Raw genomic sequence first — 576,716 nt, 5'->3', positions numbered from 1 at the left:
CTGGCACAGGGATCTTCTATGAGCTTTGTCTGATTTCCCCCAAAGTTTTAAGCATCCTTGACACCCAGCAAGGACACTAGGAAAATCTGGATAAAATTCTGCCCCTTCCTCCCTGCCCACAGCAGCTCCCTCTCTCCTTTCCAGAGGCCCCCTCTGAAAGGTCTGCCTTCACTAAATTGCATTTATTCAAATGATCTGTCTCAGAAGGATGCCAGGCTGAGCAGAAACCCCCCTGGGATTTGAACCTGCAGTTCCCTGGAGCAAAAGTATTTCAAACCTGAGGCTGAGGTCACTGAGCCAGACCCTGAGGGGATCGAATGCAAATTTTGTACTTTAAATATGGACAGGAGAAAAAGTGCCTGCTGCCTGGGAATGCTGGAGCACCCCAGCTCTTCCTGGTCTTTGTTTCTGATTGCAGCAGGCCTCCTTGGCAACAGGGAGGGGAAAACAGGCTGCAGAGTGCAGGGCTTCTTGCGGTTGCCAGATTTTCCTTCAGTTGAGTCTCTTCTCATTGAGTGAATAGCTCCTATGTGCAGATCACAAAGTTATCAAATTTTCGCCATGGCAGTGAAGGAAGTGTTGTTTGGAAGCAGATCCAGGAAGCTGGAGCTCAGGTTTTACCGAGATCTCACACCTAAGCTCACCCCTCTGCATTTCATAATTCCGCTTCCCGTTCTCGTAAATCAGAATGCCATGGTTGGAAAAAATTAAGCATCCTCTTGTTCTTTGGTGCTCTTTCTGGGGGCAAATGCATACGCATTAAAACCTGGGTAAGGGTCTCAGAGGTCCACCCCACCAGTTTACTGTGGGTTGTAAAACACCAGAAACTGGACTTATGATGGAGCCAGACACCAGCATGCCTGTGCTTATGCTAATGGGCAGCTCCAGAATCAACCCCACTGATACTTTCAAAGATCTCCATCCTGTTTGGTGGCTGCTTGAGGTGAATCTTGTCATTTCTCTCTCTCAAAGCATTTATATCAACAGCTATGCAGGGGCCCTTGCTGGATGCTGGCTGTTCCTCCCCCAGACTCTTGGGGTATTCCTCCTGGCCCATCCCCATGTGCTGGTAGGGGTGCATGCTTTTTGAATCCACCTTCAGTTGTCTTTCCTGGTGACCCAGTTTGGGTCCAGAGAAGAGACTGAACACTCAGGGGGCCAACAGGATGCTGAGGACAGGTGGCCTCCCTCTGGGCTACAGGGAGGTCTACACTGCCTGGACAGTGGTCCTCTTCCAGGAAAGCCTGAGAAAGGTGGACACAGGCTCTTAGGCTTATCTTGGGCCAGCCCCACCTGGCATCATGTCCCTTCTCTCGAGAAGCAGTGAAAGGAGTATGAGGAGAGGATGTTGCCCTTTAGGTAACCTTTCTGTCTCCATACAAGACGGGGACAGTTATGGGCTGAACTCTGTTCCCACCCCCCTCAGAACTCACATATAGAGTCCTAACTCCCAGGACCCCAACATGTGGCTTTATTTGGAAATAGGCTTGCATTGGAGAGGAGAAGGGGGAGAGAGGATGAGATGGTTGGATGGTGTCACCGACTCAGTGAGTTTGAGCAAACTCCGGAAGACAGTGAAAGACGGGGAAGTCTGGCATGTTGCAGTCCAGAGGGTCACGAAGAGTCAGACATGACTTAGTGATTGAACAACAACAACAAGGGTTGTTGCAGACACTGAGAGTTAAAATGAGGTCATTAGGTTGCACTCTAATTCAGGATCCTTATAAGAAGGGGGCATTTGGATCCAGATGTCCTGATGTGCAGACAGGAAGAGTGCCATGTTACGGTGAAGGTGGAGACGGAGGCGATGCTTCTGCAAGTCAGGGAACACAGAAGATTGCCAGGAAGCTTCCAGACACCAGCAGGGAGGCCTGGGGCAGAGTCTTCCTCACAACCCTCATAAAGAACCAACCCAACCCACACCTGGTCTCGGACTGCTAGCCTCCAGACTGCAAGACGAGAAATCTCTGTGGCTGAAGCCACCCAGTTGGTGGTGCTGTGTTGAGGCAGCCCTAGCACACGAGCAAAGAGATCCAAGGTACCCCAGTGTATCCCAGTGCTTGGCCCAGGGGGCTCTTGCACAAATACTCCTTTCTGGAAGGGGCGGCTCCTGCAAGGAGCATGCTCTCTACTGAGGCCAAAAGTGACCTATATCCATCCTATCTGGTAACAAAAACAGAAGCGGTGTTTCTTTCATTTATTTGGTGTCTACATTTAGTGCATTTGAGCATCTGCTCTTTGCCTGGCACTGTTCTAGGTGCTGAGGATGCAGCAGAGAACGAAACAGCGCTCATGGACCTTACAGTTGAAAGGAGGCAGCAAGCAGATGTGCCAGTGAAATGGTCCTAAATACTGGGCCATGAAAAGTGATACAGAGAGAACTAGGACTAGAAGATGGGGTCAGGAAGGCTGGGGGGCTGTGGGGAGCCATTCGTAGGAAGGAGCTCTCTAGGTGAAGTTCAGCAAACCTGAATGAGAAGAGGGGATATCGTGAGAACACCCAGAAAAGAGCATTCCCAGCAGAGGGGACAAGTGCAAAGGCCCTGAGGCTGGGATGTGTCTGGCATGTTTGGGTCCCATAGCCGTCTGGAGCCAGTGGGGAATGGCCTGAGCAAGTCAGAGTAGGGAGGGAGATGGGGAAAGTCTGCATTCCCTGTCTGTACACTGCAAAGCCCAGCTGCCCCCTCTCCAAGTGACACCTTGCTGGCTGGATCACTGCAGGAAGCAGGTTGCTCACCTCCTGTTGCTAGCTCCAGAGCCAGAAACTACCTGAGGCAATTGACAGAGTCTCTGCCTGCGGGGGAAAATCAGTCACTGTTGCTCCGGGGTCCCAGGCAATGCCGCCTGGTGCTGGGCTCCAAGAGGAAGCCAGGTTTTCTCTCTGCAGGAAGCCCTGCCCCACAGAGTGCCCCTCCAGCCTGTCCAGGGAAGATGGGTCTTCTGGGAGAGACAGGGCCCCTGGCTGAGTCTACTCAGAGGAATCTACCTTTGTGTGCTGCATGTGGTCATGGTGGTGTTCCAGGCTTGAACCTCCACCAGCAATGTGCAGAAGTAATTTATATCATTTAAAGTGAAAGTGTCAGACGCTCAGTTGTGTCCGACTCTTTGCGACTCCATAAACTAACTGTTAGCCTGCCAGGCTCCTCTGTCCATGGGATTCTCCAGGTGGGGAAAAGCCATCTCGAATGGGAAAGCCATTCCCTTCTCCAGGAGATCTTCCAGACCCAGAGATCAAACCCACAGGCAGATTCTTTACCCTCTGAGCCACCAGGAAAGCCCTGTATCATTTAACTTCCCTTCTGATTGTTACAAGTCAGTACCACTCCCCGAGTTGTTCACTGGCTTCCTCCCAGGAGCTGGAGATTCAGAGGAGGAAGGGAAGGCAGGGTGCTTGTCTCTGCTCCTCCTCCTCATGATTGAAGACAAGGAGATAATACTTAGCAACCGCCTTCTGGATCTGATGGCAAAAGTGACTGGACACTATTATTACCTTGTCTTGTGAAGGGTGGATGCAGGGAGCCCTTTCACAGAAAACCAAATGATCAAATGTTTAAGTCACTGGCATTATGACATACAGTATTCCATGGAGGGAAAAGGGAAAGAGATGGCCAAGGCCCTGCCCCAGGAGGGTAAAATCCTGTTAGAGAAGCTGAGTCTGCATGCACATGGTTTTGGTGGCTGGGGGCAGGGGGTGGTGGTGTCAGGGGGAGAAGAGGGGAAGGAAGACAAAAGAGCAATGGGATCCATAAAGAAACCACTGAAGTTGAAGTCAATTGGACTCTTGGGGGAGTGACTCAGCTTTGAGGAGGAGGACAGAGGGGCTCAGACTCCTTGGGGACCCTGTCAACCCAATCTTAAATGTCACAGATGGGGCTCCAAAGGGGCAGGGCTAGAGACGTGGTTTGGGTCGCTGAGTCAGGGGCCCTTCCCAGACCTCTTTCCAGAATTGGTTTTGTCTCCTAAGTGTCTACAGAACCCTCAGACTGTTTGATCCATGGGCAATGTTTAAATGCACAAACAGATCCACACATATGCACACGCAGAAACAACTTTGAATTTTCAATGTTTCTTGCCTAGGGAGAAAGAAAAGAACTTGGCTCTCCAGAATGCAAGCCCTACTCTGCCTTTAGAATGGGCGGATGCAGCCTTCCTTTGTGTCGTTTGCCAAGGGCTTGGAATGCCATCTGTGGCTGCTCTTGTTCTGTCCCTTCTGGTTAACAATGAGCCCGCCCTCAAGCCCAGGAATCTGGCTCATTTCCTGTATCTCCTATTTCACTCGACATGTGGTACATGATTCCTGTAAGTAGCTTGTGATGCAAGCCTAGCAGTTCAGGAGGTGGCGGTTCAAGGAGGCCTAGGTGACTTCTGCTAAATGACAGGGCATGTCCTGTCCCTGGCCCAGGAGCAGCCCTGACTGGGAGCTTGCCTGTTGGTTTGTAAGCATCTTAGAGGACCAGCTCCAGGATGGGGGTGGGTTAACAGCGGTGGAATTCATCAATGAGGAAAAATCTCTATCAGGGAGATGCTCCAACTTCTTGGGATTCTGTGTCTTTATAAAATTAGATCAAAACCAGGAGGAGGAAATGGCAACCCACTCTTGCCTGAAAAATCCCATGGACAGAGGAGCCTGGTGGGCTGCAGTCCGTGGGCTTGCAAATAGTCAGACACGACTGAGCACGCGTGCATGCACTCTGTGTTTTAATTTTTGCAGGACTGGTTTCAGGGAGCCTGAAAGCAGCCACACCTGGCCACGCTGTCCTGGTGAAAGCCTGTGCTTTATATTCTGTATTTGACTTCCTTCCCTGTGGTAGGGCCTCTAGACAAAGAGAATCTCCACACACAGCCTGGCCTCCAGTGAAAGTGATTTCTCGCCCAAACAGGGTATGTTTGATCTTGGGATAAGTGCCTATAATCAACAGAATAAGTATAGGGTTAGCTCAGTTTCTCACGAGCTTTCTGTTTGACAGAGGCATCGTGCGATGGGCCTATGAGGTCCAGTTGCCTAAAACTTCAGTCTAAACATATGAAGCAAGAGTCTCCTCAACTTTTTAAAATTTCCTATACAAACCTAGAATCCATCATTCATGAGTTTAATCCAGTAAATGTGAATTAAGTAGAATGTGAATGGGCTGTTCTTAGTGGACACAAAATAACACAGTGGCTAAAGGCGATTGGAAAGTCTTTCTCTGTGTGACTGTCTATGCACAGCAGCTCAGTTGGCTCGGGAGGTGGCCCTGGACAATCCAGACGAACTCTTTCTTTCTTTCCTCTCTTCTGTTACTAGGATGCTTTGCTTACATCTACATGGGCTCACCTGGCTGGCCAGACATCTGCATCCAGCCACAGTAAAGGTGGGCAGAGGAGAGGGAAGGCGTACTCCTTCCTTAGACGGGAGACCCCAAGGCTGTGCGTGCCTGTTTGGTGCACTTCCTTTTGGCCAGAACTTAGGCACAGGGTCAAAGTTAGCACAGCAGAGGTTAGGACATGTAATCTTTATTCTGCGTGGCCACCACCAGAATAGCTTAAAAGCAATTCTTCTATTATTGGAAGAGAGAAAGAGAGACTGGATGTAAGGGACAGTCAGCAGCTTCTATTTTACACACACAGTGGGCAAGATGCTCGGTGCTGAGTCAGGAGAAACAAGATGCGGTCCACTCCTCACATTAGATGCATATAATTTAAGGAAACTACAACCCTGCTGCTGCTGCTAAGTCGCTTCAGTCGTGTCCGACTCGTGACCCCATAGACGGCAGCCCACCAGGCTCCCCCGTCCCCGGGATTCTCCAGGCAAGAACACTGGAGTGCGTTGCCATTTCCTTCTCCAATGCATGAAAGTGAAAAGTGAAAGTGAAGTCAGTCAGTCGTGTCCGACTCTTAGCGACCCCATGGACTGCAGCCTACCAGGCTCCTCCGTCCATGGGATTTTCCAGGCAAGAGTACTGGAGTGGGGTGCCATTGCCTTCTCCGAACTACAACCCTAGTATTCTTTTTTTTTTTTTTAATGGTTTTCTTTCCTTTTAAAAAAGTTTTATTGGAGTAGAGTTGATTTGCAATGTTGTGTTAGTTTCAGATGTACAGCAAAGTGAATCATATATATATACTGTTTTTTAGATTCTTTTCCCATATAGGCCATTATAGAGTATTAAGTAGAGTTCCCTGTGCTATACCTTAGGTCCTTATTATATAGTATATATATATGTCAACACCAATCTCCCAATTTATCCCTCCCCTCTCTTACCCTCTGGTAACCATAAGTTTGTTTTCTGCATCTATAACTCTGTTTTGTAGGTAAGTTCATTTGTACCCTTTTTTAGATTCCACATATAAGCTATATCTGTGATATTTATTTTTCTCTGTCTGACTTACTTCACTTGGTGTGACAATTCCTAGGTCCACCCAAGTTGCTGCAAATGGCATTATTTTGTTCTTTTGAAAATCAGCCTAGTATTCTTTATAAGAAAAGTACAAGGCTGAGTTTGAGAGGGAGAATCGGGCAAAGGAAATCTCTGTTGGCATGAAGAGCTGGAATTCAGGAGAAGGGGCAATTCTGGGCAGAGGAACTAGCTTGAGACCACAGACCACGACGAGCAAGAAGGGAGAGCCAGTGTGCAGATGCAGAGAGGCGGGAGGGAGGAGCAGCCAGGCAGCGAGGAGCAGCTGTGGGTGGAGCAGGCACATTCTGAAGGAGGAGGGAGGGAAAAAGTGGCTGCCTTGATCTGATGGTTCTCCAGGGCCAGTCCCAGCTCTTTGTGAGGCCTGACTGCAGCTTTCACCCTCAGGTTCTAGGAGACATTCCCGGCTTCCTCATAATAAATCTACTTTACCTTAAGCTAATTGGAAGAGTTTCTGCTCATGGAGCTAAACCATTCATCCCCAGGCCCCTGGCACTGCCTTACCCAAGTCACTAAGCTCAAGTCACAGCTGGGTTTCAGCTTCTTCAACTGCAAAATAATAACATTTATCTTTAATGGTTCTTTGAAGATTAAATGACATATTGTTTGAAAAGCACTTAGAAAAGTGGTTGTTACTTAATGCTCATTGCATAATATGAAGTAATATTAGTTTGTGAAGACACCTAGCCGAGTGCCTGGCATTGGATGGGAAGCCAGGGTCAGTTGCCCAATGTATGCTTTTGTGAATCATCATACCTTGCCCTGCTCTCTTAGGACGTCCTCTGCCATCACGTGCCATCACAGGGGCTGATCCCTACTTAGCCTTCTCACGGAGGTCTCCTAGATGATCCTTCTCTTTGATGACAGTGCTTCTGCATCATCATCATTTTACTTGTCTCCTCCTCGAGATATAAAGGAAGTCACGCTTTTCTTGGTATCACCAATTTGTGCAGCAGACTACATACATGATAAAGTGTCCATAAATGTTTGATTAGTGAATTAATGGATGGGTGGAGATATCCAGTCTAATCTGTGGGGCCGAAAACATCACATGGGGGTCATTTACTAACAGGACACTTGAAGCTATCGGTGTGAATGTGGTCCCCTGGGGAGTATAGCATGGGAAGAGAAGAGGATGAAGACAGAATGTGACAAAAACATACTGGGTGGGGAAGAGTGGGCTCAGAGAAGGCAGCAGAAAAAGAAGAAATTTAGAATAAGGTCCTTGAAGGAAGAAGAGAGTGAGGAGATGCAAAAACCAGGAAAGGAGAACGCTGGAGAATACGAGGAGTAGTTCGAAGGCTTAAAACTCCACGTTGTCATGGAAGAAGGACAGTTAGATATTGTACACTGTTAATGAGATATTTGAAAGCAGATTCAGAAGGCTAACTAGGAGGAAAGTCAAATTTTTGTGTGTAGATGGCAAGTAAGCACTGTTTCTTTGGGAATTCAGTGGAAATGAAGATGAAGAAAATATTAGGGAACACAGGAGCAGGTCAAAGCCACTTACGTGTACAACCTGCCCTACTTTCCAGTTCGTGGGCTCTGGAAGCTTTCTGCTTTGCAATGTAAAGTATGTCAAACTCATTCCCTTCTCCACTTGCCATCATCGCGAAGCATCTCCAGACTTGATAAACCAGTTTTTATTCATCACTGGGTATACTCTATGATTTTATATACTGGTTGTCTTATTTCTACCAGTTTTCCTGTGGAAGTTCATCCATCTATCCGTCCATACATCCATATGTCCATCCTTCCATACAGTATTTATTGGGCCATCCTTAAGATCCAGGTACTACTTTAGGTGTTGTAGGGAATCAGGACCGCCCTAGAGAAGATTCAAATACGCTGGCTGCTTTCTCTGGAGTTTTCTAGCTTTGTTCTTTTGGGAGTTGTAGCCCCCTCTTGGTAATTCAGGTTCCCCAGTGGTTTGCCTGACCCCAGCAATGATGTACTGTGATCTGAGGATTCCTAATGACTGGCGGCACAGAACTCACCTGACAACAGGCAGAAACCTCCACTGAGGAGCACTGCCTGACAGTGGACCCGAGTCCAAGGCAACAGGCCGTGGGTTTGGGAGCCTCTCTGTGAGACTTGTGTGCATTATTCATGGCTTGTCATTTGCAGTTGGAGAGACAGGCTGCCCTCTGACATCTCTGAAGAAGTTCATGATTTATTGGAGGCATCAGAAGAAATATAAAACTAAATAGTAATATAATCCCCTGGGGGAAGCCTTGCTTCAGTATTTTACATAATATTAGAACTTTAGCAAATAGTTTCCCTGAGATAAAAACTTTGGCAAACAGTCAACTGAAATGTTTGAGAAGTGAAACCATTCATATTTTGATGTCAGGAGACTTGCTTGACTCTCATCCAGTCTTCTAAATATCAAATTTTAAGAAATCCCCTGATACAAAGGAACAGGAAGTCTGTAACTCAAGCAACACAATGTCAGCAGTTCTAACCCCGGTTCAAGAGCTGGTGGGTGATTTTGAACTCTTCCTCTTTGCTCCTTTCTCCATCTCACCAAAACAAGTGCTAACCTTTTAATGTGTGATTACTTAGGGTCAGGAAAAAAAAAAAAAAAGAAATATGAATCTTTCTTATCTCTGTAGGATCATACTTGCATAATTCAGGAATCAGTTTTGTTAAAAACAACAGAAAACCCAGCTCTGAGAGATTTCAACTGCTGGGTTGGGCTGGTTTTCCTCATTTAATAAGTTGGAGATGGGCAGCCCAGGGCTGGTATAGCTGCTCCAGAATGCTGTCTCTTCCGGTCCCATCATTCTTAGCATGTGGCTTTGAGTTTCCTGTTTGCAACACTGTTTCCAGGCAGGAAGAGGGGGGATGCCAAAAGCGATTTTCTTGAGAGACTTTATAATTTTGTTTGGAAGGGGAAGTGCTTCCCTCAAGATGGCTAGGAAAATGGAGTAGTCAGCTCTTCAGTCTCTGTGCTAGAGAAAGGCAAGTATCTGCTGCAACTCCATGGAAACCATTTTGGAATTTTTGAAATGCAAGAACTCATACATACATAATATTTTTCATATCAGTGAATTAAACCCCTCAGTTAATAGCTGTCCAAAGAGTAGCTCCACTCAGCATACAATGGTGTCTCAACAGGAATTTTCATAATGTTTGATTAAGAGGCATTTCAGAATGTTTCAGTTCCACTCAGAGCTGGAGAATGAAGAAGAAGGTGGAAAAAGGGAAAGGGCTGGATGTCTTCTTTTTCCCGAGAAAACAGAGTTGCCTCTGACTTTAGCTCCTCTTGGTGACAACCCCTGGGCTGACGAGCAGATGAACCACTTCAGGGTGGTTTGGTTTAAACCCCTGGGGAAAAAAATCCAAAAGGAGCAATCCTAACAGTTTATTCCAGTGCCGGTCCCCTGCGGGAGTTCTGAGCGTGCTCTTGATGACATGTCCCCTGGGAACAGAATGACCAATCTGAGTGCCCACGCAGGTGCTGCTCTGCTCTGCAGGTTTCAGCGGCAGGTGCCAGACCATCTTCCCTGCTTACTGGTTCTGCTGTGTGCTGGGTGCGCCAGGATCATGTGGCTGGGCCACGCATCCTCCGCTTTGGATTGGGTGGTTAACTCATCACATCCAGGGAGCTGGTGGTTAAAATAGGAGTCTTCTCTGCCCAGGTGGCCAGATCTGCCCTCCTGCTGCCTCCTCCCCCCTCTGCCTGCCTGGTGGGCTCAGGATAGAGCCAAGAGAAATTCCTGAGCATGATCCCTGTGTCCCAAATGGCTATTGGGACAAAATGGTTGTTGTCTTCCCCTCGGTGGATTGGGCTTGCTTGATTTAAGTGAAACCCTTACTTAAAAGTGAAATTCTGGGAGATGGTGTTGGATAGACAAAGATGGTGCAACCAGAGAGAGGAGAGAGAAGGCTCAGAGGGTAGAAGCCCAATCTTAAGGCTGCAGAGAGGAGAACCCCAGGACTTGGGGCACTGGGGTCACGATGGAGATGAATTTAAGATAACTGGCATTTTTTGAGGTGTACACTTTATTTTTTTTCCAGTTTTATTGACATCTAATTGACATGTTTAATGTGGACAGTATGATTTGACTTACATACATCATGAAATGATCTGCTGCTGCTGCTAAGTCGCTTCAGTCGTGTCTGACTCTGTGCGACGCCATAGACAGCCTCCTACCAGGCTCCCCCGTCCCTGGGATTCTCCAGGCAAGAACACTGGAGTGGGTTGCCATTTCCTTCTCCAGTGCATGAGAGTGAAAAGTGAAAGTGAAGTCACTGAGTCGTGTCTGACTCTTAGTGACCTCATGGACTATAGCCCACCAGGCTCCATGGGATTTTCCAGGCAAGAGTACTGGAGTGGGGTGCCAGTGCCTTCTCCGCATGAAATGATCACCACAATCAAATTAGTGAACATCCATCATCTCATACAGATATAAAACTAAAGAAATACAATTTTTTCCTGTGATGAGAACTGCTAGGATTTAGTCTTTTAACAACTTTCATGTATAATACACAGCCATGTTAATTACATTTATCATGCTGTACATGATATTTATCTTATAACTACTATTTATTTATCTTATGATTGGAAGTTTGTACCTTTTGCCTACCTCCATCCAATTCCCCTGCCCCCCACCTTCCAACTCTGGTAACCACAAATCTGATCTATTTTTTTCTCTGAAGGATAACTGACATTCTTGTGTGTCCACCCATTTCATAAATTCCTAGAGCAATGGCTCATGAGCCAGAGGTTCTTTATAAAAACCTGCATCTTCAACCTCAATTGTGCTGTGCAGCTTTTCTCTAAGGAAACAGGTGGAGAATAAGGAAAAAGAAGGAAATAAAAGCTATGCACAAACCATACAACTTAATCTTCACACTAGTCTTGTGAGATAAGAGAGGTCTATTGAGGAAACTGAGGCTCAGAGAGGCTGTGGCCTGCCTTGTATCACGTAGCCAGTGAGGGGAGGGCAGCCTTTGGTCCTCCTCCTGCTGACGATAAATCTGAGTTTCCGTCCGGTTGCCTGTTAGGAAACCCCCCAACTTAGAAGTGTCCTAGCCCAGCCACGTGAGAACTCTCCAGGCAGTATCTGGCAGGGGAGAGTGGGCAGAAGTGCCCTTCGTCCCTCAGAGCAGAAGCACCGGGCTGGCAGCCCCCTTCAGGAGCAAATGTTTCTCGCTGACCAAGTCAGCTGCAGAGTTCAGCTGAAGTCACTTTCCGAGCTCCATCTGGAAGCTCTTCAGAGGCATAATTTCATTCCAGCCAAATGTAATTAAGAATTTGATTTGATTAAAAAACAAATTGAACGAGAGAAACGAGGATTCTCTTCATTCTCTCCCTTTCTTCACAAATAGGGTGCTCATTAGCAAGGTGTGTGCAGGTGCCAGGGGCCTGTGTAGGGGAGGGACCCTTCTGTCTTGCCCTTGGCACCCTCCCTAAAGACCAGTGGCTGGTGAGGCTGTGAAAGGGGAGTAAGGGTGCTGTTCCCACAAGAGATCAGGGAACTCAGAAAATAAAAGCTAAGGATCGAAAGAATTCTGATTTGGCTTCCAGATACTAGCAAAATACAGCAGCTGCACCATGTCCATAGGAACGAGATGTCCACTTAATTAAAGCATGGCCAGGCGGCGGGTGTCTCCTGCGGGGGGAGACTCAGCATACTGGGTACTGCCCAAACCAGACCTGCTGCCAAGAGAAAGCGTGGTCAGCAGGGAGCACCAGCTTGCCTCTCCAGGAAGATGGGCTCCAGAGCCTACTTGGGTGAAAAAAGAAAAGGAAACTGGTAGGGTGAGAGGAAAAGGTTTGTGATATTATATTATTGGCCATGACCCAAATAATCTGCCTCTGACCTACTCCAGCTTATCTCGGGGGTTCTAATGAGAATTGTGTGGTGAGCTTTTGTAAAGGGCAATTCAAAATGAGATGAGGGAGGTCAAATACTGTGTGGGCTGCTCCTGGCAGATTTCTGCCCAGGCACAACTTCTTGCCTGCTCTCCTGTTTGTGGGAATGCTAATTTTTTATTTTCTAAATCTTCCCTCTTTTCCTCTTCAGACGAAGAGGCCTCGTCTGAGTGCATAGGCAACTCTGAGCTAAGCAGGAGCTGCAAACTATTTTTCCGATGTTCCTATGTGGTCAGAATAAAGCAGAAGTTACTAAAAAGAACCAGCACTTACAAAGGAAGTTCCAGGACTCAAGATTGTCATAAGATGGGGCTAAAGCATGAACTCTAGGGCTAAGGTGGCTGCTTGGGTTGATGTCGCTGCTTACAATGCTGTGGACTCAGGGTTTTTTTTTCTCTCTTTCTACTACATTATCCTTGGAGAATTGCCTTTGGCCTCATGTTTGGTGACTCACTGGTGCAAGAGGGTAGCTGCAGGTCCAAACATCACATCTCTATCAAAACAGGAAGGAGGGTGGGAGAGGTAGCATTGGCCCCATCCATTTCATCTTATAAGGAAAGCAACAACTTTCCCTGAGTTCCCAGATGTTTTCTTATATTTCATTGGTTAAAATGAACCATAGTCACATGGTCACCCCTTGCTACAAGGAGACTGGGAAAGTGGGTATTTATCTGGGAACTTTGCTGATCTGATAAAAATTAGAATTCCATTTACAAGAAAGACAGGGGCATGGGCAATGTGTAGGCAATGAACAGTGTTTTTGGTAGGTGCTTAGATTACTGAGAAGCAGCAGAGTCTGTTAAGAAAGATGAAAACCACTCCAGGTATGGCAAACAGAGGAAATTCAATGCAGGGATTTGGTTGTTTGACAAGAAGCGTCAGAAGAGCCAAAGGAGGGGGAAGAAAGAGGAAAATCAGGTTATTGAGGCATTAGGAATTATAGGAAGTAATTCTGCCCTTAGGCTGTAGCTGTCAAAAAGAACATGATGTTACCCCAAACTTAGGACTGCTGGACTTCTGGACTGCTGGTATACCTGCTGCTGCCTTCTTTCAGGACATCAGAAGCCTGTGCTCTCATTGACACCACAGAAGCCTGGGAACCTGAATACCTCCACCCTGAGAGTGTTGCTACAGGGTTAGATCTTATGGGTGTTGAGCTGCTCAAGTTGCTGCCACTACTGCCCAGGAAGCCAGGAGTGACTCTGCCTGCAACTTTTACTTCACTGATGATACCAGAAGCAGAAAAAACCAAAAAGATACCTTCTCCCTTCCTCCCGCCTTCTAGTCTCCTCCAGTGCCTGCCATTGGCAGAACCTAACTGGAAGCCACCAGGGTGGGAATGGACCTGAGAAATATTGTAATACTGTTTGCAGGCTTCCAGCCCCTGTGAAACAGCAAGGAGCCCAGATGGCCAGAATGGCATGAGGCAAAGGATGCCGCAGGCTTCAGCCTCCTCCAGTGGTGAGAAGAGGTGGGGTTGATGCCACCAGGTTTGTGAGACAGCATGAGTGGGCACTGTCTTGTCTGCATTGACTGGTTGAAGGAATGCTGAGGCAGGTGACAAGAGTAGCCCAACTTCAAATACCAACCTAGTGGGAAATCCAGAAATAATTCTGTTAGTTGTATATCCAAAGGGCTAGCTTCTAGATCAAGGGATCCCTTCCTTTAGTTCTTTTCTGGATGACAAGAGTAGCTAAATTTCAACACTTGAATGGATTTTTTAAAAATGTCTCCTGTGAACACTGTCTCGTGTGACGTCATTTGAGAGTATAGAGGAAAACAACGACAGAGGATCTTTTTATTTATTTTCGGTTGCTCTGGGTCGTTGTTGCTGCCCGTAGGCTTTCTCTGGTTGCGATGCACAGGCTTTTTGCTGTAGTGGCTTCTCTCGTTGTGGAGCACAGGCTCGAGGTGCACAGGCTTCAGCAGTTGCAGCGTGTGGGCTCAGTACTTGTGGTGCACAGGCTTAGTTGCTCTGCAGCATGTGGAATCTTCCTGGACCAGGGATCGAGCCTGTGCCCCTGCACTGGCAGGCAGATTCTTATCCACTGAACTACTAGGGAAGTCCCAACGGATCTGTCGTAGTGAACAAATCCCTTGAAGAACAGTTCCAGCATTTTCTAGTAGTGGGTCCGATAAAGCCGTTAGCGAAGAAATTATAGTAAGCTGATTGTGGTCATGGTGTTGATCAGTTGCTTTGTCGTGTCTGACTCTGCGACCCCACAGACTACAGCACACAGGCTTCCCTGTCCTTGATCATCTCCTGGAGTTTGCTTAGATTCCATTCTAATGTCAACTTGTGTTAGAGAAACACTAACCTTAGGGCCAGTTTAGAGCATCTGGTTCTGAAGGCAGCAAGTGGACAGAGGCACGTTGAAAGACATTCTGTTATTAGGAACCCAGGGTGCAGGGGTGAGAGTGCAGGCATGTAGGTCAGGAGCCTCAGGCAAACAACCCCGGAGGCACCTCTCTGTGATAAAGCTCACCTGGAAAATCCAAGAGCACAGGCACAGAGCCAAATCACAAAATTGCCATGACATGGAACACAGGCCAAGAGTCACTCTTTGGGCTGGGACAGGAAGGGCAATCCAGGAACTCATTAACAATGACCCTTTACATTCCTGGAACACCTTATGATTTACAAGGTGCTTTTGTATAATCTTGACAGTTGATCTTACATGGTAGTCACTTGTTCTGCAAGTTAGGTGTGTCCAATTACCTATTGCTAAATAACAAACTTCCCCAAACTTAAAGCCAATCCATCTAGAATGATGCAATCACATGGCTGGTAGCGGATGTGAGCATGTGGACTGTGGGCTGGGACCACTTTTGGTGGTTCTGCGTCTACAGGAGGCCGCCTCAGGTGCCCTGGGCTTCTCAGTTCATGGCAGCTCAGCCTTGAGAAGGCGCGTCCTGAAAGTGAGCGCCCCGAGACTGGACTGGAAGCCCTGACTCCACAGGATCTGGTGGTGGCACCACAGGCTCACTTCCTTTGCATTCTCTTGGTCGAGCAAGTCACTGAAGCCAACTGGACTGCAGGGGAGGGAGATGAGACTGCAGCTCTCAGTGGGAGAGTAGCAGAGGACTGGGGGCTGTCCATACTCCATTGTAAGGACTGGGGGCTGTCAAAAGAGACTCCATCATGAGTCTTGTTTGACATTTTGTACACAAAAGTAATTTAGTTGAAGTGGTCGAGTGAGTCAGTGCCAGCACTGAGTTGGATTGGATCATGGGCTTATTGATCTGTGTGTTAGTCACTCAGTTGTATCTGACTCTCTGTGATCCCATGGACTGTAGCCCATCAGCATCCTCTGTCCATGGCATTCTCCAGGCATGAATGTGGTATTCTTATTGAAATCATGTTGTGTGTGTGTGTATGTTTAAGCCCATGTTCTCTGTACAACACCTCATGACTTCATGGTCATTTGGAGAGTACAGAACCCTCTGGTGAGCTGGTCCTTCTCCCAGCTATCTCTCTTTGTTGCAATGATTTCCTATGGCCCTACTCAAGACAAGGAGGTCCCTTCATACAAGCCAGAGGGCAGCAGTTCTGGGTCCCAGGTGTGAAATGGGTGTAACCTTTCCTTAAATCCTGGGGGAGTTGAGCTGAGCTACCTGACGTGGCTCCCACAGCCTCTCGCTTTAAATATCAGACCATAGAGGACCCTGCATCTTACTGAGCAGGAGACGGAGACCCAAAGATGGGGAGACAGTTGCCTCAGGGTCCACAGCTAAGTCCAGGCCTAGGGTTGGACCCTCAGCTGCAGCCCAGCCTGACTGCCCTTTCAAGGGACAGAGCAGTGGGGCCTCTGAACCCCAGGGCCTTTCCATCTCCATGGCTCCCCAGACACTCTCTCAGTCCCATATGCTCAACGCAGTAGAGAAGGCCAAGGGCATGAAGACTGGCAGTGGTTTCGATGAAGGTAGACGGCAGCTTAATATTTATGGAAACATTCACACCGAGCTGTTGCCCCACTCTGCAGATGACATTTGAGCTTCTGTCTGCTGCGGCGCTCCTGTTGTGTGCTTTTCAATAATTCGCTCTTCTGAAGCTTGGGCTTGACACCCCTGGACTTGGTATCGCGCACCTCCGTGTGTTGTATCAGATTCACTCAAAGTGAATATGTTAGGTTTCTTTGGAGAACTTTTTGTACTCAGTAGTTTTATGGGTATATTGTCTTTGCTTCTGCTTTAAACTGGTTTACTAAATTGTTTCTGGAAAATACAACCACAACTTTGGTTTGTCTCACAGTTCATTTAAACAACAGAAAAGAGGAAATATTTAGTCTCTTTTTAGGTTGGCAGCTCAGCAAATTACAGAAGAGTGGTTTGCTGTGGTTTGGGTTTGCTCTTCAAGTCCTTGGTTGAGGCGCAGATATTGGAACATGTTGGGGGGGGGGTGGTCCCTGACTATGGAGGGTGGGAGGAGATTTCTGAATGAGAAGAGGCAGGGGGGTGACAGAGAAGAGGGGGTGCTCAGAGAAACAGAAGCAGAATTCTGTGGTTGCCCCTTTTAACACAAGGGCTTTGAGGTTGAAGGGCAAGAGAATCATATATTAAAAAAACTCCCATGCTTGTAGCCATTGTAAGTTAGCTGTTAGAAACTTGATGTAGTCTAGGTCTATGTTATTATTTATCTATTGCCCCATATTTTTCCAGGAAGAATTGGGGAATACATTTAGCTGCTTATTACCTGCTGAGGGAACTTCTAAGAACCAATGTCTGATTTCACTCTGCAGTCCTGATGCCATTGGTCTGGAGCATGGCCTGGAGCATGGCCTGGACAGCAGGAATTTTAAAAGCCCCTCAGGAGATTCTGAAGTTTAGAGAAGGTATAAATCTGGGGAAAGTAGAGCTCCAGATATCCATGTGGATTTGAGCAACAATCTTCCTTACCAAATTGCCGGCTTGGATAATCATGTCTCAAGCTTCAAAGATGGAGTATAATGTGGTTGTTGAAGAACTAATCTTCCTTATTTTGGATTCTAGATCTGCTGTTTACAAACTGTGTGACCCTGGCCATGATACTTAATATCATTGAGTCTCAGTTCTCTTGTCTCTCAAGTGGGTATAAGTGTGGCAACTATGATTATGATGCTATTATGATGTTTAAGGGAGATAATCCATGTAAATAATTTAAGCTTAGGTTTTCTCGTATAGCACTTTCTCCCAGTAAAGACTGATTAAAATGAAATTTAAACTTCATATGGTTCTAAGTGACCTCTCTTGATTTATTCTGTTGGTCTAGATGGGAACTGGCTTGTTCAGAAACCTCCCTGGATGATTCTAACATTCAGCTGGGGTCGAGGAGCAATCTTAGTGTCTGATTTTGCTTTCCCTGTTCTCGTAGGAGCTTCTCAGGTACCTCTCTCAGTGGTCTAGTCCTCAGGCTTGTTTCAGGGCCACTTCTAAACAGCTTTGAATCCAGATAGTTTTCCTTTTGCTTTTGTAATTCTTGCGTTTTTTTAATCAGAGTAAATGTGGATTACTACTTCTATTTCATTGTTTTATTTTTCTAATGGCCATTTTCCCTGATTTTAAGAACCCATGTTTATTTTATTCCCCACACAGAGATAAAATAATGAAAATATTATATTTTTGTCCAAATTTCTATGTATCATGTGTCTACAAATGGAAGTTTTAAAATTGCAAAGGTAGTTTTGAAAGTTGCTTCTTTTGTTTCACCTTATGTCATAAGCACAGTCTCACATGCCACAGATTTTTGAAAGTATAATAATTTATTCTGTTTGTCATTCTGATGTATCCCACTGTATTTTACCATTCCCTTACTATCAGCTGTACTGGTTTCCTTGGACTGCCTGAACCAAATACCACAGACTGGGGTGGCTTAAGACAACAGACATCTATCCCCTCATAGCTCTGGAGGTTAGAAGTCTGCAGAAGGTGTAGGCATGCTTGATTCCTCTGGAAACTCAGAAGAAGAATCTGTCCCCTGCTGCTCTCCCTGCTTCTGGAAGTTGCCCCAGCCTCTGATGCCCCTGGGCTTGTAGACACGTCACTCTATTGTGTCTCCCTCTTCACGTGCTTTTGTGTCCCTCTGTGTCTCTGAGTCCAAGTTTTCCTCCTCTTATAAGCTCCTCTCTGACCCAGCATGACTTCTGCTTAACTTGGGTTATATCTGCAAAGACCTTATTATAAAATAAGATCACTGTCACAGGTACTGAGAGTTAAGAATTGTATTGTTTTGAGGGACGTGATTCAACCAGGTATATCAGCCATTTATGGCTTCCATCAGCCTTTTTAAGGGATCAGTAAAGTTTTACCCAACAATACTGGTCTTCTCAATACTTCTACGTTTCAGCTCTTTACAGTTTCCCGCCCTGCTGTGAGTTCACACAGGTGCTGAGGAAGCCAGGCCAAGGGTAGAAATGGGGCAGAGTGTTCACTTCTGTCCTCCCTAGATGCCCACCTTCCCTGGAGCAAGCTGGGTGCCTGCCTGGGAAGTCCAGGAGGGTGGGCTGAGGTAGGGAGGGAGCCACAGGTGGTGGGAGCAGGGCTTCCTGCAGCCGCCTGGCCACCTGGCTGGACAGCTGTTCTCCCGACCAGGGAGCTATGGATGGCAGGGCTGCCTGGCTTATCACAGCCTCGGAGAGTTACATGATGCCAAAATGCCTGGTCGAATCTGTCAGTTCTTCTGAGCAACCATTTTAGGGGGTGGAGGAGTGGCACCGGGGGCATGGAATCTCCAAACTGATTGTTTATAGTGCCTGCTCAGTTTAGACAAGTATTGACCCGAGGACACCCGCAGTCACTGGTTCAGCTGGGCTTGTCTGTTCCAGGGGTCAGCTTACTACACCCTGCAGGTCAGGCCTGGCACACTGCCTGCTGTGTACAGGGAGCTAAGAATTGCCTTTACAAGTGAACATCTGCAATTGATTTGATGATGGGAGCCCTGACTTTGAATGCCAAGTAAACAAAAATGTTCGTTATCCTCCACCCTCAATGAATTTCATTCTTCTCCCGATTAGATTTATATTATAAAAAATTCATACTCAATGATCATATTTTGAATTTCATCAATAAAAAATTCCTGGAAAACTTTTTTTCTATCTTATTATGAAAGTATGTGTTATAGTTCCAATACTACCTCTAGGCCTGCAAAGTCTAAAATCTCTACTATCTAGCTCTTAACAGAAAAAGTTTGGCAATCTTTGGTCTGGCCAAATTGTCTCAAACAATATCAAACATCCAAAAAAACCTGCAGGGCTTTTAAAAACACAGACTTCTGGGCCCCACCCCTGGGGTTTCCCACTCAGTAGGCCTGGGTTAGGGCTCAGCTTTTCCCATTTCTAACGAGTTCCTGGATGCTGCCGCTGGTGGTGGTCTGGGAGCCGACCCTTGAGAACCACCACTCTGTCTGTCCAGCAGCCAATCAACAAACATTTTTCTAGGAGGCAGCATCCTTAGGACTCGCAAGAAGAGAAACTAGAACCCGAGCTGGGTCATTGTCCGATTCTGCCACTGACTCTGTGATCTTGGGTATGTTATTTACATCTCGAGCCTTAATTTCCTCACCTGTAAAATGGGGATAATAGAAGTACCTACTTCATAAGCATTGTGAAGGTTTAAATAAAATCCAGCTTGCAAAGCTCTTAGCACACGTTAGCTTGTCTTTCGATACTTGACTTCAGACAATTTGCAATTTGGGGCCATGGAAGTGAGAATAACTTTATTGAGCGGCAAGGGCTATGAACTGAAAAAGCAGGGGAGCAATCCTGGAGGATTTCCTGTAAGAGGGGAGGTGTGTGCTGAGCACATGTGAAGGATGGGAAGGCAAATGGGACAACCTGGGGGCTTGGAGGTGGGGACTAGATTGGTGTGCATTTTGGACAGAGAGGAGTTCAGACTGCCCAGTGGGTAGAAAGAGTTGTCAAGTGACCCATGGGACAGGGGAATTATGCCAGCTCTGGGGGTCCAGCTAGATCTCACAGGGCAGATGCAGTGTATGTAGGCAAGAGCCTAGGAGTCCTAGAAACTGCTCTTGGGCTCTGATTAAAACCTGGGTGCTTGGGAAGCTGAGATGTCCTGTCTATTTCTCAACCCCCATCTGCACGTCTTGGGGCTGCTTAGTGGGCGGGCCTCATCTCTGTGTCTCCGTTCTGTTTACCCCACAAGCATTCCTGTCGTTTGGTAAAAACTGCTGCCTGGCAGAGAAACCTTGGGAAGCTTTGCTCTGTCTTCTAAGAAACAGGAAGTCATTATTTGCCCAAAGCAAACAAACTCGCAAACTGCAGGGTTCACGTTCTGTCCAAAGCTGCAGTCCCAGGAGGCGAGCGTGTGGGCTGAGGACGAGGGGCCCCAAGCAAAGAATCCTGTCCCGCCCTGTCTCCCCTGGTCAAATAAACAACTGTGATAATTTCACAGCCCGGACTGGCTGGAAGCCTGGAGGTAAGGAACGCCCGCACGATGTGTAGATGCCGAGCAGCGAGCTCTTCCCCAGACGGCATCCATTCCCATGTGGGAATCCTCTTCCCATGACATCAGCAAAACCATTTCCATTATTCCTGAAATTGGAGGAGGATGAACCTTCCACATGCTGTGCTTCTTTCCTTTACCAAGAGAGAAGAAAGGAATGAGCCCTTATTGGAAGGCTACTGTACGCTGTGCTTGGCCCCAGCCTCGCCTCGGTCCTTTCATTGAAATCTTGCAACATCTCTGTTAAATAAAGGATGGTCACTTCCCCAGTGTCACTAAGTAGAGCTGCCACCTGAATTTCTGTCTGGCTGATTGTACATGTGCTCAAAGCTGCTAATGTCCTTTCTCCTTCCCCAACTTCCTTTAAAAAGTTTTGCCTTAACTCTTCAAAAATGTGACATATAACTTTTCTGCAGCATATGCAGTTCAGGAGGCTAAGAGAGTAGCCGTGTCCTACTTATGTGGGGCTCGCAGGAAACAACTGCAAGAATGGTGGCCCCCTGAAGGACATCCCAGCTATTGAATGTGTAGGACACTATGAAGGACGCCCATGGTAAGCCAACAAGATTCACTGTGTACTTTACTCAGGCTGCATGTGACATGGAATACGAGGGGACAGAGGAAGGCTGCAGGGGCTGATAAGATGAGAAGACATCTCCAATCTCCTGTGGGGAAAAGCCTTGTACCTAACCTGGGATTTGATAAACTGTGTGTTCAAACATGATGTTCTAAAGCACAGAGCACTGTGGCCTCTGGAACCAGAACACTTGGGTCTGAGTCTTGGCTTTACCATTTACTACCTGCATGCTCTTCCCTCAGCCCCTTTGGCTATACTGCAAAGCATGTGAGATCTTAGTTCCCCGACCAGGGATCCTGCCTGCACTCCTTGCATTGGAAGCATGGAGTCTTAACCACTGGACCACCAGGGAATTCCCCCTGTGTGCTCTTTTGATACCTCAGTTGCTTCATATGTGAAATGGGGATAATAAAATTTCTTATCTCACAGGCAGTAAAGTGCTTACATATGTGCCTGGAACATGAGACCCCAGGGTTCAGAAGCCACTGGAATGCAGGAAGAGGGCAGACCGTCCAGCCAGTTAGGGAGTAAATGGACCCTGCCCAAACCCATCTCCAAGGTCCAAACAGATCAACTGGGCATGCCCTTGGTGAGGCCAAATCTTTCTTCCTGACAGATATTTGTTTGATTGTAGTGAAACCTCTTGGGCCAAACCTTTGAAATACTTCAGATCAGATCAGATCAGATCAGTCGCTCAGTCGTGTCCGACTCTTTGCGACCCCATGAATCGCAGCACGCCAGGCCTCCCTGTCCATCACCAACTCCCGGAGTTCACTCAGACTCACGTCCATCGAGTCAGTGATGCCATCCAGCCATCTCATCCTCTGTCGTCCCCTTCTCCTCCTGCCCCCAATTCCTCCCAGCATCAGAGTCTTTTCCAATGAGGCAACTCTTCACATGAGGTGGCCAAAGTACTGGAGTTTCAGCTTAATACTTAAGTACACTTATTCCAATCAATTAATTATTCATGAGTCATAGTCTTCCTGGAGAAGGAAAAGGCAACCCACTCCAGTATTCTTGCCTGGAGAATCCCATGGACAGAGGACCTTGGTGGACTATAGTCCATGGGGTCGCAAGAGTCAGATACCACTTAGCGAATGAATCATCTAAATCACATAGTCTTCAACATTATATCAGTTTCTTTATCCAGACTTGAAGAAGGAAAACGGAAACTGCAACAAAGATTGGGGGAAAAGAGGACACAGAGTCTCTTTGTATATACCATCTCAACCGATATAATCAGGCCCCTCCCAATGGCCTCCCCCCACCTCTGCACATGTTTAGGAAACCCGGCAACGAGTGACTGAGGGACTGTTTGAGTCTGGCTGATATCCTCTGTGGCAGAAGGGGCCTGGCAACAGGTAGCATCCTCGAACCCGAAGCTGTAGTTGGCACTGGTACCCAAGAACCTGCGGAGGGATGTCCTTTGTGACGTCACTTCTTTACCTAGTCTACCTAATGAGTTCTTAGGTTGCGAAGGTAATACTCATATCACAAGCTGGGTCTTCATAATGCTCATTACTAGTCAGTAGTGATAATAACAGTATTGATGATGATGGTAGCTTTGGAGTGCTTACTGTGTCCCAAGCATGGCCTTGAGCATCTTATAATACCAGTGAGATCTTACTCTGGAAAGTACTAGAGAGCCTGGCTCTAGCAGAAAGCGCTGGCACAAGCCTCTCTCCTGCCAGCCCCATCATTTCCATGAACACTCACCCAGCTGCCAGCTCCTGCATCTCTTCGTCTGAAGATCTTGGGCCTTTTCTGGAGGCAGAGGTCTTCTCTGCCTGTGCTTAGGTCAGGCCAGCAGTGCCAGGGAGGGAATGCCTTTCATTCATGCCCTGAGCAGACTTCAGCCTTGACAATGGGACCCCGTGGATAAATACCCTGCCTCCTGGAGTTTCTGCTGGGATGACCCTGAGAGGTGTGTTCTCATTGTTTCCCAGAGCTGCTTCTGGATTACACCCCTGCAGCCCTCAGTGACACCTGCTGGATGATGCCTCTGTCCCTGGCTTTCTTCCCTCCCCCGTCTCACTCCTCTACTCCCCTTCCCATGTTTTCCTCCAATAATCACCCACATAAATACCTATTGGGTGAGCCTTCGTCTTAGGGTCATCTTCTGGGGAAAATAAAGTCTCCCAAACCAAACTGTCTTAAGGTGAAACAAATCTTTGCCAATGTACCTGAAAGTCTGACTTTAGGACTGGCTTGAGTCAGCTGTGCTGTGATGTCCACAGTCTCCCCCAAATTCCACTCCTGGCTCTGTCTTTTCTGAGTTGACTCTGTCCTCCACTTTTTCTAACTGCTCTCAGACTCACATCATCACCATATCCAAGCTAGAGGAGGAGAATGTCCAGTTCCCTGATAACTTAAACTCCTGGAGAGGGGAGTCTAGCCCTGATTGCCCAGACTTGAGCCATGCACCATCCTTGAAGCAGTCTCAGTGGCTGGGTGCATGGCACATGTGGCTGGCTCCTCCCCAGCTGGGTGTTCTGCTGCTGGAAGGCCCGGGCTGAGACCGAGGGAGGGCAGTTTTCCGACACACACGCTGGAGCACGGCCACTGTGCAGAGGGCAGAGGGATGCTGGCCGCGACAGGATAGCGACCGATGTTTGCGCCTTCCTTTTTCCTCATGCAAGGATTTCTTCCCCACAGGGAGGATCCTGAGGCTCAGAACAGTTATTCATCCAAGGTCATGATGCTGGAAAGGGCAGATGCTGGGAATGGGCATGCTGGCTTAGCTGTTTCTAAAACTTTCTCTGCTACAGTGCCTGTGTATGAGTGCTTAGTCTCTTCAGTCATGTCTGACTCTTTCTGACCCTGTGGATTGTAGTCCACCAGGCTCTTCTGGTGGGATTTCCCAGGCAAGAATACTGGAGTGGGTTGCCATGCCCCGCTCCAGGGGATCGTCCTGACCCAGAGATTGAACCCACATCTCCTGTGCCTCCTGCGTTGTCCATGGATTCTTCACTACTGAGCCACTGGGGAAGCCCTTCTCTGCTACTGATGTTGACTTAATTGTATTTTTACTTAAAAGGAATGAATATACATTTGATTCAGGGCCAAACCCTGTTTTGGGGTGTAGGCTCTGCTGATTCCCGACCCCCCCATCTTTCTTGTGTAGGCCGCTCCCACAACGCTTCATCTACAGTTCTAACTTCACTGTCTTTCAACAGAGATGCTTGGTAAGCAGTCTGAGTATGGCATTCTCTTAGATTTTCACGTGCCCCTCCTCAATCTTTTACATTTGTCTCCTCTATTGCTATCTAATTTGACAGTAATCTTTTTTGGAAACTTGCCTTCATTGAGCTTTTCCAAAGCAATCAACTTAATTTTCATGGAAACAAAAGTTCTCTTTTTGTTTTGTATTTCACCAGTTTACAGGATAGTTAATTAAATTACTTCAGCACAGTGACACATGCAGCTGGCATCAGCGGGTTTGGGAACACACATAGCTGACTCTTGGTTGGCACACAGCTCAGCTGGCAGAAGATGGCACAAGCACCCTAGAGGGACGGTCTGCCAACTGAGAGGGTCAGCCTGCTGGGGGCAGCAGTAGAAGACCTTACAGAGGGGAGGGGAGCCCTGGCCACTGGGGCTGTGAGTGGGGGGAGCTGCTTGAGGACACGTCTCCGCGAGCACCTAGAACCCTGCTGGGACGTGGAAGGTGTTCATATGGGGCGGCCGCTGTCAGGCAAGACCGGGATTAGCTGTAGAACATTCTTTCTGGGGCCACAGTTGCCCTGCTTAGTCATCTGAGGTTGTGCAGAAAGTGACAGGACCACGTGTCCCCATTGTCCTTAAGGCTGTGGAGATGACTTGTCCCTCATGTAATCAGAGAACTTCAGCGTGAGGGAGAGGAGACAGCGGGGATGCCAAAGCACACCCCTTCCCCGCCACAGATGGGGATCCTGGCAGCTCCCGCGGGGTCCCCGAGTGGGAACACATTTGATATTCTGTTATGTGTTCTAGTGGCTAAAGGGCATTTCTTAAGGCCACCACTACCTATGCATGCTTTCACACAAATTAGCAAAAGGTACCCTCTTTAGGGGGGGCCAGGTGGTGCTAGTGGCAAAGAACCTGCCTACCAATGCGGGAGATGCAGGTTCGATCCTGGGTCAGGAAGATCCCCTGGAGGAGGGCATGGCACCCCACTCCATATTCTTGCCTGCAGAACCCCATGGACAGAGGAGCCTGGTGGGCTACAGTCCATGGGGTCGCAAAGAGTCGGACATGACTGAAGCAACTTAGTACACACACGTGCACTGGTTGCTCAGTGATCAAGAATCTGCCTCCCAATTCAGGAGACAAGGATTTGGTCCCTAGGTCACGCAGATCCCCTGGAGTAGAAATGGCAAGCCACTTCAGTATTCAGGCCCGGGCAATCCCATGGACCGAGGACCCTAGCAGGGTATAGTCATGGGGTTGCAAAGAATCAGGCAGAAATGAGTGGCTGAGCATACACACACACACGCATACACATACCTTTTAGGTAGATAAATTGTACAAAGGTGCTCTCTGGACACACGAGCGCCGTTTTCCAGGCCAACACAGCCCCTTGGCAGAGCCCATGGCTTGGCTAGTGGAACAGGCACTCAGGACCGGGCCCCCCATCCCCTCAGATTCCAGGTGTGGTTGGACAGTGCACAAGCTATACAACTGCACAAGGAGGCCCTTAGGAATGTTGTCATCCGCACCGCGTTTCTGTTGTTGCAAGCCGAGGGACAGAGCGCAGCAGTCAGGCTGTGCTCTTCAAAGTGTGCGGCACACATCAGCGTGGCAGCGACAGCCCCTGGGGAACTTGCTAGGAATGCAAATTCATGGGCCCTGCTGCGGACCTGCTCAATCACAGTCTCTGGGGGTGGAGTCCAGCAGCTGTGCTTTAACAGGTGCCCTTGGTACTTCTGATGATCTCTCAGGACTGAGAAACGCCGCAATCAGACCCACTGCCACCTGGCCGGCCCGCGTGCTTACAGCTGTGGGCCACAGCGGAGCCTGCCCTTCCTTCCTTCCAGGCTGTGGGGAGGTCCCACTTGCTGGGGACGGGACTTGTCAATATCACCACCGCACCCACCTCAGTAAGGGAAACCCTGCATTTCTCACCACATAAAATTTTCTTTTTCTTTTTTTTGCTTTGTGGGAATGAGGAAAACTGTTCACTTCCTGGAGCATAGGATTTCTGCCAAGTCCCAGGCAGAGCTGGGCCTCAGGGTCCCGTGGACTGAATACCCCTCAGAATTGGGTGGAGAGGATGTGAGAGCTAGAGTGGGAGTGCTTGGGGGTGTGGGGAAACAAGTTCCCATGGTTTAGTCACTAAATTGTGTCTGACTCTTTGCGACCCCATGGACTGTAGCCCGCCAGGCTCCTCTGTCCATGGGATTTTCCAGACAAGAATACTGGAGTGGGTTGCCATTTCCTTCTCCATTCCAGGCAAATTCATCCCGCAGCGGCAACCTTGAACAAGGCAGAGGTTGGGGACTGCTCAGACCTCTTCCCTCTCCTCACGGAAAATGCAGTTTGTTTCCTGTGATCAGTCTGCTGTCTTTGTGAGCCCAGGACCCTTCCTTGTCCCCTGTTCCTCCCCTCTGGGTGGCAGTCAGTGGTTCTCCTGACTGCATATTTTAAATTGTCTCTATCTGGTAAAGATTTGGTCTCTTTCAAGTCTGAGCTCCAACGGAAGCTTGCTCCATCCTTTTGCTTGCTTCTTTCTAAGACGAGGTCTGGATGTGGGAGAAATTGTGGTCATTCCGTCATCCCAATGTTTTGAGGATAATGCTTAGGGCATTTTGCAGGCAAAATAATGGCTCCCAGAGGCAAAGAAACCATGGCTTGAGTTTAGAACATCAGAAGTCGGTGTTGAAAACTCAGTGAGGTCTAGTACAGATTTTAGAATTTAAAGCAATAAGAATTAGAGGCACAAAAAGCAAAGCAAAACAAAACCCTTTATAAGTGAAAAGCGGAAGAATTAGACTGCCTTTCTCCTCCTTTCTCCCCATGAAAGGAAGTTTGAAAGAAGTTGATGCTATTGCAGAACTTGAGAGAATCTTTCACTGTTCTAAAGTTGTGGGCCCAGCCCACATTTCCTCAGAAGGTACCAAGACCTCAGTGATTACTGCCAGGGAACACTGGGTCCTGTGTTGAAAGGAGGGGGAGCACGCTGTGATCAGAGAACCCCTTTGAACCGAAAAGATACCACATTTACCAGCTGGTGTGATCTTGGGTGAATTTCTTCACTTCACTGAGCCATCAGTCAAATCAGTCAAATTATGCACAATAATATCAAACAGGTGTGTGGTACAAAGTGAAGTGTAGGAATTAAATAAAAGTATACATTTGAAGTATTGGCACACAGTAGGCATTCAAGTGTTAGTTTCTTTCCTTCATTATTCACTTGTCTATAAAACATGCTTTGTGTGTGCACTCAGTCATGTTCGACTGTGACTCCATTGAACCCACGTCTCCTGTGTCCCCTGTGTTGGCAGGCAGATTCTTTACCACTGAGCCACCTAGGAAGGCCAGACATGCTTTATGTTTTGGTGACATGTGGAAAGGTCCTAGCGAGTGATGGCTAAGCACTATTGTTCATAGAGAGTAAGGTCAGAATTCAGGTTCTATGTGTTTTTAGCAATGTGAAATGAGGCGGTTGCTTATTTTCTCGAAATTTCTGTTTCTTCCTCTGAAAGAGTAGAAATTATCTTAGTACTTATCTTGAATGATTGATTGTTGAGAAGATTAACTAGGATAATGTTTATAGAAGTATGTTTAAACAATGCCGAGTACATAGTGTATATGAAAGCTATTAATATAACTATAATATTTAAGTATATAAGGCTTCCCTGGTGGCTCAGATGGTAAAGAATCTGCCTGCAATGTGGGAGGGTTCGATGCCTGGGTTGGGAAGATCCCCTGGAAGAGAATATGGCAACCCACTGCAGTATTCTGGCCTGGAGAATCCCTATGGACAAAGGAACCTGGCGGGCTACAGTCCATGTGGTCACAAAGAGCCAGATATGACTGAGCGACTAAGCACATTAAGGCTTCGACTGACATGCATGGAAGAGTGACAATGGGCCAGGCTCTCTGTTGAATGCCATGCACACAGAGACCAGCGGGCCACAGTTGGGGCCATAGAGATCTTAGAGTCTGGTTCAGGAGACAGAAAATTAATCTGGTGTTTCTCATAGTGAGTGGGTAATGATAGCTGCAGGACAGGTCAGAGCATACAGGAGGGTTCCAGGTCTGGAGAGTCCGTGGAAGGCAGGAGGGCAGTGGAGGGCTGAGGTAGGGAAGACATTCAAGCAAGGAAAGTGCAGAGGCAAAGGCTGGGAGGCTGCAAGCCAGATGCGAATGTTTAGGTGGGGCCTGGAGCCCGTTCAGAGTTGAGGAGGAAGAGGCAAGGGGCAAGGTGGCTTAGCCTGCTGGCCCAGGCAGGCGTGCTCTGTTCACTGCTGCCTCCCAAGCCCCCACAGCAGGCTGGACCAAGGGAGACAAGATGTAACTGGTTAGACTAAAGGAAAGTGAAAGAAGAGGGCTGAGAATGGAGGCAGGAGGGGTTCACGCCCAGAGGGGATCACATCCCTGGAACACCCATGGCAGAAATAAGGCCCAGGGCGGTGGATGCAGGAGGGGCCCAGTCTCCCCTCTGTCAGGAGGGTGGGCAGCGGCGGGGTGGGAACACCTGGGACACGGGATATTAGGTGACAGTGAGGGCAGGGGAGGAAGAGAGGCTGAGGCTGCCTCAGGGCAGGGAGGAGAGTGCCCACAGGCTGCAGTTCTGACTTAGCATTTCTGTGAGTGTGAAGGGAGCTCCTAGTGTGAAGGGGGCTGCTGCTCAGGGTCCAGAGTGGGATGCCTTGAAGCGGGGGCACCATGGACGTGACTGGGGGACTTTTCTCTCACAAGTCTCAAGTGACCAGTGTGGGTGCAAATAATGGGATGGGGCCTCCATCAGAGCCTCAGGCGTTGCTGGCGTGTGCAGTGGAACGCCAGTGGTGGGCCACAGTGCCTGGGCTGGGAAGAAAAACACCAACGATAAAGGATCCAGCTGATTCCATGAGAAAGGAGGCCAGAAGGGTCAGGCCAGAACAGGGATAATGGAGGCCTCATATCATTGTGCGGGGGCAGCTTCCCTGTCATTGCCTGGAATTCCGCCACCATCTGTGTACACCCAATTTTCTCATCCTTCAAGGCTCTCCTTGAATACCCTTTGAACATCTTGGAGCTGAAATTTCTCCCTCCTTTGAACTCCTATCCTCCTTGAAAGTGAAAGTTGCTCAGTCATGTCTGACTCTTTGCAACCCCGTGTGCTATGTAGTCCGTGGAATTCTCCAGGCCAGAATACTGGAGTGGGCAGCCTTTCCCTTCTCTAGGGGATCTTCCCAACCCAGGGATCGAACCCAGGTCTCCCGCATTGCAGGCAGATTCTTTACCAGCTGAGCCACAAGGGAAGCCCCAAAATACTGGAGTGGGTAGCCTATCCCTTCTCCAGCAGATCTTCAGGACCCAGGAATCAACCGGGGTCTCCTGCATTGCAGGTGGATTCTTTACCAACTGACATATACTCTTTAGTTCAGTTCAGTTCAGTCGCTCAGTCGTGTCCGACTCTTTGTGACCCCATGAATCGCAGCACCCCAGGCCTCCCTGTCCATCACCAACTCCCGGAGTTCACTGAGACTCATGCCCATCAAGTCAGTGATGCCATCCAGCCATCTCATTCTCTGTCGTCTGCTTCTCCTCCTGCCCCCAATCCCTCCCAGCATCAGAGTCTTTTCCAATGAGTCAACTCTTCGCATGAGGTGGCCAAAGTACTGGAATTTCAGCTTTAGCATCATTCCTTCCAAAGAAATCCCAGGGCTGATCTCCTTCAGAATGGACTGGTTAGATCTCCTTGCAGTCCAAGGGACTCTCAAGAGTCTTCTCCAACACCACAGTTCAATAGCATCAATTCTTCGGTGTTCAGCTTTCTTCACAGTCCAACTCTCACATCCATACATGACCACTGGAAAAACCATAGCCTTGACTAGACGGACCTTTGTTGACAAAGTGATGTCTCTGCTTTTGAATATGCTATCTAGGTTGGTCATAACTTTCCTTCCAAGGAGTAAGCATCTTTTAATTTCATGGCTGCAGTCACCATCTGCAGTGATTTTGGAGCCTCCCAAAATAAAGTCTGACACTGTTTCCACTGTTTCCCCATCTATTTCCCATGAAGTGATGGGACCGGATGCCATGATCTTAGTTTTCTGAATATTGAGTTTTAAACCAAACCTATACTCTTTAGACTTGTTTATTCACCCAGACAGGGGCTTCCCAGGTGGCCCAGTGGTAAAGAATCCGCCTGCCAATGCAGGAAACTTTGGGGTTCGATCCCTGGGTAGGGAAGATCCTCTGGAGAAGGAAATGACAACCCGCTCCAGTATTCCTGCCTGGGAAATCCCATAGACAGAGGAGCCTGGCAGGCTACAGTCCATGAGGTTGCAAAAGAGTTGGACATGACTTAGAAACTATGCATTCATGCACGCACCCAGACAGCTTGTCTTTCTCACGAGGATGTGGACTCTTGTAGACCAGCCTTATAGTCTCTGCACACTCTGCTGCAGTCATCTATTGAGTAGATGAATATGCATTTGCTGCACAAATCAATTCAATGTCTGGTCAACGTTCCCTTAGAATTAAGAAAATCACAATAGTTCAGTCAGTAAATTCTCTTTCTGTAGAAAGGCAATATTGCTTGAGAGAAAGCATACTTTTTTTTTTTCTTTCTGGCTTTTATAAGTTATTTAGTTTTTTTAAATTAATTTATTTTTTAATTCAAGGATAATCGCTTTACAGAATTTTGTTGTTTTCAGTTTTTGAGACTTGTATTTCCTTATCATGAAATGCATCAATGTCCTAGGAATAAGAAACAGCGTATAAGCAGGGTCTCTCCTGGCTTGCATGATAGCACGTTATGAAAAGGCGCCCCTGGCTTGCACCAGGACAAAGGCTTCGATGAGTGGATTTCAGTCCCCACTTGCTACTCAGCCAGACACCTTTGTGGAAGGCACACCTGGAAATTGTGGCTTTGCTGAAATGCCTGGTACACAGTAGTCATTAAATCAAAGTAGCAATTATACCTGTAGTTATCATTAATACAGTATTATTGTTGTTATGCATGGTGCCCACCTGGCACTACACGCAGGCAGATCCTTTGATTAATATTCCGCTACAGTCAGAAATTTTCTGTTTTAAGGATTCAAGTCATAGGCACACAGGAGCACAGTCTGCCTTGAAGAAGAAAAATGAAAGGGTGTAGTAAATGATGCTATTAGAAGTATACTTTCTTCATTACTGAAGTAATATGATCCTGCTTTAAGGGCTCCAAGCTCCCTCAGATGCTGAAATTTAAAAGACAAGACCTAGAACAGAGCCCCAGAGTAAAAGGGAAGATTGTAGAAAGCTATATAAATGGATTGGATCTCTTGTTAGTGGTCTCTATTCTCTTGGTAGGGCCAGGGAAGCCAGCTTATTATCAATAAAAAAGAATAAACACTTTATAGGAAGCAATTTTTGCTGTCACCAAACATTTTATATACCTGTCAATAATTGTAACAGTTAAATATGATGTATTGATGAATACAGTGGGACCAAAGGATACTTTTTTCAGATTAGGGTGAAAAGACTTTATGTTCTTTCTTTTATGGATGGAAGTAATCCAAGTCACAAACTTCAGCTGTCTATAATCCTCTATGGGAAGGCAATAAAAGAGAAAGGAAATTCTGAAAGGAGCCTTTTTAACCAAGAGCTCAACCCCATGGAGCCTATCCTTACTGAACTGAATTGGTTTCCTAGGCTGTCTGGAGGGTCCCTTGAGGGTCTGACCCGTGGTGGCATCCGTGTGGGGACTTTGGCCGGGAGGCCCTGTACTCCTGGGCACCTATCTATCACCGTCTCAGGTCCGGGTTGACCAGATGCGGCAGTCAGGATGTCTCTGGGTGAGCAGGCAGAGAGAACTACTTGAAAGATAGAGTTGAGGCACTTCTGGAGTCGAGTTCACATGAATATGTGGTTCATGGTTCATGAAAATGAATGCATCCCTACGTCTCCATCTCCTTCCTCCACCTGCTATATGAAGTTCTGTCCATCTTTCCTGTACAGATCCCTGGATCTCTCCGTTTCTCTCCGTCTCTGCCACCACCCTAGTCCAACGACCTCCACCTGCCCCCTACTAGTGCTAAAGTAGCCAGACAGGGAGGACCTGGAAACCACTGGGACCCTGGCGGGTCTGCAGGGGCCCTCTGGGGTGGGCTAGGGGATCAGGGTGAGGCCCAGGTCAGGCCCCTTCCCCTTCACAAGGCCCTTGTGCTCTCAGCTGCTCTTCATCAGCTGGATTCTAGCTCACTTTTTGACTTCAGGCTGAACACTGTTTTCCTTGGGGGAGTTTTCCTGACCCCCTTGAACCTGCCATGGCAAATGGCTTTGTTGACATCATCTCTTGCCCTCCTTTCCTAGGATCCTGAGGGAAAACAGATGCTTGTCGATTCATAGGGCAAGTGGGAATGAGAGTTCTGGCTTAAAGAGTGACTGCTTGAGAAACACTGCAGAGTGTTATTCCCCCGATTGATGATCCACTTAACAGAAAAATGTAAGAACTTAAAGAAATCTGTGAGTTAATTTGGGTGGAGCTAACAACTTAACCAAAAAGTGGCGTGAGAGCAATTCAGACCATGTTGGGATGTTCCTGGGGTATGGGGTGTAAAAGGCACTGACTGGGGCCTTGGTCCATATCAGAGTCTGGAGGCAAAGGGTACAGGAGGCTTTTGAGGGTCTGATGCAGAAGGCAGGATTATGAATTGTGTGGAAACAAGTGTCATTGGGGTAGGTGGTGTAGTGAATAGTTTGATATCTGATATTGTGATGATTGATTTTATGTGTCAACTTGGCTATGCCACAGTACACAGATATTTGGTCAAACACTATTTTAGATGTTTCTATGAAGGTATTTTTTGGATGGGTTTAACATTTAAATCAGTACATAGTTGACTCTTGAATAACATTGGCTTAATCTTCTTAGGTCTGGGGAATTCCCTGCAAGTCCAGTGGTTAAGACTCTGTGCTTCCACTGAAGAAGGTACAAGTTTGATCCCTAACTGGGGAATTAAGATCCTGCTTGGCTAACCAAAAACCGAGCAGACAAAACAAAAAACTGCACAGGTCCCCTTAGAAGTAGACTTTTTTTAGTAAATACATACTAAAATACTGCACAACCCAAGGTTGATTGAATTTATAGACGTCAAACTTCAGATATGCAGAAACAGTGGGTACAAAAAGCTGACTATATATAATCATATGTGGATTTGTGGATTTTTTGACTCCTTGGGGTTTGACTCCTTGGGGTTTGGCCAAACTTTTATTGGCTTCTGTTGGTTCTGTTTCTCTGGAGAAACCTGATTAATACAGGTAGCATGACACAAGCTTCGTTATATGGATTCTACTTTATTATATCTAGTTCATAGTGAGATGAATAATGTCACAGGAATAACTAGCGACAAAAGCTCACTTTAAGGCGACACAAAACCAAGGATGGGAGGACTCTGTAAGAAATCTTATCATTGGTGTCTTTCCATACAAGTCAAACAAAATTAAAAGCAATTCCTTTCAACTGGTGCCGGAACTCTCCAACCTCTATTCCGCCAGGCTCCTCTGTCCATGGAATTCTCCTGGCAAGAATACTGGAGTGGGTAACCATTTCCTTCTCCAATTATGCACCAGGCATGGTTCTAAATGCTTTCCACGTATTCATATTATCTCAGTTAATCCTCATGACATCCCTAAGGGCTATGTATTATTGTTACCTTCTTTGTACAGGTGGGGAAACTGAGCAAACAAGAGGTTAAGCAGGTTTCCCAAAGTGCCTGTCTGGGCAGTGGCAGAGCTTGGGCTTGAATCTTAGCAGTCTGACCATGGAGTCCAGCTTGCCTTAAAGCCTGATGGCTTTTGCATTAGGTAAGAGGACCGCAGATGGGCAGATGAGTAGGAGGGATGGGGAAACTGGGACACCTCATGAAGAATTCAAGTATATCTTCTTAGCCATGTAAAAACTGAGAGCTTCATGTTTAAGATTGGTGATAATAAAAGTAGATGGCATTTAGTAATGTCTAGTGCATACCGGACTACATGGAAAGCCATTTACGCATGGCTGTTGCTGTTGTTTAGTTGCTAAGTTGTGTGACTCTTTTGTGACTCCATGGACTGTAGTCTGCCAGCTCTGTTCATGGGATTTCCCAGGCAAGAATACTGGAGTGGGATGCCATTTCCTCCTCCAGGATATCTTCCCCACCCAGGGATCAAACCAGCGTCTTCTACATTGGCAGAAAAATGCTTTACCGTTGAGCTGCCAGGGAAGCCCCTTTATATGTGGTTTGCTGATGTTCAGTTGCTCAATCATGCCTGACTCTTTAGGACCCCATGGATGGTAATCCACCAGGCTCCTCTGTCCATGGGGTTCTCCAGGTAATCCACCAGGCTCCTCTGTCCACGGGGTTCTCCAGGCAAGAATACTGGAGTGGGCTGCCATTTCCTTATACATGGTATGTTTATCTAGTTCTCAAGAGAATTTTGTGGGGTGGGTACTGTTATTTTCAGCCCTGGAAAGAAGAGGAAAATGAGTGGCAAAAAGGACAAGCGATTTACCCAAAGTCACACTCAGAGAAGAAACCGCAGTTTCAGGAGCAAATTCATGCTTCCTATCTCATCCCAGAGGAGAGTGTGTGAGATGTGAGAGGATTTATTTATTATTATTGGGAAGTGTTTGGGAATCTCACAACTTTGTCTAATTTTTCTAATATGAAGGCTACCTTTCGAAGCAGAGGAGCTGGTGCCTGCCTCTCAAATGTGTGAACCACGAAAAGTTGCAAAGGACCTCTGATAAGGAACAGCTCTGTCGTGGGCTGGCCCTGCTGCTCAGAATCCCTGTGTTTGCATCATTCTCTTGAGTGAAGGGCTTGTTTTCAGAAGCCTCCAGTCAGAATACTTTTTGAGAGGAATAAGCATCAAGCCCTTGGCCCCTACTGAACACATTAGAGCAGACTAGAATATCAGACCAAGTAGCCCGAGGAGAGGGCACCCACCACCAACATGTTTTAAGGATGCCAGGGGCTTGGTTTGAAAGCTTAGAGCTCTCCACTCACCCTTGTAGCTCTCATCCTTAGTCCCATTTCCTCAAGAAAAGTCAAACAAGCAAAGCAATAGCAATAATAAAAATTAGGTTAGAATATTATAGCATAGCCTGACTAAGCATATAGTGACCTGTCCCTGGCTCTCCGGGTATCTAGTGCCTGGCTGTGTGCACACATGGACCTTTCTCATGCCTGCCCACCACCTGCTAAGGCAGGGTGCCCGTGCCTACGGCAATGTGTCTATATCAATTCCCTTTTCCTCCCCATATAGAATTGGCAGGGGGAGGGGCAAACCTTCAAGATGGGTTAGCAAGTGAGAGAAGTAACACTGGGTAGAGTATGAGATCAGGGTGTGTGACAGGGAGATGTGCCTGGCCACTTCCCCAAGTAGAGCTTGGAGGATGAGGGGGTGAGATGTTAGAAGGTATTAAGGTGAGGTGTGCCGGCTGCTCCAGAGCCCTGCCTGTCCTGAAGCCATGTCTTTGTGCCATGCACACATTCTCATATAAATGAATATATAGCTGCCTTGGCACCATCTTGGGTGATATTCCCTTGTGCCATGCGTAACCTAAATACCCATAGATGACTGCCTTTCCCGCTCCGAAGTAGAACCTGGAAATTCATAAGAGCTGCGTAATATGTGAGGACAGAGGTTAATTAATATGCCTCCTTTTAAAATATACATACATATATATGCAACATTGATGTGTATTTTAAAGAGTGATAGAATGGAGTCCATAAACCCACCACCCATTTCAGGAACTAGAAAATTACTAATAGTTTGAACCTTCTTTTGAGGGTCTTCCCATCCCATCCTTGGCCTGCCCCTCCCCACAGCTAGTTCCAGTTGATGACCATTTTGATGGTTGTTGCCAACAGTTTCATTCTGAATGCCAGCTACAGTTAGAGGTAACCACACTCCTGAATTTTTTGTGTATCTTCCCCCTATCTTAAAAAGTGGTTTTAATACAAATCTATGAATGCTTAGACAATAATTGGGTTCCCAGGTGGCTCCGTGGTAAAGAATCTGCCTGCTATGCAGGAGAGGTGGGTTCAACTCTTGGGTTGGGAAGATCCACTGGAGAAGGAAATGGCAGCCCACTCCAGTATTCTTGTGTGGGAAATCCCATGGACAGAGGAGCCTGGCAGGCTACAGTCTATAGGGCCACGAAAGAGTCAGATATGACTTAGTAACTAAACGACAACAACAAAGACTAATAGAATTGTTTAGTTTTGCTTGTTTTTGAACTTCTTATTCAGTATGACAGCTTTTATATAGTCTTCTAGGGCTTATCTTTTCCCCTCAAGTTTATATTTTTATAGTTCATCTTGTGTGTAGCTGTGCTTTGACTTCTGTATAATATTTCACTGTGATTTTTTTAACCTTGATTTACTTATTCATTTTGTTTCAATCTATATCAGTTTATATCTATATCAACCTGTGCTGCTAAGAACATTCTTAGATATTCCTCTTTGTATACATGTGTAAGAATTTCTCTAGGGCATTTATTTAGAATTGAATTTCTGGACTGTAGCATATGCAAATGTTTAACTTAAAGCCTATATTTATAAAGTACCACTTAGCTGCTGTCACAGAAAACAAAATGTCAGAGACTTAGCACAATAGAAGGAATCTTATTCATGTAAAGTATATTTGCAGATGAGATGGGGGTGGGGTGAGGAGGTGTGCTTCATTCCACCAAGTCATTCAGGAATTCAGGATGACAGAATCCTCCCATTTTGAAAATGAGGCCTCCAAAGTCATCCTGGGAATGTACAAATAGCTAACATATGGGAAAGTGAGAGTCTGGCCAGTCCCAAAAGAAGTTTTATTGGCAAGTCAGAGAAGTGGCATTGATCATTTCTGCTTACATTCTGTTGGCCAGAACACAGTCACATGGCCACACCTAAGTGCAATGAGGCTGGGAAATATAGTCTTTCTGTGTATCCAGGATAAAAACGAAGTAGATTTGGTGAGCAGCTAGTGAAAACCAATGCCAAATTGCTTTCCAAAATTCTAATTTACACTTTCATTTACCAGGACATGGGCTTTCCTGGTGGCTCAGATGGTAAAGAATCTGCCTGCAATGCAGGAGACCTGGGTTTGATCCCTGGGTTGGGAAGATCCCCTGGAGGAGGGAATGGCCACCCACTTAAGTATTCTTGCCTGGAGAAGTCCATGGACAGAGGAGCCTGGCAGGCTACAGTCCATGGGGTTAAAAAGAGTCGAACATGACGGAGCGACTGACACTTTCACTTTACCAGGATATAATGAGTTGTTGATCTAAATGTTTTGTGTGCGTGTTCAGTAGCTCAGTCACATCTGACTCATTATGACCTCATGGACTGTAGACCGCCAGGCTCCTCTGTCCATGGAATTATCCTCTTAAGTTTTGCCATTCTAGGTGAAAATTGTTACCTTATTCTTGTCTTCATTTTAATTTCCCTGATCACTATTGAGGTTGAGCAGTTTTTCTTATATTTATGAACCATGTATTTCCTCTACTGTGAAATACTTGTTTATGTATTTTGCTCAATTTTCTCTTGACTTAGTGTAAAAATATTCTTTATATATTCTGGATACCATAATGTTGTAGGTTTGTATGTTGCAAATATCTTTTATCAATTTTGACTTGACTTTTTACCTTTTAAAGTTTCACTTGATGAAAATAATTCTTAATTACAATGTAATATAATTTACTAACATTTCTTTAATGCTTGGTGTGTTTAGTGTTCTGTTTAAGAAATGCTTTCCTACTTTTAATGTTAGAAAGATATTCTTCTGTATTTTCTTTGATATTCTATCTTGATTTGGTAAATAGACTCTCATCATGCCCCTACCCTAGCTTGTTATTTGGAAAACTTTAAAGTGGTAAGACTAGTGCAGCAAACACCCATTTATCCTTTAAATGGGCTCATCAACTGTTAATGTTTTTCCATATTCGTTTTCTCTCTATATATATTTGTCCTTATATACTCAGAAAGAAAGAATACCACTTAAGTGATACTCCTGCCAACACACTTATAACGTGAGTTAGATCATGTGGAAATATCAGACAAATCCAAATTGAGGGAAATCTATAAGACAACTAGGCTCTACTCTTCAGAAAAGTCTATGTCATGAAAAAAAAAAAAATAGCCAGACTAAGAAAATGTTCTAGATAGAAGGAGACTTAAGAGGTATACAGTCCTCTTAATAAAATATATACACATATATATTATGTGTATAAATAATAAAATATACATATTAATAAAAATATACACATTTTTCTTACTAGTTGCTAAACCATTTGAGAGCAAGTTGCAGACTTTACTCCCCAAATAATTTCATATGTATCTCTAAGAAGAAAGCAGTCTCTTATAAAACCGTCAAATTCTTAAAATTTAACATTGATCCAATAGTGCAGTCTTACATACAGTCCTCTTAAGTCTCCTTCTATCTAGAACAGTTTCTCAGTCTGGCAATTTTTATTTTTCCATGACATAGACTTTTCTGTAGAGTAGAGCCTAGTTGTCTTATCTCAATTTGGATTTGTCTGATATTTCCACATGATCTAACTCATGTTATGACTGTGGCAGGAGTATCACTTAAGCGCTGCTCTTTCTTTCTGAGTGATGGCAGTTAGTGCTTTTATTGGTGATGTTTTATGTTTGATCACATGGTTAAGGTGGTTACCTTTATAATTAAAAAGTAATTTGTAGAGTGAGAACAAGCCAGTTTTAAACAAAAAAAACACTTTAATAGTTGGATAGTATTGACCAAACCTTTAGAAACCCAAGCCCAAATTGCTGCTGTTGGTAAGAAGTTACAGAAAGAAAAGCCTTCTTCTCTCTTCACAACTTAAAAAATGAAAGTACTTTTCCTTTTCGAAATTGGAGAAATAAAAATCTTTTCCCTTTTTATAATTTGGAGGAGAAATACAGAAAAGACAGTGAGTAAATACAGAAAGGACAGTGAGTAAATACAGGTGAAAATGTGGTAACTAAATTTAAATATTTCTGATTTCTATGCTCACCCAGAGTAACCAACATATCATATACATACATATATATATATATATATATATATATATATACATATATACATACATATATGTGTGTGTGTGTGTGTGTGTGTATGTATGTGTATATATATATATATAATGTGATGGGTGCAGAAAGCGGTAGATGCTCTTAGCCAGGTCATTTCAATAACAACAGGAGAGCACTGAATTGTGTCTTTGAGGCTGAAGAGCTTCCGCAGTCTCTCCGGCTTCCATACTGATTAGAAGTGCTTGAGATACATCATAACAGTGTCAGTACGGTGTTTACGAGGAAATTGTCGCTGTCTCTTGCTTGTAGAAGGTGACATAATGGAATTTCCTTCCTTTGTCCCGGTGACAGGATGATGAGCACTGTCTGGGCTCCAGTTAGGCCTGTTTTGCCATTCACGTATCTGGGCTCAGCTGACAAGCCCGGGGAGATGAGGGAGGTGTGTCCGTCACTGGGACAGTGGAGCCCGGTGGGGTGGGCCCGCACTCCTGCATGCAAAAGCATTTAGAAATGACTGAATGAAAGCGAGGGTGGGGCGTGAGCACAAAAGATGTGGGCAGGGAGCAGCTGCAGGCTCACTGTTTCTGTGAGGTTCTGCAACTCAGGACGCAGAAGGTTACGGGATTGGTATCCGGGGTGCCTTTATCAGCGTAGGTGTCCAAGCACGGATTCAAAATAACTTTGCCTATTGTCGCTCCCTCCTCCACTCCTCCAACTCCAAGTCACTAACATAACTTGGTGGTTTAGTTGCTAAGTCGTGTCCGACTCTTGCGATCCTGTGGACTATAGCCTCTCAGGCTCCTCTGGTCCATGGGATTCTCCAGGCAAGAATACTGGAGTGGGTTGCCATTTCCTTCTCCAGGGGATCTTCCGGACTCAGGAATCGAACCCGGGTCTCGTGCTTTGCAGGCAGATAATTTACCAACTGAGCTACGAGAGAAGCCCTGTGTATTAATGACGTGTAGTATTCCAGAAAGGTTTTAGGAAGTCTTGGTGCTATGATTTATTATTAATAGAGTTGGGTGGCATATTTAAGTTGAGACAAATTAAACCATACATGTTTAAGTGGAGGATATATGTCGGGGGGGGGCGGGGATTTTTTTTTTTTCACTTACATTGTCACTTTTTTTCAAGTAAACTAGACCTTGTCTATCAGTACCCCCAGGGAAAGGGATGGCAAAACAAAGAAACAGAAATAAAATAAGTTAATTGCAATGAGTAGGTCCAGGTTAAGGAAGTTCAAGGGATGACTCTGCAGTTACCACCCTCTGCTTTATCATTGCAGCAGCCTTAACTGGTACTCCCTCCCAGGACTTAACCTCTCTAGTCCACTTTCTAACCTGCTGACAGTGAGATTTCAGGCACACACGTTCAGTTCAGTTCAGTCACTCAGTCGTGTCCAGCTCTTTGCAACCCCATGAACTGCAGCACGCCAGGCCTCCCTGTCCATCACCAACTCCCGGAGTTCACTCAAACTCATGTCCATCGAGTCGGTGATACCATCCAACCATCTCATCCTCTGTCGTCCCCTTCTCCTCCTGCCCCCAATCCCTCCCAGCATCAGAGTCTTTTCCAATGAGTCAACTCTTCACATGAGGTGGCCAAAGTACTGGAGTTTCAGCTTTAGCATCATTCCTTCCAAAGAACACCCAGGGCAGATTTCCTTTAGAGTGGACTGGTTGGATCTCCTTGCAGTCCAAGGGACTCTCAAGAGTCTTCTCCAACACCACAGTTCAAAAGCATCAATTCTTCAGCAGTCAGCTTTCTTCACAGTCCAACTCTCACATCCATACATGACCACAAGAAAAACCATAGCCTTGACTAGATGGACCTTTGTTGGCAAAGTAATGTCTCTGCTTTTTAATATGCTGTCTAGGTTGGTCATAACTTTCCTTCCAAGGAGTAAGCGTCTTTTAATTTCATGGCTGAAGTCACCATCTGCAGTGATTTTGGACCCCAAAAAAATAAAGTCTGGCACTGTTTCCACTGTTTCCCCATCTATTTCCCATGAAGTGATGGGACCAGATGCCATGATCTTCGTTTTCTGAATGTTGAGCTTTAAGCCAACTTTTTCACTCTCCACTTTCACTTTCATCAAGAGGCTTTTTAGTTCCTCTTCACTTTCTGCCATAAGGGTGGTGTCATCTGCATATCTGAGGTTATTGATATTTCTCCCAGCAATCTTGATTCCAGCTTGTGCTTCTTCCAGCCCAGTGTTTCTCATGATGTACTCTGCACACAGGTTGGGACAGATAATTCCTCAAATGAACATTTCATGGCATACCATTGCCTGTTTAAATGATGATGATAGCACAACCCTGGCATTATTATTACACAGCATTCGTTGAGTGTACTATGTGCCAGGCACTCTTTTCAGTGGATGTATTATGTAGTCTGTCCCTCACAACAACACTATGAAGTAGTTACTGGTAGACATTCCTGTTTGCATATGAGAAGCTGAGGCTCAGGGTGTCAAGTAGCTTGCCCAAGGTGACTCAGCTGGGAGGTAACTGAGTGGGGCCCTGATCAGTCTGACTCCAGAACCTACGCCAATCCCATTCAGTCATGCTGTTCCACCTGGAGATCCAGTGTCTCCTGGCATTTGCAGAGGAAAGCTGATGTGTGTGCGTGTGTGTGTGTGTGTGTGTGTGTGTATGTGTGCGTGTGCGTGTGCGTGCATGCTCAGTTGTGTCCAACTCTTTCCGACCACACGGACTGTAACCTGCCAGGCTCCCCTGTCCATGGATTTCCCAGGGAAGTATACTGGAGTGGGTTTCCATTTCCGTCTCCAGGGGCTGTTTCCCACCCAGGGATCGAATCTGTGTCCCTTGCATCTCCTGCATTGGCAGGTGGATTCTCCACCTGGGAAGCCCAAGGACAACTGATAATAATACTTGTGAAAAGTGCAAGTGTTAGTCTCAGTCGTGTCTGACAAATTTCAGCCCTATGGACTGTAGCCCACCAGGCTCCTGTGTCCATGGGATTCTCCAGGCAAGAATCCTGGAGTGGGTAGCTATTTCCTTCTTCAGGAGATCTTCCCAACCCCTGAACCCAGATCCGCTGCTTTGTAGGTAGATTCTTTACCATCTGAGCCATCAGGGAAGCCCAACTAATATTTATCAGGCGTTAAATATGTATGAGGCACTGTTTCAACTGCTTTAACTGATTTACACAATTACCTTACAGCAAATTTTCATAGGCGGTAAATACTATTATGGGCTTCCCTGGTGGCTCAGCTGGTAAAGAATTCGCCTGCAATGCAGGAGACCTGGGTTTGATTCCTGGGTTGGAAAGATCCCCTGGAGAAGGGGAATGGCCATTATTCTCATTTTTGCATTTTGTAGATGGAGGAGTTAAGGCACACAACTATACGACCGCTGCTAAGTGGTGGGCTAGGCTTCAAACCCAGGCAGTCTGGATCTAGAAACTACACTCTGAATCACCTACTGTGCTGCTTTTGGTACCTGGCTTCAGGTTTCCAGGACCAGGTGTCTAAACACGGGTGGGCTTCTTACAAGGGATGTCTATGTTAACAAAAATAAAGGGATATTTGAAAATCCTCAAACTGGTAGAGCCCTTCAGCTGTCCTCTGACTCTGTCCCCTGAGTTGAGCCAAGCTTTTTTCTGAATCCTTGAAGACAGATAGCAGGCTCATGGGTGTTAAGTGTCCCCTTGGGATGGGGATTCTGGACCTTCTCTGGCCTTTCCCCACTTCCTTCCCCGACATGTTTCATCACCTCAGGATGCCACCAGCCAGATGCTTTTAAGTCTCTCAGCTGGAAAAATGACCATGAATAAAGAAAATGAAGCTCTCAATGATGGAAGCTCCCAGTGGTGCCTGCAGTGGGGTATTTCCTAGCATCTGTCTCCTCCCACACTGAGATCATCTTTTTATTGCCCAAAGATGCTATCCCTGCTTTGTTGCTGGCTACTAACCGGCTGCTCAGGTACCTGGAGTCCAGGGCTGCCTCATTATTCAGCGCAGTCGTGTTATACCCCAGACTGCAATACATTATCATTCAAATGAGCCAGCCACAATGGAAGACAAAATATGCACGCTGATTTCTCTCCAATGCCCTTTCTCAGCACTCCCTAATTGTAGCCGGCAGTTGATTGGGATAGTTGAACATGGAGGCTGACGGGGCAGCCATGGTGTTCTCGTCTAAGCAAAACACAAACAACACATAAGCTCACTAGCTCTGTTTAGGTAAGCAGGATTTTATTTATAGCTCAGTGGTATAACAATGCTCTGAATGGATGGTCAGTGGTCTATTATAGCATCTCTCCTCTTGGTTCCATATTTTTGGTTGTCTCTCCATTAAGAAAAAACAAACAAAACTGATTCACTTGTGACCTTGGCTCATCCTTACTTCTTTTTTTTTTTTTTTTGTCTTTCATCAGGGTGGTTTCATGATGACTTTCTCCTATCTAATGCTCAGTATTTTTCCGAGGATGAGCGAGCTCCCATGCTGCATTCTGTGTGTTCACTCATGCATGTAGCCAGTCATGCATCCATTCATTCCGAGAACAAATATTTACTGAACACCTACCAAGGGCTCAGACATGTGTGGGGTTCTGGTGTTACAAGATAGTCATTGTTCTTACCTTTATCATAGCTTAAAGGCAAATGGCAGAGCTAAATATTCAATAAATAAATGCTCATCTAAGCATACTGTTGCAAATTGTGACAGGTGCCCTACAGAAAAAGATGAATTGTCACAAGAAAAAAAAAATGTAACCATGTAAGGTGATGAACATTGACTACATTTCTTGTAATCATTTTATAACATATACTTGTATCAAATCCTTATGTTTTACACTTAAGTGAATACAAGGCTATATATCAATTATATCTCAATAAAACTGGAATAAAGAAAGAAGTTTTAAAAAGAGGATGCTTATATCTTGTGTGTGTGCCAAATCACTTCAGTTGTATCCGACTCTGTGTGACCCTATGGACCATAGCCCACCAGGCTCCTCTGTCCTTGGGATCCTCCAGGTGAGGATACTGGAGTGGGTTGCCATGCCCTCCTCTGGGGGAATCTTCCGAACCCAAGGATCAAACTCTGCATCTCTTATGTCTCTTGCATTGGGAAGCAAGTTCTTTACCACTAGCACCACCTGGGAAGCTATATATTCTTGTATGAAATCTAAATACATTTAGAGAAACACTGATCTTCAACACTAGTATGTGATACATAGGTTAGTTAGTGTTCTCCAAATAATATTTTTCTCAGGTTATGCTCTTCATAGCTTGAAAAAATAAATCAACTTTCAAAGTCGTCTGTTTTTCTGAAGGAGAATTTGAATGTTAATTCTTTAACCTCTATGATGGTATTTGTTTCCTCTACCCTATTTCTTTGGCTTTGAGTTACTATTGTGTGATGTTGTGTGTCTCTCCAGTACTGGTTAGAACTTGGGGTGGTGTAATATACAACAGGAGGAAAAGATCCATCCTGTATGTATTTGACATTAAAAAAAAAAGTTTCCTATGTCCTAGACACTGTTTTATCTTTCTGTCCTCAGCACCTATCACACAGAGTTTACCACTGATTAGCTCAGATAATTTTTAATATAATGTAGTGCTTCCCAAGTGTCATTAGTGGTAAAGAACCCGCTGCTAGTGCAGGAGATATAAGAGACACAGGTTTGATCCCTGGGTTGGAAAGATGCCCCTGAGGAGGATGGCAGCCCACTCCAGTATTCTTGCCTGGAGAATCCCCATGGACAGAGGAGGCTGGCAGGCTACAGTCCACAGGGTTGCACAGTGTCAGACATGACTGAAGCAACTTAGCACACACGCATGCACAGAGAATACTATTATTCATTGGGCAAATACTTATTAAGCATCTGCATCATGGTAGTGCTGGACCCTGGAGACCTACGAATGAAGTAGACCCAGCATCTCCTTTCCTAGAGCTTAAGTTGCCCTGAAATGTATGGAGAAGGAATCATGCAATAACAGTGACAAGGAACATGTTATCATGGACGAGGCAAGGGGATATCATGGGGGCACCTGGACTCGGCATGGTGGGAGGGAGGGGATTAAGGAAAAGTTGTAAAGGAGATGACACCTTAGCTAAATAAGGAGTGTGTGTAGGGGAGCAGGGAGGAAGGGGGCATCACATATGGGGGTAAAAGGGAAGATGTGATGCATCTTAAGACTTAAAAATGTATGTTAAGAGAATGGGAAGTTGCAGCAGATGGGGCTGGAGAGGGATGCAGGAGTCAGGAATGACTTTCTGGGCCCTGTTGAAACATTGGTAATGGTGAACACTGAAGGGGTTTAATGGCAGAGGGACTGGAGTGGTCAGATCTGCATGTAAGGATGCATCATGGAGACTGGCTTGGGAAGATGCTGCAGGAATCCACACGGAGATGGTGCAGCATGGATGGAAGTGCATGAATCCAGGGACATTTGTGAGATGGAATCCACCAGGCTGAGGTCCTTTTTTGAACATAAGGGTGGAGGAAGAAGGAAGAGACCACTGAGGTGGGCAGGAGGGGATGGAGGTACAGATGTCGGCCTTGGACCACACCTTGCCTTTTTCACTGCTTATGGTAGCACGTGCAGAGCCTGCTGCTTTGCTGTTTTCCATGTAGAATCTTCATAGCGTGCCATAGCGTGGATGCGCCTTAGTTCATACAACTAGTCTCTTCTTGATGGAAAATTATGTTGGTTCCAGTCCTTTACTATCACAAACTGCTGCCAGAGCCCTGTGGCCTCTTGAGAATTTCTAATAGTGGAATTTCTGGGTCAGAGTGTTGAGAAGACTTTTGCCGAAGTCTCCCAGCCAGTGGGGTACAGAACTAATACTCAGCCCCACTAGAAGGAGTCATGTCTGTGGCCTGTGACCTCTCTGGTGCTGTGCCCTCCCAGGCCTAGTGACTGGGACCGCTGGACCCCAGGTTCGTCTCTTGTGGAGGGAGTACCGACCCACTACCGTGGTTGGGAAGTCACCCAAGCGCTTCTTAAACATGCAGATTTCTGAGCCTTCTGAATAAGAATCCCTGGAGGTTGGGCTTGAAAATCTGAAATCTTAGTTTTGTCCCTAACACTTAGTTCCTGCCCTAGAGTCCTTCCCTGGAACTCCGGGAGTCATCTCTGAGGTCCTCCCCAGTTCTATAATCTCAGGGTTCAGAACAGTCTACAAACCCTCTGTGTCAGCTCCTGCAGAGAGCTGGGGAGAAGGTGAGAATGGTGGGCTGCACCAAGGTGGGAGCTCTCCATCCTGTGGGACTTTCTTCCCCCTCTCCCTGGTATCCTGTGACACCATGCTGTTGTTCCGTCGCTGAGTCACGTCGGACTCTTTGTGACCCCCGTGAACTGCAGCACACCAGGCTTCCTGGTCCTTCACTATCTCCCTGAGTTTGCTCAAACTCATGTTTGTTGAGTCAGTGATGCCATCCATCTATCTCATCCTCTGTCACCCCCTTCTCCTCTTGCCCTCAATCTTTCCCAGCATCAGTCTTTTCCAATGAATCAGCTCTTTACATCAGGAGACCAAAGCACTGGAGCTTCAGCCTTAGCATCAGTCCTTCCAATGAATATTCAGGAGTGATTTCCATTAGGATTGACTGGTTTGATCTCCTTGCTGTCCAAGGGACTCTCAAGAGTCTTCTCCAGCACCACAATTCAAAAGCATCAATTCTTCAGCGCTCAGCCTCCTTTATGGTCCAACCTTCATATCCGTACATGACGACTGGAAAAACCACAGCTTTGACTATATGGACCTTTGTCATCAAAGTGATGTCTCCACTTTTTAATACGATGTCTAGGTTTGTCATAGTGACACCACGTTGGATAATAAAAATTCAAACGCCCAGTTTCACCCACTCTTACGGATTAAGAGGGAGGAGGTTACACAGGGGGCTGTGATCCTCTTGCGGGCGAGGTGGTCTTTAGTTTCCTTGGCTCTGAGAAGCTGGCCCAACCTCCCACTGGATGTGAGCATGGCTGTGATCTAAGGGCCCCCTCTGGGCAGCCAGACAACAGAATGCAGTTGACTCTGGGGCTCTGCCTGTGCCCAGAGCCTGTTCTTGGGGGCGGTGTGCCCACTGCACACCAGGATGCCCTTCACTAGCTCTGTACCCACACCATCTGCTGACACATTGCTCGTGCAGCTTGGGTTCCACGCCCATGGCAAGAAACCCCTTTACTCTTTCTCAGATTAGGAGAAAAGTGCTTACTGGCAACACAGTCCACCAACACTGTTGCTCATGATTTATGATTAAAAAAAAAATTGGTTAGATGTAAAAGCGGCTTTGTCCCCAGACGGCCCTGTGCAGTAGCACTATTAATTTGGAAGCATTAGCCACCTGTTCTTGACACCCCCACCTAGACCTTTGTCATATCTGAGGAAAGAAAAAACAGGGACCATGAGTGAAAAGACCTGGACTCTAGCCCTGCCTCAGTCACTGACTGTGTGGTACCATGAACTCTCAAATTTCTAGACCTCTGTTTCCTCACCATTAAACTGAGAGATGTGCTTCCTGATGTACTTTTCTGCTCTGGGCATTCTACACATCTCTGATGGGTAATTAAGTCAATACTAATGTTTGTTGAGGCTTCCCTGGTGGGTCAATAGTAAAGAACCTGTCTGCCAAGCAGGAGACACGGGTTTGATCCCTGGGTCAGGAAGATCCCCTGGAGAAGCTACCCCTCCAGTATTGTTGCCTGGGAAATCCCATGGACAGAGGAGCCTGGCACACTACAGTCCATGGGGTTGTGAAAGAGTCAGAAACGACTGAGTGACTAAAGAACAACAATGATCTTTGGCCTGCCTGTCCTGTTGAAAGAGAACTAGTCACAGACAGCTTGAGAACTCAGAAGGCCTTTATACCTAGAGTCAGAAATACTGATTTCCATTTGAAACACGTGCAACTCAACCTTCTTGCCACCCCAGCATGCCAAGCAGAGGGTTGGAGAGATGATGCTTTTCAGTGTGCATTTATTTCCATTGCTCTGGAATGAGGACTTTTACAGGGGACAAGTGCCCCAAAGCCTCAGATGTTTAGGGATATACCATTCTGAGAGGGGCTCCATGGAGCACTGTTCCCATTTGGAGTCAGCCTCTATGCTTGGCAGCTGCGGGGTCTGGCTGATGAGGAGGCGAGGGGAGGCCCCTAGAGGGAAGGGGAAGTGCCTAACTGGCCTGGACATTTGTGTTCTGGAAGCCCTGGAGTGGGCTTTTATAATGTGCTGCCAGGCTCTGTGCCCTCTTAGCTCTTTGACTGGCAGCTGAAGCTGGGAATTCCACACCTGTAGACTCAGCTGGCTCCACACTATGCTGGGACTGATCCTAGGTTTACAGGGAGCAGTTAGAAAGGCCCTCATCAGTTCAGTGTTGAATGTGGTGTGTGAGTCCACTCTGGCCTTAGTGTCCTGGTTTCCCTTGGCTTGTGTTCTTATATCCAGTAAGGTGCTAGCCTAAGAGGCAACTAACAGAAAATCTTACTGAGACTGTATTAGGGCATGTATAAAGGACACACAGAGGCCTCCCAAATGGCTCAGCAGTAAAGAATCCACCTGCCAATGCGAGAGACACAGGAGACGTGAGATCGATCACTGGGTTGCAAAGATCCATTGGGAGGAAACCCACTCCAATATTCTTGCCTGGAAAATCCCATGGACACAGGAGCCTGGCAGTCTACAGTGCAAGGAGTCACAAAAAATCAGACATGACTGAGCACAGTATAACATAGCAAAGGACATGCATTATCTTACATACTTGAAGATCCAGTTTGGATAGATGCCAGGCTTGGCTGTTTCTTAGATGAATGATGTCATCAAGAACCCATATTCTTTCTGCTCCCTTCTGCCATTTTTTTATATTTACTTCATCATCTAGTAAAGAATCCGCCTGCAATGAGGGAGACCTGAGTTTGATCCCTGGGTTGGGAAGATCCTTTGAAGAAGGGAAAGACTACCCATTCCAGTATTCTGGTCTAGAGAATTCCATGGACTATATAGTCCATGGGGTCACAAAGAGTCAGACATGACTGAGCAAATTTCACTTTCACCTTCATCATCTGGTTGGTAGCAGGATGGTTACAACTGTTTCAGTTATCACATTGTGAATGCAATAATATCTGAAAGAAGAAGGACTTTCCTTTCCTAGGGCTTTCTCTTGAGAGGGAGGAAAATTTCCCCCATGTTTCATCGACTCCAGTTCAGTTGCACGTCCAGTGGGATTACTCTATGGACTTAGATTAATCATCTAAGGTGGAAGGGATTTGGAAGAGGCAACCCAATGTCCACCATGGTTTCTAGAGTTATCTATTTTCTTTCTTGGTAGTGTAATCAATCTGCTTTCTTGCTTGCCCAATCTCTTTCTCTTTAGCTATTTATCAATTACCTCCCCGTTCACCCTCCAGTTCCACTGCAAGCCTCCTCTGAATTTATTGCAGGCAGGCACTCCAAATCTAGACTCGAGGCCAGGGACAATAGGAATTGCATCTTACTCATTGTCTCTCTTGGCTGGACCCATCTACCTGTTGGACTCTGGTTCCTGTGTTCCCCCTCCCCATTGGAGTGGACATTCGATTGTCCCATGTCCCTTGGGTGAGACACGCAACAGTGAGGCAGGTCAGAAGAGGGGCACAACCAGGCTCTGGCTGAACCTCAGGGCTGGGTGAAGACTCACAGGTCGTAGTCCCTTTCTGACCACATGGATCACTTATAACCAGAACTGGAAGGCGCCATACTAATCGCTCAACTGCCTGCTCCTGCTGCCTCCTTGCTCTGGGAGTGACCTGGTGCAAGTTCTAGAAGGAAAGGAGGAGACTCTGTGCTCATTAAGCTTTGCTTTGTTGGGAATGGCTTGCAATTGTGAGGGGGCATGGCAAGGTGTCCTTTCTGCCTAGGAAAGAAGGCGGAATTGGAAAGGTAAGACCCCACCGTGTGTGTTGGAAAGCCACTACTCTCCACCTGTAATATGACTGTGGGTTGAGACAACTGAGCCCTGTTGCCTTTCTCCCTCCCTCCCCTCCCTCTCCAATCCCTTCCCTCCCTCCTTTTTTTCCCACTTCCCTCCTTCCATTCTGGAGTTCTCCTGGCCATGGCTGTTAATACAGTATGGTCAATACACAGCTGGAGAGCCAGTCTGCAGGCACGTGCCAACACAGAATGCAGATGAGGTTTGCCAAACAGCTAATCAGGGGGTTCCTCATAAGAGCTAAGATAAGGGGGAGGGGCTGAGGCAGAATGTGCTATTAATTCCCCCAGCAGGCCAGTACCCAGCACTCCCTAGCTTCTCTATATCCTAGTTTATTTTCAAAAACACTTACACAGACAAGAGATCAGTTGGTTCACAGCATATCCTCTGTGAGATAGGGAAGGTACTATATCATCCCTATTTCATAGCTGAGGAAACTGAGCTTCAGAAAAGCCAGGCCATTGCCTTGTCGGGCAGAAAGTTAACGATGTATTCTTGGCTAAGTTGACTGCTCAAGGTCACCCCAGGCATTAGTGATGGATTTGAATTCATGAGTGCCAACCATTCCTGCCTACTGCGCTGTATGGTCCTGAGGAGTGGCATAAAATGAGTGTCCCAGCAGACTGTGAGCCACGTATGACCTGGGCCTGTAATCAGACTGACTTCTCTCCCAACAAGGCCCGCTGACACTGAGGCAGATGGAACGGAGCTGGGCCCACAAGCAGCATTGTGGCCAGCATGCAGCAGAGACCTTCAGCGCCTATTCTGGGAGTCTCTGTCAGTGAGCGACCTTGGGTGGAAAGAACAGTATTCTCCTGTGCGTGGGTGTATATGTGTGTGTGTGCACGTATGTGTGTGTGTGCATCCAGAAACAGGATGGGCTGTGGGTGTGGACATGTGCACACACTTGTCTATGTCAGTCTTCCAGATTCCCAGGAAACACTTGGTACATTCTGCAAAGCTTTTGGGACCAGCTTCTGTTGCTCTTTTAAGAAATGAAATTGCCTTCCAGATGCTTCTTTCACTTGTTTTTTCCTTCACTTGACAGAGCTGCCTAAACTTCTCATTCAGGGGCCCTAAGAGGAGTGTATCATTTCACGCTCCCTTGTTTAGCTTCTCCAAAGCTGAAGCCAAAGCTGGCACAGCTACTGATTAGCCAGAAATCAAAAGCGAAGGCTGGGCTTTTGATGGGAAAACTGCTACATTAGAGAGGGCTGGTTGTTTTACAATTGCAGGGTTAGGTCCATAATATTACCCACCACTGAATGGCCATTAGATTGCAAATTACCGGTCACTTTGCTGGACGGCTCAGCCATCCTGTAATCACGATCATAATATCCTCCATAATGGTCAGGCTCAGGCACCTACCAGGAGTCTGGCTGCTGAGGCGCCAAATTGCTGGTCTGTGTACAGTAATGATTATCACAGCAGGAAGGAAGGAAAGCTGCCCCAGCGTCCTGGGTGTGTGGCAGTCTGTCCCCATTCCCTATTAGGAAGCAGAAAGGACTATCGGAATGACCTGTGTTCCCTGCCTCCTGCGTTCCACCATTGAGGATCTGACTTTGTGTGGCTGTGCTACTCCATGGCATTACCAGTACATGGGCTCTTGGTTCAGATGTGCCAGCTGGGCTATCAACCCTGAACTGACAAGTGAAAAAAGAAAGTGATTTGTTTTCCCCAGCCTTTAGTGAACTACATGTGTGTGTGTGTACCTGCATGGGTGAATGTCTGGTGATGGAAATGTGGCTGTGAAACACACAAAGTTTCAAAAGCATTGATACACTTGTATTTTTAAGTTGGGTGTGACTTCATATTTTGCATACATGTCATAGGTATTCTTTTGTGGTTGTTGTTGCTCAGTTGCTAAGTCATGTCCAACTCTAGGTGACCTTACGGACTGCAGCATGCCAGGCTTCCCTGTCCATCACCAACTCCCAGAACTTGCTCAAACTCATTTCCATTGAGTTGATGATGCCAGCCAACCATCTCATCCTCTGTCATCCCCTTCTCCTCCTGCCTTCAGTCTTTCCCAGCATCAGGGTCTTTTCCAATGAGTTAGTTCTTCACATCAGGTTGACAAAGTATTGGAGCTTCAACTTCAGCAACAGTTCTTCTAATGAATATTCAGGGTTGATTTCTTTTAGTATTGACTGGCTTGATCTCCTTGGTGTTCAAGGGACTCTCAAAAGTCTTCTCCAGCACCACGATTCAAAAGCAGCAATTCTTTGGTGCTCAGCCTCCTTTATGGTCCAACTCTTACGTCCATACATGACTACTGGAAAAACCATAGCTTTGACTATACAGACCTTTGTCATCAAAGTGATGTCTCTGCTTTTTAATATTCTATCTAGGTTTGTCATAACTTTTCTTCCTAGGAGCAAGTGTCTTTTAATTTTGTGGCTGCAGTCACTGTCCACACAGATTTTGGAGCTCAAGAAAATAAAATCTGTCACTGTTTCCCCATCTGTTTGCCATGAATATGCAAAAAGAAAAAGAGAAGGCAAAACTGATGGGGTGACGAGCCCTTGGCCTAGCACTTGGCTTGTATCAGGGCCCAGAAGGACACAGAGAACATGATTTGGTGAGGTGGTTATGTCTTTAGGTAAAGGGGTCAGGATGGAGTGGGGTGAGTGAGGACCAGGGACTGAACGCCCTGAGCTCACTTGAGTTTCACCTTCAGCTCTCATGGTACTACTTCCTATTGCCAAACCCAGCCAGAAGTCAGAGGACAAGGGAAGCCAGAGGTACTTTCTACAAAGGGCAGAGCAGGCTAGGGAAGGGGGTGGGATCTCGAGAAGTGAAGTGGACATACCCAGGGCCTTGTCTAATTCCAATTTGTTAATGGGCTATGTAGGCACTAGCTGGCTAATGGGGCCTCCTGGGCCCTGTATGCCTGGAATTCCAAGGTCTTAGTCCATTGAAATTGGAGTCCTACCCTGTGTTGCCTGGGAGTTAACCATGGGGGCCTCTAGACTTGTCCTTCCCTCTGTGGTGGTTTTCCTGGTCCAAGGGGCCAATGGCTCCTCAGTTTCCATCCAACTACAGTTACTGACCAGCACTTTGGCCCCTAGAGTAGGCTTCTGGGCCTCTGGAAATGCTGCAAGATGACTCATTGGCATGGCCCAGCTGATCAGCTGTGTGTAGAATGTTCTGAGCACAGACCTGGGACTTGATGCAAGCCTTTCTAAGCAGGAGCTGGGAGGTGGGTGGTGGGCGAAGGAACCTTCCACAGACTCAGGATCAGGCAGAAGGCTTAGCACTTCTCCATGACTTGCAGGGAGGCTCTGGACTACGCCCCTCTCTGTGCTTCACTGTTTTCTCCAATCTGGATGAAATGGCATCCTGCCAAGTTTTGTAAGGCACGGCAGCTCCCTCGCCAAGCCTCCTTCCCAGCCCAAGAGAATGCTAGCTGAGAAGGGAATAAAGTTGGCATTATTTTCAATTCCCCCAGAAAAATACCATTCTCTGCCCTGTGAGAGCCCATTTGCCAAATTGCTTTTAGCAAGGCTGCACTAGAGACAGGAAAAGACTCAGATGGTATTCTGTGCAAGCAAAGAGAGCAATGAGAAGAGCAAATGCTCACAGGGAGCTGCCCTGTGCTAGGTGTGTTTCAAAATGCTTTGCAGGTGTTATTATATTTGAGCCTCGCGACAACCCCATGAAGCAGATACTAATGTTTTCCCCGCTTTTCAGATAGGGAAGCTGAAGGGGAGAGAGATGAAGTGACTCGCTCAGGGTTATACAGATGGTGAGTCGTGGAGCTGGGATTTGAACCCAGGCGGTCTGCCCCCACAGGTGCACCGCCTCCTTTTCCTTCTTGGCTACCTTTTCCTTAGTAGGTGCCAAGAGACAGGATGTTCCCAAGTATGAATGGAGTGTAGAGCTGGAAATAGCTTAGAGGTTCATGTAGTCCAGCCTCTGTCCTCTTACAGAGGGGAAAACTGAGGGTCCACGAGTTTCCCCGCTCAGCTCTCTGGAGCCCTGATCTAATGTGAGTGAATTACTTGGCAGTTCTGGAAACACTGGGCAGCTCAAAAGTGGCTGGCTGTGCCTAGTGATAGTCTGGCAATTTTCCTAGTGTTGTTTAGCAAGTGAATTTCTTTGAAGCAAAGTTCTTTTTATCCAAGAAGCAACGTGACCTCAACTCTCATTTAATAAAACATCTCTGACGTTAGCTGCATGAGGCAAAAGGCCCGAGGGTGTCCGTGCTGCCCTTGTGCTCACTGAGCCTGATGCTGTCTCTAGCATCAGATGAGGAACTGTCTCTAATGTAAACAACAGCCAAGCGTCAGGTTGTGGGGGCACTCAGAGACCAGATGAGCAGGGCAGGCTGGAGGCACAGCCCAGGGGAGAGAAGCCTTTCCATCAATTTCCAGGGGGGTTCAGGGGCCACCTGAAGCATCTTTGTCTGTAGAGGTCCTCAGCCCACCCAGCCAAGCTGCTGTCACAAAGAACAGAGTGTCTTGGGCCATGTGATCATGGGAGAGGCTGCCCAGGCCTCCGAGGGGACTGCCAGCTTCTGAGCTGTTGATTCCATGACTCTGGGACCCAGAGCTGCAGAGAAAGGGCAGCATTCTTCCTGTGCAGGCCTGATCCGAATGGCCCCATGGCTTTCTTTTCTCTGGGATCAGCAGGGCTACTGTTGGGAGGGACAATCGAGGCTGTTGTCCTGGCCTGGCCCAGAGGCACCACGGCCAGATGCAGAGCTGGCTCCCTGGGCTCATCCCTGCCGCACCTGCCCTCCTCATCACTGGGGCTCATGGGTCAGAGCCACACAGGAGCTCTGCTCCTTCCCATCTCCTGGCGGCTGAGGCCCAGGACAGCCTCTGTCTGTCCAACCCAGACAGCCCTGGGGACAATGAAGAGGACACCCCTTCGGCCATATTTTCCTTCTTCTCCTGGACACATCAGAATTAAGACGGAGACATTCTATATCTATGAAGAAAGTTTGATGTTCAATTGGAAGACACTCGTTTTCCAGATAATGCACTTACAAAGGGGTTAACATGCCCAGAGTAAGCTCCAGGAGTTGGTGATGGACAGAGAAGCCTGGTGTGCTGCAGTCCATGGGATCGCAAAGAGTCGGACACGACTGAGCGACTGAACTGAACTTGACTGAACATGCCAATATTTTCCTCTTCCTTTCGTGTGGCTTAGCTGATAAAGGGGACACGGCTTGCTCTCTTGGGGGAAGATCTTGCTATTTTTTTCTCTCTCATGCTGTTTTTTAGTCCTCAATCATGTCTGTTGTTAGAAGGCCAGGTGTGACCTGGACAACCTCTACTCTTGCTATCAGGGCAAATGTTTTCTCATGCTGTGAGTAGGAGCTCTTAGGCCTGTGTTTGGTGATTGGGAGAGAAATAGAGAAAGAGTACCATTATCACTTTGCTTCAAGGCACTGCAATCTATTGGATGTTTGGTCAAAGAATCCAGGAATTCCTAAATCTTGTCTCAGACCAACAACCCCTCCATCAAATGATTTCCCATATCATCTGTATCAGTTAGGGCCCAGCAGGAAGCAAGTGGCATACTCAAACTAATTTGGGGAGATTTTAATAAAGGGATGACTAATAAAAATGTGGGCAGGGTTTCGGGAAACCAGTGATGGGTGGTGTATTATCCTGGAGTTAGCAACCCCAGGAAACTGTTACCCTTTTAGGCCTGAAGGCCTAGGGGAATGAGCTGTTCCTGCATGCTAGAGAGAGCTGTGGCTCTTTGGGACAGCCTCCTGACAGAAGCTTTGGCCTGTGGAAGAGGGAAGCAGTCAATCAGCCACGATCTAGCTGGCCAACAAGGATTCAGAGCAATCAGTCTCATACTCTCCCTGCCCCTCCACTCCAGCCAGTTCTTCCCATTGACCAAACCTAACCAGAAGCGAGAGAGACTGTGTTGATGAAGCCTATCAATGCAGTTCGTAAGAGTCAACTTTCTGATGCACAGAGCAGGGTGAAAGGTGGAGAATGCATTTGGAGGGGTAAATGAAAGCATTTAGCACAGCATCTTGATGTTACCTGCCCTCTACCTTATCCGGCAGGCACCTCTGTCCATGAGGATTCTCCAGGCAAGAATACTAGAGTGGATTGCCATGTCCTCCTCCAGGAGATCTTTCCCAACCCAGGGATCAAACCCCGGTCTCCCGCATTGCAGGTAAATTCTTTACCATCTAAGCCACCAGGGAAGCGCGCCTATCTCTGACTCCTAACAAACATGTATATACATCACCCCAACTTGGAGAGGGGTGTCACAGGCCCTCAGTAGACAGAGGTGAGGATTGTTGCTAACCAGCCTACAATATAGGCTTCCCTGATAGCTCAGTTGGTAAAGAATCTGCCTGCAATGCAAGAGACCCTGGTTCGATACCTGGGTTGGGAAGATCTGCTGGAAAGGATAGGTTACCCACTCCAGTATTCTTGGGCTTCCCTTGTGCCTCAGCTGGTAAAGAATCTGCCTGCAATGTTGGAGACCTGGGTTCGATCCCTAGGTTGGGAAGATTGCCTGGAGGAGGGCATGGCAACCCACTCCAGTATTCTTGCCTGGAGAATCCCATGGACTGTATAGTCCATGGGGTCACAAAGAGTCGGACATGACTGAGCAACTTTCACTTCACTTCAGCCTACAATATACAGGGTAGCCCTGTGATAACCAAGAACTATCTGGTGCAAAATGTCAATAGTGCCAAGGTTAAGAAACCCTGCTCTTAGTGGAGAAAGGAAGGTCTGGGCTCTGTGAAAGGGACTCAGAGAGCAGGTGGGAAAAAAGAGAAGGGTTTTTGTGTGTATGTGTTTGCTTTGGTCTGCTTGTTTTGATTTTTAAAATTTTTTTGAATTTAATTTTTTTGATGTGGACCATTTTTAAAGTCTTTATTGAATTTGTTACAATATTACTTGTTTGATGTTTTGGTTTTTTGGCTGCGAGGCAGGTGGGAGTAGTAGGAAGAACCTATAACAGAGGAAGTTTCCAGTTTTGTCTTTGGGAGGACAGCCCCCTGTTGGGGCCCAGCTGGGCGCACTGTCTGTATCTTGGGAATCAGCTGAACTGCAAAGCCAAGCTTCTTAGATACAGGATTGAGAGGTTTTGGGGGGAGCATCTCAAACCATAGGGATGACCCTCTAAGTTTCCCTGCTCTTTGTGGCTTCTCAAAGTGGTACAGCAGACTCTAAAGAGCTGTTTCAGGATAGTTCAGCCAGACCCAAAGGTCTGGCCGAGTTCTTGCCTTTCCCAGGCTTTGGGGTTCTCTGCTTTTCAGCTCAAAGCTCTCAGAATGTTAATAAGCGGGGACTTAACATAGTCCTGAAATAGTTCTCAGGACACACAAGAAATGTCCCAGCTCAGAAAGTAAAGGAGTGTAGTCAGCTGTCCTTTGTTAACTTGCTGATTAAACCTGGTCTTTGCTTCTTTATTCCCTTCCTTCCTATAGCCCATTTTCATGTTATTTCCCTGCCTGGCTGTGCTTTGGTTAGAGAGAAGGGGCAGGCAGAAAAGAAAACTTCCTATCAGCTGCCTTTGGCAAGTTATTAACAGACTCAATGAAAAAATGAGGAAGTAATGAATACAATTACCTAAAAAAAAAAAATCAGGATTAACAATTAACCAGGCTATCCCTTCCTCCATCACCATGTCTTGACTGGGCTGTATTATAGCTTGAATGAGTTTAATTATTTATCAGGTTTTATTTATTTTTTTAAACAAGTAATTAATTTACATCATTTAAAAACAAACAGACAAAGGATTTAGATAAAGAGAGGACAGTCGCCTCTCTCTGTCCTCCCAGCCCATCCCCCAAAGCAATGTTCTTCCAGAGATAGTCTACTGCTATACAAATATGCATATATACTCTCTTTTGATTTTTTCATCTCATTCAAATAGTAGTATATCTGCTTGTTACTCAGTAATGTATCTTGGAGATCCTTCCATATCAGTTAAGAACTTGTTAAAAATTGGTTCTATGGTATTATATGGATACATCCTAATATATCTGGCCAAAAAGTTACTTGTTTTTAAAAAGGCTTTGAATCTATTTCAAACTAGAAAGAAGGCTCAACTAAAAACAAAACTGAAAGTTCAGGCATGAAAGACCATTTGCTTCTATTATTTTGTAAAACTTTTATTCTCTCATCTTCCTGAGATTTTTCTGAGTATATTTCCCAGCATTTGCCCCTTAAATTCAAACCTCTACAAAATAGCTGCTCAGCACCATGCAGTGTCCCAAAGGCTCGAATACTGCTTACAACTTAAACCATGTCCCTTTTATTAAATTACTGCGTGTTTACTATTTTTTTCCTCATAGAAAGCCAGCCTGAGCCAGTCAAACAATATCAACATCAGAAAAGCCTATTTTGGCTTGGGACAAGACATTGCACCTCTCTGGTCCCTGGTTTTTCCATTAAAAAAAAATCTAAGTAGTATACTGGGGACCTTAGCAGTTTGGAACCTTTGTACCAGCAGGGCTGGTTCAAATTTAGAAGAGCCTGCTTATCTGGGCTGTGTTTCTGTGGACAACCAGGACCCGTGTAAAAGATGAATATATTTTAAGTAAAGAAAGAACTTGCTGCATTTGGAAGCCAAAGAGAGGGCAGGCAGAAGAGCCATCAGGGTGCAGAGCTGGCTGGGGCTCCAGGGCTTTGAAATCCTTTCCAGCGTTGTCACTTGAATGTCGAACACGTTATTCTCAGAGGACACTAAAGAGAAGTACAGGTACCGTGGGCTCCAGGGGGATTCATTATTCAAGGCACAAAATTTCCTACTCTGGCCTGCAACACATTATAATTCAAATGAGTCCAGCACAATAGAAGAAAAATATGCAAGCAGATTTCTCTCTGTCGTGTTTTTCCCCCCTCCTCTCTGAAGCCCTGTAATTACAGCAGGCAGGTGGAGCATCTGGGGTGTGGGGGAGTCCACTGTATTTTTACCTTCCCAGGAACGCGACTTGCCTACCACATCAATATATTTTATTTTTAATTAAGCGCCTATTGCAAAATCTGAGTCCCTATGCAAAAGTCTGATTCACAACCCCCTCCTCCCACCTCCCTCCCCGCGGTTCCTCCAGATGCTGCTGCTATTACTGTCTCAAATTTCCCCTTAAAATTTGCTCTTTTAGTGAATTACTTATGACCTTTCCTGAACTCTACAGCTCTGAGGCGGTCTAATTGCGGGACCTTCACCTCTTTTTTTTTTTTTTTCCCCGTTTGCTCAGCGCACCTGAGTCGGTTTCTTCGCGTGACCAGCAGCGCCCTGTGCCCCTAGCGAGCGGTTCAGACCCGGGAGCCCGTTCCTCTTCCTGGCTTTCCCCGCGGCGGTCATGCGGGGGTGGGGGTGGCGCTGTGTCCATAAGAAACCTCGAGTCCTGCGTTCCGGGGCAGCGGACCCCGGCCCTGCAGCTACCACCCCCTTGCCGCAGCACCCCCCACCCCCATCTGCCTCGCGAAGCCTGGGCTTTGCGGGCTCTGGCGTCCGAACCTCACTGGAGGAGGCCGCAGGATCCGAGACCCCTATGTTAGTCAAAAGTGAGGGAGCGTGCATAAAACCCCCTTGATGTGGGCGCGCAGGCAGGGTAGGCAGAGGGGGAGGACGAGGCAGTCCCCAGGGATGGCGCAGAGGGTCCTCGCTGGCCACGGAGGAGGCAGAAGATGCCTTTTGTGATGGGAAAGTCCAGGACTCCAGGAGGGGCGGGAACTCGCGTCCCGGGATGACCTCACCCAGAGACCCTGGACCGATGACCTCCGGGCAGCGTGGGGGCTCTCAGGGTACCCCCCCAGGAGAAGGAAGCGGCCCGCGACCAGGAGCCTCCAGGCACAGCGAGGGGCTGGGGTGGGGTGGAGGCAGGCCGCTGAGGGGTCCCTGCCGCCGACTGTCTGGGCTGGGTGCGCCTCCCCGATTGATTCCGGCTGGATGAGCCCTGGTCCCCTCTCTGGACACCAGAAACGGGATGCAAACGAATTCCCAGCAACGCTCGGGGCCTCGTGGGGGTGGCTCCCGGCCACCGCACTGCCACTGTGGCGGTCAGCTGGCATTTTTGCCTCCTAGGGGCAATTTGAGACATGCTCCGGGGTTGGTCCGGGACAGTGGAGGGAGGCGGCAGCCCAAGTACTGGCGAGGCTGGGCCATCAGCACTTGCGGAGAGCAGCAGCAGCCACCTTAGTCTCTAGTGAATCTTAACCAAGGGCAGGAGAGTCAAAAGGGTGTTTTTAGGCTGGGAGAGAAATCTATCTGCGGAAAACAAACCCACGTGTGGACAACAGGGGCCAAGCCTGGAGTGAGTGCCCCTATGCTGCCTCTAGGACCTTCTTCTGGCAGGGTCAGCCCGTGTCCATGCGTCCAGTTTCCAGGGCAAGGACCTGTGCTGGGGGCTGATCTCACTAAAGAAGGGTGGGAAGAGTTGGGGGCTGATGACTTGTTTGTTCTCAGGGAAGGACCAGCCTCTGTTGGACCAGCAGGGTGCTGAGGGGAAGAGGTCATCAACTTCCTCTGAGGAGTGTGTGGGTCAGTTGTATGACTCAGTCCAACCCTCCTGTTCTTGGTGGCCCAGAGACTGGACTTGGGACTCTGTGATTCCTTTTAAAAAAAAATAATTTCTGTTCTATTTTTTGTCCTCATTATTAAATCAGTGCATGTTTACTGTGCACGTATGCTCAGTTGCTCAGTGGAGTCAGACTCTTTGCGACCCCCTGGACTGTAGCCCACAAGGCTCCTCTGTCCATGGGATTCTCCAGGCAAGAACACTGGAGTGGGTTGCTATTTCCTCCTCCAGGGGATCTTCCCAACCCAGGAATTGGAACCCACACCTCCTGCATCTTCCGCATTATAGATAGATTCTCTACCATCTGAGCCTCCAGGGAAGCCCATGGCTCACAATGCATGTCCTTAATTATTTCCTTAAGACGTATATCTCAAAACAGTTGGGTTAACTGCTCTGCATTAAAAAAAATAAAAGTTTTAGTACATTTTGTTGAATTGGCCTTTAGAAAGGTTATGTCAATTCATACTCTCACCTGCAGAGAATGTAAAAGTCTATTGCCAATCATGAATATTAGTCTTCTTTTTGTTCTTTTATCTTTGACTATTTTTTAATTGAAGTATTCGTCTTTTACTTACTGCTTTGTAAGAGTATTTTATGTATTCAGTCTATTAATTCTTCCTCCTCTGTTTTGCATCTCCCCCCAAGTTATCAATTGCTTTTCACATTTAAATTTACATTTGAAGTTTTTGTGTAGTTGAAATTCTTAATATTTTAATTTATACTTTCTGCCTTTGGTAACCATTCTATAAAGCTCTTTTTCCTACCTCAGGATTTTCTCTCTGCCTATATGTTTCTCTAGTACTTGTATTGTTTAATACAATAATAATTGTTAATTTTTTGATTCATATGGAATTTATTTTGATATATGGTACAAAATAGGAACCTTAAGTTTTCTCCCTGCCTATTCTCCCTGCCTTCCTTGTTGGTTCCAGTCTTTTTGACTCTGGCACCCACTGTAACTAGTTCCCAGACAAGCAGAGCCAGAAGGGAAGATCTGGTGGCAGAGATCCTGCCTCGAGGAAGCTCAGAAACTTGAAGTGAGGGATTGAGAAACTTGCTGAAACAGCAGTATGATCTGTTTTGTAGCAATATATGATTGGAATCACATAGATGTGGGTGAAGTCCAATTTCTGCCTCTTTTACCCCGTGGAACCTGGAGCAAGTCACTTGATTTATTTAAATCTCAATTTTGTATCTGTAAAACTGACATACCAATAGCACCTACCTTAAAAGATGGATGTGAGGATAATGTGATAATATGTTTGGCACATAGCAAGCACCCAGTATTATTAGTAGAAGTAGGTAGACGGGGCTTCCCAGATGGCTCAGTGGTAAAGAATCTACCTGCCAAAGGAGGAGACTCAGGTTCAATCCCTGGGTTGGGAAGTTCCCCTGGAGGAGGAAATGGCAATCCACTCCAGTATTCTAGCCTGGAAAATTCCATGGCCAGAGGAGTCTATCGGTCTACAGCCCAGGGGCTCGGACATGACTGAGCAACTGAGCGTACGCATAGTAGGTAGAGAGAAGATAAGGAACTGCATATGATATGGAGTTATTAAAAAGAAACACAAGCTATCAATAATTATAGAAATAAATTATAGAAATGTAATTTACAAATTACAGTTGTAATTTGAGTTCAAGAGAATTTATCCAGACCAATTAGGGTTTCCTGTGGGGGAAAAAAAGAGAGTCAGGGTGGGGCTGGGGAAGGAGTGTGGCTCATATTTCTACAGCCTGGATCTACTAGAGTCTGGGCTTCAACTAAACTCAGACATTTCAAAAGAATTGGGTGGCATTTCTGTACTCAAACACTGTCCCAAAGCTTTCTAATGGACCTATGTGGGTTGAAGAGAGTCAGCTGAACCAGCAGCGTTTGGAGAGCTTACAGGACAGAGAGCACTGGGGCTTGAGGCTCTAAATGGGCAGCCATCTCCCTTTGGCTCACCCCCAGCTGAGGATTGCTGTAAAGAGAAATAGTCACTGGACACGAGCCAGGGGCACCAGTCAGCTTAACCAGAGGAATCAATGGACACTGTGTTTTGCCTCCGCAAATGAGGAAAATGACATGGTGAGAAGGCATATGCCTTGTCCAGAATCACAAATCCCATGGGGCAGAGAAAGCAGAGAGAAACGTTGCCTCAGAAGGAGCCATTTCCCATCGTGAGGATGCCTGGAGCCTGGCCTCGATTAACAAAGGCATGGGATGCTGCTCCTCAGCTCCTGAGCAGCAGAGGCCCAGTGTATTTTTTTTATGAGGCATGGACAATGAGTAACCGTTCAAAAGGCCAAAGCCGCCTTTTAGAAAAAGGCAAATATTTTAGGAATCCCTTGTTACTAGGCAAATGCGTGATTGCTTTTTAGGGGAATGAGACTTAGCTTGATGCCTGTATGTCGAACTTCACGCTTGGATTCTGGATTTTTCTTCACTGGGACATGTGCGTGCATGCATACTAAGTCGCTTGAGTTATATCATACTCTGTGCGACCCCATGAACTGTAGCCCACCAGGCTTCTCTTTCCATGAGGATTCTCTAGGCAAGAATACTGGAGTGTGTTGCAGTGCCCTCCTCCAGAGGTTCTTCCCAACCCAGGGGTTAAACCTGCATCTCTTGTGCCTTATGCATTGGCAGGTGGGTTCTTTACACCTAGTGCTACCAGTGGGTCTCGATTTTGGCTGCATATTGGAATTAACTCCGGAGCTCTAAAACAGATAGATGCCCAGGTACCACTTCCAGAAGGATGGATTAAATTGGCCTTTAGTAGGGCTGAGGGAGAAGGCAATGTCACCCCACTCCAGTGTTCTTGCCTGGAGAATCCCAGGGACGGGGGAGCCTGGTGGGCTGCCATCTATGGGATCGCACAGAGTCGGACACGACTGAAGCAACTTAGCAGCAGCAGCAGCAGCAGCAGCAGGGCTGAGATGTCAGTGATTGTTAAAAAACTCCTTGATATTTCTAGTATGTAGTTTAGTATTGAGATAAGCCCCTTTTTGTGTTACTGTATTATCTCTTTTCCCAGCTGGTGGGAACTAGGTTGTAAGACCAAACTATCCTACTGAAATATTTCTCAAACTTTAAGGAATTATCTGGGAATCTTTTTTTCTCTTTGGGCCGCTGGCATGTGGGATCTTAGTTCCCCCAATCAGGGATCAAGCCTGCACCCCCTGCGGCTGGAGTGCCGAGTCTTTACCAGTGGACCACTAGGGAAGTCCTGGGGATCTTGTGAAAATGCAGATTCTGGTTCAGGAGTTCTAAGATGGGGCCTGGGATTCTGCATTTCTAACAATCTCCCAGATGATGCTGGTCTCAAGTTCACCTTTGAGTACCAAGAGGCCAGAAGTGGTCCTCATATTTCAGTGAGCATAAAAATGACCTGATCAGCTTGTTAAAAAAGCAGATTCCAAGGGTGACTAAAGAGTGTCGGGGGTAGAGTCCAGGAGTCTGCATCTTAACACGTTTTCAGGTAAGCTGGTAGTTCAAAGGCCACTCTTGGAGAATGTGATCAGCCTGCCCACGATTTTCTCTAGGCATGCATCTTTTGAGCACATCCTGGAGTAATGCTTGGCTGGAAGAGCATGCAGTCAATTGGCTTGGAGTTGAAATGGAACAGAGAGCCCATGATGCCTTGTTCCCAGGCCTGTACTCCAACTCACTGACTCTGAGATCCCTTAGTGTTCAAGCCAAATCCCATTACCGCAGGAGACCTATGAGTCCTTGCATTTTCTTGGTATGAAGGAGCCATCTGTTTAGGTTTGGGTTTTGATTGTAAAGTTATTTGACCTGTTCCCCCTTGGAAATGTGACTTAATACATCAAGAGTTCAGCGTGTGAATCCTGGGAGGATGAAAAGCAATAGACTTTAAAGATGCCTTCTACCCAAGGAAAAACCTCAAGCAGGAAAGTAAAAGTGAAAAAAAAAAAATCAGGCTATATGTGCCATTAATTGTCTCTAAATTAATGTACTTTTTTTTTTCTTCTTCATGGAGATAGTCTGTGAGGCAGAATAAACTCAAGACCTGAAATGAGATTCTGAAGGAAAACGGACAAATCCCACCTATTCTCTCTCTTGGTTACTGTTAGGGGAGCTAACCGGAGAAGGCAATGGCACCCTACTCCAGTACTCTTGCCTGGAAAATCCCATGGATGGAGGAGCCTGGTAGGCTGTAGTCCATGGGGTCGCTAAGAGTCGGACACGACTGAGTGACTTCACTTTCACTTTTCACTTTCCTGCATTGGAGAAGGAAATGGCAACCCACTCCAGTGTTCTTGCCTGGAGAATCCCAGGGAAGGGGGAGCCTGGTGGGCTGCCGTCTCTGGGGTCGCACAGAGTTGGACACGACTCAAGCGACTTAGCAGCAGCAGCAGCAGGGTAGCTAACAGTAGCTTTTCAAGTGCTAATTATTCAGCTGTAGCTGATTCTAGGTCTTTGTTTTTCTCCTGGCTCTTCTGTCTAGTTTGGGCCATTTTACTGCTTATTAGCAGTTCCACCAAAGATGGAAAATGGAAACGAACCTTATATAAGGCATGTACCATCTTTGAGTAAGTCTGTTTAGAGGATTGATGGAGAGAAAGAGAATGAGTTATTATTGCAGATCTTACGGAATTCTCCGCAGTGTGCTGTTCAGGCCCACTTTTATATGATAAATTCAAGCCTTATAACAAAAACAGAATAATTTTTCTGTAGTTCAGCAACCACCAGCAATAATTTGCTAGAAAAATTGGAATTTGAAAAATGCTTAATTCTTTTATTCGTTTTAATACACTTATGACTTTATATGCTTCCTCTCTTCAGATTTGTCTGGGTAAAGCTGTTGGGACGTGGGCGACATAAATTTATTACCACATATTTGTAACTTTCCGGAGAAGGCAATGGCAACCCACTCCAGTACTCTTACCTGGAAAATCCCATGGATGGAGGAGCCTGGTAGGCTGCAGTCCATGGGATCGTTGAGTCAGACATGACTGAGAGACTTCACTTTCCCTTTTCACTTTCCTGCATTGGAGAAGGAAATGGCAACCCACTCCAGTGTTCTTGCCTGGAGAATCCCAGGGACGGGGGAGCCTGGTGGGCTGCTGTCTATGGGGTCACACAGAGTCAGACACGACTGAAGTGACTTAGCAGCAGCATGTGTAACTTTCATGTTTAAGGAATTTTTCTTTGCCATCTATTTCTTCTAGCTAGTTATACTATATAACAAAACATACCTCCTATTCCCCTAACTTGGTATAATAAATATCATGGTGAAATTTCTTTCAGAGTTTGATTACTCAGTCAAAACCTAAGTATCCTGCTGGGAGAAGAACAATCATTTTAGTGACACTGTTCTATGCTTTGGTTGAATTCAACACTTGCTAATCCAGCCAGAGAAGAAAGACATAGGTAATTGGAATTGAGCAAACATACTGAGCCCCTCAAAAAAAAAAAAAAAAAAAAAAAAGACTAACAAGAAGTGTACAATTTCTCATCAAACATCTATCCATCTATTTTCTCCTTTCCTTGTAATAGTCATTGTAGGTGTGGGAAATAACTCTAGAGGCCTGGTCTACAGTAAGGAAAAATGCTGTTCCCCAATCAAGTGAACTGAAAATGAGTTTAAACAGTCTGCCCATAGTCAATGTTAGGTCAATAATAGCCATTTTGAATTTTCTATTAAGAAAATGTAACACCCCTAACCAAGCTTCCCACCTCTCACTGTGTAACACCACCAGATAATTTTGGATTGTCTATGGGTAGCAAACAGGGAGGTTGATTGGTCAACTTTTATGTAATTTACCTAAAATACTAGCAACTATTTTCTCTCACTCGTCTATACAACCCATGCTACTCATCCTCATCCAGAACCACTGCAAGAGAGCAGTGTTAGAATGGGTGAAGCAATAAGATTGACTGTCTTGGTTGTGCTGTGGTCAGGATCCCTGATACTGGAGGCTTCATGAAAGTTCCATGACTCTTGCTGTACGCCTCGTGCATAACCCAGCACTTGGCTCTGAGTAGGCATGTAGGTTGGCAGTCTCGGTTTAAATCATGTCAGGTAATGGATGGCTTTTTAATTTACAGATTTTTAGAGCTGGAAGAGACTTTTGAGAGAATGAAGATGACTATAAATTTCCCATCTAGCTGCAATCTCCCCATTTTCCTTCCATATAGAATCATGATTTTGTTCAGTTGGTCTCTCTCTCCTGTACCCTCATGAGAGGCTAGAATGATCCTTCTCAAGGGAACTCCTTTTCAGTGGTTGGTTCAGAAATGGGTACTCAGTGATGACCAGTGCTATGTGAGGAACCTCTTCTGGGGGACTCTTTCACTCCTTTTCCTCTGGTTGCTTTGTGTCTGGCTGCAATACCTAGAATTATGGTCTAGATCTATCCATCATAAGGATAAAGCTGATAATTCAGGATTACAAAATAGAAAATAGAACCCAGGTCCTTGATGATATCATTAAGCCACTGAATTAATCAAACCCTACGATGGCTAATTTTTTGTATCAACTTGACTGGGCTAAGGGATGCTCAGCTGGTAAAACATTTCTGGATGTGACTATGAGGGTGTTTGCAGAAGAGACTAGTATTTGAATTGGTAGATTGAGTAAAGGTCACCCTCACCAATGTGGGTGGCCATCATCCAATCCACTAAGGGCCTGAGTAGAACAAAAGTATGGAGGAAGGGTGAACTTTCTCTTTTGATTGAACTGGGACAGCCCATCTCCGGCCCTCAGACACTGGTGCTCCGGGTTCTTGGGCCTTCAGACTCATACTGGGATTTACATCATTGGTTCCCTTGGTTCTCAGGCCTGTGGTTTGAACTGGAATTATACCATTGGCTTTTCTAAGCTTCCAGTTTGCAGACAGCAGATCATGGAATTTCCTAGCCTCCATAATCATGTGAGCTAATACAATACAATATAACGTAAGTCTCCTATTGGTTCTGTTTCTCTGGAGAACCTTGACAAATACAAGTCCTCCCCTGCCTTGTCACTCCACTTTCGGTTTTGCAAAATAATACACTTCCTTAATGTTTAAACCAGTTCAGGTCAGATATTCTTTTGTTTATAGCCAAACCATCTTGAATGTTAAGAGAATTTTAAGACCACATTGTCACTTCACAGAAGATCTAACAGTTTGCTCAAAATCATGTTGTCGATGGCAGTGGAATTCAGAACTAGAGATGGGGTCTTCTGCCCCAGGGTCATTTGTATTATGTGTTGCCTTTTTTACAATTACTTGATTATAAATTAATGGTAGCTTTTTAAAAAAGTGTATTTATGAACATACTATCTTTGTATTTAACCAAATTGCCCCACCTAGGTCAAAGTCTGGAATTCTAATGCAAATTTTCCGCATTTGGACATGCTGGATCAAACTAGCCACTCTCACATACAAAGAGTGTGCTTGTTGACTCTGAAGAACTGAAAACACTTTGTTCCTTATTGCTGGGAAGCACTAGACTAGAAGATTTGCTCTGTGGGGTAACTATGAGCAAGAAAGGCAAATATACCTTTTTGGATCAGGACCTGCCATGTCGTCTAAGGCCTTTGTCAAGATTTTGGTTGGCAGATTGAATGGAGTCTAGAGGCAGAGATAGGGTGAGAATAGGAGGGGAAAATAGGAATGGGAAGGTTGTTTCCTTTTCTGTTTCTAATGGTGTTTCTTGTATCAGGCCATTCCCCCACTCACGAGACCTGTTTGCCTCTAGTAATACCTCAATCTGCCCATGCTGGAGGGTGAAACTGAACCTCTCCCACTAAGTCTTCTCTGATTACGGTAGCATGCTCCAGTAACTATTTTGTGGAACTCACTCATTTCCTGAACACCTTATTTATTAAACATATCAATGTTATCATGGAATATTTCTTCTGGTATTTTATGCCTTTTGCCCTTATGTTGTGTGCAGATCAGCAAAAAAGAAAAGACAGACTTCAAGGGCACATTGACTTGCTTAGTGTCCTGCTCTGGGGTCCCTGCTTTGCAAAATTCCAGGAGCCAGTCCCTCAACCTGACAGCCTGCCTGACTCTACCCCTCTGGGGTAACCTTCTCTTGCCAACTCAAGTTCCCTATGAAATGCAGTTGGGGCAGCTCTGAGTAAGCATATTATGTTTGTTTTCTATTGCTGCTGCAACAGGTGGCTTCAAATGTAGGGGCTTAAAACAATACACATTTATTACTTTGCTGTTCTGAAGGTCAGAAGTCTCAAAGGGGTCAGCAAGGGTGCTATCTTTAGGAGGCTACATTTCCTTGTCTTTTCTAGCTTCTAGAGGCTGCCTGCATTCTTTGGCTCAGGGCCTCATATCAGTCCAATTTCTTTTTCCTTCATCATATCTGTCTCTGTTACTCTAACTCTGACCTTTCTATTTATCTTCTACAAGTACCCTTATACGGACACTGCATTGGACCACCTGGCTAGTACAGGGTCATGTTCCCATCTCAAGATCCTTAGCTTAATCACTCCTGCAAAGTCCTTTTTGCTTTTTGAGGTAACATATTCGTAGGGATTTGGGCATGGGCATCTTTGGGACTTCTCTGGTGGCTCAGATGGTAGAGAACTTGCCTGCAATGAGGGAGACCTGGGTTCAATCCCTAGGTTGGGAAGGTCCCCTGGAGAAGGGAATGGCTACCCACTCCAGTATTCTTTCCTGGAGAATTCCATGGACAGAGGTGCCTAATGGGCTACATACAATCCATGGTGTCGCAAAGAGTTGGACACAACTGAGCAACTAATACTTTCCCGTTCACTTCATCTTAGGAGTAGGGAGGAGGCATTTTTCCGCTTACCATATGTATACTCTTTGGGTGTCAGTTTCCACATCTTTAAAATGGAAATATTACTGTCTTCCTCACAGAGTTATTAAGGTGATTGAATGGGGTAATTTACGTGTGTGAATTTCCAGCTTGTGCTGGAACAGTGGAGGTGGTCAATTCTGGCCAGTGCTCTCTTCTAAGCGGGTAAGCTGCAGGCAGAGCGCTATGTCCCTACCTCTTTCTAAACCCTTAGCTTCTAGCTCATGCTGGGTACCAAGTAGGAAATCAATACATGTAATAAGTAATTCCCTTGATCAATGACAATGCCTTGCATGCAATAAGAGCTCTAAAATGATTTGTTGATTGTTTATTATTTTGTTAGCAATTGGTGGGTGGGGAGCATCTGATTAATTAACTGCTATTATTTATCAGATCCAAAATGTAAATTTGGATTTTTCTGCTACACTTTTACCTTAATTACCTAAAACGCTAGTGGGGGAGAGGAATTAGTCCACAAGACAATTTAAGGGAAAAACATCTTGCTGTCATGGACTTTGTCCTTGGTCTGGAGACTTCTTGATTTCCTAGGGTGCAGCTGACTGCTCTCTCTGCAACTGAAAACTCTCTCAAAGGGCCTGTCCAGTTAGGTCACACAAAGCCAGTCTTATTATTTAGAGAGCACACAATGCCCCTCACATGGGGCACAGAGAGGAAGAAAATTTTTTTAAAGCCAATTCCAGTCCCCTGGAGCTGCAAACTGCCCTCAGGGCAAAGAAGCCTGCAGAATAATTGGGAGGAGTCTGGCAGGAGAGAGGCGGACAGAAGTTAAAGCTGCGTTTCTATTTCTCTCTGTCTTTGGGTATGCCATGCCACTTTTTAAGCATTCCCCTCCGGGACAAACCTGTATGTCAAGATGAACAATCAGATACTATGCAAGGGCCAAATCAGGAGCACTGCAGCCTCAGCCCAAGAAAATAACCTCAGGAACATTAGCCTGTGCGCCTCAGTGAGGCAGAGGGTACAGGCTCCAGTGATTCTGCAGGAAAATTGGGTCAGGGAGGAGACGCTGCCTGTTTACAATGAGTGTCTGTTTGGGCCCCCTAAACTTGGTAGGTTTGTGCTTTCGCGAGATAATAAAGTGGAAAACGACGTTTCAACATCCCTCTATCCAACCATAGTGCAGTTGCCCCAGGAATCCCTAATATGGTCGTGGATAATGTATCTGGAGGATAGGGTGAGAAAGAAACCAGAGTTGCTGCTGTTGTTCAGTCGCTCAGTTGTGTCTGACTCCTTGCGACCCCCTGGACTGCAGCACGCCAGGCTTCCCTGTCCTTCACCATCTCCCTGAGCTTGCTCAAATTCATGCCCATTGAGTCGGTGATGCCATCCATCTTGTCCTCCGTCATCCCCTTCTCCTCCTGCCTTCAGTCTTTCCCAGCATCAGACTAGATGCCAGAACTGTGAGAGAGAGGGTTGTGGGAGGAAGCCCCCTCTGCCCTTAGAGCCAAGTGGGGACTGGCTCTAGAGAACTCCCTCTGAGACCTGGTCTTGGGCTTCTAGGCCATCAAGCCTTGGCTGGTGGAGGCCGAGGGGCAGGGGTGCCCAAGTAAACATACCTGATCACAATAGTCTGAGCTGTTGGCACTTGGGGGTTGAACTTGTCTAAGGAACTTTGGGGGAATGTGGGGGAAGCATTATTTGTACAGTGTGTGACCAGAGTGTAGAATTCATGGACAGATGCTGAACGGTCTTAATGTCTCGACTCCTCTCTGGACAGAAGAGACTAGGGAGCTGGGCTGGCTGAGGTGGCATATTTCAGAGGCCAGAGCAAAGCCCAGCAGTAATACCCAGGAACAGAGCCCCTGGTGCCCAGGGCACGGAGCCCAGGGCCAGCATCGAGTTTCTAAGGTTGTGCTAGGCGAGAGAAGGCTGAGTCAGACAAATAATTTAGAGCATCTGGGACCACAGTGGCTAATGAGTACAATGTGAGGACGGAGGAGGGGAGGTGTGGCCCAGAGGAAAACCCCAGGTGTCTGTGTGTGGGGGATCCCTGAACCACTTGTACTGGGGCATTTATAGCTCACAGCTTAGGGATGTAGCTCAGGAGGAGAGACTCAGAAATGTTTTGAGCAGGTTGGTCAGTCTGAAAAACCGAGATGACCTTGTTCTTTAATATGGACATTAGGAAGTACGGTCAGGCTAAGCAAGGGGGCATCATCTGTGTCCCTTTTGCTACAAAACAGAGGATGGTCTTCAAGTCTGCCCTCGTCTAATAATTCCAATATCAGGTCAGCTTCCCTTATGCCCCAGCCGAGGGTTTTTAGGTATCTGCTCTCAGGCAGAGGACTTCTTACCCTTCTCTTGGGTAGGGTAAACGTGCATTCCACTCTCAGAAGTCCACGTAGAATTGGACAAGCCCAGGTGCCGGGGCCAAGCGAATTACACATGTGTCTTCCTTTGATTCTGCCTCGAGGAAAGGTCCTTTTTAATGACCAGATCCTGTTTGTAAGCAGAACAAGCATACATATTGCCAGCAAAAATTCCCCGAATTTACTTTGCAATCTACTTGGTTAAAGTGCCATCCACCAATGAGTCTCAGCCAACTGGATAAATACACGCAACTGGAGCTGCCGTGGAGACACAGGCAGAGCCCGATGCAGGCACAGCACACAAAGCTGCCTCGTCTCATGGCTTTCAGAAAGAAAGCTTGCTGAGCTCTCTTTTTCTCGTCTTCCGAACCCTCTATGGAGAAATCCATCGGGGGAGAAAGTAATGGCTGCTCTCACTAGGCCAGAAATTCCAGGCTGAAATAACCCAGGGGTAGCAGGCGGGCTTGACAGTCTGTCAGTTTTGGATGGTGCTGCTCGTCAATCATTCATTCCTGCTAAATTGCAGAAACTCCCTTCCTTCATATCAGACTTTATTTGCCCGTGGTGCAGTTTAAGCCCAGTTTCTGGGGCATCCACAGTGAACTAGGTGCCACCCTGTCCATTGGTCATGAGGAAACCATTAAGTCAGCCGCAGCTTTGGTTTCTTTTTCTTCCCATCTGAGACTAAACCTCTGAGTCGTCTCATAAGCCCCAGTATTACTTTTATGCACTGATCTCATTTTGGCTGTACCCGTGTTTACCTTCTTTCGGTTCCTTCCTTGCATGTGCTAAATTCATTCCCTCTGAAGAGCATCTGGAACTCTCTTCCCCTGGATCTGCCTACCGCTGCTGTCCATCACCTCTGCCCAGCCTTCTTCTCTCTGCCACCTCATTGGCTTTATTTATTTAGTTTTTTAATATTTATATTTTTATTTATTTATTTGACTGCACCCAGTCTTACTTTTGGCATGCAGGATCTAGTTTCTGCACATGACCAGTGGAACCCAGGACCCTGCACTGGAAGCATGGAGTCTTAGACACCGAACCACCAGGGAAGTCTTCTCTTCTGCCTCACTGGCTTAAAAAGAAAAGAAAAGAAAAGAAAAACCCTCTCCTAGCAGTTATCACAACTGTTATTTTCCAGTTGATGTGTTTGTTCATTTATTCATTATGTTTCCCCCCCTGGAATGGAAGCCCCCAGTCTATGGATGATGCCAGGTGCATAGCAGGTGGTCCACAAATGTCTAGGAGCACATGGCTCTCCGGGGAGGGCCCAGGGAGATGGAGAGATTCCCCGCCATCCCTTCTCCCGCTCTGGGCTGCAGCAAGTCTCACAGTGATTCTGCTTCCTTTCTACCACACCCACGAGACTGGAGAATAAGCCCAGTAGGGCAGTGTTCTGATTGTTTTACATACAGAGATAAGAAAACAACTGAAACTTGGTCTTGGCTCTATGGAGAGAAAAACAAAGTAGTTTTTTATTCAAGAAGAATGTGTGTAATAACAGTAATCTGAAAATAATGGTATCTGTGAGGTCTCTGGTGAAGCCACCCAGGAAAAGGAAAACAATAGATGCGAAAGCTTCAGTGACTCATAACAGCACCTTTCAGCATCAAACTGCCCTGGAATCAGATTCAGATAAACTGGTTTCATCAACTCTAGACTCAGCTGTACGTGTCCTTTTTTATTCCTAGTGCCAATTGCACATTCTTTAGATAATGGCAAGATATTGGCTCTGTTTCAACTCACTCAACTGTGCAGAGGTGGAATGGAAAGGATTCCACATCAGCTTCTTAAGGTCTACATACAAAAGCAGCTCATTTCTTGGGCTTGCCCAGTGGGCTTCCTTTTCCTTCTGGTAAACTGGAGAGAACTGCTGTCTGGATCTGTGTTCATCAAAGGTGGTCTGTGGACCATCTGCATCAGGATTATGTAAAAGCTTCTTTAATCCTGTAATAACCCGTAGTGGAAAAGAATATTTTATAAAAGAAGGTCTTTGTGTGTATATACTGAGTCACTTTGGTGTACAGCAGAGACTGGCACAACATTGTAAATCAACTATACTTCAATTTTTTTTTTTTAAATAAAGCTTATTTAGAACACTGATTTCTGGAGCTCACTAGAGACTTAGTGACTCTGATCTCCTAAGTAGATCCCAGGAGTCTGTGTTTTTCATGTCTCCATCCTCGGAGGATTCTTAGGCACCAGGATTTAAGAACCACTGCCTTTGTGCAGGCATACAGCCTCCACCATATCCTGTTACCTGCGTCATCACTTACTTCCTGTGTGTGACTATCGCTTCTTCCCAGCGCAATTCTAAGGGTGATGGATACATCTGACATTTCTTTTTTGTTCCCTTTACTGCTTAGTTCACTGCAGGTGCTCAAAATCACCTATTGAATGAAGAGCCTGAACTAATTTTCCTTTACTTCGAATTCACTGAAACTTTCCCCACCAAAAACTGGACCACAAAATTTGCCAAACTGATGGTTAAGACAAGTTGATGTGTGTGTGTGTGTGTGTGTGTGTGTGAACAAACATTTTGAACAAATGCTTTGAGTCAAAACACCCCCACTTCTCATCCAGAGAAGAGCAACAAGGAACGTATTGCTGGGAAAATTGTCTATTTGGAAAAGGTAGAGGCTTTCCCCTGGAGTTCTTGTCTGGCAAGATCCATGAAAATTTCAAGGTGAGGGAGGTCATGGAAAATGGGGGGACATGTGCCTGGTGTGGCTGAGAGGCACTCGAAGACCCACTCGGCACTTTGGCCAATTCTTGTAAGGCCCAAAGCCCAGCTGGACCAGTATCAGAATATCTAACCCTGGAGAGCAGAGCACCCAAGGGGGAGGGTCCTGGGTTTTGAAGGAGTTAGAGATCCTGGGGGTGTGGCAGTGCTGGAGGGTGACTGCACAGGGAGTGAAGTGGAAGCCAGTATGGGGCTCCTGGTGTGTGTGGGCACAGGTTCTGAGGGCAGGGCACCTGGGATGGGCATCACCTCTTCCCTAGTCTTGTTCAGAGTTGCTCCTGAGGCAGAACCCGTGATAAGGCGGCATCACCAATGTGAAGATAGGTGGAGAGGCAGGAATGAGGGCAAGGGACGTGGAGATTGGAGCACTTGGGGCTGGATCTCATCTTACCTTGTGTGGCCTCTTTCTAGAATTAGAAATCTGATCTCCGATCTCCTGGACATCCAGTTTAAGCCGTCCCAGGAAAGGACTCCCTCACAGTCAGTGCAGGGCTTAGAAAGTACCTCGTGGACTGAACTAGCATCTTCCTCCTTGAGGTTTTCTGCTCTTTGCTGGAACTCCTTCTCTCTCTCCTCCGTTTTCTAGGCTATTTCCTGACAGACATTTAGATGTGAGCAGAGGGCACTTGTGTTTTCCCTACTCTTCTACCGGGCAGATTGGACTTCCTCAGGCGCTTCTTTTACCCCCTCTGGCTGGTCCCCTCCTCCTCTTCTGCTGCTCACAGGCTTTCTCAGCTCAAGCTACCTCTGTCTCTCTGTGAGGCCCTCTCTGTTTCTTCTCAACGGTACCTTCATCTTCTCGGTCATTCAGGCTTGAATGTTGGGCTCAGCCTTGCTTCCTCCTGCTTTCTTACTCTCAAGCTGTTGGGAACTGGAGCATCTTTACACATTTTGTGACATTTGGTTCTGAAGAACTCCCGAGGCAGAAAATGGACATGGGCGTGGTCTAAGCCTGAGGCTTGAGACTGTCTCTCAAGGAGAGTCTGCACTCTCAGTGACTTGCCCACCGCTGCTGAGATGAGGTGATGTGGGCACCAATGTGGCTGCCGCACAAAGTCCTCGCCTGCTTCAGCCTTTGCAAAGGCATGTTCTCCATTGCTCTGGGGCTGAGTTTAGACTTTGTACTTGGGTGCTCAAGGCTCTTTGTGATCTGGTTCAATGCATTTCCCCAGATTATTTCTTGCCCCACCCTGAGGGACACTTATGTACTCCAGTCATTGTGAACAATATTCTAGCCATTCTGAGTGCTCCATGGCTTTCCTGAGATAATCTGATACATGAAAATATTTGGGTTGGTCTTGTTTGTAGTTGGGGATCCATCAGCACTTCTAACAGCTGTGGAGGTAAGAGTACCTTGAGAAAGGTCAGACTGGGGTCAAACTATCCAAGGTTGGAGAATGGATGAGAAATAGTGAAGTGTTAGAAGGAGTTCATGGTGGCTGGGATTTACCCTGAGGGCCACGAGGAAACCACGGGAGTGCTTTAAACAGGGGAGAGAAGGCATCCTGTTCACATGTCACATGACTCCAGCTGTAGGGCAAAGCATGGGTTTGAGGTGGCTGATTTGGTGGATGTGTGGGAAGAGTCATGGACGTTGCCTCAGTGCCTAACCTGAGGAAATGGTACACGGTAGTGCCATTAGATGACGCACAGTCAAGGAATGAAAAACAGGTGGGGCAGGAAATAGTAAATTAGTTTTGGATATTCTGAGTCTGAGACATCCAAACGGAGTGGTCTGGAAGGCTGTGCAAGAGGGAGACCTGGGCTGCAGCTATATATTTAAGGATCGTTAAAGGCTATAAATGGTCAAATGCAGAGAAAATGTTTCTTGAGAGCGAGGAGGGCTTTGGGCTGAACCCCAGCTCTAAGAGATGAGACTCCATAGAGAAGGCTATGAAGGAGAGGTCTGAGAGGCAGGGAAAGTTGGCCAGGGTGGGTGTCGTGGAAAGCGAGCCGAGGAGGCTGTTTCAAGGGGCCAGTTGGTGGTGTCAAATGCTGCTGAAGTTTGAAGGACAGAGGAGAGCATGTTGATGTTGGTAACAAGCAGGTGGTTGGTGATCATGTGGGTAAGAGCTGCTGTGGGTGGTGAGGTCAGAGCTGGTTGCAAGTGGGTTGAAGAATGAGTAGCAGCTAAGGAGGTGGAGATGGTGCAGAGACATTTGGTTTTTATTTTTATTTTATTTTTTCTTTTTAATTTAATTTAATTTTTTTTTTAACTTTACATAATTGTATTAGTTTTGCCAAATATCAAAATGAGTCCACCACAGGTATACATGTGTTTTTAAAGAAGTTTGTTTGTGAAGGAGAGGAGCCAGTAGCTTGATGGCTGAGATCCTGAAGGCTGTCTAAAGGTTGATAAGAAGGCTCCAGTAGAGGGGAAATTACAGGGGAGGGAGAGAGTGGTCTGTGTCATAGAGAGATGTCTGAGAAGGTGGTGGAAAGTAGGGATGGGGTGGAGGGTAGGCCTCTCCAGGAGCAGGGACAGTGCTGCCGTGGTAACTGGAGGAGCAGAGGGGACTGAACCAGGAAGGGTGCCAGGAGGAAATGAGGGGAATTAGGAGGGGTTCTATTTGATGATTTATTTTACTTTGAGAAGAAGGAAGCAAGATCGACTGATGCGGGGCAGGTGTAGCAGCCCAGATGTGAGGAGAATAGAGAAGGTTGAAATAACTGTGTCGGGGAACCAGAGAGTTCGTGAGTGAAGCCATGGGCTTCTCAGCAGTGCAGAGGGCTGAGGTGACTTTCGGTGACCTTTCAATATTATGTCTATGTGGAAGTCGTCTCTGTCTCATCATCTATACCTCTCTCAATGCACTTACCACGTTCTGACTCTTCGTGCAGTTATTTTCTGGCTTCTTAGACTATTGTCAGTTCCACAAAAGCAGGCTTTGTCTTTCTATTACAGCCCTGTGACATTGCGTGGTACATAGAAGGGGATGAAAAACATTTGTAGAATAAGTAAGTGAGAGCAGCTTGACCCTGTAGAAGACAGCAGGGCACTTACTCTGTCATCTGGCGAATGTATATTTAGAAAGCAGGGATTTGTCGAGTGTGCTCTGAGGGTGAGACACTGGCTGGAGATATAGATTTAGGAGCCATTAGAGTTTATAAATGGCCAAGTTCAGAGAAACTTGACCCTGATGACCTACTCTCATTTACATGCTCCCAAGTTCATCACACCCAGTTACCAAATCCCAGGGATCTTGGAGCAGCATTCTCAACCCTACTGGACACAACAGCCTCTTTCATTAAAATGTATTTTATAACTCCCACTTTACTTTCTTGAGGTGAAATTCATTGATAACCCACATTTTACTATAATTAAGAGATAAATGCAATGTCCTAATGTGATGAGAAATAAAAAGAAAGTCTTTTATAATAACAATACTTTTTCCATGCTCAGATCTACCTAACCTAGAAGAGAGCTTCTCACACTTTTCTGTGCCTCTGAATCACCTGGAGGTCTTATTAAAATACAGACCAAGAGTCAGCAGCTCCAGGGTGGGGCCTGAGAGCCTCGCTTCTAAAAGGATGCAACTGCTGATGGTCTATTTCTACCTTTTGGATAGAGACTAGGATTCATAAAGAAGGATTGGCCAAAAAGTTTATTTGAGTTTTTCCATAGCATAACAATTTGGATTTAAGAGAACTAAAACAACATTTAACTGGATATTAAAGACTTTTCACTTTAGAGTGGTGTTTTGAAATAAGACATACATGATGCTTTTGAACTGTGGTGCTGGAGAAGACTCTTGAAAGTCCCTTGGACAGCAAGGAAATCAAACCAGTCAATTCTAAAGGAAATCATCCCTGAATATTCATTAGAAGGACTGATGCTGAAGCTATACTACTTTGGCCACCTGATGCAAAGAGCCGACTCTTTGGAAAAGACCCTGGTGCTGGGAAAGATTGAAGACCAAAGGAGAAGAGGACAGCAGAGGATGAGATGGTTAGATTGCATCACCGACTCAGTGGACATGAATTTGAGCAAACTGCAGGAGATGTTAGATGACAGGGGATCCTGGTGTGCTGCAGTCCCTGGGGTCGCAGAGGCAGACATGACTTAGCGACTGAATAACAACAAAAAAGGATCCTCTGCTTTTGGAAATTCTGCTCTCTTTGGTAAATCCAAAGAGGATTTTCACTTTTATGACAGAAAAAATGTTAATGTTTGGTATAGAGGCAGTGCACACCTCAGTAGGCAGAGGTCACGACCAAGGTCCTTCCCCAGGAACTACACTAGGTGTCTCAGCATTAAGCCACCGTAGCTTTGAACTGTCTGTGAGCATCTGTGGTTTATCTCTGTTTATTGATGCATCTGTTAGCAAGATGTGTCCTTAGGTAATTGCTTCTTTGTTTTATGCTGTTTTGGCTTAGGAAAGGTTTCATAGGAACATTCTACTTTTGGATAGTATGGGGGGAAACTGTATATAATCATCAAGGATGTGACAGTTTCAAAGATCAATTTATATGGGTGTGTCCTTTTGGTGATGCAAATACATGGTGTGTTTTTTGAAAATGGTAACTAACCCTGGGAGGTTTTGGGAAAAACAAAATAAATCTTCCCCCTAATTTCCAGCTGCAGTTTTATTATTGGGTAATTCATTGTATATTAATACTGTACAAAAAATATTTTGTGTTTGTATGTAAAACGCTGTTGTTTAGTCACTAAGTCATGTCTGACTCTTTGTGACTCCATGGACTGTAGCCCACCAGGCTCCTCTGTCCATGGGATTTCCCAGGAAAGAATACTGGAGTGAGTTGCCATTTACTCCTCCAGGGAATCTTCCCGACCCAGGGATTGAACCCATGTCTCTTAACGTCTCCTGCATTGGCAGGGTTCTTTACCCCTAGCGCCACCTGGAACCTCTTAAATACTCTTCTCTAGAATGTTCTGCTTTCTTCTCCAGTTTAAATGAGCTTTCTTCATTTAAATGACCCCCCCAAGACCAGGTCCCAGGTGGTCTTTCCTTTTATGTTTTCCCATCACGCTGAACTTCTCCTTCATACATAGTTCCAACCATATCACTAGCTACAGAGTGATTTGTACTTAAGGTCTGCTTTTCCTTCTGGATGTGATAGGTCCCATTTCCTAGCATGATATTTGGCACTAAGCAGATCCTCAGTGCTTGTTTGATGAGTGCATGTGGGTCACGGTGAAGGGATTTGATTTTTATTGGTAGGATTAAGTACAGTGAGTTCTTCCGAAAGAAAGAAGGAATTCTGGATCGTGGAGAAGTTTACTGGCAGCCGCGTAACTGGCTGCTTGACTTGCTGCAGTTCCGCAGGGTGTAGTTCGGGTACACAACACACACAGTGTCTGTCTGTCCCCTGACTCCAAGAGCAGGAAAGGGAGATGAGACAGAGGGACCGTGGCTTCAGAGGGGTCGGGCAGGATTGTAGCAGGCTCAGAGTACACCTGCTGGAGACTGGAAGGAACTCTTAGACTTTCACCCTGTTTGCAAGTAAAGGCACAGTCCTACTTGGGAGAAGTCTGTTAAGTTCCTTCGCCTTCTGTTGTCTCACCTCTGAATGCGGACAGCCACCAGCGAGGCTTGTCACACAGTGGTCAAGCAAGGCCTGTATATGCTGCAATGCACTGTGCAGGTATTTTAGCGGCTGTGACTCTCTTTATGTCCTAGGCCGATTTCCTCACACTGTTTGTGATGCATTGGAAAACATGGGACACAGCCTGTGCAGCGACGCCCTTGGCCGGTGACGAGACTCGGCAGCCCTTCACAAGTCTAACTGAGGATCCCCTGCATGTCAAGAACTCCCCTGGGCCCCGAGAATGCTGAGTGAACAGAAGAAAACAGGCATCGGTAAGTGAGGCTGCGAGGCGAACTAAAGACTTCAGAAGGACAGAGAGGGCTTGGGGCTTTTGAGCTCTGACCTGCGAGGATGAAGTGAGGAAGCGAGCCATGCGCAAGATGTTTCAGGAAAGTACCAGGCTGTTGTTTAATCCTCTCAAATAATCCCGAAAGGCAGATATTTCTACATAAGAGGAAACAGGAGCATGGGAAGGTGAAGCTGCATGCCAGGCTAATACAGCTGGAGATGCAGGGCCTGGGCTGTCCTCTCTGTACCTCCTCTCACCCCATCTCACATAGCCCCTCTCTGTTTACCCTCCACTGGGTTATCCTGTTCTCCTCTTTGTTTCTGCATGATGGTTACAAGATTCTTTCTTCAACTTGTTTTGCATTTCCCTTAAGAAGGGACAAAGAGGAGCCGGGGTGAAGAAAACTGGTAACTCGCAGTATGCATACTCCTACCAAAGAGGTCAATTTTAAACTCTGAAACAGGTCTTACCTGCCCCTACTTCTCTCTATCCCTCTGCCATCTTCCTGACCTGGTGATCTGATTTGAATCAACAAGGTAAAGAGATGACAGTCCTGCAATTAAGCTACAAAAGCCTGCGACCTTTGCCTGGCCTTCTTGGCTGGCACACTTTGATGAAGCCGGTTTCTGTATTGGAGAGACCTACAATGAGAGGAGCTGGAGGGGAGGCCTCTGGTCAATATCCACTGGAGAACTGAGACCTTCCATCCACAGCCCTTGAGAAACTGAGAGCTTGGACGTGACTCAGAAGCAGATCCTTCCCCAGATGAGCCTTTAGGGGAGACTACAGACTCTGGGCTGACACTTTTGACTGCAGGCTTGTTGGAGATTGCAGAGCGGGGGGCCCAGCTAAGCCGAACTTGACTTTGGACCCACTGAAACTGTGAGCTAATAAATGTGTGTGGCTTTAGGCTGCTAAGTTTGGGGGTAATTTATTACACAACAGTAGATGACTAGTACATTGTCTGAGCATTCATTCATAAATATTTGTTGAATGAATAATTGCCTTTCTTGAGCCCTGAACATCCTGAGCAGGTTCTGGAAAGGGAGTGTCCAAAAGTACCAGGATGAAGGCTATCCTCCCTGTAGCTGTCAGCGCTCAGGCTTCCCCCACAGGCCCCAGAGCCAGCATAAACAGAAGGCCTGCCGGAGTCCTGACGGCCAGTTTAGATGGCCTTACCACCTTTGACTTTCTTTACCCCTCTTAAGGTGCTGCTCAACCTCCTAGGATCCAGGGGTCTCCTAACAAGGTGTCACCTGGGAAGCTCTGATGAACTTCAAAACCCAACACTCATTTCCAACAAAGCATGAGTTGCCCAACTGCACAAACAACCCCAGTCCTTTTCCTGGCTATCAAGGAGGACACCTTCATGTGATAATGCCCCCAAAATGAATAATTCATGGTTGATGAGTACACTTCATGAATATACAGGATGCCATATAAAATAACATAAATGTTTCCTAATAGAATTAATACACTTTCCAAGTGGTTCAGCTTGAGGCAATTATCGCACTTCCTGGGAGATACAAATTACTTTGCCCTCAGCCTCATGCCAAATAACCCCCCTAAGACACACACTAATTACCCAGAAATACACTGCCTGCCATAGCTCATTGACTAATTGACAATCGGTTTAAAACTTCAGCAAAATATCTTAAAACTTAGGCGTTGCATTTAGCAAGGAAACCAATTTTGTTTATCGCCTCATTTTGGTCTGCCTCATTGGCAGAGATGTAGCATGGTTTGTAAGTAATGACTGAGCAGGCTTATTATAATGATCAATGGTAAAAGAACAGCATTCCATCATACCATACAGCTTTTCCATCTCTCATTTCTGTGATTCTATTAAGAACAATTACCAATATTATATCCGTTAATATGATACAAAAATAGAATGCAACCGTGTATGTAATAGCTATCGCTAATGTGGTCTGTTAAGCTCAGGGTACAGCTGTCATAGCTTCTTCTCTCTTGCACGTCCAAGATGTGGCCTTTCCGTGCTCTATGCCCTTTATGTTCTAATCCAAGCACACACACCCGCTGAGTTCATGCTGTACCTACACGCGATCCTCCTGCCTCAAAAATAAGTTCTGGGCAAAAGTCAAATCTTTCAGAATCATTGCTCTCGATTTCCTTCCTGTTTACAAATCTCTGCAGGAGATCTAACTTCTTTATGAAGCTATATGAGCCTAACTCTGCCTGAATCTTGTTTCTAATCACTTGGATGATGCCAGGAGTTGACATACTACTACAAACCTTTGTTCTGTATGTTCTAAAATAGTCTTATAGGGAGAGTGCACTCAAATGTCAAACAACTGGTTTATAGTTAAACGTGAGGTGGGGGAGAAGGCAAGGGGAAAGTGGGATGAATTGAGAGAATAGCATTGACATTCCTTGTATAAAATAGTTACTGGGAAGCTGCTGTCCAGCGCAGGAAGCTCAGCTTGGTGCTCTGTGAGGACTTCAGGGTGGGAGGGAGGATGGGAGGGAGGTCCAAGAGGGAGGTATGCATTTGACTGATTCACTTACTATATTCACGTATATTCACATCACTTACTGATTCACATACTATATAGGTATGCATTTGACTGATTCACTTCATTGTACAGCAGAAACTAACAACATTGTAAAGCAACTGTATTCCAATAGGAAAATATCTGGGACTTAACCCATTTACACATTGGAGATGGCTGTTCTAGGTGGAGTAGAACAAATCTGCAGTTGTACAGAGTTACAGGCAGGGCAGTCATTGCAGGATGGCTGGACTGGCATTTCGTATGGTTGCAGCCACAGAATATCCAACCAGGAATGGCTTGAACAGTGAGGGAATTGTTTTCCTCACAGAACAAGACCTCCAAAGGCCAGCAGCTGGGGACTGGTGGTGTGGCTCGGCTGTTTTTGTCCTCCTCCATCCTTTGGAGATGGATGATGGCCTCATGCTCTGGACATGACTGCTGGAGAAGACCAGGGGCGGGGTCTGAATCTGGCAGTTCTATCCAGAAAGCCCAGGCTCTGCCCTCAATCCTCGGCAGGCTTCAGCTGAGGTCTCATTAGCTAAATTGTCACATTGGCCACTTTGGTTACAAGGGAGGCCTGGAAACAGTCTTGAACTGGGCATAGCTCTGTCCTAATAAATCGGGGTTTTGTTACCAAGGAGTCAGTGGAGACTAGAGGAAGATGGACCAGCCTGTCACCCCTGGGGAAGTTCTGAGGGGAGAGAGGGTATCTAAGCTGGCATGGGAGGGATGGTAAGGTTCAGGTGGGAGACGGGAGAGGAAAGGGGACCTTTGGTAGATTTATAGTGAGAATACCTTTGGGAGAGGAAGTGATAGTGGCGTGTCCAGGAGACTGTGACGACATTGCTCCAGGAAAACTCTCGTCTGAGAAATTGGAAAAAAGCCAGTCCAGTGATGTGTGTCTAGCTCCTGGAGGACCCTCCCAGCTCCCTGCCCCAGAACACCCGCCTCGTGCTCACTCCCAGCACCTCCTTGTCCAGATTCAAGTGGTCTTTTTGATTAAAGAGAACAAAACCTTAAGGGGATTCTGTTTCCTGGACTTTGATCTCTCCCCTAAGCCACTTATTCTCAGTATTGGCTATGCATTGGAATAACTCAGGGGTAGTTTTTAAATCCCAGTGCCAAGGCCATCATCCAGACCAGTTAGGCTCTGGGGGTGGGGTCAATAGTGTGCTGGTAAAAGTTTAATAACTGGCTTTCTAGAAAAAACAACCTCATGTATATATGTACATAAATTTATTATAAGTTATACTGATGTAAAGGGTGTATAAAAATGATAATAAAATATACAATACTCTTTATTACAAAATACTCTTTAGCCCATTGATTCTCAGATAATGCTTTCCTGTTTGTTTGTTATTATTGTTTCTTGCTGAACTCTTGTGTGTGTAGTTAACCTATGGCCATGATTCAGTTGTGATTTTACAAAATCAGACTGCAAATGAATGCTTGGTTGCCATTGGCTCACGAGGATAGTCCCAATATGAATGCTGGTTGACGTTTGACTTCCATTGACAGAGAGGATGAACATGAAACAATGAAGATGTATGTAGAAACTTCACTTGTTTATCAGTGATGAGAAAGACTTCTGGGCTGATGGGGTCATAGCTTTCAAATACTGGAAGAACATCTCCTTAATTGTGTGCCATTCACGGTGTAATGATTATAGGCAGGATACACCTTTAAGTTTAATTTGCATTCTTAATGTCTTATCCATCACTTTCTAAGGTCTAGACCAGGGGTTGGCAAAATTTTCCAGGCAAGAGCCAGAGAGTAAATATTTTACACTTTGTGGACCACAAACAGTCTCTTCCTCCTCCTCTTTTTTAGAATTAATTAAAATTTTTTAAAGCAATCCTTTAGGAATGTAGAAACATGTGGATCCTGCAAAAGCAGACTGTGGACCAGATTTGGCCTGTGTGATGTAGTTTGCCAAGCCCTGATCTAGACAATCAACACAGACTGCCTGGATTCTACCTGACTCAGAGTGCGTGCTAATTTCCATGATGTAAATATTCTATAAGCCATCATGGAGTTGGGAAGCTTTGCACAACAGTACCTCACTAAGTAGTGTTTCCACCATTCAGGCAGGATAGACAACCTCAAGGGCAGAGATAGTAGTGAGATCATTAGAAAGCAACACATTTTGAGTATTTATCTTTATTACCTCTATTTATTTATATTTGGGTCTTCTTTGCTGCCCAAAGGCTTTCTCTAGTTGGGGAGAGTGGGGGCTACTTCTCATTGTGGTGGCTTCTCCACGGAGCATGGGCTCTAGGTACGTGGGCTCAATTGCTGTGGTGCACAGGCTTACTTGCCCCATGGCACGTGGACTCTTCCTGGGTCAGGGACCAAACCCATGGTCCCTGCATTGGCAGGTAGAGTCTCACTCACTAGACTATCAGGGAAGTCCATAGTACCCTTATTTTTAATAAAGACATTTAGTTGTAAGCTTATATAATCTAATTTGGAATAATGCTGTGTTTAACAACTGGCTTTGAAAATTTAATAATCTCTTGTGAGCTGGTAAGAAATGGCTCAAGCATGCTGCTAACTTGTCAGATTGATCCTGGGACATTTTGTTGAGGACTCGGGCTTCTTGTTTTATGGTGCTTGGTAGGACACCACTAGAGATTTTTGATGAGAACATGATCAAATGGAAGAAATAGGTTTTCTGGGAAGATTTGCTTAGCAGAGGTGAGAGAATGGATTGGAGTTTCTACAGCCTGCCTAGAAGATTTGTAGAAAGTCTTTAAGGAGTCTGGGAACACTTTAAAACTGCACACAAAATCTTGAGCACATGTGTGTAAGTGAATTTGCTTTCTGGGGAGAGAGCTAATATCTTTCATCAGATTCTCTATGAGATTCCGAAGTATGTTAAAGACTACTGGATGAGAAGTAGGAAGAGCAAGTAGAAGCTGAGTAATTCAACGTATCAGTCAGGGTCCTGGCAGAAAACAGTTCACCTGAGATGGTTCCAAAGGTAACTTTAAACAAAGGACTGTGTTCGGAAGTACGGGCAGGGCTAGGTGAACAAACAGGAGACAGAGAGGTACCAAGAAATTAGCCACAGTGGGAAACTCTCAGCCCCCCAGGACTAAAGGGCTGGAGCTAGAGGAAGAAACCCACAAATCTGTATCCATGAGAGCTGGAGCTCTGGAGTTGGGGCTTGGTGGAAGCAGGGGGCTGGAGGGGCCGTTGTCTTCAGAGATAGCCAATCAAGAGGGAGTGAGGAAGGAAGGGACCCTCTGGCCTCTCTCCTCCCACCTTTGGCTGACTGTTGTCAGTGCCTCCCCACGACCTCTAACCACCAAGAGAGCCTGGATGATGTGGTCTGCCGGGCCAGAGTGGGCCAGCAAGCGTGGCTAAATGGATGGACATTATAAATGGAAGGACATTATAATTGGAATAAATGGAGAATAGCTAACAAACAAAAAATGTGTAGAGTAACATGGAAACATATACATTACCATATGTAAAATAGATAACCAGTGGGAATTTGCTGTGTGATTCAGGGAACTCAGACTGGGGCTCTGTAACAATCTACAGGGGTAGGATGGAGAGACGGTGGGAAGGAGGTTCAAGACAGGGGGCATAGATATACCTATGGCTGATTCATGTTGATGTTTGGCAGAAACCAACACAATATTGTAAATCAACTATCCTTCCATTGAAAAATAGATTTATTAAAAAAAATAATATATTACTTAAAAGTTCCAGAACAGTCCAAGAAAGGGATCGATATAAGGTCTTATTTGGTAACCGTGGATGCCATTACTCACTGTCTGGTTTTGGACTTCTGCTTCCCAGCAGTCCCTCCTACATTACCTTGGGTCTGCCCAGTAATACCAGATAATGAGAAGCAAACACGGAGGATTCTGTTGTTGTTGTTAACTTTGCCCTTCCACTGCCATTGCCAAGCTCCTTGACACTGGCAGTCACAAATGTCTCTGAGCCTCCCTCATCCATAAAGCCTGGAGGTTGCTTTCAATGTTCTCTTTGATGGTACCTTCTAGGGCAAAAGCTTTATGAAGCTTTCAGAGGGTCATTGGCTTCCTCCCTATCCAAGGCACCTATCAAGTAGGTGGGGCTTCCCTGGCGGCTCAGCTGGTAAAGAATCCACCTGCAATACAGGATACCTGGGTTTGATTCCTGGGTTGAGACGATCCCCTGGAGAAGGGAACGGCTACCCACTCCAGTATTCTGGCCTGGAGAATTCCATGGATTGTATAGTCCATGGGGTTGCAAAAAGTCGGATACGACTGAGCAACTTTCATTTTCACTGTCAGGTAGGTGAGCACTTCTTCCCTGCCTGCTGCCTTCTGCAGTGGTTCAAAGTCTGGAGAAGAGCAAATGTAATAGTCTCCTGACCCCTCCAAGGGGCCCTCTGCAGACTATTAGCCTTTGGTTGACTTTGGCTCTGCTGTTGGTTGGTAGGATTTGCAGTAAAATGGTTTCATACCTAAACTTCCCCAGGGGCTCAGTGGTAAAGAATCTACCTGCCAATGCAGGAGACGCAGGAGATATGAGTTCAATCCCTGGGTCAGGAAGATCCCCTGTAGAAGGAAATGGCAGCCCACTCCAATATTCTTGTCTGGGAAATCTCATGGACAGAGGAGCCTGGTGGACTACCGGGTCACAAAGAGTCAGACATAACTGACCATGCACGCGTGGCTTCATGCGTGTTTGAGTTGAAGTGTTGCTCAAACTGAGGGAGCACTGATTTTTAAGATTATGTTTGCATTCTAGTCTGTTCTAGAGAGACCTATCAAAAAACACCAAGAAACTCTCCTTCCAAAGCAGGTGGAGGGAATGGTGGAATGTTGCTGAAGGGAGCTCACTATTGTGTGGTTTTGTCAGAGATTTAATTTTTATTAGCCGATGCAAATGATCTGTTCCACATATGTAAAACAAAAGGACAAGAAACTGATCCCTGTGTCAATATCAGGATGTCTGACTTAAGATCCCATTCAAATAGCTCCCTAAAAATGATCAGACACTGAATATATTATTTTTCTGACTTTGACAAAACCAGTCTGCACAAAGCAGCAGCCCCATGAGGTTATGGATAAACCAACTGCGTTAAAACTTCAGCATTTGCGTGTCAGTCACAGATTTTCTTAAGGGCCAAGTCACTGTTTAAGGACTAATGTGTTTGGAGAGGGGGAAAAAATCGCACTGTGTTATTAGGCAGAATCCCCTTTATATACAGGGATTGGATCAGCTTGACCCTGATTGTGTTGCCTGCTTTATTGTCCTACTTCAAACACAGGGCCCTGGGCATCATCTTAAGGAAGGGCTGATTGAACTGTCGGCTTGACACTTGTCAGCTGTGGATAATACGGGTTTCAGTCCGTCATGCTCACACATAAATGAACCATGACAGAGATAGACTGTTGAATAGAAAAAGCAGTTTTTACTGTGGATAACCTTTCTTGAATAAATGCAACAAATAATAAAGTCTGAAAAAGAGGACATGTACCCTAGGAAAGCAGTGACGTTCAGAACCAAATGGTTATTATCTTTTGGGGCCATCAAAAATTGCCCATTATCAAAGCATGTGATTGAGAGAAAAGGGAAAAGTGCTATGATTATAATAAAAACGATGGCAGTTGAGCCCATGCAGTCTCCAATATAATATCACATAACAAAACCCAGTTACAGCTCACCAGGATTAGAAAGGAGGCATTGTTTGTGTACCAAATGGAAGCCACAATTGTTCTTAGGAAATGGTGGCACACATCTTAATTAAAACAGCAGAGGAAAAAAAAAAAATCTGAAATACTTTACTTCTCTAAAACATTTCTTCTTATGTTTTTTTTTTTTTTAAATAACTCCCAGTAGAAATTGTGAAACTCTACATTTCAATCAACACAGTCAAAAGAATGATTTGAATTTACAGGCCTGTAATTGGAACAAATTGGAAACAAAAGACGAGCTCGTTTAAGCCACGTGATGTGGCCGCAGTGCTGCTGTGTACAGTCTGCTAGGAGAAAAAAATCGTGTTTCTTTAAAGCAAAGCTAACTCTACTGCAGGCTGCTAGCAATTTGCATAAATGTCTCTACCATGATTTTTTTTTTATTTATGGGCCCTAAGTTTCTAATTAAATACTAATTAATACTATCACCAGAATTGTCTCCCATCCCCTGCTCTTCATAGCTTTGTCACTTTGATTAATGCACAGTCATTTATTAACTTATTTAACAAGCCAGGGTGCCTCATGACAAACTAGATTAAATTATCCTCATAACAGTCTCATTATTGCAAAAAAAGGGAGTCTTAAACTTAATAAAAATTATCCTCGATAATGCTAAAGCTTTTCCTCTGCACCCTTAAAAGCTAGAAATAGGTTTCTTGTTTGATTTATAATATATGGAGTTGTATAAAGCATCCATTAATAAAATGTATACGTTCATTTAGGCTTGTACATTATACTAGTGCTGGGGCCTTGGGTGCTTATTATTTAACTTTTGCTGTAGTTATGAAGATAATTAATGTCCTGACCAGACAGGGACTAAAATACCCACTAGAATGAGATAATTAGAGACATAAATAATGTTTGGGCTCTCCTGTGCTGCTTTTTAAATTAATTGTTTTGTTTTCTACCCAAACTTGAGAAAGAAGAAAATAGGAGTTTACCAAGGAACCGTACAATAAAGGTGACATGTTTGTTTCAGTGGATCCGCAAGGACTGTTAAGCTTCCCAGTTGCTGGGAAGGAGGAGGGACTGGGACTCGGCTCTTCGGAGCGGGGGGCGGGGTTGGAATGTTGGGCCCTCGCTGCTCTCTGGCTCCCTCTTGTGGTCAGGTCGTGGTGGCAAGCACACCTCCGCAAAGCTGCCTCATGACAGGAAGCCCAAGGGTTGAATCAGAACCGAGAACAGTCTCTCTATTACCTTGTGGGGTAAACTTCTCATCTTAGTCAAACTCTGAGGAGAAGGAGAGCCCCAGAGGAAACTGAAGGGGCCTAGGGCAACAAATTTTTTCACGCTGACGAGGCAGAATGCAGGAAGCTGTGGCTCAGGCCTTGCTGGTCTCAAAACAAAAATGTATAAATGCATTAAAACATATGTGGAACATGGGCTCTTGGTGGAGTGGTGTGTTACAGGAGGGTTTCAACATATTCTAAGGGAGTGTTTTCTACTCGTTTTCAGTTTCTTGCTAAAGTAGCATCCTTATTAAGGTCCCTAGGTAATCCGGTGCCGGAAGAGTAGATGGGGATCTGCTTAATGGAAAAGTGTTTGCTGGTTCGCCACGTGGTCTGTAGTGTCCAGGTCTTAGGCTGGGGCTGTTGGAAAGGATCACAAACAGGGATCTGGCCCCTGAACGAGTAGCACTTGACCTCTTTCGAAGCCCTTTGAGTATGTCATCATTAGCCGCTCCAGGATCCTGTGAGACCAGAGGGAGGCGCTGTCGTATGGTTGCCAAGGTGTCACCTGGCCGTTTGGAGTCTCACCCTTCCTTCTGGGCTGCTTCCTCCCCGGGAAGGGCACCTGGCTCCTTTTCTTCTGGTTTCCAGTATCCTTCCTACATTTCTGTATTTCTGCATCTCGCCTCCATTTTTTCTCTCTCACACTCTTCTCTCTCCCTCTCACCTTTCCTTTTTATCCTTGATTCAGAGCACAGATAACAATCACTGTACTTGTTCACATACAAAAATAGCTCACTTGTCAGAGCTGCAGAGGGACTGGCGCCACGGAAATTCCGTGAGTGGAGGAATGGTTCAGAGAATTGTCTTTGGGTTTCAAGAGCTTCATGGTCATAGTTATCTCAAGTTCACACCCATCCCCTGGAGGTGAGTAGATGGCACTGGTCTTTATCATTTGTAACTCTTGCTTAGCACTGATTAACATTTCCATCTTTGCAAACCCATTACCAGGGACCTGATAGTAGACGGTGGTTTTGGCCCAGAAGAGATCAACATTATGTCAGATCTCAGCTCCCTGATTTACTAGGTTTCCTCTTGGTGACTTTATTTGAGGTCAAGGTATTAAGACCCCAGCTTGCCCAGAATTCATTTGTGACAAGTAGGCCAACTTAATTTAAGCAGGGCCCTGAGGAGCCATGTGAGATGTCACAGGTGAAAATGAAGCTTAGTAAAGGAGACGCTCATGGTCAGCGCAGGAAGGTGAGAGCCCAGGGGATCTCATTCCTGCCCAGGACCTTCCCTTTCAGTCCCTGTTGGCATCATTATGATGCCCTGAGGAGTGGGGGGCGCATGGGAATGGTGGTAAGGTGGAGAGGGGGTGTGGATTAACAAGGAGTAGTTGGGCAGACTTCATGACTCTGGTTTCAGAGTTTCTGATTTAGTCTGACTGAGGCCCAGGAATCTGCATTTTAAATAGGCCTGAAAGTGACTCTGAGGCAGGGGTCAGTCATGGATCACTGGATGTGAAACACTGGGCTGGGGAGTGGAGGAAGAGAAGATGAAAGAATTGACGGGAAGTGAGGGATTTTTTTCTGAATCATCTTTACCCTCCTGAGAAAGTACGGTAGCTGTTGCGTGTCCTGCAGACATTGCTCACCTGGGCCTGCGTCTCCAGGTAAAGAGCAGGGGGCAGGGGAAGGGGGGTGGGGAAAATGCAAAAGATTCCTTCCGGCCAGAGAGGAAAGCCCAGCCACCAGCACACTCTGTGGCTCTCATCATCACCTCTCCTAAGCGCTGCTCTGGCATCAGTGCTCTGCTGCTTCAAGATTCGTCCCTCTCTCACCCACCTCCACCCTGTGATAGCCAAGGAATCCTTCTATGAGCTGGAGTCAGAAGGAGATGGAGGTGTCCTGAGCCCAGGCTTCTCCAAGCCTGAGAGTAAAGAGAAGTTTGTCTGGAGGGGCCCTATTTCCTGTCTCCATAGCAACCCTCTGGAACAGTCAGGGTGTGCAGTGGGCTTTAATTAAACTGATTCAGTCACATGTGGCCTAATGAGAGCCCGGTCAGCTGTGGTGTGTCTGGCTTCTGAAGGCCTGGTCTATTGTTGGGTCATGCTGGGCAGACAGGTGCTGTGGGGGCAAGTGGCCCTCATACAGCTTCAGAACCAAGCCTGTACCCAACTGGAACCCCTGACCTGTTGGGTTTTTCTCTGTATGTTCTTCATGTCTTTGCCATGTGTGGCCCAGGGTGATGGAGAAGCCATGTGTGCGCACCATGCAATGCATCAGATGCTGAGGATCAAGGGCAAGTGCCAGGACTGTCCTCAGTGCTGGTGGTACAGAGAGGCAGGAAGTTTTCTTGCCAACAGGCTTGGCTTTAGCCCCTGAGGCTTTCGGTGACAGGGCCTTGAGGAGAAAGGTAAGTCTACAGAAGCTGCCTGGGACCAAGCTGGCCCCCAGCATCATGCAGGCACTTGGAAGAGAACGGGATACCATGGCTGATGGGTTCCGGGTTGGTTTCTCAGGATGGATGTGACAGTGGGGAGAGAGATAGGGATTGGGGCTGTGGTTCTGAGACTGGCATGTGCTTCCCTCCAGGGCCTGTGTGAAATGATCCACCGGGAATGGGTCGAGAATACCGAAAAGTGAAAGTGAAAGTGAAGTCGCTCAGTCGTGTCCGACTCTTTGCGACCCCATGGACTGTAGCCTATCAGGATCCTCCGTCCATGGGATTTTCCAGGCAAGAGTGCTGGAGTGGGTTGCCATTTCCTCATGAAGCTCTCACAATATTGGCTGTTAATGCCCTTATATTTGTGTGTGTGTGTGCTAGTCTCTCAATTGTGTCTGACTCTTGGTGACTGCATAAACTAACCCACCAGGCTCCTCTGTCCATGGAATTCTCCAGACAAAAATACTGGAGGGGTAGCCTTTCCCTTCTCCAGGGATCTTCCCAACCCAGGGATTGAACCTGGGTCTCCTGCATTGCAGGAGGATTCTTTATGATTTATGGTACATTTTAAAAAGAAAATGTTGATCTGATAGTAAACTGTATGCAATTTATGAATGAATGAGTGAATGTCAGAGATATGTGCCTGATTATTTCTCCTGTATCACTTTTGGATGTACATTATGAAATAAATTCGTGACCATTGGTCTAGATTGTCAGTAGAGTGCTTGAAGCTCTCGTCCCTAGAATCTAGGTTGGATGGGGAGTGAAGCCAAACCACAAGAGAGCTGAGAGAACGAGGGGAAATGGACATAACGGGGGACGGAAGGTGGAGGACAACACTAGTGGGATGATGCTGAGTGAAGTCGCTCAGTTGTGTCCAAATCTTTGCAACCCCGAGGACTGTAGCCCACCAGGCTCCTCCATCCATGGGATTCTCCAGGCATTCCCCATTCTCTACTGGAGTGGGTTACCATTCCCTTCTCCAGGGGATCTTCCCGACCCAGGGATCGAACCCAGGTCTCCCGCATTGCAGGCAGATGCTTTAACCTCTGAGTCACCAGGGATGATGCTAGGTTATTCCAAAGTCAGATTTGTAACCAGGGAAGAGAGGGAATGAAGGGGGGAGGGTAGTGATGGTCCATGTGGATATGGAAGTGCCATGCTGATTGGAGGCTCTAGGATAGAAAAGAAAGTGGTAAGCCACCAAGATGCCAGTTGGAGGTTTGGGGGCAGTCATGGGCTTCCCTGATAGTTCAGTTGGTAAAGAATCCGCCTGCAATGCAGGAGACCCTGGTTTGATTTCTGGGCTGGGAAGATCTGCTGGAGAAGGGATAGGCTACCCACTCCAGTATTCTTGGGCTTCCCTTGTGGCTCAGCTGGTAAAGAATCCACCTGCAAATGCGGGAGAACTGGGTTTGATCCCTGGGTTGGGAAGATCCCCTGGAGAAGGGAAAGGCTACCCACTAAAGTATTCTTGGTCTGGAGGATTTCATGGACTATATAGTGCATGGGGTTGCAAAGAGTTGGACACAACTGAGTGACTTTTCACTCACTCACAGTGGGCGAACAGGTGGCGTCAGGAGGGAAGGAGGGATTTATATGAAGGTGGAAGAGCAATGTTGTCTCCAAGGGGTCAAGAGGACACAGATCTCCCTCCCCATCCCTGGGAGTCTGGGAACAGTGGAGTGGGATGGTGAGTTCATGGCTGAGAGAACCAGACTCCAAAGGAAACAGGAAGAGAAAGGAGTGCTCCCCCCACTAGTCAAGGGAGGATTTCTCACCATGGAACAGAGGTTTCAGAGGGTGCAATAGGAGTAGGTGTTGGTGGAGCAAATGAGACAGGCTGGAGGTGAGTCTGTGGGGAAAGAGGGCACACTGCCCCCACTCGGGGCTCACCCCTCTGCACCACGGGTGTGCTGATATCAAATGCTCTATTGGGTGGGTTGTGGAATAAATGTTGTAAGCATAGCTGACATTTTTTTTAAGAGAGTGTACAAATGTCTTTTCATTCAAAAGCACAAAATATGTTATCTGTGGGCGTGCACCATGACAGCCGTAAACCATCATGCACTTTGTCAGCCGATACCCCTAACTGAAACCTGTAACCTTTTCTTTGGTCTTTTTTTTTTTCAAGTGATTTCCCTGAAGTTACTGGTGAGAAATGCAGCTCTGAGAACACGCCACCTCCACACCGCCTCCACACCACCTCCACCCACTCTGGCCATGCAGGATCTGCCCCCTCTTCAGTATCTTTGCTACAATTTCTGCTCTGTTTCACACAGCAGAAACAGCCATGAGGCAGCTCTCAGTACCTTAGTAGGACTGCTAATGTCTTTTTTTTTTTATCTTAGTCATATCTCCAAGCAGAGCATCACCACCAGCTTCTGAATTGGCTTTGACGAACGTTCTCAGTTGTCAAGGATCCTTCTAACTGTCACTTTGGGCAAGGTTATGTTATTGCAGACATTTTGAATATTTAACAAAAATAATTTCTATAGCAGTTTTTAAAAAAAATTTATTGGATTGTCCAAAGCTGGAATATGCTGAACCCAAGCCAAACCACCTCCTAGAAAGATGGCTTCTTCAAAAGCAGCTGGGCAGCACTGAATGCGTCTGGAACTCTTCTTCTCATTCATTCCACTCCACATGTTCCACCAGCCTTCAGCATGGCTGTTGCATCTGATTGTTTTATAGTACTCAATTCTTCCTCTTTGTACTCACTGACAGTAACCTTCCTTGATTGTGATTTTCAATTTGTGACCGATCACCTTTTCCTTTCAAGAGCAGAGACTCATCTTTGACCTCAATGACTTCTCCTTTTCTGAAGCTGAACATCTTCAAGATTTAGGGTCAACTCCTCCTCTCTAAACACCTGCAAAAGCATTTAAAAATGAGTCAGTTCCAGGACTTAGTTTTCCTTTATTATACCAAATTTATTCATAATACATTATGCAGGTGTTTTGATGAGAATCCAGAAACATCTTGAGACACCATATTTCTCTGAAATGTGAGAATTTAAAACCATCGCTGTTCCAGGACAAGTCTTGTGGATAGAGCTTTTTATTGCATTCATTTGCATTATTGTGTTCCCTTCTCAGAACTCCTGTCAATTAACAACAGCTTGATCTTGCAGTTGAGATAGCAGAACCCAGAGAAAATTCACCCCAAGTCACACACTTGCAAGATGGTGGAGCCAGGACTAGACCCAGTGTTCTTTCTGCTAGATCATTCTGCCTTTTCAGAATTAAGGACAGACCAGACAACAAGCTTATTCCTGATCGGGCGTATGACAGGTTTGATCTGGCGGGGACCCCTCTCTACACCTATTTCAACTCCACCTTCCTAGATATTCAGTAGATGTATCTAATTAGGAAAAATGCAAATTATTTTACTGTGTACCTATAAATATTATCCCTGGAAAGAAAAGGAACATTTGGTAAATGTGAAAAAAAAATGGGGAAAATTTGCATGTTATCCTTGTGTAGGGGCCATGTTAATCTTCTCTGTATTGTTCCAGTTTTAGTACACATGCTGCCAAGCAATCTCCAGGCTCTTTTAAAATGAATATACTATAAGAGAAAATACTAGAGTATATCACATATAGTAAAGATAACTACTGTTTTGCGAGATTTTGTGTTAGTTGTGCATATCTGTAATACTGTGGATGATGATGTAAAATTTATTCCATACTGTGGATTGTGCTAACGAATGTTGAAAAGTCATGGGTATGGCAGAAAGATCGTTAGAAAGTGGCTTCAATGACTTGATTCCAGTCATTACTCTGCCAATAACCACCTGCATGAGCATGGCCAAAAAACTTATACCCTCAGGGCTTCCACTTCCTTATCTTTAAAGCAAGCAGGTCCAACTACATGTTTTTGAGATCCCTTCCTCTAAGATTGTATCATTCTGGCAATTCTTTCATGGTACCAGCGAGACACAAAAGCCTTCCGAATGAGAACGGTGGGTGGAGGGCAGTGGCTGGAGCAGGAAGTTGACACGAGCCAGGTGCAGTCACCTGCCTTTGCCCACAGCAGCTGCTGCCCTGGTGCTCACTATTGCTGCTTGTCGTCTTTGCTGGTAGTACCCCGACATGCTGCTGCCGCAAGGGTGTGAATGATCACCATGGCTGAATCCAAGTTGGAGCCTGTGGGCAGCTGTGGAGGCGAGGACTGCCAAACACACACACCTGGTACCACCCTTGGCACTGCTGTGTGCTCTGAAGCTGTTCTTGATGACAGGCATGGTAAACATTCCGAGGCGGGAGCAAAGAAAATGCAGCGTAAATAGAACAAGTTGAAACTGAGGAGCCATTTTCCCTTTACAGCTGACATGGAGTAACAGAGACCTTCCTTAGAAAAGAAGAAGGAAGGGGAGCAATTTCAGAAGATATATAGGGTAAAATGCTTAGTTCGACTCCTTTTCTGGTGTAAACGAGAACTTCATTTTGTGTAAAGAACAGGGACCTGTTATCACTTTTTACTCATTTGACGCATAAAATGCAAAGTTTATTTCATGGTGGAGAATGACCCAAGAGGTTGCTTGCTTTCCTTTAATAGAGAAGACATCTTTGACACTGGCACACAGGATCTGTATACACACACACACACACACACACACACACACACAGAGGAGAGCTGATAAATGTATTAAAGGCATAAATTATTTAATGGTCCTGTGACAACATGCACTGCAATGAGAAGTGAGAGGCATGCATATGTAGAAATTAGGGGAGTATTTTTTTTTCCTCAGGTAGCAACATGCCAGAAAACATTCTGCCTTTGAAGAACAAAGTACAAAGATGTTCCGACAACTAAGGGTTATAGTTCTGCACCACTGCTTATCATGCACTGCACTTGGAAATAGGGCCTGGAGTAGACAGTCACCTTCCCCAGCCTGGATTTCTCTAGCACCGTCCCATTGAGTGTCATCTGCTGGGTAAGACTTAACAAGATGTGTCTGTTGGCCTGCACAAGACCTGGCTGACTTGAGCCCTGCGTGTCAGGAAGCAGATTAAAAGTGGGCTTTGTGGTGGTCGAACCCTGTGTACTTTTAAAGAAATAAATGAATAATTTAACTCATTTTAGTATTCACAGAGGGCACTGAGCTGACAGCTCTGGGGCCCAAGGCCTGACTGCTGCCCAGGTGCATCATGGGTATGAACATGGAAATGACCCGGTCGACTGCTGCCCAGGTGCATCATGGGTATGAACATGGAAATGCCCCGGTCGACTGCTGCCCAGGTGCATCATGGGTATGAACATGGAAATGACCCGGTCGACTGCGCCCAGGTGCATCATGGGTATGAACATGGAAATGCCCCGGTCCAGCCCCACAGAGGCGCCTCTTACAGTCGCAGCTGTCACTCCAGCTGGACTGAGGGTGCCTTTTCTAGGCATCCTAGTGCTTGGTCCCAGCCTCATCCTGGCTCTGCAGGAGGCCCTGCTGGACAGGGTGGGGAGGAGATGCACTTGCTAGACTCTCCTTTTATTTTTTAAATTTATTTTAAAAATTATTTTTTTATTTGGCTGTGCTGGGTCTTTGTGGTCTTCCCAGGTGGCTCAGTGGTAAAGAAGCCACCTGCTAATGCAGGAGACATGGGTTCGATCTCTGGGTAGGGAAGATCCCCTGGAGAAGGAAGTGGCAACCCATTCCAGTATTCTTACCTGGAGAATCCCAGGAACAGGTGAGCCTGGTGGGCTACAGTCCATGGGATCACAGAGTTGGACACAGTTGAGCGACTAACACTTTCACTTTCATTGGTACCAGGTGGCTGACTCAAAACTCCTACTTCCTGTTCAGGGATACAGGATAATATCAAAACAGAATAATTGCTTTCAAGGGTTATTTATATCACTGTATGTATCACTTTTAGGCTTCCCTGGTAGCTTAGCTCATAAAGAATCTACCTGCAATGCAGGAAACCCTGGTTCTATTCCTGGGTCAGGAAGATCCCCTGGAGAAGGGATAGGCCACCCTCTCCAGTATTCTTGGGCTTCCTTGGTGGCTCAGATGCTAAAGAATCTGCCTGCAGTGTGGGAGGTCTGGGTTTGATCCCTGGGTTGGGAAGATCTCCTGGAGAAGGCTACCCACTCCAGTATTCTTGCCTGGAGAATCCCATGGACAGAGAAGCCTGGCTGGTCACAGTCCACGTCAGCCTTGATGTATTCCTTTCCCTAGTTGGAGCCAGTCTGTTCCATGTCCAGTGCTAACTGTTGCTACCTGACCTGCATACAGATTTCTCAGGAGGCGGGTCAGATGGTCTGGTATTCCCGTCTCTTTCAGAATTTTCCACAGTTTGTGGTGATCCACACAGTCAAAAGCTTTAGCATAGTCAATAAAACAGAAATAGATGTTTTTCTGGAACTCTCTTGCTTTTTTGATGATCCGGCGGATATTGGCAATTTGATCTCTGGTTCCTCTGCCTTTTCTAAAACCAGCTTGAACATCAGGAAGTTCACGGTTCACGTATTACTGAAGCCTGGCTTGGAGAATTTTGAGCATTACCTTACTAGCGTGTGAGATGAGTGCAATTGTGCAATAGTTTGAGCATCCTTTGGCATTGCCTTTCTTAGGGATTGGAATGAAAACTGACCTTTTCCAGTCCTGTGGCCACTGCTGAGTTTTCCAAATTTGCTGGCATATTGAGTGCAGCACTTTCACAGTGTCATCTTTCAGGATTTGAAATAGCTCCACTGGAATTCCATCACTTCACTAGCTTTGTTCATAGTATTGCTTCCTAAGGCCCAGTTGACTTCACGTTCCAGGATGTCTGGCTCTAGGTGAGTGTGAGTGATCACACCATCATGATTATCTGGGTCATGAGGAACTTTTTTGTATAGTTCTTTTGTGTGTTCTTGCCACCTCTTCTTAATATCTTCTGCTTCTGTTAGGTCCATCCCATTTCTGGCCTTTCTTGTGCCCTGGACGCTCCTTTTGTGTAGGTGACTGGGAAGTGTAAGAAATGAATGCCTTTCTGGTTATGAGCCACCACAGCTGATTTAAAGGCATGAGTCTAATATGGGATGTGGGGGTAGCAACCTCTTCAATGACTACGTCTACTTCCAAACAACAAAGACAAACAGAACAATCCAGAACCAACACAAAAATACTTCCAAAGTCCTAATGACAGGAAAAAAAAAAGTCCAGCCCATGCTCACCACGTGGCTGTTACTTTTGTCTGTGGGCTGGGCTGGGGAGATGCTCTTCGTTCGGCTGTCACTGGGCCCGGCCGTCTGACTGGAAGTTTTGTGATCCGGCAAGGGGATGGCTATATTTGGCCTCTGGAACGGAAGTTGCTGAGATAGAGAGGGCAGCTTTGGATCATAGGGTTTGAGCCCATGCCAGAGGGAGGGAAAGCCACTTACCCAGCTGAGCGAGCTGGTGGGACAGCCCAGCTGACCTGTTTGGCAGGGTCATGGGGAGGTCTACAGGGGAACGCTCCACAGTGTTGCTGGGGGAACTCACCTCAGCCCCACGAGTCTGCTGTCCCTGGCTGAGCTGGCCAGGAGGGCTGGCATGGGCTCGGCTAACAGCACCCGCAAAGCAGGATTTGATTCAGGCCGCCTGTTCCGCTTCACTTAGCTCGCGGCAGTCTAGGCTGCCTCTTGGTATTCATGTAACTTTCTTTCTTGTTTACTGGTTACTATTCACATGCCCTGTGTTTGCGACTAGGCTCCTCAGTGGTAAAGAATCCACCTGTAATGCACGTAACCTGGGTTTGATCCCTGGGTCGGGAAGATCCCCTGGAGGAGGGCATGGCAGTCCGCTCCAGTATTCTTGCCTAGATAATGCCATGGACAGAGGAGCCTGGTGGGCTACAGTCCATGGGGCCGCAAAGGGTCAGACACGACAGAAGCGACGACGTAGCACACAGCCCTCACCCGTGTTTGCTACAAGATCGTGAGTGCTTTGCTTTTACCTTTATGATCCACATAGCTTCCACACAAGGATGTTTTAAATATCAAACACGTGCTAGATTGTCCTCCCCTTTTATGCTTTGGGTTATGTATATATAAAATAAATTATTAAACCTTCAGTTGGGTTATAAAAAAAGAATGACACCCGAGTCATGATAGAAAAACAAGATTATTGTTTATGAATATACCACTAAAATATGCATTTTGTAAGGCTCATTGATTTATTTCCAATTGGAGAAACCACACAGACATACAAAATGGTTCATTTGATATTCATTATACCTCCTTAGCTGCTTTTATTAGAAGTGCCCATGGTGCCAATGGCAAGGTTGATGTTTTCAGGGCTTGAATCAATGCCTGAAACTCATCAATTCTTATAGGCAGTTTTGGTTTAAGGTATTTTGATGATTTTATGAAATGTTTTACCCTATTAAAGAGCTATAACTTAAAAGGTGATGCAGGGCAGGCACACAGTAGATGATAAATGGCTTTGTGTAAGAGGTTTCAAATTTGTCAAATCTGCATTAAATAACTATATTTGAAATCGGTTAGAAGGTTGGGTGAATTCTCCAGGTGAAAATGACATTTGTTTTATGGATCCCTCCAAAACAATTCCCCCAGAGTTTTCACTTGAATAAATCACATTCGAGTTCAGTGCTCCAGAAACAGCTTGCATTGTAAAGTTGCATTAGCTGCTTCTCTGTTTCCTCTTTGTAGGAAAAGCGCTCGATTTCTTTATTTGTAAAGGAAGTGAGATGAGATAACCTGGAGTGAGAATCTTTATATCCTCTCATTCATTCATTCCATGGGCTTCCCAGGTGGTGCCAGTGGTAAAGAGCCTACCTGCCAATGTGGGTTTGATCCCTGGGTTGGGAGGTTTCCCTGGAGGAGGGCATGGCAAGCCACTCCAGTATTCTTGCCTGGAGGATCTCATGGATAGAGGAGCCTGGTGGGCTATGGTGCACGGGGTTGCAAAGAGTCAGACACGACTGAAGTGACTGAGCCCGCACGCAAAGAAACAACACATACAAAACTGAGATCTTGTTCTCATGGAGATGACATCCTAGAAGGAGAAAGACAATAGACAAATAAGATAATTTCATGGATTTATAAGTGCCCTGAGGTGGTACAGGAGAGTATTGTGATGTTGAGTTGGGCAGGTGCCCCAGCCTCTCTGAGAAAGGGTCATTTCGGCTAAGAAGAAACCACCTGAGGGACCCTCCAGAGGTGAGCATTTCAAGAGGAGGGGCCCGCTGGGGCTGTGGTGTGGCAGCACAGTAGCATGCTCCAGGAAGAGAAGGACCTGGATCTTTTCCTTTTTGGCTGCTCTGGGTCTTTGTTGTGGTGAATGGGCTCTCCAGTTGTGGTGCTCGAGCTCAGCTGCCCCATAGCCTGTGGGATCTGAATTCCCTGACCGGGAGTTGAACCCATGCCTCCTGTATTGAAAGGTGGGTTCTTAACCACAGTATCACCAGGGAAGTCCTTGAGGGTTTTCCTTGTGGATCGTCTTCCCCATCTCTAGAACTGTTAATATTTTGCTGCACAGAAATGAATGAGGACCAAGGGGTCGTGGAAAGTGTCCAGAAGGGAGGCAAACAAGATTGTAGCAGACCCTGGGGTTGGGTGTGGGCTGCCATGTCAGGGTACACCAGGGTACACCCCGCTGCAGTAATGGACAGCCCCACGTCTCAGTGTCTTAACCAAGCATAACCTGCCTGTGTCATGGTCTGCTGAGGCTCTGATGGCTCCCATCTGAACAGGGAGGCAGATTCTTGCCATCTCGTGTCTCCACCATCTTAAAGTCCTTTCTGTTTCATCTCATGAGTTGGGAGAGAAGAGTGAGTGAAAGACTGAAATGAATCTTTTAGGGACCAGGGCTGCCCTGGCTGCCTGTCTAGAACCCAGGTCCAGGACTCTAGTTTGACCGGAAGGGAGGCTAGAAAACAGTCTTCCTGTGTGCTGAGTGAGGAGTAGATGATCTGGGGAACATCAAGCCAATCTCAGCCACAGAGAGACAGGAGAAAGAGAGAGGGGGAAGAGAGTGAACCCTCCTCCCCTCCCTGTTTCTTGAAGACCTGCACGGCACGTGTTCTCTCTTGGCCTGGAATGCTGATGGAGGACTGGGGATATGGAGGGAATATCCTCACAGTGTGACTTCTTACCATCCCACCAGGCAATACACAAAGAAGAAAGGGGGAAAAAGTCATATCTTAACCGTTGAAGGCAGGTTGCCTGTGTGAACCCCCTGGTTTAGACTAAGTCATTTTGCTGCTTGTTAAGAGTGTGGCAGAGAAGCCAGATCCGATGCTGCAATAGTACTCCTGTTACCCCGTGTTCCTCCAGCGCTGCAGCTCTCATCTCCCCATCTACTCCAGCCAGGCCCCCTTCTTGAGACTTCCCACCCTACAGAGAACAGAATCCATCTCCTGTGTTCTCACTACTCTGCTCCTGCACTGCCTGAACCCTCCTCTCTACAAAGCCTACTAGGCCTTCTTATCTTTATGGAACCTTCCCTGCCTTCTCAGCCCTCAATAGAGTGCAATCACGAAGAGACCAGATGTCTCTTCCATTCAACCTTCAAATCTTCTCCAATGAGTCCTTATTAACCCATCCTTTAGAGACACCCCATAGCTTCCTGAATCACCTCCAACAATGAGAATAGCCTCAATTTTGAAGGAGTTCAGAATCCACCTGCCATGCAGTCTGCCTCGTATCTGCCTGGTAGCTCAGCTGGTAAAGAATCTGCCTGCAATGCAGGAGACCCCGGGTTGATTCCTGGATGAGGAAGATCCCCTGGAGAAGGGATAGGCTATCCACTCCAGTATTCTTGGACGTCCTTGGTGGCTCAGATGGTAAAGAATCCCCCTGTAATGTAGGAGACCTGGGTTCGTTCCCTGGGTTGGGAAGATCCCCTGGAGGAGGGCACGGCAACCCACTCTAGTATTCTTGCTGGAGAATCCTCGTGGACAGAGGACCTCTCTGGGCTACAGTCCATGGGGTCACAAAGAGTTGGACACAAATGAGCAACTAAGCCCACAGCAATTTTGAAGATGAGGTTTATTTCCAAGTATTAAAAGTCCAGTCCAGTCTAATGTATCATAATACTTTAGAAAGAAAGAAAGAAAGTGAAGTCACTCAGTTGTGTCCAACTCTTTGCGACCCCAAGGACTGTAGCATATAAGGCTCCTCTGTCCATGGGATTTTCCAGGCAAGGGTACTGGAGTGGGTTGCCATTTCCTTCTCTAGAGGATCTTCCCAACCTAGGGATGGAACCTGGGTCTCATACATTGCAGGCGGACACTTTACCGTCTGAGCCACCAGGGAAGCCTGGTATGATACTTTAGGCTCATCTCCAAACCCAAGCCACTTATCCAAGTGTAAGCTCAGAGATGTGCGGTTGGGAGGGAGGGGTTGATGTGTAATGTTATTCTTCTTCTACCTCATTTTCCTCTGGCTGTTCCAAGGTCCAGGTTGGTGTTGATGAGATTAGAGGAAGAGGGACAAAATAAAACACACACGACAAGATTCCTGGCTAATGTTGAGAAGTCACACATTGCCTTCTTTTCTGGAAAGAACCATTGTCAGTTATTTCATGGGGCACAGTTTTGGGTACTTTAAATAGAACCTCCTCTCACTTACCACATAAACTTCACAGCCCTGCATTCTTACTATTTTCTAGCCACTTGGGCCTTCTTTCTACTTAATGTTGCTATGTTCCTTCCTGCCTCTGAGCCTTTGCGGTTTTACTCCCTTCACCTGGAGTCCAGTCTCCCTTGCCCCTTGTCTAGGCAACTGCTAGTCATCTTTCAAATCTCAGCTCAAGCATCAATTCTTTGGAGAAGCTTAATTTGAACTCTCAGCCCAGGGCAGGTCCCAACTGTACACTCTCACAGCCTCTGTAATGAAGACATTGATTGTGTAAACAATTATTTAACATCTGTTTTCCCCACTTGAATGTAGATTTCAAGAGGGCTCAATAAATCAGTACTTGTAGAAAGAATAAATGCGTTTTCCCAATAAGCTCATGAACACTTTGATGTGCTAAACAGATAGTAGTGGTGTTAGTCATTCAGTCGTGTCCAACTCTTTGCGACCCCATGGACTGTGGCCTACCAGGCTCCCCTCTCCATGGGATTCCTCAGGCAAGAATATTGGAGTGGATTGTCATTCCCTTCTCCAGAGGGTCTTTCTGACCCAGGGATCAAACCCGGGTCAGTAGGCACTCAATAAATATCTGTGGAACTGACTTGAAATTGATGGCAGGAGCTATGCCTATTAATCTGTGGGTTCACTATATGACTTAGCACATAGTAGTATTTCAGTTAATTCAGTCTGTTACCTAAGTGTTTTGAACAACCTCACCAGCATTGACCAAATAATGGAGAATTGACTGGAATGCAGTTTTGACCTATTCGTTATGGATATTCTTCATTGTCAGCAGCTTTTTGAGCCGAGCCAGGCTTCTCACTGGCTGACTTCATATTCGGTGGTCCAGGAGGAACATGCTATAGAAAAGGGACATTGTTAATGTGACCCTAGGTCTAAAGAATGACAAAGTCTAATAAGTTTTCCCTTTGCTCTCTTTAGTACACTTGTGTCTTATCAGCGCAACTGATCTAATTCTTGGTCCTGAAAACAAGGTCTACCATATGGGCCTCCAACCTGACTTTCGTGAAGACTTCTTTTATTAGTCACAATTAGTTGCAGGTGCAAAGACTGAGGGCACAACTAACTGTATCTGGAATCACCCACTCACATACGAAATTAAACACTTGCACACTCAGAATTAGGTTCAAGTGGCTAATTGCACCCGGAAGTAGGTAATTGCAGGTGCAATTAGCTGCAAGTGCAATTTTTCACCTGAGACTAATTGCTCCCAAAGTAAGGAGATAGGGATTGGAAATTCAGCCCTGAATGAATGTGTGGTTATTGCAACCACCTGTGATTTTAATAGTCCTCCCCCTTGGAACTTAGAGTGTGGTGGCCTCCCTTTTGGTTTTTATGAACAGTTAGGTTGCTTAACTCCTTCTGTATAGTCATTTCACAGCATTCTCTTCTCCAGTTGGGTCTTCTTTCCCTTGCCAAGACCATCTTACACTGAGGGTCTGCCAAGCCAGAGATCTGGAATCCCTGGCTATTTAAAAGACATATGTTCCTCCACTGATACATGTGTGCATGCTCAGTCGCTTCAGTCATGTCCAACTCTGCGACCCTATGGACTGTAGGCCACCAGCCTCCTCTGTCCATGGGATTCTCCAGGCAAGAATACTGGAATGGGTGGCTGTGCCCTCCTCCAGGGGATCTTCCTGACCTGAGGATTCAACCTATGTCTCCTGTATTGGCAGGCGGATTCTTTACTCACTGAGCTACCTGGGAAGCTCCCTCCACTATCTGTACCTAAACCCCTCAGAATACAGTATTAGAAATGGTAGATAACTTGCAAAGTTAGTGGGTGGTAACTTCCAGTTAGTTCTTGAACACAGTTCCATGAAGATTGCCATTTGAACATGAAATGGAAAGTTCTCCTCCCCAGCATCTCCCAGGTAAGGAGGAGACAGATCCTCTATCAAACTACCCATAAAACTCTTCACTAGCAGGTTCAACCTGGAGAAGGCAATGGCACCCCACTCCAATACCCTTGCCTGGAAAATCCCATGGACGGAGGAGCCTGGTAGGCGGCAGTCCATGGGGTCACTAGGAGTCGGACACGATTGAACGACTTCACTTTCACTTTTCACTTTCATGCATTGGAGAAGGAAATGGCAACCCACTCCAGTGTTCTTGCCTGGAGAATCCCAGGGACGGGGGAGCCTGGTGGGCTGCTGTCTATGGGGTCGCACAGAGTCGGACACCACTGAAGTGACTTAGCAGCAGCAGCAGGTTCAACCTGACACGTACTTCCCTCCATGCTTTCCTCCTGTGTTGGAGTCCAACCAGGAAAATAGAAACCACCATAGGTTTTTTTTTTTTTAATGATTATAAAATTAAAGCATTGGAAAATTCAATGAACTTTAAATTAAATACAGTAAAACTAACCAAGGAAACCAAATTGTTAATACTCTCCAGAAAGTCTTTTGATTATATAAACATTATTTAGGTAAGGAGTTGATCGCCATAGTTGTTTTAACAGAGAATTTAATAAAAGGAATTAATTAAACGTATTTGCTAGTGAAGTCACTCAGTTGTATTCAACTGTTTGTGACCCCATGGACTGTAGCCTGCAAGGTTCCTCTGTCCCTGGGATTTTCCAGGCAAGAACACTGGAGTGGGTTGCCACTTCCTTCTCCAGGGGATCTTCCTGGGTCTCCCACACTATAGGCAGACTTTTTACCATCTGAGCTACCAGGGAAGGTGCTAAACTGGTATTAGCAGACTGAAAGGGCAAAAAAAGAACCCTGAGGTATCTCAGAGTTAACTGCAGGAGGCAGCTATCACCCCGAGGGCTAGGGAAATAGCGGTGAGAGGCTGGGTTTGTGAGCACTAGGAGCTTGGAGATGGAGATGGGGTCCTCTAGAGCTGGCGCACACGCCTCTGGGAGGGGCACCACCTGGCTTGCCTGGTGCCTCAGTGGCTCGGAGGCAGGAACACAGAGAACTGGGACCCAGAAATCTGAGGAGAGGGCACCGTCCATCTGCTTCTGGTGCTTCAGAGAGAAACCCTGCAGAAGGGGACCCAGAGCTCGAGGAGGACTGCCACCCAGCTGGCACTGCCCTGTGGACAACCGGTGAGGCACAGCAGTGCATGAGGGAAAAATGCCTTCAGGATATGCCATGGACCCTGGGGCTTGTGCGGCTTGGATCAAACCAGGATGTAACGTCTTGATATAAGAGGGGAAAGTGAGGGCTGCCGAAAAGGATTTCTGAAGAAGGCATGGAGGAGAGGAGTGTGAGCCTGTGCAGGGCGCTGTGCTTTCATTCGGGTCTTCTTCATCTTTCATGCTTGAGGCTGTGGGATTTTAGCACAGTGGACCCCTACTGACCTCAGGAGCTCATCTTCCAGTTTTATATCTTTTTGCCTTTTCATACTGTTCATGAGGTTTTCAAGGCAAGAATACTGAAGTGGTTTGCCATTCCCTTGTCCAGTGGACCAGTTTTTGTCTGAGCGCTCCACCATGACCCATCCATCTTGGGTGGCCCTGCACGGCATGGCTCGTAGCTTCATTGAGCTACACAAGGCTGTGATCCATGTGATCATTTTGGTTAGCTTTCTGTGATGATCCAGCATTTTCCTTTGCCTGGTTTTATTTTATTATGAAGAAATTGTGGGTGACAGAGACACAGAGAAAGGGAAAGAGGGAATATTACTGTCACAATGCATGCACGCCAGTGGTGGTCCTAAAACTCTGGTCTCGGTAGGTGTCCACAGCCAGCCTTGCCAAGGGATCTTTCCTCGCTGCTCACCTGACTGATCAGCATCCTCTCTCCTTCTTGCTGTGAGAGCTCAGGGCTGCCTGAAGCCTGTCTCCTGACCTACCCAGAGTGCTGACTCCTCTGCCTCCCTGCTTAGTCAAGGTAGGATAGGATCCTGCTCGCTAAGCTGGAGGCGGCCTCAGCTGAATGCCAATCAGATGGGGCGGTGACCCCTTTGAACTCCCTCTGGCTGTGGAATCTGCCCTTATTCAGTTGCTGTGGTATGTAGTGACAAAGCCCGGCGAGGAAGCAGAGAGACTGCAGCCAGAGGGGAGTGGAGGAGGGCAGTGGCCTTGGACCGGCCCTGGACTCCTGCCGGCCAGTCTCACACTCCAAGGCTGGGCTTGGGCAGAGAGGTCCGGGGCGCTCAGTGCTGCCGCAGGAAGGCGGTGTGTACTCGCTGGCTCAGAGCCAGCTCCTGATGCACAGATAGGTTGCTTCAGCCCAACACTTTCATTTGGCAAGGGGAGCAAATATTCCTTTGCCCTTATCACCTGGTTGGTGGCAACTTAAGCCTCTCCAGAGGGGACATAAATATTAGGGGAAGTTGGGTCACCTGCTGATAGTTTGGACTCAGAAAAAAAGTCTTTTCTTCCTAATAAAAGAATAAAACCACATGGAAGAAATGCTGGAATTAGAGGGAAAAAAAACAACAGCTTAAAAAATCTGACTAAGCTACAATAGTCACTAATATCACATAAAGATGTTTTTCCCCACCCCTCCCTCTGGAAATAGTTTGTTCAGCCATTCCTTCCTTCCATGAGTATTAGTTTGGCATCTACTATCACCAACACCTGGAGATAGGACCCTGAACAGGACAGACACAAATCCCAGCCACTGCAAGAGCTTATATTCTTGGGGAAGAAGTTCTAATATCTTGCACATATAATTTCTTATCCAGTTTTCACTTGTCATTCTATCATCTCATGAGCTCTTCCCTGGTCACTGCCTCATCTTCATACCCACTATTCTGAAAACTAGTAACACTTACTTTTCCAGGTGAATGGATCAGAGTTTATTTAACCATTGCACTATAGTCAGGTACGAGCTCTGTTTCCCATTTCCCCAGCATGAAATAATGCTGTGATAAGTGTACTTGTACTTAGGGGCTTCCCAGGTGGCTCAGAGGGAAAGAATCCACCTGCCAATGCAAGAGAGGCAGGTTCAGTCCCTGGGTAGGGAAGATCCCCTGGAGAAGAAAATAGCAACCCACTCCAGATTCTTGCCTGGAGAATCCCACAGACACAGGAGCTTGGGTTACAGTCCATGGGGTCGCAGAAGAGTTGGACACAACTTAGCAGCTAAACAACAGCAAAAGTGAAGAATACTTATGTAGGTGGCTTGGAAAAATTTTTTTCCTTTATTTTGGTTACTTTCCTCCTTGGCTTTATCTTTCACAGTATCAGGCAGGACTCCTGGTGACAAACAACAGCACTAATAGCTGGTTAGGTTAAAGAGGAAAGGAACCTGCTGGAAGGTTATCCGTCTAGTCATTTACAGGATTGGCAGAAGGGTGCAGCACCAAGCTCTGAAAAGCAGCAGGAATGTGGGGCTGGGGCAGCAGAAGTACAGGCCAGGTCCACCCCTCCGGGAACAGTGTTCATAAGCCTTGCAGCCTCCTCTCCCCCTGGACAAGCCTCAGGGCCTCCTCCCAGCTCCACCAACATGGGGAGGAATCTTCATGCTCCTTGGACTTTTGTCTCACACCCTCCTTCATGATTCCAGGTTTAGGGCTGGCCAAGATTTGGCCTCACTAGGTGGATCTCTGCCTGCCTCTCTGTTTGTAGGGAGTCAGGGCAGGGAATAGCTCTCCTTCCCCGTCTGTCCTGGAGAAGATGGGTTTCTGCCCCACCCCTGCAGACAGGGAAAGTGGTGGTTCTGGATAGGAGAAAAGGAAAAGTATTCTCTACAAGCACATTCTTTTACTTATTATATGTAGAGGGGTGGAGAGGTTGGGGCAGAGGTAACAGCACCATTCGATTCTGTCTGCCAGTGGAGGGTACAAACACTGCTCAGCGGGGCTGGGTTAGGACCCAGGGTGTTAGGGACTACCACTGGCCCTGGCATACTCAGCATTCAGAAAATGTAGGTGAGATTCACACTGATGAGCTTTACTTTATAGATACGGAAACTGAGGCTTGATAAGGATCTGTGACTTATCTCAGATCACACAGTCAGGAAACCTAAGCCAGCCAGACCTGAGTATAGGTCTAAAAACCCTGTGGGTTAAAGGGTGACTTGACCTGTACTATTTCCCAGCGCTGGGCTGGTGGCTGGTATGACGGGTGCCTGGAGCAATCCACGTAAAGGCCCTTTCAACAAAAGGGCCTTTGTAACAAGTCTTTCTTTGTTTGGCCATCAGGCTGTTCCCTGGAGTAATTAAGGCCTGTAGTCCTTAGATATAAGGCTGGCTAACACTACTTAACAGTAATACAGCAATCTGACCTTGGGTGCAACGCTGTGTTTGAAATGCACGAGTCAGGTCAGCCCAACTCCCAAACACCTGGGTGCGAGACACATAGCTGGATGGCCCTGCCTCTCCTGCTTTGGCTGGATGACGCCCATTGGTCCTAAGGAAGGAGGTGTAGTGGCATTCTCCTGGGCAGTGCCAGACAAGAATGCTGGCACGTAGCCCCTACTGGTGGGGCTGCATCTTTAAGACCTGCAGACGGACATCTGGCTTGCTGCTGCCTGGACAAGAAAGGTCCCAGCCTTGAGGGTCGTTGAGTACCAGGTCATGCCCATCTGCATCTTTTCTGCCAGTGCCCCGTGCCCTCCTGGGGTGGTGAGTAGATGCTCTCCTCTTTGCCTGGGGACACAGTCTCCCCTCGATTCCCACAGGTTCTCCGGAGCCAGTGTTAAAACCAACTTGTGTTTTCTTTTTTTCCTCCAAGACTGTAACTTTATGTTAACGATCTCTCATCTAGAGGAGGAAAGACAAGCTTGACTCTCCTTACAACCAGAAAATTAGGCTTTCATCAGACCTGTACCGCTGGGGACTGTGAGGGTCAGCAGACAGAAATGGGGTCTCTGCCTTCAGAGCACTTTTGATGTCTCTCTGGGTGGGTACCGCCTGGAGGGGAAGAGCAGCGAGAAGGCTCTTTTGTTAATGATAGGGCCCCGGTCTGGCCTTTCATCTCTGAGCTCCCGAACACACAGCCGTGCAGCTCACCTGCCTAGCAGATGGAAGAATCTCAGGGTTTCGGTGGAAGTGGACTTCTGGCAGTGGTAAGAGTTAGCACCTGCGGATTCTACACCTGTGTAAGCTCTCCAAGACTCATGACACAAAAGGATTTCCAATCGTGCTGAGACACACATTTCCCCCACACGAGTGGTGGGTGACTCACTTCACTACTGAGAACCAGCATCAGGGTTTCAGCAGAGCTTGGGGCTCTCAGTTCCTCTTCACCAAGGGCAATCTGTGAGGGGATCTTTCTGCTTCGGTGACTTGGGAGAATTCAGGGAGTCATGAGGGTCTCTCCGGGGGACTGAGTCCCAGGGAACGTGTGCTGAAGGCCCTGTATCTCAGGCTTACTGTTCACCAGTTGCCCTCATGCCCTCCTGGAGCCCTCAGGCTCGGGGCAAGGCTCCTTCAGGCTCAGCCCCTGCCCGCCTTGAGCTCATGGCACCAGTGTGGGCAGCGGGGACAGTCCTCCTGGCTGGTGCCCGTGGTTCAGGGCTGCAGCGTCTGCTGAGAATTTAAAACCAATAATAAAATCGACTGTAAGTCAGTCTGCTTTTTATCATCCCCATACCAGCAATTCTAAACAATGTCAGTGATAAAATACTTTTATCTGCATCTCCCCAAATTTTTGTTGGTCCACATTCTAAACAATTACTGTGGTGATTGTTGAATTTTAATTATACATACACACACACATATATGCTTCAAATTAGCATATTTTATTGCTTATCCTTTAATAAATATTACATCCCACATGAAAGTTAATTAGGAGGACTCCCAGTAAGAACAGTTCTGATGGATCAAGCTGGCTTCAGGCGCAATTAGTGTCTTTAGCCCTCATGGTGCCAGGTACTCCTGCATTTAAACAGTAGGTAAATGAGGACAGCACAGTGATTATAAAGTCAAGAAACAAGACCTGAGTTAAATATTCTTCCATATGGCCACTTGGTGTTATCATGTTTAAACTTTAGCAAGTGCAAATTTTAGTCCATATATAAAGTGTTTGACTAAATTTAATAGTATCTTTACAATTAAAATCTATTCTAAGTGATTGTTTTAAAAGGAACAAATGAGCAGTAAGAATAATAATTACAGATTATTCCATGATTATCATTGAAAATAACTTTGTCACATAGAAGAGGGAGTTAAAAAAAAAACAACAACAAAAACCTACTTTGGTTGTGAGACATGCTAGGTCCGCAACAGCTATGTTGATTCGGATGACAGAAATCAGAACCTGGCTGAAACAGGAAGGGCTTGTTAATCAGGCTTTAAATGGCCTGCGAACCCTGTGAAGAACTGGATGAGCAGTATCTAGTCAGAGTTCCCAGAAGCACCTCCAGCTCAAAGAATCATTGTGAGATGTGGGTGGGGAAGGCTGTGGGCCCACCTGTCCACTGCAGAGCCCACTGCCTCTGCCATGATGGAGGCCAGCCAAGCAAAAGCCTCATGCCCTGTCCACATGGGCTCTAGACTGAGGGCTTGCAGCAGTGCATCCAGTTGGCAGAATCTTATCCCATCTGAACCCCTGCTTGCAGAGGAGGATGGAAGACAGAGTTGTTTCCCAGGATTTGCAGTATAGATGGTCCCCTGGAGAAGCTTGGGATGGAGGTAGTGCTAGCCAGTGCCCAGCATCCTCCCCAGTGACTCAGCTGGGTGTCTATGCCACCTTTCCTCTGGTCTCTGGAAGGGAAGGACTGATGCTGAAGCTCCAATACTTTGGCCACCTGATGTGAAAAACTGACTCATTAGAAAAGACCCTGATGCTGGGAAAGATTGAAGGCAGGAGGAGAAGGGGACGACAGAGGATGAGATGGTTGGATGGCATCACCGACTCGATGGACATGGGTTTGGTCTAGCCTCAGGAGTTGGTGATGGACAGGGAAGCCTGGTGTGCTGCGGTCTGTGGGGTCACAAAGCAGGACACGACTGAGGGACTGAACTCAGCTGAAGGACTGCCCCTGTTTGCCAGCCAGGTCTGGTGCATGCTGGCTTCTGGGTGAATGGCTGACTGTCATCAAGCATTTCCCGCACAGCCATTCTGTGTTGTGGCACCTCTCCTCTGCTCCACAGGGATCTTCTCTGCGTGGGGTCTTTGTGGAGGTGGTCCTAGTGGTACATTGAGAGTGTCCTCTCCAAGTCTTCTCCACCTCAGCTTAGTAACATCTGTCAGGTATGAGAGGCTCAGAACACCCACACCTCTCCATGATACCACCTCTAAATCCCACCCCTTAAGTATATGCTTTTTTTTTTTTCCCCCCTAACTTATTTCGGCTGTGCTAAGTTTTCATTGCTGTGTCTGGGCTTTCTCTAGTTGGGGCCAGTGGGGGCTACTCCTTGCAGTGTGAGGGCTTCTCTGTGAGGTGGCTTCTCTTGTGGCAGAGCACGCACAGGCTCAGTCATCGTGGCACACAGACTTAGTTGCCCTGCGGCATGTGGGATCTTCTCAAACCAGGGATGGAAGCTGTGTCTCCGTGTTGGCAGGGAAATTCCCAACCCTAGACTCCCAGGGAAGTCCGGTGCTTGTGTTTTTATCGTTCTTATTTTATAATAACTTTCAGGCATTTTTCTCAATTTGCAGATTAAATAAGACTCTTGTCCTCAAGTTCTCATTATCATTCTCATAACATTAAAAAAAAAAACACTCTAATTTGCATCTTTACTTGGGCCCCACAGCCTTCTGGGGACAGTGGGCAGTTGTGAGTGACTCTGGGACCGAGGAGCAGACCCCGGAGGATGACAGCGGCTGGATGCAACTTTGGTGGGAGAGCAGCAGCTGAGGCCGTCTTGGAGCCCAGTGTCCACTCTGCAGCCCGGGAGGCAGGGCCTGCCCAGCAGTCACAAGCACCCAGTGAAGCTCTGCTCACAAGGCTGGAGAGAAGAGTGTAGCGCCTGCAAGGGAGAGACTGGGATTCTGTCCTTTGCAGCCTCTTGGTCTCTTGATTGCTGTGCGACGTCGACAAGGACCTCCCCGGGGAGGGGTGTTCCTTCTGATGACGGCAGCTCTCACTCCTGCTCCAGTGGGACTGCAGAACGAGTGGCCCAGACGGAAGCAGGAAGCAGGATTGGCGGCATGAGGGTGTGGCCTTCTTGGATTGTCTCTGGAGGAAGTACCTGAGACACACAGATGGTCAGTGTGGCAGGCTGGCTCCCTGCCCTGCCTTCACCACCCAGCCACCACCAGGACCCTCAGAAGTGCGCCCACAGTCCTGACCTCAGTATGTATAGAGTGCAGCTGAGGAAACGGGGCTGCAGCGTCTGCTTCCTTCCCCAGCCAAGGGACCCACTCAGGTTCACACCACTCTCCACAAGCCATTCCTTTTTCTTCCCTGTATCTTCTCAGTGGCCTGAATCCCACTTTACTTCAAATAGTGGGGACAGAGTTTGACCCATTACCATCTCTACTGAATACAAGAGGTCTTGTTTCTCATTTCTTGCATTTTATATTTTACTTTATTTTTAAAAATAAAAATTGTGTATAGTTAAGGCATACAGTAGGCTTCCCAGGTGGCGCTAGTGGTAAAGAACCTGATTGCCAATGCTGCTGCTGCTGCTGCTGCTAAGTCGCTTCAGTCATGTCCGACTCTGTGCGACCCCATAGATGGCAGCCCACCAGGCTTCCCTGTCTCTGGGATTCTCCAGGCAAGAACACTTGAGTGGGCTGCCATTTCCTTCTCCAATGCATGGAGTGAAAAGTGAAAGTGAAGTTGCTCAGTCATGTCCAACTCTTAGCGACCCCATGGACTGCAGCCTACCAGGCTTCTCCATCCATGGGATTTTTCCAGGCAAGAGTACTGGAGTGGGTTGCCATTACCTTCTCCAGATTGCCAGTGCAGGAGACGCAAGAGACACACTTATGATCCCTGGGTCAGGAAGATCCCTTGGAGGAGGGCATGGCAACCCACTCCAATATTCTTGCCAGGAGAATCTCAGGGACAGAAGAACCTGGTGGGCTACGGTCCATAGGGTCACAAAGAGTTGAACATGACTGAAGCAACTTGGTGCATACTCACAAGGTATACAATATGTTGATTTGATATGTATAGACACAGAGAGATGATTACTGTAGGCATATGGGACATGGATTTTTTTTCCAGAATCCTTGTTTTCTTCAAAGCAGGGTCTCCCAGTGTCCTGTAAGAAAAGGACTTGGCACAAGTTCAGTTTTATATATATAAAATATACATGTTCTATTTATGTACATATGTATTTGTATACATGCATAATGCATACACAATTTATTGTTAATATTTCTTTCTTCCTGGTTCACATTTACCAGAATGACAAGGCATCTTGCTGATGCCCCAACCAACTAGGAAGTGCCTCCAAAGTAGGACGTGATCAAGATTAGGCTCTTCTCCAACAATATGGCTAATTCTAACCAGCACATTAAGATTCTGAAGTTAAGAGCACATTGCGAAACGTGAATCGATGTGACATTGTCAGACAAAATGACCTGTGGGCTTGGGAGGTTGGCGCTCGTAGGAGGCCGAAGTATGCGTCTTAATCTTGATTTCCTTTGGGAATATCTACTCCATTGTCTTCCTGACTCTGATTATGTTCTCATGCAATCGAAATAGCTCTAGTCTCTCGGGCTGGACAGTTCTTTCTCTTTCTTTTTGTAAACACAGGGCAAATTGTTGTTGTGTTTGATTTTTTTGAGCAGCAACAACTGTTTGGTTTTTGAGCTGTCATGTCTACATGCGTGCACAAAATCCCATCCTATTAAGAGGAGAAGGGTTGGCTTTAGAGTTCTGCTAGGCGTGTAAATTATTTAATGCACAGGGACCTCAAATGTTCAAGTGGAAAACCAAAGTTCAGTATTCAGAGTTCAACCTCAAAATGGCATGAACAATCCAATAGGTAAGCACAGATTTCCTCCTTTATATCCATAATCTCAGGATATTAGGAAGCCTTTAGCCTTAAGAAAATTTCAGTTGGGATTTGTATTTAACCTCAAGCTTATCTTTTGCTTGGTTTTACATATATAGTTGGGACCGGGTAAGCTGGTAATAATAGAAGTTCTGAATTCTAATATAGGGTTTGTTTCCCTATCTTTTCTTCCCTGTCAATATGTGACTTGGAAACTTCCCAACTGGATGTTGTCATATTGCTGTTTTGGGGTGGAGGGATCTTGAACCAAAGCATAGTGTTTAGAGTATCCATCCATCTCCATATCTGGACTTCACTCAGGTCCTCCCTAAGCTCTCTTTCAATTTCTTCAGCTATGTACTTCAGTGAACTGCAAACAAACATCATTTTGCTGATGGTGATAGGGCAGTAATAGACTTTACTTCATTGCCTAGTGCCCTTCAGATATGCTTCCTCCCAAACTCCTCAGCAGAACAAATGTAGTTACTGAATTTGGTTACTGGTACACAATGAAATAATAGCGAAATAACATAGTTACGTGGTTATAATACAGTTAAATCATGCAGCAAGTTGCACACAATAGAAAATGCAGTTAGGCAGAGAGAATGAAATTAAGGGTTAGAGGTAAAAGAGAGGATGTATCTTTAGATGTGATTTGAAATGAAAAGCAGACACCCTTGGAAGGACACAGAAACATGTCACCAGATGATGCCTGAGGAAGTGACTTCTCTTGTCAACTAAGGCAAGGCAGGGTAAGAGCAGTGGGAAGGACATGCTTAATGGGTTATATATCTTATATGTCCCTTTCTTTCCCTTTCCATGGCGGTCATCTTCATTTAAGTCCTTATTACCTCTTTCCTTGTCTTTGCAACTGTTAAATAGCTGATCTTCCAGTTCTCTTCTGATTTATCCCATGAAGCCTTGCCAAATCAGCTGTCCTTTAATGCCATGTTGATTATATCATTCTTGTGTTCCAAATCCTCCAGAGCCTTGTATTACTTGCTGAAGTAGAGTAGGTACCAATTTCTTAGCTTGGCGTTCAAGGCTTTGACAGTCTTTGCTCTAGCCTCGTATACAAAGTGTGTATAGCACATGAGTATCACTGGGAACTTGTTGGAGATGCAGCATGTCAGATCCCCCTTAGGTTTATTAAATAGAAATCTGCATTTTAGCAAGATCTGCAGAACTGTGGTGTTGGAGAAGACTGTTAACAGTCCCTTGGACTGCAAGGAGATCCAACCAGTCCATCCTAAAGGAAATCAGTCCTGAATATTCATTGGAAGGACTGATGTTGAAGCTGAAACTCAAATACTTTAGCCACCTGATAAAATTACTGACTCATTTGAAAGGAGCCTGGTGCTGGCAAAGGTTGAAGTTGGGAGGAGAAGGGGATGACAGAGGATGAGACAGTTGGATGGTATCACCGACTCAATGGATATGAGTTTGAGTAAACTCTGGGAGTTGGTGATGGACAGGGAGGCCTTGTGTGCTGCAATCCATGGGGTTGCAAAGAGTCAGACATGACTGAGTGAACTGAGCTGAGCTGAATTGCAGGTGATTCCCATGCACAGAAAGTTTGAGAAGCACTGCTCTAGCCAAACCAGAATACTCAGAAATATACTCCCTACTTTCCTTCTTTTAATTTTTGCCTGTGGACTTACCTCCATGTTTATGCCATCTTTGCCTGGCCATGCATGGCATCCTTTTGTATGGTCATCTCAAATATAACTTCTTCCATGGGACCTTTCCCAGTTATCTCATTGACCAGGCAGACTGACCTTCAGAATGCCTGTCAAGCTCTTATACAGTGAACTACACATGCTGAAGGGACAGCTTTATTTATACCCCCATGAGCTATCCTTTTGGCCACAGAGAATTGGTTCAGGATTAGGTAACCAGCATTAGAGCAGTCCATCTAGTGGTTGACCAGTAACCCGGAGTGCAGCCACATGAAATGGTAGTAGGGAACAACTGAATTTTCTCTCTCTCCCTTTTAAAAATTCAAATAAGGCGGTGAGCAGTGACTGCTAAAGCTAACCACCAGGTGACAGAGTGAAGCTCATGAGTGGTCATGTGCAGACCACAGAGGAACCAGAAACTTTGAATAAGCCAAGTCAGTAGAGGCAGGAGGACAGGGCAGACCTGCTGAGGTTGTAGAGATGCCTCAAAAGAAAGAGAGTGGAGAGAATAGTGGATGCCTAGACCTGACTTTCTCATGCCAGGCCTCGTAATAACACAACCCCCGTGACTTGAGAAAGCTTGCATAAGTCTCTGTTTCTTGCAACTGGAATAGCCACTTTGGACCCCTCACATGGAGCTGCTGGCTTCATCCCTTGACCTCTCTTTGAAACTATGTTCTCATTCTCATTGGCAGTTTCCCAGCCTTGTGTTATAACGCCTGTGACGCTATAAACACCAGCTATCAGCAACGGATGATAAGATTGTTTCCTTCTCATTTTTCAGCATCTAGCAAGATACATGCTAAAAGAAGTGGTCGGACTGATGTAAATTGGATTCCAGGGAAGCAAAAGCATTACAGGGAAGAAACCTGGGAAGGAAGGTGATAGGATTATGTCATTAAAAAGGGCAACCGAACTGTAGAGTGGTCAACATTTAGTTGGAGCCTTTGGTGCCTTGTTGTACCCACCAGGCCAAAGAGCCACGAGCCAGTGTATGTTTTTAATACAAGCTGTTCCATGTCATAGCAGCGGAATTAGTAATTCCCACCTCTCAGGAATCCAATCTCAGCTGACACTCTCAATAAAATAATTTCTTTCAGTGAGTTGAATGTACCAAACACATGTTTCCAGATGGTCAGCAATCTTCCTTCTTAACCTCTCATCTGCTCCGGACGCTTCCTAAAGACTATAGGACAGATGAGTTTAGAGAGTGGTGAGTCTCTGGCAGCGACAGTGCTGATATTTGGAGGGTTGCCTTCCACTGAGGGTCAGTGTGGGTCTATGATGTGTGCAGAGTAGCATACACAGAGAGCTCTGTACACGGAGGGAAACGGTCCTCGTGTGTGTGTATTGTGTCTTTTAGTGTGGGAGATCAAGAGGAATCTGAAAAGTGTCATTATGGTTGTTGGGAAGGCAGGCAGAGAGGGGGCCTTAATTTTACAAGTAGATGGGGATTTCTTTCCCCTTGTTCAGCTCTCTCTTGGAGAACATCACGCTCCAGATCCGGAAGTTTCATCTGCTTTTAAGCTGGAAGCTTCTTCTTTAATGGCTTTGTGACTCACAGGGCCCGGGTGATGGTAGCTTTTTCTGTGTATAGAACTATAATCCTTCTCAATTATCAAAGACATAAATTACTATTATTTCCTTACCAGATCGAACATCTCGCTTAAATATGTGAAAGAAAAATTGTTGGTTGTCTGGTGAATTTTCCTCTTGGAAAAACTGCCTTTTCTTAATCTACAAGTTCAATGAAAGTTCAAAAGTTTATCAGTGCAAAGTCTATAGTCTAATAATTCATCAACCAGCTTCCATACCCACATTAGGAGGCTCTGGGTTGCGATGTTTTGTCCTGTCTCCTGTGTAAAAGTAATCAAATGGCGCATTTCCTGGGCATATCACAGATACCTATTGATCACAATCAGAGCACAGATGGCATGAGGGAGCTTGGCTGACGTGCTGGCTCTTGTGTCAATCACAGGAACAAATTGATTTCGACTGCCTAGCCACGATTCTCCTAGCCCAGCAGAATTCCATTCAGCACTGCTCTTTGGAGAATTTTGAGCAGACAGCATTTCTGAAGGAGTGTCATGGTCCAAAGTCATTGTAGAAGTAAACTTGATTACTGAGAAAATGGTGATTTTTAATATACTTCATGCTTACCTTTACCATGAGAAGGTCAATACCTTTCTCCAGTATTTAAAGGGCGCTCATCAATTTAAAATTTATTCTGATTTATATCTGCTTATTAGGGAAAAGGAAAAATCTGATTTGCATTTTTCTATGATGGTATGAAGTGCCATTAATACTTTTCTCCAACTGGGATTTGTTTTCTTACTTTTTTAATTAATAATTTTCATTGACAAAATAAAAGAGCTTACACTTATGCTATGAATCTTTCCTTATGACTTGGGTGTAGATATGTATGCTGAAGAATAATATCAGAAGAGAGGGATAACACCCCCAATACTATTATAAGCATTAAAATCCTCGGTGAGAACCAGATAAGAAAGGACAATCTTCGATACTGTCCATTACTGTCCATTACTTTACTGCTTCATACATCAAGGCTGCCAAGTCAAGTTCAGTGGGAAATGGGAAATGGGACTCCATCAGGGAAGGTTTGGGACATGAATGAAGAATGACCTGGGGACCAAGCTATTCTGTCCTTATTCCAGTTCCGCAGCTCTAGGCTGGCATGTTTCCCCCGTGATCCTCTTTCTTGTCACTTAGCCGTCCTATGTAGCTTTTCTCTTGAACTGCTCCCCAACTGTGCCCTCTCACTGATGGTTAGGTGGGAGGGTAAACTAGATGACTCTGTATTTATGTTACTCTTTGTTAAACATATAAACCTATTCTCCTGCTTTGTTTGATTGGAATAAGAGTAGATATTTGACTCAAAGGGTAAATGGGAAGGAAATCCAAAAAAGAGAAGATACAGGTATAAGTATAGCTGATTCATTTTGCTGTACAGTAGAAACTAACATACAACTGTAAAGCAGCTATATTCCAATGAAAAAAAAAAAAAACAAAAACAAAAAAGGAGACCAGTCCATTGACTGGTCTAATGCAACCAGAGACCTCTCCAGAATTCAAGTTAAGAGATACACAATCGGTAATCAGATATTGTCGGGTGCCTGGAATCAAAGGCATATAGGCTAGTAGAAATCAAATGTCATGCAGGCCCGGGGCAGCCATTTTTAGGTTTGTGTATTCTGATGAGGCAGCAGAGAAAGCTCCTCTGCTAAGACAAATAAGAGCTCAAGGCTGGTGCAGAGATGAGGGATGTCAGGCCCCTCTAGGGAGACAGCAGGCAGCCCTGACTCCAGGGGCTGTAGTATCAGACCTGTCACTCTTGTGACCCAGCTCCCTTACCTCTTGTCCTGGGATACTCTTATCCTTGCCTGTCATGCTTCGGGAAAGGTCCTTGTTTTTCTTAAACCAGCTTGAATGAGTCTCTATTCTTCACAACCAAATATGCCCCAACCAGAAGGTATCCTGCTGGAGAGATTCAGATGAGAATTTCAGTCACCTTCACTTACCTAGGGCTTCTCTGGTGGCTCAGATGATAAAAGAATCTGCCTACAATGCAGGAGACCTGGGTTCGATCCCTGGGTTGGGAAGGTCCCCTGGAGAAAGGAATGGCTACCTACTCCAGTATTCTTGCCTGGAGAATTCCATGGATAGAGGAGCCTAGTGGGCTATAGTCCATGGGGTCACAAAGAGTCAGACACAACTGAGCGGCTAATGCTTTCATTTTCTTTCACTTACTTAGTCCAATGCCTGGGGACAACACTGAAAAATCAGAGTGCTCTGTTTTGTCTATCTGAATACAACTCCACGGGGAGGATGTGCCAGGAGCCCGAGTGTTGTTCTTGACACATTCAGATCACTCCACCGCACCTTCAAAGCCCTCTACACTCCTCTGCCTCTTGCTCTGGCGATCGTTCCTTCTCTCTGGGATTGATCATTTATGTACCCTATTCTGCTTTATCCATCGCTCTCTGAGGTAGCGTAAAGTTGGCCACACATTTGTTGTGAATTTTCCCATTGAGATGGAATCTAATTCCCATTTTCTGGAATATGGGCTGGCCTTTTTAACTTGCTTGACAGTAGAATGTGGTGAATATGATACCTGGGTTTTCCAGGGTTAGGTCACAAGAAGCCTTGCAACTCTGGCTGTGCCCCTGGGAGCCCTGGGAACCCTAAGCTGTCTTGTAAAGAAGTCATATTACCCTAGGGCTTCTATGGTGTTAGGAGCCCAAGTCCAGGTGAGGGAGACAGTTGAGAGGGAGGGCAAGACAGGCAGGTCAAGGACTCCAAACACCAAATTTACGAGTGAAAAGCTACCTTGGAAACGGACACTCCAGCCCCAGTTGGCTCCATGTAGCTCAGAGATAAACCACCCAGTTGAGCCCTTCCTGGACTATTGAGACACAAAACGTGTGAGCAAACGAAAATGCTTGTTTTACACTACTAAGTTTTGAGGTAGTGTGTTACACACCAGTGATTAACCAGAATATTATTCCAAGTCATCTGAAGGCTTCTCCAGCCTGCTTGCCTTTCCTTATGTCATTCTCTACCCAAGGACGCCCTCTTCCTCCTCCTGTACCTCCATTATCTTTCAGTTACCAGAACAAGCATCTCTCTTCCGAGAAACCTTCTCTGATTGCTCATCTCTTCTGTAACACATTTGCCAAAGCCTCTCTCAGAATTGTTTGCTGGTTCAGTCCTGTGTACTTCTTCAATGTACTTTTACTGTCATGTCCTAAGTCCCCAAGGACAGAGCCCATTCCTTGTTCCATTTTTTGATTCTTCTGCCCCTTGACAGAGTCCTAGACAGAATTTAACATATGCTTTGAGGATAAATAGCCCTAATCACATTAAATGAAATTTATATTGGTACTAATCAAGGGCTTGTCTTCGATTACACATTCCTGATTAAGTATTTACATTCAGAGATACTTCTTATTTTTCATCCTCAGATTGTATGTAGACTTCAATCTTTTAGGCTGGTTGGAAGAAAACTCCAAGGTGTGCAGATAGAAATCCCATGTAACATAGACAATAGGCAGAAGCAAGTGGCATCCTCCAAGTTTGTTTGCTTGTCAACACATGCCTGTATCATTTATGGGGGAGGGGTCAGAGTCAAACTTTGCGTCTATAATCCTCTTATAGCCAGGGGGAGTATCTTTTAACACATCACCTTTCTAAAACCCATTTTTGGGGACTTTTCCCAACCCACCAAATGAACTTTCCCGTGTTCACGGGACAATTTTTTTTTTTTTTCATTTCCATATACCCTTTAGTTTCCCTTTCACATGAAGCATTCTTTGCTATGTTCAGAAAACTCATTAGGGCCCAAACTCTTCAATTAGAAAGGGTAAACACACATTACTCTGAGTTTTCCTCCCTTGCAGTAGATATAGACAGAATTCAAGCAAAATGTTGGCCTAATATCCAAGGATTTGGCCACTGAAGTTTACTTCTCTTCAATCAAATTCAGGTCACGGCTTCCTGTAGTTTCCTATATAACTAATTAAGCCCTTATCTTCAATTTCCAAAGGATCACTGTTTCCTTTTAGCTTATATCCATTTCCTCATTAATTCATGGTGTGTACTTATCTATTATTATATGTGCACCAATCAGTTTTGGAATCATCTGCTGTTAGATTTCCCCACTTTTTGTTAATCTAACAATCACAGTATCAGAAACATGGTAACAGGCGAACCAAACTGAGAGGCAGAATTCTTTTTTTAATGCTGCAAAAGAAAAATAAAGGGCACATTTAAGATGTTCTGATTCTTAAACTTGTTTTTTTCCTTAAAAAAAAAAAAAAAAAAAGCTGAGAAGTTATTGGACTTCTCCCTAGAAATTGCAACCGTATACATTCTAACTTTTCCCAGCACTCAGGCTTACAGAATACAGGGAAACATTAGCCACATTCTATTCATGCTCATAGGTCGTGACTAAGATAAATAGATTCTGGAGAAACATTGATGTGGGTGTACTCCAAGTGGGAGGAATTTTATGTTCCAGTCTCCCTGATGAACACCTAGAATATTAGAGACTCTGGGAAGTTTGTGCCTGACTCCTTTTAAAGGAGAATGTGATTAAGGTCACAGTGTGATATGTCTCTGACACGCCACTGTCAAGGAACAGGGATCTGAACAGAAGGGAGCAAAACAAGCTGAAGTGAAAAGTTCAAATGCATGAGTGGTATTCTTACAAGTAAAAGGCAATTGAGGGTTATTAAAGAGTAGTTTTTATAAAGGAGGTGGCTAATCATCCACATTTCTAACAGGAATGAGCTGCAATTTCTGTTTCTTTCCTGCTTTCATTTATAACACCTAGCCTGCACACTGCTTATTTATACTTAATAACCAATCTGTTGAAAAGTATTTACCCTTCTTGATCAGAATGCCAAATTATAACATATATCTTCAGTTCATTAGCAACAAACTGAGGTGTCACCGTTGTGAGATTCTGGTCATTTGAGAGGAAAGGGGACCCTGAATTGTGATGGAGAAGATCCTTATTTTAATCACAAATGTGTATAAGAACCGAAAAGACAATATGAAAAGGCAGGTCAAGAAAGCTGCATGGGAACAAGTGTTTTTGATTAAAGTTTGTGTTGGCCCAGAAGTCCCCTTTAAGTTCCTTTTTATTGAATAATTTCCCTTTGATCCTTGAGTAACTAAAAGAAAACCCAGCACTTGACATTAACCTGGGACTCTGAGCCTTGCTGGATCCCAATGCCTGACCGCCATCAGGGGTCCACCAGACGAGAGCCTCGCCCAACACAGGTCAGCCCTCCATCTGTCTCTTATCTCAGCTCTTCCGTCCCCCTCTCCTGGGTTGGGGGTGGAGGACACTCAGCCGAAGCAGCCATTCTATGGATACTTATTTCATTGCTTGTCTTCAAAGAGGCTAGCCAGGAGACATTAATGACAACATAAGAAGGCATCGATCATCTCAAGAAATTGACCCTGGAAAAAGGGTAGAGATTACCAGACCCCGGGAATGTTGAGGATTTTGTCTCATTTTCTTTCCTTGTTTATTTGTTAAAAATGATGGGAAAATATTTTTTTTATTTTTATAACCAAATCATTGAGCAGCATTAAAATAGGAAAAAAAGGGAACAAAATTAAAAGGGAAAAAATGTGGAATTCTTAGAGTTCAAGGATGTGTCAAGAAAGCAAGGATTATTTAAACAACTTTGAGCATGTTTTTAAAAACTGTATCATTGCAATTCACATGAATTCCCAGTTTCCGTATTTAAATGTCTGATCAGTCATTCAGTTCCAATGCAGACATGATGTTTGAAGGCCACTTTGTAATGATTTTACCCTGGTTCAGATTATTTGCAATCCAGGGGGAAAATGTGAAAGCAAATAGAAAACATATCTAAGCACAAATCAAAAGAATGATTACCACACTCTGCGCTCTGTACCCATTACTGGGTCCCCAAGGCTCTCGTTCTGTTTGCCTTGGCACTTTTTCTTTAGCTGCCTTTGGTTGGACTGGATGGGAAAAACAACTGCCACCCACAAAACCCTCAGCAGAGAATGAGGGCAGTGGAAATGGGTAACCTGAAAAGATGTGACATCCTCCGAGGGCTTGGTGCTCCAGACTTCATGGTGGGGGGAGTCGCCTGGAGAGACCTCCCAGGGCTCTCAAGGAGGTCTTGGCTGAGTGCATGTCAAAAAGTGCCCCACCAGCTGGGGGACGGGTAACCCTGCTCTCACTTTAGTCTCTAGAAAGCTCCCACTCAGTGGGTAATGAAAAATGGCATTTGCACGGAGTGGTGAGAAAAACCATTGTTTCTATAACACATTAGGCTCAGCCCTGCTCAGGAGACAACACATCATGTCCCATAAAAAGAATTATCTATATAACTTACTGTGCATGGCAGAAAAGTTGCAATGTGTCTTTAAAAGAACTGTCTCCATACTGCAAGAAACACTGTTTCTCCTGATCCCCACTGACAGAATAGCCAGTGTTTATAAACAAATCCACTCAACCTCTTAACGATGACCTAGGATAAACATTTGACTTACACTGACTTTCAAGGTCTCCTATGTTTAAGCATCAATTGTTCATTTCTGACTTTTGTATCCAGTCTGAAGGAAAGACAAATGATGCAAAGAATGCTTTACATTAGCAATGGAGGCAGAGGTTGTGCCTGTGTTTATCTGATCCCCCCCCCCCTTTTTTTTTGTATAACTAATGGTGAGATAACCAGCCTGGTGCACAATGACCATTCAGTCTGAGTCACCCACCTGCCTCATTTCCATGTTGACTTTAATTTTAAAGTGTATTAAAAGCACAGGCCCTTGAATTGCTAGGCTTCTTTGGTTCAGGCAGGTCTATAGGCAAAGGATGGGTTCCTCATTACGTGTCAGGATTCTTCTACATCAAGTCTGCAAGGGTATTGCCACTGGGGCATTCCTCTCTTATTACACTAGGAAAATTGGTACTCTATAAGGGTGTCGTGGATGCCCAGCTCAGATTGACTCTCCACTCTCAGCAGAGTTCTGGAAACTTGGACCAAATTCACCTAGCATCAGAAAAGGCTGTGGGGAGTTGTGTATGAGCCTGGAGAATAGGAAAGCCTGCTTTCCCTTTCAGTAAATTTGTAAGAAAAATCAAGTCATCTCAGGTACTATCAGTCTGGCCTGGAAGAAAACTTCATAAGACTAAACATTGACCTTCAGGACAACCTGTACCACATTTAAACATGATGCCCAAGACTGAATTCACTAAGGATCCCCTCTGGAACAAACCATTAATCCTTAAATAATAGGAATTGATCTCTGAAGGAAGAAATGCTTCTTATTTGTCTGGGCTCTATATACTCCTCTGTGTGCCAAACATCAAAGCTGCCTCAACTCCAGTTGCAGACGATCCCTATGGAACTCTTGGAGATGCAGTGATGGTAAAAGCTTGGTTGTGGAAGATAAACTCATGGCGATGGAGCAGTGGTGGTGATAGAAGATAGTAAGATGGCTCAATGTATCAGGTCCCAAGCCCTTTTCTGACCTGGTTCAAAGAATGTGGGGGAAATTTTTCAGTTCTGGATCATATAGAAAAAACATACTCCACCTGGTTGTACTGACTGGCTGAAACTATAAAAACAAGACAAAGTGGATGAGGGCTCTGAAACATAAAAATTAGCAAGTAATTTGGGGAAGAAGACCAGAATTTGGAGTACCATTGAACTGGTGGTGAATTTATCATTTTTTTTTCCCCTCCAATATCCTCCCATCTTGAACTCAACACAGCCTGAAAACATAGAAGTGGGCTCTAGGGAAAAGACTTGAAGAGCTCCAGGATAAGCTGGTTCAAGGAGTGAGAAAAGACACTGCAAACTCTCAGAGTATAAAAATTCATCATTGAATTTTTCTTTTCTCTGTTCCCTTACACCCCAGTCCCCAAGCAATCCCTTAATGGCAGCAATGGGAGCAAAGAAAGCAATATGGAACAGAAATCAATGAAATTGAAAACAGAAAACAATAGAGACTATAAAAGAAGCCAAAATTTGGATCTTTGCAAATATTATTAAAATGTATAGACTTCTAGCAAGATGGAGAGAGAGAGAAAGAGAGAGATTAAACAGAAAGAAAGACTGTGAAGAGGGGGTCAAATTACCAAACATGAGAGAAGATACTGGTATAGACCAAAAGAAAAAAAAAAATCATCAGGGAATACTGCAAACAACTCTATGCACATACATTCAACAACTTAGAAAAACTGTGTTGTTTTCTTTGGAAAGCTCAAGCTACCAAAACTCACCACGTTGAAGCAGGTAACCTGAATAGCTTTATGACTATTAAAGAAACTGTATTTATAGTTTAAATCTCATGAAAAAGAAATCTCCAGGCTCAAATGATTTCACTACTCAATTCTCCCAAACATTTAAAGAAATTAGACCAATACTATGCAGTTTCATGGAGAAGGAAATGGAAACCGACTCTAGTACTCTTGCATGGAAAATCCCATGGACAGAGGAGCCTGGTAGGCTACAGTCCATGGGGTCGCAGTCTGGACACGACTGAGCAACTTCACTTCACTCACTTCATACTTTATCGCTGGAGAAGGAAATGGCAACCCACTCCAGTGTTCTTGCCTGGAGAATCCCATGGACAGAGGAGCCTGGCAGGCCATAGTCCGTGGGGTTACAGAGAGTCGGACACTGCAGTGACTGAGCGCATGAAATTTCTTCCTGAAGATGTTCATGTTCCATGAAGATGGAACACTTCCCAACTCATCTTATGAGGCCAGTATTGACCAATACCAGATCGATTCTATTATCTCATTGATTTCTGCTCTTATTTTTATTACTTCCATTTTCTTTGTTTGCCTTGGTTCATTTTGGTATGTTTTTCTAGATTTTTAAGGCAGAAACTTAGATTATTGATTTGAATACTTTCTATTTGCAGCATTAAATATTTTAAGTAACTACTTAATGCTATAAATTTCCTTCTAAACACTGCTTAATGTGCACCTCACAAAGATAACACACAAAAAAGCTATAGATCAATACCCTTCATGAACAGAGACACAAAAAACTCTTTAACAAGGTATTAGCAAGTCAAATCCAGCAATATATAAACATACTTTGCCAGGATCACATGTTATTCACTATATTAACAATCTAAAGAAACAAAATCACATATTCTTTTCATTTGCTTTTCATTCTTTTCACATGCAAAAAAGCACGTGACAAAATTCAACATTCATTCATGATAAAAATTCTCAACAAATTGGAAATGAAAGGGGCTTCCTCAAACTAATACATGGCACCTATAAAAAGCCTGTGGCTAACCTCATACTAAATGGTGAAAGACGATGTGATTTACTCCTATGGGAACAAGGCAATAGTATCCACTCTCACCACTGCTCTTCAGTGCTGTACTGGGAGTTCTACCAAGTGCAGTAAGGCAAAAGAAAAAAATGAGTCACATACTTGGAAAAGAAGAAACCCTATTCACAGGTGACATATTTTTCTATGGTCCCCCTAGAACCAATTCAGTTTAGTCGCTCAGTCATGTCCGACTCTTTGTGACCCCATGAACCTCTGCTGCAGCTGCTGCTGCTAAGGCGCTTGAGTCGTGTCCAACTCTGTGCAACCCTATAGACGGCAGCCCACCAGGCTCCTCTGTCCCTGGGATTCTCCAGGCAAGAATACTGAAGCGGGTTGCCATTTCCTTCTCCACCATGAACCGCTAGATGAGTTTAATTAAGTTGCAAGATACAAGGCAAACACACAAAAATTAATAGTACTTTCATATACTAGTAATGAACAATAAGAAACCAAAAATTTAAAACAAAACCACAGTTTATCGTAGCTCTGAAAGCAGAGTATAGCTATAAATACAATGAAACATGAGCAGTATCTGTTTGTCTCAAACTTCAAAAGGATGAAGAAAGAAATTAACAAAGACTTAAAGATGGAGAGACATCCTGTTTGTAAGTTGAAAAATTCAATGTAGTGAAGAAGAGGTCACTTGATCTTAAGTTGATCTGTAGATTTAACACAGTAACAATCAAAATCTAAGCAGGTTTTTTTGTAGGTATAGACAAGTTGATTCTAAAATGTGTATGGAAAGGCAAAGGAATTAGAATCGTTAAAATAATTTTGAAACAGAAGAATGAGTTGGAGGAATCATACCACCCAAAATAAGACTTATAAAGCTAGAGTAACCTAGACAGTAAGTATGGTGAAAGTGAAGTCGCTCAGTCGTGTCCGACTCTTTGTGACCCCATGGACTTTGGCCTGCCAGGCTTCTCTCTCCATGGGATTCTCCAGGCAAGAATACTGGAGTAGGTTACCATTTCCTTCTCCAGGGGATATTCCCTACCCAGGGATTGAACCTGGGTCTCCCACATTGGAGGCAGATGCTTTAACCTCTGAGCTACCAGGGAAGTACATATTGGCAAAGGACAGGCACATAGATAAAAGGAACAGAATTGAGTCCAGAAATTGACCCCCAAATATAGGGCCAACTGATTTTTGACAAAGGTGAAAAAATGACTCAATAGAAGAGGTATATTTTTCAACAAATAGTGTTAAAACAATTGAAAATCCATATGTATAAAACCAAATCATGACCTAAACCTCCTACCTCATATAAAGAAAGAAAAAAAGAAAAAAATGAAGTCACTCAGTCATGTGCGACTCTGCGACCTCGTGGACTGTAGCCTACCAGGCTGCTCTGTCCATGGGACTCTCTAGGCAAGAATACTGGAGTGGGTTGCCATTTCCTTCTCCAGGGGATCTTCCCAACCTAGGGATCGAACCCAGGTCTCCCACATTGCAGGCAGACGCTTTACCCTCTGAGCTACCAGGGAAATTAACTCAAATAGGAGAAAATCTTGGAGAAGGCAATGGCACCCTACTCCAGTACTCTTGCCTAGAAAATCCCATGGATGGAGGAGCCTGGTGAGCTGCAGTCCATGGGGTCGCTAAGAGTCAGACACAACTGAGCGACTTCACTTTCACTTTTCACTTTCCTGCATTGGAGAAGGAAATGGCAACCCACTCCAGTGTTCTTGCCTGGAGAATCCCAGGGACGGGGGAGCCTGGTGGGCTGCCGTCTATGGGGTCGCACAGAGTCGGACATGACTGAAGCGACTTAACAGCAGCAGCAGGAGGAGAAAATCTTAATGTACAAAGAGTTTTTTAAACATGAACAAAAGATTTACAAAAGAAAAAACTTGATAGATGTACTTTACCAAAGTTGAATTTTTTAAATTATTTTATTTTTGGCTGCACTGGGTCTTTGTGGCTGTGTGTGGGCTTTCTCTGGTTGCTGCAAGTGGGGGCTACTCTTAATTGTGGTGCATGGGCTTTCCATTGCAGTGGCTTCTCTTGCTGTGGAGCACTGTCAGTGCATGGACTCAGTAGTCATGGAACGCAGGCTCTAGGCACAGGCTCAGTAGTTGTGACGCATGGGTTTAGTTGCTTCTGTGGCGTGTGGAATCTTCCTGGACCAGGGATCAAACCCATGTCCCCTGTAATGGCAGGTAGGTTCTTATTCACTGTACCACTGTGGAAGTCCTCAAAGTTAAAAACTTTTGCTCTGTGAAAGACACTATTAGGGGAAAAAAAAGATACTATTAGAATGAAAAGTCAGTACATGTTAGGGAAATATATTTACAAGTTAGGTGTCTGAACAAGGACTTGTATCCAGAATATATGAAGCTCTCTCCAAAGTCAACAGGAAGAAAACAAGCAACCAGTTAAAAAGTGGACAAAAGAATACCAAAGAGAACTAAAGGATGGCAGATAAGCACATAAACAGATGCTCAACATCATTAGTCATAAGGGAGATGCAGATTAAAACCAAAATTGTATACCGCTAAGAATCTATTTGGAGAAGGCAATGGCACCCCACTCCAGTACTCTTGCCTGGAGAATCCCATGGATGGGGGAGCCTGGTGGGCTGCAGTCCATAGGGTCGTTAAGAGTCGGACACGACTGAGTGACTTCACTTTCACTTTTCACTTTCATGCATTGGAGAAGGAAATGGCAACCCACTCCAGTGTTCTTGCCTGGAGAATCCCAGGGATGGAGGAGCCTGGTGGGCTGCCGTCTAGGGGGTCGCACAGAGTCGGACACGACTGAAGCGACTTAGCAGCAGCAGCAGCAAGAATCTATTACAATGGCTAAAATATAAAAAAGCTCACAACACAAAGTGCTGGTGAAGAGGCAGGGTAAATGACAAACTCTAATAGGAATGCAGAATGGACCAACCACTCTGGAGCACAGTTTGGCAGATGCTTATAAAGTTGAACACATCCTTACTGTACCACCTAACAGTCCCATTCCTGGGTACTTACCCTAGAGAAGTGAAAACTTATCTTTTCACAAAAACAGATACCAGAATATCTGAAACAGCTTCTTTGATAATTTCCCATATTTGGAAATAATCCAAATGCCCTTCGATAGATAAATGAATAAACTGTGATGCTTCCATCCAATGGAATACCTATTCAGCGATAACAAGCACCAATTTGGATGAATCTCAAAGGCATCTGAAAGGCATGCTGAGTGAAAGAATCAAATCTCTAAAGATTATGTACTATATGATTTAATTTATATGACAGTGTCAAAAGAACAAAGCTATAGCACAGAGCTAAGGAATATCTCAAGGGAATTTTCTGGGTAATGGAATTGTTCTGTATCCTGATTTTGGTGGTGGTTATATGTGGCTATACAAGTGCTAAAATCTATAGACCTGCACATCCATATACACACACAGACACAAAGTCAATTTTACTGTATCATGATTGAAAAACAAGGTAGGCGCAAAAGTGTGGAGTCTTCCTCCAGAGGATCTCCCCAGGCTCATTCTCCTTGGGGGCCCAGGCCTTCCTTTCTCTCCTTGCTCCCTTTGTCCCAGTCTCATGGCCCTCTTCTTTTCCCGCCAGAGCTCCATCGTGGCCAGGCTATGGCCCTTCACAGCGCCTGACGCTTTGGTTTTGCACCACACTCTTCTTGGTTAAGACTAACCATCAAAATCCCCTGCACTTTGATCCGATTCCCTTAACAAGCCAACAAACAACAAGAACAAAATCCATCATTGCTTTCCCCCTTTCTCCACCTCTGCATCCAATTCATCTTCGAGTACTGCCGGTTCTTTCAGAACAGATCCAGAACCTAATCACCTCTGGCATCGCCAGGCAGAGCATGGCCATTCTAGGCCCCAACTATTGCAGCTGCCTCCTATCAGGTCTCAATACTTCCAGTTCTTCCCTGCTATTGTCTGTCCTCAACACAGCAACCAGTCATCCTAGTAAAACAAATATGTCATTTCTCTACTGAAAATTCTCCAATATCGTCAAGTGATTTAGAATAAAAGGCCTACTCTGGCCTCTAAGGGTCTTTTGAACTAGCTCTCGCCTGCTTTCCTGGCCCTTTCTCTTCCCATTCTTCCTCCCATACTGCAGACCAGTCATTCTGATCTCCTTGCTCTTTCTAGAAGATGTCAAGTTTATTCCCACCTTAGTGCTAATTCGTCTGCCTGGAAGTAGCTTCTCGGAGATATCTGCATGACTGCTGCTTCAGATAGTTTAAGATTCAGCCCTAAAGTCACTTCCTGAGAGAGAGAACTTCTCTGACTGCTTGTTTGAAAGCGCCTCCCTGGTCTTCCAGTCTCTCCATCCCCTTAACCTGATGTATTTTCTCTCAACGCTTAGCCACCTGCGTATAGCTTTCTTACAGATGCTGACTTCCTACTGCAACTCAGAGTCCAAACTCCTTACTGTCCCCTGCAAGATGCTCTGTGGTCTGGCTCCTGCCTCCTTCTCTGAAATCACCACCCTCTCCTCCTCTTGCTTCCCCGACTCCATTTCCCCCTCTCCAGGTACCCTGATTTCCCTATGTTTCTGGAACATGCAAAGCAGGTGTCTATGTCAGGATCTTTGCCCTGGCTTTCCCATCTCTGTGGAAAGCTATTCCTTTATGCAGCATCCGAGCATATTCTGCACAAAAGTTGCTTAAGCAGAAATCTTCTTTGACTAATGAATCTAAAACAGCAAGTCCTTCATCATCTGGTATCCCCCTTCCCTGATTTATTTTTTATTGCATTTGTAACTGCCTGATTTTTGTATATGCATATGTTTTTGTTACGTGTTACCTGTCTCTCGTCACGAGGCTGGTAAGAGCTGGGACCTTGTTTTCTTTGCTCCTGTCTCACTCTGTGCATGCTAATGCCAATTTGAGGATGACTGGCGCAGGGAGGCACTGGGACTATCGGGAGCTCTCGGGGTGGTGTGCAGGAGCCCTGGCAACTCACCTGTTGTTGCTTCCTGTGTCTCTCCCCAGGTGTGAGCTCTGTATGGGCAGAAGCCAAGAGGCAGTGCCCAGCACATAGTGGGTGCCTGGGAATAGTTGTAGAATGAATACCTGAATGAAGAAATGATACAGGCTTTTGGGTATTTAAAAAGGATTTTGCTGTTTCAAAGAGGAGATCTCCACGTTTTAAATGGAATTTAAATGAATGAATTAGGGGTAGGAGGGTACCAAATTTGGAAGCTCTTTCTGACATCTTTACATTTACCCTGGACTGGTAAACACATTTTGAGGCCCTTCTGTTGACCTTAGGCTAATGATGACACAGTTTAATACGGCCTCAGTCACGCACAGCTCTTTTCTCAGTTCCTCCTACATGTGTCCCCTCCCCACTCAGCTCCTCTGCCTGGACCATCCTCCCAGCCCCTAGCCTTCCCAGAGTCAACTCTTCCTCACCCTCGCATCTTAGCTCAAGCCTCTCTTCCCCAAAGTTCCCACCAGATCAGGCCCAGGGGGAGCACAGCTGTGATTAACATGTGTTCGTAGGATTCCTCAGGGAAGGTTCCCATGAAGGGGGAGCAGTGGCTGCATTTGCCCGGCCATTCTCTCTCCTGGAACCCCCACACTGCCTGGCAAGGAATAGACTTAATGAAAGACTTGTTGGATGAAAACATTCATTCATTCATTAATGAAACAAAAGCTACTAACTTTTCAGTAGAGCCCCAATTTCAGGATGAAGCAGTGAAGGCAGTTGTTCAAACAAAAGGCAAAGAAATGCATTCATCTTTTAACTCCTGGTACTGTTAGAATATGAAAGATGCTGTGGTGTACAGGGCATGGGACGTGGGACAGGTGGGTTTCTAGGGGTCCAGAAAGGACAGAGGAGCTTCACTGCTGCTGAGCTCTGCCACTCTGACCTGAGCAGGCTTCCTCATTGTTTGAAGTATAACAGGACCAAACCTTCAATCCAATAATACAGCTGGTGCTCAGATTTTTTATTTTTTTTACATTATGTGAAATTTTCTTTGTGCCTTTCTGTTGAAACTCAAACGATAAGAATAAGAATAGAAGAGATCATTGAAATCAGCTCCACATAAGGTGACATTCAGGCAGTCAGCTGTGTCCCACTGAGGGTTGCTTGGCCTCATGTGCGTTTGGCAGGGAGGAGGGGTTTCCAGAGGCTCCTTGTCAGGAAGGTGTGGAAGTGAGTCAGCTTTCAGGTAAGGGACGAGGGACACTGGTCTGGCCACCTTTAATAGGGCACTCCTCCTGGAAACTCCGGAAGTCTGTGCCCATGCTTTCTCTGTTAGTCTAAGCTTCAGTCTTCTCCCTTACCTAGCCTCTGCAGGAACGGCTGAAGTGGTGGGTGCCATGCCTGTTGCTCATTGGCATCACAAGGGGAGATTCAACAATCCCGAAGCCATGGCTCAGATGGTAAGGTATCTGCCTGCAATGTGAGAGACTTGGGTTCAATCCTGAATAAGGAAGGTTCCCTGGAGAAGGGAATGGCTACCCACTGCAGTATTCTTGCCCAGAGAATTCCATGGACAGAGGAGCCTGGCGGGCTACAGTCCCTGGGGTCGCAAAGAGTTGGACACGATCGAGCGACTAACACTTTTACAATTCCAAGTCCTGCCTGTGACCAGTTAACCTAGGTAATTGGTAGGGTCCAGGTATCAGTATTTTTAAGACGCTCCCTAGATAACTCTGGAGTGCATCCAGAGTTGACATCCACAGGAAGGCATCAGCACAATCAGCCGATTTCCCTTTTTCTTCTTTCCTGTTCTTCTGGCTCTCAGATGGGCTAGATGGTGACGGTGTGTGTGGTAGGCAGACCTGTGTGATGGCTGCCAGGCGTCCTGCCACCTGCTACCCCTGTCCTTGTGGAACTTCTGCCCCTGGAGGGCGGGCTGGACTTGAACTCCAATCAGCCTAACCATCCAGAGGAAAAGGATCAACACAGCGTGGGGGAGGTGAAATGAAAAGCCCTTCATAATCCATAAGCCTGGGGTTTGTCTGGGTCAATGTATGGTTATCAATGAGCTTCACCACCTCAGGTCTCCCTCCGCCCCCTCCCCCACACTCTAACCCCAATCCAGTGGGGATGGTTTGGGGGTGATCAGCCCCTTAGTGCTGTTAACATCCTCAATAGAACCTTTCTACAAGGCTTCTGGTTCTGCCATCTGCCTTCTTTTCCTCTTCCGCTTAACCTTGGCCACCTGGTCTGAACTGGGTGTTGGCATCCTGGCCCTGTTCTTTCTCAGCTAGAGGAAAGCCTCCTCTCAAAGCAGAGCCAGCCAGGGCAGTGTTTGGCACAGCACAGCCACGGAAGCTGCTTCTCTAGGTCGGTATTACATTCGTTCCTGTGGTGTGAACCCACCACTGGGGCCAAGGTCTACTTGGGTACCCTGGCTCTGGCCACCGCTTGCGTGGTCTCTGCAAGGGGAGAGCAAACCCAGGCTCCCTGACCAAACCTCACTCCTGATGTTTCTTCAAGGAAATGTGGACTCCCAGGCCAATCAGTTCCTCTCCCTTACATTTTCCCCAAGCGTCAGAAGAACTACTCTGGGGACACTCGCCATGTCACTAGCTCCCACCAACCCAGAGGTGCCAGCAGCTCTTTTGTTGGTTTGGTTCTCCACTTAGATCATTGAAGTGATTTCAGATCCAACTGGGCAACACTCAGCATTTCATTTATGTCTTGGCAAGGTTACCATGTTATTACTTAACTGTGCTGCTGCTACTCAATAAGTGGGAACTGATTGAAATAACCACAGGAGTTGCTGGATTCCCCTAATTTTAGCACAGAGTTAAAGCTCACTCCCACAGTTGGAAGTTAAAATAGGCTGCCAGCCCACAGAAATGCCCACCCACCACACCTAACTGTCACACCACTGATGCCTGTCAGGGAAGGAGATGCAGAAGGCTGCAGAATAGTCTTAGAAGCAAGGTTCTTCTCCTTGGCAGATGCCTGAGGTCATTTTGGCCTGGCTGAGTTTCCCTCAGACCCTGTGCCTGTGGAACTTTGCATGGCTGCTTTTAGATACTCCCATTTTCCTCCCTAATTTGTTTAACAGGCAGTCCAAGTACAGAGTACACGTTAGCGCAATGGAAGAGAACAGAAACTTCTGTTTGGGGGTGCCCCTTTAAATGACTCATTCCTGGAGGCCAGATGTGTGGAGGGCAAGGACCCTGAGAAATCAAGGTAATTTGGAAAGCATAAAACTGATATTTAATCCAGGCTAACTTGCTTTCTTAGTGTCACGGCAATCAACCACAAGCCACATACCACAACTTGAAGTAAAATCTCGAGTAAACAGCTTCTCGTATGATTCCCCCAAACCCTATCCAATTCTTTTGGTTTTGTTCTATTGAAAACTGTTTCTTACCAGAATTTGAAGGAATTCTATAAGTGAGTTCTTACAGTGTGCCTACTGCTTAATGTTTCTCGTCACTGGTCAGTTGCAAGTTCTCTCGCTCCTATTTTAAGTCATCATCTGCCCCTAACACCTTAGCACAGCATTATGGGTCAGACTGTCAGGGGAAACTAAAGGAATAGATTAGGCGGAGTTTTTACCAAAAGAGAAAAGGCTTTATCCATAAGGTATTTCCTGAGAGGATGCTGGGCAGCTCCCAGAGTTCTGTCAAGTCTTCTGTGCCAGTGTTGGCCATTCATTTCTTCTCTCTCCATTGCCATGGCCACTGTCTCCTCCCAGGCCTCAAGGCTGGCAGCTGGGCTTTGCTGGAGCCTTGGCATCCGTGTGGGTTATCGGGGCCACATTGCTCTTCTTTAAAGATAGCTTTTCCCTGCCACTCTTCTGCCTAAAAATGTCCAGTGACTTTCTGTGGCCTGTAGAATCCAGTCCAAATCACTTAGACTGCCAGTAATTTAACTGGTTCCTAATGGCATGCCCTCCTGGATGCCATGACCTTTTCATGAAAACTCTTTCAGCCAGACTCAGTTTTTCCTTAACATGCCCATTCCAGCTCACCTTCTCACCTGTCAGCTAGAACTCCGCTAAGGCTCATCTCTTCTCCCCCTGCCCCGCTTGTTCAGTCCCATCCAATCTTCCTGCCTGTCCACATCCAGCTCACCTCCGCTGCTACCTGCATGGGGCCTTTCCTGATTGTTCCCAACATAGAGTGAGCTCCCCATGTTTTTGGATTTTCACAAGTACTTGTGGTACTATTATCCTGCTGGTGTTGTTTTTCAAATTAGACTCAAAGTTCTAACCCTTGTACCTATTTGCTACTTCATTTTTTTCAGAGTCAGTATTTTGAGCATACAAGATGGGTAGGAGTCATGGATCCAAGAAAAGACAAGGCAGGCAGAAACAAAGGAGTGGACGCTTCTGTCTGCAATGTGATGCTTTCAGTGTTAGGTGGGTGCTTTCTAAGATCTATGAAAGTTCCCACTCTGGGAATTGTTCTATAACCAAGGTCTCCCGCTGTGCTATCGGGACCCCTTGTACGTGGAATCATAGTTCTTGCGCATCACGAGACTATCCTGGTGAGAAAGAGACTTGGGCTGGTTCATTTTTTTCTAAAGCTGCAAGGAAATCCAGTGCATGACCAGACTTATTCACACATTTACTGAATCAGGCCAAGCTTGGAACTAAATGATGAAAATGAAAATTAATCAGGGACTCCCCTGGGTCTCACACATGGCAGTTTTGAGTCTTCTTTTTTTTTTTTCACTATCACAATTATTTTTCTTATTCATTTTCTTTGGTTGAATAGACGACTGTAAAAAAAAGGGAGGGGGGCAGAAGTGATGGAAAGGAATAAACCCATGGAAACAGTGAAATAGCTGCAGAGATAAAATTAGGCAGGAAGGAAACAAAAGCAATTTCAGTATCTCTGTGCGAGGCACGCAGACCTTTCCTTGCCAAGACCCCTGGATCAGGTTGTCTGATGAGGTGGCAGGTGCTTCCTCGATTCACACAGAAAACAAGCCCGGGGCCTCTCTCACTGTGGCAGCTAGTTACATAAACACTGTGTCCTGTGCCTCCTTTATGTCCCTCCCAGAAGAGATGAAAATGACCCAGTAGTTGAGAAAAGAGAGAGAAGGCTTGGTACCTTTTCCTCTTTCATGAGGATTTAAGGTAAAAACTCTTTTTGACATTATAAAGTAGGGTTACATCCCCTTTACTGATTTTTTGTTGAAAAACCAAACCACAATAGAAAGCAAGCAATCATATAGCATTTTCACACCCCAGAACCTCACTCATCTTGGTAGAACAAAACCGCTTTAACATATAGAAACCTTTTCTTCTCACACTGATTAACAAGTAACATTAGGCATGACCCCAGTCAGATTTTTAAAACTTGCTGAGTACCTTTCATGAAGACTTGGAAACTGCGTAAGACTCTTTCTCCAGGAAGCTGTGTTTGACATTTTAACAGTATTGCCTTAGCAAGACAGAGAAGGCAATGGCACCCCACTCCAGTACTCTGGCCTGGAAAATCCCATGGATGGAGGAGCCTGGTGAGCTGCAGTCCATGGGGTCGCTAGGAGTCAGACACGACTGAGCAACTTCACTTTCACTTTTCACTTTCATGCATTGGAGAAGGAAATGGCAACCCACTCCAGTGTTCTTGCCTGGAGAATCCCAGGGACGGCGGAGCCTGGTGGGCTGCCGTCTATGGGGTCGCACAGAGTTGGACACGACTGAAGCAACTTAGCAGCAGCAGCAGCAGCCTTAGCAAGAGCAGAAAACATTCAGAAGGCAAATCAAGAATTCGTCCCAAACAGAGTGCTTTCTTCTGAGCAAGGGGATGGTTTCTATATGAGATGTCAGTGTACTTTCTATATTTGCCATAAAAATGTCCATAAAAGCTAAACTATTGCTCAGATTTTTAAACCAAGCAGAGTTAGCCAAAGTGCTTTGTAGAAGAGACTATCAGGAAAGGACCAGATAGTGGTCATTATGACTAATCAGCGGCAGGAGTTGGGCTAACCAGTATTGGCGGTGAGGGACCTCAGGGCCCTGGGGACCTTTCAGGCAACTCAGATTCCTTCAATTGTTGGAAACAGTCCTCTGGAAGGGACACAATGAGTTAATGTGCTGACTGAATGTACTGCCAGCTGCTAGTTTACTCTAGTACAGGAAGGCTGCTTTCCTTACACACAATTCTTTGTTGTGTTGTGCTAAAGAGAAATAAATATATAAAAGCCTAAAAGGAAGCCTTCCATGCTTTATGTCTGCTAAAATTGTCAGGACCATGTGCCTTGAGGATATGTGCACCATGCTTGCCTTGCAGGGTTGTTGTGAAAGAAGAAGATGGCACTATCAAAACCAGCCCATACACTTCACAGCTTGTAAAGAACTTGCATATACATTTTCCCAGTTGAACCTTGCAACATCAGTGGGAGGTCTGGAAGGCTGATGTTATTATCTCTTGAGAGGGAGTGACCATACTGCTGCAGCATAGGGGCAGCTTTGCTTCAGGAAGCCCCAGTTTATTGTGTTGCATTTTTAAGTAGTATTTTGTATCGTACAAGGATGTTTATGGCAGCAGTGTTTATAACAAGGAAAACTGGAACCAACCTAAATGTTTGTTAGCAGAGGACTAATTAAACTATGGAACTGGCCTAGGTAGAATACTATGTAGCCATTCAGTTCAGTTCAGTCACTCAGTCGTGTCCGACTCTTTGCGACCCCATGAATCACAGCACGCCAGGCCTCCCTGTCTATCACCAACCCCCGGAGTTCACTCAGACTCATGTCCATTGAGTCAGTGATGCCATCCAGCCATCTCATCCTCTGTTGTCCCCTTCTCCTCCTGCCCCCAATCGCTCCCAGCATCAGAGTCTTTTCCAATGAGTCAACTCTTCACATGAGGTGGCCAAAGTACTGGAGTTTCAGCTTTAGCATCAGTCCTTCCAAAGAAATCCCAGGGCTGATCTCTTTCAGAATGGACTGGTTGGATCTCCTTGCAGCCCAAGGGACTCTCAAGAGTCTTCTCCAACACCACAGTTCAAAAGAATCAATTCTTTGGTGCTCAGCCTTCTTCACAGACAGAATGTGGTCCACTGGAGAAGGAAATGGCAAACCACTTCAGTATTCTTGCCTTGAGAACCCCATGAACAGTATGAAAAGGCAAAATGATAGGATACTGAAAGAGGAACTCCCCAGGTCAGTAGGTGCCCAATATGCTCCTGGAGATCAGTGGAGAAATAACTCCAGAAAGAATGAAGGGATGGAGCCAAAGCAAAAACAATACCCAGCTGTGGATGTGACTGGTGATAGAAGCAAGGGCCGATGCTGTAAAGAGTAATATTGCATAGGAACCTGGAATGTCAGGTCCATGAATCAAGGCAAATTGGAAGTGGTCAAACAAGAGATGGCAAGAGTGAATGTCAACATTCTAGGAATCAGCGAACTAAAATGGACTGGAATGGGTGAATTTAACTCAGATGACCATTGTATCTACTACTGCAGGCAGGAATCCCTCAGAAGAAATGGAGTGGCCATCATGGTCAACAAAAGAGTCTGAAATGCAGTACTTGGATGCAATCTCAAAAATGACAGAATGATCTCTGTTCATTTCCAAGGCAAACCATTCAATATTACAGTAATCCAAGTCTATGCCCCACCAGTAACACTGAAGAAGCTGAAGTTGAACGGTTCTATGAAGACCTACAAGACCTTTTAGAACCAACACCCCAAAAAAGATGTAGCCATTAGGAATTAGGAATTAGAGGTGTGCTCAGTCGCTTCAGTCATGTTCAATTCTTTACGGCCCTGTGGACCGTGGCATGCCTGGCTCCTCTGTCCATGGGAGTCTCCAGGCAAGAATACCAGAGCGGGTTGCCATTTCCTTCTCCAGGGGGTCTTCCTGACCCACCGATTGAACCCATGTCTCCTGTGTCTCCTGCATTTCAGGTGGATTCTTTACCCACTGAACAACCTGGGAATTAGACAGAAGTAAATTCATTAGTGTTTAAGTATATTCTCTGATGAAGAAAATTATTCAGAATATATTTAAGCAAATAAGCAATGCATGATCCCTTTGTGATAAGAAAAATGTGCATGGTAAAATAATGCTTATCTTTGGTGCTGAGAGTATGTGTACTATTTGTTTTCTTTCTCGTCGTTGTCACTTCCAATTTTAATGTTCATCAACATTAGCAAAGTGTGAGTCAGCATTTACACCCAGATTAATTTATATCATAATCAATAATGGAACAGGTACAGCTCTACGTCTGGGCTTCCTGGGTAAAATGGTCCCCATGCACACAGGTATATCAGCCAAGGTCCTGGCAGGCACCTGAGTTCAACCAAATGGTGGAGATGTAGAGTGTTGATTAAGCCACAGTTTACAGTGGTGTGGCATGGATGAGGGAAGCAAGCAAGGGTGACTAGGCACCCAGACACTAGAAACAGTGGGAAGAGCCATGAGCAGCCTTAGGGCACTGGGTCTAGAGGAGGAAGGGCGGGGGTGCTGTGGAGGAGGGGACCCTTGATGGAAGCTGTAGCAGTGAAGGCCTTTGTCCTTGTCAGACACCAGTGAAACAGGGAAGCTCTGATCTAATCTTTCTCTTTTTTAAAAAATCTATTCATTTTTTATGTAGACCATTTTTAAAGTATTTGTTGAATTGATTACAATATTGCTTCTTTTGTTCTTTTTTTTTTTATGCTCTGATTTTGGCCATGAGGCATGTTGGGATCATAGCTCCCTGACCAGGGATTGAACCTGCATCCCCTGTGTTGGAAGGTGAAGTTTTAACCACTGGGCTGCCAGGGAAGTCCCCTCTGATCCTGTTCTCCTGCCTTTTTTCTTATCTACTGGTGCCTCCCACTGACCAAGCCCAACTGGAAGCCTGCTGACAAGGGGATCCGGTTAAACTGTACATAGAGGTTAGCCTCCCGGGGCACAAAAGAGGGCCGAGAGTGCAGGAAATGGGTCTGGTGATGGGGAATGTGCAGCAAACACAAGAAGAAGAGCCCCTCCCTCCCCCTTACCCCCTCCCCGCCCCGGCCCACGCTTGGTCTCAGTTCTCTGGAGAAAATGGGTATCTCTTAGCCAGGAAACTGAAACAGAAAGGAAGCACCTCTTAAAGCTGTGTGAAGTGAGTGACTTGATTTTGCTGCCTGTGCTCAGAGCCTCAAAAGCATGGAGATGGGATCACAGATGACCTGGCCCATGTGACCACAGAAAGTCTTTGTGGAATGTTGTACAGAGATAAAGTGGTGCATTCTTGGATCCCAGTAATATCATCTCTGCTGCCTGGGGGAAAAAGGGGACTTCCAGGGAAAGGAAGACCCAAGTCACGACGATCTTGCTGTTTCCTGCCGGCCCATCTCTGCTCACATGTCCTCTTGCGCTTCAGTGTCTCCTTCATCAGCCCCCGATGAGAGCAGAACTAGAGTAACAGTGGCAGCCCGTGACTCCTGAGCGCTAACAAGGTGGCCAGCACTGCAGGCTCTAAGCACTTCATATGACCAACTCATTAAGCCTCTCAACAACCCTATGAAGGAGGTAACACCGTTCCCACTCCACTGAGTGGCTCAGAGCACGGATAATGCAGCCAGCCCGCTGGGCTTTGAATCCTGCCTCTTCCACTTCCCAGCTGTGTGACTTGGTTTTCCCACTTGTAAAATGGGGACAATTACAGTGTCTGCTTCATGAGGTCATTATGAGGAGTAAATGAATAGACATAAGTAAAGGGCTCTGAACTGGGTCTGGTGCTTTAGCAAGCAGCCGGTAACTGTTAGTGGTTTGTTCAGTCGCTAAGTTGTGTCCGACTCTTTGTGACCCCATGAACTGTGACCCGCATGCCAGGCTCCTCTGTCCTCCACTATCTCCCAGAGTTTGCTCAAATTCATGTCCACTGAGTTGGTGGTGATGCTATCTAAGCATCTTACCCTCTGCTGCCCCTTCTCCTTTGGCCTTCAGTTTTTCTCAGCATCAGGATCTTTTCCAGTGAATCAGTTCTGCACATCGCGTGGCTGATGTATTGGAGCTTCGGCTTCAGCAACAGGCCTTTCCAGTGAATATTCAGGGTTGATTTCCTTTAGGAGTGACTGCTTTGATCTCCTTGCTGTCTAAGGGCCTCTCAAGAATCTTCTCCAGCATCACAATTTGAAAGTTTCAGTTCTTGTTAGTGGTTATTTTCGCCAGTTCCCACGAAAGGAAACTGAGGTAGAGAGATGTTAGCTGCGGTAACATCTGGTAGCATTGATGGTAGCTGCGTCAAGTCACAGAGCTGATAAGCAACAGAGTTAGGGCTCCAACCAGGAAGTAGGGTTCAGTATTACACAAAAGGACCCACTCTTTCTCGCCCTGCTACTTTTGAAGGGGGCAAGGTCACCTCGGGTTTGAGGTTGATCCATTCTCTGCCTGCCTAAGGTGCAAAACAATTCCCTCACGTTTTGGAAGACCGTGCAGGCGATGATCTGTGAACGCCTGTCCATCCTTCAAATCTCCCTTCCTGCAGGGTCACTTCCCCCAGGTGTGTAGTCCCCCGGCAGAAGGCAGTTGGCAGGTCGGGGCAGGTGAGTAGCCTGTTTCTCAGTCTCGTATCCCTTGAGATCAGTTAGAATAGAGAGCAGAATTGTGGGAACTGAGGGGCTCAGGTCAGCCTATGAGTCCTCAATTTTCCAATTCCTACACCCTGGCAAGCCATGGCAAGTGTGTGCTCCAGCTCAGCTGCCTGCTCTGGGCCAAAGAAGAGCCTGGGGTTGCCCAGCACATCGCCATCATTGGTTTTTTCTATTAGCCAGAGAAAGGTCAGGGGCAATCACCTGGCCGAGGTCATGAAGTCAAGTCAACACAAATGTTGAGGTAACTGACAGAGCTCACACCGGAATTCACAAATTCTTTAAGCCTGGGCCGCAGCAGTCTTTCCTACTCTCTATTTCATGTCTTTGAAACTAGCTTACCTGCATCTCTCTCTTGGCTTCCTCTTGAATAGTGGCTTTATAATTAGATTTTTTTGTCAGTCTCATCTTTCATTTTACAGTGGAATGTGATCAGTTACAAACTACAACAGAACATGCTCAAAGCTATGCCACCAGCAAGTCAAAAGGCCCCAATGTAATGTCCATAGCTTGTTGAAAACACAATCAAATGGCTATTCAGCAAATCTCTTTTTCTTTTATTCTTTTTTTTTCTCTTATGGCCTGGCATGCAAGGTACAATGAAATAATATGAATGCAATAATATGTCCTCAATTTTACAGATGCCTAGTAACCAAAGTCAAAGGAGATAGCCTAGTGTTTATTTAAAAAAAAAAAAAAGGCAATTCCTCCAAAAACATCATGCGCAAGAGAAAAATGTGTATTTAAGTTTGCACGGTGTTGATTGCTGCTTTGTTTTCTCACTTATCTTCACAAAGTTGCTTTCAGGAAAGGGGTTATTTAGCCAATGACAGCAGTTCTTTACTTGAGTCTGGGCTAAGTCACTAATGCTACCTAGGAGCACACTGGCTAGACCCTGGCATCCAGTCTGGTGGGAGGAGGAGGTGATGTAAAAGCAGATCTGGACTCAGTTTCCTCATCTGTGAAATGTAGGGGTTGACCTAGCCTTAGATGATCTCTAAAATTCCTTCCAACTACAAAAATATTTTTTTCTCAAGCTTCTGGACCTGAAAACCTTAAAATATGTGCTGAGCTGTGTTCTGAGTCATTAAGTTAATTAAGAAAATATGCTTAGCTTTGAACCAAACGTGGGGACATCAAGAACTGAGTAGCAGAAGTGGGAGTAGGGTGAATGCTATTTTTTGCTGGTTCATAGGATGATTTTCTGATGATTAGAAAATGTGCCCTCCTTATTGGGAAATTGGAATTAACATATATACATGACAATGTATAAAATGGATAACTGATGAGAACCTACTATATAGCCCAGGGAACTCAGTGTTCTATGGTGACCTGCATGGGAAGGAAATCCAAAAAAGAGGGGATATATGTATACATTTAGCTGATTCACTTTGCTGTATGGCAGAAACCAACACAACATTTAAAAATAGCTATATTCCAATAAAAATTAATTTAAAAAAATGGTCAAATACAAATAGGCAAATTATAGATGATATGCTATGACCAGTGAACACTCCAAAAGATATTCAAGAGTTTCTAATAATAAAGAAGTATGAACTAAAAGACAAAAGAAGAAAATGTGCCCTCTTTGTATGGAAGCACTTCTCAGGCCCATGGCTCAGTGAGCTGACTATCCCTTTCTGGAATTAGGAAACTCCTTCCTTGGGCTTCCCTGATGGCTCAGATGGTAAAGAATCCACCTGCAATGCAGGAGTGCTGTGCTATGCTTAGTCTCTCAGTCATGTCCGACTCTTTGCTACCCCATGGACTGTAGCCTGACAGGTTCTTCTGTCCATGAAATTCTCCAGGCCAAGAATACTGGAGTGGGTAGCCATTCCCTTCTCCAGGGGATCTTTTCAACCCAGGGATCAAACCTAGGTCTCCCACATTGCAGGCGGATTCTTTACCAGCTGAGCCACCAGGGAGGTCTGCAATGCAGGAGACCCAGGCTCAGTCCCTGGGTTGGGAAGGTCTCCTGGAGAAGGGAATGGCTACCTACTCCAGTATTCTTGCCTGGAGAATTCCATGGACAGAGAAGTCTGGAGGAGTACAGTCCATAGGGTTGCAAAGAGTCAGACGTGCCTGGGTGATTAAGCACACACGCACACGCTCCTTCCTCTGGGCAGATGCAGCCTGTGCTAGGACTCTGCTTGTGTGAATGAAGCCCCACCCACTCCTTAGCCAAGCCCCTGTGCCGAGCACCACCTGCACAGCCTACCTGAAGACCAGTGTGATGCCCATCACATTCATGAATAGAGTCTACAACAGCTAAGCAGGAACCTACATTTTTGTGTTTTCCAAACTCTTGTTTTAACCTAAAAATAAGCAAATAAGCAAACAAGCAAACCAAAAGACACCTTGGTGCTCATGTGAGTGGAGACTCCTTGAATTATAGTACATGGACCTCTCATTTTGCTGAAAAAGTGTGTTTTGTGAATAGGTCTGGGAGAGCGTCTTAGCCTGGGTTCCCTCAGAAAGCAGGACCTGAGAAAGAAGGGTGATGTATGTGGTTTATTTGGGAAACACAGGTACCAGGAACAAGAGATTAAGAGCCGCCAAAAATGATGGGAGGCAAGCCAGTACAAGGCGTTTCATCAACCTGGTCCCTAGTGTGGTCAAATGGGGCTCCATCCAGCTTGGACCTTGGAAGACCATCTTCTCAAGCAATGAAAGAGAGAATCATTTCCTGGCTCTTAGGACCAATCCGTCAAGGATTGCCCCTGGGGTGTTGACTCCTCCGACATCCAGGTGTGCACATATGTTGGGATGGTTAAGTCCATGGTGGTGCTGGCTGAGGCACTGTGTCAACGAAGGCTAACCCTATCTCTTTCTGGTACTAAGTCAGTGCTTCGAGGATAAAAGAATGTCTGGTGGAAAGCAACCTACTATCAAGTGACTGGCTGGCCTCCTTTAGGGATGCCTTTGCAGATGGAGTTTTCTCTACGTGACAGGAATTCATTCAGTACAGCAGTTGCTAGAGTGGTCTTGGTGAGACATCACTCAGGTGGTTGGGGCCATGCTGGCTGGCCCTCTATCCCTGCCCCATGTCTCCTGTGTCATGCAAGTCCTGGAGCAGCTAGGGAGAGAGGCTGGCTGACATCCACAGGCCGTCCTGTTCACCTAGTGGTTCAGTGCTGCCCCTGCAGGGGATGTGCTCTGATGGGCCTGGATATGAACCAGACATCTGGCTGCTATGTGTCCAGTACTCTACATGACTTTCTCCACATTTTCCTACCTCCTTGACTTCTGAGGCTGAGTCATAAAAGGCCATGGAGCTTCTTCCGTGTATTGACACTTCTTTCAATTACCCTGAAGCTATCATACTGTGAAGAAGTCCAAGCCAAATGACGAGGCCATGTGTTGGTGTTCCAACTGACAGTCCTCACTGAGCCTAGTAGCCTTCAAGTCATCTAGCCTAGAAACGCAAAATAGGTGAAGATGATTTCAGAAGATTTCAGTCCACTTCGAGTCACTTTCTGCCATTTCAGTTTCCCCACCTAAGGCTTTAGCCAGCTTTCCAACTGAGTTCCCTCATCTGAGCCACAGAAGAGAGAAAATGGTTTGAGTGGCTGTTCTCTGAGTTCTCCCAAATATGGCGCAAAGCTAGTACAATTCTAGATACACAGGAGAGAAATCAGTTCATTACATACATACAAATGGATGCCTCTGGGCATTGGGACTTAATCCAGTCATGGAACCCCAATTTAGAAAAGCTGGAAGAAGTAGGGACAAGACTTTCTTGGTGTGTCCTGCCCAAATTCCTGGCCCATGGAATCTGTGAGCACAGTGACAGGGGGATTCTTTTATATCTCTAAGTTTTGGGGTGTGTTATGCAGCAAAAGAAAACTAGGCAAGGTACAAGATCTAACATCTTGTCCTTTACCTCAAAAAGTTGTAGCATCCCCATATCATTGGACTCTAGACATGTCTCTGATCCGGTGGTCTGTGGAATGTTCACAGGGTTTCATTTCTCTGACACACACTTGCTATTTCTATTTACCAGGTTAAATTTGTGTGATGGCATCAACCCAGTGTTCCAACATGCTAATGGCGCAGCAGAGGCAATTAAAAGATCACTGAAGACTGTTTTGCAACACTGTGTAAGAGGCTTCATATAACCTTAAGCAAGACTATGAATAAGTGTACTGATGTCCTTCCCACTTAAAGAAGGCCTAGTCTTGATCCTGTTTATTGACAAGGAGATGAAAAGCACATACTCAACAGATCAATAGCAACATATGGAGGGCCAGAGGCTGTGTTGACCTGTTTTGGTAGAATATCACATCTAGCTGAGTAACTGAGATGATTGGGACTCAGTTCAGTTCAGTTGCTCAGTCATGTCTGACTCTTTGCAACCCCATGGACTGCAGCACACCAGGCTTCCTTGTCAATCATCAACTCCAGGAGATTGCTCAAACTCATGTCCATAAAGTCAGTGATGCCATCCAAATATCTTATCCTCTGTTGTCCCCTTCTCCCCCTGCTTTCAATCTTTCCCAGCATCAGGGTCTTTTCCAGTGAGTCGACTCTTCCAATCAGGTGCTCAAAGTATTAAAGCTTCAGCTTCAGCATCCGTCCTTCCAATGAATATTCAGGGCTGATTTCCTTTAGGATTGACTGGTTTGACTCCTTTCAGCCCAAGGAAATTTCAAGAGTCTTTTCCAACACCATAGTTCAAAAGCATCAATTCTTTGCCACTCAGCTTTCTTTATGGTCCAACTCACATCCACACATGACTACTGGAGAAACCATAGCTTTGTACAGACCTTTGTTGGCAAAGTAATGTCTCTGCTTTTTAATATGTTGTCTAGGTTTGTCATAGCTTTCCTTCCAAGGAGCAAACATCTTTTAATTTCATGGCTGCAGTCACCATCTACAGTGATTTTGGAGCCTCCAAAAATTAAGTCTGTCACTGTTTCCATTGTTTCCCCATCTATTTGCCATGAAGTGATGGGATCAGATGCCATGATCTTTGTTTTTTGAATGTTGAGTTTTAAGCCAACTTTTTCACCCTCATCATAAAGAGCCTTTAGTTCTTCTTTCTGCTGTAAGGGTGGTGTCATCTGCATATCTGAGGTTATTGATATTTCTCCCTGCAATCTTGATTCCAGCTTGTGCTTCATCCAGCATTTCACATGAGGTAGTCTGCATATAAGTTAAATAAGCAGGGTGAAAATATATAGCCTTAATGTACTCTTTTCCAATTTGGAACCAGTCCATTGTTCCATGTCCATTTCTAACTGTTGCTTCTTGGCCTGCATACAGATTTCTCAGGAGGCAGGTAAGGTGGTCTGGTATTCTCATCTCTTTAAGAATTTTCCACAGTTTGTTGTGATCCACACAGTCAAAGGCTTTTGCATAGTCAATGAAGCAGAAGTAGATGTTATTTTCTGGAATTCTCTTGCTTTTTCTATGATCCAGTGATGTTGGCAATTTGATCTCTGGTTCCTCTGCCTTTTCTAAATCCAGCTTGAACATCTGGAAGTTCTTGGTTCATGTACTATTTAAGCTTGCTGCTGCTGCTGCTAAGTCGCTTCAGTTGTGTTCGACTCTGTGCAACTCCATAGATGGCAGCCCACCAGCCTTCCCCGTCCCTGGGATTCTCCAAGAAAGAACACTGGAGTGGGTTGCCATTTCCTTCTCCAATGCATGAAAGTGAAAAGTGAAAGTGTGACCCCATGGACTGCAGCCTACCAGGCTCCTCCATCCATGGATTTTCCAGGCAGGAGTACTGGAGTGGGTTGCCATTGCCTTCTCCAATTGAAGCATAGCTTGGACAATTTTGAGCATTACTTTGCTAGCATGTGAAATGAGTGCAATTGTGCAGTAGTTTGAATATTCTTTGGCACTGCCTTTCTTTGGGATTGGAATGAAAACTGACATTTTCCAGTCCTGTGGCCATTGCTGAGTTTTCCAAGTTTGCTGGCATATTGAGTGCAGCACTTTCACAGCATCATCTTTTAGGATCTGAAATAGCTCAACTGATATTCCGTCACCCTGGCATATTGAGTGCAGCACTTTCACAGTGTCATCTTTTAGGATTTGAAATAGCTCAACTGGTATTCCATCACCTCCACTAGCTTTGTTCAAAGTGATGCTTCCTAAGGCCCACTTGACTTTGCACTCCAGGATATCTGGCTCTAGGTGAGTGATCACACCATCGTGGTTATCTGGATCATCGAGATCTTATTTGTACAGTTCTTCTGTGTATTCTTGCCACCTCTTCTTAATATCTTCTGCTTCCATTAGGTCCCTACTCTTTCTGTTCTTTATTGTGCCCATCTTTGCATGAAATATTCTCTTGGTATCTCTGATTTTCTTGAAGAGATCTCTAGTCTTTCCCATTCTATTGTTTTCCTCTATTTCTTTGCGTTGATCGCTGAGAAAGGCTTTCTTTTCTCTCCTGGCTATTCTTTGGAACTCTGCATTCAAATGAGTATATCTTTCCTTTTCTCCTTTGCCTTCACTTCTCTTCTTTTCTTGACTATTTGTGAGGCCTCCTCAGACAACCATTTTGCCTTTTTGCGTTTCTTCTTCCTGGGGATGCTTTTGATCACTGCCCCCTGTACAATGTTATGAACCTCCATCCATAGTTCTTCAGGCACTCTGTCTATCAGATTTAAGCCCTTAAATCTATTTGTCACTTTTACTGTATAATCATGAAGGATTTGATTTCGGTCATACCTGAATGATCTAGTGGTTTGCTGTACTTTCTTCAATTTAAGTCTGACTTTTGCAGTAAGGAGCTATTGGGGCTACCACTGCGTTAGTTTTGTGGTAGTCCACTATCGTCCACCGTGATCTGACAGTCTGCTTTTTCAAGACCCATACAGATGAATTACACAGGGTCATGATAGAGAACATCATCGCTTTATAGTAATACTTTGTCTTCGATGGTGACACCGATTCTCTTCAGGATGAAGTGTTGACTTGGGTTTACTCTCCAGGCTCGTGGGGTTGGGGTTGGATAGTTTTCATGTGGTTGGATTGTGTCCACTTAGCCCTTCCTATCCTAATGGCTCTTACTCTGTAGGTCAGGGACCAAGGAGAGGATTATGCCAGCTCCTTTGTTTATCAATCCAAATCATGCATTTGGGGAATGGGGAGATAACCAAAGATGGATCTATGGACGTATTTGGTCTACTTTGAAGTGTGTTTGGGTTAGCTCTCAGTTTTTAAAACCCAGTTGTATACGTCAAGCACCACTCTAGTTGGCTGTTCATCTGTTTCATCACTGGGAACACTCTGGCTTTTTAGCCACTACCTTAGATGCCTGAGGACCAAAGCACCTTCCAGCCTTGTTGCTTATGTAGTAATTACATATCCTATTTTCACTTAAGAAATGCCACCTGGCCTCTGACATTCCAGAATCCTGTTATCTTGGTTGATGATAAGGAGCCTAGACCCATGGCAGCATCTCCTCCTATTAACTCCAGTTGATAGGAAAAGTTACCATGGAATTCCTCAAAAGATGCCAGTGTTCTCTTATCAGTGTATTTCTTATTACTTTAGTCAATGGGATGTCTTCTAGGACCTCTTGGGGAATTAGAGAGGTGGAGAGTTCTCTGCTGTCACTAATAAATCCAATTTAACATTTCTATCCTCCCTTGGCGCTTCCTGGATAGTCCACCAACGTCATTCTAGCAACTATGCCTTATTCACTGTGATCTATTGATGTATCCAGTCTTCAGAGTCATGCCAGCAGTGTGTTATGACTAGATTCTGGTGTTTCTGCCAGGAAGTTAAATCCTAAGTCAAGAAAGCAGGCTCCCGTATCAATGAATTCTTACCACCCATATTTATAGGCAAGTCTCCCTTGCCAACCCTCGCAAGATGCACTTCCATGTGTATTTTGCTAGTTTCTGCCAGCACATATTTGCCAGGTCTTGCAAGTCTGTTGGTATACAAGGAGAACACATTGCGTTTCCTGAATAGGGCTGTGCTGAGACCTGACTCTGCTTACTGGTAATAACAGGAGGACAAGGTCAGATCCTAAGGAGGTAAAGCACCTTCTCCTGGAGTACTTGCCTCAGATAAGGCTTTGGCAGCATTTCCACATAAGGGGAGGCTGTTTACTCTGGAAGGAGTGATGTAGTTTTTTCTTTGTGTCCTGAGTGGATGAAAAGATCTATTTTTTCCCCCCATCTGTTACTTGTTCCCTATTTCCTCTATTTTTTAGGTTGAATATTTTTTATGATTCCCTTTGAACTCTTTTATTGTCTTATTAGCTAAAACTCATTGTTCTATTATACTATACTTCACATAGAGCTTAGGAATCTAATAGTGAAACACATCTATTTCTCCCCTTAAGGCTTGGTGCTATTTTTGACATACATTTCCTTTATATATATTATAACCTTACTTTCGGAGAAGGCAATGGCACCCCACTACAGTACTCTTGCCTGGAAAATCCCATGGACGGAGGAGCCCAGAGTCGGACACAACTGAAGCGACTTGGCAGCAGCAGCAGCCTTACTTTACTTTGTTTTTGTTGTTTAAATAGTCAACTATCTTTTAGAGAGATTTAACCAAGTTTTAAAAATCTTATATGCTTATCTATGTTATAACAATTTCCAGTTCTGCGTGGAGATCCAGATTTTCATCTGGTATCTTTTTCCTTCTGTCTGAAGAGCTTCCTTTAGAACTGATAACATGGATCTGCCAGTGACAGATTCTGTCTTCTTTTGTGTGTCTAACAAGTCTTTATATTTCATCTTAACTTCTGGAAGGTGTTTTCACTGGGTATAGAATTCTAGGTTGACAAGTTTTCATGTTTAAAGCTATGACTCTAGCTCCCTTCGGTTGCATTGTTTCTGATGAGATGCTGCTGTCCTTTTGTTGTTGGCCTTCCTCTGATTTTTGACTTTATTTATTAGTTTGAACAATTTGTTTATAATATTCCTTGTTTTAGTTTTCTTTATGTGTCCCATACTTGGGCTTCAGTTTTATTTTAATCCTATTTACTTTATCTGTAGACCTCAATTACATGAATATTGGGCTGCTTTAAATTGTTCCAAAGATCAGTGAGTCTCTGCTTTTTAAATTCTTTTTTCCTTGATGTGTTTAACTGGGCATAGTGTCTACTGCTATTTCTTAAAATTCCTTAAAGGGTTTACCCTGCAATATCTAATTTGTGGTTAAATCCATTCAGTGTAATTTTTATCTCAGAAATTGTAGTTTTCATCACTAGAGTTCAATGTGGATCTTTTAAATATCTTTCATATTTGTACTTCGCTAGTTGACCACCTGTAATACAGTCTTCATACTTGTTTGAATGTCCTTCTCTGTTAATTGTCACATCTGTGTCAGTTCTGGACTGGTTTTGATTGGCTGTCATTTCTCCCTAGCATTGGTCATATTTTCCTGCTCCCTTGCGTAACAGGTCATTTTTAACTGGCTGCCACACTTTGTGAATTTTCCTTTGTTACTGGCTATTTTTGTATTCCTATAAATATTCTTGAGCTTTGTTCTGGGATGCAGTTAAATTGCTTGTAAACAGTTTTCTCCTTCTGGGTCTTGTTTTTAAGATTTGTTAGGTGAAACTAGAACTGTGTTTAGTCTAGGGTGAATTATTTTTCATTACTGAGAAAAGAGCCTTTTGAGTGTCCCACCCAGTGCCCCATGAATTGTGAGGCTTTCCAGTCTGGTTGGTGGAAAGAGGCAATATTCATGGTCCTGCACCCTCTAATTTTGGGGGTGGTACCTTCCTCACTGGGCAGCTTCCTCACATGCATTCCTTGATCAGTATACTCTGTGGAATATCAAGGAGGATGCTCTGAAGATGTCTCTTGTTCTCATTCTGTGCAGCTCTCTCCTATTGAATAGTCTGTCTTGCAAACTCTGGTTGTTTTGTCTGCTTCTTTCAGAGAGTCCACTGGATTCCTCTGCCTGGATTCCCCTTCCCTGCACCACAGCCTGAAACCTCTCTTCAGGTAATAAGCTTTTGTAGGGTTTATTTTATAGGAACAATTATTTGCTTCCTATCTCTTGGAAATCACTGTTGTTTTGTTACCTGATATTCAGTGTCTTAAAAACTGTTGTTGCATGGATTTTTTTTTTGTTTGTTTTGGTTCCATGAAGGAGGGTTAAGTCTAGTCTCTATAATTTCAGCTTAGCCAGAAGTGGAGTGTGTCTGTCTTTAAAATATTCAAAACTGCATTTGACTCTTCATTTGTAGAGCATTTGCAAAGATCTTGAGTGCAGAAACCAAGCTGAATTTATCTCTGTAAACCTAAATGACAGATAAGACTTTGCATATAGTAGATGCTTGAAAAATGATTGGTATTTTGAATTGTAGTAGGGAAAGCTGGTGAAAATATCCTAATGGAATTTAACAAAAAGTTTTTTTTGGAGTATAGTTGAATGTTGTGTTAGTTTCAGGTGTACAGCAAAATGAGTCATATATATATATATATATATATATATATATATATATATTTCTCACTCTTTAGGTTCTTTTCCCATATAAGTCATTACAGAGTATTGAGTTCCTTATGCTATACGGTAGGTCCTTGTTAATTATCTTTTTTCTATACTGACTCTATTTCTGTTTTGTAAATAAGTTCATTTGCACCTTTTTTTAGATTCCACATATAAGTGGTATCATATGATATTTGTCTCTTCTCTGACTTACTTCACTCAGTATGACAACCTATGTTGCTGCAAATGGTATTTGTCCTTTTTTATGGCTGAATGATATTCCTCAATGGGATATTTTTTGCCTAATTCAAGATAGAAATGTCTAACTAAATGTTCAGTAATGAAAACTTCTAAAAGTAGTGCTCTTTCTTTCTATTATGGCAAGTGTTCACAGAGAGTGAGGGTGCTCATTTTATGGGAATCAACATTTCCATATTGTCCAGCAAAAGTCTCAATCCAATGCCACTTTTCCATTAATACTTTTCAATCTTAATCTTTGCCAAATATGAGATATTACAAAAATAATTATGAAGGACACACATGCTCTAGATTACTTATTAATTAATTGTGAGTTATGAAAAGGATATTACCCCTCTGAATTTTTCTACAGCTACACTCTATTATCTATAGAACATCAGGTAACAAGGAAGCCTGGGTACTATTATCCCCAACAGGCTGATTGAGAAATGGAAATATGTGAGGTCTTAGGGGCCTTATTTTGTGCTTATAATTTTATTTGTTTATTTATTTTTAGCTGTGCTGGATCTTTGTTGCTGTGCAGTCTTTTTTCTAGTTGCGGTGAGTGGGGGTCATTCTTTGTTGCAGTGCGTGGCCTTCTCATTACAGTGGCTTCTTAGGCTTTAGGACAAGTGGGCTTCAGCAGTTGTGGCTTCTGGGCTCTAGAGCACAGCGTCAATAGTGGTAGTGCATGGGCTTATTTGCTCCACAGCATGTGGGATCTTCCCGGACCAGGAATTGAAGCCATGTCTCCTGCATTGACGGTGGATTCTTTACCACTGAGCCACCAGGGAAGCCCAGGGGGCTTGTTTTAAGTTACACAGTCAACTGTAGAGCCAAGCCAAGAAACAGGTCTCTAAATGCAAAGCAGCATTATTTCCCTTTGGCAACACTGCCTCAGAATACCAAAGGAGCTTAAAAAGTCCAATTCTTTATTTTTTAATGTAGGTTTTTAAAAATAGGCAGGAACAAAGATAGTGGAACAACTGTAGGATTCAGATAACATGGCATGTGTTTCCACCATAGAAAGTAAGACTGAAATTGAAGTTATTCTGCTGCAGAAGTTAAACAATGAGAAAATGGTGTACGGATCCCCAAAGCCCCGATGATCTGAAGAACCTAGGCAAGCACTAAATTAAATCAGACAAGCAGGGGTTCAGATGAGCCAGACAGTGTTCAAAGTAAATAAAACACTCAGTAACACACCCTCACTGCAGATAACGGAGGTTCTGGGTAAAGGAATTTTAGGTAATCAGGGGTTTGCAGCATAAACAAACACAAGGGACATGGAACAGGAGGAACTAACTGAGAAGATTCAGGTAACAGGTAAGCTGGTTTCTATAGTCACATTCTGGTTGGCTTTGGATGATTAAGTTTCCAGAGTTCACCAAGGTAAGGTGGTGAATAGGATAAAATGTTGGACAGTTAAATAACCTCACTAACCTACATACTGAATGACAAAGTATTATTACAGTTCACGAATGCCTTAGGAAGGCAGGACCGAGCAAAAGCTATCAAGAGTGAAACTAGAGCAACCTGCTTATTATGGAGGAGCAGGAAGACAGGAAGGAGGGGAAGGGGAGGAAGGGGCAGAGGGCTTTGTTGGGGTCAGGATTAGCATTTAGGCTTAGTTGCATTCCCACAGCGCAGTGCAGAATGGGAAGAACTAAAGGACTAAACAAGCCTGGATTATTGAACAGGAATAGGACCTGGTTAAGAGCAGTGGCTGTACCTATCCCCATCACCTTTATCAACTCTCCTCCTCTAAGATTCAAAGTAATCCTCCCCCCCTCCACGCCCCCCCCCCCCCCCCCCACCCCTGCCCCATCCAGCAGGGAACACACAGCTCAAGAACCAGTAATGCAGAGGCAGGGCCTGGAATCAGGGAGCAAAGGGAATAAAGGATCAGTAAACTATGAAAAAGAAGAAGTAGAAATGGTTCATCCAAGAGGAGAATGAGGTGGCTCCTTGGTCAAACTGGGGAGGTGAGGATAGTGGATGGGATGGAAGATCCATGTCTAACTTCTTTCACAAACTCTGTGGGTAGTATTTCTCCTGTGAGTTAAAGGGGGCAGGAATATGAGATAATTTTTGTGAGAAAATTATTTCCTTTTCGTATTGCCTTTCTATATTCTGAGTAAGTCTAGAGAAAGGCACAGTTTGGAGTTGGTTTTCCTTCAACACCTCTCCAGCACCTCCTAATCACCCTCCTCCCTGCTTGCCTCTTAACAGAGTGAAAAGGCTGGGCTTCTGAGCCCTGGTAGGCAACCACCGTGAGCTGGAATTCCATCCCAGCTTGGTGTTTATAGTATTTCTATTGATGGCAACTGATCTGGTTTTAAATTTAGCTTAATGTAGGTTAAGTTTTCTTTACAATGAAATTTGAACAAAAAATTATTAGATGGAAGTTCAAGCTGTGTGATTTGAAACTATTTATCATAGGATGCGTTTGTTTGAAACAGGATTTGTCTTTGACTTAAATATCAAGAAAATGATGGGATGGCATGATGGAACTAAACCCTGCTCTGGGAATCAGAACTCTTGCATGGACTCTGAGTGTGACTGGGGGCCATTGTCATTTTATTTTCATTTTTATCAATTAAAGACACATAGCTGCTGGCCAGAACCTAGCAGGAGATGTCCGAAGTTTTCACATATTCAGTTTTTAAAGTTCTAATCAAAGGCAAAGAAATGATGTTTTCATGACTCTCTGCTACCTTGACACACACGTAAGTTTAGAAATACTGAGAGGTCATGTGAAGACTCCATCCTTCAAGGTGTCCTGGGATGCCAACCACTGGAGTAGATTATTTCTAAGAGATCTTCTCCTTCTAAATTGCTGTGCCAAGCATTCAATCTGAGGGTCAGCAGAGACAGCGATCTGATAGGGAAGGAGAGTGATAGATCATCACACAAAATCTCATTTTCTTTATCTCTATCCCACCTATCAAATAAGTAGCCTGCAATGAATCTGCTTGAAACAGAGGTCAGGTACCAAGCATAACCCTTTCCTTTGTCATCTGAATCGTCAAAAGTTTTACATTTTTTAAAAGCTATATTTACATGCCCCCTTTAGTAAAGTTACTTTATTTTTATTTATTCTGGCAGCACAGCATGGCTTGTGGGATCCTAGTTCCCAAGACCAGAGATCAAACCCAGGGCCCCTGCAGTGGAAGTGTGGAGTCCTAAACATTGGATCAGCAGGGAATTCCTTAGTTTTACATTGTTTTGAAGGTCAAAGGAACTGGGGCCTTAACTAGATCAGCAAGGGGAACAAGCTGGTTGGCTTTTGTTGGCCTAATTTGGCCCTGATGGAAGAGACCACACCTCCCACTCCTGTGAAGCTTCTCCCAGTTGGCTAGCCCAAAGAATTTTCTATCTGTAGAATCCCCCTGAGAACATCACTTCTCTGTATTCCAGGGAAAACAGCAGGGGTTAGGATAGGTGCTTTAGAGACTGAAAGACTGGGTTCAAATTCAACTCCCCTAGGGAGCCTCCTTTTTATTTAAATTTCTATATTTATCTAGCATAATAACTCAATGAGGTAGGTTCAATTTCAGGGCAGTTGCTATTACTACAAAACTTTTTGTGTGAATTAGAAAAGCACACATCCCTTTCCCTAAACCAAGCCCCCCACCCCCCTCACAAACACTCATTCACTCACTCACTTCAGGCCCATGAGCCACTAGAAAGCATCCTGTCCTCAGGGCCAGAACAGTCTCCTAGTCCAGCCGACTTGGCAGACAGAGCAGGGAAAAGATTTAGCCCACCTGCCCCTCCACTGGGTTTCCCTGGTAACCCAGTTGGTAAAGAATCTGCCTATAATGCAGGAGACCCCAGTTCCATTCCTGGGTCAGGAAGATCCCCTGGAGAAGGGATAGGCTACCCACTCCAGTGTTCTTGGGCTTGCCTGCTGGCTCAGCTGGTAAAGAATCCGCCTGCAATGTGGGAGACCTGGGTTTGATCCCTGGGTTAGGAAGAGCCCCTGGAGAAGGGAATGGCTACCCACTCCAGTATTCTGGCCTGGAGAATTCCATAGACTGTATAGTCCACAGGGTTGCAAAGAGTTGGACATAACTGACTTTCACTTCACTTTCTTTCTATCCCTCTATTGGGTGCTCTTATAAAGGGCTTAACCTACTTAATCTCACACAGTGGCCAGATAATTATCACTATTTTCAAAGAAGGCTAAGTATTTGTGTTGTAAAAAGATCACCCTGGCTGCTTTGTAGAAAATGGATAGGAGGAGGATGAGGTTGGACACAGGGAACTGTTAGAAGCCTGACACAGCTGCCCAGGTGAGCTGGTTAATCAGGTTCAGGGATGGAGGTAGGGTGGTGAGAAGGGAACAGATCCCTAGATGTTTAGCAGGTGGAGTCGACTGGTCTGGAGGCTGCTGTGGGGACTCAAGAGATGATAAAGATGATGATGATGATGTTAGCAGTACTGTTTATTGAGAGCTTATTTGTACCAGGCAGTAAGTTGTTTAAACCAGGGAAACTTGACTACATTTCATTTCTACATGGTTACCAGAAGAATCAAAGGTAACAGAAAGTTCCCAGCCCAAAGCAAATCTTTCATAAATGGTGAATACTTGTCTATTATTTTTGAACAGCTAGTATTTGAAATTTCTCTGTTAAGAAGCCCTAGTTTGTGGGCATGGACTAGACAGGACATGGGCATGTGGGTAGGTAGCACAGGCAGGGGAGCATGATTAAGACCTTGATTTAATTATTTACTGAGTATCAAATTAGATCCTTCCTGAAACTTCAAAAAAATTTATTTATTTATTTGGTTGTTTTTTCCAGTTTTCATTTTGGCATACGGGATCTATTGTTGTGCACAGACTCTCTCATCATGGCGCACGGGCTTAGTTGCCTTGCAGCATGTGGGATCTTAGTTCCCTCGCGGCATGTGGGATCTTAGTTCCCTCGCGGCATGTGGGATCTTAGTTGCCTTGTGGCATGTGGGATCTTAGTTGCCTCGCGGCATGTGGGATCTTAGTTCCCCGACCAGAGATGGAACCCATATCCCCTGCATAAGGCAGATTCTTAACCACTGGACCACCAAGGAAGTCCCTTCCTATAACTTTTAAAGGCAACAGATTTCCAACCTCACCTTCACCCCGTTTTATTTGTTTGGAGTAGGGGTCTTGGTATCAATGTTTTAGCAGCTCCCCAGATAGCCAGGGTTGAGAACCACTGAATTAAAGAATTTTGGGAATCAGACAAATGAAGGTGAAATCCTGAGTCTCTTCTTCCCAGTGTGGTTTCCTTGTTTAAACCTCAGATTTCCTATTTGTAGAAGGAAGACAGTCATACAGTCTGTTCCAGGATATGTGAGGATATAATGAGGTTTCGTTTGAACTCCGTGATAGCTCCAGGGACATCTCTACTCATACCTAACTTGGCGTGGTGCCTGGCCCCTAATGTGGGTTCAGTAGATGTCAAGGTGATAATAGTGGGGTCAGGAAGGAAAGGGACCTAATGGGGACATGAGCCAGTCTGGGGCTGAGTGCTCTGTGTCCATCACTTTGTGTAATCCTAGCCTGAAGTGTGGCCGTCTCTTAGGGATGCAGACACTCAGGCCCAGGGAATAAGTCATCTTCCTAAGGGCACGTGGAGGGAGAGCTGGGATTGGAGTTCTAGTCTGAGTCTTTCTGCTACAAGTCAGATTTATCGCTTATTATTATGGAAAAGTACTTGTCACCGAAACAGTGGTACCAGGGAAAAGAGCCCTTGTTTGTCCTGCTTTGGATTGCTGGCCTGAGCCACGCAGTGAAGAACAGGAAAGAGCTGACAGTTAGCCAGGGCAGCTCAGAGCATCTCAGAAAGCTTGGTGGTGGGCAAGGAGGGAAGTGCAGAGTGAGGAGATGGGCAAGAGGCCAGGAACAAAGAGGGAAATGGAGCAGAGTGCTGCCAATTTCTGGGTGAGCAATCACCTGTCTAGTGTATGGCCAGGGAAACGAGGTGGCATATGCCAACCAATACAGTAGCTCATGGATTACAAATATTCAATAAATGTTATTTTATTTTTTTCCCTTTTCCAAGTTGCCTCCTCCCCCTGCCCTCACCCCCAAGATAAGGGCAGGGGTCTATCCTCTTTTGGTGCAACACATCTGTTGGCTTGTCTGTCTGTCCTTCCCCTTTCTGGGAATTGCTCCCCCATCCACATGTTTATGGGGCAGTCATTTCCTAGAGTGTCCCCTTGAGTGGCGGGAGGGATTCAGAAAGAGTGTCTATTGGAGAAAAACAGCCTCTGTGGCCTGGGAGATTTTTGACTTTGTTTTCATGTGTGTTTGCCTTTATTGAAGCAGCTAATCTGCTACTGGCCAGATACAACTGCATTTGGATACTGCACTGGGACCCAAGGATGTCCCAAACCACTGCCTGGGAATGCCAATTTCTCATAACAAATTAGAAATCAATGATAGCAGCTTCCCTGCTAAGTAAAAAAAAAAAAAAAAAAAAAAATTACATAATTCCTTCTGCACTACTGCATTAAGCAGATTTTTTTTTTCTTTTCCTGAACATATAGTAAGTCCCAAGTGGTTTAAGCCATGGTGCCTCTTCTTCAAACAAATATGAAATCACTACCAAATTTAAATAAAAAATAAATTCTGTGTTGTGCTAGGAGATTCTCCTGCCAAAAACTCTCACACAATTAACACACTAGCAGAATGTGTTGCTAATTTCATGCCACTGGAGTCTTCTCTACTTCAGAATATAGAAACAAAATCGGGTCAGAGCTCCAATAATAACAGGATTTTGTTAAAATATACAGCCCTGTGTTGCAGATATGTTGTAGACATGGGCGAAAAGTAGAATCACAGTCGTGCGTGAAATAGCTTACTCCTGCAAATAGAACCAGAGGAATTTGTCTCCAGCTTCCCTGCACCAAGGGGGGTGGAGAGAGAGAGAGAGAGTTTAGAATGGCCCAGTTCTGTGGGGAAAACCCTCATTATCAATGTTTGTCCATCCACATACTTTCACAAGGGAGACAAACTCCAGGCAGAGAACTCAAGGATGCAAAGCCACTAAACCCTGGAGTTCTAATTCCCTCCTTTCTCTCGGACTCCCTCTCTCCAGCCTGGCCTCCCACCTCTTAGCATCCTTACACAGGGCCTGGTCTTTTCCATAACAAAAACAGAGATAATGAAAATATTTTGGCAGCATTCAGGGCTTTCACATGGTGACCCTGACCTCCAAATCAATTTTCTTTATTCTTAACCTGACCTTGGCATCCATTCTCCCTGGTGTTCAATATTAGTTACAAAATCCTGAACTCCAGGAGACCTTCCCTCCTCCCCCAGTTTACCAAGGCAGGCCACACTGGTGAAGCTCTAGAGAGGAGAGAGAGAGAAGGCTTCTTGACAAAGAAAAATAAGAAAGAGCCCCACAAGCCCATGCGTTCTATAGGCGTCTCATTTGCACCGAATGCCATTAGCTCTATTATTTACTCAGACAACAGGAGAGGCAGCCCCGCTCCCCTGCTCGCAGGGGGCACTCTGGATGACTCCATACATCACCAGCCGGCACAGCCCAGCCACTTCACTTAAATAGTGATACGTAAGGTAGAGCCTGGTACATTTAATCCATCACCCCTGGGTTCACCAAGTGCAAGGACTGGAAAAATTGCGCACGCCTCTCCACTGCTGCCTGCATTAATACCAAGAAGGAAGTGAGCTGAAAAGAGAAAGTGCCAATTTCAGCACACATGTGAAAAAGAATAAAAGGGAAAGAAAGCATATCCCAGACCGGGGGTGGGAGGGGGGTGTGGTGGCGAGGGGGAGATTTTTAAGACGGCTTTTCAGAATTCTTGTGCATTTACTATGAGAGTAAGTACTCACAGAGACAAGAGTTCGGGGTCATCATACATCTAGCAGGAGAAGTTAGCTGGCAGGGGCTATTTTTCTGCAAATTAGTTTTCTCTCAAGGGTAACGGTGTGGGAGGAGCAGAGGAAAATGAATTGGAGCCTTTGAATAATCGTGTATTGTTTGGCTGGTTGTGGGACCTCTGAACTGATGCTCCAAGAAGTCTTTCCAGGCCTTGCTTGTAAATGGACTGGGGTGGGAAGCCTCTCACAGCTGTTGATGAGTGTCCTGTAGGGCAGCAATGGGGTCAGCAGTGTGGCCCCACAAAACAATGGTCCACAGAATACCAGCTCCACTTGGCGAGAAAGGCACAGGGCTGGCCAGGTGGCCAGACAGGACAGTGAGAAGAGGCGGGGCCCAAAGATCGTGCTGGTCACGAAGGCTGTGGCAAGGGCCAGGAGACAGACACAACAGCGTGGCAGGAAAGGACAGACCAGCTTTCCTTGGGGCGATGTTTCTAGCATGAAAATGAATGAGCTCATGCAAAGCATGCGTGTCTCATTGTTTTCAGGTCCAGATCCTGAGTGCAAAGCTCAACATGTGTTCATCCTTCAGACATTTTGCTGTTCTCACTTCAGCATTTACAAACGCTGTATCATCAAAACCAGGGCTTCTCAGTTTCCCCTGGAGTGCCCTCATGACAGAGGAGCTTAAAGGCCAAGTCCAGGGACTCTGGAGGTAGAGCCTGAAACTCCCTCCACAAGGGAGAGACTTCTTTGAAGTCTTATATGTGTTTATTCTTAGTAAAAGTAACTTAAACTGATATGTTGTGCAAGTAATGGAAATATTTTGACGTTAAAAATAACATTTCAAGTTCCTCTATTTCCTTAATTCTAGGATGTAGCTCAGTCTATCTCAGGAAAAAAGGACACCACGCATCTAATGCACACTTTACCTGTGAGAGGCATCCACCCATATTCCTAAAGCTTAAAGCACAAATTAGAAAAATCTTGATTTCATAAAATCAAGGAAAATGGAAACGTTAGAAAGCAACAACCACTCTAATCTGTGGCTCCAGACACACTGGGGCAAACCCCAGTTTGCAAAGCATTATGGAGGAGAACGCTATTGTAAAGTGATGAAAAACAGACTTTGCTGGTTGTAACCACCTCATAATAAAAGTGAGTGTCTCCTTCACGCTGGTGCTGTCGGAGTGCACTGTGGCATCAGGCACACAGCAGGTGCTCAATAAATAGTTGGTGAATTGAAAGTTGTTGATAGCACTCCAGATTCATTCTCCCCTCTGGGCAGCCTGTGACAGGGTGTTGAGTGGGGCCGAGGACATCTACGGAAGCCGTGTGACAGGCTGCCCTTCCTGGGAGGGCAAAGCAGGTTAGAGTGGCCCGTGGTAAAGGGAAGGTGGAAAAGAGAAGTCACCTTTTCTCTTGTGTCTGCTATGCCTTGTGTGCTGGAAGGGCAGAGAGAGCCCAGCGGGGGCCCCGCCTACGGGGCGCCCACCTTGGTGCCTTTGGCTTTGTTGTAGAAAGACAAATCCTACAGTACTCCAAAGTGCAGTGATGAAAAACACGGCCATTACCTTACCGGGAATCCATCGTATCTTAGGTAATTCACAAGGCAGGACCCTGAAATTCACAGTTTACTCCCTCTCCTCCTCCCCGCCCCACCACCTGCTGTAGTCGCTTTCTCGTGTGTGGCTCACTTAGCACAGATCATCAGACTTGGGTCAAAGTGAGCAGAATCATCTTAAGTCAGTGTTATGTGATACTGGCCCAGCTTTTTATTAAAAGTGATCATTTATAAAAAATGAGTCAGAGGCTAGGGTCAAACCAGGAGAGGCAGAAAATGGAAAGAAGTAAATGATGATTTCAAGTTTAAAACATAAGGCAGAAATGCATACTTTTATCAGTAAAAAGCAAAGTTGGTGGTTCTTAAAATGAAAACACAGTGTTTGTCACTTACTGAAATCCCAAACTTGCAAAAATAATTAAATTAGAGGATAATGTTTTTAATCATAAAAGGATTTTGCTTTCTACATCCTGTGGTTCCAACTTCCTAGAAGATTTTAAAATGATATTTAATCTCTCTTCCCCACAAAAGTTTATATGCTGCCTTTTAAAATCAAATATATGATAACTGAATGTATTTCAATATAATTAAAACACAGAGCACCTATATTCTTGGCTTAAGACTGCTTTCATGAAGTATAGAAGCTTTGAAATTCTATCATATTTACTCACTCCTGTATTTGTTCAAAAAGATATTGATCAAGTCCTGATATAAAGCAGGCATAGTGCTAATTCTGGAGATATAGCCTGATCTTCTGACACTTATCTTTTCTCTGTGGCTTCCAACCTCTCGGCGTCCCCAGTGTTGAGTGAAATCAGGAGTCTGCTCCATTGAAATTGAAGCTATGGTAAACAGTCAAAATACACTTTAAGTCATTGGTTGAGGAAATTTTGTTCAGGGAAATTGTCGTAAAGCAGTGGTTCTTAGACCAGCAGCATCGGCATCGTCTATGAGCACATTAGGCACGTGAGCTCCTGGACACTGGCCCTAATCTACTGAGTCAGAGTCTCTGGGGATGGGGTTCAAGAAATTGTGCTTCAGCAGTACTCCTCCTGCCTTTTATGCATGTTAAAGTATGACAGCCATTGCCCTGAAGTTAATCAGGCTTCACCCAGCAAAACTCCTTTAGAGGCTTCACTCATATCCTGATAGTATTGCCAATCAAGTTCTATCACTTGCCTGCAATATCTGTAAGTTTAATCGTCGAAATGACACAAGCATCTCCCAATCAAGTCATTTATGCACTGTCCCAATTCTGGGAGAAAAATAGCAAATTCTCAGTGATAATCAAAAGGGAAAATATTTGGACAGGTAATTTTAGGAACCAGCTATGGATCGCTATGCACAATAACGAAGTTGAGCAATTAGGCTTGGAAAGCCACAGCACAGAAAATAATTAACCCACAAAGTAATCATCTTGTAAGTCCCAAAGCTAATGATTAAAATAAACCTGAAACAAATGATTGTTTAACTTTTAAGCCGTGCTTGTTTTAGCCACAGTGTACTTCAGGTGTGAGCTCCCGGGAATTTCTCCTGTCTGTTGAGATTGGCTTTAGGACAAGGACATGTGTCCATTCTTCTGCCTCTCCCTCCCTAGGGAAGGTTGCTTGAGTATCACAAAATACCACTCCAGTGTGGAGTGAGGAAGTTGGCTGGGCTGCTCTTCCCTGCTCAGCACTGGGGTGTTTCAAGCCCTGGAATTTCGTCTGCAGCTGTGGTGGGCTTCAGCCATATTGAATCCTATATAACCTTGGAGGCTGAGATGCACGCTTTGCTTTTATGCAGCTTGCTTTGCACTTTCATTGGTGGCTTATTATTGCAAAGCATGGCGTTCCCCTCCCCCACTCGCCTCTCCACCCGAAGAAGTGAATTAATAACTAGAAAATGAGACAGAAATGAGATCTAGAAGAGCCTGAGCTTCTGAATGTCACTGTGAGCACACAGCAGCGGAGAGAAAAGGTTCCTTTCCATCTTATGTGCAGTGCTGTCTGTGCATTGACTTGTTTCCTGACACATGAGCCATGGCTTGAAAGGAATTCAGGCCCCAGCAAATTTTGCATTGCGCTTCAATGTGGCCTCTGGGATTGAATAAGGGCAAATCTATTATACTGTTGCCATGGAGACCCTGGCACAACTGCTGATAAAGAGTGTCTGATGTTTGGTAGGCCTCATAGCATGGTACATACCATTTAAAGGACGGTGTGTGTGTGTGTGTGTGTGTGTGTGTGTGTGTGTAGCATGCATGTGTGAATCTGTAAGAGAGCAAGTGTGTGTGGGAGGAATGACTGGGGGAGGTGAAGTGGAGATTAGGGTACAGTGGGGAAGGAAGGAAGACAGGCTGGTTTGGCATATCATGAAGGAATGTCCTGTATTTTCACAAAGAATTTGTAAATACTTTCTTCTAAAAAAATGAATCCTTCCTTCGAAGAATCTACACATCAAACAGATGGGGGCAGCAGAAGATACACAGACTCTCCCCTTGCTCTAGCAAAATTAGTCTTTAATTCATCTGAAAGAGAATTAAGCTAATACAATAAAAGTGAAAATGCGCCCTTTTGCGTCCTTTGATGAATGCTGCCTCCGTTCAGCTGTCTGTCTGAGGATCAATAGCAGGCCTGTAAGGATTGCCAGCATTTGCTAAAGCAGACTAGCAAGATGATGGATTTTAATCATTAAAATGATTTTATAACCATGAAACAAAGAAGGCTGATTGTCCTTTCACATACATAATCTCAGTTTTGCTGTTATTGATTTAGCCAGTCCTAAATTCACTTCCTGTCTTGAAGGCAAACCTTATCCTCCCCAAATTCCATCCCACATATCCATTTCTGGCTCCCAATTATCAATATGGGCAAGTTGCTTTTTTTTTTTTTTTTATTGGTGCCCTTTTCCCCATTAGCCTCAGACCCGGAGAGGGATGGCACATAAAGCCGGAGCCAAGCCTCCTGGTTGGCCTGATGTGGGGCCAGGAGTCTCAGGCTGAATCACCTATAGTCCATGAGTTTTAGAGTGCGCAGCTCTAACAATGGGAGGCCGGGCAATCTGCGGTAGTTGATAGGATTATTATTATTACAGAGCGCAAAAAAGCTTCTGCTTTCTTTTCTGCTGCTTTGCAGACCTCATAAGGCTTCTCTGTGATTTCTGCATAGTTAATTTGTCAGTTTATAAATTACCACATTATGTTAACGCTGAATGCTTCAAAACACAAATATATGCACAGAGGGCTTGAATATTTGAAGTGTTTTAGTACTATGGGGAAATAATTTTGTTGTCAAGCTGTGGCAGATATAGAACTGCTAGGGGATACATGGCCATTTCATCAGGACTGTGTCGATGATGGCCTGTGAACATCCAAGGGGGAAAATCATCTTTTATCACTATTGTGTACCGTGCCGGTCCAGATGGAGGATAAAACATGCATGAGTTGCCCGCAGCTCTGAAAATAATTATACTCATTTGCCAGAAATGTAGAAAGTGCATCCAACCAAGTTACCACCCATCATAGTGACACTCCGTTTGCATACTGATGAAGTTTAAAGCCAGAGACAATGGTGTTGGTATCAGAGGCGAAGGGGGGCTGGGTATCACTAGTGCCGTAGGATTAATAGCGCCATCATTTTATATTATGCAGCAGTTCACTTACGCTGCATATCAAAAGACGACTGCCTCTGAGGCTCACCTCCCTGTTTATAAGATTACAATTTGCTTTAAGACTCCAAACATTAGCTTGGCTTCCTTTCAGTTTCCACAAACGAATGCAAAAATATCTGTGTTCGATAAAGTGCCTAGAATGTAATTATGGGTAAATATGTTTGGATGCCATTATAAGTGCTTGCATGTGTGTGTATGTGAGTGTGGGTGGGTATATACATGCCCACATGCACACATGTGATTTTGGGAGACTGTAAAGGAATATGAGAAGATAATATGCGCATGCTAAGTCCTGGTACTACTGCAGAGTAATTGATGAATGGGTTTTTAAAATGTAGAAAGAGAATGAATACAAGTAGGACCCAAGAGAATAATTCTTTATATTGCAATCAGCTTAGCTTATATGTTCTTGCTTTAATCATAGGAATCAGCAGTAAAAAACAGAAACTCGGTTATTTAATTCTCACTGAGTAAAAGAGAATGTCTTATAATGACCCTCTAAAATATTACAAAATATTAAGTTATTTTTATATGCTTCTCATTTTTAGACAACTATAAAATAATCACAGCCATTGCTAGAAAATTAACAGATTTCTTTAAATTTTTGAGTCCAGAAAATGTACACATAGAAACCAAGAAGGGGCACTTTTCTCACAGAACCCTGAATTCTCATAGGTGTTCCATAATTTGAACATAGCCCAGTCATGATGTTGTTACAATGCTTATTTTTAAGTAATGATTTTAATTAAACCCTCTAAAAAGGAAACAACACTGTACCTCTCTTATATGGTCTGTACTCTGATGATTACACAAGAGCAGTTTCCCATTTTACTCTGGTGTCATGGGGGCAAGGATAACAATTTCCATCTCATCACAGGAGAGAGACACTATACTTCACTCTGCACAAAGCTTCAGTGTAATCAGAAGAAAGATTTTATGCTATAAAATTACAATAAAACAACGGAGGAGAAAGTTCCAACAGAAGTGTGGTTCAGAGACAAGGATATAATGCAGGATAGCACAGAATATTCTTATATGGCAAGAAAGATAGATATTTCCCCCTAACTAACTAGGGCACACTGGACTAATAAGATGTTTTTATAGGTTTTCCAGTTCTGCTTCTCTTAGAATGGTCCTTGAAACATGGAGGGAACAGGGACTCCTCCCAGCTCAACAATGAGTAGCTGAGAGTGTGAGGCTAGCAAGCTAGGTCCCCCAGGAGGACTTTCCCATGAGTAGGTGGCAGGGTGTATTCTTGGTAAACTGAGCACAGAAAGAGGTAAATTCAGATTTTCAGAAATGCTGTCCACACCTTCCCTTTCCTATGGTATGGTATTGGCTATAGTGTTAATACCACTGCAATAAGGCTAAAGAGCTTAGGACTGTCAAAAGCCAAATTCTTTCAGGGAAGTTGTAGGAATGCTCAGTAGGTCAGAAATTTCTAAGAAAAATAGGTGATGTGTTTACTTAAAGTGCAATGAGAAACTTGACCAGTTTTCTGGTTTGCAGTACTGTTGTTATTGATCAGTTTTCACATGCCTAACAATCTTCTTATAGTCTCAGGTGTTAAAAGAGAAAGAATGATAGAAGAAATAGACACACACATGAGGCTTTGCTTAGGAAATAGAGTGGTAGGGATGGGCATTTAGAAAATGTTTTACTATGTGGCAGATGTGTGTGTGTGTGTATCATCTATCTGTATATCTATATATGTGTATGAAAGTGAAAATGTTAGTTGCTCAGTCCTGTCCAACTCTTTGTGATCCCATGGACTATAGCCTCTGTCCAAGGGATTCTCCAGGAAAGAATACTGGACTGGGTAGCCATTCCCTTCTCCAGGGGATCTTCCTGACTCAGGGATCAAACCCAGGTCTCCTTGCATGGCTGGCAGAGTCTTTACCCTCTGAGTCAGCAAGGAGATATACATGTATATATGTGTGTGTATGTGTATATATATATGCACACATTCGATAAAGTGGGCATCCCTGTGTGAGGTAGCCTGGTACAAGGGTATCAGAGCCTACTTACGGTTGCAAGTTTTCTATCCAGAGAGGTGACTGAGCATGAAGAGGCAGACTCCACACAAGCAGAGAATGTTGGTAGAAATAGTATATTGGTTGCCTAAAAGTCTATTGATCAAATCAGTAAAACAATCAGAATAATGAGAGCCATATTACTGGTGATTGGAGAAGGGAGTTACAAATATGGAAAGGAAGAAAACTAGAAAAAAATATTGTGTGTAGTCTTGAAATAGGAGATATCAGTGTGACTGATGATTTTCAATATATTGATAAATAGGGGCTTCCCAGGTGATGCTAGTGGTAAAGAACCCCCTGCCAATGCAGGAGACATGAGAGACGTGGGTTTGAACCCTGGGTCAGGAAGATACCCTGGAGTAGGAAATGGCAACTCATTCTAGTATTCTTGCCTGGAGAATACCATGAACAGATAAGCCTGCCAGACTATAGTCCATAGGGTCACAAAGAGTCACACATGACTGAAGCAACCTATCATGCACCACACACGTTGATAAATATATATGTATTTATATATAAATATATAATATAGGTGACATATATGACATACATTTATTATATCAGTTCAGTTCAGTCACTCAGTCGTGCCCGACTCTTTGTAGCCCCATGGACTGCAGCACGCTAGGCTTTCCTGTCCATCACCAACTCCCAGAGCTTGCTCAGACTCATGTCCATTGAGTCGGTGATACCATCCAACCATCTCATCCTCTGTCATCCTCTTCTGCCGCCTTCAACCTTTCCCAGAATCAGGGTCTTTTCCAATGGTTCAGTTCGTCATATCAGGTGACCAAAGTATTGGAGTTTCAGCTTCAGCATCAGTCCTTCCAAAGAACACCCAGAACCGATCTCCTTTAGAATGGACTGGTTGGATCTCCTTGCAGTCCAAGGGACTCTCAAGAGTCTTCTCTAACACCACAGTTCAAAAGCATCAATTCTTTGGTGCTCAGCTTTTTTTATGGTCCAACTCTCACATCCATACATGACTACTGGAAAAACCATAGCTTTGACTAGATGGACCTTTGTCAGCAAAGCAATGTCTCTGCTTTTTAACATGCTGTCTAGATTGGTCATAGCTTTTCTTCCAAGGAGCAAGTGTCTTTTAATTTCACGGCTACAGTCACCATCTGCAGTGATTTTAGAGCCCCTCAAAATAAAGTCTGTTGCTGTTTCCATTGTTTCCCCATCTATTTGCCATGAAGTGATGGGACTGGATGCCATGATCTTAGTTATCTGAATATTGAGTTTTAAGCCAACTTTTTCACTCTCCTCTTTTCACTTTCATTAAGAGGCTCTTTTGTTCTTCTTCACTTTCTGCCATAAGGGTGGTTGCCCGGAAATCTTGATTCCAGCTTGTGCTTCGTCCAGCCCAGCATTTTGCATGATATACTCTGCATATAAGTTAAATAAGCAGGGTGACAATATACTACTTTGACGTAGTCCTTTCAAAGGAATATATGTCATATGTATATACTTTTCTCCGTGCACTATGAATACCAGGAAAAGCAACAATTCAATAGTAATGAGTATGCTAGTGCCAAGATCTTGGTTTCTAATACTGTTCTGCAAAAAAAGAGCCTGGACTCCTTGCAAAAAATGGCTGATTCCAAGGCTGCAGCAGAGAAAAGACAAGATGAGCCTGGAAAGTCTTATTTTGCTAGCAGGGCAACTGATGCAAAAATAGATTATGTAATTTGCCCAAGTCTCAGCTCTATGAAATTGCTGTTGAACTATATGTGGATGAGACAACTCTAAAGGAGTGAGAGGAAAAAATATTAAAATCTAAAAATTAAAATGGTTCAAATGATTTAAAAAATATCTTTAAGTTCTAACTTCACCTCAAAGAAACACAAAGTAGAAATCAGAGATGATGCCTCAAAAAGTTTATACAAGAAAGACATCATGGAACTGTAATCAGGAGATTAGATTGCACAGGAAAACTCTATCAGACAAAATGTTTAAGGTACTTATATATCATTTTTTTGTGAATTAACTTAAGTAATTAATCAAACAACTCCTAACCCTAACCACCTGGGATAAAGGCTTAATTGCCACTTGCTAAAGCTGATGACTATCTGTAACAAACTCATTGATGCATGCCATGGATCGTGTGTATGGCCACTTGCATATAACTGAGTCCTGACACTCAATAGCTATGAAACCTTGCTGAATCCCTAACCGCTTTGTGTTTAGGTTTCTCTATCTGTAAAGGAAGAGCTTCCCAGGTGGCACTAGTGGTAAAGAACCCACCTGTCAGTGTAAGTAGATATACCAGATGCAGGTTCGATCCCTGGGTCAGGAAGATCACCTGGAGGAGGGCATGGCAACCCACTCCAGTATTCTTGCCTGAAGAACCCCATGGACAGAGGAGCCTGGCATGACAGAGGGTTGCACAAAGTCAGATACTGAAGTGACTTAGCATGCACACATTTGTAAAGGAAGGTACTTGAACTAGAGGTCTCAGTGAGTTGCCATATTTTATTCTATTTTTCTATCTTTGAGCAGGCTGAATAGCATTAAGAAATTCACCCAATGGTTAGTTTTAGGTGAATATTTTCTGCCACATTGACGGGCTGTGTCCCAGCCCAGATGGCTGATGAGCTCAGGAGGCTCCTCCAGCTCCAGAGTGGACCTCGGGCTTGGATGGCTGTCAGATGGCCGTACGGAAAGGACAAATGAAGCAACACACTGAGGACTGCAACCCTAAGCCACCTGACCAGGTAGTTAAAGATAAGGCGCCTCCCCAGATTACAGTTCCATCTCTCTCTTTCTCCTCCTTTCCCTCAGTTTGGAAAATGTATTAATGCCTTTATCTCACCCAGATTACCTGGAATATTATGCACACTATTGTATCTCATAATCTATTGATCCATAGAGATTTTGTGGGGGTTTTTGTGTGGTTTTTTTTTTAGTGTAAACTTAAAAAAAATGTTTTTGAAACAATCACAAACTTACAAAGAAGCTGAGAGTGCAAAGGACTTATTTTCCTGAGACATTTGAAATGCACATTATAGTGTCTGGGATGATGAAGCATCTGGTTAGAAATTTATTTTCCCAAATCATGAGGTTGTTGTAAGAATTAAATGAGTTAATGTATACAAAAGGCAAAATAATAACCCCGACCCCCTCCTGCAACTCAACATGGAAAGAAAGAAAATTACAGTGAATCTTGTGGTGTTGGAATTAGAGAGTTCAGTGCAGCTCATGGTTTTCAATATTAATAGACAGACATAAAATATATGTAACATGTATTCCTTAGCTCTTTCAGCTGTAAGAACCATTAGTGATGAATATCCCTAGTTCTCAGATCTAATACCATTCTCCGCTGAAAGGATCCAGGACTCCTTGAAGAAATGGCTGATTCCAGTGTTGTGGCAGGGAAAGTACAAGTTATACCCCAAACATCTTGTTGCCAAAAGCAAGGAAGTGCTCAATGAATGATGGGGCCATATCAAGCCAGCTTGACGGTGATACTCAAGCTGAAAAAAAGGGGAAAAATTGATGGCAGTTTAAAGTAATTACATTAAGAGATTATAACCGGAATAAAACAGGATATTATGAGTCTTTACTCTCTCCCAGAGACTCCAGAAATAAAGTAGCTCTGCTGATACCTTAATTTTAGTCTCATGAGACTCATCTTGGAATTTTTACCTCCAATTTATTTATTTAGGAAATAAATTTGTTCCCTCAAGCTACTAAATTTGTGGTAATTTGTTATAACAGCAATAGGGAGCTAACACATATGAAGCATTTAAATAGTACTTGATACATAATAAGCACAGCCATTTGTGTCTTGTTGATATTGTTATTTAGTATTTTCAAAGCATTCAATTTAGCTACAGTAATCAAAACAGTACGGCACAGGCACAAAAATAGACACATAGATCAGTGAAACAGAAGAGAGGGTCCATATATAAATGCACAAAAGTTCAGTTCAGTTCAGTCGCTCAGTCGTGTCCGACTTTTTGTGACCCCATGAACCGCAGCAAGCCAGGCCTCCCTGTCCATCACCAACTCCAGGAGTTCACTCAGACTCATGTCCATCGAGTCGGTGATGCCATCCAGCCATCTCATCCTCTGTCGTCCCCTTCTCCTCCTGCCCTCAATCTTTCCCGGCATAAGGGTCTTTTCCAATAAGTCAGCTCTTCGCATCAGGTGGCCAAAGTATTGGAGTTTCAGCTTCAACATCAGTCCTTCCAATGAACACCCAGGACTGATCTCCATTAGGATGGACTGGTTGGATCGCCTTGCAATCCAAGGGACTCTAAAGAGTCTTCTCCAACACCACAGTTCAAAAGCATCAATTCTTCAGCACTCAGCTTTCTTTATAGTCCAACTCTCACATCCATACATGACCACTGGAAAAACCATAGCTTTGACTAGATGGACCTTTGTTGGCAAAGTAATATCTCTGCTTTTGAATATGCTATCTAGGTTGGTCATAACTTTCCTTCCAAGAAGTAAGCATCTTTTAATTTCATGGCTGTAATCACCATCTGCAGTAATTTTGGGGCTCAGAAAAATAAAGTCAGCCACTGTTTCGCCATCTATCTGCCATGAAGTGATGGGACCGGATGCCATGATCTTAGTGTTCTGAATGTTGAGCTTTAAGCCAACTTTTTCACTCTCCTCTTTCACTTTCATCAAGAGGCTCTTTAGTTCTTCTTCACTTTCTGCCATAAGGGTGGTGTCATCTGCATATCTGAGGTTATTGATATTTCTCCCGGCAATCTTGATTCCAGCTTGTGCTTCTTCTAGCCCAGCGTTTCTCATGATGTACTCTGCATATAAGTTAAATAAGCAGGGTGACAATATACAGCCTTGACATACTCCTTTTCCTATTTGGAACCAGTCTGTTGTTCCATGTCCAGTTCTAACTGTTGCTTCCTGACCTGCATATAGGTTTCTCAAGAGGCAAGTTAGGTGGTCTGGTATGCCCATCTCTTTCAGAATTTTCCAGAGTTTATTGTTATCCACACAGTCAAAGACTTTGGCATAGTCAGTAAAGCAGAAATAGATATTTTTCTGGAACTCTATTGCTTTTTCCATGATCCAGCAGATGTTGGCAATTTGATCTCTGGTTCCTCTGCCCTTTCTAAAACCAGCTTGAACATCTGGAAGTTTCCAGTTCACATATTGCTGAAGCCTGGCTTGGAGAATTTTGAGCATTACTTTACTAGCATGTGAGATGAGTGCAATTGTGCGGTAGTTTGAACATTCTTTGGCATTGCCTTTCTTTGGGGTTGGAATGAAAACTGACCTTTTCCAGTCCTGTGGCTACTGCTGAGTTTTCCACATTTGCTGTCATATTGAGTGCAGCACTTTCACAGCATCATCTTTCAGGATTTGAAATAGCTCAACTGGAATTCCATCACCTCCACTAGCTTTGTTCTTAGTGATGTTTTCTAAGGGCCACTTGAGTTCACATTCCAGGATGTCTGGCTCTAGGTGAGTGTGAGAGATCACACCATCGTGATTATCTAGGTCGTGAAGATCTTTTTTGTACAGTTCTTCTGTGTATTCTTGCCATCTCTTCTTAATATCTTCTGCTTCTATTAGGTCCCTACCGTTTCTGTCCTTTATTAAGCCCATCTTTGCATGAAATGTTCCTTTGGTATTTCTAATTTTCTTGAAGAGATCTTTAGTCTTTCCCATTCTATTGTTTTCCTCTATTTCTTTGCCTTGATCACTGAGGAAGGCTGTCTTATCTCTGCTTGTTATTCTCTGGAACTCTGCATTCAAATGGGTATATCTTTTCTTTTCTCCTTTGCTTTTCCCTTCCCATCTTTTCACAGCTATTTGTAAGGCCTCCTCAGGTAGCCATTTTGCTTTTTGGCATTTCTTTTTCTTGGGGATGGTCTTGATCTCTGTCTCCTGTACAATATCACAAACCTCCATCCATAGTTCTTCAACATTCTGTCTATCAGATCTAGTCCCTTAAATCTATTTCTCACTTCCACTGTATAGTCATAAGGGATTTGATTTAGGTCATACCTGAATGGCCTAGTGGTTTTCTCCACTTTCCTCAATTTCAGTCTGAATTTGGCAATACGAAGTTCATGATCTGAGCCACAGTCAGCTCCCCATCTTGTTTTTGCTGACTGTATAGAGCTTCTCCATCTTTGGCTGCAAAGAATATAATCAGTCTGATTTCGGTGTCGACCATCTGGTGATGTCCATGTGTAGAGTCTTCTCTTGTGTTGTTGGAAGAGGGTATTTGCTATGACCAGTGCATTCTATTGGCAAAACTCTTTAGCCTTTGCCCTGCTTCATTCTGTACTCCAAGGCCAAATTTGCCTGTTACTCCAGGTGTTTCTTGACTTCCTACTTTTGCATTCTAGTTCCCTATAATGAAAAGGGCATTTTTGGGGGATGTTAGTTCTAGAAGGTCTTGTAGGTCTTAACTGTTCAACTTCAGCTTCTTCAGCTAAATTTCAGAAGAGAACATAGGCAGAACACTCTTTGACATAAATTGTAGCAATGGTGTTTTTTGGATCTGTCTCCTAAGGCAAACGAAACAGAAGCAAAAATAAATAAATCGGACGTAATTAAATTTAAAAGTTTTTGCAGAGCAAAAGAAACCATTGACAAAATGAAAAGACAGCTTCTGGGAGAAAATAGTTGCAAATAATATGAACAATAACAGACTAACATCCAAAATACATAAACAGCTCATACAATTCAATATCAAAAAAAAAAAAAAAAAAACAAAACAAAAAAAACAGCCTGATTAAAAAGTAGGCAGAAGATCTGAGCAGACATTTTCCAAAGAAGATATGCAGATGGCAATAGGCAAACGAGAAAATGCTTGACGTTGCTAATCATCAGAGAAACGCAAATCAAAACCACAAGCCAGCACCTCACACCTGTCAGACAGTTATCACTGAAGAGTCAGCAAATAACAAATGTTGGCAAGGATGTGGAAAAAAGGGACCCCAAGTATACTATTTGTGGGGTGAAAATTGGTACAGCCACTATCAAAAATCATATAGAAGTTTCTAAACAAATGAATATAGAGCTATCATATGATCCAGCTATTCCACTGCTACATTATATATCCAAAGGAAACAAAAACACTAACTCAAAAAGACATAACACCCCAATATTCATAGCAGTTTTATTTAGAGTGGCCAAAATATGGAATCAAGTGTCCATCTACAGATAAACAAATAAAGAAGATGTGGTATATACAAACAATGTAATATTACTCATCCAGAAAATGGATGAAATTCTGCCATTTGCAACAACATGGATGGACCCAGAGGATATTATGCTTAGTGAAATTAGTCACGGAGAAAGAACAGTACTATATGTTATCACTTACAGATGGAATCTAAAAAGTCAAACAAATGGATGTATAACAAAACAGACTCATAAACTAGTTGTTAGCAGTGGGGCCAGGGAAGGGGGCAAGATAAGAATCTGAGATTAAGAAATACAGACTACTGTGTAAAAAGTAGATATGCAACAAGAATATATTATGCAACAAAAGGAAATATAGCTATGATTTTGTAATGATTTTAAATGGAGTATAATTTATAAAAATATTGAATCACTATACTGTATGCCTGAAGCTAGTATAATATTGTGAATCAACTATACTTCAGTTAAAAATCATTCAACTTAGTTTCATAGGATCAAGAATAGAATCTTTGTTTCTGTAGTTAGATTGTTGTTGGCTTATATAATATTTGATAACATCACATATCTATAGCACAAGTGAGCAGGTTTGTAAATGAAGAGAATAGCCTTTGTGAGCACACTGCTGCTTCTGCCTCCACCCCTCCAGTTCTTCCCTCCGGAGACTGACCACATGCCCTGCCTCTGGGGCTTTCTTTCCTCTGGTCTTATCTCCTATGGAGACATGGGGCAGACCAGAGAGGGAGAGGCATGAAGTCAGGGTATCTGTCCTCCCCAGTTCCCGCCCTTCTGGCAGGTCAGCAGTGGCCGCCTTCCTTTTCTGAAGGCCGCCACTCCTGTTGGGCCTCCTCTGTGGCTCTCAGTCTCCGGTAACCTCTCCTCGCTCTCGCTCCTTCAAGCTTAAGGATGGTACCAGTTCCTAGCTGGTGCTAGTCATTGGTTCTTCATTATCCTTTATTGACAGTGTCTCTGCAAATTCACTGGACTCTCCTCAATGATACCCCTCATGTACACTGTTCTGTGTGCATCAGGACTGATACAGTACATACCAAACCCTTCCTCAGTGGGGAGCACTCATGCCCAGCAATATAAATGCCTGAGAGGCTTAGTAGCCATGAGTGGCCAGCACACTTTGTTCACAGAGAAAGAGTGGAAAGCATCAGTCTAGTTGGTGTGCCTTCTCAGTATCATCCAGCCGAAGCCCGCCAGAAACACACCTGCAGTTGAATGAGCTGGGATTGGTACCTGTTGTAGCAAAGGAAAAAGCACCCCATGGGAACTATGGGGAGGTGCATTTCAGCAAAAGAATATTAGAAAGGACTTAGAGGATGTGGGCTTGTGTTGGGGAGGGTTTAAGGAAGCAGGGCTTTGCTCTGGATTCAATGCTGTGAGGAAGCAGCATTATGATTATGTATCTTAATACGTATGTATCTCAATGATTATGTATCTCAATAAATAAACAGTAATAATACTAACAGGCTTCCCAGGTGGCACTAGTGGTAAAATCCCCTGCCAATGTAGGAGGCATAAGAGACGTGGGTTTGATCCCTGGGTTGGGAAGATTCCCCGGAGGAGGGCATGACTGTCCACTCCAGTGTTCTTGACTGGAGAATTCCATGGACCGAGGAGCCTGGTGGGCTACAGTCCACAGGGTCACACAGAGTCAGACATGACTGAAGGGACTTAGCATGCGCTCAAGAATACTAATAGAAACCTGGTAGGGGAGATCCCACGATCATCAAGAAATACCTATAAGAGGGCTGAAATAAATTGAAGATAAGCCGTAGCTGGGAAAGTAGCATCCGTCACTCACACTAGCTGGGAGATGGGGCAACCTTTGGTGTTTGTGGTTTGGACACTGTTCTTGCTTTCATCTGTGTTCAGATATGATCGCAGAGTGTTCTTGCTTTTGTCTTGACCCGTCGTGGTCGCACAGTGGCTTTGTCTGGTGTTGAAGTTGCCTGAAATTGTTTTTCTTCGCCAGAAGAACGCTAGGGCCTAGCATCAGTGCTGCCAGGACAGTCTCTAGCACAACCAAGGCCCAGCTGGGAGTCAAAGCGGGGGGGTACTTTTCTCTTTCTCAGCTCTCTTATGGAGGTTCAAGTATGATCTGTGTTAAAATCAGCCACAGAGCGTGTTAAAATAGAGACCCCAGGGCCCTGTCCCCAGATGTGCTGAATCAGTGTCTAGGGTAGGGCCTGGAAGTCTGTATTCCTTCTCAGCATGCTACACCATTCTGAGGCACACCAGAATGTGAAGGCCCCTGGCCTAAAAAGAGAGATGCCGCAAATCCAGGTTCACAAACCCAGATGTGTGGCAGCCATTCAGTGTGAGGCATCAAGCATTAAGCTGCATGTTTAAATTTTCACTGGTGTCAAGTTCCAGCACCCTGGAGTTGTAGACTTCTAACGCAGTGGAAGCAGCCTTTGAATTTACAAGGTTATCTGTGCTTTTACCTTGTGTGCCAGTTTCAGAAAAGCCTCAGCTAAGGAGGTCAACCTGTAAGTGACAGGAAAAAAGGGGGCTGGCCACCTATTACCATAAATCAATAAAACGTAAACACCAGTAGCAAGACTGCTGCCACACAGGGGGGAAAAACAAAAAAACCCAAAACAATGAAGAATTCCTTTCAAAGTCAGTGAGAACATTCACAAGGGTAAACCAAAACTCCAGAGACAGAGCTTTTCAAAGATGCGTGACAGAAATCCCATTGAACAAAACAAACTATAGATCAGAAATGAGATGTCTTAACTGCAAAAAGAACCCACCTGCCAAAGCAGGAGACATAAGAACCACGAGTTCCATCCCTGGGTTGGGAAGATCCCCTGGAGGAGGGCGCGTCAGCCTACTCCAATACTCTTGGCCTGGGAAATCCCATGGACAGAGGAGCCTGGTGGGCTACACTCCAAGGGTCGCAAGGAGTAGGACATGACTGAAGCAACTTATTAGCATGCACACACACAACTGCAAAACGTCTGATCAGATCGTTGCAGATAAAAACACACTTTCTTCAAAGGAAAATTCTTAAGAATACAAAGAAAGCCGAAATGAAGTGAATTTATTCTAGCACCACAACTGGGACAATATTTGGCATTTCTAAGTGTCAGAGAAAGAGTACCAAAAGTGTGACTAAGACAGATTCTAATAATGAACTTGACCTGATTTTGAGATACTAGTGAGATTTGACTTTAGGATGACAAGAACAAGGATCCTTGAGGCTCAGACACCACCACCAAATTTAGTTTTGGACATTTTTTTCCCCCACTAAATTTTTCTTTTCTTCAGATGTGGAGCTCATCACAATCAAATAACCCCACCTTTTCTAACAGAATGTATGTAGTGAGTCTTTTTAGCCCGCTAATGGTTTTTGCCTTAAAGTCTATTTTGTCTATAATCTCCACAGACAGAGAATCTGCATCTATATATAGCTCATTACCATTATTCTGATATTAATGTTACATCAGTTGCTTGGAAGCAAGATCAAATTTAGCAGGCAGATCTCCCCTTTAGTGAGGCCACCAAGGATGTATCTGTCACCTCCCTTCCCATGACCGAATCTGCTGCAGAAACCTTCGTGCTCCTTTGTCCCTCTCTCCTCCCCCTCCTCTCTCGCCCCCTCCTCATCCTACCATTGTGTTACCAGTTACAAAATCTTGCATGACTTAAACCCTGATTAATTTATTCCTTTTTACTTTTATCTGAGAGAGGACAGATGGATGGACCTAGAGATTATCATACTAAGTAAAGTAAGTCAGAAAGAGAAAGACAGATACCATCTGATATCACTTATATGTGGAACCTAAAAACTTAATACAAATGAACTTATTTACAAAACAGAAATAGACTCACAGACATAGAAAAAAAAACTTGTGGTTACCAGAGAGGGAATCAGGGGAGGGAGGGATAAATTAGGAGTTTGGGATGACTCCTAGATAGATAACACACTACAAACATCTATTTCTGCTTTCTTGACTATGCCAAAGCCTTTGACTGTGTGGATCACAATAAACTGTGGAAGATTCTGAAAGAGATGGGAATACCAGATCACCTGACCTGCCTCTTGAGAAACCTGTATGAAGGTCAGGAAGCAACAGTTAGAACTGGACATGGAACAACAGACTGGTTCCAAATAGGAAAAGGAGTACGTCAAGGCTGTATATTGTCACCCTGCTTATTTAACTTATACGCAGAGTACATCATGAGAAACACTGAGCTGGAAGAAGCACAAGCTGGAATCAAGATTGCCAGGAGAAATATCAATAACCTCAGATATGCAGATGACACCACCCTTATGGCAGAAAGTGAAGAGGAACAAAAGAGCCTCTTGATGAAAGTGAAAGAGGAGAGTGAAGAAGTTGGCTTACAGCTCAACATTTAGAACACTAAGATCATGGCATCTGGTCCCATCACTTCATGGGAAATAGATGGGGAAACAGTGGAAACAGTGTCAGACTTTATTTTTTTGGGCTCCAAAATCACTGCAGATGGTGATTGCAGCCATGAAATTAAAAGATGCTTACTTCTTGGAAGGAAAGTTATGACCAACCTAGATAGCATATTCAAAAGCAGAGATATTACTTTGCCAACAAAGGTCCGTCTAGTCAAGGCTATGGTTTTTCCAGTGGTCATGTATGGATGTGAGAGTTGGACTGTGAAGAAAGCTGAGCACCGAAGAATTGATGCTTTTGAACTGTGGTGTTGGAGAAGACTCTTGAGAGTCCCTTGGACTGCAAGGAGATCCAACCAGTCCATTCTAAAGGAGATCAGTTCTGGGTGTTCTTTGGAAGGACTGATGCTAAAGCTGAAACTCCAGTACTTTAGCCACCTCATGCGAAGAGTTGACTCATTGGAAAAGACTCTGAAGCTGGGAGGGATTGGGGGCAGGAGGAGAAGGGGACGACAGAGGATGAGATGGCTGGATGGCATCACCGAGTCGATGGACATGAGTTTGAGTGAACTCCAGGAGTTGGTGATGGACAGGGAGGCCTGGCGTGCTGCGATTCATGGGGTCACAAAGAGTCGGACATGACTGAGTGACTGAACTGAACTGAACTGAACATATAAAATAGATAAATAATAAGGACCTAATGTATAGCACCGGAGAAGGCAATGGCACCCCACTCCAGTACTCTTGCTTGGAAAATCCCATGGATGGAGGAGCCTGTTAGGCTGCAATCCATGGGGTCGCTAAGAGTCGGACACGACTGAGTGACTTCACTTTCACTTTTCACTTTCATGCATTGGAGAAGGAAATGGCAGCCCACTCCAGTGTTCTTGCCTGGAGAATCCCAGGGACAGGGGAGCCTGGTGGGCTGCTGTCTATGGGGTCGCACAGAGTCGGACACGACTGAAGTGACTTAGCAATGTATAGCACAGGGAACTATAGTCAATATCTTATAATAAACCATAATAGAAAAGAATCTGAAAAAGAATACATATATATCTATATATACATACTTATGTATTTTGCTTAGCTTGCCTGCTCAGTCATGTCTGACTCTGCAATCTCATGAGCTCACTAGACTCATCTATCCATGGAATTCTCCAGGCAAGAATACTGGAGTGGGTTGTCATTTCCTTCTCCAGGGGACCTCCTGACTCAGGGATCAAACCTGCATCTCCTGCATTGGCAGGTGAATTCTTTTTTTAAGTAATCAATTAATTTAAGTTGGATAATTAGTTTACAATATTGTAATGGTTTTTGCCATACATCAAGCGTGAATCAGCCAAGGATATATGTGTGTCCCTCCCATCCTGATGCCCCTTCCACCTCCCTCCCTACCCCATCCCTCTGCGTTGTCCCAGAGCACTGGCTTTGGGTACCCTGCTTCATGCATGGAACTTGCACTGGTCATCTATTTCACATATGGTAATATACATGTTTCAATGCTATTCTCTCAAATCATCCCACCCTTGCCTTCTCCCACTGGGTCCAAAAGTCTGTTCTTTACATCTGTGTCTCCTTTTCTGCCCTGCATATAGGATCATCAGTACCATCTTTCTAAATTCTATATATGCATTAATATATAGTATTTGTCTTTCTGTTTCTGACTTACTTCACACTGTATAATGGGTTCCAGGTTCATATACTTCATTGGAACTGACTCAAATGTATTCCTTTTTATAACTGAGTAATATTCCATTGTGTATATGTAGTACAACTTTCTTATCCATTCATCTGCTGATGGACATCTAGGTTGCTTCCATGTCCTGGCTATTGTAAATACTGCTGCAGTGAACACTGGGGTACATGTATGTCTTTTAATACTGGTTTCTTCAGGGTGTGTGCCCAGCAGTGGGATTGTTGGGTCATATGGCAGTTCTATTCCAAGTTTTTTAAGGAATCTCCACACTGTTCTCCATAGTGGCTGTACCAGTTTGCATTCCCACCAACAGTGTAAGAGGGTTCCCTTTTCTCCACATCTTCTCTTGCATGTGTTTGTAGACCTTTTGATGATGGCCATTCTGACCGGCGTGAGATGATACCTCACTATGGTTTTCATTTGCATTTCTCTATTAGTGATGTCTAGCATCTTTTCATGTGTTTGTTAGCCACTGGATGTCTTTGGAGAAATATCTCTTTAGGTCTTTTGCCCACTTCTTGATTGGGTTGTTCATTTTTCTGGTATTGAGCTACATGAGCTGCTTGCATATTTTGGAGATTAATTCTTTGTTAGTTGCTTTATTTGCTATTATTTTCTCCCATTCTCAGGGCTGTCTTTTCACCTTGCTTACAGTTTCCTTCACTGTGCAAAAGCTTTTAAGTTTAATTAGGCCCCATTTGTTTATTTTTGTTTTTGTTTCCATTACTCGGAGGTGGATCATGGAGGCTCTTGCTGTGATTTATGAGTGTTGTGGTTTAAGAGTGTTGACAGGTGGATTCTTTGCCACTGCACCATCTGGGAAGACCCCCACATATATATAATCATATTAATAATATATTATATATATATATCTGAATCACTTTGCTATATATACCTGAAACGGACACAACATTGTAAATCAATTATACTTCAATTTTAATGAATTCAATTAAATAGAAGACCCCACAACTCTTAAAAAATCATAACAATTCTACCATTTCTAGAATTTGGCTCTGCTGCAGAGCTGTCAACCAGTCCCAACTTTTCAATTGTTTCTATTTCCTGAGAAACTCATCCGGGAAGTCTACCTTCATGCGTGGATCTGACAATTGGCTCAGGTTTTACCTTTCTTAATGAAAGTTTAGCTCAGTTCATTTACTCAATTTACTTCCTAGAATCCATAGGTAAAAATTCAACTTTGTAAACATAGCTGTACTTGGCAAATACACTTAACAAGATAAAAAGGATCTCTTTAAGAACTTTCCAGAGTATACTAATAAATTAAGCTTGCTTCTTAACAGTTAAGATTAATCCAGTAACACTCTCTTAAATTTGATCTCTTTTTTCTTGAGGTACTAAGCCTTGTGAACATGCAAAACTCCCAGGAGATGTAGCATTTTGACAGGCTGCCACCAAGCCCTGAATTTCTTTACATAGTTTGAGTCTATACTTTTAAGTGCATATAGATTCAGAACCATATATCTTCCTCATAATTTTAAAAATAATGATACCCTTTATCCATAAAATGTGTTTTTCCTTAAAGATTAAACTTTTGGGGTATAATAGAGCCATGATGGCTTAACTCTTGATAAGAATTTGTCTAATAAATCTTTCCTCTCATCCCTTAACTTTCTGTCTTTTTGTTCCAGTGTGTATAGGTGTTTCTCTTATACTAGTGATTTTAAAATCCAGTTTGAGCATCTCTGCCTTTTAATTGTTTAATCCATTTGTATTTATTGTGATAATACACATTTGGTTTTATTTTTCACCATGTTATTTTCTGCTTTCAACCAGCCATACTTTGTTTCCCAACCTATATTCCTATTTGAAGTGTTCATGTTATATTTATTCATATTATATACATATTGAAACTTCACATTCTACCTACCATGTTTCTTAACTATTCTTTCCTATTTTCTGTATCTTTATGTTACTATAATTCACAGTTACCCACTTTTGGATTTGCTTTTCCCGTATTTAAAGCTTTAGGCTCTGTGGTAGAAGTCTTGATTCCCAGAGGGTGATTGCTTTCCCCAGGGGATACAGTAAGAGTCCTATTTTACACTCCGGCTATCATCAAGTCACTTAGGTTTCTCATATCAAGAGGATGGTAAGCAGTGGAAGTACATACTCTCCATACAAGGTTGACTTGCACTGATCATCAGGAGGAGGTTCAGCAGCTGTTGTATAGGAAAAAAGGGAAGACTATATTTCACACTCAGTGAACAATAGGGGCATCTTTTGATGATCTACTGCTCAATTGGGATGGTCAGTGGATAAGTACACAGTGGATAGACATGACCTCAGAAGGGCATGGTCATCAGAAGCTTAGACCCTCAGAGTTTCTACTTATTATTAAGATCATGAGAAGTTCTAGGCAAGGGTGAGGAGAATCTAGAATGAGTAGTAAAGTAGATGACTTTACTACTGACTGAGCTCCTAAAACTAGTTGCAGCAGCAGGGATTGCTAACTTTTCCCACTAACTTTCCCTGTGTAAGATTCTTCAGGAAATGAGACCACCCAGAAACCTGAAGATCCTTTCCCAGATGGGACAAACTTAACACAAAATGTAAATACATCTGAACAACCCAAGGGAGGGCTGTAGCAGATGCTGACTGGTGCTTCTCCGAGTCCCCACTGCCTATCCCTGACTTCAAGTCTGAGACCTTTATTTCTTTGTGGTTGGGTACAGGGCTGCTGATGGATCCCTTCTGAATTTCTCTGGGGTTTGCTTTTGGCTGAAGGGAGCTATTTTTCCCAAGTTCATAACCCCTTTCAGGGGCAACTTGCATCCAGGGATTGGTGCCATTGAGATATAAAGGCCCAATCTAATTGTTTCAGTTTGGGTTATTCTTCAGGGCCATCCCAACTCCAGAGACCCTTTGGGATAGCTGAGGCTTCGGTTGCAACTGTATCACCGTGTCTCCTGCATAATCCTTCCTTCACTCTCTCAGAGGTGTTCCTTAGAGTGTTCTCCAAAAAACCTCCTCCCTGCCAATCTCTACCTCAGAATCTGTTTCCAGGAGACTCTTCTTAAGAAGACATTATCTTTTTCAGATAACACTTCTATTATCATAGGTTACTGGGTATCTATCCTTCTGTCTTTGTTTCTACATCTTGAATTATAAACTCATCTTCATTGAAACCTTCCTATGAAAATCCTGTGTGGCCTAAGCAGGGATGTGTCACTCCATAGAGATTTTCTGTTCATATCTGCAAGGTACTCCAGGGATATTACTGTCCCAGGACTAATTTTTATGTAAATTTCTAATCCTGACAGTTTCCAAATCATGACACAAGTATACATCCTAACATCAATACATCATAAGGCAGAGGCTTAGGATTTTTATTTTTCTGGGAATAATTTTTCTTTCCTTTTCCTTTGCCCAGAACAGCAAACTTCATCATCTCCCTGTTAAGGTGAATGGAGTTTTTTTCCTGGGCTCCTCATTATAGAGGCAACATAGCTTTGAGCATCCCAGCTTCATGAGAGTATTAGTTTTCATTCAGTGTCTCATAGGACCCACAGCCTCATATCCTGGCCTGATTGTGTGCTAAAACCCAAACTACTAGCTATTACTGAATTTGATAATCATCCATGGGGAAGCTTCAGGATCAGATCCTAAACTCACAGCTCCTAATTTCAGGTACCTTGAGATTTCCATTTATTTCTTGCCAGTTGATATGTATGAATATGATTCTTAATATATTGCAGAATCTGAAATTACACCTAAGTAGCTTAATGTTTCCTGGAGCTAAGTTTTAGTAAGTAATGGAAACCAGGAGGGCACTGGCCTTGAAACCAAATTGGAGGAAATGATGTAACTGAGAAGGAAATGAAAAAATTCAGACTACCTCTTTCATATCCAGGCCTAGATTGGCAAGGCATTAATTTGGTAAAAACTGACCTTGGGTCCTCAGGGACTTCAAGTATCACCCTCGTGGGACTGTGAAGTCCTTGAAGACAGAGACTGTGTCTCCTTTGCTGTTGCACACCTAGTCTGTAGTTCATGCTCAGGACATGTTACATGTTCAGCAGATACTTGTTGACTAAATGAATAGGTCAGAAGTACAGCAGTGCTTGGAGAAGGAAAGGGCAACCCACTCCAGTGTTCTTGCCTAGAGAATCCCAGGGACGGGGGAGCTGGTGGGCTGCTGTCTATGGGGTCACGCAGAGTCGGACATGACTGAAGTGACTTAGCAGCAGCAGCACAGCAGTGCTATGCAAAATGATGAAATATTTAAAAATAAGAAGCAAGAATATAGCATAACATTATTTCAACGCTGGTCTAGGGAGGGTTATAAAAAAATAGTAGAAAAGGACAATGTGAACTGAATTATCATATTCATTCTTTCCAACATACCTCTAACAAATATTTATTAAATGTCTGTTGTTGAATCTGGCATTGTGCCAGATATGGAGACTGTGATAATGAGCCAAAAAATGAAGGACATGGCCCTCCCCATGTAGAGACCTAGGGGAGGCAAACTTTAAATGAAAATATACAAAGAACAAGGTGACTAGACATTCTCTTAGCCCAGAAAAATCTCTCTTCATACTTACTGTCCCAGTGTAATTGATACGGTGTCCCATTCACTCTTAGGAATGTTGCAGTTCAGATGGTCATCCTAGCTGTGGCATGGTGTTGGTATGTGGTGTTGGCCAAATGTATGATATTGAGAACCACCTATTCAGGAACTAGAGTGGAGGCTTCCCTGGGAAAAATGAGACAGACTGAAAAATAGTGGCTGGAAAGCAAAAGCATGTGACTGTGAGGGGTGCCAGTAGGGAGAACATGCCAGGCAGATAGAACAGTATGTGCAAAGCAAGGCACAACAAGAAATCAATAGTCAGCCTGTCTGGCTAGAGTGTCAAGGGCAAGAGGTAGCCTCAAAGAGTGGATGGCACAGGGCCCCACAGGTCTTGCAGGCATCTCCTGAATTTTAGAATTTTGTTCTTTATCCCTTAATTAAGGGTGGAGGTGGGAGGCGAGGGATTTAACATTTTGAAAAGATTCCTATTGGCTGCAGTGTGGAGAACAGATTTGAGAAATTTCAAGAAGCTAGTTACAAGAAGTCTACGGCACTAGGCCAGTTAAGACACGATAGTAGTTTGAGAAGAATCTAAAGGGCAAGATGAACAGGCCTTGGCAATGGATCGGCTGCTACAGAGACAGGGGGATAGGGAATCATCTAGAATGTCTTTGACTTATACACCTGGATGGATAGTTATGCAATTCAGTGAGCAAGGGAATGCAGCTAGTACTAAGATGTAGAACATCTATCTATCCATCCATGCATTTACCTCTTTAGGGAACCGGCATTCATTGATACCTGTATATAGCAGGCATTGTGGGTGATAATAACAAAGGTGTTTCCTCTGATATCTAATAGGAGTATAAATACACACATATTTATTTCACCAGTTACTATACTTTCAGCTGCAAGTAATAGAGAACTAGACTACTCAAGTCAAAATTGCTGAAACAATGAGAACATTTATAAGTCCTGGAATGGGGATCTCCAGTTTGGCTTATTTGGAAGCTTCAATGACATCAAGGATGTTTGTTCTTTTCATCTTTCTGTGCTGCTGTCTTTACTCGTTGACTTTTCCTTGACTAGTACCCTTTATGGTTGCTTGATTGCCATCCCATTTCCAAGCACACCCACCATGCCAACACTGAGCCGCAGAATGACTATTTTCCCCTATGAATCTGCTTTGCAAGGCTAGGAAACCTTTCCTAAAATCCGTGCCACCCTCCCCACCCTGCTCCCACCCCCTTCATAGATTTCCTGCTCACATCTTGGTGCATAGAATGATGTCACATGTTTATTCTCAAGAAAGACCTGAAAAGAGGAAAGGAGTGTGATGACTTGTCCAGTGAGCACAAGGTCGGGTGGAAGAGGACAACTTGCTCAACAAATTTGGGGGTTTGTTTATAAGGAAAAAGGATGAAATGACTGTTGAGTAGGCAACCAAGTGTATCTACGGTATCTACAGTATTGTCTTAGGAGTAGTTCCGAGTAGCTCAGGAGACTGAAGCAGAAGAAATCACCTTGGAGATTGGAGGAGAAGAAATGTTTCCAAGGCTGGGAAAGGTTACTAGGTTTATGTCACTCTGAAGGCAGAACCTGAGGTCTGAGATCACAGCAGCACTTAACATAAAACTAGCATAAATCCATCTTCACCCATTGATTCTCCAGATTTCAGGCATCCTCACGGATTTCCTGAATTCCTCCAAAGTCATATAAATACTGTTTTTATTGTTTCTAAGCTTCACTGAACTGAAAGGAAAATGGTTGAATAGTGTTTTGCATAAAATACTAGAAATATTTGTTCCTTAGCTCTGGCTCGATCCGAGCCTGACCTGTTTCTGTCATCACCGCTGGAATAGTTCTCCGGCTCTTGCCAGATTTTGAGTTGTCAGGATAATAATTTATCCATCTTGTTGTCAGATTCACAGCTCGTTTGCCTGACTCTAGGGGAATCTAAATGACTATCACTACACATGGTGTGCAACTCATATTTTAAATGCATTTAATTCCAAATATCTTCCCTCTGCCACACCCCGGATCCAAAGAGTTAGTAAAGTACTGTCACGGTACCATTTTCCCCTGTTGTAGAAACCTCCACCACCCACCAAAGATCAGTTTTCCTCCAGTTTTCTTTCATGCTCACTAAAATGATTGGCAATGTGCACTGACCACAGTTACTTAATCAGTCTCCTAGGTCTTGGCGTTCTCAAAGCAAGTATATTGGAGTGGTTTGCCATTCCCTCCTCTGCCACTGATTCAATGGACAGGGACTTGGGAAAACTCTAGGAGATGGTGAGGGGCAGGGAAACCTGGTGTGCTACAGTCCATGGGGTCACAAAAAGTTGGATGTGACTTGGTGCCTGAACAACAGCAACAATTCCTAGGTCTGCGGGTCCAGAGCTGTCCTTTGGGTCCATATTTCGTCCATCCTTGCTTCCTCAAGCCAACTACTATCAAGTTATGCCTGTTCTTCCAGAGTCTTGATTTCCCGATGTGGTGTATAACCTTTTTGTTTTACAAAAAGCTGGTCTTGAAGCTTCTCACTTTAAAGACAACTCTCGGGGTTTACTTTACGAAGCCAACCAGAAGTTATTTTCCATGTTTATTAATTCATCCCCTTCAACTTCCCTCACAATGAGTCCTTTTCAAGGTTTTAACTATAAGCATTAAATTACCCTCCTGACATCCCTTTCCTCCTCCTCCCAGGAATGCTTGGAAAGGAATCCAATTGTGGGCAGATGTTAGGTCTTTCTCAAAAGCATTCTGTGTCAAATAACAAGTACCCAGTTGTAGTTCAAACAGATTCAAACAGAACACTAATAGTGATTTATATGTTAAGCAAGAGTGGTAATTATCAGCTTTGAAAGCATATCATAATGACTCTTTACAGTTGTTCTTATATTTTATTATTCTTCCTTTCTTATTCTCTAGTCAGTGTTCTTAATTATACTGCTCCAGAAAAATACACTGGGAGAAAATACTGCAAAAAACATGAGATGGTGAAATATCCTGGCCACCGGAGCATCCGGATAAGATTTGGTAGGTAATGTGGGGTCATAGGGAAGCAGCACCAGGATATTTGGGCTTCTCCTACTTTCTCTTTTCCACCCTCAAAGCTACACACATAACTGCCAGAGTATCAGTTAACAAAAATGTATTTATCAAATATCTATTGATATTTGGCTGAGGAGGGACTGTTTAAAGCTCCACATTTGTGAATACCTCTGGATGCTCTCATGTTTACTGTTAGGTACAGCCAAACCAGCAGAGAACTAACTTGACCACTAAATTTTGTGCTTTTCCCCAAGCCCCATGGAATAGATTTTACTGGATTTTACCATGACATTTTACCACTTCTTTTGTCCTTCACTGAAGGACATTATAAGAAACAGAGTTATAAAAACGTATGGCTCTACTGGCTGCTGGGACATTATTGAGGACATTGTTTATTACATCACGCAGTGTCTTTTTATGAAGACGCACTAGGAAAAATTCTGTTTAATTTCATTATTGGAAGTAATCACACTTCTGAACAATTCTTTATTCTTTTTAAAATTTTGTGGTCTTTGTGAATCATGTCACTGATCCTCTTTCTCTTTTTGATTTGGCTATTAGACAGCCCAGCTCATAAGGTCATGATTCATATCTAGCAAGCATCCACCCTGGACTTTGAGACATGTATGTGTGTGTACTGGGCTCACTCTTTATCCTATTTTCCCTCCATTCACTTTGCACTATCCTGATGACTTGTTTATTGTTTCATGCAGTGGAAATTTATTTCTTGCTCACATAATTGTTAAATGTAGGCATTTGTCAGGTGGCCTTTTGTGAGGTGGCTTGAGGACACACAATCCTTTCACCTTATTGATATTCTGTCCTCTAGAGCAGGGGACCCCAACTCCCAGGCCATGAAATGAAAAGATGAAAACTGAGGAATGAAGGAAACAACCCATTCTGTTTTCCCGAAGATACTTCTGCAAATAGCCTGAACAGCATTGTTCACATAAGCAGGAATAACCATGAGTTGTTCATGCCGAGAACCCTAGGGAGTCCAGTGGATACTCTCTGTGGCCTTTCCCTTCTGTCCTTTCCTCTCAATTCTTTCTGCCACTGCCTTTGTTCAGTCTTTTCTACTTCATACTCAGTCTACTAGAACCCCCACCTTCTTGGCTTCTGGAGAGAACTATCTTTTGAATAGGTCTTGTGGGTTTTTTTCTGCAAGTTGGCTCACATATTTTATTGTTACCTAATGCTATATAGCCCTGGAGAAGGAAATGGCAACCCACTCCAGTATTCTTGCCTGGAAAACTCCATGGACAGAGGAGCCTGGTGGGATATAGTCGTCTGTGGGGTCGCAAAGAGTTGGACATGACCAAGCGACTAAAACTGCAATGCTGTATGAAAAATCATCCTAAAGTTCAATGGTTTAAAATAGCAATAATTACTTAAATCTCATGGTTTCTATGGGTCAGAAGTTGGGAAAGCACTTTAGATGGGTAGTTTTGCCTTGGGGGTTCTCATGAGTTTGAAGTGAGATATCTGCTGAAGTTTGCAATCATCTGAGCACTAGACTGGAACCTGACAATCCTCTCCCACGGTGGCTCACTCACATGGATGGCGAGTTGGTGTGGGCTACTGGCAAGAAGTCTCAATTACCCTCCACAGGGGCCTCTATTCAGGGCTGCTCGAGTGACCTCATGACCTGGGGCTGAATTCTCTCAGAATGAGCATTTAGGAAAAAGGGTACAAGCCACAATACCCTTTAGACCTAGCCTCAAAAGTCCCACACTGTCACCTCTGCCATACTCTGTTGTTCAGCTAGAACAACCCTGATTGAACATGAGAGAATTGATGCTTTTGAACTATGGTGTTGGAAAAGACTCTTGAGAGTCCCTTGGACTGCAAGGAGATCCAGCCAGTCCATCCTAAAGGAGATCAGTCCTGAACATTCATTGGAAAGACTGATGCTGAAGCTTCAATATTTTGGCCACTTGATGCGAAGAACTGACTCACTGGAAAAGACCCTGATGCTGGAAAATATTGAAGGTGGGAGGAGAAGGGGACGACAGAGGATGAGATGGTTGGAAGGCATCACTAACATGATGGACATGAGTTTGAGCAAGCTCTTAGAGTTGATGATGGATAGGGAAACCTGGTGTGCTGCAGGCCATGGGGTCGCAAAGAGTTGGACACAACTAGCAACTGAACTGCGGAGAAGGCAATGGCACCCCACTCCAGTACTCTTGCCTGGAGAATCCCATGGGTGGAGGAGCCTGGTAGGCTGCAATCCATGGGGTCGCGAAGAGTCGGACACGACTGAGCGACTTCACTTTCACTTTTCACTTTCATGCATTGGAGAAGGAAATGGCAACCCACTCCAGTGTTCTTGCCTGGAGAATCCCAGGGATGGGGGAGCCTGGTGGGCTGCCGTCTATGGGGTCGTACAGAGTCGGACACGACTGAAACGACTTAGCAGCAGCAGCAGCAACTGAACTGAAAGACCACACAAGGCCATGGATATTAGGAGGCATAAATCCATGGGCTGGCTATCATGCATTCTTGCATGTGGAATATGTCCCTCAATCTCAATTTTTCAAAATTCTCTCCCAATTCTTAAAATCAAATCAAGGTCCATCTTTTCTGTTAAGTCTGTCCTGATCACTCAACAACTAGCACACCTATTGTAACTCTTATTGTTCTTACAATAGAGAGGCCTTTACTATTTAGTGCCTTGTTTTGAGCATCTATACATGTGTCTTTTCTCTCAGATGAAATTTAAGCAAACAGGGACGTACCCCCTGTCATATAGTAGGTACTCAATAAATATTTTTCAGATGGATAGATGAAGGAGAGAATGAGAGTACAAGCTGGTAGTCCTGGGTCTCTGTTTGTGGGCTTTTCCCCAGCTGCTTGACCTTGGCCAAATCATTTAACTTCTTGGTTTCAGTTTCTTTCTTACATAAAATAAAGATAATGATACCCACCCCACCTTTCCTCACAGAGGTGCCTTGAGATTTGAAAGAGGTAGCATTGTTGAAAGTGTTTTGAGATGTGTAAAGAATAAGGGCAAAGTGAGGTTAGTTACCTGGCTCACCAGTGATGGCTAAGATGCAGCGTATGGTCACAGGTGGAGGTCAGCCAATAACTCAGGCTTCCTCCTCAAGGAATAGTTAACTACATCAAGCTGTCAGCATACAAATGCCCTTCACTCCTATAGCTGCTGTCAGCGTACAATGGTTCATAGCTGGGGGCAGGGGCAGGGGGAGGCCTTGGGCAAAGAAAACCGCCTAGATTAGGGGGCTGGACCCCATCACCGTCACACTCTGGAAATGTCAAAGCTCAAGGGCAAGGTTTGTTTCTCTAGCAGAGTTCTCAGATGTCCTCTTCCCTTATGTATACAGGTTTAAAAATTTTTTTTCTCTTATAGACAATTGTCTAAGTATAATTTTTACCATCCCACACTTTAGAAATATTATTTTTAAAATTAACGTAAATTTGTCTATTTTTAGTGTACAATTCCATGAATTTTAATACATGTGTAGATTTGTGCAACCACCTCCACCACCATCAGGACACACAGTAGTTCCATCACCCCAACAAACTCCCTGTGCTTTCTTTCTGTAGTCACAACCCTTCCCCACCTGAACTGATGGGAACAGCTGATCTGTTCTTTATCGCAATACTTTTTGTGACTATCATATAAATGGAATTATATAGCATGTAACCCTTAGGGACTGGTTCTTCTCACTTGATGTGTCTTTGGAGAGTCATTTAAGTTTCAGTTCAGTTCAGTCGCTCAGTCATGTCCAACTCTTTACAACCCCATGAACCGCAGCACACCAGGCCTCCCTGTCCATCACCAACTCCCGGAGTCCACCCAAACCCATGTCCATTGAGTCGGTGATGCCATCCAAGCATCTCATCCTCTGTCGTCCCCTTCTCCCCCTGCCCTCAATCTTTCCCAGCATCAGGATCTTTTCAAATGAGTCAGCTTCAAACATTTAAGTTTGTTCCTTTTATATTACTGAGTAATGGAGAAGGAAATGGCAACCCACTCCAGTGTTCTTGCCTGGAGAATCCCAGGGACGGGGGAGCCTGGTGGGCTGCTGTCTATGGGATCGAACAGAGTTGGACATGACTGAAGCGACTTAGCAGCAGCAGCAGCTCCTTTGTAAGGGTGTATCTTGTTTATTCATTCAACTGTTGAAGTACATTTGGAATGGGATTGCTGGCCCATCTAGTAAATATATGCTTAGTTTTAAAAGAATCTACCAAATTGTTTTCCTGAGTGGCTGTACCATTGTAGATTTCTACCAAGAATATGTTTCTTATTTGTATCAGCACTTAGTACTGTATTTTTATTTAGCCATTCTCATAGACATGTGGTGGTATTTCATGACTTTGATTTGAGTTTCCCTCAAAAGTGAAGTGTCTGTTCAAGTTCTGACTGCTTTTTAAATATTTTGTTTGTTTTCTTATTGTTAAATCTGGGGAATTGTTTAAGTATTCTGGATGCAGGTTCTGTGTCAGATATGTGATTTGCAAATATTTTCTGTAGCCTTTTTCATTTTCTTAACAGTGTCTTTTGCAGAGAAGTTTTTAATTTTGATAAATTTAAATGTATTAATGTTTAATTTTATGGATTATACTTTTGGTGAGATGTTAAAAAACATCTTGTTTAACTATAGGTCTTGGTAAATTTCTTCTAATATTTTATTCTAACATTCTTATTTTTAAAATATACTGCATTTAGATCCATGATCCATTTTGAGTTACTTCTTGAATTAAGTTAGGAGGATATAGGGTTTACTTGGGGCTTCCCAGGTGGCATTAGTGGCGAAGAACCTGCCTGCCAGTGCAGGAGATGTAAGAGGTGAGGGTTCAATCCCTGGGTCAGGAAGATGACCTGGAGGAGGGCGTGGTGACCTGACCCACTGCAGTATTCTTGCCTGAAGACTCCCTTGGACAGAGGAGCCTGGTAGGGTAAAGCACATAGGGTCACAAAGAGTTGGACGAGACTGAAGAGCCTGAGCACACACAGTCACAGGGTTTACTTAGAGGGTCATCTCAAGTTTTTTACACGGTTGCCCAATAATTCCAGTACCATTTCTTCAAATGATTATCCTCCATTGAATTGTCTTTGCATTTGTCAGATACCAATTGTTCATTATATGCAGATTTACTACAATTCTGTTGCATTGATTTATGTATCTTCTTCTTAGTGAATTTCATACTGTTTCAACTACTCTAATTTTATGTGCTGCGCTCAGTCACTCAGTCTTGTCTGACTCTTTGCAGTCCCATGGACTATAGCCCAACAGGCTCCTCTGGCCATGGAGTTTTCCAGACAAGAATATTGAAGCAGGTTGCTATTTCCTACTCCTAGGAATCTTCCCAACTTAGGGATCAAACCCATGTCTCTTGAGCCTCCTGCATTGCAGGTGAATTCTTTATCACTGTGCCACCTGGGAATATAATTTTATAGGAGGTTTTAAGATCAATAATTATGTTTCTCTCTCTTAATTCTTTTTTTCCAGCTCCATTGACTTTTTATAAGAATTTTAGAATTAGTTTGTCTTTATAAAACTCCTTTTGGGACTTCCATTGAAATTGCTTAAAATCTATGGATCTATTTAGGGACAAGTGACACCTTCACTATTGTGAGTCTTTAAACCCATAAACATGGTATATCATTCTAATTATTTCGGATTCTTTGCTTTCTTGCATCAGAATTTTATAGTTTTCAGCACACAGTTCTGCATTATACATGCATAAACTCATGAAATATAGGAGAGAAAAACTGCTTCAAATTCTAGAATTCTTTCCCAGCATGCTTGCTAATATTTAGTTCCCAGAGTCCTCAGTGCATTTTGCCCAGGTTTTATAACTAAAAGGGAGAAAGTGAAACGTGATTACTCCATCTTATCCAGAACTGGAACTGTTAGATGTAAATCTTACTCTTTCTAGTCCTTCAGATTTCTGGTTTCTGTACTCCATGAGGGTTAGAAGAAAGGTTTATTTTCTTTGCATCCCTCTCTGAACCTAGCATAGTGCTTCGAATGAGCTTTTGTAGGTCAAGTATTACGTCAGGGCACATTGGGAGACACGTGTCTACTCCACAATGTTTGGGGCCTCACCAGGAGTGGCTTGAATGGCTGGATATGTCTGGGACAGCTTGGCTGTGGTCATATATCTGGGTCCTAAATTCTGTCATTGGCTAGATTCCTCTGCTCCATGTGGCTTCTGTCTGGGCTGCAGTATCTGAAATGGCTTCTTCATTCTAGAAGTAAACCAGAATGGGTAGAACAGCTAAGGAAAGGCTGGCAGCTCACCCTCCACCTGTTTAGTCTGGGCTTCCTCACATTATGGCTGTCTCAGAGAAGTTAAATTTATATAGTAACTGGATTTGCCAAAGAAGTTCAGCAACTTATTTTAAATTTTATTCCACTTGTTGTACATGTGCATTGTTATAAGTTACCTTAAATTTATTTTAGAACAATGTGGGATGTAAATATGCAAATAAAGTGAGATAAGTTAATTTCCAGGAAAAATAAAGATGTATAAAGTTATTTCCCTAAAGGAGTTTAGAATCAAGCTTAAGAGAGAAACTGTAGTATACTTATGGGTGATTCATGTTGAAGTTTGACAGAAAACAGCAAAATTCTGTAAAGCAATTATCCTTCAATAAAAAATAAATTGATTTTTTAAAAAGTTAGCAAGCAGTAGGCTGTGGAGAACATTTGTTTTCTAATAAGTTGTGTAAATAATAAGTGCTATACTTTTTTGCAGGAAGTAGAGAATTCTTGGAGCAGGACATGGCACCCCACTCCAAGACTCTTGCCTGGAATATCCCATGGACGGGGGAGCCTGGCAGGCTGCAGTCCGTGGGGTCACGAAGAGTCGGACACGACTGAACGACTTCACTTTCCCTTTTCACTTTCATGCATTGGAGAAGGAAATGGCAACCCACTCCAGTGTTCTTGCCTGGAGAATCCCAGGGACAGGGGAGCCTGGTGGGCTGCCGTCTAGGGGGTTGCACAGAGTCGGACACGACTGAAGCGACTTAGCAGCAGCAGCAGAGAATACTTTGGGCTCCATAAAGGAAGTGAATATGAGCTTTTATTTCTTAATTTTTCAAAATAGAGAGTATTTGGACCAGCTGAGAGAACTGGAAGGATTAAAAAAAAAAAAGTGGTTTATGAAAAGGTAAGCATTTTAGAAACCCCCAAGGCATACTTTGGGTCCTAGCAGTCAGCCAGTTTGGCTGCAGAATCTGTCCACTGGAACTCTATGTAAGAATTTTTCTCCTTGCCTATGTGTCCATCCACCCACCATTTGGTAACTGAACCCAGGTTTCCTTCTGGGCAGCTATCCTCTCACTACTCAAGCATGTGTTCAAGACCTGAGCTAAACAGAGGATTATATTCCTTGGGCTAAAATGTTGATTCAAGACATCAGCAAGACCAGAGGGCAAGGAGGTCACAATGCTCATCTCCCCAGCAAAAACAACCAAATCAAAACCACAACAAAAACATTTAAAAACTACAAACCAAAGAAAATAGTTCAAGAATGAGCACACAAGCCCCCTATGCCAATGATACACCAAGAGAAGTTTGCCAGAACTTTCCATTGAATGTGAACCTGAAAGAATATAGAAGCCAGGTCTCCTGTTGCCTTCTTGCTACCATGCAGAGCCTGCCAAACAGGTTCAGTAAATATTTCTGCAAATACCGGAGGGGGCACAGCCTAAAAATGGAGAGAAACTGAGTCTTGATGACATAATTTGAGTCTTGAGTCAAGTCACACCTATAGCAGAATTCAGAATACTCAGAGACAAGACACTACACATACATAAAACAAAAATTTGAACCAGGTGTCTGAGAAGAGTGAGGGGAAAACAGCGTGTCATTCGAGAACAGGAGAATCATTGGCTTAGAGGTAAAAACTAAAAATATTTTTTGTGCTTGCAAGGTGTTTTCTAATGCAGTGCTAACCTTGTCCCACCTCTGCCTTTCCTGCATCTCTTATCTCCTCATCCGAAACTTTGCCTGTTCTCTATACCAGATCCCATTCTCTGTGTATTTCTTGCTCTTTCATGATTCTATGACTTTGCCAACACTGCTCCCTATTTGAAATTGCCCTTTCCTGTCTTTTTGTTCTGAAAAGTTCTCTAATCATCCCTGAAGATCCACCTGGGGAACATCCCCCCCTCAGTGCTTGTGTGATTCTTTATGTACTTCTATATTATAGCTCTTACCTCATCGTTTCTGTCTGTCTTTCCCATTGTTCTGTGAGCTCCTTGAGAGGAGAGTCTAAGTCCTGCACACCTAAAATACCTTCAAAGCCTTTAGAACAGTATCCTGTACACAGTAAGAGCTTAATAGATGCTTGTGGATGAATGAATTAGAAATGGCAGGTAATGAATGAACTTCCCAGAGTTCCCCGGTTTTGTTACCATTATTCTAGGAAGTGATCCCATCTTGATGCACAGATTACTAGGCACTTATTATTTTCCCATCATATTTTGTTTCTTTCATGTTTTCCAACCTCCCTTTAGTTGGATGTGGCCATGAAGCTGATTTAATTCCAGTGAGGTGTAGGAGGAGGGATGTGTACCACTTCTAGGCCTGGACTTCAAAACTTCCATCCTGCATCCTCCGTGTTTCCCTTTCTGCTGCTGGGCAATGTCCAGAGGGACCTTGGGAGCCAAAGCCTGAAGGCAGCCAGGGCTCTGTCAGCCTAAATCCTTAAATGACTGCATGAAATAGAGCCCTTCCCCAACCGCATCCACTGCCACCCCAGATCACTTGCACTGAACTGTTACACAAAAGAGAGAGAGAAACTTCCTCTGTGTCAAGCCACTGCATTTTGGGGGCCTGTTTTCACAGCGAAGGCTGCAGTAACTAATATAGGACTCAGTTCAAGGACAAGAATTTTCTCAGTTCAAACCAGATTCTGAATATGGTGAATACTACATACACGGCAGAAATATATTCTGGAAAACCCTCCTATGTCTCTGGCCTCTATTTTTTTTTTTTTTTCCGAAAAAGGTCACTGGTGGTAGGTAACACAGCAGTTGGAAAGTTTTGGAGGTTGGAGCAGTAGGCTGAGGGTGAGAAGGATAGAGTCTATTACTGGGTCTGCCCCTGCCTGGCTTTGGGTTCCCAGCCAAGGAAAGATGACAGCATGGATTCTCAAACACCGCACCCTAGGGGAGTGAGTGAGTGAGTGAAAGTCGCTCAGTCGTGTCTGACTGTTTGCGACCCCATGGACTGTATAGTCCATGGACTTCTCCAGGCCAGAATACTGGAGTGGGTAGCCTTTCCCTTCTCCAGGGGATCTTTCCAACCCAGGGATCGAACCCAGGTGTCCTGCATTGCAGGCAGATTGTTTACCAGCTAAGCCACAAAGGAAGCCCCACCCTAGCAGAGCGCGACACAAACATGCGAAAACAATCACCCCAGCAGAAGTGCAGGTGATGGTGATTTCTGCATCGGGAGAGGATAACGCCCAGGCCTCGTCTCGTTCAGGCTTCACTAGTCTTAATGCTTGATGCCTTCCAACCCTATACACGCTGCTTACTGATTCCAAGCCCAGCCAACAGAGAGGAGCGTTTTGACCTTTCTTTGGTGCAGGCAGACTGCAGATGCACCACTCAAAACATCTCCTTCCTTGTCAATGTCAACTTTCTAAGCCATAGGAAGAATATTGAGTTTACATAGTTCAAAGACAAACAGAAAGTGCCAGAAGGTGCAGCAGTACCTACTGGAACCCACCAGTCAATGCTTCCAAGCCGCACACCTGCTTGACCTAGAGTAGAATCTGTTTTTACAGAGCCTGTCCCCAACACATCTACATCCTGCATACAGGCTCCTTGAGTGTCTGTTGCCCACCCAGAGGAGGGATAGCTGTTCCTTATCTTCTTCTACCAGACTTTCTCATGTTCACTTCTGTGGGCGAGGAATCACAGCAGTTGTTTCTCAGGACCAAAGTTCTCTCAAAATGTCAGAGCTCCCTGATTCCCCATTCTGGGAATTAAAGCTTCCCCACCCTCCGCATCCAAATCAGTTACCACGTTAGACTCCTTTTGTGTCTCCACCACTGGATGCCCCTTTATCGGGCCCTCAGCCCTAAAGAACGCCACCACTGACATTTAAGTATCGAGCAGGCCTAAGAGTCACTTGGAGAATATCTTCTGAATGAGTTTAGGCTTGTGGTTTTACCCCGTGGGGTTCTGATTTTGTAACTGTAAGGTCCATGGGGTCGCAAAGAGTTGAACACAACTGAGCGGCTGAACGATAACAACAAGGTGGGGCACAGATTCTTCAGTTTTAACTGGCCCCCCAGGTGATGCTAGAGGGTTGAAAATCTGATGCTAGAGGGCCTGAGATCACACAGTTAGGAACGCCCTTCCTCTGAGTGGTGAGTCATCGTTTTAAAAAACACAAATGGGTTCATAATAACCCTTTTAAAATTCTTTGATGGTTTTCCATTGCTGTCAGGATCTGATCCAGATTCTTTAGGTGGCAAATCAATGTTCCATAGGAAGTGGCCCTTTTTTATTTCTCTAGCCTCAGTTCTCACCACCTGTCATCCAGGTCTTGTACATTTCAGTCATTCTGCATTAGGATTTGCTGCTCTTTCTTTCACGGCTTTGTGAATGTCACTCTCTGCCTGGACCACTTTTCCCCTTCCTCCGGTCTTTATCTGTTTCACCTGTAGTTAGAAGAAATACCCCCTTCCCCTTGGGAAATCATTCTTTCCTGACTAAGAAAATGCCCACTGCTATGTGCTGACAGGCTTCCCAGATGGCTCAGAAGTAAAGAATCCAGCTGCCAATGCAGGAGATGCAGGTTTGGTCCCTGGGTCGGGAAGATACCTGGGGAAAGGAATGGCAACCCATTCCACTGTTCTTGCCTGGAGAATCCCATGGACAGAGGATCCTGGTGGGCTACAGTCCATGGGGCCACAAAGAATCAGACACACCTGAGAGACTAACACTTTGGTGCTATTTCTAGGAGTATTGGACATTGCAAGATTGTGTTATGATGCAAGTGCTGTTAATTGGGAGGCTCTATCCAAACACAGCAACATATGAAAATGCCTCACATCCCACATGGAACCTAAGATATATCTTACTATTTGAGTTAAGTAGAATTGCACCTAGGGTTTCAGGATGACTGGAGAAGAACCACCTGCCATCTTGACCTGCTTGCATCAAGACTGTTACCTGCAAAAACACAGTGTCAGTGGATCACTCTGTGGTTGGGTCTCTTTGTTACAGAAATGTAACTTTCACCTTAACTAATAACAGATGGCGTCATGCCTCGTAGGCAACTTTGCTGGGATAAAGATCCTGACTCTGGAATGAGCCCCTCATTGAGCCCCAAAATGTTTTCCACAAGGAAAGCTCTGTGGAAAAAGCAAGCAGGTAGGGCTTAACCTGATCATTCCAGGCATGGACCTAGTAACCTACACAATTAACACAGAAGGGCATGTCCCCTCTTTCTTATTCCCCTGCAGAAATAAACAAAGCAAGTAAAAAGGAAAGTAAGCAATGTTAAGAGTAGGAAGCATCTCCTCCTTTTGAGAATTCAGAATGTGGGTGCCCACCATCAATTAATACCAGGGAAATAACAGGAAATTGTCTGGGGGGAAATGTGAAAAAGGGAGGCACCTGCTTTTGAGCTTTCTGAATGATGAGTCTGAGGAAAGTCAATATCTTTCTTTTGCAGGCTGTTGCTACCTCCTCATGAATACCACTGGTGCATTTGCACCCAGTAGTTCCTAGCCACCCAGGAAGCAACAGAGCCTTGCCATTCCCTAGCTTCCCAAGAGCCTGTAAAGCTGACATCACTGATCCCATTCTCTAAATGGGAAAATGGAGGCTCAGAGGTTGAGTGATTTATTTAAAGTGCAGCACAAGCAAGCATAGGAGCCAGCAGGAGATAAGAGCTTGTCTAACTCCCCAGTCAATTTTCAGTTCCCCAGATAACACAGAACCTAAATAAACCTACATCAACACCATATGGTATCAGCAAAGCGGGGGGATGTTAGATACTCATATTAAAATGGGTTATAAAGGAAAGATGGTTTGTATGTGTGAATAGTCAGGGAGCAAACCATCCTTTTGATAATTCTCATCATTTTTAGTTCAGTAACCCAGGATGACATGAGTTTTGATGGAGTGGACAACTTTACTAATACCTACTCAGTCCTAATTTTTCATATTAATTACAATAAACCATAATTGTTATGAATGCTCAATAGGTACCAACTTAAGCATGCTTAGAATTCTGGCTTATTAAATATTCTTCTTGGCTAGAAACCCTAAGGTTCCTTGAAAGGGCCTGCCTTGAATTTTGAAATGAAAATCCATTCAGTGTTCTTTTGGAATAATCCACTTCAGAATTTTCTTCAATGCCAGGAGGGAATGTAGACTTAGTAAAACTGCATTGCAAGCCTGTTAACCTATAACAACAACCAGCTAGTCCAATGCATGGCCCCCTGGACACAGTGATGAATCTCACTAGGCTGCCATGAGGGTAAATACGATTCGTCTATAGAATTAGGCTTCGCTGTTAAGAGTCCCTGCTTTGGATATGTGGTATCCTGTGGACTATAAGTGGATTTCATGTCCCCAAACAGATGGGCTTTCCCTTTATGGCCGCTCTTAAGTTTTCTAGACAAACTGCAGCTGCACTAATGTCCGTTTGTGTAAAGGAATGTTTAAGTTGAACCATTCCCCTTTACCTGATGAGTATTCAGAGTTTTGAGCCAAGGACAACTGAGATATGCCAACGTCTGCAGAAAAGTACAAGTCCCTTCTTTGTGCTCTTTCGGATTGACTGAGACAGGCAGAAAGAGCTCCTCTGGATATCAACGAGGGTCTTTATTTGCAAACAACTGTAGCTCATGGAAGCAGGAAAGAAAGCTTAGTAAAGAATTTGTGGTGTCTCTAGGGATTTCTAGGAAATCAGAGAGTCAAGCTAGGAGGGTTTGCAGGAACAGTGGCCAGGCTGCACCACCAGACTGCTCCACGGGAGCTGGCCCCATGGCTGTCCCTGCCACCCCAGCCTGGGATGCTATTACCAGGACCTCTCGCCCTTCTGCCTCTGCCTCCCGCAACAGAATGCTCTCTTCATGGCACTGTCTTCTTCATGACATTCTCTTTCAAACTGAAATCTCATGTGCCATGTCTGCTGCTGCTGCTAAGTCTCTTCAGTCATGCCATGTCTAATTAGTGGCAACTAGGTCCCAGTCTTGGAAACTCATCTCTATCTGTAAAGGATGATGAGAAAGAAGTGTCTGATGTCTATCTGCAGAACGTGGAAGATTTCACAAACACTGAAAGGATGATCAAAATGTAAATGGGGACCCACAACTTAAAAAGTGTCTAGTCTGTTTACCATTTGCCTGTCCAACTGCCTATAAACTCTCTTCCATACTAATTTTCTAAATATCTCTAATCACAAGTGCAAAATGCTTCTGCTTAACAGCATGTAAGTGTTCCTTGTATAACTGCTTACTCTCTCCTCAAAAGGGGGGCAAGGTAAAATCTTCTCAGTTTCCAGACTGAGTTCTAAGGTCTCCAGGGATATTCACCTTCTCCAATTCAGTCACAATCCCATCTTGATATTCTGTGGCCCAGAGACTAAAATATAAAGCTAATTACCACCCTGTGTTACCCACACTTCCTATAAAAATGGAAGGGAAACAGAGGAAGGGGAAAAATGGACTAGGCAGTGTACATATGTGACAAGGAAGAGAAATGAATGGCTGCTGTTGTCCTTGTTTTTGCGAGTGGTCATGAGGATGTGGGTGGTGGTAATGACATCCTTCCTCCACAACCAGACCGTGTTCTTTTTGCCTTCAGAACCAGCACAGGAGCGGGTTAGAGCTCTTTACCTGACAAGGTGAGCCTAATTTTCATTTCTAGACCATCAGACCTCTTCTTAGTGATCCTTCTGATGTGTGGTTGCCATTTAATTTTACCACTGGACAGGACAATGCACAGAAGTACCTAAAAAGATCTCCTGGGTTCCAGAAATACTCCTCGCACAAAATGGTATAAATGACCCTATTTTGTCTTTTTAATTGGAATCAATCACCCCAGTTGACCATCTAAAAACCCCTTTATTGCTGAAGTGGCATGAAAATTCCAAAATATCCTCTTCTTGACAAGGAGTTTTATTTCTAATTAGATGAAACTGTCCACCTTCCTGGTGGGACCACTCTTTCCTCAAGCTGTAAGACTTTTAAATTGGCAGAATTGGGGGATTAAAAGCAAAACTTTTTCAATGGGGTCATTAGATGTAATTAGAAGTGCCCTTTTGCTTCTACTTTTTGGATTCAAATCCCATGCACTTTGGTTATGGAAGGGAAAATAGTGTCATAAATTTATCATGACAATTTACCACATCCTTCACACATCAGTCCAAACTCATAAGGTGCTGTCACTCAGCTGGCATCAGCTGGCACTGTTACTAAGACTTCCACCATTCTGTAAGTTCACGGTGATATGGGAACTCAGGGTTCTCTGAATCATCAGAAATGTACATCTATCCTCAATTTAAAATCTCAGGATCATATTCTTCTCTATTAAGGTCCTAACTCTGATATTGTTGCTGTTGTTCAGTCGCTAAGTCATGTCCGACTCTTTGTGACCCCATGGACTGCAGCATGCCAGGCTTCCCTATCCTTCACCATCTCCCAGAGTTTGCTCAAACTCATGTCCATTGAGTAGGTGATGTTATCTAACCATCTCATCCTCTGCTGCCCTCTTCTTCTTTCACCCTCAACCATTCCCAGCATCAGGGTCTTTTCCCATGAGTTGGTTCTTCGCATTAGGTGGCCACAGTCTTGGAGCTTCAGCATAAGTCCTCCCAATGAACAGTCAAGGTTGATTTATTTTAGGATTGATTGATTTGATCCCCTTGCAGTCCAAGGGACCCTCAAGAATCTTCTCTAGCACCACAATTTGAAAGTATCAGTTCTTTGACCCTCAGCCTTCTTTATGATCCAACTTTCACATCCATACATGACCACTGGAAAAACCATAGCTTTGCCTAGATGGACCTTTGTCAGCAAAGTGATGTCTTTGCTGTTTAATATGCTGTCTAGGTTTGTAATAACTTTCCTTCCAAGGAGCAAGCGTCTTAATTTCATGGCTGCAGTCACTGTTAGCAGTGATTTTGGAATCCAAGAAAATAAAATCTGTCACTACTTCCAATTTTTCCCCTTCTATTTGCCATGAGGTGATGAGACCAGGTGCCATGATCTTAGTTTTTTGAAAGTTGAGTTAAGAGACTCAAAAAGCCTATGATTTCAATTGACCTTGTAATTTGCCAATCCCATCAGGTTCAAATACAGGCTTTAGTGGCTCCTGAAAGATGACCATTTCTACACCATTTGCCTCAGAGTCTAGTCAACATTTCTTTCTTCATGTCACTCTTTCCTAAACTTAAATCTCACAGTGGAATATTTGGTCCTATGTCCTCGGCATACAGCTGTATCCTAGCTTGCAGAAGATACCCGGACACAGAGGGGATGGCAGGATTCAGAAGGTGGGGAAATCTCCCTAATACATGAAAGCTACTCAAAGCATGAATTATGTCCTTTACCACAAGCAGCTGGTTACCATTTTTAATTTGAGTGAGAATTTTGACTTTGAGTAATTTATTACACCACCCTGCCAGTTCCTGTGAAATCATGAACCGAATCAGAGAAGGGCCTTCAAGAGATGATCAGATTGAGCCCCAAACCTCTACCTCCCACATACTGACAATAACAGAGTTATTTATACTCATTGGGCATGTGAGGTAAGTGAGTCACAAGCAAGACCCATGCCCTGAACACTACTATCCAAATTTCCATTGAGATGTTATCTCACTTTAACAGAATGTTTGACATCTTTAAGTGAGGATCATGGTTTCCAACCTTGGAAGAGTAAAATAATCTTGGTTATAATTTTTTAATGCTAGGGATATGTCCATACATAGGACAAGACTGAAAAAGTGAGTAGACACACAGGAATGTCAAAAAAGCCCTATATTTTTTGAAGGAAGCCATGGGAATTATATACAACATAATAAGAAAGCAGAAATTATAGTGGGCGGTTTTTGCTATGTGCTCAATATCTATTCCCCTTTCTTTGGATATTTACTGGGGGAATTACTCTCCCTTAAACATTAGTCCATGTAGTTGACTGACTAACTGTCGGTCTATCCCCCAGCCGTGGGTGATTACACAGGGCATCTCTGACCAATGAGCATATTCCACCCCCTGGCTTTGGTAATGAGCATATGACTGAACTCAGTGCATTAAAACTCAGTCTTTGGCAAGGATGTGTGTGTCAGTCGCTCAGTTGTGTCTGACTCTTTGTCACCCCGGTCTCCTGCATTGCAGGCAGATTCTTTACCATCTGAACTACCAGGGAACTGTGTGAAAAACTGTTTCCCTTTGGCTTGGTGGCAGGATTTATGTCTGGAGCTGTTGGGGCCACCAGACAGGGAGCTGCCTGAGAATCAAATCAAGACAGAGAAAGCCAGAGCTGAGAGGTGGAGAGAGTCTGGGTGCTGAGGACATGTTTAAATCTCGAGATCCAATCCAGCAACGCCCAAGAATTTCAACTGTTTGAGCTACTGAAAAGTGAAAGTGAAAGTAGTTCAGTTGTGTCTGACTCCTTGTGACCCCATGAACTGTAGCCTACCAGGCTCCTTTGTCCATGAAACTATCCAGGCAAGAATACTGGAGTGGGTTGCCATGCCCTCCTCCAGGGAATCTTTCCAACCCAGGGGTCGAACCCATGTCATCTGTGTTGTGGGCGGATTCTTTACTGACTGAGCCACCATGGAAGCGCAAGTATACTAGAATGAGTAGCCTATCCCTTCTCCAGGGGATCTTCCCGACCCAGGAGTCAAACTGGGGTCTGCTGCACTGCAGGTGGATTCTTTACCAGCTGAGCTATCAGGGAAGCCTTCCTTTTATTTTCTTTGATTTTTGACCCACTTCACTTTTTCTTGCTTCTGACAATCGGAGGAGTCTTACCTAAAAAACCTAAGCAGCTTCTGCATTTGCATGGCTTCTGAGCTGACCTTTGGGCGAGTCATTCAGCCTCTTGGAGTCGAGGAAGATGGAGGGCCTTTGAGGCCACTTAATATAATCCCCATCCACTTGGCATTTCCAGATCCAACGGGCTGTTAGAAATACAAGCACGAAGTAAATCACTCACTCACAGGTGCATCAACTTGGTTTACATTCCACACAGAAAGTCGATGTACCACTTTGTGGAAGTAATAAAATGAAGTAAGACTGTGTGACACCCAGGTGCATAGACTGTTTTGAAGCTCCTTTAAGTCCTTGGAATTTCAATTACAGAATAAGAGCAAACTATAAGAATGAGTGCATCTTCCAAAAAGAAAATCACACTTCTAACTTACCAGTCAGGTGGGTGGCTATATAATTCCTTGAGCATCTCAGAAAGTGGTTATATACAAAACTCAATACTTTGTCCGCATCATATGTATCTTGTCATACTATGACCACCTTGGTGTGTGGGACTGTTTCTGGCATGGGAGGGAAAATATCTCTAGTGGAGTGCCAAGGAAGACAGTACAGCTGAATGAAAGAAGCCTGACAGAGAAGAGTACATACTGAATGATTCCTTTTACACAAAATTCTAGAAAATGCCCACTGACCTACAGTGACAGAAAACAATCAGTGTTTGCTGGGGACAAGGGCAGAGGGAGGGAAAGACTGCAGAGGGACACAAGGAAGCTTTTGGAAGTAAGAGAAATGCTCGGCGTTATGATTTCACATATATATATTCCCTGGTGGTTCAGATGGTGAAGAGTCTGCCTGCAGTGAGAGAGATCCCTGGGTTCGATCCCTGAGTTGGGAAGATCCCCTGGAGGAGGGAATGACTACTCACTCCAGGATTCTTGCCTGGAGAATCCCATGGACAGAGGAGCCTGGAGGGCCACAGTCTATGGGGTCACAAAGTCAGACATGGCTGAGTGACTAACACTTTCATTTTATCTAAATATGGATAGATATACATATCTCCAAGGAGATCAATACTAAAGAAAGTCAATCAGTCAAATCCTAAAGGAAATCAACCCTGGATTTTCATTGGAAGAACTGATGCTGAAGTTCCAATACTTTGACCACCTGATGCAAAGAGCTGACTCACTGGAAAAGACCCTGATGCTGGGAAAGATAGAAGGCAGGAAGAAAAGGGGACAACAGAGGATGAGATGGTTGGATGGCATCACCGACTCAATGGGCATGAGTTTGAGCAAGCTTCGGGAGATGCTGAAGGACAGGGAAGCCTGGTGTGCTGCAATCCATGGTGTCGCAAAAAGTCAGACATGACTGACTGACTGAACAACAACAATGTCCAAACACATCAAAGGGTACAGTTTAGATTTGTAAAGTTTATTGCATGTAAAATTTACCTCAAGATAGTAATCAAAAGAAAAATGTATACAGTCAGCCCTCTGTTCCTGAGTTCGGTATCCTTGGATTTGGAGGACAGATGGTATAACTGCATTTTATGTGAAAGACTTGAGCATCTGCAGTCTTTGGGATCTGCGGGGGGTCCTGAACCAATCCCCCCTGGTTATCATAAGATGACATAGTACCAAACTAAGTAAATGAACCAGGAAAATAAGAGCAAATTGAGGAATTTAGTGGAAGCCTCCCTGATAGCTCAGTTGATAAGAATCTGCCTGCAATGCAGGAGACTCCAGGTTGAATCCTGGGTTGGGAAGACCCACTGGAGAAGGGATAGGCTACCCACTCCAGCATTCTTAGGCTTCCCTTGTGGCTCAGCTGGTAAAGAATCTGCCTGCACTGTGGGAGACCTGGGTTCAATCCCTGGGTTGGGAAGATCCCCTTGGAGAAGGGAATGACTACCCACTCCAGTATTCTGGCCTGGAGAATTCCATGGACTGTATAGTCCATGGGGTCACAAAGCATCGGACAAGACTGCACAACTCTCACTTTCACTTCACTTTTCACCATCCTGAGTGAGCCCCTTATACCTAGTAAAGCTGATCACAAAATTAGACAATGTTTCCAAGCTCAAGATATCTTAAAAGTCCTAGGCCCCAGGTTTCTCCTCAGCCTGTACAAAATGATACCTGAAATTCCCATCAGCGTCGTCACTTGCACAGAGCCCCTGGAGACAGGAGCATTTAGACCGAGTATATGCATCATGGTACCTCATTAGCTAATGTCTTACTTTTTTACACCAGTGGCTCCCAACCTTTCCCCCCAGGAACCCTAAATTACACACCAGGGAGATTCCATGACTCTAAGGTTCCAAAGCGGATCATATGTTTTTTTCCTCAAGTGACGAGTCTTGCGTGGCAGGATAATCAGCAGAACTCCCAAAGTCTTAAACCTTGGACTGCACCTCCTTCCGCCCAGTTCTCCTATTCCCAGTGCTTTCCTCCATCCTCTCACCCACTCAGACAGAAACAAAGATTGATATGAACCATGGTTGCTGCTTTGGACCTTGGCATCACATTGCCTGCAGTCATGAAACTCAACTTGCCCTCTGGTTGTTTCATGCCCATCCCATCCCCCATCCACATCCCTTATTCTACTTTGCTTTTTGGCTATGAGACTAATAACTCCCTCAAATGGTTCTTTATGGTCTCCTGTTTAAATGCTTAGAAATGCCGCTTTCCATGCTGACCTGGGTTGCAAACAGTAAGGTGGCTGACATTGCAGAGTGATTGTTGAACGTGATTTACCCATGTGGCTCCACAGCCCTTTTGCTGAGAGGTTGACCTGTGGGAATAATATATAGGACTTGTACATGAGAATGAAATCAGGAGCTGGAAGGGGTGCCAGGCCCTAGTGGGGATGCCATATAGCGACACTGCCTATATCCCAGGGCTGCAGGGCTTCCTCCCTGTGCTCTCTCTCAGCAGCTCTGAAATGTGGCACGCAGGTCTGGACAGAACATCCTCTCAGGAGCCTAGGATCCACAAGGTCTTGTTTCCACACAGAGGGAACAATTCAGTTTTAAGTTAAACTTTTAACTGAAGGATCCACTAATCTGTGCATCTTGAAGAGGACAGCTGGAGCCTTACCTTTGCTGTTGATATCTGTACCCTCCATAGTCACACACGCAAGCCTCACTTGTGAAGATGTCTATTCACTGAAGATAATTATAGAGGTCTAACACTTCTGCTCTTCAATTAATGCTATAAAATTAATGGTCCTTCATTTTTACATCCTATGCAAATGATGGTGTCATCTCCAACCGTAAGCCTCTCTACTCACACTCTGAATATGATTAGTGTCCCTTCAAGCTGAATTAGAGCATGTGACCTTCTGGGCATGGCAGGAGCAAATCCTTCCCATGCTGCTTCTGAGGTTTCATTAGGATATGTTCTTAAAACGCAGAATTTCAGAGTTGACACCAAAACACGCGTCAGTGACTGATCTTTTGGGGTTGTGGCCCTAGGAAAGAACCGCCAGGAACTGGAGGACAGCTCATAAATCTCTGCTTTCAGCCCGAGATTCACCAGGCTCCACAATAAGCACATTTCCAAACAAAGGACAGATAGATTTCTGTAAGATAATGAGGCAGGTGTAATGGAAATGCAGTGGTATACAAATATTGTACCCATTAGAATATCCTTCAGCAAATAGACCCAGGGGAATGCTTGGTGGTGGAGAAATAGAAATGTATTTTCTTTGACAAGAGGGTCTGAAAACTAACAAAAATGGCTGATGCGATAGCTCAGACAAGGAAAAACTAAGATGTTATGGTTGTTTATTGCAAGGCCTGGAGTATATCAGGAACTCATGACTCCATGGCTTCTGAGGACAGTGATGTCTTGCAGGAATCACTGCATGCATGCTTCCGTTCCATGAGGTGCATTTCTGCACTGCAGGCAGCTCGGGTGGGTTGAAAATATTGCATAGCTCAAGTGCCCTCACACTCAGAGTCCTTATCCTCACTCTTGCTCGGAGAGTTTTCATCAAATAATGGGATACTGTCTGGTATTTGAGTCCTAGGGAGAGTGTGCAAATTGGAGAGGACTGGGGAATAAGGAAAGGGATGAAAGGGACATGAAGGAAAGAATGTTAAGAACCTTGACCATCCCTTCTTAATGGGAAAAAGAGGAATTGTATGGGGATTCAAGAAGACACTGGGGAGGAACTGGGCTCAGGGTTGTTGGAGTCTGTGGTCTCTGGCAGCCAGAATCACTTGGATTGATGGACATACCCCTGAAGTCAAGTTCAAAGAGAGTGTGCCTATTTATCCTTTGTGGTCTGAGTTGGGTGAGACACAAATAGTCAGAGAATTTTTTCCCATGGCAAGTGAAAATTCCTTGGCTGCAAGAATACTGACTATGAGCTGAGAAAACTCAGAAGTCTGGAAGAGGCAGGCTTAAACAGGCTGCCTGCAGCCATAGGTTTGCCTAAGAGATGAAAACTGTCAAGTTATCACACTGAGGAATATTGCATTTCAGTGAAATAAATGAAGACTTTTAAGTGTGGGTGGCATCACTTTGCACAGCCATGGTCCTTGGAAGAAAAGTTATGACCAAGCTAGATGCCTTTGCCAAAAAGCAAAGGCATTACTTTGCCAACAGAGGTCTGTCTAGTCAAAGTTATGGTTTTTCCAGTAGTCATGTATGGATGTGAGAGTTGGACTATAAAGAAAGCTGAGCCCTGAAGAACTGATGTTTTTGAACTGTGGTGTTGGAGAAGACTCTTGAGAGTCCCTTGGACTGCGAGGAGATCCAACCAGTCCATCCTAAAGGAGATCAGTCCTGGGTGTTCATTGGAAGGACTGATGCTGAAGCTGAAACTCCAACTCTTTGGCCACCTGATGTGAAGAACTGACTCATTGGAAAAGACCCTGATGCTGGGAAAGATTGAAGGTGGGGAGGAGAAGGGGACAACAGAGGATGAGATGGTTGGATGGCATCAGCGACTCAATGCACATGAGTTTGAGCAAGCTCCAGGAGTTGGTGATGGACAGGGAGGCCTGGCATGCTGCAGTCCATGGGGTCACAAAGCATCAGACACAACTGACTGAATGAACTGAACTGAGCTGAACTGGTGCTGTTTTCTGAAGAGCTGTGGGTGCACCAGGAGAGCAGTATTCCCAGTTTCCTTCTCTCTTAGAGGCAGGAGTTGAGGGAGATGCCCCCAGCATACTGCTGTGGATATACAGGAGGAACATGGGGGTTGGACCAAAAATAGGAGCTGACTTATGTGCTTATAACAAGGTAGAGAAAATTATACTCACCAGAATTCTTCTTAAAGAGAGTCCTGAATATATTTGGATGAAGAAGTATATACTTTTAGCAAGCCACTTGGGTGGAGGGTGAGATCCAAGGGGATATTCAAGCTAGAAAAGTTATTATTAAATATCTGCATGAGATAAGGAGAGGAATTTGTCATAATCATAAGTGAGAGAGGAGAGAAAAGAAAAGAAGGAGATGGGAAGTGGGTGAGTGGGAATGAGAGAGACTGGAAAGAGGTAAGATTGTGCTCTGTGTGAGGAGAGCCCCTCTTCATGATCCTGGCTGCAGCCCCGAATTCTTTTTCTTAACACATATGTACGTATACACGTATGTACGTATTTTTGGCTGTGTCAGGTCTCAGTTGTGGCATGTGGGGTCTTTCACTGTAGGGTGTGGGCTTAGTTGCCCTACGGCACATGGGATCTTAGTTCCCTGACTGGGGATCGAACCTGATCCTGTGCAATCTCCTGCATTGCATGGTGGATTCTTCACCACTGGACCACCAGGGAAGTTCCAGCCCCTGATTCTTAAATAAAATAATGAAACTCACAAAATTATGGGTGTGAGTGGAGGTTTGGGAAAACCCCTGTGGGAGATGAGTGTGAGGTTTTGTTGTGATGGATAAAATAGAGGCATCACCCATGATTGTTAATTCAGTGGGAGGAGCCCATAAAACTTAGGGCCTGGATGGTCCCAGGAATCACAGCACACACTTTGAACTTTAATGGACGGTGAAAGTGGTTTTGAATTAAGTTTATCCTATTCTCTCCAAAGGTGGGGGATGTAGGTAGTGAAAATCCAGGTTATATATGGATAACCCATAAAACAATTGGAATATCTAAAGATACTTATTAGTGTATTTTGTATGAAACTTACTATCTAAAATAAAAGGAAATATTGTAGGATCTTGTGTACCTGGAGATAGGGCCTTTAAAGAGGTGATTAAGATAAAATGAAGTTGTACAGTGGTTGTGACTTAGTCACTACGTCGTGTCTCACACTTGCAGCCCCATGGGCTATAGCCCACCAGGTTCCTCTGTCCATGGAATTTTCCAGGCAAGAATACTGGAGTGGGAAGCCACTTCCTTCTCCAGGGGTTCGCCCAAGGCTGGGATCGAACCCAGGTCTCCTGTGTTGCAGGGAGATTCTCTACCAACTGAAGTACCAGGGAAGCCCCAGTAACCCCTAACACATATGAGTAACTTGGATGTAAGCCTTTCAAAGGGATGGTTAAGCTCATCTGAGTAGGACCTTCCTTATATGAAGACTAATACATCAGGGGTGGGCGCACATAGAAGAGAAACCTGTAAAGAGATAACGAGAGGGTGGCTGTCTGCTAGGCAAGGAGAGAGACCTCAGCGGAAACCAACTGTGCTGATGCCTTGATCATGGACACCCAGCCTCCAAAACTGTAAGAAAACAAAGTTCGGTTGCTTAAGCCACCCTGTGTGTGACATGTATTTTGTTATGGCAGCCCTATTGAACTAATGCAAATAACAAAGAAGGAAAGGAATGAATACTAGATTGGCCTGCTGGAAATGAATTCCAGACTGTTCCCCCTTCTCCTCAAAAGTATCTCACCCCACTTTAAGATCCCAGCTTTTTGCCCCTTCTTTTCACTGCTCCCACTACAATCTCCTTCACATTGCTAAAATTCTGGTCCTAGTTGTCAGACATTTGCCAAAATATGGAAAGAGATACCCCTAATTCATGGAGTTTGGGAATCCTCTGAGGTCACTCTGGTTTTTCCATTTGTCCATTTCCCAGCCTGTCTTTGTCCTTGTGGACACAGTTGATGAACCCCCAAGGAGGGCAGGAAATTGAAAAAATAACAATGGTAACTAAACTACATGAGGAAATACAATGCAGAAATAGCCTGTAATTCTACTTTTCATCTCTCCCTGAAGAGGAACATTGTCCTGACACTTAAAGCATTTATTATGTCTTAAAGGAAGGCTCTTATTTCTGGTTCAGAGACTCAATGTGGCACTTATAATTATATTCTGGAGACAACATTGTTAAAAATTTGGGTTTTCATGCTAAAAGTGAGTTTAAAAATATAATTACTGAATAATTCTCCTGAAATGGTGTGATTTTCCTTTCCCCCCCATAACTCATCTGCAACAACTCATTTTTTTTTTTAAAGAGAAACTCTGAAATAACACACAGGTGCTTTGACCATGGCATAGCTAAACTCTGCAGCACGTGGTGATTTCTGCAGGAACATTAAACTGAAGTCATAACAATGGGTAATATTTTAATATAACAGAAAATGATCATTAACTTCTCTCGACAGGAGGGAAATGAATTTTCCTCATTGTACACATTCTGAGAAAAGTAGGTATGAGACAATTTCAAAGGATGTTCTAGCCAACCAGAATAGGCTTCAAGTACCATCATGACAATAGCCTTAGAGAGCCCGGTGTCAGTAAACTGAACAAGCAGAGCTTCTGAGGAAATAAATGTGGTTCAGTGTCTCTTAGAAATATATGTAAATGAACTTGAGATTTTAGAGGGCGATTAATCCTACACAAAGTCAAGTGCCTTTCCCAGGGGTCTTTCTCAGAGCTCAGGTAATTCACAATCACGTCTGTCTATCCCACCCATTCAAAGCGAGTATCCTATTGAAACTCCATAAACCACTTCAACTTAAAATGGTATCTTGTGACAATAAAAGTGTACATTTATTAAATATTCTGTGTAAGTCACAAGAACTTCAAAATATTTTTTGTACAATATCTGGGACTGTGGCATAAATAGTTTTTCAGAAGTCATTCATCTCAAAAGTTCTCTTTGCTACAATCTCAGTTTGTCCCGGTCCCTTATGCCACCAGCCCTCAACAATCCTTACCTTGACCCACTTCTTATCACCTCTGTTTCCTTTTCATTTTTCTGTCTCCATAGTCCTAAGCTACCCCGATACAAACAATTGTCTAGAACAGATACACAACCTAGGATTCTCCTCCCAACATTTACATCCAAGTCAAACCAACAGGGAATGGAGACCAGACTCATTAATTCAGTGATCCAACATCAGTGAAGAAAATAAAGCAGACGGATTTTTTAACCCATCAAGACATAGTAACCCATTGATTTGATTTGATTTCACTTTAGTGTTTTGGGGGATCGTGACCATGCAGCCACGACACTCTGAGGGTCTCTCCTTGCATCTTACACTGCTCATCCTGTTGGCCTGGGGCCAGTTCATACTTTCGTGGCCTTGGCAGTATTATGGAGATGAAAGTGAGGCACTTGTACCCTTTCCCTACCAGCTTAAAACAGCCTGATGTTCCTGTGGGTTTAGATCAGTTCGCCACCCACCTCCAACCTAACAGCCGGAGCACAGAAGTCTTCTGTGACTGAGCCACGTGGGTGCTTTTCCGCACCAGGCCAGCCACAGAGCGGGATCCTAACACACGATGACCCCAGTTTGTAGCTGGCAGGAGTGTCTGCAACCTGTGTCATTAATAAAAACCTTTCCGCGCTTCTTCAGGTTGTCATCACAGATCAACGTGTTGTTCACCACCTTACCTACTCCCCACCCCATCACCCCATCACCCTGCTGCCCAGTGTACCCCTGGGGAGGGAATTTCTGTTGGATATGTTCCTACTCTAAGTGCTTGTGATACTTTGGCAAACACCCCAGAGGCCCTGCCCTCCTGCCCGCAGCCCCTCCCCTCCCTAGGGCAGAAGCACCGAGGGAGAATGCTGAATTCCTGCACGCTTGTTGCAGGCTGATAGAGCTATGCTGGGCCTCCCTCAGGCTGGGGTACCAGCCTGGCCACAGAGCTCTTCTCTGAGCAGGTTTGGTGGGCACATGGCTTTTGTGATCAACAGAAGAAATCAATAACATTCCAAAAAATTACAATCTTGCCAATGATTAAAAAAAAAAAAGCACCCAAGCAAATGACAAAGCAGAACAAAAGCCTGGATTTGTTTTTAAAAATGAAAGTCTGACTTTTGATGATCAGTATTTTGATGGATTCTGTGCCAAATGATAGCTCAGGAAATATCCATACTTCACTCTGTTCTTTCCTCACCCTCTCTATATCCCCACACTCTCCCCCGCCCCCAAACCCCCTTCTCCATCAGGGTCCTGAGCCTTTATGATAAAAGCTAAAATTAGGATGGAGTTGGGGGGACTGAGAAAGAACAGAGAAATTGATTAATGTCAAAATCAAACATCTTGCCATCCTTTCTTCCTCATATCACTTGACACTTTTGCACATCAGAAATACATGTTCACTGAACCCTCCCCTCATGAGCCAACATGAAACATCTTATATTTTTTCTTTATTTAAAGTCTAGTTTTTTAAAAAGTTGTTTAATTAATATGCCAAACATGGAGAGATATTGAAAAACAGAAAATGCCAAAAAGGAGACTAGGGCACAACAGAGTTGCTAATGGGACCATAAAGGAGAGAATTTTAAACAATTAACTCTACCAAGACAGCTACCACGTCCTTGAAATAACTGGTAAAAAGGACCATCTCCCATACTCACTGTAGATGCTCAGTAGTAAGGACAACAAGGACCAACTCAACATGTTGACTGCTGATGTTCATTCATTCCTCACTTCCATTCACAGTGCTCCTGGCATGCATCATGGCACCATATGCTTTGGGGAAGTGGGAAGGCGGAATGTGTGGTTATGGGAAATGGAGTTTTTTGCTTCATAAGATTCTGAGTGGCAGAATTGTCCTGAAAAGGAACAGATCTCAGTAGGTGTGTGATGGGAGTCTTAGAACAGGGTGGGGCTTCAGAGAGCCCCTCCTCTAAGCTCTTATACGGGTGAGGAAATGGAGGTCCAGAGAGGCAAATCAACTTGCCCAAGGCCACACAGGTGGTTAGTGCGACTTAGTGCACTTAGCTAGGACTTTGGAGTTAGAGTCTGGAATTCCTGATTCTCACATTCTTTACGCCAGTTCACCATTCATGAGACTCAGGCTACAGGCTTCATCCTGTGACTTTAAGGGTAACCTGAAGGGTGCTGATAATAACGTTTTCCATGTTTTTCTCCATTAAGATATCAAGAATCTTTTTGCTCTCTCAGATCAAGCAGTTAATATCAAAATACAAAGGAAAAGTGAATATAAAGAAACAGTGTGAACTTTAGAGACAAAATAAATTGCAGCTCTGCATAAACAATGGCCTTAACTCCTTAAGCTTCCCTGTGGCTCAGCTGGTAAAGAATCTGCCTGCAATGTGGGAGACCTGGGTTCCAGGGGAAGGAAAAGGCTACCCACTCCAGTATTTTGGCCTGGAGAATTCCACGAACTGTATAGTCCATGGGGTTGCAAAAAGTTGAACACAATTGAGCGACTTTCACTTTCACTTCCAAACTCCTTGAACCTCCGTTCCCTAAACTGTAAACTGGGGGTGATCATCATTATTACCGTCTGTATCTTATAGGGATCTTTGAAGATGAAAGATAATATGCGTAGAGCATCAAGCAGAGAGACTAGCACTTAGAAATACCTAGTGATAGCTATAAATGTCCTCTAAATTCCCAGAGGAAGCACTGAGCCTGAGAAGCTGGGTCAGTGGGACAGAAGCCCCGGGGCATTCACAGCACAGAACAGAGGCGTGTCGTGGCGAGGTCCCTTCAGCTGCTGTTACAGAGCCCCAGCAGCTCCAGTACTTAGACCAAGGACGCTTGTGTATGGACATGTGTACTGCAGCCAGTTTGTAATGAGGTAATTTCCCTAAAACCACCCAAGAAAATCAGTCTGTTAAGTGGTATCTAAAGGCGGAAAAGGTGGTTTTATAATGTTAGAGTAATATATTGATTCCTGATGAAATAAAGAGAAATAAGCTAGGGAGGACAAAGGAATTAAGAGGAAAAATGTGTTGGAAAGACCTGATCTTGAAGTCAGATGAGGGAGATTGAGGTTCTGGCTTTGCCCTAACTGCTGTGAGTCTTCAGAGTAGTCATTTCACTCCTCTGAGTCTCAGTTTCCTCAGCTATTAAGTGAAAATAAAACTATATGCCTTATAAGATGACAGACATAATGTATAAAAATCATTTTAAAGAAATTAAACTATGTATGTTTGTTTGTTTTAATTATGTAACAAAGATATAAAGAATTTGTTCAGAATTGGCTTTTAAAAAATTTTTCTCACCAAACGAAGTAGGAATTAAAAAGAAAGGGGTCTTCTGGTTCTGAGGACTGATGAAGCTTCATCTTCTCTTATCTGATCCTGCCTTTACCAGTGGGCAGCAAGGGGAGGGAAGGTCAGTTCAAGGAGCAACCCCTGGAGCTTCAATGGGGGTCACACCCTGGATTCCCCGCACTGGTTCTTACGCTAAGTCATAGTAAAGATGCAGCATCCTGGCAGCATGCAGGGAATAGACAAGGAAGGTTAGAGGACAGAGAAGAACATTTTCTGATACAGCAGCTTCTTTTTGAACACAGAGAGCAGATGATCATTGTTGTTGGTGTTTTAATTTTATTTTGTCTGTGCTGGTCTTTTTTGAGGCACTCAGGCTTTCTCCAGTTGCGGCTCAAGGGCCTCTGTTGTTGCAGAGAATGGGCACTAGAGCACATGGACTCAGTAATTGCAGCGCTCAGCTCTCTAGTTGTGGTGTGTGTGTTTACTTGCCCCATGGCATGTGGGATCTTAGTTCCCAGACCAGGGATAGAACCCGTGTCTTCTGCCTTGGAAGGTGGATTCTTAACCACTGGACCACCAGGGAAAGTTCCGTCTGATCTTTGTTTTGAATTATGTTTCCCATCCTGGAATGCGTTCTGTTGTCCAGATAATGTCAAGTAGCTCTGTGGTTTGTGTCTTTCGGAAAGGCGTGCCTTGATTGTGTACACAGGCAGGTGCACACGTGCACACACACAGCTCCACACACCACGGCCCATAGGTTTGCAGCCTGCCTTACTTTGCTTGATGTGTGTATCTCAGAGCAATTCCCACTCACAGTTCTGAAGCCCAGCAAAGTGAAGAACTCTGCTTCCACAAGCAGCATCTCTTCAGACGCATTTTCACTTTGGAGCTGCTCTATATAAAAAATAATTAAGAGGGTCAACATCATAGCAGACGTATTTCTTTATTAGAATAATTTGAAGTTACACCCTTGGTGATCCAATCACCCAGAGACTCAAAGACAGAGGGGGGAAAAAAAAAAGCAAGTAATTAAAATACATAAAGCAGAAGACACAATTACTGGCATATATCATGATTAATAAAATGACAATGTAAGAAGGCAAGCTTCCCAACGCACCCTGAGGCTAGCACGCCAAGTCTCTATCACACTGGGGAGAGGCAAAAAAACTCCTTAGGCAAGTGACGTGTAGACCTGTCAGGCTTCCACCTCCTCACAGAGGGGATGTTAACACTGAGTCAGGCACTGTGGTCGTTCTCTGTGGTGGGGAGGGGGGGTGGGTACCTTGAGAATAAGGTCATCTTCAAGCACAATTCCCAATTTTTTCCTTCCCAAATGCATATAAACCCAATGCTCACAGCTCAGGTTCCCAAGAAAATATGCAGACATGTTTTTAAAAAAATAAAGAATTTGGGGAAAGTTAATCTGTACGATGATTCATCACACTGATGGCCCCTCTCCTGTTGGCTCAGCCCTCATGGGACAGGCTGAAGGCTGCCCACCACACTCAGAACTGCTGGCACTACACAATTCAAGAACGAGTATTCCAGCGCAAGCAAGAAAGAGGGCTGTTACCCACGGACAATTTTGAATCTCTCCAACTTGTTAAAAATAAAACTTAACCTTTAAGAAAGCAGACTTAAGCTACTAGAAACAAATTCTGGCCATGGACTTAAAATTGGTGGAACCCTCCCCGTGTGACGTATCATGGGAGTTAAGGACACTCCTGGGCTTCCCAGATGGTGCTAGTGGTAAAGAGTCTCATGCCAATGCAGGAGACATGAGAGACAAGGTTTCCATCCCTGGGTCGGGGAGATCTCCTGGAGGAGGGCACGGCAACTCACTCCAGTATTATTGCCTGGAGAATCCCGTGGACAGAGGAGCCAGCACAGCGAGCGGCAGGATGCTCTTTGCAGATAGCTCCTTAGGGACTTCTTAACCCAAGCCAGCACTTGGGGTCCTCATAGAGGGAGAGGGAGCCTCTGGCCTCAGGGTGCAGCCTGGGACCGTCAGCCTTTGGGTCGTTAATACTGAGTGTCCACTGCGAGCAGGGCCTTGTGCTGGCTGGGGTGGAGAGAGAGACACAGGGAGAAAGAGGAAGTCTGGCTTTTGCTGGTTAATCTGCTGGGATGGGCAAAACGAACCCCACAAAAGGCTGTGCCCAATTTGGGTACAGACTGTCCCCAGCGCTGCCTCTTCTTGCATGATGGTGTTCACTCTGGATCCCAGACTCTTGAGCAGATTCCCAACCTAGGCTTGTTGCAAGAAAGGCAAAATCAGAAGACAACCAGCCATCAGCAATACAGAGGACCTGGGATCTAACTGTGAGCCATGATGAAGGTTAGGGGCTCCCTGTAGCTGGAGCAAGGTTAAGGTGCCTGTGAGCTGGGGAGTAGGGGTGATGAGGGTAGCCTTCTTTAGCAAAAAAAGGCAAAAGGGCAGAAATGGATGCATTTGGGAGGGTGGAAAGCATGAAGAAGGCCTGAACAAATGGTACCTTGGCTAAGAGCACAGGTATCTCCAATTTTAGGTATGCCACATTTCTAGAAAGCATGGGGGAAGGCTGATCAGCCTCCAGCCTCCAGCCTCCAGCCAGTTCCTGTGTGCTCACTGCTCCTCCCTTGGCCTGAGCGGACACTGGCCAAAGGGAGGGAAGTAAAGAAGGTAGAGATCTTCATGGGCTGGAACCGAATGCCTGGGATGTTGTGACCTTTAATAGGGAAGGAAAGATGTCTGCTGAAATGAGAACTCATAGTCATTAGAAGAAGGCTTGGGGGTAGGAGGTAGACCCACAGAGCTTCAGGGGAGTTTGCTCTGGGAGAGGGGCTGCTGTCTGCAGGAGCATTCCTAAAGGGCTGAACATCTGGCCTAACCCTAACATAAGCCATTTGAACCATTAAGGAGAAATAAGCAGGAAAATGTAGAGAAATGTATGTATTCAAATAACATAAAAGCAGGGACTTTATGCAGGGAAGTGTCTAAAATCTGTGCAATGCCAATATTTCTGCTGCTACCCCAGAAGTTTACATGATCTGAAACCCTTACCTTTATTTTGAGTTTATCCTCTTTCCTGGGGAAGATTCTGGATTTGGAGTGGCACGCCAGACATGCTGTTACACTGCAAGCTCCCAGAAGCTGACCAGAGGATCTGGTGGAAATCCCCCAGGGCTGGGAAGGGGTGCCTGCTAGCTGTGTAAAGATGCATTTTCTACAATTTAAATAGGACCCGTTTCTCAGCCATTCTTCACACTCAGGGGTCCTACATGTTTATTCTTTCTGATTAACCTGTGACTAAAAGAAAATGGGTCAAACCCCATCCTACCCAATGTCAGGGGATGTTCTCATTCTTTGAGAGTCCTTCACATTGCTTACTTTGGGTGTTTGCCTAAAGGAAGTAGGGCTTGGAAAACATCTGGCTCTACAGATTTGGGGAGGCAATTCAGTGTAATTTGTTGGTAATAGGATTTGATCTGTGCTAAATCTGAATGTCTGTGTTATTTCAATGGATTTAATGAAGTTTTGTTTGTTGTTGAGATATGTGCAATGTCGTCCCTCATCCTGTCTTCTGGGGACCCCAGGTGGGAGTGATCAGGCAGGCTGATAATAATAATATGCTTTATAAGGAGGCATTACTTTGTCAGGGAGTTCAGATATGATCTCATTAATATCTTACCTTGGGGAAAGCTGAAGGGAGAGGAGATGAGTTATTCTAAAAGGAAAAAACCCACATGTGAAAAGAGTTACAAAATAAGGACCAACCTCACCAAAGCTACCTGTGGTGGTAAGTTTCCAAAGATGGCTCCCTCAGTGAATCCTGCCTTGCATTATTCATGCTTTGTGTACTTCTGATTTCTTGCATCTGGCAGGTTCTGTGACTTGCATTTGACTGATGAAATACGGCAGAAGAGACACTGTGTGACTTCTAAAGCTGATGCATAAGACATTTTGCATCTTCTTCCTGGGGCTCTTGAAATGCTCACTCTTTGGACACTTAGAACCCAGCTGCCACATGATGAGAGGCCCCAGACACAGGGAGAGGACACACACAGGTGCTTCAGTGAACAGCCCCAGCTGAGCTCCTAGCCAGGATCAACTGCCAGCCTTGTGAATGGGTCATCCTGGACTTTCAGCCCAGTGGAACCTGTGGACAACTCTGAGTCCAGCTACCCTCTGACTGCAGAAGGATGAGATAGTGTAAGTGATTACTACCCACTGAGCCTTGTTAACCTACAGAACTGTTGGACAAATTAATAGATTATTTTAAACCACTAAGCTTTGGGGTATCTGATTACCCACTCCAGTGTTCTTGCTTGGAGAATCCCAGGGATGGGGGAGCCTGATGTGCTGCTGTCTATGGGGTTGCACAGAGTCGGACACGACTGAAGCGACTTAGCCGCAGCAGCAGCAAGCTTTGGGGTATCTGATTACATAGCCATAGCTGATCAGAGCACCATGCTCAATGTTTGAGTAGCTGCTGCTCAGTGGAAACTAAACCTAGTCCTCTTGGAGCGGCTGTTCAAGACTGAGGATCCCTGAACAAGCTTTTGCTGGCGCTTTATGGAGACATCCTCCACACCGTTCCTCTCAGCAATGGATTTCCCTCCTTGCTTCAGAAAAGGCAAGTCTCCTCTGGATGGGACGGAAGCATGGTGGTTGTAGGGGCAGGGAAAATAAAGTGGGAAATAAGAGGCAACTTTCTCAGATAAACCCATAGTAGGACAGAGGCTGTAAGTTCAGATGCCCGTAAGTGCTAGTTAGGCAAGGGGATGGAACAGCAAGGGTGTAAGACACTAGGGGTGGTGGAGACTGTGTTGAAATAGTGAGCACACGACTATGTGGAGGGGCAGATACTACAGCCCAAGATGGCCACTATGGCCATTGTTACCTGACTGTCTCATTTTTAAAGTGAAGTTAGAAATCCATTTCTATTTTTAAAATTTTATTTTTTTAATTGGTGGAAAGTGACTTTATAATTTTGTCTTTGTGTTAGTTTATGCCATACAAGGCAAATCAGTCATAATTATATACACACACACACACACACACACACACATATATATATGTATCTCCCTTCCTTCCTTAGCCTCCCCACTCTCCCTCATTCCACTGATCATCACAGAGAGCCAGGCTGGGCTCTCCACGTTACTTAGATTGTTACATTAACAATCTAGTTTACACATGATAGTGTATATATGTCAGTGCTACTTTCTCAGTTCGTTCCGCCCTCACAGTCCTCCTCTGGGTCCACAAGTCCATTCTTCCCTAGGTTCATCAGCACCGTTTATCTAGATTCCATATATATGCATTAATATATGATATTTGTTTTTCTGATTCACCTCACTCTACATAAGAAGTTTTAGGTTCATCCACCTCACTACAACTGACTCAAATTCATTCCTTTTTATGGCTGAATAATATTATATAAATGTACCACAACTTCTTTATCCACTCATCTGTTGATGGATATCTAGGTTGCTTCCATGTCCTGGCTATTGTAAGTATTACTGCAATGAACATTGGGGTACATGTGTCTTATAGAATTATGGTTTTCTCAGGGTGTATGCCTAGTAGTGGGATTGTTGGGCCATATAGTAGCTTTATTCCTAGCTTTTTAAGGAATCTCCATACTGTTTTCCATAATGGCTGTATCAGTTTACATTCCCACCAACAGTGCATTCTCCATTTCTTTAATGTAAAAATTTCCTGGTTTTTTTTTTTTAACACTGGCAATGAATTGTAAATATTTTTAAACACTGTATAAATATAACATACCTGGGACTCCAAGGTCTGCTAGTTTGATGTCTCTACCATAGATAGGAGGATGAAATCCAGGCTAGCCTCATTTCAGCACCCCTGCCCTCCCAAGGAGAACAATCATACTCTTCAGGGTACTATGGTTTAAAAAATGCTTTTGCATCCACATTCAACTTGAACTTCTCAACCAGGGACTTTTTTTTTAAAGGTAAATAGGCCCAGGGAGGTTTGGGGCTTTGCCTGAGTTAATGCTGCTCTGGGGAGTCTCCAGATGAAGAGGCAGAGGAAAAAAATAGCTTAGGATGATATAGTCAATTCTGGGCAGCTGAGAGGCAGAGAGGAGGCAAGATGAGCAAGGTGAGGAGCTGCTCTGGGGCCCCTCTGAAGTTCCCCGAGTCTTACACCATGGTCAGGACTGACATCTCCTACTTTCTCCAGAAAAACAAGATGAATGCTGGTGTTGCCAGCTGAAGGCTGGGCCCTCTCCTTGTTGCCTGTAATCATTGAGTCTGAATAGCTTCGACCTCAGGTTCAAGGTTCCCCCTGGAACTTGGAGAGAAAGGGGAAAGCACATCCTCCATATCCAGTCCCCCTTTAGACAAAGGAGGCAATGGTATGGACTGCTTATGCTCCCATCCCCTCCCCAGCACCCACAGGCTGGAGGAAGCCTTTGAATCCACGTATCTCCTGCGGCCGCCGTGTCTGCGTGCACAGACGGGAAAAATCTTCATTCAAACAAAATGCTCTATTTAACCCAGAAGGTTCTAGTTTCCTAATGAATGAAGGAGGCTGCCCAGGGGCCAGACTGTGAGCTCCCAGTTTCTAAAGGACTTGGTGAGGGCTGGTCACTTGGTCGCTAATGAACACACACAAACGGTCATTAACAAACACACACACACACAAATACACACACTTGGTCACTAACAAACACACACAGACACATGATCACTAACACATACACACACACACTCCCCTTCAAGGGCAGTCCTTCCCTCAGTGCTCTTGGTCACTAACGAACACACACACACCCCTCCTTCAAGGGCAGCCCTTCCCTCAGTGCTCTTGGTCACACACACACACACACACACACACACACACACACACACCCTCCTTCAAGGGCATACACACCCCCCCCACACACCGCCCCCCCCACACCCCTCCTTCAAGGGCAGCCCTTCCCTCAGTGCTCATAGGCCCTGTTGGACACAATGCCACACACAAAAAGAAAAGCAGCACAGAAAAAATGAAAAAAAGGTTTCAGATTCTCTTCCTCTCTTCTCCCTCCTTCCCAGACGGTATTTTTCTCCCTGGGGATGGAAGGCACACAGGTGCCCTCACCACCCACTCCCCACCCGCCCCACCTGCTGTAGGTCTCCTTCCCCCGGGTAGTGACCTGGCTTTTTTAATGCAAATAGGAAAAACCACAGGGAAGCTTTTTTGCGAGGCTTAGGTGGCGGGGATGCGCCTGAAGCTTAGCACATCCGGGTACTGCGCTCAGGCGGACCATATGAAAGCCTCGTAGCCACAGCGCCAGTGTCTGTTACTTTCTCACTATCCGCTCAGCCGCTGCGATCAAAGCAGATGAACGACAGACAAATGGTGACCTGTCCAGTCTGACCGTTGGATGCAACTGGCTCCCTGCAGCATTCACGGGAAGGGCACCTTACATTTATGATGGACAACACGCCAGGTACTTCTACCCCATTCTCCTGACTCAGCTTCTCTGTAGTCTGTGAGTCAAACATGGCTGTGTGTGCTTAATCGGGAGAGGCTGTGCAGGCGGTCCAACACTGTACAGATTATAAGTGGCAAAATCACGCATGTGAACCCAGGTCAGTCTGCATGCCAGGCTGTCGGCGTTTACCAAATTCAGCCACTGAGGTAGAAATCTGTCAGCCCCATTCTTCCCAGGGCCTGCACTACAGGGCGCGGCTGTGCACGTCGTGAACCTCTAGCCCTGTGGGGCAGGGTCCTCACCCGTCTCTGCGGATGGCACGTCTAGAGTTGTGTGGGAGTGCGTTCTGTACCCCTGAGGTGGCAGCCCTACCTCCCACCACAGCAAAAGTAAAATTTTGTTAAAATAGCAGATTATCCGTTGGAGGTCGGCTGGGATAAAGTGTTTAATCAGCTACCCCAAATTTGGACTTCTAAGAAATACCGCAATATTTTTATTTGGTTTAGCAAAAATTCCAGTTTTCAAGTTGTTGTTGAGTGCTCCATGCCCCAGTATTTATGGCAGTTAATTTAAACACCTGCCTCGGAACCAGCGGGCATCAAGCCTTACCTTCTGGGAGTTGGACTTGCAGTGTGAGAGACTTGCTTAGCTGAACTGGGGAATAAGGAGTCATTCCCTCCAATAGGAAAAACAAAAAAACCAGGTCTTAGGTAGGGCTCCTCAGCTCCTTTCAGTGGCTCCTCTCTGAAGCTGGTGGAGGAGCCAGTGTCTCCGGGAGGGAGGGATCCAGCTCTGCCAGGAGTCTGACACACCCTGCAGGCTGGCCTAGGGAAGGAGAGCTGTTAGCTGCCTGCATGAAATCCTGGAGGGAACTTCCTAATCAGAAGAGAAGGGCCTTGGTGTCAGGCCGGGGGAAGGGGGCAGTAGGAATGTGTGAGGAAGGTATCGTGTCTGAAAAGAGTGTGATGAACCAGGCAGGGTTTTTAATATTCACGTCAAAAAGGGTTTTAGATGCAACTTGGCATCATGGACAATAATCTGCTTTAATTCATTCAATTTGCCATAAAAGATGTCACTTTTTATGTGACATGTGAGAAAATGCCACACTTACCTTGCTAAGTCAGTGCTGTGGCTTTCTGTGGCCAGAACCCACTACACACAGAACCCCTGGGGGCAGGTCACTGTAGCTGGTGGGTCTGCCGTGACACTGTTTAACCATATGGCTCAGGTCACTAGGCTAGGTCTGTCTCTCTGCGAAGATGCTCCTGAACGTCCACTGCCTCATGGGGGAAAAAAATTGATACCCAAATCCATGACTATAAATTATCCCTTGTTTCATTTCACTTTCTCCTGATGCCTGTCAAGCCACCAGGATAAAGAGAGCTTCCTCAGCCCAGCAAGACTGTTACCCTGAACCCAGCCAGACAGTCCACAGTTCCCTTAACCATCCCATACCTCCTGTTTCCCACTACACAACATTAATCTGTACAAAGCACATGTCGCCCCCTAATAATTGGCAAATGTCCTTTCTCAGCATAGTCAGTGGGATCAGATAAACAACTGGAAATTTAGCCACTCCACTTTCTATCCCTTGGAGATTAAGAAAAAATTGCACGTCTAGGAACAATATGTGCAAAGGTGGTCTCCTGGCAATTTGCAGCCAATTACAAGTGTACATTGCTTTGCACAATGGATGTGCTACTGAAAAGGTTATATGCAAATCGAATTTTTGTAAATTGAATTATATTTAACATGCACCAAGGGAACTGGCTATTTTAGGGACACCAAAGTTGAATTCATTTTGTGGAGCAGGGAACCCTTTGTAAAGCAAATTATCATCCTTCAATTCATATATTCTTTGATAAGGTCAGGTTTTATTATCTTGGACCTTTTTGAACTAGAGCATACCTACAGTGTTAAAATGGTAATAATAGGATATTCAGATCCTTCCCCAAATTCTAGAAGTAAAAGGAGAGAATAAAAACTTACTTTGATTCTCCTCCTAAAGGAAAGGATGAACTGGAAAACAGGGAGACTTTCCAGCCTTGACTGGCCAGGCGCCCCTAGATTGTTAAGTTAAAGTAAGATCCAGCCTAACCAGGGCCTTTTTAACACTTAGGCCCTTTTATCACAGGGCCTGGGGCCTATCATCTTTTTAAGGACCAAGCAAATGTCTGAAAACTGAAAGAACACAGAGGAAAATTGCAAATCAAAATTAATGTTTAATTAAAGATCTACAAAATGTAACACCATGTCAACTTCATTAATTGTTAAGTTTGGTATTCATGAAAGTTTAATTACCTAAGAATTAGAAAGGAAGAAATCAAACTTATTATTCACAGCTACTATAATTGTTCACATAAAAAATCCAAGGGAATCTATATACAAACTGTATCAGTCAATGGAGGCTGGATTATGCTGTGTTAACAATCCTGAAACATCAGTGACTTAACACAACAGCAGTTCATTTCCTTCTTATGCAGTCTGTTGAAGTTCTGAGTGACTCTCTACTATGTAGTGATTCATCAGCCCAGGCTCTGCTACCTCAAAGCCAGGTGTCCACACTTATTTCAGCTGGAGAAGAGAGAGATGAGAAAAGTCATGCAGAAGCTTTCCACTGATTCAGTCTGATAATGACCCACATCACTTCCACTCCCATTTCATTGGCTACAACTGGTCACATATCCCCTTGCTGTAGGGTACTTGGGAAGTGTTGGCTTTTTTTTTTTTTTGGCATGCTCAGGGAGACCTGGTAATATCCATCATGTAAACTATTAAATTAATAAGAGCTCAACAAGGGAATTCCAGAAAAACATCTACTTCTGCTTCATTGACTGTTCTAAAGCCTTTGACTGTGTGGATCATGAGATGGGAATACCAAACCACCTTACCTGCTTCCTAAGAAATCTGTATGCAGGTCAAGAAGCAACAGTTAGAACTGGACATGGAACAACTAACTGGTTCCAAACCGGGAAAGGAGTACGTCAAGGCTGTATATTGTCACCCTGCTTATTTAACTTATACACAGAATACATCATGAGAAATGCCAGGCTGGATGAAGCAAAAGCTGGAATCAACATTGCCAGGAGAAATAGCAATAACCTCAGATACTCAGATGACACCACCCTTAGGGCAGAAAGTGAAAAGAAACTAAGGAGCCTCTTGATGAAAGTGAAAGAGGAAAGTGAAAAAGTTGGCTTAAAACTCAACATTCAGAAAACTAAGACCATGGCATCTGGTCCCATCACTTCATGGCAAATAGATGGAGAAAATGTGTAAATTATGTCAGATTTCATTTTCTTGGCCTCCAAAATCATTGTGGACAGTGACTGCAGCCATGAAATTAAAAGACACTTGCTCCTTGTAAGAATAGCTATGTCAAACCTAGACAGAGTTTTAAAAAACAGACATCACTTTGCTGACAAAGGTCTGTATAGTCAAAGCTATGGTTTTTCCAGTAGTCATGTATGGATGTGAGAGCTGGACCATAAAGAGGCTGAGCGCCAAAGAATTGACACTTTCTAAATGTGGTGCTGGAGAAGACTCTTCAGAGTCCCTTGGACATCAAGGAGATCAAACCAGTCAATCCTAAAGAAAATCAACCCTGAATATTCACTGGAAGTACTGATGCTGAAGCTGAAACTCAAGTACTTTGGCCACCTGATGCAAAGAACTGACTCATTGGAAAAGACCCTGATGCTGGAAAAGATTGAAGGCAGGAGGAGAAGGGGACAACAGAGGGTGAGATGGTTGGATGACATCATGGACTCAATGGACATGAGTTTGAGTAAGCTCTGGGAGTTGGTGATGGACAGAGCCTGGTGTGCTGCAGTCTATGGGATTGCAAAGAGTCAGACATGACCGAGCGACTGAACAATAATAACAGCAAGATCAATATACCCAAATCAATAGCTTTCTTATACATCTGTAACAATTAGAAAATGTACATTCAAATAGATGTCAACTTAAAATGCAACCAAAGCCATTAGAACAAATCTAACAAAAGTTATGCAAGTTCTTTATAGAGATAATTATTAAACTTTATTGAAGAATAGAAAAGATGTCAGTCCTCTCCAGATTAATCTATAGACCAAATGCAAATTTGATTCAAACACAGAGTTTTCAGTGGTGATCAGTAAGCTGATTAAGTTTGGGTATTTCTGCATGATATTGAAGTGAAGTGAAGTGAAGTTGCTCAGTCGTGTCCGACTCTTTGCAACTCTGTGGACTGTAGCCTGCCAGGCTCCTCTGTCCATGGGATTCTCCAGGCAAGAATACTGGAGTGGGTTAGCATTTCCTTCTCCAGGGGATCTTCCTGACCCAGGGATTGAACCCGGGTCTCCCACATTGGAGGCAGACGCTTTAACCTCTGAACTGCCAGGATAGCCAGAGCCTAATTCAAAGCTACTGCGAGAATCAAAAGCAGGTAGCACAACAGAACAAGGGCAGACAGAGATGTCTGTAAAGACAGTAACGAAATGGTCCAAAAGGTATTGTGACTCAGAGCACGGAGTCCACCAGGAGGTAAATGAAAACTGCCTCCCTAATGTGGTTGACTCTCTGTTCCTTTAAGTTCAAGTAGCCTAAGACCCAGGAGGTAGTATAAGATATGGAGGATGGGGAGATTAAGCAGATTATGGGGAAAAAAAAATCATAAAGAGAAATCTCAACTTTTGACCTTGAGCCTTAACCACCTCCACGTAATTTATGCACAAAGGATCTACTCTTATATATATTTTTTGAAATGGAAAAATCCATACACATCATGTTTCCTCAAGGGTCTGAACACTTGCAAATCATTAGCTACCTAATTCCTTTCACCTATATTAAATTAGTCAAAGAAGCAGGTCATGAAATGGAGATTTCTCCACCTTCAATAAATAAAACACAATTTTCTTAAAAATTATAGATTTATATCCAGTTTTCTTTTTGATGCCTGTTACATCAGTGACACAGAGAAGGCAATGGCACCCCACTCCAGTGCTCTTGCCTGGAAAATCCCATGGATGGAGGAGACTGTTAGGCTGCAATCCATGGGGTCGCTAAGAGTCAGACACGACTGAGCGACTTCCCTTTCACTTTTCACTTCCATGCATTGGAGAAGGAAATGGCAACCCACTCCAGTGTTCTTGCCTGGAGAATCCCAGGGACGGGGGAGCCTGGTGGGCTGCCGTCTATGGGGTCGCACAGAGTCGGACACGGCTGAAGTGACTTAGCATAGCATAGCATACATCAGTGACAACGAACAAAGTAGCTCCTTAGTATTTGCTCTGAAGTCAGTTGCTTTGAATGCATGTCAGGTAATCCTAAAAACAAATTCCACAAACCATTGTGGGGACTCTCCGACGAATTCTGAGCATGAATACAAAGAGTGTTTCCACGAGGAGCCGTGTGCCCTGCACCCCCGCTGTAGGCTGCCGTTAGAGCAGGACAGTGCTGACATACCTGTGTGCTATCTATGCACCTTTCACACAAGTCTGTGTCAACAGCAATAACCTGATCAGAGACGCCTTAGAGGCCTCTGAGAGTCACTCCTTTGTTCATTCATTCATGTGTATCAAATCGGTATCAGACACTTAATATGCACAAGACACTATGTTAGGCTCTGGACACCATCTATTCACAGGTCTGCCAAGTTTTACAATCCATTTTCTTTGTTAGAAGCACCAGCAAGGACATAACACCTCTCAGGGAGGGACTGTTCTACTTAGCATTGGAAATTGTGCTGTGGCTCAGCAGGCAAAATAGATCACTAAAGATTAATAAAGATCGCTATAGGCTAAGGAGGTTCTAAGTTCTCATTTATCCCAGAATGACCCTGGGACTTCAGTCTGAATAGTATAAGGATAATGGGGGTAATGCCTTCTCTCTGGGTATAATAATGGCACATTTCTAGCAAAACCGATGGCCGCAGATATCGGACAGGGGAGGTCCTCTTTGTAGCAGAGGGAGGCTAGAAAGTTCTGGGTTTACCTGTGAGCAGGATTCATGGAGAAACCATTCAGCCCTTCTGTGCCTCAGTTTGCTCATCTGTAAATCAGGGACAGCAATGCCCTCTTCGAAGTTTGTTGTGACAAATAAGATACCATGAGAGACATGCAATCAACACAATGTCTGCCATGAGGCAAATACCCAGATAAGCACAGAAGGAACACACAAACGAAGGAATGGAAAAGTAGCTCATGTATTAATAGAAGTTGGAGAATACTCCGCAAAGGAAAGAATCAGGGTCTTTTTCTTCCTACTCTGGCTCTCTTTCTTTCTGCCTTGGACCAAGATAAGACAGGAGGGTCACCAGAAAGACCCAATGCTGAAAAGCTAACTTTTCTGAGTTATTGGGGACACATGAGAGGAAGGGGTTACAGTGCTTTTTGAAATTGCTCAAATAGGATAGTCCTAGGTCTATAGAAATTCCAGAATTTCAAATATTCTTCATTAAAGATACTTATATTGAAACAGTATATTATCTTCCTGCCTGCAGTAATAGCTTAAGAGGTTGGGGGTGATTAGGGGGAGGACCACAAAGTCATGTGCTCTGGACTCAGCACTCAACAAAAAGCTTTGAGAAGTAACTGCAGCTGTCTTTGAGGAACTTGATCTCTGGTCTCTTCTCTCCCTCACTATGGTTTTACATGCTCTGCTCTCCAAATAGCTTGGAGAGTTGGCATGGAAGATGATTTGTATATCTGTAAAAACTTCAAACGTCACAGCCATCTTTCAGACGACTTCAGACTAATTTCTGAATGTCTTGGCTCCAGTTTACTGATCTGTAAAATGGAACCCAATTCCTTTGACATTGGATAAAGAAACAAGATAATGTAGAAAAAGCACCAGCCATAAATTAGGGGCTAAGGAAATGTTAATGTTGATTCTCAGTACCTCATATGACCTTCTGATCCTCAGTTCATTCTGTAGGATCAGTTAGTGGCCACTGTTTTTCATCAGCATAGGATAAGCTGGTAAGAGATGATGTCAAGGGTACGTGAGACGCCAGTGCATCTATGCCTTGGGTGTGGCACGTGGCGGAGCTGTAGACCCTGGCCTGGGCCTAGCTGTTCTTTGTGGGGTTGCCATTGCAGGTAACATCCTAAAGAGGGCACTGTTTTCCCTCTCCATAGAGACGCTCTGGCTTGAGTCGGTGGAGCGTGCCATTTGCTGCCACCCTCTCATTCCTCACTGTCTCTATCCCTTAGGGGAAGGTGCTTCTAGTAAACTTTTTGCAACAGGGGTGGGTGGGGACTTTTAACTGTGGTCATTTGCTTCCCAGGTCTCGGCATGTCCACAGCCTCAATGACAGGATGCATAGCGTCAAGATTTACAATGTACGTCTATTAAGAGTCTAGACTTCTCCCAACAGCACATGGGCAAGTTTGGCCCAGTGCGGGAAACACAAGCTGGCAGATCTGCAGTGCGAGAGACCAAGGTGCAAGAAGCCAGGGTCAGGGTCCTGAGCCAGCAGGGCGCCCGTTAGGATGAGCCCATAGCATGCCCCAGTCTGCTTAAAGTCCTGAGCTGCATTTTCCCCGTGATATGAACAGGCCCTTGTTCTCCCACGCAGATGAGGACTTGGTAGTTATTAAGAAAAGCTCAATTGTCCCCCTTGGCTTATCATTACTAACCAGGCAAAGGAAAGCTGCAGCCCACCATTGATTTAGATTAGCACCTTCGTTTCAATATTATTAATTACCCAAGTTAGCATATGGCATGTCAACATCAAAGCCCTACTTTTCAAAATTAACTGTTTCATTTGCAACTGCATGGCTGTACCTGCTTTCTTTCTTGCTTCCAAGGACCAAAACAGAAATATCTCAAAGATATGGTTTTAACTGTCATAAAACAAGGTTTTTGGACTGGGGACTGAAGAGTTTCTCCTTTCATGGGAGGCCACCAGCTTAACTTTTTGAGGCGACAGTTCCATAATAACTTAACATTTGCCAAAGTTCTCCATTGCATTCTGTGCAAAGTAAACAGAAGGGTTAATTTAGTTCTCTAATCTCTTGTTATAAGCCTAATTATTTTACATGTCTTCATTTCATTAATGAATTGCTGCTTTTTACATGCAGCTCCTTCCCCATTGCTTTTGTTTAAACCTCCTGGTGGGAAGGGATAGATTAATTTTGTTGTGCCTTAATGAAACTGTATGCTACATTAGATTTAACCATTTGGCATGCACTGCCAGCATCACCATTATGCATAATGAATTATTTTTTGTGAGTCCCAAACTACTATAGGCCTTCAGTGTTCTCCTTCAGATACTGTGCCTAGGTGATGGGCAGGACAGGAGAGCAAGCTCATTGTCCCTCGCATCTAAGGAGACCACCCGGTAGCTTTTTACTTTCTGTCACCTGCATAGAAGAGTCTAGACTTCCCCTTGCCATGGGGAGCCAAGATATCTGGTTGATTTCTAATGAGCATCTCAAATGAAACTAACAAGTTGATTTTGAGATTTGGGGGCTAAGCATTGTGCTAGGCACCTTAAGGCAGAGCAAAATTTACCTAAAACAAGGACTCATTGTTGCTCCTATGTCTGCAGGACGTCTGGGGTCTGCCTGGTTTTGACTGGGCTCGACTAGTGCTTCCGCTTCAGACTACAATGTTGGGGGCAGCTCCGTTTCTCCTGTCTCCAGTTTTTCCTTCTGGGATCAGCAGACTAGCCAACATCTGCTCTGCTCTTGTTAATGGCAGAAGCTCAAGAAAGCAGGTAGAAATAAGCAAGGCCTTTTAAGGCTTAGGCTTGGAACCAACACACAATTACCTTTTCCCTTTTATTGTTGGCCAAAGCAAGTCCAAAATCAAGAGGTAAGAAAGTATTCTCTTCTGTGTGTTGGCCAAGACAAAAATTATATTCACGGGGACTGGCAAATAATTGGAGCCAATAATTAAATTGTTTATAAGTTTCTATGGGTTGGCCGAATTCTAGAGTTCAGTTCATTTCAGTCGCTCAGTTGTGTCTGACTCTTTGCGACCCCATGAACTGCAGCACACCAGGCTTCCCTGTCCATCACCAACTCCCGGACCTTGCTCAAACTCATGTCCATTGAGTTGGTGATGCCATCCAACCATCTCGTCCTCTGTCATCCCCTTCTCCTCCCGCCTTCAATCTTGGCCATCATCAGGGTCTTTTCCAGTGAGTCCGTCTTCACATCAGGTGGCCAAAGTATTGGAGCTTCAGCTTCAACATCAGTCCTTCCAATGAACACCCAGGACTGATCTCCTTTAGGATGGAGTGGTTGGATCTCCTTGCAGTCCAAGGGACTCTCAAGAGTCTTTTCCAACACCACAGTTCAAAAGCATCAATTCTTCAAGGCCCAGCTTTCTTTAAAGTCCAACTCTCACATCCATACATGACTACTGGAAAAACCATAGCTTTGACTAGATAGCATTTGTTGGCAAAGTAATGTCTCTGCTTTTTAGTATGCTGTCTAGGTTGGTCATAGCTTTTCTTCCAAGGAGCAAGCGTCTTTTAATTTCATGGCTGCAGTCAACATCTGCAGTTATTTTGGAGCCCAAAATATGTATCTCACTGTTTCTATTATTTCCCCATCTATTTCCCATGAAGTGATGGGACTGGATGCCATGATCTTAGTATTCTGAATGTTGAGTTTTAAGCCAACTTTTTCACTCTCATCTTTCACTTTCATCAACAGGTGATGAAAGTCCATTTAGTCCTCTGCTTTCTGCCATAAAGGTGGTGTCATCTGGTTATCTGAGGTTTTTGATATTTCTCTCGGCAATTGTGATTCCAGCTTGTGCTTCATCCAGCCTGGCATTTCTCATGATGTACTCTACATATAAGTTAAATAAGTAGGGTGACAATATTCAACCTTGATATATGCCTTTCCCAATTTGGAACCAGTCTGTTGTTCCATGTCCGGTTCTAACTGTTGCTTCTTGAGTTGTATACAGATTTCTCAGGAGGCAGGTAAGGTGGTCTGGTATTCCCATCTCTTGAAGAATTTTCCAGTTTGTTGTGATCCACATAGTCAAAGGCTTTGGCATAGTCAATAAAGCAGAAGTAGATGTTTTTCTGGAACTCTTCTTGTTTTTTCGATGATCCAATGGATATTGGCAATTTGATCTCTGGGAGTTCATGGTTCACATACTGTTGAAGCCTGGCTTGGAGAATTTTGAGCATTACTTTGCCAGTGTGAAATGAGTGCAATTGTTCAGTAGTTTGAAGATTCTTTGGCATTGCCTTTCTTTGGGATTGGGAAGAAGATTGACCTTTTCAAGTTCTATGGCCACTACTGAGTTTTCCAAATTTGCTGGCATATTGAGTGCAGCACTTTAACAGCATCATCATTTAGGATTTGAAATAGCTCAACTGGAATTCCATTACCTCCACTAGCTTTGTTCGTTGTGATGCTTCCTAAGGCCCACTTGGGTAGCCACCCCCATATTTCAAAGCTGGAACCATTTAATTTCACAGTTAAGTCCAACCCCAGCCAAGACCTAAGATCCTACAATTTCCTACCTCAGGCCAAGACTAGTTCCAGAATCTGGGCATCTTCTTTCTCTTCCAAAGATTTCTTGACTTCACCTGCTTTTCTCAGACCTCATCATCTCAACTGGCAATAGTGTCTTAACCAGCTCCCTTCTCCAAGTCCCCTTCAACCCCATCCACCAGAGGTGTTTCCCATCACCTCTGGGACAAAGTCATGGCTCACATGATGTAGATTCCATGTTCTGACAGCTTTCTCTCCAGCCTTATCTCTCTTCTTTGCTGTTATAGTGATTATCCCCTGGGCCTTTGCATAGACAGCCCCCCTGGCAGAATCACACTATCACTATTGCTCATCCTTTAAGATTCAGCTCAAATGTCATTATGATTTTTTGCATATTGCATAGCAAATGTTCTGTAAGATATATATATATTTCTTTACCAGCTGAGCCACAAGGGAAGCCTGTATATGTGTGTAGTGTAGTGTTAGTCTCTCAGTCATGTCTGACTCTTTGCTACCCCATGGACTATAGCCCATGAGGCTCCTCTGTCCATGGGATTCTCCAGGGAAGAATCCTGGAGTGGGTTGCCATTCCCTTCTCCAGAGTATATGTGTGTATGTATGTGTATATATGAGAATGTTCAAGGAATAATGGACTTGATTCTTTCTGATACATCATAAATGCATAGTTATTAAAATTTAAACTGTCCATCCACATACCCCTAAAGATTATCTTGTGTTCCCCTATAAGTTTGCCTACGTCTTCAAAACAGTGAGGAAAGCCATCTGGCTGCTTAACTTAAAACCATAGAGTTGGAGAGGGCTCTGAGAAGCCAATCATTCTGTCTTTGGCAAGTTCATTGCTTAAATGGCATAATATTTAAGTTGTTAACATTTCTTGAGTGTTTCCTACATGCTGAACACTGTTCTACATGATTGACATGTATTCACTCATTTAATCCTCATAATAACTCTATGAGATGACAATGAAATCATCTCTCCCTTACAGAAAACAAGATAGAGCCTCGGAGTGGTTAAGTAACTTTCTCAAGATCACCAGCTGATGAGAGTGGACCGGTCTGTTCAAATTCAACCATATGGTTAGAATCCATGCTCTTAGCCTATCCATATGCTCTCCCCTCTAGCAGAGTTTACTGCCTCTGGTATTCTATAGGCAAGACTGTCCTTAGTGCCTAGACTTTGCTGCAGTGCAGCCTTTTTTCCCTGGGGAAGGGAGGACTATCTGATCAGAAAGCAGGCGGGAGACCTAGAAAAGGTAACCTTTGGGAAATGGGCCACTCGGTAGCCTGTGATTCTCTGGTCTTGCTTTAAGAAGTTCTTTGTGGAAGAAGCCAAACTGGCATCACTGTGACAGAATCCCCAGCTGCTGGCCACTTCTGCTATCCTGCGTATCTTTCGGTCTCCAGAGGTAGCCTGAATTTTCCAGCTCTAAGCAAGAAAGCTTTGACACCAAATCATCCAATTTCTGCCTGAAACTTATAAGTGCCGCCCCTGTTGAACACAGCAGAGCCTCAGCTTTTCTACAGAAGAACCTTTAGGCCAGGTGCTAGGGCTCCTGCTTCATGCTATCTATGTTTTACTTGCCCTAGCTAAACAAACAAAAAAAATCCTCGCTTGAGTCATTTCTGCATCTGACTGGGAGTTTTGTGGAACCTGTGCTTGTCAATTAAGCAGCTCGTTCTTGTCACATGCCTGTCACATTCACTGGGAACCAGCGTGTCTCCATTTTTGAAATGATGCAGCCCAGATGCTATTGATCAGCTCGGCGTCTCTCGGAGAAACCCATGCTCAGCTATGTCCCTGTGGGTGATAAACAGGATAGATGCCCCTATCCCCTGATAAAGTACTTGTTATCTACAAATGTATAACTCAGAAGGAATTACCACCAATATTCTTTTAATTGGAAATATCTTTCTTCTTCCTAAGCAGATACATGCAAGCTCCCTTTCCTGCAGAAGCCATCCATAGAAACGGAGCATGTGTGTGAGAGACAGGCTGTTTAATCTTTCCCTGTAATCAGCTCCCCCGAGCCCAAATGCTGAGTCTGTAAAAGTAGCAAGCCCAGGCCGTTCTCCTGCTAGAGACTGGCATGGCCTGCCCCGCCCTGTCTTCCTGACTTTGGCAGTGGGACTCCTTGGAAAGCAAGCATGTCCCACCTTAAATGAGATTCTCCATCAGAATCAGACACCCTAGAAAAATAGAGCTTAGGAAACGTGGCTTTTCTGATCCCATTATTGATAAGCTCTTAGAGCTCATCAATGAAATTAGAACTTGTTAATCCTGTACATTCCTCCCCCCGCCTTGATTTTTAATTACAGAAGAAAGAAGCAGTGGATAACTTCTGGGGCTGCAGAGACATCAAGGCTGTCAAGAGAAAATTAAATTTACAGTCAGAGAGTTTTGTTTTCTCAAGTGTCCTTGTAAAATGCAAAAAAGGCTCCTGGCATCACCAAGGCAATTCAGCCGGTTTCCTAAACTGGCAGGGTTTTCCTCGAAGAAGCCCTCCTTCGTTTGCCAAGAGAGTGTATTAATGACAAGGACTGGACCTAAAGGGAACTCATTCAGAAGAAAACTGCATTAAAAGAACATTAAGGGCGATGTTTTAAAGTCTGATTTAAACTCATGAAAGCAAGGAGATTTATTGTTGAAGCCAAATTGTCGAGCTGACGCGCCCTGCCTGGTAATGCATTCTGATTGGAGCACCGGGGATTGAATCCGCTCAGAAACATCACTCATCGGGGCCAGGCGATCCAGCTGGGTGAGAGGAGGACAGCCAGGGGGGAAACAGGCTGGGGTGGCACGTTTCTGAAGGCAGATGGACTAACATCCCACAGGGACCAGCCCACCAGGGCAGCAGGAAGAAGAGGAGGGTGCTGCCAGCTGAGATCAGCCTTGACAGAAGCAGACAGCTGAGTGGCCTTTAAGCTTCCCATGGCTGCTGGGGGCAGCCAGGGTGGAGGCACCCCCTGAAGAAGTTGGAAGCTTGGCAGGATGTCCCAACCCCTGTCCTCTGAATCCTCAACTCCTCCTGTGAATTCTTTTTGGCAGCCCCTCCTGCGAGCAAATAGATCCACAGCAGAATGGTCACCCCCTTACTCCAACCTATTGCTCTGTTTCCCTGACTGTACTAGGCTTTGGGGGAATGCTGTTCAGGTCTCTTACCTGTGCTGCAGACCTGGACTCCAGCCAAAAGGCCGGCTGCTTGCCATCTTGCCAGTCAGGGTCTGATTTCTAGATTAGAAGTGTTAGTACCTGTGCTGGAAAGGCACAGTGGAGTCTCCTGGAAAAAAAAATCAAAGAAATCAAAGAAAACAGCCTCAAGCTTGTGTTCTTCCCTCCCCTCCTAGTGCAGGGGTGTTGCCAGGGTACTTGTCACCTTTCCCGATGCCAGCGTTTAGAGTTCAGCCTGCCATAGCATCACAGTCTAGTCCATGTAGCAGCCACACTGCAGGACGGCTTGGTGCTTTTTCAACAAGGGCCTAGAACTGATTCTCTTTCAAGCTTTTCCAGTGTCCCTGGGCCTGGACAGACTATCCATCACCCGGTGTCTAAATCATGAGGAGTCCTTACTGTGTATGGATATAGCCTTGTCTTTTCCAGTGATGGGATCTGAACAGCCAAGGGACTATTGGGGTGGATACGACGTCATCAGCCACAATTAGAGGACAAAGAGTGTCACCCGGGAAGAGACATGAAAGCCTTTGGTGAAGACAAAACTGGGGTCTGAGATGAGGAAAGCCCATTGGTGTCAGGGTGCAGATGTGTCTCAGTGACAGCGTGGACGGTCAGTTATCCAGGTGATTAGCAAGGGCTGTGTGGTCCTTTCGAGTGTCCATTCGTCTGTGTGTTGAATGCTGCACAGTATCAGTGAGGATGGAGCTGTGTAAACAAACGCAGTGAACGTGACAAATAAATAGAGGAAGGTACAATTTCTAATCACAAGCAACTGGGAAGAGGGTCGGGGAGGGCTTCCCAGAGGTGATGGCTGCTGAGTTGGGTCTTGAAAGGGAAATAGATATTTGCTAAGACAGGAAAGGGTAGTGACTGGTGGTGGGGTGGGGTGAGGTGTGAAGCCCAGAACAGGGCCTGGGTGGCTAGTATCCTCTAGAGAGGAGGGAGCTGTAAAAGAAGAGACTGGAAATGTCCTCAGAAGCATGATTACAAATGTTCTCTGTGTCTTGCTAAGAAATATTAACTATTTCATGCTGTCAGTGGGCTTCCCTGGCGGCTCAGTGGTAAAAAAAAAAAAATCTGCCTGCACTGCAGGAGACCCAGTTCAATCCTTCTGGGAAGATCCCCTGGAGAAGGGCATGGCAAACCACTTCAGTATTCTTGCCTGGAGAATCCCATGGACAGAAGAGCCTGGTATGCTATCGTCCATGGGGTCGCAAAGAGTTGGACATGACTGAGGAGCTACACAGCAGAAGCAGCATGCAGCCAATAGGCAGCAATTGAATATATTTTAGATAGCTTGTGAATTTTTCTTGTTTGAGGTAGCTAAAAACCCACAACTGACCATGTTGTTACCCTATTTGCAATATTAAGAGAGAGTGGAGGGGGTCCCACATTATCTTGAAGCTGGGCAGAAAGCTGTGAACTTCCTCCCTAGAAAACTGCTTCTATGTTCACAATTTTGCATATAATTTCATGGTTTTCATGGCCCCCCTAAAGCCCACCGATAAACCGTAACTTATAAGCCCTCACTCTAAAGGTATCTGTGCGAAATAATTTGTTCCCTGGGGAGAATTTCATAGTTCTTAGGGGATGTGTACTGCAGTATTTAACAAAGATTTGTCATAGCGCCTATAACTTTCAGATGGTTTGACAACACATTTTCAAAAATATGTGTGTATGTTTTGTGGGGAGAGAGAATGAGGGAGAAGCAACTGAGGCAAAAAGTTAACAATTGATGAATCTAGGGGAAGAGTATATTGATGTTCATCTCAATTTCTTTCAACTTTCCTATACAATGGAAATTTTTAAAAATAAAAGCAAAGAGAAATCAAATCCTTGCTCGAGGCAGAAGTAGAAGGGATGAATATAAAGTGATGGACTTTATTCATTTATATTCCTTCACTATATACTATCTGAATACCTACTATAGCTGTTCAATATTTAGTTGGAACAATCAATAGGAATTAGTGCCTGATGGGAGGTGGGCGGGGGTGGGGAGATGATGGAGGAGACACAGTGATGGAGCGTGAGTGGCCAGCGTAAATGACTGGAGCTCAATTAACAAAGAGACCACAAGGCATAGGGCAGCGGGCCGAGGAAGGGAGATGAGTCCAAGTCTGTGGGCGGCATTTTGAAAGGGATGTTAATGAACTTGAATGAGTCTGAGGGAGAGCCACCAGAAGTAAGGGGAACTAAGACAGTGGTACATGAGAAATGGTATGGGCCAAGGACGGGAAGATATGTGGGAAGAAATTGAAGTGAGTGAGAGGTCTGCAAATTATCTGCAGATATGAAAAAAATCCAGGAAAAGTAGGCTTGATTTACGTGACCTAAGAGGGCTACCCTTGAAAGATGGCTGAGAGCTGCGGACATCGACTAGGTCTAAGGTGTGGAGGGAGCTTTGTCTTCACTGCGCTGTTGGACGGCTCCCCACCAGGCTCTGTGTCAGGCACGGGGGCTGGCTGGGGCCAAAGCTGCAAGGCAGGGCCTCTCCTTGGAGTGGCACAGGCAGTGTGGGATGAAAGAAGAGATTCACTGCTTGACACAGACCTTCACAGTCTTGTAAAACTTATAACTGTCTATTCAACATCTCCATCCAGGCACTCAGGATGACTAAAATCACAACACTCGCAAAATTCCTGAGAATTATGGTAGTGGAAAATAGAAATTCCAGCTGTCCTAGGTAAGTAGCTATTTCCACAACTTCATGGTCCCTCCCCAACCAGTTCCTTGCGCCACCACGACACACACACAGAGCTAAAATGAGTACGGGCCTTCTGGAGTGACATTTGCACATACGAGAATGGTGGGAGTCTTCTGAGAGGGAAGAGGAGGAAGAAGTTCCAGGTGAATGAAGTAGCAGAACGGAAGCTAAACCATCTGTCATCCTCCCCCGTCTTCTTTCAGGGAAATGGGTTAGAGAATTGAAGGAAAACCCGGAATATGGAACCCTAGTTTATCCTGGGGTCTGCTGTGTCCTGTCCTTCCTATTCCCGGGCTAATTTATTTATCTCCCTGGTCTTCAGGCTTCACTGCTGGTCAGGGGCTTAAGGTAAGCCCAGGGGTTCCCTTCTGGAGGTGTCTGAACTCAAGTGCCTGCAGGATTTGGCAGAAGCCCCCAAACTTATTTTGCTTTCAATATGTTTCCTCTCTGTCCCCCAACTAAGCACAGAAAGAATTGTGTAAAGTGTGTCCCTGTGTCCCTTCACCCAAACTGCCCTGGCTGGTTCTCTCCCTTCCCAAAGGAAGATATGGATGTGGCCTTTGAAAGTTCTCAGCAGACAGCTGCCAGGCCATCAACACCCGCCCCTCCTCCACAGCTCCAGGGCTAGCGTGCATGGAGCATCTTCTCTGTGCCAAGCGTCTTGTGGGTTCTTTACATACATTTCATCCTCATAGCAGCTCTATGAGAAGAATGCAATTAACCCCTTTCTACAGATGAAAAACAGAAGCTTAGAGCATGTAAATAACTTGTCCAAGGTCACTGGACCATGATGTGAGAGGGCAAATAGTGAGATCCACATAGGGTTGACTCCAGAACCCAAGCTCTTAAAAATCCACAGGCCAGCCACGCTGTCTCCTAGAGGCTTCGGTGGATTCTGAAAATGATAATCAACACTGATAGAATGATACTGTTTTCAGGCTTTGTTCTAAGGACTTTACATATATTAATTCCATTAACTTCAAAACAACCTTATGAAGTCAACACTATTGTCATCTGAAATAAATAGATTGAGGCACAAAGAGATTAAGTAAGTCGCCCAAGGTCAGAACTTTAACTCGTGGTCAGCTCTTACACCTGTGTCACTATGGCAGTATATCTAAAAAGCATGCCGAGTATGCATGTGTGACTTGCAAGAAAGCGTCTTTTCAGGAATGACACACCCAGCCTGTACTTGGGGTGCCTCACTGTCCCCACACCTCACTCACCAGCCAGAGACTATCGGAATGACAGTCATGCACACATCGCTTCTCAGTCATCCTTGTCCCTGGAATCCCACACACTGTGAGAGAAGAATCAGGAATGTTTCTTGAGCTAGAGGGAGGGCTTAATTTTCAAGTGTTAATAATGTGAAACTCAGGAGAAACATGCTCATACTGTGAAAATCCTATAAGATATTAAGTTTTTTTTTAATTAGCATATTTACTCTCAAAGTTAGAAAAAGATCCTTGCTGCTGGCATTTATTCATAGTTTGCTTATCTCAGCCTCCATGCAAAGCATTTGGGTACCTTTTTTTCCCCTGCCATCAATAAAAAAGAGAATCACTAATTTGTCTATGAAGAAAGGGAAAAAAGAGAAGAAGGATAGGTAGGAGGGAGGGGATGGATAAAGAAAACCTTTTTTCTTAGATTGATCTAGCAGAGCATGGGGATAGGAATATAATCTGAGCATCTAAATCTGCCTGGTCTTACTGACTCCCATTTGTGAAGTGGTTATTTTTTCCTTCATAGGAAATATTTTGATTTACCATTTTCATTATGTGTAACCTTCCTTACACCTAAGAGTAGTTTGTCCCAGGGTGACATTCGGAATTTGTTTATGATCAGCGTGGCCAGGGACCCAACCAGTCAGAGCAGGTGCTCCCTGCTCCGTGGTGCCTATGAAAGCAAACCCAACCTCGGCCCTCACACATCATTGATCCAGAGCTTTAAAATAAGACCTGTGGGAAAAGAATAGAGCAACGTATCACTCTTCCCAGATCATTTCCCCTAGGATTTAAATAATCTAAAATCTAGCCAAGAATCAGGACAGCTCAGCAAAAAAGACAACTGCGCAACTTGATGGACCTAGAAGAAGGTCTAGGTGTCACGGCTCACAAGCTCTGTTCGCAGGAGACTTCTTACAAGGGATTCTGTGCAGTGGTTTTGATTTTGAAACCATTTTTAATGTTCACTTTGTTTTCATCAATCAGTAGACTGGAAGCTGCAAAGGGAAACTATGGGGAAAGGATTATTGCTGGAGACAGTGTACATTGATGACAGCAAAAAGAGATAAGGAGACAAAAGAGCAGGGGGAGATCCCCAAGAAACAGATGTAGTAACTCTAAAGACACGAGTCTGGGGTTATTTAGTGCAGGGCAAATGGCCCTGTACAACCCAAGCAGTATCCCCAGAGAGCAGAGAATCATCACAATTACACATGGTGATGACTCTGGCCATCAGGAAAATATGAATTTATGTTCCAGATGAAAAAAGAAAGATGAATGCAATAACAGAAAAGATTTATAATATATACACATATTAAAATTCTTAAAAAATCTAATCCTTAAAAGAATAGCTTGCTATGTCAAAATGTGTCTTAGGGTATGAAACTTTGTTTAATGTTACTTTGTTTACTTTACGTATGCTCTTATATATACTTAAGAATAGATTATTCCATAGAATAAAGGAAATGGCATTATCTTTGAGAATGTTGATGACTAGGTTTTACAAAGGATTTAATAATCATAAGGTAATAGGAGAGGAGAAATTGTATTTTCCATAATTCCATGAAGACTAGAACAATCCTTTGGTTGGGTTGAGCTGTTTTCCATCCGAAAAGTGGTGGGAGAAGATGGCTGAAGGACTGGGCCACACCTCCCAGGGCCAGGCTTTCTGGGGGTGTGAGCTCCTTGTTGCAAGAAGCCTCCCTTGTTAGAAGGTAATGGGCAGCAGGAAGAACCTACAGAACGATACAAAGCTGAGAGGGTCAGAATCCAACCTCTTCTCAAATATGAGTCTAATCAACTTACCAGATGCTCAGTGTCTGTGAGAGAGGTTGGGTTGTTTTCTTCTTCTTTTTTTTTTAATGTGTGAAAAACAGCTAAAGAGCTATTTTTTCTGTGTACTAGCTGGCTGCACATTAAATTAACCTTAGGCTCTTGGATTTAGAAGTAGTAGAAGAAAGCAAGTGGAAGTAGGGTCATGAACTTGTAGGAATTGTAAGGAGGACTGATGGATTCAGAATCTGAGGATTTGGACCAGTTTATCCATATCTCTGAAGATCAGGGGAGCCCACCGGAAATCTAGATCTCTGTCTTTGTCTCTCCCTCTCACATATGTGTGTTTCATGTACCTATGTATATTTTTAAACAATAATAGTTGTCAAATACCTATTGAGGATAGGTGCTATGCTAAATGCTTTTTACATTTGTGATTTCATTTAACTTTCATGAGGTAAGAATTATTACTGTGAAGAGACTGATGCTCAGAGAGGTTAATTAGCTTGCCCAAAGTCAAAGTCACACAGCCAAAGAATAGTTATTATAAAACACATTCTTCCTGCTAAGCCCCAAGCAGATTTTAATGCACCAGGAAAAGCTGCTCCTCTTTATTTCCAAACCCACATTCCCTCAAAGACTCAGGGTGTCTGTCTTCTGGTTGTCAAGTTACTAAACCTTGACAACAATGAAGGAGAATTTTAATGTTCCAAGATTTCAATAGATCTGGAGTTTATGTGGGAAATTGAAGACACGGATTTAATGTGGGACAGGGAGGACAGCCATATCTTGTAGATTTAAGGCGTTTGCTGTGTATACATGTTAGGAGTGGTTTTCTTCTGCTACCACCACTGCCAGAGATAAAGCATGAATGATATCGAGTTCATGGGACTGATATCCATCAGCAGCAGAATATATTCCAGCCTCATAGGAATAAATACAAGGATGTACTGATAATTACGCCTTGATACACGGAAGAGGATATAAAAAACTCTTTCTCAATTTGTCTAGAGCACTGTGAATAATAATGCTGCCCATGTGTTCATAACGCAAAGTATTTAAAGCTCTATTGTTATTTTCACAAAAAACAACTTTGGGCAAAGCATGTTTTCAGTCTTAAGCTGGAATGTGGAGTTTATCTCACAGTGCTATGCTGCCTGTTCTAGCTGGCATCAATTCCTGGTATTTAAATGCATCAGAGACACTCGGCCTTCACTTTGAAATGAGAGAGTCTTACGGAATGTCAAACAGAGCCCTTGTTTCCTGACTTCTGACCTAGCTCAGGTTTGGGTTTTTTTTTTTTTTTCTTTTTTTTTACCCCTTTACATGACTCAGACAGGCTCTTGGAGGCCTAGAGATAAAAGGCCCTATTAGAAGTGCAAAATATGACTATTATTACCTCCTTTAATAAGGCTTCTTGCCAATTTTTCAAATGACTAGAATCTGTTTGCTAATTATTACTCCACAGTTTCTGCATTCATTTTCTTCCCCTGAAGGAGCCTGATCCCAATGAAGATGAAGCGAAGTGCTAAAAAGTGTGTTTACTGCCATCTATGGGATGTAGCAGGACTGCCATGGCGTGGATCCCTTCCCAGGGAACTCTCACTTATTACTTTGTTTCAAAGCCATGGGGAAATGTTCAGCAACTGTAAGCACAGGCTTTGCACTGAGCCCCCACATGCAAATACCACTGAAAAATCATGTGTGTACAGTTTCCCAGCAATATAAATTCATATTGCTGCTTTAGAGAGTGAGACAGTATGTTTTCCTCTATTTGAGGCAATGATGTTTATGTGTACAGTAATATATGGGCACGTGGGCTCTACTCATGACTAAGAGTTCTAACCTGTGATTATCCTCAGATGTTCTAGCAGAGCATGTTAGAACTAGGAGTTTATTTGCTGGATGATTCTGAATATTCTGAAGAAGACCAGGAACCAGGAAATAATAAAGACTCCTGAGTGACCAAAAGAGATGTAAACTGTGTGTGTTATGGCCTATGGACTCAACTCAAGAATCAGGCCTCCAAGGTTATTATAACAAATTCTATTGTTTGAGTATCAGAAAGTCTCATTATCAGAGGTAGTAAATTACGAGATAGCACAATGGTTTTGAAAGACAGACATTTGAGGAAAGCAGACGCGATAGCTCATATCCTAAAACCTAGGGAGGGAAGAGAAAACTAAAACCAAAACCAAATATAAGAGTTCAAAGGAACAAAGCAGTCTGCAAAATCACAGTGTAGTATAGCGATCAGTGTTCATGTTAATGATTCAGTTCTCAAATAGGGGTTAAATTTCCTAAGGTCTATTAAGTCATTAACATGACAGACTCAAAGGACATGTCTACACAATTCATAGAGAGAGAAATACAAATGGTTCTTAAAATAGGAAAAGATACAACTTCATTCAGAACAAGAAGGCCTTCAAATTAAGAGGAAATGACTTAAAGACAAGCCACTGACTCAGAGAAAATATTTGCAAAACTAGTATCAGATAAAGGACTTGTACCCACAGTATACCAAAAATTCTTAAAATCCACCAAATAAGAAAAGAAACAACCTAATTAAAAGGTAGGCATAACTACTGTAGAATTTTATATAAATAGATCCCTGCTGTGTATGTACCCCTCTGTGTCTGCATTATCTTGCTCATTGTTGGTGGTATTTATCTATGGAGTTGAATGTATCAATAGTTTGTTCCTTTGTGAATTTTTCCATTTACATACCACACCTCATCAATTTAGGGACACTTTGGTTTTCTTCAGTTGGGGAATAAGAATGCTATAGACATCAAAACAATTAAAAAATAAAAGGTAGGCATAAGATCTGAACAGACATTCAAGCCAAACCATATTAGAAGAGACAAAGAAGGATACTTTACAAGAGCCACATTCTACAGTATACATTTTTTTAAAAAGTAACTGAGTTTATATTCTTTATTCACCAACTGACAAAACTTCAGAAGAAAAGTTTGGTCACATATGGTGCTAAATGAAGGTGTGGAGAAACAAATCCACTCATACAGTGATGGCAAGAGAAAAAAACATGATGTGTACTCTGCGAAGGGCAGTGTGGCAGCAGTCATCAAAATTACAAATGCGCGTATCCTTTCTTAGACCCGGTGATTGTTTTCTGGGAATTTCACCTACAGATATCCTCAGACATCTACAATAATGGAGTAAATAAGGAGATTATAATTGCAGCAATTTTTTTATAATAGCAAAATATTGGAGCAACTAGATGCCTATCAGCTGCTGATGCCGTAAATGATGCCGTACCCCACCATGAAACAGGATGCTGCCATTGTATAGAATGAGGAACTCGTATGTACTGATGAAGAATGATGATCAAGATAGGAGATTTTAAAAAGCAAGTGCACTACTGTGTCCTAGCATGTCACCTTTTGTGGGGAAAAAAATGCATGTGTACATATAGAATATCTGCAGAAGGAGATACCCTATATAAGCTGGTAGCATCCGTCAGGGATGGGGAAGTGGGAGGCCGGGGCACTGGGGCAGGAGGAAGACTTAATTATCAGTCTGTACTCTTTTGTTTCTATTCTGGAAAAAAGGTGATATAAAATAATTTAAAAATAAAGAAGGCAAAAGGGTATATAATACGTTTGGGGATGCTTCCATTTACCCTTTTTTTTAACGTTGATCTTTAAAGTGTTGGTTAGCTCTAGTTATCTGGACAATTTAATTATGTAGAACACCTCATTTCCTGACGATGCTGGATGAATAAGGCAGTACTCTAGTTTGCTGACTTATGCACAATTACAAAGTTAACATTATCATCACAGCACAAAAGAGATTGGAATTTAGAACAAAGGCTGTGATACTTTTTAACAAGACATGAAGGCAGAAGGAGAATGGATGAAGTGGAGAGAGTCTGTAACCCTCACACTGATTGAGGGATGAAGGCCTAATGAACAAAATCTATGAGCCTCTGTGAAGTGCGGTACTTCTGCATGTAATAGGCCAGGCTTCTGTTCCCAAAACGGCAAAGGCAGTTGCTGCCTTTGTAAGAGACACTTTGTTAGTCGCCAGCCTTGACAGGCAGAGTAGCGTTTGGTGCTTACAGGTGCTTTGGAGGGACTGCAAAGAAGGCAAGGGCATAATTTCTGGCCCTGGGAGAAGCCTGGCCCTGTCTACGAGACACGGCTCAGGACTCAGGAATGCAAGCAAAGCATACTCATCATATATAAATGCAAGCAACGTCCTTGAAAGAACAGAGTAGAAACTGACCATCAGGCTGATACAGATTGCAGAAATATCCTTCACCATGTTAAAGATCTGGATGTTTCATATGGAAACTCAGGTTTCTTTTTTCAGCTTTCTTGAAAAGTTGGAAAATCTAATGATACAGGTCCTGATTTTCTTGCATGTTAACACCCACTGGAGCTGAGCAGGGACTGTCCCCTTTATATGGGACATAAGCTTTATGTGGGGCAGTTAACCATGGTCCCCAGTGCTCCCTGGTACCCTACACCTGGTCTGTCTCTCTCAGCTACTTGCCTGGTCTCTGCAGGCATTGCAATTTGCAAGTCCTGGTCCAGAATCAGGAAAAGCTAGTTTGGGAAAGTGTCTCAGTCATAGGAGATTCTTAAGCAGACTTTGAAAAACAAGGGAGAGTGGCCTGGTGGATTGGGTGTGCAAGACATTTTAGAAGGAAGCTTCCTAGAAGACCAGACTGTTTCCTCTTGATCAAAAATTGGGCCAATCACAAGTTGTCTGTGCTTTAGAAAAATCCAGATGGTGTTGGCTGAGCAAGGTCTTGCGTCCTACTCTGTGCTAGGAGCACTTTAGTGGACAAGTTCTCTGTCACAAGCAGCTTATAGTCTACTCATGGAGGTGACCAGCGCACCGGAAAACACACTGCTACGTGTAGGTTATAGTGAAAAGGAAGGACAGAGTATTGTCATAAGAATTACAATGAGAGTGTCAGTGGGGAACATGGAAGCTGAGGAAGGAATGTGATCAAGCAGATGTGAGGTGGAGGGAACAGCATGTGTGAAGGCCCTGTGCTGGGAGCACCCGGAGTATTCCCGAGACTGGAGGAGCACCCGGCATGTCCAGAGCACAGTGAGGAAAGAGGAAAGTGGCATGAGATGGTGCTGGAGGAGGAGGACACTCTGAGTGAAGGCTAGAGCGGTTTTAAGGGTAGGAATGACTTGAATCTACACACCAAAGTTACTTAAGAGATCAGCCTGGGAAAAGCGATGCAGGGCCACACGGAAGGAAGTCCGGAGGTGGTGTACCACGACGAGCCGAGGCACCTGGTGTCGGCTTGTTTGCCCTTTCAGCCGCCCACAGTTGGCACCAGGGCCTCGTCAGCAGCCCCTCCTGGTAGGACAGAGGTCCACCCCACTACTTTCTTTTGGGTACTTTTTTTTTGTCCATCTCTACCCTTGGTGCTCGTGTTTTAAAATTTCCCTAGAACAGAATGTGAAGGGAGTGGTGATTTCCTTTCTCTTTTCCTCCCTCCCCTGCAAGCTCCCTCCCGTGCCCCACCACACATATGCACACACCTGCAAATGTGCACACATGGTGGTCTCCGGGCACCCCAGGATGGCAGCACGGGTGGAAGGGCTTTGCTTGGCTGGAGCGAGGTGGGCCAACCTGAGCTGGGCAGGAATGGACGGCAGTCAGGTAAAGCAGGGCTAATTGGTAGTGGGCCTTGAAGTCCGAGACTGGAAGAGTTTTATTATGATTTGAGAGGCAGCTGGGAGCCTTTACGGGCATGCAAGGAGGAGAGCAATGTGATCTAAGTGACACTGGAGGAAGATGATTCTCAATGATGTGTGTCCGATAGATGAGAGGGAACCCTCACAGGCTGGAGGAGGGGAGCTAACTGGGTCCAGGTGTGCAGTGATTACAGTTTGGACCACAGGTGTAAAAAGGAGAAGGGAGACAGAAGCAGAAATGCCAGGATTTAATGCTGGACTGGGAGTGTCTCTGGGTGTGCGTCGGTGATGGGAGATGTGGGTGCAAAGATGAAGTGAAGAAGAAACTGGGAACTTATTTGACAGTGACATGGGAACTAGGCATGGATTTGAAGGGACAACCAAGAGAGATGCTTAACAGCTCACTCAAAAGTCCCTTCTGCAGGAAGTCATCCCTTCCTCCCTCCCCTGCCTTGGGTGCTTAATGACTTTCAGGTGTGTGCCCACGCCTATGCTTGTACCATGATGCTGTGTTGTAATATGTCTTTGTCTGTCTACACCTGCTGCTAATCCGACAGCCTGGAAGACAGAGGCCCCGGTTCACTCCCTTTCTATTCCCAGTGCATAGTTAGCAGGGGCCTGGCCCATAGTAAGTGTACTCAACATGTTTTACTGAGTGAGTAAGTGAATGAATAGAAACTTTTCAGAGGCATGCCATTGACCCCAGCCACTGTGCAACGCTGTGAAACATGCACATTCTGTGGCAGCTGCAGCACCCCTTGAACAGTTGTGGAAATCAGGTTACAGCTGGGAGCCACACAAAGCCCCAGCCATTACAGCAACTGACAGGTGGTCTTGGCTCAACAGACAGGAGGCTGGAGGAGTTAAGATACTGCTGGGGGAATTTAAGATCAAGTTGCAGGGTTGTTTAAACACCTTAGGGTTACAAATGGGCTTTCACCCTTAAAATCCCATCTGTAAATATGTAACCTTCAACTGTCTAAATAGCCCTCTTAGTGTTGTTAATTCCTAGGGTTGGTAGTGGCTGAAGGAACACTCTTATCCTGTTGCTTTCACTGGAATTACATTTGTGCTATAATGAAATCTGAAACCTGAAAAATACATAAAAATGAACTTTCCCCTACCACATTATGCCACCAACTAACATCAAATTTTTAGACTTTCTAGATAACTACCTTTTATTCGGCTTTTACTGTGTGCTGAGCATTAATTTTATACACACAAGTTAGTGGCCATAGGAAAGACTGTACACTCTCATCCTGCTGCTTTCACTGAAATTACATTTGTGTTACAATGGAATCTGAAACCTGAAAGATACATAAAAATGAGCTTTCCCCTTTCACATTATGCCACCAACCAACGTCAACCAAATTATTAGACTTTCTCGATAACTACATTGTAGTCAGCTTTTATTCTGTGCCAAGCATGAATTTTATACACATTACAGTGTTTAAAGTTTACAACAAGTGCATGAGATAGACACTTGTTCCCATCTTGTAAATAAGCAACCTTTGGCCCAGGGAGGTTACATTACTCGCCCACTGGGTGTGCGCTATTTTGAGCTCATCATTTGGCCATGTAGTCTTCCAGCGGACAATGAGAAAGACAAGCCTGGGGAAGACAAGGAGACGTGGGGCTTCAGGGAGAACAGAGAGTCGTCTTTCTGTCAATAGCACTAACAAGCCATTTGAGCAGCCCAGTCCCCCTAGAGAATGCACATAGAGGGAGTCAACAAGAGTGTTCGAGATGGCTCTTTATAGTTGGTCCTTGGGAGATTCTTAGGGAAGAGGAAGAGGAGACAGCCAAAGGACCTTCCGAAGAAACAACTGGGAGTCTCTCAAGTCCCTCTATATATAGCCTTCACACACTGTTAGCAGGACCTTCAGCTTCTGCCTCTATTTCTTTTTGCTATTCCTTCCCTAACCACCCACCCCCTATAGATAAACAGATTGCATGACAGCAATGTTTTCAATTCCGATGCTCATTTAGTTGGAACTTGGAGAAGTCTGAATATCAGTCTATCTAGAGTCTGCAATCTGATGAGAGCATCACAGCTACTTCAGAAAAGGATAAGATACAGAAGGAATATAAGAGTGACAGTGGCAGAGGCATTTAATCTGCCTTCTGAGGAGCCAGGGAAACCCAATGATGGCACAGCAAGACTGCACTTTCGGGGTGGTTTTTTTTTCCCCAAGGATCTTGGGAAATTGCCATTGCCCAAGGCCACTCACAGCAGCGACAGTAAAACAACGGAGGGCAAGAAGGTGAATCTGGACGTCAGCGTGTTACTCTCCAAATGGTGGCTGCGGAAATTCAATCGATAGTTTTAAACTGAACTTTTCCAAAACTCAAATGAGATGCAGGTTATATATTTGGTGAGAGCTATTTTGCTGATAATATTAGAAGTGAAAAGATTCTGGGAGACAATTTAGTTCAAACTCTTCATTTTAAAGCCCAGAAAACTGATGTTCAGAAAGGAGAAGCAACTTGCTCTTGGTTATACAACAAGACAATTGACATTCTGGGGCCCGAAACCAAGTTTCCTATATGTTCTGCTGGAATTTTCTCCCCAGGGGATATAGGAGAGTTAAGCATCCAAATAAAAACATTGTCTCAGCATGACCTTCAAGGCAGTGATTTTTTGGTTCCTTGTTTTTCCTTGAAGTCAAGACAGCTCAGAGCAAAGTGGAACATTCTGGAAGCCTCTTCCTAGTTGGAAACACTTGGTCAACTAGGACTAAGTGTTGCTCCAGACCCTGCCCGTGTGCTGAGGGAGTTGGCTCTTTTATTTGTGTTAGTTTGGATGGTTAATGATGTGAATATATAGCTAGTCAGTTCACTCAGCATTTATATCAGACCTGATGGACAGGGAGGCCTGGCGTGCTGCGATTCATGGGGTCGCAAAGAGTCGGACACAACTGAGCAACTGAACTGAACTGAATGGGTAATATTACTTACTTATTTCCTTATTGCCCATTGAAGGGTCAACAATTGCCAGTAACTTTTGCATTCGCAGAACTGCAAATTGTTCATGCAAGCATGGCATCTGCTTTATTTTTTTATTTCTCAAAAATATTTATTTGTTTTGGGCTGTCCTAGGTCTTCACTGGTGTGCTCAGGCTTTCTCTAGTTGCGGCAAGTGGGGGCTACTCTCTAGCTGCATTGCAAGGGTGGCTTCTCATTGTGATGGCTTCTCTTGAAGTGGAGCACAGGCTCTAGGGCGCACAGGCTTTTTAGTCGTTGTGGCACATGGGCTCCGTAGCTGTGGCACACTGGCTCAGTGGCCCCGTGGCGTGTGGGGTCTTCCCTGACCTGGGATTAAACTGGTGTCCCCTACACTGCAAGATGGATTCTTAACCACTGGACCACCAGGGAAGCCCTGCTTTTTTTTAATATCTATTTTTATTTGTTTGGCCACAGGAGGTCTTAGTGCAGCACACAAGATCTTTGATCGTCGGTCTTCATTGCAGCGTGAGGGATCTTTAGTTGTTACATGTGAACTCTTCGGTTGCAGTTTGTGGGGTCCTGACCAGGGATCACACCAGGGCCCCTGCATTGGGAGCATGGAGTCTTAACCACTGGACCACCAGGGAAGTCCAAGCCTCGTTATTTTGAATGCTTTATATTTTCTTTACTTAGATTTGAAACAGTATGCGTGCCCTTGGCACACACACATCTCTTGTATTTTTCATCCTGGCATGTGGATTGAGTGTACTGTATAGGGTAAAAAAATCACTTGATATGTTCCATGCTCCCAGGTTTCACTTTTCCCTGCCTGATTCTGGGAGGTCCCAAGCCAACCCTTCAATAGGGGACTGAACCCAGGCAGCCCTGAGACCTGTGACCAGGGGTTTCAAGATACACGGAGCCCTGTCAGTTACCCTGACCAGTGACCCACACTGTTCCCAGAGCTTTGTCCAAAGCGAAATTCCCCACCCTACCTTTGACAACTCTCCAGCCAACTAGACAATGGCTTCATTTTGCTAATAGTGACCTGGGTTGGGATTTCTCATTATTTTTATTTCCTGAGGGCCAACAGCCACACATTCTGTGGGAATCAAACAAGAAAAGAGGGCAAGTTGATATGCAATTTTCCCAGCTTCTATTTTTCTTCCAAGTACAAATTCCCTGGCTGGGGTCTACCTGGACAGCCCGCAGGAATTTGGACCTGAGTGAAAGAGAAAACAGCTAGAGGGACCACCTGAATACTCCAGGAGAAGGTGCTGCCCAGGAATCACAAAGCACTGAGTGGAGGGGGCTTATTAAAGCTTCGCCTTCTTTCAGGCGACTCTGGAACTGTTCTGCCCAGCCCTTCTCTTAAATCCTCTCCCTTTACCTCTGGCAAGGACTTCCTGGCATGGAATGTTCTCTGTTATCCTAGAAACAGGTCAGAGCTTCTTTTCATCCTGGATACAAATTTGCAAGGTTTAAAAAATAAATCAAAAAACGGCTCATTGGAACAGACTTTCCAAAAGGCACTCTGGCAATATGTATCAAAAGTCAAAGGCAATTATATTTTGGGGGATTTATCGTAAAGGAACAATCAGATCTCTACATAGTGCTCTAAGTACTAGATGTTCATCAGAGTTGTTTACATGAAAGCAATGGGATTCCAGAATTTCTAGAGTAGGGTCAGGCAGCATCTCTCCCACCAGAGGGGCATTTGTACCCACTGGTTTGAGAGGCTGAACACAAGGCTAAGTAAAGCGCTGAAGAGCTTCTTGAGGATAAACTATTTGAAACATTGTCCTTTTTTCGAGGTTCAGACATCAGGTATGTCTGGTGAGTGTGGCCCCAGTGGAAATGAGACTGGAGGGATCCTAGGATGAATTTTATCATAGAGAAGAAAGCAAGCCAGGCTGAGCCAAAGGGCCTAGTTTTGGAAGGAAGCAGTGTGGTAAACACAGCATGTTGGCTGATGCCAGTACTTGAACCAGTTCCTCTACTAGTGACTGACCATTCTGGCTTGTAGGGGACTGGGAGCTTCCTGGAACATGGGCATTGTGTTACTAAAATCAGGAACATCCCTGCAAACTGGAATGGTGGGTCGTCCTCCTCCTACTAGGGAAGTGGGGTGGGCACTCGGAGAGAGAAGCTGTGCAAGAACCAGAGAGTGTGTCACTCACACTAGACAGTCGGGCTTTGAGCAGTCTTGCTATGGGACCCTAGCTGATCATAGTATATATACACGTTCCCTCTTACTTTCAGGAGTGGTAGAGAAATAAAGTCAATTTTCAAGTGCATTGATGGTATTTTGGTTATGTCGACATTTGAAATAATAGATCTTCAGGACATGGTGATGACTTGGTAAGACAACAGAAGCAAAGTTCAGCTTGAAGGGTATCCCTGTGGAACTGTCAGGCATGGAGTGAATCTGTTGGCTATGGAGGCAAGCAGTAGCCAGGAATGACCCGCTGACATAGTGAGCACTCCTGTAGACTCTGAAAGCGAAAGTGTTAGTCACTAAGTCGTGTCCAGCTCTTTGTGACCCCAGGGACTATAGCCCACCGGGCTCCTCTGTCCTGGAATTCTCCAGGCAAGAATACTGGAGTGGGTTGCCATTCCTTTCTCCAGGGGATCTTCCTGACCCAGGGATCGAATCCAGGTCTCCTGCATTGCAGGCAGACTCTTTTACTGTCTGAGCCACCGGGGAAGCCCCCCATAGACTCTGGGAAGTATTTAAAGAGGAGGACTTTGAAAACCATGAGAGTTGAGACCCTAGGGTTACTAAATTTTGGAAATCAATGTTAATGAGACTGTATTTGTACTCACTGGCTAGTAGAGCCTGAGATATTCATATCACATTTATGAGTAAAAAATTAAAACAGTCTGTAATAGAAAATTGATTAAATAAATTATGGTATTTATTAGTCATTTGGAATGGAGATATGAATATATTTATAGACATGCAAAGAGGGTCACAGTATTATTGAGCAGAATAAAATCAGTATGTAAAATATAGCCTATTTTATTACAGGATGTCTACATTTTTAATTCACATGCACATATATGGACAACCAAAAGAGTCTAGAAGATTAACAGTGAAATAGACTCTGGATAGTAGGATTTTAGGTCAGTTACAGTATTTCTCAATTTTATAATTTTTCTAAAAGAGCATACACAACCTACGCTACACACACACACACACACACACACACACACTCTTAAACCACCTGCACATGCCAGACAGTGGCAGTTTCCTAAAACCTTTGTATAGAACAGGCATCATGTCTCCAACTTTAAGATGTGTTCAGATTGAGCACTGACACCTTGGCTATTATTTTCATACAGAGCATGTCAGGAGAAGGCAATGGCACCCCACTCCAGTACTCTTGCCTGGAAAATCCATGGACGGAGGAGCCTGGTAGGCTGCAGTCCATGGGGTCGCTAAGAGTCGGACATGACTGAGCGACTTCACTTTCACTTTTCACTTTCATGCATTGGAGAAGGAAATGGCAACCCACTCCAGTGTTCTTGCCTGGAGAGTCCCAGGGACGGGGGAGCCTGGTGGGCTGCCGTCTATGGGGTCGCACAGAGTCGGACACGACTGAAGCGACTTAGCAGCAGCAGCTGCAGCAGAGCATGTTACCTTTAGGTCTGAACTAAGAAGTATATGGATTTTGAGGCGCTAAGGGAAACAAAAGAATATGTTAAGTTCTCATGACCATCTAGGTTCAGAAATTGGGGAATAAAGAAGTTAAAACTCCTCTTGCATTTCATAGGCCAAGGTTTCTTCCCCACCCCAAAATTTCTTGAGCCACAGGCCTGCTGAGCTGGGTGAGAAGGCAGCACATGACAGAGGCCTAACCAGCCTGGGGGGTGGCGGGGGGCTCTGGGCATGTTTGCCTGAGAAGAGAATGGGCTGGGGAGGGGCCGCTGCAGGCTCTGCTTGGACAGGAGCCCTCCGTCTGTCATCTCAGAGCCTGGCAAGGAATGGGCAGGAAGCAGGCCCTCACTGTGGGCTTGTTGCATTCATTAGACAATACCAACAGCCACCAGATGCCAGGGGGGCTTTATTGTGCTTTCTAGCTCAGCATTTTGCCAGACACTTTATATAAACATATATATCCCCCATTTTAAAGATAGAAAAAGTGGGGCTCCATGTGGCTTAGTAACTTCACCGCCACTCTGCATCCCTGATGATATTATGCCAGTGGAATTTGTTATCCTAGATTTGCCATCCCTTTGTGTTCCCAGCCTGGAGAAGTAACCAAAGTGGGGTAGCAGAGTAGCTGCTCTGGGAAAGGACGCCATGCTGGCATTATGTGCTCGGATACTGTGCAACACTTGCTAATGGCCCAGACAGTGGAAATTAGAGGACTCAGAAGCTCCTCCTCTTGTCATCTGTAGCATGCCTTTACTCTTGATGAGCAGAATGCCGAGAGCTTAGAACTGTATACTTAACTGAAGCTCATCCAAACCTCTTTGGTCTGGATCGTGGGCTGGAAATCAAACTCTTGCTGAGAGTTTGTAGTTCAATCAAGTCAAAAAATTACATGAATCTCAGTTTTTAAAATACATCTTTTTTTTTCAGTACGATTGAAGAATTACTTCAATCTTCAGTTTCTGCTAGTTAGCCCATATTTCTCCATTCCTCACCTATCATCCAGAAGTGCACAGAAATCTGTCCTAAAAGACTTCAGTGTGTTGAAGCTGCTAAGGAAAGGACACTTGCTTAAAATACTCAATCCATTGGAGTTTTAAAAGCCTTAGACTGACTTCACTCCATGGAAATATAGAGAATTTTTAATTAAAGTTGTACCCACTGAATTCCTTAAAATATGATACCGTTTGTAAAAGCTACAAATTAGAACCCAGTAACTCCTTAAAGTAAAACAGTGCTCCATAAAAAAGGTGGGACGGGAGGAAAGGAGGGAAGGAGGAGAAGTGTGGTCAATCGTGTAAGTAGTTGCACCTGTTACAACTGTAGATCGCTAAATTTAGGTAGTAAATCATGTGAAAAGTCATCTACTGTGTATAAAGGAAGAGGGGGAAAGGGATATAAAACATAAGAGTGCCCAAATAATTTACATTCTTAAAGTGATGGGGGTTCTGGAAATATCAGTACACACAACCATGCTCTTCAGAAGGATGGACCTCAGTGCAAACAACTGTCTTTTTGATGACCTGATGCAGTATAGAAACTTAAGAGTTGGAAGCAGCAGTCCAGAAATGATACGCTTTTAAATCCAGGTATTTCTCATCTTTCTTGTCGAGGTATCTAAGGCAACTTTGAAGGGAATTCAGTTCCTCAGGCATCCTAAACCTGCAAACTTGCCTCTAGTTGTTGAGCTCTCTGAACATGCATGAACCTCACCCATATTTCCTTAGGCCGATTCCTCCCTCCTCTTATTGCCCTCTCTCTATATTTTTTCTGTCTTTTAAAATTAATATGTCCCTGTAGAAAAGCATCAGGTCTTTTCTTGCCCCGAATTCAAATTCTTCAAGGTTCTCAGAGTATTGGAACAAGCACATATCCTAGTACTGAGCTACGCCCACCTCTTCTTTCACACGTGAGGAAATGGATAAGAGTAGTTAAGAGACGTATCTACAGTCATGGCATGATTTTCTACAAATTATAGTATGGACTATGTAGAATGACTGGTCTTTGAAATAACACAGACTGCATACGAGTCCCAGACCTATCCTTTGCCCTGTAGCCTTAGGCAGATCCATATAATCACAGTCTCTACAATGCCATCTGTAAAATGGGGATAATAAAATATATATTAAGGATTGGTATGTGGACTAAATAAGAGCTAGAAAATGTCTGGCCTATGATAGGCTTTCCATAAATGTCAACTTCCTTTCTTTAAAAAGACAAGGCATCAAAAGAAGTAAAATATTAAAGAGATTAAAATGGCCAAAATTCCTAATTTATTTTTAGCCACACGTAAATGAGGCAAAATTTCTATTCTGAACTGATTTCTGTAATTCTTATCATTCTCTAAAACTGTGTATCCCCACAGGAATGTCCTAAAAATATGTCCACCAATGTCAGAACCTAGGATTCTTGTGCTTCCCTTTTGGAGCCTGGAAAGTGCTTTTCCCTGGCACTGGGAGGAGGCAGGGACCTCCTTGACACTGGCCTGTATTACACAGGACATAACTCAAGATTCAGAGAATGGTCTCCTGATAAGATTCACATAGTAATCATAGAAAATCAGGCTAAACACTTGGTAGAATCAGGAAAATTATAAGACTGATGTACTGACGTGAATATGAAACATAGCCTGTTCTTCAAAGTGAGAAAGACAAAAAGAAAGATACTGGTAAGTATCACCCTGTAGACATCTTATCCAGCCATAATAATTGTGTGTGTGTGTGTGTGTGTGTGTGTCTATGTGTGTGTTTAAATATCAGGAAAGTGATGATATCAGGAACAATAAGTGGCTTAGGCGTCAAAGAAACAAATCATGCCAGCAAAATAGCTTTTTTTTTTTTTGACAGAGTTATGAATAGATGAAGGGGAAATGTAAGAGATGTAATATATCTTATGTTGGTAAAGATTTGATATGTCTCAGGAAATTTTATTTGCAAAATTAGCTACAAGATCATAAAGAAAGGTTATTGATAAATTGCAAAGTATCTAGTTGTAGGAAGGTGCAGAGATGGCTGTCGGGGATGGTCTAATTTAACGCCTTCATCATTAATTTGGATGAGGGAGTGAATGTCTCTTCGTGTTCATGAAAATTGCAGGTTATACTAAATCAGGATGTGGTGTGAACACTGATCAGCCAGAGACTGACACAAAGAGGTCCCCAAAGAAGGACAAATTGGACAGAAGCAGGAGCCAAGTGAGAAAAACAGCATTTTTAGGTCTGTTTTGATTTACCTTTTCTTATAGTGAACAGAAATGAGAACTTTATAGCAAAGTGGAACCACATGACTTAGAGGAGAAGATGGACAACAGAAAGGCATCTGTTAGGTGCTGTCATGGGTACTCACATTTGCTGGGGGCCTGCTGTGTGCCAAGCTCTGAATTTGGACCTCACTCTGTTAGCAGGTGCCCAGAGGAAGCTCAGAGATATTGATATTGAGGATCCCTTCATAGAGGAGGGACTAGTTCTGAGTAATCTAGTCATTACTCACTGAGTATAATTAGACATAAATTGAACATCCTTGACTTCTTGGAGCTTGAATTCTATAGATTTGCATTTTATCTGTAAGTCTATGGTCCACTTTGAGTCATTTTGTAAAAGGTATGGATCAAGGTGAAATTTATTTTGCGTAGGGACATCCAGTATCATCTATTGAAAAGACTATCATTTCTTCCTGAATTGCCTTTGCAACTTTGTCAAAAAACAGCTGTCACATATGTGTGAGTCTGCTTCTGGAATCTTCGTCTGCTCCATTGATCTTTGTGTTTATTCTTTTGCCGGTAACTCACTGTCTTGATTACTGTAGCTTATCGTGATCCTTGGGATCAGCCAGTGTGAGTCCTGCGGCTTTCTTCCTTTCCAAAATCGTTTTGGCTAGTTTAGTTCCTTTCTTCTTTCATATAAATATTACAAACAACTTACCAATATTAGTAAAACATCTTCCTGGGATTTTCACTGCGATTTCTTTGAATTTCTAAATCAGTTTGGGGAGAATTGACCCCTTAACAATATTGACATAATCTGTGAATACAGTGTCTCTCTTCATTTCTTTAAGTTTCTTTGATTTCTCTCATGTTTTATAGTTTTCAAGATATAGATCCTGTACTTAGTGGTATTGTAAATCATGTTGCTATCTTTAACTCCAAATTCTAAATTTTACTACTTACATACAAAAATATAATTCATTTTTGCATATTGGCCATGTACCTTGAAGCCTTGCTGAACTGAGTTACCAGTTTTAGGGCCTCTGTTATATTGTCCACATAGGCAATTATGTCATCTGTGAGAGAATTTTATCTCTTCTTTTCCAGTCTGTATGCCTTTTGTTTCTTTTTATTGCCTGATTGTCCTGGATAGGACTTCTAGTATAATGTTGAAGAGGATTGATTATTTTTTGCCTTGTTCCCCACATTGGGGGAAAGTATTCGGTCTTCACATATGATGTTAGCCTTCGACTCCGAGAAGAATGCCCTTTATCCTAAGACAGTTTTCCTCTATTCCTAGTTTGCTGAGAAGTTTTAATCATGGATGGATATTGAATTTTGTCAAGAAAGTTTTGCATTCATTCTGAAATCAGTGTAGTAGACCATGTGATATTTTCCCATAGCTCTTCTACACTGTGTTCCATTTGTTTATTTAGCATTGTTGTTATTCAGTTGCTCAGTCGCATCCGACTCTCTGTGACCCCGTGGACGGCAGCACACCAGGCTTCCCTGTCCTCCACCATCTCCCGGAGTTGGCTCAAACTCATGTTCGTTGAGTCAGTGATGCCCTCCTTATTTACTGGGGCTTTTTCATTTTAAGCATTTCCATGTGCCCTTTGCTTATGGTTTTAATTTCTTTGCTGAAATTACCCACCTTATTCTTGTATATTGTACTCCTTTCCAGTTAGAGTATTTAACATATTAATAATGGTTGTTTCAAATCTCTTGTCCGAAAGTTCCAACATTTGCATATCTGAGTCTGTTTCTGTTGTTTGCTTTGTCTCTTTGCAGTGTGTTGTTTTTACTTGCTTTTTCATCTGCCTCATTTTCTTGTTGTTGTTGTTGAAAGCTGGACATCTTGTGTAGCACAGTTGAGACTGAGATAAATACTCTTTCTGTCTGTAAATGGGCATATCTCTCCTATTGATGCCTTTAGTGTGTGGTTTTGAATCAGTCTACCAAGGAGTTGAGATGTATTTAGGGTTGCTATGGCTACCCTTAGTGCACCAAAGGCTTCAATTTACTCTTGTAATGACGTGTTTAAGATGGGAGCTGGTTCCATACGGGGTATTTTTCAGTGTCTGCTTCACTCTGAGCATCAGGTCATTGCTTTTTGCTGCATCTTAGAGAGTCTCTTTCCATGCTTTCATAGTTCTCCCAGCAGAATTCCACTCTGGCTTGTTACTTGTTAACCTGGTGATGGTGACAGGGGTATCCTCTGTTGTTCAGACTTAGCCAGTCACTGTGTCCCTGAGTCTCATGGGTTTTCACTGCCTTCTCAACACTACGGCCCCTTCCTGATGTTTAGAGGTTTACTTTTTCTATTTTCTTCCCCAGCTGCAGTGGGTTTTCACCAGACCTAAGAGTGACAGTATTTGCTGCCTTTCTTCCCACAGTATAAGGCTTATTCTATAAGATCGAGGAGAAGAGATTCTTTCCCACAGCCCTACCATTCACCTCCCACAAACATGCACTTCCAAGAATGCTTTCTCAAGACCCTCATCATTATTATTTTTTTTTTCTTTGAGCATCTGCTAACGTTAGTGGGAAAGAGAACACAAGTGGGTGGGAATCTAAAGTCATTGGCAGTTCTGTATTCTCTGCGTTACTTGCCTACACTCAGCCTTTGCTAGCCTCATTAATTTGTTAACAATTCACCTAAGTTCTTCTACCAGTGTCCAGCTGCATCTGTCCCAGGTGAGAAAGTGTCCTCACATCATCTCTTTGTGGGCATCTGTCATTCGTTAGCTCTTTTAGAGGGTAAAGGGATGTTGTGGATTTGCTGTTTGTCTAGTTTTTGTGTGTGTATTGATGCTGTTGCTATTGTTGTTTGTGTAGGGATGAGTATGATGCTATTTCTAGCTTTCTGCATTCCCTAGATGGACTAGAAAGTATCTGTTTGCTTTTGATAAGACAACCAGAGATCTGCCCTGTGCTGGGGACCAGATGTTATTCTCTGTACTCTGATGGAGAACAGAAAAAATGTGCTCCTGTTGAAGGTAAAATGATACCTACCTTCTGTGTTTATTTGAATCTTTTGATATTTTCTACAGAGTTAATTTTGGATATTTTCCCATTATTCTCATCAAGTCAATAGAACCCTTAGAAGTTCTCTTATGTTGAGAGGGTATGTGAATTATTTCATTACAAATTTATTTACCCTTGGTAACACTTCACAGAAGCTTTTCTAAACCCCCTTTCCCATTTCCCATTTCAAAAGCATGAAGCCAACAGGCTATTCTATTATTTCAAAAAAGAAAAGAAATCATTCAATTAGTAGCATGTCAGATGAAAAGGACCTGAATTGTGGCATCATTCTGAACATATGAAAAGCCAAGTCTGCACCTGTCATAACTGTGGGATGAGGCATGAATATTCTATACATTTCTGATTAATCAAAATCCATGCAAAAGTATCAGTCAGATCAGAAGAGTCAGAATTGATTAAACCATGTTTAGCTTATCTGTATTGTCCTGGTATCACGCAGATTAGAATAGAAGCCAGCGTGATAGTGTGGGAACAAAAGACCTGTCAACCTGACACTATTTTAAACACAGAAACAAATGCGATCTTGCAAACCAATTCTGATTAACTCAACCTGACTCCACCTTGAAAAACACAATGGTTTTATGTTTTTATGATTTTAATACGGTTATCAGCGCATCTCTTCTCTTCTAAGGTATCTAGACACATAATCTTCACGTGTTGGGAAATAACATCTTCAATCTGAGAATAACAAGGCCTGCAGTATGCCAACCACATACAAGAAACTACAGGGCAAGCCTGTTTCTGGTGTGATTAAAAGCACACTTGAAAGGATCTCTTTGCATGTGGAACTTTCCTGGGTAAAGGATAGAGAGCTTCTTTGTCTTCAAAGAGCTTCAAAGGATATATGGGAAAAAAGCATGTGGAGACTGGAGAAGCAGATGTACGAGGTAAGGAAAGGATTAACGTTTTATACTCAGATAGCAAGTAGTATCTATAGCCCTTACTCCTTGGCTCCATCCTCCAAAAGAAGCCATTCAGGTAGAATGGGGTAGAACAAAGCCCACCTTGACCTCTCCCACTGCTATTGTGCTGGGCAGGCTAAAGATTTTGGAATAACTGAGTGGTCGTGGCTGGTGACTGAGGAGGCAAAGGTGGGCCTTAAGTGAGGGCGACTGCAGGGGACAGTCTTCCCAGCTTGGCCTCAGGGGCATTGCAGTGGGCAGAAGTGGTATGTGGCCTCTGCATGACTGGAGCGCACAGTGCAAACCACTTCTCTGTCAGGCCTCTTACTGTCCTGTTACCCACCTGAAGATTAAACCTCGTATATCCTGAGAAGCAGGAAGGAAAGTCGCATAGCCATAACACAATCCTGCTCTTCCTCTCTGTTTTCTCTCTCCTGAAATCCAGTCCCACCCATTTGGTTCCTGCAGCTCACTCTTCTGGGACCTCAGCAGCCTCTATTCCTTCCTCCACCATGATGCATGTCAGCATCGGGACATAGAAGCAGCTGCTAATCCTCCACCCTGGTGGGCAGAGGGTGAGGCGGTGAGCTGTTTCAATAGGACTGTGTAGCTTTTGGTAAGATTCCACCTATGGCAAAAGTTAAAAATGCTTTCAATTAAAGACACTCTAATTTTTTAAGAAGAGAATAGCTCTGGGGGCAGCACAAATTTTAAAATCCACAATTTGTTTCTTTCCAAGCCAATTACCATTGGAGAAAGAAATGGCAACCCACTCCAGAGTTCTTGCCTTGAGAATCCTAGGGACGGGGGAGCTTGGTGGGCTGCCGTCTATGGGGTTGCACAGAGTCGGACACGACTGAAGTGACTTAGCAGTAGCAGTAGCAAGCCAATTACCAATCAGGCCAATAATGAATTTCTAGGTTTCCACAATATCCATATCATAACAGCCTTCTCCAAACTAGTCAAGATGAAATATTCTCACATGACATTCCTTCTCTCTTTTTAATTAACTCAACCACCCCCCTTTCTAATTTACCTTTCTTAAAATCCACAAGCTTTATTACAAAGTCAGTGTCCAGGCTTCTTATTCAAAACTTATTTACCATTCACAGGAATACTCATCTGTTTGAATTATACTGAAATTCCACTTTGATAAATCCACCGGGGAAAATAAGACATTTTAGAGTCAAACTCACCTCAAATTCTCTAGGTAAGAGATCCTATTCTTATTCTAGAGTTCGCTTGCACTGTATCCTATTTTCATCCTAAGTAGATGAAAACATGCTTTAATAATGTTTCTGTAACATCAACTCAATCTCTGGTCCATTTTCCAAAAGGTGAGGGGAGGAAAAAGTGAACTTATGAATGGTAGTGATGAAATTGGTACACATGAAAAGATCAATAATTTCTAATGTTAAAAATTCTTGCTTAAATATTGCTTTAAAAAATTATCTTACCAAAATTAATTAGGGATCTTTAGAGTAAGAAATTTAGGAATTCCCCTGGAAGTCCAATGATAAGGACTTTACACTCTTACTGCCAAGGGCCCAGGTTCAGTTTCTGGTCAGGGAACTAAAATCCCACAAGCCATGGGGTATGGCCAAAAAAAAAAAAAAAAAAAAAAGAAATTTAAGTAATTGACAGAAAATCAGGAGGCAGAGGTAGAGGAGGTGGAGGGGATAGGGGAAAAGATTAGCATGAAGATGTCACACAAGAGATTGGTTTGAATTTTTGTATCTTATGTGTACTAGCAGTAACAATGAAAGCAGATGGACTAACATAAAATACATGTGTCAGGATTGAGAAAGCATGGGTCTTGCATGAAATCATGAACACAAAGTAGAATTCAAGTATTGTGTCTTAGTGTGGAAAGGTTGCCATGCTATAGCAAGAAATGTCATTTGCTTAGTGAGTAGAGAGGTCCCCTTTGGAGATCATCATCTCAGTTTCATAAGGAAGTTAAACACGAGTCTGTTTTCTGTTCAATGTAGTGGACGTTGGTGGTGCCTGCCCAGACTCCAGCTCTGCTTGCTCTGAGATTGCTCAGGCACCGTCCAGGCCTCCGTGTACGCAATCTGACTTCAAGGAGCCTGACCCCATGCATCCAGGAGTGAGCCTGATTGGAGAGGTTCATCCTGTTCCTGCAGACCATGGTCAGCAAAGCTTTCCTATAAAGGGCCAGGTAGTCAACACATGAGGCCTTGTGGTCAGACAGTTTCTGCGGCAACTCCTGATGCCACGGTAGCATGAAAGCAGAGCAGACAATGCAAAGATCAGTGGATACGGCTGAGTTCCAAGAAAACTTTGTGGCCACTACAATTTTCATTTCATATAATTTTCACACTATGAAATATTCTACTTTTGATTTTTTGCAGCCATTTAAAAATGTAAAAACCAGGTTTAACTAGAAGGCTATACAAAGACAGATACTGGATGAAATTTGGCTTTTGAGCTAAAGTCTGCTGACCCTTGCTCTAGCAACCAGTGTTGTGCAGTGGTATTTTCTGAGATGGTAAGTTGATCACATGTGGCTACCAAGCACTTGAAATGTGTCCAGTATGACTGAGGAATTGAATTTTTAATTTTATTTAACTTAAATTATTTAAATGTAGACAATGTAGACAATCGTCTTTAGAGAGTATCCTAAGAACTCTCTATTTTTTTGATATTTGACTTCTGATACCCTTTAAGCCTCATCATTTACCCCAGATCTATGCAAGCTCAGAAGAAAGCCTGGTGCTCCCTCTTTGGGCACTGATGGATGATTCAAACCACATAGACTCCTGCTCACACCATGTGACGCTCCTACTGGCCTCACCCCTGACTATAATGAGCAATCAGGCCAGCCTCTTATCCCTGCACTCTCAAGCTGTCTCAACTCTGTTCCAGAGGGCTGCCCTGCTCTCTCTAGAGACCTCAGTCATGTAAGTTATGAAACTTCATATCCTTGGTGTATGTATATGGCATCATTCTCAATACAACCAAACTTTAAACAAGGGTCCATCTGCCTCTGCAGACAACCATAAGAGTGAGTCTTCATTATATTGGACAACACAGCTCAGAGAGTAGTTTATTCAGGGAAGTGACTCAGTTTGGAGTTGGACTGCTGAGAACACGAGAAGTTGGTTAGGGACGTCTGGGAACTTTCTTCTCAATTATTTGGAAATAATCCTCTGCCTTTGACTCAATGTAAATATGGAATTCTGTACTCCATTTGCTGCTGGCATCTGTGTTTTTACCTAGAAAGGGAATGAGCCTTAGAGAATCAAGTTGATCCTGTGAGAGGATCAGATCAGATCAGATCAGTCGCTCAGTCGTGTCCGACTCTTTGCGACCCCATGAATCGAGCACGCCAGGCCTCCCTGTCCATCACCAACTCCCAGAGTTCACTCAGACTCACATCCATCGAGTCAGTGATGCCATCCAGCCATCTCATCCTCTGTCGTCCCCTTCTCCTCCTGCCCCCAATCCCTCCCAGCGTCAGAGTCTTTTCCAATGAGTCAACTCTTCACATGAGGTGGCCAAAGTACTGGAGTTTCAGCTTTAGCATCATTCCTTCCAAAGAAATCCCAGGGCTGATCTCCTTCAGAATGGACTGGCTGGATCTCCTTGCAATTCAAGGGACTCTCAAGAGTCTTCTCCAACACCACAGTTCAAAAGCATCAATTCTTCAGCGCTCAGCCTTCTTCACACTCCAACTCTCACATCCATACATGACCACAGGAAAAACCATAGCCTTGACTAGACGAACCTTTGTTGGCAAAGTAATGTCTCTGCTTTTCAATATGCTATCTAGGTTGGTCATAACCTTCCTTCCAAGGAGTAAGCGTCTTTTAATTTCATGGCTACAGTCACCATCTGTAGTGATTTTGGAGCCCAGAAAAATAAAGTCTGACACTGTTTCCACTGTTTCCCCATCTATTTCCCATGAAGTGGTGGGACCGGATGCCATGATCTTCGTGTTCTGAATGTTGAGTTTTAAGCCAACTTTTTCACTCTCCACTTTCACTTTCATCAAGAGGCTTTTGAGTTCCTCTTCACTTTCTGCCATAAGGGTGGTGTCATCTGCATATCTGAGGTTATTGATATTTCTCCCAGCAATCTTAATTCCAGCTTGTGTTTCTTCCAGTCCAGCGTTTCTCATGATGTACTCTGCATATAAGTTAAATAAGCAGGGTGACAATATACAGCCTTGACAAACTCCTTTTCCTATTTGGAACCAGTCGGTTGTGGGTCTTTAATGACAATATTGAACTTCTGGATCAGCCCCTTCCTGAAACTGTCCTTCCTCTCAACTTCCAGGATGTGAGCTGACATATTTCTCAATCAGGTTTCTGTTAATTACAGAAAGCATTCTAACATATATCATTGATTCTAAAAAGTACAGTTTCCCCCTCGATTTTAAAATCTCTAAAACTGGAACGAGTCTTATAATCTACAGCATGACATAATATACCTGGTAGACTCTTTATTTCTTTGCAGTACACAATGTAGTGGTGTGTTTTGTAATGGTGGGATCTTAGATCTGATGAAATACTTTAGATTTGATGATTAAGTTAGGCTTTGAGATCTTCTTCCTTTCTCTCTTTTTTGTAATTATGCTTATTTAACTTTTTGAGTAAGATTTTCTTCTAAGATAATCTTTTCTTCAAATTTATGTATCCCCCAGCATTATGAAACAGCATTTTCATGTTAGCATATCTTCAGAGCATGCCTAACTGAATTTTAGTACCAGGATAAGATTTTATTACTGGAAGAATACATTCTGCTTTGTGAACTAAAGGCAACGTACAAAACATCATTCAAAATTGGAAAGATCATTTGGGAATATCAACTAAATTAAAAAATATTATTAAGGGGCTGACATATTCTAGCAATACTCAGGCGCTAAGTGAACTGGCCTTGGATAAAATGAAAAAGAAGGTATCTGCTTAATTGTATGCTTGATGCACTCCATTGTCCCTGGCTACTGAAGAGCAGCTTAACTCTGAATTACATTTTTGTTATTAGATTTTTAACATTCTTTTTGTTTTATTGTGAAAATCCAGCATAATGCAAGCATATTATTATGAGTTTTTAGTCAAGAGCCACCAAGCACTGCCATTAATTCAAACATATTGAAATCCAAGATAAACACCCACATTCAGGAGCCAAAACCCCCAATTCACATTGAATTCTCTTACTGCAAATATCCCCCCCCACTCCACCCCCAAATCTCTCTCAAAATGGAAATAAGAAACTGTAATGAAAAATAAATTTCCACTTCATAATTTCAACAAAAAAGATAAAATGCCTAGGAAAGTATGTGACTGTTTGCAGAACACTGTGAAAATTTGAGATATGTAAAAGAAGCCTTAAATAAATTGATATAGTGTTTTTGCACTGGAAAAGTGATGCCAGTATTTCAGAAAATTCTTAGTAGTTGTATGCAGTCCTCTTGGAAATACTAGATAGGGAGAGGAGAGTCTGACAAAATAATTTTTAAAATAAAAGGCAAAAATAGCCAAGAATATATTGCAAGTAAAGACTAACAAAAGAAAACTTGCCCTACCAGATAATGCAACTTCAATAATTAAAGCAGCATACTACTGAGAAAAGAATTGGCAGGCAGATCCGTGTAATGGATTTGATGGCCCAGAAATCGGCCCCAGTATAGATGCAGACTTAGTATATATTAAAGACGGTATCACAAATCAGTGAGAAAAAGATTCATTATTGAAAAAATGGTTCTGGGACAGATGGTTAACTATTGGTAGAAACAAAGTTAAATTATCAGTCTAAAATAAATTGCCATGAGTGACCTTTAACCTATTAAATGCTAGAGGTAAATATAGGGTGAAATGTCCTCTTTAAGCATAAATTATTGAGAAGAAATCACAAAGGAAATCATTAAAAGGTGAAGCACATGTCTCTACTTCCTCTATGGTTCCCTGGAAGTGATAGAATAGTTTGAAAGAATCAAATCTTCCAATTTGTTGGCTTTTCAGTTTGATCAACTTTTTATCTGTTAGGATGGAGTGGCACCTTCCAGGCATCTTACATGCAGAACTAGAGAATGGAAGTCTAAAGACAAAATTTTTAATTTTAACCTGACTTCAATGAATGGGCTTGTTAATCCCCTGATTTCCTTTCCAAGACACACTGGCAATAGAGATGGAGTGGCTTCCATTGGAAACTAGCTGACCAATGAAATTAAGAAAACCAGGGAGCAGGAAAGAGACAAGGAACCTCAGAGCTCACTGGAAAGATATTACAAAAGCCACAGAAGATGTGGCTGTTTTGGTCAAGAAGGTGTCTAGCTAAATGGTTCTCATGGAAACCAATTGTACCGGTTGCATGAGAAATAGCTAAAGGGACCAGGAAGAGAACGGCTTGATCCTGACAGGTAGCTGCTAATTAGCAATCAAAACCTAATTGAGATTAACAGCTGTTTTTCTAGTACGGTTACTAACGGGGAGGCAGAAATGGTATGAAGATCATCCAAGCTCTGTAAGCTGCGTTTTAGTATCAGAAAGCGACGAGAATAGAGCAATGTGCCAAGCAAGCCGGGAGATGAAAGCAGGCCATGAACACAGAGCTGAGCTGACAGGCCAAAAAGGGCTGGATCCAGAGGACCAATTAGGCTGTCTACAGGGGTGCTGGCGGCAGATTAAAGGGGCAGGATGCAAACAGCAATAGAGAGTCTATTCACTGGCTGGTGTGGCCGAGTGACTGCCTGCTTCTCCTGGAGGGAAGGGCACCGGGTGCAGCAATCTTAGCTAGCAGCTGTGCCCTCAGGTTAGGCTGGAAATTCTTTCAAACACACTCTCTGAGCACCATCCCAGCAATAGTCCAGCCTGTAGAAATATCTATTGTGTGGAGACCCTGGTCGCCCCATGGGGCTGAACCTGGTGACATATCCACCAGGTAAAACACATTGAATGGTCAGTCTCTCTCTCTTTGAAATCCGTTCAGTGGATTTTCTTTTTCTGGGACAGTCTCAGCCTAGTGACTCTGAATGGGCTTCTTAATTAGCACCACTAGGAGAACCAGTGGCTGCCACCAGAAGTATGTCACGGGACCCAGGAGGAACTAAAACACCGGGCAGGACCCAATCAGCGTGGTTTACACGCGTTAGACACCTTGCTGCCTGGGTCAGTGGAACCTGTTGGACACTAAGGGGATATGGTCTGGCACCTCCTATGTGCCTGGCGTTGGTCTAGGTGCTGACGTATAGTAACGCATGGAGTCTTCAAGACGCCTCTGTGAGCTACTGTGTGCTGCTGTCAGCCCCATTTTACAGATGCGGAAGCTGAGGCAGAGGGGCTAAGAAATGTGACCTGGTTTCACAGCTCTAAGTGACAGAGGTAGGATTTGAACCTGTGCAGTCTGGCTCCAAAGTCTAGCCTGCGGTCTGCAGCCTCACAGTGTTGTCCCCACATAGAACCTCATTAGAAATGCGGAAGTTCAGACCCTGCCCTGGACCTACTGAATTAGATGCTACATTTAATAAGATGCCCAGGTGATTCCCAAGCATATTAAGGCTTCAGAGACACTGTGTTATGCTATATGCTCTCATGCAGATGAGTCTTATATGTATATTTATACTTAATTAATAGTAAAAACATAAACTGCTCCTCAATAACAAGGGCACACTGCAGGTAGACCAACAGGATAAACAAGGGGAGGAAATGTGCTCTATTGAACACTTTTCTCTCTCTTCGGTCACCAGGCCTGTTTATCCTAACTGTTGCCTCATTCACTGAATTAAGAGTTATTTTTCTTCTGACTCTCTCTGCCACAGGCCATTTTCACAACCTGTAATTCCTGTTGTTTCAGCAAATATTCACTACATTTTAAGTGATAATTGCCTCTTTCCCATCATTTTTTCCCTTCTTACTTTTGCTTCAAGTATCTACACTCTGAAGTTTTCTCAGTTAAAGTAGCTTAGTTAGTTTCTAGAGCATCCAGTTTCTCTCCTTCTGTTCCTCCTTACACTTCCTTCATGGTTGCTCCTGAAGTACTGTTAACTAGGATATACTTAGCAACTAGAACTCTCGTGCACTGCAGGTGGGAATGCAACATGATAAAACCACTCTGAAAAACATTTTGGCAGCTTAAATACATACTCTGCATATGACCCAGCAGTCCCACTCCAGGGTACTTAGAGAAGTGAAAACTTATATACAAAGACCTATATACAAATGTTCATAGCAGGTCTATTAGTAACTATCAACAACTAGAAACAACTCACTGTCCTTCAGTGAATGAATGGGACAAACAAATTGTGGTGTATCCATACAAGGGATCGCTCACTACACAGCAATCAAAACAGCTGAACTACGGATATGCTTAACAATATAAATAAATCATTATGCATTACGCTAAGTGAAAAGGCCAGACCTAAAAGACTACATCCTATGTGATTCCACTGCTATGTAACTCTAGAAGAGGCAAAGGGATAGTGATCGAAAGCAGGTCAATGGTTGTCAGAGGCAGGGCTTGGGAGCAAGGCATTAAGTGCAAGGGGCACAAGGAAGCATACTGAGCTGACGAAAATGTTTTGTATCATGATTGTTGTAGTTGCTATACTGCTTATATATTTGTCAAAGTCCATTGAACTGCTCATTTAAAATTCATGAATCTTACTGTATATAATAAAGCAGTAGTGGTTAATTTTATGTGTCAATTTGACTAGACCACAGGGTGCCCACGTATAAGGTCGAACATTATTTTGGGTGTTTCTTTTGAGGGTGTTCCTGGATAAAAAATTATGGAGTCCCTGGTGACTCATGGGTTTAAGCATCTACCTGGAATGCGGAAGACCTGGGTTTGATCCCTGGGTCGGGAAGATCCTCTGGAGAAGGAAAATGGCAACCCACTCCAGTACTCTTGCCTGAAGAATCCCATGGAGGGAAAAGCCTGGTATGCTACAGTCTATGGGGTCGCAAAGAGTCGGACATGACTGAGCGACTTCACTTTCACTGGATAAAATTGACATGTAACTTGATAGAGTAAAGCAGATTGCCCTCCTCAGTATGGGGGCCCTCATCCAATCAGGATGAAGGCCTGAACAAAAGGGCTGATCTTCCTACAAATAAGAAGGGATATCTTTTTTTTTTAATTTATTATTCATTTATTTGGCTTCAAAAGGTCTTAGTTGTGGTACAAGGGATCTTTAGTTGTGGCATGTGGGATCTAGTTCCCTGACCAGGGATTGAACCTGGGCCCCCTGCATTGGGAGTGTGGGGTCTTAGCCACTGAACTACCAGGGAAGTCTTAGCTATTGGACTACCAGGAACTTCTTGAGTCTCAAGAAGAGCCAGTATTTCAGGATAGAACTACACATCTGGCTCTCCTGGATCTCAGTCCTCTGGACTAGAACTATAACTTAAACCATCCACTGTACTGGGGACGCCAGATTCCTGACTGCAGATCTTGTGACTTCTTAGCCTCCATTATCACATGAGCCAATGCCTTGTAATAAACACAGACACACAAACACATGCCTTTTTGGTTCTTTTTCTCTGGAGAACACTGACTAATACAAAAGCTAACCAAAATAGAGGAATTTGGTATTCATCATGGGTTGGTATAAGGAAGAAGAGGAAGGGTGGTCAGATCCTCTGAAGCCCCTGGTGGTCCAGAATGTTATCACCATTATCATCGGATAATAAAAGAAACAGCCTACAAATGCCCAACACAGATTAGAGTGGTAGTTTGTTCTCTGGAATAGTCTGACTGAATTCAGTACTTAAAGAAAACACATTCTAAACATGTTTGCAGTATCCTGAGGCTGTAGAATCTGAAATTAGTTCTATGGAGATGTCATAAACTTCTTGTAATTAAAGACATGCTAAATGTTAGTTGCATTAATGCTGGGAAAATACAAATGCATAATCTAAAGCTGTTGAGAGTCAGTACCTCATTGAGAGTGAGAATCATTAAGTCTCATTGAGAGTAGAAGTCCAATGTTCATGGACCCAAGTCCCTGTCTTTTTACATAGAGGAAGATGTGTAGTACTCTAGTACATATTTAGTGGGAAAAAAACACATATAAGTGGACCAGCAGAGTTCAAATCTGTGTTGTTCATGGATCAACTGCACAGGACAAAGACCTTCTTTTTTTCTGGACCAGTTGAGGGTACGATGCTAGCCTTACTCTCATCTTACCATCTTCCCCTTAACTTTTATGTGTGTTCCTACAAACAAGGACATTGTCCTAGATAAACAGGACACAACTATCAAAATCAGGAAATTCACATTGGTTCATTACACCATCTAATCTTCAGACCCCATTCAGGTTTAGCCAGTTGTCTCAACAACGTCCTTTACAGCATGCAGATCCAGTTTAGATACACACATTATATTCTGTTGTGTCTCTTTAGTCTCATTCAGTCTGGAATAGTTCTGTAGTCTTTCCAACTTTCATGACATGTTTGAAGATTTTGCTGTGTTTGAAAATTGCAGGGAGGTTATTTTGAAGAATGCGCCTTGATTCGAGTTTGCTGATGTTTCCTGATGATTAGATTGAATTTAAGCATCTTTAAACATGGTTCACTGGAGAAGGGAATGGCAAACCACTTTAGTATCCTTGCCTTGAGAACCCCAAGAACAGTATGAAAATGCAAAAAGATAGGACACTGAAAGATGAACTCCGCAGGTCGGTAGATGCCAATATGCTACTGGAGATTGGTGGAGAAATACTCCAAAAAGAATGAAGAGATGGAACCAAAGCAAAAACAACACCCAGCTGTGGATGTGACTGGTGATGGAAGTAAAGTCTGATGCTGTAAAGAGCAATATTGCATAGGAACCTGGAATGTTAGGTTCATGAATCAAGGCAAATTGAAAGTGGTCAAACAGGAAATGGCAGGAGTAAACATTGACATTTTAGGAATCAATGAACTAAAATGGACTAGAATGGGTGAATTTAACTCAAATGACCATTATATCTACTACTGTGAGCAAGAATCCCTTAGAAGAAATGGAGTAGCTATCATAGTCAACAAAAGAATCTGAAATCCAGTACTTGGATGCAATCTCAAAAAGGATAGAATGATCTCTGTTCATTTCCAAGGCAACCATTCAACATCACAGTAATCCAAGTCTATGCCCAGACCAGTAATGCTGAAGAAGCTGAAGTTGAATGGTTCTATGAAGACCTACAAGACCTTTTAGAACTAACACCCAAAAAAGATGCCCTTTTTATTATAGGGGACTGGAATGCAAAAGTAGGAAGTCAAGAAATACCTGGAGTAACAGGCAAATTTGGCCTTGGAGTACAGAATGAAGCAGGGCAAAGGCTAATAGAGTTTTGCCAAGAGAACACACTGATCATAGCAAATACCCTCTTCCAACAACACAAGAGAAGATTCTACACATGGACATCACCAAATGGTCAATGCTGAAATCAGACTGATTATATTCTTTGCAACCAAAGATGGAGAAGCTCTGTACAGTCAGCAAAAGCAAGACTGGGAGCTGACTGGTTCAGATCATGAACTCCTTATTGCCAAATTCAGACTTAAATTGAAGAAAGTAGGGAAAACCACTAGACCATTCAGGTATGACCTAAATCAAATCCCTTATGATTATACAGTGGAAGTGACAAAGATTCAAGGGATTAGATCTGATAGAATGCATGAAGAACTATGGATGGAGGTTTGTTACATTGTACAGGAGGCAGTGATCAAGACCATCCCCAAGAAAAAGAAATGAAAAGAGTCAAAATAGTTGTTTGAGGAGGCCTTACAAATGGCTGAGAAAAGAAGAGAAATGAAAGGCAAATGGAAAAGGAAAGATATACCCATTTGAATGCAGAGTTCGAATTTGCGCTGGCTCATCGAAAAAGCAAGAGAGTTCCAGAAAAAACATCTACTTCTGTTTTATTGACTACGCCAAAGCCTTTGACCGTGTGGATCACAACAAACTGTGGGAAATTCTTCAAGAGATGGGAATACCAGACCACCTGACCTGCCTCCTGAGAAATCTGTATACAGCTCAAGAAGCAACAGTTAGAATTGAACATAGAACCACAGACTGGTTCCAAATCAGAAAAGGAGTACGTCAAGGCTCTATATTGTCACCCTGTTTATTTAACTTATATGCAGAGTACATCATGTGAAATGCCAGACTAGATGAAGCACAAGCTGGAGTCAAGACTGCCGGGAGAAATATCAATAACCTCAGATATGCAGATGGCAGCACCCTTATGGCAGAAAGTAAAGAGGAATTAAAGAGCCTCTGATGAAAATGAGAGAGGAAAGTGAAAAAGTTGACTTAAAACTCAACATTCAGAAAACGAAGATCATGGCATCCAGTCCAATCACTTCATGGCAAATAGATGGGGAAACAATGGAAACAGTGGCAGGCTTTATTCTGGGGGGCTCCAAAATCACCGCAGATGGTGACTGCAGCCATGAAATTAAAAGACACTTGCTCCTTGGAAGAAAAGCTATGACCGACCTAGACTGCGTATTAAAAAGCAGAGACATTACTTTGCCAACAAAGCCATCTAGTCAAAGCTATGGTTTTTCCAGTAGTCATGTATGTATGTGAGAGTTGGACTATAAAGAAAGCTGAGCACTGAAGAATTGATGCTTTTGAACTGTGGTGTTGGAGAAGACTCTTGAGAGTCCCTTAGACTGTGAGGAAATCCAACCAGTCTATCATGAAGGAAATAAGTCCTGAATATTCATTGGAAGGACTGATGCTAAAGCTGAAAATCCAATACTTTGGCCACCTGATCCGAAGAACTGATTCACAGAAAAAGACCCTCATGCTGGGAAAGATTGAAGGTGGGAGGAGAAGGGGATGACAGAGGATAAGATGGTTGGATGGCATCACTGACCCGATGGATGTGAGTTTGAGCTTTGGGAGTTGGTGATGGACAGGGAAGCCTGGCGTGCTGCAGTCCATGGGATCGCAAAGAATCAGACATGAATGAGCAACTGAACTCATTCACTCTCAAGCATCTTTAGCAGAAATTCTCACCACTGTCTATCAGGCGGCACAAGATTTCAATCTGTTACTGATGATGCTTAGTTGGATTGCTTGATTATAGGGGTGTTATCCAGGCTTCTCTTTGTAAAGTTACTCTTTGTTCCTTTGTAGTTAGTGAGAAAATTGTGGGAAATACTATCAAGCTCTATAAATACCCCGTGCCTCATCAACCTTTCTATCAATTAATTTATCTATTTATTTGAACAGACGCATGGCTTCCTATTTTATTCAGTGGGCATAATCTTTTATTATTATATTGATTTCAACTTGTCATGTCGGCCAATGGAAGCAACTTCAGACTGGCTTCTGTGTCCCTTTGCTGGGCCTCCCGTGAGCACTTCCTTACTTTCTGGCACAAGAAGAGATGCTGGTCTCATCTTGTATTTCCCTGCCACAAGCCCTGGAATTAGCCATTTTTCCTGGTTTCTTTTGTTAAAGAGTGCTACTGAAAAGCAAGTTTATGCTAAATGTTCATTGCTATTGGAATGTTGCTGTCCCCAAGGCCTCTTCAACTCCCTCAGTAGGCCTTGGGAACGTGTGTGTATGTTATTATGTAATACACACACTCCCTTGTAGCTGTGTTTGTTTTGATATATACTTATATATATATATATATATATATATAGAAATCCATGAGCTCACTCTGATATCTTAAATTCAATCCCAAACATCAGAGTTTGTTCTAAATTCATCCAGTTACATACTTGTAACTTCCTTCCCCACCAGCGAGCAATCCAGCCCCCATAGTCTTCATATATTTAGTCATTTGGTTGATCTCCTGCATTATGTAAGAAATTTCCCATGCCGTCACTGTCTCACCTCTCCACACGTGCCGTCCTCAGCCCGCTGGCCTGACACCCTTGCAGTCCCCACCAGCCTGCGAAACCGTCCTCTGACCACACCTAGACCCCCGACTCGCTGGGCTGCCTCCCCTACCTGCACACGCAGCCTCCTCGCCCCACTTTTGCTCCATGTGGACACCTTCCTTACCCCTTCCAGCATGACCTTCCTGCCCCATGCCCTCCCCTCCACTCCTTCCCACCCTTCCCAGGCTCTGGGTAAAGAGGGAAGAGAGGAAAAGGTGAGGGAAGTGAAGGAAAGGAAAAAACAAAAAGAACCAACTGTGTTTTTAATCCCACTGCGCTGTCATTGGAAAGCTGAAAGGTCTCTTCCTTCTCTTGTGTACGGAACTGCTTGTACTCCACTCCTCTCGAATGCATTTGAGAGTGACCCTTCAGGTCCATCAGCCTAAAATCCATTTTCACTCAAACTTCTGCTCCCATTCCAGATCCATCTCACTGACAAATTTCTCCAAAAGGACCACTCTGGTCACCTCTGCTGCCATCTGGCACCTGCCTACAACTCCTACTGAACTTGTCCTCCCCAAGTTCACCGAGGACCTGCAAATGACCACATCCATGAGCTTTCTTGTAGATTTTTCACTCATCTGCTTGATATTGCTAACGACTGTCTCCATCTTGAAAATCTGTCCTCCTTTGTTTCCTGGGATAACACTCCCTCTGGTTCTCACCCCATCAGTGCCCCTCCATCCTTCCTGTCTCTTCTGCCAGCAGCTCCTCCTCTGCTCCCAGTGGTGGGTGTTCCCCAGGGATCTGTCACTGGCTTCTTCTCTTTTTAATCTATATTTGCTCCCTGTGAAATTTTATTTTGTCAGTTCCTTCTCTCGTTTCTAGGTGAATGAGTCCCAAATTGACACCATGAGTTTAACCTCTCTCCTGAACTGTGGGAGATTTCTCCATAGTTACCATGAGCTCTCTCTCTATTTCCCCAGGTAGCTCACATTCTAAAATTTATTCATTGCTTCAAATTATCAGGCTTGTGCTAGGTTGTATCAACACACAGATGAATAAAGCATAGTTTGTGCAAACAAGAGGTTTTATCCAAGCTGGAAGCTGTAGTTATCTTCAATAGCCCTCTCTCCCTAATTCCCAGTCTGTAACCCATCTTTCATATCACTATGATACTCAGCTTTCTAGGGCACAATTTTGATCACACTACTCCCCTACCCAGAAGCTTCCAATGTCCTCTCCCTGTCCATGGCAAAAAGTTAAAGCTCTTTCACCGTGACTATTTCTTGCCGCTCCTTGCCCCTACTCTTTCCAGATAAACAAGATGTTGAATCTATGCTCTATGCCATTGTTCATGCTGTTCATCATAAAAGAATGCCCTGCTTCTCTTTCCCACCTATTAAAATCTTACTTTTTTTCAGGCTAAACTCCTATTACACCTCAACTGTCTTTTTTTCTGCCTCTAACAGAATGACACCTGAGATTTCCCAGCTCTTTGAATTTTGTCTATATTCTCATGATGACGAATATCCCAGTTTACCCTTAACTGTGCTTTGCAGTACATACATTTCTCTGAGCAACTAGAAGACAAGGACGTGGTATTATTCAAGTTAGCTCCCCTCTAGAACAGTCCTTCCCAAACATTTTTGGCTCACAGTACCCTTAATGTGTCAGCAAATTTTCATGGTGCCCATGGGCCAAAAGGAATATCAAGTAGTTCTATTTATTAGATAGGCACAAAAACCCCAATAAATATTCTTGTCCTAATAACTCAGTACCCTTTGGAAAAAATACATATAAATTAAAGGGAAAATAATGTGTGCATTTTATTTTAAAACAACCACAGTTACTTACTAGTGGGATATGTGTTTTGCTGGTCACTGCACATCTCCTTAAATCTTGGAATCTGATTGGGAGTTAACACCATCATTTTCTTCTCCACACTGATTCTCATCACAGCTACTGCCAAAACCCAGTTTTACAAAAATATGACATCACTGAGAAGGATATAGAGTGATAGAACACGAAACTGTGAACTAACTACCTTGGGCTAGGAGTTGACACTCTATCTACAGAAGTTGCTGTGTTTTTCTCAAAACATTTAAGATACTTTGCAGTGTCCCATGAGTTTGTTTCACCACTTCAGGGCATCAAGGCACATTTCAGGAACCTCCAAGGCCAGGCCTGATGTCTGCTATACATGGGGCCCTGGTGGACTGAATTAGGTCTTGTTTTATTTATGGATCATTAGTTATAAATTTATCTCATGTCTCAGTCCTACAAATAGCTTTTCTAAAGAACACAAATTTCTTTAAACATGTAGCATTATAAGAATTATCATTATTATCACAATGTCAAACTTTACCAAGGACAAAAAACATTGGATTGATATATTCTTAAGAGCCATATTTACATTCACCTAGTAATGGCAAATAAAAGCTTTGTTTGCATTGCTTCTTTCAGGAGCGGAATGGTTCTTATAGCAAGGGATGTTATCTAGGAATCCATTTATGCAAATTCTTGCCTATTCAAAGTATGTTTTTCTGAAGACAGTGTGTATAGTTTCCATAAGATCCTTTGTTCTCTGACCAAAACAGTAAAATTTGGTCTGTAACATTAAACAAAATGCAAGTTTAAAATCAGCCTTGTCATGTCATTACTAACCCCAATGATGATATTTTGCCAAAGTTGATCTTGTTGATACAAAAAAGTTTTACTTCCCATCAACCCCCCACCCTGGCCAGGATTTAGTGTTTATCAGTGTCAGAATGAAGCAAAGAGGATTTACTGCTTTCTTATTTTATGATTATTCCACTTATTTCTCCAACTTTATAGAGATTTCCCTCCTCACTAGAAATAACTTAGAAATGTGATAAGTAATTTCAAAAATGAAAATAATGATTTTTATCTCCTTTTTATTTATAGGTGATCTTAATTTTCCTAGCAGACTTAAACAAAAGTTTCACTTGGAAAATAACATTTTCCAAAATGTTTATCTTTGTGCAATTTATGATCTCCCTATGAGATTCTGGCTAAATTGATGGCATTTAATATTCTTTCTTGCTCAGATGGATCTTCTAATAGATTGAAAACTTAATATGAAAAGCTTTAATATGAAAGCCAAATGCTAAAGCTATTACTACATGATCTCTAACTCCTGGATTAAAAATAAAACAAACAAAACCTTTGAAATTTATTGCGTTATTACAAAATATTCCAGTGTTTGGCATTGTGTAGACCTAACATCTAAATTAATTGCTTCAATATACTCAAGTGGTCTTGGATTAAAAAATTGCTGTTAATAATAGATATAGATTAACTTGCCTGATGTTCTTTACTGTTCTGAACAATAACATTTTGTCTTGTCTTTTTATCCAGCTCACCTCATGTCTCAAATTCTCATGATCCCTGACTTTTCCAGCTCAGAGTGAAAATTCCCTTTCACTGAATTACTATAAACTAGACTGCATCTCCTCCTCTTCTCCTTCCCAATTCTACACACTACTTTTAAAGGAATCGCCTTCTTCTCAGCCTGAAATTTGGATTTATCCTCTCTCTCCCTTACACAATACTCCACAGACATTCAGTAAACAAAATCTAAAGGGTTTACTTTTATCATATATTTGAAAAGTTACTTCTTTTCACCACCCTACTCTCCACCATGGTTCCACCTCTCATTTCTTATTATCTATACAACTGTAATAGCCCCTCCATAACTGTTCTCACCTCTGCTTTCTCCCCACTCCAATCCACTTGACATAGCTCTCCAGCTTATTTTTAATATCAGCTCATTAGGTTGTTCTGTCTCTTAAAATCCCATCATGATTCCCTATTGTCTAAGAAGAAATCCACTGTATGCCATAATGCACATTGACAGCCTCACCTTCTACCACTCCCCGACAATTCACTCACAGTATCTGTTCCCAAAACTATAACCCTAATTTTACACTTAATGTCTTCTCTACTTCTGAACTTTCATAACACTGTGCTTTGTCAACACTTTCTAAGTATTATAGTTTTTTAGATATTTGTCTTACCACTTTACTCCCTCATAAGCTTTGTCCGTACAGGAAAATAAATGTATTCTTCAATTCATTCAGAATGTACTACTTACTTGGTAACTGCCAGGCATACTGTAGGCCCAGGTGTTCAAAGATGAACAGGATAAGCCTGCCTGTACTTAGTACTGAAAAAGTATTTGTTAAGTTTCCAATAGTTTTCAACCAGTTATACACATAAAGGAGACTTTATTAAATTGAATGGGACCCTACTTTTGCATTCTTTTATATTTAACTATCCTGGTCTTATACTCTCCAAGAGGTAAGGGACCCTGTCTTATTAATCTTTTGCATTCCCCAGATCATATGCTACATCTGCAATGGATTTTCAATCGTCCACTTTGGTTGAATGACCCAATGCTTCATTTTCTTCTGTATATGTGATGTAATGTAACCTGAGTCCAATGGTATAATCAGCAGGTGAGATTAACTCTGCAAGGGGTAAAACTTGAGTTGACTATTTTTGCTTCTGCAGGCAGAGCCTTTGTTGTTGTTCTGTCACTCAGCCGTGTCCACCTCTCTGCAACCCCATGGACTGCAGCACACCAGGCTTCCCTGTCCTTCACAATCTTCTGAAATTTGCTCAGATTCATGTTCACTGAGTCAGTGATGCCATTCAACCATCTCGTCCTCTGTCATCCCTTTCTCCTCCTGCCTTCAGTCTTTCCCAGCATCAGGGTCTTTTCCAATGAGTCAGCTCTTCACATCAGGTGATCAAAATATTGGAACTTCATCTTCAGCATCAGTCCTTCCAATGAATATTCAGGGTTGATTTCCTTTAGAATTGACTGGTTTGATCTCCTTGCTATCCAGAGGACTCTCAAGAGTCTTCTCCAGCACCACAGTTCAAAGGTATCAATTCTTTGGTGCTCAGACTTTTTTTTAATTGTCCAGCTCTCACATCCATACATGACTACTGGAAAAACCATAGCTTTTGCTATACAGACCTTTGTCAGCGAAGTAATATCTCTGCTTTTCAATACTCTGTCTAGGTTTGTCATAGCTTTTCTTCCAAGGAGCAAGTGTCTTTTTATTTCATGGCTGCAGTCATCATCCACAGTGATTTTGGAGCCCAAGAAAATAAAGCCTTTGCTGTCATTTGATTTTCACTTTTGAGTTGGCACTTCCTGAAGCCAAAACTATTTAAAGTGAGTTAACCTGCCACCTAATCCTTTAAGTTACTCACATATTGATCTAGTTCTTATATTCTTATCAAGACATCTGAATACTGGAAAAAGAAGCTCTAAATGTCAGAAATCATACCAAAGTACTTGTATTCATTTTGAATAGTTTTTAGTATTAATTTAGCTTTTTAAAAAAAATAAGATTTCTTTACATCAATATACATAGAGATGGGTAGATATAAGGGTTCGATATTGAGATTTTATATTTAATTCAACAACTCTTACTGAGTCTAATATACAAAAATGCTAAATTCAGTGGGAGACTACTACCCTCATGAAGTTCATGTATTAATTCACCAAACAGATGTTTCATTCTTGTGAGTGTATTCAGAGAAATGTGAAATTGAACTGCCTGAAAACCAAAGAAATTGCCAATTATGATGACTGTAATTAATCTCTCTCTACTCCAAATAAAATGATGCCTGTAAAGCACTGGCAGACTAACTGGCATATAGTAGGCATTCTGTAAACGTTAGTTACCTTTCCCCTGGTGGCTGAGAATAGAATTAATCAACTATTTATAATGGAGTGCAGAGAGTGAGAAATTCTGACTAGAAATTTCCTTTAGCAAGAAGGACCCAAATTGTTTTTGTGCTTTAATTAAAATTATCAGATAACTGTTTAATTCATTTTTTACTTCCCCTATGAATACAGAGCTAATTATATAATGTGAAAGAAATAAAAGGAAAGAGAAACACAAAACCTTAAAATATAAAATGTTGAAACTATTGTGAAAATTATGAGACACCTAAAACAGGAAAGATAATGCTGAGAGAAAAAACAAGACGTATTATAAATATTCTGCTTCTGAAGATAGTCTAAGCTTCTTACCATCCTGCTAGACACAATGGATGCAGACTGCATACATATAGACCGATAGACAATGGATTAAAAGGGGCTGACCATGTTCAGTAGAACACGTAATTTTTAATTTTAAAGAAATCGTTATGTGCCAGAGTTCTAGAAGACAGGATTGCCTGGCAGCCTAGGTGATGTCTTGGCCCTTTCCTTACAGTCCAAGGGAGATCTTCTCTCCTGTGCCTTTCTGAGAGGCATAAGCAGGGGCCTGCCGCAGCTAGAAACAGCCTCAGGATCTGGCATTTTAGGAGTTTCTTCACTCTGCCAAGAAATTGCCCAGCTGGATGGAGACAGAGAGTTGCCTCCTGGTCCTCAGAAAGGAAAGAGAGTGATGCCAGCAACGAGTCCTCTTCCACTGGCATCTCTACCTGGTTAAAGAGCCAAGCAGTCATAAAGGAGAACCTGGGTGAATGTCAGTGGGGAGAATGAAATTATGCTCAGTCAGCAGGGTGATCTCAGAATGGTGGGAACACATCACACCAGACACACTCAATTGCTATTGTGTTAAAATTACAAAAACACAACTGGTTGCTGGTAAAACTGTAGTTGCTGTATGTTGAGATTTATTGAAGTAATAAAGAATTGGCTCTGCAGTCTCATGACATTCTACCAGCAAATTCTTCTCAGACCAGTTTGGATCTGATTGTAATCATTTGTGTAAGCTGAAAATTGGCTGGAACACATTCAGACAGAGCTTCCTGATTCCATGGAAATCAATCCAGTCAGAGAATGGCCAAGTGAGTTGCCTCAGGGTAAATGTTAGGCCTTAATATTTGTGTGGTGTCCCTTCCAAATGTACAGCCTGTGGAAGCAGCTCCATGGTAAACTGCAGCTTGGGCTCCTCTGCTAGCTCTGGCCAAGTTCCTTAGACAACTCGCTGCCTGAGATATAGTCTAACTACTATGATATCTGTTCACTTTGGTTTCAGCAAGAAACTTCTAGACAGCAGGTATATATTTTTTTTTCCTGCATGTAGAGTTTGTTCCCTCGACTCTACTGGCAAAGTCTGGGAAGAATGAGGTGATAATACTCCATAATCATAATTTTCCAGGAGCTATGTTAAGAATGTTTATACACTGTCTCATTATATCTCAATATTATTATTTTATCATTTTATAGATGAGGAAACAGGTTCACAGAGAATCAGGAATATGCTTGAGTTCATGGCAGAGCCAACTGGCCTCATTCCAGAGCCTAAGAAACCCATCAATTCTGTGCCCAGCTGCATAGAATGGTACAACGAATATGAGTGCTTTCTGTGTTTTACATAGAGAACGTGAGGCAGCCACTCTTGTCATCTTTCTGAAAAAATGCAAGAGTTTGAGCCTGTGGTTGAAGGCAAGAGGAAAAGGGCATGACAGAATGGATGAGATGGTTGAATGGCATCACCTACTCAATGGACATGAGTTTGAGCAAATTCCAGGAGATAGTGAAGGACAGGGAACACTGGCATGCTGCAGTCCATGGGGTCACAAAGAGTCTGCCACAGCTTAGCGACTGAACAATAATGGGGTGGTGAGATGCTGCTGCTGATTTGGGGAGTGGGCTTAGTCTAATGGTGACTGAGCCTACCACAATTCTGAAACAGGTAAAATTTGTCTTTTGATTCTCTATTTTTTTTTCTTTAATTTGAATGAACTTTAAATTTTAGAGAAGTTTTGGTGGTGGTGGTTTAGTCACTAAGTCGTGTCCAACTCTTGCGACCCCATGGACTATAAAGCCTGCCAGGCTCCTCTGTCCATAGGATTCTCCAGGCAAGAATACTGGAGTGGGTTGCCATTTCCTTCTCCAGGGGATCTTCCCGACCCAGGAATTAAACCCAGGTCTCCTGCATTGCAGGCAGATTCTTTACCAACTGAGTTACAAGTAAAGTTTTAGATTTACACAAAAATTGTGAAAATTGTACACAGAGTTCCACACCCAATTTCCCCTATTGTTTACATCTTACATTAAGAGGATCAGATCAGATCAGATCAGATCAGTCGCTCAGTCGTGTCCGACTCTTTGCGACCCCATGAATCGCAGCACGCCAGGCCTCCCTGTCCATCACCGACTCCAGGAGTTCACTCAGACTCACGTCCATCGAGTCAGTGATGCCATCCAGCCATCTCATCCTCTGTCGTCCCCTTCTCCTCTTGCCCCCAATCCCTCCCAGCATCAGAGTCTTTTCCAATGAGTCAACTCTTCGCATGAGGTGGCCAAAGTACTGGAGTTCCAGCTTTAGCATCATTCCTTCCAAAGAAATCCAATTGATGAACCAGTATTGAAACACTGTTATTAACTCAAGTCAATACTTAACTCAGATTTCCTCAGTTTTTACCTAATGCTCTGTTTCTGTTCCAGGATCCCATCCAGGGTATGTTATGTGTTCTTAGGTTCCTCTTGGCTGTGATGCTTTATCAGACTTTGTTTTTAATGAACTTAACAGTTTTGAAAAATCCTGGTTAGGTATTTTGTAGAATGACCATCTATTGTGTTTGTTTGATGCTTTTGTCATGACTGGACTGGCGTTATTGTGGGAGGAAAACCCCAGGGAAGTGCCATTCTCATTATATTACAACAAAGGTACATACTATTTACATAGGAACTTTATCACTTATGAGTTACACTATTGAGGTTGACCTTAGTCACCTGGAGGAGACAGTGTTTGCCGATTTCTCCACTATAAAGTCACTCGATTTTCCCTTGTGGAGGGAAGTTGCCAGGCACAGCCCATGCTAAGGAGTAAGGAGTTATGCTCCCTTCTCAAGAATGAAGTAGCTAAATAATTTATTTCGAATTCTTCTGCAGGGGAAATTTGTCTCTTCTCCAGCATTTGTTTATTCTGTCATCTCAGTTCAGTCCATCAGTCATGTCTGACTCTTTGCGACCCCATGGACTGCAACACACCAGGCCTCCCTGTCCATCACCAACTCCCAGAGCCTACTCAAACTCATGTCCATCGAGTTGGTGATGCCATCCAACCATCTCATCCTCTGTCATCCCCTTCTCTTCCCTCCTTCAATCTTACCCAGCATCAGAGCTTTTCCAATGAGTCAGTTCTTCACATCAGGTGGCCAAAATAAAGTATTGGAGTTTCAACTTCAGCATCAGTCCTTCCAATGAATATTTGCAACTGATTTCCTTTAGGATGGACTAGGACTCTCAAAAGTCTTCTCCAACACCACAGTTCAAAAGCATCAATTCTTTGGCACTCAGCTTGCTTTTATAGTCCAACTCTCACATCCATACATGACTACTGGAAAAACCACAGCTTTGACTAGACAGACCTTTGTTGGCAAAGTAATGTCTCTGCTTTTTAATATGCTAAGTTTGTCATAGCTTTTCTTCCAAGGAGCAAGCGTCTTTTAATTTCATGGCTGTAGTCACCATCTGCAGTGATTTTAGAGCCCCCCAAAATAAAGTCTCTTGCTGTTTCCAGAAACAGTGATTGTTGCTTTCATTCTATCATTTTCTTATATTAATATGAACTCATGGATATTTATTTTGTACTTTGAGTTATAATTCAACACTATTTGTCATTCAGATTATCCCAGTTTGGGCCATTCAGAGCTCTTTTATGTTGGTGCCTGTGTCTCTCTGACATACTTCCATCCTTGCAGGGTTTTTCATTTGAGTGCTTCCTTAACTTTCTGATTTTTCAAGATGTTCTGGGTTATTTTTATATATTTCCTGCCCAAGTCCTAGAATCAGCTATTTCTCCATAGAGCTCTCTTATCCTTTTTAGGAAAGGAAACCCAAAGAATCTTGAGAGAACTCATGAAGGATATGAAGCAGACAAGTGAGATGATCTGATTAGATTTTAGAAAGATCACTTTTGGCTGGATAAAGCTGAGACTAAAAGCAGAGTGGCAAACTACTGCAGTGGTCCATGCAAAAAAAAAAAAAAAAAAAGTGGTATCTTGAAGTACGCAAGCAGCAAAGTGAAGGACAGACACTTGGGGGTAGGTCAGTCAATGGAGTTATGGATAGTCTAAGTCCTGGGCCTCATCCTACACTGTCAAAAAGCACATGGAAATTTTCTGGATAGAGAAGAATAATCAATAATAGTGATCACTAATGTTTATTGGGGATAAGCTGGTGGCTCAAACGGTTGAGTCTGCCTGCAAGGCGGGAGGCCCGGATTCGATCCCTGGGTCAGGAAGATCCCCTGCAGAAGGAAATGGCAACCCACTCCAGTATTCTTGCCTGGAGAATCCCATGGATGGAGGAGCCTGGTGGGCTACAGTCCATGGGGTCGTAGAGTCAGACACGCCTGAGTGACTTCACTCAATGTTTATCGAATATTTATTATATTCTAGGCACTGCTCTAAACACTTAACATACAAGTTTAGTCCTCACAACAACTTTCTGTGCTAATTATTATTCTCATTTTACAGGTGAAGAAATTGAGCATTAAGAGAATCAATAAGTAGCCCCGCCATCTCAATTGGTAAGCAACAGGCAGACACACAAGCACAGGAATCCTGACTCCAGCGCTGTTCTATTCCCCACAGTGCTCCAGTGCCTCTTGCTGAAAGACGGTTTCAAACCTTGAGAGCTCCTTATTGCCAGAGCTGCATCTCAGCTGCCTGGGCTGGCTGCTAAGATGTCTAATCCTGCTTCTGCCTGCAGTGCTTCTGTTCCCTCTGACTCCTAGCTTATCCCTCAAAGCCAGCTTAGACTGATAGCCCATTGTGCTGACTTAATGCCTGCATCTGTGCCTTCCCAGAGCCAGCTGACATGTGACCTCACTTCTGAACTTTCCATTCCAAAGCCCTCAGTGAGCACCTGCTCCCTGGCACTGTTGTAAGGTGCTGGGGATGCAGAGGGAGAAAGAGTCATTCTGTTCTTAAGGGGCTCATGGTGTGAGCATATGTGTATGAGAGTGTTGCTGCTAAGTCGCTTCAGTCATGTCCGACTCTGTGAGACCCCATAGATGGCAGCCCAGCAGGCTCCCCCATCCCTGGGATTCTCCAGGCAAGAATTCTGGAGTGGGTTGCCATTTCCTCCTCCAATGCATGAAAGTGAAAAGTGAAAGTGAAGTTGCTCAGTCGTGTCCAACTGGTAGCCACCCCATGGACTGCAGCCCACCAGGCTCCCCTGTCCATGGGATTTTCCAGGCAAGAGTACTGCAGTGGGGTGCCATTGCCTTCTCCGGTATGAGTGTGTATGTATGTGTAAATTCAGTGTAATCTATAACTGTGCTTATAACCCAGGGATCGAACCCAGGTCTCCCGCATTGCAGGCAGATTCTTTACTAGCTGAGCCACCAGGGAAGCCTACTCCATTTACTCTGAACTATCTTTCAGCCTCTGGTACCTGCGCCCCAACGCTGAGCTGTCCACTTTATTTTAGACCATCCTCTGCTTCAGACTCTCAGCATCCAGGTCTGTTCCCAGTTTCAGCCCCTTCTGTGTCTGCTGTGACTCTCGCTGCTTGTCTGTGGGCTTCCCGTCTGCTGATCTTTCTCTACCCACACCTCCATCACCAGGAGCCACGTGGGCAGCTTCCTCTCTCTCCTGTTGTTAATGGGGTCAGCCTGGGGAAAATGCCAGGCCAGCCCAGCCTTCCAGACTGCTCTGAGTCATGCTAATTTTGTTTCCAGAATTTGTTTTCATTCACAGGACTAGTGGAGCTTCAGACTCTCTTTTGCTCCAGGAGTAGGAGGTGAATTAGGGATAATTAGCAGCCAGATATCTTCCATCACTTCTTTCAAACCCATCTGGATTTTTTCTACTTGACTATTTTCTGATGTGAGTCTGAGTCATTCTGCCACCAAATAGTAAGACCATTTAAATAATCTGCATTATTTATCCCATATTTGAAGTTTCAAAGTCCATCTTATATACATTAATATCTCCCAAAGGGATATTGCCTACTTGGTTGTGGGAAACATCTTCTCTGGGTAGAACCTAGTGAAAATGTCACTATGATTAGAATAGGGAGATCCTAGGTAATCCCCTGTGAAACTTTTCAAAAAGGATGCTAACAGCTGTTTCACCATTCTCTCCAGAGATTCCAAAAATATTATACAGGCTAGTTATGTGGCATAATGCTCAGTTAAGTGACACACTTAAGACTCACTGTTTCCTTCAACATCTTATTTCTAGTTTTTAAGGCATCCTGAATTTGTATTTTTCCAAGTCAGAAGCAAAGATTCCTTTTGGTCCTTTCCTTGGCCTTTCTACATTTTTGGAGAGGCAGACCTGGATCAAAGGCTATGAGTGAGGGTAAAAGAAAGGAAGGGAAAGTAGAGAAATTTTTTTAAATTATTTAATTGGAGGATATTACTTATAATATTGTGATGGTTGTTGCCATACATTAACATGAATTGGCCACAGGTGTACATGTGTCCCCCCATCCTGAACCCCACTCCCACCTTCCTCCCCACCATAACCCTCTGGGTTGTCCCAGGGCACAAGCTTTGGGTACCCTGCTTCATGGATCAAACTTGCACTGGTCATCTGTTTTACATATGGTAATGTACATGTTTCAATGCTATTCTCTCAAAACATCCCACCCTTGTCTTCTCCCACTGAGTCCAACAGTCTGTTCTTTATATCTGTGTCTCCTTTGCTGCCCTGCATGTAAGATCGTTGGTACCGTCTTTCTAAATTCCATATATATGCGTCAATATACAGTATTTGTCTTTCTCTTTCTGACTCACGTCCCTCTGTATTATAGGCTCCAGGTTCATCCACCTCATTAGAACTGACTCAAATGTGTTCCTTTTCAAAGCTGAGTAATATTCCACTGTGTATATGTACCACAACTTCCTTATGCATTGACCATCTTTTATACACACGACTCTCCCTTTCCTCCCAACAGGTTACTCTCTCTCTAGGACAGTCTTATTGGTCACACTCTTGTAACCCAGTTTTAGAAGTTGTTTTGCAAAGTACTTGTAGCAAATAAATAGCAAAGTTGGAGAATAACTGAATTTTAGTGCCTAAGTATTCAAAGTTAAGTGTTCTTAGGATTCAAAGCTAAACCTAAAATAACATAGCTCTTTCAGTCTCTTACAGAACTTGCTTTCCTGTGTGGGAAGGGAAGTGGAGGCGTTTCAACTGTGTGACAAGTAACCCACTGAATGGGCTGTCCTATGCAGCCTCTGCAGAGAAGCAATGGCAAATGACAAAGCAAGGTGAGAGCAGGGTCATCTTTTCCTCGAGGAGCATCTGTTCACTCCTTCAGGGCCAGAGCTTTGTCGGTGGGTTTTGCTGAGAGCAGCGAGGCACGTCTTGGCCCTAGGCGTGGCCTCATTCACTTGTGCCCCTGTGTACAGGGTGGCAGCTGTTTGTGGCTTCCAGGGCCAGAACTCCCTTCCACCTCCCCACCAGAAAACTCCCAGAGCCATAGTAAGGTGAGAACAAGCAAGCCACCATGAAGGTCTGCTGTGCGATGGACACTGAGCAGACAACCCCTCTTAGACATCAAAGGAGAGCTTGGAACAGCAGAGGCTGACCCCTTCTAACATCCCCTTTAGGCCACCTCCCACCTTGACTGAGTTCTGGGCCTCTGGGCCTTGATTGAAGCAGCTTCCCATTCTTTCATTGGTAAGCTTCTGTTTAGGCCAGTGTTCACCAGGCGAGCTGAAGGCAGAGGCTGAGAATGGGGAGGACAGTCAAAGGAGAATATTTTGGCAGATGCTGGGCTCTTGTCCTGCCTCTCTCAGGTAGCCTCAGGAGACCTGGGGTCAAGCACCGTCTGTTATTAGTTCCAGTCTCTGTTTCAGAAATCAATGTCAGGCAGTTGTCCTCCATACCTAGACCACTGCAGGACTGTCAGCTAGGCTCTGCATTCCTGGGGAGTGAGCCATCAGAGGGCTCCTCAGGACTGTGGGAAGGATGTGAAGCCAGTTCTTCTATTGTGCTTACCTTCATTACTTAAAATGCATTTTTGCACAGCTTGAAAAGGATCTGGTTGCTGCCCTTCTCTGTGTCTGGTTGGTTGCATCTGATCTACTAGGTCAACATAGCCTCTACCAGGAATCAAACTGTGTTCAGAAACAGAGTTGTTGCTTAAAGAGAGAGGGAGTGGCAGGATCACGTGCAGCAGGGAGGTGCACTGGGGAAGAGGCTTCCGTGGGGTGTGATTCAAGGGCCTTGCACAGGCCCTGAAATTCCCATCATCTTAACTCCATGGTATTGGCATTCTAGCTTCCTGAAGGTAGCTCACACTGTAGCATGGATACTATATATATGTAATGATGATCATAAACATCTTTAAGCACTTTAAGGTTTAAGAAATGCATTTAAATCATTGCATTTCTGTGGGATGGTCCCAGATGAGCCAGACTTCAGCTGAAATTGTGTTGGTGGTTCTGGATAAAACTCACCATCTCAGTGTTCCTCTCACAGCTATTGGGTTGGCCAAAAAGTTTGTTTGGGTTTCTCCATAAGATGTTACAGAAAAACCTAAACACATTTTTTGGCCAACACAATATTTCCCTGAATGGTTTGCATGGTAAGAAAGAGCCTATCTGAAGAGAACTTTTACTATCAAGGTCTCTGAGAGGCAGGGTAGGGGACATAGGCTGGGATGCTAGGAAAAATGTGAGCTGTCTCCAGCCTGACTGGCCAAACTCACCTCCCTGATGGAAGAGATCAGCGATGCAAAGTCACTAAAAGGAGCTATTTTTTCTAGAAGGTAAGACTGGGAGCCCAAGCAGAGCTCTTTGGGATCCAAATGACTTCCTGTGGCACAGAAATGTGGAGGAGGAAGTAGATCAGCCTACTTGTTCTTGGAATATGGCACCACTGCGATAAGTCAGCCAGAGGTACAGGAACCGCAGCATTCTTTGGCACCTCAAAGTTTGGTGTTTTAAGTAGCTCAGGGAAGTGACCCCTAGCCCAGCCAGAAAGGAACATTCTCACATAGGTAGCAGGCATTGTCATATGCTGGGAAGACAGGAGGAACTGGCTTTGAGCAAATATGTGATGCTTCAGAGACCCCAGAAGTGACTTTTTGATGATGGCCATTCTGACTGGTGTGAGGTGATACCTCATTATAGTTTTAATTTGCATTTCTCTAATAATTAGTGCTGCTGAGCATCTCTTCATGTACCTTTTAGCCATCTCTATGTCTTCTTTAGGGTTTCTCAGGTGGTGCTAATGGTAAAGAACCCACCTGCCAAAGCAGGAAATGCAGGAGATGGGAGTTTGATCCCTGGGTCAGGAAGATCCCCTGCTACTGCTGCTACTGCTAAGTCACTTCATTAGTGTCCAACTCTGTGCGACCCCATAGACGGCAGCCCACCAGGCTCCCCCGTCCCTGGGATTCTCCAGGCAAGAACACTGGAGTGGGTTGCCATTTCCTTCTCCAATGCATGAAAGTGAAAAGTGAAAGTGAAGTCGCTCAGTCGTGTCCGACCCTCAGTGACCCCATGGACTGCAGCCTTCCAGGCTCCTCAATCCATGGGATTTTCCAGGCAAGAGTACTGGAGTGGGGTGCCATTGCCTTCTCTAGAAGATCCCCTGGAGGAGGGCAAAAACCCACTCCAGTATTCTTGCCTGAAGAATCCCATGAACAGAGGAGGCTGGCAGACTATAGTCCATAGTCACAAAGAGATGGACGTGACTGAAGCGACTTAGCACACACATGCATGCACACATGTCTTCTTTGGAGAAATGTCTGTTTAGATCATCTGCCATTTTTTTATTGGGTTGTTTTTGTTGATATTGAGCTATATGAGCTGTTTGTATATTTTAGAGATTAATCCCTTCTCAGTTGCATCACTTGCAAATACTTTCTCCCATTCTGTTGGTTGTCTTTTCATTTTGTTTATGCCATGTTCCTATGCCATGCAGAAGTTTTCAAGTTTAATTAGGTCCCATTTGTTTACCTTTGTTGTCATTTCCATTACTCTAGAAGATCGCTCAAAGAAGACATTGCTGTAATTTATTTCGAACAGTGTCCTGCCTATATTTTCCTCTGGAAGTTTTATAATATCCCAGTTTTACATTTAAGTCTTTAATCCATGTTGAGTTTACTTTTATGTATGGTGTTAGAGAATGTTCTAATTTCATTCTTTTACATGCAGCTGTCCAGTTTTCCCAGCACCAATTTTTTTTTTAAATCAGAGGAAAATTGTTTTACAATGTTGTGTTGGTTTCTACCGTACAACTACGCAAATCAGTCATAATTTTATATAAATAATATATATATATATAAATAAAAAATACATATATCATCCTTCCCTCTTGATCCTCTTTCCCCTCCAGCCATCCCATCCCACTAGGTCATCACAAAGCACCAGGCTGGGCTCCCTGTGTTATATAGCAGCTTCCCACTAGCTATCTGTTTTATACATTATAGTGTATATATGTCAATGCTATTTTCTCAATTAATCCCACCCTCTTCTTCCCCCACTGTGACCACAAGTACATTTTCTATGTCTGTGTTGCCATTCCTTCCCTGCAAATAGGTCCATCAGTACCAATTTTCTAGATTCCACAAATATGCATTAATACATGATGTTTGTCTTTCTGACTTATTTCACTGGGTATAACAGACTCTAGGTTTATTCCTAACAACTGACTCAAATTAATTCCTTTTTATGGCTGAGTAGTATTTCATTGGATATATGTACTGCATCTTCTTTATCCATTCATCTGTTGATGGATATCTAGATTGCTTCCATGTCCTAGCTATTGTAAATTGTGCTACAGTGAACACTTGGTTCATGTGTTTATGAACAGTTGGGTACATGTGTTTTTTTGAATTGTGGTTTACTCAGGGTATATGCCTGGTAATCAGATTGCTGGTCATATGGTAGATTTATTCCTAGTTTTATAAGGAACCTCCATACTGTTTTCCATAATGGCTGTATCAGTTTACATTCCCACCAACAGTGCAGGAGGGTTCCCTTTTCTCCACATCCTCTCCAGCATTTACTGTTTGTAGATTTTCTGGTGATGACCACTCTGATTGGTGTGACATGATACCTCTTTGTGGTTTTGATTTGCATTTCTCTAATAATGAGTGATACTGAACACCTTTTCAGGTGTTCATTGGCCATCTGTATGTCTTCTTTGGAGAAATGTCTGCTTATCGGCACCATTTATTGAAGAGGTTGTTTTCTCTCATTGCATAGTCTTGCCTCCTTTGTCATATATTAATAGACCATAAGTGCATAGGTTTATCTCTGGGCATTCTGTCTTGTTCCATTGATATATGTTTCTATTTTTATGCCAGTTCCATACTATTTTGATGACTGTAGCTTTGTAGTATAGTCTGAAGTCAGGGAGCCCTATTCCTCCAGCTCTGTTTTTCTTTCTCAAAAGTGCTTTGGCTCCTCAGGGCCTTTTCTGTTTCCATAAAATTAAAAATTTGTTTCAATTCTAGTTCTGTGAAAAATGCCACTGGTAATTTGATATAAATGGCATCGAATTATAGATTGCCTTGAGTAGCATGGTCATTTAGACAATATCAGTTCTTCCAATCCAAGAACACAATGTATCTTTCCATCTGTTTGTGTCATCTTGGATTTCTTACATCAGCATTTCTTTCATCTGTACTTTTCAGGGTACAGGTTTTTTGCCTCCTTAGGTAGGTTTATTCCTAAGCATTTCTTCTAGGTATGGGATTGTTTACTTAATTTCTCTTGTTTGTTGTGTCTAGAAATTCAACAGATTTCTGTATATTAAATTTTTATCCTGCAATCTTGCTGAATTCAGAGATATGTTGTAGTAGTTTTCTGGTAGCCATCTTTAGGATTTTCTATCATGTCATTTGTAAATAGTGAGTTTTACTTCTTTTCCAATATAGATCACTTTTCTTTTTATACTGAATAAAAGTGGTTAAGAGTGGACATCCTTGCCTTGTTCCTGATCTTAGAGGAAATGCTTTCAATTTTTCACATTGAGTATGATGATTGGATTTGTCGTATATGGCCTTTATTGTAGGTTCCCCCTATTCCACTTTCTGGGGAGTTTTTTTTTAATCATAAATGGATGTTGAATTTCATCAAAAAACTTTTTATGCATCTATCGAGGTGATCACACTGCTTTTATCCTTTAGTTTGTTAATGTGATGTATCAGACTGATTGATTTGTGGATCATGAAAAATCCTTGCATCCCTGGGATAAATCCCACTTGATCATGATGTATAATCCTTTTCATATATGGTTGGATTCAGTTTGTTAGTATTTTGTTGAGGATTTTTGCATCTACATTCATCAGTGATACTGGCCTATAGTTTTCTTTTTTGTGGTATCTTTCTCTGGTTTTGGTATCAGGGTGATGGTGGCCTCATAGAATGAGTTTGGAAGTGCTTTTTCCTCTGCAACTTTTTGAAAGAGTTTCAGAAAAATAGGTGTTAACTCTTCTCTAAATGTTTGCTAGAATTCACCTGTGATGCCATCTGGTCCTGGACTTTTGTTTGTTGGGAGTTTTTAAATCACAAATTCAATTTCAGTACTTGTAACTGGTCTGCTCATATTTTCTATTTCTTCTTGGTTCATTCTTGGGAGATTTTATCTTTTTAAGAATTTGTCCATTCTTCTAGGTTGTCCATTTTATCAACATATAGTGGCTTGTAGTAGTCTATTATGATCCTTTGTATTTCTATGGTGTCAGTTGTAACCTCTCCTTTCTCATTTTTAATTATACTGCTTTGGGCCCTTTCCCTTTTTTCTTGATGAGTCTGGGTAGAGGGTCATGAATTTTTTTTTTCCCAAAGAACCAGCTTTTCATTTCATTGATCTTTTCTATTGTTTTGTCTTTAGTTCTGCTCTGATCTTTATGATTTCTTTCCTTCTACTAACTTTGTGTGTTGTTTGTTCTTTTTTCTCCAACTGCTTCAGGTTTAAGGTTGTTTATTTCAGATTTTTCTTGTTTTCTCGGACAATCATGTATCACCATAAAGCTCCCTCTTAAAACTGCTTTTTATGCATCCCATTAGTTTTTTCTGTGTTTTTTGCTTTTATTTGTCTCTCAGTTCAGTTAAGTTCAGTCACTCAGTCATGTCTGACTCTTTGCGACCCCATGAATCGCAGCACGCCAGGCCTCCCTGTCCATCACCAACTCCCGGAGTTCACTCAGACTCACGTCCATCGAGTCAGTGATGCCATCCAGCCATCTCATCCTCTGTCGTCCCCTTCTCCTCCTGCCCCCAATCCCTCCCAGCGTCAGAGTCTTTTCCAATGAGTCAACTCTGAGCATGAGGTGGCCAAAGTACTGGAGATTCAGCTTTAGCATCATTCCTTCCAAAGAAATCCCAGGGCTGATCTCCTTCAGAATAGACTGGTTGGATCTCCTTGCAGTCCAAGGGACTCTCAAGAGTCTTCTCCAACACCACAGTTCAAAAGCATCAATTCTTTGGCGTTCAGCCTTCTTCAAAGTCCAACTCTCACATCCATACATGACCACAGGAAAAACCATAGCCTTGACTAGTTGGACCTTTGTTGGCAAAGTAATGTCTCTGCTTTTGAATGTGCTATCTAGGTTGGTCATAACTTTCCTTCCAAGGAGTAAGTGTCTTATAATTTCATGGCTACAGTCACCATCTGCAGTGATTTTAGAGCCCAGAAAAATAAAGTCTGACACTGTTTCCACTGTTTCCCCATCTATTTGCCATGAAGTGATGGGACCAGATGCCATGATCTTCATTTTCTGAATGTTGAGCTTTAAGCCAACTTTTTCACTCTCCACTTTCTTCATCAAGAGGCTTTTTAGTTCCTCTTCACTTTCTGCCATAAGGGTGGTATCATCTGCATATCTGAGGTTACTGACATTTCTCCCGGCAATCTTGATTCCAGCTTGTGTTTCTTCCAGTCCAGCGTTTCTCATGATGTACTCTGCGTATAAGTTAAATAAACAGGGTGACAATATACAGCCTTGATGAACTCCTTTTCCTATTTGGAACCAGTCTGTTGTTCCATGTCCAGTTCTAACTGTTGCTTCCTGACCTGCATACAAATTTCTCAAGAGGCAGATCAGGTGTTCTGGAATTCCCATCTCTTGAAGAATTTTCCACAGTTTATTGTGATCCACACAGTCAAAGGCTTTGGCATAGTCAATAAAGCAGAAATAGATGTTTTTCTGGAACTCTCTTGCTTTTTCCATGATCCAGCGGATGTTGGCAATTTGATCTCTGGTTCCTCTGCCTTTTCTAAAACCAGCTTGAACATAAGGAAGTTCACGGTTCACATATTGCTGAAGCCTGGCTTGGAGAATTTTGAGCATTACTTTACTAGCATGTGAGATGAGTGCAACTGTGCAGTAGTTTGAGCATTCTTTGGCATTGCCTTTCTTTGGGACTGGAATGAAAACTGACCTTTTCCAGTCCTGTGGCCACTGCTGAGTTTTCCAAATTTGCAGGCATCTTGAGTGCAGCACTTTCACAGCATCATCTTTCAGGATTTGAAAGAGCTCAACTGGAATTCCATCAACTCCACTAGCTTTGTTCGTAGTGATGCTTCCTAAGGCCCACTTGACTTCACATTCCAGGATGCCTGGCTCTAGGTCAGTGATCTCACCATCGTGATTATCTGGGTGGTGAAGCTGTTTTTTGTACAGTTCTTCTGTGCATTCTTGCCATCTCTTCTTAATATCTTCTGCTTCTGTTAGGTCCATACCATTTCTGTCCTTTATCCTTGATTTCTTCTGTGATTCATTTGGGTTGTTTCATAGCATATTATTTAGCCTCTTTTGTCTTTAGACATGTATACCTTTTTTTGGTGGGTTCTAGTGTCTTCCTCTCAATGATTGTTCAACAGCTAGTTGCAATTTGAGTGCTCTCACAGGAGGAGATCAGCACATGTCCTTCTACTCTACCGTCTTGAACCAATTTCTCAGTCTCTTTAATTGATGGTTATTCAGCAGTTAGCTGTGATTTTGGAGTGCTCATGAGAGGAGGTAAGTTCAAGGTCCTTCTACTCCACCATCTTGTCTCTGTCTCAATATCAGGTACCTTCTGAGGTGATGTAAGGAAGACTCTTCACCTTTGTGGTATTCTTGCCACAAACCTATAACTCTAATCAAATCATGAGAAAACATGAGATAAACACAAACTGAAAGGCATCCTACAAAATCACTGAAGGGTAGTCTTTAAACTGGAAGGTCATTAAAAGCAACCATAAGAAAAGAAGAAGAAGCTGTCACAGATGGAGGAGACAGAGAAAACATATGACTAAATGTAATGTGCTATCCCAGACTGGATTCTGCAACAGAAAAAGAACATTGGTGGAAACACTGGTGAAATCTAAATAAAGCTGTATTTTAGTAAATAGTATTATACCAATATTAATGTCTTAGTTTTGACAATGTTCTGTGGTAAGATGTTAACAATAGGGAAAACTGAGTGAATAGACAGGAACACCATATTCTATCATTGCAACTTTTCTGTAAATCTAAATTGAGAGCCAAAAACTTTTAAAATGACAAGGAACCCAGAGTAGAAAGAGAACTAGATAATACACACATGTGTAAATAAACAGGGAATAATGGAAAGTCGGATGAGACAACTGGCATTCCACAAAAGTTTTATTCGTCGGGATAGCTGTCTAGGTCATCTTGGGTCATCTGGGTTTTGGACGCACTGTCACAGTCCAGGTAAACAAGGAGTTACGGGGGTCTGTGCAGGAAGAGCAGGCTTCAGAGACTCCACCTACACTTTGGTTTGGGGGAGATATGTTCACCTCTGTAATGGGGAATTGAGTTTAAAAGTGTTTTCTCTTTTTTCGGAAAGTCTTAGAAGACCAATATAAGATAAAAATTGTTTAATGAATTAATGATGTCTCCTTTTTATTTGCCATTTTATATAAGTATAAACCCATCATTCATATTGACATTTTATCTGCCTCCAGCACCTTGAGGCTTTGTGATCAAAGAGGCTTGGTTTCACATTTTTGGAAGGCATTTTATCTGGGACTGTGCCAACAGTACAGGGAAATCTAAGACCTTTCCCATCCATTTTTAATATGTGATAGTCACTTCTACTTTTTGGTTGGGACCAGGGCTAGTCTTTCAAGTACATGGAGGTGGTAGCTAAAAGGTAATACAAGTCCTCTCTACCCAAGGCTGATCTAGTACTTTAAAGCTCTCAATTAGAAGTTTTAGGGACTTCTTTTTATGTTCAGCTTCTCTCTTCTGTTAGGCATAGCTTGCCTTTTATGTTAAGAATACCAACCTCTGCATCTTCTTTTGCTTACTGGAGGATAATTGCTTTACAATATTGTATTGGCCTCTGCCTCTCCATCTTTTCCTCCATGTAACATGTCAGGTTGCTGGGTGTCATATTTTGGGTTCCCTAGAAAACAGAGACAGAGTCCCTGAGATTTGCATGGTGGAGGTTTATTGGGGATAACTCTTGGTATCAATAGCTGAAAAGGGTAAAGCATAAGGGAAGCAGTATTCAGCAGAGGGAGAAGTTGAACTGTGATTGCACCTGCAACAGAGACCTCAGGCAAATCCTATCAGTAATGCTGGGGCTGAGATGGCCCTTTATATATGAATGGGTGGAGGAAAGAGAAGGGGCCTCATCTCATAACTAGTTATTGGATATGATATAGTCCAGGCAGTGGTATAAACTTGGGTACGGTAACTCACTTTAATAGAGGGAAATTCCTAGGGAAGGACTTGGGCATGAGGTGTCACCAACTAACATTCCCAACAATTAGAAAAATAAGTTCATTAATCCTGAAAGGGGCTCTCTGAGGCATATCAGTATAGTCCTCCCTTTTCACTATCTGAATCCACCTTCAAATGGGACAGGCCTATCCAGAAACAGGTTCTCAGGATTTGGGGAGATGTTCATAGGAGAAGTTCTAGTGTTAAGGTGGTAGAATGAACTAAAGTCCCCGCGACTGCAGCTGGTCTCAGAGCTATAGCTGTACTCTACCCACTGTTAGTTGCTTCTCTGTTGGTCTTGGTGAGTAAGTTTGTAGGGCCAGGTGGTCTTCATCTCTGAGTGTTCTAAGACACTGGTCACCATACCTATCTCTGGCCATGGCTGTTGCCTGAGTCCACTTGTTGTGAAGATTGGTCAAAGGAATAGCAAAAATTTTCTAGTGCATCACTGGGGTACCAAAGTAGTCCCTGTCCCCATTGTACAACCTCCCTAAGACCTAGGTCAGTTACTGAAGGATAGTGACTCCTTTCCTTGTCTGTTGGTTTATTGACATAAGAAGCCCAAAATGACTGGGCAGTAGTGGCAGCTTACAAATCTATGTGAGAGTTGGACTATAAAGAAACCTGAGCACAGAAGAATTGATGCTGTTGAACTGTGGTGTTGGAGAAGACTCTCTTGAAAGTCCCTTGGACTGCAAGGAGATCCAACCAGTCCATCCTAAAGATCAGTCCTGGGTGTTCACTGGAAGGACTGATGTTAAAGCTGAAACTCTAATACTTTGGCCACCTGATGTGAAGAGCTGACTCATTTGAAAAGACCCTCATGCTGGGAAAGAGGAGAAGGGAATAACAGAGGATGAGATGGTTGGATGGCATCACCGACTCAATGGACATGAGTTTGGGTGAACTCCGGGAGTTGGTGATGGACAGGGAGGCCTGGCGTGCTGCAGTTCATGGGGTTGCAAAGAGTCGGATATGACTGAGAGACTGAACTGAACAAATTTAGTAGGATTCTAATTGTGTTTTCTGGTGGAAATACTCACTACATTTGGAACAAGTACCTTTAGACCTACAGAGTCAAGAGTTGTAAGGGTGAATAGCAGAAATTCCCCAGGTCACTGGAAGTGATGCTACTCTCAATTTTAGGTTCTTGGACATATTCATGGGGAAACATATGTTGTCAACTTAGAGTATACATTGTATGCTGAATGACATCCTATTCTTATAGGGTATTTTCTCTAAACTGGCACCTCAGCTGCCTCATCCAAAGATTCTTCTAGAAGCCCAGCAGCTTCTAGATAATAAAGAATACAAAAAAACCTAGTAAATCCTATGGTCATATGCATACTGTTGCATCTCCATTGTGGAAAAGTGGTTCTCCCGATCTAATGTGACATTCTATGCAATCCTGTATTGGTGGATCAGACACTCTATAAGGCAAACCCATATTCAGAATATGTGCCAAGTTCAATCAAGATAAATAATTATCCCTTCTAAGGTGTAAGTTCAGTTCAGTTGCTAGATCATGTCTGACTCTTTGCAACCCCATGGAATGCAGCACGCAAGGCTTCCCTATCCATCACCAACTCCCAGAGCCTGCACAAACTCATGTCCTGCCGGGAGCCGGTGAGAGACATTCCACTCGTGACAAAGGTCATGAGGAAGGAGGCTCGGCATACGCAAAGGCGGGATCGAGCCTCGGGAGTGCCCCCGGATATTCTCGAGCATCTACCCCCCAAAAACCAGAGTCTGCCTACTTTATTGCTTTGTGCTCTCACCTCTGACTTTACTGGGGGCTGTCCCCCACCACCATCTCACTCTCTCTGTCAAAGAGTTAACTTACAGCTCCAATTAATAAAGTTCCCGGGCAATTAGGAGTGTTTAAATCCAAACCCCTCAGATGGCTCTCTAACTCGCCTGACAAGTTTACCCGGACACCTACAGCTATGCATACGATTGTTTACAGTCTCCCAGCCTCCAGAGGCACGGGAAGCTTAAGATATTCAAATAGCTTAGAGCCTCTCAGAGAATTAGAAACTGTCAGAATAAAACTAGTAAAAGATTTCATTGATGAGCCAATGTTTGTTGCCAAGTTTTCACATCCCCTGAATTGTATCCTTGAATGTGCATTAATTAATATGGTTGGTATGTAGAAAAAATAAGTAGTGGCCTTGGTGTTAGTAACTTTAGACCCTTAAGGTAGTAAATTCTTTCCTTTGTAAACCCATTACACATCCACCCTATAGGAACGTAATCTTATCTTCGGAAGATGGCGCCAAACCTTAAAATAATTACTCTTAGAGAAAATAAGTCTTTGTTGATAAGTCCTTGTCAAGAGTCATAAAATGTTAATAGGCCTCTGGCCAGAAGATGATGTAAATCACCTAAACCATTTGTATACGATAAATCTGCAGGAAAGAAACCCTGGTTTTTGATAAGCATCAAAGACTGCTGATTTTGCATCCCCTATTATCCTCTATGTGTAACTTAGGGTATAAAAGCCCCTGTTGAAAATAAAGCTATGGGCCTTGCTCACCAACGCTTGGTCTCCCCATGTCATTCTTCCCTTTAACTTCCAGCTGAGTGTCCATCTGGAGCGCGGATGTCCTCTGCGACCATTTATTTGCCTGGGCTTCTAAGACCCACTCGAGAAGGTGTCTAAGGTGGGGCACCTTCCGCTATTCGAGAGGGCGCCTGCGGCCTCCGTGGTCAGAGCTAACCTGGTGTCACGGGTTATATTGATTTTCCGCGTAAACCAAGCCACTCAGCTTCTTTTCTCCGCTGAATTTTCCTACTGAGCTATCCTCATTCTATTACTCTTTATTATCTCTAATTAACGTTTGAATAGGTCGCCTAGCCGTCTCTCCTTCGAATACCCTGGATCAGCCGGGGCTGGACCTCGGCAATGTCCATTGAGTTGGTGATGCCATCCAACCATTTCATCCTCTGTCATCCCCTTCTCCTCCTGCCTTCAATCTTTCCTGCATAAGGGTCTTTTCCAATGAGTCAGTTCTTCCCATCAGGTAGTCCAAGTATTAGAACTTCAGCTTTAGCAACAGTCCTTCCAATGAATATTCAGGGCTGATTTCCTTTAGGATTGATTGGTTTGATCTCCTTGCTGTCCAAGGGACTCTCAACAGTCTTCTCTAATACCACAGTTCAAAAGCATCAATTCTGCACTCAGCCTTCTTTATAGTCCAACTCTCACATCCATACATGACTACTGGAAAAACCATACCTTTGACTATATGGACTTTTGTCGGCAAGTAATGTCTCTGCTTTTTAATATGCAGTCTAGGTTTGTCATAGCTTTTCTTCCAAGGAGCAAGCATCTTTAAATTTCATGGCTACTGTCCCCATCTACAGTGATTCTGGAGCCCAAGTAAAGAAAGCCTGTCACTGTTTCCATTATTTCCCCATCTATTTGCCATGAAGTGATGGGACAAGATGCCATGATCTTAGTTTTTTGAACGTTGAGTTGTAAGCCAGCTTTTTCACTCTCCTCTCTCACTTTCATCAAGAAGCTCTTTATTTCCTCCTTGCTTTCTACCATAAGAGTGGTGTCATCTGCCTATCTGAGGTTATTGATATTTCTCCCTGCAATCTTGATTCCAGCCTGTACTTCATCCAGCCTGGTATTTCACATGATGTACTCTGCATATAAGTTAAATAAGCAGAGAGACAATATACAACCTTGATGTACTCCTTTCACAATTAGGAACCAGTCCATTGTTCGATGTCTGGTTCTAACTGTTGCTTCTTGACCTGCATATAGGTTTCTCAGGAGGCAGTTAAGATGGTCTGCTATTCCCATCTCTTTAAGAATTTTCCACAGCTTGTTGTGGTCCACAGAGTCAAAGGTTTTGGCATAGTCAATAAAACAGAAGGAGATGTTTTACTGGAATTCTCTTGCTTTTTCAATGATCCAGCAGATGTTGGCAATTTGATCTCTGGTTCCTCTGCCTTTTCTAAATCCAGCTTGAACATCTGGAAGTTCTTGGTTCATATACTGTCAAAGCCTAGCTTGGAGAAGTTTGAGCATTACTTTGCTAGCATGTGAGATGAGTGCAATTATGCAGTAGTTTGAACATTCTTTGGCATTGCCTTTCTCTGGGATTGGAATGAAAACTGACCTTTTCCAGTCCTGTGGCCATTGCTGAGTTTTCCAAATTTGCTGGCATATTGAGTGCAGCACTTTAATGGCATCATCATTTAGGATTTGAAATAGCACCACTGGAATTCCATCTCTTCCACTAGCTTTGTTCACAGTGGTGATTCCTACGGCCCACTTGACTTTGCACTCCAGGATGTCTGGCTTTGGGTGAGTGATCATATCATTGTGGTTATCTGGGTCATTAAGATCTCTTTTGTATTGTTCTTCTGTGTGGAGATCTAGTTTAATATACTGTGACTAAGTGGTTGGTCTCCTCCTGGCATGGTATCAGGGGCTTATATACATATATTTAAGTTATCACAATCTACCTTCAAATGATAGTATACCACTCAGGTGTAGTATTTTTATAGTACAGTATAAAAATCTTTCAGCAGTATGTTTCCATTTCTCCCTTCCAGACTATTGTACTATTGTTATACATTTAACTTCTACATATAAGCTGTACCCTACAGAAGTATTTTTAAGCTATCAATTTTGTTTTCCAGAAAGCTAAATAATACATGAAAGTCTATATTTACTCATTCATGTGACATTTCCCAAACCTCTCAATTCCAGATTGATTACTAATATCATTTTACTTCTGCCTTAAGAATTTTCTTCAACATTTCTTATTAATGTAGACCTGTGGTTAATGAATTATTTCAGCTTCTGTATATCTGAAAGTATTTTGCCTTTATTTTTGATAACTGTTTTTGCTAGGTTATGAATTTAAAGTTTAAAGATTTAGGGTCTTTTCTTTCAAAGAATGTAAAATGTTGCTCCATTGTTTCTTGCTTGCATTGTTTCTAGCAAGAAATCTGGTGACATGCCTATCTTTGTTCTGCTCTATATGTCTTTTTTTCTGTCTGCTTTTAAGACTTTCTCTTTATCACTAGTTTAAAGCAATTTGATTATAATGTGCCCTGGAGAGGTTTTCTTAATGTTTTTGTACTTGGGATTTGATGGGCTTCTTGTGTCTATGTACTTAAAGTATTCATCAAATTTGGAAATTTTTTGCCCACTATTTTTTCTGTTATATCCCTCACTCCATTGGGAACTTTAAAGTGTCATTAATCCCATCCAGTGTATTTTCAACTCAGACATTTCAGGAGTTCTATTTATATCTTCTTTTTACCTTTCATGTTACTACTTAACATCGTCAGTTTTTCTCTAGCATTTTTCTGGGTCTCATATCATTTGTTTCTTGTCTCTTAGCAACCACCATCCTTCATTCTTTGCTATCCAATGTCTTGAAAAAAATCACTGTTTCATTTGTGTACTCTGGCTTTTCAGGTTTTCTGTTTGTTTTCAGATGGGAAAGTAAATTTCGTCCCTGTTACTTCATGTTGGCAGTAAATTGAAATTCCTTCTAGGTCCTTCTGAAAATCTCAAGTGTCTTTTAAATGTAAATTTTCTCATAAAGAGTTATCCATTAAATTCCTGGCCCTTCATGTTAGATACTTATGGGCATCCACCTAATACCTGCTATCCCCTTTTCCTTGCTGAGAGAGCCTTGATTTTGTTTGGGTAGGAATGTTCCAAGCCTCAGGGAATCCAATAGTTTGTTCTATGTCATGGGGAAAAAAGTCTCTACTATTCTTTGTCAGTGAAACTGTGGGCATTAGACTCAGCCTACTGTGGAATTTGTGAGAAATATTTTCTCGCAAACCAAACATAGAGCTAGAGATCGAACAAAGCCCTTTTTCTATTACCCCTTCATGCTGTTTTCTGAAGATTTTGAGAGAATTTGATGCTTGAATATGTGTCAAGTAATTTGCACTTATGTGGCAACAATCTAGGGAACAATAAGGAAGAACAGGAGAACTGTAGACAGGCCATCCCTACCCTAAAGCACATAACTTACTTAGCCTCACTTACCTTTAAACTTCCTATTAAGTGACATAATACACAGTCCTAGCATTTAAGCCACTGTTTTCCAGGCTTTCTGTGACTTGCAGCCAAATACAGCTCAATCAAGTCCTACTTTAACCATGGCTCAGTTTCTCAGATTTATCTGATTATTTTCCTCCAGAATGGAAAAGATGATGATCTGGGAATGCAGGTCACTATCAGAGACAGTGGAATCTCAATGGCAAACCACCTACTTCACAGTTTGTTAAAGGAGTGGAACTTCCCACTCCAGTACTCTTGCCTGGAAAATCCCATGGACGGAGGAGCCTGAAAGGCTGCAGTCCATGGGGTCGCGATGTTGGACATGACTGAGCGACTTCACTTTCACTTTTCACTTTCATGCATTGGAGAAGGAAATGGCAACCCACTCCAGTGTTCTTGCCTGGAGAATCCCAGGGACGGGGGAGCCTGGTGGGCTGCCGACTATGGGGTCGCACAGAGTCGGACACGACTGAAGTGACTTAGCAGCAGCAGCAGTAGTCAAAGAGCCCTGTAGACTTTGCCCCTTAGAGTAATTTCATAGACAATGGCTATGCAGAAGTTGTGCTGATAGGGAACTTGATGGCAATGTCCCCAGAAGGAGAGCTGCACTGATTCTTGAATGGAATACTAACTTTCACTGACTGTGATCCACAAGAGAAGGAAAAAAAAGCTCCACCCAAAGTTACTTGAAATAATATATATTAATACAGTTCCATCATAAATAATACATACTGTTAATATGGCTTTAAATAATGTATAATTCTAGATTTGCATAATAAATAATACATAAATATGTAATCATCCAGTGAAGTCACATGAAATTAGTAGTCATGAAGGAAACTTAAGCTATTAACATGCTATGAGAGGAAAGTTTTGCAAGTGGCTTGCAGGGCCTTAATCAGTGCTGCTGCATAATGTCTTAGCTGAGAGAAAAAAGTATTAATAACTGGTAACAGTCTTTTCAGTGTATAGTCAATAAAGGGTTTCCAAGCTCTATAAAGACATGGCTCTTTCTTATTTAATTTTTATTTTATATTGGAGAACAGTTAATTTACAATATTGTGTTAGCTCCCAGGTATGCAGCTAAATGATTCAGTTATATATACGTATACACATTCTTTTTCAGATTCTTTTCCTGTATAGGTTATTACAAACTATTGAGTACAGTTCCCTATGCTATACTACAGGAACTTATCTATTTTATATATAGTAGTGTGTATATGTAAATCCTAAACTCCTAATTTATCCTACCTCACCACATTTCCCGTTTGGTAACCATAAAGTTGTTCTTGAAGTCTGTGGGTCTGTTTCTGTTTTGTAAATAAGTTCATTTATATCATTATTTTTAAGATTCCACATATGAGTGACAGCATATGATATTTGTCTTTGTCTACCTGACTTCACTTAGTATGGTAATCTCTACATCCTTCCATGTGGTTGCAAATGGCATTATTTCATTATTTTTAATAACTGAGTAATATTCCATTGAAGGTATGTCCCATAACCTTATCCATTCCCCTGTTGATGGACATTTAGGTTGCTTCCATGTCTTAGCTATTGTAAATAGTGCTGCAATTAACACTGGAGTGCATGTATCTTTTGAAATTGTGGTTTTCTCCAGATATATGCCCAAGAGTAGGGTTGCATGATCATATGGTAGCTCTATTTTTAGTTTTTTATGCGGTATACTCTTCTCTGTAGTGTCTGTACCAATTTACATTCTTACCAATGGAGTAGGAGGGTACCATTTTCTCCACACTCTCTCCAGCACTTATTGCTTATAGATTGTTTTTTGATGATGGTTATTCTGACTGGTATGAGATGATACCTCACTGCAATTTTGATTTGCATTTGTCTCATAATTAGTGACGTTGAGCATCTTTTCATGAACATTTTGGCCATCTGTTTGTCCTTTTGGAGAAATGTCTGTTTAGATATTCCACCCATTTTTTGATTTGCTTCTTGGGTTTTTTTAAATATTGAGCTACATGAGCTGTTTGTATATTTTGGAGATTAATCCCTGTACTTCACTTCATTTGCAAATATTTTCTCCCATTCTGTAGGCTGTCTTTTTGTCTTGTTTATGGTTTCATTTGCTCTGCAAAAGCTTTTAACTTTAATTACATACCATTTGTTTATTTTTGTTTTCATTACTCTAGGAGGTGGTTCAAAAAGATCTTGCTATGATTCATGTCAGAGAGTGTCCTACCTATGTCTGCCTCTAGGTGTTTTATAATATCTAGTCTTACATTTAGGGCTTTCATCCCTTTTGAGTGGATTTTTGTGATGGTTACAGAATGGTCCAATTTCATTCTTTTAAATATAATTGCCCAGTTTTCCCAGCATCACTTATTGAAGAAATTGTCTTTTCTCCATTGTATATTTTTGCCTTCTTTGTCATAGAATAGATGACCAGAGATCAAATTGCCAACATCCATTGGATCATATAAAAAGCAAGAGAATTTTTTTAAAAATCAACTTCTGCTTCATTGACTACACTAAAGTCTTTGACTATGTGGATCACAACAAACTGTGGGAAGCTTGAGATAGGAATATCACGTTACCTTACCAGTCTCCTGAGAAACTTATATGCAGGAAAAGAAGAAACAGACCAGATATAGAACAATGGACTTGTTCCAGGTTGGAAAAGGAATACAATCAAGGTTGTATATTGTCACCCTGCTTGTTTAACTTATACGCAGAGTTGTTGTTTAGTTGTATCTGACTTTGCGACCCCATGGACTGCAGCACGCCAGACTTGCCTGTCCTTCACCAAGTCCCGGAGTTTACTCAAACTCATGTCCATCGAGTTAGTGATGCCATCTAACCATCTCATCCTCTGTTCATTCCTTCATCCCTTCTCCTCCTGCCTTCAATCTTTCCCAGCATCAAGGTCTTTTCCAATGAGTCAGTTCTTCACATCAGGTGGCCAAAGTATTGGAGTTTCAGCTTCAGCATCAGTCCTTCCAATGAATATTCAGGACTGATTTCCTTTAGAATAGACTGGTTGGATCTCCTTGCTGTCCAAGGGACTCTCAAGAGTCCTCTCCAACACCACAATTCAAAAGCATCAATTCTTCAGCACTCAGCCTTCTTTATGGTCCAACTCGCACATCCATACATGACTACTGGAAAAACCATACCTTTGACTAGATGGACCTTTGTTGGTAAGTAATGTCTCTGCTTTTTAATATGAAGTCTAGGTTTGTCATAGCTTTTCTTCCAAGGAGCCAAGCGTCTTTTAATTTCATGGCTACAGTTACCATCTACAGTGATTTTGGAGCCCAAGAAAAGAAAGCCTGTCACTGTTTCCATTATTTCCCCGTCTATTTGCCATGAAGTGATGGCACCTGATGCCATGATCTTAGTTTTTTGAATGTTGAATTTTAAGCTAGCTTTTTCACTCTCTTCTTTCACCTTCATCAAGAGACTCTTTAGTTCCTCTTCTCTTTTTGTCATAAAGGTGATGTCATCTGTATATCTGAGGTTATTGATATTTCTCCCTGCAGTCTTGATTCCAGCCTGTACTTCATCCAGCCTGGCATTTCACTTGATGTACTCTCCATATAAGTTAAATAAGCAGGGTGACAATATATAGCTTTGACATACTCCTTTCCCAATTTGGAACCAGTCCATTGTTTGATGTCTGGTTCTGACTGTTGGTTCCTGACCTGCCTATAGGTTTCTCAGGAGGCAAGTAAGGGGGTTATTCCCATCTCTTTAAGAATTTTCCACAGTTTGTTGTGAACCACACATGGCCTTTAGTGTAGTCAATGAAGCAGAAGTAGACGTTTTTCTGGAATTCTCTTGTTTTTTCTATGATTCAGTGAATGTTGGCAGTTTGATCTCTGGTTCCTCTGCCTTTTCTAAATCCAACTTGTACATCTAGAATGTCTTGGTTCATATACTGCTGAGCCTAGCTTGGGGAATTTTGAGCATTGCTTTGCTAGCTTGTGAGATGAGTACAACTGTGTGGTAGTTTGAACATTCTTTGGTACTGCCTTTCTTTGGGATTGGAATGAAAACAGACCTTTTCCAGTCCTGTGGCCAACACATTATGCAAAATGCTGGGCTGGATGACTCACAATCTGCAATCAAGATTGCTGGGTGAAATATCAAGAACCTCAGATATGCAGATGATTCTACTCTAATGGCAGAAAACAAAGAGGAACTAAAGAGCCTCTTGATGAGGGTAAAAGAGAAGAGTGAAAAAGCTGGCTTAAAATTCAACACTTAAAAAACTAAGATCATGGCATCTGATTCCATCACTTCATGTCAAATAGATGGGGAAAAAGTGGAAGCAGTGACAGATTTTATTTTCCTGGGCTCCAAAATCACTGCAGACAGTGACTGCAGCCATAAAATTAAAAGATGCTTGCTCCTTGGAAGAAAAGCTATAACAAACCTAGACAGCATATTAAAAAGCAGATACATGTTGCTGACAAAACTCCATATAGGTAAAGCTATGGTTTTTCCAGTAGTCTCTACAGATGTGAGAGTTGAACCATAAAGAAGGTTGAGTGCCAAAGAATTGATGCTTTTGAAATGTGGTGCTGGAGAAGACTCTTGAGAGTCCCTTGGACAGCAAGGAGATCCAACCAGTTTTCTTTTTTTGTGGTATCTTTGTCTGATTTTGGTGCCAGGGTGATGATGGTCTCATAGATATGAGTTATTTAGGAATTGCACAACAATTTATATTTATAGAGCACTTTACAATTATCTGCTCATTAAATCTTATGATATTTCTGTTCCTTCCTATGCAGTTCTTTGGAGAATTTCAGAAGGATAGGTTTTGACTTCTCTAAATGTTTGATAGGCTTCACTGTGTGAAGCCATTGGCTTTTGGACTTTGTTTGTTGGAAGAGTTTTAATCACAGTTTCAGTACTTTCGATTGGTCTGTTCATATTTTCTATTTCTTCTTGGTTCAGTCTTTGAAAGCTATATCTTTCTAAGAATTTGTCCAGTTCTTCTATGTTGCCCATTTTATAGTCATATAGTCATATAATGACCCTTTGTGTTTCTGAGATACTAATATTTTTAAATCTCAAATCTATCATCGCTTAAAAGACTACTGAAGAGTTTCCTAAAAACAAGGCAATGAAAATCATTGTCAACAAGTCTTATCAACCCTTCCATTTCTCTAAGGACTCACTTGTGTTATTTTATTTAATAGTAATCCTAATACTCTGTAGATGGACACCATTATCTTCATTCTGCAGCAGGGAACATTGGGTGGGAGAAGTGACTTACCTAAGGTCACACAACCAATTAATGGCAGGGAAAGGTTTACATGTCTTCTGAAACCAAAGTCTGATGTTTTCCTTTACTTTGTACTATCCTGTCTCATTTTTAGTGTAGCTTTTTTTCTGTGGATTAAGATCTGGACATTTTATAATTCAGATTCAGCAGACCTTTTGTGTGTTTAACAGCGTACTGATGGCTCATGTGGACCATGTCATTTGTCCCTACAATAAGCATTTTGGGCACTTCTGTCTTCATCTTACAGATCAGGAAACTGAGGCTTAAAAAAAATGAAAGGAATTACCTCAGAGTGCAAAAAAAAAAGCTGGGTGCTGTGACTCCAAACCATAGCACACAGCATCTCTAGTGACACGTGAGGAAAGGTACTTCCTGCCTTCATGCCAGGATCTCTGCCTTTTCTGGAGAGCACACTCAAGACCACTGCCTGGTGAAACTGGATGGCTTTCTTCTAGAAGAGGAAAGGTAATGTTTTGGGAATGGAGATTGATGTCCAGAGATTTAGCATGACCAGGGGCAAACTTTATACTTCACACATTTTCAAAGGGCTGGCATTCTGAGACACATCAGGTACATTAGTAGTTGAGTCTGTTCACAATTACCGAAGAATTGATGCTTTTGAAATGTGGTGTTAGAGAAGACTCTTGAGAGTCCCTTAGACAGCAAGGAGATCCAACCAGTCCATCCTAAATGAAATCAGTCCTAAATATTCATTGGAAGGACTGACGCTGAAGCTGAAACTCCAATACTTTGGCCACCTGATGTGAAGAGCTGGCTCATTTGGGACGACCCAGAACGATGGTATGGGGAGGGAGAAGGGAGGAGGGTTCAAGATGGGGAACACATGTATACCTGTGGCGGATTCATTTTGATATATGGCAAAACCAATACAATATTGTAAAGTTAAAAAATAAAATAAAATTAAAAAAAAACACAATGAATTGAAAAAAAAAAAAAGACTCTGATGCTGGGAAAGATTGAAGGCAGGAGGAGAAGGGATGAAGGAATGAACAGCGGATGAGATGGTTGGATGGGATCACTGACTCAATGGACATGAGTTTTGAGTAAACTTACCAGGAGATGGTGATGGACAGGGAGGCCTGGCGTGCTGCAGTCCATGGGGTCTCAAAGATTTGGACACGACTGAGTCACTGAACTGTTTACAATACTTCACAAACACTCAAATTCTTGAGTCTCTCAGGTTCCACACCTCTACAGTTTATAGTTGGTTAAAAGTCCCCATTCCTTTGGTAATAGCATTCTTGGAAATTGTGCTTTGAGTTCAGTTCTTCTGGGAAAGACATAACCTACTGAAGAGGTACAGAAAAGAGTTGAAACCTTAACTGTTGAGCTTACCCAGGAGAGTAAATACGAACCGCTTCCATCTTTCAGGCTGAATTATAGCTTATCAAGCACACGTTAAAACTTTAAGCCTTTTTTTCCTTAAGTAAGAATAAATCTAAGTTGACTCTTCCAGCATATGTATTTGTTTTCCCTACACTGTCTATAAACCATGTCCAAGGTGAGTATTTATAAGCCTGAGCAAAAACTAGACAAACAATTCTGAGAGTGAGTGGCAACTGTAACAGTTCATGATAAGACAGTCACAACAAAGGAAATGCTGCATTAAGTGATTTTCCCTGCAAATCCTTTATACATGTGTCAGGCTGTGTGCTGGCAGAATGCAAGAGAATAAATCAAAGAGAATACCCGTGTAAGAAAGGGTTTTTAGCAAATGCTGTCTTGCATGCATAAATCAAATAAATAGTGATTAAAAAAACTAAAAGAACAGGATAAATTTCTATGGAATTTTACACAATGAAATTATTTAGCAGTTTCACAACAATTTATATTTATAGAGCACATTACAATTATTTGCTCATTAAATCTTATGACATTTCTGGCAAGTAGGTCCATACCATTAGTTTAATTTTATAACCAAGGTAACTGAAGCAGGGAATTTTCAAGGTTGCACAGTCAGATGTGAGCAGGAGTTACTTTGGAACTCTTGCTCCCACAATCTTGAGTTGCATTTCTGGGTAGGGGTTAAGCTGCCTCTTAGCTTCCTCCTTGATGCAAGACAGTTTGGGGTGGGGGTGGGGTACCTACCTGGGCATTTGGGGGTAGGTGTTAACGGCAATGGCTCTTGGCAGTTAATCTAGAAGTGCCAGTGGTAGATATTGGCTTTAGCATTTCAGCTGGAATGTGGACCCATCAGCATGTTGATACACATGTATACAGTGCAAATCCACATCTGCAATACAGCCTAGTTTGAGATATTCATAATGGTTAAGTCCAAAGCTATAGTTCTCAGCCCAGGCTGCAATACTTGCGGGGGGGGGGGGGGCATTAAAAATACACTGATAAACCAGTGCCTCAAGATCAATTAAATCTAAATCTCTGAGGTTGGGGCTTGGATAAGGATAGCTTCGAAGAGCAACTTTTTCTAATATGTAATCAGACTAAAGAACCATTGGTACAAAGATCCCTCCAGAGTTGCTGCTCATGGTTGGGCAGGTTGTTCCCTGCATGAGGATACCTAATGGAGAGGCCAGTAAAGACTGAATCAGCTCACACACAGGGTGCCCTACCTTGGAAGTGGCATTTTTTCTCAAGAGTCACCTTTTGTCTAATTACCACAAAGGGAGCCTGGAGTCATTCCCCTATTCTTGGATATGCATTTTTGCATATCCTACATATTTTGTTTTCAGCTTTTTTTTATGCATTCAGTAAAAATTACATTGAACATCTACTGCATGCTGGGCACTCAGTATACATGGGGATACACAACAAAGCCATCACAAGCCTGTCCCTATGTAGTCCACAGTCTGTTGGGGAAGACAAGTGACTGAACAGGGAGTTAACACAACACATGGACTGCTCCAGCAGCATGAGTGCAGGAAGCTGGGGAGGATACTAGAAGGGCACTGCCCCAGACCTGGGACACAAGGGGACCTCATGATGGACATGGGCAGGGGTAGCATTCAAGACTCAGTGGCAGCATCTGAAGAAACCTGGGATCAAGACAGGTGAGGACTATGGGGAATTGGCAATGGTTCAGCCCATTCACCCGGAGGATGGAGTAAAGAAAAGCTGGAGGAAGAGCTAGGAGTGCAGTGAGTTTTCCCAATCTTCCAACAGCATGGCTGGCCACCTGCAAGCTTAATCTTTTGTGCTCTGCCCCTCCGTCCTACCTTCTTCTTTCTATCTGCTCTCCTTCCCTACCATCTTCTCTCCATATATACAGTCCTTTATTAGAGCATAAAATACCTAGACAACCTGTTCCCTACTTCCTGGCACTGGAAAGAACTGGAAAGCTTGAAAGCAGGCAAAAGAACAAACATGGGGACACAGATGTCACCAGTTCACTTGGCACCACCTGGCGAAACCACACAATTGGTGCAACTCTTTCCTTGCTCACTGCTCTTTTTATTTGATGTGCCTGGTCCTAAACTGATAGTCAACAGTGCCATCCTAATCCCTGGGACTAGTGGGAGTGGTGTGGAGTTGGGGGATGGGGTATTATAAATGAGACAAGATTGGGCATGAACTCATGAAATTACTGAAGCTGGGTGATGAGTACATGAGTTTTTACTAGTTCTGATTTCTGATTATGTTTGAAATTTTCCATTATAGAAAGGATAGAAACAAAAACAAAACTTAAAATCTTCTCCTGTTTCTTCCTTTGTTTTGCTTACCATTGCCTCTAGTGATACTGTTTTCAAAAAACTCTGGTTTGATTTGGTTTAGGTTCTATTTTTCACTTCAAAATAACAATATACCTTTATTTTGTTCATAGGGCTATTATGCATGTGTGCAGATTCAGTCGCTCAGTTACGTCCAACTCTCTGCAACCCCATGGGCTGTAGTCTGCCAGGTTTCTTTGTTCATGGAATTTTCCAGGCAAGAATACTGGAGCAGGCTATTATAATGAGCCAAAATTCCTAATCCATTAAAATCATAATGTAGTGGATCAAAATTCACTTCATCCTCAGAAGTTTGTGTTTGTTTGTATGACATACTCACCCACTCCCTTTGGATTACCCACTCATGATCCTGATAAATGGCCTACCTTCCTGTCTTGCTGTGGCCACAGCAAACTTTCAATATTCAGAGATTGTCAGGCTGACCTTCTGTTTCCACACATTCTGTGAAATCAAAGAATGTTTCTGCACTTACAGTTGGAAGGCCTGCAATGGGATAGGGGGGAAATGGACAATCAGCCTTTGAGCAACTACATCTCCCATTCCTCCAACCCTGTCCCATCCCATTTCCATACATTAGCTGCAGCAGCTGCACAGCAACTGTCCTGTCTTCTAATGCGTGAGACCGCATACTTGTAAACTGAAATGAGACTTTCCACAGGCCTCCAAGCCATGAAATAAATCATTCACTCTGTTTCACAATGTTCTAGAGTAATAGTGTACATGTTTGCCACAAAACATGGGCTCCTCTGCCCTCCTCAGCCCTGGTAGCTCGCCCATACATCTATGGTACATGGGTGGCATGCTCTGTTCTACACTGTTCTCTACACCTGCTCCTCCCTATTGCGATGGAGCTCCCTAAGTACATGGGCAGGACAGTCTTTTCTAAACTCCCAGGACCTAGTGTTCTGCTTGACCCAGGGTAGATGATCCACATGTGTTTGTTAAATGAATGGATGTCCTAATCATACCGATATGTAAGCCTATTTCATTTGTAAGGAATTCATTTGGAAATACTCTATTTGGAAACAAAGAATAAGTATATCCCATATTCGAGTCTTCCAGCAGGTAGATGTGGTTATGTCATACCCAAGTCTGGATGGCCTCCTTTCCCATACATGTGAGCCATGACTTGGCTTCCTAAGACTGAGTCTGATTAGAACACAGTCATTCTGTTCCAACTCTATCTCTTCCAAAGAATTAAAAAGAAAGAAAAACCAAACTTTTCATTCATGCTTTTGTCAATATTGAAAAACCAGCTTATTTATGAAGGATTTCTATTACTTTAACCAGTCTCTATATCTTCTTATGGCTACAACCAAAGTCTTTATGGATCTTGTCTAGTCCCAAAGGCCAATTAATCTCTCTTCTGTGCTGTGATCTCCAGGGCCCCAAGAATGAGTTTACAGAGAGTTTATGGGAAGAACCTTCTCTACAACAAGACAATGCAGACTAAGTTTGCTCTGCCTTCCCTTTTTGGTTCCAGCTCCAGGACAAATAGGAAGTGAATGAAGATTTGCAGCCCATTAAAAAGAAGGACCCCTGAACTGCACCTTGAAAGAAAACAGAAGGAAGAATCAGCAGGCTCTGCCCTGCTATGCTACTGAGAACTTACTAGATCACACAAGCATTCAGCCATAAATTTGCTTCCACTAGCACAAATCACACAAATATGACAGGACTGAACATGTGCTAGAACCAAATGTGCACAGATTCTTCTGTCATCTCCTCAACCAAATCTGAAAATAGGAATTTCATAGTTCTTCCCTTCATTAGGAACCTGACTTTAAAAAAAAAGTGGGGGAGAGCCTGAAAAGGTGAGGAGCCTCAAACATATGTAGCTAAGGCTGTGCTCTCCTTGCCTGCCTCTCCCGTCAGGCGTCAGTGCCCCTGACCTCCCGCATGGTGGGGCAAACTGCACCCACTCTGGCTTTGCCACACCTTGACTGCCCGCCTGAGCAGTCAGTTGAGGAAAACTGAGACTTGGAGAAATTGAAACCACTTCCCTCAGAGCATTGCATGAGTACCCAATAAGCTCACTGATACTCTTAGACTAGCGAGGGTTCCTGTGCTATCGGGGCTCAGCAAAGGCGAGCTGCCCACCCCCTGGATGGCCCTTGTGCTCTGCTCAGTGAGACACTGCTTCTCCAGCTTTCTGTGGGCATGTCTCTTCCTCTTCTCTGACTCCATCATTGTCCTGGCTGCCCCTCAAGGCCAGAGCCCCTGTCTCCTCCCTGTCTCATGGCACCCTCTCTCATTAGGCACTCAATAAATGTTGTTGACAGACTGGCTGACTGCCTGGCTGACTAAAGATGGCATCTTTCCACCAAGGGCAAGTGTCCTTCGCTGCCTTTATTTATTGCTTAATGTCAAATGGTGTCATCAGCATGATATAATTTTCCTGAAATGCCCATCAAGATTAATAAGAGTTAAAGAAACCTAAATCATTGGAGGGTATTGGCCCTAATTAGTATCATATCACTGCTGCTGCTACTAAGTTGTTTCAGTCGTGTCCGACTCTGTGCGACCCCATAGACGGCAGCCCACCAGGCTCCTCTGTCCACGGGATTCTCCAGGCAAGAACACTGGAGTGGGTTGCCATTTCCTCCTCCAATCATATCACTAGTAACAAAATTTGAGTAATGTCTTATAAGTGTAGAAATCTTTGAGTTAAACATGTCAATTTACCCCTGATTTTTATCTGTTACCAATTTTTATGACATCATTCCTATGTACATTAGAGAATTTTCAAGGAAATTTTCAAGAAAGTAGAGAATTACTTGCTATTACTTTAAGTTTGGGGGACAAAAATTAAGAAGCACATTTTATGCTATTTAACAAACAATAAGAATAAACAAAACTGTACCCCTTTTTCCATGTGGAGGTCTCCCTTCTTTTCAACAGTCAGCAGGCCTTGGAATCAAAGTGAAGGCATCTTTGTCCCAAGCTACATTCATCACCATTCTTGCCTATATGATTTGCAAGAGGATGGGGAAAATATTTAAGTTCGATCAAGTCCTTAGATAGCTTTTACCTTATTAAAGCATTAAATAAAAACATAGAGACAGATAGACACACACACACCAAGAACATAGTAAATCCAGTTTTATGAGGTTTATGAAATAGTTCTGATTAAAAATCCATCCATTTGTCATTTTCCCTTGTCTGCCATTCTTATAAAATCCCCATCACTATTCTTTCACAAACACTCTCAAAATGCTGTCAGATGGGTTATCATTGCCTTGCACTTTTGTTCTTTTGTTAATTTTGGATAAAGTCCTAGAGTGTAGCAATATTATTGAACTCATTTCTGCTTAGGTCTCAAGTTTCCATAGCTCCTCTATTACCAAGCAGCAATGCACCCTATAGGCACAATAAATAAATAATACAATACTGAAGCTCTAACAAATCACAAAATACATTATTAAAAAATTAAGAAATAAATATCCTCCTCTTACTTAAATAGAGATTGATTTTATAATGTGGAATGCTGAGGAGAGCTGCTCTGAGATATATTAAAGCCTGGGGACACACAGAATACACTGTAATGGGCCTTCTGCTCCCTCAGTCAGAGGGAAACACTCCTCCAAGTGAATGGATGTATTTGTGAAATGGAAGCTGATATTCTCTGTTTGTTCACAAGCCAAATATGATGCACTGCTCCCTTTTTCACATGAGGGAGGAAAGACCTGCAGGACACATCTGTCTTCCCTAAGCACAAACTGAGAGTCTAGATGAGAGTGATGAAGATAAATGCTTTCCTGAAACTGAAGTTGGAGAAGAACTATTTCTTTCTCTTGACTTTAAATCACAATTCCGGCTTCCAAAAAGATGTTCTCAAACCAGGATTCTGCCACATTTCCTCCAAGGTGCTTTATTTAACAAGGAGAGGATATGGCATAGATCTCTCCTCAATGTTTACATTCCAAGAGAAAAAGTTAAATAGGATCCTTTCTCCACAGGCATGAAGATTTTCTATGGAACAGACAAAGTCTATTGGGTCCTAGGACTCTCAGGAAGTTACTCCTGTCTTGTTCACCTTGATGTCTGTGTTGATAAGCCACTACTTCTGTACTGAACAAATACTCTTACTCCATTCTGGAGTTGTGTGGCATTTCCCTATCCTGGCCATAGATGAATTGAGACTGAGAAAACCGTGCTGACTTCACTGCCCTCTGCAAAGACATGAGGGGGAAAGACAATGGCTAACAAGTGCTGCCATCCTTTCCTCATCCCAGAACTTTGCAAGAAGTTTACTCTGGCGGCACAAAAACCCACTTCATTTCCTTATCTCACCACTCTCTACAAAAGATGCTGGGTAGGCTCTAACAACCTCCCAGAGAAGGGACGTTGAATCCATGCAGAGAGGACTTCCCACCAACTGAGTTATTTTTAACAGACCACTGGAAATAGTTTACTCGAAATGAGCTGACCCATTTGCGGATAAGATAGTAAGTAAGTAAGCCCCTCTGGTTCCAAAGGCTCTTAGGGCACTATTGGCCAAAACCTCAACTATGTTTTCTATATGACTGCTCCTTTATCTTCCGTAAGTACATTAGGCATATATCGGATATAAGGCATATATAAGTGATGATTTAGTATTTGCTTTTCTTATTCCCGATGGAGAGATCTTCTCTCCTGTACCTGAAGTTCTCTGAAATGTGTGACTTCCAGGACTGGGGCTCACAGAGACTCTGCCATCTTCAATATACAGCTTCTGAGATCACCTTAGACTTGAATACCTGGATGACAAATGGAAAAGAGAAAAGTAGAAGAATGCAGGGAGATTTTTCATGTATCAATCTTGATGTAGAATATATAACTTCCATGAATGTTCCACTGGCCAGAACTAGTTACAGGATCTTACATTCAAGCGGGGCTGGCACGAGCCACCCCAGTTAGGCATCTACATGATGGTGATAAAGACTACAACAGCAGAAAATCAGAAGGTTGGTGAGAAATGTATCAGCTGGCATCCCTGAGACTCAAAATCTCAGTGTGGAAAACTTAAGCTATTTCACATCCCATGGGAATTCTGAAATTTTTATAAAGATCTTGGTAAATTCTTCAGATTTTAATTCTCAACATGTTGTCTGACTTTTGGATTTGCACTTCTGTACCTGCTGGTTCCATCCTTCAGTGGGTTAAAAAGTACACAAGGTAGCCTCTTCTTAGTTTGGAATGACCCTATGCATGCATACACACATTCACATAAAGTGCATGTGAAGACAATAGATCCTACTAAAAACAGGTCATGGCACTTATGGATCCCACTGAAATTCACAGTAAACAGTTTCCCATTCATGGTAATCCTGCAACAGAATTTCTAAGCATCTGCATCATTCTCCCAAAAACATCCAAGTTCTTCATGCCTCACTGGCTTACCAGTCTTCCTCTCCCTTTTAACCTGCTGTTCTGCTCTTTTCTCCTCATCTGAGGAGTAAAATTCCAAATTCCAGCTTGCCTCATACAGACCACATTGGTTCTCTTGGTTTCCTTGAGCCCTTACCTTCAACCCCTAACAGTTTGTCAAGGTGTTTTACTGAGAAGTACTGGGAGAAGAACACTTTTTATATGGTTCTATCAGTTAATTCCCAGGAAGTGTGTAACCTCACTCTTTTAAAACAGCTGTTTATTCATTTATTTCACAACAATGCCAGATGCTGGGCTAGATGGAAGAATATAATGATGAACAGTCCTGACTTCCTGGAGCTTACACTTGAGCAGTGGAGAGAGTGAAAAGCAATGACTTATAAAGTAATCGCAATTTGTAATAATGTTACACTAGAAACAAATAAAGGGCTGCAGTTTAAAATACTGTAGAGGTAAGCACAATAAACTGTGGAAAATTCTGAAAGAGATGGAAATACCAGACCACCTGACCTGCCTCTTGAGAAACCTATATGCAGGTCAGGAAGCAACAGTTAGAACTGGACATGGAACAACAGACTGGTTCCAGATAGGAAAAGGAGTACATCAAGGCTGTATATTATCACCCTGCTTATTCAAGTTATATGCAGAGTATATCATGAGAAATGCTGGGCTGGAAGAAGCACAAGCTGGAATCAAGATTGCCGGGAGAAATATCAATAAACTCAGATATGCAGATGATACCACCCTTATGGCAGAAAGTGAAGAGGAACTAAAAAGCCTCTTGATGAAAGTGAAAGAGGAGAGTGAAAAAGTTGGCTTAAAGCTCAACATACAGAAAACTATGATAATGGCCTCTGGTCCCATCACTTCATGGCAAATAGATGGGGAAACAGTGTCAGGCTTTATTTTCTGGGGCTCCAAAATCACTGCAGATGGTGATTGCCACCATGAAATTAAAAGACGCTTACTCCTTGGAAGGAAAGTTGTGACCAACCTAGATAGCATATTAAAAAGCAGAGACATTACTTTGTCAACAAAGGTCCATCTAGTCAAGGCTATGGTTTTTCCAGTGGTCATGTATGGATGTGAGAGTTGGACTGCGAAGAAAGCTGAGCACCGAAGAATTGATACTTTTGAACTGTGGTGTTGGAGAAGACTCTTGAGAGTCCCTTGGACTGCAAAGAGATCCAACCAGTCCATTCTGAAGGAGATCAGCCCTGGGATTTCTTTGGAAGGAATGATGCTAAAGCTGAAACTCCAGTACTTTGGCCACCTCATGCAAAGAGTTGACTCATTGGAAAAGACTCTGATGCTGGGGGGTATTGGGAGCAGGAGGAGAAGGGGACGACAGAGGATGAGATGGCTGGATGGCATCAACTTGATGGATGTGAGTTTGAGTGAACTCCGGGAGTTGGTGATGAACAGGGAGGCCTGGCATGTTGCAATTCATGTGGTCGCAAAGAGTCGGACACGACTGAGCGACTGAACAGAACTGAACTGATCTGAACTGAAGCCTATTCTATGTAGGACACTCGGGAAGTCCTGTCCAAAGAAAAGAAATATCATTTAAACAAGGATTTATATGTTGATAGGTAGCTAACCATGTGGGCAACACATTTCATGCAAAAAGGAAGGACAACATTTATCATGTCATATAACTGAGAAAAAACAGGTTTAGGGGCATGCTGAGAACCACTATCTCTCCACCAAACCTCTCCTTCCAATGTTGATTATAACTATCAAGTGGCTGCCCAACCAGAGACTGAATTTTCCAGCCCACCTAGATAGGTGAGTCCATGTGACTCAGTGATGACCAAAGAAAAATATATGTCTTCCTCAATTTACTATTACACTTCAATAAATCCATTGTAAGTTGAAAATGCCTTAAAAGGATCTGGGACAATATAACAGAGTAGAAGGATCGTGAGCTCACCTCCTCCTATGTGGATATGAAAATCATACATAATTGCTGAACAATCATTGATTAAAAAAAAAAAAAAGACTGGAACTACCAACAAATATACACTACACCCAAAGACAGAGAAGAAAAACCACAGTAAGACAGTAGGAGGGGCACACTCACAGTGTAATTAAATCCCATATCCCTGGGACAGTGACTCACAAACTGGAGAATAATTATATTTCACAATTCTCCCACAGGAGAGGTCTGAGCTCCATGTCAAGCTCCCCAGCCTTGGGGTCTGCCATCAGGAGGAGGCGACCCCAGAGCATTTGGCTTTGAAGGCCAGCAGGGCTTGATCCCAGGAGATCCACAGAACCAGTGAAACAGAGACTCCTTTCTTGGAAGGCACACCAAGGTCTCATGTACACCAGGACACAGAGAAAAAGCAGTGACTTCATAGGAATCTGGCTCAGACCTACCTGTTGGTCTTGGAGGATCTCATGGGGAAGTAGAGGGCAGCTATGTCTCTCTCTGCAATCAGAAAAGCAAGGTGAAAATACTGGGAAGGGTTCATCTACTTGAACTCTAAATGGAAGCAGACATCTTGCTTGGATCATTAGCACCAAGACCTGGCCCCAGCCAATAGCCTAAAGGCAACAGTGCTGTGATACCTCAGGTCAAGCAACTAACAAGGTGGGACTATAGCCCCGTCAATCAGCAAACAGGATGCCTAAAGACTTCCTGAACCCACAGCCACGTCTAGACAAACCCCTTGGCATGACTTTGCCCACCAGAAGGCCAAGACCCAGCCTTAAATGATATATTAGACCAGCTGGACTTAACTGATATGTATGTGTATGTGTGTGTGTATATGTGTATGTGTGTATATATATACACATATATATATTATCATATCTCTGTGTATGTGTCTGTCTGTATCTCAAGAGACAGACAGACACACACACACCCAGAGAGAGAGAGAGAGACTGTTCTATTCAAAAGCAGCATGAAACATTCGCCGGGATAGATCACATGCTGAGCCACAAAGCAAGCCGTGGTAAATTTAAGAAAATTGAAATTTTATCAAGCATCTTTTCTGACCACAGCACTACGAGATTAGAATGTGAACAGCTGACTCATTGGAAAAGTCCCTGATGCTGGGAAAGATTGAGGGCAGAAGGAGAACAGGCTGTCAGAGGATGAAATGGCTGGATGGCATCACTGATGCAATGGATGTGAACTTGGGCAAACTTTGGGAGATGGTGAGGAACAGAGAGGCCTGGCGTGCTGCAGTCCATGGGTTGCAAACAGTCAGACATGACTGGGCGACTGAATAACAACAACAGGAAAAAACTGCAAAAAACACAAACATGTGGAGAGTGAACAATATACTACCAAATAACCAATGGATCATGGAAGAAATCAAAGAGGAAATGTAAAAAATACCCAGAGACAAATGAAAATGTGATGATCTTAAACCTATGGGATGCAGCAAAAATAATTCTAAGAGGGCAATTTATAAGCAATACAACTTTACCTCAGGAAACAAGAAAAATCTCAAGTAAGCGGCTTAACCTTAAACATAAAGCAAATCTAATACAGTTATGTAAAGTTTAAAAATAAAATAAAATTAAAAAAAAAAAAAAGAAAAAAAAAACATAAAGCAACTAGAGGAAGAAGAACAAACAATACTCAAAGTTAGTGGAAGGAAAGAAATCATAAAGATCAGAGCAAAAATAAATGAAATAGAAGCAAAGAAAACAATAGAAAAGATCAGTGAAACTAAAATCTGGTTCTTTGAAAAGATAAACAAAATTGATAAACCTCTAGCCAGAGTCATCAAGAAAAAAAGGGAGGAGACTCAAATCAATAAAACTAGAAATGAAAAAAAAGTTACAACCAACACCACATAAATACAGAATACTACAAGCCCCTATATGCCAATAAAATGGACCACCTAGAATCTGCTTTCAAGCTCACTTCTGTGGTTATTGACAGGACTCAGTTCCTTCAGGGCTATTGGACTTTGAGCCTCGGTTCTTTGCTGACAGTTGGCAAGTGGCTACCCTCAGTTCCTTGCCACATACGCCCTTCCAACATTCATTAGAACAAGTGCACACAAGGCACCAGAGAGCACTAATAAGGTGGAAGTCAGAGTCTTCTGTCACCTAATCATAGAAGTGGCAGCCCATCACTTCTACCATATTCTGTTAGAAGCAAGTCTCTAGATCCAGCCCGCACTAAGGGGGAAGAGAAAAGGTGAAAGTGAAAGTCATTCAGTCGTGTCCAACTCTGGCAGTCCCATGGACTATGCAGTCCAAGGAATTCCCCAGGCCAGAATACTGGAGTGGGTAACCTTTCTCTTCTCCAGGGGATCTTCCCAACCCAGGGATCAAACCCAGATCTCCTGCATTGTGGGCAGATTCTTTACCAGCTTGAGCCACCAGGGAAGCCCAAGAATACTGGAGTGGGTAGCCTATCCCTTCTCTAGTGGATCTTCCCAACCCAGGAATTGAACCAGGGTCTCCTGCATTGCAGGCAGACATCTTACCAGCTGAGCTACCAGGGAAGCCCAAAGGGGAAGGGATTACACTAAGGCATCAATACCACGAGGCAAGGATCTTTGGTAGCCATGTCAGAAATTGCCTACCACTGTAAGGTATAAACCTGTGCTGTGTTAAGTCACTGAGATTCCAGGTTTTTATCAGTTACAATGACAGGTATTACCTTAAGTGACACAGGAGGAGAGCAACCACAGATGGTTCTAGTAAAGTGAGGTCAGAGCAGACCAGGACATGCAATGCCTTATAAACACTGATAAGAAACTGGCTTTAATTGTAAGTGCAAGGGGAGGCCATTGGAGTTAAGCATGAGAAAGAAGGAATCCAAGTGTTGTTTCTAGCTACTGTTTATAAATGTACTGGTAGGAAGCAAGAGTGGAAGCAGAAAGACCCATCAGGAGACTGTTTTCATCTGAGGCAGTATTGGATAATAAACAAAGGGAGTGTGATGGTTAATTTTATGTGTCAACTTGGTTGGGCCACAATGCCTAAATACACATTCAAACATTGTTCTGGATATTTATGTAAGGGTGTTTTTGGACGAAATGAACATTTAAATCAGTAGACTTTGAGTAAAATAGATTGCCCTCCATCTTGTGGGTAGGACTCAATCAGTTTAAAGCCTGACATTCCTGAAACAAGAGTGAATTCTGCAGCAGGCGGCCTTTGGACTTCAACTGTAACATCATTAGCTTTCTCTCTCCTGGGCCTCCAGCCTGCTAGCTCACCCTACAGATTTTAGACTTGCCAGCCTCCACAACTGTGTGAGCCAATTCCATAAAGTCAATCTCTCTCTCTTTACACACACACATGTATAATATACACACATCCTATAGATTCTGCTTCACTGGAGTCAGGAATAATACAAGGGGCTTAAGCCTACCCAGTATTGAGCAGCAGCGCTGTGGAAGCAAATTCTGTTATTTTCTGCTATTTTTTAATAACTGTTCTGTGTTCTAAGCACTCTGCTAGATGTTTTATACACATCCTCTCATCCAATCATCCCACAAATAGATATTTATACCCATTTTACAAATGAGGAAATCAAGACTCAGGAAGTTAAGTGAATTACCCAAGATCACAAGCTAGTAAGAGTTAGAATTGCCTGATCAATTTATCAGGGGCCTATTTTTTTTTTTTTTCCAAATGTTTGAATGAAAAAAAGTGAATAACAGCAGAATAAAAAAAAATCAGTTTGGTGCTCTAAATCAGAAATTCCATTTTGCTGATGACCAAAGAAAATTCACTAAATCCAGGACATTTTCTTCATGTATGAAAATAACAGTTACAATCTGCAAAGGGCCCTTCTTTCTTCCAACACATGGCAATTATATCTTTACACTGCAACTGCAAATCTGGTTTTTAGTTTTCCCATTTTGTTTCCATAAGCACACTTTTACAGCCAATTGTTAACGGATTAACAACTTTGGGTGAAATCCATCAGTCTGACCTGGTTTACCTCCATGGCTGGGAGAGTGTGTTAGCAAGGACAGAGCTCAGAGGAGCTGGCTCTGACTTAAGCAGACCAAATGGAGCATCAGGTCCCCCAATAAACATTTACTGTGCCTCTGCTATGTTCCAGACACTCTACTGTGCATTCTGGACGATGCCTCATAAGCAGCAAAGAGTCTTTCTGAATCTTCTGGGTTCTCAATATAAAGAAATTCCTACCAGGAGATAAATACATCTAATACAGCAAAATATTTAGTCTCATAAATACAGCCAGTTTGATGTGTCCAAGATTTTTCTTTATATCTATCTCCTTATACCCAGTGACCCATCCATCCATCTCTCTCAACAGTTTCTAAGCAATGATATCTTAATAGTATATTGAAATAATCAACAAAATGGCAACATTCAAAACCTGCTCTCTATTGAACTTCTTTTGTGTACCAAAGCTTCCAAGGAAGTCACTCAAGAGCTGTTATCATTTGAAAGGTGAGGATTACTAATCCCCAGGATTTGATGCACTGCCCCCATCATACAGCTGCACTCCAGCTTCTGGAGGTCAGGAATGCAAAAAAAAAAAAAAATCATATTTAATTTTTTCCCAAGAGGAAGGAATATACAAAGAAAATCAGACTTGGAAAAAATATTCCAGGCTTTTATTCTTGTAGTTTAAATGAATTTAAAAAGCAGAACATGTTGAAAGAAAAAGAACATGAAGACAGTATAGAAAATACAAAGTTAGAATCTTCCTTGAGCCCATTACACTTCCTCTGCACCATAGAGAAGCCCCTGTCCTATAAGGGGACAAATAAGACAGTAGGAAAGAATTAAGTAACAGAAGCTGCTGAGAAGGCAGTGAGTAGATCTAACTCTGGCTGCAGAAGCTGAGTGAAGGGTAGAAGGAATAGGAAGGACCCAGGACCAGCATTACAGAGTGAATTACAGAAAGCAGCCACAGAGGAATGAACTTCTGAGTAATCTGGAAGGGAGAAATGCAGCTTTCCTTCTGTCCATAAAATCCTTCACCCTGTAACTGAAGCTAGAGTTTTGTAGGAGGAAGTATTCACAGACAGTGGTATTTTGGAGAAGGCGTTTTGCCCAAGGCACCAGCAGAATACATTTGTCATCTGAAGGCAACACATGGAGAACTGTACCTCCAGGTTTTCAGTGTTGCACAGAATTGTGCTGTCACCAACAGGAACAGAAAAAGCTAGAAAGAGAAATGCAAACGATCGAGTCTGAATAGTTCAAATGAAAGGTCCTTGAATTATGAAGACTGAATTTCTAGAGTCATGGGCAGGAAGACATGATACCTAGGATAGAATATTCACTTTAGTACAAGAAACTGGCCTTGTGGGTGCGGACCAGCATAGATCTGCATTGGAGATGGCAATGTGGGTCAGCTCACAGAAGCAATTCAAAGGCAATGGAGAATGAGGACAGCAAAGCCCTGCTTCATCTGTGGTTAAGGGCATCTGTGGGCAGGGGAGCAGACAAGCAACAGAGAGAAAGCCACTTTTTTGGGGTATTCCAGGGTGAGCAGGAGTTCATCAGGCTAATGGCAGAAGGGAAGAAACATTCTAAGCCAAATGCAAAAGCATGGAAATAAGAAACAATATAGTTTATTCACCAATGGCTGGTGAAGAGGAACAATGACAATAATTACATTTACTGAATACTTTTTTACATTCATTATCTCATTTAATCCAAGATAGCCATGAAATCAGCATTACTGCTTCCATTTCACAAACGAGAAAACCAAGGCAAGAAAGCCAAGCTTCAGTCATTGAAGAAGAAATCAAACCTAGTTCTACACTGTACTGCATATTATTTCATTTTACTGTAAAATTATTAGTGCTGAAACAAATCATATTCAGTGTATTTAATAATTTATGTTGTATTTAATAAATCCTCCCTCAGCATGTGACCATGAGCACAGCCTCCTCAAATGACCATCTTAGATGTCGCCTCCTATTCACACCCAAACTTCTTGAAAGAGTCCTCATGCTTTGACTACATTTACTTACCTCCCACTGGACCTACCCTCAACCGATTGGTTATCTTCTGCACCACTGCTACACCTAAACTGCTCTTGCCAAGGTCTAAGGCCCATGTTTCATTCAATATGTTGACTACTTCTTGGTACTTCCCTTGCTTGATTCTTGGCTGCCTTAAATGCCATTGACTCCTCAGAATAATATCTCACTTTGGCGTCTGTGAGTTAGCAGTTTCCCCACCTTCTTTTTATCAGTTTCATGGCTCTTCGTCATACCCCCTTTTCAGTCTCCTCCTTCTCTGCTCATCCTTAGGAGATGCGAGTCCTTCAGGGCTCTCCTCTCTGGCCCTTTATCCACGTACCCCTGCGAGGTTTCATCAACACCTGGGCTTCAGTTATTACCACCTGTACTCTGCTGATTGTTGGAGAAGACCTCTGATGTTTTTGCTTGCTTCTGTTTCAAATATTTTCCGTCCAGCCCCAGCCAATTTTCTGGTGACAGCACCTGCTTTTCCTCTGAGGACCTCCCCTTGTCCTTACTGTCAGCATGGGTGGTTTAATGGGACTACATGGGTGGTCATGGGACCTGGGCCTTCATCCTGCTTCCTCACTATAGAAATTGCTTTAAGAATGGACACCCATATTATACAGAGTGAAGTAAGCCAGAAAGAAAAACACCAATACAGTATACTAACGCATATATATGGAATTGAGAAAGATGGTAACAATAACCCTGTGTACAAGACAGCAAAAGAGACACTGATGTATAGAACAGTCTTATGGACTCTGAGAGAGAGGGAGAGGGTGGGAAGATTTGGGAGAATGGCATTGAAACATGTAAAATATCATGTATGAAACGAGTTGCCAGTCCAGGTTCGATGCACGATACTGGATGCTTGGGGCTGGTGCACTGGGACGACCCAGAGGGATGGAATGGGGAGGGAGGAGGGAGGAGGGTTCAGGATGGGGAACACATGTATACCTGTGGCGGATTCATTTTGATATTTGGCAAAACTAATACAATTATGTAAAGTTTAAAAATAAAATAAAATTTAAAAAAAAACAAAAAAACAGAATGGACACCCAGCTGACTGGTTCAGGACTTTGCTCTCACTGTGGAGGAGACAGAAATTCCTTTTGGTTATGGGATCTGGACCTGAAAAGATGTAGCTTGTTGCTGTTCCAGCCATTTTGCTACCATGAGGAGAATATCTTTTAGAATGAAGCCAACAGAGGAGGAGCAGAATAGAAAAATGGGAGAGCAATGAATCCTGATGCCTCATTTGAATCATTGTATCCAGTCATGCCTCTAGACCTACAGGTAGCCACGCCATCTGTGGCTATTGAACACCTTATATATTTTAATATGCTTTATGTTTATATAGAACATAAACATATTAAATACATTTTAATGTGCTTTGGATATATCAGATTAAATAAAATATACTAATATTAAAATTAATTGTGCCTTTTTTCTACTTATTTAATGCAGCTACTAGAAAAGTTTAAATTATATATTGGCTCACATTATATTTCTACTGGACTATAATGCTCTAGACTTTTTAGTTATGTGATTGAAATGAAAGCAATGAGTGTAAAATTCTGTAATTCCTTAAAATACAACAACCAAATATTGGGTTGGCCAAAAAATTTGTTCAAATTTTTAAAACCCAAATGAACTTTCTGGCCAACTCAATACATCTATGCACCAGTCCCAAATGTGGCAAGATATCTGGTAGGAGAGACATTTATCTTAAAACTACTGAGATATCCTTTAAAAGTTGCTAGCAATTTTCTATCTATAGGTAAAGATATCAATTTGTCTTTGGAAAAGACTTCCTTTAAGAAAATAATTGGAAAGGTTTCTTTTTAATCCAAAGGTAAAGCTAATGTGCATGCATCATTTTTTAAGAAGATTTTCACCCATTAACCTAGATGTAAATGCCTCAAACTGACATGTAACATGTTTGTTTAGAAAAGCAGATTTCTGTATTTTTAATAGGAGCATGCCTGTGAAAGATTCTTTTCCCTAGATGTGATTTTTAACTTAATTATCTCTGTGCATTATTCTTTGTTCTTTGGGTGTGTATGTGTGCATGCGCGTGCGTGCGTACACATGTGGCTTTGATCTTAAATATACTTACAGGAGATCAGGAGCAGAAACCAGATGATGACAGGAGGTGTAGGGAGGCATGTGTATCTTTACCTTAAGCTGTGGGTAGGGACCTAAAAGGAACCTAACTGGAAATACCAAAGTCTACTCTGGATTGAAAGCTCACATGTGGTTTTATTTCAGGTGGTATAATCTAGATTTTGGAAAATTGAATGTCAAATTTTTTGATTGCCATGTCTGAACTCTTAGGACAAGATCACAGACTGTGGGTGAGAGTTGACTTTTTTTCTAAAGAAAGAAGCTGTAAAGCTGAGGGAGGGAAGCAGTTCTTGTCTCTTGAATGCCAAGAGCAAATCTGTCCTCTTGAGTAGGAGGGATGTGGAAAAGCACTGCCATTCTGGGCTGGCCACTGTAAATGTTACAGCATGCTGAGGAGTCCAAGAAAAGTGTCATAGCCAGAAGGAAACCACTTATTAAAGGGCATGGTCTAGAAGCAAGAGTATAGCTACCATCTATGTTTCCCTCTTCTGTGTTATAATTCCCTTCTAGTATCCCCAAGCTGTCTGCAGAATTTTGTTAGATACCACTGTTTGGTCTATGTATGTTCTGTAAGGCTAAAAGAATTACAAATGTCCAACCTGAGAGAAAGCACAGTAGAATGGAGAGAGCTGAAGCAGCTCAAAAAATTTAAACATAAGCTGTAAGAGCTGAGTCACCTCCTGGGTTGAATACAGCAGCTAGAGTCGGTTGAGGTGTGACAAGTGACCTCCAGGAGAGACTGGGGTAACAGTGTAAGCATGAATGAGGAATTCTCAATAGTTACTTGGCAGGGAGGACCCAGTAGCAGAGTGAAATTCCAAAGTCATGTGGAGGAAGTTCTCAGACGTTGTTAGCTGGGTCTTAAATGAAGTAATTCATGAATAGCAAAAATAGTAATGCTTATCAAATATTCCATGTGCTTCTCAACATTTCTTAGCACATATGTACTTAGATGGGGTCATGTAGCCAGTACTATTCAGCAGGTTGAGGGAATAGTAAGGGAAAGCTAAGAACCTCGGCACAGTTCTCCAGGTTCTTTCCCCCTCTGTGGCAACCAAAAAGGTAACGTATTCCAGATGACATAACTGTAAGATTCAACACCTGCCATCAGTGTATGTCTCTGTGTGGAACAGAGCCCACCACCAGCCTCTGCTAAGCACATAATATGAGTGAGAAATAAGTTTTTGTGTTCACTAAGTCCCTGAGATTTTTGTTTATTTGTTCTTTCAAATTATAGCATAACTTAGTCTACCTTCATGAACACACTAGTATTCATGTAATATGATGTGCATGGTACAAAGTAAACATTTCATAAATGTTAGCTCTTATGCAAATCTATATCCTGCTTGCCTTCAGATTCATTCCTTGCCTTCCCTATGTTCTGAGGCCTATCCTGAAAGGACTGAAGCCACAGGGCTCTGTTTCCAGGGCTCCTATGCCTGCTGCCTTCTGGCTGGGTTCAGACCATTAGAGGCACTTCAAAAGATAAGAGAGAGGAAGAAACTGAGATACCAAGAATTTTCACTCCCTCTTTCTGCCTTGGATGGCATCTCCAGAAGAAAGTGGATCATTAAAAGAAAATAAACAATCTAAAATTCTATACCCAAGAAAATTATCCTTTAAAAAATAAAGGCCAAATACGGTATATCAGAAAAACAAAACTGAGAGAATTTATCACCATCAGATCTATAGGAAAAGAAATACTAAAGGGATTCTTAATGATCCCAGATGCAAACACAGAATACAAGAAGGAATAACAAGAAACATAAAAGGTTTAAAATGAGATAAATCTAGATAACACTGACTGAACAATAACCAAAAAAAAAAAATCTGTGATTAAAAATATGTATACAAGTTAAAATTTTATAAAATCCTTTCATTGTCTGATTTGTTAGAAAAGTACTAATTTAAAAGTAACTCTAATGGAGTCAAGGATGTATGCTGTAATCTCTAGGTAACTGTCAAAAGAATAATAAAATGTATATAATTAGCAAGATATTAGAGAGGAAAATAAAATAAAAGCTACTTAATCCAAAATGTGCAAGAAAGGAGAATAAAAGAAGCAAAGAACAGATGGGACAGAAATAGATGGCAAATTTGAGTCAGATATATCATTAAATTACATTAAAGGTGAATATATTAAATATTCCAATTAAAAATACTTCAAATGATAAAATATTAAACCCAATTACACACTGCTTACCTGATTTGCCATAAATACAAAGATATACATAGACTGAAAAGAAAAAGATGAAAAAAGATAGACTGTGAAAACAATAACTGAAAGTGGAGGGGAGAAGGCTGGAATGGCTAAATCAACAGGACAAAAGCAGACGTTAAGGCAAGAAGCTGTTGTAAGAGCCTTCTGACTACCTGGTCTATTTACTACAGTTTTGCCCCCTCTCATCAAAGCTTCAATTATAGCCAAAGCGGATCTTCTAGAGCATTGGCCTGACTTTATTATATCCCTATTTAAATTCCTTCAGTGGGTTTCCATTGTCCCTAGTACATAGCCTCAATCCTCTCCATCATTCATCCTTTGCCTTCATCTCCAGCTTCACCTCTGGCAACTCCCTTTCACTTTCCTCATGTTTCAGCTCTAGGAAAAGTGTTAGTCCAGATACTCTCTCTTCAGATTCTTCTGGGCTTCATTCTTAACAATCTCCTTCCTCCACCCTGGACCCCAACTCTTCTTCAGTCTAACTCCTACTCACACTTAGGGTTTCAGCATATCTGTTCCCAAACAAACCTCTCCGGTCACCTAGCAAGCACTACAAGCATAGTCTTGGAAAGCATTTCCAATTAGGTCTTGTCATCTCTCTTCCCTGTATTTTGAAACTTTGAGACTAACATGAGAAATCTATGTTAGCCTACTAAAGGACAAAAGCTCACATGGAGTGGAGACAAGCCACCTAACTGAAATCCTCACAGATCAATCTGCCCAAAATTTGGAACGCATAAGGCCATCCTACACCATCCAACTCCAACCAAGCTGATCCTAACCAAAAGACTTATTTCAGATATCCCAATTATCCCATCCAACCCATGAAAGTGTTACATAAATTAAACAGAAGTTGTTCTAAACTACTAAGCAATGGATGATAGCAAAAGATAATCAATACAAAGTCCATCTAATGTGAAATCTTATAGTAAATATCTGGAAATAACATATAATAGTACTTTGAAATAAAGACTTTTCTTTTGACTGAAATATAAGGCATATCACCATAAAATCCCTAGAAGTAAAACATTTTCTAATGTAAATTGTTTTCTTAGGTCAGTCTCCCAAGGCAAAAGAAATAAAAGCAAAAATAACAAATGGGACCTAGTCAAACCTATAAACTTTTGCACAACAAAGGAAACAACATGAAAAGACAGCCCATGGACCGTGAGAAAATATTTGCAAATAATGTAACCAACAAGGGCCTAACTTACAAAATATACAAATAGCCCATTCAACTCTATATCAAAAAAACAAACAACCTAATCAAAAAATGGGCAGAAGATCTAAATAGACATTTCACCAAAGAAGACATACAGATGGCCAATAAGAACACGAAAAGATGCTCATCATCACTGATTATTCAGTTCAGTTCAGTTGCTCAGTTGTGTCCGACTCTTCGAGATCCCATGAATCACAGCACGCCAGGCCTCCCTGTCCATCACCAACTCCTGGAGTTCACTCAGACTCACGTCCATCGAGTCGGTGATGCCATCCAGCCATCTCATCCTCTGTCGTCCCCTTCTCCTCCTGCCCCCAATCCCTCCCAGCATCAGAGTCTTTTCCAATGAGTCAACTCTTCACATGAGGTGGCCAAAGTACTGGAGTTTCAGCTTCAGCATCATTCCCTTAAAAAATCCCAGGGCTGATCTCCTTCAGAAGGGACTGGCTGGATCTCTTTGCAGTAAGAGTCTTCTCCAACACCACAGTTCAAAAGCATCAATTCTTTGGCGCTCAGCCTTCTTCAAAGTCCAACTCTCACATCCATTAATGACCACAGGAAAAACCATAGCCTTGACTAGACGAACCTTTGTTGGCAAAGTAATGTCTCTGCTTTTGAATATGCTATCTAGGTTGGTCATAACTTTCCTTCCAAGGAGTAAGCGTCTTTTAAATTCATGGCTGCAGTTACCATCTGCAGTGATTTTAGAGCCCAAAAACATAAAGTCTGACACTGTTTCCACTGTTTCCCCATCTATTTGCCATGAAGTGGTGGGACCGGATGCCATGATCTTCGTTTTCTGAATGTTGAGCTTTAAGCCAACTTTTTCACTCTCTTCTTTCACTTTCATCAAGAGGCTTTTTAGTTCCTCTTCACTTTCTGCCATAAGGGTGGTGTCATCTGCATATCTGAGGTTATTGATATTTCTCCTGGCAATCTTGATTCCAGTTTGTGTTTCTTCCAGTCCAGCATTTCTCATGATGTACTCTGCATATAAGTTAAATAAGCAGGGTGACAATATACAGCCTTGACGTACTCCTTTTCCTATTTGGAACCAGTCTGTTGTTCCATGTCCAGTTCTAACTGTTGCTTCCTGACCTGCATACAGATTTCTCAAGAGGCAGGTCAGGTGGTCTGGTATTCCCATCTCTTTCAGAATTTTCCACAGTTTATCGTGATCCACACAGTCAAAGGCTTTGGCATAGTCAATAAAGCAGAAATAGATGTTTTTCTGGAGCTCTCTTGCTTTTTCCATGATCCAGTGGATGTTGGCAATTTGATCTCTGGTTCCTCTGCCTTTTCTAAAACCAGCTTGAACATCAGGAAGTTCACGGTTCACATATTGCTGGAGCCTGGCTTGGAGAATTTTGAGCATTACTTTACTAGCATGTGAGATGAGTGCAATTGTGCGGTAGTTTGAGCATTCTTTGGCATTGCCTTTCTTTGGGATTGGAATGAAAACTGACCTTTTCCAGTCCTGTGGCCACTGCTGAGTTTTCCACATTTGCTGGCATCTTGAGTGCAGCACTTTCACAGCATCATCTTTCAGGATTTGGAATAGCTCAACTGGAATTCTATCACCTCCACTAGCTTTGTTTGTAGTGATGCTTTCTAAGGCCCACTTGACTTCACATTCCAGGATGTCTGGCTCTAGGTCAGTGATCACACCATCATGATTATCTGGGTCGTGAAGATCTTTTTTGTACAGTTCTTCTGTGTATTCTTGTCACCTCTTCTTATTAGAGATTATTACAGAAATGCACTGATTATTAGAGAAATGCAAATCAAAACTACAATGAGGGACTTCTCTGGTGGTTCAGTGGTTAAGAATCTGCACTTCCACTGCAAGAGGCACAGGGCTGATCCCTGGCTAGGGAACTAAGATCCCACATGCTGTGCAGTATGTCCAAAAAAAAAAACCACAAAACAAAACTACAATGAGATACCAGTTTACACCAGTCAGAATGAACATCATTAAGAAGTCTACAAATAACAAATGTTGGAGAGGGTGTGGAAAAAAGGGAACCCTTCTATGCTGTTGGCAGGAATGTAAATTGGTGCAGCCACAACAGAAAAATAGTGTGGATGCTCCTCATAAAACTGAAAATAGAGCTGCCATGTGATCTTGCAATCCCACTCCTAGGCTTGTATCCAGACAAAACTATAATTCAAAAAGATACATGCACCCCAGCGTTCATAGCCATGGTATTTATAATACCTAAGACATGGAAACAATCTAAATGCCCATCTACAGATGAATGGATAAAGAATATGTGGTACATATATACAATAGTCAGAGAAGGCAATGGCAACCCAGTCCAGTACTCTTGCCTGGAGAATCCCATGGATGGAAGAGCCTGGTGGGCTGCAGTCCATGGGGTCGCTACAAGTCGGACACGACTGAAGCGACTTAGCAGCAGCAGCAGCTGCTGCTGAAGTCGCTTCAGTGCTGCTGCTGCTAAGTCGCTTCAGTCGTGTCCGACTCTGTGCAACCCCAGAGATGGCAGCCCGCCAGGCTCCCCAGTCCCTGGGATTCTCCAGGCAAGAACACTGGAGTGGGTTGCCATTGCCTTCTCCAATGCATGAAAGTGAAAAGTGAAAGTGAAGTCGCTCAGTCATGTCCGACTTGTAGCGACCCCATGGACTGCAGCCCACCAGGCTCTTCCGTCCATGGGATTCTCCAGGCAAGAGTACTGGACTGGGTTGCCATTGCCTTCTCCGACAATAGTATACTACTACTCAGCCACAAAAAGGAATGAAGTAATGCCTTTTTGCAGCAGTATGGATGGACCTAGAGATTATCATACTAAGCAAAGTAATTCAGAAACAGAAAGACATGTCATATGACATCACTTACATGTGGAATCTAAAATATGACACAAATGAACCTATCTGTGAAACAGAAACATACTTACAGACATAGAGTACAGACTTGTGGTTGTCAAAGGGGAGAGGGAGATGAGGGAGTTCAGGATTAGCAGATGTGAACCATTATATACAGAATGGTTAAACAATGAGCTCCTACTGTATAGCACAGGGAACTATATACAATATCCTATGATAAACCATACTGGAAAAGAATATGAAAAAGAATATATATGCACAACTGAATCACTTTGCTGGACAGCAAAAATTAACACATTATAAACCAAATGTGCACCAATAATCTTTTTAATTTTTAAAAAATTTAAAAATTGAAAGAAGACTCTTCTTTTGGAGCAAATATACAAAAGTAAACTGAAATCTTCATGGTGGCTATCTCTCACATTGATTGTCCTTTTACTGATAACTTTATTTTTTATTATATTACGTTCTAGGTAGTATTACCATGCTCTTAATACCTGCAACTCTTCTAGTTCTGAGTTTGCAATTGCTTCATCAAGTATGCAAGTTAATCCACCTGCCAGAATGCAGGTATCCTGTTCCTAAGTTGCCACCTAATCCTTCTTAATTCTCTTGTTTATCTGAACCATGAATATCTGTGATAAACACAGCCTTAGGAAGAATAACATGTCTAGTCTTGACTATCTTCTATAGGTCTTCATTTAGATCAAAGTGACAAAAGGAATTGGAAGCTACAATCAGAAAATCTGAGTTGATAACTGGTGGAACTGACACTCCATCTCTGACTCTGGGGACAAGCCCCAAACCTCTCTGAGCCTCAGTCTCCTTTCATTAAGGACAATAACACTTACTTCACAGAGCTGGTCTCAGTCTGTCAGTTAGCCTTGCAAATGTTGATGTGTTGCATACAGGTGGTTTTCTACTCAAAATGAACTTGGTATGAAGCACAAAGGTGATACGGCCTCTTTCCCACATTCAGTTCCTGCCACTCCATGCCTTCCCCTTGTCTTCCTCAAGAGACTTATTGACATCCATTTGAGCCAAGTAAACAATTGAAAGACATGCTTTGCAGGGGCTGGTGGCTCAGAAAGTAAGGAATCTGCCTGCAATGCAGAAGACTGGGTTTGATCCCTGGGTCAGGAAGATCCCCTGGAGAAGGGAATAGCTACTGTCTCCAGTATTCTTGCCTGGAGAATTCCATGGTCAGAGGCTACAGTCCATGGGGTCGCAAAGAGTCAGACACAACTGAGTGACTAATACTTTCACTTTGCAGAGGCCCAAGTATAGCTAGAAAATAACTCACTTCTTTTGATCAACACGTAAGCAAACAAACAATATATTTTATAAGAACCATAGAATCCATGTTTAAACCAATGTAACCATCTTGGTTTTCTGTAACAGACTAGAAAGGACTAGGTTTATAATGAGATTAAATGACCCCAGAAATTCTTTGTAATCATTTTTTAATACCAGTGGTGGAAAAGACATCTATTTTTATGGATATCTGTTCTCCCCTTTTCAAAGATGACAGTGATGATCATACATTCAACACTCTTGTGGAGAAAACTGATTTAGGGCTGCCAGCATTTCAATGCTGTGTCTGTATATATGCCTTCTGTTTTCAGGGTAGCAGGTTCAGCTCCTTTTTCAAGGGCCTTTCCATGTTGACAGTACATTGTTACCTGAACTACAAAGTTCCTTTGCCCAAAGTGAGTAGGCCTGTTCATTTGTCGACTTCCATAATTTTCCAGCAATCAGCAAGTTCCAGCTCCCTTTCTTAATGATGACTGGGTTTTTTATTTGCCAGACAGTCAGGCAGTATTTATCAATGTCCCTGCTGCTTGCTTTTAAGTGATCACTGATCTATAATTCTTTAGATTATCACTCAGGTCTGCTTTATAAGAATGTTGACAGGCCTTGGACAGTTACAGCAACAGTTCACTTCAAGTGTCACATTGTTAAAATACATTTTACTCTCAACTCGTCATAAAGCAGGAATAAATAGAACAATGCATTTTCTCTATAGCTTTTCAGTTATGTAAGCTTGTCTTGTCTGGGCGTTCACCTCCCTATAAGCCGACAAGTAAATTCTCAACTCATAAGACACCTAAGAAATAGTTACTGATCCTTTCTGAGATTCCAAACATTAGAATGAAAAGCTTTAGTGGCTATGCCTCAAAAATGGATGAACCATCTACGAGGTTATTTATATTCAAATACAAGAATTAAATTTCAGTGCTGCAAAAACAAACATTTATAAGATTTTTCAAATAGTCTTTGTCTTTTTCCCCCACATATAATTTGCATTTGCAAAGTTTCTTTTGTGTTTTTTTTTTAAACATCTTGACATTTGAATCTCACGAGAGTCTATTAGGTGTTCCTTAATAAATTATTCCAAATCTCATTAATTTCTTATCTTCAAGGTACTTCTTTTAACAAAAGAGCATTGAATTGTAAATCCTTCCAAGGTATTTATTAGGAAATATTGCTTGGTGACCTTTATGGCCATTATTTTGGCAGAAATGTTATAAAAATAAACTTAGTACCTAGAGTGTTTAAACAGAAGGAATGTACTCAGGCTAACTTTCCATCTAAAATCATCCAAAATATACTCTAAGGATAGAGAAGAGTCATTTTGTTTAGAAAGTCAATCTTTTAGTTCTGCTTTTTTTTTTTTTTTCTGGCTAGACTAAACAAATAAGTTACCACAGGCACTGTGCATTTTTCCTATTCTTTTCTCTTGGGATGAAATATGAAATAATCTACAAAGTAATTTGATCCAGCAATTAAAAACAAGGACATGAATTACACTAACAACTGTCACATAGAAAGAATTAATTCCCTCATAACACTGCTTGATGTTACAGACCCTGGGTGATTATGAACAGATTGTAATTGGAAAAGAGCCAAACCAATTCAGGTATCTCCAAAACACAGGGGTAAGCCTTGACTTGCAAACAGAGAACATTTTTTACTACCCACAGGAGTATCCTTTTGCAATTGACGCTCAGATGTTTATCTAGTGATTACTCACTGCACCCAGCGATGCAGCGGTCCAAGGTACTACACGTGGCGATGCCCACCAATCCTTGCTTCTGAGATTTAGTACATCATTTACGGAAAGCAGACTTTCTGGAGGCTGTGTTTCTAGAATGATCCACACCCCCACACCTCCCCACCGCCCAGTATGGATTATTGGTTGCTTGTGTTTAGTAGTATAATGCATGCATGCTCAGTTGCTGTCATGTCAGACTCCTGGTGACCTCATGGACTGTAGCCTGCCAGGATCCTCTGTCCATGAGATTTTCCAGGCAAGAATACTGGAGTGGGTTTCCATTTCCTCCTCCAGGGGATATTCCCAATTCAGGGTTTGAACCCACATTTCCTGCATCTCCTGCAGCAGCAGGCAGGTTCTTTACCACTGAGCTACTTGGGAAGCCCCTTACTAGTATAGTATATCATTCTAAATAATAGATGTTAACTAGCTAGTGTGTCACTGGACAAAGTAGTTGGAGGACACTGAGGCCTGCTGCTTACTGGGAGAAATTTCATTTTTCCCATGGCATACAGATTTTATGGTCCCTTTCTGGTATTATATTGTTTCTGGTAAGGCAAAGTCTTTTACTGAAGAAAACTGTTATTTTCTGGTATAGTAGAAAGAGCTTAATTTGGGGGGTTGGAAATCTAGGGTTTTTCTTGCTTACAAAAGTAGTAATTTGGGGGATTATAGATAACTAGAGTCCTTTAGCCTGGGACAGCCCCACTACTTAATTAATTTAAGGTGGGTTCTGGGATTTCCCTGGTCATTCTTTTGTGTTCTCAAGTTTAAGACCCACTTACCCCTGAGGAATTTCAGAACTATTTAGAGTAAAGGCATATCAATGAAATAAGAGACACTCAGGAAAACCCATGGAGTTCTAGGCAGCAGACATTACCTTGAAGTCACATAGGCTAGTTTCCCAGCTCAGCCCTGGGAGGCCTTTACCAGACCAGGTAAGGGCTTCACTCTTTCTTTCACTCATTCATTTATTCACTCACTCACTCAGCAAATGATTATCCTGCACCCTCTTCATGTCAGACACTGTGCCTGGAAGCAGCAGGCACCACTGCTTGTAAAGTCCATTGGAATTTACACTCTGAGATAAGTCATTACAGGGTGATAAATGCTTGCAAGCAGCCCAGGGTCATTACGAGGAAGAGGTGATCACCATTAGGGAAATGGAGGGTGGGGTGGGAAGGAAGTGGTGATAAAAGGCCCAACCCCATGCCTCTCATATGGAGGAGCACAAATAACTGTTTTATTAAACAGATATTAATTGAACACCTACCATAAGCCAAAAACCAGAAGAAAAACAAAGCAGGGGAAGGGAATAGAAAAGAATAAGGGTGCATCTGGCAACAACTGTTTTATCCAAGGCAGACAAGGAAGGTCTCTAGGAGAAGGTGACATTTGAGAGGCAAATTTAATCCCTCCAGGCCTCAAAAGGAGAAGGCAATGGCACCCCACTCCAGTACTCTTGCCTGGAAAATCCCGTGGACGGAGGAGCCTGGTAGGCTTCAGTCCATGGGGTCGCTAGGAGTCAGACACGACTGAGCGACTTCACTTTCACTTTTCACTTTCATGCATTGGAGAAGGAAATGGCAACTCACTCCAGTGTTCTTGCCTGGAGAATCCCAGGGACTGGGCAGCCTAGTGGGCTGCCGTCTCTGGGGTCGCACAGAGTCGGACACGACTGAAGCGACTTAGCAGCAGCAGAAGCAGCAGGCCTCAAAATTCCCTGCTGACCTGCCTTCTTTCTGCCCCTCAGCCTTTGCTTCTGCCTTGTCTAGGTCCTAACCCACCACTGCCCAGAAAGGCCCCAGCTGAAATGTGGACTAAGACAAAGCTAAAATGGCTTTGTCAGAGCTGGAGTTGGAAAGCTGGCAGGAAGAGGAGGACAAGGAAAAAAACTTCTGCCCCTTCCATAATGGGGTCCCAGGATGATAAAGCTTTCTCCCTGTGTGTGCATGCCAAGTCGCTTCAGTCGTGTCTAACTCTTTGTGACGCCATGGACTGTAGCCCACGAGACTCCTCTGTCCATGGAATTCTCCAGGCAAGAATACTGGAGTAGGTTGTCATGTCCTCCTCCAGGGGATTTTCCTGACCCAGGGATCAAACTCGTGTCTCCTGTGGCTCCTGCATTGCAGGTGGATTCTTTAATGCTGAGCAACCAGGGAAGCCCCTTTCTCCCTATACTCACAAGCACTGTTATAGGTTGAGTGCCAGCCTTGAGCAGTCATCCACTCAGGCTCAAACAAGGCCTTGATTTTTAGGATTTGCTGTGCATGAACCCCCATGTTTGCCTGGTTAATGATGGTTATCGGAACCTCATGGGGGGAATTTGGTGTCTGGCATCAGTGTTTCAAATCTTGGCTTATCTGCAGTTGCTGTATGACTTTGTGCCCTTCCTATACCTCTCTGAGTCTGTTTCCTATGCCTGAAATGTTTGTCTCCCAGATCTGCAAGATGCTGGCTCCTTTTCATTTTTTAAGCTTGAGATTGAAGATTTTCTTCCCAGACCAATCTTCCCTGAAGACTCGATTGAAAGACTTTCCTTGTTATTCTCCTTTGCAACTCTGGTTGGCGTCCTTCTTAACTTGGTATTTGTATTACACATTCACTGTTTGTTTCCTGCTTCGCAGTGTGTATCCCCACTCTACCACACGCAGGGACCACTGCCTCCTGGGCCTCAAGTTTACCCAAGCCAGGCCAGTGCTCACCCACTGCTGCTGCTGCTGCTAAGTCACTTCAGTCATGTCCGACTCTGTGCGACCCCATAGACAGCAGCCCACCAGGCTCCCCCATCCCTGGGATTCTCCAGGCAAGAACACTGGAGTGGGTTGCCATTGCCTTCTCCAATGCATGAAAGTGAAAAGTGAAAGTGAAGTTGCTCAGTCGTGTCCGACTCTGTGCGACCCCATAGACGGCAGCCCACCAGGCTCCTCCGTCCATGGGATTTTCCAGGCAAGAGTACTGGAGTGGGGTGACATTGCCTTCTCCGGTGCTCACCCACAGAGGTCATCAAATAATATTGCCCACCTTGAATGAAAACATATGAAGTGGGATGATTACAATACTTGCCACACCTGATCATTGTGAGGATTACATGCACCTGGCACCTGAAAGCAATTAATAAACAGTAGCCATAATTAAAAGTACCTGTTCTGCACATGCTCTTTGTGTTTTAGGGCTGGTGTGGCCCTACAGACGGAGAGTGGAGGTAAAGCAAGTGGATATTCATGATTCCAAGAAATGGGTGTTACAGTCCCCATTATACAGATTACAAACAAACAACTGAGACTCAGAAAGGAAGAATGATTTGCCATCCAGCTGAATATATAGATTTGCTTTGTTTTTAGGAAGCAAACCAGAACACATGAAGTGCCCTTCAATCAATTACCTTTAATGGTTATGATGTATATATTTATTCTGGGGCTATAGTTTAATTCTGTGTGATAACAACTTCTAGAATAATCTTTTCAGCCTGAGAGGCCTTAAAAATAAAAAATATCTTCTAGCCCCTAAAGATGGATTTGATTTTGAGAGTCGAGTTATTCAGAGGCAAAATAAATGATTAAATTATTAAAGAGGTCACCTAGCAGGATGATCTCTTTTGATCTATAATATGGGTTGTGAACATGACTTTTGTTCCAGTTCATTGAGAAGAATAAACCCATGAGAATACCCAAGAAAAAAAAAGTAGTAGTCTTTTTAAAGCATAGCAAAAGACAAAGACGAAAACAAAAATCTTCCACAATTAATGTACCCAACAGCAACCATCATCAATATTTTGGTGTATTATTTTCCTAGCCTTTTTCACATTTTTTTGAGGTCAGGATCATTCTTCATATACGATTTTATATCATGTTTTGCTTTATTCTGTTTGTTTAAAATTTGTCAAATGTTTTTACCGTATCACTGAAAATTCTTCTGACATATAATTTATAACAGCTGCATAATAGTCTATCTTTTGGATGTTCCAGAATTTATTTAAACCGTCTCCTGATGTTGTTTTCATTTTTAACCACATATTTGTACATAAATCTTTGTCTGCATTTTTGCCTTTTCTTTTGGATGATTTCCTAAATGGGGAGCTGGTGAGTCAAAGGATATGAACATTTTTTACAAATTTCTTCCTCTTTTTAAAGAAAATTGTATTCTCTTTTCTGGTTGCAATACAGACTCATCACAGAAACAAACCAAAAACCTCTGACATTTAAAAACAAAAATAAAATCACCACTATTTGTCTCTGCATACTCACCTAATTTCTTCTTTCTCTTTTTTTCCTACATTACTCCTTCCTTCCCTTCCAAGTAAAACAATGGGACCATATTACTAACATTTTTTGAAACTGCTTTGTAATTTGCTTTTTTCCCCTAGCAGTACACTGTGGACACAAAGATACAGTATTTTTCAATATGTTAAATTGATGTCCACAAAGACCTATCAGTGTCCACTCTCATCAAGATATAAATTCTGTTTCCAAATATTCAACCTTTCCTATGAAATTTTTGTAACTCTTTCAGCATATATAAAGCTCTTATACATACAAAGTTGTGTTTCTGAATTGAATATTCCCTTCTAGACTGAAAGCTTCATGCAAGCAGGTCAATTTATTGCAGTCACTGTATGCCTATTATTTATGTATCACGCTCTGTTCAGCTTCAAGAAGCTCAGGTGAGCAAAGGAGTATTGGAATTCCTACAGAGAACTGACAGCCCAGACTATCTTAAACTAATCTTACCAAAATTTGTCACTCCATCCTAAAATGCTGCAGATATAAATAAAATATACACTATGCCTGAAAAAAGAGCCGGATAAGTAGAAATGTTGAATTCTATGAAATGCAATTTGTATAGGGAAGTCTATTTGAAATCTGACTGAATTTTAGATACATGATACTTTCCTAATGAATAAACATGGCCCTTTAATTTTATGTTAAATGCTTAACGATAGGGTTTAATTCTCCTTATTACGGTTTTAAAAGAAAGTGCAAATGTTACATGTACTGGCTATGCAAACAGTGGGGAGAAAATATTTTAGGTTGAATTTCTCCAGAAAAAGAGGCTGCTTGATTTACTCATTTCCAAAATGCAAGCTCAAAAGCACTATTTGCTTAAAGGTTTTAATTTCTCAAAACTTAAGCAGTAAGGCAATATCTGGCTTTTATTCTTTGATTCTCTCTCTCTCTTAATGAAACATTAAAAGGACTACTATACTGTTGATTGAACCATTAGAGACAAGTCAGAGGACTACAAAGAAATAAAAGCTCTGTTTGCCAGGTACTTCTAAGGTAAGGCTGCCTGGCTGTGCAGGAGCAGGGCTGAAAGTGGGCAGGGGCAGTATAAGAATTTTTCTGAGGAAAGGTACAGTTATGTCACAGAACTGTCTTGGAAGCTAATTTATAAAAAGAGAAAATAAAAAGTGCTTGGTCTGGAGTGACAATATCACTGGGGGTTAGCACATTCTAGTAATTCACAATTCTACTCTTGCTTATTATTAATATCAAAGCATTAGCAGATTTCTTCTGAAATTATAACAAGCCATGATAAGAGTATGGCTAAGCCTTACTTTGATGTTATTAAAAACTCTAATTCATAGTTTGGATAACCTAGCCATGCCCTGTGCCACAGTATTAATGCATAGAGGGAAAAATTTGGACTCAAATTTCCTGGATCATGAAAATTCAAAACAAAGGCGATATTGCTGCCATTCAAATCTGAAAAGCCGTTCTGATTCAAAGACCAGATTTCCTGATTAAAAATTTGCAATCAGATCAGGTTTCGGAGGATGCAAAGTTATGTGGGACAAGCATTATTAAACCTTTCAAAGTTCTAGTATAGCCACTCGAGGTTTTCCACCGTGCCTTCTGGAGTCACAGTCACCTTTGAAGTGTTTGAAGCTGTGAGTCTCAGTTACTTATTATTGGGGCACATTTGCCTTCACTGAACAGTACAAAGCTTCTAAAAATATGCATCTGAATGACCCTGCAGGTACATTACTACAATATTCATCTGCATTACTAACTCCTCAGATTCACACTGGATCTATTAACAAGTATATTTATAAAATGGATAAAAGATACTGGAAAAGATAATCTTGCTTCAGACACATACTTTGAGCAATATACATTTGAGAAATCACCCCATACAAAAGGTGGTCAATTCTTTTTTAAGGCCTGGATGCACAAACAGCAGTGACAGAAAACACCAAGTGATTCTTTATACATTGTAAATGTGAAGCTTTCTTTTCCTTTTTTTTTTTTTTTTTTTTTTTTTGACAAAGAACAAATTCTTCTCTTACAACCACAGCCTCTTCAACTAAGTTATCCTTCAAGTGCCAGACTTAAAGATGATCTGCTATGGAAGGAATCATGTCAGTATAAGTTTGCAATAATAAAAATCTCCCTGCTCTCTAAGTTAAAGCTCCTTTGTTCCTGCAAGGTAAGTCCATTCACTGCTTCCCCGGGGCCATTTCATGTCCAGAGCGCTGTGGCAATGGTCCCAGAGATGAGAATATAGTCTAGCTTTATCTTTAGAGCATCTTTAAAATATAGATTACAAGAGAGAAGCTGACGACAAAGTGCTGCAATGTGGTATTTAGAGCGCGCCGTGCTCTGCAGACAGAAGCCTGCCACTACATTAATTCATCTCGCACCATTTTCTGTTCTCATTATAATTTTATCTTAGGAATTAATACATTCTGCCATTTTCTATTCTGGTTACAATCTAGAGAAATTCGTGAGGCTGAATACATTTTGTATCACTTTGTTCTGCTTATAATGCTAAGATGTTTTGAAGAATGGATTAGTTCAATGCCACTTTTCCTACTTTATCTTGAGAATAAGAACTTAAACAGTTAGAAAACTTTACCCAGCATTGGGGTGAATGCATTTTTAGTACCAAGATTGCATAAAGAAGGGAAAGTAGATAAAGTCTTGGCTTTTGCTTTTAAAGTCACACTGGCCTTCCAGAAATTTTAAAGAGAACATGCAAAAAGTAACAGAAAATATAAGTAAGGCTATCAGCCATATGATGAAGGCCATTCTAAGAAAGAAAAGTTCTCATCATGAGCCATTCTTTCTCCTAAGTGAAGAAAACTGAAGTCCCTCCATTGCATGTTTTTTAAAAAGCCCTAACAGTTGAAACTACACAAAAATCCTAACAAAGACAGACTCAAATTTAGTTAGATACGTAAAAAATGTAAAAATGTCCTCTTTATACTACAGGTACCAATGTCGCTAAGCTGTTTTGAAGAATCACGTAATGATCAAGTTTACTTGGTCACCAAGTCAACATGGTAAGAATGATTTTTTGTGTGGGATTCGACTGGTGAGAGAGGTGCTCAAAATAATGAAAAACTATTCTGACAAAACATGGTCCACTGGAGAAGGGAATGGCAAACCACTTCACTATTCTTGCCTTGAGAACCCCATGAACAGTATGAAAAGGCAAAAACACAGGACACTGAAAGATGAACTGCCCAGGTTGTAGGTGCCCAGTATGCTATGGAGAAAAGTGGAGAAATAACTCCAGAAAGAATGAAGACATGGAGTCGAAGTGAAAACAACACCCAGCTGTGGATGTGACTGGTGATGGAAGTAAAGTCTGATGCTGTAAAGAGCAATATTGCATAGGAACCTGGAATGTTAGGTCCATGAATCAAGGCAAATCAGAAGTGGCCAAACAGGAGACGGCAACAGTGAAAATCAACATTTTAGGAATCAGTGAACTAAAATGGACTGGAATGGGTGAATTTAACTCAGATGGCCATTATATCTACTACTGCGGGCAAGAATCCCTTAGAAGAAATGGAGTAGTCATCATGGTCATCAAAAGAGTCCTAAATGCAGCACTTGGATGCTATCTCAAAAACGACAGAATGATCTCTGTTCGTTTCCAAGGCAACCATTCAATACCACAGTAATCTAAGTCTATGCCCTGACCAGTAATGCTGAAGAAGCTGAAGTTGAACGGTTCTATGAAGACCTACAAGACCTTCTAGAATTAACACTCAAAAAAGATGTCCTTTTCATTTTAGGGGACTGGAATGCAAAGGTAGGAAGTCAAGAAAAACCTGGAGTAACAGGCAAATTTGGCCTTGGAGTACAGAATGAAGGTGGGCAAAGGCTAATAAGAGTTCTGCCAAGAGAATGCACTGATCATAGCAAATACCCTCTTCTAAGAATACATGAAAACCCTCTACACATGGATATCACCAGATGGTCAATACTGAAATCATATTTATTATATTCTTTGCAACCAAAGATAGAGAAGCTCTATACAGTCAGCAAAAACAGAACCGGGAGCTGACTGTGGCTCAGATCATGAACTCCTTATTGCCAAATTCAGACTTAACTTGAAAAAAGTAGGGAAAACCACTAGACCATTCAGGTATGACCTAAATCAAATCCCTTATGATTATACAGTGGAAGTGACAAAGATTCAAGGAATTAGATCTGATAGACAGAGTGTGTGAGGAACTATGGATGGAGGTTTGTGACATTGTACAGGAGGCAGTGATCAAGACCATCCCCAAGAAAAAGAAATGCAAAAAGTCAAAATGGTAGTCTGAGGAGGCCTTACAAATATCTGAGAAAAGAAGAGAAGGGAAAGGCAAAGGAGAAAAGGAAAGATATATCCATTTGAATGCAGAGTTCCAAAGAATAGCAGGGAGAGATAAGAAAGCCTTACTCAGTGATCAATGCAAAGATAGAGGAAAACAACAGAATGGGAAAGACTAAAGATCTCTTCAAGAAAATTAGAGATACCAAGGGAACATTTCATGCAAAGATGGGCTCGATAAAGGACAGAAATGGTGTGGACCTAACAGAAGCAGAAGATATTAAGAAGAGGTGGTAAGAATACACAGAAGAACTGTACAAAAAAGATCTTCATGACCCAGATAATCACAATGGTGTGATCACTCACTCACCTACAGCCAGAAATCCTGGAATGTGAAGTCAACTGGGACTTAAGAAGCATCACTATGAGCAAAGCTAGTGGAGGTGATGGAATTCCAGTTGAGCTATTTCAAATCCTGAAAGATGATGCTGTGAAAGTGCTACACTCAGTATGCCAGCAAATGTGGAAAACTCAGCAGTGGCCACAGGACTGGAAAAGGTCAGTTTTCATTCCAATCCCAAAGAACAGCAATGCCAAAGAATGTTCAAACTACCGCACAATTGCACTCTCACACACTAGCAAAATAATGCCAAAATTCTCCAAGCCAGGCTTCAACAGTACATGAACTGTGAACTTCCAGATGTTCAAGCTGGTTTTAGAAAAGGCAGAGGAACCAGAGATCAAATTGCCAACATCCGCAAGATCATGGAAAAAGCAAGAGAGCTCCAGAAAAACATCTATTTCTGCTTTATTGACTATGCCAAAGCCTTTGACTGTGTGGATCACAGCAAACTGTGGAAAATTTTTAAAGAGATGGGAATACCAGATCACCTGACCTGCCTCCTGAAAAATCTGTAAGCAGGTCAGGAAGCAACAGTTAGAACTGGACATGGAACAACAGACTGATTCCAAATTGGGAAAGGAGTACATCAAGGCTGCATATCGTCACCTTGTTTATTTAACTTATATGCAGAGTACATCTTGAGTAATGCTGAAGCCCAAGTTGGAATCATGACTGCTGGGAGAAATATCAATAACCTCAGATATGCAGATGACACCACCCTTATGGCAGAACGTGAAGACGAACTAGAGCTTCTTGATGAAAGTTAAAGAGGAGAGTGAAAAAGTTGGCTTAAAGCTCAACATTCAGAAAACGAAGATCATGGCATCCGGTCCCATCACTTCATGGCAAATTGATGGGGAAACAGTGGAAACGGTGGCTGACTTTATTTTTCTGGACTCCAAAATCACTGCAGATGGTGACTACAGCCATGAAATTAAAAGACGCTTGCTCCTTGTAAGAAAAGTTATGACCAACCCAGACAGCATATTACAAAGCAGAGACATTACTTTGCCAACAAAGGTCCGTCTTGTCAAAGCTATGGTTTTTCCAGTAGTCATGTATGGATGTGAGAGCTGGACTTTAAAGAAAGCTGAGTGCCAAAGAATTGATTCTTCTGAATGGTGGTGTTGGAGAAGACTCTTGAGAGTTCCATGGACAGCAAGGAGATCCAACCAGTCCATTCTGAAGGAAATCAGTCCTGAATACACATTGGAAGGACTAATGCTAAAGCTGAAATTCCAATACTTTGGCCACCCAATGTGAAGAACTGACTCATTGGAAAAGACCCTGATGCTGGGAAAGATTGAAGGCAGGAGGAGAAGGAGACAACAGAGCATGAAATGGTTGGATGGCATCAGTGAGTCAATGGACATGAGTTTGAGTAAACTCCGGGAGTTGGTGATGGAAAGGAAGGCCTGGTGTGCTGCAGTCCATGGATTCACAAAAGTCAGACATGACTGAGCGACTGAACTGAATACACTTTGGTGGGCTTCTCAGGTGGTGCTAGTTGTAAAAAACCCAGCCGCCAATGCAGGAGATGTAAGATTCAATCCCTGGGTCAAGAGATCCCCTGGAGGAGGGCATGGCTACCCACTCCAGTATTCTTGCCTAGATAATCCCATGGACAGAGGAGCCTGGTGGGCTACAGTCCTATAGGGTCACAAAGAGTCAGACACAACTCAAACACCTTAACACACACATATACAGTTTGGGGTAATATTACAATTTTGCAGAAAGTCCAACTGTGGTGATGACTGTAAACTGTCTTTCAATTTGCTGGAGGAAGACAGGCATGCTGAATATCATCAGGATGCAAAATACCATCTTAAGCTATTGTTTTGTCTTTTACCTGCTCCCTTCCCCCACATGCTCTAGACCTTTCTCTAGTTTCTCATTTGCCTGTCTCTTTTATTCAACAACACACATTTGTGACACCGACTTGGGAGTACATTCTGCATTTGGGAAACAAAATAAAGTTACTTGATATCAGTATCTCCAATCAAATTAGCTGATTTAACCACAGATACACTACTCAAGTAAAAGCCCTTACCTTCATCTATTTAGTTTGTTCCTCTGCCATTCCCTTTGGCGTTGATTGCAGATTTTAACCCCCTTAAAAAAACAAATAAACAAACAAACAAAAACCTCCTTCCTTTCCAGTTTCTCCCTATTCCCTTCAGAAACCATAACTTCTTTTTGCAGGAAAAAAAACAAAGAAAAAGGTCAGCATAGGACCCTCTTTTACTGTCTCCCCAAAATGTATCCAAATTTATACCTACTTTTCCCTCTGAGCAATCCAGGCAGTAGGTGAAGTGTTCCTTCTCACCTCTGGGGCTCCTCAGTCCATCTGGTCACAGCCTCAACCATCCCACTCCTTCCAGGATCTCACTCCATCAATCCCTGGCTCTCCTTCCTATACACTCAACCACCCCTTTTGCTATTAAAGGGGTGGACCCTTTAGCACAAACTCAAATATCAGTCCTCTTAACCTTAAAATATAACAATTAACAAATGTCTACACATTTTAAATCCCAGATACCAAATTATCACCTTGTTTCTTATTTCTGTTCACAGCTGAACCTTTTCTCCTCCTACTAATTTCTAACACTTTGTAGTGTGGCTTCTGCCCTGTTTCATCACAAGACCTGCTCTCCCAGCCCCAAGATCACTAATGGCCTCATTGTTGGAATACCTAATGGACACACTTCCATCCTTATCTTGTTTCTCCACAGTTGATGCTGTAGACTGCATCTTCCTGCTTGAAGCTGTTTTGTTTTAGTTTCAATTTTTTTTTGCTTCAAGGACACTATACTCTCTTAAATCTTTTCCCTCACATGGCTGGCCCTTCTCAGTTTCATTCACTGGTCCTTTGGCACTCCCCTAAAATGCTGCTGTGTCCCAGGGCTCCACTGTTAGCCAACATCTGCTTTTCTATATGCTTTATGGGTTAACTTGCCCAGATCTATGGAGTGTCTATTTCCTGCATCTTTATAACTTCCAAATCCAAGGCTTCCTTCATCCTTGCCTGCCTGCCTGCCCCTGACTCCCTGTTCTGCATCTGTTTGTACATCTTGGGATCAGCAATGGCCATTTTCATCAACATCACCTTATCTTCCTTAAATCCCAGCCAGGGAGGGTAAGATATGGGAGCTCAGGTCACTTTCAGATAGCTCTGCAAGGAATGATTTCACTTTTCACAACTGGACAGTTAGAAAGAAAACCAAGGGGCATCCTTGGTGGTCCAGTGGTTAAGACTCTGGGCTGCCAATGCAGGGAGAAAGGGTTCAATCTCTGGTCAGGGGACTAAGGTCTCATGTGGCATGGTCAAAAGATTTTTTTTTAATTTTTTCCTTAAATGCCAAAAAAAAAAAAAATGAATAACACATTTTCTATTTCTCAAGCCCTTGTATTAAACACACTGTAATTCACCCAGTTCTATCCGGCTGTCTTACAGACAACCTGGGATCACCAAGATAACCTGAGGTCTCATAAAATTACTGAGCTCACTAAGCATGTTACCAGCATCACAGATTCCCACCCACTTTGTCCCCATTACCTGGCTACTTACAAACAGTCTCTGGTTCTCAGACTATGAACATAGCCAGATGTCAACACTGGTTAGAGTTCACACAGTGACACTGGAAACACTGGCAGACTTGATTTTCCTGGGCTCCAAAATCTCTGCAGATGGTGACTGCAGCCATGAAATTAAAAGACACTTGCTGGGACAACCCAGAGGGATGGAATGGGGAGGGAGGAGGGAGGAGGGTTCAGGATGGGGAACACATGTATACTTGTGGCGGATTCATTTTGATATTTGGCAAAACTAATACAGTTATGTAAAGTTTAAAAAAAAAAAAAAAAAAGACACTTGCTCCTTGGAAGAAAAGGAGCATATCCAGGCAACAATCTATGACAAACCTAGACAGCATACTAAAAACCAGAGACATTACTTTGCCAACAAAGGTCCATTTATTCAAAGCTATAGTTTCTTCAGTAGTCATGTGTGGATGTGAGAGTCAGACCATAAAGAAAACTGAGTGCTGAAGAATTGATGCTTTTGAGCTGTGGTGTTGCAGGACTCTTGAGAGTCCCTTGCACTAGAAGGAGATCAAACCAGTCCATCCTAAAGGAAATCAGTCCTGAATATTCATTGGAAGAACTGATGCTGAAGCTGAAGCTCCAATACACTGGCCACCTGATGCAAACAACTGACTCACTGGAAAAGACCCTGATGCTGGGAGAGATTGGAGGCAGGAGGAGAAGGGGACAACAGAGGATGAGATGGTTGGATGGCATCACCGACTCGATGGACATTAGTTTGAGCAAGCTCTGGGAGTTGGTGATGGACAGGGAAACCTGGTGTGCTGCAGTCCATGGGGTTGCAAAGAGTTGGGCATGACTGAATGACCGAACTGAACTGGAACAAGAACATGCAATACAATAGGGGAAGGTTCCAAAGATCAGAAAATGGTTCACATATCAGTCATCTTTCTTAAGAGTTTTCCAATAAGACTAGTTTTGCCTGTCAGAGGAGCAAAGATTTAAACATCATAAAATCAACTCTCAAGACACTTAACATCCATTTTATACTTAGAGAAGATTTCAACCAGCTACAAGTGTATAATTTTAAAATTCAGCTTATTCAGCAGTGTGAATATGGAGAAGGTAATTGCATGTCACCAATTTAGAACCATCAATCGGAAGAGAAGTTATCCAAGATCCCTCATGGTATTTAGGATAAGGTTAAATAGAAGGAAATGTCTTTTATAAATATGTGAAGAAAAGGGGCTAGGGTTATTTCTATGTACTGTTTATATTTAGCTACTCCTTTTATTCTAAAACTACACCATTGTTGCTATTTGTGGCTTAAATACAACCTACAATAAGGAAATGAACAAACCATACCTCTAAAATGTCCAGCTAAAGTCAACTTTAAAAACTCGCCAATGGAGGCTCTTCTGAAGAGACAGCATTGACTTTTTGTTGCCTGGATAGCCATTTTAAAAATAAATCTACCATCTGAAAGAACTCAGACCTAATGGTACCCTCCAAAGGAGACACTTGATTCTCACTGGAAGTGGAGTGGCTGATTCCCTCTTCTGTGGACTGCACACAGATGGGACTTTAATCAAACATAATTTTAAATGACACCTGCTATTAAAACGTTATTCTGTGTGAAAAGCAAGGCTTTGAGACTGAACATATGAATAGACATTTTCACGCCTTCCATTCATTTCTCTCAATTTCCAAAACAGGTTTGTAATAGCTTAGGAGAAGAACAGTGCTTAGGTGCTCAGGGACCACCTTCAGTAGTACAACAAAAGTAGTTCACTCTTCCGTCTCATTCAATCCTGGTTCTTGGATGCAATTAACTCTAATTGCAATGGCATCCAGTCTGATGGAGACTCTGGGCTGTTAGGGATGGAGCTGAAACCACTCATTTCCCTGAAGACCATGGACCTTCAGCGGGTAATGACTTTGTGTCATTATATCCAGAACCAAAATTCAGCTGAGAGACTAAAGGTTAACAGTTCTATTTCCCATTACCCAGCAGCTCTGGCTGGTAGTTCCTATTCATGTTGTGATAGCCTCCAATAAGTTTCTCATCAAATCTTACTGCTTCAAGCTTAAAAGACTCTCTCTTTAGTGAGAAACAGCAATTTTTTTTCAGGAAAATAAGTTTTAGAAATGTTTAAAAAAGTAGGAAAAGTGCATGAGACAAGGCTTAAAGATGGCATAGCACTTTTTGATGTATTTAAATGAGAAAAAGAAAAACATAAATATATGTCAGCTCAAGCAAGAAAAACCAAAATAAACTTCTTACTTTTTCCTACTATATTACAGTAGCTAGAAAGACTGTAAATTTTTTTTTTTTTGCATTTCTTCATGTAATCATCCTTCTTACAATAGTATTATGTAAAGCAGAGGCATAAACATATTGTTCATTTAAAACTAAGCATTCAGTTATAGTCCAGGGATTACTATGGAAAGTTGTTAAATAGATCCCTGGGGCAATGAAAACTAGATTTTTTTTGTTTTTCTTGGTTCCCATCAGACTCATTTCCAAACCCTGTGGGGTTTTATCAAGCTGGGTTTCAAGTGTCCTGATCCTTTCAGACTCCAATTAACTTGTGCTGTTATGTTAGTTTTAATTCAGGCTTGTGTTGCTCATCTCCAGTGAGAAGAAAACCAACATAAGAAATGAGGTTAAGCAAAGTGCTGGCTGGGAATTTGTTAAAAAAAAAAAAAAAAGAAGAAGCAAAAAAAAAAAAAAAATGGTTCCCAAGAGAGGGAACAAACATTCTAAGCTACTTGGACTATTACAAACAGAATCTCTGATAACCTCCCAGGGTCTGGTCTAAGGGGTGACAACAAAGGTGGACACCGACCCAGTGGCTCTGACAGAAGCTGAACTGTGCCTGGCAGGCCAGCGAGCAGCGAACAGGTTCATACAGCACACAGCCAGGAATTAGGGAGCAATCGGAAGGGCTGCCCGCTTCCCCCTTTCTGCCTTGCATTCACATCTCTCTCGTTCATTCCTATCGAGCCAACTCTGAAGCTGTTCAAAGAGGATTGGCTATTGCTCCTGTCAGCCTCCTGGCAGCCCTCAACCATATCCAGCTTTATTTAAACCAGTGACTGGCTTCAAAAGAGAAAGCCAGCAGGAAAAGAGAAAGAAAAGAAGAGAAGACATAGACAGCATGCAGACAATAGGGAGGCAACTCGGAAGTTTTACGTAGGAGCTACTGGCTCCACATCAGCAAGCCAAACAGGCAGTTTTTAAAGGGAACCTAGACTTGAGTCAATCATGAGTAATAATCTTTGAAAAGGGTGACTACAGCAGATGCTTTAACAAGGAATAGACTAAACAATGTGGCCTGTGTGTCTTCTTTAATGTTTACTACATTCTTTTTGTAGAAATCCCCATAACATTAAAAAAAATTTTTTTGCATGCAAGTTAATATTGTATCATCCTCATGCATACAAATGCTCTTATAATGGCAAGGATAATATTAATGTTTACTGTGACCACATGCTTGGCATTGTACTAAGCACTTCGCTTGTCTTATCTCAGTTTATTTTCACAACAACCCTACAAGAAAGGTCTCCCTAAGATGTTTATTTGTGAAATACCACACAAACCTCTCATTTAACTGATGAGAAAACTGAAGATAACTTGCTTGAGGTCACACAGCCAGTAAGTGGTGGTGAGCTGGGACTCAAACCTAGGATTTCTGGCCCCAAAGCCATTTTCTTAGAGCAATCACTCTGAGAGCAAATCTCAAGATCTAATTCACCTGAGCCTCTGATTTCTCAGTCAGTTTAATGAGGATATTGAATGATACTATCTCCTAGTTCTGAAATGATCTGTTAAACAAAGCCCTGCTAACTTAGCAGGAAAAAGGAGTGTTCTGGAGCCCTTTTCCATCAGCTTGCAGGAAGCCCTGTAAGGGACAGCTTTGATCTCCATTCAGTAAATAAGAAAAAGAGTCCAAGATCTACAACCAGAAATTAGTCTCTCGGTGTGAACTCCAGATATGCTTGGAAATAAGTGTATCCAAGCATTCTTCCTGTATGTGGTGAATCTGAGAAAGTCTATCCTCCTAACTAAAAAACAAAACAAACAAAAAAAAACCCTTCATGGATTCTATTCATCAGCTACAAGCCTTTGTTTTGCGCATCTCATAGCAAATTCCTCATCAGTCCAGTTCAGTCGCTCAGTCATGTCCGACTCTTTGAGACCCAATGAATCGCAGCATGCCAGGCCTCCCTGTCCATCACCAAGTCCCAGAGTTTACCCAAACTCATGTCCATCAAGTCGGCGATGACATCCAGCCATCTCATCCTCTGTCATCTCCTTCTCCTCCTGCCCCCAATCCCTCCCCGCATCAGGGTCTTTTCCAATGAGTCAACTCTTCGCATGAGGTGGCCAAAGTACTGGAGTTTCAGCTTTAGCATCATTCCTTCCAAAGAAATCCCAGGGCTGATCTCCTTTAGAATGGACTGGTTGGATCTCCTTGCAGTCCAAGGGACTCTCAAGAGTCTTCTTCAACACCACAGTTCAAAAGCATCAATTCTTCAGCTCTCAGCTTTCTTCACAGTCCAACTCTCACATCCATACATGACTACTGGAAAAATCATAGCCTAGACTAGATGGACCTTTGCTGGCAAAGTAATGTCTCTGCTTTTTAATATGCTATCTAGGTTGGTCATAACTTTCCTTCCAAGGAGTAAGCGTCTTTTAATTTCATGGTGGCAATCACCATCTACAGTGATTTTGGAACCTCCCAAAATAAAGTCTGACACTGTTTCCCCATCTATTTGCCATGAAGTGATGGGACCAGATGCCATGATCTTAGTGTTCTGAATGTTGAGCTTTAAGCCAACTTTTTCACTCTCCTCTTTCACTTTCATCAAGAGGCTCTTTAGTTCTTCTTCACTTTCTGCCATAAGGGTGGTATTAGCTGCATATCTGAGGTTATTGATATTTCTCCCAGCAATCTTGATTCCAGCTTGTGCTTCCTCCAGCCCAGCGTTTCTTATGATGTACACTGCATATAAGTTAAATAAGCAGGGTGACAATATACAGCCTTGACATACTCCTTTTCTTATTTGGAACCAGTCTGTTGTTCCATGTCCAGTTCTAACTGTTGCTTCCTGACCTGCATATAGGTTTCTCAAGAGGCAGGTCAGGTGGTCTGGTATTCCCATCTCTTTCAGAATTTTCCACAGTTTATTGTGATCCACACAGTCAAAGGCTTTGGCATAATCAATAAAGCAGAAATAGATGTTTTTCTGGAGCTCTCTTGCTTTTTCCATGATCCAGTGGATGTTGGCAATTTGATCTGTGGTTCCTCTGCCTTTCCTAAAACCAGGTTGAACATCTGGAAGTTCACGGTTCATGTATTGCTGAAGCCTGGCTTGGAGAACTTTGGCATTACTTTACTAGCATGTGAGATGAGTGCAATTGTGCGGTAGTTTGAGCATTCTTTGGCATATTGAGTGCAGCACTTTCACAGCATCATCTTTCAGGATTTGAAATAGCTCAACTGGAATTCTATCACCTCCACTAGCTTTGTTCGTAGTGATGCTTCCTAAGGCCCACTTGCCTTCACATTCCAGGACGTCTGGCTCTAGGTGAGTGATCACACCATCGTGATTATCTGGGTCATGAAGATCTTTTTTGTACAGTTCTGTGTATTCTTGCCACCTCTTCTTAATATCTTCTGCTTCTGTTAGGTCCATACCATTTCTGTCCTTTATTGAACCCATCTTTGTATGAAATGTTCCCTTGGTATCTCTAATTTTCTTGAAGAGATCTCTGGTCTTTCCCATTCTGTTGTTTTCCTCTATTTCTTTGCATTGATCGCTGAGGAAGGCTTTCTTATCTCTCCTTGCTATTCTTTGGAACTCTGCATTCAGATGCTTATATCTTTCCTTTTCTCCTTTGCTTTTCACTTCTCTTCTTTTCACAGCTATTTGTAAGGCCCCCTCAGACAGCCATTTTGCTTTTTTGCATTTCTTTTCCATGGGGATGATATTGATCCTTGTCTCCTGTACAATGTCACAAACCTCAGTCCATAGTTCATCAGGCACTCTATCAGATCTAGTCCCTTAAATATATTTCTCACTTCCACTGTACAATCATATGGGATTTGATTTAGGTCATACCTTAATGGTCTAGTGATTTTCCCTACTTTCTTCAATTTAAGTCTGAATTTGGCAATAAGGAGTTCATGATCTGAGCCACAGTTGGCTCCCGGTCTTATTTTTTGCTGACTGTATAGAGCTTCTCCATCTTTGGCTGCATAGGAGTGTCTATATTTGATGTCACCTCTCTTTGTCTCCCAGTCTTCCTCAACCTCCTCAAGTTGGGCCTTGGTCCCATGTATCCACAGAAATCTCTGTTGTCAAGGTTACCCAGAACCTTCAAGATCTTCATCTACTCAGGCCTGGAAACAAACTGTAGCACCATGATACAGAAAATTGGGTAAGAAACAGAAACTTATAGGTCAAAACAACAATTTACAAACTATCTTCACTGCAACTCTTAAGTGCAAAAAGCAACTACACATTGTTAAACAGAGATATTCTTTTTCATAAACTATCTTATTACTACAAGAGTTTCTGTCTTGCTACACTACTCTTTACTGTGTTCAAGAAAGTTGGTAAGTAAATTTTATGTGAAAAGTGAAAGTGAAAGTCACTCAGTCATGTCCAACTCTTTGCCACCCCATGGCTATACAGTCCATGGAATTCTCTAGGCCAGAATACTGGAGTGGGTAGCCTTTCCCTTTTCTGGTGGAGCTTCCCAACCCAGGGGTCGAACCCAGATCTCCCACACTGCAGGCAGATTCTTTACCAGCTGAACCACCAGGGAAGCCCATACACCCTTCTTTTTACTACTGCCACATATCAGTCTATCGTATACTGAAATTTTATTATATTCGGTAGCCTAAGCTAAATAAGGTTTCACCATTTTGTGGTCATGGAAACTCACCTATACTGCCTTCCTTCTTCATGCTCAGGTAGGAAAACAGGTTAGATGGTTCATGATTCACCTAATGTCACAAAGCTGGAGTTGGTAGACCCAAGACAAGAAGGCAAGCCTGTGGATTCAAAAACAGGATCCTTCTCTAATATTATAGGCCTTTGATGTATTTCCACACAGGAGTGGATCTGACACAATAAAATATGCCTTTTATTAGTCAATAAGATAGGAAGACAACATTCAAGAAAGAGAATTGTGAATCTCTCCTAATTCACCTATTCCCAACCCATTATATGTTTTGACCACATGGAAAATATAATTCTAAGTCATTTTCAGATATATTAGCTACAATAATGTTCGCAAATGTATAACCATTTAAAAATTAGAGAAATTCAAGGTTATACCCTTAATAACACCATTTTTACTCAGATGCACCTTGGTATGCCCTCTTGAGTAGACAGCGAATACATGGGAGGTAGAGTTAAAACTAGTGTACCAGGAACTTGGCCTAACATTCAGCTTGTCTTAGGGATGCCTTATCTGTCATCTGTGTTCTCCAGAGGAAATGGGAATGTCCACTGTGAATATCACCATGATGTTCTGCAAAGCAGTGATTTCATCATAACCAAGAGGCCAGCTCAGATATTCCTTATGAGATGTTCTCACATTGCTTAACCTTTCTCGCTATTAAACAAACTAAATATTAGGCAACGAATTCTTTAGAACAGGGAAGTTTGGAAACAAATTTTCCTAGATGCTGTTGGTGAACCAGTAGGGGACCAAGCTCGCCAACCAAATCCCATTCCATCTGGTCATGAGCCAGATAAGCCTGCAACTAGCTGCATGAACAATGATGAGATGAAAAGATGCTCTCTTTAGACTGAAGAGATTGGTTTTGTAAGAAACGCTAAACTTTTTCTGTTCCTCTAAAAGGTGGTACCACACTTAAAATGAGATTGGCCCCTCTATCCTTGACCAAAATCTTATTTCAGGTTCTGAATTTAGCAACAACATGGGGATGGGGGGAAGCTACCCTTCTCCCTTCCCTGCAGATGAGAAAAGCACGTGTGCTTATTTTCAGAAGTAAGTGAAATATTTGCCAAATCATTTGGCACATTTCAACTCAAAATGCGCCAAATTACCTGTCAAGGCTAAACAGCCTTTTTAAAAGAAAGACAAATGTCCTTCCATACACATCTGCATGGACCCACAGTGCCATCCAGTGGTTCTTCATGTCGGCCACATGTGTGCAGGGCTCTGGTTGTCTCTCAGGGTTTGGATCCTTGCTGACTACCCTTGCCTTGGCACTGGCTCCTTTGGGACTTGGTATGGGGCAGTGCATGCATTTAAAATGAACTGGGTTGGAGGACAGATGTCAAGGTTTGGATGTCAAGGACACATCTATGGTATATTGAGTGGAAGTGGGAGTTGCCTATAAGATTTTCCAATTAGTGAACCTCCCAACACCAGGAGAAATCTACCAAACACACCTAGATCTTCATGTTCAGTCCCTATGCGTCCTAATGTTAAAAGGACTGGGCCAGCAAGAGTATGGCAACCAACTTTATTTTATTTCCACCTGGTAAAGAGTCAACATTTTAATTCTCTGCTTACCCAATTTCTCCCTTAAAATGTCTTTTTAAAGAGATGGGATTTCTCTTTCAAGAACTCTTACAAGGAGTCCTGGATGATATAATCTTATGATAAGCAGATAAAGAGGAAAGAAGGCAGAATGTGAAGGAAGGAGGAAAAGAAAAAGGACAGAGACTGCAGACTTGATTCTCTTTCTCTACAGACAACTGGACGGTCAAGATGAGGCCAACCTCTTCTAATGTTAGTTTCTATAAACTGCAGAGCAAAGAGGGTTTTGAAGGGAAAACAGATCATATGGTGACGGCAGTAGCTGTCTGTGGGGAAGCAAATGTAATTACACTATTTTTCAACCTTTCCACTAAGCCCTTAGATTGTTTTACTTGGTGATACCAAGTTTGGGGATACTGCCTATAGGATTTTCCAACTAGTGAACCATAAAGAAATAGATTCTTTTTCAGATAGCAGCTGTACAATACTTGTGACAGAGCATGAAGCTGGCCCAATCAAAAGAACTGAGAACTCTTGCATACTTTCCCACCAGATTGGCTCTGAAGAGGTCAGAGTTCCCATTGGGGAAATAAGAATCTGAATGAAGATTGCTGCTGCTGCTACTGCTGCTGCTGCTGCGTCACTTTAGTCGTGTCCGACTCTGTGTGACCCCATGGACTGCAGCCCACCAGGCTCCTCCATCCATGGGATTTTCCAGGCAAGAGTACTGGTGTGGGGTGCCGTTGCCTTCTCCGGAATGAAGATTGCAGATCACTACTAATAGGCTGATTCTTTCCCCATTGGTTTTCCCAGTAATTTTTGACAGAGATTTGTAATATGGCTCAGCGTCAAAATCTCTGAGCCTGTCAGAACAGATTTAGACATTTCAGTTTGTTACTTCTTCAGTTAAGATTCCATGAAAAAAACCTCAGCTGCTCTGATCAGCACTGCTTCCTTCTCAAATAAATTAAATCCATCTGGTTCAAATCATGATGGATCTGGGTAGACCACACCCACTGGAACCAAACCCTCCACTTTTCATTTGCTATTTAATCTTATTTGGTTTCACTACATTGTATAAACTAATCAGAAATGAAGAAATTTTAGAGATCGTCTACTAGGCTGATATCCCCATTTTACAGATGTGGAAATTGAGGCCCATTTTCCAGTTTGCATTTTCTCAGTGAATACAAGCCTTTGGCCATAGTAAGAGATAAGAAAAGGATCAATTACTATAAAAGTTTCCCAATAAATAAGAATAACCAAACTTGGTATTACCAAGTAACACAATCTAAGAGTTTAGTGAAAAGGTTGAAGAATAGTGTAATTACATTTGCTTCCCCTCCTGCTACATTCCAATAGAGGATATGGAATCTTCAATATTAAGTGGAATGAGACTCCCAATTGCACTCTGGAACCTGAGATTCCAGGCTGCCCAGCTCTGGTGTCACTAACATAGTCAGACTGATTCATTTGGAATCTGAAGACTTGTAATGGTAAAATTGTGGTTTTCTATATTATTGCATCTGAGATGGACAATGTTTTTAAAAAAATAGAGTGTCTGATCAAAGACTTTGGAAAATAATAATATACGAATGCTTTCTGAGCAGCAGAACCTCAACTGGGAAGAGATATGGATTGTGATTAGGCTAGTGGCTGCCAAAAATGTCTTGCTTAGCAGAATGCAGACAATTCCGTACAGGAAAATGGCTCTCTAAAGCTTCAGCCTTAGATCAGAATGATTTTTGGTTATCTGAGATTGAAGGAGTGATCTTAAAGGGATAATCTCCTCCACAGTCTTTGGACCCGTCTAGACGCAGCAAAAGTTCTTCAATTACAAAGAACAAATACCCGTTCCAACTCAAATTAAAAAACAAAAACATCATTACTGATAAGACCTTATCTCACAATCACAGACAACCACAGGCATAAAGCAAAGGCCAGATGGGCCTCATAGAGCCTTAAACTTGAAACTTAGGTGGGAATGCAAACTAGTACAGCCACTATGGAAAACAGTGTGGAGATTCCTTAAAAAAACTGGAAATAGAACTGCCTTATGATCCAGCAATCCCACTGCTGGGCATACACACTGAGGAAACCAGAAGGGAAAGAGACATGTGTACCCCAATGTTCATCGCAGCACTGTTTATAATAGCCAGGACAGGGAAGCAACCTAGATGTCCATCAGCAGCTGAATGGATAAGAAAGCTGCGGTACATATACACAATGGAGTATTACTCAGCCATTAAAAAGAATACATTTGAATCAGTTCTAATGAGGTGGATGAAACTGGAGCCAATTATACAGAGTGAAGTAAGCCAGAAAGAAAAACACCAATACAGTATACTAACGCATATATATGGAATTGAGAAAGATGGTAACAATAACCCTGTGTACGAGACAGCAAAAGAGACACTGATGTATAGAACAGTCTTATGGACTCTGTGGGAGAGGGAGAGGGTGGGAAGATTTGGGAGAATGGCATTGAAACATGTAAAATATCATGTTTGAAACGAGTTGCCAGTCCAGGTTCGATGCACGATACTGAATGCTTGGGGCTGGTGCACTGGGACGACCCAGAGGGATGGAATGGGGAGGGAGGAGGGAGGAGGGTTCAGGATGGGGAACACATGTATACCTGTGGCAGATTCATTTTGATATTTGACAAAACCAATACAATTATGTAAAGTTTAAAAATAAAATAAAATAAAATAAAATAAAAAGAAACTTAAGCGTAAAGAACTATGGTTCAAATATCCCTCTCTCTTGCCCTCCTTCCCAATCAATACATATTTATTGAAATCTGTATAAGTAAATGAAATATACAAAGATTCTATCCTTAAAGAATCTTGCATTCTAGCTCATCTCCTCCTCCTCACACATTTCTACACCTCACTGCCATATGCCATCTGTCCCCTTCTTCTCTTTACAAATGAATTTTCCTGGCTTATTCTCAGTCTCAGTTCCCCTATAACTTCAGCAGGGATTGACTCTGGCTTACTGTATTACAGAATCTGCTTCTAACTCTCCATGATCTTTCAGCTCTAGGGTGTATTACCTAAAAGGTAACAGCCATTCCATTCTATGAATTAGCTGGCTTTGGGTCAGATATCATCCCTACTCCAGGTTATGGGTTGCAAACATGGTATCCCAGACTGATCCCTCGGTCTCAAGCCATTGATGGGTGCAGGTTTTGATGGGGTCATTGATGGACAAAGTTCCCAGAAAAAATGGGCTATTACTGATGTGGACCCCCAAAATACATCTGCTACTCTGTAATGTATTTTATTTCTCTGAGTTTATATAAACATGCTTTGATAAAATTTAATATGGCCCTGACCATTAAATCATCCTTTTCTATGACCAATTTCAAGATGATGGTATCGATTTCTGCCAAAATTCATATCATTTTCACATTACTAGCCAGCTTTGTTTGTCAGAATTGGGAATCAAGTAGAAATTTTCCTCACTGCTTCCTGTAACTTCTAAACTATGAAATTGTCAACAAGTCAACAATTTACCAGATGCTTTACTTCTGGCAGAATGACACTTTCAGCATATGTTCAACTAGAGTAGTAATGGTATTTCAGCAATCCTGTTTCTGTACTAAATTTCAGGAAAATATCACCCATATTATAGTCTGAGATTCTACAAGTCTATGCCCAGTTTTGAGACTATGGTATATGACAATCATGATATTACTTTGGTTTCTCCTTTCTCTTATCCTCTGGCAATTCTTTTTTGTTAGGTCTTACCCTGTTAGGTTCAGTTCAGTTCAGTCGCTCAGTCGTGTCTGACTCTTTGCATGGACTGCAGCACACCAGGCTTCCCTGTCCATCACTAACTCTCAGAGCTTGCCCAAATTCTTGTCCATCAAGTGGTGATGCCATCCAATCATCTCATCCTTTGTCATCTCCTTCTCCTCCCACCTTCAGTCTTTCCAGTCATCAGGGTCTTTTCCAATGAGTCAGTTCTTCACATCAGGTGGCCTAAATATTGGAGTTTCAGCTTCAGCATCAGTCCTTCTGATTGAATATTCAGGACTGATTTTTTTAGGATGGACTGGTTGGATCTCCTTGCAGTCCAAGGGACTCTCAAGTCTTCTGAAACACCACAGTTCAAAAGCATCAATTCTTCAGCATTCAGCTTTCCTTATAGTTCAACTCTCACATACATACATGACTACTGGAGAAACCACAGCTTTGACTAGATGGACCTTTGTCAGCAAAGTAATGTCCTTAGGTTTAGGTATCTTTATATGACTCTCAAGAGGGTTCAGTTCAGTTCAGTCGCTCAGTCGTGTCCGACTCTCTGCGACCCCATGACCTGCAGCACTCCAGGCCTCCCTGTCCTTCACCAACTCTTGGAGTTCACCCAAACTCATGTCCATCGAGTTGGTGATGCCATCCAGCCATCTCATCCTCTGTCGGCCCCTTTTCATCCTGACCCCAATCCCTCCCAGCATCAGAGTCTTTTCCAATGAGTTAACTCTTCACATGAGGTGGCCAAAGTATTGGAGTTTCAGCTTTAGCATCAGTCCTTCCAAAGAACATCCAGGACTGATCGCCTTTAGAATGGACTGGTTGGATTTCCTTGCAGTCCAAGGGACTCTCAAGAGTCTTCTCCAACACCACAGTTCAAAAGCATCAATTCTTCGGCGCTCAGCTTTCTTCACAGTCCAATTTTCACATCCATACATGACCACTGGAAAAACCATAGCCTTGTCAAGAGGGTTACGTTGTGGAAAAAAAAATCCCATTTAAATTCCATTTGATATGTTTAATTCTCTGGTAACAAGATGGATATCTGATATAACAAGACCTCACCATGATTTTCTAAATGCCCATTTTAAGAGGTCTTCCCTGGGCTTATAACATCTTTCCCATTGCCCTTCGCTCCAGAAATGTTAAATGATATCTTAAAGAATGGCTTGAAACTATCTTGTGATACTTCAGTGGTACTGATAAATATAATGGGTCAAAATTGGGTGTGCTCAATTTTACATATAGAAACATGCAGAAGGTGAAGTAACAGGTTCAGCCTTTGGATGTCATACTCAGGAGAAGCCTCTTTAAGCTTCGGTAGTGTGAACAGCTTGTTGGGTATGTGAAGAATGTACTGTGTAATTCTGAAATGAAATTAAACCACACTGAGTGAGCAGAATCACAGACAGCTGACATCAAGCTTTTTAATATTAGGGTCTCCAATTTCAACTTTACAAGTACAGGTGAACAGACATCCACCATGACCATCAACTTGTCACATACTGGTATAGCTATTATACATCTGTCTGATTTCTGGCAGAATAATTTTTCTCAACAAATTTGTCAAAATAGAAAAGCTATCTGTTGCTGATGACAGTAGAAAATTATAAAGAGAAGTATAGGGTCACCAGAAGACAACTAATAATTTGAGCAAATTTAGGGCTTTAGAAATAAATGATTTCTCCTGCTAATACTATTATTCTTGATTAGGCACATCTCTAAAAGACCGTGATGCTTCTCCTATAAAGACGCTTCTCCTATAAGATATAGTCATCAAAATACATGCTTTTTATTAAATAGGATTAATTTTATTTTGCCTGTAAATGTATTAGCCATAACCTATTGCAGTTTATGTATGGAGAGAGTAACATAGAAACTTACATTACCATATGTAAAATAGATAACCAATGGAAATTTGCTGTATGACTCAGAGAACTCAAACCAAGGCTCTGTAACAACCTAGGGGGGTTGGATGGGGAGGCAAGAGGGACGGAGGTTCAAGAGAGAGGGGACATAAGAATACCTATGGCTGATTCATGTTGATGTTTGGCAGAAACCAACACAATTCTGTAAAGCAATTATGCTTCAATTAAAAGATAAATTAATTTTAAAAAATAAATTAAATGACTCATACTTTACAAATAGTTTCTATCGGAATGATATCATTGAGTCCCCATAATAACTCTGTTAAATAGTTAGAGCACTTCTTATTGCTATCATTCAATATATGAAGATATTGAAAGACTTAAGAAATCACATAATTTTCTCAAAGTCATATGACTTGCTAGTGTGCAAAGTGACCAGAACCTTCCAGGTGTTCTGACTCCTGACACTTCACCACAGTACTGCATTTTCTTTTCTCTTAAACTCATCAAATCTCATCTAATGGTTATTCTCTTGGTCCAAAAAGGCTGCTCCAGCTCCTGCCTTCTCATTTGACCTCAGCCATAAAAGTAAAATATAAGATACCTGTTTACCATCATTGGTCAATATTTAGTCACGTGGGCCACATACAGTTAAGTATCGAGTAATATGTAGTCTTTTTTCTGGACAACCATGTGTCCTGCTTCCCTGTGGGCTTCCCTGGTGGCTCAGATGGTAAAGAATCTGCCTGTAATACAGGAGACATGGGTTCAATCCCTGTGTTGGGAAGTTCCCCTGAAGGAGGGCATGGCACCCCATTCCAGTATTCTTGCCTGGAGAATTCCATGGACAGAGGAGCCTGGCAGACTACAGTCCATGGGGTTGCAAAGAGCTGGACATGACTGAGCGACTAACACACACACACACACACACACACACACACACGCACGCACGCACAAGCACACGCACACACACACACACACACACAGATGTTCTGCTATAATTCAGGGGAATCTATTACCAAAAGAAGAAAAGAATAAATTTGGGGAGACGATTAAGTGTCTGTCATATAGTATATAGACAGAATTCCAAGCAGAAGTGGCCCCATGGTGAGTCTATATTTGGTGTGATATAATTTTAAAAGCAATGTTTTCTGGGGTTGACTTGGGCACTTCTAATGACTCCCAGAAGGTCTGCAAGCAATTTCTTTCCTGACACACAAGTAGGCTCACGTTAAAATGAGAGGGGCAGGTACATGAGAAGGAGGTGTTGTAGATGTTGTGTTAGAGCCCCTTCCAGAATAAAATAATTAAAGAACCTTAGCTCTCTGTATTTTTTTAATACCTCTAATCTCATGTTGCACCAAAACGATTGTGTTTGGAGCCCTTGGTCTCGGCTGCCAGTGTGAAATAAGATGTGTCACAGGGCAGTCAGCATCCTTCCATTAGTAGGACAGTTTCAAAAGAGAGAGCCAAGAGCCAAAAGACAAAGCCTAGTGAATAACGAAGGACAGAGAGGATAGGCAGAAACTGAGGAAAGAATCTATTCCATAGAAAAAACACAAGAAGGAAATGAACAGTCAAAGATGGTACATGACAGATAACATTTTTTTTTTTTGTGGCTATATAGTATTTTTTTTAATTTTATTTTATTTTTAAACTTTACATAACTGTATTAGTTTAACATTTTTTGTTTCCTGGCGGCTTTCACCTTTCCTTTGGATTTTTGTTTCTCTCTGTTCCACATGCATTCACTCTCCCTCCTATTGTGATTTCTAATTTTTTTTTCCAGTGGATTTTGAATAATCTTACCTTGCATCTTTTAAATATGTCTGTATTGGTAGCCCTTTCATACTTTGCATATGTACATGTATAAAAAGAAAATCTGATGGCATCTCAAAAGGCAATGACTGACTTCATTCAATTAGAGTCAGGAAAACTGTGCTTCTCTTTAGGGAATTTCTCACGTAGCCCCAGTGACAAAGCACAAGAGCAATGGGTGAGATGAAATTCTTCCTTTTGCTTAGCCGCCAAGAGCCCTGGCCTGCCATTTCACAAAGCATTGCCTTTCCCACTCAGCAGGGTAAAGCAACAGCCCCCAGAGCAATCTTGTAATTATACACAGCTCTGTGGTATGCAGATTGAACTCATTTATCAACTCTTCACTTATCTAGGATGATTATTTTAAATACAGTGATATTCACTACCTTAAAAAAAAAAAAAGTGCTCAGTTCTGCTAGTGGACTCAGTTTGGTCTGAATAAGGTTATAAACCTGAGTATACAGCTCAGCCCCCCCAGAAGAAGTAAGCGCTTTCCCCCAGCTCTGTCTTTCTCATTCTACAGCACAGATATCATTTGTTTCTAACGTGTTCTCATACATGAACAACCCCTCCTTAAACTTTCAGTGCTGGATTCCTTTAGATTATTCTCTCTCTGGAATTTCTAACACACTCTGAAGCCCATTGCTCTATCTCCCTCCAGGAATAATGATGTGAACAAGAACCTAGCTATACAGAGCTGCAGGAAGTTGTGCTTCCGGATCATATCTGGACTCCTGATGCCTCAGCCCCTCCCCTCTCCCCTACACCCCTACTTCTTCCACATGTGCTGGGAATTAAGGCTCCTTCCTTAATTCCTTCCTTCAGGCCTGGGTCCTGGACCCAGCATGGCTGCTGGCCTCCATTACTGCCTCCAATAAGGCCTTCTCCTACAGAATGAGCCAAGATGATGTGGCATTCCCAAGAATCTCCGGGTATTCTGACTTTCTCCCGATTCCCAGTTCCTCATCTTCCAACCGTATCTTCCATTCCACTGTGACCTAGCCCCAGGAACAGGATTCCAGCTTCAGGCCATCTGCTTAGTGTTAACATTTTTTCAACCTAACGCCTGATCCTTTATAAGACGGGACCATCACTGAACTCCCCCTTGACAGAATACCAGGATGCCATCTTCCTCCTGCTAGTCTTCCAGAGTAGAATCCTGATGTTTACATACAGATTCCCCAGGGACCAGTGGCTCAACCTGCTGGCTGCTGACCCTCAATTACTGTGAGAAGATGAAATAAAGACAGTCCCTATTTGTTGGACATACACACCAGGTGCTATGCTAGGATTTGTTGTGTTAGTGGCAGAGGGTCCCCCACACAGTGGCTCTATCTTTGTTCCTGCTTACTTAAAAATGTGATACTGTACTCAAATAGTGTGTCGTGCCATCCTCCAGGAGATCTTCCCGACCCAGGGACTGAACCCATGTCTCTTACGTCTCCTGCAGTGGCAGGCAGGTTCTTTACCACTAGCACCACCTGGGAAGCCCAAGTTCAGTTCAGTTCAGTTCAGTCTCTCAGTTGTGTCTGGCTCTTTGCAACACCATGAATTGCAGCACGCCAGGCCTCCCTATCCATCACCAACTCCCAAAGTTCACTCAAACTCATGTCCATCGACTCGGTGATGCCATCCAGCCATCTCATCCTCTGTCGGCCCCTTCTCCTCCTGCCCCCAATCCCTCCCAGCATCAGGGTCTTTTCCAATGAGTCAACTCTTTGCATGAGGGGGCCAAAGTGTTGGAGTTTCAGCTTAACCATCAGTCCTTCCAATGAACACCCAGGACTGATCGCCTTTAGAATGGACTGGTTGGATATCCTTGCAGTCCAAGGGACTCTCAAGAGTCTTCTCCAACACCACAGTTCAAAAGCATCAATTCTTCAGTGCTCAGCTTTCATCACAGTCCACCTCTCACATCCATACATGACCACTGGAAAAACCATACGTAGCTTTGACTAGATGGACCTTTGTTGGCAAAGTAATGTCTCTGCTTTTTAATATGCTGTCTAGGTTGGTCATAACTTTCCTTTCAAGGAGTAAGCGTCTTTTAATTTCATGGCTACAATCACCATCTGCAGTGATTTTGCAGCACCCAAAAATAAAGTCTGACACTGTTTCCACTGTTTCCCCATCTATTTCCCATGAAGTGATGGGACAGATGCCATGATCTTAGTTTTCTGAATGTTGAGCTTTAAGCCAACTTTTTCACTCTCCACTTTCACTTTCATCAAGAGGCTTTTTAGTTCCTCTTCACTTTTTGCCTTAAGGGTGGTGTCATTTGCATATCTGAAGTTATTGACATTTTTCCCGCCAATCTTGATTCCAGCATGTGCTTCTTCCAGCCCAGCGTTTCTCATGATGTACTCTGCATGTAAGTTAAATAAGCAGGGTGACAATATACAGCCTCAACATACTCCTTTTCCTATTTGGAACCAGTCTGTTGTTCCATGTCCAGTTCTAACTGTTTCTTCCTGACCTGCATACAGATTTCTCAAGAGGCAGGTCAGGTGGTCTGGAATTCCCATCTCTTTCAGAATTTTCCACAGTTTATTGTGATCCACACAGTCAAGGGCTTTGGCATAGTCAATAAAGCAGAAATAGATGTTTTTCTGGAGCTCTCTTGCTTTTTCGATGATCCAGCAGATGTTGGCAATTTGATCTCTGGGAAGCCCAAGTACATATGTCATATATATACTTCATTTAGGCTAATTCAAGTATACATTCTCTCTCTAAAACATATAAAAAGACATTTCTTACATACTGTCTATATATTTACTCTCTATATTTTAATTTGTTCTCTATATTGTACATGTATAAACATATGTTATAAAATAATAAAAACCTCAGGTCCAGGGCAAATCATTACTGAATAGCATCCAAGCTACCAGATAGTACCTCTGGAGCACCTATCAGTCATGTCAAATCCCCATCCTACTTAGCCTGGGCCACTGGCAAATATTCTCAAGTCGTTGCTTCAGTCCCTTCCTACCAAATTCATGATACCTAGAATACAAAATGCCTGAGTCACCAGTTGACAATATACCAACAAGGGTATCATCTTATTTCATACACTGAGTGAAGCAGTGAACCAATTGGTTTGGATACCACTTATTCTTACTGGCCCTCAGAAAAGGAAAACGGTTAACATTTTGCAGCTAACCATTTGAACACTTCACTAGTAGACCCAGAATATTAATGACTACTCCTTTCTGGACAGCTAATTGCCATCAGTTTGAGCAAATCACCTAGTCCTTCTGGGCCTGAGTTTTCTTATACAAAGTGAGGTGGGTGAACCAGATGATCTTTCTTGTCCCTCCCAGCTCTAATATTCTGTAGTTCTCTCCATACACACACAAGACTTTCCCCACCATGTACCTGGCTTCTGTTGTTGCCCTGAGACAGGGCCCACAATTTCCTAGAGTGGTAGTGCCCAGCCTGATGGAAGTCCTCCAGCCCAGGCTGGATGCTCCCTCCACACCATGTCCTGAGGGCATTGTCTGATGTGGTCCTGGTGAGATCATGGATTTCCACACCATGGGGACACCCTATCTGGAATGGAACCCATGGCAGGTGTTGCTGGAAAGATGGCAGGTGTTGCTGGAGAGATTTACCTCTTTCCTGTCAAGGGGCAAGGGCATGATTCTTACATATTTTGGTTCCTTTATTTCACATTTCTTTGCACAAAGCTGAAAGAGAAAAGGTGGTAAGAGGGGAGAAGGAGGCCACAGAAAGATAAAATCTTAAAGAAAATTAGTCTGAATTTGCTTTTGGATAAAAGGTTGCTTCACAGTGGAAAAATTATGATAGATGTGTATAATGTTTCATCTCTAAAATTCTCAGACTATACGAGGTCAGGGGTAGAGCAAAGAGCTCCTGCATCCAGGCTTCTTTCCCTGTAACTCTGACCCAGGTCACTTGGATGAATCTGAAGACAAAACTTGATTGGACCATTTTCCTTCTCCTCTGCGTACAAGCTGCTTTGGGACCAGATGTTCTCTGACTTCTCTAACTTCTCTAACTAATCTCATCAAACTGACTTGATACACTGCTTTGCCTGGCCTTTAGCAGACCACCTCCTGGGACTGCCTAAAAGCAGATTAACTTCATGGTCCTTTTGAATTTGTAGCCAGATGAAATCCAGTTCAAGGAAACTGCAAAGGCAGCCTTTAAAGGGAAAAACAAAGGAGATTTGATGAAAGGGCAATCAGCTGTATGAGGAGCAGAGGAGACAAAGAAGAGGGAGTTGGTCACTGCTTTGGTTGACATTAAATGACTTCTAAGGAAAATAATGCCAAATGAACACCTCCTGTACATGGCATCCAGTCCATGGGCATCTCTCCCACGAAGCCTCCCCAGATTCATATCTTCTTCTGCAAACTCCTGGAGCCTAGAAATAATCTTTCTGTCTCCCAGCTCATATTCTCTCAGGGCACTGCCTACTGGTAGACTTTCTATCATTATAGTATTTCCTTCTAGACATACGGATAGCCAAAAACACATGAAAAGATGCTCAACATCACTAATTATCAGAGAAATGCAAATCAAAACTTCAATTTGATATCACCTCACACTGGTCAGAATAACCACCATCAAAAAGTGTACAAACAAATGCTGGAGAGGGTGTAGAGAGAAAGGAACTCTTCTACCTGCTGGTGGAAATGTATATTGGTACAGCCAATGTTCTCCAATATGGAGAACAGTATGGCGGTTCCTTTAAAAACTAAAAACAGAACTATTATGTGATCCTGCAATCCCACTCCTGGGCATGTATCCAGAGAAAACCACAATTTGAAAAGATACATGTACCCCAATGTTCATCGCAGAACTATTTACAATAGTCAAGACATGGAAGCAACCTGAATGTCCATCACAGAGGAATGGATAAAGAAGGTGTGGTACATATGTACAGTGGAATATTACTCCGCCATAAAAAAGAGTCAAATCATGCCATTTGCAGAAACTTGGATGAACCTAGAGATGAGCATACTAAGTGAAGTAAGTCAGACACAAACATCGTATGATATCACTCAGGTGGAATCTAATTTTTAAAAATGATGTAAATGAATTTATTCACAAAACAGAAACAGATTCACAGATTTTGAAAACAAACTTATGGTTGGTTACCAAAGTAGAAATGCAGGGGGGAGGGATAAATTAGAAGTTTGAGATTAATATATACACACTACTATATAAAATAGATAATGAGCAAGAAGGAACTCTGCTTAATATTCTGTAATAATCTAAATGGGAAAGGAATTTTAAAAAGATTAGATACTTGTGCATGTATAACTGAATCACTATGCTGGGCACCGGAAATTAACACAACATTGCACATCAACTCTGCTCAAATATTCACTTTAAAAATGAATGAATAAACAATATCCCCTTCTAGACTGTAAGTTCCTTAATAGAAAGTATTCCCTGGGACTCCTTATATAACTTGTAAATAATATAAATTATATAAATAATATATAAATAATGTAAATTAATATAAATATAATATATAAATTAAAAAATTTAGCTACACATAAATAAAATCTTGCAGAGTGTCTGGAATACAGTAAGAATTTGATAACTATTTGGCAAAATAAAGAGATGGAGGATGAATGATACATTCTCTGAGTCTGCTTCTGACCCCCTTACTATTCTCTCATCATATGAGCTTTTGTTTTTTCTTATAGGATAATTTACCAAAAAAGGGAAAAAAAGAAATCCTAAAAGAAGGGCTACATGACAGCTGTCTTTGTTGGCTCAGGCTGCTATCACAAAATACCATAGATTGGGTGGCTTAAACACAGATACTAATTTTCTCCGAGTTCCAGAGGCTGGAATCTGAGATCAGGGCACCAGCATGGTTGGGTTCTGATGAGAACTCTCTTCCTGATTTGGAAAAGGGCACCTTCTTGCTGTGTGTTCACCTGGCCTTTCCTCAGTGCATAATGTTACGAGGGAGGGTGCTCTCTTCCTCTTCTCAGAAGAGCGCCAATTCCATCACGGGGGCCTCAAGACCTCATCTGAACCTAATTACTTTCCAAGGCCCCCACCTCCTGATGCCATCACATTGTGAGTTAGGGTTTCAATGTATGAACCTGGGGGGAGACAGAACATTCAGCCCATAACGACTTCAACCACGGCCACTTTCCCGCTGCTGCTCCTCCTCTGCTCATCTCTTACACTTAAAGAATGTAAACAGAGCAAGCGGCTGGGGGGTGGGGGGGCAGCGCTAGCTCACCTATCTCCCTTGTGTGTTCCGTGCAGCAGTTACCCTCCTGCAAGCATCTCTCCACTGGAAGATTAGAAGTACAAGAAGACGAGCCTCCTTGCTGACCTGAATTGAATTGTGGCAGCTGATAAGGCAAGGCAGCTCTGGGGCCTGCAGCTGGAGGTTGGTTAGGGAAGAGCTGGGAGCTGCTCCTGCTTCCCCAGCATCCCTGAGCACACAATCTGCTAGATTATTGACAATGCTGAGTGATGTGGATGGCATTTATTAGTTTTCAATAGCTGCTATAAAATGAACTTCACGCCATCTGCAAAATTAGGATTCAGAAGCAGCCCTGGATATTAAAATATTTGTGGCTGCCTCTGCTATTATACAAGATTTTACATTTTATAGGCTCCCCATGGGACCAGGAATAAGCAGCAGTACAATGAATGAATGATCAAAAAATTATGTGTGGAAGGGGAAATAGTTTTTCTATACAGAGAGTCAGAAGCTAAATGGGGTTTCACATTCTCCTGTCACTATTATTAGGACATTAATAGCAAAAATAATATAACAAAATTCATGAGGAAGATTTTTTTTCGCAAGATGAATATACAGCTCTATGTATAACAGAGACAGAGCAAGTGATGAGCTTCCTCTCTCTTCTGTCCCACTGTACCATGGAGCTTGTCTAACTATTCAAGAGCATCCTATAGTATTCTCTGCAACAGAGTAAATGTTTTGATCAAAAGAATTCTGTAGAAACCATTCCAAGGCCTTATTCTAATGCCACCAATTTTTTAGCATAATTACTGTATGTGTCACTTTCTCTTTAGCCCACATTCCCACTGCAGATACCATCACAGCATGATTCAAAGATGTAAATCAGAGCCAGTTACTATCAATATGAATTCCCCAGGCATCGCAGTGTGACTCCCGAACCCTGGCTGGACAGAACCATCACCCTTTTAAATGAGTGGTGCTCATTTTGGTACTGACCCTGGGGCAAGATCAATGGTAGAGGGACGAGCCCCTGATTCTGGTTCAATTTCAAGAAAACTGTAGTTCTCACATTGGTCTGAAAAGTTGCCTCCCATTTCCCTCCTTCCTCAGGCCCTTAGAGACAGCACAGAGGAAAGCTTGTCTCTCATCTTCTCCAGCAAGGAAGTATTATGTCAGCCCATGCTTATATATGATGCCTGTGATCAGGCCTGATGCCTCAGAACAAGTCAGAGTGTGATTCTGACAGTAATCAGTCTGCGTGCCCTAGCCTTTCAGGGCCAACCCTCAAACCAAGTCTCGGAAATGGACACACTCGGAAAGAGGAAGCAATGGGTTAAAAAGATGAATATTTGCATGATGTGATGGCTCAGGACGAGGCCATCACTCTAGCTCTCATTCCCTCTTCCAATCTGCTCTTTTCTTCCAATCACACTTCCACATCAATCAAGCCAGGCCTGGGGACGCCAGCCTCTCAGGCTTTGCCTTTGAAATGATGCTTGTGCTGATGGCGGTCAGAGCCCTAAGAGGCCATTCCCTGAAGTATCGCTGAACGGAAACATAATCCGAAAGATAGAAAGGCTTTGGCCTGCTACTCTATATTAGAGCAAAAATAATCATGGTAATAGCTTGCATTTTCCTTGATACCTTTCATTCAATAATATCCAGCAATTTGTACGTGAGTAATTAAGAAAACACCCTTTTGTGGTAAGTTACTAATTCAGCTCCCATTTTAAAGAGGGACAGAAAGAAGCTTAATGATTTATCCCCAGGGGAGACCAGAGTAGGTAGCAGAAGCACAGGGTATGCAGTGATTTGTAGCATAAGATCTCTCATGTATGTCTCTAATCCTTAATATTGGGCTCACAAAATTGCTTCAGAGCAGAGTTAGTCTTAAGTCTCTGGGGTGGTGTTGCTGTGTTCCATTCATGAGCTGCCTGGTTCTGCCATGGAAGCAGCTGCATTTCATAGCTGTTAGTGAATATTTTTGTACTCTCCTTTCATCACATGATGTATGTCATTCCTCTCACTGGCGTTTCCAATCACTGAGAGCAGCACAACCATAGAATGAATTGGAGCGCTGTAATTTTCCCCCCTCATTGATGTAAGGGGAGGGAAAGAGGAGATGGGGAGGGGAATGCGCAAGGTGGACTGTTCTTTCAAATCTCCCAACCACAGCACAATCCTATGCTTCTTAAAGGACTGCTAATTCAAGTTCCCTCATCTCTCCAATTGTCTGTCTTCAGCCAGTCTCTTCAATAAGCCCTGGATGCTTCTCTTCTAAGAAAAGCAAGCCATAGACCAAGAAGGTACCACATCACCTGGGTGACCAGGGCACAGGGCCTGGGTCTCTGCCTGCCTGCACTCTCATCCCCTACCTGTTCAGGAGCCCTGCCAGTTGTCAGAGAGAAGTTTTGGATTGGGACTGGGAAATGACATTTGATATTAGAGATGGGATTCTTGGGCGGTAGTGGTCATTGTTTGTTATTATCCTTTTCATGCTGGGGTGCTGTGTATCAAGGCTGTTGTAACTGGAAAATATGTCATTAAATTTCTATCTCGTTCATGTAAAATTTAAGTTGACAAAGGGAAAAAGACAATTACCAGATTGCTTTTAAATGTGTTTTTCATTTTGAGGCCAGCCAAGAACTTGGAGAATATTGGTTGTAGGTATGCAATTTCTTTGTAAAATCGACAGAACTTGAAGATGGAAGATGGAATTTATGGTTGTTATTAAAATGGTTGCTGGGGTTCTCAAAGGTAACTGTGAGTTGTGTTCTTAAATAACTTCAATAATTATAGCAGTAATTAGCACAGGTAGGCACACTTGAAAGTATAACATGCAAGTAGATAAATATACTAGCAGCTATATAAATGAAGCATTCTGCAAACATAAACTGCTATATAAATGCTAATTAATTACATAAGTAGGCATACAAGATGGGACGGTTATTCATATTACTGCAAAGATAAACAGGCAGTGCATCTGACAGCTAGGCTTCTCCCTCCTCCCACCTCCAGCCTCCTAACAATGGTAAGCCCCAGTTAGGGAAGGTGGGAGGGAGCTCTGTGCCTCCACTGTCCAACTTGCCAGCTGCAAGGGCTACTGAGTGCTTCAAGTGTGGTCAGTCCCAAATGAGATGCAATGCAAGACTAAGACAGACACCAGATTTTGAAGGCTTAGTTTGAAGGGAAAAAAAAGAAGGCAGAATGTCCCATTAATAATGTTTGTATTGATTCCAATGGAAATGATACTATTTTGGATCTCGGGTTAAACATATTATGAAAATTAATTTTACCTGTTTCTCTTTACTTTTGAAATAAGCCACTAGAAAATGGAAAATTGTATTTGTAGCTCACATCTGCAGTCTAAAGTATGCTCTCACTCAACAGTTTTGCTCTGGACTATTAAACCTGTATATAACTGGCAATATATGCATCCCTTTTTTGGCATCACAACCCCTGTGGGTCACCAGGCTCAGGAGACTGTTTTTAAATGCTCTTCCATTTGTAGAGATATTTATCTTTCAAGGCAGTTAGTGCTCAACTGGTTCAACCTCATCATGACTGTCATTGACCAATTAGGGATCCAAAGCCCAGAGAGAAAATGAATTTGTCTGGATGGCATAAACTCGAGAGACTGACCCAGGACTACAAAATGTCCTCTGGCCAGACGCACTCCTCGTAGAGGTACTACCAGGGCTTGAGAACTAGTGGACACCATAGGGCTGGGTAAAAGTCACAAGTCAAGCTAGCAAACTATGAAATACAATCTCTTCCCCTCCCAAGCTAAGCATACCTTCCTAACAATCCAGTGGGCCAGGTTCCATGCTAGAATTCTGAGATTTCTCTGGTTCCCCAGACTATGACCTGGAAGAGAGTGGCCAGCTCCAGAGAGACATCGCCATTGAATCTGCAGATTCCTCTCCCAAGGCAGAGACACAGCTGAGAAGAATTCCAGAGCTGGGTCTTCTAAAGCATGGCTGAGCAGGGCACCCCATGCTAGCGTTGCAGGGCACTCCTCCTGGCCTGACTCCCATTCTGCCTTTGTGTCCATGTTACAACACTTCCTTCTGCACAACTGAACAGACATCTAACCTTGTTTCATCCCAATAATAATTATTACTCCTGACAAAGGAGGGCATTCTTGGGTCTCAGGACACAGCAAAAAAGAGTTGAGGTGCTAATTTCCTTGGGACATTCAGATCTCATTGCTTCTCCTCTGTCACCCTTACAAACACATACATACACTTATGCACACATGCACTGAGACACACACACACCATACACATATACAAACACACCCAGACAACCCTTTAAGTGGAGTCAGGAACCCTCCAGAAGGCAGAGTAATCATTCTCTTTCCTGTCATTTGTTTGTTTGTTTGTTTAGAAACACTGGAACTGTGCTGATTTGCATGATGTTTTCATAAATTTGCATCCCACACTGAAGAGGCCCTCTCTCTTTAGCATCCCACACTACTGAGGAAATGTGGCCAGCTTTCCCTGTGTTGCAAAGAAACACAAAGGAAAGCTTTATTTCTGCAAACATTTATTACAATGAGGCTTTTAAATGCCTCAGAACATAGGAGGATTTTGTTTTAATAAAAGTACCATTGTGAGGAATGTTTATAAACCCATCCCTTTCTTATTGTGGTCACTGAGCAGCTTGGAAGCATGAGAGCAGGTGACAAGGGAGACGCAGAACGTCCTGCTCTGGGAAGGATATTTTTAAATGATCCATCTGGGACAGTGCTGAGAAATTTCCTCTGGATTTCTGTCTTCTGAGCCTCTGAAATTCTGCTTGCCCAGTGGTTTGCATATGAGAACTCCCAAGGGATACTGCCATATCACTGAGGACCTCTGTCCACCCAGCCTGGCTCAGTGCTCCTTGGTCCCTAAGTGGGGCTCAGACAACTGTGTAAGCTGTGTTACGTGCCTGCTCAGGCTTCATATTTTTGGAACAGTGACTACACTATATATATATGGCCACCTGAACCTAATTATTCAAAAGAATTAATAAAAAGGTCTTCAACGGCCCTGTACATGAATGTGATAACAAAGAGTCTTGCTGAAAATTAGATCATGCGTGCACAAACCCCACGGACTCTCTCACATAATGGCCTTGCCCATGTGCACTCCCCTCCCTCTCCCAACCCAGTAAGTCATCCATTTGCCTTTGCCATGTTCCTTCTGCCTTCTGATGACAAGATAGTCACAGAATTAAAAGCCCAGAGAACGAGGTGGGCAAGGGACCCAGGACCTCATTGGCTCTCCAGCCGCTGCACACAGAATGGCCAAAATAGAAAATGGAGGAAATGACAGCTTACCAAGGGAAGGGAGAAACACGGAGAGGAAAAGTATAACACAAAGAGAGTGACTGTCCTCCTGGCCACTGCTCTAGGCGCTGACATGGCCTCAGGGTCCTGAGTGACAGATTTCTTTCTTGGGAAGGAGTGGGAAGTTCCACAGGACTGGGACTCGGGCCAACCCAGGGAGCTCCTATCTCTTGCCACAAGAGGCTATGTGGTCTTGGCCAGTTGCTTAGTCTCTCAACCTGAATTTCAGAATCTCTAAACTGGGATAATGATATTGTAAGTATCCTGTTTAGAGAATAATAGAATGAAATCATTTCATACATTATTTTTGAGAGAAACCCATGTTGGACTTGTATGAAACTGTATCCTTCAGACTTTACATTGCTTCTCACAGAGTGAAAAAAGAATGCCGACTGCAGGGTATTTTTTGTTTCTTTTTTTAAAAGTCAATCCATGAACACTTCTAGACCTTCTAGTGTGTGTTCAACCAGCACCAGGTAAATTATGATATGCAGAGTTACCAGCTGCCCTATCTCTTCCAGGCCTCCCCAGGCCCCCCAGCCCAGGTCTGCTTCTAAGGCCCCGATACATCATTTTCAAATACCGAAAATGGTGACTCCACTGCTCTTGTCAGGGGACTGGTCATTCCCACCCTCGTGACCAAATCCAACAGACACTTTGTTCTCATCTCACGTGGCGGTATCCTCTTTTCTGGAGCACTCTCCTCGCTTGGCTTTTGTTATCTCTCTCTCTCTCCTGACTTTCCGCATCTCAGTGGATCTTTCCTTTTTCTCCACTGTGGTCTCTGTCTCTTCTCTGTTTCACATGTGACTGTTACTCAGGGCTCAGTTCTATTCTCCCTCTGTTCTTGCCTCCGTTCCTTCCTTCCTTTTCTGAATATGCTCGCCCCAGGTGGTCTCATCATTCCCAATGTTTAATTCTAAGGATATGCTAATGAGTACAAAATTTATAATTATACCCCATACTTCTCAGAGATCCATGTTTATGTATCCAACTTCCTATGTGGCATTCTTGAGTATACCAGAAACCTCTCAATTGTAATATTTTTTTAACATTTTTGAAACAAAAGTCTTTGTTTCTGGTCCCCAAACTTGCCTTTACATGTTCCCATATAAGTACCCAGCACCTAAAGCAAAACCAACAGCCTATGCAGTTTTGGCCAGTTGGCTTAGTCTTTCAACTTGAATTTCTGTATCTCTAAACTCGAAGAGCAAACTCATTAGGGAAAAACCCTGGTGCTGGGAAAGATTGAAGGCAGGAGGCAAAAGGGATGACAGAGGATGAGATGGTTGGATGGCATCACTGACTCAATGGACAGGAGTCTGAGCAAACTCTGGGAGATGGTGAAGCACAGGGAAGCCTGGAGTGCTGCAGTCCATGGGGTCGCAAAGAGCGGACACGACTCAGCAACCGAACAACAACAAAGGCAAAACCATGGGTTCATTCTCGATTCTCCACTTCCTGCACTGTCAGTATCCACCCTTGGAGCAAATCCTATAGAACCAGCCTGAAAAATGTGTCATGACCCTGTCCGTCTCCCCCACCACCAGCCCAGGCCAGAACACCATCCTCTCTCACTGATCTCTCTACTTTCAACTTTTTTTCATCATTTAACTCCATCCTTTCTCTGCACAGCAGGAAAGTAAATTACAATGTAAATTTGATCAACACTACACAAAACATTACACAAAAATTGGATCATGTCATTCCTCCACTTAAAACTCCTTAATGGCTTTCTATTTCACCTGGAACAGAATCCAGTTTCTTTACTATAGACTCTTGGGCCCAGCGTGACCTGGTCTCTGCCCATCTTTCCCACCTCATCTCATGTCAGGCCCTCCCCATTGCTCAGTGATTTCTAGCCACACTGATCTCTCAGTTACACAAACATACACAGCAGTTTTTCCTCCATACTGTAGCATTTCTCTCTCACTTTTGCATTTGTTTAAATGCTATGTCCTCAGGAGACCTCCTCCAACAACTCAATTTAAAAGCAGATTGCTCCCACATGCTTTCTTTATGTTCTACCTTAGCTCTTTCTTTGTTCCTTGTCACAATATTTTTTTCTATGAAACTTCTGTCTCATCTGTGTCCTTCTGCAAAATGTGAGCACCATGGAGGCAAGAATGGACCACACTGAGCTTGTTCCCCATTGTGTTGTCACTGCTTAGCACGGTGGGAATGAGGGGAGGAAAAAGTGAAAAACTTAAATCTTAATAATATTATCAAGAGCTTTCATAATCCTTTTCCTCAAGTTGTAGTTCCAGCTTGATTTTAAGACTTTGGACACACTTGAGATATCTATTCCTGTGAAAACTCCTAAATAGCCGAGTGGTAGTTTCCAGCCTCTTGCAGGCCACATTCAGATGTACAGGAATTAGACCCTCCAGAAAATGAAGTTGACATGATGTATGTCTAATCTGACTTCTTTGTGAAAACAATGTTCCCCAAGTAGCTTTTTGTAGCAATAACTGTCAACCCAACAAGTAATTAACTTAAATAGCGTAATTTTATAAATTATTGTCTACATCAGTATACTTCTAAGCATAAAAATGTGCACTTTAAATAACAGCTGAAGGACAAGGACCATAAATTAGACTGTCCCAAGAAAACCAGGAAAAGATGCCCTAACATTGAAAGACATGCTCATTCACTGTGTGGTTCAGATCTTCCCAGAGCTTACAAATAAACAAGTTAATATAATGGTTAATCACAAAATTATATTCATAATGATATGAACCAATACCCTACTCTACAAAATTCTTACATTTTTCTCCACAATTATGATCTATTTTGTATGACAACAAATTAGCAGGTAAAGGAACCCATTTATAAATATGAGGGGACCCAGAAGGATGTCTTTGGGGAGGATTTGATAAGTATCTTTCAGGAGATATTTAAAGATTTTTAGTCTCTGGACAGACGCCTTTTTGATAAACCAATGACAATAATGTTCACTGAACCCTTACCATACCCCATATCAAGTGTAAAAAATCTACTTCATATTTTCAACTAAAGGAATACACATAAGGACACTGAGGTTCAGAGGTTTTCCCAAGATCACAAAATAGGGAGCCCCAAAGCCAGGCTCACTCCTAGATATGCCTTCTCCAAGGCCTATATTCTTCACCATTGTTTGCCTCTAAGACTATTTGTAGTCCTGACTTCTTTTTCTTGTTGTAATTTAGACACCAGACTCTGTACTCCCATCCACACTGTGATGCTCTTCTTGCATTTGACAGGGGGCTCCTTCCTGTGCTGTGATGAAAACTCACCAGGGTATCTCGGGCAGAATGCCTAGGGACTGCAAGGGGCTGAGAGCTGCCTGTCTATACCTGCCTAGAGGAAATGAACCAGAAAGTGTTACAGCTGAAAGGGATCTTGGATACTTCACAGTTCCTTCCCCTTGCTTTATACATGAGAAAATCAGGAAGATGAGTTGATTCACCCGAAGTCACACAGCCAAAAGCCAGAAGCGGAACACAGGTCTCCTGACTCCCAGTCCAATATTCAGTGGTACAGAAATAATATATGGAATATAGGATCTTTAGAAAATGTTTCCATATAAATGTTTTATACACTGTAAATAATATATATATATTTAGAAAATCAATGTAAATATTTTATAGGCTGTAGCACAACTGTCAAGTTTGGAATTAAATCTGTGGTTCTGGAGCAGTGCCGCACACACACATATGATACAATACACTGAGGTCTGGGCAGCCATCCCTACATTGTGTCTGCATTTTCCTAGACTGGCAGAAATCAGGCTGCACAGCCAGCTGCCTCCTCGGCCCTCACATTCTTAATTGTACAACTGCCAGGGGAGTGCAGTCCATGGGAAAAGGGGCTGAGCAGAGACTGCACATCCTAGAGATTTTTGCAGCTATCCCCAGATAGTAAAAGCTCTGGCCACCCTAAGACCCATGCTAGAAAAAGCCAGAGAAGCCCAGACCTCCCAGGTCACTCTGGGGTGCTGCTCCACTGCTTTCCTCTAAGAAACCATGAGGCTTGGGCTAGGAACATGCTAGCCAGACAACAAATACCCATGGAGCACACAGGGAGCCAGTGTAGACCTAGGATCAGAAATCTTTCCTGATGTTCTGCTCTGCCCACAGTCTATGGGATCCTGAAGGCCACTGTGGAGCAGGTAAGGAACTCCAACGGGAGTGGATTTTGCGTCAGATGAGTAAGATGAGGACTTAGATTCAGAATTAGAAACTAAAGACCTGAAAACATGTTATGCTTCTTACATAGTTGAACATGTGGAGTAAAACTTTAGGCTTTTTATGCCGATAAAGTGAAAATTTAAATTCCTTTTGATCTTTTTGGTTAACTCTCATCTCTAGAAAAAAAAAAAAACAACTTCTAAAGCTTTGTGACATGATCAAGAAATCATTAAAATATAGTCCCTAGAACCCTGGAAATTAAGTTTTATGTGGAACACTTGAAACTGTCAAATTGTATCCAAATTTTAACTTTTAAAAAGATCTTTCTTACAACTTTCCTTATATTCTCTCTTCTGTGGGCTGAATTGCATTCCCCCAAATTCATATGTTGAAGCCCTAGCCCCCAATATATTAGAACATGATTGTATTTGGAGTTGGGGCCTCTGAAGAGGTAGTTAAGGTAAAATGGAACCATTAGAGTGGGCTCTAACCCTGTCTGACTGATGTCTTTATAAGAAGACGTTTGGTCACAGGGATACCTCTGCACGCAGGAAAGATCATGTGAGGATCAGTGAGAAGGTATCCATCTCTAAGCCAAAAAGAGAGGTCTCAGAGGAAACCAAACCATGAACTAGACTTCCAGCCTCCAAAACTAGAAAAAAAGTATCACCAGTCTGTGATACTTCATTATACCAGTCAAACAAACACACCACTCCCAGTGTCCCCTCAGAATGAAATGCAAGGACCTAAACCACTAGATCTAGTAACATGTTCTATTAATGAACATACTGTGTTGGTTACATTTATATTAGTACTCTGCTCTTGACCTAGTAATAATTTTGAAATAGATTATAATGGAATCACATCTTATTTCTATGTATCAGTAGAGTTTAAATATGTATTAACACCAATAAACTACACGTACGTTTATTCAGAAGTTACTCATAGACACCCAGAACTAAAAAGCATGCATCAGATACTATGATTCTGCACCTAAGTGTACAAGTACCACTTCCCTCTATGAGGAAGCGGGTAGAACTTTCACAGATCTGGGCAGTTTTGTCTTTCAGGGATCATTGCTTCTTCCCCTTCCTCAGGTTAATGCTACCTTTCCTGGCCTCTAGAGTATAGTCAACTCTTGGTTCTTAGTCAAGATTTACCAGCTTGTGTATTCACCATAGGAAAAAAATACAGCGATATAAATTAACAACAAAAAAATCTATGTTTCAGGACAGATCAACTGTTTGAAACTATATTCCAAAGATGCAGGGCCACTGCCTCCCCAACTAGTAAACACTCCTATCTGCTGGAATCCCCGTGTTTCCACCCGTGCACAGGGAAGGAAGCAAGCAGCACAGGGTCTGACTAGCAGAAACTTGGGAGTTCCCACCAACTGTAAACTCATGTGAGTGCACTGTCCCTTTCTTTGATTTTTTTGGGTCAACCAGAGGATTTTTTTTTTACATATAAAAAACACTTTATTGAGGTTTGATTGACATGTAAAAAGCTCTACCCAGGAAATCATCAAGGCTGAAAACGTATCCATCCTCTCCTAAAGTTTCCTCCCACTCAGTTTGTATTATTGTTATTATTTTATGGTAAGAATACTTAATATAAGATCTGTGTTGTGCTGTGCTTAGTTGCTCAGTCATGTCTGACTCTTCGCAATCCCATGGACTGCAGCCCGCCAGGCTCCTCTGTCCATGGAGATTCTCCAGGCAAAAATGCTAGAGTGCGTTGCCATGCCCTCCTCCAGGGGATCTTCTCAACCCCAGGATCAAACCCAGGTCTCCTGCATTGCAGTTGGATTCTTTATCGACTGAGCCACCAGGAAGTCCAATATAAGATCTACCTCCTTAGCAAATTTTAAGTATACAAAAGAATATTGTTAACTAAGTCACAATCAGATCAGATCAGATCAGTCGCTCAGTTGTGTCCGACTCTTTGCAACCCCATGAATTGCAGCACGCCAGGCCTCCCTGTCCATCACCAACTTCCAGAGTTCACTAAGACTCACGTCCATCGAGTCAGTGATGCCATCCAGCCATCTCATCCTCTGTTGTCCCCTTCTCCTCCTTAATCTCCAGATTTACTTGTATAACTGAAACTTTGCACCCTTTAACTGTCATATTTTCATTTCCTTCTCTTCCCAGCTCCTGGCAACCACCATTCTACTCTGCTTCTATGACTGACTATTTTAGGAGGATTCTTAACTACCTGCTTCTCCCATTTTAATCTGAGATTCGAGAAAAAGAGAAGAATGCTCTGTAGAGCAAAACTTGAGTTTTGCTGCAAAAAAACCCAAGATCTGGAGTTTTGATTTAATGTTAGAACCAGACTTACAGAGAGTGGATGGGGAGTAAAAGCCACTGAAGCAACTGACATTAAGAAGTTGGGTAATTTACCTTCAGAGCTGTGCAGCTTGACTGTGATGCATGGGATCTGGGGTATGAGACACTAGGCAATGACACACGGCACGGCTGCCTGACTGAGAGGTGCTGAACGACAGCAGTAGCATGGGGCAGAAGCTGCTAGCAAAAACAAGATCAAGATGGCATTGCACTTCATCACCTAGACCATCTGCTGGACAGCTTAGAAGGCAAAGGACCATTTGCTAAGTGACAAACTGATGTCATCTTGTTCTAATGTTCAACGAAAGAACTCTGCCAAGCAGCAGACAATAACAAGACTATTTTACCACTTTTCATTAAGCAATTTGTGATATTTTGAGTCCCCTAAGTATTATGCTTGCATTATTTTTATACTTAGATAACATCTATAAAACACAAAATGTGTCCCTAAATATTAGATGTCATTTTAAGTAAATTGGTGTTCATTAAGTCCATTACAGACAAAGTTTTGCCTGGATTTGTTTAGCTGCTATTGGGGGTTGTCTATGACGCTTTGCACTTTTCCTGCATTTAACCTCTCATGCACATTACCTCAAACACCTGACAGCTGATGGTACACAGGTACATCTCATGATGATAACCACAGCTCGGACTTGACATTAGAGCTGGACCACCTGGAGCCAATAGATGGTCTGCACATTTCAACACAGAAGCCAAGCCCATAGAAATTTCACAGACACCCCCGCCCCCAGACATTCCTTTATCTTTGTCTTTGGAAGATGTACAGTTACTCTGCCATAAATGAATATTTCTTCAGGAGAGGCTGGCTTTGTCTCACTGTTCTGATCAGTATTTCTGTTAGTCTCTCTCTCTCTCTCATACACACACACACACACAAATGATAACTTCCTATACAGGATGCTTTGACTTGATCTCCACATTCTACCATTGTCTTTATCATGAAGATATCTATGCATAGATTATAATATTAGATTTATACATGGTTTTCTTAGGGGAAGCACACCGACTGGAACCATCCACCCTGGCCAGGCATGATAGTAACCATTTGCATGCGTTGTTTTACAACAGGAGGTCCTGGTAAGGAACACAGAACAATAAGCCACCACTAACCTGAAGAATTCAGGAAAAGTCAAAAGGAGCCACCATGTGTCCAACCACCTCCCAGAATCCTTCTTGCAGGCATCCCTCTTGGCTGAGCAATGGGTGCACCACCAGGAAGGACTATGAGTCAGAATGATTGGCAAAAAACATCTGGGAAACTAATCCCATCACCATAAAACCTCAAACTGTGAGCCATGTGGCAGAGCAGTTCTCCTGGGTCCCCTTACCTTACTGTTCTCCACCCAGACGTCCCTTCCCAATAAAGTCTCTTGCTTTGTCAGCATGGGACTCTAGTATCCATATGCTCATGCTACTAAGAGGGCCTCCTCTACAGCTCTGCAACTTCCTAGAATATTCTAGCAATTTCTTCACCAGGTTTTTTATTTCACTGACAAAATGGACGTTATTGAGTGAAGAGTTATAGGACTGGTGAAAAGCTGAATTCCAATAACCTCACACATTCAATGTGGTAGCTTCAAAAGCAGCAGGAGTATCAGAAGATATGACTATGTTAAGTCCTACAAATTGCCCTCAGCAAGCTCTTGTCTAGGCAGACTGCCTTCTTCTTCTGCTTCTGTTTACTTCAGGAAAAGTCTCTCAGTTTCAGAACTACAGGGATGAAAGTAACAAGTATAGAACTCATTCAAATTACCTCCAAGTGTGGGTCTGTTTTGGACCAAGATCCAGTCCCATCACATTCAGTAGCGTGCCAATAATCTTCAGGAGTGATTAGCCCACCTGTGCTTGTTGGCTTTGAACAGGTACCTCATCTCAGCACCAGATATCTAGTCAGGGGAGCAGAGTGTCACCAAAACCATTCTTCATTGCAAGGGTCAGCAAACTTCTCTGTAGGTCTCCACTTCTCAGTTATTTCATCACAGAGCAAAACCAGGCACAGACAAAACAAAAGCAAACAAGCATGGCTGGGTTACAGTAAAAACGTACTGAAATTTGATTATCACAGAGTTTCCAGGTGCCCTGACTTATTCTTCTTCTTTTGACTTTTTTCAACTATTAAGAAGTATGAAAACCTTACTCAGTGCATTGCCTATACAAAACCATCCCAAGCTACCAAAACACAAGCAACCGACTGGGACACACAGAGCCCCCCTATGCAAAGTCTACCCAGCTCTCCCAAGAGTCATATGACTTCCCCTGGGGCATCATGTTTGGCTTGGCAGGCTTGCTGGAGGAGGGAGATTTTACTGATCTTTCTTTACTGTGCGACAACGAGCATCTCATTACAGAGCAGACATCCAGGGATGAGATAAGCAGGTTAGAGTTCCTGGTGGGAAGGAATGCTCCATCCCCCAATTCTTGTAGTCAGTGTCCCTGACAGCATGACTACTGGCACAGGGTTGCTCATCTGCCAGACAAGGTTTCCATGAATTGTGGATGATATTAATGAGCATCTTTGCAAAAGCTCCCTGTACTGTATGCCAAGAAATAATCTTCATCCTGACAGTAGCAATTAGCAATGAATGTTCTCTCTCTTTACTTTTAAAAGATTGGTGTTTGACTGATGTATAGAACAGTCTTATGGACTCTGTGGGAGAGGGAGAGGGTGGGAAGATTTGGGAGAATGGCATTGAAACATGTAAAATATCATGTATGAAATGAGTTGCCAGTCCAGGTTCGATGCACGATACTGCATGCTTGGGGCTGGTGCACTGGGACGACCCAGAGGGATGGAATGGGGAGGGAGGAGGGAGGAGGGTTCAGGATGGGGAACACATGTATACCTGTGACGGATTCATTTTGATATTTGGCAAATCTAATACAGTTACGTAAAGTTTAAAAATAAAATAAAATTAAAAAAAAAAAAAGATTGGTGTTTGAAGCCAATATGTGTTTTATAGATTAGCTGTCTTTTGCTACAAGAAACAAAGTTGGCTAAGAGTGATCTATATGTTGATCTCAAATTTTCATTTATTCCCTTTGAGAATTTCAGCCAATGTTTTCTTACTATTGGAGAGGGCAATGGCAACCCACTCCAGTACTCTTGCCTGGAGGGTCCCATGGATGGAGGAGCCTGGTAGGCTGCAGTCCATGGGGTCGCTAGGAGTCGGACACGACTGAGTGATATCACTTTCACTTTTCACTTCCATGCATTGAAGAAGGAAATGACAACCCACTCCAGTGTTCTTGCATGGAGAATCCCAGGGCTGGAGAAACCTGGTGGGCTGCCGTCTATGGGGTCGCACAGAGTCGGACACGACTGAAGTGACTCAGCAGCAGCAGCAGTTCCTTACTATAGCAGAGGACGAAAGAGGGGTTTCTATTTCTTCTCTCTTAGTAAGTGGCATAGAAAGTGTTAGTCACTTAGTCGTGTCCAACTTTTTGCAACCCCATGGACTGTAAGCCCACCAGGCTCCTCTGTCCATGGAATTCTCCAAGCAAGAATACTACAGTGAGTTGCCATTCCCTTCTCCAGGGGATCTCCCCCACCCAGGGGTTGAACCTGGGTCTCCCGCATTGCAGGCAGATTCTTTACCATCTGAGCCACAGACGCAAGTGGCACAGAGACAAGACTCAAGGCTTTAAAAGAGGTCAGCAACTCTGTTGATGTCTGTCCAGCTCCACTCTCACCAATTTAGGGCATGAAACTGCCTTTTAATGACCCAGAATGGCAGCTCTTCATCTGAGGGTTTTCCCTGGCACCATGGCACTGAGCTGCTTTGTCTACTGATGTAGCAGACCGGAAATGCTGGGGAATGAAGGCCCCTCAGAAGCAGCCATGACCACTGACCATCAAGGATCGATGTATAAATGCCCAAATTCCTCACTCCCTGGGTGGGATAATTCTGAGGCAAACATTCAACAGTGGCTCCCAGGGTTAAGTCTCTGCTGCCCTGGATAGTACTGGTCTAGTAATGCACCTTTCACTGGCTGCTTTCCCTTTCCACCTTCCTTCCCCACTCTTCTACTGGTTCCTCCTTCATCTCTTCAGTAAATTACCTGTACTCAAATCTTTGAATCAGGATCAGCTTCTGGGAGACCCAGTTCTATACTCTAATAACAACAACAAAACCATCCTGCTTAGTCAAGTGTAGCCAAGGTCAGTAGTTTCTCAGCGCACTTCATGACATCCTGACATACCAGGGGAAGGATGACCAAACAAATTCCAAATGTCCAGAAGATGTGCCTTGTATTTTCCAGAGAAAAGAGAAGGATGTACGTTCTTTGCAAAAACCACAAGTTCTAACATAATGGGGTTCTCCATTACTTTTTGACCTTGCCTCCTACTACGCTCCATTTGGATGGCTGCATTCTAGCTTCTCTCCCTTCTTTGTTGGAATATGTCTAGCACACCACCGCCTCAGATCCTTTGCTCTTGCTGTTCCCAGATATCAACATGATTAATGCCACCACCTCCTTCCAAAGGGTCTTGTTTTAATGTCATCCTCTCTTTGATGCCTTCCTGAACCATCACTGTAAAACTGCCACCATCCCACCCAGCCCTGACATTCTCTCTCTATCCGCCTGCACTGCTTTCTTTTTCTCCACTGCACTTATCACCTTCCAGCATGGCTGGTCAAGGCCTTTTCTCATGAAACTTTGCTGGGCGGTGAGAAAAGCTTGTATTCAGTTATTTTATAATTAGTCTCCCTGCCCTCCACTAATTCTGTATTATTTTTGCTTCCAAATTTGTTTAACTCAATAGATTTATATACAGAGAAATTACCTTGAAACTGTTCTTGGGAGCAACTTTTATAGGAAAGTTCTGATACAGCTACTGATTTGGGTAACCTGTGTTTGAGTCCCAGACAATGCGTGGTCTTGAGCAAGTTACTGACTCTCAGTTTCTGCATCTATAAAATGGGGGCACTAATACCCACTCTGCAGGATGTGATACAGGTTAAATAAGGTAAATTACATAAAGTGTACCTAGCAAGTTGGCACATAATTTTATTATTGTCCAGAGTCATTTTGTAGAGGTGGCTCTGGCCACTGAAGCTCAGTTATCTCTTAGAGATCAACACAGGACTCAGCAGAACTCAAGTCTCTTCCCAAATCCTAAGTCTTGACAAGGATCTTGGGCATCACTTTATTCTCTGAAACACTGCATTAGTCAGCCCACACAGTGGCGTCTCCCTATTCAGCACAGTTCTTTGGGCCCAAATCTTCAGGAGACTTAACAAGTCCTGACCCAAAGACAAGGAGAGAAGAAGTTCTCCTGCCTAACCCTCCTCACAGGAGAGAGCTGGTTCCCCTACTTAAAGCTACAGATAAAAGCTTGCTTCAGCAACACCCTTATCTGCAGCCAACAGGGTAGACCACTGTACTCATCAGTAGCAATACAAACATGTAGATCAATGTCTCTCATTTGAAGAGGTCATTTGAGAGAAGTTAGAAATCCAACATGTGATCAATAATTCTTTAGTCAGACTATGCACATAACATCTCAACTATCCCACAGCTTCAAGGGCGTGACATCAGACACCGTATCTCTTTGCTCACTAACCAGCCTGCCTGCCCTATTGAGCTACTCCTTGTTTGTAAAAGCTTCAGGCAAGTCAGGTTGTTGCGCCTTCCTGTTCCTTGGATGTCTCATGAGCCCACAGCTGTTCTGTTCTGCATAGGGTACTGCCCTTAGGAACTACACCCTTAAAACCTTTCTTCTTCCACTCAGTTTAGGGTTCTCTTATCTAACAGCTCCTTGAGAATTCTGGTTACCTATTGTCTGCACTTAGATAGCTTGCATGAATGCTGGCTGCAGACTCTGCTTGGAATTATTAGACTGTGGATATATTTCAGATTCTGATCATTTGTGATTTCCAGAGGGTGACTTAAAAATGTTCAACTGGCCGTAAGTTACAAAGAATACTGAGGTATAGCAGAAGTCAGAAAATCTACATCCCTGTCTCAAAACTACCATTACCTCTTGTGTGACTTCATCAAACCTTACACAGCACTGATCCTGACATTCCACCAATTGATATCATCTTTCAGTACCTGGTGCTATGAAAGAGCTAGAAGAATAAGGCAGGATCTCTGTTCTCAAAAGCCAAACATCTAACTGAGAACACAAGATCCATATGCTTGTGATGAAGGAAATGAAAAATATAGGGTGAAATCCAGGGTTAAATTACGTGGCATGGATATCTGAAGGTTTCAGAGTCCCAACAGAGAAGCTCAAAGACAGCCAGAGCAGCCAGGAAGATCTCCAAGAAGTTGGATTTCATTTGGGCCTTCAAAAATGAACAGGCTTTATGGCAAAGAACAGTGAGGATGACATTCCAGCTGAGGCAGGAGTGACAGACAGTATAAGGAACTCAGGACGGTGGGAGGGTTAAAGATCCAAGTAACCCTAAGTCTGGACCAATAACACTATGGAGGACACTTGAAGGTCAGAGACAGGTTTTGTGTGACCAATCTAGAAGTCAGATAAGGTCACCAAAAATTTGAATAATGAGTAGTCAAACTGCTGAAAAAGGACCTTATAGGACTAACATCAAGCAATTTGTGGCCTTCTAAGCACCAAGTCCCCTATTTAGCCAGTTCCATGACACATCTACTCCCTCCTCACCTGCTGGAGGCCACCACCCTCCAACACAGAGCCCACGATTTGAAACAATGTGTATTAATTGAGTAAACTTCACTTATTCCCCATTTTCACTTGCCAGTAACACTGAGTTGTCCATTAGAGCTTCTGATAAACATAAGTGAAAGTGAAGTCACTCAGTCATGTCTGACTCTTTGCAACCCCATGGACGGTAACCTACCAGGCTCCGCAGTCCGTGGGCTTTTCCAAGCAAGAATACTGGAGTGGGCTGCCATTTCCTTCTCCAGGGGATCTTCCCAACCCAGGGATCGAACCCGGGTCTCCTGCATTGCAGACAGATGCTTTACCGTCTAAGCCACTAGGGAAGCCCGATAAACATAAACTGACCTGTATATTTGCATAAAGGTGATATAATCATAACCTAAAAATCAATCAACTGCATGCTTTAGTAAGCTATGTTCTCCAAAGAATAATACAGTTTATGTTTTTGAGATATAGAAATGGTTTCTGATTGGGAGTCAATAATTTGAGTGAAACTCCTTATTTTGGAGATAGGAGAAGTGGGAAGCAGATCTCACCTTGCCAAGACCTTTAAGAGAGTTGGAACAAACCCAGAAGTGTGGGTGCCAGCACCTGGTTCGGGATTGCGAGCTCCAGTGGATTCGAGGGGTGAGACTAGAATGATGGCAGGAGGCTAAAGAACAGCTTCATTAAGACAAAAGCCAGCATCTGCATTAGGATATGGTAAGGAATAAACAAATCCAAGGCATTTTGAAGAAGGGACTGAAAAGACTGAGTAACTGGATTCATGATATGAAGGGGAGGATGCACTGGATCACTGTAAACCACAGAAACTGACTCTGGCCAACAAAAGACCAAAACAAACAAACAAACAAACAAGCAAACAAATAAAAACAAACACAATAATGAAAGGTTGTGGGTAGCTCAGAGAACCCAGGGCTTCCCTGGTGGCTCAGACGGCAAAGAATCCGCCTGCAATGCAGGGGACCTGGGTTTGATCCTTGGGTTGGGGAGATCCTCTGGAGGAGGACATGGCAACCCACTCCAGTATTCTTGCCTGGAGAATCCCACAGACAGAGGAGCCTGGAGGGCTACAGTCCATGGGGTCACAAAGAGTCAGGCATGACTGAGCAACTAAGCACAGCACAGCACAGAGAACCTAAGGAGAATCTGAAAATTCACGTGAACCTTGGGTCCAGGTTATAGTCAGTTTCTTGGGGACACTGCCACAGGGATGACCCCAGCTCACTGTCAATAATTTTGTCAGCGTGCTCGAGATTCAAAGTCCGGGTTTCTGGGCAGGGTAACTAGAACAATGGTGTATTAGCCAATGTCAGGGGCCCGAGAAAAGTACATGCTCTTTGATGAGTCACTTTTCTTCCTAAGCCAGAAAACCTGAAAACTTCCATTTCTGTGAGTTAATAAATTGCAGCTTTGCTCTTTAATATTCCCTGTCTCCCAATTAGCCTAGTGTTTGAGGTTAGATTCTCCCAGAATCACACTCTGAGACAAGGATTTATTTGAGGTGATCCAGGAAGCATCAGTAAGGGTGGAAATGAGATAAAAAGGGGAGAAAGTCAAGGCAGGTGTGTTGTGAGCAGATTATCATTGTTAGCCACAGGGGCTCAGCCCCACTGGGGAGCTCCAAGAGGCTAGAGAACCCACCTCAGAGTTGTCCCATCAGAGGGTAAGGAGATGAGGGCATTTGTCTACCAACTTTTCCCCCATCATCGGTGAGGGTGCTGCTTCCTTATGGCTTGCTCTGGATGAACTGAGCATGCTTACATCCTGAAAATGCTCTTGGTAGAGAGTTGCAGAAGCAGCTGATAAAAAAGAATGGCCATGTCAGGGAGCAGTGGAGGCCAAAGCACTATGAGCAGGGCATCAAAAGAGCATCTGCTACTTGAGTGTCATTAACAGTTTGGCTCTTTCAGAATTTTCACCTCAGAGACACAATTATGTTTCATCAGAGGAGCCCAACCAGGGGAACATGAATGAGAAGCTCTACCACAGAGCTCAGAAAGAGCCCAAGTCTGGAACTGCCTACTAGACTGTGTCTCTGCTCAACTTCCTGCTCTTTCTGTTGTTTCCTTTCTGTGGCTTCTTTTTGTTTTACTCCTAAAGCCAGGGATCCTTTTCTAAATACATTTTAACACTGTCCCCAGAGAGCCATGGTGCTACCCTCTGCTGGAACATGCAGGGGAGATGAGTGGAAAAGTGTTACAATTTAAATTAGAAGCGTGAAAACAACACTGGAAAATTCCATCTGAGGCTGTGCCTTTTGCTCAGGAGGAAAATCAGCCTTCAGGAGAATGGATGCTCATTTTGGTGAGTCAGTGATGGAAAAAGGTTTGCTCTGATTTTGCTTTCACTGCCTTTGGAAGGTCTCAGATGGCATCTTGCCTTGACTCTATAAATCTCAAACCAAGAGTAAGTGTGATGAGGGGAGACTACTGGATGCCATCTGTGTGTCGTGATAGATCCACAAGCTCAGGGCTAATCCCTTACCTGTCTCGAGTGGTCCATGAGTTCATTGGTTCCAGTCCAACAGTCAGACCTGGCCCTGCTGTGCTTGGGACAGTCACTTGAGCTCACATTTCAGCTCAGATCATGATGGGAACATGACCAGAGCATATTCTCTGGACGTTCCACATGTATCAGTTATTATTCAGTCACATTATTGTGTGTGTTTTTATTATCCACTTATCTAACTATAAATTGGAAATAGTTGGTGGAGGCATTCCCAAAGTTACTTCCTTTCTCATCTGTCTCACTTTCCTCGCCTAGGTAATGATCTTTGATATCTAATTTATGCCATTACATATGTGAAATGAAGTAACAAAATGGAATAAAGCCAATATTTATATCTTCCATTTATTTAATGGGCTTCCCTGGTGGCTCAGACATTAAAGAATCTGCCTGCAATGTGGGAGATCTGGGTTCGATTCCTGGGTGGAGAAAATCCCTTGGAGAAGGGAAAGGCTACCCACTCCAGGATTCTTGCCTGGAGACTTCCATGGACAGAGGAGCCTGGGGGACTACAGTCTATGAAGCCACAAAGAGCCGGACACAACTGAGCACTAACAACACCACTATTTAATACTCAACATCAGTTCAGTTCAGTTCAGTCACTCAGTCGTGTCCAACTCTTTGTGAACCCATGAATCACAGCACACCAGGCCTCCCTGTCCATCACCAACTTCCAGAGTTCACGCAGACTCATGTCCATCGAGTCAGTGATGCCATCCAGCCATCTCATTCTCTGTCGTCCCCTTCTCCTCCTGCCCCCAATCCCTCCCAGCATCAGAGTCTTTTCCAATGAGTCAACTCTTCGCATGAGATGGCCAAAGTACTGGAGTTTCAGCTTTAGCATCATTCCTTCCAAAGAAATCCCAGGGCTGATCTCCTTTAGAATGGACTGGTTAGATCTCCTTGCAGTCCAGTTGTGTCCGACTCTTTGTGACCCCGTGGACTATACAGTCCATGGAATTCTCCAGGCCAGAATCCTGGAGTGGGTACCCTTTCCTTTCTCCAGGGTGTAATATTCAACATACAAGGATTTTAAAAAGCAATTGGAGCTAACTCCTGAAACATAATACATTTAAGAGAGTACCATACTGTTTTAAACTTTTTGTAATTTAATAAACCCCCTAATTGCAGGCTTTAATAGCTTAACTGAGACACGCACCCTTCTTTAAATATCTTTACTTCCTAGATGACCTGGCCTAGTCATCCACCCCAGGGATTCAACTACATTCTATTCCCCAATATTTTGCCTACACATTACCTGCGTCTTTAAGTCATCTCCTCCAACTAGAATGCCAGCTCCCAATTAGACTCCTTTGTGTCTATTCTACCTTCCACTTCAGTCTCTAATAAAGCAGCACAGGAGACTGACAGAATGTGTTAGAAAGTTAGGTAGAAACAGGTTAGATGGTACCAGGCTTAAGTATCAGCTTTGCTCTTAACTGGCTGCATGACCTTAAATTAGTTACTTAAAACACTGAGCTTCAGTTTTTCCATCTGCAAAATGAAAACAAACTACCCTATTCCTAGCATAATTTGTTTCCCATCTCCCCAGTTCCATGTACATTCCAAAAGAGTGCTGAGGTTTCCCCCTTATCATCAAATCAAAGATCCTACTTATTTAAATTGCAAACGAACATAAAAAACCAACATCATAAAATCTGTGCTTTCCTAGTTATCCCCTTACTTGAGAGATTTTTATACTTCATGCTAAAGAAAATCATTTCTCAAAAGCAAGTTCTGGTCTAACTCATGATCATGTGTCTTGTCTTTATTCATCCCAGAAATATCACTAGATTAATATTAAGGAACAAAAAGTTATAAAACATATAAGGACTATATCCACTTCTACTTGACAGAGCTAGCCTTGACCATAAGAGGCTGAGCAGCTACAAGCAATACTAGAAAAACTGGAGTGGGCCAGGATACACATGGGGCTGCCACACAGCAGAGCAAAGCAGAACTGTTGGCTCTGGAACTTGCTTTCCGGGAGCCACCACGTCAGCGGGGAGGTAACACAGTTGGGTGGCAACAGCATGGTAGTGAACATGGCCTTTGACCCTGACCCCAAGTTTGTGGAATAGCTGAGGTCAAGTTTGGAACAGCTGAGGTCACTAGCCCTTCTGGGTTTCTTCTTTTCTCTGCACAGTCAAACCTGGCTTCTGGGTTTTCCTTGGATACCAACGTCTTCAGGGCAACCCGTCCGTTACTTGTCACTGCTCCTCATGGTAGCCCTAATCAATAGGCACAGCTGCAACAACTACTGCCATTTATTGAAGCCTTATTGGGGAACCACAAGGTGTACAGTTGCTTATGCAGAACTGTGGTTCTCATCATTTTCACCCCATGGCCTGCATGGAGACTGGTGATACTTTTATAGAACATTGATATAAATGGGTGAGGCTGCTCGGCTGCAATGACTGGTTTCAAGCACCAACTGCTCTAAGGGTTGAACTCTAAGGGTTGAGGGACATTGAGGGACATTGAGGGACAATGTCTCAACTCAGTTTTATCCCTGTTAAAATATAAAAATATGCCATGGCCCTGAGGGGTTGTTTCATTTACTTTTACAATAATGTGCTTGTGTTCTTAGTCCCTCAGTCCTGATTGATTCCTTGTGACCCCATGGACTGTAGCCCGTCAAGACTCCTCTGTCCATGGGGATTCTCCAGGCAAGAATACTGGAGTGGGTTGCCATTCCCTTCTCCAGAGAATCATCCTAACCCAGGGATCGAAGCCAGGTCTCCCACATTGCAGGTGGATTCTTTACCATCTGAGCCACCAAGGTAGCCCATGAATACTCGAGTGGGTAGCTTTTCCCTTCTCCAGGGGATTTTAATGACCCAGGAATCGAACCGGGGGCTCCTGCATTGCAAGCGAATTCTTTACCAGCTGAACTACCAGGGAAGTCCTTTACAATAATACTTGGAGGAAAATATTGTTACCTATTATCACCTCATGAATTCACATACTTAGTAAATGACAAAGCAAGGATTTGAATCTGGTCTGTTTGATCACATGCCACCTTTTATCTGTTACAGATCAACCTGCTTTTATAGCTGCTGCTGTTGACTTCATCAGCCTTGGAGATGTGGCTGAGGGTCATGTTAAAATGGGGAAGTACCTGAGTTCTGAGGGCCAGGCTGACACATGGGCCAGACATCAGAGAGATGTCCCTATATACTTTCATATGTGAATCTGAAAAGATCAGTCCTACAGACTTCTTTGTAGGTTGACCATCTAAAGGTGATGAACAGGCAACATCCCACACCTGAATTCTGTAGGCCTGTTGTTATTGTTCAGTCGCTCAGTCATGTCTGACTCTTTGCGTCCCCATGGACTGCTTGCTCAAACTCATGTCCATTGAATCAGTGATGCCATCCAATCATCTCATTCTCTGTCGTCCCTTTCTCCTCCTGTCTTCAACTTTTCAAGCATCAGGGTCTGTAGGCCTGAGGCAGGGCTAATAATTTGTATTTCAAACAAGTTCCCTAGAGATGCTCATGACATTGGCTAGAGACCAATTGCTTTAAACTAAAAGTAAATGTGGCTGCTTTTTATGGAAGGTAAAGTCTCATCAGGGACAACAAATAAAAGGACAAATGTCTCAAATATTACAATTCTTTGCCCCAGCTATTTACACTGCCTTCACGATGTAAATGAATTAAGGTGCAAAGTCATCAGAGTGACTTCACCTAATGTCCCATATCAAAGCAGCAGTTGCCTTCAGCTATCAACTAGCATCCCAGGATCCCAGCATCCCAGCCACCTTGACCATCCTCCAGCTCAGGGTGACTGAAAGAAACACATATTGGTGAAAACTTGCAACCATTGGTATATTTAACCTTTGATGTTCTTGCCAACAATTCAGTACTCTTCTGCTTCCATAATATTTTTTAGCCCAAAGCATATATTAATTGGCAACCAAAAAGTAACTGATCTCATCTCCATTCTCCCCAGTCAGCTGAAAAGAGAACAAGAGGTAGTAAATCCTTTTATTTGAGTTCTGGGCTTATTCATGCCATGACATCATTACAGTGATGTAGGAGCCTTAGGTTTTTAAGGGCATCTCTCCCTTAGTCACAATTTCTTTCTTCCTTGTAGTCTGAGCACAGCTAACACAATTAGCTGGGCATGGACTGGTGGCCCCTGAGCTATTTCAATCCCCATCTGGTTTCATTCCCTGTTGGAGAGCTTGTCAAGGCAATCTGTCTCTGCGTTTGAGTGGGCCTCTCTTCACTTACACTCCTTCAGGGGGAAATTGAATTTCTTCTGGAATAGGTTCACTGGTTGTTTAGAAGGATGCAGGTAAGACACAGGCAATTGCACGTTTATCCCTGAACTTTAAAGAAACCATAGGTTTTAAAAGAAAATAAATCTTTTAATCCTTCTACAGTTACTCCCCCTTTTAACTAAATAACTGGCATTTAAAAGAAACCATTATTGAACATGCCTCCCGGGTCCTTTTGTAAGTGTTAACAAGAGCTTCTAAGTGACAAGGGCTCCTATCTTTGCAGAAGGTAGGCCCCATTGTGAGTATTTAAGAAAAAGTCATATTTAGTCAAAATAGGCAATCATTTTTATTTTTTCTAAAGATTTGTCTACCAGAAACAAGCCCAAAAAATACCAAAATGCATTTGTAAGTGCCAGAGTCAGTTTCAAGCTTCAAGCACTCCTGTTAGAATCCATGTTTGAGGGAAGGTAGTCCAGAGAGCATCTTGAAGAGGCACCAGGCAAAATAATAGAGTTTGAAAAGTCTCTTTTTTGTTTTCTTTTTAAGTCCAAGCTTTTTTTTTTTTACTTTCTTTGATGTTATAAGAAAGAGATTCTAATAATGACATTTTGTACCAAGAGTCATTAGACCGAAGTATCTGCCTGAAGCAAAATTTTACGGCCAAGTTATGAACCTGCAAACAGAACCTTAACTATTGTGATAGGAGCTGACTGTAGTAATAAAAGTGAATTTGTTAAATAAAATATGTTTATAATTCACTGGGCTTGGAATCAGGTAGGTCGGAAGAGACCTCCAGTGAGTCGTTATGATTTTGCAAAAGAGTCAAAAGCGCAGTTCGCTCTGTAGGCAGGTGGAGGAGTGCATGCCCTATAGTTATTATTACCGTGTGCGATTTCATTTATTCATGGGGTGCCAGGGATGCGTGCCCTTCTGAGCTACTAAAACACAGTGGACAAAGGCAGGAAAATGGAATGAAATCCTGGCCTTAAAGAGGCTGCATTTGAAACATGTGAGCAAGTCCCGTTGGGCTAATGACAGGAAACAATGAGAGAACATTCATGCAATAAGCTTTTGGAGATCATGGTGGGGTTTTGAGATGATTTTTGAAAGAGGTTAGGAGGAACAGGATATAAATTCATTTGGAAGTTATTCTGGGCAGCCAAGGCATGTGAAAGAAAACAAGGCCTAGCCAAAAAGTAAGACTCTTATTGGGGCATAAAGACTAGAACTGAACAAAGGAGGGAACAAGGCCTACTATTGCAGAGGAGAGAATTCAGCTATACTGTAGGAAACTAAATTCGGCTACTATACCAAAGAAGAAAAGCTAGTTCTTGTTTTTCCCACAGATGGATGTCGTATAAAACCACCATCACCATCACTAACTCATATAAGGATCAAACACAGGGGAAAGGGGCATAGAAAAGAGAACCAGAATTTAGGGAAGGTTGTGCCTCCAACCAAGCCTGGATGTTTCTAGTTTTAGAAAATTTAATCAATTTTTAGAACTAAAAATTAATTTTTTTATTTTAAAATCAAATTTTAATTTAAACTAAAAAAACTAAATTTTTAGAAAATTTATAAAATTCAAAATAGGTTTAAAAAGGAAAGAGCTATGATATTGTGTATTCCTTGAAATTCGTATGTAGAAGCCCATTCTAGCACCTCAGAAGGTGGCTGTACTTGGAGAAAGGGCCTTTACAGAGTTAATTAAGTTAAAGTGAGGCCATTAGGTGGACCTTACTCCAATATGACTGGTGTCCTTATAAGAGGAGGAAATTTGAACACACAAAGATGCTCCAGAAATGTGTGCACACAGAGGAAAGACCGCGTGAAGACACAGTGAGAAGGCAACCATTTGCAAGAAGAGAGGCCTCACTAGAAGCCGTACCCAGTAACACCTTGTTCAGACTTCCAGCCTCCAGAACTGTGAGAAAATCAATCTATTTTGTGTGAGCCACCCAGTTGGTGGTGTTTGCTACGGCAGCCCTAGAAAATCAATACAGAGATATGGGTTGGGGAGGAGGAGGGATACAATGAAAGTTTAAACATCAAGAAGAAGTACATATTAATATTACTGTAGGTCTTTTGTGATTTCCAAGGGGTGGGCTGTAGGGGAGGGACAGATTGGAAGTTTGGGATTAGCAGATGTGAACTATTATATATAGGATGGATAAACAAGGTCCTACTGCTTAGCACAGGGAACTACATTCAGTATGCCATGATAAACCATAATGGAAAAGAATATGAGAAGAATGTATATATATATACATATATATGTGTACATGTATATGTATATATGTATACATACATATACATATATACTAATATATATAATATATATATGTATACCTATATACATTAGTATATGTATACATACATATGTATATATATACATATATATACATTGTGTATACATATATACATTAGTTGTGTGTGTATATGTATATAAATCATAATACACAACATGTTTTACATATACATATTTTACATACACATTTGTGTATGTAAAACATGTACAACTAATCACTTCGCTGGACAGCAGAAGTTAACACAACATTGTATATCAACTATATATCAATAATATTTTTTTTAAAAAAAGGTCCTAAAAAATGATTCAGAACTACATTTGTAAGTTTTTAGAAATACTCATTTTACAGAGAAAAAAGCTGAAGGTCAGATAGAGCAAAGCTACTGTGCAGAGTCATAATCAGTTTCTTAAACAATGCACTGTGAGAACTGTCTCCCAACAGTGATCCTGAGCTCTCTTTCTTCACTCACCCCAGTACGGACTTGCTGCGCGCAAGCTGAACAGCTGCCTGCACTCTGGATCTCCGCCATCCATCCTCCTGCTATGACTGGAACAATCTTTCTAAAATCCAAATATCACCTTGTAATTCTCTCACGACCTCAAGTACACTCCCCCACTGGTCTACTCCTTTATCCAAAAGTCACTATTTCAGGTCCCCAGTCAGAGCTGTGCTCTCTCATCATCCAAACCTCAGAAGGAAATTCTGCCTGGAGCAGGCCCCATACCCTGCACTTTGGATGGTAAGCTCATATTTATTTTTCAAGTCCTTAGGTCTTCTTTGGAGATCACTTCTTCCAAGAACCCTAACTCTGGATTAGCTAAACTTTCTAAACTCTCCCTTTATTTCTTCCATTTTAGCACTCATTGTTTTATAATGTAGTTGAGGCTCCAATAGGCCACAACCAGGAAAAGGGCAAAAATCAACGTTTGTCTCATGCTTAGTAAATCCTAGCTGAGGAAATTCTGTATTATGTCTGTTTTAGAGAGACTTCATTGGCACTGCCTCGTATTTCAGCAGACATCTGTTAATCTGAACAGCCCACTGTATCCATATAGATGCTTAGTAAAGACTAGCTGAATGAATGAAAAACAAGTTAATACAATATGTACTCTGACAGCAGGAGGGAGGCCGCATATTTTAGCTGCCTCCCCAGTAAATTGTTAATCTGACCCATTTTACCCATCCTCATCCAAAGAAACCATGAGGCCACAGAGCATAAGATGAGAATATTCCCAGAGGTCATCAAGGAGATGGGCCTGCTGAGAAGGCAGCTGGAAACCTTGAAGGAAAGTTAGAAGAGCCTCCTGAACAGATACTACTAGAACTGGCCTAGCTCTGGCCACGCCAGGCTGTGTTGACAACATCCCTCAAGGAGATCAGGGAGAAAAGAGGGGAGCAGATGTGGGCCTGATGAAACAGTCTTCAAACCCAGCCAAAGCCCTGCACGGGGCAAGGCTGGGTGACTTGTCAAGATCACAAAGTTAGCCAGGCAGGAGGGTAGGAACTGGGATTTGAACCCAGGAATTATGGCTCCAAGGTCCATGCTATGAACCACTACGGTGCACAGAAGGATGTACTACTTGTGAGAATTCTTCCACTGATGAGCAGTGGTGGCTGAGGGTCTCAGATCCAGACCCCTTCACTGGGGTTGCTGAGTCATTGCTCTGCTTCCTTGCACTTTAGACATGCTGGAGAGGTCTAGCAGGTCCTTCCAGAAGGAAATAGTTTTCTCTCTGCAGGTCTGGATTCCTACCAGTGGACTGTCACAAGTCAGAATAGGCAGTTGGCAAATTTAAGTAATTAGTGAAAATCAGGACTCACAGTTTTGAGAATAATTAATGTTGTCTTCTAATCTCTTTCCTCTGGGGGAAACTTTGCATACAGCTTAAAAGAAATGTCATCTACGCCTCACTGTTTCCAGAACCTGACTGTGAAAAGCAGCTCTCTTCTTTCAGAGTTCTGTAAAAGCATCATTTAAAGGGTCTTTCCCTCAGTTACCAGCTGAGTCCACACACTTTGCTGCAGATATGATACCACATAGGCCCAATAATGTTAGAACTACCAGGACCACCCCCCCCACCGTCCCCCATCACCCCACTGCTCCCTCACTGCCAACCAGCACCTAAAAGACAGTGATTGGGACCCCACAGAAGAATACAACACAAACATCTTGAGGAAATACAGAAGAGCTTCATGGACATGGTATCATGTGGCATGTGGTAAAGGATGAGAAGATTATCCACAGATGAAGAGGGGCAGAGACGAACAAAGGTGAGAATGCAGGGGACAAGAGACAATTTGCTGCAGTGTTGGTTTTCCAAGGTGAGAGTAGGAGAAAATATTGCAAAGGGAGCCTAGAGCTATTTGATGGTGAAATTTTAAGACCAACCAAAGAAATGGTTTAACTTGGAAGGTGTAAGAGAATCAATGAGGAGACATGACATAAATGGTTATCATCTTAGAAGTGGAAGAGATTTTAGAGATCTTTCAAGTCCTTCATTTTACTGTTAATGGAACAGAAAGGAGAGAGGACTTGCCCAAGGTTTACCCAGAACCAGAAGCCAGTCTCTTGACCCACAGTCCAGGATTCTCTACACCTGTTATGTCATCTTGGCTAGTCCATTAATTATGTCTGATTGTATGGGATTAGCCAAGGTAACTTACTATTTGTTTTTTTCTTTTTGTTTATCATATTCCCACTCCCACTCCCACCTCCCAAATGGGTTTGCTCACATGGTTAGGAGGTAACTAGAAAACTACCATATCTTCATTGGTTAGCTTGTCCCAGCCTCTAAGTTAAACACTTCATATACATTTTCTCTTGCAATCCTCTGAATACCTCTATCTTGTATTATTGTCCACATAACAGTTGTTCAGGTACTTTGCCAAAGATCTCACAATCACAAAGACACGAGGTTAACAAGATATGGAAACAATGTTAAGTGTTTGTTGATGAATGAGCGAACAAAGAAAATGTGGAATATACATATATATGCTATGCTTTGCTCAGTCATATCCAACTCTTTGTGACCCCTGGACTATAACCTGCCAGGCTCCTCTGTCCATGAGATTTTCCAGGCAAGACTACTAGAGTGGGTTGCCATTTCCTTCTCCAGGGGATCTTCCTGACTCAGGGACTGAACCCAAGTCTCCTGTGTCTCTTGAACTGCAGGTAGATTCTTTACCTGCTGAGCCATTGAGGAATCCTATATATATATATATATATATATATATATATATATATATATACACACACACACATACATACATACATACAATGGAATATTATTCAGCCTTTAAAAAGAAGGAAGTCCTGCCATTTGCTACAATATAGATGAATCTGGAGCAGCTTAGCTAAAGGAAATTAGCCAGACACTGAAAGACAAATACTGCATGATCTTACAAGTAGAATCTAAAGAAGTAGAACTCACAGAAACAGAGAGTAGAAGGGTGTTTGCCAGGGGCTGGAATCTGGGGGATATTAGTCAAAAGTTACAAAGTTTCAGTTATGCAAGATGAGTAAATTCTGGAGATCCAATGTCCTGAATAGTGACTGCAGTTAAAAGTATTGTATTATATACTTGAAATCTGCTGAGAGCGTAAATCTCAAGCGCCCTCATCCCATAAGAAAAAAAGCAAACCATGTGAGGTGACGGATAACTAGCTTGATTGTGGTAATCATTTCACAATGTACATGTAAAACAAAACATCATGTTGTACACCTTAAGTGTATACAATTTTTATTTGTCAATTATTTCTCAATAAAGCTGAAACAAACAAGCAAACATTGGTGAGAGGGAAGTGAGAAGAGGTGAGGCTGAAACTCCACCCTCGTTTTCCTTTCTTCCAAGACCAAGTTCCTTCCACTATGCCAACTGTGTGTCCTGCTTCAGCACATGGTGATACCCAGAATCTCTTGAAAATCCCTGAAATCATCCAAATAGGCAGACACAATTTCACTTTTCCCACAACTGAACACCGATTGTCCTGACTCTACTCTGGCCAGAGTGGCCATGGCCGGGTGTTGATCCGCACCTGCCTGGCTCATGCACTTTACTACATTCTTGCAAGCATCACCCCAGCAATGTGTGATCCTTATTCTCATCTCTGCAAGCAGCAACCCCAACTCTGGGTACAGAGAAATCTCATCATATGTGCATTTTAACTTGAGGGAAATCAACCACACAGGCCGGGCCATCAAGAAGCATTGCAGTAGGGAGGGAAGGAGAAAGAGATTTCTCTCCACCATTCTACTCAACAGTCATATATCCTAATGTGGGGCTGAGAGAGAGAAGTAGAAAACTACCATCCTTCAGGCAGTCTGTCCTGGAGTGCTTTTCATACTGACAGCATATCACCACATGGAGTTAATTCCAGCATTTAAAAATATCTTTTTCATACAATCAAACCCTTCAATTCAAGCCAACTTCAACCGATGCTGAACAGAAGAAAGCTGTGGGCTGTTTGAATGCTGGAAGAAAAAGCAGAGTGTTTTATATCTCTCCAATGCTATGACTTCCTAAAGAATGTTCAGGGTAATTTGCACTATATGATGCCGTTTTTCTGCACTCTGCCTTCATAACCTAACCTCCAGCGAGACAGAAGTCCACTCCATATTCAAGTTATTATGGAGAACCCTCTTTTGTGTCTTTCATCCCTCCATACATATATAATCTCTTACTGTTTGCTCTCAAGTCCAAAGCCACTAGGTATGTGAGGTGGTGGGAAAGTGGGGGTTGATGAAAGGGCTGACTAGCCTTTAAGATATATGGATTTTTTATGGTGCACGAACCAATCTAGTACTATTCTCTGTTCATCTACCAGTGTTTTCTGAGCACCTTCTTATGAGCCAGATCCTGTGCTAGAAACTGGGAGCAGAGTTATGACTTACTTGGTGACTTGGTAAGTTTTATTATAGAAGGAAGCACAAAGTACCTTGTTTTCCTGGTGGCCCAGACAGTAAAGAATCTGCCTGTAATGTGGGAGAAGCAGGTTTGATTTCTGGGTTGGGAAGACACCCTATAGGAAGGCACAGCAGCCCACTCTGGTATCCTTGCCTGGAAAATCCCACGGACAGAGGAGGATGGCAGGCTACAGTCCAAGGGGTCGCAAAGAGGTGGACATGACTGAGCGACTAACACTTTATCACTTTACTCATTATAGAAGGAAGCACAAAGTTCCTTGTTTTCTCTAACCTCATAGAATGGGTGCCACAGGCTGTATTCAGCTAACCAAAAAGTTTGTTCAGGTTTTCTCATAAAATGATATAGAAAAACCCAAATGTACTTTTTGGCCAACCTAATATTAGCATTTCATCACAATGCTCTTATCTTGCAGTTAAATTCACTTTAATCTTAGGTATGTTAAAACCATTAGACATTCCAATGGTTTTACTTCAATAGCTTTAGGAAAAAAAGGAGCAACCTCTTGCATTCTTCACGTGCTCATTTGTTATGGACTGAATTTGCCCCCCAGCAAAATCATATGTTGAAGTCCTAACCCCAGCCCTCTTTCTGTTTTGCCATCTTGTTTTTCAAATTTCACCCCTAGAAAATAGTAGGCAAAATACTCTCCAAGTCAAAAAGCATTGATGGCTTTTCACTGTCTACTAAAATCATTGTAAGACCTCTTCTCTCTAGTCCTCTGTAACATACACTCATCCTCCCTTGCTTGCCTTCTCGCTGATGGCTCTCCTGCCTTTAAACTGGTCTAGCTTCTGCTCAGAGAAGGCAATGGCACCCCACTCCAGTACTCTTGCCTGGAAAATCCCATGAGCAGAGGAGCCTGGTAGGCTGCAGTCCATGAGGTCGCTACGAGTCAGACAAAACTGAGCAACTTCACTTTCAGTTTTCACTTTCATGCATTGGAGAAAGAAATGGCAACCCACTCCAGTGTTCTTGCCTGGAGAATCCCAGGGATGGGGAAGCCTGGTGGGCTGCTGTCTATGGGGTTGCACAGAGTCGGACACGACTGAAGCGAATTAGCAGCAGCAGCAGCAGCTTCTGCTCTCTGAGCATCCTCATGCTCCTGTTTTCCCACCTCTGCTCTCTTCTGGCATGGCCCACATTCACCACAATCCTAATCCTATAATCATTGTCAAGGTTCCTCTTGACATGGACTTGTCCCAGGTCTTACCAATCAGATGAGACTTCTCCCTCCTTTGAATTTCATTTGAATATCCCTTTTGGAATTTGTCTGACTTCACCTTTCACTACTTATGACTGTTGTGTCTTAGACCTCCTGCTTAATTGTGGGGTCTTTAAAAAGTGAGGGTTCACTCTTACACTGTTGGTGGGAATGCGAACTGGTACAGCCACTATGGAGAACAGTGTGGAGATTCCTTAAAAGACTGGAAAAGGAACTGCCATTTGAGCCAGCAATCCCACTGCCGGGCACTGAGGAAACCAGAATTGAAAGAGACACGTGTGCTCCAGTGTTCATCGCAACACTGTTTACAATAGCCAGGACATGGAAGCAACCTAGATGTTCATCAGCAGATGAATGGATAAGGAAGTTGTGGTACATATACAAAATGGAATATTACTCAGCTATAAAAAAGAATGCATTTGAGTCAGTTCTAATGAGGTGGATTAAACTGGAGCCTATTATACAGAGTGAAATAAGTCAAAAAGAGAAACACCAATACAGTGTATTAGCGCATATATATGGAATTTAGAAAAACAGTAACGACAATCCTATATGCAAGGCAGCAACAGAGACACAGGATGTAAAGACAGACTTTTGGACTATGTGGGACAAGGCGAGAGTGGGATGATTTGAAAGAATAGCATTGAAACGTGTATACACCATATGTAAAATAGATGACCAGTGCAAGCTCAATGCATGAAGCAGGGCACTCAAAGCCGGTGCTCTGAGCCAACCCAGAGGGATGGGGTGGGGAGGGGGGTCAGGATGGGGGATGGGGGCACACATGTGCACCCGTGGCTGATTCATGTTGATGTATGGCAAAAACCACCACAATATTGTAAAGTAATTATCCTCCAATTAAAATAAATTAATTTTAAAAAGTGAGGGTTCAGCTTGGTCACTTTTGTCACCTCAGAATTATACCACACAGTGCTTTGCCCTTAGAAGGCAGCTGAAGAAAGAGTCCTGGAATGGGGTTCTGCTTTTCTGAGTCATTTGAAAGACAATCTCTGATCATACCTTTCCTTCTTGGCTCTTTGGAAGCATTAAACATTCTCTGCAATGCAGGAGACCCGGGTTCGATCCCTGGGTTGGGAAGATCCCCTGGAGAAGGAAATGGCAGCCCACTCCAGCATTCTTGCCTGGAAAGTCCCATGGACCGCAGAGCCTGGTAGGCTATGGTCCACGGGGTCTCAAAGAGCTGGACACGACTGAGCGACTTCACTTACTTATGAACCAAGTACCTGTGTGCAGTTGTGTGCTGGGTAATCAAGGCCAGAAGTAGCCAGTGTCTCAAATGAGAATATTTCACTCAATCATCCAGATCCCCTTAGAGTCCAAAAAACTGGATGATACTGAAATTTCCTCATAGCAACTACCTGAAAGGGCAAATCTGCAGCGGCCCTTTTGTGGGGGGGGGGGGGGGGGTACACCTGTTACAGCCTTCTGCAGTCCCCTGCACCCACCTCTTTTACTTATGTCACCCACTGGGCTGTCCAGGTGTTTGGATTTGAAAGCTCTGCTCTAAATCATGTTTTGCCATTTCCAAAGGATCTAGTGTTACATGTTGCTCAGAACAAAACCCCTACACTTAAAGCCTTGCAATCTTTTTTAAAAAAATACACTTCACTGAAGACTAACACTGAGAATCCTGAATGGTTTCCTGATGTACTTCTTCTTTCTGAAAAGATGTCTCCAAGTACCTTTAAAAATTGTAAACTGACTGCACACAAAGGCAACATGAAAGTCACTTCAATGAACATAAAAATAAACCAAAACTGTGACATGTGCAAATGTCAAACCCTCATTAAAATACTAGAAATGTCACTTAATAAAAGAGGCTTGGAGAGTCACATTGTTAAACTGAGATCCTGGGGACCTTATGCACATATTTTTAACATATAATCAAGAGAAAAGGCTGAACTGGGAACTGTAAGGAAAATAACTTTGCCGTATGTACCTAAAATGTAGTAAATAAACAATGAGCAGAGGTACATTTTTACTCTTTGAATACAACACCAGGTCCCTAGAGCTGAGCCACAAGTCAACAGTACGTATTGTACCGAGAAAAAGAATTCACTTTATTAAGTATCAAAAACAAAATTCTCCAAAACTGTCTTCTCTAATGGAAATCATCCTCATTGCTAATTTGGAATTTGGAGCAATAGCCCTTTATTAAACTATTTATAAGCAGCATTTCATACATCAGAATATATAATCATAAATCAAGCTGAGATGACTGCATTAGCCTCGAATAGACTCAGTTAGAGACGCTCAATGGGGAATTTTAAATACTCTTCCTTCCAATTTTACCCATAATGCCTTGAAATGCAACTTAATTTTGATATTGAATCTTTCATAAAAGTTCTATCTTTACTAACTCAAATATCACACTTACAAAATTCAAATAAAAAACAAAACATGGCCAGGGAAAAAAATTAACAGGCATAGTCAAGGGACTCCAGATAAACTTTCAAATGAAAATAGAAGGTATATGGAAAGTCAATAAAGAAGTGAGATAGAAGAGCAGGTTCCCATATTTAAGTTTCATAGCAAGAGAATTTTCATCAGCTGTGGCCTACTGGCTTGAACAAACAACATATTATGGAAGAAGTTATCCATAACATGAGGGAGTATCAGGCCAGCATACAAAATGGGCTTTATAATTGGATTCTGGAGTTATCTTGGAGTGCATTTCTAACCAGGTGGTATAACTTGATGGACAAGAACACTGGCTCTGGAGTTGAGTATCTTGGTGACAGAGGACAAGTTACCCTCTGTTCATCTGTTTCCTTGCTTTTAAACTGGAAATAATAGTGCCTAGATCATATGACTGTTGTGGGGTTAAAGAAGCTAATACATGCAACATACCTAAGAGGACTGCGTTTACACTGGCCTCCTTCATGTTGGCATCAAGGCAGACTGGCACAGTGGAAAGTCTAAAAAGGCATTAAACTTCAAAACAAGTACACGCAATCTGTTGACTCTTTCCCTTTGAAATAAGGAACTTGCATTGAACTAAGTCATAAAATTTAACATTTTTTGAGCAAGGAAATAATAAAGATCTTCAAAAAAGTAAAAGAATAGAGAAAAAACAAGTAAGTGAACCACTTTACACCATAAGTAGACTGATTTAAAATTACTGGACTAAAATAAAATCAGAAATATTAAAATGATTTCCAAAGAACAAGTAGAACAATTGTTTAATTACTTTCAGTCCCTGGGAGAGAAATGAAATGAAAAAGAGGCAAATAATTGTGCATACAAAGTCAAACGATAAATTTGTTATCAATGACAAACTGTGAGTCCAATTTTATTGAGCAACTCTCCACATTCCTAAGTGCTGTCCTCAGCCTCCATAGTCCAGGTTTTCCATTCAGTCTTTTTCACAGCCACTCTCATTTAGGGGTATTTTTCCCTTTGCTTACAGTGGATTTGGTGACAGTAGATTGCATATGCCAGGAGATGAACTGTGATCAGAGGAAATGGATCATGACTTGAAGGCCAGAGTAGTTCTCAGAAACCATTTAACAGGTCTGAAAGGTAGGTGAGGACATCAGATTTGTCAAGCAGTGGTTTCTGATAACAAGAAACAAGAGGATCAACTAAATCTAATTCCAATCCCAAAGAAAGGCAATGCCAAAGAATGCTCAAACTACCGCACAATTGCGCTCATCTCACACACTAGTAAAGTAATGCTCAAAATTCTCCAAGCCAGCCCTCAACAGTACGTGAATCAAGAACTTCCAGATGTTCAAGTTGGATTTAGAAAAGGCAGAGGAACTAGAGATCAAATTGCCAAAATCCACTGGATTATCAAAAAAGCAAGAGAGTTCCAGAAAAACATCTACTTCTGCCTCACTGACTACACCAAAGCCTTTGACTCTGTGGATCACAACAAACTGTGGAAAATTCTTAAAGAGATGGGAATACCAGACCACCTTACCTGCATCCTGAGAAATCTGTATACAGGTCAAGAAGCAACAGTTAGAACCAGACATGGAAAAATGGACTGGTTCCAAATTGGGAAAGGAGTACATCAAGGCTGAATATTTTCACCCTGTTTATTGAATTTATATGCAGAATACAGTAGGTGAAACGCTGGGCTGGATGAAGCATGAGCTGGAATCAAGATTGCCGGGAGAAATAGCAATAACCTCAGATAGGTAGATGACACCACCCTTATGGCAGAAAGTGAAGAGGAACTAAAAAGCCTCTTGATGAAAGTGAAAGAGGAGAGTGAAAAAGCTGGCTTAAAACTTAACATTCAAAAAACTAAGATCATGGCATCTGGTCCCATCATTTCACGGCAAATAGATGGGGAAACAATGGAAACAGTGACAGTATTTCTTTTCTTGGGATCCAAATCACTCCAGATGGTGACTGCAGCCATGAAATTAAAAGACACTTGCTCCTTGGAAGAAAAGCTATAACCAACCTAGATAGCATATTAAAAAGCAGAGACATTACTTTGCCAACAAAGGTCCATCTAGTCAAAGCTATGGTTTTTCCAGTAGTCATGTATGGATATGAGTTGGACCATAAGGAAAGCTGAGTGCTGAAGAATTGATGCTTTTGAACTCTGGTGTTGGAGAAGACTCTTGAGTTCCTTGGACTGCAAGGGGAGCAAATCAGTCAATCCTAAAGAAAATCAGTCCTGAATATTCATTGGAAGGACTGATGCTGAAGTTCCAATACTTTGGCCACCTGATGCAAAGAACTGACTCACTGGAAAAGACCCTGATGGTGGGAAAGATGGAGATGGCAATGGCAACCCACTCCAGTGTTCTTGCCTGGAAAATCCTATGGACGGAGGAGCCTGGTGGGCTGCTGTCTATGGGATCACACAGAGTTGGACACGACTGAAGTGACTTAGCAGCAGCAGCAGCATCTCGGAAAGAAGGCAGGAGGAGAAGGGGACAACAAAGGATGAAATGGTTGGAGGGCATCACCAACTCGATGGAGATGAATTTGAGCAAGCTTCGGGAGTTGGTGATGGATAGGGTAGCCTGGTGTGCTGCAGTCCATGGGGTCACAAGGAGTAGGACACGACTGAGTTACTGAACTGAACTGACAACTGTTCTATTTGGATCAGCTATGACTTAGAAGTCAGAACAAACAAGAGCCAGATGAGAAGCAAAACAAGTATCACACAGTCTAGGCAGTCAGTTGAGACCCAGATACTCTGGAATGAAACTGACACTTAGTAGGAAGTCAATAAATAAAAGAGTAAATTAATGACTAAATGAATGAATGAAAGAGAGGATCATGGAAAAGCAAGGCTGATGCAAAGAGTCAACTCATTGGAAAAGACCTTGATGCTTTTAAAAGATTAAAAGGATTAAAAAGTAAAAGGAGGAGGGGGTGACAGAGGATGAAATGGTTAGATAACATCACCAACTCAATGGGCATGAATTTGCGCAAACTCCAGGAGATAGTGAAGGAAAGGGAAGCCTGGCAAGTTGCAGTCCATGGGGTCACAAAGAGGTGGGCACAACTTGGCAACTGAACAACAAAAGGACAGGTGTAAGTTGCGGGAAGGGTGGGAGGGGAAGGCTTGGAGAGAAGACTTTGGTAACAGAGACGCTTTTGCCTCTATCTGAGGGCCATAAGGAAACTTCTTTAAGTTGGAGGGTGCAATTAAGTGTGGCTAGCTAGAGAAATGCCAGTGCAAATACACAAGTGCATTGTACTTATGAGTAAGGAGGAATGAGAGAAAGAACCAAATTGTCACTTGTAACTGACTCCTCTTCTTAAACAGCATCTTCCCTTTTCCAAATGCCATTTTATGCACAGATCTCTAAGCAGGCCTCAGACCACGTCTGAGGGTTTCAGCTGGGTCTCACAGGAATTCTGCTACACTGCTTGCTATTCTCCAGGGTTGAAATTCTCTGGGGTCTACCTAATTCCATTCCTGGCCTGGTTGAAGACAAAGGAGAGAAGGAAAACAGGGGGGAAAGAAGAATAAAAAAAATTTAACAGATTTTAAGAGAAAATCAAGACTATATATTAAAGCAACCATGCTGTTCCTCCATTTCCCAGTTTCTGTCAATACTTCTCACTCAGGTTTTCCTTAGAATGGGGGTAGTGGATACGTGGTGCTCTAAGATCCTCCCTTAGGACTGACACTTCATTCTCTCAGCTGCTGGAATATTGACTGCTGGTAGCTTGCTAGAGACTGCCTTTGGCCACAGCATTATGCCTTTTTCCAGAGAGAAGCCCACAGCTGATAACTGGTTGATACAGATTTCCAGAGGCCATCCCAGCTCCAGAGTGCCCCACAGAATAGGCTGAGCCTCAGGTGCAATGCCAACCCTCTACCAATCTTGACTCCTTCCTTTCCTACAGGAAACACACAATTCTCTACTTCAGAGTCTGCTTCCAGAGAGCTTAATCTAAGAAAGGGATACTACGTTTAGGGACACATATAAATTATATTCAAGAGAAAATTACAACCACAGATCCTACTTCCACAAGCCATTGACCAGATAGAAATGACGTCAAGAGATGGATAACCTTGAGGAAGCTTCTAAGCAGCAGACTTAACGTTAAGAAAACATGGAGTTGTTCCTTTTTGTATGGACTAGAATAGATAACAAAAGAAAGGACGCTATCGAAACAAATGCAAAACTGCTACCTAGAAATAGTTTATGATTGTATATAATCACATTGCTATGTAATTGGGATGTTCTCATTAAATATAGAAATAACACAGTCCTTTATTGAATCCAAACAATTTCAGTAATGTTGTAATCCTCAAAAACTCAGCATGAGGAGCTTGTGTAAAGCTGTGGATAGCTGGAATTTAATGACTGTCTTGGGGCTTGGTAAAACTGTGTGGTGTTATTTGGATGAGTGTGTCCAGGAATAATTGTTTCATTCATATTGGATACCAGGAAGGCTTTTGGAATTAAATAATTTATATTGAATTAAGTTAAATAATCTAGCCAACAAACCTAATGAATCATGAACTGTATTCTGATTGGTGGAGAAGAGGCATTAGCCCCCTGAGAGTAGCTGTTTTCTCTACAAAACCACCCAGGCATGCTGCAGATAAATTTGCAAGTTGGCCAATATAGTTGCAAAAGATGAACTGAGTGTACAAGATAGTTACTGAATTCCCCAGAGTCTGAGCTGACCAGTGTGGATTTGGTGATGAATACTAAAAAATTATTACAGAAACAATTTAAAGTTAACCCTCAAATTTTTGAAATCAATGCAAGTTATGCTGCTTGAGAAATTAATTGTGCTGTTCATTATAAGATTGCTAATTAGTATTAGGGAGAAGTGTGCCTTTAAAGCAACATACATAAAGTAGGAGTGTTAGATTGGCTTTTGTCAAATTTTGAGCATCTATAAAGATAAAAGGAATAGTCAAGAACAAGAGTAGGAAATTTTCTATGAAATACACATATATAAAACCACCTTTCATTTACTGTGCCATTTTAAATAGTAAACACAAGGTTAGAATTAATATTTATCTCTGAGTACCCCGAAGAACATGATAAAGTCCTAAAGAATGAATGAAAAAGATGACCAGGTATTGAGCATGTTTTCCAAAAACACAATTAATCTAAGCACTTACATGAGCTCTGCTTGATATTTGCATGGAGACATGATCATTGTCTTTATAAGCTGGAGTTTACAAGATGTGTTCTGAAGCTTTTTATTTCTCTCTCCAGGCTGTTTTTGTCTAAGAAAATAGTTACAGCATCAAAAGTCCTGCTAACTGTGTGGCCATGAGGACCAGAAGGACGATTTCCTTGGAACTGATAACCAGGACCAATAAAGCAGCACTCTCCCTTCTATTTCATTCTCTTTTTCCCACAGATTTGAAATCATGATTCGAACAACCAAACATAAGATCTGCTTATCACTGTGTTTATTGAAAGAATTTATAACTTGAACAAAGCTTTGAAGTGAAGTGAAGTCACTCAGTCGTGTCCGATTCTTTGCCGCAACATGGACTGTAGCCTACCAGGCTCCTCTGTCCATGGGATTTTCCAGGCCATAGTACTGGAGTGGATTGCCATTTCCTTCTCCAGGGGATCTTTCCGACCCAGGGATCGAACCCAGGTCTCCCACATTGTAGACAGACGCTTTACCGTCTGAGCCACCAGGGAACAAAGCTTTAAGATATATTAAAAAACTGTGTACTTTTCTCTCTAACCTTTATCTTGTAGTAACAATCACTAGAGTTCCTAACATTGATCTTTTTCTTGAAGGTAGAACATAACTTTCCAAGTTTTTTCATTTCAAAAGGCTTTTCCCAGACATTCCCATGGTCTAGACTTTAGTTGGTAGGTCCTCTTTCTTAGAAGCCTTACCTATCTCTCTACCACTTATTCTATGGAATGACTATGAAAGTAGTCAAAGTGTTAGTCCCTCAGTCACATCCGACTCTTTGCAACCCCATGGAATGTAGCCCAACAGGCTCCTCTGTCCATGGAATTCTCCACGCAAGAACACTGGAGTGGGTTGTCGTTCCCTTCTCCAGGGGATCTTCACAACCCAGGGATGGAACCCAGGTCTCCTGCATTGCAGATGGATTCTTTACTGTCTGAGTCACAAGGGAAGCCCGGTGACTATAATCACCCTTCCAAATGTCTATCTGCTATTTCATTTCTAAAAGCAGCAACATCTGTTTCCAGTCAGTACTCAATTTCTCATCTCACAGAGTGGATACACTTATCCAAAGTTGGGTATGACAGATACATTGCCATAGGGGAATAAAACTGAGGATGTTTCTGAAAATCACACTTAAGAAATCAGAAAAGCATTTAACCTTATTGACTTAGAAATGCATTTTCATAAGTATTAGCAGTGTTAAAAACTAAAATGTTGCAGAGTACAGGAGGGACTGTTGTGATTACCAGTGTCATGCAGGCACTCCATCTGACGGGAATGCAGAAAGGAAAAAATACCCAGCAACAGTTGCTCTGAACAGATCTTTCTTCTTGGTTACTCATTCACACGTTCTGGCATCTTTCTGGACAACCTTAGAAGAGGTGATGACCTTGTACTTGGATACTAGTGATGGTCATTCAATGGCTATGACAGCCATAAAGTAACGTCTACATTCAGATGGAGCCCCGTCACCCGCTAGTTACGCCACTTTGGGCAAGTCTTCTCAAGTCATTTCATTCGAGTGTCTTTATGACACCCATCACAACCTGATTTGTCTTATTTAGTTATTGCTTTGGTTTAGTCTCTCTCTCTCGTCACTAAAATATAAACTCCTTGAGGGCAGAACTTGTGTCTTTTCTGTTACCAGCTCTCCTCCAAATACCTGTAGCTGCAGATAGTGGGCTCTAAAATATTTGATGAGGGAATGAAGTTAATAAACCTCCTTAAGCCTCAGTATCTTCATCATGAAACAGAGAAGAATAATACCACCTATTTTAGAAGGATGAGACACCATGCATAGTAAGGTCACATATAAAACACAGTACCTAAGTATTACTAGATAAATGTAAAATATCATCTTTCCTATCTCTTTCTCCCCACTGCAGTATATATCAGCATCAAAGTACATTTATCATTGGTGATCCTCAACGATACCTTCTTATAAAAATATTTTCTAATACTTTCTGTACTATCCTAAAGTGAAATTCATAGATATATAACCTACCTATCTACATCATTTAAAATGTACATAACACATTTATACGAAGAAAACAATTTCTTTAAAATTACTCGATAATTTACTTTAAAAAATAAAAAATAATGCACATTTCCACAATGTCATCTCATACTTGTCAGAAAGGCTATTATTAAAAAGAATACAAATAACAAATGTTTGCAAGGCTATGGAGAAAAGGGAACCCTCGTACACTACTGTGGTGCAGCCACTGTGGAAAGCAGTATAAAAGTGACTCAAAAAATTAAAAACAGAGCTACAATATGACCCAGCAATTCCGCTGTTGGGCATATATCCAAAAAAATGGAAACACTAATTCAAAAAGATATATATACTCCAATGTTCATAGCAGCATTATTAACAGTGGCCAAGATATGGAAGTAACCTAAACATCCATCAACAAATGAATGGATAAAGAGGATGTGATGTGTTTGTATAGATATAGCTATACACATGTGTGTGTTAGTCCCTCAGTCATGTCCAACTCTTTGTGGCCCCATGGACTATAGCCCACCAGGCTCCTCTGTCCATGGGATTCTCCAGGCGAGAATACTGGGATGGGCAGCTGTTTCCTTCCCCAGGGGATCTTCCTGACCCAGAAACTGAACCTAGGTCTCCCATATTTCAGGCAGATTCTTTACCATCTGAGCCACCGGAGACGATATACACATATACCATGGAATACTAAATACTGTTCAGCAATAAAAAAGGAATGAAATCGTGCCATTGGCAACAATCAGATGGACTTGGGGAGTATTATGGTAACTGAAATAAGTCAGAAGACAAAGACAAATACTGAATGGTAACTGAAAGAAGTCAGAAAGAGAAAGACAAATATTGTACGACATCACTTATACATGGAATCTAAAAAATACAACTACTGAATTAAACAAGAAAGAAGCAGACTCATAGGGAAAAAACTGCTACGAGCAGAGGGAGCAGGAAAGGGCAAGTTAGGGATAGGGTATTAAGACGTACAGATTATTAAGCATAAAATAAGCTATAAGGATATATTGTACAACACAAAATATAGCCAATATTTTATAACTATAAGTAGAGTATAACCTTTAAAAACTGTGAATCTCTATGTTGAATGTCTGTACATACAAGTATATAAATAATACTGTACATCAACTATACTTCAATAAAAAATAATAACAAAGGAATATGTATTCCAACATTTAAATGTTCAGATTTGACTATACTAAAAGACCAAAAAGCCCACAAATTTCCAAAATACCCCTTAGAGGGAATACCATACCCAGTAAGAACTGATGGTTCATTCTTTGCTAGTAAAAAGTCATAAAAATGAAGCTAAACAAGCTGGAAGAAAGGATGTGAGACCAGAAAATTACATCACAAAAAAATAAGATTCAGTGGGAATATGTTCACTTCAGGACCTTGCAGTAGGGAAAGTTAACCACAATGTAGTAACCAGAAGGAGAGCTCATGAGTTTTCCAACCTAACTAGTTTGTAAAATCTAACACCATAAAATGCAATTGTGTGCTCACCAACTCACAAAATGTTAGAGATACAAGGAAACTTACAGATCATCTGGTTCAACCTTTTTTTTCCATCATTGAGGAGACAGAGCCTCAGTAATAGTAAGTGAAAAGCCCTTGTTTCTTTATTCCCCAGATCTCATCTTAGTAGTACAATTAATGATGAATCCACTTGAATCAGGGATACTGCATGTCTTAGGTGAGGCTGCTAAAACAGAATATCATAGAGTAGGTGGCTTATAAACAACAGAAATTTATTTTATACAGTTCTTGAGGCTGGAAGTCTGAAATCAGGGTGCGAACACAGTCTGGTTCTGGGGAGGGCCTCTTCCAAGTTGCCGACTTCTAATTGTGTCCTCACATGGCAGAAAGACTGGAGAGCTCTGAGCACCCCTTTATAAGCATGCTAATCCCATTCATGAGGGCTCCACTCTTATGACCTAATCACCTCCCACAGGCCCTACCTCCTAATACCATCGTATTAGGGGTTAGGATTTCAACATAAGAATTTTGGATGGACACAGATATCAGCCCAGAACACTGTATTGTATGTGTACATAATTATTGAAGTTTTGTATTTTTGTGTTTTAAGAGAGTTTATAGCATCCTTATTTAAAAAAAAAAAAGTGATACTTTCACACCAGTGAAGCACACAAAAGCAAGAGAATGGTTTTAGAAAGCATACAATTTGCTAATAAATAAAGGTATTTCAAATATATGCTATATAGGGAAATTCCATTAAACAAAATTCAAATGAATATGAAAAAGAATACACACATACATATATATGTGTGTGTGTAACTAAATCACTTTTCTGTACAGCAGAAATTAACACATTGTAAATCAACTATACTTCAATAAAATTTAAAAAACCTAAAACAAAATTCAGAGAGGTTCTACTAAGATAGAAGAATCTACCTGTTGACGAATCTACCTGTTGACTACAGTTGGTATAATGATCTTTGTTAAATAAAAAATAAATTTCAGTGGAAATGTATTTCTTGTTCATACATCCTTTTACCCTAACTTCCCTCCTCATTTTTTATGCTATAGTAGATATACTTTATCTACTATATGCAAATAAGCCAACTCTTTGCATACCACTTGATACAAAGAGCCTACTCACTGGAAAAGACTCTGATGCTGGGAAAGACTGAAAGCAGGAGAAGGGGGTGACAGAGGATGAGATGGTTTGACGGCATCACTGACTCAATGGTCATGAGTTTGAGCAAACTCCAGGAGATGTTGAAGGACAGGGAAGCCTGGAGTGCTGCAGTCCATTGGGTCACAAAGAGTTGGACACGACTGAGCGACTGAACAACACCAAAGATATATTTTAATCTTATAAAATAATATAATTAATGAGTCCTTGACAACACTATTAAACTACCATTTATTCACTGCTCACCACATGCTTGGCATGTTGCTACATGTCTTTTATATGTTAGTGATTCTCTATCCTGGCTGTCCATGTGAATCACCTATGAACTCATCATTAAAAAAAGTCAGCACCCGAATATGCAGCTAAGGATTGAAATACATTGATATACATGAAACAGAAAGGTAAGCACTGTTATTATACTCATTTTTCAGATGAGGACCATGAGATACAGAGAGTCTATCTAACTTGGCAAAATTAGCATGTTAACTAGCTGAGGTGCAGTCTTAATGCAGAGAGGCCAGGCTACAAACCACAATTTATTTAATATATACTGCTATTTGCCATCATAATAATGAATGAATGAAGAAAGACCCTAGATTGAATAGCCTATTTTTCAATTAAGTCCATGTTTTTAATATACTGAAAATGAGTTCCCTGTCAGAAAAAAGTCTTTAAACCTATGTTTAAAAATCAATTTGTATTTCCATTTCTCCTCCAAATAGCATTCAAGTAAATGGATATGTTAATATGGCTTTTTTTAACCTATTTATTAAAAGAATTTTTTTGGACTGCACTGCACAGCAGGTAGGATCTTAGTTCCCTGATCGGGGATTGAACCCATGCCCCTTGTATTTAAAGCACAGAGTCTTAACCACTGGACTGCCAGGGAAGTCTCCATTCATTTATTTTTAACTGAGGTAAAACTTCACATAACTTAAAATTGATCATTTAACCATTTTAAAGTATACAACTCAGTGGTTTTTAGTATATTCACAATGTTGTGCAACAACTATCTAATTTCAGAACATTTTCAGCTGACCAAAAAGAAGCCCCATGCCCATTAAGCAGTCTATTTTCCTATCTCCACCAGAATTAGGCAACTAATAATCTGTTTATGTCTCCACAGATTTGCACTTTCTGGACATTTCACATGAATAAAATCATACAAAATGTGGCCTTTGGTGTCTGGTTTCTTTTACTTCACATACTGTCCTTGTTCATCCATGTGGTAGCAGGAATCAGTACTTCAGTCCTTTTTGTGGCTAAAGAATATTCCACGGTGTGTATATACTACATTTTGTTTATCCATTATCAGTGGATGCAGGTTTGGATTGTCTCCACTTTGGGAAACATTACAATGAATAATGCTGTGATGAATATTGGTATACATCATATTATTATTGAATAACACTAACTTTCCTAGTCCTCAATACTCACTCAGCCAGGCTTGGCATTGAGTATAGAATTATTTTATCAAGTTAGGGAATTCTATTTATGTCTACCTTTAACATTAAGTTAAATGATTATTCTTTAGCCAAAGCTATCTTGAGAAAGAAGAATGGAACTGGAGGAATCAACCTGCCTGACTTCAGGCTCTACTACAAAGCCACAGTTATCAAGACAGTATGGTACTGGCACAAAGACAGAAATATAGATCAATGGAACAAAATAGAAAGCCCAGAGATAAATCCACGCACATATGGACACCTTATCTTTGACAAAGGAGGCAAGAATATACAATGGATTAAAGACAATCTCTTTAACAAGTGGTGCTGGGAACTCTGGTCAACCACTTGTAAAAGAATGAAACTAGAACACTTTCTAACACCATACACAAAAATAAACTCAAAATGGATTAAAGATCTAAACGTAAGACCAGAAACTATAAAACTCCTAGAGGAGAACATAGGCAAAACACTCTCTGACATACATCACAGCAGGATCCTCTATGACCCACCTCCCAGAATATTGGAAATAAAAGCAAAAATAAACAAATGGGACCTAATTAACCTTAAAAGCTTCTGCACATCAAAGCAAACTATAAGCAAGGTGAAAAGACAGCCTTCAGAATGGGAGAAGATAACAGCAAATGAAGCAACTGACAAACAACTAATCTCAAAAATATACAAGCAACTCCTACAGCTCAATTCCAGAAAAATAAATGACCCAGTCAAAAAATGGGCCAAAGAACTAAATAGACATTTCTCCAAAGAAGACATACAGATGGCTAATAAACACATGAAAAGATGCTCAACATCACTCATTATCAGAGAAATGCAAATCAAAACCACAATGAGGTACCATTTCACGCCAGTCAGAATGGCTGTGATCCTAAAGTCTACAAGCAATAAATGCTGGAGAGGGTGTGGAGAAAAGGGAACCCTCTTACACTGTTGGTGGGAATGCAAACTAGTACAGCCACTATGGAGAACAGCGTGGAGATTCCTTATATCATGTATGAAAATGAGTTGCCAGTCCAGGTTCGATGCACGATACTGGATGCTTGGGGCTGGTGCACTGGGAAGACCCAGAGGGATGGAATGGGGAGGGAGGAGGGAGGAGGGTTCAGGATGGGGAACACATGTATACCTGTGGCGGATTCATTTTGATATTTGGCAAATCTAATACAGTTATGTTAAGTTTAAAAATAAAATAAAATTAAAAAAAAAAAAAAAACTGGAAACAGAACTGCCTTATGATCCAGCAATCCCACTGCTGGGCATACACACTGAGGAAACCAGAAGGGAAAGAGACATGTGTACCCCAATGTTCATCGCAGCACTGTTTATAATAGCCAGGACATGGAAGCAACCTAGATGTCCATCAGCAGCTGAATGGATAAGAAAGCTGTGGTACATATACACAATGGAGTATTACTCAGCCATTAAAAAGAATACATTTGAGTCAGTTCTAATGAGGTGGATGAAACTGGAACCGATTATACAGAGTGGAGTAAGCCAGAAAGAAAAGCACCAATACAGTATCCTAATGCATATATATGTAATTTAGAAAGATGGTAACAATAACCCTGTATACGAGACAGCAAAAGAGACACTGATGTATAGAACAGTCTTTTGGACTCTGTGGGAGAGGGAGAGGGTGGGATGATTTGGGAGAATGGCATTGAAATATGTATATCATATATGAAACGAGTCGTCAGTCCAGATTCGATGCACAATACTGGATGCTTGGGGCTGGTGCACTGGGACGACCCAGAGGGATGGTATGGGGAGGGAGGAGGGAGGAGGGTTCAGGATGGGGAACACATGTATGCCTGTAGTGGATTCATTTCGATATATGGCAGAACCAATACAATATTGTAAAGTTTAAAAATAAAATAAAATTTTTAAAAAAATGATTATTCTACAAAATAAAATGATGTTCGACCCAAAGCAGTTTTTTTTGTTTTTTTTTCAAATGAACCTATTTTCAATTAGAGAGAAAAGCCACATTTAATTTGGGACTTTTTTCTCCAAGTTTCTTTCACAACTACTACCCCTCTTCTTCCCTTCAGTTGTTGATTCCATTTGTCCTTGAATGGCTCACTTCCTTGCTTTGTTCGTTCATTTATTTAACCAATAATTATTGACCTCATTTCAAGTTTCAGGAACTGGGCTCAATGGAAATATGGCACGTACAACACAGACACAGAGTCTGCAACTCACAGAATTTATAGTCTAATGGGACATAGACACTAAACATTTTTATGAACACAGCTCCTTAGTTATAATTACGATAAGTGTTATGAAGCAAGGCTGAGCATGCTCTGAAATTGAATAACAGGTATGATTTCCCAATACCTCATTTTCCCCATTTGAAATATTACAAAGAAATTAATCGAGATTTTTTAAGGAATGTGAAATATAGTAACTTCACTGATAAGCCTGTCTGCCCCTCTGGTGCTTATCTCCCCAAAATATGTCCTCCAACAACAAAAAGCCCAAGAACATACTAAAAGTTTATAGTCTAAAGAGTATTTCTGGTTTCAAAGATATTAAAATTGAGAAAACTTGTATAGATATTTGCTGTGAGCAGACTTAATCTTAAGGTAGCTAAAGTAAGAACCTTGTAGCAAAGGGCACTTTCAAATAATGACTCATGCAACCAGAAATGTTATGTGAATGTATAGCCACAGGATTTTTTAAATTGATAAAAATTATTATTTGTAAATCCTGTAAACTACTAAAAATTCAAACTGTAATGGCATTATGAAAATATGAAATAAATTTATTCACTCATCTTTGAGAACTTTTTGTCAAGTTAATACAAATATTGTAAGATGCTAAATTATACTGTTTTCAAGAACAGGAGGGCTTTATTCCTACAGAGTTTACCTCAATTTTGACTCTAAGTTGGCATCTCAGCTTTAATGGCTTTTTTTTTTTAAGAGGATGTATTTTCACAGTCCCAGATAGACCCAAATATTGTCCAGAGCTTGACGACATCATTAGCAAGTTGAGGGTAGCTCTGAGGTTCATAGAGACCCAAATTCTAAGGGCCTCTTGGTCAGCCCAATTCACTCTGCTCATCAGTCCCTAAGTGAAAGTGAAGTTGCTCAGTCCTATCAGACTCTTTGCGACCCCGTGGACTGCAGCCTACCAGGCTCCTCCATCCATGGGATTTTCCAGGCAAGAGTACTGGAGCGGGGTGCCATTGCCTTCTCCAGGGGATCTTCCAACCCAGGGATCAAACCCAGGTCTCCTGCATTACAGGTAGATGCTTTACCGTCTGAGCCAGCAGGGAAGCTCTATCAGTCCCTCTAGATGCAACCAAATTGCTAGGGCAGATGGTTGCCAATTCCTATCCCCTGACGTTCAAGCTCCAAGGATAGCTGTAGAGACTCAAAGCTTGTACAACACTACCTGTGAATCGGCTTCAAAAGTTTGGCTTCATTTCCAACAAATCTTCACAACTTTAACAACAACAATATCTGTGACTTCTCTAACTCAAGGCATTTCTACAATGAGAAATCACAGGCACTCCCAGGCACCACTGGCTTAACCCACACACCTCTAGGTTACATCTGTAAGCCCATACTTCCAGAAATAACTGCACCAGGCTCTATTTTTTCTTTTGGTTTCAAATTAAATTTGCCCAATACCATGACTTAAAGCTCAACCTTCAAAAAACTAAGATCATGGCATCTGGTCCCATCATTTTGTGGCAAATAAATGGGGAAAAAATGGAAACAAGTGACACATTTATTTTCCTGGGCTCCTAAATCACTGTGGACAGTGACTGCAGCCATGAAATTAGAAGATGCTTGCTCCTTGGAAGGAAAGCTATGACAAACCTAGACAGTGTATTAAAAAGCAGAGACATCACTTTGCTGACAAAAGTGTGTAAAGTCAAAGCTATGGTTTTTCCAGTAGTCATGTATGGATGAGAGTTGCACCATAAAGAAGGCTGAATGCCAAAGAACTGATGCTTTCAAACTATAATGCTGAAGAAGACTTTTGAGAGTCCCTTGGACTTCAAGGAGATCAAACCAGTCAATCCTGAAGGAAATCAGTCCTGAATATTCACTGGAAGGACTGATGCTGAAGCTGAAGCTCCAATACTTTGGCCACCTGATGTGAAGAACTGACTCACTGGAAAAGACCCTGATGCTGGGAAAGACTGAAGGCAGGAGAAGAGGGTGACAGAGGATGAGACAGTTGGATGGCATCATCTACTCAATGGAAATGAATTTGAGCAAATTCCAGGAGATAGTGTAGGACAGGGAAGCACAGCATACTGCTGTCCATGGGGTCACAAAGAGTTGAACACCACTTAGCAACTGAACAACAATATGGCTCATCAGTAAGGTTATACATGGCATTCCAAAGCTTTGGTATCTTAGAGCTCTTTGAAAAAACAGGTCTCCCTGACCTGGTCCTGTGTCCACAATAAGGAACATAAGCCTGTGCAGTTGACCTCTGTTTCAAATTTGTCAGTAGTGAATAGCAGGGACCTGAAGAATATTGAAAGTTTGGTTACATCCTTGTTCATGTTATGTGGCAACCTTGAATGTTCCCTGCCCACACTCTCCTGATTCTCCTCATGGAAGATGCTAGGAAAAACCACCTTCTGTTTAGTCTTGAATTAACTAGTTAAATGTTTTTTTCTTGCTTATTACCTGTGCAAGTAGAATCAATTCTCCCAAGGTTAGTCTCAATTTTTAAAAATATCTTATGTAGGCCCACATAATCAGTTGTGCTCATTAATGTGGTGACTTTTTTCCCCTAAAAGCATCAGGGCACTTACATTTGCCCCGCTTGGTTTTGAGGCTTACCATTACTGCAGCACCAGTGTCAGTCCGGAGTTAAAGAGAAATAAGATTGAATTCCAGCTTCTTTATTATTTGGGTGACCTTGAGAAAGTAAGTTTTATTTGTTTAAGCCTCAGTTTTCTCACCTTAAAAGGGGATCATTTAAGTTCTGCTTTATTGAGTTATTGGGAAGACTAAGTGAATTATTTATGCTTAATAAAATTTGTTGCATTAAGGTTAACTCTTTAAGCCTTGATCAACTACCACTTTTTAAGAGTTTGTTAATTGCTGATTATATAGATATATGGGGTTTAGAGGAAATGTGAAATTTATTAGTTATTAGGAGGCTATGTGACATTTATTAGTTTTCTAGCATTCATTTCTCCTTCCTAACTTCACTGGGATTCCTTTTCTAGAACTGATTTCTTCTTGTGTAGGGTGTTGGTAGGTTGGTAAACCCAGCTGTGCATTTCCCACTCAGAATCTAAAGAGGCCAGATCCTGCTTCTGCTTGGCCCAGACAGCCAGAGACTGAGAATATTCCCATCTATTAGCTGGTGTGCGGGCATATCTTGACCCCTGCAATTTGTTTATTACTCTCTACCATGTACATGGGTATTAGGGGAATGCCTTCTATAGAAATGTGGCCAAATAGAGCATATAGGATCAGGCAGTTAATGAAAATGACTAGTTCAACCCATCCAAAAATCTGTAAAGCAAAAATACTCAAGAATCCTCTTATCATTTAAAACAATTGCTCTTACAAAGTTTCCTCAAGAAAAAAGCAAGCTTTCTGAACTTTCAATGTTCTTCTTGAGTCTCTTGAGGGACCACAGGAAGCCAGGTATGGATATTTTTAAAACGTTATTAATATCTGGTACTTGTGATGAGTAAGTCATGGGTCCAGTGATCATTTGAGGGACTGTATTCTAAATGTTAATATTACTTGGGAAGATTACTCTGTGTAGGTCACAGAAAGAGAACAAATCACAGTTTGCCTTTTGGAGAAAGGAAGATAAAAGCAGATATGTCTTGTGTATCTGTAATTAATGTGGTTTACAAATGACTCAGTTCACTTCCCACCTGAGTCCAGGGCTTGGGGAGCAAAGTGATAAATGGCCAAGAGGATAATTTTAGCCAAAGGTAAATCTGCAGCACAACACAGAGGGCTGTTATTACTGTTTTTCAAATCTGCAAAGAATTTAACATGTATCAGCTTTCAATACTACTTCCTGGTGGATGAAAGGAGGGCCTGAGCAATGAGCATATCCATTAATTTCTTATCATTAAAGTTGTAGGCATCTTTCCCTGGTGATGAAGTGCCTCTGCCTTGACTAAGACTCAGAATTATTAAACCACCCTAGTCACAAAGATGATCTAGAAATGTGCCTACGGAGAGTTATCTAACCAGGTACTTCATAGAGGAAGAGTTAACCAGCCTTGACCTCTTTGGAATAAGCATCACTTCTTCATTAAACAAGTGTTTCACTTTCTTATTGATCTGTTTTCCAAAATGCTTCCTTTGTATTTTTAACTTAGTTCTCACTTTTCATGAAAGATTCACAAACACAACATTTAAAGACATGCATGGTTCTCTGAGACAATCATTGTGCTCACTCTTCCAGTATATATACCCTCGTTGCTTAGTCATTCAGTTGTGTCTGACTCTGCGAGCCCATGGCTGTGTAGCCCGCCAGACTCCTCTGTCCATGGGGATTCTTCAGGCAAGAATACTGGAGTGAGTTGCCATGCCCTCCTCCAGGGGATCTTCCCAACTCAGGGATCAAACCCAGGTATCCCGCATTGCAGGTGGATTCTTTACCATCTGAGCCACCAGGGAAGCCCAAGAATTGCTGGAGTGGGTACCTTATCCCTTCTCCATGGGATCTTCTTGATCCAGAAGTCAAAAGGGGGTCTCCTGCTTTGCAGGCAGATTCTTTACCAGCTGAGCTACCAGGGAAGCCCATACCCTCATTACCAAACTATCTTCTTGATCTTTCACTTTAGACGTTATCTATTCACTTCCCACTCTATTCTGCTGCCTGGTCCTCCCTGCTCGCCTGTGTGCCTTTCCCATCTCCCAACTCTCCTGTCACAGCTACAGAGCCTGGCCATAATTTGGGTTGGATGTTTTAATGCTAAAGTTATTTTAACTGCAAAACTGGGTTTTGATCTCTTTTCTTGTACAACTTTTATCTTTAAGTGAATCAGTAATCCTGAACTCTCTCCAAGAGCCTAACCTCCCCCAGAACATTCAGATACAGCATGTAGTCTCTCACTTTCATCTTCTTGGAAACGCCTCTCCCAGCATCTCCTGACCTGCTCTAGCCGCCAGTTACTGTCCTTTACACTTGGTACATAAAATTCTTGTAGAATTTCTCTCCATGGTAACCATGAACTTTCCTTTGCCTTCATCTTATGCTGGTCTTCTGTTTCCTGAGTGCCATCTCTTCTATCTTGACTTCCTACTTCATTTTACTATCTCATGTTATTCTATCTCCAGTGATTTCCCAGAAAAATGATGCATAAGAGAAAAATGGAGGCCTTGCACAGGGAAAAAGTGTCTTTATCCTACCTTCATCCTTAATCAATGGTTTATCTGGGTATATAAATTCAGGTTTGAAATCATTTTCCCTCAAAATTTCAAAGGTATTTCTCCATTTCTACTCGCTTTTAGTGTAACTATTGAGAGTTCTGTGCCAATCTGATTCTAGACCCTTTGTAATTAAATTGTTTTTCTTTCTTAAAAGCTTTCATCTATCCTCTCTTAGTCTCAGTGTTCTTAAAATTTTGCAAGAATCTGCCTTATTGTGGGTCTTATGTTGGGCACAAGATGTGTTCTTTTTATCTGGAAAACTATGTTCCACAATTCTTAGAAATTTTAAAAATAATTTTCCCTTTATTTTACTTGATCTTTCTTTCAAGAATTCGTTTTATTGGGATTTGGGTATCCTGAAATGTTCCTCTAATTCTCTTATAATTTGTGTCCAATTTTTCTTTATGTTTTTAATACTTCTGGGAAACTTATTCATTTTATCTTTCAACCTTCTATTGAGTTTTTATATCTGGTATCATTTTTTTTTAATTTCCATGAACTCCTGTTTTCTGATTTTTTAGTTTTTAAACCATTTTATTCTTGTTTCATAGATACAATATCTTCTTTAATTTTTTCAAAAAGATTAAATATTTTTCACATTTTTAGATCTATACATGGTATTTTATTCCTTTAAGTTACATTTCTTCAGTGATTTTGGCCTCTGTCTTTCATATTATAGCCAGTATCCAATGTCTTATGCTCCTTGTCTGTCCTCTTCTAGTCAGAGGGGAGCACCAAAGAGTTATTTGAAGACGTAGGACATGCAAGGGAGCCCGTCAGTGTGAGGCCTTAGCCTGCATTGCTGATCTGTTCATTTTTTGGTGAGTGTCCTATGTCAGTCTCTTTAGGAACTTTTTCCCCTGGACTGCTCAGATTCCCCAGAGAATAATCTTCTAAAGTAAAGATACTGTAGCCAGTTTACATCCCAGATCTATGTAAAAGGGTCTAGTTCAGTGTCAGGCACATTAGCAGACACATCGAAACATGTTAGACTTAGCCTTCTTCCTCACTAACCTTGATACAGTTTTGAAACCAGTTTCATTAGGTACTCACAAGTAGCAACAGGAACTAGGAGCTCCTAGGGCATGGGGAAAGTGTTTTCCCTATGAGGAATGTTGAATGGGTTATGTTCTCCTTTTGGGTTGAGTTCTGCAACATTTGAAATAGAGTTTCAAAGTGGTTCCAATTTTTAGCATAGAGACCTGGGTTTGATCCTGGGTCAGGAAGATTCCCTGGAGAAGGAAATTCACTCCAGTACTCTTGCCTGGAAAATCCCATGGATGGAGGAGCCTGGCAGGCTACAGTCCACGGGGTTGCAAAGAGTCGGACATGACTGAGTGACCTCACTTTCACTTTCATAGCTATACACAAAAAAAGGTCTTAATGACCCAATAACCACAATGGTGGGCTTCCCTTGTGGCTCAGAATCCACCTGCAATGTGGAAGACCTGGTAAAGAATCCACCTGCAATGCAGGAGACCTGGGTTCGATCCCTGGGTTGGGAAGCAGTGACAGATGTTATTTTCTTGGCTCTAAAATCACTGCGGATGGTGACTACACCATAAAATTAAAAGATGTTTTCTCCTTGGAAGGAAAGCTATGAAAAACCTAGATAGCATATTAAAAAGCAAAGAAATCACTTTGCCTACAAAGTTCCATACAGTCTATGGTTTTTCCAGAAGTCATTCACGGATGCTAGAGTTGGATTATAAAGAACTTGAGTGCTTAAGAATTGATGATTTGGAACTGTGGTGCTGGAAAAGACTCTTTAAGAGTTCCTTGGACAGCGAAGAGATCAAACCAGTCAATCCTAAAAGAAATCAACCCTAAATATTCATTAGAAGGACTGATGCTGAAGCTGAAGCTCCAATACTTTGGCCAACTGATGCCAAGAGCTGACTCACTGGAAAAGATCCTGATGATGGAAATGATTGAGGGCAGGAGAAGAAGGGGGCAACAGAAGACGAGATGGTTGGATGGCATCATCAACTCAATGGACATGAGTTTGAGCAACCTCTGGGAAATAGTGAGGACAGGGAAGCCTGGCACGCTGCTGTCTATGGGGTCACAAAAACTTGGACACCCCTTAGCAAGTGAACAATAATAGCTACAATAGTGTTAACATACATTATTTATTCTATGGGACCCTATCTTATGCCATCCTCTCCATTTGTTATTTTCTAGTGACTTCTTCCCCTTGTGGCCTTTATTGCCAAGGCCTTTCTGTATTTTTCTTTTTCTTCCATCTCTTGAGTCTGTGATTTCTGTTTGAAAAACTTTGCCCTTCCTTGAGGAAACACCATAAAGAGAGAGTGGTAATTAATAAATAACAGACCCCAGTGACAGACAGAGTCTGGCTGACCTAAAATGCTGATCCATTTAATAGATGCACCCTGCTATTATCCAAAAGATACCAACAATTACAAGACTTCTGCAACTGATCTTATTTTTCAGAGTAAGTGTGAAAATTGGGATAAAGGATTCTCAGAGAGGGCCAGTAAGCCCCTTAGCACCTTTATTGTAAATTGAATTAACATTATTTTGAGGGAAATGGCCCAAAAAGATGACACAAAATATCAAGACTCTATGTAATAAATTTGAGTTAAACTCACCCATTCCAGTCCATTTTAGTTCGCTGATTCCTAAAATGTCGACATTCACTTTTGCCACCTCCTGTTTGACCACTTTCAATTTGCCTTGATTCTTGGACCTAACATTCCAGGTTCCTATGCAATATCACTCTTCACAGCACCGGACCTGGCTTCCATCACCAGTCATACCCACAAGTGGGTGTTGATTTTGCTTTGGCTCTGTCTCTTCATTCTTTCTGGAGTTATTTCTCCATTCATCTCCAGTAGCATATTGAGCACCTACCGACCTGGGGAGTTCATCTTTCAGTGTCCCATCTTTTTGCCTTTTCATATTGTTCATGGGGTTCTCAAGGTAAGAATACTGAAGTGGTTTGCCATTCCCTTCTCCAGCGGACCACATTTTGTCAGAACGCTCCACCACGACCCATCCATCTTGGGTGGTCGTACACGGCATGGCTCAAACCATTCAGGGATGACCTAAATAAAATCCCTTACGATTATACAGTGGAAGTGACAAATAGATTTAAGGGACTAGATCTGATAGACACAGTGCCTGATGAACTATGGATAGACAGAGGTTCATGACATTGTACAAGAGGCAGTGATCAAGACCATCCCCAAGAAACAGAAATGCAGAAAAGCAAAATGGCTGTCTGAGGAGGCTTTACAAATAACTGTGAAAAAAAATGAGAAGGGAAAAACAAATGAGAAAAGGAAAGATATACCCATTTGAATGCAGAGTTCCAAAGAATAGCAAGGAGAGATAAAAAAGTCTTCCTCAGTGATCAATGCAAAGAAATAGAGGAAAACAATAGAATGGGAAAGACTAGAGATCTCTTCAAGAAAATTAGAGATACCAATGGAACATTTCATGCAAAGATGGGCTGAATAAAGGACAGGAATGGTATGGACCTAACAGAAGCAGAAGATATTAAGAAGAGGTGGCAAGAACACACAGAAGAACTGTACAAAAAAAGATCTTCACGACCCAGATAATCAGGATGGTGTGATCACTCACTCACCTAGAGCCAGACATCCTGGAATGTGAAGTCAAGTGGGCCTTAGAAAGCATCACTATGAACAAAGCTAGTGGAGGTGATGTAATTCCAGTTGAGCTATGTCAAATCCTAAAAGATGATGCTGTAAAAATGCTGTACTCAATATGCCAGTAAATTTGGAAAACTCAGCAGTGGCCACAGGGCTGGAAAAGGTCAGTGTTCATTCCAATCCCAAAGAAAGGCAATGCCAAAGAATGCTCAAACTACCACACAATTGCATTCATCTCACACACTAGTAAAGTAATGCTCAAAATTCTCCAAGCTAGGCTTCAGCAATACATGAACTGTGAACTTCCAGATGTTCAAGCTGGATTTAGAAAAGGCAGAGGAACCAGAGATTAAATTGCCAACATCTGCTGGATTATCAAAAAAGCAAGAGAATTCCAGAAAAACATCTATTTCTGCTTTATTGACTATGCCAAAGCCTTTGACTGTGTGGATCACAATAAACTGTGGAAAATTCTGAAAGAGATAGGAATACCAGACCACCTGACCTGCCTCTTGAGAAATCTGTATGCAGGTCAGGAAGCAACAGTTAGAACTGGACATGGAACAACAGACCAGTTTGAAATAAGAAAAGGAGTATGTCAAGGCTGTATATTGTCATCCTGCTTATTTAACTTATATGCAGAGTACATCATGAGAAACGCTGGGCTGGAGGAAGCACAAACTGGAATCAAGACTGCCGGGAAAAATATCAATAACCTAAGATATGCAGATGACACCACCCTTATGGCAGAAAGTAAAGAAGAACTAAAGAGCCTCTTGATGAAAGTGAAAGAGGAGAGTGAAAAAGTTGGCTTAAAGCTCAACATTCAGAAAACTAAGATCATGGCATCCTGTCCCATCACTTCATGGCAAATAGATGGGGAAACAGTGCAGACTTTATTTTGGGGGGGCTCCAAAATCACTGCAGATGGTGATTGCAGCCATGAAATTAAAAGACGCTTGTTCCTTGAAAGCAAAGTTATGACCAACCTAGACAGCACATTCAAAAGCAGAGACATTACTTTGCCAACAAAGATCCGTCTAGTCAAGGCTATGGTTTTTCCAGTAGTCATGTGAGAGTTGGACTATAAAGAAAGCTGAGCACCAAAGAATTGATGCTTTTGAGCTGTGGTGTTGGAGAAGACTCTTGAGAGTCCCCTGGACTGCAAGGAGATCCAATCAGTCCATCCCAAAGAACATCAGTCCTGAGTGTTCATTGGAAGGACTGATGTTGAAGCTGAAACTCCAATACATTGGCCCCTGATGTGCAGAGCTGACTCATTTGAAAAGACCCTGATGCTGGGAAAGATTGAGGGAGGGAGAAGAAGGGGATGACAGATGATGAGATGGTTGGATGGCATCACCGACTCAATGGACATGAGTTTGGGTAAACTCTGGAATTTGCTGATGGACAGGGAGGCCTGGTGTGCTGCAGTCCATGGGATTGCAAAGAGTCGGACATGACTGAGCGACTGAACTGAACTGATGTAATAAATCAAAAGGCGTTCATTATTTTAAATACTCTTAAATGCTCAGTTAAATCTAAGGATTTCCAATCAAGATATTATTACTTTTAAAATAACCCATCCCTCACATGGAACTCTGCTCAATGTTATGTGGCATCCTGGATGGGGGTGAGGTGAGGGGGAGCATGGAAACATGGGCATGGCCAAATCCGTTTGCTGTTCACCTAAAAGTACGACAACTTTGTTAAGCAGCTATACGCCAATATAAAATAAAAAGTTTAAAATGAATAATACCCCCTCCTACTGTCACTGGGAAGTTAACTCAAGCTTAAAATTATCTGCATTGTACATAGTTTATGTATACTTAATAGTTAAGCTTAAATATCCTGATTCTACTATCTTACTTCCCTTAATGATCTAGCTAATGACCTTACTACTCCACTTTACTTTGCCTAAAGCCCTCAGTGTCTAACTGTAAAAGCCTATCCTGACTTTTCTGTCTAAAGTTCAAATGAAATTATTCTTTCAACAATATTTCTCACACAATACACAGTCAGTCATTCAACAACACTCATTCAATAAACATTTATTGAGCACCTTCATGCATCTAGCACTGTGAAGGACACATGGGCTACAGGGGAGAGCAGAAACATACCTAACTGCCACTTTCATGGACCTTACAGTCTAGAGAAAGGTAGGCATTAATCACACACTCACAAACTAAAGGTATCATTACAAATAATGTCTGGTGAACAACAGTATGTCATAAGGGAATCTGAGCTAGGTTAGGAGATCACAAAGATAAGATGTGGGATGTCACCTGCAAGAGATGAAGGGTGGTCAGTAGGCAAAGTATAAGGGAGAGGATCAAAGGGTAAACCTGGCTCAGGGCAAAGGGCGAGTAGCACTTTTGAGGAACAGAAGAAAAGCAGTATGGACAGAACGGGGAGCCAGGAAGGGAGCCGTGAGAGACAAGATTGCAATGACGGCCAGGTGATGACCACCAAAAAGGGCTTTATAAGCCAAAGAAAGGATTTTGGTCCTAATCCAAGAGGCAATGGGAAGTCATTAAAGTATTTTCACAGGAAGTGGTGTAACATTAAAACATTACATCTTGCAAAGGTCTCTCTACCTCAATGAGAAGATCAGATTGAAGAGTGAATAGAAAGAGCTATTGTTGTGGTCCAGGTAAGAGACAATAAGAGATGATAGAAGCAGGGGCCAGTGTGGTGACAATGATGGAGTGGGATGTAGAGACCAAGGGAGGTGACATCTATTTTTTGTTGTAGAATTGGGTGATTGCTGGTGCCATTCACTGAGTAGGAAATATCAGAAGAGCAGATCATTTGGGTTTCGACAGGCTGAGTTTGAAGTATCATCAATGTTAAGTAGACATTTTGAATGCCATTTTTATATAGGGGTCTAGAAATCAAAGGATACACTTGGGTCATAGATAGAACTTTGAGAAATTTCATGGTATCATGGGCAAGAAAGAGATGGCTTAATCCAGTGTGTCTCTAGGTATTACAAATCCCTGTATCAGAATCCACTGGCACTCTCTGGTTAAAATGCAGATTAGGGGACATCTCAGAACTACAGAATCAGCTGGTGGGAGTAGAGTCCAAAGAATTTTGATTTTTAAGAAGCACCCCAGAGTGTGGAAGCGCACTTGGGTAAACTCCAGGAGATACTGAAGACAGGGAGGCCTGATGTGCTGCAATCCATGGGCTCGCAAGGAGCCGGACACAACTTAGTGACTGAACAACAGCAACTCCAAAGTGACTTCTCAAGCAGTCTATATTTGAGCTCCACTGGCCTAGAGATAGAGACACCTCTGAGGAGCTCTGAAAGTGAGCTTGCAAAGAGGTGTGTGCATGCTCAATCACTTCAGTTGTGTCTGACTCTTTGTGACTCTGTGGACTGTATGGGATTCTCTGGGCAAGAATACTGGAGTGAGTTGCCATGCCTTAATGCATTTATTCTCCTTGCTTACTTAACAATAATAATAAATAAAACAGATTTCTCTTTATATCTGATTTAACTATCTAGATTAATCTCACAATTCATGTAAGATTAAAACTCCAGCTTTCCAAGTTCCACAGGAAAGTCAGCTCTGCTCAGCTAACTCATGCTGGTCACTTCAGCTCTGGCCCTTGGCCTTTGTCTCACAGGCTTCTGCCCTCCCTCTCCAGGGCACTGACATTTTGACTCTTCTCTTTCCCTAGAAATATAGCATTTCCAGTGAGCCAAATGTCACATTACCTTTGCTGAACAGGACATTTCAAATAAAATATTACCAATAACAATTACCTCTAAGCCACTAATCCCTCTGAAGCTACTTTAAACCACCAAAGGATTTAAGGCAATTCCCTGAAAATATCTTAGGCTTAATAGATTATGGTGCCGAGCAATGAAATATATTGGCTCATGTTGCCTTAAGTTGCATTATGTGGCATTTTCACCTATAAAAGGAAAGTCATGATACAAACTGCTTCAACTATTATTCAATGTAAAAAGATCACGGGAATATAAATGATAATAACAATAATAGTAATAATCCCACAGCACACATCACACTGTGGGTATGGATATTTCCATGATCAGGATATAACCGGCAAGAAAAGGCACTGGAAAATAAAATAAATATTCAAATACTCATTTCCCTGGGCAGGTTGGAAATTTTAAGTGGCTCACATGTGCAAGAGAATTTTGAAGCAATGTCTTTCCCTGGTAGTGCAGGAGGGGGCATGGATTAGAGTGTTCTTAACTCTGAGTTTTCATCAGTCAGGCTGGTTTCCTTTGCCTTGGCTGTATTTCTGAAGATAAGACTGTGCCATGTGCAAACAACAAGCTTTCTGGGGGGGAAATGTGTCATGTAAGACTTTTACTCTTAGAATTACTTTTGTGAATTCATTTTTTAAAACTCATTTAACAAATATGTATTGAATGTCACTATTACCAGGAACCATGCTGGGATGGAGGAACTGAAAACGAAACCAAACATAATCCTTAACTATCAGAAGGCCACATTATAGAAGAAGAGACAGGTAAACAAAAAACATCAGTGAGGTAGGGGGAGTATTACAAAAAGTTTAAGGAGAGCAGCATGAGCTCACATAGGAAGGGCACCTGGCTCATTCTGGGAAGGTCAGGAAAGGCTTCCCAGAGAAAGTAAAACACAGAAAGTGAGATCTAGACTTAATCTCTGCACTTACTGACATTTGGGGACAAGTAATTCTTTGTTACAGGGCTTCCCCAGGTGGCACCATGGTAAAGAATCCACCTGCCAGTGCAGCAGATGGGTTTGATCCCTGGGTTGGGAAGATACCCTGAGGAAGGAAATGGCAACCCACTCTAGTGTTCTTGCCTGAAAGTCCCATGGACAGAGGAGGCTGGCGGGCTACAGTCCATGGGGCTGAAAAATGTCAGACACGACTGAACGACTGAACACACAATTCTTTGCTGCACGTGTCTTTGATGTGGGTGGGACTGTAGGATACTTGGTTGCATCCTTGGCTTCTACCCAGGTTCTACCTGTAGTACTGTCTGCTCAGGTGTGACGACTCCAAATGTCTCCAGACATAGCCAAACGTCCTGTGGAGGGCAACATCATCAAAAGTTGAGAACCAGTGATCAAGGCTGAGACTGGGGAGGAAATGGAAATTATTAGGAAAATGGGCTTAGGGAGAGGGTAGTTAGGGAGGCGTTCTAGGTAGAACCAAGAATATACACAAAACCCACAAGAGAGGACACGGTTGGACTGTGGAAATGGAAGAAGCTTGCCAGGGCTCTGTTGGAAAGCAGCAGCTGGAGGGGTGGCATTTAATGTTACCTCTACAGCAATGGGGCACCACTGAAGAGTGGTCAACTTTAAGGTGGTTTGACAGGCTGTCAGAGGTGCTGCTGCTAAGTTGCTTCAGTCATGTCCAACTCTGTGCGACCCCAGAGACGGCAGCCCACCAGGCTCCCCCGTCCCTGGGATTCTCCAGGCAAGAACACTGGAGGGTGTTGCCATTTCCTTCTCCAGTGCATGAAAGTGAAAAGTGAAAGTGAAGTCGCTTAGTCATGTTGGACTCCTAGCGACCCCATGGACTACAGCCCACCAGGCTCCTCTGTCCATGGAATTTTCCAGGCAAGAGCACTGGAGTAGGGTGCCATTGCCTTCTCCCTGTCAGAGGTGAGGGAGGGAGAAATCAGCATGCATCCTAGTTCTTACTTGGCCAACACTGTTCACAGGGTGTTATCTACCAAGGACTATGATGAGGCTCGAGAAGCAGCAGCATAGGATGGGCAGAGAAGTTAACAAGCTCAGTTTGGACTGCTGGGTTTAAGAGTCTATGCCTATCTATGTAGAGACTGCCAAACATCCTGGTTTGTTACTTCAGAGAAAGTTGTGCCAGGAGACAGAGCCTATAAGATGTGGTTTGTTAAGCCTGCCCAGGGAGCATATGTGCAGAGAGAGAGAAGAGGGCTCGGGACACAACACTGTGAGGCATTGATAGTTAAAGGTTGTCCAGTCCTGATACACAGCTTCTCAGGTCCAAAGAAGCCATAGACCAAGCCTTAAAAGTGGTCAGGTTCACCACTGAGGTTTGAAGTCTTCTCTGTCCAAACCCACTCCATCCCCATGAACACATCCTTCAGTCACTACCCAACTCCCTTTTAGTCAGGCCATTTCCTCTCCTCCCCTTGTCTTTCTCCCTACAATATGCTCTCCAAGAATGGACATAATAAGTCCATTCTCCCTAAGGCAGGAAACACAAACAGAGCTTTTTTCCCCTCAACTTATTCCAGATAGGTATATTTTTAAAGAACACAACGCCAAAGAAACAAATCCTTATTTGTGTAATTTTAAGTTGTTAGAAAAACATATTCTGGTCAGTTTGTGCTGTGTAACTACCTCACAATCTCAGTGGTTTGCAACAAATGTTTGTTTTGCTTGTTCCTGGGTCTTCAGGTCAGTTCTACTTCTGGGATTAGATCTGTTCTATCAGCCTCTCATTCTCCTTGGACCAGCAGCCACTGGGGACTTGTTTTTCTCAGGGTGAAACGCAGGAGTGCACAAAATCAGGTGAAATGATGCTACAAGAGCTAAGACCTCTGCTTGTGCAGCACTGCCGGCAGCATCCCACTGGCCAAGGCAGGTCAGTGGCCAAGCCCATCCACGGGGCAGAAAAAGCCCTCCCTGCTCACAGCAGGAGGCACAGGAAGGCTGCATGAAAAAGATGTGGCTCTTAAAAACAGCTGACGCGATCCAATCTATCAAATAAGCAAATAAAGTATCTTGGTCACTATCCTCCCTTTTTAGAAGTTTTCCTGGTCATAAGTTGGGCACAGCAAATTTGTGCTACTGGCTAAAAGTAGGTGTCCTGAAGAGAAAGCACAATGGATAAATTAGAGCAGACCCTTCTGTGTAGTTGAAAGCCCAGTCAACACCCATATTCTAACCCATAACAAAGCAAGAGTATCTCATTTTGGCATTCAGGGCAGCATAAGTAAAGTGTTAGTTGCTCAGTCATGTCTGACTCTGAGAGCCCATGGACTGTAGCCCTCCAGGCTCCTCTGTCCATGGAATTCTCCAGGCAAGAATACTGGAGTGGGTTGCCATTCCCTTCTCCAGGGGATTTTCCCAACCTAGGACTCAATCCCGGGTCTCCTGCATTGCAGGCAGATTCTTTACCATCTGTGCCACCAGGGAAGCCCAATGGCATGGTAATAAGTAGAATGTTAGAAACAGTGATTAAGCCCAAATCTGTCTTTTTAGAGATAAGTAAACAAACATAGATAAAGTAAAGAGATTTGTCCCAAGTGGATCAGTGATGAAGCTGATACCTTGATCCGACCTCCTGGCCTCCCTCTACCTTGTTGCTTGCTGTCCTGGGAAAGTCTCCCAGATGTGCTGAGTCAGGCATGAAACACTAACACATGAGCTGAGAATTTCAAGATAGAGGCTGCAGACTTTGTAAGCCTGGATCCATTTCCTCTGGCAGAGGTGCTTCTGCAATCTGTTGAGGGTGGTTCACCTAATGTTCATGTTCTAGGCAGCATAACATGCAATTCTCCAAGGAGAAACCAAACCCAGCCCTTTGCGTTTTCATCACTCACAATGTAGTAAGAGACAGGGTAGATGGTTTAGTGACATTATGTCCTTACATGACAGATGGGCAGCATACATCTTTCTGAGTATAAAAATGTCACTGCAGCTACAGATAGTCGGAGACTGAAAATGGAAAGTGATACAGATTAACCTAAGAGGACAAAGAAGAACTCGAGCAAAATGCACAGATCCACTTTGGAGGGGCAACTGGTCTCCAACAATCGATAAGAGTATTAAGGGAAAAGTTGGAGTACCAAGAATCTGCAGCATTTTCACGTGGCCAATATTTAATTTACTGTGATATTTTTGGTCTGTTCTGCAGAAATGGACTTGAATTAGGAAAGCAATGCAACTTCTTTAGTTTTCTATTTAAAACAGATTGGAGAGACTACAAATAGCTTTTTTTTTTTTTTAAGTCTTCACAACAAACCAAAGGATAGTCTCTGTCCCTTAGTGATTTCCTAACACAATTTAAAAAATATAAATAGAGGTCCAAGAAATCCCTTCCCCACTAGTATAAGATTAAGTGCATTAGCACTGTCATATACTAGGTGATATATTTTGAGTGGTAAGAATTTCAGTTTTATTCGATTACCAATAACTAAGGAAGTATAAAAAACAATCACACAGAACCTGGCATTCACTAGGGAAGTTTAATAACAGGACATGGGTAGAAGAAAAAGGGTAAGAAGAATGAGGCTAACTTTTCTTTCTTTCCTGTTTTCTTTTCTAAACTGTTGTCCCTTGGCCATTTATGGTGCTAATTACTAACAACAGAGAGCAATCAAGATGGTGGAGTAGAACGTGGAACTCACTTCCTCCTACAAATATATGAAAAATACATCTACATGTGGCACTGTTTGTACAGAACATCTACTGAACACTGGCAGAAGACCTCAGACTTTTTAAAGGACATGAAAACCTCCATACAACTGGATAGGATGAGAGAAAAAAGAAAACAGAGAGAGAGAAAAGAATCTGGATGGGTCCTGCACCCCAGGGAAAGGTTCTTACAACCTGGGAATCCCCTCGCTGGCAGGAGATCAGCCTGGAAGGGGAGCTTCAGAGCCAAAGAGGAGAGCACAGCATCTTTGCAACAGGCAAAACAGAAGTGACCTGCACAGACAGTCAGTACTGCCACGCTATGCTCCCCAGCCTGAGATGCTCATCTGCATCATCTGGGCTTCTGGAGGTTGGCTGCACAGAGACCGCCTGAAGGTGCTGGAGTGTGGCAACTGAGAGTGTATGTGGAACAAACCTGGGCCCACAAGAGAGGCAAGGAGCCTCTGCTGGCGGGGGTGGGGGGGGGGGGTGGTGCGGGGCATGCAGGGGGAAGGATGCAAGATCAGGGGCAGGACCACCATAGGAGCTTCTTTCCCTGCTCATGCGCTCAAACAACAGGTGACTGCTTACAGGAGCTCTGGAGTAGTGGGTGCAAGCCGCCACTACCATCCTGGGCTCCAGGGGCAGGTGTGGGCCACCGCTGCTGCAGAGAAAACTGGGAGCAGGCACTCTCACTGCCTCTATCTGGCATGGGTCCCAGTAATATGCATGAGCTGCACACACTGAGGAAAGAAGTAGCAAGCATCCAAACTAAAAACCCACTCCTATTATACAGAGTGAAGTAAGCCAGAAAGAAAAACACCAATACAGTATACTAACGCATATATATGGAATTTAGAAAGATGGTAACAATAACCCTGTATACGAGACAGCAAAAGAGACACTGATGTATAGAACAGTCTTTTGGACTCTGTGGGAGAGGGAGAGGGTGGGATGATTTGGGAGAAGGACATTGAAATATGTATAATATCTTATGTGAAACGAGTCGCCAGTCCAGATTCGATGCACGATACTGGATGCTTGGGGCTGGTGCACTGGGACGACCCAGAGGGATGGTATGGGGAGGGAGGAGGGAGGAGGGTTCAGGATGGGGAACACATGTATACCTGTGGCGGATTCATTTCGATATATGGCAAAACCAAAACAATATTGTAAAGTTAAAAAATAAAATAAAATTAAAAAAAAAATAAAATAAAAACCCGCTCAACAAAAATATTAAATCCACACAAACTACACAGGGATGTTCCTCATATAAATAGCCTCCCAAGACTACAGTAGATAATTCACAAAGTAAGAGAAATATAAGTAAAATGAAGAAGCAAAGGGACCACTCCCAGTTAAAAGACCAAGAAAATTCCTATGAAGGAAAAAACAATGAAACAGACCTCTTCAATCTAATAGACACTGAGTTCAAAAAGGAGGTAACGAAAATACTGAAGGAATAAAGAGGGGCTATCAACAGAAATGGGCTTCCCAGGTGGCTCAGTGGTAAAAAAAATCTCCCTGCCAGTGTAGGAGCCACAGGTTCGATTGCTGGATTGGGAAGATCCCCTGGAGAAAGAAATGACAACCCACTCAAGTATTCTTGCCTGAGAAATCCCATGGACATAGACACCTGGAGGGCTATAGTCCATGGGGTCACAAAAGAGTCAGACATGACTTAGTGACTAAACAACAACAATAAAAATCAATAGAAATGCAGGTTGCTATAAAAGAGGAATTAGAAACTACAAGGCAGAACCAAGAAAAATTAGAAAATTCATTTACTGAGACAAAAGCTGAGCTAAAGGCAGTGAATAACAGAATGAATAATGCAGAAGAATGAATAAGATCTGAAAGATAGAATAATGGAAATCACCCAATCAGAACCGCAGATAGAAAGCCAAATAAAAAAATGAAAGCAATATAAAGACCTCTGGGATAATATGCTGCTGCTGTTGCTGCTAAGTCGCTTCAGTCGTGTCCGACTCTGTGCGACCCCACAGACAGCAGCCCACCAGGCTCTGCCGTCCTTGGGATTCTCCAGGCAAGAATGCTGGAGTGGGTTGCCATTTCCTTCTCCAATGCATGAAAGTGAAAAGTGAAAGTGAAATCACTCAGTCGTGTCTGACCCTCAGGACCCCATGGACTGCAGCCTTCCAGGCTCCTCCGTCCATGGGATTTTCCAAGCAAGAGTACTGGAGTGGGGTGCCATTGCCTTCTCCACTGGGATAATATAAAGTGTGCCAATTTATGCATAATGGGGATTCCAGAAGGAGAAGAAAGAGCAAAGGGGATTGAAAATGTATTTGAAGAAATTATGGCTGAAAACTCCACTAACCTAAAGATGAAAATAGATATTCAGATACAGGAAGCACAAATGGTCTCAAACATAGACTAATACCAAGATATATTATAATAAAAATGGAAAAAATTAAAGAAAGGATTCTAAAGACAGCAAGGGTTGATTGCAAGGGAATCCCCATTAGGCTATCAGCTTATTTCTCTACAGAAATGCTGCAGGTTAGAAGAGAATGGCAAAATATATTCAAAGTCTTTAAAGAGAAAAATCTGCAACCTACTCCAACCAGCAAGATTATCATCTAGAATACAAAGAGAAGTAAAGAATTTCTTAGAAAAGCAAAAACTAAAAGAAGACAGCAATATTAAACTTTTCTAAAAGACATATTGAAAGGTCTTCTCTAATTAGAATGAAGCAAGAAGATATAGGAAAGAGAAAAATCATAATTGGAAAGTAAATCTCTTCAATAAGCCACTATACAGATCAAAAAGAAAAAAAAAATTGTGAAAGTGACAATGCACACATGAAACAGCAAAAGGATAAACATGAAGATGTAAAAGAGGATATGAAAAGCATAAAATATGGAGGAAGAAAGTAAGAAAAATGTAGATTTCTTAACACTTAAACCCTTAACATAAATCTCTATTTGATAAGTATTTTTTTAAAACTTATAAACAAATCATCACTTTCATTGTAGTAAGTGGGCACACTATCTTTGGAATAAAATATCCTAAATTTGAAAAAAAATAAAGATCATAAAGAAAATAAATAAAATAGAGATTTTTTTTTTTTAAGAAAAAAAATCAATAAAACAAGAACTGGTTCTTTGAAAGGGTAAACAAAATTGACAAACTTCTGGTCAGGCTCACCAAGAAGAAAAGAGAGAGAATCCAAATAAACAAAATAAGAAATGAAAAAGGAGAAATGTCAATCAATGCTACAGAAATATGAAAAACCAGAAGAGAATACAATGAACAATTATAGGTCAACAAATTCAATAACTTAAAAGTAATAGACAACTCTTTAAACATACAGCCCTCCAAACTTAAATCAAGATGAGATAGATAACTTGAACAGATTACTAAACATGAAGAAGAAATCTGTAATTAAAAGGAAAAAAAAAAAAAAAAAAACTCCCTACAAATGAAAGTCCACAACCAGATGGCTTCATGGGTGAATTCTTCCAAGCATACAAAGAACTTATACGAGTCCTTCTCAAACTCTTCCAAAGGACTGAAGAGGAGGAAACACTTCCGTTCTATGAAGTTACCATCACCCTGATACCAAAAACAAAGATACCACCAAAAAAGAAAATAACAGACCAATACCTTTGATGAATATACATGCAACAATTCTCAACAAAATATTAGCAAGCCAAATCCAACAACACATTGAAAAGATTGTAAACTACAACCCAGTGGGATTCATCACAGGTTCACAAGGATGGGTCAACATACGCGAATCAATCAATGTGATCCACCACATACATGATCTTCTCAGTAAATGCAGGAAAAGCATTCAGTAAAATTCAATGATAAAAATTCTTACCAAAGTAGGGCACAGAGGGAACATATCTCAACACAGTAGAAGCTATTTATGACAAACCCACAGTCAGTATAACACTCAACTGTGAAAAACTGAAAGTCTTCCCACTAAAATCTGGAACAAGACAAGAATGCCCACTCAAAATGGCCATCATTAAAAATTCTACAAAAGACAAATGCTGGAGGGTGTGAAGAAAAGGGAACCCTCCTATACTGTTGGTGGGAATGTAAATTGGTACACCCACTCTAGAGAACATTACAGAGGTTCCTCAGGAAACTAAAAATAAAATTACCATATGATCCACTAATCCCACTCCTAGACAAACTTGTAAGTCAAGAAGATGCATGCCCTGCTATACTCATAGCAGAACTATTTAAAATATCCAAGAAATGGAAACAATCTGAATGCCCGTCAACAGATGAATGGTAAAGAAGATGTGGTACATATATACAACTGAATACTATTCAGCCACTAAAAAGAATGAAATAATGTCATTTGCAGCAACAAAGATACAACTAGAGATTATTATACCAAGTGAAATAAGTCAGAAATAGAAAGACAAATACCATATGATAACACTGATATGTGGAATCTAGAATACAGCACAAATGAACCTATCTACACAACAGAGACAGACTCACAGACACAGAGAGCAGACTCATGGTTACAAACGTGGAGGGCCGTGGGGGAGGGACAGACTGGGGGTCTGCGCTTAGTAGATGCAAACTATTACTTATAGAATGGATGAAGAACGTGGTCCTAATGTACAGCACAAAGAACTCTATTCAATATCCTGGGATAAACCATAGTGGAAAAGAACAGAAAAAAGAACATATGTATGTGTATAACTGAGTCACTTTGCTGCACAAAAGAAATTAACATTGTTAGTAAATTATACTTTAAAAATTTTAGTTATTAAAAATAATAATTTACAGTAATAATAATGATTCAGCATTGACAACCTAAATACAAAATTTACTTTATGCAAATAATTTCTAAGGAAACTATCTTTTTTTTTTTTTTTTTTTAATATTTTACATGAAATAATTTCATTTTATTTATTTTTTTTTTTTTTCATACATGATATTTTACATGTTTCAATGCCATTCTCCCAGATCTTCCCACCCTCTCCCTCTCCCACAGAGTCCATAAGACTGTTCTATACATCAGTGTCTCTTTTGCTGTCTCGTACACAGGGTTATTGTTACCATCTTTCTAAATTCCATATATATGCGTTAGTATACTGTATTGGTGTTTTTCTTTCTGGCTTACTTCACTCTGTATAATAGGCTCCAGTTTCATCCACCTCATTAGAACTGATTCAAATGTATTCTTTTTAATGGCTGAATAATACTCCATTGTGTATATGTACCACAGCTTGCTTATCCATTCATCTGCTGATGGACATCTAGGTTGCTTCCATGTCCTGGCTATTATAAACAGTGCTGCGATGAACATTGGGGTACACGTGTCTCTTTCCCTTCTGGTTTTCTCAGTGTGTATGCCCAGCAGTGGGATTGCTGGATCATAAGGCATGTCTATTTCCAGTTTTTTAAGGAATCTCCACACTGTTCTCCATAGTGGCTGTACTAGTTTGCATTCCCACCAACAGTGTAAGAGGGTTCCCTTTTCTCCACACCCTCTCCAGCATTTATTACTTGTAGACTTTTGGATTGCAGCCATTCTGACTGGTGTGAAATGGTACCTCATAGTGGTTTTGATTTGCATTTCTCTGATAATGAGTGATGTTGAGCATCTTTTCATGTGTTTGTTAGCCATCTGTATGTCTTCTTTGGAGAAATGTCTATTTAGTTCTTTGGCCCATTTTTTGATTGGGTCATTTATTTTTCTGGGGTTGAGCTGTAGGAGTTGCTTGTATATTCTCGAGATTAGTTGTTTGTCAGTTGCTTCATTTGCTATTATCTTCTCCCATTCTGAAGGCTGTCTTTTCACCTTGCTAATAGTTTCCTTTGATGTGCAGAAGCTTTTAAGGTTAATTAGGTCCCATTTGTTTATTTTTGCTTTTATTTCCAATATTCTGGGAGGTGGGTCATAGAGGATCCTGCTGTGATGTATGTCAGAGAGTGTTTTGCCTATGTTCTCCTCTAGGAGTTTTATAGTTTCTGGTCTTATGTTGAGATCTTTAATCCATTTTGAGTTTATTTTTGTGTATGGTGTTAGAAAGTGTTCTAGTTTCATTCTTTTACAAGTGGTTGACCAGAGTTCCCAGCACCACTTGTTAAAGAGATTGTCTTTAATCCATTGTATATTCTTGCCTCCTTTGTCGAAGATAAGGTATCCATATGTGCGTGGATTTATCTCTGGGCTTTCTATTTTGTTCCATTGATCTATATTTCTGTCTTTGTGCCAGTACCATACTGTCTTGATAACTGTGGCTTTGTAGTAGAGCCTGAAGTCAGGTAGGTTGATTCCTCCCGTTCCATTCTTCTTTCTCAAGATCGCTTTGGCTATTCGAGGTTTTTTGTTTTTCCATACAAATTGTGAAATTATTTGTTCTAGCTCTGTGAAGAATGCTGTTGGTAGCTTGATAGGGATTGCATTGAATCTATAGATTGCTTTGGGTAGTATACTCATTTTCACTACATTGATTCTTCCAATCCATGAACATGGTATATTTCTCCATCTGTTAGTGTCCTCTTTGATTTCTTTCACCAGTGTTTTATAGTTTTCTATATATAGGTCTTTAGTTAAGGAAACTATCTTGGGGTGATATTTAATGCTTTGGTAGTGCTGGTTCACTATTTTCACTCACATTTTATTGCTTCTAAGGGTAACCTGAAATATGAAGATAAATATTAAATAAATTGCTCCTAATGAGGAGGTTGAAATGTAAATATAGAAATTATTAAATAAAACATAAAAAAGAATAGTCTAAGATTTGAAAATGGGCAAAAGACATGAACAGAGAGGAAGAAGTAAATAGGGTAACTAAACAATAAGACAGTGTCTATTCTTACTAAAAAAAGAAAGCCTGAAAACTGAAGCAAGAAAAGCTGTTTGTAGTGGAGGGGAGAGGACATGTATCTTGGAGTTGACATGCATTAGGTAACAGGACTTCTCTAATACACTCCTGGAGAAGGATGCATAGATGACAAGAGACAGAACTGAGTTCAAACCAAGCAGTCTGACCCTAAAGCTACACTCATGATATTAGAGTAGGATGGAAATAGATAAGAGATATATCTTGGAATTCAGGTTACTAGGACTGTGTGGTGGATCAAACGAGGGTGATGAAGAAACAGAAGTATTTATGGAGTAAGGGAAAAGAGTACTCCAGATTCATGACTTGGATCACAGAGTGGATGGTGACATCATTAAGCAAGAAAGGGAATACAACTTCTAATTTGCAAAGGCTTTCAAATGTCACAATAAAGATAATTACAAGGGGGGAAAAAACTTTTAGGATAACACAGTAACTTACCACATACATCTGTATTGCTTACTCAGTATGACTACTGACAACTGGTCTAACCTTTCACAACCTCCCATATATTTTTCATTTTACTGTTTCTCAATAATTGTTTCTCATTACTCAGCTGTTGGGGAAAATAGCTTCAGATAACTGCAATGATAAGGCAGCTCTTTCTCCTATGAAATCAAACTGCCTTGGACATGACCAACAGAGGTATATCACATGAGTATATACATGGGGGCAGGCAGGAAGGATAGAGGAGTTGGAAAAAAATCTGCTCCTATCAAATGGAACCAATGGTTTAGCCTCTTTAAAGAGCAGTTTCCTCTTTGGTAAAATAGGAATCTTCATAATTACCCCCATAGAGAACTGTGAGCTAGGACGGTACAGTGAAGAACTATTCTATACAAGCTTCATTCCAGGGTCAGAAGTGACCTTTGTCAGAGAGGGTAAGCCAGTGGTTCCCAACCAGTCTGGTAGGTCATGTCTGTGAATCTTAAATCACCCTGATGCTCTGCCAAATATTGACTGGTAAGAAATTGCCTTCTGCTACAACTTGCCATCTGAGCAGACAATTCAGACAGTTAACTGCCTGATGGAGCATTTTGCTGAGTAGGTTGTGTTACAAGATGTAGAACTGGGAACAATTCTGCTCACATTAGACTAGGTAGGAAGGAAAGCGAAAAGACAAGTCAGCACCAAAGGGAAGATTGTGTCCTGAAATAAGTAAAAGCTTTACTCCATGGATGGAGGTCTAATTATAACCATCAGGGCATGTACATGCAAAGACTGACATTCTGCTGAGGAAAATCTTCCAAATTAAAAGTATAAAACTTTGAATACCTTTACAGACTTTAGGAAACATTTATATAGTAGTAATGACTACATTTTAATTGTTACCAAATGATTCAATTTCATTTTGAGTCTTTCATCTCTTTGACTGTGTTGCCCAAAATTCCAATATGTGTAAATGCATCCTAAACTAGGAGACTGAGAATGACTATAGATGTACTCACCTCTGGTTACACAGCTGTAATGCGGCAAAGCTGCAGTTCCAGCTAAGTTAGGCTGACTCTGAGCCAGGGTTTTCTCAGAAATCCCATGGCCAAAAGGGAATACACATTTCTCTTGCTGCACAGTGCCTGAAGTTCAGATTCCCTGGACCCTGGCTTCATTCTCTCAAGGGGAAAAATCTTTCTGTTATGAGCAGTACTGTTAGGGGCCACAACAGGCTCTGAATAAAGCCAGCATTCCGTCATTTGCTCAGTTTCCCACCTTAGATTCCAGGACCCAACAGCATCTGTTTCTGCTTTCTTTTCTCTCATATTGTGGAGACTCAATGTGCCTTGCCAATGGATAAATCCTTCCTTGCACCTTTAGAATATGTATCTTAATTCTTTATAATTTATATAATGTATCTATCCATGCATGCTAAATTGCTTCAGTCGACTCTTTTTGACCCTATGGACTGTAGCCCGCCAGGCTCCTCTGTCCATGGGATTCTCCAGGCAAGAATACTGGAGTGGGTTGCAATGTCCTCCTCCAGGAAATTATCCCAGCCTAGAGAAACACTGGGCTGGAAGAAGCACAAGCTGGAATCAAGATTGCCAGGAGAAATATCAATAACCTCAGATATGCAGATGACACCACCTTTATGGCAGAAAGTGAAGAGGAACTAAAAACCCTCTTGATGAAAGTGAAAGAGGAGAATGAAAAAGTTGGCTTAAAGCTCAACATTCAGAAAACGAAGATTATGGCATCTGGTCCCATCACTTCATGGGAAATAGATGGGGAAACAGTGGAAACAGTGTCAGACTTCATTTTTTTGGGCTCCGAAATCACTGCAGATGGTGACTGCAGCCATGAAATTAAAAGACGCTTACTCCTTGGAAGAAAAGTTATGACCAACCTAGGGAGCATATTCAAAAGCAGAGACATCACTTTGTCAACAAAGGTCCATCTAGTCAAGGCTATGGTTTTTCCAGTGGTCATGTATGGATGTGAGAGTTGGACTGTGAAGAAAGCTGAGTGCCGAAGAATTGATGCTTTTGAACTGTGGTGTTGGAGAAGACTCTTGAGAGTCCCTTGGACTGCAAGGAGATCCAACCAGTCCATTCTAAAGGAGATCAGTCCTGAGTGTTCTTTGGAAGGAATGATGCCAAAGCTGAAACCCCAGTACTTTGGCCACCTCATGCGAAGAGTTGACTCATTGGAAAAGACTCTGATCCTGGGAGGGATTGGGGGCAGGAGGAGAAGGGGATGACAGAGGATGAGATGGCTGGATGGCATCACTGACTCGATGGACGTGAGTCTGGGTGAACTCCGGGAGTTGCTGATGGACAGGGAGGCCTGGCATGCTGTGATTCATGGGGTTGCAAAGAGTTGGACAAAACTGAACAACTGAACTGAACTGAACTGATTGAGGGATCAAATCCATGTCTTTTATGTCTCCTGCATTGGCAGGCAGGTTCTTTACCATGAACACCACCTTTTATGTATTTTTATTACATTTGTTTTTATTTTGTAGTCAACTTTCATTATAACACAGAGGCTCCATAAATTATCAGTTTTTAGCTCCTTGAATCGGAGAAGGCAATGGCAACCCACTCCAGTACTCTTGCCTGGAAAATGACAGCGGAGCCTGGAAGGCTGCAGTCTGTGGGGTCGCTGAGGGTCGGACATAACTGAGCGACTTCACTTTCACTTTTCACTTTCATGCATTGGAGAAGGAAATGGCAACCCACTCCAGTGTTCTTGCCCGGAGAATCCCAGGGACAGGGGAGCCCGGTGGGCTGCCGTCTATGGGTCACGCAGAGTCAGACACGACTGAAGTGACTTAGCAGCAGCAGCAGCAGCTCCTTGAATGTCATGATCAAATACTAAGATAGATATAATAGATTTTGTCTGGATTTTTTTACAAGTATTCATCCAGTTAATATATGCCTGTATTTTTAAAAATCAAATATACCTCCAAAAGACTTAAGACACTCAATTTTCTACCCTAATTTTCTATACTACTCCAGCTTGCCTCCTATTCTATTCCCCATGGAAAAAGTCCTTTAATCTCTCCCCATGCTAGTTACCTCCATATTCCTAAAATAAAACGTGGATAGTACTTTTATCTATGCTATATGGTATCTATTAGTTTATTCTTACAGTAGATGAGTTTTAGTTCTCTCATCCATCACCATCTCTCCTGCCCCTCATTCTCCTGAAGAGTCATCCACCAATTTAGAAGAAATCAATTATCAGCATAGACACAGTTTCACTCGTGTATTGAATAAACACTGTCCACTACAGTGCTGTCCAGCAGAATTTTCTGTGATGAGAGAAGGGTCTGTATCTCTACTGTCTGGTGTGGTAGCCACAAGCCATGTGCAGCTATTGAGCACTCACAGCGCAACTAGTGCAACTGAGACCCTAGATTTTTAAAAATTTACCTGGTGTGTTTATATTCAATTTAATTACTGAATTGGCTGATTTAAAGTCTTTCATCTTGATATTTGTTATATATTTATCCCATTTGATCTTTGCTCTTCTATTTCTCCTTTACTGCCTTCTTTTAGGCGAACTGATTACATTTTAGTATTGACTTCTTTTATATACCTCTTCCTGACTTTATTTCTATAGCGATTGATCTAGAAATTGCAATGTGTACCTTTAAGTTATCTAAGACTACCTTTAAACAGTAACATATTGCTTCATGAGGAGGCAATAGTGTAGGAATCTTAACAGAGTCATGGGTTTATTTCTCCCCTTGTGCTACTGTTGTTCTTATATTTTATTTTAAACCTTCACAAAACACTTTAGCTATTTTGCTTTAAATAGTCAATAGTCTTCTAAAACAGTTTAAAATTTTATAGAAACACACATAAATAAATAATCTTTATAAATATTCCTAGATAATTCCTTTCTGGCACGCATTCATTCTTAGAGATTTGAAGCTCCATTCCTGAGCCAAGTTTGTTTTCCAAGTCTTGTGTGTGTGGTGATGGGGAGATCGCAGACACATAGCTCTGGCATTCTTTGTATAAACTGGGGGGTAGGTTTGATTATTATGAATTGGGGGGGTAGGTTTGTATGAATTGGAGTGTAGGTATGAACTGGGGGGAAGGTTTGGGGGTAGACTGACCTCTCTATACACTAAAATTGGTCAGTCTCACTATTTGTGGCCTTGTACCCAATGATGTGTCAGGGCTGTCTCCTGTCAGCCCAAAGAACCAATCATGTACCTTTCTTCTCAATCTATTCCAGATTCAATGACGCCACATAGGGAGCTTGAAACTAGGCATGTTGGTGTACTTCTACCACAAAAATCAGTAAATGCTACACATCAGGGCTTGCTTTCTCCGCCCCCCCGCCCTTCTTCCTTTTTTCTTCTTGCTTTCTTTCTCTTTCAGAGAACTGGTTGTAAAATATTTACCAGCACATCCACTGCCTACATGTTACCCCCACCTTTCTGCTGCACCATGACATGGGGAGGGAGAATGACTCTCTCTGGCCTCAACCCTCATAAACCCCTGTGCACTGCCTCCCCTGCCTGCCATAGCTGGCAGGTCATGCTCCTTCCTATGCTGGGGGTCATGCCCTCTTTCTCTTTGTCCTCGTGAGTTCATACACTTTTTACTGCTATTTTAATGGGGCCTTTAGAGGGTGATGGGTGAAAAGTCTGTGACTAATATCATCAGATTTACTTTTTAAGTCCCATCTTTATCTTTAAAAGTAGAAAGTTCAAAGAAATAAGCAACTTCAAGAACTCAAGGAGGCTTTAATAATGAATCAGGCCTAACATCCTTAAGTTCTAGTAACCTCAACACTGGTCCAAGTTACATTTTAAAATTATTCTTCAGCAAAAAACTAAGGATGATGATCAGCTATTTTTCACCTCTGATGAAGAAAACTGCTCCTCAACTACAGCATAAGTCACTTCTGCTGCTGCTGCTAAGTCACTGCAGTCGTGTCTGACTCTGCGCGACCCCATAGACGGCAGCCCACCAGGCTCCCCCGTCCCTGGGATTCTCCAGGCAAGAACACTGGAGTGGGTTGCCATTTCCTTCTCCAATGCATGAAAGTGAAAAGTGAAAGTGAAGTCGCTCAGTCGTGTCCGATTCTTCGCGACCCCATGGACTGCAGCCCACCAGGCTCCTCCATCCATGGGATTTTCCAGGCAAGAGTACTGGAGTGGGGTGCCATCGCCTTCTCCAATAAGTCACTTAGATGTCAGTAATTTGATTCAAGTTAACATCTACTGAGTGATTACTATGTGTTATACAATATGCTATGTGTTAAAAAAAAAAAGAAGAAGGAATAAGGCAGACATACCTCAACCCTCACCGAGTTTACAGTGGAGCAGGGGAGGCAATCAGGTGATTTAAATGCCTCTATAAACATAATGCATGCTGAAGAAAAGCACCATCTACCCTAAGAACACACAATGAGGGGGTTCAATGTAATCAGGGGCTAAGGACTTTCCAGAGAAAATGATGTTCTGACTGCGTCTTATAGAAGGAGGTACTGCATATCATTCCTGGGTACAAACAACAGAGGCCCTGTAGATTGTTTAAACAAAGATGAAATATTTATCAAAGAATATTAGGTAGACCACACAACCTCCAGGAAGGTCAGAGCATCACGTTAAAGGCTATGAAGCCATAACCAATGCCTATATTAAACCATCAGACTATTCTAACAGGTATTGCCTTCCACTGTTGCAAACACAAGCACAGGCTCTCTGAAGGCATGGCTGAGCAGAGGTGCAACGCTGCTAACATTTGCTATTGCCAATGCCACCTATAGTAGAGGTCTCTCTGCCCTCCTGGCCAGAATGGCCTCTTTTCTTCTTATTACCTTTTTATTTACTTAAATCTCAGAAAAGTCGTGTTTCTTGCCAGGGCTGAGTTAACATGAGTGTGTCCTATCTCTAACCAAAGCTGAGAAACTGAGTTTGACCTATTTTGAATTTTAGGAATCACAAGATGGGAAACTCTAAAACATAGAATATTTAAAAGGTGCTTAATGGCCAAAAAGTATAAAAAAATATCAATGCTGACATGCCACTATCACTGGATTTCTAGTGGTACTGTTTGAATTAATCAGTGTATATCTGGTTGTTATTTCCATGTGTCAGAACACCTGAGGTCTTGCATAGAACTGCAGATCTTAAAACTGGGAGGGTCTTCTATAGATCACCTGGCTGAATGCCCAAATTCCAGAAAGCAAAGTGTCACTGATCCCCAGTGTAATAATGCGGGGCAGGTGGGCCTTGGGAGGTCTTGCGCCCTGCCTAAGTTCACATGGCCAGTAAGTGACAGAACCAAGACCAACACTCAGCTCCTGGGTGTGCACCACCTTCTAGCAGGTGTTTGGGCACCTTTGGGTGAGAGGTAGGGGATGTGCATCGTGTATGGGGATGACTGGAGCAAGTAAAGTACAAGATGAGTTGTAGTAAAAATGAATCAAGGAGGGCAGATGAGAGAGCTGTGTAAGAGGGAAAGCTGGAAGAACTTTGCAGTGGATTAAATGTGGCAAGTGATGAAGCAGGAAGAGTTATGGTTGGCCTCAGTTTTTGACTGAATAAACCAGGTGGATGGTAATGCTTTACAAGTGAAAGTCTAGAGTAGCAGTGGAGGGTGGGCAAGGAGGTGAGGAATGAAGAATATAATGTGTGCTCAGCTTGAGATATGTAAAATCTTAGGGATCCAAGGACAGTTATATGGAGATGTGAAGGTAAAGTGTGATGACACAGATTTTGGTACAACTTCTTTGTGGTAACTGAAGCAAGGACCTGGACAAAATCACCCCAGAAAACAGCATGACTGGTGATGAGAAAAGGGTCTAGGATATAACCCCAAGGACTAACAGCACATAAGGGAATAGTGGAGGAGAAAAAGCTTATAAAGGAGACAAAAAGCTTGTGACCACAGGAGAGGTAGTAATCAAAGAGGAGCAAGATCAACAGAGAGCATGGCTAAATCCCCTTTCCCTGAGATGCTTAACAATTCTTCAGAATAAGATAGGATATTTTGCTTTTTCTTAAGTGCGCGTGCTTATGAGGTGGATGTTCTCACAGGCAGTGCTATTTCTTTAGGTCTTTAGAGCTGCATTTGTGAATCTAACGCTGACACAGCTGTGTGGTAGATTGTTTGGTGGAGTTTGACTTTGGTTTCAGTTTCAATGCCAATTTGCTTACTGGCTCCCACCCCCCAAAATCATATTTATCACCATGATGCAGGCTGGTACTGGCCTTCTCCAATGAATCATACCCGAGAGACCCAAAAAAGAAAAAAACATTAGATACAGACAAGGTATGTGGTTGTGGGGCTCTATAGGGTCAGAATTAAATGTTGAAAATTTCCACACATTTTTGAAAGACTGGAAAGTCCAGCAAGTCAGGAGGACTGGCTTGACTCCCAATTCTACCCATGGCTTCTCTGAATTCAGAGAAGTTGCTCCAGTCTCTGGTTAACTCAGCAGCTCACTTTGCGAAAGGAAAGCAATATGACTGTGTTCTCTCAGTTTAATGAGAGCATATCCACAAGTACAAGCTTCTTATAGCCAAATGGAAAAATATAAAAAACAGAATGTTGATTGGTATCCTTGGAACTAGGGTCTTCAATAACAGACATGTATAAAATACAAAAGTAATACTCTCACATTATTAGGTTATGTGAACCAAAGACTGGATATCGAAGGTCAAAATGAGGTATTTCCTACCTGTCAGACACATTATGAAGTTCAATTAGAATATAGCCTATACACTAGGAATATAAAGACCCTGACCTTTTTAAGCAGTTCTTTCTCACATAAAGCAGAGAATGTGATATCGCTTCCATTCGGACTGGATAATTACATGAAATTTAACATCTCTCATTGTTTTCATGATTGAAGAGATTGCTGGAGTTTTCCAAGCCATAATTTCCATCTAACACAAACATCAGAGTTGCATGTTTTACTGCACTTTGGGGGACCGTTTCCCGGCTGAGTATTTACCAAGAAGCATTGGGATGGGTCTGGTCTTGCAGACTCCAGAGGATCTTACAGCATTCTTTCCTGACTTCCTCACCCCTGAACACTATTACATTTCATATTGATTAATATTAGCAATATCTTATTAATACAATTTTGTTTTACATTATGCCTTTATCCCAAGGGTCATGCGCACTAAATCAGCAAGCCTCATAACAGCTGGAAAAGAGAGAAACTATATTCTTGATTTATTTGAATAAAAACCTAAGTAGTGGGAAACAAGTTCCTTGAATGTCCTTTGTATATTGATAAGCATCATCATGCTGGCTTCTTTATGAAGGAGAAGGGGTTTCATAGTGAGAGAAGGATGCTGGGGTAGGGGTCTGGACACTCAGTTCCTCACTCTGGCCCAGTCACTAGCTGGCTACGTTCCCATGGGCACCAAGCCAGACAGACCCATGGGAGTCCTGCATGCAAGCACAAAAACAGATGCCCCTGTAAATACTTGTCCAAAATTTAGGGTGAAGGCTGAGTACTAGGTGTAGGAAGAGGAAAGAGAGAAATGCATATATTCTAGTTATCAAAACAAAAATGTGCAGTTCCTTGGTTCCGTCCTCCTCCAAGTAGTTTTGCGACCTTATTTGGCCTCACAAGTACCCCTTGAGGTTGTCACACCCACACCCATGAAATTCATCATCATATTCCTTCACACACCGTGCAGAGGTCTGGTAAACGCAATTCACTGCATCTCCGCACACCTCCAGGGATATATTCAGCATTCTCTATAGACTGCTGCCCCAGGCAATGCCCAGGCTATGCTGCTTCCCCATCCAGCTCTGTCTAAGCAGGTTACTTAACCTTGCGAGGCCTCGTGCTCAAAGATTTCCACTAGTTCTAACAGTGGAACTCTTGATGAGACAGAGTCTACATGGAAGCCCAACACGTGAAATACATAAAAGCTGGAGGAGAATAAAGAGAGCCACCAGAAGCCCACTTGTCCCCTTCCTTCACCCTCCCTGTTGTTGCTGTTACCTTGCAGAAGAAGGACAATAAAATCTCAAACAGTCTTGTGAAGCAAGATTGGAAACCACAGAACTAGACTAGGGAGAATTCCAGCTCTCACATTTTATGATTCTGCTTAAGTATGGTATGGGACTCAGAGTAGATAGGAGAGGGGACAGGGAATAAATAGAGAGTTACACAGTGTCACACATTTCCTCCAACCCTTAGCCAGTTTGTCTCCAGATGGTGACAGCCCATCACAGTTGGGCTTATCCCCAGTGTGGGAGGGGAGAGAACTGCGTGATTACCCTCGTCAAAGACGGGAGGCAGAAAAACCCTCAGAAAGTCACTCCAATGTCTGGGGTTGACCTCACAGTAACCCCTCCACTATACTCAGCATCTCTAACTGAGACCACTGGGGCTGCAGAGCCCCAGGAGTTGCCAAAGTGTAAAAACACTGAGAGAACACACAGCAGCATCCCCGGGACTCGGCTTGGGAAGGAGATTCTGTAAGAGATTCCCCTGCAGAACACACCTGGGCTCCAGCCATTTCATTGATACCCCTCAAAAGGTTCCTATACGTGGGACCCTTCAAGGTGGACCAGGTGGTATATAGCCTCCATGTCTGCCATCAATAAGCCATCCCATCTCTGTAAGCACCTCCCATCAAGAGGCAGAGCCTATTCCCAGGAATCCTCCCCCTTCTGTAAAGAATACTTTCCCCTTCACTGCCCCAAATCCTAAAATTCTGCCATCACTCAGGTACTCTGTTGTGTTGGCATCACCCTCTCTCTGAGGACACTGATTCCAACAGGGTTACACACTGAGTTCCCGAACGTTGTAGTATGAGTCTATCAGATTGTTTCTTTTTTTGCCAAAGTGACCAGAATCATTTCAAAGTACAAGTAACAGAGCATAATAGTTATCTATTATTGCTCTATTGCTGCATAATAAATCACCTCAAACCTTAGCAGCTTAAAAAAATACACATTTACTACCTCACAGTTTCTGTGGGTGAGGAATCTGGACGTGGCTTAGCTGGGTCCTCTGCTTCAGGTTTTCTCATAGGCTTCAATCAAGGTCACGGCTGGAATGGAGTTAATCTCAAGACTCGACTTAAACAAGTCACATGGTTCCTCACAGGCTGTTGGACTGAGGGCCCTGGTTCCTCTCTGGTTGTTGGCCAGAGACCACGTGTAGTTCCTTGCAATGTTAAGCCTCTCCAGCCTTAGACGGGCAGCTTGCTCCATCACAGCATGTAAGTGAGAGGGCAAAGGAGAGACTGCCTGTCTGTAAGTCAGTCTTTGAAACCTAATCATGAAAGTGACATTCATCACTTTTGCACCGTGTTATGGGTTGAAAGCGAGTCATTCCAGGGGAGATTATACCGAGTGTGAATGCCAGGAGGTGGAGTCAGTGCCACCTGGGAAGTAGACTGCCACACAATAGTCGAGACAGATTCACTTAGTCCTCACCTGCTCACCATGAGAACGCAGAGGCACAGAGACCCCAAGGGTGAGCACTTCTCGATCATCTGGAAGGAAACCTGCTTTAGAGAAAATCCACCTGCCTCCCTTCATTCAATGCCATCTCCACTCTTCCCTTATGTAGCCCCATCCTTCATTTTCTAACAGGTAATAATATGGCAAAGACTTTGCTTCCTTTTCTTCTATTATCTCTAAATTCTCTCTAGTAGAATAAGAATGCTAATAAGCATCAAAATCTCTCTAAAATTAAGGAGGGACTTCCCTGGCAGTCCAGGCTTCCCTGGTGGCTCAGAAGGTAAAACGTCTGCCTGCAATGTAGGAGACCCAGGTTCGATCCCTGGGTCAGGAAGATCCCCTGAAGAAGGAAATGGCAACCCGCTCCAGTACTCTTGCCTGGAAAATCCCATGGACGGAGAAGCCTGGTGGGCTACAGCCCATGGGGTTGCAAAGAGTCGGACACAACTGAGCGATGTCACTTCCCTGGCAGTCCAGTGGTTAAGACTGTACACTCCTAATGCAAGGGACAGTTTTGATCCCTAGTTAGGGAACTAGGATCCTGCATGCTGCAGCCAAATAAATAAATACTCATCTGCTTTAAATATGTGTGTATATATATATACACACACACACACACACACACACACACACACACACACATATATATATATGAGTCTGGGACTTCCCTTGTAGTCTAGTGGTTAAGACTCTACACTCTCAATGTAGTGGGTACGGGTTTGATCCCCAGTCATGAAACTAAGGTGGCTCACTGGTAAAGAATCCATCTGCCAAGCAAGAAACACAGGTTGGATCCCTGGGTCAAGAAAATGCCCTGGAGAAGGAAATGGCAACCCACTCCAGTATTCTTGCCTGGATAATTCTATGGACAGAGGAGCCTGAGGACTGCAGTCCATGGGATTGCAAAAAAGCCAGACACAAATGAGCACACATGCACACACAGGAACTGAGATCCCACAGGCCACGTCACCAAAAAAAAATCTAAAATTAAGGATTCAAGGAAAATAATATTGTAAAAAAATACACAAGTAATAAATTTGCTATTTTCATCATCATTAAGTCCTTTATTACATGCCTGGCTATGAATGACACAGACTATTAAATTTAGAAAGGCAGAATAAAAACTTAACATCAATTTTCATTCTAGTCAAAAATAATGATAGAATCCAGAACTTTCTATAAAATTTTATCATTCAAGGTAACATACACATCAGAAAAAGAGAGAAATGTTACAGTTTCTGGCCCTTTAACAATCTTAATCAAATGTTTTCTTCAGAGTACAAAGCTATGCCTCAAACTGAGGCAGCAAAAATATAGAATTATTATATTTGTAATTCAACACATATTATTTTTTAACTTTTCTTTGTAAATTATGCTAATCCTATAAAGATTCCTTATTTTTCCTTATTATTCCTAATTTTCTAGAATTAGAGAATTAGTTCATCTCTTTCCCCTGGAAAGCAGAGAATTCTCACACATTTCTTGTTGGAGACAAATGGTATTATCTTCACTTTTCAGATGGAAAGAGACCTAGTGAGTGAAGGGTCTGGACCAGAGCCCCACAGTGAGTAGGGAAAAGGGAGAGAGCTGGAATTCCATATCAGAATTCAGGGTCTAAGGCAGGGCAAAGAGGTTGCTAACCCAGACTGTGCAGATAAACACACAGGAAAGGCCGTATATGTTCCTGACAGCCAAAGGTGTGTTCAGGGGAAGAACTGGACCCACACAACTCCTGCTTTTCTTTTTGCAGCTTCTGACCACTTCTCTTTCATATTTAATGCTCAGAAAACTTGAAGTGAGCTCAAACCTTCTAGCACCAATCCAGTTCACCCCTCCTCATCTACCACCCTATACTTGGCTTTCTATCAGCAGAAGTGTGGCTCCCTATTCCCTCCTAAGGATGTCTTTACCTGAACAAAGCACAGCCTGATCCTTGAAAGCTGTACTGTTATTTTCAAAAAGTTACCAACAGCTGATTCCAAATTCTACAGAGATCCCACCCCATCCCCGGCCAAACCACACAAAAAGATATTAGAAAACAGTAGGTACTCTTCCCCACACATTCAGAAAAACAGGGGAACAATCTGTTTTAAAACATCCAACTTGGGTACTGCACAGGGTGTGATCTCATCTAAATGGCTCTCAATTTAGCATGTGACAGGATAGAAATTCAGGAGATTCTTTTCATTTCCCAAAGATATATTTACTCCTTAGGGACCCATTCATGGTTTGCTTTTCCATAATCATTTCTGACGTATTACTTATCAGACTCCAAATTCCCTCAAAGAAGGGAATTAAATAGTCAGTCTCCATTAAAAATGCTATGAACAACCAAACAATTTTAAGAACCTTACTCTAGATGTCACAAAAAAATACATGTTGTAGAATCACTACTCTACAAGTTAGCAAAATTACCAACTCTAATTATTAACATAACTGAGTAAGGCAATGATTAAAAATTATTATCTATAAAAATGAAAGCTGTGTAATACATTGCACTGAGTCAGCATCTTTTACTAACAAGACCAGTTCTATTCACATACACACAAATGGACACATGTACCAACCCAAACACTCACAAACCTCAAGTGGACTGAGCAAAAACTCTGTACAGAAATTCTGCAACATACTTTTTTTATGCAGGCATTTTTTAATTAAAACTACAGTTTTATATGGATACCACCTAGTGGCCCAGAAATGAGGCTTCAACTGAAAAAAGTTATACCTAGGTTACACTAAGAAATAGAGAACACGTCACTCAGTATGTTTTAAAATTCCTAATCCATCTTTACCTGTGTAACTGTTCTCTGCCTGATACTTGCCCTACACCAGGAGGAAACAGATACAGACCGCAGCCCTGTTTCCACTCTTCTCTTAGTAGCTCAGCATATAAAAGAGTAGCTCCTCCCAACATTATTTGAGGATAATCCATAGCAAAGCTGATTGTATTCAGCCTTCCTAATATTTTTGTTAGCACTTTCGGGATCTAGAAGAGAAGGGAGTCTTTGTCCAGTGTCATCTCAGTGAGGCCAACTCTGCAACACATTTTTAAAAAACTGCAACACCCTTATACCTTTGATCCCCTTATTTTGCTCTTCATTTTATTTTCATGACACTTACCATCTTCTAATAAGATATGAAGGGTACCAGAATATGCCACACCAAGTACACCACTTTGGCATATGGATTATTTTTAGCTGAAGACAATTAAAAAGAAGCAAATAGCAAGTGTAAGAAAAGCTCTTTGCCCCCCCCCCCCATCTGCCTAAAAATAAGACATAAATTTGTAAAGGTGTCCCCTCTCTGCTTTCTACCAGGAAGGACAGTGATTAATCAAAAGAGACCAGGATCAGCTGGGAGACAGCACCAGCAAAACCTACAGAACAAATCTTACTAACTAGCCCTTATTTCGGAGAAGGCAATGGCACCCCACTCCAGTACTCTTGCCTGGAAAATTCCATGGGTGGAGGAGCCTTTTAGGCTCTAGCCCATGAGGTCGCTAAGAGTCGGGCATGACTCAGCGACTTCACTTTCACTTTTCACTTCTATGCATTGGAGAAGGAAATGGCAACCCACTCCAGTATTCTTGCCTGGGGAATCCCAGGGACAGAGGAGCCTAGTGGGCTGCCATCTATGGGGTCGCACAGAGTCAGACACGACTGAAGCGATTTAGCAGCAGCAGCAGCCCTTATTTTCCATCGGTTCCCCATATATTTACCTTCCCACAATCTGCTGCTCAAAAAACTCAAAGTCCTTTTCTTTGTCTCATCACTTCTCCAAAAACACATTATTCTTTTGTTAAGATGCTATATAAGCCCAGATCCAAACACTCCTTTGAGTTACTCATCACTAAATTCTCACATGTATGTGATGCACATGCTAAAAACAAAAAACAAAAAACAAAAAACTTCTATTTGTTTTTCTCGTCAGTCTTTCGGAAGTCTTATTTACACGGCCCTATCCAATGAACCTAGGATGGACAGAAGAAAAATAAATGACTTCCTCCCCCTCAGCTGGATAATCAAGCCATTTATTTGGTTTATTAGATAATGTTTGTCTCCCCCTAGTAGAAACTAAGACTCACAAGGACAAAGATCTGGGTTTATTTTGTTCATATCTCTGAAGTGCCTAGAATAGTGCCTGGAAAAGTTAGTACACAATAAATGTCCATTGAAAGAAATGAATGAAAGATGTTTTGAAAATGACTTACATTTAATGGTTTTTTTCAGCCTTCAGTTTGAAACTAAGCATCCAGGGTGAAGAAATCATAACACTGCTATGGCTGCAACTCACTGCTCATGTTCCTTAAAAAGAACTGTATATACATTTTTGATGGGTCAAAAACATTCCCTCTGGGGGAAGTAGACAAAAGTGAGGAAGGAATAGCAAAGCTGGGACAGAAAAGAAAGCCAGCCTAGCTCTCTTCCTTTACCTTCTTCAGGTGGCAAACTGTCTGCACTTCCTGTGACAACTGTTTCCCTTAAAGGCAAACTATTTTCCATGAAGAGAAATGGAGAACAGTGTGGAGATTCCTTAAAAACTTGGACTAGAACTGCCATACAACCCAGTAATCCCACTGCTGGGCAAACATCCTGAGGAAACCAGAACTGAAAGAGACACGTGTGCCCCAGTGTTCACTGTAGCACTATTTACAACAGCCAGGACATGGAAGCAACCTAGATGTCCATCTCAGATGAATGGATAAGGAAGTTGTGGTACATACACACAATGGAATATTCAGTTCAGTTCAGTTCAGTCGCTCAGTCGTGTCAGACTCTTTGTGACCCCATGAATCGCAGCATGCCAGGCCTCCCTGTCCATCACCAACTCCTGGAGTTCACTCAGACTCACATCTATCGAGTCAGTGATGCCATCCAGCCATCTCATCCTCTGTCCCCTTCTCCTCTTGCCCCCAATCCCTCCCAGTATCAGAGTCTTTTCCAATGAGTCAACTCTTCACATGAGGGGCCAAAGTACTGGAGTTTCAGCTTTAGCATCATTCTTTCCAAAGAAATCCCAGGGCTGATCTCCTTTAGAATGGACTGGTTGGATCTCCTTGCAATGGAATATTACTCAGCTATAAAAAGGAATGCATTTGAGTCAGTTCTAATGAGGTGGATGAACCTGGAGCCTATTATACAGAGTGAAGTAAGTCAGAAAGAGAAAGACAAATACTGTATATTAATGCATATATATGGAATTTGGAAAGATAGTAATAATGACCTTATATGCAAGGCAGCAAAGGAGACAGATGTAAAGAACAGACTTTGGACTATGTGGGAGAAGGCAACAGTGGGATGATTTGAGAAAATAGCATTCAAACATGTATATTACCATATGTAAAATAGATGGCCACTACAAGTTCGATGCATGAAGCAGGGCAAAGCTGGTGCTCTGGGACAACCCAGAGGGATGGGGTGGGGAGGGAGATAGGTGGGGGGTTCAGGACGATGGGGACATGTGCACATGTGGCTGATTCATGTAAAATGAACTCTGGGAGTTGGTGATGGACAGGGAGGCCTGGTGTGCTGTGATTCATGGGGTCGCGAAGAGTCGGACACGACTGAGCGACTGATCTGATCTGATCTGAATTATCTTCTAATTAAATAAATAAATTAAAAAAAACAAACATGGAAAAAATACAAAAGAAAAAACTTTTTTTCCAGGCAAAAAAAAAAACAGAAATCTGTTAGCAGAAGCAATTATTGTTTTCAAAGTAATGTTTTGGGTTTTTTTTTAAGTAGGATCAACGAAAAAGTAATGACGGGGTCTTAAAGACAGACACTTTTCTCTCTTTTTGGGGGAGAGGAGTGGTAAATAAATGTTTGGAAGGATGATCAAGAAACACTAAAATTAAATCTGAAAGTGAAAAAGGTAACATTTTCTCCTGGGTATAACTGTATAGGGTAGACCGCAACATGTATTTATCTTTCCCTGGATATTGTGTTTTTTAAAGTCTTTAAAACATGATTATATTTTTTATTCTTTATACTAAAACAACAAAGATTAGCAAAGGCCTCAAACAATATCAAACACAAACTCCTCCTTCTTATATCCAATATGGTGCCAACCACATAGTAAGCGCTTAGAGTTTGCAGTGGTATTTATTATGAATGAATTAATAGAGAACAAAAATCTTTAAGAGAACATACGAAGATGGAGAATATCAAAATAAAGGCACTAATATTCAACTGAGAAATGTAAGAAAAAGGAGGAGGAGGAATCACAGAAATGAGAGAGGCAAGTAAAAGATTATCCACTCATTCTTGTTTAAATAGTTTGGAAGATTAAACCCCTTCAGATATTACTCTCCAATTAGAGCTAACCCTTAAAAGCATAAGTTAGTAAGAAAAATGGGGGTGTGGGGGGAGGGTCAGGGAGCCCAGTAGCTTTCAAAGCTCAAAAGTCAAATTTTATGGAAGAAAAGTCATTTGATGTAGCTGCTCTGGGGCTTTCTATTAAGTGCCAAGAACTGTTGCCTTGATGGCTAACACTCAGACCATAATTTATTGAAAGAGCTAATGTGGCAAAGACACAGCAAGGGGCACTTCCCACTGCTCAGTGCTGACTCTCAGCCCACACTGAAGGACCTCCTCCCATGCTTCTCCATTCCCTCCTTACTGCCGGCCTCCCCGGCTTTAGGGCTCTCAGGTTAGCAGTCCTGCTCTTGGAACTGTACAGTTCAAGGTAAACAGCCAGCCATGGGATTTGTGACTAACTGGGCACAGAGTTGCCCAGCTCTTATGATGGGCTTTCTGGCTACCAAACACCTTTCCCTAAAAAACCAGAGGGCCATCTCAGTCCTGCAAGGGAGGAGGCAACCTACTCAGGCACTAGTGAGGATCGGTTCTCAGTAGTTCCCTTAGTCTTCCTGAACTTGTCCCTGACCTTGTCCAGTTATTTTTAAAGGACTGTTAGAAAATGTGCAGAAAATTGGAGGTAGTATTTATAGAGCTTAGATGAGCCAAATTCTCCTTCTCTTGTATGTATTCCAAAAACCTTCTGGTTCTGTGGTTATATCTTTTCCTTTGGGGGAAAAAAAAGCTCACTTTCACTTGTACGTACTTTTAACGGAAAGACCCAACAGTTTATTTTTCTCCTAACACTCAGAAATGCATCATGGGTGTGAATAAATCTGAGCTCTGATCTGACCTTTATCTTTACAATATAACACGAGCACAATAATAATTTACAGGGTTCAGTCCTAAGTGTGACATTTCAATGAGCCGGGTAAATATCATTACCTGTAGCCAGCATCCCACCAGGATTCAGACTGAGAGGCAGGTGGGTGTGGACATTTTCCAGAAGAGAATCATTAATTTGACGGTAAGTACTGCCCTAACAGGCTCCCCAGGTGGCACAGTGGTAAAAAATCCACCTCCCAATGCAGGAGACTCAGTTTGATCCCTGGGTCGGGAAGATCCTCTGGAGTTGGAAATGGCAACCCACTCCAGTATATTCTTGCCTGAAAAATCCCATCAACAGAGGAGCCTGGCAGGCTACAGTCCTTGGGGTCGCAAAGAGTCGGACACCACTGAGCACGTACATATGTACGCACAGCCCGAAAATCAGTGAAAGTTTCACTCATTAGAGGACATTAACAATTGACAATGTGATTAAAATACACACACACAAAGACAAAGAGGGGGGAAAAATAGGCTTTCATTTAGCTGAAGAACAAAACAGTCTCCAGCCCTAGCTATGTCAGGTTGACCACTGAACAGACCAGGTTCATGAACAATTGCTCAGGTATTCCTTCCCTCTCTAAGCTGGTAGACGGAAGGTCAAGGAGGCCAGAGACATTTTAGATGGAGCAGAATCCCCAGATGTCCGGGGATTAGAAAGTTAGAAACTTGGGAAGAAGAAACAAGAAAATGGACAGATGGCTCTGCCTGTCTTCAAAGCCCAACCAACATATAAATCATGGAGGAGGAAATTCTCTGATGGTCCAGTGGTTAGGACTCAGGACTTTCACTGTCGGGGCCCAGGTTCAATCCCTGATTGAAGAACTAAGATCCTGCAAGCCACTCAGCACAGGCAAACAAAACAAAACAAACATCACAGAAGATATCTGACATCTAATCTCACTCTGCTCTGGGAAGGCAACAGTATTAAATAGGCTTCTTCCTATCTTCCCAAGTCTCCCTGCTACTGAAGCCTGACTTTTCTAGACAACATATCTTGTCACCTGATCCCAGGATTTCATGAGCAGCCTGACCCAGCAGGTCACTCAGGTGTGTTTTCTATTGTCCCCTTCTCTGAAAATCGAAGCCTCTAGACTTATAAGAAATCAGTAAGTGGCCCCCAGCCTGTCTCGTGCTCATCAGATTCTTCTTCCTACAGAAGCAAACGTGGAAACCTTTGAGCTAGCTGAGAATATTTCATCACTATGTCTGCCTATTTTCATCATATCACAAGAGACACTTTGTCACTCCCACACTTCCCACTTCTTGTTAGTTTACCCTGCCCACCTCCCAATGTAGAATGGCAATTCTCCTTGTACCACATCAAAATGATGTACAGAAGTCAACTTCTCAAAAAATAAAAACTCAAAAAAAAAAATCTAAACAGTAAAAGCCCACAATTTGTGCCGATAGAACTGTGCACTTTAACAGGGAACTTGTTCTTCTGGGGAACGAAAGCCATCTTAAGGTTGCAGAGAAACCCCTCAGAGGTTTTCCCCTTTGACCTGGCTCCCACTTCCCACTGCAATTTTAGTATCATGCTTCGGTAGGTTCAACAATATCTTGACAAAGTTCTCCTTTGTATGGGAGAAAAAGTTTGGCTTTTGTGTAATATTCATTCATACACTTGTCTTGCCCATAGCCAAGAGATTAAATACACACATATCACTTGCCGAGAGTTCCAGCTGTTTAGATTTTCACCCAAACATGTGAATAAAAACCGCAGGCAAAACAAGTACTGTCTCTCCTACCTTTTATGGATTAACAAATAGCCCTTACCCTGCTGATGCCCGTTCTTAATTGGACTATGCTGTGAGGAGCAATTAAGCCTAAATGGCCACTTGCTGAGAGCTGGTGAAAGAAATGCTGCAGCTTGAGGCGTTGGCATTCTCCAAATAGAGCACATATGCTTGGCTTTGGTACCCATAAAAAAAGGAGATTTATTTTTTCGCGCTTTTCAAAGTGAAAAGGGGCTATTGTTTCAGGTACTTGGCGGAACTTATTCAAGGAGATTTTTAAGAGATAAAATAATTTTTGCAATTTTTGTGCAAGTAAGAGATGAAAGAACTTTGTTCCTTCATGAAAGAGGGCAGCAACTGTGCAAGAGACCTCTCCCCCTCTCCACACCATAGTGTGTGTCTCCAATGCATGTGCAAAGGACGGATCAGAGCCGGTAAAACGAAGCGGACCTGAGGCAGTGCCCTGGCCACAAGCGGAGCCGCACCTGAAGAGCAGGAAACGGTGGAAGAGAAGCTTTATTAATGAACACATACATATTTTTGCTCTTGAAGATGGAGGAGAGCAAGGGTAATGAGGTTAAAGTAACACTTATCTGACCTGTTCAGCACATTTCAAGCAGTCCCCAAGATCTTCTTCAACCATGCAGACACAGGCAGTGTTGGCCTGGTAACTGATATCTGTGTTCTGTTTTAGTGTGAACAAGGAACAGGGGAGATAAGCTGGATTTCTCCTGACCCACAAAGAGATCCACTGAAAAGGTTTTTTGTTTTTTTTTTTTAATAGTTGATGTTGCTTTTCCTGTAAGAAAGAATAGAAAATCCACTGCATTTCGAAACATTATATTCATCAGTATTGAAAAATAAGCTTTAAGTGATTAGGGCGGGGCAGGGGCGGGGAAGCAAAGAGAAAGAAAAAATCACTCCAAATTCTACTACTGGTAAATATCCATCATTTTTCCTTCTAACACCTTTTGAAACATCTCTATATATACATGTGCATAGATAGAAAAAATGGGCATAATTCTACAAAATCAAGATCATGGTATAAGGGCTATATATTCTTGTGCTGGGTTTTATTTCACTTTTACAAAAAAAAATTTTGCAATTATTTTGAATACATTACTCAAGTTCAGAAAAACTTTTCTCCCCTCTAAAATTATTTTAATATTTAAAATATGTCTGTTTGTTATGGGGGTTTGAGGATGGCAGGTATTGAAAATTTTATCCACTTAGGTCCAAATGTTAGGGGTCCTGCAAATAAACTGACAACAGACATATTAACTAGAAAAAAGTTGGGGTTTATTCATACATGCACTTGGGAGCCACTCAGGAATGAATGCACTGAAGAGCCAGAGATAAAGAAGAGGGTGTGGAGAAAAGGGAACCCTCTTACACTGTTGGTGGGAATGCAAACTAGTACAGCCACTATGGAGAACAGTGTGGAGATTCCTTAAAAAACTGGAAATAGAACTGCCATACGACCCAGCAATCCCACTGCTGGGCATACACACCAAGGAAACCAGAATTGAAAGAGACATGTGTACCCCAATGTTCATCGCAGCACTGTTTATAATAGCCAGGACATGGAAGCAACCTAGATGTCCATCAGCAGATGAATGGATAAGAAAGCTGTGGTACATATACACAATGGAGTATTACTCAGCCATTAAAAAGAATACATTTGAATCAGTTCTAATGAGGTGGATGAAACTGGAGCCGATTATACAGAGTGAAGTAAGCCAGCAAGAAAAACACCAATACAGTATACTAACGCATATATATGGAATTTAGAAAGATGGTAACGATAATCCTGTATGCGAGACAGCAAAAGAGACACAGATGTATAGAACAGTCTTTTGGACTCTGTGGGAGAGGGAGAGGGTGGGATGAATTGGGAGAATGGTGTTGAAACATGTATATTATCATATATGAAACGAATTTCCAGTCCAGGTTCGATGCATGATACAGGATGCTTGGGGCTGGTGCACTGGGATGACCCAGAGGGATGGGATGGGGAGGGAGGTGGGAGGGGGGTTCAGGATGGGGAACACGTGTACACCTGTGGCGGATTCATGTTGATGTATGGCAAAACCAATACAATATTGTAAAGTAATTAGCCTCCAATTAAAATAAATAAATTTATATTTTTAAAAAATTAAAAATAAAAAAATAAAAAGGGAGAGGAGGTTCGGTATTAATGGGAAAGTATGAAAGAGCCTACTGGGCTTTTTGATGCTAATGGGCAGCTGGTGCTAAGAGTGAGTCTTTGCCTGTCACTTCCCCTCAGTAGGAAACTCCCTGAGAAAAGGACTGATGGCAGCTAACGGCAGTATTTTCAGGAGGCTCTGCTTAAGTTTAGGTAATGTTTCTTCTTGCAGCTGCTCAGATGTTTTCGGTTTCAAGTAATTTTCACATCACTTTGGCGGGCTGCTAATCCCTTCGTAGGATTTTTAGATGCATCCCTGGCCTGTACTCACAAGACACCAGCAGAAACACCCTCCTCCCTGCAGTGAGACCACCAAAACTGTCTCCAGACAGAGCCAAATGCCCCTGGGACGGTGGGTCAAAATCGCTTCTAGGTGAGAACTACTACTCCAAGGTTTAAAAAATATATAGAATTATGGGGGGAAATCAATTTTTAACCATACCATACAATGTTGAACAATATCTATCTACCCCTTTACATGAAAGATAACAAAATTTGACACTTTTAATCCCTTCCACATTTCCTCCTTATATCTCCCAACATTGGTTAACCATTATTTCTATGTTTTCAAGATTTAAAACAGTTACATTTGGCTAGGGAACCATTGCACAAAACCACCCAGCTCTGCCAGGCACCATAATAACCACCATTATGAATTGTCTCACATCAGGAGGTCCCGATAGGATCAGGGTGCTGCCACCGCCGCTTCCGCTGAAAACTAACCAACTAACCCAGAGAATCTGGGAGAGGCCTGGGCTTCCCTGGTGCCTCAGACAGTAGAGAATCTCCCTGCAATGAAGGAGACTCAGATTCGATCGCTGGGTGAGGAAGATCCCCTGGAAAGGGGAATGGCAACCCACTCCAGCATTCTTGCCTGGAAAATTCCATGGACAGAGGAGCCTGGCAGGCCACAGTCCATGGGGTCACAAAGAGTTAGACACGACTGAAGCGACTTGGCATGCACACACAGGGAGAAAGATTTATCATCCTGGGACCCCATTATGGAAGGGACATGACTGAGTGACTAACACTTTCACTTTCATACTTTCCAAAGGAGGGAGGAGATGCCAGCCCATCCGTGACAATGGCACGCCGTTCTTTTGAAGGTGGTGCCCTGCCCCCTTCCCTCCGGATTCACCTTTGGAGAGCAACACCATCTGGACCTCTCACATAGAATCAGAGGCAATAAGAACCTAAAGAGCACCCAAAGGCACTAAGTGATGTTCACCCGTTCTCTCCCACCTCTCCTTCTCATCACAACACACAAGAGGAGAAGAGGACTCAGACAAGACAGAGGGTAAGGAGAGGAGATGAGAGAAGGAAGAAGAGATCTGTGTGGGGGAGGAAAAGTCATTTTCCCTCTCCCCTCTTAGGTTCAATGGCTGAAAATCTAAATAAAACTGATAAAAGACAGAATAAGAAGATGAAAAAACAGTTTTAATTATGTACTATGTGCAGGAGTTCAAAGAGTATAATGTGGCTCAAGGAAATGGCTAAATGACTAAGACATATACCATCCTAGACTACACAAAGGAAAGGGTGGTTAAGCCTCTGGGGTGGAGAAGAGTGGTTATAGGAGTAAGAAATAAGGGCTGTGTTGTTATGCAGTTAAGACCCTCTCAGGTGGTAAATGTTGTCTGTGGGAGTAGATCTCTTCGTGGTACAGAGACTTTTTACAAATGTAAATTTCCTCTACAAAAGGGAAAATTTGTGCTCTATTTTTAGGGGAGGGAGGTAAAGAGCTTTCCTACATCTACTGGTTCTCGGTTGGCAGTTAACTCAAAATAATTCATATGCCAGAGAAAGAGATTTTGGTACCCATCATCTGCCATAGGTGCCCAACCTTGGAAAGACAATAAGAGTTAAATTGTATATGAGATAGAAGATTTACTGGATTTTGAATACTTGAAAATACCAGAAAAGTGAAGGGATCAGACCAATAGACTGCTCAAAGAACAAGAAAGGAATATTTGACTAGGACAGTCTAAAGACGTGGGAGAATATAAAGATTTTATATTTGGAGGTTTCAAATTCAACTTATTCAATAAAATGGCTACAGTTATTGTGAATCATCTCCTGATCCGCTAAACTTATTTTTTCCCAAGGACCCCTATCTACTGTATTGCCTAACCACGTGCACTATTGAGATTATCTGCTGCCTTTAGACTCAAACTTGCATGGTTAATTATTTAGTAACATTTTGTTGGCATTCCCTCAACATCTTTTGGCATTTAATCTTGCTATGAAGAAGTCTGAAGTCAGCCAGACTTTTCCCTTCTTTGTGACTTAATTTCTTTTCTTCACGCCCATATAAATCTCCCTTTATCTCGTATTCAGTAACTTTTTAAGGATATGGCTGGGTACTGGTTGTATTGTGCCAATCTTTACTGGATCGTGCTTCAGTGTGCTGATTCAGGCTTTTACTGAAGGAAACTTTTATATTATTGAAATCATTTCTGTTCCATCTGTTCTGTTCTCTCTCTCAAAGTGTCAATTAGTATACATAGGATCACCTTTATTTTTCCTTCGTATCCAGTACCTTGTCTATAATCTTTTTTATGTCTTTTGTTCATTTCCATTTCATTTTAGGTGATGTTGTCAAACCTGCCACTATACATATGTTTTCAGTCACATTTATTCTTTCTGTGTTGTTTTTCCTTTTCTATTTCTTTAGTTCATTTCCCATCTTTTCCTTGGAAAAGGAAATGGCAAAACACTCCAGTACTCTTGCCTAGAAAACCCCTGCCTTTTAATTCTTATTTGAACTTTTCTATTGCTTCTTTGAGACTTTTTTCTCTGACTGTAACTTTTGTTAGGGGTTACCTCTTTGAGACCCTAGGAACAATTTCTGTGTACTCTTTCTATTGTTCTAAAGACAATTTCTCTGTGGTATATATTTTACATCAATTTTTTTAAAATTGTTTCTATATTCCCAATTTATTGTTATTATTTTAACAGAATCTATCTGTAGGGCTCTATTCTGATTAACCCTGACTCTTTGAATGGTTCACTGATCTTGTGATTTTTAAAATATCACATGTGATTTTGCTGAAACAATGTGGTCCGAGTCACATTCTTACAGTCAATCTTTATTTCCCATGTCTTTGGACACTTCTCCCCTTAGATCTATGGCAACTGGAACTCCTGTTGGCATTGCTGTTTACCTCACCTTTGGGATATTCCCTCAACTTGGAGGCTAGAGCATTCATCAAGGGTTTTAAAGAGACTACTGAGAACTTTTTTGTGAGTAAGACCATGGGGTCACAAAGGGTCGGACACAACTGAGTCACACACACACACACACACACACACACACACACACCCTAAAGTCAAGGACAATAACACAGGAGAAGAATGAAGGCAGAGAAAACAATGACTTTGGCCTACACATTGTAGTGGTCCCTCCCCATCCCTAAGATATCTCAGTAATATATTAAACTATCTTCACCTAATGTTCGAACTCCTCTTTGTTAAGAATAAAAAAGTGTGAAATCAAAGAATTACACTGAGAAATTTCTAGGAATGGCTATCACCTTCTTCTGCCTACAGTACTCTCAGCCAGCATGTCTGAGATGAGAGAAGAGCAGTAGCCCCGTGCCCAGCTTAAAGGGCAACCACACAGAACCCCCTGCAGACTACATGAGGGGTTTCTTGTTGCTTAATATTGGCCATCTCAGTTCAAAATATTCCCCAGGTCTCCCTCTGCACCCATACCTCTGACTTCCCCTCACTTGTGAGAAACTGGCTAGGTGGGAGTTTTCCAAGACCAGCTTGTACTTCCTTGAAGTACACTCTAGAAAGGTCAGGGGCATGGAAGAGGAAGGATTATATGCAAAGCCTCCCATAGGCAGTTTTCTGTTCATCAGTGCATTGCAATTGAAGGGGTGGGAGGACATATTAGAACTTTTTGTCTAGAAATGAAATATTTAATTTATCTAATGGTACTTCTTCATGAAGACAAAGTGGGAGGTATGAAGACCACTGAGTGCAATGCCTCAATTTATCAATACCCAGAGCAAAGGTTAGTACCTGGACTAACTGATCCCTAGCCTAGTATTCTTCTACTACATCAGATGCTGCTGCTGCTACTGCTGCTAAGTCACTTCAGTCGTGTCCGACTCTGTGCAACCCCATAGACTGCAGCTCACCAGGCTCCCCCGTCCCTGGGATTCTCCAGGCAAGAACACTGGAGTGGGTTTCCATTTCCTTCTCCAATGCATTAAAGTGAAAAATGAAAGTGAAGCCGCTCAGTTGTGTCGGACCCTCAGCGACCCCATGGACTGCAGCCTACCAGGCTCCTCCGTCCATGGGATTTTCCAGGCAAGAGTGCTGGAGTGTGGTGCCATTGCCTTCTCTGACATCAGATGCTACTCCTCCCCATAAAATGGGGAAAACAAAGGAAGCAAGGAACTAAATGATAGAAAAAGCAAATTAGCAGAGAAGCCCCTACACAGTTCTTAATAAGGGAAAGCTCACACCACGGCAACTTGCTTCAGTCAGGTATCTTTTAGAGAAGCAGAGCTTTTTGTGAATTAAAGGTATAAATTTTCCCTCCAAACTCACTGACCCTCCCCCCCACCAAATTCTCTCTGTGAGCCCTGGATTAAGAACCCTGTGCTGTGTGCTTAGTTGCTCAGTCATGTCCAACTCTTTGAGACCGTATGGACTGTAGCCCCCTAGGCTCCTCTGTCCATGGGATTCTCCAGGTAAGAATACTTGAGTGGGGTGCCATGCCCTTCTCCAGGAGATCTTCCCAACTCAGGGATCAAACCCAGGTCTCATGCACTGCAAGCGGATTCTTTACCATCTGAGCCACCAGAGAAGCCCTAGATGTGCTATAAGACCACTAGCTCCAACTTGGAATGCCAGAAATGTATCTCCCCTCCTCAAACACCAAGCTGCTTGAGGTTTCTCCAGTTACTCCTGTTGTTGTTCAGTAGCTAAGTTGTGTCCAACTCTTTGAAACCCCATGGACTGTAGCCCACCAGGCTCCTCTGTCCATGGGATTCTCCAGGCAAGAATACTGGAATGGGTTGTCATTTCCTTCTCCAGAGTATCTTCCCAACCCAGGGATTGAACCTGCATCTCCTGCGTTGGCAGGTGGACTCCTTACCACTGAGCCACCTGGAAAGACCCCTCAGTAGCTTTATCAGGCGGTAATCAGTATAAGAAGAATCAGGCAGAGCTCAGCTGGGCCCTGCAGGATTTCAGGGTATGGAGCAGGAATGGGATTTGGAAGCAAAACTAGGAATGGAAGGATTTCAGCAGGAACGATTACTCAAGAGTGAAGACAGATCCCAGGTTTATAGGAGAGTCTGGTAATGATTCCTTTTATCTTTACTATTTTTCCCTTTTTTCATCTTTTCCTTACTTCTTTCTCCTTTTTTCCTCTTTTCCTCTTGACCCTCCTCTTTCTCCTTGAAATAGCAAGAACAAGAGGCAAAGCAACAGATTATCACAAAGGTTTCCCTCTTGTAGCAATTAAAAAGTATACAGCAAACTCCTTCTCTTGGAATCACTCAAAATAAATTATATAAAACATATATAATTATTTGATCAGAGTTGTGTATTTCAGTAGTATTTAAAACTACAAAAAGTTACAAAACATTAAGGACTTCTCTCATGGTCCAGTGATTAGGAATCCACCTGCCAATGTAAGGGACATGGGTTTGATCCCTGGTACAGGAAGATCCCACATGACATAGAGCAACTGGGCCTGTGCACGACAACTATTAAGCCCCAGCTCTAGAGCCCACCAGCCACAACTACTGAGCCCATGTGCTACAACTACTGGAGCTCCCAGTCCATGGAATTCCAGAATACTGGAGTAGGTAGCCATTCCCTTCTCCAGGAGATCTTCCCAACCCAGGGATAAAACCCAGGTCTCCCACATTGTGGGCAGATTCTTTACCAGCTGAGCCACAGGGAAGCATAAGAATACTAGAGTGGGTAGCCTATCCTTTCTCCAGAGGATCTTCCCAACCCAGGAATTGAACCAGGGTCTCCCGCATTCCAGGCAGATTCTTTACCAACTGAGCTACCAGGAAAGTCCATATAAAACATATATAATGATTTGCTCAGAGTTGTGTATTTCAGTAGTAATTAAAGTTACAATACATCACAGCAGGATCCTCTATGACCCACCTCCCAGAATATTGGAAATAAAAGCAAAAATAAACAAATGGGACCTAATTAAACTTAAAAGCTTCTGCACAACAAAGGAAACTATAAGCAAAGTGAAAAGACAGCCTTCAGAATGGGAGAAAATAATAGCAAATGAAGCAACTGACAAACAACTAATCTCAAAAATATACAAGCAACTCCTACAGCTCAATTCCAGAAAAATAAATGACCCAATCAAAAAATGGGCCAAAGAACTAATAGACATTTCTCCAGAGAAGACATACAGATGGCCAACAAACACATGAAAAGATGCTCAACATCACTCATTATCAGAGAAATGCAAATCAAAACCACTATGAGGTACCATTTTACGCCAGTCAGAATGGCTGTGATTCTAAAATCTACAAGCAATAAATGCTGGAGAGGGTGTGGAGAAAAGGGAACCCTCTTACACTGTTGGTGGGAATGCAAACTAGTACAGCCACTATGGAGAACAGTGTGGAGATTCCTTAAAAAACTGGAAATAGACCTGCCTTATGATCCAGCAATCCCACTGCTGGGCATACACACTGAGGAAACCAGAAGGGAAAGAGACATGTGTACCCCAATGTTCATCGCAGCACTGTTTATAATAGCCAGGACATGGATGCAACCTAGATGTCCATCAGCAGATGAATGGATAAGAAAGCTGTGGTACATATACACAGTGGAGTATTACTCAGCCATTAAAAAGAATACATTTGAATCAGTTCTAATGAGGTGGATGAAACTGGAGCCGATTATACAGAGTGAAGTAAGCCAGCAAGAAAAACACCAATACAGTATACTAACGCATATATATGGAATTTAGAAAGATGGTAACGATAATCCTGTATACGAGTCAGCAAAAGAGACACTGATGTATAGAACAGTCTTTTGGACTCTGTGGGAGAGGGAGAGGGTGGGATGATTTGGGAGAATGGCATTGAAATATGTATAATATCATATATGAAATGAGTCGCCAGTCCAGGTTCGACGCACGATACTGGATGCTTGGGGCTGGTGCACTGGGATGACCCAGAGGGATGGTATGGGGAGGGAGGAGGGAGGAGGGTTCAGGATGGGGAACACATGTATACCTGTGGCAGATTCATTTTGATATATGGCAAAACCAATACAATATTGTAAAGTTAAATAAAATTAAAAAAAAAAAACAAAACAAGATGTTACCCAGAAAAAAAAAATAATAAAAAAAAAAAACCTGAAAAAAAAATAATAAAGTTACAAAAAGTTACAAAACATTAGGGGCTTCCCTGGTGGTCCAGTGATCTGCCAGTGCAAGGGACATGGGTTTGATTCCTGGTACAGGAGGAGCCCACATGCCACAGAGCAACTGCGCCTGTGCACCACAACTATTAAGTCCCAGCTCTAGAGCCCATGAGCCACAATTACTGAGCCCACATGCTACAACTCCTGAAGCTCACACACCTAGAGTCCATGATCCACAACAAGGGAAGCCACCACGGTGACAAGCCTGTGCACCACAATGAGGAGTTGACCCTGCTCACTGCAACTAGAGAAAGCCCACACAAAGCAACAAATAATATAAATAAATAAAATAAATAGAAACACAGCAAAACTGATCAAAAAGCCCTTAATGACCAGGATATAAATAAATAAATAGCCAAAGTAGCACAGCCAACAATAAGTAAATTAAATAAATAGAAACACAGAAGAACTATACAAAAAGGTATTAATGACCTGCATATCCACAATGGTGTGGTCACTCAACTACAACCAGACATCCTGGAGTGTGAAGTCAAGTGAGCCTTAGGAAGCAGCACTACAAACAAAACTACTGGAGGTGATGGAATTCTGGCTGTCCTATTTCAAATCCTAAAAGATGATGCTGTGAAAGTGCTGCACTCAACATGTCAGAAAATTTGGAACACTCAGCAGTGGCCACAGGACAGGAAAATGTCAGTTTCCATTTCAATCCCAAAGAAAGGCAATGACAAAGAATTTTCAAACTATGGTAAAATTGCACTCATTTCACATGCTAGTAAGGTTATGCTTAAAATCCTTTAAGCTAGGCTTCAGCAGTACATGAACTGAGAACTTCCAGATGTACAAGCTGGATTTAGAAAAAGCAAAGAAACCAGAGATCAAATTGCCAACATCTGCTGGATCATAGAAAAAGCAAGAGTATTCCAGAAAAACATCTACTTCTGCTTCATGACTACACTAAAACCTTTGACTGTGTGGATCACAACAAACTGTGGAAAATTCTTAAAGAAATGGGACTATCAGACCACCTTACCTGCCTCCTAAGAAACCTGTATGTGTGTCAAGAAGCAACAGTTAGAACCTTACATGGAGCAATGAACTGGTTCCAAATTGAGAAAGGAATACGTCAAGGCTATATATAGTTACCCTGTTTATTTAACTTATATGCAGAGTACATCATGGGAAATGCTGGGCTGGATGAATCACAAGCTGGAATCAAGACTGCCAGGAGAAATATCACAATCTCAAATAAGCAGATGATACCATTCTAATGGCACAAAGTGAAGAGGAACTAAAGAGCCTCTGGATGAGGGTGAAAGAGGAAGAGTGAAAAAGCTGGCTAAAAGCTCAACATTGAAAAAATTAAGATCATGGCATCTGGTCACATCATTTCACAGCAAACAGAAGGAGAAAAAAGTAGAAGCAATGACAAATTTTCTTTTCTTGGACTCTAAAACCACTGTGAATGGTGATTGCAGCCATGAAATTAAAAGACTCTAGCTCCTTGGAAGGAAAGCTACAACAAACCTAGACAATGTTAAAAAAAAAAAAAAAAAAAAAAAAAAAAAAAAAAAAAACCAGAGAAATCTCTTTGCTCACAAAGGTCCATTTGGTCAAAGCTATAGTTTTTCCAGTGGTCATGTATATATGTGAGAGTTGGGCCATAAAGAGGGCTGAGTGCCAAAGAATTGATGCTTTTGAATTGTGGTGTTGGAGAAGATTCTTGAGAGTCCCTTGGACAGCATGGAGATCAAACCAGTCAATTCTAAAGGAAATCAACCCTGAAAATTCATTGGAAGGGCTGATGCTGAAGCTCCAACACTTGGGCCATCTGATGTGAAGAGCTGACTCACTGAAAAAGACCTTGAATCTGGGAAAGATTGAAGGCAGGAAGAGAAGGGGGTGGCAGAGGATGAGATGGTTGGATGGCATCACAGACACAATGGACATGAGTTTGAGCAAACTCCGGGAGATGGTGAAGGACAGGGAAGCCTGGCATGCTGTAGTCCATGGGGCAGCAAAGAGTCAGACACAACTTAACAACTGAAAAACAATTATATGGTTAAAATGTCATTAGTGAGGACACAGTTATGAATTGAGATAGCCCAAGACACAACAAAAAATCTGCTGTCAAACATGGCTCACACGTAAGACATCTTAGCCATTACCAAGCTTTACTAAAAATTTCAAAGGTACAAGTGATGAAGAGGCACAGGTCCAATGGGGAAAGGTTCACAACCTCTCACACAATTCCTTCTGTGTCAGGAGCACTCTGGTCCAAAATCATAGATGAGGTCTCTGCAAAGGTATGCAGCCACCTAACTACCCAGAGGGAGCTCCTCAGTTCAGGAAATATCTGAAACATTTCCATTTTCTACTCAGATTCCTACATAGTTTCCATGACATTTTCCAGAAGCCATGCCCCATAAATCTGAAGGTTCCAGGTTTGTTTACCTAAGAAATCTTAGACACAAAGTTCATTCTACTAAAAGCATTCCATGGATAAGAAGTCATCTGTCAACAAAATCGTTTAGTTTGTTGGGAGGTTTGTCATTAACAAATTTGTCTTTAAATTAGCATTTACAAGATTAGACTATATTTCTTACCATCCTTCTTAGCTAGGAACATACTCCTTTCCCCCAGTAAAGGCAGACAATGGATCATAGACCTATTTCTTCCAAAGCACATTATGCTATAACCGGGTACTTTTATGGAATCATAATAGTTAATATTGACAGAGGATACATTGATATATTGGTATATCGATCAATGACAAGAGCCTAAACTATTTGTATCATCTGAACTAAGTAAAAATATAGAAAAACTAAAAGACAAAAACTTTTGAATGTTTGTATGATTGAATGTTCAAACTACCACACAGTTGCACTCATCTCACACGCTAGCAAAGTAATGCTCAAAATTCTCCAAGCTAGGCTTCAACAGTACATGAATCAAGAACTTCCAGATGTTCAAGCTGGATTTAGAAAAGGCAGAATAACCAGAGATCAAATTGTCAACATCCACTGGATCATCGAGAAAGCAAGAGAGTTCAAGGAAAACATCTACTTCCGCTTTATTGACTATGCCAAAGCCTTGGACTGTGTGGATCACAACAAACTGTGAAAAATTCTTAAAAAGATGGGAATACCAGACCACCTGATCTGCCTCCTGAAAAATCTGTAAGCAGGTCAAGAAGCAACAGTTAGAACTGGACACCGAACAACAGACTGGCTCCAAATTGAGAAAGGAGTACATCAAGGCTGTATACTGTCACCCTGCTTATTTAACTTATATGCAGAGTACATCATGAGAAACGCTGGGCTGGATGAAGCACAAGCTGGAATCAAGATTTCCAGAAGTATCAGTAACCTCAGGTACACATATGACACCACCCTTAATGCAGAAAGTGAAGAACTAAAGAGTCTCTTGTTGAAAGTGAAAAAGTTGGCTTAAAGCTCAACATTCAGAAAATTAAGATTATGGCATCCGGTCCCATCACTACATGGCAAATAGATGGGGAAACAATGGAAACAGTGACAGACTTTATTTTTCTGGGCTCCAAAATCACTCCAGATTGTGACTGATGCCATGAAATAAAAGACACTTGCTCCTTGGAAGAAAAGCTATGACCAACCTGGACAGCATATTAAAAAGCAGAGACATTATTTTACCAACAAAGGTCCATCTAGTCAAATCTATGGTTTTTCCAGTGGTCATGTATGGATGTGCGAGTTGGACTATAAAGAAAGCTGAGTGCCAAAGAATTGATGCTTTTGAACTGTGGTGTTGGAGAAGACACTTGAGTCCTTTGGACTGCAAGGAGATCCAACCAGTCCATTCTAAAGGAAATCAGTCCTAAATATTCATTGGAAGGACTGATGCTGAAGCTGAAACTCCAATACTTTGGCCAACTGAGGCAAAGAAAGAAAAGACCCTGATGCTGGGAAAGATTGAAGGCAGGAGGAGAAAGGGATTACAGAGGATGAGATGGTTGGATGGCATCACCAATTCAATGGACATGAGTTTGAGCAGGCTCTGGAAGTTGCTGATGGACAGGGAGGCCTGGCATGCTGCAGTCCATGGGGTCTCAAAGAGTCAGACACAACTGAGCAACTGAACTGAACTGAAAAGATAAAAACAGTTGAAAAAGCTAAAAAGATTTTTAAAGGATTATTTTTGAGTCTATAGATTATGAGTGATTATTTTGTTCATTTTCAATATTTTTCACAAAAACTTTGTATTATTGTTATCATATTTTAATCAAATTAATTCATGCAGCAAAATATAAGTAACATACTGGACAGAGCATAGAATTTGAAAGTAAACTGATTTGAATTCCAGTTCTGGCTTGGCTGCTCACTGTTTTGAGATCTGGGGCAAATTAGTTTGTTTCCTCTGCTTTAAAGTAATAAATATAATAATACCTCTCAAGGTTGCTGTGTATTATAAGCAGATACATCAACCATAAAGTTTATGTACCTCATTAGACAGGCTCTGCCTTTTCGTTTCCCATGGAGGACCAACCATTTTCTTAGCCTGGGAGAGCCTCCTCCTCGGCTACCTCTACACTGCTGGACCAACCAGTCATGTGCCCAGAGTTGCTCAGTCTTCTTGCCATTTCAATATTTGAATGAAACACAACACCCCAGGATCTGGGATGCTGCAGTCTGGCAAGTACTGAAGTATGAGGAAATTAACTCTGAACTGGACAAATTTTAACCAGTGGAAAAACAGAGATAGGAGAGATACTGGAAAGTAAATTGCCCCACTTTCTGCTCTTCGATAAACTGCTTTGAGATGAGATTTCTTTACAGGGTCTTTCCAGAAAAAACCCACACAGCTTTGCAGACACACTTGCTGAGCAGTCTGCCTGGCCCTCTATACTTCTTATGAAGCACTAGTCCATGCAATAACTTTGCACTGCTTCACAATTACTCTTGCCTCACTTTCCTTTTTCATCAGTTTTGCTGTTCTGGGTTGATACCTCAAAATAAGCTATCAGTGCTTTATTCATAGCCTTATGCTTGGCTCTACTTTCTGGGAAATATACTAATCCCTAAAAAATAGAATGTGTATGAATAAACCTATGTTATATGTGGATGGGGATGTGTGCCTAAGTACACATGCAGTAGATAATACATGAGCTGTTCTTGTTGCATTTTTTAGGTCTTTATAAATACTAATGTACAATAAAATTTAAATAAATAATTTCATTTGTACCCATTTCCACTTCCTGCCCTATTTCTTCCTATAAGCAAAACAGAAATGCAACGTATTTATTTTAACCTTCAGTGAGATCACCTTCAAACTATGAATTATTATTAAAAAGGTATAAACCACATACCCAGTGTGTCAGTCAGGATAGTTTCATGGTTAAAAGCATTAACTTTAACATCAAGCAGACATGGTTTGTAATTCCATTTCTATATGATATGAGAGAAATTAGCCTCTTAGGAACTCTTTTCCTCCTCTGAAAAACGATGAAATAAATATCTTGCTGCATGTTTGAATTAAATAATGAATGTGAAGTTCTTAGCACAGAATCTGTACATTAGTTAAATTGTTGTGCTATTATTATTAAAAATGCCATTTATAATATGCACCCCAAATCCAGCCACAGTAACATTTAAAAATGTGTTAGTAAACACTAGGAGTTAGGGTGAAAATATAAAGTAATTCTTTCATGGTTTAATTATGTTCTATTGCTTAGGTATAGTTCAGGGAGGATCCAAAATCCTGAGGCACACGTCAGGACAGCCATTAAACAGATGTGTGAAATGCTGACACGTCAGCAACACAGAAGCTGGAGAGAAGCAGGGCAAAAAGGGGAGGTTGAACGAGGCAGCCTGGGGCCTGAGAAATCGACCCAGAAATACGTCTGGTCCTCAGAACAGCTGTGGGGCCTGGCAGAGGGAGAGTCTGTCAGTTACCCCTGAGGCCTCACGGCCCAGCCACGGTGACTAGGATTCCAGTCCTAGTTTAGGCGTTACAGTGTCAGGACCACTCAGACACCGGGTAGGAAAACTCACTCTTTACAGGAAGCCACCATTCTGGGACACTCCCTCACGTCCCTCCAGCACACCAGCTAGATGTCTCAAAGACCTCATCACAGATCTCAGTGGTCTGGGCTGCTAAGACAGCTTTCCGACTTGTCTGGATTAATTCAGGATAGGGCTGAACTTGTAGATAGAAGGCATGTCATGACCCAGGTATAAGGACTGAGAACCAAGGGTGATAAATAGACCTATGTTAGGAGAGAGAAACCAGAGCACTTGCTGAAGAGGGGAAAGGAGGTGAGAGGCCACAGCACACCCATGACCAAATCACCCTGGGAGGCCTTGTATCCCTGTGTCATGAATAAAATCAGAACAAATCAAGCAACACCCTCTGGACTCAGCCCCCAAGGACACTGAGTCCTTACCCATGCTAGTGCCAACTTTCTGCAGGAACATTTTAAACCCAGATCTTTACTGATTCCTGTCCAAAATAAATCTCTTAGGAAACTGTGGAAACTTAGGAAACATTCCCTCCCCTACCACACCCCTGCCTTTTTTTATTAACAAAGATTCTCTGAAATTCCTTATCTTTTTCATGCAGAAGCAGTTTTTTGTAGAACAAAACTTCAGCCTCTCCTCTGCTCCCAACAAATACTTCAAAACTCAGTATCATTTGCATCTTTTCACATCGGGATATCATCCATCTCATGGCTTAACATGATGAGATGATGCTGGAGGACATTATTATTTCATGTTTCTATTCTGAGAAAGATGTCTCTCTCCAACTTAACTACTAGCTGACAAAAATAATGTTGAACATCTGCAAGAGATAAAACAACTTGAATCCAATTTCCTTTCACATAGATTAAGAGCCCCATTCTCCTGTCACTTATGTAGCATATAACTCAATTTTTTGCAATATTTAAATGAGAGGCTAGTTTTTCAGGTCTGTCATGTGGATGACATAAATTTTTTATTTTGTCCCTTCCACTGATATAGTGGATATATGAGACCCTGTCAGAATGTGGCAGCTCAGAAAGGAAAAGGGGAATCACACATTAAAAAGACAGAAAGACCAATATACAAGTGAGGCTGTAAGAAAATCTCCTCTTTTAGGAATGCAAATAAGTAAATCACACAATGAGACATGTTCCATCCAGATATGGCCTTTCAAACTGAACCTGAGTCACCTGTATAGATCAGAGAGGAAATGACCTATAATTTGTAATTAATTTGACAGTCAATATACCTAGTCAAGGCTATGGTTTTTCCTGTGGTCATGTATGGATGTGAGAGTTGGACTGTGAAGAAGGCTGAATGCCAAAGAATTGATGCTTTTGAACTGTGGTGTTGGAGAAGACTCTTGAGAGTCCCTTGGACTGCAAGGAGATACAACCAGTCCATTCTGAAGGAGATCAGCCCTGGGTGTTCTTTGGAAGGAATGATGCTAAAGCTGAAACTCCAGTACTTTGGCCACCTCATGCGAAGAGTTGACTCATTGGAAAAGACTCTGATGCTGGGAGGGATTGGGGGCAGGAGGAGAAGGGGACGACAGAGGATGAGATGGCTGGATGGCATCACTGACTCGATGGACCTGAGTCTGAGTGAACTCCAGGAGTTGGTGATGGACAGGGAGGCCTGGCGTGCTGCGATTCATGGGGTCGCGAAGAGTTGGACACGACTGAGCGACTGAACTGAACTGATACCTAAACAGAAATGTAACAACTGTGACTAAAACAAAAAGTGGTTTGATTGGTTCAAGTAACTGGAAAGTTCAAGGGTTACTAGCTCCAGGTAATGGTTGATCAAGGACTTGTTCAAAGTCACCAAGATCTATTTCTTCATGTCATCCAGCTTCATCTTCTTTGTGTGGGTTTCAATCTCAGATAGCTTCCCTGGTGGCTCTGCTGGTAAAGAACCTGCCTGCAATGTAGGATACCCGGGTTTGATCCCTGGGTCAGGAATATCTCTTGGAGAAGGGAATGGGAAATCACTCCAGTATTCTTGCCTGGAAAACCCCCGGGACAGAAGAGCCTGGTGGGCTACAGTCCATGGGGTTGCAAAGAGTGAGACACAATTGAGCAACAAACACAATACAACAATCTCAGACACACTTTCTCCAACTGGAAAAAGTTGACTACAGTAGTTCCAGTCTTCTGTTACAAATGTATTAAGGAGAATCAACTTGTTGGGCAACTTTAAAGGTTAAGTTATGAAAATATAAAATACTCTAGATGTTCAAAGCAAAAGGACTCTAATTCAGGGAATTGGTTACCTGGGATATGGCAGAACTGAGAACCAGAAAGGAAGTAATCAAGAAATTAGAAATAGTAGGAGGCTACTGCTACTCTTGGGGCAAGTAGAACAAATGGAGAAGGTGGTGGTATTGGAACTCAGGAGTATAGGTCAACTGGATGAGTGTAGAACCATGGCAAGTCTAACAGAAACTGGTGTCACACAGGAGAAATAGCCACTGATGGAGACACTGCCCAAGGCAGAAGGGAAAGATGAAGTTGCCCCGGCTTCTTCTACCTGCTATCCAACCTCCTGTAAACCCTCCCAGTGGACAAACCTAGTTGGAAGCCAACTGGCAAGGTAGGTTGCCTATATTAGAGAGCAGGGGAATAGATCTGAGAGCAAACAGGCAAATGACTAGCCCAGGATATCAGCATAAAACAGTTTCACTTCTCTGTCATAATTACCTTCAACCATAATCAGTCTCCCTTCCCTGATCAATAATTTACTGATCAGTTTCAATCATTAAACCTCTGTCCAGTACCCAAGCAGCATGGGTTGGTACACGTCAAATGCTAGGGAGTTAACACTTGACCACTAAGCCACCGAGACTGTGAAAATGGGATAAAGAAGTGGGAGACTTCTCCATTCTTGGTGGATGCCTCATTGGAGCTAAAGGGAACTCCTGGCTTACATGCACCAGGGCTGGGTGGAAACAATCAGACAATGGAGGCTGGGGTCAGTCACATGCCGGGCCAGTGGAGAGCTCTAAAAGTGGCCAGCCAGGGCCAGGAGGACAGCTCTTGGTTAAGTCCTACTGGGGATGGAATTGGGGAACTCTCAGTAGGTTGTATGTGGTGGGGAGGGTAAGTCTCAGCTAGAGTGAGGCAGTGGCACAGGGCTAAGGAGATAGCACACATGATCTGGAGACAGATTACATACCAGGGACTGAGAAAATTACATGCAAGGAGCTGAGTAAAACAAAGGACTAAGGATAATGGGAGGCAGGATTCTTAACTGTCTTCAAGTATGGGAAAGGGGAAAGCCAGAATAAAACATTTCATGTCATGTTGTAACAAGAGGTATTCGTATAAACTAATGGCTTTAATATATATGGATAGAAAAAGTATAGAAATGACTAGAGATGTGTGTATGTATAAACTTTTATATATATACATATATATATATACATATATATATACACACACATATATATACACACACACACACCTATTATCTACCTCTCTGTTCAATACCCCCACAGCAATGAGCACACCTAGCTCCTAGATCTTGGTTTGTAAATACTGTTTTATACTAAAAGGAACCAGGCATCCACAAAGAAATAACTGATATCAGGGCCAGAGCATGGAAAGTACAAGTAAGCTTAGACCATCTTGTGCCAGAACAAAGGGGAGTTCTCAAAGAATGATAGGGACATGCTAAAAGGAGATAGGAGCCAAACCAAAAGGGTTTGGCTTGATGAGGAATAAGATAGTTACATATTCTCAAACTAGCACCCCACCAAACACTTACTAATTAATTTTACAGCAGAAAGATCTGGTACATAGTATCTTAACCAAGTGAAAAAAATCAACATTATGTGCATACTCTCACTTTTGTGGTGTTGCTAGGGGAAAAATCATTAATCTAATTTTGAGGAACAATCAGACAAACTCAAATTTAGGGATATTCTCAAAGTAACTGGTTTGGACTCCAGAAGTGCAAAGACCTTAAAGGGCAAAGAAAGACTGAAAAAACTCTCACAAGTTGAAATAAACCAAAAAGAAATGATGACTAAATGCAGTATGTGACTCTTGTTTGGATTCTCAACCTGAAAGAATGTTATTGTGCAAATGGGTAAAATTTTAATGAAATCTCTGAGTAATACATTAGCAAGAAATCAGTGTCAATTGCCTGATTCTGATGTGGTTCTATTGGATATCTTTTGTTTAATAAATATATACTGAAGTGTTTGGGGGTAATGGGTTATTTGCCTGCTACTCACAATTGAATGGATGAGTGAAAAAAGAAAGAGTGTGTGTGTGTGTGTGCGTGTGTTCATGTGTATGTGTGTGTGCATGTATATGTGAGAGAGAGAGAGGAGAGAAAGAAATGATAAGGCAAATACTGCAGAATGTTAACTGGGAAATCTGAGTGGACAGTATATAGAAGCTCTCCATTCTGCTTTTGCGACGATTCATCCTTTCTTACACTGTGCTTTTTAAAGGATCTTATAGCAGGACTGCCAGAACCCAGGCCTTGGAATTGCAGATATTTTAATTTTATACACTACAGTCCAATCTTCCTCTCAGTTCCAGTATGTTTTTCAAATAACTGGTCTTCAGGGGTTTCCTGCAGCAGTCCCACTGGTATCCAGGAGCAGGCCCCAGATTTGTGAGACACAAGTTTTACACAATTTGAGGAGCATTCCTTAGGAAAAAGAATAAAGAATTTCAATTTTGAAATTGCACATGAAAGCGCATATTTATTTAGAAAAATCTCAAGCAACTGAAGGGCACTAAAGCTCACACTGAGTTAGCATTGGGGTGACTCCCCCTCTGCTGGAGTGGTCAAGTTCCACCTCCTGGAAGTTGAACACCTGAGAGGCATGGGCTCAGCAAATTTGACTAGCTCTTCACTGGTCAGTGGCTGCTTTTGTTTTCTTGGCTCCAAAATCACTGTGGACAGTAACTGCAGCCATGAAATTAAAAGATACTTGCTCCCTGGAAGGAAAGCTATGACACTAGACAGTGTATTGAAAAGCAAAGCCATCACTTTGTCAAAAAAGGTCCATCTCGTCAAAGCTACGGTTTTTCTAGTAGTCATGTATGGATGTGAGAGATGGACCATAAAGAAGGCTGAGCACCAAAGAATTGATGCTTTTGAATTGTGGTTCTGGAGAAGACTCCTCAGAGTCCCTTGGATTGCAAGGAGATCAAACCAGTCAACCCTAAAGGAAATCAACCCTGAATATTCATTGAAAGGACTGATACTGAAGCTGAAACTCCAATACTTCGGCCCCCTGATTTGAAGAGCCGACTCATTGGAAAAGACCCTGATGCCGGGACAGATTGAGGGCAGGAAGAGAAGGGGGCAACAGAGGATGGGATGGTTGGATAGCATCATTAGCTCAAGGAACACAGGTCCGTGCAAACTCCAGGAGATGGTGAAGGACAAGGAAGTCTGGCGTGCTGCAGTCCATGGGGTCACAAAGAGTCAGACATGACTTAGCCACTCCACAACAATGACAACAACACTGGCCCTTAGGCAGAAATATTTTCTCTTCCCCTAGTTCTCGCACCTTTCTCACCACAAAGTAAAAACTACGCAAGCTTGGATTTGGGCCTGAGGAAGAAAGCACCAAGAAGACCACACAGCCTACCTGAAGTGTCCTAAACCGAAAAAGCCTGCCTCCAGCCTTAGTAAACGGACTAGAAGGATGGCCTCGTCAGAGCTGAATAGAAATAAAGAGCAACGATCCATCCACATCTCTATAAATGACCCAATTTTGTTCCTTTTAATGGCTGAGTAATATTCCATTGTGTATATACCATATCTTCTTGATCCATATCCAAATGTCAATAGACATTTAGGTTGTTTCCATGTCCTGGGAACTGCAAATAGTGCTGCAATGAACCCCTGGTGGCTCAGATGGTAAAGAACACACCTGCAAGCCAGGAGACCTGGGTTCGATCCCTGGGTCAGAAGATCCCCTGGAGAAGGGCACTCCAATATTCTTGCCTGGAGAAATCCATCGACAGAGGAGCCTTGTGGGCTACAGTCCATGGAGTCACAGAGTCAGACACGACTGAGTGACCAACACAGGGTATATACCCAGGAGTGGGATTGTTGGGTCAAATGGTAGTTCCATTTTCTATTTCTTAAAGAAACTAGCACAATATTGTAAAACAACTATACCCCATAAAAAAAGAAAGAAAGACAGTGTAATGAGAAGCATGCAAGAGGCTACCATGTGGTTGAGTCAATTTCCAGGGGACCATAGCATTTTTGCCTGAATATCTTAAGAGCAATAAAGATCACACATTTACCTGGCCTTTGTATCTATGTCTTCGAGACCTCATGGAGTGGAGATGGGGGCCAAGGGAAAGTTGGCTATTGCAGGATCTCTTCTCACTGGCCACATAACATCTCATAAATATCCATCTGTTCCTCTTATTAGCCTATGTGCTGAGATAAAGAAATGGCTGTCAGAACCCCTTCCCCTCCAACTCTCCCACTTGCATAGCAGTAATAAGCAAACAGGGGCTCATGCTCTTTCTAAGAGGTCATGTTGTTTTCACTTACCTATGCAAGAAGGAAAAGAACAGAACTGAAAAATGGGGGTAGGGGAGGAGGACCCAGATAGTCAGACTGGAAATACTGCTCCCTCTGCTAAGCACTTCACCAAGATGAAACTTCGCTTCACTTTTACAACACAACTCATCACATAACTGAGACAGCTCATAATATGATCCATCATGCCATGGTAGTGTCCTTGGATGCTACAAAAGAATACGTGTGGCTAGATTGCCAATTTGTTATTTTTAGTTCTTGAAAAATTTGACTACGGGGGGAAATTTCAAGAAAATCACCCAGTCCCCAGCCTGTATATAGAGCACTTAAAGCACATCTATCAGTCAGAAGCACCGATTACATCCGCGGGCATTCACAGGTGACCGAAGGATATTTCCCAGCCTTCTCCCATCCATCCAGTTCACATGGGCTTACAGTAGAGCTTCTTATGTGTGTCATGGAGACTGTTGGGTGAGAGGAGACTTTGCAGCTGTTTCCCTCTGGCAGAAGTTTTCACCTGCTGATCTTCACATGGCTGGTTTATTCTCAAACTCCAGATCTCACCTCAGGCTTCACCTTCTCAGAAATCTTTCCTGTCACTGTATCAGAAGTCATGTGCATCCCCAACAATCATCTCTGTCACCTCACCCAGCTGATTTACTTTATATCCTTCACCACTGTGTATGCCATTTATTGTCTCTTTCCCCTAACTAGGTAGGGACTTTGTCCAGTTCATCACTGTATTTCCAATGGCCAGCACAGGGCTGGGCAGGCAGTGGGTGCCCGAAATATTGCTAATTCAATGGCTGTGGAAAAAGGTGAAAAAGCAGAGAAAAACAGGGACTCATGAGCTGAATGAGAACAGGTGGGTATGTCATTTCTTTCAATAAGTTTCTTTTATGAACAAGGCCAAAGTACTGAGTACCTCCAAAGGGACTTATGATTGAAGAATGAAGCCTGAAATAGTTCTCAAAATGAGAGATCACAGTTTCAAAAAAATCAACTTACTTTTTCTATCTCCAATTTGTTCTGCCAGCCTGAGATCTCCAGGACCATAAAAAAATATGAGGACCAAAAACACTTTGCTATGGTGGCTGAAAAAGTGGCTCAATGATGATAAGAACCCATGATGAACAATCTATGGTAGGAAAGCTGAAAGGGACCTGTGGTATAGAATTTCTGTCCAACTCCAGATGTTCAAACAACCCCCTGGCCACCAGCTATGAACTATGATAAGAGTCTTTGGGTCACAGATTTTTCTAATTATTCTATATTGTTAGCTATTTGCCATGGCTAATCTGTGTTCTGCAGTAGCAATACTTACTAAGCAAGCCCCTACTATGTGGCAGGCACAATGCTAAACACTCGATCCCTAAGTCAGGTTTAATTCCATTCCACGCTTTATATAAGGGTTGTTGGATCTTATACACACTGTCCCTGCACCACAGTCTATTTTTTTTTAATTTTATTTTATTTTTAAACTTTACATAACTGTATACAACTAGAATCCTCCGTTGTGTGTGTGTGTGCGCGCGCGCGTGCATGCACACTCAGTCACTCAGTCGTGTCCAACTCTTTGCAACCCCATGGACTGTAGCCCACCAGGCTCCTCTGTCCATGGCATTTTCCTGGCAAGAATACTGGAGCAGGTTGCCATTTCCTACTCCAGGGGAACTTCCTGACCTACATCTCCTGCATCTTTTGTATTGGCAGGCAGATTCTTTACCACTGTGCCACCTAGGCAGTCCTAGAATCCTGGGGCTAGAAGCTAAGACATACATGACAACAGCTATTTACTAATCTAGCATCCCCCTCAACTCTGTGAGATTCAAGCATGAGTTAGGAGACAGATTACTTCAGGCTGTGGATACACTACCCGAGTTGACAATGAACTACCCCAACCACTGGTCCCTCAAGTTGGGTCCTCAGTGAGTACTGATCTAAGCCAGGGACAATCAGGTAACCAGAGATTACAATGGAAGAAAAAAGCTAGAAATTTCCCCAGAACATGAGGCCTCTAAACTCAGATTAAGACTTCCCAATCCAGAGGAAAGGAATTAAAAATCCAGCTCCAAAAATTCTTAACCAACTGATAGGCAAAGCAGAAAGTCAGATTCAACTTCTACGTGTGTTCAAGAACCTGTCCTCTTGCCTCCGCCCCTAAAAACCCATTCCATTCAGGTATTACATGGATCTACAATATCAGAGATATTATGGGCTTCTCTGGTGGCTCAGCTGGTAAAGAATCCGTCTGCAGTGCAGGAGACCCCATTTCAATTCCTGGGTCAGGAAGATCCGCTGAGAAGGGATAGACTACCTACTCTCAGTATTCTTGGGTTTCCCTGGTGGCTCAGCTGGTAAAGAACCTGCCTGCAATGTGGAAGACCTGGGTTCGATCACTGGGTTGGGAAGAAGGGAAAGGCTACCCACTCCAGTATTCTGGCCTGGAGAATTCCATGGACTGTATATCCATGGGGTCGCAAAGAGTCAGACATGACTGAGTGACTTGCACTTTCACAATATCAGAGAACCTTTCAGATAAACTGCTTGTTTTAGAGGCTCCACCACACTAGTGGGTTATTTTTGTTTTTGTTGCTGTTCTTGTTGGTACCACACTCTTATCCAAAAGACCTTAAAGCCATTGTTGATTTAAAACCTAGAGCCCCTGACAGAAAGTTCATTTAATTGATGAGATTACCTGACTGTACCTAAAACTTTACATCTATCTCCAAAAGAGACCGTACAGGTCCCAAAGACGGGAATTCGTGCTCCTTGAAACAGCCGGCACAGACAGCTGTGTGCTGTTAACCCCGGGTGTATTAAGAGAGGGGTGCTGTACAGTCTACATTGGTTGAGATCAATTTCAAAAGGCAGCACCATCCTCCCAGCTGAAGGGCTGAAACCAAGCTCTATGATCTCATATCTTTTCTGCTTACTTCCTTGGTTGCTGGCGCACTGGGTAATAAACAAGCTGACACGTCTATTAGTCCCTCAAATAAAATTAGAATGCCGTGGGAATCTAGGTGTGCTTGCCAAGGCCATGCTTCACATTTTCAAAAGCTGCCGCCTATGTTAGAAACGACATTATGGCACTCAGGTTAGCACAACAGCCACCATTTTGCAGTCTGTTGCCAGGGTTCTACATACATATCGATAGTATCAAGAGTGCCACCAATGGAAATCTCTAGTTTGGAATTCAGGATCAATCATTCAGGACAAAGCTTACAACTGTAAGGTTTTCTGACAAACACTAGACTTTAAATGCACTTAATTATTAACAGGAAATTTCTACCTGAAATAACTGTGATTAGGATGAGGTAAAAAAGTGTTGCCTAAGTAAATTTTGTACATGGGCTATATACACAGCTTAAACCCACTGGGGAATTGACAGCTCTCCACTTTCCTCTTCCCTGCAAATAACTGGGCTCAAGAGAGATCTAGAAGCTTGATAGTTAACCTTGAAAAAAATTAAACAGTTGTCATTAAAAATATAATTATTTCCTAACAAATTTTACAGAAAATTCTTAATGTTTCTAAGCAAATTTATTGTTCTCTATTTTTTAATGATTTTATATAAATATTATTGGCAGTGAATAATTTTATAATTTAGTCTTTAGTTACAAAAATATTCTGATGGGTCCATGACTGAATCTGAGGAAAAATTAACATTTTGCAGAATGGGAGACAATGACTGGCATGACTCCGAGCATCCCTTTTTGGGAGAATGGGAATATCTTACTGGGAAGAATTTGTTGTTGTTGTTCAGTTGCTAAGTCGTGTCCAACTCTTTGCAGCCCTATGGGCTGCAGCACACACCAGGCTTCCCTGTCCTTCACCATCTCCCAGAGTTTCCTCAAATTAATGTCCATTGAATCAGTGATGCTATCTAACCATCTCATCCTCTGTCACCTCCTTCTCCTTTTGCTTTCTATCTTTCCCAACATCAGGGTCTTTTCCAATAAGTTGGCTCTTCTCATCAGGTGGTCAAAGTATTAGAACTTCAGCATCAGTCCCTTCAGTGAATACTCAGGGTTTATATCCTTTAGGATTGACTGGTTTGATCTCCTTGCAGTTCAACAGACTCTCAAGAGTCTTCTCCAACATCACAATTAAAAAGCATCAATTCTTCAGCACTCAGCCTTCTTTACAGTCCAACTCTCACAACTGCTGGAAAAACCATAGCTTTGACTTGATGGACCTTTGTCAGCAAAGTGATGTCTCTGCTTTTTAATATGCTAAGTTTGTCATAGCTTTTCTTCTAAGGAGCAAGTATCTTTTAATTTCATAGTTGCAGTCATCATCTGAAGTAACATGGGAACTCAAGAAAAGAAAATCTGTCACTGCTTCCACTTTTTCTCCTTCTATTTGCCATGAATGATGGGACCAGATGCCATGATCTTACATTTTTGAATGCTGAGTTTTAAGCCAGCTTTTTCACACTCCTCTTTCACCGTTAAGAGGCTCTTTAGTGCCTCTTCACTGTCTGCCATTAGAGTGGTATCATATCCATATCTGAGACTGTTGATATTTCTCCTGGCAATCTTGATTCCAGCTTGTGATTCATCCAGCCTGGCATTTCACATGATGTACTCTGCATATAAGTTAAATAAAACAAGGTGACAATATACAGCCTTGTTGTACTCCTTTCCCAATTTTGAACCAGTCACTTGTTCCATGTTTGGTTCCAGCTGTTGCTTCTTGACCTGAGAAGCATACAGGTTTTTCAGGAGGCAGATAAGGAGGTCTAATATTTCCATCTCTTTAAGAATTTTCCATAGTTTGTTGTGATCCACAGAGTCAAGGCTTTCACAGTCAATGAAGCAGATGTAGATTTTTTGTGGGGGAATTTCCTTGCTTTCTCTATGATCCAACAATTCTTGACAATTTGATCTCCGGTTCCTCTGCCTTTTCTAAACCCAGATTGAACATCTGAAGCTTCTCAGTTCATACTCTTGAAGCCTAGCTTGAAGGGTTTTGAGCATTACCTTGCTAGCATGTGAAATGAGTACAACTGCACACTGGTTTGAACATTCTTCAGGACTGCCCTTCTTGGGACAGGAATGAAAACTGACCTTTTACAGTCCTGTGGTCACTGCTGAGTTTTCCAAATTTGCTGACATATTGAATGCAGCACTTTAATAGCATTGTCTTTTAGGATTTGAAATAGCTCAGCTAGAATTCTGTCACCTCCACTAGCTTTGTTCATAGTAATGCTTCCTAAGGCCCACTTGACTTCATAGTCCTGGATGTCTGGCTCCATGTGAGTGACCACACCATCATGGTTATCCGGATCATTAATACCTTTTTTTGTATGGTTCTTCTGTTACATTCTTGCCATCTCTTTTCTGCTTCTGTTAGGTCCTACTGCTTCTGTCCTTTATTATGCCCATTCTTGCATGAAATATTTCCTTGATCCCTTCAATTTTCTTGAAGAGATCACTAGTCTTCCCCATTTCATTGTTTTCCTCTATTTCTTTGCACTGTTTATTTTTTAAAAACCTTCATAAATGGGAATCTTTATTCATAGGAAGAATACTTGCATCTTACTGGGCAAAACTTCAAGAGTTCACATATGTATAGAAAGATATATGTAGACACTGAGTAGCTAAAGGAAAGTAAGTTTTTACTACGTAAGTGACAATTATTAAGCCATCATATCATTCTATATAATATGTATTATTATGTATATTACTGTTAGTATTATTTTTCCACCCTCAGTTTTCCACACTGGGGTGGGGACTTTGCAAGCCATGTTTCTTCTTTGTCAGCTGGCTCCACGTTAGATCCTACCAATGCAGGACTCTGCCAATGGAGAGACTGTAAGGCAGGAGGAGGGGGAAGGGACTTGCTCATTCCTGTTTGTCTGCTGGTATTCCTGTTGGTTTGATCCATCTATGACTCTTCACCCCAGGCATAAGAAGTTGGTTCTAGCAACAGTTTTCCTTGTTCAGCTTCTTTTCACAGTTTCAGAACCAGCCTCCTCATACCCTGCTCAGCAGCAGCAGCAGCAGCAGTAGAACACCAGGTTCCTCAAGTGCCCTTATCTGGGGTCCTGGATATGGGGAGCTCTGCCTTCCAGGTCCTGAACTAAAGCAGCGGTTGAGTGATGCTCCTTCCTCAGAGGCACAGTCCCTGCTCTACAATGCTCCTTCTCAAATTTCTAAAAGTGAAAGTGTTAATCGCTCAGTCCGGTCTGACATTTGCGACCCGGTGGACTGTAGCCCACCAGACTCCTCCCTCCGTGGAATTCTCCAGGCAAGAATACTGGAGTGGGTTGCCATTCCCTTCTCCAGAGGATCTTCCTGACCCAGGGATCAAATACAGGTCTCCTGCATTGCAGGCAGATTCTTTACTGTCTGAGCCATCAAATTTCTAGGTTCTGACAGTTCCAAACTCTTCCTTTCTCAGTTATTATCTCTGAGATATACCAGCATTTTCTGTCATGGTTTTTTTTCAGTCCTGCAACACATATTGCCAATTTCTTATACTATATTTTTCCTTTAAAATAGCTAGTGTGGCTCCCCATCTTCCCAGGTCCTAATTCCTGAGTGCAGCAGGTATCTTCAGTGGGGGGAAAAGTGCAGGAGAAAATGGGGACTGTTCGTGGTCAAAGAACATTAAGAAACACTAAGTTAAGCAAAGTTTAAGAGGTTTCTCTGCAACAGGACTTTCCAGAGTCTGTGCATATGCTACTGTACACTACAAATTTACAAGTGACATTTCCCAAACTTAGTTAAGCATGGAACCCATTTGCTGTGACATATGTGATGAGATTAATGCTCTATAGAACAAACATTCAGAAATGCTAGACTCAAAAAATAGGTCCTGGAACTCTCAGGAAAACTTCTCTATTATCAATAGCCTAGCACCTGGTATCCTGCATTATCCTGCCCAATAGAAGGTACTTCATTTAAAACAGAATAAAACCTCAGAGAGCCATTATTCATTTCAAGCCAGGTCCCCACAGACACAGCAAAAAGGAGAATAGAAGCAATTCTTTTAAAAAGAAAATAGCACTATTTTGGTGAATATTCCAGATACTTGGATAGCTAAAAAACTGATCATAAAGTACATTTTCATAACAGTTTCAGCTTAAAGAATGACCTTTAATCTCTTTATATTGATGTATTCTTGCTAATTTTTTATTAGTGAAAATTCTATCCAGGCCTCTGATCCAGCTAGCTGTACCATTTACTTCTTTAGTCTCCTGCAACTGTGGGTTCCACTAACTGAAAAAAAAACCATTTCCTTTTTATAAATCAAATAGACAACAATTTACATGTTTAGCACCAAAGGAATTTGAGGCACCAAGGATCACCATATAAAAGCCCTTTGTGGTCCAGTCTGCAGCCAAAATTATGTAGAAACTATCTGATAAATACAGATACTGGAACAATGAACTGCTCACTGTCTTTTGCTATACCTGCATCCTTACCATCATCACTCTCCCTTCTTTTCCACACTTTTTCCAGCTTTCCCACCTTGCAGACCCAGCCCAGTGGTGTTCCCATCATGAAAATCCTCTCCAATCACTCTAGTCCACTAAGCACTCCCTCTGCTGAACTCTGATGGTACTTATTGTTTGCAACCCTAATTTGGGTATGTTATAAATACCTTAACTTTGTGTCTATCTATCCACAAATGTAATTTCTGTGTCTCCAAGTGAACTTTAAATTCTTTGATAGCAAGAACCACGGGGAACAGCTACAATAACCACAACTAAATTATGGTCTGCAAAAGGAAAAACTGGTTTCTGATTTTTTTAATTTACTCATACGGAAAGTATTATACACTTACCAGCATTCACAGATAAGAAAGAAATTATATGAACTCCAGATTTCCAGGACGGCAGTGAGCTGTGATGTCAATATGAACACCTGCCTGATTTAGAAGAGCCTAGTGCCTTGCTTGTAACAGGTACTCAATAGACAACTGTTGTTGATGATAATGCTGCTGCTGTTGCTAAGTCGCTTCAGTCATGTCCGACTCTGTGTGACCCCATAGATGGCAGCCCACCAGGCTCCCCCGTTCCTGGGATTCTCCAGGCAAGAACACTGGAGTGGGTTGCCATTTCCTTCTCCAATGCATGAAAGTGAAAATGAAGTCGCTCAGTCCTGCCCAACTCTGAGCGACTCCATGGACTGCAGCCTACCAGGCTCCTCTGTCCATGGGATTTTCCAGGCAAGAATACTGGAGTGGGGTGCCATTGCCTTCTCTGGTTGATGATAATGACTATCATGGAATTAGAATATTCGGGATTCCATTTGGGATCTCAGATGATATAGACTAAAGATGTGCTCATTTGAACAAACCTTTATTAAGTTCCAAGTATAGAAAGAATAGACAGAGTTGTGATGTGGGAAGAACACTGATGTAGAACCAGTCAGAACTTGGCTTTTTAAACCCTGCTTACTCATGGTGTGGCCTTGGGCAAGTACCTGCCTTTCCTCAGCATCCATTTCCCCATTTAGAAGAGTAAGATAATAACCACTACAAGTAGCTACTGTAATGATCACATAAAATAAGTTTCGGTACATTACCATTTGGCACATCGTAGGTGAAACTGACTGCAACAGTCCTGGGAGTCACGGCATGCTGGCTAAGACCTTTTGAAGGAAGTTGTTATTACCACCTTAGGCCAAACTACAGGGAGAAAACACAGCCACACATATCACAGAAAACTGGATTAAAGATTTACTGAGCATGGCCTGCTCAACTGAGCAAGACCCAGTTTTCCCCACAGCCAGTCCCTCCCATCAGGAAGCTTCCACAAGCCTCTTATCCTCTTCCACCAGAGGGCAGACAGAAAGAAAACCACAATCACAGAATAGGAATCAAACTGATCACGTGGATCACAGCCTTGTCTAACTCAGTGAAACTATGAGCCATGCCATGTAGGGTCACCCAAGATGGACAGGTCATGGTGGAGAGTTCTGATAAAATGTGGGCCACTGGAGGGAATAAAAATGGCAAACCACATCAGCATTTTTGCCTTGAGAACCCCATGAACAGTATGAAAAGACAAAAAGATATGACATTGAAAGATGAATTTTTCAGGTCGGTAGTGCCCAACATGCTACTGGAGAATAGTGGAGAAATAGTTCAAGAAAGAATGAAGAGACTGAGCCAAAGTGGAAACAACTTCCAGTTGTGGATGTGTCTGGTGATGAAAGTAAAGTCCAATGCTGTAAAGAAAAATCCTGCATAGGAACCTGAAATGTTAGGTCCATGAATCAAGATAAATTAGTGGTCAAACAGGAGATGGCAAAAGTGAACATCAACATTTTAGGGATCAGTGAACTAAAATGGACTGGAATGGGTGAATGTAATTCAGATGACAATTATATCTACTACTGTGCAAGAATCCCTTAGAAGAAATGGAGTAGCCCTCACAGTCAACAAGTCTGAAATGCACTACTCAGATGCAGTCTCAAAAATGACAGAATGATCTCTGTTTGTTTCCAAGGCAAACCATTCAATATCACAGTAATCCAAGTCTATGCCCCAACCACTAATGCCAAAGAACCTGAAGTTGAATGGTTCTATGAAGATCTACAAGACCTTCTAGAACTAACACCCAAAAAAGATATTCTTTTTATCATAGGGGACTCGAATGCAAAAGTAGGGAGTCAAGAAATACCTGGAGTAACAGGCAGGTTTGGCCTTGGAGTACAAAATGAAGCAGGGCAAAGGCTAACAGAGTTTTGCAAAGAGAATGCACTGATCACAGAAAACACCTTCTTCCAACAAAACAAGACATGACTCTATACATGGACATCACCAGATGGTCAATACCAAAATCAACTTGATTATATTCTTTGCAGCCCAAGATGGAGAAGCTCTATACAAGTCCGCAAAAACAACACCTTGAGCTGACTGTGGCTCAGATCATGAACTACTTATTGCAAAATTCAGACTTAAATTGAAGAAAGTAGGGAAAACCACTGGACCATTCAGGCATGACCTAAATCAAATCCCTTACAGTTATACAGTGGAAGTCACAAATAGATTCAAGGGATTAAATCTGATAGAGTGGCTGAAGAACTATGGATGGAGGTTCCTGACATTGTACAGGAGGCAATGATCAAAACCAACCCCAAGAAAAAGAAATGCAAAAAGGCAAAATGGCTGTCTGAGTAGGCCTTACAAATAGCTGAGAAAAGAAGAGAAGGGAAAGGCAAAGGAGAAAAGGGAAGACAGACCCATATGAATGCAGAGTTCCAAAGAATAGCAAGGAAAGATAAGAAAGCCTTCCTCAGTGATCAATGCAAAGAAATAGAGGAAAACAACAGAATGGGAAAGACTAGAGATCTCTTCAAGAAAATTAGAGATACCAAGGGAACATTTCATGCAAAATGAGCACAATAAAGGACAGAAACGGTATAGGCCTAACAGAAGCAGAAGATATTAAGAAGAGGTGGCGAGAATACACAGAAAAACTATACAAAAAAATCTTAATGACCCAGATAACCATGATGGTGTGATCACTTACCTAGAGCCAGACATCTTGGGATGTGAAGTCAAGTGGGCCTTAGGAAGCATCACTATGAACAAAGCTAGTGGAAGCGACAGAATTCCACCGAGCTGTTTCAAATCTTCAGAGATAAAGCTGTGAACGTGCTGCACTCAACATGCTAGCAAATTTGGAAAACGCAGCAGTGGCCACAGGACTGGAAAAGGTCAGTTTTCATTAAAATCCCAAAGAAGGGCAGTGCCAAAGAATATTCAAACTACCACACAATTGTACTCATTACACATGCTAACAAAGTAATGCTCAAAATTCTTCCAAGCCAGGCTTCAACAATATGTGAACCTTGAACTTCCAGATGTTGAAGATGGATTTAGAAAAGGCAGAGGAACCAGAGATCAAATTGCCAACATCCGCTGGATCATAGAAAGAGCAAGAGTATTCCAGAAAAACATCTACTTCTGCTTCATGACTACATTAAAGCCTTTGACTGTGTGGATCACAACAGACTGTGGAAAATTCTTAAAGAGAGAGGAGTACCAGACCACCCTACCTGCCTCCTGAGAAATCTGTATGCAAGTCAAGAAGCAACAGTTAGAACTGGACATGGAACAATGGACTGGTTCCAAATTGGGAAAGGAGTACATCAAGGCTGTGTATTGTCACCTTGCTTATTTAACTTATATGCAGAGTACATCACACAAAATGTCAGACTGAATGAAGCACAAGCTGGGATCAAGATTGCTGGGAGAAATATCAATAACCTCAGATTATCAGATGACACTGACCCTTATGGCAGAAAGCAAAGAGGAACTAAAGAGCCTCTTGATGAAAGTGAAAAAGGAGAGTGAAAAAGCTGGCTTAAAATTCAACATTCAAAAAACTAAGATCATGGCATCTGGTCCCATCATTTGATGACAAATAGATGGGGAAACAATGGAAACAGTGACAGACTTTATTTTCTTGGGCTCCAAAATCACTGCAGATGGTGAATGCAGCCACCATGAAATTAAAACACTTGGTCCTTGGAAGAAAAGCCTATATAGTGTATGACAAACCTAGATAGTGTATTAAAAATCAGAGACTTCACTTTGCCAACAAAGGTCCATATAGTCAAAGCAATGGTTTCTGCAGCAGTCATTATGGATGAGAGAGTTGGACCATAAAGAAGGTTGAACACTGAAGAATTGATGCTTTTGAGCTGCGGTGTTGGAGAAGATTCTTGAGAGTCCCTTGGACTGCAAGAAGATCAAACCAGTCAATCCTAAAGGAAATCAACCCTGAATATTTATTGGAAGGACTTATGCTGAAGCTCCAACTTTGGCCACCTGATGTGAAGAGCCAACTCATTAGAAAAGACTCTGATGCTGGGAAAGATTGAAGGCAGGAGGAGAAGGGGACAACAGAGGATGAGATGGTTGGAAGGCATCACCAACTCAATGGACATGATTTTGAGCAAGCTCTGGGAGATGGTGAAGGACAGGGAAGCCTGACATGCTGCAGTCCATTGGGTCTCAAAGAGTCAGACAGAACTGAGTGACTGAACAACAACAGGTGCTTAATGAAACTCAGCTCCCCTGAGCTCCCCTGCCGAGTTTATGATTCATCTCTATCTAAAACTTTTCTATCCCTTTCTCTTCCCACTGCTGTTCCCCTAAGGATTGAGGAGTTATCAAAGAAAAGGGGGGATTGAAATCAAGCAGGACCTTGTGGGGATTTCCTGTGTACAAAAACCTCTCCATGTCCCCCATTTCTTGTTTGTAGGGGGGGAAAAAGGCTTTAGTCTCCTAGGCCTTCCCTGAGTTCCAAAGAAAAGACTCAAGCAGAAAATGATCAGGACGATAGAGTCTCAGGGCTCTTAGTTCCTCCTGAATGGATATAGACGATAATACAACGCATGTCTTTGAGCTGCTCTGTAGAAACTAAGACCCCTGCCCAACCCAACTGGAGGATGTACACTACAAACGGAGCCAGCACAAGCATGCAGACCTCAGGCTGGGCGGACCGGAAGGGTTAGATTCTGATAACATCACTCAGTTACCTCATTGCCAGCCCATCCAAGAAGATCCGTGAGCTGATCAAGCACCTTTCAATTCTTTCCCCTAAAATCCATCATGGAGTTCAGGTCTTTTGAGCTTGAGCTGCCCATTCTCCTTGCTTGGCACCCTGCAAATAAACCCTTACTTTGCTGCAAACACCATCAGAGTTTGGCTTTCTATGCACAGGCCCACGGGCCTTTGCTAGGTAATATTAACAACTAGCAGCAGTAATTCTGCTGCTACTATTTTTAGAGAAAGTCTGTACCCAGGTGAGCAGAGTTGACAATCACCCTCCCAGGGTGAAGATATTCACCTACCTGTTCCAATGCCTAAAATCCAAAACAGATGTCTATGAATTTAAGGATTACTTCCTATTACAATGCTCAACACATGAATCTAGTATCAGTATTTACCACTTAATGTGAATTTGTTTATCAGCTCTACTTGGTAACAGACGCATTGATTCACTCTTGTAGAAATCAGAAACTGAGCTATTACTACGTCCCAGACACTCTACATACAGGACCATATGATTACAAAGATGAGTAAATGCTCACTAGCTTTGCCCTTTGCAGGCTCAAAGTCTTGCCATGTACTTGCTTGAGAGAAAGCAGAGAGAGTGCAGAGGGGAATGAAGGGTCAAGCAGGGCAGCTAAAATTCAAAGGATAAAGATTATGGATGAGCGATTTACCTACTCAAACTTGTTGCCTAGAACTGCAACTGCTGATGGACACAGTAGGTGAGGAAACAATATACAGAAAATATTTTGATAATTATGAGGTATTTGTTCAGCAAATCAATGTAGAGTGTTGTTATTCAGAATAGCGGGTAGAGCTGAATTCCTTCAGAAGCTGTGCAGCCTCTGCCTGGTGCTCATGCAACAATGAGACGAGAAGGACTCTGGAGACAGAGGGGACAGAGGTCTCAGCCTCCCAACAGCTACCATCTGCATACCGCATCAAAAATGGGGGGCATATCCTCCTCATTGTGGCTGAACAATAGAAAGAGCTTTCTAAATGAACTAATATTTTTTAAGAATGAAAGGTAAACAGTATACCTTTTATAAGAATGAACTGCTTTAGAGTAGTATCATTTGCATGCAAACAATAATTAGGATAACTGAGTAGGCTTGGATTGACATGTATTTGGCCCCAGTTTACTATCCATTAGTTTTCCACTTATTATTATTTTGCTGTACCACAAGGTATGCAATATCTTAGTTCCTGACAAGGGATGGAACCCATGACCCCTACAGTGGGAGCACTGAGTCTTAACAACTGGACCATCAGGGAAGTCCCGATTTTTTATTTCTTTATACTTGAAAAACAACACAAGTGGATGTATTTCAAACCAACTTGTAATTCAAATTTTCCTAGTTCATACTAACTCCCAACTCATACAAATCAGTAAGGCCAACTGCAGTTTCTCAAGCCTTGGGGGGATGATTTAAAGACACCCTCATCTTTTTCTCCTGAATTATCTGGATTCATCCATAAGTCCACCATAAAACAGCAGTTCCAACGTAACGCTTCAGTTTGGTTACACTTACATGTTGAGAAATCTAGGACCACTTCTGCCCAAAGCCATTTCGTCCTTTCACGTAGAAGATAATGAAGTTACAGCCTCTAATTAGAATTAATCACCTGACATATTTTATAATTTATGAGAGTGTTGTATGTGTGCGATGATCAAGATATATGGTCTTTGTCTGCATTTGCCATTTATTGATTCAGAGTTTGGGTATTTAGCTTCTAAAAATGAATTTAATATGGCCAGATTAGTTGGCCCTTTTTATGAAGGCCACTCTGACTCACTCCCCAGTAGTTACAGTCCCTCCTAATCCCTTAAATATCCCCTCAATATTAACGTTGATTCGAAGCTACGTGTATGCTTCATCAGAATAATAACAGCAACAATTCCTTGTATTTGTACAATGCTTAATATTTTTCAAAGCACTGTTGTTAAATGTCATGCCCTCCCAAACCGGGTTCAGTGATAGGAAACTGAGCAGAATCTCATTTTCCTCATTAAAATAAAATAAAAAATGTTAAGACTAGAGGAAATGGAACTGCCAGTCCCTCAGTTCCACATTCATTAGCAGAGTCCTGCTAAAAATTGCTGAGGTTCACGAGGCGCCAAGCCGTCTTGGACGGTCAAATCTGTCTTACTCTCTCTCCTCGGTTTCTCCAGAGAGGCCATGCTCTTCTCTTTGGCTCTCCTCTGTTGACACATGAAGCGATCTGTCTGGGGCGGGTGATGAGAAGCAACCAGCTGGCTGCTCCCCTCAAGCATCCCTCTGCCAGCTATGATCAGTGTCACTAGGCACAGCCCCCTCAACTGCCCCCTGAATCCAAAAGCCTCCTTTGGGTTTTTTCTCTGCTCACTGCAATCAGTCCAGAGATGTTAGGCCCTCTAAGTTGGCACAGACACAGTCATGATTCTTCACCTGCTAAGTGGCTCTGGGACTTTCCACAGTCCTTAAGATCTAACAAACTACATTCTGTGCAATCACAGCTTTGTGGAGGTCCCTGCCACCAGTGAAAGAAGTCAGAGTAGGCTTGACTGGCAGGAGCAGAGCCCACGGGGATGCCAGCAAGCCTGGCAGAAGAAGCAGGAAGCAGGTCAGTACCTGAAAGCCTCCAACAGTATTTTTCCAGTTTTCACATTTGTTCCACTCTGGATGTGACATGGGTGTGTGTGTGTGTGTGTGTGTGTGTGTGAGACATGGGGTATGTGTGTGTGTGTGTGTGTGTATGCGCGCACATGCGTGACCCCAGCCAGGCTCCAGAAACTGAAAGTGCAATGTGCTTCTCTGGGCTTTTGTTTCTTTCACCTTACTATGTAAGCCTAATGTAAACTTCTTTCAGCTATGACACATCTTCAAGTATCTAAGCGTTGTTTTGTTGTTGTTGTTTATCCCTAAGTCATTGCCAACTCTTTTGCAACCCTATGGACTATAGTTCACCAGACTCCTCTGTCCATGGGATTTTCAAGGCAAGAATACTGGAGTGGGCTGCCATTTCCTTCTCCAGGGGATCTTCCCAACCAAGGGATCAAACCTGGGTCTCCTGCTTGGCAGACGTGCTTTACCACTGAGCCACCTGGGAAGCCTGAGCACTGTTTCAGGACAGTGCTATTCCATGAGATGCCTTTATAGAAGATCTTCAACCCTATGGTGTTCTGCTCTCTTCCCTCAACAGCACCACTGGTGCATCTAGAAAGTTCCTGGGCACCTCAACAATTATAATTATCCATTCTTTTCTTTAAAACAACTTTTTATTGTATACTGGAGTCTAGCCAGTTAACAATGTTATCACAGTCTCAGGTGGACAGCAAAGGGACTCAGTCATACATGTATCCATTCTCCCCCGAACTCTCCTCCCATCCAGACTGCCACATAACATTGAGCAGAGTTCCCTGTGCTGTACAGAAGATCCTTGTTGGTTATCCATTTTAAATATAACAGTGTGTACATGTCGATCCTAAACTCCCCAACTATCCCTTCCATATTTCTGGCAGGAGATACGTTAGTCATCACCGCCAGGAACAAAAGACTTATAGCTGTCTGCCTTTCGGTGCCTGGAGGGTACGCTTCATTGCTCTTCTCTGAAGTCAGGCTCAGCATGGAACTTACTCTGTTCAATAAAGTGAGAGCAGTCCTGATACCCTCAGAAGAAGTTCTCGGAGCCAGAATGTGACTTGTCACATTCCTGCCCCAGGACTGCAGTTGTAGTGGGGACACATTTTGAGACAAAACCTTCATCAGCCTGAGCCTCGGTGACTATCAAGAGCAGAGGCTCTCTGCCAACTGACCCTGGACGGCTGGCGTGAATAGGAAATAAAGATATATTGTGTTGTTTCTTACTGCGGCCTAAACTGACCTAATCTGACTAGTACTTGAGTCGAGGGATCTGAAAATCAGCCTCTGGAAGCCCAGACAAAGGGTTCAGCAATGCAGGAAGCCACCTGACCTCTATCAGAGAGAGTCAGTTTGACCCTCAGCAGCCCAATATGACGAGACACAGCAGTGGACAGTCACTGCTGCCATGACTGCCACACACTGAAACGATACGTAAAATGCCATGGCTTGTTGTCAAGATAATTCCACTTCCTGAGAGTCTCTCATTTTGGAGAGGGCACACATTACACATTTTCTTCACTACATTTTCAGAAACAAAGGAAGAGAAAAAAAAGATCCTGCCAAACAGCATTTATATTTAGCACGCACCATATGCACATGTGCGCTACAGAGCACAAAGACATGTGGCGGTCCCGCCAGATTGAAATCAGCAGGAGCGAGAGCCGGAGATATTACACACAAGTGCGAGACTCTCGGGAGTATAAATGTAGGCATTTCTGAGCGCAGAATGGCTCTTTGTGTCTTGACTTCACAAGATTCTTCAGTAGCCACTTCAGAATATTCTAGGGGAGCATAATCTTTAGATGCCAAGGCCACGAGCAAAAGGAGGGCTTAGTGGGCAAATGGCCTTTGAAGTGGAGTGCAGCTACTTAGGTCCCCCGCAGGTCCTTGCTAATCCACTTCACTGTATCCTCCACTGTGGAGCCTGGCCCCAAATGGGAAGTTTCCTCCTCAGAGTCACCGAGGGAGAAAATATCTGGGAGGAAAAATGGTGTCTGCCAGCATCAAAACACATTTAACACAACTGGGCACTTCATGATTATGAAGGAAGCAAGAGAAGGAAGTGTTCAGGCCCTGAAGAGGGAACTGAATCTAGGAAGCTGCCAATAAGGTCGAAAAGCAAACACGAGCATGGAGGTAGGACAGGCTAATAATTACCACCCTGTCAGGCTCAAACCCCCAGCTGAGTGTTCAACAAAAAGGCCACTGCCCCTCCTGGGATCCACGAGGAGGGTTTTCCCTAAACACACACTAGGCTGTCTATGGCCCTTTATTCACACAACCTAGTCAGGGGGCAGGAGTCAGTGCTTTATGGGGTGACCCATTTGGAAGGAAAGCCAGGCATGCTTCATTCAGCAACACCATTCGTCCCCTCGGTCTGCGTCAACCCAGTGCTCCAGCAACAAGGTGGGGAAGTCTACCTATTAGTCTTGTCTAATAGACATAAAGTTGGATAATCAGTCAAAATCCATCCCATCTGCCTTCACTAATCATGGTTGTTTCAATTATTTCTACAAAAGACTTGCATGTCCTCCAAGCTGTATATAGCCTAAACAATATGTTTGCCAGAGTCGTTTTCCAGGAACTTGGAGTCAGTTGTGTCTAGTTCAAGCTGAGCTGGTTAAGACTGGATAGGACCAAAAATCCTCCAACTGGGTGTGCACAAGCATCTGCTAGGTCAGGGGTCCCCAACCTCCAGGATCTAATGCCTGATGCTGTGCAGGGGAGCTGATTAATAACAATAGAAATAAAGTGAACAATAAACATAACACACTTGAATCAACCCAAAACCATCCCCACCCCCACCTGGTCTAGGGAAAAATTATCTTCCACGACACCAGTCCCTGGTGTAGAAAAGATTGAGTACTGCTATGCTAGGTGAACTTCTGACCTCAGAGGGTCAAAAACTCCACCCTTAGCGCTAAACACCTCAAGTTTGAATTTGCAAAGACTTATAAGCTTAGTTGGGTGTCCCAGGTGGCTCAGCAGGTAAAGAATCCACCTGCAATGCAGGAGACGCAGGAGACATGGGTTTGATCCCTGGGTCAGGAAGATCCCCTGAAGGAGGGCATGGCAACTCACTCCAGTAATCTTGCCTGAAGAATTCAATGGACAGAGGAGACTGGTGGGCTATGGTCCATGGGGTCTCAAAAAGTTGGACACAACTAAAGTGACTGAGAACATAAGCTCAGTTACACTTGTAACTGAATAGTAATTGCCCGATTACCACATCTTTTCCCAATCAGCTATTCCCACCCTCCCACACGTCAAACCACCCTGCTTCTTTGCTTTCCCGTGTGTGTTACAGTCACTCAGACACCATGTTCGACTCTCTGCGACCCCATGGGCTGTAGTCTGCCAGGCTCCTCTGTCCATGACATTTCCCAGGCAAGAATATTAGAGTGGGTTGCCATTTCCTTCTCCAGGAGATCTTCCCAACCCAGGGATCAAATCCTAGTCTCTGCATTGCAAGCAGACTTTTTCCATCTGAGCCACCAGGGAAGACTATTAGTACCCCAAGTTCCTCCTTATTCCATAAATACCCCCAGCCTATTGCTTTTGGGGAAGTGGATCTGAAACTCTTTTTTTTCCATCTCTTCACTTAGCTGATTTATGAGTAACCCTCACTTTGCTACAGACCTCAGTGTCTTCTGAGTAAACTCTCTCTTTGCTGTAAACCTCAGCATTTTGTGGGTAAACCTTCTCTTTGCTGTGAATCTCAGCATCTTCAGCATTTTGACTTGCTGGGCATGAGCAAGATGAAACTGGTTTGGTAACAAAGCCACTCTCCCCTCTGATTTCTATCAGTAATAGTGGTAATATCTTGGTTCTTGATCTACCTCTCCTACTTCTTTATTTCTCAAGAGATGGGGAAGGGACCAGAGCACAACCTTTAAAAGAACGACAACCCATTATGGATACAACAGAAACTGGGTAGGACCAATTACACCAAAGATGGCAGAAAATCTGACTTCCACTAAAACTGGAGCCTCATTATATGTTCAATGTAATACATTAGCTAAATGACACACCCACAAGCACCATGGACGGCTGTTCTAAGAATGACCGTGAAGGCCAAAAAGTGGGCAGTGCTCCAATTCCTGGAAATCCCTGCCCCATCCCCCAAAGAGCTGGACTAATCCTTCTACTTGCTGCTGCTGCTGCTAAGTCGCTTCAGTCATTTCCGACTCTGTGCAACCCCATAGACGGCAGCCCACCAGGCTCCCCTGTCCCTGGAATTCTCTTTGCTGGCCTATAGAATTACCCAGCCCATAAAAAACCCATATTTCAGGGTGCTCTCACTTTCCAAAACAACCCCATATCATGGGGTCTGCTCTGACCTTTTGAGACAGACCACATTCTGTCTATGGAATGTGTATTTCTCTAAATAAATCTGCTTCCCAACTTAGTTCTTGGAGAAGAGCCCTCTTGCCTGCCCACCTATCTCCTTCACAAGCATCCTGTATCAACAAATCTGCTTCTTACCTATCACTTTGCCTTTTGCTGAATTCCTTCTGTGCTGAGACATAAAGAACCTGAGCTTCATTAAGTTCTGAGACCAGGTGTGCAATTTCAGCTAGGAGATCGGGGATTCAAGTCCCCTCCCAACCCACAGACTGTGGGTTCAAGTCCCAACCTGAGGTACAAACTGGTTCAAGTCCCAATCTAAGGTATGCAGTTTTACTTAACATAATCTTTGGCAAGCAACAGACATTAAGTTAAGTAAATTTATCCACCACTATCAATACACATCCACTTGGAGTAAATAAAGGTGGATTCTTTCTTTCCAGCACCTGGTTTTGCAAATGGTGTATGTTTTGTGGCCAGAACATTACATTTCTGACAGAAATGGTAGGCAGAGGTTACATTTTATAGAAAACATGAGGTGCTCTGTAGCACAATTATCTACTTTTCATCTCTGAATGATATAAATTTTTCAATGTTAAAGGCAATCCAATACACATCTCCTGATTCAGAGTTGTTAAGGAGACTCCATTGAAAAAAAGACTTGACTCTGCCTGCCACTGCAGGTCAGACACACATACATGTGCCTGGGCTCTTCCAGTGAAGACGAGAAGAAAGAAACCCTTCTGAGAGAATTTACCATGGGGGAAGGAGTCACAACTCCTGATTGCCAACCGTCTGAATTTACAATGGGGGAAGGAGTAACTCCTGATCGCCAACCATGAGTGGTACTTCCGAGAAAGTACAAGAGCTCACCTAGACATAGCCCCTAGAGGCTTGAATGCACACTATTAGAAAGGGGCAATAAGTTCAAAGAACTATCATAGTAATCCCTATAACTTGGGGAACTCAAGAAGTCTTGATGTGAGATTTCCTACAGCTGATCATAGCACATTTTAGGGAGCATTTTTCTTCCCAATTTGCAAATAAAGCAATCAGACAAACCAGCCTGGAGATACAGCAAGTGAAATCCATTTCCACAGGCAAGGAGATTTCCACCTCCAGTGGCGTCCAGCTGGCAGCAACAGCAACATCCAAGTGATGGGGTAGAGGTGTATCTAGCCCAGGAGAAGCCTCCACAGAACTGCAGCACCTAAAGTTATAGAGTGCAGCTCTCCTAGCCTGTGTCATGAAACAGCCAGAGCTCCTCACTGGGGATAGATCCCTGGAAGTTCCAGAAATACTGGAGAGGGCAGGACTGCCTATACTTCTTCCTGTATTCCTGGGAACCATTCCAATGGTACAACCTTCAATAGACAGTTCTGTGGACTATATCTATGGATTATCAGTTTTAATGGGTAAAAACAATCTCTCAATCAATTTAATTCAATTCAAAATACTTCAGAATGCATATGTAAGTATTTTGTTGTTTATTTCTATGCATGAAATTTCTGGGTCATTGGGTATACCTACATGCAATGTTGTTGAGTGCTGCTCAATAGGTTTCCAAGTGTGTGTACCAGTTTACAGGTCAATTAGCAGCATATAAAAGTTTCAGTTGCTCCATATCTCAATAATACTTTGTCAGTGGTTCATCTGCTTATTAGTTTGTTTTCCTTTTAGTACTTCTGATGAATGTGTAATGGTCTTATGCTTTTTATTTGTCATTATGTTAAACACCTTTTTAATTTGTGATATTAAGGATCTTTTCATATTTCATTCAGTTCAGTCAGTTCAGTCACTCAGGTGTGTCCAACTCTTTGCAACCCCGTGGACTGCAGCACACCAGGCTTCCCTGTCCATCACCAAATCCCAGAGCTTGCTCAAACTCATGTCCATTGAGTTGATGATGTCATCCAATCATCTTATCCTCTGTCGTCCCCTTCTCCTCGTGTCTTCAATCTTTCTCAGCATCAGGGTCTTTTCTACTGAGTCAGTTCTTTGCATCAGGTGGCCAAAGTATTGGAGCTTCAGCATCAGTCCTTCCAATGAATATTCAGGGTTGATTTCCTTTAGCATTGACTGGTTTGAGCTCCTTGCAGTCCAAGGGACTCTCAAGAGTCTTCTCCAACACCACAGTTCAAAAGCATCATTTTGGCATTCAGCCTCTGTGGTCCAACTCTCACATCCACACATGAGAACTGCAAAAACCATAGCTTTGACTAGATGGACCTTTATGGGCAAAGTGGTGTCTCTGCAAACACTGTCTAGGTTTGTCAGCTTTTCTTCCAAGGAGCAAGCATCTTTTAATTTCATGGCTGCAATAACCATCTGCAGTGATTTTGGAGCCCAAGAAAATAAAGTCTGTCACTGTTTCCATTGTTTCCCCATCTATTTGTCATGGAGTGATGGGACCAGGTGCCATGATCTTAGTTTTTTGAATGTTGAGTTTTAAGCCAGCTTTCCACTCTTCTCTTTCACTTTCATCAAGAGGCTCTTTAGTTCCCCTCGCTTTCTGCCATAAGGCTGGCATCATCTGAGATTATTGATATTTCTCCCAGAAATCTTGATTCCAGCTTGTGCTTCATCCAGCTCAGCATTTCCCATGATTTCTCTGCATTTAAGTTAAATAAGCAAGGTGACAATATACAGTCTTAACATACTCTTTTCCCAATTTGGAGCCAGCCCATTGTTCCATGTTTGGTTCTAACTGTTGCTTCTTGACCTACATACAGGTTTCTCAGGAGACAGGTAAGGTGGTCTGGTAGTCCCATCTCTCTTTGAGAATTTTCCACAGTTTGTTGTGATCTGCACAGTTAAAGGATTTAGTGTAGTCAATGAAGCAGAAGTAGATGTTTTTCTGGAATGCCCTTGCTTTCTCTATGATCCAGTGGATGTTGACAATTTGACCTTTGGTTTCTCTGCCTTTTCTAATTCCAGCTTGAACATCTGGAATTTCATGGTTCATGTACTGTTGAAGCCTCGCTTGGAGAATTTTGAGCATTACTTTGCTAGCATGTGCTGCTGCTAAGTCACCTCAGTCGTGTCCGACTCTGTGTGACCCCACAGACGGCAGCCCACCAGGCTGCCCTGTCCCTGGGATTCTCCAGGCAAGAACACTGGAGTGGGTTGCCATTTCCTTCTCCAGTGCATGATAGTGAAAAGTAAAAGTGAAGTCGCTCAGTCGTGTCCGACTCTTAGCAGCCCCATGGACTGCAGCCTACCAGGCTCCTCCGTCCATGGGATTTTCCAGGCAAGAGTACTGGAGTGGGATGCCATTGCCTTCTCCGTGCTAGCATGTGAGTTGAGTGCAATTGTGCAGTAGTTTGAACATTCTTTGGCATTGGAATGAAAACTGACCTTTTCCAGTCCTGTGGCCACTGCTGAGTTTTCCAAATTTGCTGGCATACTGAGTGCAGCACTTTCACAGCATCATCTTTTAGGATTTGAAATAGCTCAGTTGGAATTCTATCACCTCCACTAGCTTTGTTAGTAGTGATGCTTCCTAAGGCCCACTTGACTTTGCGCTCCAGGATGTCTGGCTCTAGGTGAGTAATCACACCATCACGGTTATCTGAGTCATTAAGTTCTTTTTTGTAGCCGTTAAAGTATCTCTTCTATGAAGTGCCTATTCAAGTCTTTTCTCATTTTCCTATTGGATTGCCTGTTTTTTTTTTCATTTTTTGTAGGAGCTCTTTTTATATTCTAGAAACAAACCCTTTGTTGTATATATGTATTGTAATTATCTTATATTCTTTGGCTTGCTTTTTCATGTTTTTAGTATACCTTTTGATGAACATAAGTTCCTTATTTTAATGAAATCCAATTTACCTATTTTTCCCTTGATTAATGCATTGTATCCTAAGAGATCTTTGCCTACCCTTAAGACTATGCTCTCCTATGTTCTCTTATAAAAGCTTGATTCTTAGAGCTTTGGTTTTAAAATCTGTGAACCCCTCAAATTTCTGCACACTGTATAAGGAAAAGGTCAATTTTCATATGTTCCTCTTATGAATATCCAGTTTCTCAAAACACTTTATTACTAAGACATTCTTTTCATTCCCTGAATTCCAATGGCATCTTTGTTTTAAATCAAGTGATTGTATGTATGCAGTCTATTTCTAAGTTCATATCTCTTTTATCGGTCTCTGTATCCATTCTTATGCCATTACTACATTTAATTACTGCTTTATAACATGTCTTGAAATCCGGTAGTCTATGTCCTCCAATTGTCTGTTTTGTCAAGTGTGTCTTTGCTATTCTTGACTCTGGATTTTCATATAAATTTTAGAATCAGTTTGTCAAGTTCTTCAAACCAAACATCACAGGATTTTGATAAGGCTTGTACTGCATCTGTAGGTCAGTATATAGAGAACTGATATCTTAATAATACTGAGTATTCAAATCCACAAAGATGGTATATGTCTGAATTTATAAAGATCTTATTTGATCTCAGTATATTTAGTAATTTTTTTGTGTGTAGACATCTTACATCCTTAATTTGACCCACTTCTAGCATTTAATAATTTTATTATAGTAGTAAGTAGTAGTGTTAGTCACTCAGTTATGTCCAACTCTTTGCAACCCCATGGACTGTAGCCTGCCAGGCTCCTCTGTTCATGGAATTCTCCAGGCAGGAATACTGGAGTGGGTAGCCAGTTCCTTCTCCAGGGGGCATCCTCCCACCCCATCGATCAAACCCAGGTCTCCCACATTTTAGGCAGATTCTTTACTGTCTGAGCCACCAGGGAAGCCCATAATTTTTAATTAAAATTAATTGTTGCCAGCATAAGTATTTCTAGTATATATAGGTAACTTTTGCATATTAACCTTAGTAAATATACTTATTTTAATTGTAAGTTAATATGTACTTTTATGTATACAAATTACATAGTCTGAAATAATGATAATTTTATTTTTTCCTCTCATCAGTTTACCTCTAAATCTTTTTTCCAGGCACTTGTATTGACTAGAACCTCTAGCAAAATATCTAAAACAAGTGATACTATACATCCTTTTCTCATTCCTGATCTCAGAGAAGCTTTTGATAGTTCACTGTTACATTTACTATAGATTTTTAATTATTAGATTAAAAAATTCCTAGGACAATCAAAACATACACAGGCATTCCTAGCAGCAGTATTTGTAAGCACCAAAAACTAGAAACAAAGTAAGCATTCTATCAACAGTAGAATGGATAGATAAGTTGGTATAGCTATGCAACAGAATACTATACAGCAATATAAAAGGATAAGTTACTGTATACTGAACAACATAGTGATTCTCACATAGTGTTCAGTGAGAGGAAATATGGATTTATAATTCCTCATATTTGGGAAGTTTTTTTCCTGCATTGCAGCCATCTGAAGTTTTTTGTCAATATGTTGATTAGAAGAATATCAGATATCAATGTAACCATTCTTGTTAGAGAATATTTATTGCCTTATTACTTAATCTCTTAATCTCATGGGCTTCTCAGGTGGCATTAGTGGTAAAGAGCCCTCCTATCCAGGAGATACAGGAGACAGCGGTTCAATCCTGAGCCAGGAAAATCCCCTGGAGAAGGAAATGGCTACTCACTCCAGTATTCTTGCCTGGAGAATCCCATGGACAGAAGAGCCTGGCAGGCTACAGTGCATAGGGTTGCTGAAAGTCAGACACAACTGAAGCAACAGCATGCATACACTTAATTTCAGTCATGTCCCATCATCACTGTATGTATTATCAGCTACATTAATAGTTCCTGTAATAAACACACCCTAAAGTCACACCCCCCCCAACACTCAATGAGTTATTGTTACATAGTCACACAAACTGGAATCAGGATTGCCGGGAGAAATATCAATAACCTCAGATATGCAGATGACACCACCCTGATGGCAGAAAGTGAAGAGGAACTCAAAAGCCTCTTGATGAAAGTGAAAGTGGAGAGTGAAAAAGTTGGCTTAAAGCTCAACATTCAGAAAACGAAGATCATGGCATCTGGTCCCACCACTTCATGGGAAATAGATGGGGAAACAGTGGAAACAGTGTCAGACTTTATTTTTCTGGGCACCAAAATCACTGCAGATGGTGACTGCAGCCATGAAATTAAAAGACCCTTACTCCTTGGAAGGAAAGTTATGACCAACCTAGATAGCATATTCAAAAGCAGAGACATTACTTTGCCAACAAAGGTTCATCTAGTCAAGGCTATGGTTTTTCCTGTGGTCATGTATGGATGTGAGAGTTGGACTGTGAAGAAGGCTGAGCGCCGAAGAATTGATGCTTTTGAACTGTGGTGTTGGAGAAGACTCTTGAGAGTCCCTTGGACTGCAAGGAGATCCAACCAGTCCATTCTGAAGGAGATCAGCCCTGGGATTTCTTTGGAAGGAATGATGCTAAAGCTGAAACTCCAGTACTTTGGCCACCTCATGCTCAGAGTTGACTCATCAGAAAAGACTCTGATGCTGGGAGGGATTGGGGGCAGGAGGAGAAGGGGATGACAGAGGATGAGATGGCTGGATGGCATCACTGACTCGATGGACGTGAGTCTCTGTGAACTCCGGGAGTTGGTGATGGACAGGGAGGCCTGGCGTGCTGTGATTCATGGGGTCGCAAAGAGTCGGACACGACTGAGCGAATGATCTGATCTGAATCACTTGTAGGCAGAACCTGTGTCTTCTAATCAGTAGAATATGGCAAAGGTGATGGGACAGCCCACTCCCTTGAGTAGATTATATTATAAAAGACTCCATCTCCTTCTCAGAGATTCTTCTGCAGGCCTTGAAGAAGTAAACTGCCATGTGGTGAGAGGCCCACATGGTAAGAAACTGCAGCTGGCTTCTGGGACACAGTTCAGTTCAGTCACTCAGTCGTATCTGACTCTTTGCGACCCCATGAATCACAGCACACCAGGCCTCCCTGTCCATCACCAACTCCCAGAGTTCACTCAGACTCACATCCATCAAGTTGGTGATGCCATCCAGCCATCTCATCCTCTGTCATCCCCTTCTCCACCTGCCCCCAATCCCTCCCAGCATCAGAGTCTTTTCCGATGAGTCAACTCTGAGCATGAGGTGGCCAAAATATTGGAGTTTCAGCTTTAGCATCAGTCCTTCCAATGAACACACAGGACTGAACTCCTTTAGGATGGACTGGTTGGACCTCCCTGCAGTCCAAGGGACTCTCAAGAGTCTTCTCCAACACCACAATTCAAAAGCATCAATTCTTCGGCGCTCAGCCTTCTTTACAGTCCAACTCTCACATCCATACATGGCCACTAGAAAAACCACAGCCTTAACTAGATGGACCTTTGTTGGCAAAGTAATATCTCTGCTTTTTGATATGCTATCTAGGTTGGTCATAATTTTCCTTCCAAGGAGTAGGCCTCTTTTAATTTCATGGCTGCAGTCACCATCTGCAGTGATTTTGGAGCCCAGAAAAATAAAGTCTGACACTGTTTCCACTGTTTCCCCATCTACTTCCCATGAAGTGATGGAACCGGATGCCATGATCTTCGTTTTCTGAATGTTGAGCTTTAAGCCAACTTTTTCACTCTCCACTTTCACTTTCACCAAGAGGCTTTTGAGTTCCTCTTCACTTTCTGCCATCAGGGTGGTGTCATCTGTATATCTGAGGTTATTTATATTTCTCCTGGCAATCTTGATGCCAGCCTGTGCTTCATCCAGCCCAGCGTTTCTCATGATGTACTCTGCATATAAGTTAAATAAGCAGGGTGACAGTATACAGGCTTGACGTACTCCTTTTCCTATTTGGAACCAGTCTGTTGTTCCATGTCCAGTTCTAACTGTTGCTTCCTGACCTGCATATAGGTTTCTCAAGAGGCAGGTCAGGTGGTCTGGTATTTCCATCTCTTTCAGAATTTTCCGCAGTTTATTGTGATTCACACAGTCCAAGGCTTTGGCATAGTCAATAAAGCAGAAATAGATGTTTTTCTGGAACTCTCTTGCTTTTTTGATGATCCAGCGGATGTTGGCAATTTGATCTCTGGTTCCTCTGCCTTTTCTAAAACCAGCTTGAACATCAGGAAGTTCACGGTTCACATATTGCTGAAGCCTAGCTTGGAGAATTTTGAACATTACTTTACTAGCATGTGAGATGAGTGCAATTGTGAGGAAGTTTGAGCATTCTTTGGCATTGCCTTTCTTTGGTATTGGAATGAAAACTGACCTTTTCCAGTCCTGTGGCTACTGCTGAGTTTTCCAAATTTGCTGGCATATTGAGTGCAGCACTTTCACAGCATCATCTTTCAGGATTTGAATTGTAAAGTAATTAGCCTCTAATTAAAATAAATAAATTTAAATTTAAAAAAAAGATATAGCTCAACTGGAATTCTATCACCTCCACTAGCTTTGTTCGTAGTGATGCTTCCTAAGGCCCACTTGCCTTCACATTCCAGAATGTCTGGCTCTAGGTGAGTGATCACACCATCATGGTTATCTGGGTCATGAAGATCTTTTTTGTACTGTTCTTCTGTGTATTCTTGCCACCTCTTCTTAATATCTTCTGCTTCTGTTAGGTCCGTACCGTTTCTGTTCTTAATCGAGCCCATCTTTGCATGCAATGTTCCCTTCATATCTCTAATTTTCTTGAAGAGATCTCTAGTCTTTCCCATTCTGTTGTTTTCCTCTATTTCTTTGCATTGATCGCTGAAGTAGGCTTTCTTATCTCTCCTTGCTATTCTTTGGAACTCTGCATTCAGATGCTTATATCTTTCCTTTTCTCCTTTGCTTTTCGCTTCTCTTGTTTTCACAGCTATTTGTAAGGCCTCCTCAGACAGCCATTTTGTTTTGCATTTCTTTTTCTTGGGGTTGGTCTTTTTTTTGTTTGTTTGTTTGTTTGTTTGTTTTGTTTTGTTTTGTTTTTTGTTTTTTTTTTAATTTTATTTTATTTTTAAACTTTACATAACTGTATTAGATTTGCCAAATATCAGGGTTGGTCTTGATCCTTGTCTCCTGTACAATGTCACAAACCTCCATCCATAGTTCATCAGGCACTCTATCAAATCTAGTCCCTTAAATCTATTTCTCACTTCCACTGTATAATCATAAGGGATTTGATTTAGGTCATACCTGAATGGTCTAGTGGTTTTCCCTACTTTCTTCGATTTAAGTCTGAATTTGGCAATAAGGAGTTCATGATCTGAGCCACAGTCAGCTCCCCGTCTTGTTTTTGCTGACTGCATAGAGCTTCTCCATCTTGGGCTGCAAAGAATATAATCAATCTGATTTCGATGTTGACCATCTGGTGATGTCCATGTGTAGAGTCTTCTCTTGTGTTGTTGGAAGAGGGTGTTTGCTATGACTAGTACGTTCCCTTGGCAAAACTCTATTAGCCTTTGCCCTACTTCATTCCGTACTCCACAGCCAAATTTGCCTGTTATTCCAGGTGTTTCTTGACTTCCTACTTTTGCATTCTGGCAGCACAGAGTGGCCCAAAATGACAATCAGCAAGAAAACCAAACCTCAGCTCTACAATCACAAGGAACCAAAAACTGCCAGCAATCACATGAGATGCCAACAACCAGTTAAGACCCTGAGTTCTAGACAAGAATTCAACCCTAGCCAATACCATGGTTACAACGTTGTGATACTCTGAGCAAAGTAACCAGAACTGTAGCTGGACTCCTGACGTACAAGGACTGTAAGGTGATAAATGTAGTTGTTTCAAAGCACTACATTTGTGGTTATTGTACACAGCAATAGGTAACCAATAGAGTTCAACTGATTGTCACTATGCCTACCTTTTCACTTGAGAGGGAAGGGTAGCTATGAACATTGAATCAGAGTAACCAACTGCTGAACCTGCTTTGATGTGGACTTAGTGACTCTCTAAATCCAGTGCATGGCTGTCATCCTGTGACTCTCCCATACGCCTGCAGATTCCTTTGCCTTCTTTTTCCCTTTTCTCTTGGTTTACTGTCCCCTTTTAGTGGCACACTTTCATCAATGGTTTTCTTACTATGTGTAGGAAATACATTTTTGAGACCTTATATTTCTAAGATATATTTGTTCTACACTTCTATTTAATTGGTAGTTGGACTGAATATAGAATTCTAGATTGGAAATAATTATGAAGAGATTGCTCCAACAGATTTGTTTTTGAGCTTCTAGAAGAAATTCTGATTCCTGTTACTTTGTATATCTCCTCTTCTCTGGGGATATTTAAGGTTCTCTTTGTCCCGTTTTCTGAATTTCCTAGTAATATGTCTTGGTGAAGATCTATGCTCAATTATTGTGCTGGGCTCTCAGTACCCTGTTCAAGCTGGAAACTCCTTCAGTCCAGAAAACTGTCTTGAGTCATAGCTTCCTTCATTTTCTCTTTTCTCTATTCTAAGAATTCCCATTATCTGGATTTTGGACTAGTCTCCTGAGTGTGTGTTATTTTAAATTTTAAACAACCTTCCTACCACATCCTATAATAAGCAGCATAAACCAAAAAGCCTAAATAAGTATTTCAACTCCGATTCCTGTTATCCTCTACAGGTAATCAGAAAAGATGCCACCTTCTGATTTTTATTGCATTTTTACTCCCAGCTGGTCTTGTTTCTTCTTCTGATTCCCTATTTGTAGTGGCTTCTGAGCCCCTTTGACTCCCTCACAAACCACTAAATTGCAAGTAAAGTACAACTACAATGACTTGTTGTGCGCCCCTATTTTATTTCCCACAATGTGTTTTCTAGCTAAGTGGTTGTGCCACTTTCTTTTTATCAGGTTTTGTAGACAACTTGAGGACAGATTGTTAAATTAGGCAGGACTCTGAGTTGGAAGAGGTAGAAACCCAGCTTTAGATAGGCTGAGTCAAAAGGTGGAGGCAGGGAGGGTAGGGGAAGATTTGCTGGGCAGATACCATCAGGTCATAGGAAATACCTGGACTTCAGAAACAACTGGACTTGAGGAAGTGTGGAACACCATCTAAATGAAGTCTCTACCTCTTGTGACTGCCTTTGTCTGGTGCCTTTATTTTTCCTCTTAAGGTTTTATCCATATAACAAAAAATATGGTCACTAACAGCTCCAGAATTTTACATCTTATAGCTTTAGTCACTGGTGAGAGACAGACTCAGCTTCAAGTCCCAGATACCCAAATCCTGGGTAATGACTGTGACTAATCAAGTTCTACTTAGGTGCCCATTCTCAGATCAATCAACTATAGACAGGGAATCAGGGTCACAGCACAGTCTTGCTAACTGTGGAAGGTAGGGGAGGAGGACAACTCCCAGATTATGGGTGCTGATACTTGGCAAGCAATCTTATTAGATGATCCTGATAGTAAACCTTCTTTTCCAAATGTAGGATATGGGTGTTGGATGCTTACCAAATAAGCATCATGCTTCTGAGACACTGGGGCCAGATCCTTCATCTCCTTAAATGATATTCTGGCAACCAGATCCTACCAGGCACAAGGCACAGTTAGAGCATAGACAGCCCAGAGCAGAAAACTGGTTGCTTCACTGACCTATTTTCCAAGTTCATAGTGAACACTGAGTAAAACTCTCAGTAAATACTTCAAGATGATAAGTATTCTTAGTGAAAAAAGATACAAACATACAGATTTACCTTAATGGACCTGATGAGTAACTAACTTATTCCCAATTCACCAGATAATTTCCAGTATTCTGTTTCACTGGCTGTGTAAATTTGACTCAAGAAGTCTGGTTAAAAAATAATACCTAACCTATTCCTACATGGATGGTAAGCCACCCGATATATTATAATTTTGTGTAGGACAAAGGAGAACTTCAAAAACTTTGATGTTAATGAAACAGGGAGGAATACAATTTGTGTTAAACTTGCTTTGAATGGAATGCTGGGTTCTTAGGTCTTTCAGAATTCTTTCCAGCTTCTCCCAAGTCTTTCAGCATTTCACTCACCTTTTGCCCTGGTCTGCTTCTTTTAGCTACTGCTTTCTCTTTTTCACTTCTGAATCTCTCTTTTGGTTGAGATGGTTATCTACAGAGAAACAGAATTTCTTCTAAAGAAAGCAAAAATCTAACTTGCAGTTGTGAAAACTATCTTACACTATTTTTGTATAATTACTTTCATTTTCTATAGTGGAGCAGCTGAGAAAAATTGCTCTAATTGTGTAATTTTCTGCAACTACTCTGGGACAAAAATCTTGGTAATTGGATTTTTTTAAACTAACAAGTTGTCACAATTGGATAGTTCTTAAACTATTTGTGCTTATGCTTCAGAAATTTTCAGTGGATGTACAGTGTATTTTAAATGTTTTGCATCAGCTTGTGGTCTCAAATTTGATTTAACTTTGAATTTTAAAATAGATTGACAACTCTGATTATACATTGTCTTCACTAAATGGACCTTTGCTAAGTTTTGAGTGTGTTCATCCCTACCCCACCCTCTGCTGTTGTCATGGGAGCTAAAATCCTGGCATATGCAGCTCCACCCCCAAGTGGTTCTGTCTCCCAGAATGCTTTGCTGTTACTATGGAAATGCCTGCTTATTAATCTTGCTGTCCTTTTACTACCAAAGCACCTTTAACTGTCTCAAGCAATCAAGTGACGTTACCTACAGCAGGGAAAGGAAGAAGAAGACTGCTTCCCATCCTACAACTGCAATGCTGATTTTAATCAAGATTTAATCAAGGAGTAGAAGGAACTAAAGCTACTCCAACAGCTCTTTAAAAATATACAAAGCTGGATCTTTCTTGATGCATAGGCACATGCCCTTGTCCATGCCCTTGCTGGAGACTTCTGAAAAAGCATACTATATCTAATACAGTTATGTAAAGTTTAAAAATAAAATAAAATTAAAAAAAAATGAAAAAGCATACTATGTATCTTTTTTCTGTAGTTACAAATGTAAATATGCTTTTTATTTTTAAAATTTATTTATTTTTTCACTGAAGGATAATTGCTTTACAGAATTGCGTTGGTTTTGGCCAAACATCAATATGCATCGGCCCATGGCTATACACATATCCCCTCCCTCTTGAAACTTCCTCCCATCTCCCTCCCATCCCAGCTCTCTAGATTTGTTACAGGTCCCTGGTTTGAGTTCCCTGAGTCATACAGCAAATTCCCATTAGCTATCTATTTTGCATATAGTAATGTAAGTTTCCATGTTACTCTCTCCATACTATGCATCTTTAGAGCTACTTTTGTATTTAATGTACATTACAAAATAGTACAGCAGAATCAGGAGGACAAGTGATCACTTATTCTTACAGGTAAGAGAATGTGATGCTTTGCCCCAAATGTTCTGAACAATGTGTTTTGGGAAACAGTCATGCAAACTACCACAAAGAAAAATGTGCATGCTGATTTGGACAAAAACCTTATCATCTAATAGAACTGGAGGGTAGTAAACGTAAGAGAATTAGCTAATGCTGAGGAGTCAAAAATGCTTTCATAAACTTCACCTCTATTACTTTCAAATTAAGCATCTATGAAATCTTGAATTTAACTGTATGGTCATTTGTTCAAAGTGAAAATAGGACTTGTAATTGTGGAAGGATTTTCCACATCAAGAAAATATTTGACAACAAATCTTGGCCACCCTGATCTGAGATGATCACTGTGGAAAGACAACTGTAGCCCTGGTAAATAATATGTGCCCAAAACCTGTTTTTAGAACTAGGTAAAATTGTGTTGGGCTTCCATGGTGGTTCAGTGGTAAAAAAAAATCTGCCTGCCAACGGAGGACATGCACGTTCGATCCCTGGGTCAGGAAGATCCCTTGGAGAAGGAAATGATAATCTACTCCAGTATCCTTGCCTGGGAAATCCCATGGGTAGGGAAGCCTAGCGGGCTTCATAGGGTCACAAAAGAGTTGGATACAACTTAGCAACTAAACAACAGAAATTACGTTGTATAAACATACCTGGGGATCTAGCTGAATTCCCGCCACACAAAGAGAATCTGCTTTCCCACTGAAAATAATCAAATCATACTGAAGCTGGGTAAAGGAAGAGAGGGAAGAATCATGGTGGGGAAATCACAAAAGACTAGATACGTCTTTTGTAAAAACCCACAGGCACAGGAGTGGTTATGACTCAGGTCAGTCTAAACAAGGTTGCCTGTTACTTGAGCACTCTGTTCTAGTGAATGAACAAAAGAACAGGGCACAAAATTTGAGGAAGTTTGTTCAAGTGTCTGATAGGAAAGAATGTATGTTCATAGGCTACTTGCCCTAAAAAGCAGATCTTGGCAACAGATTAGAATAAGAAAAAAAGATCAGATTGGCAGGACTTCTGTCAAAATTATCAGAGAAAACAAAGCAACAACTTCAGCATTTCAATGTCACCCTAAGCTTCCAGTGTCCTGATTGGTTAAGTCTAAGTGCTGTCAGCTCCTCAATGGTAATGTTTTCCATCCTCTTTTGTATTATTTCCTAGGGTTATCACAACAAAGAACAGGTGCCTTAAAACAAATTTATTGCTTCACAGTTCTGGAGGCTATAAGTCCAAAATCATGATATAAGGAGGGTCATGCTCTAAAATGTATAGAAGAAAATCATTCCATGCCCCTTCTCGCTTCTACTATTTGCCAGCAAACCTTGGCATTCCTTTGATTGGAGATCATCATTCCATTCTCTGCCTCCATCATCACATGGTCATTTTTATACTCTTCTCCCTTTGTGTATCCTTATTCCAAATTTCCCTCTACTTACAAGGACATGGTCACTCTGGACTAGGGCCCACCCTACGCTAGTGCATCATCTTAATTGATTACACCTGCAGTGATGTCACCCTGCTTCCAAATAAGATCACATCCTGAGGTACAAATTGTTAGGACTTGGACATCTCTCTCTGAGGACACAATTTGACCCATAACACCTTCTCTCAGAAATAGTATCAAGAGGTACTTCCCTGATAGCCCAGTGGCTGTGCTCCCAAAGCAGGGGCCCAGGTTCAATCCCTGGTCAGGGAAATAGATCCCACAAGATTCAACTAAAAAAAAGAAAAACTAAAAAAAAAATGCCACAATGAAGAGAGAGGATTCCCCATGCTGCAACTAACACTTGATGCAGCCAAATAAATATCTTAAAAAAGAAATAGTATCAAGAAAGATATACAGCAAAATTGGTGAATAATTATAAAAGTCAGTTATTGGAAATCTTCATCAGTTTAGGCTATCTGAACCCATTCAGCTTCTTGGAGTACAAGTGGAGTCATGCTTATTGAAGTTCAATTTGCTTTTATCCAGGAGGATATACAGGAGATAAATATGATGACGGTGATGATGATGGCAGCCTAGCACTGAATGCTTATGATGAACCGGGTAGTTTTTTAACTACTTCATGTGTCGTTGTTGCTGTTCAGTCTCTCAGTCACATCCAACTCTTACATGCCAGGCTTACCTGTCCTTCACTATCTCCCAGAGTTTGTTCAAACTCATATCCATTGAGTTGGTGATGCTATCCAACCATCTCATCCTCTGTCACCCCCTTCTCCTCCTGCCCTCCATCTTTCCCAGCATCAGGGTCTTTTCCAAAGTGTTGGCTGTTCACATCAGGTGGCCAAAGTACTGGAGCTTCAGCTTCAGCATCAGTCCTTCTAAGGAATATTCAGGATTGATTGCCTTTAGGACTGACTTCATGTGTACTAATTTATTTAGTCCTTTTGACACTTCATGAAAAAGGTTCCTATTACCATCAGCATTTTACAGATGAGGAAACTAGGGCATAAAGAAGTTAATTTCTTAGTCTGAAGCAGAGCAGCCAGCAGAGATGCCATTCCAGCATCTCTGTTAGTTTAGCCTCACCTTCTACTCTAAAGGCCTCAGTTTGATCACATTGAAGACTAGAGCTTACGGACTTGGAGAATTCCTCGAAAATAAATGCAGTTCCTCAAAATAAATGCAGGAAGGAACTATCTAGCTGGTCTTGTACACCTCTATGTCAGCCCCCATTTATCTTCCCATGTGAAAGGAAGGTACATGTGCCTGCCCATATGGGGATTTCTGGGAGGCAATACAGGCGGCATAGAATGGGTCCTCTTAATACTAAGTTCTTCAATATTTTTAGATATAGGAATATGAATTCCTTCCTGAATACAAAAAAAAAAAAAAGAATCAAGGGTCACCAGTCTAAGTACAACATGCACCAAGAAAGTGTTTATTATGGTTATTATTTACCTAGATCTGGGAGAGCCAGGATGACTTATAGCAATTAAGACATCAATAAAAACAGACCTCATTCTCTTGGGATTTCTTGGATGAATTAGAAGAGCATACTGATTGGACTTGTTTGTCTGTCCATGCATTTAATTAGTTCCAGCAGACAACAAAACAAATTCTTTGCTGTATGCTTATCAAATCTTCAGTGTCCTAGGATGACTTTATGTAAAAGCAGCATTCTGCTTTTACATAAAAATTTCATTAGTGGATTTGATCATCATTGGAGCTTCAGTGTTAGGGATAGAAACACATTATATGATGTAAATGATTTCCCATAAAATTTAGAAGTTTAAAATGTGTGCATTCAAAAGTGATGAAACAATAACCAAATTAATCAATTAAGCACAAAGCTTAAATTAAACACAGTCTCCCACCTTAGGTAGAATTACAGCTGTTAGTGCCACTCTCCACATCTTGAGACATTTCTTTCTGGAGAGAGCAAAAATGAAACCTACTTTCTGTGTCTGCTTTCCCTGCCCACCATCTGAGGACATTTGGAATTTAATTTACATCCATGGAAGCCCACATACCATTGCTTTTGATGAAAGGGCACAACCTGCAGCAAAGGATGTATGTCAGTAGGAAGGGTACTTGACCTCAGAGTCCATTTGTCCTACCATGAGTATATTCATCCAGAAGCAGATCCGATAGAATATTGGAATGGCTTATTAAAGATTAGATAAGACAGCAGTTCAGAGATGAAACCCTCCAGGTTGTGGAGCTCCCTCAGATGCACTGAGCCGATATATAATCCTGCACCCTAATAGCTAAAATATATTGGTCTAGGGATGTAGGGATGAAAGTAAAATTGGCCCCTTTCACCATCACTTCTGGTAACTCACTTCGTATTTGTGCTTCCCATTCCTACAACTTAGGTTTTGCTGGATTAGAGGTGCTCGTTCCCAGTAGGGCTATCCTTCCACCAGGGAACATGAAAAAGGCTTCACTGAGCCTGCAGCCACCACTGCCACCTGGTCACTCTGGGCTCTTCGTGTCTATGGACCAGCAATCAAAGGAAGGAGGTATTACACTGAAGCGCGAAATCTTTCTTAATGATCATGAGGTGCTGGGCTTGCTCTTACATAATGGAGGCAGAGAGGAATATGCCTGGAACTCAGAAGATTCACTGAGGTGCCTCTTGGTGCCTTCCTCTTGATGGTAATGGTGAATGGGAAAGGTAGTGATCACAGCCTAACAAGGGTGTGGCACCTAGGGGGACGGATTCTCAGAGATAAAGGTCTGGATTATTCTATCAGGAAAGCAATCAAAAGCAGCAAAAGTGATGGCTAGGGGTAGGGGAGATCTAGAACGGATGGTGGTAGAGGAGGAAAAGATGACAAGTGTCAATTACACTCCCAGAACCAGTTGCGGCTCCAGGTACTGTACATGCTTTACTAATTTTTTATATCATTTTAATGAGATTGTGGCTGATCATGACCTTGAAGAGGTCATGCATGCCACACGGTGGCAGAATGGGCTTTTTGTGGGGCCAAGCAGCTCTGAGAGTGGAATACCGCAGTCAATATGTCTGAGATTTCTTTCAGGTGATGCCTTGAAGAGTCACTGATCCACAGAACATACTTTTGGGAATGCAGATTTTTGCTTGTATTTAGATGATTTTGTTCTGCTGATTTAAAAAGTGTATTTCTAATGATCCAACTGTCTCCTTAAGTGATAGACACTTATTCCCATTTTAATCTCCACCCCTCCTCCCCCCCACTCCAACCAAAAAAAAGGAAGAAAGAATTTTGAAAGGAGCCAAAACTGTTGTCCCACTCTGGGTCCTCTCAACTACTTCAGTATATCTAGAAATCACTCTGCTTGGAGAATACTGGTGTCCACATTTAGAAAGCAGACTCTGGTCTCATAGAATATTACCATTTAGAACCTAGTGTTTTCTTAGGATGTGTTACTACATTTATACTCATTACAGGGATTACCCTAAAGTGATGGGGTCACTTAGCTGAAAAGTCAACCTTACCCTAGTGAATTCTAACATTTGAAGAGATCAGCGTGACCTTAAAGGATTGCAGTGATGTCTGTCTTTCATCTAAGACTTCTGTGTCTCAGTATAATTTGGCTTGTAAATATGAGCTTGCTTGATAAGGGTAGACTGAAAGGATATTGCATTTGTTAAAGTGTAGCGCCAAAAACACATTTCTGAAAAAATGGGAAGAAAAAGAACATCTCTCCCCATCTCTCTCTCTTTTCCCATCTCTCTCTCTCCCCCCCCACCCCCATCCCTTTCTCTGCCTTCACCCTCCACCCCACCCCACCCCAGCCCATGTCTCCCTTCCCCCTCTACCCTTCACCCCCACCCCCCCATCTCCCTGTTTCTCTCTCTCAACTTTAAATAATTCCATAGTAACTATATATGTATGAATGTTGCAAGTCTTCATACTTCTCTGACTCAGAGCTTAGTGATTTTGGTAATTGTGAGTTGTTTTCAGAACATTACTTCTTCATTTGGCTTTTCTGGCATCAAACTGGATGGCATGTATCCATAAATATATTAATCTGTCTGTGTCATCTTTTTTAGTTTTGCTTTCTTCCTGAATATTAACTCCCTATTTTTTTCCAACTCCTTGCTCATAATAAATTTCAGAGCAAAGCAATATATTACATCTTCCACACAACTTCAAATTCACTATTTCACATCTGTCATTTGAAGATAATCAAGATTCTTTCACTGCAAATGACTCAACAGTGTGTCCTGAAAGAAGCAAATGATGGATTTCTTCTCAAAACACAAAGGGAAACGTGTTGAAAACACTGCATCCAAGACAGTGTCTGAAAAGTAACATTAATTACATCTCCACATACAAATAATATTTGGTTCATCTTTATTTTCTCTAAGTTCAGTAATATTCTTTTTTTCCTCTTTTTTCTTTTTTTTCAGCCATGCCTCAGGGCTTGCAGAACAGGATCTCATTTCCCCAACCAGAGATTGAAACCAGGCCATGGCAATTAAAGCCCAGAATCCCAACCACCAGGCCAGCAGGGAACTCCCCAAGTAATCTTCTTAAAACCACCATTCTGTTGACCCATTACACTCCATCCGATTTCATTTCACCACGCCAATAATTGTAATGATGATACTGGTAATAGCTGGAGTTTATGAAGTGCTCACTGTGCATCAGGCATGGCCCGGGTGCCTTGCATGTATACCTGCAACCCACCACTTCTGTACCTCTCTACACCTCCACCTTGATCCAAGCCACCACTGTCTATAGCTTGAGATTCTACAGCAGCCTCCTAATTTCCTTTCTTAGCTCTTTATAATTCGTTCTCCATATAGCAGCTGGAGTGACCTTTTATATAGCATTTTAGAGCACATCATTCAGTAAGGATTGTGAAACTAACAAGCTACCACCAACAGGAAGAATTCGGGAAAGGTCAAAGGAGAGAGGAGATGTCAGTCCATGTGTCCTACCAACCTCCCAGAATCCTTCTCACTGGACTCCATATTGGTTGGGCAATGCACATGCCACCCAGAAGGGCCCTGAGTCAGGATGAATGGGCAGAGAAAACTCAGAAACTAACCCTAATACCATAAACCCCAAGACTGCAAGTCACATGGCAGAGTAGTTCTCCTGGGTTCCCTTACCCTACTGCTCTCTGCCTAGACACCCCTTCCCAATAAAATCTCTTGCTTTGTCAGCATATGTGTCTCCTCGGACACTTCATTTCCAAGTGTTAGACAAGAGCACACTCTTAAGCCCTGGAAGGGGTCTCCCTCCTTGCAACAATCTGTGAGGAAAAAGAAAATACTCCAAAAGTGGCATATTCAGTGCTTTTTACCTGGTGACAATATCAAAAGAGATCCCCTGAACGTATTTCAAGAAAGGGTTTAGAGCAATGATTCTTAGCCTTTTGGAGGGTGATAAACAATTCTGAAAATCTATTAAAATTAAGAAATTCTATTCTAGGGGGAAAAAAAGGACTCTTTACATATAATTTCAGAAGCTCTTAAACCCAAACTGTAGTTTTGACATAGAGAGAAGAGTTTCGGGGTTTTTTCCTCTGGAGCATTAAAAGGAGTTTGTTGGCTTCTTGGCAATGTAGGCAGGTGTTCTCCCCTCCCCGGACAAGAAACTGAGCAAAGATAATGTCCTAAAGTCTGCGCCTTTCCTAATCTTAAAGAGGAAGCCAACTCTTGGTTTCTAATAAATAGAGCTCAGGTTTCAAGGACTACCCAGGCCCTTACTGATGAATCTTTCAACAAACATTTGTGGGCACCTGCTATGAGCCTGTAGGCACTGTAGCAGACTCAGAGGACACTGGAGAGCAAGATGTGGCCCTTGCCTTGATAGAAGCCACAGACTCAAGGGGAAGGCAGATACACAAAGGGATAATTTTACTCTAGAGCACCACAGAAACCCACTTTCTATTCCTGTTGCAGTAGACGGTAAGTATCATTTAATCAGCAGTAGAGCAATGGCACCCAACTCCAGTACTCTTGCTTGGAAAATCCCATGGTGGAGGAGCCTGGTAGGCTGCAGTCCATGGGGTCGCTAAGAGTTGGACACGACTGAGCAACTTCACTTTCACTTTTCACTTTCATGCATTGGAGAAGGAAATGGCAACTCACTCCAGTGTTCTTGCCTGGAGAATCCCAGGGACAGGGGAGCCTGCTGGGCTGCCATCTATGGGGTCGCACAGAGTCAGACACAGGGACGGGGAAGCCTGGTGGGTAGCCGTCTATGGGGTCGCACAGAGTCGGACACGACTGAAGTGACTTAGCAGCAGTAGCAGTAGCAGAGTAAGAGAAATCCAAGTCATCACTCGGTCTGGCCAAAGAATTTCTGAGAAAGATCCATAAACACATTTTCAAATACACTTTCTAGGTTCTGTTATATGATGCGCACAATTCACTTAATTTTACAGACCATCTGGAATGTACAGTGCTGAGGACTCAACAGATGACTTTTGAGTGAATGGCAATAAGGCTTGATGAAACTGCCTTCGAACATTTTGATCTTACCTACTTCTGAGCTGCAGAAGTTATACTTGACTAGAAGCTAGAGGCTCCTGGGGCTTTGGGGAGAGGAGAATCCTTCTTTTAGTTAAAAGCACTTTATACTAAATATAGTGTAAATGTAGAAACAGTTTGTACTATACAGCTACATTCCCACTCTCTAGCCTCCACAAATGTGAAAAGGGCAACATTAACTGAAGAATAAAATGCTGTGAAGACACACAGAAGAGGCCTTTAAACCCAGCTTTGAAGGAGCAGAGTAGCCCACCTGAAGAGTAATCGAGAGTTGGCCGGTTTTTTGAGCAGTAAGTGATAATAATATAGATTGTGTCCAGACAAATAGAAGAGCATATGCAAAGGCACAGAGTCAAAAAAAATATTCAAAATTCTGCACTCCACCTCTGCATCAGTGGACTGTCTTTAATCTGGGTAATAACACTGGTTGAGCTTCTAAGTTTCCAAATCAGTTGAGCTAATAGCTAACAGATAGATCCTTTGTGCTCAGTCACTCAGTTGTGTCTGACTCTTTGTGACCTCATGGACTGCAGCCCACCAGGCTCCTCTGTCCATGGAATTTTCCAGGCAAGAATACTAGAGTGGATGGCCATTTCCTACTCCAGGGGGTCTTCCCAACCCAGGGATAGAAGCTGCATCTCCTGCATTGAGAGAACCACAGCTCTCTCTTGCATTAGTAGGTGTATTCTTTATCACTGTGTTTCCCTTAATCTGCGACAGAAACAAATGGTTTACATTCTCTTCAGAGTATAACCTCAAATATCTTTGTATTACAATATTGAAAGTGAGAAATAGGCCCTTCTCTTCCTGTTGTTGTTCAGTCCCTCAGTTGTGTTCGACTGTTTACAACCTCATGGACTGCAGCACACCAGGCTTCCCTGTCCATCACCAACTCCCAGCATTTACTCAAACTCATGTCCATCTTGTCAGTGATGCCATCCAACCATCTCATCCTCTCTTGTTCCCTTCACCTCCTGCCTTCAATCTTTCCCAGCATCAGGGTCTTTTCCAATGAGTCAGCTCTTCGCATCAGGTGGCCAAAGTATTAGAGTTTCAGCTTCAGCATCAGTCCTTCCAATGAATATTCAGGGTTGATTTCCTCCTTTAGGATTGACTGGTTGGATCTCCTTGCAGTCCAAGGGACTCTCAAGAGTCTTCTCCAACACCACAGTTCAAAAGCATCAATTCTTCAACGCTCAGCCTTCTTTATGGTCCAACTCTCACATCCATACATGACTACTAGAGAAACCATAGCTTTGACTAGATGGACCTTTGTCAGTAAAGTAATGTTTCTTCTTTCTAATGTGCTGTCTAGGTTTGTCATAGCTTTTCTTCCAAGGAGCAAGTATCTTTTAATCTATGGCTTCAGTTAAAATCTGCAGTGATTTTGGATTTCTCTTGATAAAAGTTTTTAAAATGCTGTGAGACTGATTGTTTCCTCAACCAGCAGTTTACAAATTCAGGGTGCTTATGTTCAAGAGCCTGATGTTTACTCATTAACAGTTTATACCATTCTTTTGTTTATACGGGCCCAACCACGTATTTTAAAACACTGTTCTGTCAGAGTTTGCAGCACATTCAAATTACTAACACTTTCCAGCCAGTTCTAATGTTTAAGTCATACATTAGCAGGATAAGAGGAAGACACCTCATGCACTTTATAATAGTAGTCCCTACATTACTTAAAGCACATTTTTTACGCCAAAAATGTTGCTACATATATCTCATATAATCTTCATAATAACCCCAAACGGTGGGAATCATTTCTCTTAAGGTACAGATGAGGAAACTGTAGCTCAAAGATATTAACTTACCCAAGGTCAGACAGCTAGACAGTGGGAGAACGTGACATTTATGCTATTTATCATTGTATGTAAGACTTCCAGTAACATATTCTAATCTTAAGTTTACATTGGTTTGAGTCTCTTTCATGGATCATTTTAAAAAGTTTCTCAACATTAAGTATTAAGTGTTCCTCTTACTGTAATTAACTTATATAAAAAGGAAAAAATATTGTACTACTGCAGTCTAGTCAGTAAGTACTCCTTGATTTAATTTAAATGTTTGTCTGCCTTGACTCCTTCCTCAGATTATAATAAGCTCTTTGAGGCCAGGACTAGGTATCCTTTATGTCTGGTGGTATCTTAAAGAGATTCAGTGACAGTCCAACAAAAATTAGGTCATGAATTTACAATGGGATTTCAAACCACTCTTATGCTTAACATTAGGATTTCTACTTATGTAAAAATTATCTTTTTATAAATATAATAATAAAAAGAAGAATCTATATATACACTGCAAAAAGAATGGAAGGAATTATACCAAAAAAAAGAATAGTAGTTCTCTTTGGTAAGAGAATTATGGATAATTATTTTTCTTTTATTGTTGATTTTTCTGTATTTTTCTACCATCAATGCATAGTACTTAAATAACTGGAATAAATTATGTTAAAATATTAGATATAAATCAACAAGTAAATAATAAAAACTTTAAAAGTTTTCATTCCCCTCCAAATGTCATTGCTTTTTGTTTGGGGAAGTTCAACTTCTTAGGACTCTTCACTCTGTTCAACTAATGACAGACAACGATTTTCTCTTGAGTACTTTACACATCCCTTTATTGTCCTTTCTCCTTGGTGACTAGTGCCCAGCACCTCTTGAATTCCTTCAAATTTTCTGTGCTAGAAAAAGGAAAGTCAAGTGAATCAAATGTGTCACTTTCAAATTGGACAGTTTTGCAAATAGATTACTGATGCAGCGCTGAATACATCAAACATAGCGAATGACACTTTTGTCCAAGGCTACAGGCTTTCCAAGTTGATGACTGCAGCAACTAAAGTTGACACTAAAATGAGTTGGATCATTTTAAAAGTAAAACAAAGATTAAAATAAGAGAAGTGGGCACCCAGGAAATATCAAGAACAAATACATTTGCGGTGTTTGTTACCATCATGGTAAGTTTTCTGTCATTGTTGTTCTGGTTGCTATTTATCATTACCAATGATGAATACTACTAGTTAACTTTGTGCAAACTGCTTTTTTATCTTTTTTGCTAGTGTAATTTCTATTATCAAAGTCAGGGCTAATGCATGTCAGTGCAGGCTGTGAAGTACTCTTCCAATATTCTCTGTATTTGTAACTTAAATGTCCCATGTCACCAAGTAAGTTACAAAATAAGGTCACATTTCTTTTCGTGTCCTATCCACAGTGATGCTAGACTCTTAAATGCCCACCATGAGAGGAAGACAAAACTTCCTACAGGTTTTTCACACCCTAAGTAATTTCTGGCACTCTGTACCACTGGTTCATGTTTCACAAGTTAGTCCTAGTGCTTGCTTGCCCCTTTTCCCACTCTGCCCTCCAAGCTCTGTAAGACCCAAGCTTTCATGTCTCATTGTGTCATCACAGAATGTGCTCACCCAGGCTGCTCACTCTGTACAGACTCTATCCAAGCACAGACACTTTTCCCTTTCTTGATAGCCTTAAAGGCACAACCAAGACTAGTCAGTAGGTTGGCCAAAGATACAGTGAAAGTTTGGCATGTATAGTAGTGAGTGCTAAGAACAGCCTACTATTGCTGCTGCCACTCCTGGAGCTCACAAACCCCAAGGCCAGTTTCAGAGTCCCTGACTTGCTCTCAGGGGTCTCCAGTGTAACGGTGGGGTCAGTTCATCTTGAACACCTCTTCCCACCACCTTTAATGGAAATCTCTAGACCACTTTCTCCAATAGTCGTGGGCTCCTAATCCTCTGGCCCACATAGCAAAGATGGTCCTTTCCTCCATAAAATTCAAGGCCTACTCCTTTTCCACAAGCATGTCAGGGTGGAAACAGCAGAGACATTCAGGGAAACCATTCATACCAACTTATAGTTTGAAATTAAACCTCCATGGCTCAGACAGGGCTATCACAATACAGAGAGCACATTTCCAAAAAGTCTGTGTTGTTCATTCTTGATTAACTGCAGCAGGTACAATGCTACATAGTCCCCAAGTTTCATTTCCTTTTCCTCTTTGTGAGGATGCAAGAAGACAGTGTTTCCCAGACTCCTTTGCAGTTAGGCTGGAACAACATATCTAATCTGGCCGATGGGCTACAAGCATAGTCTTTTTCACTAAGACAGTGAAAAAATCCTTGTACAACCCTCTATCTCCCTTTTCCTCTGCCATAGTGGTCATAGAAACTAGGTTATCCAGATATCAATGGCCGGGATGCTTGAGTGACTTCCAGTAAGGGAGTCACCCTAGAGAATTAAAGTTATCTTGGAGATGTGGTTAAAATAAAAATTTACAAAGTCTTAATTATTTCATAGTGTGCTGGGTTCAAAGACGTATGGAGAGAAGATAGACATGTTTCCTGACCTCATGATCTTAAGAAGTATTTCAAGCTAAGGAGTTTGGCACCTATCTTAAGAGCAACCATGAGAGCTTGAAGGATTTTAAGCAAGGATTGACATGGTCCAGTATTTATCTTAGATCTCTATGAAAGACATATGAGAAAAATATTCAGGAGAAAAATAGTAGCGACAGTAATTCAGGGGAGAGCTGGTTATGGCCTGAACAAATAAGGTAGCAGGCAAAGTAAGTGGAGTTTGAAGATGCAGTGGGTGCAGAGAGAAACAGAGGGGTATGACAGGTACAATCCACATGTACATGAACATTTAAATTCCTCTTAGTTTTTTGTTTCAGGAGACTGCTTTATAAGAATCTGTACACATTTTTACAATTTACTAATAATGTTTCAAAATAACCCTAAAAGCCTTAGCTCTGAATCAGCACTTCCGCCCTCTCAGCACTACAAGGCCTCTGATGAGGACTGCTCTCTAGAGTTCAGAGTCCTTCACTAGACACTTGCATCTTCGCAGCTTAGAAAGCTCCCTGCCTCTGATACAGGAGGGCCTGCAATCTCAGAATGGTGGGAAGAACTGCATGTGGGGCTATCAAGAATTGCATGATCTTAAAAGAGAAAAAAGTATCTTCTTCTCTCCTCTTCTTATTAAACAAAAACTCTTTAGCTCTTCCAATCAACCAACCTCAGCTCTATACTTCAACCCCTTATCTTTCTTTAAAACACAGTAGACCTGACAGGGTGAAGCAAGGAGAAGAACTGTGGCAGTGTGGGGAGGGAGGGAGGGAGGAAGGGCGTGAGTAGGGGAGGGAAGATTGGGGGAGGGGGAGGGGGGGTGCGGGAGTTGGGGGGAGAGGGCAGGAGTGAGACAGCTGGAACTTGGCCATGGGGAGCATGGGGCAGGAGTGTCAGGGCTCACCTTCATTTCACCCTATTTGTGCTCCCACCCAAAACCTGGTCTCATCTCCACAGAGGAGTGAGACAGGAAGCAAGTGGGGAGCCCAGGCCACTGTGCCAAGGGAAAGCCAATCCCCAGCGGTAGATCAAAATGCATAATAAGAAATTTTAAAATAACAAAAAAAATTAACTTTAAAGACCATCCCCAGAGGTGGAAGCAGAATGGGAAAGAGCCCCCACTTGGCCCCCAGCCCCAGCTGACAGCAGCCGCGCGGGCGCTGTTGGTGAAGCCGCCCCCACTGCACTTCCTTTACTGTCAGCAGCTTACGTGTGGACAGGCCTTTAAGGGCCAGCCTGGGAGCCATCCTTCGAAACATTCTTTCGATTTAAAAAAGATGCATCACTAACCTAAAAGCTGACTTTGTAGTGATAAAAACTTAGGAAATGGGGCTGAATAAGCATATTATATCCTATGATATAGCCTAGAAAGTTTGGAAACAAAATCAATTTCATGGTAGCTTGTCTATTTGTCACGTTTCTTATTTCATAAAAGGAAAATACAGGCCCCCCAAAAGGGCAATGACTTCAACTATTTGAGTTCTATATAAAAAGATGAGCTTCCTCTGTATACATATTCTTATCTTAGGAATCCTGATAAATTAGACACTGACTAATGAGAATTTTTCATTTTATATATATATATATAATTTTGTTTTTGCTTGCAAGGGTGGGTGACATGGGATTCCTTTAGATATTGACTGAATCATAATCAAAATATATTTACAAAATTTACATTTATGAATAACTTTTCAGGAACATATTTTCTGAAGAAGTGTGTGTGTGTGTGTTAGGCCCTCAGTCATGTCTGATTCTTTGCAACCCCACGGACTATAGCCCACCAGGCTCCTCTGTCCATGGAATCCTCCAGGCAAGAATAATAGAGTTGGGTTGCCATTTCCTTCTCCAGGGGATCTTCCAAACCCAGGGATCAAGCCCATGTCTCCTACATTGCAGGAAGATTCTTTACCAACTGAGCCACTAGGGAAGCCCTGAAGAAGGTACAATAACAAAATGTTGCTGGGTGTAGCTCATCTAGAAAAACATAGATCCAATTTAGCAGAAAAGACAGTATATCTGATTTCTACATTTAAGTGTAAGAGATTTTTAATTTGGCTTTTCTTCCCTTTTTGACAGGTTTGGGCTAAAATCTGGAGAACTGCTCAGCCAGTGAGTCTGGATTGGCTAGTGATGAACATGAAGCGCTGGTTGAGCGCCTGTCCATAAGAGGTCCAATCTAGGGGCCATGGTCTGCAAAATTAATAAGACCTACCCTCAGACTTCCATCTAAAGAAAAAGTTAGACTCTAAAACAATTAATTAAAACAATTTCCAATAAGACCATTTCTAAAGGTACAAAGTAGAGTAGCAGAGTATTTATTTTGGTGTTTTGTTCCACAAATAGGAGAAAATGGGACTAAAATGTCTTAAATGACAAGAAATGTATCTTTTCATCTGAAAGAAGTTCATGGTAGGCTAATTCGCTAACTCAAAAACTCATTAAAAATCCAAATTATTTCTGTTTTTTCACTTAGTCTTTTTTGGCATGTTGACTCTTATCCTCATGACTTGATTCAAATCATCACAAAATTGCTGCCACAGTTCCAGGCATCATGTCCTCACACACAAGCAGAAAAAGAAAAGTTTCTCTTACATGTATTTCCTTTAATAAAAAAGGAAAACTGTTTCAGAAGTCTCCCAGCAGTTAGTCAGTTCAGTTGTTCAGTCGTGTCTGACTCTTTGCGACCCCATGGACCGCAGTACACCAGGCTTCCCTGTCCATCACCAACTCCCAGAGCTTACTCAAACTCATGTCCATCGCATTGGTGATGCCATACAACCATCTCATCCTCTGTCATCCCCTTCTCCTCCCGCCTTCAATCTTTCCCAGCATCAGGGTCTTTTCCAATGAGTCAGTTCTTAGCATCAGGTGGCCAAAGTATTGAGTTTCAGCTTCAGCATCAGTCCTTCCAATGAATATTCAGGACTGATTTCATTGGCCAAAACTGTACATCCATTGGCATAAACTAATCACTTGGAGGAGAAATATGAATCTCTGATTAACTTCAACAAACCATAAATCACCTCTTAGAGCCAAAATAGGATTATCCCCAGGGCACAGGCTACAGATTCTCTGATCAGGAAGCAGAAAAGCAGAAAGAGGGGGAAGTAAGGGGAGTGGGGAGGAAGAGGAATAAGAAGTATAAGGAGAAGGGGAAAAAAGGACTTGGTTGTTCAGGAGAAAGATAAACAAGTGGCCTAAATGGCAGAGCATCATTCCTGCCTGGAGGCATCAGGAAAATCTTCCAAGAAATATTAAAACAAATATTAAAGGCTGAGGAGGAGTCAACCGCAAACACAGGCCAAACCCTGTGCCTCCACACACTCCACCTAAATTCAGCCCCTCTTCTTTGTCAAGGCTCAGCCAAGAACTATGTCTGTTTTTTATCTCGAAAAGGGAGTAGGGGCTGCCAACCTCATCGAGCTATTCACTGACTGAGGTTCTTAAGCCATGGTTGAAACCCCACCCAAATCTGTCCACTGCAGAAGAGTGAAAATTGTTTTCTCTTTAAATATAGAGGGAATTAATAATGACTTTTCAAGTTTTAACTTCATACAAAAAACTCATTGCCTCTCAAATTGCTAACTAGTGGCAACAGAGAGCAACAATAACAAAATGAATAAATATACAAAGATAACAGAGTGGGCATTTGGTGATGCTATCATTGACCATTCTTTAGAGAAACGAGGGCTCATAGGAAGGCAGGATAACTCGGAGCTCTGTGAGCCTGGCAAGTGCTAAGGAAGAGCCCATCAGAAAAAAACAGAGAGAAAGTAAAATGCATACAAAGGCCTCATGTTGTTCCATTTGAACAGAAAATGGTACAAAGATGAAAACAGAGGAGGCACACGGCAAAGCCCAGTAACCTACAGCCCTGCTAAATAGAAAACGCAGAGCCTCACCACAGGGCAATTCCATAATGCCACTGTGGATGCCATTTTGCTAATTGTGTTTGCTATGACACCAAGCACCGCTTAGCTGGGCTCCCAGAGTGTCGCCATAATGGCAATCACTTGCCAGGAGCGAGAGTGATTTTTATTTGATATCCATACAAAGCAGAAGCAAATGAATTACCATAATGAGAAGCAACATAATGATGTGGAGATGTACAAACTGCCATTGTGTTTAATAACAACAAAGCCTTCCCTTTTGAATTAAATTTGCAGGAAGATTCTTATTGAAGCATCATTGTACTGAAACCAAGTTGTTTGAGGAAAAAAAAAAAAAAGACTCTCCAAAGTATTTCAGGCCTATGATCACTAGAAAGGTTGTTAGGAGAATATTTTTCAATTTTTATTCTCAGTAAAATTGACTTAGTTGTAGCACTACACAGCTGCGATTTGTGGAGTAAATGGCAAAGCTAAATGTGCCGAAACCCAACATGTTCCCTGAGCAACAAAGGGATGGAAGGCAAATGTTACAGTATTATTGACAACATTGGTAATGCTTGTATAAGCATCTGCTTCATAAAGGGGGAAAACCTACATTATAAACAAAAGGAGTTTCCAAACAAGGCTGCCAGCTCAAATTCTGGCTTTGATTTGAATTTTTACTTGTTAGTACAAATTTACCTCTTTTTACCTTATCCCTCCAAAATAAAAATTTCTCTGATTTGCATTATGGAAAGCTCCCCATGACTGATTCCACTTTTTATTTCTCTATGATTATTTTCTATGTCTTTCTGATATCCACATTTCCCACCACTTGATTTTCAACATGAATGAAGAAGGTATTGTTGAACAGCGTGACATTAATTTAAAGCTGTTTCCATGATCATCCTGAAGGTACTGTCCGCTTAGACAGAGGCTGGTGTGTGAATGCAGTGCGTCCTTCCCTATCTCGCCACACTCCAACTCTTTCAATGCTACCATTTATATCCATTTACAATAGAACATCCTGGTTTCATTAATGGACAAACCCAGAGCCAAACCACGGTCTGCATTAGATTGAGCCAGCCCTGGGCAAAATCTGAGGTTGAATGCTACAGGACTAGAAATCCGGAGCCTTGGGTTCTGGGTCAGCTCGCCACTAAGGGTGACAGAGGCAAACCAACTTCTCTGTGTCTGTCTCAGTTTTCCCAGCTGTAGAAGAGGCATGATATCTGCTCCACTCACATTCACAGGAGTATCCTGAGAGTCAAATCATATTCAAATGCTTTGTAAACTGTTAAGACTATGTTGGTGAGAAACAGCAGGGATCTTTTAGTAAGCCCAAACCACATCCAGAGACTCTTGTAATTGATAAGAATCTGTATTTTGGCTTTTGTCCTTTTATCATCCAATAAATATTTATTGAACTTCTCTAACATTATTATTCTATAATTTGTTGATGCAAGGCACAATCCTTACTGCTATGAAAACAAATGTATATACCATGATGGTCTGCTCTGCAGGAAGCTATACAAAGTAAGAGAGAAGAAACACTGCCTAAAAAGACAAGAAATAGAGTTTGTACATAAGCACCTGGGAGCTCCCCAGGTGGTGCAGTGGTAGAGAATCTGCCTGCCAATACAGGAGACACAAGAGATGTGGGTTTGATCCGTCAGTTGAGAAGATCCTCTGAAGTAGAAAATGGCAGCCATCTCCAGTATTCTTGCCTGAAAAATCCCATGGACAGAGGAGCCTGGTGGGGTCCATGGGGTCACAAAGAGTCAGACACAACTGAACACACACACCCCAATGGGAGGCAGTACAACAGTGATGGAAAGTACAGGCTTCGGCATCACAACTTCTGGCCCTGAATCCTGGCTCTATCATTAGCTCACCATGTGACACTGGGCAGCTTACATAACCTCTCTGTATATCAGTTTCCTCATCTATAAAGTGGAAAGCATAATAGCTACTTTATGATCTACTTGTGGAGAATAAATGTGTTAACACATCAAAAATTCTCAGAACAGTACCTGGCACATACATAGGATACATTTAATGTTAGCTGAACATCAAGACATCTTATGGTACAATTACTGAGAGGGTGAAAGAGCATTAAAGACTATGGTCAAGAGTGGCTCAGGAGTTGACCTAGGGATTAAAGGTTGGGAAGGTTCAGTGGAGGCAAAGTGAAGGGGATGAGGAACTAGATAGTGGGAGTACTCTGGACAGGTCAAATGGCCTGCATGAAGGTCCCAGGCCTGGTTTGTATGAGGTGCCATTGGGCCAGTATGAAGAGAAGGGTCAGGGTTTCCAGGGGGAGACGCTGGGAAGCAGGAACACTGAAACCAGGTACTCTGAGTGGGGTAAGAGCTCATCTCTGCTTACAGGACCACAGCCAGAAGCTGGCCATATTTCAAAGCTTCCAGCACACCTTGTTTCTCTACATACGGACTATAGTTTGAATTTACCTTTGGAAGTATATTGCTTTTGAATTTTGGAAAGGAAAACAGACACTTTAACAGGCTTTTTGGGTCCTACAAAGATAAATCTAAATATACTCTCTGTGGAATTATAAAGTTCTTCACACTGAGATGTTAAACTGTTTTACATAATAATGTTGAGGCCATCCCATCAGGCTTGCATAGAATTCACAGGATTATACCTATAGACACCGAGAAAGGGAAGGAGGGAGAAAAGGACAAAGGAAGAGAGTGAGAAGCTAGTTAAAAAGTATAGACACTACTGCGGCAGGAGTGGGTAGGAACTTAGGTTCTGCTGCGCCCTCCACGGTTTTCAGACCCTGTGCCTTAAGCAGATGAATATCTCACCACAGTAAATGGAATTCTGAAGTTAAAAGAAAACACCGAACAGCTACTTCACCTCGTGTTCTGCTGAGGAAATGCTGACCTGTTCCAAACTCGAAGGGCCAGCCAGGCTCTACTAGGCTTCGTGAGAAAGGTGGGTCCATCTGCAATGTGGCTGTCCTCCAAACGGTTTCCAAAGTTAAGTCCTTACACAGATTTTTCCTTACACACTGACTTTAGAACCTAAACCTCAGGAAAGACCCGGCTCCACTGTACAAAAGATTGTTATCCATTGGGTAATTATCCCAACAGATTATGACCATAGGGGAGAGGGGCTAGTGGAGAGCAGGTATGAGGAGGAATACGGACCTTCTTCAAACCTGTCTTTTGAGGGCTCATGTGCTATGACCCAACTTCAGCTAGGGAAGAGAGCTAACATCTGTCTTAGTGAAGCAAGGTAATCAGGCCCCTGCAAAAAGGCTGCAGACCAGGAACCAAGGTGGGAGAACCAGTGGGGATCCTGGAAGGCCGTGACCTCTTACTCTGGAAGGATTCAGATCTAGTATTCAGAGTTCAGGGGTAGAGAGTCTACATTATAATTTCTTCTATGATTCCTTACTTTTTAGTGGACTATTTGTTTTTAATCATGAAGCATGATCTAGACTATGTTTTGGACCAAGTGGTAAAGGATCCCAGAAAGGAAGCTGGAGCAAAAGCCTCAGGAAGCCAGAGTCAAGAAAATTAGAAACTCCGTGAGTAGCTAATGGGGTCTGATCCTAGGACTGCTGCCCATGATCAGGAATGATGCTTTTCACTGAAAATATTCTACTGTGGTGAATACCTGTCCTACACACACGTGTTAAATGGGAATCACTGTGCATTTTCCCTGAGCAAAGCAATAAGGAAATTCCTCTCAGAGGAGGCAGGACTAGGCCCCGAGAGAAGGTGTTCCCTTTCCAACAGGAAGTCCTTTAGGAACGCCCAGAGCCTGCCTCGTCATCCCACAGCACTGTGAGCCCCTCTTGCTCCGCTTGCTGCCCATTGTTGTAACTGCCATTCTATTTCTGGGAAGACAGGACCAAAGTGAGAGACACTATGGACAACAGACAGGACTCGATTACTGATGAGATGACTGTGGAGAAAACCAAACCAAGGAACCTGCTCATTTTCTTGTCTGCTTCCTAGCCCATCCCTCCCCACACACGCTCCATCCCAGTGAAATGTGTCATTATTTCCTAGCTTGAATTTCACACGCCAACAAAAAAATTAGAGCTACTTTATAAACACTGGTCTTACCATGCCAGGCAATTGGCAAGAAGTTACAGGAGTCTGCAGTCTCTACTTGCTTTTTATTGCAGACAGCACATTCCTAGAGACCATGTCATAAAGTGGATCATTGAAAAGCAAATTACATTTTCCCACAGGAACAATGTTATAATTAGAGGCTGTATTCCTGACAAAGGACTTGGCTTCATGTAAATAGTAGACATGAACAAAAATATTTCACAAAAGCAAAGACTCAAGAACTATAAATCCTTATAATTGTTTAAAATAATAAAATTTTCTCCAAGTATATAAACCAGGCAGGATTAGAGGGAGTACACACTGATTATTCAGGGACTCCAATGTACCATAAAGTGTACATTAAAACATAACTACTGTGTCATAAATTAGAACCTGAAACTAACTTTAATATAGTCATTACACACTTAATTAACAATGGGAAAGCAGCGAAGTACTGTGGTTAAATGTGGCACTGGATGTTAGGAGATCTAATCTGCAGACTTAACCCTGTCTAGGCGGTAAGAGCTTTGTAAAGTCAGGGGCTGGACCAGCCCACGTGGGTAGGTAGGACCTGCATACAGCCTGAATCAAAGTCATTTTTACAATTAATTGTCCAGGTTTGGGTTGTCACTTTGAAATAGTAAATCACTTTCTCCAGGTTTCTGTCTCTTCATCCAAACAAGGAGCTGAACTATAAAATCTCTAAGGTACCTATCAGCTCCAGAATTCTAGGACTGCCATTTAGCTCTCTTAGAATTCAGAAGAGTTTCTGGCTGTGGTCAATTGTCACCTTGGTGAAACTTAATTTGAACCTCTAGTATTCATCCCCTTCTGTGGTCCCTAGCCACATCCTGGGCTTGGCCACATGAATGACTTTGGCCAATGGGACTCTGTCAAGCAAAATACAAGCAAAGGCTTAATAAATGCTTGCACAATAGGACTTGTTCTCTTGAGACCCTCCCACTTGGAACCCAGGTACCATGCTCTGAGGAGCCCAAGACTCACAAAGAAATCATATGCAGGAGAACCAAGAAATCTGGTAGACTTCCTTAGCAGAGCTTCCAGTCAACTGCCAGTACCAACTGCTAGTCATGAGAGTAAGCATCTTGGACATTATACCCCAATTGAGCCCCCGGATGACAGCAGCCCCAGCTAATATCATGTAGAGCAGAAGAACCTCCCAACTGAGCCCAGTCAACCCACAGAGTCATGACAGATGGTAAAAAAACAAGTGTTTTAAAACACTAAGCTTTGGGGTGATATTATACAGCAATAGCTAGCTGAAATTCTAGGAAACAATTTAAATGGCTTTGAGCTTTTGTTAAAAAAAACAAATTGTCCAAGGAAGATTGAAAAATGTATATTTTCCTCTATATGAATTTTCCTATATTGAGAAATATTCAAAATATTCCAATTACATTAAAATAGACTCAAAATACTTTAGTAGTGCTCAATAAATATTTGCAGCAGATTAATGTTTCCTCTTCCTGAAAAATATTTTTCCTCTTTACTTTCTCTTGAGAAAGTAGAGTTGTTCAAATGCACAATCAAATAAAGGTCACAAGGAAATGATATGTGCTATTCAGTCATTCTACTTGACACTTTGTTGACAGCTCTCAGAACACTCTCTCACTACTGATAATCCATAAAAACGATTATCAAGCAAAGCAAAAATTTTAAAATAGGACTGCAGCTTCATGTCTGGTAAGCCAGAATATACTTTTTCCTGATTAAAAAAAAAAAAAAAAAAAGCTGTTGGCATTCAGAGTTGGGAATAAATGGGCAAATTCAGACGAAAATGTAGGTTTTCCTAAAGTAAAGGGATGAGACTCACAACTTTTCAAAAATGACTGAAACCTATAAGGGGTGCCCCAGATCAAGGATCAGTGAAAAAGACAAGGAGTCTGCTGAAATAAAAGTCAGCATGGGACTGAGAGTCCCAGTAGAAAGGAAGGGGGCCTGCCCTCTATGAAGTCAGGGAGTAAAAGGAATAGTGGTTCTGAATCTGTATTGTGCTCTGGGAAGCAGCTGTGTGAGTGAATAAAAAAATGTCTGTCAAATTGGAATACCTGCTCAACTTTGGCGTGAAATTCCTCTGGCCAGTCATTAATAAGGGGTGAAAGACGATCTTTCCTCAAACCCTGAAAAACCAAGATGGGGTGGGACTGCACGGCGTTTGAGGCTTCAGCCACTTCCCTCAGACACAGCCACAGTGTTGTCCAAGAAATGATGACTCAAAAGATTTTTTTATTTCCCTGCTTTTGTTGTGTTACCAGGATCTGCAGCTTGGCAATGCATTAACCCAAACAGAAATAAGTTCCCAGTGATCATTACATGTTTTCACTCTTAGAGGGGCATATCTCAGCTCTGGCTCTAGCAACAAGATAGGTCCTTAGGACACCAAGGCTCTTAAAGTTTATCCCAGGAGGGTAGAACCAAAAAAGCTGGACACTCAGTTGAGTGAGATGGCTCAAGCCATTTAACTGGAATCCAAAAAAGAGATATGGTTTTATACCATACTTCTAGGCTGGTAAAGTAGGTTGCATCCATGTGGGACATTTTGAAACATCTCAAAGATTATCTATGACGTGTATAAGTAGTAAGTAATCTTTAGTGAATGCTTCAGTGTGGCCAGGTACTGTTTTAGATACTTAACATACATTGGTCACTGAATTCTCATATATAATTATGAGGTCGGGATCTTACAGAGGGAATGAGGCATGAGGAAGTCACTTACCTTTCAGCTACACAGCCAATAAATGGTAAGGCCAGAGTTCAGATCCAGTGTGCTCTGAACTAAGCCACATGCACTTCCTCACACCCCCAGCTGAGGCCTTGCTCTACCAAATGTTAGGGGGCAGAGCACAAAGGAAGCTTCACTGAACTTGAAGGTGAGGGAGAACAAACTGTATTTACTGCTCTGCAGCAGCTATGTCAGAGACCTACTTTCTCTGTATCTTTCATTATAATTAATATACTCAATAGTATCATCCATGAGGATAAAACCTGTTTTTAGCACCCAACCAAACCTAGGACCAGAAATCACTTGTCAACGTCCTCACTGGAGCTTGTCACAGTATCCTCGTGTGTGTGTGTGTGTGTGTGTGTGTGTGTGTGTGTGTGTGTGTGTGAAGTCACTTCATTCTTATCCAACTCTTTGTGACTCTATGGACTGTAGCCCACCAGGCTCCTCTGTCCATGAAATTTTCCAGGCAAGAATACTGGAAAGATTGCCATGCCCTCCTCCAGGGGATCTTACTGACCCAGGAATCAAACCCTCATCTCTTATGTCTGCTGCATAGACAGGTGGGTTCTTTACCACTAGCACCACCTGGGAAGCCCTACAGTGGATTAAATCATATTAGGAGTGTGACTAAATGCAGTAGGAGCGTGGTCCTGCCACAGAGACAAAGCTCAGAACGTCAGCTCTCCATTTCTCCTGGCTTGGTTCATTAGAGCTCTGAAATACAGCTCCTACATTTTTGGGGTTCTGCGTGTGTATTGTTAGTATCGATTAGTGGCAGTATTTGCTATTGATATATCACTTGATAATTGTAAGTCCTTTTCTTTGGGTGTCTGTGCATGGCTGGTCTTTACAGCCATAGCTCTGTTTGCACTGACATCGCTTGCCCAGAATTATTCCTCCTATGGGTTAAATGATTTGCTTATGGCAATTGCAGAGGTGCGTGTTAGAGAATACAAGATAAGCAATAAAGAGAAAGGAGAGAAAAGGCACCACAGTCTACTGTTTAGGGAAGTCGGTGGAAAGCTCCAAGAACCAGAAGCTTGATTTTACCTGTTTCTGTTTATGATCATAAAAGTATTATTATTAATAAGGTTATTTTACATTTTATGATCCTTTTCAGCTGGAGAGATTCCAAAGGGCTTTGTGAACTTTGCATGTGGCTTCACTGTTCTCATGTAGCCATTGCTCTTTCTTCCCTTACTAACAGCAAAGGCGGTGATGGTAGCAATAATCAATAGATAAAACCAAAATGCAGACACTGCCATCCCTCCCAACTCTGCCCAGTGTTAAAAGGGGGTTAATCTTTGCCCCCATGATCCATTTTCTAGGCAGGAAAAGGTTTTAGCAGCTGAGCAACCATTGGTGAGGGCTGAATTCCTGCCTGTTTGGACCACTGGGGACAATTAGAGCAAAATGAAATTGCTAACATCAGTAGGGGAAAGGCTGCAAAGAATCCCAGCTAGAAATCTTAAGATTTGCTCCTATTTGTTACAGTGAAATATAGATTTTATTGCCCTAAAGACACTAAAACCGTAATGCCAACTCTGAGAATGTGAGACACAAAAGAAACACAGGGTAAGGTCCTAAAGAATGAAATTTAGAGGAAATGAGTAGAAGCTTAAAATAGAAAAACCGGGACATGTGTGATGAAAACCAGGGAAGTCTCAAGGCTAACAGCCACATTAACAACTCTGATCGAGCAGCATAACCCAAAGTCCCCAGGCCCCAAGCCCCAGAAGCCCAAGCACCTGGCTGAGAGCATGCTGTCTTAGGGGCTTGTTTCCCATTTGTTATTAAGTACACTTCTTGGTGGACCCAGAATCCATTTCTTGAGAATCACGAGCTTCTGCTTAAATCAGAAGGAGATTTTTACTTAGCTGGAAATTTTTAAGGCTGTATTTGGTACAATACTAGCTATTGCTAGCTACCAGAGAAGTTCAAGAAATATGGGTTTCTTTATTCTTTTCTCCCCCTTAAAAAAAAAACAGTGGGTTAGATTCTACACAGTTTGGTTGTACTGTACTTTATTTTTAATTATGTAACAAATACATTTATAGCATTTGCCATGTGCCAGATACTGTTCTAAGTGCTTAACAATATCATTCAAATGTCATAACAATGCTATGACACAGGTACTGCTGTTTTGTAAAAGAAGAAATTTACAGATAAGGAAACTGAGGCACAGAGAGGCTGAGTAACTTGCCTACTGTCACACAGCTAATGAATAGTGAAGCAAAGGTTTAAACTCAAGGAATCTGAGTAAAGTTCATGTTTTTACCACTCTGCTATTCTGCTTCCCTTATATGTGCTAAATTATACATACAAATTTTGAGACGCAATTTTCAGTGGAACACCAGGAAAATATTATCAAAGCAAAGGACAATGAAAAATTATAATTTAGGAAAATGGCGTTAATTTTTAGGTTGCTTACATCAAAATCTTAAGTTTTAAAACCATTATCTTAACCTTAAATTCTAAGACATTTTTTTCCTAAAGGAAGGAGCCATGCATTTATCATGGTGGTGGTTCAATTCTTTTTTAGAGCTTCAAAGAAGAGGGGTTAAAGGTATGAAGGGTTTGACATACACAGGAGGATGGACCAGAGCGATGAGCACTTGAGTTCAAATCCTGGCTTGGCCACTTACTATTCATATGGATCTGACCAAAGAACTTAATCTTTCTACGCCCCAGTTTCCTGATCAATAAAGTGAGGATAATAATATGCCCACCTCATAGGCTATTGTGAGAATTAATTAAAACAATACATGCAAAGTACTTCCAGTGCCTGGCTCATGAAACCTGGCCATGACACTGAGAAACTGGACAGTGGAATTTAATGAGAATTAAATAAAAGATCTGAAACAGAGTCACCTCTCCTATGAGTTCTCTGGGGGAACTTACTTAAGGTGCCTGCATCAACGAGAGCAACAGGAGGGCCTGCCCACCTTTGAGGTGTGATCTGCAGTTTAATTTCTGAAATCACCTCTGAGGGCCCAGCTCAGCCCAGCCGGCCCCTGCTCCCCTCCCTGTACTTCATTCAGACCCCGCTCGGGGCCCCAACCCTCACTGGCCACCAGAGTGGAGCTGCTGCTCAGGCTGCCAGGTAGTCCGCTGTGAGGGCAGAACAGCTTGGTCTAGAACCAGGGCAGGGATCCGCCCCGGGACCAGGTATCTGGGAGGAGCGGCATGTAGTTTTGCCAGAGCAATACACTCCGTGGTGAATTCTGCCCTTCTGGGAAGGGGACGGCAGCCTGAGGCCTCCCGACTGAGCCCCCAGGATGACAGCTTCTCGTTTTGGTTGCTTCTCTTTTCCTTTTGCTTTTAGTTACATAGGTCACGCATGCCTGCTGAAGGACTGTGAAATGATACAGTAATACGGTAAAGCTCTTCCTTACTCCCATTGCCTTATCACACTCCCCAGAAAAAAAGCCCAGATAGCAATGCGGAGAGTTCCTGGTTGTTTTGGACTTTCCAGGTGGTGCTAGTGGTAAAGAACTTGCCTGTAAATGCAGGAGACCTAAGAGACACACATTTGATCCCTAGGCCAGGAAGATTCCCTGGAGAAGGAAATGTCAAGCACTCCAGTATTCTTGCCTGAAGAAGCCCATGCACAGAGGAGGCTTGTGGGCCCCAGTCCATGGGGTCACAAAGACTCAGACACAACTGAAGCGACTGAGCAAGCAAGCATACAGCCATACAGTGCTCTCTTTTTACCAAAAATAAAAACAAAAAATGGAATGGGAGGACTATATTGTTGTCTATAGTTTTCTTCACGTTGTTTCTTTCACTTAAAAAATATCACATACACCTTTCCAAGACAGAACACATAACTCATTTTTACCAACGGCATATTCATCCATTGTGTGGAGCTTCAAATTTTACTTACTCTTTGCCCCAATGACAGTCATTTTGGTTTGTGTTGTTGTTGTACAGTCTGATTTTTTTTTTTTTTTGCCATCATATTCATTGTTCCTGAGAAAACCTTCATACAAGTATACAAGTATTTCTGCAAGAAAGATTCCTAGAAATGCAACTGCTGGTTCCTAATATGTGGGGTTTTTTTTATTTTAATAGGTGCTCAAAATTTAGAAGAACCATTTCCTAAATAAAATGCAAACACCTGCACTGATTGCTATCAAAAAAAAAGGTGACTGGTAAGAATTTTACACTTCAAAGGAAGAGCACTGACGAATATTTCTTTGTTTTAACATGATGTTCTTCTTATTTAAATAATTTTCTTAAAACATCCTGGTTTGAAGAATACAATATTAAGATATACCATGAAGCAAATCACAGTTTGTAGTTAAAACTTAGGAGATAAACAAAAGGAAGACAAATAAACCAGTTCTAACGTATTCTGCTCAATAATGATATGTGCTCAAACCTCTTTGCTGCCTGATATTTCCTGCAGTCGATCTCACTGTCATTCTAAGTGGTTAAGTCCCAGATCACCTTGAATCAACGTCTTTAGACATGTAGGTTAAGCAACTGAATTTTCAAATGTTTCCAGGTGATTCTGAAACATGGTGAGATTGAGAACATAGCTACAGTCCTCACTAATTTGGTAATTTCTGAAAGTTTAGCAAAAAATAACAATCTTTCAGTGGCATTGAAATGGTTTTTAAAAGTTAAATAACAAAAGAATAGCAAATTCTCTAAATTTTAAATGGATTGAATTTATAAAAAGAAATGCAACTTCAAATATTTTTTGTTTTAACTAATCATCATGCAATAAGTAGTTATTTACATCACATAAATTAAAGAGAACAGAGTAGTGGTTACCAGGGAGGTAGAGGAGGGGAGAGGACAAAATCCCAAAAAAGGGTAAAGGGGAGCAACTGTATGGGGATGGATGGAAATTTTTGGTGGTGAGTATGCGGGAAGGTACAGGGAAGTAGAAACATAGTGTTGTACATATGAACTTATTTAAGGTAGTAAACCAATGCTGTTTAGTCACTAAGTCATGTCCAACTCTTTGTAACCCCAGGGCTGTAGCCCGCCTGACTCCTCTGTCCATGGGATTTCCCAGGCAAGAATACTGGAGTGGGTTGCCATTTCCTTCTCTAGGGGATCTTCCTGACCCAGGGATGGAACCTATGTCTCTTGCATTGGCAGGCATATTCTTTATCACTGAGCCACCAAGGAAGTCAGAAAGCCAATATCTACTGGTAATAAACCAAATAAATATGTTGTTATTTAGTTGCTTAGTTGTGTCTGATTCTTTGCGACCCCATGGACTGCGGCATGCCAGGCTTCCCTGTCTTTCGGCATTTCCCGGAGCTTGCTCAAATTCAAGTCCATTGAGTCAGTGATGCCATCCAACCAACAAGACCTCTGTCATCTCCTTCTCCTTCTATCTTCAATCTTTCCCGGGGTCTTTTCCAATGAGCCGGTTCTTCAAATCAGGTGTCCAAAGTGTGGGAGCTTCAGCATCAGTCCTTCTAATAAATATTCAGGATTGATTTTCTTTAGGATTGATGTTTGATCTCCTTGCAGTCCAAGGGACTCTCACAAGTCTTCTCCAACACTACAATTGAAAAACATCAATTCTTCGGCACTCAGCTTTCTTTATGGTCCAACTCTCACATCCATACATGACCACTGGAAAAAACATAGCTTTGACTAGACAGACCTTTGTTGACAAAGTAATGTCTCTGCTTTTTAATACACTGTCAAGGTTTGTTATAGCATTTCTAAGGAGCAAGTGTCTTTTAATTTTGTGGCTGCAGCCACCATCTGCAGTGATTCTGGAGCCCAAGAAAATAAAGTCTGTCACTGTTTACATTGTTTACCTATCTATTTGGCATGAAGTGATGGGACCAGATGCCATGATCTTTGTTTTCTGAATGTTGAGCTTTAAGCCAACTTTTTCACTCTCCTCTTTCACTTTCATCAAGAGGCTCTTTAGTTCCTCTTTGTTTTCTGCCATGAGGGTGGTGTCATCTGCATATATGAGGTTATTGCTATTTCTCCCAGCAATCTTGATTCCAGCTTGTGCTTCATCCAATAATATATGTACATACATACATATACACACACATATACAGTTGTTGTGACTATACCCAGAGCACAGTGTCTGTGACAGGCAGATATATGATTCTAGAGAAATCAAACAATAGAATAAATTGGAATATTGAAGAGAAATAAGAAGGGCAACAGAGCCAGGCAGGGTTAACACATACAGTGTAAGCAAATAAGAAGTTTTTGAAGACAAGAAGCCATGGAAAAATTCTTTGGAAGGCCAGGTTCTCTCTGAGCTTCAATTTTTAGGGACAGATTGGCACTACCCAAGGGAGAGGCAGATAACAAGACTTGGTAAATGTTTATTATTAGGGTGGTAGTGCAATTGCATCCTAAGAAAAGACAACATAATAAGAGATTATCAGCACAGGAGGAGGTCAGGCCAGCAGCCAGCTCCAGCTTTTATCAAGAGCCAGCAACAATTCATAAAGTCACAAAAACTGACTGTGGAACAGGGACTTGGAAGGGACAGATACAGAATTAAAACCCAAGTCCTCCTCTGCACAGAGTATGAGTGAGGTGACATCTATCTTTTTCTTCCACTAGAATCTTTGTGTTAAATGAAAAGTCGGCTATTTTAAACCAACAAGGGAGATTTCATGCCAGCGGATGCAATGTAATTGCTTCTTTTCCTAATAGTTAATTAGCACTCCACATTTCAAGTCAGTTTATATCCTGATATATAAAATCCAGTGATTCCTAGGTGGTTAAACATTTAGAATTGTATTTTCCAATTGTGTTATAAAAACAGCATTCCACACTTTTCCAACCTTTTGACAAGATTAGGGTGTGGTTCAGAAACTTACATTCAGTTTAGTTCAGTTCAGTTGCTCCATCGGGTCTGACTCTTTGCAACCCCGTGGACTACAGCATGCCAGGCCTCCCTGTCCATCACCAACTCCCGGAGTTTACTCAAACTCATGTCCATCACGTCGGTGATGCCATCCAACCATCTCATCCTCTGTCGCCCCCTTCTCCTCCTGCCTTCAATCTTTACCAGCATGAGGGTCTTTTCCAATGAGTCAGTTTTTTGCATGAGGTGGCCAAAGTATTGCAGTTTCAGCTTCAGCATCAGTCCTTCCAACGAATATTCAGGACTGATTTCCTTTAGAGTGGACTGGTTTGATCTCCTTGCAGTCCAAGGGACTCTCAAGAGTCTTCTCCAACACCACAGTTCAGAAGCATCAATTCTTTGGCACTCAGCTTTCTTCACAGTCCAACTCTCACATCCATACATGACTACTGGAAAAATCATAGCTTTGACTAGGCAGACCTTTGTTGGTAAAGTAATGTATCTGCTTTTTAATATGCTGTCTAGGTTGGTCATAACTTTTCTTCCAAGGAGCAATCATCTTAATTTTATGGCTGCAGTGATTTTGGAACCCAAAGAAATAAAGTCTGTCACTGTTTCCATTGTTTCCCCATCTATTTGCCATGAAGTGATGGGACCAGATGCCATGATCTTAGTTTTCTGAATGTTGAGTTTTAAGCCAACTTTTTCACTCTCCTCTTTCACTTTCATCAAGAGGCTTTTTAGTTCTTCTTCACTTTCTGCCGTAAGGGTGGTGTCATCTGCATATCTGAGGTTATTGATATTTCTTCCAGCAATCTTGATTCCAGCTTGTGCTTCATCCAGCCCAGTATTTTTCAGCATGTACTCTGCATATATTAAATAAGCAGGGTGACAATATACAACCTTGACGTACTCCTTTCCCAATTTGGAATCAGTCTGTTGTTCCATGTCCAGTTCTAATTGTTGCTTCCTGACCTGCATACAGATCTCTCAGGAGGCAGGTTCGGTGGTCTGGTATTCCCATCTCTTTCAGAATTTCCCACAGTTTGTTGTGATCCATACAGTCAAAGGCTTTGGCATAGTCAACAAAGCAGAAACAGATGTTTTTCTGGAACTCTCTTGCTTTTTCCATGATTCAACGGATGTTGGCAATTTGATCTCTGTTTCCTCTGCCTTTTCTAAATCCAGCTTGAACATCTGGAAGTTCACGGTTCACGTACTGTCGAAGCCTGGCTTGGAGAAACTTACATTACCATATGTAAAACAGATAGCCAAAAAAAAACAAAAACAAAAACAGATAGCCAATGGAAATTTGCTGTGTGTCTCAGGGAACTCAAGCAGGGGCTCTGTATCAACCTAGAGGGGTGGGATGGGGAGGGAGATGGGAGGGAGGTTCAAGAGGGAGGGGACATATGTATACCTATGGCTGATCCATGTTGATGTTTGACTGAAAACAAGAAAATTCTGTAAATAAATTTTTTTTTTTAAAAAGAGTAGGGTGTGGTTATGAGGCTTAGAAAATCCATTTGGTAAATATCCACAGATGCAGTCAACCACATTTTGAAGAACGGAGCAACACCTGGGATCTGAAACCTAGAAAATCATGATCAGGACAAGAAAATAGATGGTAACCTCGTGGATTTTAACATCCCTGATCCTGGTCAAGACCAAGCTTCAGGGATTCCAAGATGGAATAACTGAGGAACTCAAAACAAGCTAGTCAAAGACTCTGCATTCAACCTAATTTGAAGAATTCACCCAAAACCAAAGGACTCTGTGTAATATTAAACAAAGCAACACAGAAATAGAAATATCCAGTATGATTTTCCAACACCATCAAGATAGTGATAGGGACCCCTTCACTAGAAGACAAAATATTCCTGCCTATAGCTCCTTCAAGGATATGTGTTCTGTAACAGCCTTGCTACCATGACATCAAAGTAATAATTCTAATGGTAAAATCACACTTATTGTTTCCCTGAAAGGTTCGCAAAATCTCCTGGGCGATTGTGCACATCTTGAAACAAAATTCTAGATTCACTACAATTTTTTTCAATAAATATACATCACCTTGACAAAGTCTTGGAAGCAAAACAAGAATAGAATAATGCTGTCATAAAATGCTTAGGAATTCCTGAATTAGGAAAAGCTAGTTAGTATTTCAGAGAGCACCAAAGTTAAACCCTCTCAGTGGAGGATATATGTGGAAGGAAATATACACAGTAAAGTTACATAGACACCTGCTTCTGGGAAAGAAACAAAGTGGCTTGCAGGAAGAAGAAAAGTATCACCACAGAAGCAGAGAACTTTGAAGGTAAAAACAAAGGTGACTCTGATCCACAAAGCAGGAGGGATCCCACAAGTGCACACAGTAAAAACCTGTTATAACATTTACTAAGACATAGAAAAAAGAAAACAGACAGTGAAATTCATCTGGTGTACATTCTAGACAATTCAGCTATGCTACTCAGTATTGATTTCTAGTTTTTATTCCAAACACTTCAGCTTCTTTGCGGTGAGAGCTAAAAAGAAATTAAACTAAAAATTGGACCAAAAAAATTTTAACAAAAGCACACAAACAGTGATTGTTTTTGCTCCTTAACCCATGTCCACACTGGTTTCAGTGAAGGCCCCATACTTGTTTGCTGGACTAATAGCCCAGGAGAAAAATGAATCTGGATTTTTTTTTTTTTTTAACTGTTCCTCTAATTTGACTAACCATAAGGCTCGTTTGCAAACGTCAAGATCTGGATTGACTTTCCATTCCTCACAGTTGCCTAGACTTTCAGCATCCCAACAGTGAGTTTTGGTCTCATTTCAGGTGAGAGCCTACCTGATAAATACTTTTCTGACTCTCACACCAGATTCTCATTCGACTTTTGTAGGGTGGAGAAGCCAACGCAGGAGATATAAGAGATATGGGTTCGATCCCTGGGTCGGGAAGATTCCCTGGAGGAGGGTCTGGCAACCCACTCCAGTATTCTTGTCTGGACAATCTCCATGGACAGAGGAGCCTGGGAGGCTACAGTCCACAGGGTCGCACAGAGCTGGACATGACTGAAGCAACTTAGCACACATGCACAAAGTTAATTAGAATATGATGTGGGTAAAGAATAGGAATAGAAGACAAAACACTCCAGAATCTCATTCTGCTCGTCTCCCTTTAACATCAAATACCTGGTAGCTCAGCAGTTTAAGTGTCTGCCTGCAATGCGGGAGACCTGGATTCAATCCCTGGGTGGGAAGATCCCCTGGAGAAGGAAATGGCAACCTACTCCAGTATTCTTGCCTGGAGAATCCCATGGACGGAGGAGCCTGGTGGGCTACAGTCCACAGGGTCTCAAAGAGTCGGATGCGACTGAGCGACTGAGCGACTTCACTTTCACTATAGATTTACAAAGATGCTCTGTCCTTCTGGGTCGGGGGAAAGCAGCTACTCATCACCAACCTGGACTGATAATGGAGGAGCAGCAGTGACCAGCCTGGGCAGAGGACATGGCTTGAACATAACATCCTTCCTCTCTCACATCATTGCCTTTCAGGGTCCTCCTGTTTCCAGAATGGTAGGGTCCCACATGTTAATTCCCACTGGGCTTCCAGCACAGCCAGCCAGACTTTAATGGGGAAAGACACAAAAGGGACTAGCAACTATTTCAATCTTATCCTCCAAGTGAACATTCTTTTATTCCCTTCCCTTTTGCATTATCGTTGCTACGGTACTTTAAACTTCTCCCATCATTAAGCCTTCTGAGTGAAATATTGAACTGATTAATGTGGCATTTTCCGCTAAACTGTTTCAGGAAATGTTGCACCTTACCAGTGGGATGCTTTTGAATAATGTAATCTCCTTAGTATAATTAAAACTAAGTTCTGAAGTTAGTACCTTTTCTCCCTGGAGGCACTCATCAAAATGTCAAGTGTTCCTTCTAGTAGAACTGCAATCCCATAATACAAACAAATATATTACCCACCGCTCCTCACTAGCAAGAAGCGCTTGCTGCATTTTTGTCACTTCATTTCTAACCTGAGCTAGCAGCGTGAGAAGTATGTTCACCGGAAGCCACTGTGACGCCAGTACCCAGAGCAGCATTCCACGCTATCTTCCCAGTCTACAATTACTAATATTTCTTTTGACAATTTGTCTTCAACAGATGAACTTTTTGTTGTTGTGTAGTTATCTACGTGTAAAGAACAGTGTGGCTCTAAAAATCACTTGCTCTCCTAAGGCTTTCCACTTAGTTTCAAAGGGAAAAAAAAAAAAAAAAAAAAAAATCAGGGACACAGTGCCCTCTTCTGGCTGAGAAGCAAGATGACTGTGAAAACCTGAACAGCATTTTCCCGGGTTTTCAAAGACTACATGGTATATGGTGAATAAAAAATAATCAGCACTGTTGTTGAAGTTTGCAACATTATTCTCTCTAGGGACAAGATAAGGTCCAGCTCAGAGGGCTGGTCCCAGATGCCCAGCTTTTAGGAGCTCTGGAGGGAGGAAGATAGGTGGACCATTCCCCAGGGGAGATTTGAAATTAATGACAGAAATTGGTGTCAAGAGACCCATCCTTCTCTGGAACAAATACTGAATCCAAGACAAGGATAAGTTCATTTTAAAAGTTCAGGAGGCTTCTCTTTGAATAGCTATCAGATAGAAAGAAGTTGGTATTTCTTGCTAATTACTGGTTTTCTCTAGAAAAATCTGAAAAGGCTTCAAAGGTTTCCAAATAGCAGTCTATTATTTTTCTATGATTATAATTATTCTAATAGTTTGCTTCCCCAAGATCATATTAGAGTCTCCGCCAGAGCCCACACTGGCCTTTGAGGAGCCCCAACCCCAATCGAAGGGGCCCTGCCAGTCTCCATCTGGGAAGAAGATGGGAGGAAGTGACAAGGAAAGCACAGACTGTAGGAGACAGAAGGAGCCCAGCAGGACTTTGAAAGAGAAATATTCAATGCTGGAACGTGCTTCTTACCAAATTTCATTCTCTAGAAAAACATGCTTCTTTCCAGTCTGAAGGCCAGGCTGGCTGCCACTTCTCTTCTCTATGCCTGCCAACTAGTCATTAGCAAACAATGAGTGACAGGGCGTCTGGAATGAAGAAGGATATGGGCATGCAGCGGCAAAGGGAATGATGGGAGGGGGTCACAGAGGAGAAATTAAGTATCAGCTGGAGGCTGCCCTCTTCACTAGGAGCTTCAGGATGAAGAGAAAGGTGAGGTCAGCAGAGCTGTGGAGAAGGCAATGGCACCCCACTCCAGTACTCTTGCCTGGAAAATCCCATGGACGGAGCAGCCTGGAAGGCTGCAGTCCATGGAGTCGCTGAGGGTCGGACACGACTGAGCGACTTCACTTTCACTTTTCACTTTCATGCATTGGAGAAGGAAATGGCAACCCACTCCAGTGTTCTTGCCTGGAGAATCCCAGGGACAGGGGAGCCTGATGGGCTGCCATCTATGGGGTTGCACAGAGTCAGACACAACTGAAGTGACTTAGCAGCAGAGCTGAAGAATGCCGGCTCCTGGCCACACAGCTCGGCAGAGGCCACAGGAGGTGTATACATGGACACATGTACACTTGGGGATGTGTGCGGCTTGGGGTGTGCAAGCCATGGCAATGGCTGGGGGCAGAATATTTTCTATACCTGACCAGTGACAAAAATTCCTTGAGTGAAAAATTCCAGAAAGCAGTTTTCAGAACACCCAAGTTAAAGCTCTTTGCATGACAAGTTTTACAAATCCTCTTCAACATAACTCAAGCAAAAACAAGAATTAAAAGACTCCTGCAGTGCCTCATACTCTCCAAAGTCAGCAATTACAATGGGGGCTGGCCGCTTGTATGCCTGGAGCCAGGAACTAAAAAGCAGTTAAGAAGAGTCTCTGCTGCCTGCCTACCTCTGTTCCTCCAGGGTCATGTGGCTTCTCACTCCCTATTTCTTTCTTTTCTAACTTCTGTTTCCTGTATATACAGCTGGGGGCCACAGTCTCAGAGATTAATTGTTCTCAATTCCAATGACCTATAAAATGAATAACTAGCATCATTCATTCCAATTCTAAATTTCAAGGAAAGACAATTTGCTCTATCCTGCTTAGGCTCACCTGTTTCCTAAGCAGCCACAAGAAAAAGGAAAGGTCATGCACTATACTCATGGCTGTTAGGATTCACCCTGGGAAGACAGTTCCTAGAGAAGAGGATGATGGACTGGAAAGAAAATCTAATGATAAACATGTTTTCACTTTGACTCTTGAAGGCCTTCAAGCTGAAGTGGTTTTATAAAATGGCTAACTAATAAGCAATTTTTTGGGGAAAAAAAATTGGCATTTTTGCCTGTTTCTGGAAGCTTTTGAAAAGGATAAAGGGAAGAAGGGGCACTGTATAGTATTCTACTATACGGTGGAAGAATAACTGACTTGGGAGCTACATGATCATAGTACCACTCCTGGCTCCACCAAACTATATGTGAGCTAATGATGTAACTTCCTAACACAGTTTTCTCATCTGTAAGAACTGCTAGTAGTTACCTGTCTATGTTACAGGGTTGGAGAAGCAGGAGATGTTCACATAGGAGAGAGAGGAATTAGGAGAGTTTCAGTGTTTCATTGCTTATAACTATAGGTTACATAGAGTTTTGGGACTACATTACAGCTGCCTACAAGAAAGAAAAACATGGGAGTTGTTCCAATCACCATCAGCCTCATCTGGAGGAACTAAGCTGTAAGTTTTTGGAAAGTTAAAGTCTTCTAGAGCTGAATCAATTGCTAAGGAAATCATGTACTTAATAATAAGAACTAGGTGAAGACTGATATCAGTGGGTGAGACAAGGAAGCTCCCACTGACACTCTTTGGGTCAGAAATGTGCAAATTCAGGGCTGGTGTGTAGGATGTAACCCTTTGTTCAGCAAAGTGATTCAATGGGACTAAAGTGATGCTTTATTATATTGATTTAAGGTTTGTTACTCCCAGGCACAGGGTGATAATCTGCCCAGTCCCTCGATTCAGCTGACTTTCCCTGGCTCGGTATTTCCTTTCTCCCCCGACATTCTTCATGCATCCCTTCTTGAAGATGCATGCTCAAGAACAATGACTTTCCCAGCAAAAAGACCATTCTTTTGACAAGTGTATGGTCCCCAGTTTGTTGTGAGACCTGATTAAATAATGGATATAAAAATGCTTTGAAAACTGTAAAGCACTACACAGATGTAAGTTACTATAATGATGATGATTAACAGTGTCATAAAGGGAAACCATTAAATCTCTCACACAAATTGACACATGTATCCAGTACCTAAAAGTCATCAAGCAGGGTGCCTAAAGCAATTTGACCATCTTCCTCTCCTTCCAAGTTCCTTTCCATTAAGCTTTTGCGGGTTTGTGCATCCATAAAATCAGAAGATATATTTGGCTCCAGGCTTTTGCTCTCTCACTGAATGGAGGAATGCCTCCTTTGATTATTCCAAATTCAGGAGAGGGAAAATGTACATCCATTTCTGGGACACATACGATGCTGCCTACCAAGTGTTCCAGAGAAATGACAAATCAGAGCTGAATTCTGGTTTCTTCTTCAAGCTCCCTGCAGCCAGGACTGGGAATGCAAGTGTTGAAGAGGTGAGAGAAAGAGCAAAAGAGACAGAAAGGCAGAGATGAGGACAGAAAGGGGCACAGTCAGAGACAGGGACTACTCTGTGTTCAATGGGCCTTCTTATGGCTCTACAGAAAGTAAATAAAAGAACAGCAGTCTTTCCTGCAGCAGAGTGTTATGAGGGGCCCTGAAGTACAACAATCTTATTCGAAAAATAGGTAAGCAGCACAGAAGAGTCACTGTCAGCTAACAAGGATTTAGTTCAAAGACAGCCGTTTTTGAGCAGTAAACAGACTGGCATCCAAATTGAAGGACTCTGGTGAAGGACAATGAAGGCTCTTCTAGTCAATTCATGTGGGTGTAGGTAGAAACTGGAAAACAGTCTGCTTAAGTGAGTATAATAAAGTAGATCCTTTGACAATATGCAAAATTTATATTTCATGAAATAAAAGCTGATGGAACTGAAGAGAGGAAAGCATAATTTGTTATTGGATATGAAGAAGATATGAAGACTGGAAAAGAGAGGTCTTAAGCATTTTGGGAAGAGATAATGTTTGCCAGTTCCTAAATGTTAAGTCTGCAAAGTCAAAACTCAGGAAACCTTTTCCCTTGGAATCCTTATTTGTAATTAGAGTTTGCTGATTAATAGAATTCTTTTTTTATTTTTTCATTTTTATTGGAGATAGAGTTGCTTTACAATGTTGTATTAGTTTTTGCTATACAACAAAGTGAATCAGTTGTAAGTATTCATATATCCCCTCCCTCCCACCGCCCCCCAGCCCATCCAACTAGGTCACCACAGAACACCAAGCTAAGCTCCCTGTGCTAAACAGTAGTTCCCACTATCTGCTTTATATCTGGCAGTACACATACATCAGTCCCAAACTCCCAATTCATGTCTGCCCAAGTCCACATCTGCAGTTCTTAAAATGACGGCCTTCTATTCAAACTCACTAGATTCACAGTCATGACCACTATAGACCCCATGTCCAAAAAGACATACCTCTTACCAAGATTAAAAACAATGATGAATAAATGGAAAAACAATCTTAAAGAATCATATTTTGAAAAATAAAAACACATGTACCTTACTGTACTTTTTAATTGGACTTTTAAATATTAGGATTATTCTATTCCTTATTTTCCTTATAGCTTCTAAGAATGTAACTCATAGCTCCTTCTCACAGGAGTAGTGGGGAAATGATGAAGTTCAGAGTCAGAAGATCTGAGTTTAAATTCTAGTTCTATCTAGTTGTAAGACCTTGAGAAGTCACTTAATATAACTAAGTATATGAAATCAGAGTGATGGTATACCTCCACACTATTTCAAGGAGTGAATAGACAGTGAATAGACTAGATAAGAATATGTATGTTTAAGAGTGTTATAAACTATGCGAAGTCTTACACAAGTAATAAATTTTAGAGATTACAGAATTACAACTGGAAGGAAACTTAATATCAGCCTGTCCTAAGATTTTTAAGTCCTTTAAGATGAAAGAACTTAATTATTGCAAGCTGTTATAATAAAGTACCACAGACTGAGTGACTTGTAGACAACAGACATTGATTTCTCACAGTTCTAGAGACCGGAAGTCCAAGATCAGGGCATCAACACGGTCAAGTTCTGGGCTGCAGATGCCAATCTTTTCATTGTATCCTCACATGGTAGAAAAGAGCAGGAGAGCTCTCTGGGGTCCCCTTTTTAAAGATACAAATAATCTCATTCATGAGCACTTTATTTTCATTACCTATGTACCTCCCAAAGGTCCCACCTCCAAAAACCATCATTTTGAAAGTGAGGATTTCGACATATGAATTTTAGGGAGAAACAAATGTTCAGTCCATAACATAAAAGTGAAAAAAGTGTTAGTCGTTCAGTTGTGTCTGACTCTTTGTGACACTATGGACTGTAGCCCACCAGGCTTCCCTGTCCATGAACTTCTCCAGGCAAGAATACTGGAGTGGGTAGCCATTCCCTTCTCCAGGGGATCTTCCTAACCTAGGGAGCAAGCCTTGGTCTCCTGCATTGCATTCTTTACCATCTGAGCCACCAGGGAAGCCTGTCCATAACAGATCTTTTCTCAAAATAAAATCATACGTAACAAATAAACAGCACAGCTGTTCTTTTAAAGCAAGGAAGGAGAGGGTACCAGATCTCAACTACATTTATACCACAACCAACCCCAGTCCCACAGTCCAACTGATACTGCCCCAGGGGAGAATCAAGCATTTAGGTATTATTCAAAGCACAAATTTAAAACTCACTGATATTTCCCAACCTCCTTAAATTAAAGTTGAGGAAAATGAGGTCATGGAGTGGGTCACAATCAGTTCTTCTATGAAATATGTGTCTAAAACACCAACGAGTTTATGTATGTTTGACATATAGGGGACTTATATCAGTAAAATACGGATATTATATTAGGTTATATAGAGATTTTTCTTAGGCAAGGGTAGCCAGAATAACAGGAGGAAATAAAAGGAAAAGCTCTCAACTCTGCTGCACTACAGGCAGGAGCCCTTTCAATTCTATTTAAAAAATAAATAAATATGGGCATACCTTGTTTTATTGCATTTTGCTTTATTTTGCTTTGCAGATACTAAGCTTTTTACAAATTGAAGGTTCATAGCAAGCTTGTGTTGAACAAGTCGGTCAGTGCTATTTTTCCAATAGTATTTGTTTACTTTGTGTCTTTGTGTCACATTTTGGTGATTTTGCAATAATTCAAATTTTTTCATTCCTTTTATATTTGTTATGGTGATCCATGATCAATAATGTTTAATGTTACTACTGATTTGACTTTTTTTTTTTAGCAATAAAAGTATTTTTAATTAAGGTATGTACTTTTTTTTTAGATAATGCTAATTAAAAGACGCTTGCTCCTTGGAAGGAAAGTTATGACCAACCTAGATAGCATATTCAAAAGCAGAGACATTACTTTGCCAACAAAGGTCCATCTAGTCAAGGCTATGGTTTTTCCTGTGGTCATGTATGGATGTGAGAGTTGGACTGTGAAGAAGGCTGAGCGCCAAAGAATTGATGCTTTTGAACTGTGGTGTTGGAGAAGACTCTTGAGAGTCCCTTGGACTGCAAGGAGATCCAACCAGTCCATTCTGAAGGAGATCAGCTCTGGGATTTCTTTGGAAGGAATGATGCTAAAGCTGAAACTCCAGTACTTTGGCCACCTCATGCGAAGAGTTGACTCATTGGAAAAGACTCTGATGCTGGGAGGGATTGGGGGCAGGAGGAGCAGGGGATGGCAGAGGATGAGATGGCTGGATGGCATCACTGACTTGATGGACGTGAGTCTGAGTGAACTCCGGGAGTTGGTGATGGACAGGGAGGCCTGGTGTGCTGCGATTCATGGGGTCGCAAAGAGTCGGACATGACTGAGCAACTGAACTGAACTGATGTACATTTTTTCAGATAACGCTATTGCACAAACAACAGACTATGGTATAGTGTAAACATAATTTTTACATGCACTGGGAAATCAAAAAAGCTGTGTGACTCACTTTATTGCGATATTCTCTAAGTTGCTGTGGTCCAAACCCACAATATCTCCAAGATATGCCTGCAAAATGAGGTACCTGCATGGTTTTCAGACTGGGGCAGGAGGCACTCCTTTCTGTAACCACCTTAACAGTAGTGTCACTAGCTCAGAGTTCCACTTCCATTTACATTATCTCAGTGTTCTCGAGTCAGCGTTTCCACTGTGTTATTTCTGTGCTTTTTAAATATCTCTTAGTGATCTCTGGCCATGCCAAATGCCTGAGCTTTGCCAAGAATCTACAAGGATACTGTATAAGTCAACTCAGGCTGCCACAACAAGATTTTCAGGCTGGGTGGTTTAAGAAACAGAAATTTATTCTTTCACATTCTGGAGACTGGAAGTCAAAGATCAAGGTGCTCACTGAGACAGGAAGGGAGCAGGGCACAACCTTTAGAAGAATGACACAGTCCAAGGACACAACGTAAACTGATTAGAACCAACTAGATCCAAGGTGATGGACTCACCTTTCACTTGACCTTGAGCCTCAGTATACGCTCACTGTAACACATCAGCAGGCTAAATGATACTCCCCAGGTACCATGATGGTTCCAAGGATGACCACAAAAGGTCAAAAAGTGGATGGTGGCCCAATTCCTGGAAATCCCCATGCCTTCCCCAAAGTACTGGGCTACTCCTCCCACTCATTAGCCTATGAAATTACCCACCCCTATAAAAACTGACAACCCCATAACCCTGGGACCTCTCCTGCCTCTCTTGCCTTCTGAGACGGCCCAGACTCTGTCTATGGAGTATGTTTCCTCCCTGAATAAACCTTCTTTCACTTTACTGTGGCTCACTCTTGAATTCTTTCCTGGGCAAAGCCAAGAATCCACACTTGGCGACCATCCCAGGGGCTCAGATGTGACCCGGGATATGTCCATCCTCTCACACCCCACTTTCTTTCCTCCAATGTCACAAAGTTGGTGTCTGGTGAGGCCTCTCTTCCTGGCTTACAGAGGGCCACCTTCTCACCATGTCCTTACATGACCTTTTCTCTGTGTGTATAGAGCACTCTCTGGTGTCTCTTATCCTTCTTAAAAGAACACTCATCCTATATGACTAGGGCCCCATGCTTATGACCTCATTTAACCTTAATTACCTCCTTAAAAGTCTATCTCCAAACATGGTCACACGGTGGTTTAGAGCTTCAAAGTATGAAACTGAGGCGGGGGAAGCCACAAGTCAGTCCATAACAGACATCAATTATGTTTCCGTTAGTGTTCCTCTTACTGTTGCATCAGTTTTGAGTGGTCTAAATATTTTCCATAGGGTTGAAAAGATATTTTTAAATGCCTAATGTTGGCAAAGATTTGAAGAAATAGTCACTCTCTTAGATTTCTGGTGATAAAATAAACCTGGATGGAAATTTAACAACACATAGCAAAAGTCTAAAAATTCTGCATATAGATTCAGACATTCCATTTCTGGCCGTTTATCTTAAAGAAACACCAAAGTTCAGCTTCCAGGATATTTACCAAAACATTAGAATTTGGAAAAATTGGAAAGTACGCTAAATATTTAACAACAGGGGAATGGTATAGCATACGATGAGGTTTTCCTGGTTGTTCAGTGGTAAAGATTCCATCTGCCACTACAGGAGATGCAGGTTCAACCCTGAGTCAGAAAGATCCCCTGTAAGAGGAAATGGCAATCCACTCCAATATTCTTGCCTGGAGAAACCCATGGACAGAGGAGCCTGGTGGACTACAGTCCATGGGGTCACAAAGAGTTGGACACAACTTAGCAACTGAACAACAACATGCATGTTTAGTTGTGTCTGACTCTTTGTGACTCTATGGATTGTAGCCCACCAGGTTCCTCTGTCCATGGAATCCTCCAGGCAAGAACACTGGAGGGGTTTGCCATTTCTTCCTCTAGGGAACAACATACCACATGATAAAATTTTACAAAGCTATTAATATAATAATGTAAAGCATGGAACATGGAAATACATTTAATAGAATGAAAGTAAATTAAAACTATGTAAAATGGCACCCCACTCCAGTACTCTTGCCTGGAAAATCCCATGGACGGAGGAGCCTGGAAGGCTGCAGTCCATGGGGTCGCTAAGAGTAGGACGTGACTGAGCGACTTCACTTTCACTTTTCACTTTCATGCACTGGAGAAGGCAATGACAACCCACTCCAGTGTTCTTGCCTGGAGAATCCCAGGGACGGGGGAGCCTGGTGGGCTGTGCCATCTATGGGGTCGCACAGAGTCGGACACGACTGAATCGACTTAGCAGCAGCAGCAAAGGATATAAGGATATGTAAATGATAAAAGAATATAAATTATGAATAAGAATATATATGGGATCCTTTTTTATTAACATATTACACTGCAGGTTATAGGTATAGGAAACATTAAAAAATTACCTCTGGATAGTAAGATTAAGACTGACATTTATTTTCTTCTATTTATTCTTATTTTCCACAATTAACAAGCATCACATTTGTAAAAAGGAAACACACACATACACACATGTTTGTGTTTAAACTGTTAGAAGAATAAGAACTAAAGGTAAATTACAACCTTTATCTAAAATGTTCATGTACATCCATCACCCATTTCTTAGAATTCTTTGCATGCTATGAATTCCCTAAAGAATATTCTCCTTCTTTCAGATGAAGAAGCAACAGAGGGTTTATGAAAACAAAAATTTGTTTCTAGTAAACAGTCCTTACTAGACAAGCAATTATCCTGTCTTCCTTTAGTTTCCATGTTCCCAACAATCTGGAAAAGAAGGGGGAGAACCAACAATACAGCTTAACAGTAACATTTTCCTAACAGAATATTTTCTGCCATTGTCCACAAGTTCAGTAGCTTGAGAGGGCAAGGAACATCCTTAGGAATGATCTGAAAGGTGATTTTAAACATCAGCATCATTCTTGTCAAGCAAAGATAGTGTTTCCTTGGGAGACTTGAACAGTTCCTTCAGAGTGGTTCAGGTCTCTGAGGCAAATATGTATCCAGGCTCCATGGTGGAGAGTATTTGCCAGTGAGAATATCAATTCTCAGGTACACACGCAGTATGTGTTTTGCTACAAATGTTTTCCCAGTAAACAAGAATGGAGCCATCAAGAGAAAGAGAACGCTAATTTTAAATCAATTAAATTCAAACAGAAATGTTTCCTTTGGGTGTAGTTGCCTTTTAGTAAGCACACTAATTTTGGAGACTTGTATTATTTACCCACAAATTGTTTCTGAAGTAACTTTGGTATTGAGAAGTTGAAGTCAAACCCATCTCTCCCACAGCTCTCTCTCAATCCATCAACTATTGAGGGTGGAATTTAATGGGGCCATTCTTGTTCATTGCCTTTCTCTAATCAATACAAATGCACACTCAATCATTGTTGCATAATACAGCATTCCTGTGCACTATTCATTGACAGGAAAGGGGATGCCCAGAAAATCAGGAATCACGTGGTTCTGTGGGACCCTCTTCCAGTCCATATTAGGACCACTAGTCAGAAGAAAATGTATCAAGATCAGCTCCTCACCAGGATGTAAATCTGGGCAGGAGAATGGCCTCTCCTGCCCAGACTAATCTGGGCTCTGACCAAAAGGAGGCAGACTAGCCCTAGGTCTCATTTTAAAATATGCCTCTGGCCCTGAGTGGCCTCAACACTCAGGCCACAGGAGAAGAAAGAGATAACAAAGTTTGAGTCCCTGCCAACCCAGCTCAAACAAAAAGAGGATCACAGAGAAAGTAGTTGGATCACTTCCAAGAAAAGACAAGACTCTCAAAGATGACAACCATAGTCCATTGCCTAGCCTCTGAAACAAACAGATCTAAGGTGGTACAAGGATCCCAGCAAATGGTTGCTCACCTTCCAGTGCATGGGTCACTTACCATCAAGTGCTTGGGTTTAAATTTGCTGTCATTATTTTTTATTGTTGTCTGGGGTGAATTATTAGATTGAAAGCAATTTGGATATTGTCTCCTCCGTGGGGTTCTGCAGCCAAAAAGTGATTGATGAAAAACAGGGGTTTGGGATGAGTGATTCCAACACAGCCTTCCTCAAAGCAATACAAATGATAAGGCTGTTACTTGGGAAAACAACAGCCGTAAGAGTGATTTCATTGTCTCTGATGGGGAAGGGTGGGCATAAACACTAAGTACAGTTCATGACATTGGGGAATGACAGATGAGAGGATGCTGCAGTTTTGTTTCCTCATAAGGATTTCTCAATGTTTGTGAAGCCATATTTTTATACAATCCAGGAGGCAGCAAAATAGTTCGGCTGTAGTCCTTAACATTGGGACAGCACTTTAAATTTTACCAAACACTTTAACACACATTACCACAATTATCCTCAAACTCACACTATGTTCAGAGAGGTAAATGACTGGCCTCAGTATACCCAGTCAAGAATATTTCCTCAGATACACCTCCATGCCCACTCACAGAGTGAAAATCAGAAGTCTAGATATCTGTTAATTGTTTCTAACCAACTATTTAATGAACATGTGTTATGTATCAGTAACTTTTCTATGCAATGGTATTATTAATAATAAAATAGCAATACTTATTTGAAAATAAGTATTGTATGATGGAAACCTGGCAACATTTTCTAAAGCCTGTCAGGATAAATTAAAAGCCACAAGCAAATTTCAAACCTCCAGGAAAAGTAATTCCTCAGCTCCACTTGAACCCAACAAAAAAGGCAACTACCAAGTGAAAGACGGTCCCTACACACACTCAGTTATCAGCCACAGTCCAGATACAAGGTGATCCAACTTAACGTCTTCAAGTGAAGAGAAACAGTCAACGGCAAAGCCCATTAGCAATTCCCAGAAAAGAAAAACAGAATCTGGTAGTAAAGTCTAACCTCTTTATCGTTTGTGCTTCAACTACTTCGACTTGCTCATAGTGGGGTCACATGCAGAAGCCTCACACCCAGCACTCCAGAACTCGTCAGCTTGGTGAGCTACCAGGACGCCCGGATCCAAGGTGGCGCCAGCAGCAGTGGGCCGTGTGCAGAGACGCTGCTCCCGCCAGCAGCAGTGGGCCGTGCGCAGAGACGCTGCTCCCGCACTGCTGTCTGGAGCCTGCGTAGCTACAGCTGCGCCAGCTCGGGGGGAACCCTGCCCCCTCTCACACATTCTGAAGTTATCCTTACAGCAGCCATGTCCCCACCCCACCGCAGCCCTGCGGGAAGAGCATTTGCTCCAGAGTGGGAACTCCCACCTCTCCATCCTCTGCACAAAGCAAAAAACCTTCCTCTGTTTCGGAACCAGACCTGCCCTTGCTCTATTGGCTCAAACAACAGGAGGTGGGGTTGGCGGGGCGGGGGTAGCAAGAGGACCTTTGTTGAGGCTCGACTTGAAAAGGTTGGTAATAAAAATCTCACTTTAATCTTGGACTTCTGTTTATAGATATTTCTGCAAAAATTATTTACAAATAACAATACTGGTTTTCATTTGTGGGTTGTATTGGTGACTAACAAGGGCTTTTTTAGGTGTGTAATCTAATTTAATCCTTATTATGCCCTTAAAGACAAGTAGAGATGAACATTCTTACCACCTGACCCTGGAGCCCCACTGGGAAGGTGAGCACACTAAGAGAGAGATGGAGTGTGGCCCTGGGAGTATACATTACACTCTGAGTTGGCAAGCCTGAGCTTGAATAGTTAGGTCTACAACTTGCTGGTATAAAGGTCTTCAAGTAAGCTTCTGAATCTCCTTGATCACCAGAAAAAATCTAGTGAATTTAATGAAACAGGCTAGTTACCTCCTCTCTCTCAACCCTGCATCTATCCTTCTCCATCTAAATCTAAGCTAGAAGCTTAGGTTTACAAAGCTAAGGTTGAAGCTAAGGTATAAATCTATAACTATTTTTCCCAGGCTCCCTTGCCCAAGACTTCCTATTTTTTTAGCTTTTATTTTTCAATTGGTGAAAAATTGCTTCACAATTTTGTGTTGGTTTCTGCTACACAGCAACGTGAATCAGTCATAATTATATATATCCCTACCCTCCCTGCCCTCCCTCCCCTCCCCCTATTAATTTCTACTGATAGGAAACACTGGTGCAAGATCACGAGGTAGGAGCAGAGGAGAAGCTGTTCTTCAGTGCTCTGGCAGCATCTTTGGAGGTGGCTATCTCCCTTTGTGAGTCTAGCTCCTACAGTGGGGCTTCTCTCTGTGATTCTAGCCCAGCAGCAACCGATGCTCCAGGACTCCACAAACCTGACCGCCTCCCTTTTGTTTCCCCCAGCCCTTGGAAATAGGACTGATTCCTGAAGTTACTAGATTCTGGATATGATTTCTTCTTTTTAATTGTTCTCCCAGCACCTAATTCCGTTTCTTCTTAATACTCACCCAAAACACATGTAACCAATTTCTTGTAGTAAATTTGTTTAAACTATCTAGAATGGGTTCAACTTTCTGAAATGCACCCTGAGTGATACACAAAAGAACCCAGCACAAGAATCACCACCTATTTAATATGCAAGCATCAAAACAATTAAAATAAGAAAGACTTGCCAACATTATATATTGGCTCCACATGCAGAATCCACGCCCACTGCCCTACACTGGAGCTTTGTGTTAGGAGTGATGGCTGTGTCTCCGATCACAGAATGCTTTTAAGTATCTGGTAGTTTAAGATTCTTTTAATGATGCATGCACTAATTTAATGTAATTTCCAAAACAGGGATGATAAAAATACTGACCTACCGCTTAGAACTGGTTGGAACAACTAATTAGCTCTCATAAAAACACTTCAACCACCTAAAGTACCTCATAAAAGTTTATTATGAGTAGTAATGCTAATAGTTAAACATATAATGATGGGCATCAAATGGGCATGCTCCACAAGCTCATGGTGTTTTAAATTCTCTTTACAATCTAGCTGTTGTCTAGCAGTTCATATGTTGAAAGCTCTTCACAGCTGTAAATTAGTTAATCCCCATGATGCTCACTCCTGAGAGATAGGTCAGTATTATTTTGTATTACTATGGCAACAAAATCCTATGTAAATGCACACTGATAGAAGTTGGAGATGAGAAACAACAAAGGTTAAGTGACTTGTTCAAGGCCACACATCAAGTACGTGGCAGGGTCAGCTTTAAAATGCAGAGGTGCTGACCCCAAAAGGCACTCCAGTCTACCTGATCAACGCTAAGGGAATTATTGACTTTCATTTGCTTAGGAATTCAGTGAAACAGAAAATATCAATATGGTCTACATCTGGGAACAAAATATAAACAATTATAATTTGCAGGCATGTAATTAGATGACCATATTTTGTTAGTCCATCAGTAGCAGGCAGGGTAGTATGAATTCTGAAGACAGACAATTTGGTCTCATAGCCCAGCTCAGCCTTGGCCAGAGACTTGCTGCCCAAATTTGGACAAGCTTCTTCACTTCTCTGAACCTCAGTTTCAAACACTAAGATTAGCAAAAATGAGGTTAATAATGGATTTTACTTTATATGGGTACTGTGAGGATTTAAAGTACAGCACCTAGTATGGTGAGCCACACGGTCCTCAGAGGTCACCTCTCACTGTCGGACGCGACGGTTGGGACGGTTGACCATCTTTGTGCCATTAGTTGCATGGAGACGATGTCACTGAGACAAAAAGAGGTGCCTTTTTGCCAGTCAGTGACTCTCAGTACCCCCATTCTATGGCATATAGGTTAAGGATGGGTTTCTGGTATGTCTTGGGAGCCTCTCTCAGACTCACCCCTTGGCTACATTCTCAGAAACTGAAATATTTTGACCCTGCAAAAGGCCTGGCCACAATACAAACTGGGGGACCCAAAAAAATGGCCTCTGAATGGCACACTAGCTTTTGCCAAGAGCAGGGAAAGGACTCAATTTCCTTATGTTCAGTCCTTCATGGCCCTCAGTCAGAATCCGGACTTGAGGGACTCATCACGCTGCATGTGTCTTTCTGTTGCCTCCCTATCTCCTGTCCCCCTCTGTCTCTCCATCAGATTTCCTAGATGACCCCTACTTGACCTTTCATATCCACATAATCTCTAGGAAAGGATTCTGAGGTTCCCTTTGGTCCAGGTCTTTCTCCTATATTCAAAAGCCTAAAGGATTAAAAACTCTCCTTTATGCGTCAAAACCAGTTCTTTTTGCATATGCAATTAAAAACAACTAGCTTGTTAAAAAGACTGCCTAAGGAAAAGCTTGAAGTTAACCCTTTCCACATCCCTGAAATACACAGCCCACTTTGCCTGAGACCTCAGCCTTGGGCAAATTAGAACTTCAAAAAAAAAGCAGGGGTGGGGGGGGTGGCGGGGGTGGTCAAAGAAACATTTTAAATATCAAGCGGAAAACTATGAGATCTCTGTCTGGATTTATGTATGTCTCAGTGTGTGTGTTTTGGGTTTTATTTTTTTTTAATATTGCTGAAGTTGTAAATGAGTTCTAATTTAATTGGCCTAAAGAAAAGTAAGCTCTTACAAATCAGACAATTCTAAATACAAGAGAAATTAACCTAAATGAATATCAGATTCACGTGAACTGGGAAATAGTCAATATTAAATATCTTGTATTAATGTTTGTTTCCTAATCTAATATAGACATGTCTAAGAGTCATTAACATTAAGCATAATATTTTCATTGTGCCTAGGTTTATAAGTTAGATATTGTTATATCTGTTACAAGTTTGTCAGCAAGGAAAGTACCTCAAGTGAAGAAACTTCAAAAAAAATGCAAATGAGAGATGAGCTTTTGGATAAACTCTATTAAGAATAATTATACTTTGAAATGTCTGTCTAAACAGTCTCTCTAGATTTTGGTAACCTGAATTTCTAGGGTAGTGCTTAACTAAGTGACGGAAGTTTATTGAATAGCTAGGTCATTTCCAAATAAAATAAGATGCTGAAACATTCGCTACTTAACACTAACTTCTTACACAGAAACTAAAGAGATTTTGGACTACCAATGAATAATGTTTGATGCCATCCTGAGATGTTCTCTAGAATTCTTTTTAGAAATTTTCACTGGTATTTATGTTCACCAATCTATAGAATGCTAATATAAAGGTCAGTTTTTGGTTGCTTAAGGAAAGTACGATGTGTGTTTTCAGTAAAGAAGGTATGAGGAATGAAATTACGTTTTATGAAGGGAAAAGGAAGTAGGTCTGACTTACAGGTGGCTGTTTCAGAATGGGAGAACAAAGTAATGGGTACAGAAAGTGGTAAGGTTTGATGGAAAGTGCACCCCAAGGAAGGAGTTCTGTGCATAAATACAAGCTTTCTTGAGATACTGAACTGCCTTTGATAATGGATTTTAAGTTTCTTTACCTCTGAAGTAATCTGTTCTATGTTCTTTGAAATCTTTGTTACTTTGGCTAAGTGAATGTATAGTTTCACAGTGATCCATGTGATTCTATCTGACTGAGTGTTATAAGCCCTTTTGATATTTATCGACAAAACTTCCTAAATAACTTGACTTCTAGCTAACTTTGGGATGCTTCAGAGGACCCCTGAGACATCCCAAAGAGCTATTAAACTACCTGGGTTCATTGGACATTCAATTACATGGGAAGTACTGTGGAAGCGGTGATAAAATCTTCTCAGGTTATACTGTATGGTTGATGTAACTAATATAGATATCCTAAAATTATGTGGAATTCATATAGATCTGATATGCCCTGATAAAATGTTGTCAGTTATAATTCTAGTTACCATGTTTAAGTGTTACAAGTCACAGCAATGACCAGGTTACTTTGTCAGTTGCAGTTTAATCGGATTTTAAACATGCCTTCTATGGTTTCACTCTGATGCCTCTGCAAGAATACTGCTACTTCAAGATTTCTGGAAAAGACTTTTCTAAGATTAAGCGATAAACAAATTTTGTTTGTTTGTTATCTGGTAAACTGGTAAGAGATTGGAATTTAGTCTACTCGCTTTGTTAAGAGAACAAAGCTTTCTTAGGATGAAGCTTTCGACAAGAGATTATTAATTTCTTTGCCTTTAAGTGATTTATATTTGTTTTTAAAATCTTTTGTTACTTTGGTAAAGAAGCATTATTTAAGATTATGGTACATGTAGATGAAGTTCATTTTGCTTCTACAAAAAATAAGCCCTCACGGTTAGACTTTTGCTATTCTGATGTCCTTAAAACATGGAAAAAGTCTACTCCTAAATCAAGGAATTAAAAATGGGTGAACAATAGCTGTAAATCAAAGAGTCAGGGCTATGGGAAATCCAGGATGTTCGCATGGCTTTTCCCGGCTCCCTGACAAACCTCATTTTTATTTGATGGGTTAAAGCCTTCCCTGGCTACAGGGTTAATGCCCTCATAATGAAAAAATCGTGTTTCACTGAATATTAAGTTTTGTTAATTGTTAAACTAAGATTCTAGGATTGTCAATTAAGGTCTAGTGTTTACTAAGACTCACTTCTGAGATATTTCCTTGTTGTTATGTTATACTGCTAAAAGATTTAATTAAGTTATTAAAAAGGACACTCTGTTTCTAAAGCTTATCTCAGTAACCAGTCTTTAGATAGAGATCAGATGCTCCATGATGCACAACCAGGAGATTAACACCAGGCTGTAGTTATTTAACAAACGAAGCCAGATGACCTGGGGTATACTGGGCTCTACTTAATGAAAGTTCTTGACTTATAATCCTTACTCGTGACCTTACTAATAACTGCTAGCTGTATTATTTTCTATGTTGCTTGTTTCAGAAGATAGTTTCTTACGTTACCAAATGTGTGACTGAGCCTGTGATAAAATGCTGATATGCAGTTCCATATGAGATCAATGATTGTAATAATCTAACTCTAGATATGGGAAGAAGCAACAAGAGGGAATATTTTCCTGGACCAGGAGGCTAGTAAGACAGGTATGGTCCAGAGACTTCTGCTACTCACAAGGCCTGGTCCAGTAACAGCACACTGGCCTGTCAATGGAATCTTTGTTAAACCTGGGAATGAGCCTTCCCAGCACCTCGGGACACAATGGCCATGAAGTGCCCCCAAAGCATGGTCAACTATGTGGTTATGAAGGGACCCTGATGACTGGAAGTTAGCACTTTCCAGCTGCCTCTACAAGGATTACTTCATGACCACTGCAAGCTGCTGACCTTCAACATCCCCTGAAAGGAGTTCAGGGAGGAGATCAGAAATAAGACACTCTGTGCTCTGGGAAAAACCCACAAGAACCAGCCCTCAGATAGTCAGATAAGCTTTCAGGTAAAGATTTTATGAGCCCAAATTCTTGCCTCTTCTCATACCTAGAGAAACACTAATGTCACGAACCAATGTCTGGGCCCTGGTTCTCCTGGCTAGCCCTTGAGCAACTTTTTCTACTTCTATTAATCTTTGGGCCACGTACCTTTAACTTTCTTGTTAAGTTTGTTTCTTCTAGAATACAACAAATCTCCAAGTGGTAGTATGACAAGAGTATTCCCTGACCAACAAACACCTAGACAATGCTGAAACAAGTCACCTTATCATTCCATGGACTCTCATCTCCTGCTGTAAATGCACCCTGACAGAGAGCAGGCAAAGGGAACCCAGAGCCCCATAACGCCCCTGTACAGCCTGAAGAAGCCAGAGC

The 576,716-nt window shown here is 42.6% G+C and overlaps 3 long non-coding RNA genes, 1 other non-coding gene and 1 pseudogene across 7 annotated transcripts; 1 reads left to right on the top strand and 4 right to left on the bottom strand.

Annotated features, from left to right (window-relative positions):
• Nucleotides 1-58,064: 58,064 nt before the first annotated feature.
• On the bottom strand, nt 58,065-60,342 carry LOC123330540. Its single transcript, XR_006546535.2, has 2 exons — nt 59,613-60,342; nt 58,065-59,164 (listed from the first exon to the last, which is right to left on the bottom strand). It is a non-coding gene; the product is annotated as an uncharacterized LOC123330540 (long non-coding RNA).
• A 35,555-nt stretch (nt 60,343-95,897) lies between these two features.
• Nucleotides 95,898-95,992, bottom strand: LOC112580732 (annotated as a pseudogene).
• A 33,375-nt stretch (nt 95,993-129,367) lies between these two features.
• Nucleotides 129,368-129,439, bottom strand: TRNAW-CCA. The gene has a single exon. It is a non-coding gene; the product is annotated as a tRNA-Trp (tRNA).
• A 96,439-nt stretch (nt 129,440-225,878) lies between these two features.
• Nucleotides 225,879-249,129, top strand: LOC123330588. Its single transcript, XR_006546610.2, has 3 exons — nt 225,879-226,194; nt 242,417-242,499; nt 248,738-249,129. It is a non-coding gene; the product is annotated as an uncharacterized LOC123330588 (long non-coding RNA).
• A 51,172-nt stretch (nt 249,130-300,301) lies between these two features.
• LOC112580614 lies at nt 300,302-571,135 on the bottom strand. Of its 4 annotated transcripts, none has more exons than XR_006546496.1 (9): nt 570,019-571,135; nt 491,312-491,450; nt 389,502-389,695; nt 321,060-321,157; nt 319,282-319,384; nt 316,784-316,901; nt 314,821-314,977; nt 313,786-314,021; nt 300,302-301,085 (listed from the first exon to the last, which is right to left on the bottom strand). It is a non-coding gene; the product is annotated as an uncharacterized LOC112580614 (long non-coding RNA). The 4 variants fall into 4 exon arrangements; XR_006546495.1 differs by having other exon boundaries at nt 314,821-314,965; XR_006546497.1 differs by lacking the exon at nt 314,821-314,977.
• Between the last annotated feature and the right edge of the window lie 5,581 nt (nt 571,136-576,716).

Source organism: Bubalus bubalis, chromosome 19, assembly GCF_019923935.1.
Source record: "Bubalus bubalis isolate 160015118507 breed Murrah chromosome 19, NDDB_SH_1, whole genome shotgun sequence".
In the NCBI taxonomy this organism is placed as follows: Eukaryota; Metazoa; Chordata; class Mammalia; order Artiodactyla; family Bovidae; genus Bubalus; species Bubalus bubalis.
This window is presented reverse-complemented; position numbering and strand designations above follow the sequence as displayed.